Source organism: Balaenoptera musculus, chromosome 9 (genome assembly GCF_009873245.2).
Source record: "Balaenoptera musculus isolate JJ_BM4_2016_0621 chromosome 9, mBalMus1.pri.v3, whole genome shotgun sequence".
Classification (NCBI taxonomy): Eukaryota; Metazoa; Chordata; class Mammalia; order Artiodactyla; family Balaenopteridae; genus Balaenoptera; species Balaenoptera musculus.
In genome coordinates, this window is record NC_045793.1 from 52,140,441 (window position 1) to 52,717,156 (window position 576,716).

General features: G+C 40.3%; 5 protein-coding genes, 1 long non-coding RNA gene and 2 pseudogenes across 6 annotated transcripts; 3 read left to right on the forward strand and 5 right to left on the reverse strand.

Moving 5' to 3' along the window:
* Positions 1 to 32,785: 32,785 nt before the first annotated feature.
* Positions 32,786 to 100,365, forward strand: GSDME (gasdermin E). The gene is made up of 9 exons (XM_036864189.1): positions 32,786 to 32,996; positions 48,334 to 48,526; positions 74,176 to 74,347; positions 75,975 to 76,095; positions 82,093 to 82,257; positions 84,227 to 84,354; positions 85,067 to 85,262; positions 96,461 to 96,534; positions 100,005 to 100,365. Exons 1-9 carry the CDS (start codon positions 32,786 to 32,788, stop codon positions 100,233 to 100,235), a joined length of 1,491 nt encoding a protein of 496 aa, XP_036720084.1. The 3' UTR covers positions 100,236 to 100,365.
* LOC118901134 lies at positions 58,725 to 59,259 on the reverse strand (annotated as a pseudogene).
* Positions 100,366 to 112,320: 11,955 nt separating the features above from the next.
* MPP6 (membrane palmitoylated protein 6) lies at positions 112,321 to 217,483 on the reverse strand. Its single transcript, XM_036864085.1, is given in 13 exon segments — positions 112,321 to 113,408; positions 113,411 to 113,537; positions 119,418 to 119,546; positions 120,498 to 120,700; positions 125,937 to 126,098; positions 128,406 to 128,474; positions 128,811 to 128,910; positions 130,776 to 130,907; positions 142,586 to 142,813; positions 143,851 to 144,003; positions 147,702 to 147,854; positions 163,020 to 163,141; positions 217,281 to 217,483. Coding segments are annotated over 12 exon segments (1,629 nt in total). The 5' UTR covers positions 163,137 to 163,141; positions 217,281 to 217,483; the 3' UTR covers positions 112,321 to 113,352.
* LOC118901121 lies at positions 139,254 to 141,660 on the reverse strand (annotated as a pseudogene).
* Positions 217,484 to 239,873: 22,390 nt separating the features above from the next.
* On the reverse strand, positions 239,874 to 344,769 carry LOC118901310. The gene is made up of 3 exons (XR_005021328.1): positions 344,682 to 344,769; positions 268,383 to 268,475; positions 239,874 to 239,932 (listed from the first exon to the last, which is right to left on the reverse strand). It is a non-coding gene; the product is annotated as an uncharacterized LOC118901310 (long non-coding RNA).
* Positions 344,770 to 366,107: 21,338 nt separating this feature from the next.
* LOC118901340 (protein preY, mitochondrial-like) lies at positions 366,108 to 366,483 on the forward strand. Its single transcript, XM_036864555.1, has one exon. The coding sequence runs from the start codon at positions 366,108 to 366,110 to the stop codon at positions 366,447 to 366,449; it is 342 nt and encodes a 113-aa protein (XP_036720450.1). The 3' UTR covers positions 366,450 to 366,483.
* A 43-nt stretch (positions 366,484 to 366,526) lies between these two features.
* Positions 366,527 to 367,840, forward strand: LOC118901343 (phosphatidylinositol N-acetylglucosaminyltransferase subunit Y-like). The gene has a single exon (XM_036864556.1). It carries the CDS (start codon positions 366,546 to 366,548, stop codon positions 366,759 to 366,761), a length of 216 nt encoding a protein of 71 aa, XP_036720451.1. The 5' UTR covers positions 366,527 to 366,545; the 3' UTR covers positions 366,762 to 367,840.
* Positions 367,841 to 506,355: 138,515 nt separating this feature from the next.
* On the reverse strand, positions 506,356 to 514,017 carry NPY (neuropeptide Y). Its single transcript, XM_036863866.1, has 4 exons — positions 513,726 to 514,017; positions 512,579 to 512,766; positions 508,443 to 508,523; positions 506,356 to 506,556 (listed from the first exon to the last, which is right to left on the reverse strand). Exons 2-4 carry the CDS (start codon positions 512,764 to 512,766, stop codon positions 506,532 to 506,534), a joined length of 294 nt encoding a protein of 97 aa, XP_036719761.1. The 5' UTR covers positions 513,726 to 514,017; the 3' UTR covers positions 506,356 to 506,531.
* Between the last annotated feature and the right edge of the window lie 62,699 nt (positions 514,018 to 576,716).

Sequence of the window (576,716 nt, forward strand, 5' to 3'; positions counted from 1 at the left end):
CAATGTCCCCGCATCACCAAGAAGAAAGTGGAGACCTAGGCTGAGGAACTTGCTCACAGTCACAATCTCGAACGCGATAAAGCCAGGATTCAGATGCTCTCAGCCTCTAAACCAGCAGTTCTCAGAAAGTGGTCTGGGAGCCCCTGGGCAAGGTCTGAAATAATTTCATAATAATGTTAAGATACTCTTTGCCTTTTTCACTTTCTCTCTTGAGTGTACAGTGGGATTTTCCAGAAGCTACATGACGTGAGTGTGCAAGGTTAATGCAGAAGCAGACATGAGAAGTCAGCTGTCTTCTTTTAAGCCAGACAGTAATGATATTTGCAAAAATATAAAGCAATGCTATTCTTCCCTCTAATTTTTTTGTTCTGGAGACTCTGGTTGTATTTCTTTAAAAGTATATTTTTATGTTAACATATAATGGTTTATTTTCCATACTTTTCATGAATTCATATTTCTCAGTTTCTCAGTTAGAACTTCTAATACAGTAAATATCAGTAGATATAACCTACATAAATAAAAGCTCTCTGGGGTTCTCTATAATTTTTAAGAGCATGAAGTTTTTTAAAGAGCATACAGTTTTTAAGAGCGTATTTAATCTTGAGACCAAACAGTGTGAGAAACACAGCACTAAGCTGTACATAATATGTAAATTGCTTATTATGGTGCCTAGTGGAGAATAAGGGCTCAATAAATGGTTGTTTTTTTACTATTTTATACGGTGCTGTAAATGAATAATAAATGTACTGGCCCGTGACTACTCTACACCTCACTTCTTCTCACTTCCCCGGATGCCCTCTTCTCCCGTGTTTTACTGAGTTGCCTGTAGTCTCAGATCCCCAAGCCTTTGCACACTCTGTTCCTCTTAGAGAAACGTCTCTCCCACCACATCTACCGAACTCACACCTTCTCCCCCTCAAGCCTCAGCTCAAGCATCTCCACCTCTTAGAAGGCTTCCTGGAGCTGGGCTCTACACCCCTAACTCCCTGTCCAGGACCTGCCCATCATACGTACTGACTTGGGCAGAAAGTCCTGGGGATTTTGTTAATTTCCTTGGAGAGGAAGATTTTTGTTACCACCCATTCAGTATACTTGAGAAAGAGGTCTTCTTCCTGGAACATAGCCATTTCCCGTCACTAGAACAATAGTTGCAAGAAAGATCATGGCCTAGGCCAGTGCTTCCCCAAATGTGGCCTAAACCCCGTGCTACCAGATCACTGAGGTGCATCTTAATATGTGTATTCCTGCCCCCATCCATGACCTACTGAGTCACACTCCCTGAGAATATAAATTTTTGTTAAGCTTTTTTTCTCTGTATTTTTATTGATTGATTTTAAAATTTTATTGGAGTATAGTTGATTTACAATGTTGTGTTGGTTTCAGGTGTACAACAAAATGATTCAGTTATACATATATTCATTCTTTTTCAGATTCTTTACCCATATAGGTTATTACAGAATATTGAGTATAGTTACCTGTGCTATACAGTAGGTCCTTGTTGGTTATCTATTTTATATATAGTAGTGTGTATATGTCAATCCCAAGCTCCTAATTTATCCCTCCCCACCATATTTTCCCTTTGGTAACCATAAGTTTGCTTTCGATATTGTAAGTCTGTTTCTGTTTTATAAATAAGTTAATTTGTATCATTTTTTAAAATTAGATTCCACACTGAGTGATATAATATGATATTTGTCTTTGTCTGTATGACTTACTTCACTTAGTATGATAATCTGTAGGTCCATCCATATTGCTGCAAATGGCATTATATCATTCTTTTTAATGGCTGAGTAATATTCCATTGTGTATATATTCCACATCTTCTTTATCCATTCCTCTGTCGATGGAGAATATGATTTTTTTAATAACAAAGTCTTATGTTGATTTGGTGATTCTTATATGCACAAAGGTCTGAGAACCACTCTTCTAGGTACTACTAGGTGCCATCAAGTAGGGAGAAAGATGACTAAGAATAATACTATGGTGAGAAAGGAAATAACCTACAATGAATATTTACCATGTATGGAAACTTATTAAAGGGAGTTGGTTCTATTGGGAAGGGTGTCAGGGAGGATTTCACAGAAGATGTGACGTTGGAGTTGGTTTGACTGGGCATTTTTAGGCAGAGAAGGACAACAAGGGTATTCCAGCCAAGGAGAAGGTCATGTGTAATGGAAAAGAAACCTGAAAGCATGTGGCACCGACAGAGAAAGGCACAAAACCCTCTGCATCCTTTGCTTTGATGTTATGTACAACCAAGAAACTTTTGGGATATTAATTTGGCTACTTAGCTGCTATGTGCTAGGTGGTAAACATGAGCTTTCCAGCCATTGGAGAGACATTTGTGCATCTTGCACTACTAATCAATAAACTGATATCCTGATTTGTAAATTGACCTTTGGTTAGGGTGGATCAGTACTCCAGAATGTGTCAGGTGGCAAAATTCAGTTTCTAACCTGTAACACTGAGGCCTTAAATGTGATTTCACAAGGTGTGAGGCGCCCCATGAGGCCAGCCAGAAGAGCCAGCTGACCTCTCAACCCTCTTGTAGTGGACACTGTAGTTTGCTTCCCAAAGCCACCACATTAGCCTCCTTCTTACTTACAAACAGCACTTTGATTCTGTTCAGATATGGACAGCCTTGTGTTTGAAGGGAGGCCACGCCCCTTCCCTGGCCCCAGCATCTCAATCAGACTAAACCAATATGGCAGTTCCTCCTCCTGCCAATGACTGACTTAGAAATGGGCTTGGGATGAGATGTGGGAAGAAATCTGCTGGCAGCCTGAGAAATGTTTTCCACAGTCCCACAAAGGGACTAAGGAGAAGGCCATCTCCTTTCCAGCCTTGAACTGTTGTGTGGATTGTTTCTACAGTCAACCTGAAACCAGGAAGAGGCAAGTCTGAGGGCAATACCAGGGGACTGAGGATAGCAGTGAGAAATGGCAAACAGAGGCTAGGCTGTAGATGATGTCACTGAGTCTCTGAATTAGCCACCCTGAAACTGCTCTACCTGTGCACATCTTGATATGTGCGATGACAGGTGTCCTTATTCGTTAGGCCATTTTAGTTTTGTTTTTTTTTTTCAGCTGAATACACACTAATGGCACCCCTCTGACACAGACACACACAAACACAACATACCACTTATCACTTCCCCAACGTGGGAACTGAAATTAAGGTGTCACAGGGAATGTTGGAGCAGCCTTACTGCTGGGCCTCCAGAAACTGATAAATATTTATGGAACTAGAAGATTATTCAGAATCCCACCTACGTCTATCAATAAGATTATCTTTTCCTGCACAAGGACAGGTTAATCCCCCTCCTGTGTACCTCTCTGCCGCTATGTCTGCCATTCTGCAGTTACCAACAACTTTGTTATCAGATGATCTTTTCTCTGTCATGGCTTCTGTTTGTTGATAGTTTCTGCTGCTTTATTTCTTTCTGGATATCTTTCAGCTTCTGCAACTGACAAGTTAATGTATCTACATTTCAGTTTTTCTAGAAAAGTGTCACATCCCAGTGGGTAAGGCTATCATGTCAGCCATGTCATCAGCTGCTGACAATGCTGTAAGTTGACTGCACTGGAATCATAGGTCCAGCCCTAGTCCCCCTGGTGGAGGCCTAGGTGGAGGGTCACATTGTACCAGTGTGACAATTTATGCAGAAAGAACCAGGTAGAAACTAGGGATTGTGGAGTCTGGGGAGTATCGTGAAGTATTATCTGTTCAGTACTACGGCAGCTTGCCAGCTGTCCCGCCTGTATTAATTAATTCTCCTATTACTCCAAAATCATAGAAGCTTTGGCTGGGCACGTGCTTAGCCAGTGAATGACATTTCCCAGACTCACGCTAGGTGTGGCCGTGTGACTGTATTCTTACTGAAATGTCACGAGCAGCGTGTAATGTGCAGCTTCTGGGATATACCTCTAAAATGAAAGGAATGTACCCTCCCCATCCTGGTCTCCCTTCCCTGCTGGCTCATATGGATGGAATGATGGAAACGGGAGCAGCTTTCTTACACCTCAAGATGGAAACTGCGTGTTGGCAAGCCAACAAGGTCAGTAGACCTTGGGACCCAACACCTAGGGTCACCAGCTTGTCTTGGTTTGCCCAGAACTGTCTGGATTTTAGCACTGAAAATCGCACAAACCAAGAACCAGTCCTGGACAAACCGGACAGTTGCTCGCCCTGCACGGTCGAGTTGCTACACCAGCTCTGGACCATCTACTTGAACTCTTGTTAGCAAAAAACAAAAAACAAAACCCAAACCCTTTTCTTTGTTTACATCACCCTATCCTATCTCCTAATTAATACAAATACATTTGGTATAAAGAGGCTGGTGACCACATTTTTGTTGTTGCTCAGCCTGAGGTCTGACGCTGAGGTCTGGAGCTCCTCAGCCAGGCTTCTAGAGCCCATGGTGGGGCTGCCTGTGTCTGGGTTCCAACCTCTCGTAATGGGGGGCTTCAGGGGAGGCCGAGACCTAACTGACTCCTAGCTCTAACCTGGTTCCTCTCCTTGGATCTCTCGTTCCCTTTCCGAATGGGAGGTGACTTTTGAAACCTACTGACTAGTCCATGCTAACACCCCTTCGTAAACACACACAAACATAAATATACACGTGTACACACATCCACACACGCATACACACGTTCTCTCTTTCCTCTCTCTCTCCCCCTACTCTGCCCCTTTTTTTGATACTCAGCCTTTTAGAGGAAGCCTTTATGGAGGTCATAAGGGAAGCTGTAGTAGATTCAAGGGCAAAGTAGATTTGTTTTTCTTTTTTTAAAATCACACAATATATGTTCCTTGCAGAAGAATTAGAAAATGGAGTTTGGTTTCATAAACTTTTTCCTTTAAGGCAAACTAAAGGAGAACAATAAATATAGCTCATTAGGATTTAATCCCCTTTAGTCACACTAAGAGACACTACTCTCATAACAAAGGACACTTGAACTGATCTGATTATGGGGGGGGGGCGTTCAGGAGAGGGAGGGGAAGCTTCTTGGAAGCAGAGGAGTTCAGGCTCACAGGCAAGCTATGGCCTCGCTTCTCCATGAAGTCACCTGCAGCGAGGCCCCAAGAGGAGTCAGTGACTCTCTGCATGTCTGTTTTCCCAGGAGGGCCCTAGTTTCAGATATCCTACCCTCTGTCCCTAAGAGCCATCTAAAACCACCAGACTTCCAGTTGTTCAATTCCTCAGCTACACTTCCTACACTGCTTCCCGCTCCCTGAAGCAACCCTAAAAGCCTGGGTGCAGTCATGGTTATGGGTTTTGGTTCAGGTGATATGCAGGGCCAGATTTCGAGGCCCTGCCTATGTGGGCAATTTCAGGGTGTCCAAATTTAGTTGACTGGTGAAAATGTTTTTTCCACTTTCCCATTTATCCTCAAGAGTTCAACCTGTGTAGGGAAGGCAAATGTGTTATTTTCCATAAAAGTTTCTTTGAAATTTATACCCATGGTGGATGTTTTTGTTCATTTTTTAGTCATAAAAGTAATACATTACTTTTTTTTTTTTAATAAATTTATTTTGGCTGTGTTGGGTTTTCGTTGCTGTGTGTGGGCGTTCTCTAGTTGCGGCAAGCAGGGGCTACTCTTTGTTGCGATGCGTGGGCTTCTTATTGTCGTGGCTTGTTGCAGAGCACAGGCTCTAGGCGCACGGGATTCAGTAGTTGTGGCACACAGGCTCAGTAGTTGTGACGCATGGGCTTAGTTGCTCCGCAGCATGTGGGATCTTCCCAGGCCAGGGGTCGAACCCGTGTCCCCTGCATTGGCAGGCAGATTCTTAACCACTGTGCCACCAGGGAAGCCCTAATACATTACTTTTACCAACAGAAAATAAGTAATTATAAGCTAAAAGGAAAGAATAAAATGGAAACTTCCTGAGTTCGTACCACCCCAAGAAAATAGTGCTAATATTTTGGCATATAATTTTTAACTTTTTAGCATTATTTCCATTATACACATTTCTATATCACACATACAAATGAATCTCTGGTCTTTTCAGAAATAAAAGGACACAATTTGCATCAGATTGGTTTGGGAAATAAATGATCTTTGCGGCAGGAGGTGAGAATAGTGACCTAAGAAATGATAAAGTGAGGCCATCTCATCAGGTCCATTTGTGTAATAGAATAGCAGTTTATATCTGATCTAGGAGGTTTCAATTAAGGTGATTTATTCATGTGTAAATTTTAACTGACAATTTACATGACATAAAAGCAAATCCTAGTGTGGTGGTGAAGACCTGGTTATCAAATAAAACCTGTGATTTGCTTTAAAATGAAATGATGGTGGTTGTGGGGCAAGGAGTAGATATAGATGAAACAAGATTGCCCATGAGTTGATAATTATTGAAGCTGGATGATGGATACAGGGACGTGTATTATACTACTCTATCTTATTTGGTATAGGTTTGACATTTTTGATAACAAAAAGTTAAGCAACAAGTATACGCAGCCACTGGCTCATGGCTCATTAAAGTCTGACTCAAGCCTTTCCATCTTCCCATTTCTGAGACTTCACTTTTCTCAGTACCACCATGATGAACACTCTCTTAGTCACATGAAATTAGTCACCATAACCAGCACCATGACCATGGTGAAATTAATCACCATGACCAGCCACTCTTCCTTACCACCATGCATCCTTAGCAAAGATTCCAAGAGGCAGGTCGGGGCAGGTAGGCCGCAATTGGAGGCAGCAACGTCAAGGAGTCCCTAGTAGCCCTTTGTGAGCTTGAAATATCAGGGAATTCTGGTTGTTTCACAAATTTGTGTTGATTTTGCATTCTAAGCAATGTGATTTTTAAGTAAATTATTTCATCTCAACACAACACACAACAGATGGTCAACATTCATCCTCTTCCCTTCTCCTGAGTTATTAAGAAATCTAAACGAAGGTCTTTGCCTTCTTAGACTTACTAGAGAGTTAGAAAATATTGTGTCCATGTCATATTTTGTAACAGGATGAGAAAAAAATCACCATAAAACCTGGTATCGGATTTCCACTTAGGAAAATAACTTGTCTTCATTGGGAAAACTAATTTGATAAAACACTGGGGGTGATAAATGACAATCCACGAGTGTGGCTTGACAGAAGACAAACCACAGAGATGGCAAAATCCCAGGGCCACCTATTATATAATTTTTAGTCACTTGTTTTGCTTTCTTATAAACACTTTCTGTTTTCCCAAGCATTCGGGAACATCTTCCACACACATATGCCTTGTGTGGGTAGTATTTGTGTAAATGAAAGGCAGAGGCTGGATTCCATAGTTGCATCACCTCCAAAGAGAGGATGGACCAGATGAGCATAGTGAGTTTGCAGACCTGGGCTCTTAAAGCTACAGGTGAGCATGAGATTTAAGTCCTGGGAAATGCATGAAATCTTTGGGGGTGGTCTTGGTTCCAGTTTGAGGGCTCAAGGTGAAATACACATTGTAAAAGAAAAAATGTCAAGCAGGTGACCATGATCCTGTTTGTGTTAAGTGCAAATGAGTCGTGCCACCAGGAAATAACAGGGAGAGATGGCTTCTTTGCAGCAGTCATGGTGGAGTGATGGAGGAGACGGAGGATGAACGGGCCCTGCCAGTCCCTCAGAACTCAGATTAGTCCCAGGCAAGAGTGTCTCAGAAAGACAGATCTTTCCCCTCCTAAAGAAAGCAGGATGACTTGTTGTAACCTAGACCCCACATACTTTCCAAAGGATTTGTGGATCTGAGAGACACACATCTATGTAAACATGGGGACATTAAAGATAAAAAGAGTTTAGAAGCCATGAAAAAAAGCAAGGACCTGGCTATACTGGGAACAAGGGAAGATGTGGTTATGGCATTTGAGTCTTCTGGTACCCCAGGAAGTAGATAGCCACAGAGCTTTCCATAGCTGACGAAGGGATGGAGAGTGCTAGCTCCTAGAAAGAGTTTCTTCCAAGGGATATTTTCATCTATATATACAGATATGCTAGCTCTCTGGCTCTGCAAAACCCAAGGACCTGTGCCATCACTATTTTAGAAGACACAGAAAGGCTCTTATAAAGGTGGGCAAGAGAGGGAGCTTGGTGACAAATGACAACAATTATGACGGTTAATTGGTCTTAAAAATTCTTTAGATCTGCATAGTATATCTAAAGCTGAGAGTCTCCATAAAATATATGAAAATAAGAACCGATTACAGATCAGCAAATGGAAGAACAACATGAATTGCCATCAACTATGAACAATTAAAATGAATTAGTCATAAACTATATTAAAATGAAGGCCACGGATCTGTGGATTTATGATTTGCACTAAAATATGAAAGAATAATAATGGCATTTTATCTTAAGCTATCCAACTTAATTTCTTTTCAATTTGCTTCAGTTACTGGCTATATAACTTGAGATGTCTAAATCGTAAAACAGAATTATAGCTCAAATGATTTAAACAGCAACAAAAGACTAAATGCTGAATTTGTTTATACCCAAGAGTGTATAAGTGCCTGAGTGGAACTGAGTTTAAGAAGAAAATACAGGCATAACTTGTTTTATTGTACTTTGCTTTATTGCACTTCACAGATATTGCGCTTTTTACAAATTGAAGGTTTGTGGCAACCCTGCCTCAAGCAAGTCTATTGACACTATTTTTCCAACAGAATTTGCTCACTTTGTGTCTCTGTGTGACATTTTGGTAATTCTGGCAAGATTTCAAACTTTTTCATTGTTATTATATTTGTTATGCTCATCTGCTATCAGTGATCTTTGATGTTACTATTAAAATAGTTTTGGGGTGCTGCAAACTGCACCCATATAAGATGGCAAACTTGATAAATGTGTGTCCATCGACCGACCATTTCCCCATCTCTCTCCCTCTCCTTGGACCTCCCTTTTCCCTGAGACACAGCAATACTGAAATTAGGCCAGTTAATAACCCTACAATGGCCTCTCAGTGTTTAAGTGAAAGTAGAGTCACATGTCTCTCACTTTACATCAAAAGCTAGAAATGACTAAATTTAGTGAGGAAGGCATGTCGAACAAAAGTCAAGATAGGCTGAAAGCTAGGCCTCTTGCACCAAACAGCAAGTTGTGAATGCAAAGGAAAACTTCTTGAAGAAATTAAAAATGCAACTCCAGTGGCCGCACGAATGATAAGCAAGTGAAACAGCCTTATTGCTGAAGAAAGTTTCGGTGGTCTGGATAGAAGATCAAACGAACCACAACATTCCCTTAAGCCAAAGCCTAATCCAGAGCAAGGTCCTAACTCTCATCAATTCTATGAAGATTGAGAGAGTGAGGAAGCTGCAGAAGAAAGTTTGAAGATAGCAGAGGTTGATTCATGAAGCTTAAGGAAAAAGGCTGTCTCCATAACATAGAAGCGCAAGGAGAAGCAGCAAGTGCTGATGTAGAAGCTGCAGCAATTTATCCAGAAGGTCTAGCTAAGGTAATTAATGAAGGTGGCTGCACTAAACAGATTTTCAATGTAGACAAAACAGCCTTCTATTGGAGGAAGATAATCATCTAGGACTTTCATAGCTGGAGAGGAAAAGTCAGTGCCTGCCTTCAAAGCTTCAAAGGACAGGCTGATGCTCTTATTAGAGGATCATGCAGCTGGTGACTTTAAGTTGAAGCCAGTGCTCATTTATCATGTCAAAAATCCTAGGGCCCTTAAGAATTATGCTAAATCTACTCTGCCTGTGCTCCATAAATGGAAGAACAAAGCCCGGATGACAGCACATCTGTTTACAACCTGGTTTACTGAATATTTTCAGCCCAGTGTTGAGACCTATTGCTCAGAAAAAAAAAAAAAAAAAAAAAGATTCCTTTCAAAGTAGTACTGCTCATTGACAATGCACCTGGTCACCCAAGAGCTCTGATGGAGATGTACAATGAGATTAATGTTGTTTTCGTGCCTGCTAACACATCATCCATTCTGCAGCCCATGGATCAAGGAGTAATTTCAACTTTCGAGTTTCATTAAGAAATACATTTCATAAGGCTATAGCTGCCATAGATAGTGATTCCTCTGATGAATCTGGGCAAAGTAAATTAAAACCTTCTGGAAAGAATATATCATTCTAGACGCCATTTAAGAACATTTGTGATTCACGGGAAGAGGCCAAAATATCAACATTAACAAGAGTTTGGAAGAGGTTGATTCCAAGCCTCATGGATAACTTTTAGGGGTTCAAGGCTTTAGTGGAGAAAGTAACTGCAGATGTGATGGAAATAGCAAGAGAACTAGAATTAGAAGTGGAGCCTGGAGATGTGACTGAATTGCTGCAATCTTGTGATACAGCTTTAACAGATGAGGAGCTATTTTCTTATGCATGAGCAAAAAAAAAGTGGTTTCTTAAGAAGGAATCTACGCCTGATGAAAATACTGTGAATATTGTTGAAGTGACAACAAAGGATTTAGAATAGTGCATAAACTTAGCTGATGAAACAGTGGCAGAGTTTGAGAGGATTGACTCCAGTTTTGAAAGAAATTCCACTGTGGGTAAAATGCTATCAGGCAGCATTGCATGCTACAGAGAAATGGTTCATGAAAGGAAGAGAAAATCGGTGCAGCTAACTTCATTGTTGTCTTATTTTAAGAAACTGCCACGATCGCCCCAACCTTCAGCAACCATCCACCCTGATCAGTCAGGAGCCATCAACATAGAGGCAGGACCCTCCACCAGTAAGAAGATTATGACTTCTTGAAAGTTCAGATGGTAGTTAGCATTTTTTTTTTAGCAGGAAAGTATTTTTAATTAAGGTGTGTACATTTTTTAGGCATAATGCTACTGCACACTTAATAGACTACAGTATAGTGTAAACATAACTTTTATACAAATTGGGAAACCAAAAAGTTTGTGTCACTAGCATTATTGCAATATTCACTTTATTGCGTGATCTGGAACTGAACTTGCAATATCTCCAAGGTATGCCTGTAGAAGGAAAAAAATTTTTATTGTCATGGATGAGTTTCCAGGAGACCAAGGACAGACCCTTCAGGAATGAAGGTGGGAGAAAGAAAAGCATATGCTGTTGCTGAGTGCTATTTTGTACACCATTTCCACCTACAGCCTCTCAGACCAGGAAGGCAGTTCAGGTGAAAAGCTTGGTGTTCCATGACAATGCAATCCCATAACCTAGCCAGCACCTGGTATGTCTGCTCCTCCCCATTCCAACAGGTCCTTAAAAGTTATTGGGTGTTTCATTGCTTGAAATAATCCAAGTCCCGGCAATTAGATTCTTCATCTTTGAAGTTCAAGTCTCATCTCATGGCTTCTTTCATAGGTAAAAGAGGCATTACCATATAGAAGGAGAAGCAACCGGCCGGGGGGTGGGGGGGGGGGGCGGGCAAAAAACCCAAAGAATGAACAAGACAAAACAAAAACTTTCTCTAAGTTCTAGTGATTGTATTTCTGAAAAGTTACTGAACTATATGGAAACCCATCCCTAAAATCCCAACAGCCTTTGCAAAGACATAAAACCAAGTTAGTCTTGGAAACTACTAACATCTGATGAGAAATATGTCCATGAAATCAACAGCTATCATTTACTAGGCACCAAATATATGCCAGGCGCTGTGCCAATTACTTAACCTAGAATTATCTCTAATTCATAACCACTTGAGTGTTCATTTATTCATCTGTGCAGTCAAAAGATACTTGTGGAGTACCTACTCTGTGCTAGGCATTGTGAGAAGTGCTAGGGATGTAACAGTGAACAAAGACAGTCATGGTTCTCCCTCTTACAGAGCTTGCATCCCAGCAGGAAAAACAGACATTAAATAGTTAACACAACCAACTAATTAATCAGAATTGAGAAAACTATTATGAAGGAAGATATGAGACTAAATAAGAGCGACCTCACTAAACCTGTGGGTTGGGGAATGCTGCCAAGAGAAAGTGAAGTTTAAGCTGAGACCTGAAGATAGGCACGGGGCAGCCATCCTGAGCTGGGGACAGGGGGGTCCCTGCAGATCTAGGTCCTTTAGGAAGAAGCTCAGCTGTAGATGTGAAACAGAGGCCCAGACAGTCAGGTAACCTGCCCATGCTCACACAGTCAGTGGGTGGCAGAACAGGATGCCAGCCTAGTTATATACCCTTTCTACTGCACCAAGGAGCCCGTTACAGGCTCCAAATAAAGAAAGGCATTATTAATGTGTCCACCATGAATTCAAGAGCTCACAATAATTTGACTGTAAGCTCCCCTTTCCAGGGATTCTTTCCCTGGTCAGTCTATGGAAAATTCCAAACTTCGCCCTGCCCCCCAACCCCAGTCCCCTCCACGCCCCCCCCCCACCCAGTACAGTTCCTTAGCCCCTTCTTTATTTTTTCCCCTTAGCACTTACCACTATCTAACATGCTTTATATTTTCATCTTTCAAGATTTCTTCCCTTCTCTTTGATTTTCTGCTGTTTAAATATGACATGCCTAGGTATAGTTTCTTTGGCATTTATCCGCCTTGGTGTCCTCTGAGCTTCCTGGATCTGTGGTTTTATATCTGACATTAATTTTGGGAAAATTTCAGTCATTATTGTTTCAAATATTTCTTCTGGCCCTTTCTCTCTTGCTTCTCCTTCTGGTATTCTCATTACATGGCATGTTATCTTTTTTCATTGTCCCACAGTTCTTGAATATTTAGTTCTCTCTTTTTCAGTCTCTTTTCTCTTTGCTTTTCAGCTTTGGAAGTTTCTATTGACATATCCTCAAGCTCAGAGATTCTTACCTCAGTCATGTCCAGTCTACTAATTAGTCCATCAAAGGCATTCTTCATTTTTATTACAACGTTTTTGATCTCTAGTACTTCTTTCTCATTCTTTCTTAGAATTTCCATCTCTCTGCTTACACTACTCTCAGGTTCTTTCAGGAGTGTTTTCTAATGCCAACAAGTTCTCCAATTCTCTGACACCAACTGGGTGCCCAGTAATTCAGTTCAACTCTGACACCAACTCCTGGATTTAGCACTGACCCCACAGGTTAAGGGCTCAGTCCCACAATATTGTCTCCACTTCAGACACCCGTCACAAGTATCAGGTTCCCAGGTTACCCACAGTTTTGTTTGACTTGGCTACAAATTTGGAGAGTCCTACAACTCCCTCCTCAGGTTTGATAATTTTCTAGAATAACTCACAGAAATCAGGAAAGCACTTTACTTACTATTACCAGTTTATTATAAAGAACACCACCCAGGAACAGCCAAATGGAAGAGAGGCATAGGGCAAGGTATGAGGCGAGGGGCACCAAGCTTCCATGCCCTCTCTGGGTGCACCACTTGCCTAGCACCTCAATGTGTTTGGAAGCTCTCCAAACCCTGTTGTTTATTGGGATTTTACAGAGGTTCCATTATGTAAGCATGATTGTTTAAAACTATTGGTCATTGGTGATTGAACATAATCTCTAGTACCTTCCCCTTGCCAGAGGTCAGGGATGGGACTGAAATTTCCAGTCCTCTGATCACATGGTTTGGTCTTTCTGGTGCCCAGCCCCCATCCTGAAGCTATCTAGGCATCCCTCAGCCAAAAGTCATTTTATTAACACACCAAAGACACCATCATCACCCAGGAGATTCCAAGAATTTTACAAGTTCTGTGCCAGGAGCCAGGGACAAGACCAAAATTTTTTTTTTATATCACAATTATCCATGTTCTTGCATGTTGTCTACTTTTACCCATTAGAACCCTTAGCATATTAATTATAGTTATTTTAAATTCCAGGTCTGATAATACCAACATCTCTGCCATATTTGAGTCTGGTTCTGATGCTTACTCTGTCTTTTCAAATTGTGTTTTTGGTTTTTAGTACGCCTTGTAATTTTTTGTTGAAAGCTGTGCATGATCTATGTCTTGGGTAAAGAAACTGCAGTAAATAGGCCTTCAGTGATGTGGTAGTAAGGTGTCAGGGAAGGAAAGTGCTCTATAGACCTATGATTAGATCTCAGTCTTTAATTTAATTAAAAAAATTTTAAATGAAAGTAGAGTTGATTTACAATATTATGTTAGTTTCAGGTGTATAGCAAAGTGATTTGGATATATATATATATGGGATATATGTATATATTCTTTTTCAGATTCTTTTCTAGTATAGGTGATTACAAGATATTAAATATAGTTCCCTGTGCTGTACAGTAGGTCCTTGTTGTTTATCTGGTTTGTATATAGTAATGTGTATCTGTTAATCCCAAACTCCTAATTTATTCCTCCCCTCCATTTCCCCTTTGGCAACCATAAATTTGTTTTCTATGTCTGTGAGTTGTGTCTGTTTTGTAAATAAGTTCATTTGTATCATTTTAAAAAATTCCACGTATAAGTAATATTGTGATATTTGTCTTTGTCTAACTTACTTCAGTTAGTATGATAATCTCTAGTTCCATCCATGTTGCTATGAATGGCATTATTTCATTCCTTGTTATGGCCAAGTAATATTCCATTGTATATATACCACAGCTTCTTTACCCATTTATCTGTTGGTAGACACTTAGGCAGCTTCCATGTCTTGGCTATTGGAAATAGTGCTGCTACGAACATTGGGGTGTATGTATCTTTTCAAATTAGAGTTTTCTCCATGTATATGCCCAGGAGTTGGATTGCTGGATCATATGGTAACTCTATTTTTAGTTTTGTAAGGAACCTCCATACTGTTCTCCATAGTGGCTGCACCAATTTACATTCCCACCAACAGTGCAAGAGGGTTTGCTTTTCTCCACACCCTCTCCAGCATTTATTATTTGTAGACTTTTTGATGATGTCCTCTCTGACCGGTGTGAGGCGATACCTCATTGTAGTTTTGATTTGCATTTCTCTAATAATTAGCAATGTTGAGCACCTTTTCATGTGCCTGTTGGCCATCTGTATGTCCTCTTTGGAGAAATGTCTATTTAGGTCTTCTGCCCATTTTTTGATTGGATTGTTTGAGCTGCATGAACTGTTTGTATATTTTAGAAATGAAGCTCTTATCAGTCACATCGTTTGCAAATATTTGCTCCCATTCCGTAGGTTGTCCTTTCATTGTATTTATGGTTTCCTTCACTGTGCAAAAGCGTATGTTTGATTAGGTCCCATTTGTTTATTTTTGCTTTTATTTCCTTTGCCTTGGGAGACTGTGATTGGATCTCAGACCCTTAGTGAGCCTCTGGACTTGGGATTGCACAAGTGTATCTCAGTTTCTTTCTCCTCCCTTGGGTAGGACAGGACGGCTAGAGTGGGCTGAAGTTGGGTATTTCCCTTCCTCCAGGTCAGTGTCTTGATAAAATCTCAATAGGTTTAGGCTTTGGTGAAATAGTTTCTCCTGAAGACAGACCTTATTAAGAAGAAATGGATGCAGTGGTAAATTTCAAAATGAGTACTTTTTCCCTCCCCCTTCTGGGTGCAAGAGGAGATTTTCCTCCGATATTAACTGTGAGAACCTTGTAGAGGTCCTAGAGGTAAAACTCACCAGTGCGGAAAGTTTTTAACTTTTAGACTCATCCCCTCTGAGCCTCCAGCAATTTGTCAATTACAGTTCCGGTTTTCCTACCTCAGCACTGGTTCCTGCAGAGGTTTCTGCTCTGGTAAGTTGTGATTCTTTGTACCTGCATGTCTGTCTCTCCAAGATAGCATTTTGCTCTAAGGCCTCACCTCTCTAGCAAATCTAAGAAGAGTTGTTGATTTTTCACTTTGTTCAGCTTTTTACTTGTTAGGATGCAGTAGTGATTTTCAAGCTCCTTAAGTGCCAGACTGCAAACAGCACGTATATTTTCTTTATTTCCCTATTAATTGTCATTTCAAGAAAAGAACCCAGTAACCAAGCAACAATCTACATATGTAGTTAAAGTGCAAGAAAATAGATATGGGGTCTACATCTTGTTACATGAAGTCAGGGAGTTAATTGTCCTTGAAGAGTAGCATTTCTGCATGTAGCCAAGACAGGAATATAGGTGAAAGGGGAAAGAAACTAGGTGAAAGGGGACATTATACCGAAACCTGAGATGAATTACCATATTTTAGAATATGTCACCACCCTTTTGCTAATATCCATATGATTTAAATAGCACCATGACAGTCCCAGTTTGACAACCTAGGGTTAAAGGAGGGACTAATGATGTAAGCCTTGATGTCTGCCCAAGAATGAGGAAGAAGGTGGTCTTCTCCCCTCCCCACGTTTTTTTGATTATAAAAATGTAGCCCTCTTTGTTCTCTGGCTGTGCTCCCTCTCCTGCCCGCTTGTATCTGCCGCAAGCATCCTATGCTAATAAACTCACTCTTTGCCTCACACTGAATTCTTTCTTCATCGAGATAAAAGAACCTGAGCTTCAGTAAGTCCTGACACCAGGTGAATGGTTTCAATTAAAAGACAGTTGGTTCAAGTCCCCTCCTAAGTCAGGGGTTGTGGGTTCAAGTCCCAACCTGAGGTGAAGCTGGGTTCGAGTCACATCTGAGAAGGAGTGCAGCCTCAGTAGGAACCCACTTCCTGATTCATAGATGGTGGACTTCTTTTTGCTGTGTCTTCACAAGAAGGGGAAGGGAGATCTCTGGGACCTCTTTTAAAAGGGCACTAACTCCATTCATGAGGGCTCTGCCCTCAGGACCTAATCACCTCCCAACAGCCCCACCTCCAAATACCATCACACTCAGGGATTAGATTTCAACGTATGAATGTTGGGGTGATACATTAAGGCTATAGCAATATGAATTTAATATATATTAAATATACATCATTATATTTAATATCATTAAATATATAATATATGTTTTATATATTAGTATATAAAAAACAATTTAATATAAATGCTGTTTATGTTTGAACTGCTGATAAGTAACATTAGCTAAGCAAATTAATTTGGTGGATAAGATTGCTTTAGAGTAGCACTCCCAATCATAGCATGGCACACATAGAAAATAAAAGTATTCATGTATAACTGATTCACTTTGCTATACAGCAGAAACTAATACAACATTGTAAATCAACTCGACTCCAATAAAATTTTTTAAAAAATAAGAAAATAAAAGTATTCTTACAAGAACCAGCCAGTGAGTGACTCACATCTCCAGGGCTGAAGGCTTCAATTTCTAGGTCCTCTTGTCAACTGCATGCTGCACCATTTGGGAAACTCTTGCTTTAAGCGTAATGTTTAAAACACTAAAGAGACCAATCTGTTTGCCTAGACCTATTTGAATGGCTGGCTCCCAAGGACTATAGATTGCTGAGGACAAGAGGGGAAAAAAATGATGTGGAGAAAAGATATAATCGACAATTTCCCATCATCAGGAAAAGCCCTCCCCAATCTGCTCTCAGCCTGTCTTTCCCATCTCAGGTCCCCACTCCTGCCCCAGACCTTACAGAAGTCTCCACCTGGCTGAGGATATAATGGTGCCTCTCCCACCTGTCCTAAATCTTACCAGTTCTTTGTCCATTAGGTCCAGGCTGTAGCCAGGAAGGTATTTACATGCCCTCCCCCATGCTCCTGGGGTTTTTGGCCCATAGCACTGCATTTGAGCTTCTGACCTAGAATTTTAAAGTTTGAAGTCATCTCAGAGATTGAGTGCAACCTTTGATTTCCAGGTGAAACACATGGGCCCAGACAGGTCGAGGGCCCATGCTGACCACAACACCAGTTGGGGGCAGCCTTGGGACATAGGTGTCCTGGTTTCCTCCTCTTTCCACTACCCGGTTTCATCTCTCTTATGCTAATGATGACTCTTGATAATTTATTGAGAGGTGAGAACTGACTCACTGGAGAGTCTATATGATCTAGCAACAGCCAGATGGTCCTTAATAAAACATTAATAAAGCAAAAGCAGATGGCATTTAATAAAGTATTATATAAACATGCCTGAGAGCCATCAAAAGCATTTTTTCTGGACTCCCTAATAGTGGAGAATTGTCAGACAAGACATGAAAGAGGAAATCAGCCTCTAAATTGTGATCTGAGAAAATGTTTTAGGTTCTTGTGCATATTATGGATAATAAAAGATTTGAAATGTAATTTTATCTCAGATTTCTTAGCCTTATAATGACTATGTTTTGTGGCAATTTTAGAAGAAATGACAAAAGCTTTAGTAGAAACAAAAGGAGGTCCCTACAATTTCATCCTCCCTTGAAAATCCAGCCCAAGCAAACTTCCTCACTTCCTTAGAAAAAGAGATTTCTAGAAGGCATAAAAATAATATATTTTAACATCAGGGTAATAGAAATCATTACATTGGATTGCAGGGGTTGTTTTAGGAATCACTATTCCAGACAGCTTTCAAGAACAGAAGAAATAACTATCTATTTTGAGTGAGTGAATATTAGTTAACATGAAGGTGAAAAGCTGAACTTTCAGGATTGTGTTTAAATGTTTGACTTCTCCCAAAATTCACCTGTCAGGCAGTAATCAAAAGTTAAGGCTTGGATTGAGACCTGAGACCTTAAATCCTAGTATCAATTGTGCCAGACTTGTAGGCTGCCTCTTGAGGATTGTTTTGTTTTGTTTTGTTTTGTTTTCCATCTGTAAAATAGGGATAATAATACTTTATAGAGTTGTACAAAGAGTCGATGAAATAATGTTTATTAAGGACCATGCTGGACACAAAGTAAGCATTCAAAAAAAATGTAGCAATTATAGATATCAGAACCTGGTGCCAGCTCTTCTAACTAAACTAAAAGTAGCAAAGTTGCAAAATAGTGGTTTCCTTTTTGTAAACCTCCCATGTATCTTTCAACTGCCTGATCAAACACTGCTCTCCAGAAAGGATATCAACATTTATGCTTTAACATGATTGTTTGTCTCATCTACCTGTGACTTCCTTTAGGGATATCTACATTTCAAGCATATTTCTGATTCTAGAATGTGAGGCTTATTTCATAGCTGGGGGGAATGTTTGGCATTGCCCTGTGTGGGCAGGGCATTTTTTTGGTGAGGAGAGAGCAATGAGAAATGGAATCTAGAGAGATTTCAAAGATGTTTGTTGTTCTTTTCTGGATCCTTTGCCACAAGGTCCTTGATCAAAGGCTAGTCTTTCCAGGACACATTTCCCGACAATTTTCCCTCCCAAGTCAGAATTATTGGGCTCTTTTTAAACTTTTTCAGCAGGTCACTCCTCTAGTAGTTGTGAGCTTTTTAAGGGCAGAGAATGCCTTTATTCAGGTACATAGTGGGCACTCAGTGATGTTTGTAAAATGGAACGGAATTCCAAGGAACCTGAAAATTATGACAGCTACCATTTCAAGTATCTACTGGGTGCCAGATGAATCACAGTCATCATGTGAGTTAGGTGTTATCATCTCCACTTTACAGATGAGAAAACTGAGGCTTGGAGGAGTAGTAAGTGCAAGTAAGAGGCAGACATGGGACCCAAACTTAGTGCTTGTGCCAGCTCCAAAATCATGAAACTGCCAAGTCTTAATCAGCCACCTAAGTGACTCTGGGATTTGCCTGTTTGGTTGGTTTTCAGTGTGTGTACTAGTCAGGGTTCTCCAGAGAACAAAACCAATAGGATATATCTATACGGATACACAGATATATCCATATAGACATATAAAATTTTCTGGGAAAAATTTTCTGTATATCTATATAGATATACAGAGATATAGCCTATTGATTCTGTTTGGTTCTATATATAGATATATAGATTATATATTTATATGAGAAGATTTATTATAAGAATTGGCTCACATGATAATGGAGACTGAGGGTCCCAAGATCTGCCATCTATGATCTGGAAAACCGGGAAAGCCAGTGGTATAGTTCAGTCTGAGTCTGAAGGTTGGAGAACCAGGAGCACCAATGTCCGAGGACAGGAGAAGATGGATGTCCCAACTCAGGTAGAGAGAGCAAATTTCCCTTCCTCTACCTTCATGTTCTATTCAGGCCCTCAAGAGATTGGATGATGCCCACCCGCATTGGTGAGGGTGATCTTCTTTACTCAGTCTAAAGATTCAAATGCTAATCTATTTCCAGAAAACCCTCACACACACATGCAGAACAATGTTTTACCAGCTATCTGGGCATCCCTTAACCCAGTCAAGTTGACACATAAAATTAACCATCACAGTGTTGATGTTTTTATTGCTTTTAATATGTGAACATTAGCAGAGAAAGATGGATTTACTTTCAGAAAGCAAGCCTACTTGAATTCTGAAGTCCTTGTGTATCCATTTCCTACTGGCTGTCTAGATTTCTCAGAGAAACCCAGCCTTGCATTGAGGTGACAGGTGCAGGTCATCTGTAAAAAAAAAAAGAGAAGCTTGAAGATTTCAAAGTATGCTATTAGAAAAAAAAAATCCACTTCTACCAGCAGTTTGAAAGAATGTAAAATCTTTCATGGTGTCAAAGGTGCCCAGGAGTGGCAGGGGCTGAACTTCTGAAGCCGTTTTCTCATCATTCAGACTGACAAATTTATTGCACTGGTGCTTCTAGCAATCAGTCAGGATTGAATCAGGTGCCAAGATAACTTTTTCTTGCCAAATTGTTTTTTCCATTGCAATTAGCCTTTTTAAGGACCTCACCAAATAACAAATGTGTATTCAATTCCCACTCTCCCCCTCCAGTTAAAACTCAGCGAAGAAGTTGTATCAGTAATAATTGTTAAAGATAAAGGACCCCTCCCCCACTCTATCACCAGTTTCTCCATGTTTTCTTAGATATCCTTTAAACCCGGCACAGGATTTTAAAAGTTTTAATTTTTTCATAGTATGCGTTATATAATCCAAAAATAAATGATTTAAACTAAAAACAGTTCAGCTGTCTGGGTTGCCCTAATTGGGATTCTTTATAAAAGCTTTGAGCTTGTCCTATACCTATTTGTCCAATGCCTATTTGTCCTCTAAAAGCATTTTGAAGCTGAGCCCACTACTGCTCTCAGAAACCCGTTTCCTCTTTCTTCCTGGGCACCAGGACTACATCCTCCTGCCTCCCTTGTGATGAGCAGGACTGATTTCTAGGCAGAGGAAGGTACACAGGCAAAGTGCCAGGCCCATGAAACTCTCCCACGAGGGAGCCTCCAGGTTCTTTCCTTCTCAGCCTTCTGGAGATGCCCATGCCTGGCACACTTGGCAGCCTTGAATTGCAAATGGCAGAGCCTCTCCAGGCTGGTTCCTGAAGGAACAGAGATTACCCTCCTCCATCCCCTTTTCCCACACTCAGGAACTACCTTAGGTTGTTCACTGAGAAAAAATGAACTGCTGTGATGTTTGAGCCATTGTAATGTGGGGTTTTATTTGTTTTGGCAGTTCGCTTACCCTGACCCGTTGCCTTTCCTTGACCCGGCTACCTTTCCTCCTCCACCACGTTACATGCTCTAGCCAAGCCTTCCTGTGGCATCTGACCATGGAACTTCCCACACTTCCTCCTTAGTGTTTATCTGTCTGCCTTCCCAGATAGTCTCCCACGCTCCATGAGGGCATGGACCACGTTTCCCTCACTCATCAGTATATCCCCAGTTTCTAATGTAGTGCTTGGCACATAGTAGGTCCTTAATAAATATTTGTTAAATTAACAAAATGTCAGATGCACGGACTTTGCCTTTCTCTATGCTGGGGATAGCAAACTTGGACGCTGAGTAATCTTTAAGAATAATGATAATGGGGTGAGAAAAACTTGTGCAGCAATAATGTTATTCCTGAATGTTTCTAGAAACCTGACCTCTGGTGGATGACTGCTGGTCTTCATTGCAAATCTCCTTTATGCTGACAATGGTATGTGTTTCTACATGAACAATGAACAGAAAATATAGGAGTTGTTTTTTTTTTTTTTAAACTAACTTTATTATTATTTGTTTATTATTATTATTTAATGGCATTCTCTTTCATAAAAACAAGTATAGTAGAATGAAAATGTCTGGAAACTCTTCACTCTTTCTCCCATTAAGAGGTAGAGTATAATTCCCCTGTCTTTGAATCTGGGCTTGCTTCAACAATAGAATGCTGTGGAAGTTACGTTCTGGGTTTTCAGGGGCTAAGTCATAAGACATAGCTTCTGCTTTGTTTCTTGGAATACTTGCTTTTGGAGCCCTGAGCCTCCACGTAAGACTTCCCCTAGATCACCACGATAAAGAGGCCACATGTAAGGGGTGTGGTTGATAATCCCAGCTGAGCACTGCCTTCCAGCCCTCCCTGCCAAGGCGTTAGACATGTGGGTGCAGTCATCCATCCTGGACCTTCCAGACTAGGCTATTCACTAGCTAAATTCTGCTGAGTGATCCCAGTCAATGCCACATGATACTGAAGAATCATTGAGCTGAGCCCTGACCCACAAAATCGTGAGATGTAATAAGATGATTGTTGTTTCAAGCCACTAAGTTTTAGGGTAGTTTGTAGTGCAGTAAATAATAACTGAACAACAAATTACTTTATTTCCTTATTTGTCCAATCATATTTGCTTTGAGACTTTAAATTTGGACAATTTTGGTTGATCATTTGCTGGCCAACAAGTAAATTTCAGTTCTTCTGTCTGTATCTGTACCTTGCAATTGAATAAGAGATGGTTGGGACATTGAAAGAAATGGGCTGTTAATTCTGGGCCATATTTAACCTTCCTTAAGCTTTTTATTTTAGAGTGGTAACCGGTAATATGCATTGGCAATGCAGTCTCCAGTTGCAAAAAAAAAAAAAACACTTTTGGGATTCAGGGAAGTAAATTAAATTGGTTTAAAAATATATATCAATGTATGCCAAATTTTATTTTAAGTTATGTTAGTAGCGATGTTCCTCTGGGAAGCAGTCAATATGGTAAAAGACAAAATTATACACAGGTGAAAATTTTTAGGCTCAACTTAAAAGTGACATTAACCAAAAAGTAATTAGTAAAGGAAAGGAAATGAACTTTTATTTAGGGTCTACTATGTGCTGAGTGCTTTTCGTACATCTTCTCTTTTAATCTCACTATAGGCAATTTTTAAATGGGAAGTTAAAAATTTGCCAAGGTCACTCAGCTGGTAAGTGGTAGGCTGGATTTGACCCACATCTAACCGATCCAAAACCTGTGTGTTATTTCTCCACCATGGAGGCTATTTATCTAAAAGAGTGCAGGTCTCTTCAAAAGTGGCTCCCAAAGAACCTGGAAGTAGTTAACAGCAGAGCCATGCACAGCTTGTTTGTTAGCGTGTTCATTTATGAAATACACCCCAGTAATAAATTTTATCAATTTTTGCTGACCTTTACATGTTGCTTATTCAGTAAGGGTCTGGGAAAAGAGTAGGAAATACACAACACCCCATAGATGTGTTTCAGCGGGTTCTATAAGTTGAAACCTAGTTCATAGAGGGAATCTTATTAAAAGCAAACACTTCCATCACTATGACCACCCCAATTTATCTCCTGCAGAATTCTGTCATAGCTCCATTTTCCTAAAGGGATACATCTACAATGGGGTGAGAGCATTGGGGTTGGATGTTATCTTTTTATTCATTTTTTTTCCTAGTTGGACTAAAATTCCCATCTTGCATTTGTCTGCCTGAAGTCTTCAAATACTTTAATAATAATAATAGTAATAATAATAAGCACAACCGTTCAAAAAATACAAGAGAAAAGTTGAGACTCTCAGTTTGGGCTGCGCCAGAATCCTCCTGACCCCACCCATCAGGGACAGGAAAAGTAGCCGTGGGGAAGGGGACGGAGGGAACTTTCCTAAACACATTTCATCGCTCTCTCCCAACATATACATGGTCAAACACTGCTTGGTGGGGTAACTCTTATTGTGCTTCTTATTTTCTGAAGAGTCTGTACCGTCTGGTAGTTTTAAAGCTCAGACGGTGTTGTTACCGAACCAAACTTGGATCCACTCACTCTCACGCAGTAAAGCCAAACTACTGACATTGGGTTGTGGTGAAGGAAAGTGCAGTGTTTATTTCAGGGCACAAAGCAAGGAGTTCAGGACAGCTAGTGCTCAAAACACCCGAGCTCCCCGATGGGTTTCACCAAAGCATTTTTAAAGGCCAGGTGAGGGAGGGGTGTTCCAGGGTATGTGATGGTGAGGTAACAGGGTGGTGTCACAGGGGTTAACGTTATCAATCCTTAGCTGCCAGTAGGTCTGGTCGTGGTCAACAAGTAGTTAATTTCTTCCATTTGGTGGTGGTTTAAGCATCTGTAAAACAACTCAGGAAATGTGCGTCAGATACTATTCCTTCAGTACTGCTGAGAGGAGCTACAGCAGACGATGTGGGGTAGGGGGGGGTCTATCCCGGGAAGGCCCCATAGGATCCTGCTCTGTTACAGTGTCAAATGATCTGGGTTTAAATCTTGGCTCTATCTCTTTTCAGCTGGGTGGGCTTCCCATCTTTTGCCTCAATTTACTCATTTGTAACTTGGACCTCCAACCAGTTGCTGTTGAGAAGTAAATGAATCCATCAATGCATGTAAAGTACTTAGAACCATGCTTGGTGACAGTAATTAGAAAGTGCTACATAAATATTAGCTGCTGATCTTATACTATCTTCCTCAAGCATTTAATTGAAAGCCAGTGGACAGGACAAAAAAATAAAGCGAAGAATTTGAAGCCATTGAGTAACTGTTGCACCAAAAATCTCAGGTACTCTGAGTTACAAGTGGTACCTATCTAGACAGAGGGCTGGGCTTATTGGTGGGAACTTCATGAACATGCTGCTTATAAGGATGTTCTTGAGGTTAATGGCCAAGGTCAGGAGACAATAATCTCTGTAACAAGTCAGAGTCATCACTGTATAATTTTGAGGACAGAGAACCAATAGCATAGATTAATGTCTCTTGACAGGGCCAAGACAGTGATTCTCTTTTTCTTCCACTGTCTAATCTCTTTGGCCAGGCAGGGGACCAAAAGGGGACCACCTTCTCTCTTGACCATTTCAAATCACTCATTCATCCAACAACCATTAATTAATTGTTGACCTACCCTGTGCCAAGTACTGCAAAGATGAGTGAGACCCCTACAGTCCAGTAAGGAGAAACAAGAGGATGCATTGATTAACTCAACAATTATTTACTATCAACCATCCATCGGGTACTATGCTAGGTGCGGGGTATAGTGAACAAAACAGACAAAAGCTCCTCCCCTCGTGGAGCTGACATTCTAGGGAAGAGAAACATAATGCATGAAATAAGTATGATGTGTATAGTCTATCAGATGGTGATTAGTGCAAAGGAGATAAAGCAGGTGAGGAACTAGGGCGTGTTCCTGTAGGGTGGTGGACTGGCTGTACTTCTAATTTGAATAGTCAGGGGCAACTTTACTGACAAAAATATAAGGAGGTGGGGTAACTAACCTAAGGATATGCCCAGGGCATGTGGGGGCCTCGTTCCAGGCCCTGCTGAAGAACTCATACTCCTGAGCGCAAATTCTCCGAGCTCACTCCTCCGGCCGCCCCGCCCGGCTCCAGGGGGCGGGGACGAAGCAAAGGTCCCGCCGCCCGCCCTCCTCCCTGGCGATCCCCCGCCCCGGCCCGGCCCAACCCAACCCGCGGGGCTCCTACGACTCGGCAGGCGCCGGGCGCGGGGCGCGAGGCTGCAGGGAGGTAAGTGCGGGCGGCTCGGCTCGGCTCCGGATCCGGCCCTGACCTTGGGGAGCCGAGCCCGCGCGGCTCTTTCTCTAGGGGACACCCTCCCGTCTGCCCCTTAGTCCTATGGGGGTCGAATGGGTGGGCTGCCCGCAGCTGGACCGCCGGCCCCATGGCGTCCCCTCTTCGTCCGCGTTCCCAGCTCCCGTCTCTGTCCCCCCGACCCCTTTCCCATCCCCTCTCCTCCCCCTTCCCACTGCCACTTCCTTCCCTGGCTGTTGCTAGGGCAGCGGGTACCTACTGTCCTCCCCCCCACCCTTTGCGCCCTCTCCCCACTTCTTCATTCTTTGTCTTCCGGTTTCGCCTCCGGGTGCGCTAGGCTCTCCGTGGCCGGGCGCTGGGGTGCTTATGTGCGTGGAAGGAAGGCGGGGGCCGGCGTGGAATTCACTCTCTGGGGCGGACCAAGTCCCCATCCCTGGGGAACGGGATACTGGGCCCCGAGCTTGTGGAGGAGGCCAAGCCCCTCGGGAGTTCTCGGCCTGGGTGGGATGACATCACCGCTGCTCACGGGGCCTCAACGTGCGGATCCCAGACCCCTTCCCATCTGCACCTGACCGGGAAAGACCAGAGGGCGGTCTTAGAAAGGCGCTGGTTGTAGAGTGTTCAAAAAACCCTCTCATTGAGAGTCTACTCTGTTCAGAGGACCATTCAGAGGGACGGATGCCTTGGGATCGATGCCTTTAAGAGATAGACAGTCTAGTTGGAGTGGAATGAAATATTGCTGTTAGGTCAGAGAAACAGCTGAATAAATGTAGAGTAAATTAATCGTTTTCCAAAGCCACCGCCAATGAACTCTTCTCATAAAGGAAAACAGCCGGGAGAAGATGAGCCCAGGCAATTAGAGAGATCTGAGAAATGCGGCCCAACCCCCATCTGCTGCCCTTAGCTCACCTGCTTTAGGAGGAAGCCTTATGGTTTTCAGAAGTGCTTTTCTTTTTGTTCTTTTTGAACCCTCAAGGGGACCAGAGGGTTCTTTATTCTTAATCAGTCTCCTGTTATCCACCCCACTTTCTAAAAGCCTTTGCTGCCTTGCCCTGACTCCTTTTTCAGTCTCATGCCTGTCTTGTGACCATCGTTTGTTTTTTATTTCAGATTTTTATTTTAGAAAGAAATGATGGAGTACCTTGTCTTTAATTTGCCTTCTTATTATAAAAATGAAGGTACTGGGCTGTAAGCATGGGAAGATACAGAAGGATGACACCTGTTTTAATTTAATAGACTCAATTTCACTTTGTTATTTAGAAAACTAAATTCAAAATGTGCTGAAGTTGTTAGGAGATAAGTACTAACAGCAGTGTCTCATTTTCCTAGATAATGAAGAAATAACGTGTTTTACAGCCATGGTTTTTGCTTCCACCATAACTGAAGTTTACCCTTTTGAGCACATTTTCTTACTTTATAAAACAAATTATATGTAGTCCAAATTCAAACAAACAAACAAACAAAACCTGACTGGGGAGTCGGCAGAGCAGGGTGGTCCAGGGCTCAGGCTTGGGAGGCAGGTGGACCTCGGTTGGAATCTGGGCTCAGCACTGTCTCTCTACTTGACATTCAGTGCCTTCTAGTCAGAGACCTCTGGCCACACAGGTGGAGTTGAAGGGGATGGGTCATTGCTTGCTGAATGAGGGAGACTTCGCTCCATGGGGAATCCTGGGCATCTCCGTAACTGAGTGCAGAAAGGAGTTACAGAATTTGGGCTTGTAGGCGATTTGGGGGAGAGTTTAAGGAGATAGGGCTTTGCTCTGGATTGGATGCTGTCAGAAAGTGGGGGAGATTCTCTGGAGTATCTTCATAAATCTTGTCTGAAAGGAGTGAGGCTAAAACTGTGGTTGGCTGAGAACCGCAGTCACTTGTGTTTAGGGTTGGTGGGGATGGTGGGAGTGTTTGGTCATTTTTGTGGTTTGGGCAGTGTTCGTATTTTGTCTGTGGTCAGATAAGACTATGAGAGGTCTTGTTTTGGTCTTGATTTATCATGACCACAGAGTGCCCTTGCCAGTTGTCGATGTTCTGTGGTGTTGTTCATGTTCACCAGGAAAACGCCAGGCCGGTGCCAGCACCCCCAGGGCTAGCTGATGGTACCAGGCAGGCTCTTGGATGTCAGGGCTGCTGCTTTTTTTCTTGTGATCTTGGGCAAGTTACTTAACATCTTTGAACTTTAGTTTCCACATCTGTAAAATGTGGACAGTGCCTACTCAGGGGTTGTCGTGGAGATTAAATGAGCAAATGTGTAGAAAGGACTTAGCCCAGTACCTGGCACACAGCAGGTACACGATATACGGTTGCCCCCCCCCCCCCCCCCCCCCGCCCTTTTAGTGGATTTCGATGTTCAGGTCTCTTTCCTAGAACTATTCATGCAGAGGCCCAGTGATCAAATAGAGCTGCTCCAGAGAAGAATCCTGAATTGGGTATTAGGAAGAAGCGGGTCCTTTGCAACTCAAAGATGTGATCATTCCATCACTCTGAATCAGTCTTGAGGATGGACACGAGTGATTGTAGTATCTTCTTATGCTATCATTACCTTGGCAACTATTTTTACGAGTGTTTGTTTACGAGTGTTTGTTTTACTCTTTGTTCCCAGGAGCCAGTGGTCCCAGTTGGCCATGTACTCTTCTGACTTTGTGTTGTTGTCTTGCTTTCTTGGTCTCTTCCTCTTATGTCTTTTGTCCAGGAGTCTCATTCGAGCTTGTATATCCTTACCACCTTCACTTTGGCTCTCTGAGTTCTAATCTGCTTCGAGCTGGGACGCCACATAGGCAGACAAGTAGGAACTGTTTGCTAATGGAATTTTTCAGGCCCCAAATGAGAGAGCCCAGGATCTTCGGTACAGCTGTGGAGTGTAGTGGGGTTTTAGGCCATGCGCGTTTTGAGCTTGGTCTCTCATGAGGCCATTTTCGTCTACTTCCAGGTTGGAGCATTTTGGAAATTTGAATCTGAAGTCTAACTTCTAGTTGAGACATTATTGTGCTTGTCTGTGCCAGGCAACTTGGGTTCTAGGTCCTTTGGTGGGCCCTGGACATATTATTTAATCTTTCCTGGCTGGACAGTTACTTTAGAAGTTTGAGAATCAGACAACAGCTTATTGGCTCCCAATGCCACATGATAAACTGTATTGTATTAAATTTCTAGCATATATTGTACTTTGGCTCATCTCTCTATTCTGTTGAAAGATCCTAGGAATAAAGGAAAAAAACAATAGAAAATGGGCTAAGGACACAAACAGTTAAGAAAAAGACTTTAAACAAAAGGTGCTTGACTTCACTTGTATTAAAATAACATGACTTAAAACTATACTGAGGGACTTCCCTGGGTGGCACAGTGGTTAAGAATCTGCCTGCCAATGCAGGGGACATGGGTTCAAGCCCTGGTCCGGGAAGATCCCACATGCTGTGAAGCAGCTAAGCCCGTGCTCCACAACTACTGAGCCTGCACTCTAGAGCCCGCGAGCCACAACTACTGAGCCCACGCACCACAGCTACTGAGCCCGCTCGCCACAACTACTGAAGCCCGTGTGCCTAGAGCCCATGCTCCGCAACAAGAGAAGCCACCACAACGAGATGCCTGCGCACTGCAATGAAGAGTAGCCCCCACTCGCCGCAACTAGAGAGAGCCCACGCACAGCAACGAAGACCCAATGCAGCCAAAAATAAATAATTAATTAAAAAAGAAAACAAAAGATATTGGCAACTGATCTACACGACCCCACCAAAAAACCAAAAAAACAGAAAACTACACTGAGATACCAGTTCTCACCTACGAGACTGAAAAAAAAAAATACAAAAGGTTGATACCATACTCTGTTGCTGAGACTGATACTTTCATACCTTATTGGTGAGACTGCAAGATGGTACAACCTGTAAATTATAGATACATTTACCCATTGGTCTAGCAATCCCTCTTCTAGAAATCTCCCTTCGGATACTCTTGCCCATGTAGGAAGAAGACATACATTCAGGAGTATTTAGTGTGGCATTTTTATAATAATAAAAATTTAGAAATTACCCAAGTGATCAGCAGTACTGGACAGGTTATAAGCAATGGTACATCCATGTGAAGGGGTACTATGAAGCTGTATTATGCAGAAGGTTCTAACCATGGAAAGATCTCCAGGATATATTGTCACATGACAGAAAGTAAGATGCAGAAAAGTGTGTACACTCCTTTTTACTTACATTTGTATAAAGAAACATGAAGGTGATATACCTGAAGGGGAGAGGGGTGAAAAGGTAGATGGGACCTGGGTAGGAATGGAATTTCTCAGTGTATATCTTTTTCCATAGTTTAGATATTAGAGCCATGTAAAGGTACTGTGTATTCAAACATAGTAATTTAAAAAAAAAAGCCTCTAACTTTACCTTCACAAGGAGAATATTCTGAGTTCCTTGATTGAATAAGCCTGATTCTTATAAAAACCTCCAAAGCAATAGCCACTTCCATGAACTCTTTTTAAAGCAGCCTACATGTCAAGAGGCCGTATTTGATGCTAGATTGAAAAAGAAAACTAAAAATTAATTTAGGAGTTCCCTTTCTTCATTCTCTAATCTCTCTGGGGAGGATTGGTGTCTTTACTAAGGCTTTGTTGCCCATAGCAGATGGGTTTGGGTTTTGTTATTTTATTATTTTTTAATTGCAAGCCTGATTTGCCTTCTTCAGAAACCTGTTTAATCTGAAGGCAAGTTAGTGAACTCCCTTCCAGGTAGTCCCAGGAAAGAATAAAAACCATAAAAATGGAGATCCTGATAACCATGGTGAACTGAGGCAGGTTCTGCTGTGGCTCTTCTCTTGGACAAGCAGGGTAAAATCCCCCAGGTCGTTGGGGAGACCTTATTTTGTTAAAAGTTCTTTCCTTGTGTTTGACAAAATAAACCTTACACCTTATCCTAGATGCACTCTTCAGCAGTTACTGTCTTACTGTCCCCAGCAGTCTGCTTCCTTCTGGATCCCTCTCTTGGTAGCTGGTGTCTCCATCTCATCAACCGACCCAGGCCTGAGCTAGCTGCAGGCCAAGCTGGGGAGTCTCCTCTCTTTCATCAGCACCCTCACATCCAACCAGACTTCTGGGGAAACCACCAAACCAGCATCTTTTTTTCTACCCTTACACTACCGACATAGTTCAGCATCACTGTGTGTTGTCTAATTGTTCCCTTCCAGCTGGTTTCCTATTTTGCTTCCAGAAGATCTTTCTAAGTGACCGCTCTGATCACACTGCTCCCTATATAACCCCTCGAGTGGCTCCTGCTGCCCTGGTCCCCCAGAGGAGGCATAGGCCTTCAGGACCAGGACTGAGGCCTCTTCATCCTTATCCTTTGCGCTTCCCCTCTCTAGAACCTGGCAGTCCAGTGCGGGAACCAGTCCCGGAGCTTGCAAAGCAACTCTCGGTCTGTCAAAGAATTGGTGATGGGCATATCTACACAAAACCATGTCTCCTGGACATCATGACCTTGCTGGTCCCAAATCTTGCCTTGTATACCGATTGAATAAATATTTTGATAAATGAATAAATGAGTGCTCTGATACAAGAACAGGGTTAGTTGGCTATACAATAATATAAGAAAAGGTACTTTAGAGAAGAACTAGTGATAGTAAAACAATTTTTTTATGCCCTTGAGAAGATTCATGGTAAAGAAAAGTGGGTTGAACTAGTTAACATCTAAGATTATCTCAGCTCTTAAATTCTATGATTTTGTTATCTATATGACTGCCAGACACCAGGGTACAAATATAAATAAAACACAGTTCTTGTTCATTAGACATTTTAACCGTTGACTATGGATAGTTTTAAAAAAATCTTTCAATTTGTGCTTTTTTTGAGTAATAATGATTATGTGTGTGCACATATGTATATATTCATATGCATATGTACAGCTATGAGCAGTTTATATATTGTGAATTGTTTATAACCTTTGCCCATGTATCTACTACAGTATTTTTAAAACTTGATGTGGTTTGTAAAGGTTTTTTGTATATGTTAAATACTCTGGTTCTTTGTTTTATAAGTATTTTCTCAGTTTGCCATTTGTCTTCCTAAAGGCCTTTCTCATCCTACAATTGTACAAATATTTGTTTGTATTTTTTTCTAGTACCTTTATGGTTTCGTTTTTCCTTAAAAACACTCTAATCCATTGAGGATTTGCTCTTGTGTATGGCATGAGTTAGGGATCTGACTTTATTTTTTTCCAGATGTTTAGCCGGTTGTTCTAACACCATTTACTGAATAGTATATACATCTTCCACTGAATATAGTAGTTTTATATCTTCCAACATGTCTCTTTCTTTTTTTTTCCCTCCGGCTGAAGAGTGACTGGGCTTTCAATTCTGGGGTTAAAAGTAATAGCTAGTCACTTCCCATTTATGAACAAGGGGACATCACACAGTGTAGAGAAAAAACACATTTGACCCTTCAAAGAAGTGGTCATAAGTAAGATACAAATTGGGGTAGTCAGTATATGCTGTTCAACAGATATTCCCAGGTCTCTGCCTTCCAAATACTTGGTAGGATTGTATTTCCTGACCATCGTGGTTGGCTGAGGCCATCTGCCTAGTTCTGACCAATTGTGAGTGGACGTGATGTGTGTCAGTTTTGGGCCAGAGCATTTAATTGCTGGTGTGAGGCTTTTCAGAACTCTCTTTGCTGTTGGCTGATGACATGATATTCAGGACGGTGGCTGCCCCTTCAGCCTGGATCCCTGAATGACTACGAGGAGCAAAGCCTTCCTGTCCTCCCGTATTGGTCCTCCCATACTGGACGTGTAGTGTGAGCACTAAGTAAACCTTACTGGTTATAAGCCACTGAGATTTGGAGGCATAACCTAGCCTGTCCTGATTTATATACATATTCCCTTTCAGTATTTCAATTTGATTTTTTTTTTAATTAAAAATTTTATTTATTTATTTTTGGCTGTGTTGGGTCTTCGTTTCTGTGCGAGGGCTTTCTCTAGTTGCGGCGAGCGGGGGCCACTCTTCATCGCGGTGCGCAGGCCTCTCACTATCGCGGCCTCTCTTGTTGCGGAGCACAGGCTCCAGACGCGCAGGCTCAGTAATTGTGGCTCACGGGCCCAGTTGCTCCACGGCATGTGGGATCTTCCCAGACCAGGGCTCGAACCCGTTTACCCCTGCATTGGCAGGCAGATTCCCAACCACTGCGCCACCAAGGAGACCCTCAATTTGATTTTTTAGACATCAGCGGAACTCAAACTAGAGGCTTCTCTAAGGAGAAGGTATTCTTTTCATGTATACTGATTGATACTAGGGAGAAATAAGGTAATTTTAGAAAGAAGTCACGAAATAACAACTTCCTATATATATTTTTTTCAGGTAATCTGGAGCTCTCAAAATGTTTGCCAAAGCAACAAGGAATTTTCTTAGAGAAGTTGATGCTGGAGGTCACCTGATCGCTGTATCAAACTTGAATGACTCTGATAAATTACAACTTCTAAGTCTGGTGACCAAAAAAAAGAGATTGTGGTGCTGGCAGAGACCCAAGTACCAGTTTTTATCTGTCACCCTGGGAGATGTACTCACAGAAGACCAGTTTCTGAGTCCAGGTATGTTTCTTTGGTTATATTCTGCAGTTAGTTCCAGAACAGGAGGTGATTCTTCTTTTAGACACACGTTGTCTTGAGTGATTCTAAGGCGATACCTTATAAGCAATTCTCCTGTTTCTTTGCCTACTGTTTTAAAAACATATCCTTTTGTAAAATGAGAAAATTCTGCAGGCCTGACATGAAAAGGTATAGCTTAATATTTAAGAAATAATATTGCAGTTTTGGTATAAAAGTACAGCATGCTCATTTGTAGGTGTTGTGGCCCCTCAGCATAAGTGGACTGGTTCTACCTCCCCAAATTTGGTTTTGTGTTGAGGTTGATGATGCCACATACCCATCAGGAGGGTGTGAAAAGTTTTATTACTCACAAAATGAAGCTTTTCTGGGGACAGCATGGCAGGTTCCCAAGGCTGATCCAAAAATAGCTAGAGAGAAGGAGGGGATAAGAGATGGGCTCAGTTTCTCTAGTGAATAGGAGGTGTGGTGAGGGTTCTGCATGTAGGCTGGGGCTTACAAGGTTTCAATTTCCTGCCGGTGCCAATGGAGGGAGCACCTGGGGTTTCTTACCCTATTGCCCAGATGTGTAACAGAAAGGAAAGAAGGGGTGGTGGGCTTGAAACATTAAACATCAAAAATGGGGGGTTTGACTCATTATTACAGAGGAGTATTTATAAAATATAGAAAGGCAAGAAAACAAATCAACAAAAATTCCTCCATCAAGTGTTAATTCCCATTAACACTTGGATTGTATCTTTTCTTTCTCTGCATCTAATTTTTTAAAAACAAAATTGGAAACATACTACATATAATTTTTATATACTCCTCATTTATTTTTTATTTAACCTTATATGTTTTCCTTCATGGGTTTAAATATTTCTTAGTACTGTTTTCAACTGTGTATGCACCCTAATTTGCTTAACCAGTCCAATTTACTGCTTCATAAATAAGGCTGCAATGAATATTGTTATCTGAATTTTTGTTGTTGTTTTTGTTTTTCCTTTAAGCAATTGCTTTAGCATAGATTCTTTTTTTAATTAAAATTTTGTTTCTTATTTTTTTTAACATCTTTATTGGAATATAATTGCTTTACAATGTTGTGTTTCTGCTGTATAACAAAGTGAATCAGCTATATGTATACATATATCCCCATATCCCCTCCCTCTTGCATCTCCCTCCCACTCTCCCTATCCCACCACCCCCATCCCACCCCTATAGGTGGTCACAAAGCACCGAGCTGATCTCCCTGTGCTATGCGGCTGCTTCCCACTAGCTATCTATTTTACATTTGGTAGTGTATATATGTCCATGCCACTCTCTCACTTCATCCCAGTTTACCCTTCCCCCTCCCCGTGTCCTCAAGTCCATTCTCTAGGTCTGTGTCTTCATTCCTGTCCTGCCTCTAGGTTCATCAGAACCATTTTTCTTTTTTAGATTCCATATATATGTGTTAGCATACGGTATTTGTTTTTCTCTTTCTGACTTACTTCACTCTGTATGACAGACTCTAGGTCCTTCCACCTCACTACAAATAACTCCATTTCATTTCTTTTTATGGCCGAATAATATTCCATTGTATATATGTGCCGCATCTTCTTTATCCATTCATCTGTCAGTGGACACTTAGGTTGCTTCCATGTCCCGGCTATTGTAACTAGTGCTGCAGTGAACATTGTGGTACATGTCTCTTTTTGAATTATGGTTTTCTCAGGGTATATGCCCAGTAGTGGGATTGCTGGGTCATATGGTAGTTCTATTTTTAGTTTTTTAAGGAACCTCCATACTGTTCTCCATAGTGGCTGTATCAATTTACATTCCTACCAACAGTGCAAGAGTGTTCCCTTTTCTCCACACCCTCTCCAGCATTTATTGTTTGTAGATTTTTATTTTTTTTAGATTGGGAGTGTTTTATTTTTATTATTTATTTATTTATTTATTTATGGCTGTGTTGGGTCTTTGTTGCCGTGCGCGGGCTTTTCTCTAGTTGCGGCGAGGGAGGGCTACTCTTTGTTGCAGTGCGCGGGCTGCTCATTGCGGTGGCTTCTCTTTTTGTGGAGCACAGGCTCTAGGCACATGGGCTTCAGTAGTTGTGGCACATGGGCTCAGTAGTTGTGGCTCTAGGGCTCTAGAGTGCAGGCTCAGTAGTTGTGGTGCATGGGCTTAGTTGCTCCGTGGCATGTGGGATCTTCCTGGACGAGGGCTCTAACCCATGTTGCCTGCATTGGCAGGCGGATTTTTAACCACTTTGCCACCAGGGAAGTACCGTGTTTGTAGATTTTTTGATGATGGCCATTCTGACTGGTGTGAGGTGATACCCCATTGTGGTTTTGATCTGCATTTCTCTAATGATTAGTGATGTTGAGCATCCTTTCATGTGTTTGTTGGCAATCTGTATATCTTCTTTGGAGAAATGTCTCTTTAGGTCTTCTGCCCATTTTTGGATTGGGTTGTTTGTTTTTTTGATATTGAGCTGTGTGAGCTGCTTGTATATTTTGGAGATTAATCCTTTGTACGTTGCTTCATTTGCAAATATTTTCTCCCATTCTGAGGGTTGTCTTTTCATCTTGTTTATGTTTCCCTTTGTTGTGCAAGAGCTTTTAAGTTTCATTAGGTCCCATTTGTTTATTTTTGTTTTTATTTCCATTTCTCTAGGAGGTGGGTCAAAAAGGATCTTGCTGTGATTTATGTCATAGAGTGTTCTGCCTATGTTTTCCTCTAAGAGTTTGATAGTGTCTGGCCTTACATTTAGGTCTTTAATCCATTTTGAGTTTATTTTTGTGTATGGTGTTAGGGAGTGTTCTAATTTCATTCTTTTACATGTAGCTGTCCAGTTTTCCCAGCACCAGTTATTGAAGAGGCTGTCTTTTATCCATTGTATACTCTTGCCTCCTTTGTCAAAGGTAAGGTGACCATATGTGCGTGGGTTTAATCTCTGGGCTTTCTATACTGTTCCATTGATCTATATTTCTGTTTTTGTGCCAGAACCATACTCTCTTGATTACTGTAGCTCTGTAGTATACTCTGAAGTCAGGGAGCCTGATTCCTCCAGCTCCATTTTTCTTTCTCAAGATTTCTTTGGCTATTCGGGGTCTTTTGGTTTCCATACAAATCATAAAACTTTTTGTTCTAGTTCTGTGAGAAATGCCATTGGTAGCTTGATAGGGATTGCATTGAATCTGTAGATTGCTTTGGGTAGTATAGTCATTTTCACACTGTTGATTCTTCCAATCCAAGAACATGGTATATCTCTCCATCTGTTGGTATCATCTTTCATTTCTTTCATCAGTGTCTTATAGTTTTCTGCATACAGGTCTTTTGTTTCCCTAGGTAGTTTTATTCCTAGGTATTTTATACTTTTTGTTGCAATAGTAAATGGGAGTGTTTTCTTAATTTCACTTTCAGATTTTTCATCATTACTGTATAGGAATGCAAGAGATTTCTGTGCATTAATTTTGTATCCTACTACTTTACCAAATTCATTGATTAGGTCTAGTAGTGTTCTGTTAGCATCTTTAGGATTTTCTATGTATAGTATCATGTCATCTGCAAACAGTGACAGTTTTACTTCTTTTCCAATTTGTATTCCTTTTATTTCTTTTTCTTCTCTGATTGCCGTGGCTAGCACTTCCAAAACTCTGTTGCATAATAGTGGTGAGAGTGGACATCCTTGTCTTGTTCCTGATCTTAGAGGAAATGCTTTCAGTTTCTCACCATTGAGAATGATGTTTGCTGTGGGTTTGTCGTATATGGCCTTTATTATGTTGAGGTAGGTTCCCTCTATGCCCACTTTCTGGAGAGTTTTTATCATAAATGGGTGTTGAATTTTGTCATAACCTTTTTCTGCATCTACTGAGATGATCATATGGTTTTTAATCCTTAATTTGTTAATGTGGTGTATCACATTGATTGATTTGCGTATATTGAAGAATCCTTGCATCCCTGGATAAATCCCACTTGATCATAGTGTATGGTCCTTTTAATGTGTTGTTGGATTCTGTTTGCTAGTATTTTGTTGAGGATTTTTGAATCTATATTCGTCAGTGATATTGGTCTGTAATTTTCTTTTTTTGTAGTATCTTTGTCTGGTTTTGGTATCAGGGTGATGGTGGCCTCATAGAATGAGTTTGGGAGTTTTCCTTTGTCTGCAATTTTTTGGAAGAGTTTGAGAAGGAAGGGTGTTAGCTCTTCTCTAAATGTTTGATAGAATTCACCTGTCAAGCCATCTAGGTCTGGACTTCTGTTTGTTGGAAGATTTTTAATCACAGTTTCAATTTCTTTTTTTTTAAAATCTCATTCTAAATTTAATCAGTAGGAAAAATATGCAATAACAAAGATATTTTTTTTCTTTTTTTCTTTTTTTTCCACAACTCACACACACACACTGTATTTTATTTTTACAAGAGATAAATAAACTGACACCAAGCATTGTAAATGGATGACCACAACAAAAGCAACAATGATTGCAATTACCAAACACGAAACACACTCATACTATGTCATAATATTGACATTCAGTCCAGTAATCCTCCACTGTAACAGCTCCTTTACTTTGCAGTGAAAATTGATTTGTATATTTTTGGCCTCTGAGTCCTTGTGGGTTTTTTTTTTTTAATTCAAACAGAAAGTCACAAAAATTATAATCATCCTCATTAGTTCACTCAGTCCCATGTAATTAATTTTTTTTTCATCTTGATCTTTTGTTAGCACTTTTATGAATTCATCAGTTTTCCATTAGAGTTCTGAAAATGCTTATTCATTCAGTTCAGCAGTATAGTCAGTTACCAGAAACCTGTGCTTGTCAGAGTCTTTTCCATGAATTCCTTGTAGCTGAAACCCTTTTATAGGAACATTTTTGCGAAAGCATCAGAGTACACCCAGAACTGTCTGTAAATGACAAAAGACTTAAAAATGACCACAGGTAAAGATTTGATGAAAGTTCATAATAATGCAGTTGACAAGGAAATTTAGTTATTTCTGAGATATACATTTTAAAGTAATAACTAGAATTATGATTTATAACATTATACCAGAATATATAAGATTTTTAGAAACTTCATGTAATGTCTGAAACATTGATATTAACATATTTCCATACAAATAACCCAAAGAAAGTTTAGTTGTTTTTTGTTTGTTTGTTGTTTTATACTGCATGTTTTTATTAGTCATCAATTTTATACCCATTAGTGTATACACGACAATCCCAATCACTCAATTCAGCACACCACCATCACCACCCCACCATGGTTTTCCCCCCTTGGTGTCCATACGTTTTTTCTCTACATCTGTGTCTCAACTTCTGCCCTGCAAACCGGTTCATCTGTACCATTTTTCTAGGTTCCACATACATGCGTTAATATACGATATTTGTTTTTCTCTTTCTGATTACTTCACTCTGTATGACAGTCTCTAGATCCATCCACGTCTCAACAAATGACTCAATTTCGTTCCTTTTTATGGCTGAGTAATATTCCATTGTATATATGTACCACATCTTCTTTATCTATTCGTCTGTTGATGGGCATTTAAGTTGCTTCCATGACCTGGTTATTGTTAAATAGTGCTGCAATGAACATTGGGGTGCATGTATATTTTTGAATTATGGTTTTCTCTGGGTATATGCCCAGTAGTGGGATTGCTGGATCATATGGTAGTTCTATTTTTAGTTTTTTAAGGAACCTCCATACTGTTCTACATAGTGGGTGTATCAATTTACATTCCCACCAACAGTGCAAGAGGGTTCTCTTTTCTCCACACCCTCTCCAGCATTTGTTGTATGTAGATTTTCTGATGATGCCCATTCTAACTGGTGTGAGGTGATACCTCATTGTAGTTTTGATTTGCATTTCTCTAATAATTAGTGATGTTGAGCAGCTTTTCATGTGCTTCTTGGCCATCTGTGTGTCTTCTTTGGAGAAATGTCTATTTAGGTCTTCTGCCCATTTTTGGATTGGGTTGTTTGTTTCTTTAAAATTGAGCTGCATGAGCTGTTTATATATTTTGGAGATTAATCCTTTGTCCGTTGATTCGTTTGCGAATATTTTCTCCCATTCTGAGGGTTGTCTTTTCGTCTTGTTTATGGTTTCCTTTGCTGTGCAAAAACTTTTAAGTTTCATTAGGTCCCATTTGTTTATTTTTGTTTTTATTTCCATGACTCTAGGAGGTGGATCAAAAAAGATCTTGCTGTGATTTATGTCAAACAGTGTTCTTCCTATGTTTTGCTCTAAGAGTTTTATAGTGCCCCGTCTTACATTTAGGTCTCTAATCCATTTTGAATTTATTTTTGTGTATGGTGTTAGGAAGTGTTCTAATTTCATTCTTTTACATGTAGCTGTCCAGTTTTCTCAGCACCACTTATTGAAGAGACTGTCTTTTCTCCATTGTATATCTTTGCCTCCTTTGTCATAGATTAGTTGACCGCAGGTGCGTGGGTTTATCTTTGGGCTTTCTGTCTTGTTCCATTGATCTATATTTCTGTTTTTGTGCCAGTACCATATTGTCTTGATTACTGTAGCTTTGTACTATAGTCTGAAGTCAGGGAGTCTGATTCCTCCAGCTCTGTTTTTTTCCCTCAAGACCGCTTTGGCTATTCGGGGTCTTTTGTGTCTCCACACAAATTTTGAGATGATTTATTCTAGTTCCGTAAAAAATGCCATTGGTAATTTGATAGGGGTTGCATTGAATCTGTAGATTGCTTTGGGTAGTATAGTCATTTTCACAATGTTGATTCTTCCAATCCAAGAACATGGTATATCTCTCCATCTGTTGGTATCATCTTTCATTTCTTTCATCAGTGTCTTATAGTTTTCTGCATACAGGTCTTTTGTTTCCCTAGGTAGTTTTATTCCTAGGTATTTTATTCTTTTTGTTGCAATAGTAAATGGGAGTGTTTTCTTAATTTCACTTTCAGATTTTTCATCATTAGTGTATAGGAATGCAAGAGATTTCTGTGCATTTATTTTGTATCCTGCAACTTTACCAAATTCATTGATTAGGTCTAGTAGTTTTCTGGTGGCATCTTTAGGATCCTCTGTATAGTATCATGTCATCTGCCAACAGTGACAGCTTTGCTTCTTCTTTTCCAATTTGTATTCCTTTTATTTCTTTTTCTTCTCTGAGTGCTGTGGCTAGGTCTTCCAAATCTATGTGGAATAATAGTGGTGAGAGTGGACATCCTTGTCTTGTTCCTGATCTTAGAGGAAATGCTTTCAGTTTTTCACCGTTGAGAATGATGTTTGCTGTGGGTTTGTCGTATATGGCCTTTATTATGTTGAGGTAGGTTCCCTCTATGCCCACTTTCTGGAGAGTTTTTATCATAAATGGGTGTTGAATTTTGTCATAACCTTTTTCTGCATCTATTGAGATGATCATATGGTTTTTCTTCTTCAATTTGTTGATATGGTGTATCACATTGTTTGATTTGCATATATTGAAGAATCCTTGCATCCCTGGGATAAATCCCACTTGATCATGGTGTATGATCCTTTTAATGTGTTGCTGGATTCTGTTTGCTAGTATTTTGTTGAGGATTTTTACATCTATATTCATCAGTGATATTGGTCTGTAATTTTCTTTTTTTGTAGTATCTTTGTCTGGTTTTGGTATCAGGGTGATGTTGGCCTCATAGAATGAGTTTGGGAGTGTTCCTTCCTCTGCAATTTTTTGGAAGAGTTTGAGAAGGATAGGTGTTAGCTCTTCTCTAAATGTTTGATAGAATTCACCTGTGAAGCCATCTGGTCCTGGACTTTTGTTTGTTGGAATATTTTTAATCAAAGTTTCCATTTTATTACTTGTGATTGGTCTGTTCATATTTTCTATTTCTTCCTGGTTCAGTCTTGGAAGGTTATATCTTTCTACGAATTTGTCCATTTCTTCCAGGTTTTCCATTTTATTGGCATAGAGTTGCTTGTAGTCATCTCTTAGGATGCTTTGTATTTCTGCGGTGTCTGTTGTAACTTCTCCTTTGTCATTTCTAATTTTATTGATTTGAGTCCTCTCCCTCTTTTTCTTGATGAGTGTGGCTAATGGTTTATCAATTTTGTTTATGTTCTCAAAAAACTAGCTTTTAGTTTTATTGATCTTTGCTATTGTTTTCTTTGTTTGTATTTCATTTATTTCTGCTCTGATCTTTATGATTTCTTTCCTTCTGCTAACTTTGGGTTTTGTTTCTTCTTCTTTCTCTAGTTCCTTTAGGTGTAAGGTTAGACTGTTTGAGATGTTTCTTGTTTCTTGAGGTAGGCTTGTATAGCTATAAACTTCCCTCTTAGAACTGCTTTTGCTGCATCCCATAGGTTTTGGATCATCGTGTTTTCATTGTCATTTGCCTCTAGGTATTTTTTTATTTCCTCTTTGATTTCTTCAGTGATCTCTTGGTTATTTAGTAACGTATTGTTTAGCCTCCATGTGTTTGTGTTTTTTTACGTTTTTTTCCCTGTAATTGATTTCTTATCTCTTGGTTAGAAAAGATGCTTGATATGATTTCAATTTTCTTACATTTACTGAGGCTTGATGTGTGACCCAAGGTATGATCTATCCTGGAGAATGTTCTGTGCACACTTGAGAAGAAAGTATAATCTGCTGTTTTTGGTTTGAAGGTTCTATAAATATCAATTAAATATATCTGGTCTATTGTGTCATTTAAAGCTTCTGTTTCCTTATTAATTTTCTCCTTGGATGATCTGTCCATTGGTGTAAGTGAGGTGTTAAAGTCCCCCACTATTATTGTGTTACTGTCGATTTCCTCTTTTATAGCTGTTAGCAGTTGCCGTGTGTATTGAGGTGCTCCTATGTTGAGTGCATGTCTAGTTATAATTGTTATGTCTTCTTCTTGAATTGATCCTTTGATCATTATGTAGTGTCCTTCCTTGTCTGTTGTAACATTCTTTATGTTAAAGTCTAATCTGATATGAGTATTGCTACTCCAGCTTTCTTTTGATTTCCATTTGCATGGAATATCTTTTCCATCCCCTCACTTTCAGTCTGTATGTGTCCATGGGTCTGAAGTGGGGCTCTTGTAGGCAGCATATATCTGGGTCTTGTTTTTGTATCCATTCAGCAAGTCTGTGTCTTTTGGTTGGACCATTTAATCCATTGACATTTAAGGCAATTATCAATATGCATCTTCCTCTTACCATTTTCTTAATTGTTTTGGGTTTGTTACTGTATGTCTTTTTCTTCTCTTGTGTTTCCTGCCTAGAGAAGTTCCTTTAGCATTTGTTGTACAGCTGGTTTGGTGGTGCTGAATTCTCTTAGCTTTTGCTTGTCTATAAAGGTTTTAATTTCTCCACTGAATGTGAATGAGATCATTGCTGGGTAATCTTGGTTGTAGGTTTTTCCCTTTCATCAGTTGCAAGATGTCGCCACTCCCTTCTGGCTTGCAGAGTTTCTGCTGAAAGATCAGATGTTAACCTTTTGGGGATTCCCTTGTATTTTATTTGTTGCTTTTCCCATGCTGCTTTAAATATTTTTTCTTTGCATTTAATTTTTGATAGTTTGATTAATACATGTCTTGGCCTGTTTCTCCTTTGACTTATCCTGTATTGGGCTCTCTGCACTTCCTGAACTTGACTATTTCCTTTCCCATGTTAGGGAAGTTTTCAAGTATAATCTCTTCAAATATTTTCTCAGTCCCTTTCTTTTTCTCTTCTTCTTCTGGGACCCCTATAATTCGAATGTTGGTGCGTTTCATGTTGTCCCAGAGGTCTCTGAGGCTGTCCTCCGTTCTTTTCATTCTTTTTTCTTTTTTCTGCTCTGAGGCAGTTATTTCCACTATTTTATGTTCCAGGTCACTTATCCGTTCTTCTGCCTCAGTTATTCTGCTATTGATTCCTTCTGGAGTATTTTTAATTTCATTTATTGTGTTGTTCATCACTGTTTGCTCTTTAGTTCTTTTCGGTTTTTGTTAAACGTTTCTTTTATCTTCTACATTCTATTTCCAAGATTTTGGATCATATTTACTAACATTACTCTGAATTCTTTTTCAGGTAGACTGCGTAGTTCCTCTTCATTTGTTTTGTCTGGTGGGTTTTTACCTTGCTCCTTTATCTGCTGCATATTTCTCTCTTTTCTCATTTTGTTTAACTTACTGTGCTTGGGGTCTCCTTTTCGTAGGCTGCAGGTTTGTAGTTCCCGTTGTTTTTGCTGTCTGCGCCCACAGGGTGAGGTTGGTTCAGTGGCTTGTGTAGGCTTCCTGGTGCAGGGGAATGGTGCCTGTGTTCTGGTGGGTGGGGCTGGATCTTGTCTTTCTGGTGGGCAGGGCTGCATCCAGTGGTGTGTTTTGGAGTGTCTGTGAATTTAGTATGACTTCAGGCAGCCTCTCTGCTAATGGGTGGGGTTGTGTTCCTGTCTTGCTAGTTGTTTGGCATGGGGCATCCAGCACTGGAGCTTGCTGGCTGTTGGGTGAGCTGGCTCTTAGCGTTGAGATGGAGATCTCTGGGAGAGCTCTTGCCAATTGATATTACGTGTGGCCAGGAGGTTTCTGGTGGTCCAGTGTCCTGGACTCGGCCCTCCCACCTTGGAGGCTCAGGCCCAATATCCGGCTGGAGCACCAAGACCCTGTTAGCCACACAGCTCAGAAGAAAAGGAAGAAAGAAAAAAAAACAAAAAAAACAAAAACAAAAAAACAGACAGAATCCTAGGACAAATGATAAAAGCAAACCTATACAGACAAAATCACACAAAGAAGCATATACATACACACTCACAAAAAGAGAACAAGGAGAAAAAATATATATAAAAAAAAGGAAGAGAGCAACCAAACCAATAAATAAATCCACCAATGATAATAAGCACTAAATAGTAAACTAAGATAAACATAAAACCAAAAACAAATCAGATGCAGAGAGCAAACCCCAAGTGTAGCGTTGCTCCCAAAGTCCACTGCCTCAGTTTTGGGAACATTCGTTTCTATTCAGGTATTCTTCAGATGCAGGGTTTATCAAGTTGATTGTGGGGATTTAATGTGCTGCTCTTGAGTCTGCATGGAGAAATTTCCCTTTCTCTGTTCTCACAGCTCCTGGGGTTCAGCGTTGGTTTTGGCCCCGCCTCTGCGTGTAGGTCACCCTCAGGAGTCTGTTACTCACCCTTACAGAAGGGGATTAAAGCAGCAGCTGATTAGGGCTCTCTTGCTCACTCAGGCTGGAGGAGGGAGGGGTTCGGTCGTCATAATTGGAATGCGAGGTGAGCCTGAGGCGGCAGAGGCCGGCATGACGTTGCAACAGCCTGAGGCGCGCCGTGTGTTCTTCCGGGGAAGTTGTCCCTGGATCATGGGACCCTGGCAGTGGCGGGCTGCACAGGCTCCTGGGGGGTGTGGATAGTGACCTGCGCTTGCACACAGAATTCTTGGTGGCAGCGGCAGCAGCGTTAGCAGTTTATGCCCGTCTCTGGGGTACAAGCTGATAGTCGTGGCTTGCGCCTGTCTCTGGAGCTCTTTCAGGCGGTGCTCTGCCTTCTGTGGGCACACTGGGAAGGGATCCCCTCTCCTCACGCATCCTGAAACAAAGATCTCGCCTCTCTGGCAGCTCCAGACTTTTTCCTGGACTCCCTCCCAGCTAGCTGTGGCGCACTAGCCCCCTTCAGGCTGTCTTCACGCAGCCAACCCCAGTCCTCTCCCTGGGGTCCGACCTCCAAAGCCCGAGCCTCAGCTCCCAGCCCCCACCTGCCCTGGTGGGTGAGCAGACAAGCCTCTCAGGCTGGTGGGTGCTGGTCGGCACCAATCCTCTGTGCGGGAATCTCTCCGCTTTGCCCTCTGCACCCCTATTGCTGTGTTCTGCTCTGTGGCTCTGAAAGTTCCCCCTGCCCACCCCTCTTCCCTGCCAGTGAAGGGGCTCCCAAGTGTGTGGAAACTTTTCCTCCTTCACAGCTCCCTTCCAGAGGTGCGGGTCGTGTCCCTATTCTTTTGTCTCTGTTTTTCCTTTTTTTCTTTTGCCCTACCCAGGTACGTGGGGGTTTTCTTGCCTTTTGGGAAGTCTGAGGTCTTCTGCCGGCGCTCAGTAGATGTTCTGTAGGAGTTGTTCTACATGTAGATGTATTTTTGATGTATTTGTGGGGAGGAGGGTGATCTCCATGTCTTACTCCTCTGACATCTTGAAGGTCTCCCTTTTTTCTTATTGAGATATAGTTGATTCACAGTATTATATTAGTTTCAGGTGTACAATATAGTGATGCAAAATTGTTATAGATTATACTCCATTTATAGTTATTAGATAATATTGGCTATATTCCCTGTGCTGTGTAATATATTCTTATAGCTTATTTACTTTATACATAGCAGTTTGTACTTCTTAATCCTCTACCCCCATCTTACCCCTCCCCCACTTCCCTCTCCCCTTTGGTAACCACTAGTTCTCTATATCTGTGAGTCTGTTTCTTTTTTTATTATATTCACTAGTTTGTTTTATTTTTTAGATTGTACATGTTAGTGATAACATACAGTGTTTGTCTTTCTCTGATTTATTTCACTTGGCATAATACCTTCCAAGTCCATCCATGTTGTTGCAAATGGCAAAATTTCATTCTTTTCTATGGCTGTGTAGTATTCCATTGTGTGTGTGTGTGTGTGTGTGTGTGTGTGTGTGTACCACATCTTCCTTATCCATTCTTCTGTTGATGGACACCTAGGTTGCTTACATATCTTGGCAATTGTAAATAATGCTGCTATGAACATTAGGTTGGCATAGATTCTTAAAGATAGAATTACTGGACCAGAGGTTGGGAACTTTTCCAAGACTTTTGGTACTTATTCCTACACTACTTTTTGGAACATGGTGATATATGAAAGCACCATCAGCTCTTAATTATTGGACTAGATGATGTTTGAGTCTTCTTTCAGCCCTAAAGTTCTCTAATTTTGTGATTGCATCTCCCTTAAAGGGGAAAAGTGATAGAGGAGATAATTTGAGTTGACAAATAATCTCTGAACTTTCTTCCAGCTCAGCATTCTAGCCAATACTTTCTTCAGCCAGGCTCATTATCAGAGCTGTCAAGCAATGGGCAAGTGAATTGATATTAATTTTATGTCATGTTTTCCTCCTGGATGTCTGGTAGAACTCTTACTGCATAGTGTAATAACTAAATATAAGGAAAGGCAAGAGAAAAAAAAATTCACAGAACAGACCATGGACCCCTGAGTAATTGGAATTTCACCGCTCTGTGCTGTTGAGGTGCTTCTTTCGTGGTGTCCTGAGAGCTGTTGTTAGATGGGTCAGGCCAGTTGCAGCCCCTGCAGATTAGGAAGTCCCACATATGCTCATCATCTGAGGCCAGAGATCATGCCTGGTTCTGTGTCCTGTTGCTGTTAGGGCTGTGATGAGAGGTGCCCTCTACTTTGTCTTCTGAGCAGATTCATGATGCCTCACCTTTGTTATTCTTGCCCCTGGCAACAACACTGGAGTGTTATGTTGCCCAGGGGTGCGGAGGTTGGAGGGTGGTGACTTGGTTGTCCTACCGATGGCCTGTTGGCTTCCTCACTTTTCCCTTCCACCTGCAGCAGCGGATAACTTGATGCAGACGTGTGCACAAATGACATCTGTTTCGGAGGTGTGTCTAGTGTGGCATTTTGCAGTACACAGACAGTCTTGATTGTCCTTACCTGCTGTGGGATCCAGTTTTGGGGTCAGAGTTTTCAGGAGTGGTAATAAGCCTGATTGGGACTGGAACTGGGATCTAAGTGTAGAACTTCTGTCTGTGTAGTACTTTATACAATCTAGGACTGTCCTGTTTATCAGGAAATGATGTTGCTTTGGTCTAAACCCAGTGGATCGATTGAGCACTTGCTATGTGCCAGGCTCTGTATTACATGCTTTACATACATCAACTTCCAGTAGAACCCATCAGGTAGGTATTATTAATTATCTCCAAATTACATATGACAAACCTGAGGTTCAGGGTGATAGATGTTACCCAAGGTCTCCCAGCTAGGAATATTAGACTAGTGATAAAATCTTGAGCTCTTAACAGCTGCTATGTGCTGCTTCCGAAAGCATTTCCCAGAGTGTTTGTGTTCTCAAGATGTGACTAGGAGAAGGCTTTGACTTGGGGGCATTTTCATAAGCTTCTTATTTTTCATGGAGATGATTCTCTACTTTGTAAATTTCACAGATAATGAATGGTGATTAATTCTCATTAACCCTGGTTGAGGTATAGGTTTTCTTGCCTGGGGTGAAAGAAATACAGGTGTTGGGGGCAGTGGCTGGATGGAAAGAAACGTTTCAGACTCCAGTTGGATTTGAATCCCTTAAGAAGTACCGCCAGGAGCCCAGGAGAGCCTTGGGTCAGGAAAATGGAAAGGGCCAAGTATGAAGTTCCTAAGAGACTCTCAATGTAACCTTCCTGAATGATGGTGACTGACACCATTTTTATGGTAGTATTTGGTTCATTTAAAAATGAGAACAGTAGAAATTTGGAGACATGAGGAGGCTAGCAGTTCAAGTCTGAGATCATCAGATATTTATCTTTAGTGTTCAGACAAAAAAGGGCAGATCCTGAAGGTAATCTGATAGCAATCGCCTGGTATGACCAGATGAGGAATGTGGCAGTTTCTAGGGGAGTTGATTGAAGCTGGGACACCAGCTGGGTGGTGGCATCTTTCTTAGTGTCTGGGAAGCCAGGAAGGAAGAATGGAGAGTCTGGAGCTTGTGTGTTCCAATGTGGTGTTTGAAGCAGGGAGGAAGGGCATGCCCACTGACTTTATCAGGAACACAGAGATAAGAAATTGCTTGATAAGGAACTGAAAGACTGGGTAGAGGTCAGATATAAACAGGTAAATATGGGGAGAACTGTTTCAATGGAGATGGTAATGAAGGCCAGGGGAGTGTTCTCCAAGGCCACCAGTGAGAAGGGAGGATGCCCAAGGAAGAGGTTCAGGCGCCTGACCTGCCAGATACTGAATCAGGCAGGCCACTCCCTGGGTGGGTGGGCAGAGTGCTGGGCTGCTATTTTCTCTGTGCTTTGGTGTCGTCCTCATCTAGTTCCTTCATCCTGGAAAAGCACACATTTAACATGTCCTATTTCTTTACCTGGATAGTAGTTAAACAGATGTTTGCTTTAAAATTATTCAGGAAACTCTATAGATACTTTTTGTGCACTTGTCTATATGTGTGTATATTGGAATTGAAAGATGAAAAAACAAAAAAGTGCCCAGGAGAGTCCCTGGCCACCAGTGCATGCCACGCTCTTAGCACCCAGGTTCTTTTGCCCATACACACAGCGCGGCCGCCGGCTTTCCATCCTGAGTGCAGACCTCGTGTTTCCCACGGGTTTCCGCAGGATTGGAAAGCTAGGTGACCAGAGGCACAGAGGTGGCCGTTTTGTCATTAGATTCCTCTGCATGTCTCATTCACTGTAGTGGTCGTGGAGTCGGACTTTGTGAAGTACGAGGGCAAGTTTGAAAACCATGTGAGTGGGACCCTGGAGACGGCACTGGGGAAGGTCAAGCTGAACGTTGGTGGCAAAGGCCTCGTGGAGAGTCAGTCCTCATTTGGAAGCCTGAGGAAGCAGGAGCTGGACTTGCAGCGGCTCATTGGAGTTGCCCAGGAGAGGTAATGGGAATTCTGCTTGGCATTTTGGACTTTGACATGTCTCTCGTTGAAAGGTCGTTCTGTGGGACGTTGGCTAGAAGGGTGACGTTGGGATCTTGGCCGATCGGCAAACACTACCGAATGCCCATGTGCTGAGACTTGATGAGCAGCGCATCCTTTAGTCTGGACGTTGACTGTCCTTAGCCTGAGAGGGGAGACTTGGGAAGCATTTTAACAGGATGTTACTTCAGACAAATGTGTACTTTAAAGAAATCATACGATTTATAAAATACCAACAGTGAGAACGCTCTGTCCTACATTTCTGAATATTAATATCAGAAGTAGAAAAATCCCCCTTCTGCCCAGGCTCTTTATGATTTTCTGATTAGGAAAAGGAGAAAGCAGGTGTGGGGCTTCAGGGGAAGAGCTGGTTTTTAACTCTGAAGTCTTAAAGAAAACCCCACGTTTATTCATTGCTTAGATTTCAGTAAATACATTTTACCCCAGTGAAATGATAATACCTCATTATTTTTACCTTATGTTTATTCAACATTCCATAAGTAATTTTGCTGAGTGCCTACGATGTACCACATACTGTTCTACATGCTGGGGATGCTGCAGTGAACAGAATGCCAACATTTCTGCCCTATATTCTAGCGGGGAGAGACACAAAACATGCAACTAAGTGAAATATATAGTAGGTTGATGGTGCTTTCTGGAATGGAGAAAAATGTAGCAGAGAAGGGGGATAGAACATGCCAGGAATGGGGGCTATGATTTGAAAAGGTGGCCAGAGAAAGCATCCTGGAGAAGATGGCATCAGAGCAAAGACCTGAAGCTGGGGGTGGGAGGGAGCATAGGAGTGTCCTGGGCAAGAAGGCTGTAGGCAGAGGTGGTGTGATTGGGGCTGAGTAAATAGGGCAAGGGCAGGTGAGGTCAGAGGGGGTAAAGGAACGGTAGCAGGTCCCGTAGGACCTTGCAGGCCACTGGAAAGACTAACTCTTCCTCGGAGTGAGGTGGGAAGCCACTGGAAGACTTTGAGAAGGGAAGTGACAGGATCTGACTTATGTTTTAGAAGGATCCTTCTGGCCGCTGGGCTGAGGAGAGACTGGATGGGTGGGAGCTAGGAGTCCAATTGAGAGGTTATTGTAGTAATCCTGACAAGAGATGATATTTCCATTTGTACAGTAACATAGGTGCATTTTCATGTGTAATTTTATCACCCTTTTTCTTTTAAAATGGAAAATGTCAACCCAAATAAATTAAGAGAAAACTCACTTGTGTTAAGTATAGGTAGCTTATCTCCTCTTTTCCAGTGTTCTTAGGATTATATGAAATATAAAATAGGTTTGCTCATTGAATAAAATAATGTTTAAAAATTAATGAGTAAAAAATACCGTAAAACTCATGTATCAAGCATTTGGTGGGTGGATTTTGTACAGATATTGAGGATGCTTGGGCAACTGAAGTCTTCAAAACCCATTCAGCTCTCCACTAAGCTGATGCTTAATGGAGTTGAAAGACCATGGTTGTTATTTGACTATTGCCTCCTGGCACTTTCTAGAACTCCAGGACTCTACTGAGTTAGGACTCCGGCAGGAATTCCCTTTCTCGGTCAGAGAACTTTAAGCTCTCTCTGGTGACACCAGGTGGAAGGGACTGCCACCTCTTTCTCTGATAGTCATGACCTTAATTATCTTTTCTCTACCGCTCTTCTTTGCTAGAGAGGCATTTTCCTTCTCTACGACAACACTGGAAAGGTATTTGTTGTTTGTCTGAAAATGAAATTTAACTGGGGGTCTTATATTTTTATTTGCTAAGTCTGGCAAATAAGGGCGAAGAGGGACGGGAGGGCTGGCTGTTGCCTCAGTCTTTAGACAGCCCTCTATAGCGTAATCCTCTTCTGCAGTCTTGTTATTTCTATTTGAAAAAACACAGTTTGGCAATGCTCTATAATCACGTTTCCCGTTATAGGTTTCTCAAACACTCCTCGTGATTCAGGTGTAGAAGATAGTGCCAATAGGAAGCATGTGGGGAGAAGTCAGTGAGTAGAGATGGGAAAAAGTAGTCTCAGAGAAAGATGCTAAGGGCAGCAGTTATAAGGGGGGGACAGGGAGAGAGGGAGGGGAAGGAGATGGGCATCTGCTGAGTACCTACTGTGTGCCAGGCACTTTATAGACGTCATCTCATTTACTCTGCACAGCTGTCTCTTTTTAGGTTTGAGGATTTAAGGCTCAGGGAAGGAAGTGACTTGTTCTCAGTCCCGGAGCTCAATTTGGGTGCTGCAGCTGGGATTCATCCCAGGATTTTCTGGCTCCAAAACTCCTGTTCTTTCCTCTACATGATTCTTGAAGTGACTGTGAAGCAAAGGAATTGGCTGAGACAAAAGTAGTTAAAATTATAGCAGGAGATATAAAGGCAGAGGCATGAATCTGGGTCCCCAGTGAGGGTACCTAGGGGGTGTACAGTGTTCCAGGCGCTGTCCTGAACAAGCACATGTGCATAGCTGGTCTGCCCACCTGGAGGTGCCCACACGAGGGCATGAGATCACTTGGGGAGAGTTTAGACGTTCTGTTCTTTCTACAGGTGATTGGGAAAGGATGGCCCGGGTAGGGGCAACACCAGGAACATGGTAAAGAACAAATTTGAAGTCTAGAAATGGAAGAGGTGTCTTACCACAGGGTCACCGCTTCCCTGTTTTGTTGCTAAGAGGTAAAGTTGAGCAACAGGGGAGAGAAGAGGAGGAAGACTTGACCATAGGATGGAGATCATGTAAAACTAACATTCTTGTTACTTCACGCTGGAATAATGAATTACAATCTACGTGGTCTGCCTGTTTTTGGACTCCCACAGCATCATCAGATTGATAAGGCTGGCTGGTTGACACATGTGTAGCCTTGGGAGTGGTGATCAGTAATGCTTAAGTACTGTCTTTCTCGAGGGCTTATCTGCCATCATTTTTATTTCAGGTCATTTAGATAAGTTGTCATCTGTATACAAGTTATTTTAGCCCTCGGCATTCAGAGTATTTGTTTTATTGTCAGTGAGATGTGTGCACATCTCAAAAACAAACTTCATCTGTCCTTGAAAAAACAGGTGCGCTCATATATAACAGTTATGTAGCATTGTCGAGCATGAAGGCAATCCATAGGACCACAGGACTTAACTTTCCAGACGCCTGGCCGGGACCCCTTTGAATGAGAGCTCTATGTTTATCTTAAAACATTCTTGATGGAAAACGGGCTAAGACCTTTCCATAATGACTCAGGTTCATGTTTTATTCCTTAGATCCAGTATGATTCTGAGACAAACTCTTTAGTTTTTCTACCTTGTCGTCCATGGTCAGCTGCCATTTGTCAGTGCTTTAAGTATAACCGCCATACCCTCCCCATCTCTGCCACTGATTATTGCTTCTAATCTCCTAGTGTTTGAGGAAGTTTATTCCCGGTAAATAACTTCTGCAGACATGGTAGGTCGCTTCTATCACTGCCAGGTATAGGTGGAATAGTTGACCTAGAGGCTCTTTGAGGGTTTTCTCTGGGCTAAATGTAGAAGCGAGTGGACTCCGAGCGCACACATCAGTTCCTGCCCCTGGAGTTCAGGGCCTTGGTTCCAGCGGATTTCCAGAGACGGTGCCATTTTGTGCTTTCCTGACTGTTTAGGGGTGAAGGGGGGGTGTTATGGTACAGGCAGATCCCACTTTCATTCTTTGGTGCATTGTAAGGCAAATTGTGGTAAAGAAAAGATTACATTTTTCTATGAATACATGATAATTAGAAGTTTGGTTCTTCATTAAGAATTCTAACTTATAAATTATGTGAAACTAATATATCATGCAAGCAATGGTATGGCAATGATGAACCTTCATAATTATTTAAAATATTTTAAAATTACACCCGCAAAGTCTTACTATATCTAAATGTTTACAAATTGTACAAGTTTTACACACAAGAAAAAATTTTAAATGCTCCTATTTGTTATGGCCCACATTTGACCTCTAAAGTTACCACAATAGCTTTCTTGAGTGAAATTTCAATGTGCCATCAACTCTTTATTTAGGAGTATTTTGAGGGGAGGTATTTGGGGGCCTATCTCTTTCTTGAAAAAAAAAACCATGCAGCGAAGTTATAACTGGTCTTTTCTACTTGATATCTTTCCCTGTGGCCAGCAGATTTTTTTAAAAAATTTATTTATTTTATTTATTTATTTTTGGCTGCATTGGGTGTTTGTTGCTGCACGTGGGCTTTCTCTAGTTGCGGCGAGCGGGGGCTACTCTTTGTTGCGGTGCACGGGCTTCTCATTGCGGTGGCTTCTCTTGCTGTGGAGCACAGGCTCTAGGCGTGCGGGCTTCAGTAGTTGTGGCACGTGGGCTCAGTAGTTGTGGCTTGCAGGCTCTGGAGTGCAGGCTCGGTAGTTGTGGCGCTCGGGCTTAGTTGCTCTGTGGCATGTGGGATCTTCCCAGTCCAGAGCTCAAACCCGTGTCCCCTGCATTGGCAGGCGGATTCTTAACCTGCGCCACCAGGGAAGTCCCCAGCAGATGGTTTGAAATGATTCTGTTTACCTTTGCGCTCAATTCAGTGCTGGCACCATCTTTAAAAAAATTTTTATTTTGTATTGGAGTATAGTTGATTTACAATGTTGTGTTAGTTTCAGGTGTACAACAAAATGATTCACTTATATATATACATATATCTGTTCTTTTTCAAATTCTTTTCCCATTTAGATTATTACAGAATATTGAGTAGAGTTCCCTTTGCTATACAGTGGTCCTTGTTGGTTATCTATTTTAAATATAGTGGCTTGTGTATGTCAATCCCGAACTCCCAGTTTATCCCCGCCCCCTTCCTCTTTGGTAACCATAAGTTTGTTTTCTAAGTCTGTGAGTCTGTTTCTGTTTTGTAAATAAGTTCATTTGTATCATTATTTTTAGCTTCCGTATATAAGCAATATCATATACTTGTCTTTCTCTGTCTGACTTACTTTACTTAGTATGATAATCTCTAGTTGCATCCATGTTGCTGTAAATGGCATTATTTTGTTCTTTTTTATGGCTGAGTAATATTCTATTATGTGTATGTGTGTGTGTATATATATATATATATATACACCACATCTTCTTTATCCATTCCTCTGTTGATGGACATTTAGGTTGCTTCCATGTCTTGGCTATTGCCAATAGTGCTGCAATGAACATTGGGGTGCATGTATCTTTTCAAATTATGGCTTTCTCTGGATATATGCCCAGGAATGGATTGCTGGATCATATGGTAGTTCTATTTTTAGTTTTTAAGGAACCTCCATACTGTTCTCCACAGTGGCTTTACCAATTTACCTTCCTACCCATAGTGTAGGAGGGTTCTCTTTTCTCCACACCCCCTCCAGCATTTATTTTTGGTAGTCTTTTTGATGATGGCCGTTCAGACTGTTGTGAGGTGGTACCTCTTTGTAGTTTTTTTTTAATTTTATAGCTACTTTATTTATTTATTTTTGGCTGTGTTGGGTCTTCGGTTCGTGCGAGGGCTTTCTCTAGTTGCGGCAAGCGGGGGCCACTCTTCATTGCGGTGCGGGGACCGCTCTTCATCGCAGTGCGCGGGCCTTTCACTATCGCGGCCCCTCCCGTTGAGGGGCACAGGCTCCAGACGCGCAAGCTAAGTAGTTGTGGCTCACGGGCCCAGCTGCTCCGTGGCATGTGGGATCTTCCCAGACCAGGGCTCGAACCCGTGTTCCCTGCATTAGCAGGCAGATTCTCAACCACTGCGCCACCAGGGAAGCCCACCTCTTTGTAGTTTTAATTTGAATTTCTCTAATAATTAGTGACCTTGAGCATCTTTTCATGTGCCTCTTCACCATCTGTGTGTCTTCTTTGGAGAAAGGTCTATTTAGGTCTTCTCCCCATTTTTTTATTGGGTTGTTTGTTTTTTTAATATTGAACTGCATGAACTGTTTGTATATTTTGGAGGTTAATCCCTTGTCGGTTGCTTCATTTGCAAATATTTTCTCCCATTCTGAGGGTTGTCTTTTCGTTTTGTTTATAGATTCCTTTGCTGTGCAAAAGCTTTTGAGTTTAATTAGGTCCCATTTGTTTATTTTTGTGTTTATTTCCATTACTGTAGGAGACGGATCCAAAAAGATACTGATGTGATTTATGTCAAAGAGTGTTCTGCCTATGTTTCCCTCTAAGAGTTTTAAAGCATTCAGCCTTACATTTAGGTCTTTAATCCATTTTGAGTTTATTTTTGTGTATGGTGTTAAGGAGTGTTCTAATTGCATTCTTTTACATGTAGTTGTCCAGTTTTCTCAGCATCACTTATTGCAGAGACTGTCTTTTTCTCCATTGTATGTTCTTGCCTCCTTTGTCATAGATTAGTTGACCATAGGTGCATGGGTTTATCTCTGGACTTTCTATCCTGTTCCATTGATCTATATTTCTGTTTTTGTGCCAGTACCATATTGTCTTGATGACTGTAGCTTTGTAGTATAGTCTGCAGTCAGGGAGTCTGATTCCTCCAGCTCCACTTTTTTCCCTCAAGACTGCTTTGGCTATTCGGGGTCTTTTGTGTCTCCATACAAATTTTAAAACTTTTTGTTCTAGTTCTGTGAAAAATGCCATTGGTAATTTGATGGGGCTTGCATGGAATCTGTAGTTTGCCTTGGGTGGTATAGTCATTTTGACAGTATTGATTCTTCCAGTCCAAAAACATGGTATATCTTTTCGTCTGTGTCATCTTCGATTTCTTTCATCGGTGTCTTATAGTTTTCTGAGTACAGGTCTTTTGCCTCCTTAGGTAAATTTATTCCTAGGTATTTTATTCTTTTTGATGTGATGGTCAGTGAGATTGTTTCCTTAATTTCTTTTTCTGATCTTTCAGTGTTAGTGATAGAAATACAACAGATCTCTGTGCATTAATTTTGTATCCTGCAACTTTACTGAATTCATTGATGAGCTCTAGTAGTTTTCTGGTAGCATCTTTAGGATTTTCTGTGTATAGCATCATGTCATCTGCAAACAGTGACAGTTTTACTTCTTCCTTTCCAGTTTGGATTCCTTTTATTTCTTTTTCTTCTCTGATTGCTGTGGCTAGGACTTCCAAAACTTTGTTGAATAGAAGTGGCGAGAGTGGACATCCTTGTCTTGTTCCTGATCTTAGAGAAGTGCTTTCAGCTTTTCACCATTGAGAGTGATGTTAGCTGTGGGTTTGTCATATATGGCCTTTATTATGTTGAGCTAGCATCCATTGAGATGATCATATGGTTTTTATTCTTTAATTTGTTAATATGGTGTATCAGATTGATTCATTTGCATATACTGAAGAATCCTTGCATCCCTAGGATAAATCCCACTTGTTCATGGTGTATGATCCTTTTAATGTATTGTTGGATTTGGCTTGCTAGTATTTTGAGGATTTTTTTAGTCTGTGTTCATCAGTGATATTGGTCTGTAACTTTCTTTTTGTGTAGTAGCTTTTGTTTTGGTATCAGGGTGATGGTGGCCTTGTAGAATGAGCCTGGGCATGTTCCTTCCTCTACAATTTTTTGGAAGAGTTTCAGAAAGATAGGTGTTAACTCTTCTCTGAATGTTTGATAGAATTCACCTGTGAAGCCATCTGGTCCTGGACTTTTGTTTGTTGGAAGTTTTTAAATCACAGTTTCAGTTTCAGTACTTGTAATTTGTCTGTTCATATTTTGTATTTCTTCCTATTTCAGTCTTGGAAGGTTTTGCTTTCCTAAGAATTTTCCATTTCTTCTCGGTTGTCCATTTTATTGGCGTATAGTTGCTTGTAGTAGTCTCTTATGATCCTTTGTATTTCTGTGGTGCCTGTTGTAACTTCTTTATCATTTCCTTTTTTTCTTTCTTTTTTTTTGTTTTGGCTGCTTTGGGTCTTCGTTGCTGCGCACTGGCTTTCTCTAGTTGTGGCACGCGGGGGCTACTCTTTGTTGTGGTTTGTGGGTTTCTCATTGTGGTGGCTTCTCTTGTTGCAGAGCATGGGCTCTAGGAACGCGGGCTTCAGTAGTTGCAGCACGTGGGCTCAGTAGTTGTGGCATGCGGGCCCTGGAGCATGCAGGCTTCAGTTGTTGCGGTGTGTGGGCCCAGTAGTTGTGGCCCACGGGCTCTAGGGTGCATGGGCTTCAGTAGTTGTGGTGCACGGGCTCAGTAGTTGTGGCTCATGGGCTCTAGAGCACAGGCTCAGTAGTTGTGATGCATGGGCTTAGTTGCTCCGCGGCATGTGGGATCTTCCTGGATCAGGGATCGAACCCTTGTTCCCTGCATTGGCAGGTGGATTCTTAACTGTGGTGCCACCAGGGAAATCCCTCCTTTTTCATTTCTAATTTTATTGATTTGAGCCCTCTCTTTTTCTTTTTCTTGCTGAGTCTGGCTAAAGGTTTATCAATTTTATTTATCTTCTCAAAGAACCGGCTTTTAGTTTCATTGATCTTTTGTATTGTTTTCTTTGTCTCTATTTCATTTATTTATATGCTTTGATCTTTCTGATTTCTTTCTTTCTACTAACTTTGGGTTTTGTTTGTTCTTCTTTGTGTAGTTGCTTTAGGTGTAAGTTTAGGTTGTTCATTTGTGATTTTCTTGTTTTCTGAGGTAAGATTGTATTGCTATAAACTTCCCTCTTAGAAGTACTTTTGCTGCATCCCATCGGTTTTGGATCGATGTGCTTTCGTTGTCATTTGTCTCTAGGTATTTTTTGATTTCCTCTTTGATTTCTTCAGTGATACATTGGTTGTTCAGTAACATTGTTTAGCCTCCATGTGTTTGTATTTTTTACAGTTTTTTTCCTGTTATTGATATCTAGTCTCATAGCGTTATGGTCGGAAAAGAGCTTGATGTGATTTCAGTTATCTTAAATTTACTGAAGCTTGATTTGTGGCCCAAGATGTGATCTATCCTGGAGAATGTTCCATGTGTACTTGAGAAGAAAGTGTATACTGCTGATTTGGGATGGAATGCTCTATAAATATCAATTAAGTCCATCTGGTGTAATGTGTCATTTAAGGCCTGTTTCCTTATTGATCTTCTGTCTGTATGATCTGTCCATTGGTGTAAGTGGGATGTTAAAGTCCCTCACTTTAACACCTGTTGATTTCCCCTTTTATGGCTGTTAGCATTTGGCTTATGTATTGAGGTCCTCTTATGTTGGGTTCATATATATTTACAATTGTTATATCTTCTTCTTGGGTTGATCCCTTGATCATTATGTAGTGTCCTTCTTTGTGTCTTGTAATAGTCTTTATTTTAAAGTCTGTTTTGTCTGATATGAGAATTGCTGCTCCAGCTTTCTTTTGATTTCCGTTTGCATGGAATATCTTTTTCCATCCCCTCACTCTCAGTCTGTATGTGTCCCTAGGTCTGAAGTGGGTCTCTTGTAGACAGCATATATATGGATGTTGTTTTTGTATCCATTCAGCAAGCCTGTGTCTTTTGGTTGGAGCATTTAATCCATTCACGTTTAAGGTAATTATCGATATGCATGTTCCTATTACCATTTTCTTAATTGTTTTGGGTTTGTTATTGTAGGTCTTTTCCTTCTCTTGTGTTTCCTGCCTAGAGAAGTTCCTTTAGCATTTGTTGTAAAGCTGGTTTGGTGGTGCTGAATTCTCTTAGCTTTTGCTTGTCTGTAAAGCTTTTGATTTCTCCATGAAATCTGAATGAGAGCTTTGCTGGGTAGAGTCTTCTTGGTTGTAGTTTCTTCCCTTTCATCACTTTAAATATATCGTAACACTCCCTTCTTGCCTGCAGAGTTTGTGCTGAAAAATCAGCTGATAATCTTATGGGAATTCCCTTGTATGTTATTTGTTGCTTTTCCCTTGTTTCTTTTAATATTTTCTCTTTGTGTTTAATTTTTGTCAGTTTGATTACTATGTATCTCTCTTTTTTTTTTTTTTTTTTTTACCAGCACTAAGTCAAGTTCTTTTCTTCCCAGAAGTGATGGCTAATGGGAGGGGAGGGTGAGAAGAGGAAGACAGAAAGAGCCAGAGAGAGGGAGGAGATGGGAAGAGAGGGGACAGTAGACCACTGTTCTATGAAGTCTCAAGAGGCAAGTGCTCAAGGTAAAAAAGAGTCCTGGAAAATCATCCACAGCTGTGGGAACCATCTCAGTTTCTTTCTGTATATAAGTGCTTGGGGGAAAAAGGCTGCTGTGCTGCTGCTGCATTAAATAGTTATGTACATCGCAGAGAGTCCCAGGCCTTGGGCAGGCAGGGAGGGGGGTCATTTCATCAGGGGCCGAGTTTTATCATCATCTCTGCACTGGTGGGGCTTTGTAATTTTTCACCTCTGCCATGTACTTGGTCCATGCATCACCTTTACTTGTTAATACCTCATTCTCCGTCTTCTTCTTGGCTGCTATTCCTGTCTTCAGGGCTAGTTTGTTCCCGCCTCTGCGCTTGCCCATGAAGCTGAGCGTGGGGCCTGGGCTGCCCTTCCTCTTCAGATCCCCAGGATCCGTGGTGGCGGTGGTGGCCGGCTGGTCGGGTCGCTGTGGGCCTGGGGGTGGCTCCTCCTGCCACTGCCGCTGCTCCTCCTCCATCTTTCACTTGAACAGCTCCAGGAAGCTGCTGCTGTTGGTGAACGAGTTTACACCGTCCGACACTGGGTTCAAACCTCTGCCCGACACTTCATCCTCCCTGCTCTCGGGCGACGTCCTGGGCCCCAACTCAGCCCATTGGCTCTCACTGCCACCGCCGCCTGCGGGGCCTGGTGCCTCCCGGCCTGGAGGCTCCACCCGTCTCCCTCGGGCAGCCATTTTGTCACCAGGTGCCATGCAAAGGACTCTGGGGAGGCCACTCTGGCCCTGCGCTTGGAGCCCAACTTGCCTCGTCCTGGGCAATGCATCTGATTACTATGTGTCTTGGCATTTTCCTTCCTGGATTTATATTGCCTGGGATCCTGCGCTTCCTGGACTTGGACTGTTTTCTTTCCCATGTTATGGAAGTTTTCAGCCATTATCTCTTCAAATATTTTCTTAGGCCCCTTCTCTCTCTCTTCTTCTGGGACCCCAACAATGCAAATGTTGGTGCATTTAATGTTGTCCCAGAGGTCTCTTAGATTGTCTTCATTTCTTTTCTTTTTTTTTAAAGAAAAGTATTTATTTATTTATTTGGCTGTGCTGGGTCTTAGCTGCTGCATGCGGGATCTTCGTTGCTGTGTGCGAGATCTTTTTAGTTGCTGCAAGCGGGATCTAGTTCCCTTACCAGGGATCGAACCCAGGCCCTCTGCACTGGGAGTGTGGAGTCAACCACTGGACCACGAGGGAAGTCCCTGTCTTCATTTCTTTTCATTCTTTTTTCTTTATTCTGTTCTGCAGCAGTGATTTCCACCATTCTGTCTTCCAGTTTACTTATCCATTCTTCTGCCTCATTTATTCTGCTATTGATTCCTTCTAGTGTATTTTTCATTTCAGTTATTGTATTATTCATCTCGTTTGTTTGTTCACTAGATCTTCTAGCTCTTTTTTAAACATTTCTTGTATCTTGTTGGTTGGTGCCTCCATTCTTTTTCCAAGATCTTGGATCATCTTTACTATCATTACTCTGAATTCTTTTTCGGGTGGATTGCAGCTGTTCCTCTGGGGTTTTATCTTTTTCCTTCACATGGGACATATTCCTCTGCCATCTCATTTTGTCTAACTTTCTGTGATTGAGGTTTCTGTTCCGCAGTCTGCAGGGTTGTAGTTCTTGCTTCTGCTGTCTGCCCCCTGGTGGATAAGGTTGGTCTAAGAGGCTTGTGCAGGCTTTCTGATGGGAGGGACTGGTTCCTGCCCACTGGTGGGTGGAACTGGGTCTTGTCTCTCAGGTGGGCAGGGCTGTTTCAAGGGGTGTGTTTAGTGGGCACCTGTGGGCTCAGGAAGACTTTAGGCAGCCTGTCTGCTGATGGGTGGGGCTGTGTTCCTCCCCTGTTGGCTGGTTGGCCTGAGGCATCCCAGTAGGCTGTTGGGTGGGGCTAGGTCTTGGTGAGAAAATGGCCACCTCCAGGAGGGCTCACGCCAATGAGTGCTTCCCAGAACTACCGCCACCAGTGCCTTTGTGCCCGCAGTGAGCCATAACTGCCCCCCACCTCTGCAGGAGACCATCCAATACCAGCAGGTAGATCTAGCCTAGGCTCCTATGAGGTCCCTGCTATTTCCCCTGGGTCCTGGTGCACACAAGATCTTGTGTGCACCCTCCAAGAGTGGAGTTGCTGTTTTCCCCAGTCATGTGGAATTCCTGTGATAAAACCCCTCTGGCCTTCAAAGCTAGGTGCTCTGGGGGCTCCTCCTCCCAATGCCAGACCCCCAGGCTGGAGAGCCTGATGTGAGGCGCAGAACTTTCACTCCTTTGGGAGAACCTCTGCAATATAATTATTTTCCAGTTTGTGGATCGCCCACCCAGGGGGTGTGAGATTTGATTTTATCGCAATTATGCCCCTCTTACTGTCTTGTTGTGGCTTCTTCTTTGTCTTTTGATGTAGGATATCTTTTTTGGTAGGTTCCAGTGGTTTTATGTCAATGGTTGTTCAGCAGTTAGTTGTGATTTTGGTGTTTTCATGAGAGGAGGTGTGCTCACATCCTTCTCTGACACCATTATTTTTATTTTTATTTTTTTAATGTCTTTATTGGAGTATAATTGCTTTACAGTGTTGTGTTAGTTTCTGCTGTATAACAAAGTGAATCAGCTATATGCATATGCATATCCCCATATCCCCTCCCACTTGTATCTCCCTCCACCCTCCTTATCCCACCACCCTAGGTGGTTGCAAAGCACTGAGTTGGTCTCCCTGTGCTATGCGACTGCTTCCCACTAGCTATCTATTTTACATTTGGTAGTATATATATGTCCATGCCACTCTCTCACTTCATCCCAACTTACCCTTCCCCCTCCCCATGTCCTCAAGTCCATTCTCTACGTCTGTGTCTTTATTCCTGTCCTGCCCCTAGGTTCATCAGAACCATTTTTTAAATAATTCCATATATATGTGTTAGCATACAGTATTTGTTTTTCTCTTTCTGACTTACTTCACTCTGTATGACAGACTCTAGGTCCATCCACCTCACTACAGATAACTCAGTGTCGTTTCTTTTTATGGCTGAGTAATATGCCATTGTACGTATGTGCCCCATCTTCTTTATCCTTTCATCTGTTGATGGACACTTATGTTGCTTCCATGTCCTGGCTATTGTAAATAGTGCTGCAATGAACATTGGTACATGACTCTTTTTGTTATTTATTTATTTATCTATCTATCTATCTATCTTTATTGGAGTATAATTGCTTTACAATAGTTTGTTAGTTTCTGCTTTATAACAAAGTGAATCAGTTATACATATATCCCCATATCTCTTCCCTCTTGCATCTCCCTCCCTCCCACCCTCCCTATCCCACCCCTCTAGGTGGTCACAAAGCACTGAGCTGATCTCCCTGTGCTATGCGGCTGCTTCCTACTAGCTATTAGTTTTACATTTGGTAGTGTATATATGTCCATGCCACTCTCTCACTTTGTCCCAGCTTACCCTTCCCCCTCCCCGTGTCCTCAAGTCCATTCTCTAGTAGGTCTGCGTCTTTATTCCTGTCTTGCCCCTAGGTTCTTCATGACCATTTTTTTTTTTTTTTTTAGATTCCATATGTATGTGTTAGCCTACGGTATTTGTTTTTCTCTTTCTGACTTACTTCGCTCTGTATGACAGACTCTAAGTCCATCCACCTCACTGCAAATAACTCAATTTCATTTCTTTTTATGGCTGAGTAATATTCCATTGTATATATGTGCCACATCTTCTTTATCCATTCGTCTGTTGATGGACATTTAGGTTGCTTCCTTGTCCTGGCTATTGTAAATAGAGCTGCAATGAACATTGTGGTACATGACTCTTTTTGAATTATGGTTTTCTCAGGGTATATGCCCAGGAGTGAGATTGCTGGGTCATATGGTAGTTCTATTTTTAGTTTTTTAAGGAACTTCCATACTGTTCTCCATAGTGGCTGTACCAATTTACATTCCCACCAACAGTGCAAGAGGGTTCCCTTTTCTCCACACCCTCTCCAGCATTTATTGTTTGTAGATTTTTTGATGATGGCCATTCTGACCAGTGACACCATTATTTTTAATAGATTTTGTGCCTAACAATTTAAAGACCTCTGGCCACATGTACTTGGAGAACAAGAGTTTCCTGAATCTTGGTCTTTTGCTTATTCTCTTATTTCTTTGTTTCTCCCCAGGGGCAGCCTTTAAGTAGTCAAAATAAACCAGGTGAAGGCATCTGGGGGTCTGGGGGTATCAGTGTCAATCAGCACCTTTTCCTGCTCTTCTCTTGGTGTTAGTGTTGGTGGTATTTTTAGGCTGACTAGTAAACTTCAGGCTTATATTTTTTTTAATGAAAAAAATTGGTTGTGGAAACATAGAAGTATATAACAAACACTAATAAACCACCTCCCCCAACTCCTGGCTTAAAAAAGATATATATTTTTTAAACCGAGACATAGGAACCATCTTTTTCTGCCTTCACCGCCCAGGATTTTGTTACTAAAATGGGATTCTTGTTCCCAAGGAGTTTATGTGAGAATTAAATGAGGGCATATAAACAAAGCATGGCACATGGCAGGTTCTCAAAAATTGTAGCTATTAGTGTGAACACTTCCATAATTATTGCTATTCTGACTAGCCCCCAATAGAGCCTGGTTACAGAAGCTGGGAAAGGTCAGAGCTGTGGGAAGGTAAGGGGTAACTTAGCATTTGGTGATGGGGCGGGAGAGGCAGTTTCAGAATGAAGCCCTTGGGGTTTCTGATGCTGACGTCTTGGAGCCCTTGTTTCGCTCGTCTGTGGAGGGGAGGCAGGCAGCCGTGTGGTCTGCATCGTGAACCCCGCCATGGAAGGACTCACGACCTTCAGTGAGTTAGAGAGGCTCTGGTTCCTGCACGTGGCAGCAGGCTGGCTTCTCCCCAAATGAGAGTGGACCCAGACGTGTGCTGTGCCCCAGAAAAGTCTGGAAAGCACGTAGGCTGTTCTCTCAGAATGTTTCGTTTGTCTCAGGAGATGCTTGTTCAGTTCTTGAATCAAGATGTAAGAAGCTCTTGAGCAATATCAGTAACATATTTTTTTTTTAATAAATGTATTTATTTTATTTATTTATTTTAGGCGGCGTTGGGTCTTTATTGCTACACATGGACTTTCTCTAGTTGCAGTGAGCGGGGGCTTTCATTGCGGTGTGCGGGCTTCTCGTTGCGGTGGCTTCTCTTGTTGCAGAGCACGGGCTCTAGGCACACGGGCTCTAGAGCGCAGGCTCAGTAGTAGTGGCCCCCACGGGCTTAGTTGCTCCGCGGCATGTGGGATCTTCCCGGGCTAGGGCTCGAACCCGTGTCCCCTGCATTGGCAGGCAGATTCTTAACCACTGTGCCACCAGGCAAGTCCAATATCAGTAACATATTAATGGGCCCTGCCTCTCGTCATATTCTTTTTGGGAAGAGCAACAGTGAAGCTCTCAAGGCCCCACCAAATCCACTCTTTTTAAAAGATGTCTTTCCTGAGACCCCCAGGCCATACCCATCTCTGTGATGTCTGAAAGTCAGTCAGTTTATTGCTGCTTTTTAAATTTTTCCCCTAGATTATTCTGTGTCCTGGTTTGGATTTTAGTTCTTAGGATTGGGAACTTCTGAAAGGCTGTTTGACCTTCTATTGTTTTTATCTGAGCTGAACCCCTCCTGTGGGAGAGAGGGCCTTCTGAGCATTCTTTCCAATATTAGATCCCAGGAGTAGCTTTTGTCTTTTTACAGAAATCATCCTGTCCTATGAGCTTTATTGTGAAAGGCTACTTCAGATCTTTTTGGAACTAGGTAGGATTTAAGTCATAAGGAGAGACAGTCACGTACTATTTTCTTCTAAGGTTGATAGACATTATTTCATCAAATCCAAGATTTCATCCATCGTAAGAAGCACCACTATTTTATGTACCACTAAGAAAGAACCCTGCCAACTAAACCATGTCATTTGAAAAACATCCGGATTTCAGAGATGTGAAAAAAATGTGTGTTTTAAAATTGACAAGCTGTGATGTATTGATACAAAACTGTGTTGGCTGGAATGAGTCAGGAGTCAGAGTTCAGGCGAGCAGATGTTTATTCCACCAGGGCTTTCACATCATGTCTGACGCCCATCACTGAACTTCTTGTCTCTGTATACCCGCTTTGCTGCCCGACTCCCTCCGAGGTGCCGGTTGCTGCAGCATTAAGTCCAGTTATCTCAGCCAGGAATCTGAGCATCAGACGGGGCTCATTCCCTCCTTTCCCTGCCATACCTAGTCTCCCGCTAGTTGATTCTGCCTCTTGAATATCTGTCCTGCCTGTTCCCAGTGCCCCAGCCTCACAACCATTGCCCTGGTGCAGGTTTCCACCGTCTCTCACCTGGATGTCCCGGGAGTCTCCCGGCTGGTCCCTCTGCACTTACTTGATTCTCTGCACGGCAGCCCATCGGGGTGTGTCCCTGCCTGGCACGTGCCCTTCTGTGCTCTTCACTGTCCTGGGCTGACATCCGCGCCCTCCTCCCCTCACACACTCCAGACCAGTCGCCTGAACGTATTTCAATCCTGGGCGTCGACGCCCCAGGCTCTCTCTCACCTCCTAGCCCTGTCTGAAGGCTCCGTCACTCCCATCCGCACAGGCACAGAGACCACACACAGATTCCGTCCCTCTGCTTCACCTGGCCAGCAACTCAGATGCGCTCTCATTTCCTTCAGCAGCCGTGTCACCCCACGGTTTCCCTACAGGGGCACCAACCCCGTTGTGGGGTAACGCTCGTCATCACTGCCTGATTCCGTGTCTGCGTCCCTCCTGGGACATCCTCTTCTGCTCACCTTTGCACCCACACGGTGCCTGCAGTACAGTCAGCACCGTTGGGTTGGAAGAATACTTGCTTCATCTTCATTTTGCATCTGAGATGCAGAGGATAATTAATTTGCCTGGACTCGAGATGGAAGCCCAGGTCCACAGAACACATGATTTTTCCATCCAGCTGTGGATGCACAGAGCTTGAAAGGCAAAACCTGGCCCACAGGCTCCTGCGTGAGCTCAACTCCCTGCATCAGCCTCATTCGGTTTTGTCATCTCTCAGACCTGCTGCATCTGTAGGTGGCAGTGAATTAGTTACTCCATCTGAAAAGCTGAAAGTCTGAAAGTCTGTAACGGCTTAGTCCTTTTTCTCCTTTCTCTCCCTGGTTGTGAGTGAGTGAGATAAGGTACTGAATAGACGGCAGTGTGCACAGAGGTGAGGGTGACCCCGTCACTTTGCTAATAATGTGTGGTTAGCATTGTGCCCCGATTTTGATGATTTTTTTAAAATTTATTTTTATTTATTTATTTATTTATTTTTGGCTGTGTTGGGTCTTCGTTTCTGCGCAAGGGCTTTCTCTAGTTGCGGCAAGCGGGGGCCACTGTTCATCACGGTGCGCGGGCCTCCCACTATCGCGGCCTCTCTTGTTGCGGAGCACAGGCTCCAGACGCGCAGGCTCAGTAGTTGTGGCTCACGGGCCCAATCTCTCCGCGGCATGTGGGATCTTCCCAGACCAGGGCTCGAACCCGCATCCCCTGCATTGGCAGGCAGATTCTCAACCACTGCGCCACCAGGGAAGCCCCCCGATTTTGATTTTTTTCAGGCAGTTTACGGTCCTGAAATCACAGCCCGGTGACACAGAGCAGGGTTTCCCTCACCATGTGGAAGTGGAGCCCCAGGGCAGAGCAGCTCAAGTTTCTAGAGACTTCCTGGCTCCGGCTCCAGGTGGATCATCTCTGGTGGGTGTGTGGGAAGTTCCTTTTATGGTTGAAATGGAGACTTTGTTGGTGGGAAGGAGCCAGCCGGTGGTGGCTGCTTGGGTTTCCAGGAGGATCCGCTGCTAGTCTCTGGGGAGCTTTCCCAGGAGGGTTGAGCAGAGAGGCTGCTTGTTCGTTCTCAAGCACACATGAAGCACCTTCTGTGTACAGGGCCCAGAGGAAGTCAAGGAGGGAGACGGAAGATGGAAAGACATAGGGCTTCGGGGTTGGATAGGCTCAGCTGCATTCTCCTTCTGGCCCTGGTCAGCTGTGTGCCTTTGGGTCACTGGCTCACGAGCTCTCTCTGCTTCTGTCCCTCTGTAAAATAAAGGTGACAGTAACTTCATGGACCAGTTAGAGTGTCTTTCGTTGCAAAGCAAATCTGTTATTACCTCACATGAGAAAACCTCCCCAGGTAGGACGAGTCACCTTCAGCTGAGGCTCCTGGCGGCTGGTTAGTTCAGTGGCTCCGTGGAGCTCCTGGGTGGTAGTCTTCATGCATTTCCTGTCCCAGCTGCCTGGTTCTCCTTTTGGTGCCCAAATGACTGCATTGCAGACAAAGCCCAGAGGCACAACAGTAGTCTCTTCCTTGTGCCTCTTTTTAAGAGAGAGAAAGAGCCTCCCAGGAACCCCCAGCAGACTTCTCCTCAAGTCTCAATGGCCAGAATTGCCACGGATGGCCCATCCTACCCAATCGCTGATAAGAACAGCAGAGTTACCAGGAAGGGCCAAGACTCATCTGTGGGTCTGGGCTACCCCTTCCACGCCCTTGTACCAGGCTCCCAAACCTGAACAAAACCGGGGGAGGCAGCTAGTGGTTCCTCACACTCAGGGGGTGTCAGAGCCCTCCAGGCCCCCGGTTCTCAGTGTGGTGCCTGCAGAAACAAACGGACATGGTGGGAGTGCTCGCCCCTCCCCTGCCCACTCTGGGAGCGCACAGACTCTAACGGGGCAAGGACCGTCCCCCGGTGGGGTAAGCAGGCAGTGGAAGAAGCAGAGGCACGTGCTTCAGGGTTTGAGGAGGTGGTTACCGAAATTAAACTCTAGTCACGGCCTTGGTGGGGGGTCTTGCCAGGTCTCGAGACTGGAGGAGGCTGGCTATCAAAAGAGAAGCAGACTTTGCTGCTTAATGAAGTGTCGGAAGAGAAAAGCCAAGTTTACAAGCAACGTGTGTGGACCTAATCTCCACAGCCTTTCTAATTTTTCCACTATACAGCTGGTCTGCGAACACCCACTTCTCCTTTAGCGTTAGCCAATAAATCAAAACCCTTTAGGAGAAATACTGAAATTGCTAAAGCCTTCACCGTCAGTACATAGCTACATTTCTGTGGGTTAGTAATTCTTACTTAATACTTTGGCAATATCAGGCCAGCCACCATCTTTGGGCTCTTTATAATGTCCCAGTCTCTGTTCCTGGAGAGATGGTGGAACAAACCCCCTGCAATCTTGCACGGTTTCTTCAGAGTGCCTTTGCACCCTAGCCTCTTGCCGTCAGTTTTTAGAGCAGTGCAGTGGAAAGATCACTGGTCTGAGAGTCAGAAGATGTGTGCCATGGGGTTCAGGCCAGTCTGTAACCTCTGAGGGCCGCAGTCTCCCTTTCTGAGCACAGACACTGGCTCACATCCGAGTGACAGGACCACGTGCCCTCCAGGGCTGTGCAAACGCTGCGAGTCAGTCATGGCTTTCTCGCTCCTCGCTGCCTCCCGGCCTGGACCCAGTCTTAGAATCCTTTCCCGGTAGCTAGGCAGCGATCGCTGATGGATCCATCAGAGGTGGTAATCAAGATGAAACTGGTTTTCTACCTCAGAACTAGTCGTCCCCCGGGGCCCTTGTAGTTTCAATTTCTCCACAGAAGACAGGCTAAGAGCTGATTGCCCCTACTCTGTCATGACGCACATTACTTTTTTTAAAATTTTTATTTATATATTTATTTATGGCTGTGTTGGGTCCTCGTTTCTGTGTGAGGGCTTTCTCTAGTTGCGGCAAGCGGGGGCCACTCTTCATCGCGGTGCGCGGGCCTCTCCCTATCGCGGCCTCTCCCGTTGCGGAGCACAGGCTCCAGACGCGCAGGCTCAGTAGTTGTGGCTCACGGGACCAGTTGCTCCACGGCATGTGGGATCTTCCCAGACCAGGGCTCGAACCCGTGTCCCCTGCATTGGCAGGCAGACTCCCAACCACTGCGCCACCAGGAAAGCCCAGCACATTACTTTTTTGAAGAGCCTTATCAGAACTCCATTTGAAGCCCTATTCCTCTAGGAATGTTACGATCAAGGGCTATTACACAGGAGGGTCGTGGCAACAGTGATCACCTCGGTCTTGCTCACTGAGAATCTCCAGCATTTAGCCCAGAACATAATAGGACCCAGTTATCTGTGGAGTGAAATGAATGAGTTTGGGATGGGGGTCTGCTCGGAAAGCATGCCCTCCCCTTGTCTCTATGGGAGGGGTCCTGGGGGCTGCATTATGCATTGGGAAAGAAAACTGCTTCCCTCCTTTTGGATACTGTTAGAGTTTTAAAAGTCTTCTCTGGGTTTCTTCTCTCTGGTTTGCATTTGTCTTTCCAAGCCTTAGAAGTAAAGAGAATGGAAATTAAAGCTTCGGACTGGGAAGGAGACAGCTTCATTAGGGCCGGGCCTGGGGAGCTTTCAGGTACCTTAGGAGAGGAGCCTCTGTTCCCGCTGGCTTCCCTGGCCCACAGCCCGGCCCACAGCCCGGTCCACAGCCCGGCCCACAGCCCGGCCCACAGCCCGGCCCCTGGCAGCCGTGCCGGGCGTGGAGCCACGCTTCCTACTGCATCCCCGCCTGTTGCCTCCGGCAGCTCCTGCCTGCTCTCCTCCCCCAGGAACTCCTGGCCTGTATCCAGGTAGCTGTTTTCTTAGCTGCTTGGAGGGTCTGCTCCCCGGCTGAAGGCTCCCCTGAAAACCGTGGCCATATCTTTGGCCAGCCTGGAGAGGGAACTTAATTTGGCCTCCCTGCCAATAGTGGAAGGAAAGAAACATTTTCAGACGGGTACAGTGTGGGTCACTACAGGTAAGCCTCGTAGCCAACCCTTACTTTACAGATGTGCAGACTGAGGCTCGGAGACGAGAGGCAGTGAGTGACCCAGCGAGGAGGAGATGAAGCTGGGACCCACCTGCACGTTGACTGCAGGTGTCTGTGTTGCACAGAGCTGCGGGCACGTGGGAGGCGCGTGATCTTGTGGGAGAACGGGGTGGGGGGGGGCCGCAGGTCCGCTGGGTGAGGGAGGGGCGCTCTTCTCCCACATTCAGTGTGTACTCCCCTGCCCTCGCCTCCAGATGTGTTCTTTTGGGTCCAACCCTTTGACATTGACTGTACTACACTTCTGTCTCGGCCGCCTCCTGTTCTAGTATCAAATTGCCATCTGCAACCCTGGGCGGTCCTTAAAAATATGTGGGAAGAGGCTGAAGAACATCTAGCTGCTTATTTTCTTGTGGGAAAGCTTCCACCCCATTTCTCCCGTCTATGGCATTGACCCTTGGCTGGACTGGGGAGCGAGTTTTATTCCAACCCTGCCCTTTGGGATTTATGTGGTAAGTTATTCATTTATCCACCAACTGGGTGGGTAGCATAATTTTAATTAAAATTTTTGGAGTAATTGATATGTTCCTATGACGTAAATGTCTAAAGGTCACGACTGAGAAGGTGAAATACCTCTGACCCCTGATCTCCTGGCCATCTAGCTCCCCACCCAAGAGGCAACTACTGTTAATAGTTTCTTGTGTCTCTTTCTAAAGACCTTCTGTCCCTGTCGTTCAGTGGTTCTTAATAGGACCCAGGAGAGATGGAGCAAATCAGGATGAGCCGGGGAAGAATTTTCTAAGGGCAGCCATCAGGAGATGGGGTCAGGGAGGAGAGGCAGGCACAGATATGCTGAAAAGGATTCCCAGAGAACTCGGATATGGTCCCTCCTGCTAGTCCTCAGCTATTGGTCTAGCCAGACAGGCAAGATACTGACATGTAGAAATGGACGTACTAGAGATAAAGGTCAAATTCCTGGTGCAGCCATTGGGTGCCCTTACCCAGAGGAGGGAGACAGCAGAGGTGGGTCTGCCGTGGCTGGTGGGGCCTTGGAAGGACCAGCCTGGGCCTCTCAGCTGTGTGACTTTGGTTACTATCTTCCATCTCTCTGGGCCTCCTTGTTCTTCATCTGTGAAACCCCTAGTCTAGGGTTTTTAAACTTTTTTGTTCCTTAAAACCCCTTTAGTAATCTGAAGAAACCCACAGACCTCTCTAAAATGCATACGATAAATATACAGGATTATAAAGTAAACAAATTACATTGAAATGCAGCTAGTTTCCTCCCGCTTGGTGGGCCAAGGGAGGTTCCATCACACAGGGATTCCCACTCCAGGAGGGCCAGGGCCAGGGTCCGTCTCCCGTGAACTGTTCTGGGTCCTGGCACTGGAGGACCAGTGGAGATGGGGCAGGATTCCCTCCGGAGGTTGCTTTGTGAAGACTCCATTGTGAACAATCCACTGTTCCTGATAACTAGCTTCCCTCGGTCTACACCAGGCCTCCTCTCCCAATTGAAGGTGAGCTGGTTGTCCAGCATTCGGTTCCAAAAGGTGGCAGCGCTGTCCTGGGAAATAGAATCCCAGTGACCTTGGGGGCGGGAAGTGCCTGCCGTGGGTGCCGCCTGCTGTCTGGGCCCAGGAGAGCAGCTCTCAGCCGGCCTGCAGGAGGGCTTGCCCAGCTGTACTCTCCTCCCCAGTCCTCCACATCTTAGCCTGGGAGGTGGGCCCTGTCTTTGGCCAGGCTTCTACGCCCTGCTCTGTGGTGGAGCTGCCCCGCAGGGCTATTCTGAGGGCAGGGAAGCCTCCTGGGCGATTGGCTGACCCCACAAGCATCTCAGGACCCTCCTCAACTCAGATGCAGAAGGAAGTTATGTTCCTGCAATTGACCTTTTCCCCCTTCTTCTTTCTGGTGTTTCAGATCGGGGCTGTGGAGGGAGGTGGGCATTTTAAGCAATGGAGTCTTGGGTGGTCTAGGCTGAGGTTTTTCTTTCCAAACAATTTAACATTGGTTAAGGCAACATCAAGCATTTTAGTGGACCCGTTTAAGGCACGAAGCAGTGCAATGATTTCCAATCCACCAGAGTCGCTTCAGATGCCTCAAGGCGGCCTTCAGTCGTTCCTCCGCAGTTAGTTCTGGGCTTGTGGGCAGGATTTGCTGCTTCTGATGTGTGTTCAAATGCGGATGAGCTAGTATCTGAGCTGTAATTGAGGGAGTCGATGTTCAAGAATAGGCTGGAATAGGAGATTGTGTACAACAGAAGGAGAAGGTCAGCAAGGCCTGGTTCAGATGCACGTTCTGGCTGACGGATACGCCGGCCCTCATCTTCAGGTCCGCGCCTCTAGGACCCAAACACAATCTCGCAGGAAGATTCACATCTACAAGTCATTCTTTAAACCACGCTGCTGATCCTCCATTTCCTCCGTCTTCCGGATGTTTTCTCTGTTAGGCACAGATGCACACCTACTCACACATTGACACATTCATTCAGGCAGATACACAAAGGGGAAAAAACCCCACATGTTTTATTTATTCATGTATTCCAAAAATGTATACTGAGCCTTTGCCATGCACAGCCCCTGTTTCCATAGAGTTTATGGTCTAGAGGGAGGAGACGGGCAGTGAACAAAGAAACGAATGAGCTAGAAAAGTGTCACGTGGAAGTACGCTCTCCAGAGAATATGAATGTCACATCCACATCCTAAGATGTGACAGCGTGACAGGGTGTCGCCCTGCGCAGGATGAACGTGGAACACCAGCCTCCCCAGGAGGCGACTAGTGTCAGCGAGATGTGAGGGCCCTGGGGGACATTGTGCCAAGGCCTTGGGGCGGTCGTGCCCCTGGTGTGTTTAAGACACAGAGAGGAAGCTGGAAGGCGGGGTCAGCTGGGGGCAGGGGCCAGATCCCGAGGCTGGGGGAGGGATCGAGATGAGATGTATCCACTGGACATTTCTAAGGGCGTGAGTGATGCGAAAAACTACCTGTGACCCAGTTGCTTGCCCATCATTCCCGTCAAGTGCACACACTGGGGCTTCATTTGGGGGGCCTCAGTAGAGGGACACAGGAAGGTGGCCGGAGCCAGCTAGCGCTTGTTGGGCATTTGTCTGCTCGGCAAGCGCTGACTGCTCGCTGCATGGCAGCTCGTGTAAAGCCTACAGCAGCCCCACGAAGAGACCCATTACCATCGGTGTGTCCACGGAAGACGAGGGGCAGGGGTGCAGTAGTTCCCTCACCGCCACCTAGCTGGAGGGGCAGAGCTGGGGTTGGAGCCCGGCCAGGCAGACCGCAAGCCCTGCTCTATGTGTCTTCCTGGAAATGGAGCCCTGGGCGGCTTTTGTTGTTGTTGTTGTCAATTTATCTTTATGACTTATTTAATATGTGTGAAACATTGTTATAATTTGCATTTCTTTGACCACTACTGAGATCGAACAGTCTTTCCTGTCTTTACTTTTTTTTTTATTGTGATAAAATATAAAATTTGCCATTTTAACCATTTTTAGGTGCACAGTTCAGTGGCATTAAGTACATTCACACTGTCATGCAGCCATCACCACTATCCATTTCTAGAACTTTTTCATCGCCCTAAACAAAGACTCTGTAGCCGTCAAGCAAGAACCCCACATACTCTCTCCCTCAGCTCCTGGTAACCTCAAATCTACTTTCTGTGGCTCTAAATTTGCCTAGTCTAGATATTTCATATGAGTAAAATCATCCAATATTTGTCCTTTTGTGCCTGGCTTCTTTCACTCAACATAATGTCTTCAAGGTTCGTTTGTGTTGTAGCACATGTCAGCTTTATTCCATTCTGTGGTTGAATAACGTCCCATCGTGTGTATGGACCACGTTGGCCTGTTCATCTGTTTCTGGATACGGGTTGTTTCCACCCCGGGCAGCTTTTTACATGGAGACAGGACCTTTCCAGCTACTTGCCTCTGTTCTGGGGACGCTTGCTGAAGCCTGGAGAACCTGCGTCTGCCTGCGGGGCGGGGTGACCACCACTGTTGGGGATGGTGATGAGCTTTCAAGGTAACTAACCTTGGATTGTTTAGAAAGCACAGGATGAACACTGTAATTGTTCTCGTGCTGACTCTAATTTGGTTTTCTTCCTGTCCCCTCCATAGACTCACAGCATGGAACAAGACCTCCAGAGAGGGCACTTCATCGTTTGCTTCTAAGCAACAAATCATCTTCCGTAGATGGAAATTTACCTTGTTCTTGAAGTTCCCCAGAGGAGCCACCTGGGAGCCCCAAGTCTCTGCTGGGTGACCTGGGCAGGCCACGCCTAACTGGCCTCAGTTTCCCCATCTGTAAAATGATGTAAAATCCCTTCTAAGAGATTACATGTCCTTCCTGGATAGACAGATTAAAAAGTACCTTCTAAATTCAAGTCCAAGTTTTTCCTTGCTGTTCGTGCTTCAAGCCTGTTCCCGTCTCCTCTGTGAAAAGCACGGGTCTGCATTCCCCCCAGAGTAATCCTGTATTTATCGCCCGCACCTGTGATGTCTGTGGTCCCGCGGCCTCTGGTTAAATGACAGTGTGGAGTCCCTGGTGTGAGCAGGTGGACCGCAGCTGCCATGCCCGCTGGGGTTCTTTCTTGCTTCTGTTTGACAGGAGCCTCCCCCCGCCCCCCGGTGTCCAGCCTTTCTCCGGAGGCCTGGCAGCTCTCAGGTGGCCTTGGGAGACTCTGGTTTCTGCCTCTCCGGATGAACTGCCCCCTCTCTCATCACCAGAAAGTAAACGATGCTGGTTGTCACCTGTTTGCTCCTCAGCCGCCAGCTGTGCGAGAGGCGAAAATTCACGCTGCATCAATCTCCCCTGAGGCACGAGGCCACTCACGGGCGTCTTTCTTTTTCAGAACAATAAATCTGAAGAATCCAGTGCTGCAGCAGGTGCTGGAGAGGAAGAATGAGGTCCTGTGTGTCCTGACACAGAAGATAGTGACGACGCAGAAGTGTGTGATATCCGAGCACGTCCAGATGGAGGAGAAGTGCGGTGGCATGGTGGGGATGCAGACCAAGAAGGCGCAGGTGTGCACCCAGCGGGTGGAGGTGCCGGATCAGAGGCCACGGCGGCCTCGGTCGGGGGCCTCTGTGGGTGGGGTCTTCATTCGTCAGGATTCTTTCTGTAGTGAGTTAACAGAAATCCAACCCAAATTGGTTTAAACAAGAAAGAATTTATTGGCTCATGTAACTGAAACATTTGGGGTGATCTAGCTTCAGTCACCTCTGGATCCAGGACTCAGGAGAAGGTTGTGAGCTGCCTTCCCTGGGGTAGATCCCCTCTCATATAAGCTTGTGGGGAGGCTTCTCCTGGCTTTCTTCCCACCTCATCCCCAGTGGAAAGAGTGCTTCAGGGCTAGCACTCACTGGACCACCCCGGTCCGTGCTCCTTCCTGAAGTAAACCCAAGGCCGGGGTGATAGGACACTTGGATGGGCCATGCAGGGTTGGATCAGGTGCTTTCCCAAAAGAAAATGGGTCAAATGAGCATTGGCTAGGTTGACGCACAGATGACCCCTAGAGCCCCTCAGAGCCAAGGGTCTCAAAATGATTCCTTTGGTTTAGCTGCCTTAAATCCCTAATGGATTGAGTTAGGAAAGGTAAAGATCTGTACATATGTCTTTATATACATAAACAGATGCTTCTGGATTAAGTTACAGACAGTCTTACCAAGCTGATCCCTGAGCTTCAGTGGAACCGAACTGGAACAGGAGGCTGCAACCCCAGACTGTCTCCCCTCCAGCTTGCCATGGTGCCCGATATTCTTTTCTTAGAGATTTACTGCTTGGGGTAACTTTCAAATTATACTGGAGGACCCAGAAAAGTTGTATTTAGGAGGTGGAGATACAGGTCCGGGGCTGGACTCTCCCTGGGGTGGGCAGGCTTTACAGAGTGATGAGGCCTGATGGGAGATGGCTTCAGCTGGCCCTGCCGATATTTCTGTCCACGGTGACCCCCACCAGAGGCCTGGAGCCTGCCTGGGAATCAGGAGACCAGCTGACATCACACTGTGACCAGGGTCAAGTTGCTAAAGATGTCTCTGATCTCCAGCATTTGGGCAACGAATAGCTTCTCATCTTCCTCCCCAGGCCATGGTGGGCAAGGGTCATATTTGTGACAGGGTTTGAAGGAGAGAGCTTTGGTGCCTGACTCGGTATTTCCTGCCCACCCTTCTCTCATCCTTGTGCCTCTCCCCTGGTTTTATCTGACTGCACAGTGTGCCATCCATGAGGTCTAGGAGGATGTGCTCGGGGGGTCTTGCTCTCAGCTAGGTTCTCCTAGTCAGGCTCTCTAACCACTGAGGATTTTCTGAGGATTTCAAAGTTGTTTCCATAATCCTCCATGAGGGAAATGGGAAGTTATCTTGTTTATTGTCTTCTTTATTCAGCACCATAGACCTAACTTCATTGTATCCCAAACTCTGGGATCTCGCCTTTGTGCCACCAGGTTGGCCATTGACTTTGGAATACGTGTAGGACATCATGAGGCCGACAAGGATTAAATCCTGACCCCTGCCGGCTGGTCCCTTTTTCTGCTCCGTTCCATGGGCATTTTCCTGGCACTCTTTGTGCACAGGCACCAGGCTGGCCACGTGGGGGCAGGAGAAGCCTGGGGGAGCCTGAGCGCACAGGTGGAGCATGTGCCCTCGCCCACAGGTGTCAGCGACGGAGGATGGGAACATCATCAAGGACAGTAATGTGGTGCTGGAAATCCCGGCTCCCACCACCATCGCCTACGGCGTCGTCGAGCTGTACGTGAGAGCAGACGGCCGGTTCGGTGAGTGCGCCTCAGCTCCGAGCTCCCTGGAGGCGGTTGAGCCATCACGGAGGGACACCCCATCCTCCCCTGAGGCACACACTTGTAGAGGATCCCCCGCTGCTCTGGGGATTGAGAAGAAAGAGATATCGGAAGAGTTTGGGGATGTCTCATGACAAGTGAGACGGAGGGCCGCGGTGGGAGGGTGTTGGTGAGGAATGCGCAGATGTCGGTGTGGGGCGTGCTTCACCGGCAGGGCGCAGGGCGAAGAACATGGGCTCTGCAGTCGGACGGACTGGTATCGGCCCCAGTGCCACGGCGTCCTGTGAGGTCTCAGGCAGCTTGCCGAAGCTGGCTGGGCCTCAGCTTCCCGTGTCTGGGAGGGGAAGGACATTCCCTCACAGGGCTGCCGTGAGGGGCAGGTTAGATGAGGTGTGTGAAGTCCCTGGCACAGCGGTGGCTTATTAAGTACTCACCTTAGCTATTAATAATACTGTCATCACTGTGATCATCTTACCTCCCGTTCCCCTGTAGGGAGCCCAAAAAGCTGCACTTGACCTTGCTGTCTGATCACCAGCGTGTTCAAAGCCGGGAGGTCACTGCATCACTTGAAGAAAATAGGGTTTTATAGTTGGTGTGGCTTGTCTTAGATACTCACGGCTCTTCCCTCACACTCTTCCCAGGAAAAGCTTGTGTCAAACCCAAGAAAACTGTCTGACTGCTTTGTGGGGACATGAATTAATATATGTAACATCATAAATAATTAACTTTTTTAGGTATGGTCACATTGTTGTGGTTATGTTTATGAAAAGCGTCATCTTAGTTTTTAGAGATTTACAGTGAACTCTTCACAGGTGAAATGGAAATATGTCTGTGGCTTGCTTCAAGCACGATGGCGGAGAGTGAGGTGTGTGGGGGGTGGGTAGAGGTGGGGGGGTCATCACAGCTGGTCGATGCGTGTGCAGAGGCCCCCTGTACTACTCTCTCCATCCCCGTGCACTTTCAGCTCTCCATGATGAGAACATTGTGAAGGGGTGCCGTGACGGGCCATACATGTCTGGGGCTGCCTCCTGCTCCTCCCCCAGTTGTCTTCTGTCAGCTGGCGGGGACCAGGCCAGGGATGCAGGTGTCTTCCGGGAGTCCCTTCTGCTCACTCGGCCACGCGAGGTACCACCGCTCAGCTACAACCGTGGGCGCTCGGAATGCTGACTGTCCTGTGGGACAGTGGACAAGCCTGCGGGTGTGCAAGGGACGTGAAGGGCAATCACCGACCCTCCCTCTTTCGTTTCGCATGTAGAGCAGCCTGTGTTTCAGGGAGGTGACAAAAACTGAAGGTGCCAGTTGTAGGAAGTTGGTCTAGGGGTGGGGCCAGGGATGCATGGGATACCGGGAATACCAAGAATCGTGACCAGCATCCTTTAGGTCCAAGGTTCCAAATTTGTGTCATCCTGGGCATGATTATTCTTTCTCTTTGAAAGACTATCCATCCACTGAACAAACTGCCTATTAGATGATTAAGTTGTCCCTCCAGCTTTTGTCATCAGTGTGTGATAAGCTGTGTGACCACGTGGGCTTGTGTGACTCCAGCCCAGGCTGCTGAGGCCTTGGTTCTCCTGTCCAGATGGATTGGTGGTGGAGGTGTTGCTTTTGTCAGCCTCTTTGGAAGCTTGGCCTGCACCGAGGATGCCCGTGAGTGCTCTGAGGACCCTTTGGTGGCTGGGGGCCAGGCTGGGGCTGCCATTCCAGGCTTTGGGGCCCCCGGGAGCCCCTCCCTGTTTCTCCAAGGAGGTGGAGGTGCTCTGCCCTGCATGCAGCTCTGTTGGGGCACCTGTTGCTCCCACAGGGGGCATCTCTTTTCTCAGATGGGGTTGGAAAGACAAAGCTTGCCTGGCGAGGCTCTCCTGTTTGCATTTCAATTTCAAGCCTTTTATCTTGGCTTGCTTCTGCTGTCTTGAAAATAAACTCCTCTTTGTGCTGCTGAGCAGAGGTGCCCTGGGGAGTTCTCAGGGTTGCTCTGGCTCACTTCCCACACCCTGGCCTAGGAAGCCCTCTCCTTTGCCCTCTCCTGCTGCAGCCTGCCCTGCCTGTGCAGCTTGGTGGTCAGGCCCTCGTTCGTGTGACACGCTGCCTGATTCTTAAGCCAGTTCTGCTGCTTTTTCCCATCTCTGTTTTCGGTTGCTCTTCCTGCAGAATGTTCTGATCCGGCTTCATAAACAGCCCTGCAGGGGCTGGAAGGGCCCTTAAGAGGCTGCTCGATCTCTCCTCCCACCTTCTGGGTGGGAGTACAGTTGATGAGGATCCTGTCTGTCTTGTGAAACTTCGAGAGGAGGCCACTCCCTCCGTGTCCCTTGGGGGAGGCATCTGTGAGCCCGTCCTTGGCGAGGGGTTCTCCCAGCCACGATCCCTCCCTTTGCCAACAGACCCCCCCCCCTCTTATGGCCAATCAGAAACATCATGTTATTGTCTTGAACTTTAGCCTTTGCTTTGTAGAATGAGGCATTTACCAGTGTCCTTTCAGCATGGACTTCTGATTGGGCACCTGTGGACGTGAACCTGTGCTTCCCACCCTCCCGGGTCTGTACACTTCTCTGCAGGTCCAGAGGCCGACACCAGCACCCGCCGACCTCGTTCCTATCACAGACTCTGAATTGGCTCCTCTGCTTTGAATCGTTCCCATCCTAGCAGTGTAGCTGATGTGATTATTTAAAAATACACATTTGGTCACTTCACTCACCTGCTCAGACACCCTTCTGAGGCTCCCTTTGTCCCGAGATAAAGTCTGCCCTTCCAGGCACGTCGTGTCCAGCCTTGCTTCTCATCACCAGCGCCTCCCAACGTAGTGATCCAGCCGGGGTTAACCCACCGTCTGGGAACCCTCCACTCTCGCTTATCGGGAGCTTCTGGAGTGTGCTCCCCGCCTCTTGGCCCAGCTAGTTCCTACCAGGCTTTAGGGGGCTACTTAGACGCTGCTTCGTCCAAGAATCCTTTTCTGCTGCTTTCTCCACACCTGCCACTCTGGATTCAGTGACCTGTCCACCTCTTCCACTCGTATCATACTTATTGTCAAGGCCTAGGTTGTGGTCCTTCTGAATCTCTGGCTCCTTGCAGTGCCTGATGCTGCAAAGAGTGAAGGAGTTGGCAGTGCCTTCAGGGGGGCTGTGCATCTGTGTAGAGGAAGAGTGGTGCTGGGGTCTTGGGCTCCCAAAATATGGTTGGGGGCCCCACAGGGCTCTTGGCAGGATGTGAGGCTGTGTTAATGGTCATGGTCCTTGTCCTTGGGGAGCCTTCCCTGGGGGTCAGTGCACGCTTATCCACCTCGGTGCCTGGTGCATAGGGTGGAGCGAGCCAGGGGCCTCCTGGATGACTAGGAGTGGGGGTGGGTCGTCGGGTGAGTAAACGAAAGCTTGTTTTCTTTGTCTTTAGACAGCCGTCCTGTCTTTATGGATGTCATTCGTGTCCACAGCAGGTGAAAATACGTGCTAATACCCATGCCTTTCACATGTCATGCAAGTACTAGGCTCAGCCACATTCTCATTCCATAGCCTGTACACAAATTATTAAATAGAAGCATAAAGTGAACCCTCCTTCTTTTTAAAAAATTTTTATTGAAGTATGGTTGATTTACAGTGTTGTGTTAGTTTCTGGTGTACAGCAAAGTGATTCAGTTATACATGTATCTACTCTTTTAGATTCTTTTCCCATACAGGTCATTACAGAGTACTGAGTAGAGTTCCCTGTGCTATATACAGTAGGTCCTTATTAGCTGTCTATTTTATTTATTTATTTTTTATTTATTTATTTATTTATTTTTTAATGTATTTATTTATTTATTCTTGGCTGCATTGGGTCTTCGTTGCTGCGCGCGGGCTTTTCTCTAGTTGTGGTGAGCGGGGGCTACTCTTCGTTGTGGTGTGCGGGCTTCTCATTGTGGTGGCTTCTCTCGTTGCGGAGCACGGGCTCTAGGCACGCGGGCTCAGTAGTTGTGGCTCACGGGCTCTAGAGCGCAGACTCAGTAGCTGTGGCGCACGGGCTTAGTTGCTCCGTGGCATGTGGGATCTTTCCGGACCAGGGCTCGAACCCGTGTCCCCTGCATTGGCAGGCGGATTCTTAACCACTGCGCCACCAGGGAAGTCCTAGCTGTCTATTTTATATATAGTAGTGTGTATATGTCAATGCCTATCTCCCAATTTATCCCTCCCCCCTTCCCCCGTTAACCATAAGATTGTTTTCTACATCTGTAACTCTATTTCAGTTTTGTAAATAAGTTCATTTGTACCATCTTTCTAGATTCCACATATAAGCAATATCATACAATATTTGTTCTTCTCTGACTTACTTCACTCAGTATGACAATCTCTAGGTCCGTCCATGTTGCTGCAAATGGTATTGTTTCATTATTTTTTATGGCTGAGTTATATTGCATTGTATATATGTACCACATCTTCTTTATCCATTCCTCTGTTGATGGGCATTTAGGTTGCTTCCACATCTTGGCTATTGTAAATAGTGCTGCAGTGAACATTGGAGTGCATGTATCCTTTTGATTTATGGTTTTCTCTGGGTGTATGCCCAGAAGTGGGATTGCTGGATCATATGGTAGTTCTATTTTTAGTTTTCTAAGGAACATCCATACTGTTCTCCATAGTGGCTGTACCAATTTACATTCCCACCAACTGTGCAAGAGGGTTCCCTTTTCTCCATACCCTCTCCAGCATTTATTGTTTGTAGATTTTTTGATGATGGCCATTCTGACCAGTGTGAGGTGATGCCTCATTGTAGTTTTGATTTGCATTTCTCTAATAATTAGCAATATTGAGCATCTTTTCATGTGTTATTTGGCCATCTGTCTGTCTTCTTTGGAGAAATGTCTATTTAATTCTTCTGCCTATTTTTTTGATCGGATTGTTTGTTTTGTTGTTGAGTTGTATGAGCTGTTTGTGTATTTTGGAGATTAATCCCTTGTTGGTCGCTTCGTTTGCAAATATTTTCTCCCATCCTGGCGTTGTCTTTTCCTTTTGTTTATGGTTTCCTTTGCTGTGCAAAAGCTTTTGAGTTTAATTAGGTGCCATTTTTTTTTTTTTTTTTTAATTTTCATTACTGTAGGAGGTGGGTCAGGAGGAGAACCCTCATTCTTGAGTTCACACAATTTTTACTTAGCAAGGACACACTGTTGCATTTTTACCTACGACTTAGTTACCTTAGTTGGGTCCTCAAATATGGAAGTATTTAAGGGGCATTTCTTTTTATAATTTTTAAAAACTTTTTATTATGGAAAATTACACACATGTTCAGAAGTACAGATAATAATATAATGAAACCCATGTACCTACCATTCAGCTTCAATAACTAGGGCAATTCATGTTTCATCTATAACTTTCCCGCCTCTCTCCACTCCTACTCAATTGTTTTGAAGCAAATTGTAGGCATTATATTATTTTGTCTATAAATATTGAAATATCTCTAAAAGATAAGGCTTTAAAAAAAAGACTAGTCTCTTCATACAGATTCATATAGAATATATTCTTTTGTGTATGGATTTTCCTCTCAACATGTTTGTAAGGTTTGTTCATATAATTGCAGAAAATAGTTTATTAATGAAGAATAACGGACTCTCCAAGAGCCATGTAACCACTTGTGCACCTAAATATATTGTCAATAATTCTGTATCAGTTCAGTCAAACCAGATTTATCAATCAAATTCCAGTTTTCTCAGTTAAATATGGTGGGTTGTTTGTTGGAGTTGGTTTGTTCCAGTCAGGCTAAGGAAATACTTCTGATGTTTGAAAGGTTGCTTCCTGCCTGTTCAAAGAACCTTATGTTAAGAACAACCATTCCTCCTGTATTTGTAGGAAGTGCCTGAGTTTTGGTCAAATAGCATAATGTGTAGGAAGCGGGTGTATAAGGAAGAGGGTGGACATGTCCCCCCCTGCCCTGCTTGATTTAGGTGAAGCCAGGTCTGGGATGTGCCAATAAGGCTGACCCTAACGCCCAGCTTGTCCTTTTCCCCCCGCGTTACAGAATTCTGCCTCCTGCAAGGGAAGCACGGGGGCTTCGAGCAGGAGAGGAGAAGTGACTCTGCCTTGCTGGACCTCCTGCCCTTACAAGAGTTTGCGTTCTGGGACATGCCAGATGCTGGGCAAGGGCTGCCTGCCTCGGATGGGCCACTGAGTGTTTTAAAACAAGGTATTGCCAGCAGGCTGGGGCATGGGGTGAGCTGCTGGGTAGTTGAGTGCTGTACCCCAGGAGGTGATGCGCCCTTCAGAAGCTGTGACTCCTTAGTGACTTCATGGAGAACATTTGAGAACAGACAGGACGGTGCCTGAATCAGTTCTAGTTCACTCATCAGGACTCAGCTTGGTCAGATCTTAGGGAACTTCAGGTCTTGGATGGCCTGTTTTAAGGAAGGGGTAGGAGGCTGAGGAGGGGAAGAGTTAGGGGCCTAACATTTTCTTTCATTTGAACCACAGGAGTCTTGCTGACTACCAAGAAGAGCTAGTCAGCAGCAAGGAGAGAGAACCCAAGTTCTGCATTTGTTTCATTTATTCCAGGCTTCATTGCCAAGACAGGCAACGCTTTGTTGGCGTCGCAAAATGCTCTCTTGGAGGCCCTTATCCACGTGGCATGAAGCCACGTGATGCCAAGGCATCCAGCGAGGAGGAGGGGAGTACCTGTGACTTGCCTGCAGCAATTCCTTTCGCTCCCCACAGCATTTTGTGTTTTTTTAAAAAGTTTTTTGTAGGGGGTAGGGCAGGAATTAGTAGGAGTGCAGTATATAGTAGAAGAGGAGATGGGCAAGGAAAAAGAGAAACGAATAATTAAGAGCTTAGTGAAAAAGAGCTAGGAGCAGCTCAGAATATCTCTGGCTTGGAGGGTAAGAGGAGAGACTCATCGGTGGGGCTTCAACGAGTCCCAAACCAGAAGATAGATGCTTTTGTAGCAGAAGTATCAGTGTGGACAGAATTGGCAGTGAAGGCCCAATCTTAAGGCTTTCCCATCTAATGCAGGGCTGCAGGCCCCCCTCACGGTAATTGGGTGTGATTTCCAGCTGCCACTTAAGCGACGTCAATGTCACGGGTTAGAATCACATCAGCAGTGGTGCTACAGCCTTGAACTGCACTACAGGGAAGTGACGAGACAGGCTGAGCTTTCTTATCATTTCCTTTCCCGCCGGTCCACCCTGTAAGTTGGTCATTCTAGTCAGCCTGGCATGGATTGGGGAGGCTGGGTAGTTCAGGCAGGAGTAGGGTGGGCGCCCGCCTCTGTGCCCTTGGACCCTAGACCAGCCAGGACAGCCCTTCTCTCCAGGCTGGGGCTGGCGAGGAACTAATTGTGTTTATAGAGCAGTTTCTGAGTGTAACTGTTGTCTGGCATCTGACATCAGCGGAGGGTGCATTTATGTATTGGTCTGCATCCCTATATATGAAAGCTTTGGTTTATCAAATCTTGTTTTAAAATTCCCACTGGGCTTAAATTACTAGAAACTTTTGGCTATCTTAAAATGAAAACGGAAGATTTTAAGGGGAGAGGCTCAAGCATCCTGAAGAGGATGTTAGTAATCCAGTTGGGATTCTAACCCATTCTCCAGGACGGGTGAAGAAGAATGGAGAAAGTGGAATATCTGTGTTTGCCCAATGAAAATTGTGCCAGCCCCTTGAAAAGCATGCATTTAATATTAAAGGATACAAAATCTGTAGTGTATTAGAAAGATATGAAAAAGAATGTATTTTGGAATTTGCATGATGACTCTGAAGCTCTGTAAAAGTCCTGATGTTTAGTATTCAGCCTTGATAATTTAATAATTCTAAATGACTTTTCCAGAAAATAATTGATTAGACTTAATGTTTAGTGAGTCAGCAGGAAAATACAGTCTGAAACGAAACTTGGCTTCCCTCTTTTCTGTCTGTTTTTTTGTCTCTTTCTGTCTCCCCTCCCTCTCTTCCCTTCCCTCCTCCTTTCTTCCTTTAGTAGTTTGGTTAGTGAAAAACATGCAGGGTGGTATTTAACGCGTCCTTTATTTCTGAGTTCCAAGACTGACTGTGCAGCTGGAAGTGTTTATGAAAGAACAGAGGACAATTAGCTATAAAAAGCAAGAGTTACTGGTCCTCGTTCTGAGATAAGTCACGAGACTGGGTATGTTCTGCTGCTTTCACAGCCACTCTGTTCTTGGAGAGGAATTTCCATCCCTTTGTGGAGCTGCCAGAGCAGCAACAGAGAGCTCTGAACGACGTCCTCCAGGCGGTCCTGTTTGATGAAGAATTACTCTTGGCTCTGGAGCAAGTGGTAAGACCGGAGACATCTCAAGGTAGTGTCTCCGCATGGTTTTCTGGAGATATGGACGGGCTAGATCTCCTGGTATAAGGCTTTGAGCTGGGATAAAATGGTGTTTAAAATTTCCCCACCTCCTTTTAACCCTAAAGCTTCTTTTTTTTCTTACTCTCAGGTCCTTAGTTTTCTAACCGCAGAAAGGTAGTCGATGTGATGAATAGAAGGGTGTATTAGTTTCCTCGGGCTGCTGTAACAAATGACCACAAACTCCAATTTACTCTCTTACAATTCTGGAGGCCACAAGTCTAAAGTCAAGGTGTCATTAGGGCCATGCTTCCCCACAGGCTCTAGGAGAGAATCCTTTTTTGCCTCCTCCAGCTTCTGGTGGCTCCTGGCATTCCTTGGCTTGTGGCCACATTGCTCAAATCTCTACTCTGTCTTCACATGGCCATCTCCTTTCCTGTCTCTTAAAGGACACCCACCATTAGATTCAGGGCCCACCCCAATCTAGGATGATCTCGAGATCCCTACCTAAATTACATCTGCAAGGAAGCCAAATAAGGTCTCATTCTGAAGCTCCAGGTGGACTTATATTTGGGGGACCACTCTCCATCTCACTACAAGGGTTGTGTGTCATGGGGCAGAGGCCTGTGTTGTGCCCAGCTTGGCCTGTGGCTTCACTAGATCTGTCTCTTTTCTCTTCCCCGCCCCCCATCTCTCCCCACAGTGCGAGGACATAGTCAGCAGCCTGTCACCCTCATTGGCGGTGCTGGGGAAGCTGAAGCCTTCACAGCAGCGGGACCTCGTGGCCTTCCTGCGGCTAGTGGGATACAGTGTGCAGGGCGAGTGTCCAGGCCCGGAGGATGTGGTCCACAACCAGAAACTCCTTTCTACGGCCTACTTCTTGGTCAGTGCGCTAGCAGGTATGGAAAAAAAAAGGGGAAGAAATGCTGTTGCCTTGAAATTACTTTGCTTACTTTGTGGATGATTTGGTACATAAGGTTCCCTCCCCTTCAAGCAGTGCAGGGATGATAGGCAGTGGAAGACTGAGGAAGTTGACAGGATTGCCGTGAAGTCACGGACTGGAGTATGAAGGAGGCCTGTCTGCTGCCAGCCTCGTCCACTCCCTTGGAGAGAGGACTTCCCTTTCCGCCCCCAGGGAGGGCTGTCTGTGGGCACACTCCCTCACCAACACAGGAAACCAGTTTCCCCAGACACAGCCAGTGATTCACACTTGCTGCCTGGCAGTGCTGAGTGGCAGTGGCTTTCATTTGGCTACTGCTCTCCCTCACAGTGTTTCGTTCCTTCTGAGCCTCTTGTTCCTCTTTGCAAACTTATGGCTCTACCCCAAGTGCAGCATTGTAGCCATTAGGGCAGGGAGGCTGCAGAGAGCATCCCAATGCACTAGGTTGCTGGGCCCAGCAGCTCCACAACTTCCACACGCATCCTGGCCATCCAATTATTATTGAGCAGTGGACCCCGCCCTGACACTTCTTTGCCAACTCCCATCCAGAACGCACCTTGCCAGAGGGTCTGTGGTACCAGAAGGTTGTCATCCTGTATGAGGAAGCTGGGCTTTCACTTCCTTCTCAGAAAGGCAAGACCTGGCAAGGCAGCCCACTCTTAGTCCCCACAACTTCCCTTCAAGGTGACGTCAGTCAGGGCGCTGAGCTCCTGATACATTCAGAGTTCCTCCCCAGCACCACATGGGAACAAAGGCCCAGGAATCTCCAGTTTTTAAATAATTAATCAGAGCAAATGCCTCTCCCAGCTCCATATGCCAATGAATGTACGCTCTATGCCTTATTCCAAGTCATGGGTAAACATTTTGACTGGAATAGGACATAAGACAGAGCCCTGTGGAACTCCCCTGGAGACCTTTTCCCAGTGTTAATTGGTATATCAGAGAGTTTAATTACAGGCATTCTATCAGGAGCTAATCTACAGGCCAGAGTTCTCTAGCTTGCGAGAAGCCCTTTCTTCACATACCCTATTACTTATTGAAATATTTTAATATCAATAGGCTGGACCAGTGATGTCAAATATGTAACACATGGCCAACATTGTGAATGCACCACAGTCCCCTTTTTCCCGAGCCTGGACACAGCCTCAAATTCTCTGCAGCCTTGCACACAGGCAGCCGCTTGGGGTTGACACATAACATGAGACTTGCTTGCTGTGTCAGAGCTGGAAGCTCAGGGATAGTGAAATCTTTAAGTGCAGCTGGAAATATCTGCAGCCTATTTCTAAACCAGCGGTGCTCTTCTGCATCTCTCTGAACTGAGATCTCATTTATGTGTCAGTCACTGTGGAGGTCGGATTGGTGTAAGCTCTTTCACTAATGCTCTTGTTTATTCTTGGCCCTTCTGAGTTGACCTTTTCCTCCTACAACAGTCTTCTCTTCTCAGAATCTGGGAAAGGTGCTAGAACAGAAAATGGCCCCTTTTTGAGGCCTGTTTCCAGCTTTCTAAATAATAACACTAGTTTTTTCTATAGCACTTACTTTTTTAAAAAAAAATTGAGATATAATTGACATATATATATACATTATACATTAATTTCAGGTGTACAACAAAATGATTCGATATTTGTATATATGTCTCATTAACGATGTATGCATCACCATACATAGTTAAAAGTTTTCATCACAAGAAAAATAAACTTTATAAGATTTACTCTTAGCAACTCTCAAATATACAATACAGTATTATTAACTCTAGTCACCATCCTGCACACTACATACCCATGACTTACTTTATAGCTGGAAGTTTGTACTTTTTAACCGTCTTCACCCATTTTACCCACCTGTATACATTTTACACCCCCCCACACCCAAATCTGCTCTATGAGCCTTTTTTTATTAAGACTCCGCATATAAGTGAGATCATACGTTGTCTTTCTCTGTCTGACTTATCTCACTTAGCATAATGCCCTCAAGGTCCATCCATGGTATCACAAATGGCAAGATTTCTCTTTTTACTGATTAATGATATTCCTCTGTGTGTGTACCACATCTTCTTTATCCGTTCATCCATTGGTGGACACTTAGGTTGCTTCCATATCTTAGCTTTTGTAAGTAATGCTGCAATGAACATGGGGGTGTATCTTTTCAAGTCAGTGTTTTCGTTTTCTTTGGATAAATACCTAAGAGTGGAATTGCTGGATTGTATAGTAGTAAGACTTTTAATTTTTTGAGTAGCCTTAAAAAATTCTCACCAACAGTGCACAAGGGTTCCCTTTTTTCACATCCTTGCCAACACTTGTTATTTCCTGTCTTTTTTTTTTTTTTTTAAATTTTATTTATTTATTTATTTATTTTTGGCTGTGTTGGGTCTTCGTTTCTGTGCGACGGCTTTCTCCAGCTCTGGCGAGCGGGGGCCACTCTTCATCGCGGTGCGCGGGCCTCTCACTGTCGTGGCCTCTCTTGCTGTGGAGCACAAGCTTCAGACGCGCAGGCTCAGTAGTTGTGGCTCACGGGCCCAGTTGCTCCGCGGCATGTGGGATCTTCCCAGACCAGGGCTCGAACCCGTGTCCCCTGCATTGGCAGGCATATTCTTAACCACTGTGCCACCAGGGAAGCCCTCCTGTCTTTTTGATAATAGCCATTCTAACAGATGTGAGGTCATACCTCAGTGTGGTTTTGATTTTAATTTCCCTGATGATGAGTGATGTTGAGTACCTTTTCATGTACCTATTGGCCATCTGTATGTCTTCTTTGGAAAATTGTCTATTCAGATGTTCTGCCCATTTTTAAAATTTTTAAAATTTATTTATTTTTGGCTGTGTTGGGTCTTCATTGCTGCGCACAGGCTCTCTCTAGCTGTGGCGAGTGGGCTTCTCATTGCAGTAGTTTTTCTTGTTGTGGAGCACAGGCTCTAGGGTGTGCAGGCTTCAGTAGTTGTGGCACACGGGCTCAGTAGTTGTGGCTCACAGGCTCTAGAGCGCAGGCTCTGTAGTTGTGGCGCATGGGCTTAGCTGCTCCGTGGCATGTGGGATCTTCCTGGACCAGGGCTCGAACCCGTGTCCCCTGCACTGGCAGGCAGATTCTTAACCACTGTGCTGCCGGGGAAGCCCCTTCTGCCCATTTTTAAATTGGATTTCTTTTTGCTATTGAGTTGTTGTATGAGACTTTTATATGTTTTGGATATTAACCCCTTATCAGATATATGATTTGCAAATATTTCTTTCCCCATCAATAGGCTGCCTTTTCATTTTGTTGATGATTTCCTTTGCTGTGCAGAAGATTTTTAGTTTGATGTAGTCTCACTTGTTTATTTTTGCTTTTGTTGCCTTTGCCTTTGGTGTGAAATCCAAAAAATCATTGCCAAGACTGATGTCAAGGAGCTTACTGCCTATGTTTTCTTCTAATTTTATGGTTTCAGATCTTATGTTTAAATCTTTGATTCATTTTGAGTTAGTTTTTCTGTATGGTGTTAAGATAGTGGTCCAGTTTTCCCAGCACCATTTATTGAAGAGACTGTTCTTTCTCCATTGTATATTCTTGGCTCCTTTGTTGTAAATTAATTGACCATACATGCATGGGATTATTTCTGGGCTCTCTATTCTGTTCCACTGATCAATGTGTCTGTTTCTATGCCAATACAATACTATTTTGATTAATGTAGCTTTATAATATAATTTGAAATCAGGGCATGTGATATCTCCAGCTTTGTTCTTCTTTCTCAAGATTGCTTTGGCTCTTCAGCATCTTTTATAGTTTTAAACAAATTTTATAATTGTTTGTTCTATTTCTGTGAAAAATGCCATTGGAATTCTGATAGGGGTTGCACTGAATCTGTAGCTTGGGTAGTATGAACATTGTAGCAGTATTCTCCCAATTCATGAACACGAAATATCTTTCCATTTATTTGTGTCTTCTTCAATTTCTTTCATCAGTATCTTACAGTTTTCAGTGTACAGGTCTTTTACCTCCATGGTTAAATTTCTTCCAAGGTATTTTATTCTTTTTGATGCAGTTGTAAATCGGATTGTTTTCTTAATTTCCTTTTCTGATAGTTTGTTATTAGTGTATAGAAGTGCAACAGATTTTTGTATATTGATTTTGATACTGCAACTTTACTGACTTTATTTGTGCTAACAGTTTTTTGTTTAGGGTTTTTTCTATATATAATATCATGTCATGTGCAAACAGGGACAGCTTTATGTCTTCCTCTCCGATTTGGATGCCTTTTGTTTCCTCTTCTTGCTTAACTGCTCTGGCCAGGACTTCCAATACTATGTTGAATAAAAGTGTTGAGTGGGCTTCCTTGTCTTGTTTCTGACCTTAGAGGAAAAGCTTTCAATTTTTCACCACTGAGTATGATGTTAGCTGTGGACTTGTCATATCTGACCTTTATTATGTTGAGATATGTTCCCTCTTTACCCACTTTGTTGAGAGTTTTTATCATAAATGGATGATGAGTTTTGCCAAGTGCTTTTTCTGTGTTTATTGAGATGATCATATGATTTTTTAAAAAAAATTTTATTTATTTATTTATTTATGGCTGTGTTGGGTCTTCGTTTCTGTGCGAGGGCTTTCTCTAGTTGCGGCAAGTGGGGGCCACTCTTCATCACGGTGCACGGGCCTCTCACTGTCGCGGCCTCTCTTGTTGCGGAGCACAGGCTCCAGACGCGCAGGCTCAGCAATTGTGGCTCACGGGCCTAGTCGCTCCGTGGCATGTGGGATCTTCCCAGACCAGGGCTCGAACCCGTGTCCCCTGCATTGGCAGGCAGATTCTCAACCTCTGTGCCACCAGGGAAGCCCGATCATATGATTTTTATCCTTCCTTTTGTTAATATGGTGTATCACATTGATTTGCAGATGTTGAACTGTCCTTGCATCTCTGGACTAAAATCCCATTTGATCATGATGTATGATCATTTTAATGTATTGTTGAATTTGGTTTGCTAATATTTTGTTGAGGATTTTTGCATCTACGTTCATCAGGGATGTTGGTCTGTAATTTTCTTTTCTTGTGGTGTCCTTGTCTGATTTTGGTATCAGGGTAATGCTGGCCTCATAAAATAAGTTTGGAAGTGTTCCTTCCTCTTATTTTTTGGAAGAATTTGAGAAGGATTGGTTTCAGTTCTTTAAATGTATGCAGAATTCACCAGTGAAGCCATCCTGGTCCTTGACTTGACTTTTGTTTGTTGGGAGATTTTTGATTACTGATTCAATCTACTTAGAAAATCCGAAAAGACTGATTACTACTATTTCTTCCTGATTCAGTCCTGGTGGATTGTATGCTTCTAGGAATTTATTAATTTCTTCTAGGTTGTCCAATGTTTTGGTATGTAATTATTCATAGTACCCTCTTACAGTCTCTTGTATTTCTGGGGTATCAGTTGTAACATCTCCACTTTCATTTCTGATTTAAAAAAAATTTTTTTTAACATCTTTATTGGAGTATAATTGCTTTACAATGTTGTGTTAGTTTCTGCTGTATAACAAAGTGAATCAGCTATACGTACACATATATCCCCATATCCCCTCCCTCTTGCGTCTCCCTCCCACCCCCCCATCCCACCCCTCTAGGTGGTCACAAAGCACTGAGCTGATCTTCCCATGTGATGCAGCTGCTTCCCACTAGCTGTCTATTTTACATTCTTTTTTTTCTTGGCAAGTCTAGCTAAAGGTTTGTTAGTTTTCTTTATCTTTTCAAAGAACCAGCTATTAGTTTCATTGATTTTTTTCTTTTATCAGTCTGCATTTCATTTAATTTCCACTCTGATCTTTATGATTTCCTTCCTTCTACTAACTCTGGGTTTCATTTGTTCTTTTTTGAGGTATAAAGTTAGGTTGTTTGAGATTTTTCTTGTTTCCTGAGGTAGCCATTTATTGCTGTGAGCTCTCCTCTTAGAACTGGCTTTGCTACATCCCATACGTCTTGATATGTTGCATTTCCATTTTCATTTGTCTAAAGGTATTTTTGATTTTTCTATTGATTTCTTCTTTGACATATTGTTCAGTAGCACATTGTTTAATCTCCACATATTTTGACTTTTCCAGTTTTCTCCTTGTAATTGATTTCTAGTTTTATACCATTGTGGTTGGGAAAAATGCTTGATATGATTTCAGTCTTCTTAAATTTATTAAGACTTGTTTTGTGGCCTATAAAATATGACCTATCCTGGAGAATGTTCCATGTGTGCTTGAGAAGAATGTATACTCTTTTCCTTTTGGATGGAATGTGCTCCATATATCTGTTAAACCCATCTGATCTAATGTGTCATTTAAGGCCCCTATTTCTTATTGGTTTTCTCTCTGGATGATCTATCCATTGATGAAAGTGGAGTATTAAAGTCCCCTACTGTTATTGTATTGCTGTCTATTTCTCTTTTTAGGTCTGTTATATTTTCTTTATATATTTAGGTGCTCCTGTGTTGGGTGCATAAATATTTAAAAGTGTTATATCCTCTTGTTGGATTGACCCCTTTATCATTATGTAATGCCCTTCTTTGTCTCTTATTACAGTCTTAATTTTAAGTCTATTTACTGCTGATATAAAGAGAGCCTGTATAACCCCAGCTTTCTTTTGGTTTCTATTTGCATGGAATATGTTTCCATCCCTTCATTTTCAGTCTGTGTATGTCCTTACATGTGAAATGAGTCTCCTGTAGGCAGCATAATGGTCTTTTAAAAAAAAAATTTATCCATTCAGCCACTCTATCTTTTGACTGGAGAACTTAGTCCAATTACATTTAAAGTTATTATTGATAGATATGTACTTATTGCCATTTTATTAATTACTTTGTGGCTCTTTGGTAGTTCTTTGTTCCTTTCTTCTCTTGCTCTCCTCCTTTGTGATTTGATGATTTTCTGTAGTGGAATGCTTAGATTGCTTTCTCTTTACTCTTTTGTGTATCTGCTAATAGGTTTTTCATTTGTGGTTACCATGAGGATTACATACCAACTTAAAATAGACGGTTATAAATACCTGTTGGTAACAACTTAAGTTTGAACGCATTCTAAGGCTCTACTTTTTTACTCTCCCCCTCCTGCCATTTTATGGTTTTGATGTCACAAATTATATCTTTTTATCTTGCATATCCCTTAACAAATTATTGTAGTTATAGTTATTTTTTTTACTACTTTTGTCTTTTAATCTCGTACTAGTTTTGTAAGTGATTAATCTACCCTTACAATATTATTCTGAATTTTACTATATATTTACCTTTACCAGTGAGATTTATATTTTCATATGTTTTCCTGTTACTAATTAGTACTCTTTCATTTCAGCTTAAACAAGTTCCTTTTACATTTCTTGTAAGGCTCGTCTAGTGGTGATAAATTCCTTCAGCTTTTGCTTGTCTGGAAAATTCTCTCCCCTTCAATTCTGAATGACAACTTTGTCAGGTAGTCTTGGTTGCAAGTTTGTTTCGTTTGGTACTTTCACTATATTATACCACTCCCTTCTAGGCTGCAAAGTTTCTGCTGAAAAATCTAATCTGCTGATAGCCATGTGGGGGGTGGGGTTGTTCCCCTGTGTGTAACAAGTTGTTTTTCTCTTGCTGCTTTTAAGATTCTCTTCCTGTCTTTAACTTTTGACATTTTAATGTGTTGTGGTGTGGGTCTCTTTGGGTTCCTCTTATTTGGAACTCCAGTCTGGGTTTCCTGGGTCTGAGTGTCTGTTTCCTACCCCAGGTTAGGGAAGTTTTCAGCCCCTTTCTCTCTTCTTCTTCTGGGATCCCTATAGTGCAAACGTTGGTCTGCTTGATGTTGTAGCATAGTTTCTTAAGCTGTGTTCACTTTTTTTTCACCTTTTTTTTCCTTTTTGCTGCTCTGATTGGGTGAGTTCCATTGCCTTGTCTTTGAGTTCAATGGTCGTTTCTTCTGCTTCATCTAGTCTGTGGCTGAACCCCTCTAGTGTCTGTTTTGGTTCATTTGTTGTATTCTTCATCTCTTTGACTTCTATTTGGTACTTTCCTATATTTTCTCTTTCTTTGTTGAAGTTCTCACTGTGTTCATCCATTCTTCTACCAAGCTTATTAAGCATTTTTATGATCATATTTTGAACTCTTTAGCAGGCACATAAATCACTTATATGCTTTTCATTCAGGAAATTTTCTGAGCTTTTATCTTGTTCCTCTGTTTGGAACTCATTTCTCTGTTTCTTCATTTCCCTTGACACTGTGTGTTTGTTTCCATGCAGAAGGTAAAATAGTCTCCTCTCACGTGAGGGAGTGGTCTCATGTAAGAGAGGACCTTATTCAACCTCACCCTAGCTCTTTGTTGTCTCTCAAACCTTTGTGATTGTCCAAGCAGCCTATTTTTAGTGGCTCCCAATAGTTGAGGGTTTGTCGACACCTGTCAGTGCCCCAAAGAGGATCTCAGTCAGCATCTAGATTTAGGCTGATTAGGAGCCAGACCTTCAGGCAGCAGCTTTTAAAGTATACAAGTATATACAGACCACAAGTGTAAATCCTGCTAGCCAGTAGAGCCAGGTGACCTAGAAGTGTCACCTGGGTGGCAGTCACAGAAATCACAAGCCAGACGATTGTATAAGCTCCTCTCCAGGAGATAGCAGCAACCTGGAATGAGGCAGATGGAGAGCACAAAGGTAGCATCCATTGGCCTCTGTTCTGAGAGCAGACCCCTAGATGTATGGCAAACCAGAAACTTGCCCCTCAGGCCAAGCAAGTGGGCCTCTTTCACAGAAGGACTAGGGGTGTGTTTCAGTTTGCTGTCTGACAGTGCCCTGGGGGTGGTAGCTGGCCAGGAACTGTGTCATTGTTACAGTCCCGAGGGACCCAGGAATGCAAGCCCTGCTGGCCACGAGAGCCAGACGATCAAGGGGTGTTTCCTGGGTGGCAGCCACAAAAACAAGGGCACCAGAGGTGTGTCATAGCTCTCCTCTGGGAAATATTGGTGCTTTGAAGTGTGGCAGAGGGAGGGTGCAAAGATGGTGTCTGATGGCCTCGGTCCCCAGAGTACACCAGCAGGTCCCTAGGTGTGTGTTAAATTAGATGCCTACCCCCAGGCTGATGCTTTATGATAACAAATAAGCCTCTTTCATAGACAGTATGGGGGCTTTTCAAACAGCTGCTTCTGTGCTGGGTCCTGGGGGTGGGTAAGTCCACGTACAAGCCCTTTAAGAATGATTTCTCAGTTCACTGTAGGCTCGTGGGTCTTGTGGATGTGAGCCCCACTGGTTTTCAAAGCCAGATTTTGGGGGGCTCGTCTGTCTGGGTGGTCTTAGAAGTCAGGGTGGGGTTCAAATCCTTCACCACAGGGAGAAGCTCGGGTTTTGAGTTCCCTCCTGATTGTGGGTCACTGCACCAGGGGTGTGGGGTTTACAGGGAGACTGTGGCTCAGCCTCTCCTACCTGCTGCCATGGGGTTTTTTTCCTTGTTCACCTGATGTATGGGAGTCGCTCAGGTAGTTTGGGGTTTCTTCAGAGGAAACTGTTCCATATGTCGCTGTAGATTCAGTTTGTCCGTGGAAGGAGGTGAGTTCTGGATCTTCCTACGGTGCCATCTTGAACCTCCCTCCTCCTGTTTGTTTAAAGCACTTCAGTCTCAGCATCTAGCCTATCTCCTGGAACACTTCCCCTACCATTTTGTGACCTTAAGCATGAACTTCCCAGGTTTCATTTGTAAAATAGTTAGAATATGAAAGATCAAAAGAAATCATTTCAATTCCAGAAACGCTGAAGAAGCCTCTACTGTGTTTTAGGCACTGCTAGATGCTGAGGTAGGAGAAAATCATCATCCCCACCCTCAAGGGAACTAGAGTCAAGCAGTGAAATTAGGTGGTAAGTGCTGTAAAGTAGAGCTGTGTCCCTAGCACCATGCTCAAGGTAGTGAATGACCATTGAGTAACATGGAAGTAAAGTATTTCCAAGAATAAGGGATGATGATGATGATTACGTGGGACTCGGGAGTCCCCTTAGAAGTGAGGAATGGAAACATGAACAGGTGAGATGACTTGTGACGGTAGCTCAGCCAGGACATCATGTCCCAGGGGACTTTGTCCCTGCCCTTCACAGCCCTGTGGATCTTTCCACAAGGCCCCATATATTTACCCTCTTCATCTTCCTGATTTGGGAGCAGGGCCTCCTTGAGGATCTGTTGAAAACTGTGGGGACTCTCTGGAGACAAAAGCACATTTAAATGCAATTTAGCGGGTTCTCTAGCAGGCTCAGGCCTCGGGGCTGCCCCATCCCCCTAGCGGCCTTGTGCTCTTGGGAGAAGGCCGTGTTTCATTGTGCTCTGTTGGGCCACAGCCTCAGCAACACACTGCCATTTATAAATAAGGCTGCTAATTAATGCAGGAGCTGGAGGGGTTCATGAGTGTTCCCTGTGCCAGATGATGGAGCAGACGATTCTTTTCTCTTTTGCCTTTTCAGTGCAAAGGTTGTATCCCAAGGGATTGGGTCCTTCTAGCAACTGCATCTGTTCTACCTTGGGAGGTATTTAAAACTGGTTTTGACTAACACTGATCTGGATTTCCTTTTCCTGGGGCTTGGCAGGACCCTTCTGGGACAGCCCCCAGCCTTATACAGCTCTGTGCCAATGCTCTCTGCCACTGGTACCCTTGTGTTGAGCTAGCCGTGGGCCAGGGGGCCCTGCACAGTCCTGGGCTCAGGAGGTCTGCTGTGCCACCCCTTGACTAGACCACATTACATCTTTCTCCCCCAAATGATTAGTGACCTAGGTATAACCCTTTATAGTTTACATAGTTCTCTGACATAGGCAGAAAAAAAGAAAATCTATAGTACCCAAATGAGGAAACGTGCTGTGAGAGGTATACCCAAGGTCGCTCCCAAATATTTAGTGGCGCTCAAACATAGCTCTTCTGTCACCAAACCCCAGGTTCTTTCTGCTTTTCCATGCTGATTCACTTTTCCCTGAGTCTGTACCGTTCTTTCTGATTGGCAAATTGCATGTAAGAAATATCCTCTGGTGAACACAGAGCTGGTTACCTGGTCCCTACATCTATTTTCTAAAAGGCCGTTGCTGCCGGTTTAGCCCCATTCATTCATTTATTCTACAATTACTGAGCTTATCCTCTGCCCGACTGGTAGAGGATATATAAATTAGGTACAGCTCAGGGGCTGGCTCTGTTTCCATGGGTGCTTTTTGACGGTGACTGATTTTTTTTTTTTTTTTTCTCCTGCAGAAATGCCAGATAATGCAGCAGTTCTGCTGGGCACTTGTTGTAAGCTCCAGATTATTCCTACACTGTGCCACCTGGTAAGAACCTCCCAGAGAGGACCTGGGGATGGGCAGGAACAGGGAAATGATGAGGAGATGGACACCTAACAGCTGATAAAACTCGCTAGGCTTTCTCATCCACAACAGCCCTTCAAAATAGGTTAAAACAGGTATTATTAATCTCTCTCTTTTTTACACCCTGCCCCCATCACACACCCCATAGGAAGACTAAGGCTCAGAGGGAAAGGAGTTATTTGAAGAACTTGCTAGCAGGGCTAGGACTCAAACCTTATATTTATACTCCAAATCTCATGATTTTTGCATTTTTTGGAGAGAATTTTGGCCAAGGCTTGGTGCAGTGTTGCAGGGAAGGGGCCTGACACCACATTATTTGCAATGGCATTTCTGTGGCTGGACCAGTTTGATTCAGCTCTGCATCAAATTCAACAGGGAGGTATTCAAGAGGACTGCTTTGTCTCAGGAAGACATTTCATTTTCTCCTAGGAATATCATTAGCTTCATGCCCTCAGAAAATGCCATGGCAAGAGCAAGAGTTAGGTAATGATGAGCTTAGCCCTGAAAGTCAAGGTTAAGCTTTTCCTTTTTAAATTACAAATTGGGTCATCAATAGAAGGAACCATCAATAGGCTGGGGCAGCTCCTCAGTTGTAGCTTCTGCAGGTGTTGCTCAGCCTAGGGCAGACAAGCAGAGGATACCCGGCTGTTATCTTGAGGCCTGGTTACTAAGGGCTGAGGCCAGCATGCTATGTAGACCCAAAGGACCAAAGCTCAGAGCTCTGCTCCCAGATCTGGGAAGCAGGTATCGGGGTAGACTGCCTAGATAGGACCCTGCAGTTTGTTATGCATCTACTCTGGGAACTTTGAGCACTGTGGTTAGTGCCTTTGATACTTCTTGGTGTAGCAAAGAAGTTTACATGGGACTCGGGAGTCACCTGAGAAGTGAGGAATGGAAACATGAACGGGTGAGGTGACGGTAGCTCAGCCAGGACATCATGTCCCAGGGGACTTTGTCCCTGCCCTTCACAGCCCTGTGGATCTTTCCACAAGGCCCCATATATTTACCATCTTCATCTTCCTGATTTGGGAGCAGGGCCAGAGACTGCAGAGGGCTTCATTCCAGAGACTGCAGTAAGGCTTCATTCCAAGGGGCAGTTTAGATGTCATTCACAACCGAAAGCAGATTCTACCTGTGCAGAGGAATGCTGTGTTCTTGTACTTTGACCACAAAAACTGAACTACTTGAAAATGAGCCAGCATGCCACGGTGGTGCGGCCAGCTGAGGGTAAAGGCTGATGGCGCAGTTTGGTTATGGAAACAATACGTATCATTATCTAATTGTCTGCAACGACAGTCACTCTGCTTTCTAGCTTAGCTCCCTTTTGCAGCAACTAAGTATTTAGCATTTCCCAAGTCAGCCCTCACCATGTATTTACAAAGTCATCAACTGCATTCAGGAAGTATATAAAAAAAGAAAATACTGCCGAGACTGCATTAGCTAACTAACTCCCTCTCCCAACCAGCTCACACTTAGTTGTCATCTTCCCTGCAGGTCTGCTCTAGGATTTGATCTTTGGGTTGCTTCCAAGTTCTGCTCTGTTGGTGTTCTGGGAGTAGCCATTAGGACGCACTTGGAGTCCCAGCACAGCTGGTATTCTACCTTGGTGCAAAACTACCCACCCATAGAGTCATCTGTTTGCCTTTGTGGGCTGCTCAACATAAAGAAGTAATGTTTCTTTATGTGAAGACACTCAGGAAGGTCTTTAATCTCACCTCGAGCTCATAACAACGTTTGTTAGGACCATAAAGCTCCTGCTTCCTGAAGGAATTTGGGTATCTTATGTTTCCTATAGGTATTTATTTAGAGCAGGGTACAAAAATCTCCTTGCATGCCTGTCTTGTCCTGTCTGGTGGCCAGAGTAACTTTGAGAGGCTTGCTGAAGGGCTTTTGAAAGAATAGAAAAGTCAGATACACTAACACATTTGCAAACTGGTGAAAGAGCTGGTAAGAAAGTGAGTTAGAATCATCTGGAGGGAATGTTAATTTCACACCCCACCCTCTTTGGGTGACTGTAATCTCTTTTATACCAAGAAGTGCCTCTGGGCACTTGGGGTTGGCAGATGTTCAGAGAAGAAGGCAGGATGTTGCTGGGTGCTTCTCCACCAGACCCAGGACACAGCCCTCTGTGCTGCACCAGTGGAGCTCATTCTTAAATCACCGGATGTGGTGCTCATGCTTAAAGAAGCAGGCCAGATCCACTCCCTAAAGCATCATCTACAGTTTACAGTCTAGGCCACGTGGTAACGGGAAACCTGTGGTTACACTGTGTGAGTTGCATTGGGTGAATCTACAAGGTGTAGATGTGTAAGGCTGATTTTGATAACAGACACACAAGTTCCTTTATATGCAAATGAGTGCTGCCCTTCAGCCCCTGGGGCAAGTTGCTTATTACTTTTAGTAAGAAAGATTATCAGTGCTCAGAACATGTTTGGAATTCTTTTGGATTCCCTTCAGATTCAGTTAAAATTCATGCATACCTTATAAGGCTTCATTTTTTATTTTAAATTTTATGCTCTACATTATTAATCTGATCTGGTTCTGAGTGCCTGTTTAAAATTCCAATCTACTGGCAAATTTGTAATTACTAAAGATTAAAAACAACTGTGTCAGAGGCACTGCTCAAGACCCTAAAAGCAAAGTTTCACATGTTCTGAGCAGTTGCAATTAGAGCAGTGTTTGATGTGACCTCTCTGAAGAACTAACGTTCAACTGAGGGTCAGTGTTCTAGGCAGGGTATAAGGTAAGCATGGTGGACCAGGTCCCTGCTCTCCTGGGCAGCTTAGGTTTTAATAAACAGAGTAAACAGGGAATGTCAGGAAGATAATTTCAGAAACAGCAAGCATATGAAGACAAATAATGTAATAGTGGCTGGGATAAGGGGGTAGCGAGTGGCTCGATGGAGAGAGGATTAGGAAAGGCCCTTCTGACGTGGCATTTCAACCAACAGCTGAGAGATGAGAAGGAAAGTTCTGTGGGGAGCTCTGGAGGAAGGATGTCGCAGGTGGAAGGAAGGGCAAAGGTTCTTAAGGCAAGAAGCATCACTAAGTAAACCATGGTACCTACCTTTGAGGAGTTCATGCAAACATGTAAGACATTCTAATAGGTGAATTAAAATAAAAAAACCAAACCTTACATACTGTATGTATAAGAAAGTTATATTCTGACCTTTCTAATCTACTGGAGTTAGTGGATCCAGTAGAAGATAGAGTTCAGAGAGTAGGGATTTGGTCAGAGGACTCCAGGGGAAGTGGAGGTCCTGGCCTGGGCCAAATATATCATGTTACAGCTTAAGGGTTTTCCCTGCTCTATTTGGGGAATGTAAACAACTTAATTTTCCCCCCATAATTAGCTAGAAGTGCTAACATTATTATCCAATGATGTGGATTTTCTATAACCTTTTTTGGTGGATTTGTTTACATGTGTCATTTCAGCTCCATGCTCTGTCTGATGATGGTGTGTCTGATCTTGAAGACCCAGTCTTGGCTCCACTGAAAGATACAGAAAGGTTTGGGATCGTGCAGCGTCTGTTTGCCTCAGCTGACATTAACCTGGAGAGACTGCAACCTTCCGTGAAAGCTGCCACCCGGAAGGACCCTAACGTTTTCCCACTGGTTCTTTATATAAGCCTGAATGGACTCTGTGCTTTGGGCAGAGCACAGTAACAGTGTCCTATGTGGATTACAGGTACACCTTGTTTTATTGCACTTTGTAGATAGTGCACTTTTTTTTTTTTTTGGACAAATTGAAGGTCTGTGACAACCCTGAGTCGAGCAAGTCTATCGGTGCCATTTTTCCAACAGCATTTGCTCACTGTGTCTCTGTGTCACATTTTGGTAATTCTCCCAGTATTTCAGACTTTTTATTATTATATTTGTCATGGTGATCTGTGATCTTTGATGATACTACTGCAAAAAGATTGCATCTCGGCTCAGATGATGGTTAGCATTTTTTAGCAATAAAGTATTTTAAAATTAAGGTATATATATTGTTTAGACATAATGCTATTGTACACGTAATAGACTATAAGATAGTATAAACGTAAGTTTTATATGCACTGGAAAACCAACAAATTTGTGTGACTCGCTTTATTGCAGTGGTCTGCAACCAAGTCCACAGTATCTCTGAGGTCTGCCTGTACGTGTTATCAGCCAAGCCTGGGTATTTTTCAGCATCATTAAGATACTGCCTTTGGGGCTTAGATCACCACGTTAAAGGTTGATCTAGGAGATGAATTTATTGAACAGTTTAATAAGTGGTGACTTTTTGCATATGAATCACCTCAAATTTAGCTACCAGGTACTCTGTGTACAGTGTGTTTTTCACAGGAGGGCCTCTTGTGCTGGTAACCCGGTGTCTGAGTTAGACCCCAGCACATAAAGAGCTGGAGGAGGGTTGAGAATTGTAAGTCAGAGTACATTCAGACCTTTTCTCTGCAGAAAAATGGGTCCATCTAGTTCCCACTTCCTGTTAAAAATAGATGAGGCTGATGCTTTGATCCAAAAATTTGTGAATGCTGTGGGGAGGAATTTCTCTTCATAGAAGGCTCCATTTTGAATGTGCTGTATGCTATGCATTGATTGATTGAAAAATGAACTGTAAATGCCACTAGAGTACAGAGGTTATTGTTTAGCAGAAGACTCTAACAGCAGGACACTGTTCCTTAGGGTCAAGCTCTATCCATTTTGACTTTGCCGTGCTTTGATGAATGTACTGATCCTATGTCTAGAGCAATGTGTGGATTTCCCATGCATTCTGGCTGTTTAATTTGTAAAATACTACATTTGTATCAAAGGAAACTTTGAATTGTGTATATTTTTCTTCTTCTTTATTCTGCTTTCATATCCTTCTATTAATAGCCTGGACTGTCTCTTGAGTGCTCCCGATGCCATTGCTAATATCCACTGGGGCTCTGAAGCCACTTCTGCTTTCCCTTAGCAAGAAGTTGCTGAGACCTACTGCTAGAATGTCTGTCTTACTTTAGGAGCAGGAGGGCAAGCAGTTGTTAGAAACATGCTGTGTTACTCAGTACCTGTTTTTTTACCTCAGCATCACCTACTTATTCCCTTTCTGCACTTGAGATTTTAATGAATGCTTAATAAGGAAGAAATGAAGAAAATAACCCTTTCATGACCTCTATTAAAATGAGACAAAATTATGCAAATACTTATGATTGATTGATATATAAGAAAAAAAGGACACAGAGTGGTGGCAACAACGTAGAAAATAAGCACCTTATTCACAAATTGGAAAGGAAAGGAACATGCAAAAGTCAAGTCAAGATAGTTGTGTTAAGATGGTGGTACTATACATGCCTCTTGTCTGGTTTTCTGAAATAAAGTAAGTGTAAAGAACATACTACAGACAGAATGTGTGATATGAATCTACTTGTGTGAAAACCAGATATACATGTATCACAATGCATGGGAACCCTCATTTAAGAGTTCACTAGAAACAGGAAAGGATTTAGAGGTTGGGGCAAGAGGCACTGGGGGTAGTGGTTCACCCTTCTATTCCTGTTAGAATTTTGTATGTCTTAAAAATAACAACAACAAAAAACCCAAAACATCAAAAACTAAAGATAGGCTTAAGACAGAAAGAAAAGATGCCATCATCCAAGCAAGTGCTGGAAGTTTGGGTTACATCAAACAGCAACTAAGGCAATCTGTCTGTTTCCACAACTGTCCTAAGACTGGCCAGTTATCCTGCTGGACTGTGTTTTAGACATTAGCTACTGAAAAAGATATAGCCAGAAGCAGCCGCATTGCACAGGGAGATCAGCTCAGTGCTTTGTGTCCACCTAGAGAGGTGGGATAGGGAGGGTAGGAGGGAGACGCAAGAGGGAGGGGATATGGGGATATATGTATACGTATAGCTGATTCACTTTGTTATAAAGCAGAAACTAACACAACATTGTAAAGCAATTAATTATACTCCAATAAAGATGTTTAAAAAAAAAAAAAGATATAGCCTTATGCTGCTACAGCAGACCCCCATTGGGATCTGGTGGGTGAGGTAGTAAGTAGTGCTGGACTCCAGTGAGGGTGAGATTGGGCCTTCAAAACGTTCTTCTAACTAACTAGTTTCCTCATCATTAAATATTATTAATTTTAAATGTATGTTTATTTACTGCTTGAGATCCAGAACCATACTTCTTTTAATAATTAGATTTGGAAACAAGTTCTAGTATCCCAGAATACGTAGAAAACAGTAAATACAGTAGTATTTCCTAGAACAGAACAACCACCTTAACTCTGATATTTCCACAACCACTTCTGTCTCATAAACGGATACAGGAAGAAATGCTGACATGATTGATTAGCTGGTGTGGTGTGGCCCGATAATGGCCCCTAAAATGTGTTCATGACCTAATAAATCCCTAGAACCTGGCAAACGGAGACTTTACAGCTGTTTTTAGGTTGTGGACCTTGAGACGGACAGATTATTCTGGATTATCTGGGTGGAGCCTTAAAAGAAAGAAGGCAGAAGGGTCAGTGAGAAAGGGATTTGGCCACAGAAAATGCAGGAAAGATGAGGCATGAGAAGAATTCAGTGCTGTCACTGGCTCTCAAGACAGAGGGGGCCAGTTCAAGGACAAGAGAGCAGTCGGTCAGACAGCCAGCAAGGAAGTGGGGACTTCGGTTCTACAACTGCATGGAACTGGAGTCCACCAACAACATGCAAGAGCCTGGACGCAGATTCTCCTCCAGACCTGCAGGTAAGAGCCAGGGCAGGGCCTGGGAGACAACTTCACTTTAGCCTGGTGAGACTTGTGTTGGACTTCAGACCTACAGAACTGAGATAATAAGTTTGTATTTTAAGCTGCTAAGTTTGTGGTAATTTGTTACTGCAGTGATAGAAAACTGACAGGTAGTATAAGACAGAAGAATGAACCACACACAGTTGGACCCTTGAACAACATGAGTTTGAACTGCACAGGTCCACTTATATGGGGATTTTTTCAATAGATACTACAGTACTATACAATCCACGGATGCCCAACCATGCATACCAAGGGACGACTTTACGTAAAACCTATTTTTTTTGGAATATAGGTGAAACACTCTTTGACATAAAGCGTAACAGTATTTTCTTGGATCAGTCCCCCAAGGCCAAAGAAATAAAAGCAAACATAAGCAAATGGGACCGAGTTAAACTTAAAAGCTTTTGCACAGCAAATGAAACCATCAACAAAACAAAAAGGCAGCCTATGGAATGGGAGAAAATATTTGCAAATGAGGCTGCCAACAAGGGGTTAATATCCAACCTATACAAACAGCTCATACAAATCAATCATAGAAAAAAATCCAATCAAAAAATGGACAGAAGACTTGAATAGATATTTTCCCAAAGAAGACATAGGGATGGCCAACAGGCACATGAAAAGATGCTCAACACTGCTAATTATTAGAAAAATGCAAATCAAACCCACAATGAAGTATCACCTCAAACTGGTCAGAATGGCTGTTATCAAAAAGCCTACAATAACAAATGTTGGAGAGGATGTGGAGAAAAGGGAACCTTTGTATACTGCTGGTGGGAATGTAAATCACTGCAGCCACTATGGAAAACCGTATGGAGGTTCCTCAAAAACTAAAAATAGAACTAACGTGATCCAGCAATCCCACTATCTGGAAAAAATGAAACCATTAATTTGAAAAGATACATGCACCCCAATGTTCATAGCATCATTACTTACAATAGCGAAGAACATGGAAGCAACCCGAGTCCCCATCAACAGATGACTGCATTAAGAATATGTGGTGTACAGATGGAGAGATATACCAGGTTCTTGGATTGGAAGAATCAATATTGTGAAAATGACTATATTACCCAAAGCAATCTACAGATTCAATGCAATCCCTATCAAATTACCAGTGGCATTTTTTACAGAACTAGAACAAAAAAATCTTAAAATTTGTATGGAGACACAAAAGACCCCGAATAGCCAAAGCAGTCTTGGAAAAAAACGGAGCTGGAGGAATCAGACTCCCTGACTTCAGACTATACTACGAAGCTACAGTAATCAAGACAATATGGTACTGGCACAAAAACAGAAGCACAGATCAATGGAACAGGATAGAAAGCCCAGAAATAAACCCATGCTCCTATGGTCAACTAATCTATGACAAAGGAGGCAAGGATATACAATGGAGAAAAGACAGTCTCTTCAATAAGTGGTGCTGGGAAAACTGGACAGCCACATGTAAAAGAATAAAATTAGAACACTCCCTAACACCATACACAAAAATAAACTCAAAATGGATTAGAGACCTAAATGTAAGACCAGACACTGTAAAACTCTTAGAGGAAAACATAGGAAGAACACTCTTTGACATAAATCACAGCAAGATCTTTTTTGATCCACCTCCTAGAGTAATGGAAATAAAACCAAAAATAAACAAATGGGACCTAATGAAACTTCAAAGCTTTTGCAAAGCAAAGGAAACCATAAACAAGATGGAAAGACAATCCTCAGAATGGGAGAAAATATTTGCAAACAAAGCAACGGACAAAGGATTAATCTCCAAAATATATAAACAGCTCATGCAGCTCAATATTAAAAAAACAAACAACCCAATCCAAAAATGGGCAGAAGACCTAAATAGACATTTCTCCAAAGAAGACATACAGATGGCCAAGAAGCACATGAAAAGCTGCTCAACATCCTAATTATTAGAGAAATTCAAATCAAAACTACAACGAGGTAGAATGAGGTGCCTCACACCAGGGAGAATGGCCATCATCCGAAAATCTACAGACAACAAATGCTGGAGAGGGTGTGGAGAAAAGGAACCCTCTTGCATTGTTGGTGGGAATGTAAATTGATACAGCCACTATGGAGAACAGTATGGAGGTTCCTTAAAAACTAAAAATAGAATTACCATATGACCCAGCAATCCCACTACTGGGCATATACCCAGAGAAAACCATAACTCAAAAAGACACGTGCACCCCAATGTTCATTGCAGCACTATTTACAATAGCCAGGTCATGAAAGCCACCTAAATGCCCATCGACAGACGAATGGATAAAGAAGATGTGGTACATATATATAATGGAATATTACTCAGCCATAAAAGGAATGAAATTGGGTCACTTGTAGAGACGTGGATGGATCTAGAGACTGTCATACAGAGTGAAGTAAGTCAGAAAGAGAAAAACAAATATCGTATGTTAACGCATATATGTGGAACCTAGAAAAATGGTACAGATGAACCGGTTTGCAGAGACACAGATGTAGAGAACAAACATATGGACACCAAGGAGGGAAAGCAGCGGGGGGTGGTGGTGGTGGTGTGATGAATTGGGAGGTTGGGATTGACATGTATACGCTGATGTGTATAAAATAGATAACTAATAAGAACCTGCTGTATAAAAAAAATAAATAAAATTCAAAAATTAAAAAAAAAAGATGTGTATATATATATAATGGAGTATTACTCAGCTATAAAAAAGAATGAAATACTGCCATTTGCAACAATGTGGATGGACCTAGAGAGTATTATGCCTAGTGAAATAAAGACAAATGCTATATGGTATCACTTACATGTGGAATCTAAAAAATAATACCAATGAATGTATATACAAAACAGAAACAGGCTCACAGACATAGAAAACAAACTTGTGGTTACTAAAAGGGAGACGGGAGGGGGGAGGGACAAATTAGGGATATGAGATTAACAGATAGAAACTACTATATGTAAAATAGATAAGCAGTGAGGATTTACTGTATGGCATAGTGAATTATACCCATTATCTTGTAATAACCTATAATGGAATATAATTTGTAAAAATACAGAATCACTATGCTGTACACTTGAAACTAACAATATTGTAAAGCAGCTATACTTCAATTAAAAGACTAATGCTTTCAGAAATACCAGAAATACACTAGACTAGCAATTTCTGAAGTATGAGGTATAGAAACCTGGAAACTAGCTTGGGAAAGAGTTGCCAAAGTACCTTTTCTGGAAACAGGCTTCCTGCACTCACCCACATTCACGCCTCCATCCCTTGGCCAGTCTGGTGGGTCCACCTCCCTTTCTCACCGCAGGCTTCAGGGCTGAGGTGTGTGCCACAGCAGGCATTGTCTTTCCCACCAGGGTTTCTCTTTCTTGGCTAGCTGGGAAATGGTCCTAGTATTCCATGCCATCTAAGCTTAGAGGTCTTTTCTTGATCCTGTATTTTAACCTTCCCTGTCTCTGGAAATCTTTCCTTGAGGAAGTCGTCTTTGAAAGCCACGGAATCTTTGGGCTGGGATAGATGAAACAATAATTAGGATTTCCTTGTGAAAAAAGGGAGGCAGGTGAAAAATTGATCTATTTTGGTGGGGAAATCTAAAATAACATTAGAGGCTTTTAACAAAGACTATTAGCATTTAAAAGAAATTGGTGAAGCTAATCTGATACTCTCTGTATTTTATTATCTCCAAGCCTTAGTTCTACCTATAAATGAAACACTACATTTTCCCAATATTAAATATTTATTTCTTTACATATACAAAAATATTTTACCAGGAGTATGCAATCTCACAGATTGGACATTTCAGTAACTTTCATTTTGGACAACATATGGAAATATGTGAAAAAAAATTATAGGGACAGTTTCTGAGAAATCAATACTTAATTGTACTGCAGGAAAATTTTATTTATACAAGGACAGCAATAATGTTTCTTTTATACAGGAACTAGTAATACAGTTACTTGGAAAGCAGTAGCAATTAATTTTACTTTTAAACTTTTTCACCAGAAACTTACTTTGGCAGCTTGTTCAGCTTTGATTTTTTGGTTGCTAACAAGCATTTTGCCCTCCATTAAAAAACAAAAACAAAAAAGGTCTCTTCTACAATCATTTCAAAGACCAGAGGTTAAAAGGAGCATGCATATGTGTTCAAAATAAATATATACCAAGAGAGATGGAAAAAAAGTCCCCCAGTCTTCACATCAAATTCTCATCATGGGCTCTAACAGAGCTAACATAACGTGGAAATTATACCAGCTGCTGAACCCCAGTGCTCATTCTTCTATAGCAAAATCCAAGACACCACTTTCTTAAAAATCAATGTTACTGAAAAAACAGCAGTCAGCAGCTGTTTTTTAAAGTGGACACACAGCCAAAGGAAATATGTATCTTGTATTTCAGTTACAGATGGAGATCAGCTATTCCTCAAATCAGGTTTTACTGAAAAGACTAAGGCATCTCTCAGTTGGACCATGTTTACCAGAACAAGGTTTATGTCTCCAAAGTAAGGTTACTCATACCACTGCCTGCCTCTCCTATTTAAGAGTAAGATGAGAACCACACATTTTAACTGGTAATGACTTCTGGGTTAGTAATACATAGCAGAGGAGTTTCCCTCTTCCTCCAAGCTCCCAGGCCACCTGGACTGATGTGAGGAAGGTCAAATTTCAGGCATGGCTTGTCGTATTTGTATGTTTCTACCCCTGGCATGCTGTTGCTGAAGTGCAGTAAAGACATCTATCTCCAACTTTTAAAATAAGACCTTTTGGCTTCTACTCTGTGGTAGTGACAATACCTGTTCAATGGGACTCAAGACAAGTTTGCAAGCATTGAGGAATTTAATCTGTCAAGTTGTAAGTGGCATTTACATTACCTGTAGATGTGTTCATTCAGTTTGTGCTGGAGATTAGAAAACAGTAAAAGCTGGTAGGGAAAAAAAAAAATTGTCACTTCTGACCGACTTTGGCATGTGGAGGCAAGTCAGATTTATCATAGCACTACAGTATCAGCCAATGGCCCTGAAGCAATTAGAGAACACTCCTAAAATGCATTCATGTTGGATTCAAGGTCCCCTAACTGGACCTAACTGAATGTGTTCCCCCTCTTAAAGAAACAGATGCCTTTTAAACTTACACTAAACAATAGGGCTGCAGTGATAAACTTCAGGCATAAGGTAGGGCAGCTTTAAGGGGCAAACATCAGAGTGTCTTCGGATGCTTACTTAAATTGTGGATTGCCTACTTAAATTTTGTTTGACTTGTGAGTGGTCAAGGTCGCAAGGATTTGCTAAAGGTTTGGACTTAGAGTAGGATTCTGAACTCAAGACCTCCTGACCAGGACCACTAAGAGAGCAGAATACATCCTCTTCCAGGCTGGAACTATCAATGCATCCTCAGAGCTGTTTTAAAACTGAAGGTAGAATTTCTGAATGGTGTGCACCAATCACTATGTTACCTCCAAAAGAGGTACATTTTAAAAGAACTAAAAGATAAGCAACCTCAGGGTGAGTGAATAAACAGATCAAGTAGCTTAATAAGGATTTTCCAATTTAGCATTTACCACATCAGAGTTATAAATTACTTCTTGTAATTTAAGGTGAAGACAAATATTAAGTTAGCCTTATTTAACAAGTGTAATGTTAAAACTAAAGGGAGATATAAATTTTATCAAAGGCCACATGGTCAGGAGTCAGAATTAGGATCTCAGCCAGTAGAAGTACACCAGCTCTATTTTTATCAAAAGAGAGACTATTTTAAAGAAAGCAGTACAGTGTATTGCAGAAGTAGTGCAAACCATGCTTTTAAATTCTTACCTTAGAAATGAGATATCATCATTCCTTCACTTTCTAGTGTTTTTAAGGACTCATTTTTGATTCTGTGCATTAAATCATTCCAGGAACACACAAAGTAACATGATAAATTATGGGAAATATTAAAAATGAATAAAACTTGAAGCTAACAAAAATGCAGTTAAAAAATAATCTTACCTTAAAAAAATTACATAATTGTCATCTTCTGCAGATACACAATGTATACGTAAAAACTCATGAATTATTAGTCGACTGTATTCTTAAAAGTTTGTGAATAATATTAACTTGTACTATATACAATAACCCTATTATTTAAAATTCTGAATTTCTCCCAAGAACTCCAAATCCATTACAGATGTTATTACATGAATTCTCACAACAAATCCAATGAAACAAGAGGAGGGCAGGTACCATAATCTCTAAGCCTGAACCATATCACAAACTCATTTGAAGGTTTAAATAAGTATTTCCCAAGAGGCTTCCATCTAGGACTCTATCCTTCTTCCCTAAGGAAACTAAGTTATAATAATTTTCTGAGCTTAATTCCAAATATATTTTTCAGAAAGGGGATTAGTATCTGCCTCAAGGTAAAACAGAACCTATGAAAACAATGTGAAAAAAGTTTCATAATGTCTAAGAATTGGGAGTAATTAAAAATGTAAGAGCACTAGTTATAATTACATGGGTGAACAGATTTAATTTTACTATTCATGTATCTTGGGAGAATTTTACATATTATACACATAGCTGTGTGTGTGTGTGTGTGTGTATATATATATATATATAATATATATATATAAAAAATATATATATTATATATGGTGACTCAAACAAAGAATGACCTGCTATCTATATACATAAAACTTCAGGATTGGTTTTTCCATTTTTAGTATAAAGATTCATTACTATAAAATTATTGGCTCCCTAGCCTGTGATTTCTGGAAAACGGGGTGTTGTTTCAGAAGCCATGTAAGTACAATGTTAAGTAGATCATTATTTTGACCAATTTGCAAAACTTTTATGTTCAGTGTTTACAAATTTAAAATACTTGTACCTAACTCCATGGCTATCTATCATAAAAATCAACCCCAATTAACTGGATCATGACACTTACTGTTATCCATTAAAATAAGTACAAATTTAAATGAATCTTTAAAGCAACAATCATCCTCTACTGTCATTGGGATATTACGGTCAAAGCAGTTAGTATCTGGCCAGTCTATAATGCTACACTAACATATTTTATTGCTAATTTGCATTATTTTCTAAATTTGTGTTAATATCCAATTTGCTCTTTTAAAGAAAACTTGTCCTTATAAGCTATTATATTAAATTTACTAGATTCTAGAATCTAGGGTTCAGGCTACTATTGCTGTACTGGGTTTATGATACGATTTCTACTTTAGAAAGCTATCTTCAGCAATGGTATGGTTAGACTTGGCAAAAGTAAACAAAGTTCTGATGTACTGGATAGTACTTTATTTGATACTATCCAAATATCAAACAGAAATTGAGACTGCATAATCGAGGCATGGCTGTAATAAAAGTAAAATTCTACTTGAGTGCATCACATATATTCTACTACTTAACAGTTAAATGATTTATCCAGGGACATCAACTCTATGGATATGGGGTATTTGTATATTTAAAAATAAAAAATATATATAATATTTAGCTGTATATAAATAGTCATGCCCTGAATGCTGAATGTGGATACTCACCTGTCCACAAGGAATCCTCAGGTGCATTAGTGTACTGGCACATTGTTTCCCAAAAGCATATGCACGTGCATGTATATTTTAACTATTACCAATTGTTCAACATCACTTTAAACTATTTTCTCTTTAGTAAAGCTAATTATCTTAGACCTTTCCTACAAGAGAAGCTCACATTTCGTTGATCACAACTATACTCTCATTGCCTCGGGAGAATCCCAGGGCCTCTGGGACTCCTTGCCCCAGCAGAGCTCTGCTGGTTCCTGCAGACCCAGATGGGACTTGAGTTTCAAGTTCAATGACTTTACTGAGATAAACGACCTTTTCTAAATTTATTCTCTTCATCTCTGGCGTCTAGACTGAAATGAAATCAACTGCACTGTTCCATTTTATATTAGGAGGAATCTCATATTAACTAAGTAGTTAGTCATGAATACCATTTATAATAGAAATAATTCCTTTAAGTGTAGACTGTTTTCTAAATAATGTGCATTTTATACCATATGATAAGGCTTAAGATACATATGATGTAAAAATCATCTCTATTGTGTCAGATGGGTAAAGTATTTTGTGTATAAACTTCTTGAGCTGCTACAATGATTCCAAAGAGGCTCCACGCAGCAGCATGAAGGCACACCGCAGAAGACAGCACATTTCCTGAGAATGTGGAAATAAAATTTCTCTTAAAGCTTACAGTGTGTTGAGACACTAAGTCATGGGACATCATCTCGACACTGTGCTTTGATTCATGTTGCTTTGAGAAGCCAAGAATTTGATGTAAATATATGTGGTTTAAAAGTTACCGAAGTTATTAAAAGGGTGTGATCCATTCTGCCACCAATTTCCTATCCTAGGACAAAGAACATGAATTTGTGTTCTGGATATGAAATGCTGGATTAAAAAAAACACCTATGGATTTCCAATCTTAACCATATAGCAACTTGGGTGTTCGGTCTCATTGTGAAGAACAGTGTGTGCATGCTGCTTAATGCCATGTATTTTCTCTTCCCTCTGAGTCCTCCCGGCTGCATTCCGTGTGACAGCTTTGGTGAGGGGAAAACAAATTCAGCAGCCAGGTGACTGGTGCCTAGCACCAGACAAAGATGACCACCAGTATTTAAGCACCTCACCCTTTAAGTGTGAATACTGTTTATGTGAAAAGCTAGCAGCAATATAAAATATGGCTAACTTAGTTTAATGATGACCTGCATCTCTGAATATGTTTTAGGAAGAATTTATACCATCTAAGAATCCTAGAAGAATATACTAACTGAGATTAATTTTGGAAATTTGTATATGTTAATGCATCTAAAGATGGAGAACTGTTTTCCTAATCATTAAACAAAAAAGTACATTTCCTAACAGAAATGTAAAAAATATATATAATACATTATTTAATATATATTATATAATACATACAATGTACATATTATATAATGTATATATTGTATTGAGATAAAACAGCTGACAATTATTTCCAAATTTCATAAACTGTTCAATGGATTTGCTTCACAACATAACAAACCGAAAAAATACCCTAATGATCACATCACACTTCAAAAGCACACTGATTGTTCACAACACCCCCCAATTGCAAACTTGGAGGCATTTTTCAGCGTCACAGAAATTTTCAGAGGCGCGATACATTTGCTGACCATATCCTAATAAAAAAACTGTATAAAGCAATACGTTCATTTTTGTCAGTTAAACTTTTACATGTACAAATAAATCAACTTTCAGAGTCATTTTGCTGTAAGGTTTTGCAGGATAAGGCACTCTCTCAGCCGGCACGGCCTTGCTTGCTGTGTACATGTTAACGAAGCATCAGCCCGTCACTGCAATAAATGAGAGTGCAAAGTATTGCTCTTCATTTTTTCACAAGAGAGAGAATGAAGGGAAAAAACTAATATAGCTGCGTAAATTAAAGTGGATAGCCCTACATCCTGTAATAATGACACTATGTAGCACTTGAGCAGACTTCTGATGTCAGTATTGGATGGTAGTAGACTAGCTGTAGCACTGACATTAAAATTCTGCTTCTGTAAGAAATTATACATATTAGGAAAGAAGGCCAATAAACCATTATTTTCTAATAAGAGTAGCTGACCCTTCACTAAATACTGAACTAAATGACAGCTTACAAAACTATTTCAAGTATTCATTATCACAGTGAAAATGTTGAGACCAATGTTAGAGTGAATGATTGAAAATTCCTTTGATGAAAAGGCAAGGGTACTAAATCAAAACATATACAAAAATGCTTCAACGCATTCTTTATGTGATATGAATTAGAAAGATTATCCATAAAAGTTAGAAAAATTAAGATAAATTATATAGTTAGACACCTTCCCAACCACATTTTCTATAAAAATCAGAATAGTGTACTGGTACTTCAATCTACACAATAAAAATGCCTGGAACTTGGCAGATATCTTCTATCTGCGCATGTATTTTCTCAGTAGAAGGTTTATTTGTTGCAGTCACTTTTTGAAAGTTTTATTTTAATTGTGGACCTTACTGAATCATCAGTAAACCAGCTGATTGGGACCACTGTGGCTCCATTCTCAGTTCTCTATGGCAGTTTGTAGTTTCTCAAAGGCTTTGTCTAGATTGTCATTTACAATGATCAGATCAAAATAGTGGTTGTATGCTCTCTGAATCCGTGCACTTTCATCCACTGTTTTCTTCAAGTCAGAGTCCTGTCAAAGAGTTTTAAAAGGAAAAGTTTACATAATGTATATTTAATTGCTCAAAACCAACTCAAAGTGAAATAAGTAGGTTGGATATTTGTTTGTTGTGATTCTGATACTAATCCTCAAAATCTAATCTATATAGATTGTTAAAAGAGACATTACCATCTGTTCCTATCCTAGTCTTTCCAGCTGGCACTCGTGTTTGAATTTATGAGTATTCTGTGTCTTCTGTTTCACTGATACTAAGGTAAGATTCCTGATTAAAAGACTGCTGACAATATCTTGGGGTGAAATCCAAAGTAATAAAAGAATTCTTGTAGGTGACTGGTCTCTAGCCCAACTGCATCACCCTTTTCAAAATATTTTTATCGTATGGATTCTGTAACTCATGGAACCCAATCTGCAGCGGCTGTTAAGCTCAAAGCCAAATTTGCTGCCTTTCTGTAAGAAAAAGAATCTCAGTAATGTATTTTGAAGGCTGCCTGTCCATGCTCCCCACCCCCAACAACACACACACACTTTTATCTATTTTTTTAGCTAGTACTGTTTATATTTCATAAACTATTTCTAGTCATTTTGGAACAATGTGGGGGAATAAATAAGTAATAGGTTTTGCATGAGCAAGTAAAGCTTTTCATTAAATTGCAAGTGTTTTGAAATTTCATAATGCTTCTACATGTTCTTCAAATACTTACTGAGTTCCTATTAAAGCGTCTACTATGTTTCATAATTTGTGGATATAAAAATGAATAAGAGAGAATGGGCTCCTACCCTCCAGTGGAGGAGACAAATAAAGGGCAAATAAACAAAAAACTGCAAGCTGTAATAACCAGGAACAAAGAACTTTAAGAGATCTACTTTAGATAGAGTGCTTACAAAGACTCTACAAATGAATAAATGATATTTAAACTGAGTAAATGACATTTAAACTGAGAACTATAGTGGGAGAAAGACCATTCCAGGCAGAGGAAATAGCAATGTAAAGTTCAGGAGGAAAATGGCCCTGATGTGTTTCAGATACTGAAAGACCAAGATGGATGGAGGCTTAGGGAGGGTGGGTAATAAGTTGAGATAGCCCAGGCTAGGTCATGGAGGACCTAGATGCAATGGAAAGACATCTCTGGATTATGATGGTGGCAGAGGAGATGGAAATGACACCAGACTAGAAATATATTTTGGTGATAAAATCATCAGGATTAACTGATGGGCTGGATATGAAAAGTGAGGAATATGAATGAATCAAAAATAGCTCGAGTTTCTAGCTTGAATAAATGGGTGGTTGCAGAAGATGCAGAGTTGAGGGGGGTGGGAGTGTGAAAAACACGATATTGGTGAGGGGAAACAAAACATTCTACTTTGTTTGTACATGTTACGTTTAAGATGTCTGTGAGACATCCAAGTGCAGATGTAACATTAAGTAGGTAATGGTTATATAAGTTGGAGCTCTGAGGTCTGGGTTATCTATATATAAATTAGGAATCATCAGCATAACAATGATATGTAAGTTAATGGATTTGGTGAAAACACCTAAAGGAAAGTATATAGAGAGAAATGGGTTCCCAAGTAAGCCTGAGGGATACTAGTACTATAGTTAATATTTTCACTAAGATTTCGAAATCAATTTGAAACAACTAAAATATCTTTTATTATAGATGTATAAACAGGCCACAATTCAACCTGTAAACAAATCTTACCTAGTACAGTCATTAGAAACTTGTCTTGTTAAAAAAAAAAAAAAGTTCTTTTTTGACAATAACAATCCGTAACAACAATGGAGTATACCATATAGATGGAAAAATGAATTAAAAAATCTCTATGTATGGCTCTAGAATGATCTCCAGAATATATTAGTAAGTGAAAAACGCAGGCAGACTATTGTATGTAATAAGCTACCTTTTATGTAAGAAATGGGGGAGGGAGGATACACATACATACTTGCTTATATTAAAAAAAAAATTGTAAAAATGACTACCTATGTGGGTAGGAGGTAATAGAGTAGAGAGGATAGGGAAAAGCTAGATTTTTGTTTGTTTGTTTGTTTTTAAGATTTACTTTGGAACTATGAAAATGTATAGAATTATATTACAACAAAATCAAATTCAAATTAAAAAAAAGAGCAATACCTAAAAAGCAAAAGCAAAATGAAACAAATCTGTGTTTCAACTTGATGCCTTAACCACAGAAAAGAATTATTTTAGCGACTTTAAAATAAAATAATTTAATACTCAAGGGATATATCATAAGAACAATTTTTTAAAAAAAGTTTAAGTCTGAAACTTAAAACTTTTCAATAATCATATTGTTAATATGTTACTCAGAAATTATATATATAGTATGTACTTAGTTTATACATGTAAAGTCAGAAATTATGTTAATGTCATCAGCAACCAAGACTTTCAGCATAGGAGGAAAAATAGATAAACATAATCCAAGAAGTTAAGTAAAAATGTAAAATGTGAGTTGGAACTATCAAACTGAATTAATGATGTATATTTTCCAAAAGGGGAAAATATATTTCCTTCATCTGGCCACTGAGAAGACCTAGAAACAATGACAAACTAAGTTGAATGCACACCTTTAGCATCTATATTATCTCTAAATACCATTTCCCACTAAAAGGAACCAGGGCTTTTGGAAGGCTGGTTCCAGATCTGGGCCGAGAAATGTGTAAGGATAACCTGGAGCAGCTCGTCATACCAGGAAGCACATCAAAGTTTATGGGGTTGTGTTAAAAAGACTCAGAAAACAAGATGAATAGGCTCCTCTTAGCTGAAGACAGGACAATTTAAACATCAGAGAGTAATAGTTGACCTAAGTACACAGAGAGAGAGTATTCCAAGTGACTTTAAAACATAGCGATTTGATTTGACTGTATATACTTAGTGGGATAAACCCTAAGGATAAGGGAGAAAGAGACAGTTCACAGTAATCATACCTGGTAGTATTTGTACACTTATTTTCAGACTGTTGTGTGTGTACTGTGAGATAAATCAAATGAGCAATTATGTGCTATATTCTAACAGTCCCAGTGTTTTTGAGAACTGGGATACTCAGCCTAGGAGAATGGAGTTATATATATGAAAGAGGTTAAATAAAACCCTGTAATCCTGAATTTGATTGGGAAGTATCAATATATGTTCATGATATAGTTTCCTTCAAACATACAAACAGAAAAGCATATAACCAAACTAGTTCTGTCTGCCTAAAAGGTACATTTAGCTAGAAACAATGATCAATCTTGGGACAACGTGCACCCCTAGTATTACGGTCCTAAAATACCATTTACTCTAAAAGGAACCAGAGCTTCTTGGAGAAGTAACTGATTCCTGGCCTGGAATAGAAAATGTACAAGATGAGCCTAGAGCATTTGTCATATAGCAAGGAAGCTATCTGAGACGATTAGGCTCATGAAATAGGTCTCAAGGGCCAACTTAAATAAGCCCCTGTTGGTCAAAGATGGGGCGATTTGAACATCAATAAGAATAATAATTGCAAAAGAGTAAAACACATCAAGTAAGTTTAAATCCATGTGCTCATGATGAAACTAAAAAAACCACAAACCTTATTTGGTCACCTGTCGCCTCTGGAGACTGTTATGGAACAAACCCATTATTCTGAAAACTGACCCTTAAAGGGGAAGTATCAAGCATTATGTTCTGACTTTCCTATATATACTCTACTTCAGAGTCATCAACTAGTTGATAAGGAAAAGTTATTTAGAAGAATTCTAGTTTATAAATGCAGAACAAATCACAAACTTGGAATACCACCACTTCACAATTCCTAAAAAATTAACTGAGCCAGGCAAAGATCAATAAAAATTGCTAAAATCATTAGGTTAAGAGCTACTGAGAACTTTACAGATCAGGTCCCATTTTTTCTATGACCCAGTTTTTTTAAACAACTAAGTTAGAAGGTTAAAAGAGAGGGGAGGGAGGCAGTGAAGACTTACAGATTAAAACAGTCTAAAGGGAGAGGTCTGCTTCCAGCTAATATGCAATAACAGATATCAGACTAACACTCCTGCCTGACAACCAAGACAGACCAAATGTATGGAACAACACTTTTTAAGACACTGTACATCAGGTAATGGAAGACAGGGGTTCCAGAGAGACAGGAAACAAATGAGGTGAGCCCTATGATTACCCCAGGTTACTGGCTTGAAAGAGTTTCCAGGCTGTAACACAGTGAGGTGGAGCCCAGGAGGACACTACTGGATTCTAAGTTGGGACAGAGCTGAGAGCCCAGGGAGAACAAGGTAGCAGGAGTTTGCAGGACAGAATACTGGCTAGAATAGCAGTATGGAGAGAGAACTCTGAAGATTTGCAAAGGTCCCCCTCCAGCATTCAGCTGAATACCAATCTGTGCACATTACCACTACCCAGGGTCGCCAAAGAACCACCAGAAAGGATGAGAGGTATTCTTTCTGAGCCAGGAATAGTACCGATGCCCACCAGGCAGAACAGAAAACCTCATGTCGCATGGGCCATCTGGGAGAGTGCTCAAATGGGTCTTGCCTCAGTACTGAAGAATAATTGCCCCTAGAATGAGAACTGCTCTGGTTCTACCTAACAAATTTTTTAAGCAAGATCTGAAAGGAACAAACTGTTTCCACATAACTGCATCCCAGGACAAAGCTCACTATGTCTGGCATCCAATAAAAAATTACCAGGATTGCAAAGAAGCAAGAAAATAAGACCCATAATGAGGAGCAAAGTCATTCAGTCAAAACCAATCCAGAAGTGATGCAAATGTTAGAATTCGTAGACAGTGATATAAAAACATTGATAACTATATTTCAGATATTCATAAAGTTCAGTAGAGACATGGAGCAACCTGAAAAAGAACAAAGAGGATTAAAACCACCTGATCTCAAGGCTTATCACCTATAGTGTGGAAGAGGTAGAAGAACGAGGGAGGGACTCTGAAGGGGCACAAGGAAACTTACGAAGATGAGGGACATGCCTGTTATCTTGACTGCAATAGCTTCATGGGTGTATACATATGCCCAAGCTTATCAAGTTGTATACTTTCAACATGTACAGTTTATTGTATATCAATTATACCTCAAGCTGGGGGAAAAAAAGAGATTTAGAAGACATCAGGTAAATGCAACATGTTAATCTTGCTTGGATCCTGATTTGAACAAACTGTCAAAAAAAAAATGATAAATACTGAGGAAATTCAAATACAGACTGTATATTGATGATATTGAGAAGAAGTTGCTCTTCCTAATGTTTGATGTGCTAATGGTATTATGGTTATGTCCAAAAAGTCTGTCTTTTAGAGATAAATACTAAAGTACTTATGGTTGATATGATATCAAAGATTTGCTTCAAAATAATTCATGGTAAGGGAGGAAGTGAAGAGAGGTCTAAATGAAACAAAAATGGCCATGTGTTATTGAAGCTAAGTGATGGGTACTTGGGAGTTCATTTCTTCCCTCCTTTGTACATATTTAAAATTTTCCATAACATGAGAAAAGAGAGGAAGAACAAGAGAAAAAGACATGTAACAACTAAAAGTCAGAACACCTAACTCTACCAATAGTAAACCTTATGATGAACATACTTGTTATTGGTCTTGGGGACCAGTTTCCACATTAGTAAAATGAGGGAGTTAGATTAATATGCACTTTTTAACATTGGTCCATTTCATTTACATAGGGGGAGTAAACTTTTGTTTTAAAATAGAGTGAACAATGGTTTCTAAGTAAAAGCAATACTGTTCTAAATCCTAACTACATCTAGGGAACAAATTTTTATTCTCCAATACCTTATACAGTGTGTTTATTTCATAAATATGGATAGAATTAAACATGCCCAAAAGAAAAAGGAAAGGTTTTAGGAGGAAAATAGTACTGTTAGCCTGAAAAGAACCGCTTACCGTCAGAAGCTTGGTAGTGATACCAGCATCCACTACAGCCTTGTGCATGGCACGTAACGTCTCTAGTTCAGGAGCAGCAATAAACACAACATAGGGCATGAACTCGGATGTCCTCAGCACTTTCAGAGCCTGTGTAGAAGAACAATTACAAACCAATTTATACAGGATTAGAATTTGAGTTATGTTACCCTTTAGTTTATACTAAATAATCAAAGTCCATCTGCCCTCTTCCTCAAGATAAAGGACATAATTTAATACTTGCTATCTGCCCCCCCTCCCTTCTATCCTTTTGATTCCATACAGTACTTTCCTAAAATGGTGATCCATTAAATTTTGTTCTGACCTCAATCTCACTACTTTTTGGTACCCTTGAACAAAGGAAAGTATTAAACTTAATGATCCCCAAATCATCAAGAATGATGTAAATGCTTTCCATGTTAATTGTAGAATTCTGTTAATATTGAAAAAGCAGAAATAATTTCAGTGTCCATTAACTGGAGAGTGGTTATATAAATAAATATATATCTGCACTATGAAATACCATGCAGCAATTACAAAGAACAAAAAAAGCTCTATAGTACCTAACATGAAAAGATCTTCAAGAAATACTGTTTAATGAAAAAAGGTTAAAGAATCTGTATAGAATTTTTCCATTTATATATAAGAGAAACAACCACAAAAATAGAAAACCCATCGGGTTGAGTGTAGAATGGTGAGAAGGGGTCAATAAGGGAGACATGGAATGAGAATGAAATGAATGGTGAGTGCGTGGGTGACTTTAATTTTTATTCCTTATGTTTCAGCCTTGTTCAAATTTTAAATTTAACATTTCCTAACACATGCATTTATATATTACTTAAGCAAGTAAATAAATACTAAACTTCTATCAAGCTTCTATAGCTATCCATGCCTCTGTTGGCTAATAGATCAGAGATTTATTTAACTAGTTGTTGATGCATAATAAGGTTCTCTATCGTCACAGGTAATAGAGGGAAAGAGCCACCCTCATAATCTGAAGAAGAAACAAAAACTCCACAGGAAATAAAACTTAAGAAATAGCTTTGGAATCATGCAGCTTACTTGTGGGTTGACGTCCAAAATGCAAGTTCGTCCAGTTTGGACAACTTCAAGAATAGAGTCAATCTTGGTTCCGTAGAGATTTCCTTCATATTCCCCATGTTCCAAATATTTTCCAGCTTTAATATCTGCTTCCATCTCAGATCGTGACACAAATTTATATGCCTGGCCATCTTTTTCATCTTCCCTTGGTTTCCGTGAAGTAACTAAATAAAATAGCGTTGAGAATTTGTACAGAGACAGTGCAGGGTATTAAAAAACAAACTAAAATGCACAGGGTAGCCTAAGTCTTTTCGATTTAGTGCAGGGGTTGGCAAACTATGGCCTATGACCAAATCTGGCCTGCTTCCTATTTTTGTAAATAAAGTTTTATGGACCACAGCCATGTTCATTCATTTTATCGCCTATGGTTTCATTCGTTTTACAATGGCGGAATAGTTGTGACCCAGACTAGATGGCCTGTAAAGCCTAAAGTATTTACTATATGTGGCCCTTGAATAAAAATGTTTGCTGACCCCTGATCAGGAATGTTTTAAGAGGTAGTCTCCAATATACAATTTATATCCAAAAAATGTGCTTTATAAAGTCAGATTGAAACTCAAAATATATTTACCTAGAAGCAGAGCCCCAAAGTTAAATTCTTAACTATGGTGAGAGCTAATAAGTGTGAGGTATATTGCAAGTGAACATCTTTTCCAGCTGACCAGCACTCCCCTTCTCCTTAAGGAATATCAATTACAGCCTTTCTTCACGCTTCTTTGAACATTTCCTAATTGAGTGTCCAACAGATGAGCAAAATTCTATTCTTAGTTGGTATTATCAATTTTCTGAAGTGTAGTTTTATCCATAAATTATCTATCCTTTATCTTGCCCCAGCACCAAACTTTTCTTCTAGCTTCCTTCTAATTAACATTCCCAAATGCTAATTGTTTTGTTTTGCACCTCGGTGGATCTAGCCGCCTGGATGTTATTATGGTCTAGTAACTTGCTCTACTCTGACCTGAAGTATTCTGAGAGAATGAGAGAGAAGAGACCAAGTCAAAAACTTAAAACATCCTTTTGTCAGGTATTTTAGAGACATACAACTCCTTTGCAACTTGGCCGTGCTAGGAATGGACGATTATCACTTTTCAAACTGTTGCAAAGGTGCAGAGTTAGGTATTCTCTGCCAACTTGCTAGCACTCCCTAGGAAGAAAAGTAATTTGTGTATGTGTGTGTGTTATTTTCAAGTTTAGCCTTAATCTGAGTTTGCCTAGATCAGATATAAAACAGTATTCTACTTCTATTAATCAAGTACTTATACATGCAGAATATGTGACAAAATCATTAACCACATGCAATTAAAGTTACAAAGTAATCAGATGAAAAATTGACAGAATTTTGACTATTTGAAATAAGCACAACACATCAAGAAAACTTTTATAAGAAAAAAACTTTAAGTTCAAGCTCAACAATAAGGGTCTAATTCACAAATAAGATTATTATGTACAAGAGGATTCCCTTTTTCTCCTGCTGTTTTCTGGCTCATTCCAGACCACTGTGGAGAGATTTATAAAGTCACTTAAAGAGCTTCAAGATGCTATGATGGCTTTTCATATTAAAAAATGTGTGATCTCTAAGGTTTCTGGGATTATTCACCAAAGGTGGTATGATAAAACTCCTAAGGCAATTTTAAACTCTCCAAATACATACATACTAGGACTTGGCTTAATATCTGTGAAGATAATTTTAGAAGAGTACGACTTTTGGGGACGCACTACAGTGAAACCATGTATGGGAACGTGCTGCTTGAAGTAAATATGTACAGGCACACACACTGCCCCCCAACACTACCTCCAACATGTGGAGGGAATCTTAAATTCTTGGTGAAATGTTTTTAGTTTACAAGTGAATTTTAAGGAAAATACCATTCTCTAGTGAAGACTCAAAAAAGAAATCTACATTGGCACATAATTAAGCCCCTTTCCATTTCTAGAACAGAGAAATTAGAGCAGGGTGGATTGACTACAGCTGATTCCTTAGGCTTATATGCTAAGCAACTAAGAAATGTGATTGCTTAGAATTTAAGTTTTGTGATTGATAGGCAAAATTCTAATCTTTAGTAGCTCTTCAAATAGTCAGGAAATAATCAACAAAGTAACATTTTATTTGTTAACTATCCCAAGATGTATTAAAGGGAAAACATGATTCATAAGGTAGCTTGTCCACCTGGATTAATAATTTTTTATATTTTATTTTAGGACCATTTCACAATATAAAGAGAAGACTAAGTCAATTTAATCCAACACCAGCATTTACTTCCTTCCCTATGAGACTTCCCCAACCAGCCCACCAGACAATGTGTAGCACAAGACTGTGTATCAAAAATTAGGCAAACTTGTCACACTTCATCAGTATTTTTTGTGTGTGTGTTGATTCTGAGGCTTAAAACAAACAAACAAACACTATATAAACATGAATGATTTAAAGAAAAGTAAAACACACCTACATTATATGAAGACGTGATAGTTGACAAGGTATGGATATACATAAATATTTCTATATAAAAATTCAGACTTGAATCTTTACTAAAAATAAGTCTTGAAAGGTAAAATAGTACATCTTCTGGAAATTAATTTGGCATGAAGAAATCAAGAAGTTGAAATAAATATATTTAATACTTCTATATTTATAAATCTCTCTATACATCCTTTGGTCTAATAATTTTACATCTGAGATTTATGTATACACATTTTATGATCTCTTTATTTATAACAAAAAAGCCACCCAAACCATATAAATGGGTGATAACAGTAAAGCATGGTGTACTTATATGCTGGAATATTAAGAAGCTAACACAATTAATTTTTTTAGTGTTTTTTAATCATGATAAGATATACATAACATAAAATTTATCATTTTAACCATTATTAAGTGCACAATTCAGTGGCATTAAGTACAGTAACACTGTTGTGCAACCATCACCATTATTCATCTCCAGAACCTTTTTATCATCTTAAAAAAAAAAAAAAAAATTACACTCACTACTTAATATTCTTAGAGATACAGAAGAGATAGCTCCCACAAACAGATGATGCTGTGGGAAAAAACAGGAAACAGAAAATAATCCTAAAATGAAAAATATGACTACTTATGATAAAACATTGATGAGATAGAAGATAAAGAACTCAAGGTAATCTTTTAAAGAGTAGAATAAAAAGATAAAGGGTTGGACAACATGATTTAAAAAAGTAAGAGACTGAGGAGATGAATCCAGGATGTTCAACATCCAGCTAATAGAAATTCTAGAAAAAAGTGAATAGAGAAAACAGGGAGAAATCATCCAAGAAATAGTAATTCCCCAGAATTGAATGACATGCATCTCTAGTCTGAAGAGCTCACTAATCATCAGCACAATAAATAAAAATAGATGCACACAAAGGCACATCATTATTAAGTTATAAAATAATGAAAACCAACAAAATAAAAAGACTGAAGGAAAAATCAGGTCATGTATGAAAGGACAAAAATTAGAATGACATTAGACTTCTTAACAAAACTGGGTTAAAGAGTAACATCTTTTGGGTTTTACAATCTAGACCTTCTATTCTCAGATAATCAAATAGAAGACAAAAAAATATACAACTTCAAAGATGCAGAAATTACATCCCATACAGCATTTTTTGTCAAGTTACAAGGCATGTGGCGTAGCAAAACAAGGCAATAAACCAAGAAAGAAAAAGAATGGGACCCAGGAACAATAGCTTCAACCCAGGACAGCAACAAAGGGAAACATCCCTATGTGCACGTGGGGCAGCCAGAGTGGAGTGTGTAGCCCTCACTAAAGCAGGAAGACTGAGGGTTGTGGGACAGAGGTCTCCAAGAAAAAAGCATGACTTACTAAATAAGAGGTTCTTTGGTTTAATACAAAACTATACTCATGAACACATAAGACAAAGAGGGGAAGAAAAAAACGAACTCTAGAAATTGCTGGGTTGGGGGAGAGGAAGAGGCTGTACAAGAAAGTGAAACTGAATTAACTGAAACTAGAGCTATCTTTATGCTGGGAGGACACTCAGGAAGTCAGTAGGTAAGGCCTACACTGGACAGAACAAGAAATAGCAGAATGAAGACATTATTAAGAAATATGGAAGACTAACAAAATAAATAGCAGAAAGATTGAAAAGTGACTGTTTCTGGTCTAGGCCAGAGGTGGGGTAGAGGAAAATGGAGTTATTTTTCATTACATATTTTTGAGAACTACTTGATTAAAATATGCTACATGTATTAATTTGATAAAAATGAAAAATAAAATACTTTAAAATACTTAAAATACTTTGATCACAGTGAGATTTTTATTTTGTTAACTACTTAACTATGATTTGTCTGATTTAATGATTTACAGTGCCTACAGTGGAACTCAAAGTCTTACCCTGAAGGGATTACAAACAGCACATGAGGACAATGACAGGGTTATTGCCCCAATACACCCCTAAAAATGTCAGCAGTAAGATTACTCACTGAGAACTAAATGTCAAAGCATACTGGATGAAAGCAGAGAAACTCTAAAACTCATCCAAAAGACATGGAGTGATGTTAGGCTAAGATTTGACATGGAAAGCTTAAAGGCATTAAAATACCTACAGAAATTCTGTGTTAATCAAAAGGGGGCTTGGTCAGCAATGGAAGCACAGAAAGGGGACTTATAAAGGCAAGACTGGCTTGTGTTCAGGGGAGAGGGCATGTAAGTTCCCACAAGTAAAGGCTCATGTATCTCCAAAATGAATGATATCACTGCCTTATTATAAGGACTAATATACATTTGTACTTAACTTCTTGCTCTAACTCCATTCTCATCAAGCATGCTTCTGACATTATTTAACTTTCCTTGTAAATGTGCAAATAGAGAAAGAACACAAAGATCATAAAATGAGTGTCTGGTTCATTTAATGGTTATTATTTCCCATCAGTATTATTGTATTTTGTATATAAATAAATGTGACCTTCATTAATGCTGCCTGCTCTGGAAGAGGAATCTCTCTTGATGTGCTATCAAAAACCAGGTTTAGGACCTTACAGGACTGAAAGCTACAAGCCAGATCATGAGTGTCAGAGGATCCAGCAGGTTTCCCCTGCTGGATGAAAATACAACTTTTCAGATACACAGCAAATGTACAAGAAAATACACAGCTAATGCTGATTTTGCCACAACTCTTAATACTTGCATTTAACGAACACTTCTGGATTGAAGAGTTTGGAGAAGCGATTGCCACCAGGCAGCCAGCTGACATGGCCCACAATGCTATTTCAAGACAGCTGTAGAGTCGCCAAGTTTTTCAGTATCATTTGCTTGTTCATTTTCATTGGCATAATTAGAAATTACTTGGGAATAAAATAATAATAATCTGCCCCACCCCCACTCCTTCTTTCCAATTAAATAGTAAAGGAAACAGAAAACTTACATGGCACTGTGGTTCCAAATCTAGTGGGATTCAACACTATGAACCTGTTTTTCAAGCTTCTTCGTCCCACACCTTGAGCTCCTATCAATACTAATGTCTTTCTCTGGAAGGGAGGCATTTTGGCTACCTCCTCATAAATCTGGATTTCATGACGATCAAATTCTAAAAGTAAGGAAATGGGAAAACATCATATTCAGTTATCTTTTATTTTTATTATTATTTTTTAATTAATTAATTAATTAATTTTGGGCTGTGTTTGGTCTTCGTTGCTGCACGCAGGCTTTCTCTAGTTGAGGTGAGCGGGGACTACTCTTTGTTGCGGTGCACGGGCTTCTCACTGTAGTGGCTTCTTTTGTTGCGGAGCACGGACTCTAGGTGTGCGGGTTTCAGTAGTTGTGGCACGTGGGCTCAGTAGCTGTGGCTCGCAGGCTCTAGAGCACAGGCTCAGTAGTAGTAGTAGTAGAGCAAAGGCACACGGGCTTAGTTGCTCTGCAGCATGTGGGACCTTCCTGGACCAAGGCTTGAACCCGTGTCCCCTGCATTGGCAGGCAGATTCTTAACCACTGCGCCACCAGGGAAGTCCCTCAGTTATCTTTTATATGGATGAAAAACCTCTGCTATTCTGTTCAGTAATGGCTTAGTTGTCTTGATAGTTAAGTATCACTTGAACTGTACTTAGTACAGTTTTAAAAATAAATTTGGTAAAGTACAATAAATTATTTTGTACCCTGATTTAAACACCTGCTTCTATTCATTTGCCTTAAAAAATTGTCTAACAAAACTAGAAAAATACCCTTACTTTATCCTTATCAGATAATCTATCCCTTAAAACCTGTTTCTTATCAATTCATCAGTAGAAATAATTACTTAATATAATCAAATTGCAAATTAGTTTATGTAATCTATTCCACTAAAAGGTGAGTATCAAATATGGAGGACAGCAGTACACTTAGAGTGGCTGCTTAAATAAGTTTCATAGAATGAGTATCCCCTTCCAATGATACAAATGAATAAATACTGTGTGGTGAACTCTGCAAATATTAGTTTGATTAATAAAATGCATATAGACAACATACTAACATTTAAATATTAAGATTCTAAATTTATGTATAAAATAAAATGTTGGATCTTAACTATTTTCAGTAGAAACACATTCCAAAATTATGATCAATGGCAAAATTAGAAATTTTCCATTTTGCAAGAAAGCTTTAAGAATATATATTTAATGAACAATAAAGCCCAAGAGGATTTGAAATATTATATTACCTATTATTATGGCTATAACTCTCAATCTATAGTAATAACACTTCTTCCTTAGGTTATTATCTTAACAGCAACACTTTCTTTGCACAATTTCTCCACAATAGATTAGGAGAGTCTAATTTCCCCTTATTATAATATTATTATTATAATATATTATTAGATTATTTCCTTTATAATGTACTATTTAGTTTATTACCAATATAGGGGTAGCTCTGAAGTCAAGAAAGCACTTTAAAATTATCAATTCTTTTGAGTAAGCCTCCAGAGCCTTCTGATTCTAAGAGCTGCATTTCACTCCTATCAGCCTTTATAACTGAAAAGAATTAACTGTGGTAGGTGTCATATTTATCTTTCTTTAAGTCTGAAAGATTTAAGAAAGAATCCTACTAGATCAGGCTAAGATTTGTTTGGTCCAGTATTATTTTTCCAAAAGTATCATGGACAATGTTATGGCAGAATATGGTTGCCCTTAATCATAACTCTTTTATTATCTTTATAAAGGCATTCTGTTCTGTAGAAATGACACAAGTTTCTATCAAAGTTCTTAAATAGTTTTAATTGTCACATTGTTCCTTCATTAATACAAGCATAAATCCTAACCAATTCATTTTATTATAAACTATGAGTATAAAATAAAGCACACTAGTGATAGTGCAAGTATATATATCAGGATTTAAATAATGCCTGTATATTATTGTACCAAGTGTTCACATGGCAGTCCCTTGCAGTTGGGTACTAATCTGAATTAATTCATTTAAAATTATACATTTAGAGTGTATGCCACATTGAGTAATGATATAAAGCTATTTCATACTTCACTTGGATTTCTCAAAAAAGTATTTAAAACATACCTGCGGGGCTTCCCTGGTGGCGCAGTTGTTGAGAATCTGCCTGCCAATGCAGGGGACACGGGTTCGAGCCCTGGTCTGGGAAGATCCCACATGCCACGGAGCAACTGGGCCCGTGAGCCACAACTACTGAGCCTGTGTGTCTGGAGCCTGTGCTCCGCAACAAGAGAGGCCACGACAGGGAGAGGCCTGCGCACTGCAATGAAGAGTGGCCCCCGCTCGCCGCAACTAGAGAAAGCCCTCACACAGAAACGAAGACCCAACACAGCCAAAAATAAAAATTAAAAAAAAAAAAAAAGAAAAAGAACAGTTTAAAAACAAAAAAAAAATAAAAACAAAACAAACAAAAAAAACATACCTGCATTTCTGGTTGTGAGATACATCATCTTTTTCTTTTTTTTGCTACTTATGGTTCCACAAAAAGGTCCTGAAGGATGACAAGGCAAATATAACTTAAACAATATGTCAGACTATATACATTGCCCTGTGGTGTTCTATAGGGGTGGGAGAATTATCTTCCCAGTGTTGCATCCTACAAAGCAGAAGCAGGCAGGGGTGAGTTGAGCCACTGAATTCTGATACAATACCAGCAGGTGGCAGAAAGGGAACAAAAAGTTTACTTTTGAGAGCAGTACACTAAAGCAGATGAGAGGGATTAATTCTAGATATATTTTAAATAAATTCATCAGCTAATTCAGATGAAAGAGGCAAAGAAAGGTGGCCACAAAGGACTACTTGTTACTTATTGTATCGAGTTCATCACCTGAATTGTCCCAGTCTCTTCTAACAAATGCCTTTCTCTTCTCTTCCAGGAACTGGCTTGGAATGAGACCAGCGCTTCCTCCCTCTTTTACATGGCTAGCCTAGAATCAAATTAATGAATTGTATATCTCAGTGATCAAAACTTGAGACCACATTCTAATAAGTAGGACAAGAAATAGTCAGTTAAAAAATAAAATCACATTTGATCTTAAGAAACTGACCTTGATATTTAAATCCATGGCATTGTCAGGATATTGAAACACTTTAGTACTGAGGAATCAGTGGGTACCTAACCAGTGTGCTATTTGGTAGTGAATTTTTAGACTGAAATACAAAGGTGTACAGGCTCTTTAAATTACTAAAACTTTTTATTTATAATACTAAACTAGTGAGAATGGAAAGGAATAAATGCTGTTATGTGTTGGCACCTAGTTAGGTGTTTGTTATCCAATAATTCTACTACGTTGGTATTTCCTGAGGCCAAATCAATAGGAAAAAAAAAAAAAGAGAGACAGCACTGGGAGAACAGGGTGGAGAGTTTAGTTCATGCTACCAGGAATCTGAATATCCTGAGGGGAAGTAAGTTTAAAATAGGTAAAACCTCACCTACTGTCAACAAACTAACTTTTAAAATGAAACCCAAAGAAGTGCTATTTCAAAATAGTGGCTGGAGAACTGGCTACTAACGGCTTATCCCACAACATTAGTGACTTTATCCTTACAGCTAGCACAGAAAAATCCAGTATCATTTTTAGCAATTAAAATCCTGAAAAATACAATTAGAGTAATAGATGACAAACATGCAGGAAAAGACAGAGATAGATAATGGTGACGGGGTTAGAAGAGAAAACTAAGAGATGGCATTCACAGAGAAGGGAAAAAAGAGAAAACTGGGAAAGTTTAAAAAAGGACACTGTCACAGAAAGCAGATTTTTTTAGATCAGTTCTAAGAAATTCAGTGGAAACCTCTTGAAATCATGGATTCCATTTAATTTACTCATTTCTTAGTTCTCTCACCACACTGTGCCCTTATACATCATAATGTCTTAATTTAAATTTAAGGACATATTAGCAAGACTATTCTTATTCTTGTAATTCATTCCCCCTTAGAAGTCAGTATAACTTATTAGAGCTAATGTGAGTTACTAATATCTCCATTTAATTCAGAATTTAGTGCTAGGTACCAGGTCCTTTTCTTTCACACTTTGTTCCTTAATGAGACTCTCTTTTGTTTTTACAGTTTAAGAGATTTTAGACTTTGTTTCTCCAGTTCTGAATACTGTGGTTGCTAGTCAGTGTAAACAATTACAAAACCAGACTTATTACTTATGCTAGAGTTTTCTGAAAACTGTACTAGTGGAAAGGAAAAGGAAGACCATCACACATCTTCTGGAAAATGAAGGGGGGAAAGACAGTGATAACACACATCCCTTTCCATACACACAGATTTCAATCCAAGACCAAACAACACGGATGATAAAGCAAGGCTTCATTTCTCAATTACTGAGAAGAGGTGGGCAAATGGATTTAAGACCTTAAGAAATTACGTTTTATTTGTCATGAATGTATACATAGAGGAGACAAGAGGAAGACTACTCTACCTACAGTAAAAGACTCCTAGTTAAAAGGAACAAACACTAAAAAGGGATGACCCCCAAGTGAGTTGTTCCTACCCAATACTATATTTTACTGCAATCACATGTGGAAGAACTGACTGGTCTAGTCTCTAAACCAAAGGAAGAGCACCACAGGCTAGTTAATTCTGCATTTATTAACATCTACTCACAAATTCCCTCTCAATTTGGTCTTCTGTCCACAAAATTAGCAGCCATGAAGCAGGAGCTGTTCATGCAGGAAAAATCATTGGAACAAATGCTAATACCTTCTTCCTGAATATTCAGATATTGGCCAGATCTAAGATTAAAAATAAAAAGGCAGTTGAAGAAATTTTGAGAAGCATACTAACCTGCCACCAGTTTGGGTCTTCTCTGTTTACAATCTGAAGAATTTCTCCTTTTGAAAACTTCAATCCTGCTTCTTTGCAGGGTATCAGGTTATCATTGTATGGATTATAATCAAAATGACATTTCACAAATACCTAAAACACAGCACAATTAAAAATACTAGAGATGTATCATTTGTCACAGGATTTCTGAAATCTTTTTCAAAGCACTGTGATTTAATTGTAACTGACCATGTATTTAGTACTTCAACTAAGGAACTTGTTTTCCTTAAATAAGTATAAAATTATTAGAGCATTAATAATTTGGTATCAGAGAAGAAAATAAGAAATAAACATTAGTACTACATTAAATTTTTGTTTCTATTTTTAACTTCTAATTGTAAATCAACGGAGTTTGACAATTGTTTTCTTCCACTATTCTTACACTTTCTCCCAATCTTTTCACGTGATTTTCCAACCAACACTGCGTAATTTTTATGCAAGTAAATCCTACTTTCTAATTAACATCCTGAATTAATATATGCAGCTGATTTAAGACATGTTTTTCAGATATAATAGGATTGACTTCTTAAAAGTTTCCTGAAGCAAAAATTAAATACTAAAAGTTCATATTAAAATCAGACCTGCAATATATTTATTAAACTTAAAAAACAACAAAATACAACCCACTTTCATCCCTGGTAATGACATATATTTTTAATCACACAGATTCACACTAGCCAAAATTAGTGTGGAAAATACTTTTCTGGAATCATCTTGCTTTGATGTAAATGATCAGCATTAAATTAATTGTAAGACAAATACTGAAAAAGCCTTGAAACTATTTTCCAATTTAAATTCATTTAACCACACAAATTTCCTTTAAATCTGTTTTATTAATAAAAGTATGTCAATTACCACTATTAGTTATGATCTCCAATATCCAAAATAGTTTATTAATTTTAATTTGAATTCTAATTAAGTTAAGCATTTTCAGTATTTGATGGCAAGTTCAGAGCAATTACTTTAATACAGACTTTTTTCAGGCATATTTATAGAAATTCAAATTTTATCTGCTAAGGAACTGACTTAGTATTTATCAGCAGGTAAACTAGCAAGCAGGAAAGCACATAATTAGTCAAAATAACAATGTTATTTTTCTATTTATCATACTTCTATAAATATAACCAAACAAGATATTCAAATAACACAAGCAGATATATTACATTATTAGTGTACTAAAATGTAATGTGATGGATGCACATTAATTTAAAAATAACTTAATTTGGGAACATGACAAAATTTTAGTTACTTACAATTAGATGATTTTGATACAAAGCATTCAGAATATTTTCAATAACTTTTGAAAGGCTAAATATTAATGCTTAAAAAAAATCAGTAAGCCAATAATTTTTTTCCTGATATACAATTTTAGAAATATCTCAAAGGCAAGCATACAAACAATATTAAGATCGCTAAAATGTGACAATTGGCTAACTTGACAATGGCATGCAGCTCAATGTTTTGGCAATGGAAAAAACCCGAAATGATTAAGTGTAATTAAGGTAAATGTAGCTGGCTGATAAGACAGAAAAACAGAGTAGCAGAGAATGTCCTGGAATGACATCATACCTGACGGACGTGTGATGGACGCCTCTCCATACTGACGCAACGCTAAAAATACATTTTTCATCGCATAAATAAAGCCAGACTTTAAACTGATAATAAATTAACAAAGTACAAACGAACTACTGGCCCATTTTTACTTCACTCATTTGGTAAAGCAACTACTTCCCTAATTAATTGTCCATAGGCTATAACACCTGAAAATGATAGAAGCAAAAGAGGTGTTTGAGATGAGGCAGAGAAGAAGGATGGATATGCAAAGTTGTAAAAAATCTTGGATACTCCTTACTTTTCAAGAAAGCTGCACTGAATTAATAGTAAGAGGATCCTGTCATCTAACCATGAATGTGTTTATTATTCTTACCTGTGGGACAGAATATATTTTGTAACAAAAGGCTCAGACTTCCTGAGTTAGTCCAAGTTTCAAATATTCATTTCCCTACTCTCATCAAATTGTTCTGGAAATGTCATTATTTGTCAAACAAACCACATCTCTCCAATGTAAAAGATTTCTGGAAGAAGCAATTTTATTTTTTCATTAACCAAATTAGTTTTGGAACATTACTCTCAAGCTCAAAAACTCAGATTAAAGTAGTTTTACTCTGAACTTTGAAAATTTGTCTGAAAAATCAATGAACCCAACCTTTGATCTAAACATTTTGTAATGACCTTTAAATCACAGAGTTTTGACTAGATTTAGTATAATTGTATTTTATTAAGTACATTTTAAAGTGTTTCATTAATAGGCTATGGATGTTAACTGTTCATTGGTTATTAAGAAGTTACTAAATACAACTTGCTAATATATTTCAATCTCATATTCTTATCTCTAACAGAACTGAATAACCAACAATCTAAAGTAGAAGGAAGAGAAAAAAGAAAGTACTGGCTTTTAAACACAGGAGGAGATGTTAACCTCACTCAGAGTAGAAATACAAATTAAAACTATATTATAATAACATTTCCTTCCTGTCACATTAGCAGGAATCCAAATATTTGATAACATTCTGTAGATAGGAAAATGCCTATTGGCCCATAGTCCTAACAGGTTGGTGGAAGAACTGGTTTAATCCCTTGGGAGGACAATGCAGCAAAGCTATCAAAATTATAAATGCAAAAAAACCTCTGACCTAGTAATCCACCTCTGGGAATGTGTTCAACAGCAGTGTTACTCAGATATATGCAAAATGACTTACATAGAAGACTATTAACTATTGAATATGTCCTCATCACAAAAGATTGGAAGCAATCTTAACTGTTTAACAATAGGGAGTGAGGACTAGACTGGTAGTAGATTAGAAGGGAGATTTCAGCTGAATACATATTCCTATTTCTTGACTTCTAGAACCATGGGAATGATTCACCTATTCAAAAATTAAATTCTTATGGTAATGAAAGTAGAGATAAAATGACTCCCACTTCTGACTAAGACAAGTAACAAGGACCCACCCTCTAACCTCAAACAACTAAAATACTGGACAAAACATATGAAATGTTTGTCAAGACATCAGACAACAAAGACAGTGATCCCTAAAAACTGGAAATAAACAAGATGAACTATACAATTGCCCCAATTAACTGCACAGAAAAAGTTTCCAGGTTGTAACCCAGGAAGGGGGACTCTAGGTAGAGCCTGGTGGTCTCCAAGTTGAGGAGATGAGCTGAGAGACAGGGAGATCAAGGGGGTTACAGTGCACAGAACAGAGTGACAGTGAGGAAAGAGTTACACAGAGAAAGGGCTCAAGAACTAGAGGACTCCCTCCAGCGTTCAGCTGAATACTCATCAGTGCACGTCATGAGTACGATCAGGTAAAGAATCAGCATTATGGGGAACAATATCAGGAGGTCATGCAGGGTCAGAAATAGTTCCTGTTATCACCAGTGTGAGTGGAAAAACCTCATAATTCATGAAGCATTCAGTATTCGGAAGGGTTCTGCCCTAGACTTAATCCTACTCTGGTTGCACCTAACAAAGCTTAAAAAGCACAATCTGAAAGGATCTAACTGCTCCCACATAATGTAACTATCCTAGAACAAAACCTGAGAATATTTCTAAGAATACAAAAATATCCAGCACTCAGCAAGGTAAAATTCATATCTGGCAGCCAATCAAAAATAACCAGACATGCAAATAAGCAGGAAAATACAACCTAAAATATGGAGAAAAATGAACCAATTAAGAGTGACCCGGTACAGGCACTATGGAGAACAGTATGGAGGTTCCTTAAAAAACTAAAAATAGAACTACCATACGACCCAGCAATCCCACTACTGGGCAGATACCCTGAGAAAACCATAATTCAAAAAGAGTCATGTACCAAAATGTTCATTGCAGCTCTATTTACAATAGCCAGGACATGGAAGCAACCTAAGTGTCCATCATTGGATGAATGGATAAAGAAGATGTGGCACATATATACAATGGAATATTACTCAGCCATAAAAAGAAATGAAATGGAGGTATTTGTAGTGAGGTGGATGGAGTTAGAGTCTGTCATACAGAGTGAAGTAAGTCAGAAAGAGAAAAACAAATACAGTATGCTAACACATATATATGGAATCTAAGGAAAAAAAAAAAAAGGTCATGAAGAACCTAGTGGAAAGATGGGAATAAAGACACAGACCTACTAGAGAATGGACTTGAGGATATGGGGAGGGGGAAGGGTAAGATGTGACTAAGTGAGAGAGTGGCATGGACATATATACACTACCAAACGTAAAATAGATAGCTAGTGGGAAGCAACCGCATAGCACAGGGAGATCAGCTCAGTGCTTTGTGACCACCTAGAGGGGTGGGATAGGGAGGGTGGGAGGGAGGGAGATGCAAGAGGGAAGAGATATGGGAACATATGTATATGTATAACTGATTCACTTTGTTATAAAGCAGAAACTAACACACCATTGTAAAGCAATTATACTCCAATAAAGATGTTAAAAAAAAAAAAAAAAGTGACCCGGAAATGACAAATGGGACTGATTTAGTAGGCAAGGACATTAAAATAGTTATTTTTAACTTTACATATTGTAGTCATATGTTCAAGAAGCTGGAGGAAGGATTCGGCATGTTAGGTAGAAACACGGCAGATATAAAAAGATTCCATTCAAATTTCTAGAGATGAAAACAAAAATATCTGAGATGAAGAGTACACTGGATATGATAAACAGATTAGACATTTTAGAAAAAAAAAATAAATTTGAAGACAAAGCAATAGAAGCTGTCCGACATGAAAAAGTGGGAGAAAACAAGACTGAATAAATGAAAAGAGTATCAGTGAGCTATGGGACAACTCCAAGGAGCCTAACATGTATAACTGGTGTCACCAAAGGACAGGAGTAACAGAGGAACAGAAAAGATATTCCAAGTAATAACAATCAAAAAATTTCCAAATCTAATGAAAGAGTCTTTTTAACAATGGAAGCTGGAAAAACTGGATACCTACATGCAAAAACAAAAACCCCAAACCAACGCTTTGATCCATATCTTATACCCAATATAAAAACGCAGTGTAAATGGATCACAGAGCCAGATGCAGAGTATACAACTATAAAACTTTTAGAAGAAAACATAGGAAAAAATCTTTATAACCATGTGTTGTACAAAGATTTTTTCACACAGAACAAAAGCATGATCCATAAAAAAAAAATGGACAAATTAGACTTCATCAAAATTAAGAACGTCTGCTCTTTGTATTACAGTGTTAAGAGAATGAAGACAAGCCCCTTCTCACTTGGAGAAAATCTTTGTAAATCATAATTTCGGTAAAGTACTTGTATCAAGACATAAAGAACTCCCAAAGCTAAATAATAAGGAAAAAAAACAACTCAATAAAAAATGGATGAAAGATTTGAAGACATCACCAAAGTAGTCATAAGCATGGCAAATAAGCACATGAAAAGATGCTCAATATTAGCAGTCATTAGGGAAATGCAAATTAAAATCATGATGAGACACCATGACACACCTATCAGAATGGCTAAAATTATAAAGACTGACCATACCAAATGCTGGTGAAGATGTACAGTAATTGCGACTTTCCTATAGTGCTGGTGGGAATGTAATTAGTACAACCACTTTTGAAAACACTATGGCCATTTCTTTACAAGTTCAACATATACCTACCAAATGACCCAGTACTTCAACTCTTAGGTATTTACCTGAGGGACTTACATGTAAATGTCCATAGCATCTTTATTTATAATAGCCCCAAACTGGAAACAACAAAAATGTTCATTAGCCAGTTAATGGATAATCAAACTGTGGTACAGCCATGCAATGGAATACTACTTGTTAATAAAAAGGAATCAACTACTGATACACATAAAAACATGGATAAATCCCCAAATAATTAAGCTGAGTGAAAGAAGTCAGATTAAAAAAAAAGCAAAATCAAAGGATTCATGTTGTATGAATCCATTTATATAAAAATATAGAAAATGTAAACTAATTTATAGTGACAGAAAGAAGAGCAGTACTTGCCTGGCATGAAGGTTGGGCTGGGGGTAAGGAGCAGGAGGGAAGGATTACAGTGGACCCAAGAAAACTTCTGGGGGTGATAGATATGTTCACTGTCTCAACTGTGTTGAGGGTTTCATGGGTACATAATAGATATGTCCACATTTATTAACTGTATGCTTTAAGTATATGCTATTTATACAAATTTTACCTCAAAGATACCTTTAAAAAGTAAAGCTAAAAATAGTCAAAGTACTGACAAAGTAAAATATTGCACAGGAGTATGCTGTGCCTATGCAAAGGATAATAATTAGCAGAAGAAGAAAAATCATCAAATGGATGAAAGGCTGGAGAAACATCTCCAATCATGACCTTTGTCGTAAATCAGAAGGAGGCTGGTAATTCGTTTGGGAATGTGCTGGCTGAACATGGTACAAGTGCTGCGTACACACTCTCAGTCTCAAGCCATAGTTTCAGGTCCACCTGAGTTTACACATCAGAGTAAGTGACAAGGTAGTGAATGCAGTGATCAGAGTTGCTAAGAAGTTCTCTACAATAATAACAGATAATTAAGGGAGAATGTTATTTTTCTAAAGATTTTCAAAGTGTATGAACTCAGCCTATTCAAATGCACACTCACAAACAACATATTTTGAGATCAGCAAGGAAACTAGATTATATATTTGGTTTAAAAAGCTTTCAGGGGCAGTTCACACTTCTGTATGGTAAATAACCATACGTGGGCCACAAGTTTAAGCTTCTGTTAGTTAAAGAAAAAAATTTTTTTTAAATTTATTAACCTGGCTGCTCTGAAATCATACTACTAATAATTCTTAATTTACATTACACTTGAGTCATTAGTTCATGCAAGGCCTGCTTTTATTTTTTTATTTTGTTAGTTTTAACAATATAATAAAAGCCATGAGCTTGCCACTCAAAGCACAGGCTAGAAACCTACATGGTCCTCCTGCCCACATTCCATTCCATCCCACCACCCTCGCTTCCCCAACAATGAAGGTAACCCTCATCCTGCATCTTGTGTCCACAAACTCCTTGCTTTCCTTTTGGTATAGTTTTATTAAACCTATATGTAATCTGTAAAAGTATATATGTCTAGTTATTTAAAACTTAAAAAAGATAGTATCATGCTCTGTGCATGTACTCTTTTGGGGAACTGACATGCTTGTTAACATGTTTCTAGCTGTACATATTGCTCTAAGAAATTACGTGTCTTAGTATACGTAAACATTCAACCCTAATAATGCTAAACCTTTTTCCTCCCAATGTGGTTATACCAATTTGCACTGCCACCAGCAATGTAGAAGAAATACTCTATATTCACAGTTACATTTTTTGCCAACTGAATGTTATAAAATGGTATCTCACATTGTGATTTTTAATATCTCTTCATATGTTTACTGACCACATATCCCCTTTTACTTGATTTGTGTATGTAGAGTTTCATATATTATCCCTGTGAATAACCAGTTTCATTCATTGAATAGTCTTTCTCACTGAAAGACATATCATCTCCATCAGATATCTAAGAAATATATGTGTGTAGGTCTCTTTCTGAACTCTCTCTTCCACTGTTCATTCTGTCTAGTCCTAAGCCAATAATATCACGTATCTTAATTCCTACACATTAATAATAAGCCCCTCTTCCTGCTTTTCTGCCTCAAAAGTGTCTTGGCTATGCATCTTATCAAATACCATGAAAAACCTTATTGAAATTTTCACTGGAATTTAACTGAATCTACAAGTCAATTTAAGGAAAACTGATATCTTCATAATATTGTCTTCCTGTCCATGAACATGATATATCTGTTTACTTAGATCTTACTAATTTTTTGTGCATGGAGGTCTCGAATATTTTTGTCAGATTTATTCCTAGACATAAATGTGACATTCTCTGACTCTATTGTAAATGTCCTAGTTAATTTCTAGATGTTTACTTACGGCATATAGAAATGCAACTGACTTTTGTATATTAATCTTATTTTCAAGTATCTTGCTAAATGATTTCTAATAATTTATAGTTGGGGGGGTTTCAAATAAAAAATCTTACTATTTGAAAATAATATTTTATTTTCTCCTTTACAAGTCTTTTGCTTCTATAATTAATTTATTTTTGTCTTCATGCGCTTATGGAACTTTCCATAAAATATTGAACATAAGTGCCGCTAATGAACATCCTTCTCTAGTTCTGAATTTTTTTTAACGAAGCAATGACTTTATTAATCCTTGTTTTAAAACTTTATGTTCTGGCTTCTTTGGCTTAATTAACTGCAAAATAAATAACTGTATAAACAATAATTTAAAAAGCAGCAGTGTCCAAGAGCCTCAGAATTTAAAATATTACAGGTTTCGATATTTCACTATATCCTAAACAAAATTTTTTAGGAGTCAAAATTCTTGAAGTTTCATTTTTTTTTTTTTTTAAAGAAGTGGTCAATTCCCTTTGCTTCACTGTTGGAAGCCTCATCAAAATTCTGAACAAGATCACCCTCCTCCCCAGTAGCAAGTGGAGCTTTTCCATCCAGCTTATGCCAGGATCTTGAAAACTTGCTGACACCAAGCTGGTCTAAGATTGGGGTGACCTTTCTGTCAAGGGCTTTGTCTCAGCATGGCTGGTAACGGTGAAAGTGTTTGCTGCCAGAGACCTCTGAGTGTTAGGACTGTTAAGGTGGATCATCACTCCCTGGTTTGCAAATATATTTACCTCTTTAAAAGTCAGAGATACTGTTTATTCCTAGTTTCTTTAAGGAGAACTGAAGATTTTTTATCATCTGTTATAACAGATATTTGTAATATCATCTGTTAATCTATATATCATCTAAGGGTGGTTCCTTTTTACCCTCACAATTATGCCTGAAGTTTGGCAAGTTTCTCTTGGTTTATGGTGGGTTTTTCTCATCTTAGGGTGGAAACTGGGCTTCACAGGGGCCTGGGGTTGGCACTCAAGTAGTCTCAGGCAGACCAGCTTAGACTCCAGTTCCTGATTTTAAAGAGAAATGCTTCTAACAGTCAACTATTGAGAATAATGTTTTAGGTTTTTTAATAAAAAAAAATAAGGTTAAGGAGGTTCTTTCCTGTTCCTAATTTACTAATCTTTTAAAAAAAAATCATAAGTATTGAATTTTATCAAATTCTCTACTGATATTTTTCTCCTTTAATCTGTTAATGTGTTTGGTTACATATATGGATTTTCTAACATGAAACCATCCTAGCATACATGGGATAAATCCAACTTGGACATGTTATAGTATCTTTTTTATATATTGTTAAATTTCATTTGCTAATATATTACTGAGAATTCTTACATGTATATCCTTAAGTGAAATAAAACTGTAATTTCTTTTCATAACATTTTTTGCACCTGGGTCATAATGGCCTCAAAGAGAGAATTCCCATCAGTTTGGCCTTAAATAAAGAAATGAAATTTTAAACAGCCTTTGGAAACCCAACATACATGTAAGTTGGAGAACTTCAGAATTAGCTGCAACTTCTAACCCATCCTGGTCTTCAAATTAAAAATATAGATTCTTAGGTCTCATGAAAGATTTTGGATTTTTAGTAAGCACCTCAAATGTTACTGATAAAGATGATCCACTGACCACGCTTTGAAAAACAGCACCCTGGTAATGCAGACCTCCTGGCTTCCATCTGCTCTCACGGCAATAAGAGAAAGAGTTAAGACAGGCCCAACAGGACTACATGGTGGAGCTTCCAGTGAGTGAAAGAGGGGCAGAGCTGGAAAGGCTGAAAGCCCTTGATTCCCATTAGTCTCTCTTAGTAAGAGGACCACAGTGTGCCCAGGACAGTCGTATTCCAGCATAATTGGTAATCATTCCCCCTCTCACTTTAAAAATGTCCCAGTTGGGCTGTGTTTTCTCTCTCCTGTTGGAAGGCTTCAGGTTAGAGTCTTCTTTTTTATGGTAAGATAGGTCTGAGACTGCCTCAGGCTTGGATGAAGGCCTCTCCTTCCATTTCAATGCCCTCTCCCAGTTCTGAAGGCTACATAAAAGCAGCGTTTGAGAAGCACAGGACGGACAAAATGTATGCCTAAGATAGGGCTAAATACCCTTGCATTTCACATCATTCATACCATTCACCAGTGCAGAATCTTACAAAGGAATTGGGCCAAAGCCCTAGCTACTAATATCACAAAAATTACTTTTTCCCATAAAAGTCCATCATAGCCATGGTGAGCTGGTAGGAATTCTGAAGTGTGAACCACAGGGGAAAAAAAAAATGTTTCTAACTATCACAACTAACATATAATTTAAAAATAAATACATAAATCTTAAGTTCTACTTTTCCAATCTACTCAGGTGTCAACGGAGGAAAAAAGGTAGTCTGAGAGGTACTAGTTATTTAAAATGTCTAATTTCTAACACCAGTTCTTTCATGATTCTTTTCCTTGAAGACAAGGTCTCTACCCTTCATTTGAACCAAAGTTCACTATAAGCCTCTGTATTTTCAGAAATCCAATTTACATACTAAAATTCATGACTGACTATGCTTATCCTCCAAAGAATATAAAGCAGGTATTCAACACACATTATTTCAAAGAATTGTATAGAAATATAAACTAGTATTTTAAATTATATTATCAATATTAAAATAAAATATACTGGCAGTATCTTATGTAAAAGACCTATAATTTTACTCACACATGAAACAATAAATTTATGGAATAAACCTGAATAATTAAAGGCATCTAAAACATTGATAGATATTTCCTATGTCCTCAGTACCTAGATTCAAAAACCCTCTCCTCAGTTCCAACATGCTTATTACCATAATTGTCAACTGCTCCTTTACCATCACTTTATTACTTTTTCCTTCTTTACCATTTCTTTACAATCACACCACCACCACCTCATCGCCACCATCACAACAATAGCAGCAGCTACTTGCTGAGCACTCAGGATGTGCCAGGTGCTGCTGTGAGAGCTTAATGTGAATTAACTCATTTGATCCTTACAACAATCTTTAAGAAAGAAATATCCCAACTATATAGACGAGAAAACAAAGCACAGAGAGCATAATCTAGTAAGCGGTGGCACAGGTATCTGAACCAAAGCAGTCGTCACAGCCTTCCATTAGAGTTGCCTTTCACAAATCACCCCACACCTTCAAATATCTGCTTCCTGACTACACGATCTCATCTCTCTCCTTTTTGAAATTCATTCAACATAGTGAGGTTAGATGATCACTGTCATTAAAACATTCCTCTGCTTAATAATCTATTTTACCTAAAAATTAGTTACAAAATGTAGATCAAATGCGTACAAATCAGGTGTTCAAGATTCTTTTCATTTTGGACCCATCCTCTCTCTCTGGCCTCATTCTCTATTTAGCCCATCCCAGGAACACTAAGCTAGAGGTGATCAGGAGTACATGCTTATTTTCTCACACAGCCTGGAACATAACAGGTGTCAAAAATGTTTGCTAGATTAATGACTAAAAGGCTTTATGGTTTTTCTCATACCTAGCTGTATGTTACTGAAATGCTAGGGTTCATGGTGTTCACAAAGAGATTTCTTTCCTAATTCCTTTTGAATAGTAAGATGATATTGTTTAAAAATCCAAAAATTCACCCATGACGAAATAAGGCACTTTAGAACAATTAAACCAGATAGTTTTTTCTCTTCTCTTTAGCAAAAAAGTAGCAACTGGTGGCTCTACCCTACAGTGTGATTAAAGAAATAAAAGCATTCTTAATATTAGCAAGAATTTTATTACTAACCTGTTGAGGAATAATGGTATCTCTATAGCTTGGTAAAATTTTCAGGGTGACACTTCCACTAATATTTTTCAGTAATTCTTGTAATTCCTTTGGATTGTTTCCAACCTCATGGCCATTGACTTCTTTAATGATATCTCCCACATGAAGCAGACCCTGTCGATCTATCATCCCTCCATGAAGGATTCGGGCAATTACCAGATCATTATTTTCAACCCTAAATGTTACACCCTAAAGGAAATAAGGAATGGAATTATTGATTTTAGGTTGTTAGGAAGAAATCTTAAATAGTCATGAACATGTATGTATAAGAAAATAATTCCCAAAAGTAGGTAAGTGAATCATTCCTACTTTTCCCATGTTCTCTCCTGACTCAATACTCCAATCTCATTAAACCACGTGCAACTGTGACAACATATACCAGGGGTCCGTGGCCTGTTAGGAACCGGGCCGCTCAGCAGGAGGTGAGTGGCGGGTGAGGGAGCAAAGTTTCATCTGCCGCTCTCCATCGCTCGCATTAGCGCCTGAACCATCCCCCCCAACCCCATGGAAACACTGTCTTCCACAAAACCAGTCCCTGGTGCCAAAAAGGGTGGGGACCGCTGACATATACCATCCCTTAAAAAAGGACTTCCATGGTAAGGGTAACTTTGAAAATGAAACATATCTTAGGTTGCATTCCACAGGATAAAAGGAAGCTTGAAGGAGCAAGAAAACGTATTTGTGCATTCTGATGGCCTTGTTCCCGGCTTTTCTCATTTTTCCACTTCACTGTTCTTATAGTCAGAGCCCAGAAATAATCATGTCAGCAGGAAATTGTCAACTTCATTACTTATAGCGTCCTACCAATGTTTTCAATTTTTGTTAATTAATTTTTATTGGAGTATAGTATAGTCACTTCAATTTTTCATAACAACCTTCTTCTGTGTTTTGATACTACAATTAGCAAGCAACCTGAGTTTACTTCTTCAAAGGGTATAGGAAAAAAATAATTATCTTTTGAAATTTTTGCTACTCATCGGCAAACTTCTTCTCGCCTCTACTTCAGTTTAACTTTTAATTTTGGTTTAATTTTGCATGCTAAATCAAGTTGAGAGACAACAGCTGTGTATTTTATACACAGGTCAAAAAAGACTGATAAAACAAACATGAATAAAGTTTTCATAATGATACTAATTATGGAAGAGAGAAAAAATGAGATAGAGTAGTGACTCAGCCACAAGTATGTCAGATTTCAGATTTAAGAGGGCACTGACTTATCAACTCACCAGTGGTTCCCCAGCTCTTTTGTGAATACCAAGAATACGAATGGCATCTACTGGTAATAACTGATTATTGATAGAAGAATTATTCATTTCTGGGCTTGATGGAGGTGACTCATAACACTTCGATGCCACAATATCATGGGCCTCCAAGAGTGACTAGAAGGATTCAAAACAGCCTGTGGTTATTAATTACAGATGGAATACAGATGGAATAAGTTATTAAAAATAACTTAGTTCATTATCCCAGTAGAGTACTAAAAATTTCACAAAAGGCACAATTATTAAATTCCCAAATATGAGTTAAATCAAGTATATACAGAATCTTTTTATGACATATAAGCATGTATCATTTTACTTATTATCAAACAATATTGTATTCCTTGTTTTAAAAGATCTGAAGAGACTGATAGAGTTTTGTAACTTTTTTTTAAAGCCTGATGTTTAACGGAAACTGAACCTAGATGTCCAAGTGTGATGCAATAGAGGCACTGAATTTCATTGCCACCACTGTCATCACCATCACTCAATATTTATCAATTCCTATTTATTAGTTATCATACAAATTCAAATGGCAAGGACCGTAAGTTTTATCCTAAGCCTGTTGTTAGCAACACCACATATTTTTCACATGTACAAAATGTCTGTTAAAAAGATATCCAGTGAATAAAAATTAGCATCTTATATCAGTGATAGGAAATTTCATATTACTAATAAAGGTATAAAATTTACATTTTTGGGGGGAAAAAAGAGCCAGTAATGGTCCTGAATATAATACACTTTTACCTTCTACATTTACTGTATATGTGCTATCTTCATGGATGACTTTGATCTAGCTTTCTAGGAATTTCTTATAACTTGGGGGGTTATATTTATTTTTCATTTATACTGTAATTGTGTATACTCAACTTACACCTAAATTAAAAAAATTTTTTTGAATGGTGGGAGTGCAAATTCAAACAAAAAAAAAAAGATCAAAATAAAAGGGGGAAAATGTCAACAGGTTCAGAACAGAAGCAATCAGTATACGGGTTTAATTGGTAATTTTTGGTCATTTCATGAAAATAGTATAAGAGACTGAAGAAAAATATTCACAAATCCATATATAAGTATTATTCCTATAAATGCTGGAAGTTACTCAAATCACTAACCTGGGCTGCTTAGTTTTTACCGTATATACTCTTCTTAGGCAATATTATCTACTCCTGTGACTTGAACCACTGCTTATACACTGAGAACTCCCTTGGTTCAGAACTCTCCTGAGCTTCAGATTCATATACTAAAAATCTGCCCACAACTGGCCAAAGTCATGATAATTTGACAAATCAAAACAAAACAAAACAAAACTAAGGATTGTAGAGGATTGAAACATACTGAATTAATGAAAACTCCATAAGTCCACAATGCTATTTAAAAAACAGGACTGAAAAAACCTCCTTTGTTACCATTTGAGATTGCTATTTTAAACAATTCTTTACTTTGAAAGTTGGTAAAGCAAAGAATCTAGCATTTCCCTAACTTTTCAGTAGGAAATGCATTACAGGTTAACTAAACAGCTCAGTTGATGAGGAAAAGCTCTACTTTATATAAGAACACCAGCCAATAAATGTAGAATGAGAGAATTTGAAAAATGTCATTTTGCAACCTCTAATGAAAATATTGATTCAGGCAAGGATTATTAATTTATGTTCGTCAGTAGGTAAATGGTTGAAAGGAAACAGCATTTGTATAATGCTAGAATAATAACGTACTAGATTACTTCCTAGTGGAAAGGCTTTCAAGGGTAGGATCAGGCTGTCATTGCCCTTAATCAAGGACTAATCTCAGCATCAGGAGTGATGGAGCAACCAGGTATTATACGTTGTCTGATGCAGATTAATTTATGTTGTATCACTAAGATGCATTCTAGTTCCAAATAATTAATTTGAATCATCTTTTAGGTAAAACTTCTGTTTATAAGAAATAGAAGGGATAACTAAACAACACAGCAGGAAAGCAACCAGATAAATCCAGGGAGTGGATTCTGCAGGACAATGGCCTGGTCTCTTCCATGGGTCAACATCATAATCAAGGGAGAAAGGGATGGTCCACCCAGATGCCACACATGGACCTAGGTTGAAAACTCATATGCACAAAGCAGCTATAAAAAATATTTTGGGGGAAATGGAGATATGTGAATATAGAATGTGTATTACATGAGACAGAGGTCCACTGAAATGAAAAAGTGGAAATCAACAACTGAAAAAAAGGGTAAGTTACAAAAAACGTGTGCAAAATGATCGCAATCAGTAAAGGAAAAAAATATGTATGTACATTTATGCCTAGAAAAAGTATGGAGGAATATGCACTATGGTAGTACAGTAGTGGATTGGGGAGTAAAAATGCAATGTCTTAATTTTTACTTGTTGCCATTTCATAATTTTACGTATTTATTAAACTTTATATAAATTTATGCATTAAATTTTATATACTTATATAAAAAATACAGCATGCTTGAAAAGCTCTACCAGATGCTTCTAAGGTACTGCAAACTTAATATGGCCAGTTACCTTAACATTAACATGTCCAAAACAGTTCTCCTAGAGTGGATGCCGTCAACTGTCTGTCAGAAATCCTGTCCTTATCAACTTCCCACATTTCTCTTCTGCAGCTGTTACATGTAACCACTCACTAAGCCCTATTGATTTTGCTGCTTAGAACTTGAAAATCCTCACATTTCCCACTATCTGTACTGCCGTCACAACTTCTTGCCTTGGTACAAAACCATCTGGCTCCACAATCTGACCTCTCCCTGTTTAATAACCACCACCACCCACCCACCCCCGCAATCCCGAGCCAAAGTTTCCCAATGTCCTCAGGATAAAGTCCAAATAACTTAGTATGCCTTATAAGGCCTCAACTAACTGGCCTCTTCACAAAGGTGTCTTTGACATGTGTTTGTATTTTTTGTACCTAAGATACAGATTTACGTAGGAACCATCTCACTATAAACGTACATAATTTTTGCAGTAACATTGTTAGAGAGTCACAGAAAGTCTCTGAGAAAAAGCAAAGGGGTGTTACCATTTGATTTTTAATGCTAAGATTTGCAATGGCAAGCAGGTGACACTTTATCCCAGGACCATTTATTGAACAGTCCATTCTTTCTCCACTAAAATGTAGTATCTCGGTCATAAATCAAGTTGCCATTTGTCTGTGGATGTATTTCTGGGGTTTCTATTTTTCTAATACTGCCCCAATACCACACTGTCTTAATTACAGGTTTATAAGAAGTCTCTCGACCTCCTTTTCTTCTGAACTGATTCTTCTTTGGTAAACTGATTAACTCTTCACCTACATAGACAAACGCTTAAATTGCATTTATTTTTATTTTTTTACCTTTGGAAAGTATGCTATGTCATAGTTTCTATCATCATACAGTTCTCTTTTGGTCCAAGGCCATCAACTGCACCCCAGTCTTAGAAGCAATACTGAAAATGTATACGGCTGGTCACAAGGAGGGCTGGGAAACAGTGGTAGTGAGGAAGAAAAATGCACTATCACAGGGAGAAAAACGTCCCCAGCATGTGGTGTGATGGTGAAGCAGGGCTGTTGTTGTTGTTGTTGTTTTTTAATTACACAAAGAAAAAGCCATTCTGATGTATTTCTGTGACAGATCCTATACATCTGTATAGTATGTGCGTCTGTTTATGTAGTCCCAGCAGAACGGGATATTAAAATATCTAAGTTGGAATTTGCAAAATATGGCCCTAAATAATCTTTAAAAAAACATCATCTTAAACTGAAACTTAACTACTAAAGGAGAATATTTTGGGAATACAGGGGACTTGGAAAGAAGAGCAACAGGGAAAGTTTACCTGGAAGTGAGGCTCTTTGAGTATACCAACCAGTTCTGCCACATTTTCATCCACATTTATTAGAGGAGTGATATCTTCAAGAATTTCGTTGACTAATTCCAAGTTATTATCACTGACAGCTTCTAGTTTTGAATCCTCTAGCCTCTCGTGAGCCTGAAAAGACAACAGTATATTAAAATAATAACACACACTGTTTTGCTCCAGACCACGGTTTTCTTCTTGATTTGTTTCCTTTTTATAAAGAAAGTTTTAAAAGATATTACTTGAAGGTTTGATTCATTGCAACCAAATCTTTCAATGAGAGGTAATATATAGATTTCAGAGTAAATGTTATCATGCAATATAATAAATCTTGGCCTCTATTCCTACCCTAAAAGTAATGGAAAACTCATTTTTATAACTAAACCATGAAAAAACTGAAGAGGCCAATTTAAAAAATGTATTATATTTCCTACCTGACAGAATTTCCTAATGACTTTCTAGTCTAGACTCAAACTCTAAATGATACCGTTTATGCTTTATTAAATGATTAAGCATAATAAAAATAAAAAATAGGAACGTAATCGTTATATGATTGTCATTAAAAAATAATGAAAATCATTTTGAGAACCCCAAATGATAATCCTAAAGCTATCATTTTCCAGTTTTGAAAATTCAGCAGAAAAAGGCAATTCAGGAAAGGCAACTCTTGAACTGAGCCTTGAACAAGGACCATATGATCTCATTAGGGGAATGATCCCCTTATGTCTCCATATCTTAAGCTGATCTGTTTTTTTTAATCTCACAACCTTTTCCACAGAAAATGAACCATGAATCATACTGTCACAGGAAATACGTAGTCCTAATTATCCTTTAATAGTGGGAGTAAAGCAGAGTTTTAAATTCAAACTTAGAATGAACACTAAGCAGTCTCTATCTTTCAAGTGTTGTTTTTCTGATAAATGGTGGCTGTCTGATTTTGAAGACAGGTAGAGCATAACTATAAAGATTTAGTTTATAAATGAAAACATGCAAGATGACAAATCTCACACTTAACATTTTAAGATTCAGTACTGTAAGTGATGAAAAATCCAAATTTCAAGCGGAAATAGTATCAAACTTTAACTTATCCCTATAATACTTTAGATGTTATTTCTACCATACGGAGTGGATCCTTCAGAGTTCTAACACATCTTCTAATTTTTCTTTTTTTAAAATTATATTTTATTTAAACAAAAATATCATTTCACATGTATCAATGTAAAATTGTTAATGAGCTATCTAACAATCTTAGTTTTTGTATGTCATCTTCTAAATGATACATTTTCTAATTTTAAAAATGCATTTTTACATTTAAATATATTTTTCCAGGCAATTCACAAGGTTGAAATAAGTTTAAGTAGAAGAGAGGGGCTATACATTAGCAACATTTTAAAGAAACACCTCTGAAGAAGAAATTTTAAGTCATATGAAATAAACTGATACAGAAGAAATTATAACTGTTATGAAACAAAGAAAAATGTCAAAAGACCAAATGTAATTTAAACAGAGGAATGAGTTTCTACTAAATCTAGATAAGAAAAAAATTAGGAAGACTAGAGAATGCCACAAAGAGTGAGAATAGGTAAATCTATAATTTTCTTAAAGTATAATACAAGCCTAATAAAGACAGGATGATGAAGACATTCAGCATATATCACGGAATGATTATCACCACCATTGGGAAAAAAAGTAATGTACACAATTACTTAACTCTTGCAAAACAAGCTAGAATTGCTAATTGTTTTAATACAAATATTCGTTGTTAATAAATCTAATGTAGCATCATTAACGTTGCAAATACTTTTAATACTCTTATGGTAGCATAATAAATCTTAAAAAAAAGGAAGAAAAGAACTTTAACATTTATTGAGGGCTTTTGTTTTGTGCCCGGAACTATATTCTCAGCGCAGTATGAGATTGTGTGTGTGTACTCAGAAAATGTAGGTATGTTATTATCATCTTCACCTTATAGACACAGACACTGATGATGCAAAATGAGATACAGTGATTGCTTGAGTTCACACTACTGGTAAGTGGCTAAGTCAGGTAGTCCAACATCAAGGCTGGAGCTCTTACATACTAAAGCTTATTTGACTTTATCACTATACAGCCAGCTACTCTATCATCATCTTGTGGTTAATTGTTTAATCAAAAACATTATGCATTACTCTCACTCATTTAAATGTGTGACATATGCTCTCATTGACTGCTAGCTGAGTTGTTGCTTCTTAGCATGGCTCTTCCAGTCTAGATGTATTAAGTTATACTCTTATGGTTCAAGAATACCACCCACCCTTTCAACCTCCACCTGTTTGCTCAAAGAGCTATAAAGATCACCTGTTTCTCCAAGGAACAGATAATGACTGGCTTAAAATTTTCAGGAACTAAGCCAATATAGTTTCTACAATATCCTATGTTACTTTAGATACTGGTAGACTTTGATTAAATTCAAGTCTTTGGGAAAAGTAAAGGAACAGAAACGATCATTGACTTGAAAGCTCTAATACACTTCCCCTCCTTTCTATGTTCACCTACCTTATTGCTCCCAAATTTGGAGAGGACAGGAGGGAATGTGGAAAGACTGATGGCAAGAGAGAAAGAGGAAGTCAAGTGGAGGGCAGAATTATGCTATAAAAACAAATATACCTGAAGGTTTTTGCACATCAAAAACCTGGTACAGACTGGTTTTATGGTAGGAAAAAAAATCTCACTATACAATACATAAGTTCTCAGAGGAAGAAAAGTTTTTAAGTGAAACTGCAGCTATAATTATATTAATACGGAAAATTAATTTCTGAGATATAGCTGGGTTCAATCAAGATCAATTTTAGTTTTTCCAAGAAAGCACATACAGGTCCATATTTGTTAATATGTAACTTTTTAAGTTCTAGTATAATGTGAAAGAAGTTGAGACCTTTATTCACTTTAAAGTCAGAATTTATTTAGTAGCTTTCAAGAGGCAAGTACCAACTTGAATTTAACTAACCAAACAAGCAAACAAAAAAGACAAAGGAAATACTGAAAATGGACCAGAGAAACAGATATGAATCACATGCTATTTGAATAAATGGGTCTTGCTTCCTCTAAGAAAAAGCATTATTAGAAAGCTAGCACAACTCAATAAAAATATATGTCACCTGCCACAAGTGCTTGGAAGAACATGCCATGACTGGCTTTGTAGACTTGGAGTTGATACAAATATAGCCTAAGCCCTCTTGTATGTCCAGTTCTGAGAATCCTATTCACCACTGCACTTTAGAAAAATGAACTGCAGAGAAGAAAAGTTCTTTCAAAACTTCTGGGTATTTTACCCAAGCACAGTCCATCTATGCTTGCAAACAAACAAACAAAAAATTTTAACAAAAGTTATGCACTATACGTGACAAATACCTGGTAATGATAATGGTATTGTGATTATGTGTAGTAACCTTATCTTTCTCCCTTAAAAACAAAAATATCATAAATTTTGTTTCTGTCTTCTTAGAACATGGCTAAGTATATTGTAGTTGCTCATTAAGTATTTCTCGAAAAAGCTAAGTAAATAGGAGATAAGATTGACTATGGTCTAGAGACATCCTCTTCTTTTATTCTAGAGACTTTTGAACAAAAAAGATAAAGACAAGTTCACAAATAACCAAAAAATAAGAATTTGAGCAGAAAGTGGAAATAAGACAGAGAGAATGGAGAATTCATTTTTTATTTTGCTTCTGCATATATAATATCAAAAAGGATGAGATCCCTTCTGTTGAAAAAAATGGATGAAATAAGTGTAACTAAATTAGAACTGAATTCTCCAATGAGTAAAGAACTTGTCATCTAGTTAACCAAAAAAAGTTCAAATTCTTAGATTAGATAAACAATATCTCAAGGCACTCAGGGAGCTGAGCCACTCTTAGAGATACCTGTAGAATTAGGAGACCCACACAGATGTCAAAGAACTAAAAATGGGAATCTTATACTTTTTAAAAGGAGAAAGGGCTTTTTACAAAGCTTGGCTTTAATAGTATTCAGAGAAAATATAAAAGAATCTTTTTATAATCATTGAGTGGCAAAGGCATAACTATGATGCCAAATCCGGAAGCTATAATTTAAACAAACAAAAACAGGCCCAATAAAATAAACTGCATTGAACATTTAAAATCGAACATTTAAAATTTCTTCTTGTCAGAAATCAGCAAAGTCAAAATACAAATGACAAACTAGGGTCAAAATACTTACGAATCATATTAGAGACCAAAGGTTAACTTCTCTCTCTCTCTCTCTCTCTCTCTCTCTCTCTATATATATATACACATATACAGAGAGAGAGAGAGGATTTCTATAAAACAGTAAGAAAAAGATCAGCAACACATTAAGAAAAATGGGCAAAGAATATGAAAAATTCACAAAAATGGAAATTCAAATACTTCTTAAACATATGAAAAGATATACAACCTCCTTCATGATAAGAGAAGTGCAAACTAAAACTACACTGAAATACTTTTTTTAAAAATGAGATTGGGTGGGCTTCCCTGGTGGCGCAGTGGTTGAGAGTCTGCCTGCCAATGCAGGGGGCACGGGTTCGAGCCCTGGTCTGGGAAGATCCCACATGCCGTGGAGCAACTGGGCCCGTGAGCCACAACTGCTGAGCCTGCGCGTCTGGAGCCTGTGCTCCGCAACAGGAGAGGCTGCAATAATGAAAGGCCCGCGCACCACAATGAAGAGTGGCCCCCACTTGCCGCGACTGGAGAAAGCCCTCGCACAGAAACGAAGACCCAACAAGCCATAAATAAATAAACAAATATATAAAAATTGTATAACTTTAAAAAAAAAAAAAGTGAATTTCTATTAAAAAAAAAAATGAGATTGGCAAGTATAAAATTCTGGTAACATACCATGTTGGTGAGAATATGGCAGAAGACAGGCATTCTCGCACATTCTTTTCTGGTGGGAACACACTAGTGAGCAGTTTGACTATATCTACCAAAATTACAATGATTCTTTTAAGATTTATCTTAGAGATATACATACATATGCAAAATAACATGTAGCAAGACTGCATATTACAGCATGACTTGTAAGTGAAAAAGTCACCTAAATATCTATCAGAAGTTTGACTAAAAAATTTTGTTATATTCATGCAATGGAATATTATGCCACTTTTACAGAGAACGAAGGTTCTCTGTAGGTACTGATATGGAATCATATGCACAAAAAAGTCAAAATTTAGAACAGAAAGTATAAACCCACAGCTACTATTATATTTAGTAGTGAATAATATTATATTTAACACATGCTTTTCCCCTAAGATTGAACAAGATAAGGATGTCTGCTCTCCTCATTCTATTGAACATTTGTACTGAATCTTCTAGCCAGGACAATTAGTCAAGAAAAAAAACAAATAAGAATATAAAAAAGAATGTATATGTACAACTGAGTCTCTTTGCTGTACAGCAGAAATTAACACAAAATTGTAAATCAACTATATTTCAATTTAAATAAATAAAAAAGAACCAATGAAGAAAGTTTCAAAGAAAAAAAAAGGAAAAAGAAATAAATAAAAGGCATTCAGATAGGAAAGAAGTGTAGAAAGAAGAAAACTTACCAACCTAGAATTATACCTATACAGTCAAATTATCCTTCAAGAGTGAAAGAGAAATAAAGACTTTTTGTCAGACAAACAAAAATTGAGGGAATTTGTTGCTAGTAGACCTGCCTTGAAAACAATGTTAGAAGAGGTTCTTCAGAGAGAGGACTATAGGTCCAAAACTGAGATCTCCATAAAGAAAAGAGCATTAGAGAAAAAATAAATGAAAGTAATAAAATCTTTTTAAAAATTCTTAATTAATCTAGTAGATTAACTCTTCAAAAATAACAGCAACAGTGTATTTGATGATTACAGCTTATGGGTAAATGAAATGACTGACAGCCATGCTATAACGGAGAGATTGGAAATATTCTGTTATGAGGTAGTTACTTCATGTAACTACTGTATTATTATACTACAGTGAAGTAATATAGTGTTATTTGAAAGTGGACTTAGATTAGCTGTAAATGTGCACTGCAAAATCAAGGGGAAATCACTAAAATCTTTTAAAAAAATAAATATAACTGATATGAGTTAAAAGAGGAGAAAAAATGAAGTCATATAAAATGCTCAATTAAAACAGAGATGGCAGAAAATGAATAGAAGACCAAACAATAAGAAAATAAGACTCAAGTACATGTTGTCTACAAAAAACCCACTTTAAATATAAAGACACGGGTAGATTAAAAGTAAAGATAATGAGGAAGACATACCATGCTAACACTAATCAAAAGAAAGCTGGAGTAGCTATATTAATTTCAGACAGAGCAGTCTTCAGAGCAAGGAAAATTATCAGGAACAAAGAGAAACATTACATAATAAAGAAGACATAACAATCTATAACGTAAATGCTCCTAACAACAGAGCATCTAAATATATGAAGCAAAATTTGATAGTACTTCAAAGAGAGACAGTTTAATCCACTATTGTAGTTGGAGGCCTCAACACTCCTCTATCAGCAACTGACAGATCCAGCAGGCAGAAAAATCAGTAAGGACAGAGTTAAACTGAACAGCACCATCAATCAACTTCATCCAACAACAGTAGAGTGCACATTCTTCTTAAGCTCACGTGGAACATTCACCAAGATTAACCACAGTACGGGCCATAAAACATACCTTAGCAAGTTTATAAGAATAAAGATTATAAAAAGTATAATAAAAATCCCAGCTACATTTGTTGGAGACAAATCAACACACTTCTAAATAAGACATGAGTCAAAGAAGAAATCTCAAGAGAAATTTGAAAAAATCTGAACTAAATGAAAATGAAAATAAAACTTATGAAATTTTGTGGGATGCAGTGACTGCAGTATTTAAAGGGAAATTTATAGCACTGAATGCATATTTAGAAAAGAAGAAAGATCTAAAATCAATAATCTAAACTTTCAGCTTGGGAAACTCAAGACAGAAGATCAAATTAAATCCAAATTAAATAAAATAATAAAATTTAGAGCAGAAATTAATGAAACTGAAAACATGAAATCAAAGAACCAAAAGCAGGTTCTTCGAAAAGATCAATAAAATTGATAAACTTCTTACCAGCTTAACTAAGAAAAAAGGGATAAGACATGAATTTACTAATATCAGAAATGAAAGAGGCCATCACTACTGATGTCTTGGATAATAAAGGAATGGTATGAACAATTCCATGCACATAAATTTGATAACCTAGATGAAATGGACCAATTCCTTGAAAAACACAATCCACCAAAACTCATAAAAGGACATACAGATAATCTGAGTAGCCCTATATCTGTTAAAGACATTACATCAATAATTAATAACCTTCCAAAACGGAAAGCACCAGGTCCAGATGGGTTCACTGGTAAATTCTACCAAACATTTAAAGAAGAAATTATACCATTTCTTTATAGTCTCTTCTAGAAGGCAAAGGAAACACTTCCTAACTCAACTTATAAAGGCCAGCATTACTCTAATACCAAAACCAGAAAAAAGACATTACATGTTATTATACATGCATCAAAACCCATCAAATGTACAACACAAAGAGTGAACCCTAATGTAAACTATGGACTTTAGCTAAGAAGGCTTTAGATTTATAGAAAAACTCAGCAGAAAATACAGAGAATTCCCATATATCTGCTCCCCTATCCCTGGTTTCCCTTATTCATATCTTGTATTAATGTGATAAATGTTATAATTAATGAGCTAATATTGATACACCCTTATTAACTAAAGCCTATAGTTTACATTTCCATGGATTTTGACTTTTAAGTTGTACAGTTCCAATGGTTTTGACAGATGCATAATGTCACTCATACACCTTAAAAGTATCATACAGAATAGTTTCACTGCCCTAAAAATGTCCCGTGATCCACCTAGTCATCCCTCCCTTATACTCCCCAAACTGTCAACTACTGACTTTTTTCGTACTGTCTCTATAGCTTTTGCTTTTTCCGGAATGTCATATAGTTGGAATCATACAGTGTGTAGCCTTTTCAGACAGGCTTCTTTCACTTAGCAATAAGCATTTAAGGTTACTCCATCTCTTTTCATGGCTTTATCGCTTATTTCTTTTTATTGCTGAATGATATTCCATTTTATGGATGTACCACACTGTGTTTATCCATGCACCTATTGAAGGACATCTTGGTTGCATACAAGTTTTGGCAATTATAAATAAAGCTACTATAAACATTCATGTGTTTGTTTCTGTGTGGACACAAATGATCAATTCACTTGGGTAGATGTCAAGGAGCACAATCACTGGATTGTAGGGTAACACTATATTTAGCTTTGTAAGAAATTGCCAGACTGTCTTCCAAAGTAGTTGTACCATTTTGCACTGCTACCACCAATAAATGAGCAGCTTCCCTTTTAGGATATATGTTCTGCAAATATTTTCTTCCAGTCTGTAGCTCACCTTTTCATTTTCTTAATGGTGTCTTTTGCAGAGGAAATCTAATTAATCAAAATTTTCATTATGCCTTATGCTCTTTATGTCTTATCTAAGAAGTCTTTCTCTAATCCAAAGTCACAAGGAGTTTTTCCCTTATGTGTCTTTTTAGAATTTTTTTAGTCTTAGCTCTTACATTTAGATCTATGATCTATTTTTAGCTAATTTTTGCATATAGAGTGGGGAAAAAGATAATGTTCATTTTTTTGCATATGAATATTCAATGTTTCAGGAACATATATTGAAAAGACTATCATTTCTTCATTGAATTATCATAGCGCTATTAACAAAAATCAGTTGACCATGTAAGTGGTCGTCTCTTTCTGGACTCTATTCTGTGCCATTGATCTGTATGCTGATACTGCATTGTCTTCATTACTGTAGGACAACAGTAATCCTTGAAATCAGGTTGTGGAAGAGATCAAATTTTGTTCTTTTTCAAAATTGTTTGTCTGGTCTAGGTCCTTCATCATCTTGTCAGTCTGAAATTTTGGCTGGGATTATACTGAATCTTTAGCTCGGTTTCCAGAGAATTAACATTTTAAGATTATTGAGCCTTCCAATTCCTTCATTTATGTAAGTATGTATGTATGTATGCCTTTAATTTCAGCAATGTTTTGTAGTTTTCAGTGTACAGGTCTTGCACGTATTTTTAAAAATTTATTTCTTTTTCATTAAATTACAATTTCCAATTGTTCATTGCTAGTATATAAAAATACAATTGATTTACATAGATTAATCTTTTATCTTGTGTCCTTGCTAAACTCACTAATTAGTTCTAGAGGGTTTTTTTTTTTCTTCCTTCTGATAGGTTCTTAGGATTTTTGGCATAGATGATAATGTCATCCTTGAATAAAGACAGTTAATTTTTTCCTCTTCAATCCGTATGCCTTTTATTTTTTTTTCCTCGCATTTTGCTCTAGCAAAGACTCCCAGTACAAAGTCGAAAGGAAGTGATAACAGTTGAACAGAAGTGATCTTAGAAAGCATTCTATCTTCCACCATGAATTACGATGTTAACTGTAGGGTTTTTATAGATGCCCTTCATTAGGTTGAGGCAATTTTCTTCTATTCTTAGTTTGCTGAGTTTTTATCAGGAATGGATATTCAATTTTGTAAAATGCTTTTCCCACAACTATGAACATCATCAAACGATTTTGCTTATCATGTCATTAAAATGGTGACAAACATTTATTGGTTTTCAAATGTTAAGAAGCTTGTATTTTTAACAAAACTCACTTGGTAATGAGGTATTATCCTTTTTGTATGTTGCTAGATTTGATTTGCTAATATTTTCTTAAGAACTTGAAGTCTATGTCCATGAGGGATACTATTCTGTAGTTCTCTTTAACTGAACTGTTTTTAGCTGGTTTTGTTATCAGGGTAACACCAAGACTAGTAAAACAAAATTGGAAATGTTCCCTTCTCTTTCTTTTTTCTAGAAGAAATCATGTAAAATTGGTATTATTTCTTCCTTAAATGTTTGAATTTTCTTTTGAAGCCGTCTAGGCTGGAGCTTCAAGTTTTGTGTTTTTTTAAAAAAATTTATTTACTTATTTATTTTTGGCTGTGTTGGGTCTTCGTTTCTGTGCGAGGGCTTTCTCTAGTTGCGGCGAGCAGGGGCCACTCTTCATTGCGGTGTGCAGGCCTCTCACTGTCGTGGCCTCTCTTGTTGCGGAGCACAAGCTCCAGACGCGCAGGCTCAGTAGTTGTGGCTCACGGGCCTAGTTCCTCCACGGCATGTTGGATCTTCCCAGACCAGGGCTCGAACCCATGTCGCCTGCATTTGCAGGCAGATTCTCAACCGCTGCGCCACAAGGGAAGCCCGTGGAGCTTCAAGTTTTAAACTGCAAATATTCAATTATAAAAAACAGATATAGTGCTAGTCAGGTTATCTACTCTTATCTAGGTTTTAGTCATTTGCATCTGTCAGGAAATTAGCTTCATCTAGTTATATTTATTGCCATAAAGTTGCTCACATTATTTCTTATTATTCTTGCAATGTCTGTTGGATTTGTAGCAACGTCCTCTCTTTCACTTCTGATACTGATAATTTGTGTCTAGCTAGAGATTTACCAATTGTATTAATATACTAAGAGTTATATTGATTTTTTTCTATTTGTCTTTTTTATATTCACTCATCTATTATTTACTACTTTCTGCTTATTTTGAGTTTAATTTGTTCTTCTTCTATTTGCTTAAGGTGTACACATGAACATTGATTTAAATATTGTTCTTTTCTAATATAGGCATTTCCCTCCAAGCGCTGCTTTGTTGCACCCCACAAGTTCTGACATGTATTTTCATTTCATTCAATTCAAAATATTTTTTATGTTTCTTTGTGATTTCTCCTTTGACCCATGGCGATTTCGAAGTATGCTGTTTAATTTCCACATATTTGGGGATTTGCGGAATAACTCTGTTATTAATTTTTAGTTTGATTTTGCTGTAATCTGTACTAGTTTCCTAGGTCTGTTATAACAAACTGAGTGTGAACTCTGCCCAATGTCCCGCATGTTATGAGGACTTTCCACTCAGGCTGGTGGGAATGCCAACTAAACTATTCCCCATCCCTTGTGAGCCCTGGAAATTGTTTGGCCTACTGTGCTTTCCAGTGGGTCTTTCCTTGGACTCTAGACCTGTGCTTCACATATGCACAATCAGCACTCAGCCAGAGATTTGAGGGCACCCCTAAGCAAATCTCCTTAGCTTCCTCCTCCCTGATACTCTGCTACACAAATTCCAGTCACCTCCACCTCCCCAAATGCCAAGCTCTATTAAGACTGCTGTGCTGTTTGTGCTTCCTCTTTCTGCACTGCAGCATGGAAACTACCCTCAGACAGTTTCATAATGCTCACCTCATTTCTTTCCTTTCTCTCAGGCATCACAATCCTGTGCTGCCTGTTGTCCCATGTCTGAAGATGGTCACCCCCCTCCACCTCTGTGCTAACTTTTCTAGTTTCCAGAGTGAGGGTAATTCAAGTCTATTTTCTCTCCCTTATAGCTTGGGTGGAATTTATTCATTCTTATAATTTTACTTTTGGTGGCTACCCTAGAGATCTCAACATGCATCCCTTTTTTTTTTTTTAATTTATTTTATTTTTGGTTGTGTTGGGTCTTCGTTGCTGCATGTGAGCTTTCTCTTCTTGCGGCGAGCGGGGGCTACTCTTCGTTGCAGTGCGCAGGCTTCCCATTGTGGCGGCTTCTCTTGTTGCAGAGCACAGACTCTAGGTGCGTGGGCTTCAGTAGTTGTGGCACACAGGCTCAGTAGTTGTGGCGCACGGGCTTAGTTGCTCTGTGGCATGTGGGATCTTCCCAGACCAGGGTTCAAACCCATGTCCCCTGCATTGGCAGGTGGATTCTTAACCACTGCACCACCAGGGAAGCCCCGCATCCCTGACTGTTTATACAACCTTAAGACATTACTTTTACCACTTCCTGAATAATGAGAGCATCTTACAATTGTCTGAATCACTAAGTCCTTCCTTTTCGGCTATCATCTGCACATATTTCATTTATATACATGCTATAAGTGCCACGAGACATTACTATTATTTCATCTTAAAAATCAGTATGATTTTATATTTACTCACTAATGTTCCCTTTATTTTGTCATTCTTTCTGCCTGAAGAACTTCCTTTTGCATTTACTGTTGAGTAAATGGAGACAATTTTTCTCAGATGTTGTTTGTCTAGAAAGAAAATCCTTATTTTGCTTTCATTTCTGAAGGTTGCTTTTGCTGAAAAGGGAATTTGAGGTTGGCAGTGTTTTTCTTTGAAAACTTTAAGGATCTCAATCCACTCTGTTATGACTTCCATGACAGAGTTCCTGTTTTATTGCTAACCATTAGTCTTACTGTTTCTCCTTAATGTGTCTTTCTTCTCCAGTTGCTTTACAAATTTTCACTTTATCTTTGATTTTCAGGAGTTTGTGATATCCTGAGGAATGTTTTGCTTTGTATTTTCCCTGCCAGGGGGTTCACTTGCCTTCTTGAATCTGTCAGTTGATGTTGTTGTTCATTAGGTTTGAAAATTCTCGGCCATTGTGTCTTGAACTATTTCTTCTGTCCCATTCCCCCTCTCCCTCTTTCTGGGATATTAATTGCATGTGTATTTGATCTTTTTGAGTATGCCTCACATATTGTCTTTTCCAGACATACTTTTCTGTGAATTTCGGTTTAGATGTTTTCTGTTGACCTGTGCTCAAATTCACTAATCTTCTTTTCTGCTGTGTTTAGTCTCCTATTGGCTTGGCCAAAAAGTTCATTAGGTTAACAAATATGTTGTTCAATAAAATTCCTGGTGAAGATGAAAAATGTGCCTTTTATTTTTACTTAAAACCGAATGAACTTTTTGGCCAACCCAATAGCAAACCCATCAAATGAGCTCTTAACCAGATATTGTATTTTTGAGTCCTTGAATAACCATTTGATTGTTTTTGATTCTTATTTTCTAGTAATATTTTAAATGTCTTCATTTTTTCCCACTTTTTTCTTCTATTAAAAATATGTTATTTAGGGACTTCCCTGGTGATCCAGTGGCTAAGACTCCAAGCTCCCAATGCAGGGGGCCAGGGTTTGATCCCTGGTCAGGGAACTAGATTCCACAAGCCGCAACTAAGAGTTCACATGCCACAACTAAAGATCCCACACGCAGCAACTAAGACCCAGTGCAGCCAAATAAATAAATAAATAAATAAAATATTTTTTCAAGCCCCAAAAAACAAGGTATCACTTAAAAAAAATATGTTATTTAAAAATCTTTGTTTATAAACTTTAATAAAAGGGTCATCTATGGGACTGCTTCTGTTGTCTTTCTCATGATTATTAGTCACATGCCCCTGCCTTTCCACAGGTCTAGCAATGTATGGCTCGCTGTTTCCTCAGCAATTTATCCATTTTTCTCCCTACTTGTGCTGGGAGTGTTGGCCTGCTGTGACTTATTATCTCTTTCCTGGAAGAAAGTCCTCCCTTCCTCCTGGGATTTCCGTGCCTTCAATGTAAGGAATACCCAACTACTATTGCTTTGATTTTTTGAGAAGCTGCTTGAATGTTGGATACTACTGGGTGACTCTCTTCCTAATTTCAATTTTATCATCAAAAGATTACAGTAGCACTTCAGCTGCTCAAAAGTCATCCAGCCATTTCACTTGTTAAGAACAGTGAACAAGATAATCTTCTGAAAGGCCAATATCAGTGACACAAAAGCCAATAATTTTTTACGCACAGAAATTCTTAAGAACACACACACACAGAGACACACAAACACAGCTTGTGCTGTGGTAGAAAGAGCACAGAATTTGAAGAAACAAGATCTGGTCTAAATATTTTTGTCATTTACTAGCTAAGTGACCTTAGGCAAATAATTTTTCTATTTTCAAAAGTTAGTTTTCAATTCATAAAGTTGTTGCAAAGATGGAATGGTATATTTTAAAAACCCTTATAAACAATAAGCACATTGTAAGATGACTTACATAATATTATCTAGTTTTGAAATCTACATCTAAAAGCTGTAAATTAAATAAACATGGAGATGGGGTGCAATAGATACACTGGCAATAAAAACTGACAACCAACAGTAAGTATGATATCAAGGGAGAAGTAAACACTACTTTTAAAGTAGCAATAAGAGCTCAGGGCGAGCAATTTAATTAACAGGCTTAAACAGCCCTTACTTATTTCAACAGACCCTGAAACTATTACTTTATCTCAACACAGTATAGTGACTGACATTTGTTACAAGAAGCTTGTATCTGAAGGAAAATCATATCCCATATATTATTATTAAAGGAATATCTAATAAATTTTTGAAAGACTACAGTCAAAAATGACTAAAATAAAAATTCTAGTTGGGTGATCTGCAAGTGGATAAGTTTCTACTTAGAAACCAAAGCTTTTATGTCACATGATCTTAGAATGATTACACTGATGAATAAAATGAAGAATCTGCATCATTAACTCACTCCTACTAATAGAACACTTTGTAAAAAGTATGATTTTTCAGAACTCTTAGAAGAAGACAAGTAAGAGACTATGGCTAAAAAATGATCACAGGAGAGGGTGAAATCAACATTTTAGGAATGACAAGATGGTTACATGAAGAAAAGGTCAGAGACATAAACGATAAGGTCCTACTGTATAGCAAAGGGAACTATATTCAGTATCTTGTAAGAGAAATAAAAGGGAAGAAAAGAAAAAGAGAGGGTATATGGCACAGGTTCTTGAAAGCAAGAATCATCTGAAGAATGCAAGAGCACGGTTGTGAAATAGTTAATACGCTAAGCTTTAGTGACATTTACAAAAATTATTACAGGGAAATAGTATAATTGAAATGAAACTGGGCCAAAAATGGTTGTAAAAATATATTTATGGATGAGTTAAAAAGATTACTAGAGAGTTGCTTATGGAAACAGACTCAAAATGTCAGGGTTACCAAGAAAAAACAAGATTTCAAAAAGTACTAGATATAGGAAGTCAAGAACTGAAATGAAAAAACAGGTACATGGTCCAATGTAAAAGAAGAAAGTCAGTACCTCGTTGTTGAAAACGGAGACAGGACCAGAATCTTTTCCACAGACCTCCGTTATAATACAACTGTTCAGTTATTATTTCCCTAAAACTTTAAAGTCAGCACAGAAAAGGCAAAAGTGGTCTAATTTCTGTGTACAGTAAGATCTCATTAGCTGTTAACTGTTATTATTTGCTAACAAAGGCTAAGGTATATTAACCAGGGTCTAAAACGGTAATCTGAAAAGACCTCTGTAAAAACAATAAAAAAAAATAATTTAGTTATCTTATGAATAAACCAATATACCTTAGCGAGTGATTTTACAATAGGATTCTCCATTATCCCCTTGAGGAAAATTAGGTCTATTTCTTCTGCTCCTGTAGATGAGGGCAGCTCCGTAAGGTTATCCAACACTTGCTGCATTGCTGCTGAGATAAAAGCAATAGTAAAAAAAAGCAAACCTTAAATTCCAAGCTATTATGAAATACAACTATAAAATAATTCAAGTAAAAAGACATTATCAATTAACACTCTTTTGAAAAGTCACATTTAAAGAACTGAATTGTTGAATAGTAGAAATTTCAAATGGACTTCCCATGAATTAGCAGCAGGATAGGTTTTTACATGCAATTTGGGGTTTACCAGACTATATAATGCATATTTAGAACCTTATACTTGTTTTTTATTTTTCAAATTTGAAAACATTACTTAAGAAGAAATATAAAATTGTAATAGAGCAATAAAAAAAAAAAGATTAATCAAGAAACTTCCAACAAGCCCAGAACCAGATGACTTCACCAGTGAATTCAAGAACTAAAACCATTACTTCACAAAGTCTTCCAAAAAAAAGTAGAAGAGGAAGGAACGCTTCCCAACTATTCTGTGAGATCCTGATACTAAATCCAGACAAAGACATCACAAGAAGACTACAGCCAATATCCTTTACAAGTACAGAGGCAAAAATCTTTAATAAAACACTAGCAAACTGAATCCAGCAACGAATGAAAACGATTGTACACAATGACCAAGTACAATTTATCCCAGGAGTGCAAGGGTGGTTAATCACCATATTGTAATCAATCAATGTAATACACTGTATTAATAAAACAAAACCACATGGTATCTCAATAGGCACAGAGAAAGCATTTGACAAAATCCAATACCCTTTCATGATAAAAAAAAAACATTCAACTAGGAATAGAAGGAAATTTCCATTCCCTCAAGGGCATCTATGAAAAACCCATAGCTAACATCATACTTAATGGTGAAAGACTGGATGCTTTCCCATAGATCAGGAACCAGGCAAGGATGTCTACTCTTGCCATTTCTACTCAACACTGTACTGGAGGGTCTAGCCATGGCAGTTAGGCAACAAAATAAGAGGCATCCAGATGAAAAATGAATAAGTAAAACTATCTCTTTTTGCAGATGACATGATCTCATATATAGAAAACCCTAAGGAATATATACAAAAAATTTATTAGAACTAAATAAATGAGTTCAGTAGGGTTGCAAGATAGAAGATCAAAATACAAAAATCAATTGTATTTCTATACACTAACAATGAACAATCCGAAAATGAAATTAAGAAAACCATTCCTTTTACAATAGCATTAAAACAATAAAAATCATTAGAAATAAATGTAACAAAAGAACTGTAAGATTTTAACAGTGAAACTATAAAACATCATTGAAAGAATTAAAGAAGACTTAAATAAAAAGATACCCATATTCATGGATTCTATAGAAGACTTACTATTGTTAAGATGGCATTATTTCTCAAATTGATCTACAGGTTTAATGCAATCCCTATTAAAATCTCAGCTCCCCTAGCCCTTTCTGGTAGAAACTGTTATATAAGCTGATACAAAAATTCATGTGGGAAATGCAATGAACCCAGCATAGCCAAACAATCTTCAAAAAGAACAAAGCTGGAGGACTCACACTTACTTCAAAACTGACTAAAAAGCTACAGTAATCAAGACTGTGTGGTACTAGCATAAAGACATATAACTGAGAGTCCATAAATAAATCCACTTTACGGTCATTAGATTTTCAACAAGAGTGGCAAGACAATTCAAAGAAGAAAAGAACAGTCTTTTCAAAAATGAATTTGGGACAACTGGATATGCATATGAAGAAGGTACAGCTAGACCCCTACTTCATTCAATATCACAGCCTTAATTTTATTCAGATTAGTTTTACTAATTTTATTTTCCCTTGATGCTTCTTTAGAATAAGTCTACTAATAGTGCAGTTTGTTTTTAATATTTTTATTTTTTATTAAAATAAAACATTGTCAAAAGTCAGATTGTATTACTAAGTGGCTTATAATGAAATACAGCAGTTCTCTGTTCCATGCTGTCAGCCTCCTTCCCAACTTATCCTATTCTACAGAAGCAACTACTTTGAATTTGTTGTTTCTTTTAATCACAGCTGTATTTCTGGGTAATATGCTAATATTGCTACTTTTTGATTTACCCATTTTATACATTATTTATTTTTGTTAGAATAGTACTAGTGTGATGCTTTTACTTCCCCCTGTCTCCACACTGGCAATTTTTATTTATTTTTATTTATTTATTTGTTTTGGTTACCCCATGCAGCATATGGGATCTCAGCTCCCTGACCAGGGATCGAACCTGTACCCCCTGCACTGGAAGTGCAGAGTCTTAACCAATGGACCGCCAGGGAAGCCCCCAGACTGGCAGTTTTTAAAATGAAATCAACAGTTAGTGCTTTTCATATAGGACTCCTACAAGTTTTTTCCCAAATGTTCCAACAAACTTCTCCCATTTTTATCAGTTTTTCCAAATGCTCAAATATCAGAACTATTCCCTGACTTCTAACCCTGAACTCTCTCCCAAGTATTTTTCTCTCGCACTTTAATTGGAACAGGTTCATCTTTAGGTCTCCTTCTCAGTATGTATAAATGAGTGACAATTTTGGAAGTAAAGAGGTAAACAGGAGAAAAATGTGCATTTACAACAGGCAGAAGGAAAACTGATATTGAGGTAAAATGAAGAAAGAAGACACTAGGAAATAAAGAATATAAACCAAGTTTACTTCATAATTTTGCTTTAAGTCCAAAGTGTACTCTGCGCAGGGAACAACAGAATCAACAATCTGTAGGAGTATTCTTACCCTGTGGCTGGCTATAAACGTAGTTAACTCTACTTTTCATGAGTACTTTTTTCTTTCCTTTGACATTCTATGTATGTCTTTATTTTTATTTTTATTGCGGAAAATTCCAAACATACACAAAAGGAGACAATAACACACCCAACAATTATCAGCTCTAACAATTAGCAACTCATGGCCAATTTTGTTTCATACCCCCATATACTTTCTAACCTACATAACTCTGAGGCAAATCCCAGGTGTCCTATTTCAGTGTTTATGTCTACAAGATCAGGACTCTTTTTAAACAATGTAACAATACTGTTAGCACACCTAACAAAATAACAGTAATTCCTTAAGATCATCAAATATATAGCTGGTGTTTAAATTTCCAGTTGTACTGAAGATTTTTTAAAAAATGTATCTTCTATATTGGTTCTTGCAGCATTTGAATTTTTATATTTGTGCTTAATTACATGGGAAGAAAAGTGGCAGAGATTGTGAAATATACCCTTGGTTATTTTGAAGACCTTTGTAAGTTGTTACTGATTCTTTAGTATATGAAATTTAATTAAAAACTAGTAAGTCTGTCAATATCCCATGTCCTGAAAAGGGAATCTAAATTATAAAGTTGCCAAACATTCCTAAACTAATTGGTATATTTAATGGAGTTTTAATAAAAATACAGTAGACCCCCTATGTAACCATGTTTTCAGGCCAAGTCTGGCTTGGTCTTCCCTCCACTAAGGAAATGGCCTGGCTGGGGAGCTCCAGGGAACTTGGGCTGAGGAGGCAGGGCAGTGGGGTAAACTGATGCAGCTCTACACAGGTTAGGGAGGCCAGTCTGGAGTGAATGTTGTGCTGGTGAAGGTCGACGGGAATCTGGTATTTTTACTGCCATTTATTTTTGTGAAGAAGTAAATCATGAGCTTCACAATGAAATCTTGAAGGGGACCTCATGTCCCTGAGGGGTACATGCCCCCAAAGTCTTCAAATAGGAGACTGATATTCTACTGTCCAGACTTTGGGATATCAAGTACAAACCTTGACTCCTTGTGGAGGATGGTCCAAGACTGCTACAGCTGGAAACCCAAGGAAGTCAGAATTGCTACAACTATCTGCATAGGATGAAACTTATGGACACCATCTGTGCCTCTGAAAACCCACTTCGAGCTGAAGGCTGGCATCCCTATTCCTTAATGGGCAAGATTTTAGGCTCCTATCTGCTAGATCTCCCGAAACACTAGTAATCCTTTCAAGGGTATATGCAAGCCCTTCGCTGATACCCTGCTGGATGGCTGAGACAGCCTGCCATGGGACATGGGTCTGTGGCCAGAGAGAGTACCTGTGCTAACAGGAGGCCCTGACTGAGCTGGCCCTGTGGTCAAAGCTCAAAGTGCGAGCTCTCAGCAACACCTCCGTCAGCAGCCAAAGACCTAACCCAGTCTCCTGAAGTCTCCCAACGGCCATCAGGTGACACACCTCCTCTACAGTCAGAAGAGTAAACATGCCAAACACTTCCTCAAACCAAAGAGCTCTAAGGACAACTACAGTGGATCCTTGAACAGCATGGATATGAACTACTCAGGTCCACGTATGTGTGGACTACTGTCAGTAAACATGTACTACAGTACTAATCATCTGCTGTTGGTTGAATCTGCCAAGATGGAACTGCGGAGACAGCATAAGGGGATTTTCCACTGTGTGGAGGGTGGGTGCTGTTGTTCAAGGGTCAACTGTATAACACATTGGGGAGTACTCTGCGATGGAACTGAAGGACTCTCATGGGAGACTGAGAGAGACAGACTGCAGGGGGCTTGCCAGGCAGCCCACGGGTCATCTGGTTCTGCAGGCCCAGAGTGGGCCAGCTGAAGCCCCTTTGAGTCCAGAGCTCTTAGAGCTCGAACCTAGAGGATCATTCCCTAGCCCTTTCTTACGGGCAGTTTCAGAACATGTGCTAAGACTTGATTTTCCCCTGGTAGCACTCTTTTCTGGAGTTGAATTCAGATGTTATTCTTAATGTTTACTGTCAAAAAGTCCTCACTTAGTTCACTTGCCCCATTCCAGGCTATTTAATTCCAAAGTTGAGAGTTGGGGTGAGGGGACTTGCTATTTTCCATATCTTCCCTTTTTGAATGGAAACTATTTGGGTTTAGGGAGTTGCAGAGTTGACAGGTGGGAAAAGCAGACAGGAACTGGTGAGGAGGTTAGGTGAGGGGGTGGGTGAGTGTGGAACAACCCACCCTGGTGCTCCAGTTACACCAGAATGTCAAACATTAGCATAACTTCCCAGACCTGCAAGGATCTGCCCTAACACCTTTACTCTATACTCCGTCATGAATAAAATTAATAACGTTCGAACACCTGGCATAATCCCAATCTCCCTCATTTATTGGGATGTTATGGGACAGGGTGAAGAAATAACTGCCCCTCACAAGCCAATTCACTGGCTTATAAATTAGTTATCTAATAACACTAACTATTGAAAAAATACAACAGTTCTTTTTAACTAAATCATCCTAAAAACATATGAAAAAATAAACAATATGAGAAAATAACAACAAAGAGCAGTGAGAAAGAATTAACCTCATAAAATATTAAAACATAAACTAAATCTGGGACTTCCCTGGGCGCAGTGCTTAAGAATCCTCCTGCCAATGCAGGGGACATGGGTTCGAGCCTGGGTCCAGGAAGATCCCACATGCCACGGAGCAACAAAGCCCATGTACCACAACTACTAAGCCTGCACTCTAGAGTCTGCAAGCCACAACTACTGAGCCTGCAAACCACAACTACTGAAGCCCGTGTGCCTAGAGCCCATGCTCTGCAACGAGAAGCCACCACAACGAGAAGCCCGCGCACTGCAGTGAAGAGTAGCCCCACTCACTGCAACTAGAGAAAGCCCGAGCACAGCAGCGAAAACCCAATGTAGCCAAAATAAATACATAAATAAAATAAATTAATTTAAAAAAACATTAACTAAATCTATAATAACCACTCAGACACGGATTACCACAAGGCAACTCTTGCATGTGAAAGCTTAATATATGAAACAGGAAGCTCTCTGTAGTGGGAACCTTGCAAAGTTGAGCTGGAGCCAGAGAAGCAGGGAAGTGTCCCAATTTACTCAGAGATTCCAGGAAGAAAGGAAAGTCCCAAAACTCAGAAGGTAAGTTTCCTACAAGTTCCACTCCTCCTCCTTAATTACGAGAGGATGGACTCTTTAATCAGAAGCCAGATTCAATGACATACAAATGGGATTCCTATTTAAACTGGAGAAAATTTAATATATTTAATCTAGACCCTGCAATTACAAATATGATCACTACACATCAAGGATCACTACACATGAATACTAAAAGCGTGAATGCAACTCACCAAATTCAACAAATAAATATTAACTGCCAAAGAAACAGACTTACTATCTACCAGGGGATTAAAACAAAAGAAAAGAAAGAGTAGAAGAAAGAAAAAGATTAAATTATAGGGTGGGTTAGGGGGTGGGAATATCAGGGATCAAACTGAAGAATTTTCCCACTAGAAAAGGGCAAAGTATGAGAAACCTGCTACGGATCATGAAAGAACAAAATTTACAAGGTAACGGGAAATTCAAAAATAGAAAGAACTAAAACGGAAAGCAGAAATTAATCCAAGAAGAAGAAGAAAAAAAAAAACCCATAGATTTGATCAATCCATTCTGGCTGTTTCAAAGGTCCAATAAAAAGAGACTGATACCTGCCTAGTCTGATTAAGAAAAGAGAAGACACAAATAACCTTAGGAATGCAATGAGAAAATAACTGCAGATATGAAGAAGATTCAAAAGAAAACACAGTGAACAACGTTATTGTAAAATCCAGTCAAGTAGAGATTTTCTAGGAAAATGTCAATTATTAAAATTTAGGAAAAAGAGGTAAAAATTAAAACAGATCATAACAGAAGAAATTAAAAAGGTTTTCAAAAATCTACTATTTTAAAAAGACATTAGGCCTCATGTATGACAAACCCACAGCAAACATTATTCTCAATAGTGAAAAACTGAAAGCATTTCCTCTAAGATCAGGAACAAGACAAGGATGTCCACTCTCACCAATATTATACAACACAGTTTTGGAAGTCCTAGCCACGGCAATCAGAAGAAAAAGAAATCAAAAGAATCCAAATTGGAAAAGAAGAAGTAAAACTGTCACTGTTTGCACATGACATGATACTATACATAGAAAATCCTAAAGATGCCACCAGAAAACTACTAGAGCTAATCAATGAATTTAGTAAAGTCACAGGATATAAAATTAATACACAGAAATCTCTTGTATTCCTATATACTAACAATGAAAGATCAGAAAGAGACGTTAAGGAAACAATCCCATTTACCACTGCAACAAAAAGAATAAAATGGCTAGGAATAAACCTAACTAAGGAGGAAAAAGACCTGCACGCAGAAACCTGTAAGATTCTAATGGAAGAAATCAAAGATGACACAAACAAGTGGAGAAATACACCATATTCTTGGATTAAAAGAATCAATATTATGAAAATGACTATACTCCCCAGAGCAATCTACAGATTCAATGCAATCCTTATCAAATTAGTAATGGCATTTTTTACAGAACTAGAACAAAAAAAATCTTAAAATTTGTATGGAGACACAAAAGACCCTGAATAGCCAAAGCAATCTTGAGGGAAAAAAACGGAGCTAGAGGAATCAGACTCCCTGACTTCAGACTATACTACAAAGCTACAGTAATCAAGACAATATGATACTGGCATAAAAACAGAAATATAAATCAATGGAACAGGATAGAAAGCCCAGAGATAAACCCACACACCTATGGTAAACTAATTTATGACAAAGGAGGCAAGGATATACAATGGAGAAAAGACAGTCTCTTCAATAAGTGGTGCTGGGAAAACTGGACAGCAACATGTAAAAGAATGAAATTAGAACACTTCCTAACACCATACACAAAAATAAACTCAAAGTGGATTAAAGACCTAAATGTGAGACCGGACACTATCAAACTCTTAGCGGAAAACATAGCCAGAACACTCTATGACATAAATCACAGCAAGATCTTTTTTGACCCACCTCCTAGAGTAACAACAAAAAAAAAAGGGACCTAATTAAACTTAAAAGCTTTTGCACAGCAAAGGAAACCATAAACGAGATGAAAAGACAACCCTCAGAATGGGAGAAAATATTTGCAAACGAAGCAACTGACAAAGGATTAATCTCCAAAATATACAAACAGCTCATGCAGCTCAATATATAAAAAAAAACCAAAAAACAACCCAATCAAAAAATGGATGGAGACTTCCCTGGTGGCATAGTGGTTCAGAATCTGCCTGCCAATGCAGGGGACATGGGTTCGATCCCTGGTCCAGGAAGATCCCACATGCCGCGGAGCAACTAAGCCTGTGCGCCACAACTACTGAGCCTGCACTCTAGAGCCCGCAAGCCACAACTACTGAGCCTGCAAGCCACAACTACTGAAGCCTGTGGGCCTAGAGCCCATGCTCTGCAACAAGAGAAGCCACCACAATGAGAAGCCCGGGCACTGCAATGAAGAGTAGCCCCACTCACTGCAACTAGAGAAAGCCCACGCACAGCAATGAAGACCCAATGCAGGCAAAAATAAATATAAATTAAAAAGGAAAAAAAAAAAAAAAAGAAATCCCAACAGGATTTTGGGGTAATGTTATTCTAAAATTTACTTGAAAGAGAAAATATGTAAAACCAACCAATATGTCTGGAAAAAAAGCATAACTGTAAAGGAGGTGCCTGTGCTGTCAAGTATAAAAACACTATAAATTAAACTGGTGCAGTACTGGCACAGCAACAGAGAAATCTTGAATAACTAAACAGGAGTTAATATATGTGAAAGGTGACATTTCAAATCAGTGGGGAGTAGGGTTCAGTTAAATATGGTAGATTGACTACTTGAGTTTATAGTCTTTCCCTTTAGAATCTCTATTAAAACAGCAGCAAAGTATTAATAAAGATTAAAAAAAGAAAACCCACAAGAATAAAGATAATGGCTAAAGAGGAAGAAAAATGGACCAAAAAACAGCAAAAATATTTGAAAGTATGTAAGTGGTAGGAATAGAAACTAACTTGGAGCAAAGAAGCAGTAGATTCTACCTCCTATTTCTGGAATCAAATAACATGAGTCCTAGTCATCATCATTTCTTGCCCTGACTATACAAGAGCCTCCTACATATATACAGATTTCTTATGGGTGATATATATCTCACCTACAAGGAATTAATTAAAATGTAAATTTTATGGCCAGTGAGCCTTTAAAATACACTACTAGGTTAAACAATCTGCACCACCCTTTGTAGCTTTAGCCACACCAATCCTTCCCCTGTCCTGATACAAAGTCCTCCCCTCAACTTACCACCACCTTGGTGTACCTAATTCATAGGCATCCTTCAGGAGCAGAATTTCTATGTCCTTGGCAGCCCCAATTAGGATAAATTCTCCTAATATATACTTTTGTAGTAGTCTATGCTTTATAACTCTGATCAACCTGTAATTAAGTATTTTGGTAAGTATTTATTTAATGTATGATTTTCTTTCTAAACGCTTAGGTCTGATGAGTGCAGAAATCTTATCTGTCTTGTTCAAACTTATATTCCCAGCAACTAGCCCACAGTCTGGTACATCACAAGTCCTCAATAATAGAGTTTCAGTCACAAAAATGTAACATATTTCTGTTACTAAAATGAAGAATAGTTTTCAAATTATATATTGTTGTTTATAAATAAAATGTCTGTATAATACTTGGAATCAGTGAAATGTGGTATGGTTTACAAAGCAGTAATCTTAAAACTATTAACTTTCCACAAATTGTATAACAAGCAACAAAGATAGAAGTGGTATCTTTCAATGCTTAGTCTACTAAGATGGCAAGGTTTTACAGAACTTCTTACATATAAATACACTTCTAACTTTCTACAATATAGATCAGTAAGAAGACAAATTTAATAAAATGAATGGTATTTACCCACATATATTCTGTTCCAAAAGCTTTCTAGAGTTGTTTACAAAAGCATTTCTTCCCAGTTTTAGAACTATAAGTACTTAAATGAACTGTTTTTAATAAATTAGGACTAGAGTCTATTTCAGTATTAAAAATCCTTTTGTAATCACATTTGTGGTATATTCACTCCCATTTAATTCAACGAACTGAAATCCCCAATGAAAATATGACAGGTAAATTAAGTTTTCATAAGATGTTAAAAATTATTTCTGCTCTCATACTTTGTAGATAGAATAACAGTTATTTTGACAGAACCATACTGCATAATTTGCAGATTCAGAAAATGAAAAACAAAACCTTATTCTGTGTACATTTGGAAATATTTAAGCAAAAATTTAAAGGAATTATCTAAGTCATTTGGACTACTTCTAATGTATTTTCAATACAGCAGGAAAAAATTTTTTAAATACATTTCCAGGAAATGGTACAGAAAACTGGATTGAAATTGAAATTTGGATTGACTTGCCAGCAAGACAGCAGAGTAGAAGGCTCACCCTTTCTTACGAAAACACCAAAATCACAACTAATTGCTGAACAACCATTGACAAAAACAAAAACAAAAGAAAACAAAACCGTTGGAACCTACCAAAAAAGATACCCTACATCCAAAGACAAAGCAACAACAAGCCACCCACCGGGTGGGCAACACATGAACTGGTAAATAATTATACCAGAGACGTTCTCCCACAGGAGTGAAAGTCTTGAGCCCCATGTCAGTCTTCACAGCCTGGGGGACTGGCAACAAGAGAGAAGAAGCCTCATCCACTAGATGAAGGCAGACAGCAGAAGCAAGAAGAACTACGATCTGGCAGCCTGCAGAATGGAAACTGCAAGCACAAAAAGTCAGACAAAATGAGATGGCAGGGGAATATGTCCCAGATGAAGGAATAAGCTAAAACCCCAGAAGAACAATTAAGTGAAGTAGAGACAGGCAATCTACCAGAAAAAAGAATTGAGAGTAATGATAGTGAAGATGATCCAAGATCTTGGGAAAAGAATGAAGGCACAGATTGAGAAGATACAAGAAATGTTTAACAAGACCTAGAAGAACTAAAAAACAAACAGAGATGAACAATACAATAACTGAAATGAAAAATAAACTAGAAGGAGTCAATAGCAGAGTGACTGAGGCAGAAGAACAGATAAGTGAGCTGGAAGACAGAATGGTGGAAATCACTGCCACAGAACAGAATAAAGAAAAAAGAATGAAAAGAAAGGAAGACAGTGTAAGAGACCTTTGAGAAAACACTGACCGTACCAACATTCACATTATAGGGGTCCCAGAATGAGAAGAGAGAGAGAAAGGACCTAAGAAAATATTTGAAAAAATAATAGCTGAAAACTTCCGTAACATGGGAAAGAAAAAAGTCATCCAAGTCCAAGAAGTGCAGGGTCCCAGGCAATATAAACCCAACAACGAACATGCCAACACACACAGTAATCACACTGACAAAAAAGTAAAAACAAAGAGAAAATATTAAAAGCAATAAGGGAAAGGCAACAAATAACATACAAGGGAACTCCCATAAGGTTATCAGTTGATTTCTCAGCAGAAACTCTGCAGACCAAAAGAATGAGGCACAATATATTAAAGTGATGCAAGGGAAGAACCTATAATGAAGAATACTCTACACAGCAAGGCTCTCATTCAGTTTTGATGGAGAAATCAAAAGCTTTACAGACAAGTAAAAGCTAAGAGAATTCAGCACCACCAAACCAGCTTTGCAACAAATGCTAAAGGAACTTATCTAATCAGAAAATAAAAGGCCACTACTAGAAACAATAAAATTAAATGGAAAAGCTCACCAGTAAAGGCAACATCAAGTAAAGGTAGGAAAACATCTGAACACAAATATGTTATCAAAACCAGTAATTGTGAGAAGAGGAGAGCACAAATGCAGGCTACTGGAAATGCATTTGAAATTAAAAGACCAGCAACTTAAAAGAATCTTTTTTATATATAGACTGCTATATCAATACATCATGGTAACTGCAAACCAAAAATCTACAATGGATACACACACACACAAAAGGAATCCAAACACAACACTAAAGTTAGTCAACAAATCACAAGAGAACAAAAGAGAAAGGGAAGAAAAAAGACCTACAAAAACAAATCCAAAACAATTAAGAAAATGGAAATAGGAACATACACATCGATAATTACCTTAAATGTAAATGAATTAAATGCTCCAACCAAAAGACACAGACTGATGGAATGGATACAAAAAACAAGACCTGTGTACAGGCTGTCTACAAGAGACCCACTTTGGATCTAGGGACACATACAGAATGAAAGTGAGGGGTTGGAAAAAGGTAATCCATACAAATGGAAATCAAAAGAAAGTTGGAGTAGCAATACTCATATCAGACAAAATAGACTTTAAAATAAAGACTGTTACAAGAGACAAAGAAGGATGCTACATAATGATCAACAGATCAATCCAAGAAGAAGATGTAACAATTGTAAATATATATGCACCCAACACAGGAGCACCTCAATATATAAGGCAAATGCTAACAGCCATAAAGGGAGAAATAGACAGTAACACAGTAACACTGGTGGACTTTAACACCCCACTTTCATCAATGTACAGATCATCCAGACAGAAGATCAATAAGGAAACACAGGCCTTAAATGACACATTAGACCAGATGGACTTAATTGATATTTACAGAGCATTCCATCCAAAATCAGCAGTATACACCTTCTTCTCAAGTGCACAAGGAACATTCTCCAGGATTGATCATATGCTGGGCCACAAAGCAAGCCTCAGTAAATTTAAGAAAATTGAAGTCAGATCAAGCACCTTTTCCAACAAAATACTGTAAGATTAGAAATCAACTACAAGAAAAAAACTGTAAAAAACACAAACACGTGGAGGCTAAACAATATGCTACTAAACAACTAATGGATCACTGAAGAAATCAAAGAGAAAAATAAAAAAATACCTGGACACAAATGAAAACGAAAGCACAACGATCCAAAAACCTATGTGATGCGGCAAAACCAGTTCTGAGAGGGAAGTTAATAGCAATACAACGTTACCTCAGGAAACAAGAAAAATCACACATAAACAACCTAACCTTATATCTAAAGCAACTAGAGAAAAAAGAACAAACAAAACCAAAGGTAGTAGAAGGAAAGAAATCATAAAGATCATAGCAGAAATAAGCGAAATAGAGACAAAAACAATACAAAAGATCAATGAAACTAAAAGCTGGTTCTTTGAAAAGATAAACAAAATTGATAAACCTTTAGCCAGACTCATCAAAAAAAAAAAAAAAAGGGAGAGGGCTCAAACTGATAAAATTAGATATGAAAAAAGAGAAGTTACGACACCACAGAAATACAAAGGATCATAAGAGACTACTACAAGCAACTATATGCCAATAAAATGGACAACCTGGAAGAAATGGACAAATTCTTAGAAGGGTGCAATCTCCCAATACTGAACCAGGAAGAAACAGAAAATATGAACAGACCAATCACAAGTACTGAAATTCAAACTGTGATTAAAAAACTCCCAACAAACAAAAGTCCAGGACCAGAAGGCTTCATAGGCAAATTCTATCAAATATTTAGAGAAGCAGAATTACCACCTATCCTTCCAAAACTATTCCAAAATATTGCAGAGGAAGGAATACTCCTAAACTCATTCTATGAGGCCACCATCACCCTAATACCAAAACCAGACAAAGATACCACAAAAAAAAAAGAAAATTACAGGCCAATATCACTGATGAACATAGATACAAAAATCCTCAACAAAATACTAGCAAATAGAATCCAACAATATATTAAAAGGATCATACACCATGATCAAGTGGGATTTATCCTAAGGATGCAAGGATTTTTCAGTATCCACAAATCAATCAGTGTGATACACCACATTAACAAATTAAATAAAAACCATCTGATCATCTCAGTAGATGCAGAAAAAGCTTTTGACAAAATTCAACACCCATTTATGATAAAAACTCTCTAGAAAGTGGGCATAGAGGGAACTTACCTAAACATAATAAAGGCCATATAAAACAAACCTACAGCTAACATCATACTCAATGGTGAAAAGCTGAAAGCATTTCCTCTAAGGTCAGGAATAAGACAAGGATGTCCACTCTCACCACTTTTATTCAACATTGTTTTGGAAGTCCTAGCCAGAGCAATCAGAGAAGGAAAATAAAAGGAATCCAAATTGGAAAAGAAGAAGTAAAACCATCACTGTTTGCAGATGACATGATACTATATGTAGAAAATCCTAAAGACGGTACCAGAAAACTACTAGAGCTCATCAATGAATTCAGTAGAGTGGCAGGATACAAAATTAATACATAGAAATCTCTTACATTTCTATGCACTAACATCAAAAGATCAGAAAGAGAAACTAAAGAAACACTCCCATTTACCATCGCATCAAAGAGAATAAAATACCTAGGAATAAACTGACCTAAGGAGGTAGAAGACCTACACTCTGAAAACTATAAGGCACTGATGTAATCAAAGATGACACAAACAGATGGAAAGAGATACTATGTTCTTGGATTGGAAGAATCAATATTGTTCAAATAACCGTATTACCCAAGGCAATCTACAGATTCAATGCAACACCTATCAAATTACCAATGGCATTTTTCAGAGAACTAGAACAAAAAATTTTTTAATTTGTATGGAGACACAAAAGTCCCCACACAGCCAAAGCAATCTTGAGTAAGAAAAACGGAGTTGAAGGAATTAGGCTCCATAATGTCAGACTATACCACAAAGCTACAGTAATCAAGACAGTATGGTACTGGCACAAAAACAGAAATATTGATCAATGGAACTGGATAGAAAGCCCAGAAATAAACCCATGCACCTATGGTCAATTAATCTACGACAAAGGAGGAAAGACTATACAACAGAGGAGAGTCTCTTCAATAAATGGTGCTGGAAAAACTGGACAGCTACATGTAAAAAAAATGAAATTAGAACATTCTTTAACACCATACACAAAAATAAACTCAAAATGGATTAAAGACCTAAATGTAAGACTGGATACTATAACACTCTTAGATAAAAACATAGGCAAAACACTCTTCGACGTAAATCACAGCAATATCTTTTGTGAGCTGTCTCTTAAAGTAATGGAAATAAAAACAAAAATACACAAATGGGACCTAATTAAGCTCAAAAGCTTTTACACAGCAAAGGAAACTATAAACAAGACAAAGAGACCACCCTCAGAATGGGAGAAAATATTTGCCAACAATGCTACCGACAAGGGATAAGTTTTCAAAATTTACAAACAGCTCATGCAGCTCTATATCAAAAAAACAAACAACCCAATCAAAAGACAGGCAGAAGACCTAAATAGACATTTCTCCAAAGATGACATACAGATGGCCAACAGGCACATGAAAAGATGCTCAACAGCACTAATTATTAGAGAAATGCAAATCAAAACTACAATGAGGTTATCACCTCACATCAGTCACACTGGCCATCATCAAAAAGTCTACAAGCAATAAATGCTGGAGAGGGTGTGGAGAAAAGGGAATCCTCTTGCACTGTTGGTGGGAATGCGAATTGGTGCAGCTGCTATGGAGAATAGTATGAAGATTCCTTAAAAAACTAAAAATAGAACTACCATATGATCCAGCAATCCCACTCCTGGGCATATATCCAGAGAAAAACATGTTTTGAAAGGATACATGCACCCCAATGTTTATTGCAGCACTGTTTACAATAGCCAAGACATGGAAGCAATCTAACTGTACAATGACAGATGAATGGATAAAGAAGATGTGGTACACATATATAATGGAATATTACTCAGCCACTAAAAAGAATGAAATAATGCCATTTGCAGCAACGTGGATGGACCTGGAGATTATTTTACTAAGTGAAGTAAGTCAGACAGAGAAAGACAAATATCATATGATATCGCTTATATGCAGAATCTTAAAAAAAAATGATACAAGTGAATTTATTTACAAAACAAACAGACTCATAGACTTAGAGAACAAATTTATGGTTACCAGGGCAGAAGGGTGAGATTGGGAGTTTAGGATGGACATGTACACACTATTATATTTAAAATAACCAACAAGGACCTACTGAATAGCACGGGGAACTCTGCTCAATATTCTGTAATAACCTAAATGGGAAAAGAATTTGACAAAGAATAGATATATGTATATGCATAACTGCATCACTTTGCTGTACACCTGAAACTAACACAACACTGTTAATCAACTATGCTTCAATATAAAATAAAAATTAAAAAAAAAATTTGGATCAAGTTAGGTTTCTTTATGATTAAATTTTGACATATGACTCGCGCGACTGACTTGATAGCAAGAGTTCATCTAAATCGTTAGGTCAATAAAAACACTTGTTTTCTATAAAATGACAATATGAAGTCAATACCTTAGTTATCAAAACAGTTATCTCGAAATTCTAGTTTAGTTATATTGAATCAAAGAAGAAAGTTAAACTTTAAATGTGCTCAGCTAACTTACTCAACATTAGCCAAGTGCTTATAGGCCAGGCATGATGATTGATGTTGAAGAAAAGAGAGACACACTATCTTTCCTCCAAAAACGACATCTAGCAGAGTAGACCAAAATGTGTAAACAAATGAATAAAGCACGATGATAAGAACACTATGAAGGAATCAGAGAATTAAGTGATATAGCACAGTGGTTAAAAGCCTGGACAATACCACCTAACGAGTCCTGAAAACCTGAGTATATGACTTAACCTCTCCAATTCAGTTTCTTTCATCTGTTAAATGGGGAACGGCAATAGTTACCTATTCTTACAGGGTTGTTGCAACTAAATAATACATGGCAACTCCTGCAACAATACCTTCTAGTGCATTATTAACACTGAGTGAATACTGGAAAGGAGTAAAAGGTTAACTCTTTCTTTGATGGGACTGGTGGGACAATAAAATGGGAGACACCCAGTGGAAGGCATCCCAGTGCAAAGAACCAAACAGTTCACCCTACTGAAAATCTTGAATTTATGATCAATGTTTAAAACCTTGAAACGAAACATGGAGCTGTATTTCCCAAAGCATTCCTAGAGAAAATCTAAGCCTGGAGCCAACAAAAGAAAAGGGCAGGCACAGTGAGTGGATGGGCAGCCACTCACAGCAATTAAGGAACCCCATACACAAGGGCACACTTTTTGGCCTAAGTACCACAGACTTCTTTCCAGAGACAGTGGGCGCATGTCTTGCATGGGAAGGGTTCCTTACATGGATGTGGGGCCTAAACAAAGAGCAGAGAGGCTGAGGTGCGTCTGGTTCTTCACAACAGACACTAGATGAGTAGGGGTGGGGGAAGGGAGACTATCCCACAGTGAATGCTCTAAAGCAGTGTTTCTCAAACAGGAGACTATTGGCATAATCCTTTTTGCATAGGATTGTTCTCCACCAAATGCCTGCAGTGTTCCTCAGGTATTCTGATAACCAAAAAATTCCCCTCACCACACTGCCTAACACTTCTGGAGTGGCCCCGCCTTCTCCCCTTCTGTTCTTCCAACTTACAGCCTTGTACCAATATGTTCCAACGCCAGGGTAAATTCCTCCTTCTTAATTTAGCTATTTGAGGGTTCCCAACTTGCTCACTAGTTCTCTGCCTAGATATCTGAAGGAGAAGCCCGCCATTCCAGACAGAGGGCTGGGGGGTGGGGGGACAGCCTATACAACTACAGAGGAAGTCCTCAACAGAGGTATATTCTGGATTAATCAACCTAATCCTCCATTTATAAATATAAACCAACCATTACTGATTGCCAGACATATGAAGAAAACATCAGTGACAAGGGACAAAGCTGAATAAACTAAACTACAGGGGAAACAGATGGTGCTGAGAATAGAACTTAAATTTTTAATTTTTATTAGCATTCTCAAAGATATGTGAGAGGCTACTGCATTCATAAAGGAACAGGCTGCTAAGAGGGAGATAATGGAGCAATCAGAGAAGAAGAAAAAGTTACTGGCAGTTAAAAACAATATTGTCAAAGTAAAAAAAAATCAAACAGCAGACTAAATGATAGAATGATAAGGCTGAAACTGCTAATCTGGAAAATCAAGTCAAGGTAAACTCCCAAATGCAGAACAAAAAGGAGAAGATGAAAAATATGAGAACACTTAAAATACATAATCACATCCAATGGTGCATATCAGGAGTTTCATAGGACAAGATCAGAGACAAGGATGGGAATGAAATAGTTGAAGAAATAATAGTAGAAAATGTCTCTGAATTTAAATGACAAACAAAACTTCAGAATGAATGCAAAAGACCCAGATCTGGACACCTAAGTGAAATTTCAAAATGTTGAGGATTAAAAAGGGGGAGGTGAAGATTTCCAGAAAGAAAAGAGTTTGTAAAAGTAACAATAATCAGACTTCTATGCCACTTATTACTGGTAATATTTAATACCAGAAGATAATGGAGTAACAATGTCAAAGTTTTGATGAAAAATGAGTTAAAAAACTTTACATATGCTATTTTTAAAAACTCAATATATATTTACACATGTATATATATACAAATATGTATATGTGTGTGTATATACACACATGCGTGGTGAAAGGCAGTTTAACTATATTGAAATATTTTAAAATAAACATAAAAACTGATTTTCTCCAAAGAGATTTTCTTTCTAGCCGTCCCAGCAAAATTTATCCCTGTATTTGAATATATCCTTTTTTATTTACATGAATGATTGTTTTATTAATAAAATATCTTAGTAATCTTTCCATATTGGAGCTCATTCTTTTCCATATATCTAGCACTTCACTATATGGATGCATCAACATTTATTTAGTCTGTCCTCTACTGAAAGATATACAGGTTGCTTCCATTTTTTGCAGTTATAATCAGTGTTACAATCAACACCTATATCTATACACACATACATAGTTACGTACACATCATTAGTAAGTAAATACTAAGAGTAGAACTGCTAGATCAAAGGATATGTGATTTTTCAATTGTCAGATAGTGTCAAACTGTCCTTTATAAACAGGTTGTATCAATTACATCTCCATTAAGAGGTCCTCATTTCATTATTTGTTACAATAATAATGAATTGCCTCATAAAGACATATCAATATAAATGCTGAGAACATGTGCCGCAAAAAGTGATTAAAATAGAGCTAAATTCTGAATTTTAATCTTTTTCTCCAATATAGCATTAAAGAAAAATTTAACTACACACTTATTTCCTTATCTGTAAAAAAGAAATGAGATTGATGTAACTCATGAGGTTATACAATAAATTTAAATGACTGATCTACTAAAAACATATAAATGCTAAATATTCTGCTTTACCTAACATTCTGCAATTCAATCTCTTCAACCATCTCTCATCATGACTACTGTTAATTATTTAAAGTGTCAGTGAAAAATGTATCTCAAAAACAGCAATTTATTACAATTTTCCCACCTTAAAAACAATTGTTTTTTTTTAATGAACATAGTTGGGTTTTCCCCCTAATTTAATCATGTTAACTGACCCACTTTGTACTGTCATCCTCTGATGACAAGTTTAATTCAGAAAGGAAAGTGAACTACCATTTTAAATGAACTTAACAATCTTCCTACTATGAACTAAGTAAATGCCTTGCAAAAGCAGCTAGTGTAACTTCCTGGCACTCTTACTTAGAAACAATTTTCTATTATGTGCAATGCTTTCAGAGAGAAGTCCGCTCAAAAAGAAAAAAAAAGCACCAGGTTCTTGGAGAATAGTTTCACTGGATTGACACCCACCCCTGGTATGTTTAAAATATTGTTTCACTTCCTTCTGGCCTCTATGGTCTCTGATGAGACATCCACATTCATTCAAATAGTTACTCTATTACTGGTTTTCTGTTTTTTGCTTTCTGTATTTTTTTCTTTGTCTTGTTTTCAGCAATTCCATTATGTTGTTTCTGGGCATGATTTCACTGGGCTTATGCCACTTAAGGTTCAACGAACCTCTTGAGTCTACAAGACAAATTTATGTCTTGCACTAAATTTGGGAAGTTTTCAGCCACTACTTCTTCAAACACTTGTTTCTGTACCATATTATTTCTTTCTTCCTTCTGGGTGTCTGATGAAACCTAACGTTAGACCTGGTACCATCCCATAGGTCCCTCGAGCTCTTCTCATTATTTTTTTTTTCAACTATTTTTTTCTTTGTTTTTCAGTTTGGATAAATTTCTACTGATCTACTTTGAAGTTCATGGACTGTCATCTCCATCCTGCTATTGTGCTTGTCCAGGGAGTTTTTTGGTATCATATTTTTCAGTTCCAAATTTCCCATTTGGTTTTTCTTTTTCCTATTTCTTTACTGAGACATTCTATATTTCCATTCATTTCAAGAGAGCTCACCCTTAATTGTTGTAGCATATTTATAAAACCTGCTTTAAATCTTCCTCAGATGATTCCCACATCTGTGTCATCTCAGTATTGGTGTCTCATGATTATCTCTGCCCATCTGGGTTAAGGTTTCCCAGGTTCTCCATATGCCAAGGAATTTTGGACTGTATGTTGTACATTTTTAATAACATAAGACTCTGCCAGACTTCCCTGGTGGTGGAGTGGTTAAGAATCCGCCTGCCGATGCAGGGGACATGGGTTCAAGCCCTGGTCCAGGAAGATCCCACATACCACGGAGCAACTAAGCCCGTGCGCCACAACTACTGAGCCTGCGCTCTAGAGCCCGTGGGGCACAATTACTGAAGCCCGGCGCCTAGAGCTCGTGCTCCGCGACAAGAGAAGCCACCACAATGAGAAGCCCACGCACCACAATGAAGAGTAGGCCCCGCTCACAACAACCAGAGAAAGCCCGTGCACAGCAACGAAGACCCAACGCAGCCAAATAAATAAATAAATAAATAAACAAACAAACAAAGATTGTCTTGCTGAAATCTTAGGGAGAGTGTTGATATTTTTGTTTCAGCAAGCAATTGACTCAGTTAAATTCTGACCCTCTAAGGTACCAATGCCATTTTAGTTTAGTTGTCCATGCTTATCTGCACCTTTATTTGTGAACTTAAGTTTTCATTTTTCTTAGGTAAATACCTAGGAATGGGATTGCTAGATCACATGGTAAGTGTATATTTAACTTTATAAGAAACCAGTAAACTTCAAAATTTCCACAGTGTTATTTGGATCAGTCCCATATATGTACCACCCACTAGCCAGTCTGGGGCTTAGTTGGTGGTCTATTGGTATTTCAGTACTAAACATCTATATGTGTTCTTTAGGGTCAGATCCACATACACACCTCTCAAGGATGAGCCTAGGAGTGCATAACAACTTTAAGAAGTCTCTTTCCAAAGCTCCTCTGCAATCTGCCTGGCACTTTGGGTTCTCTGGGATGTTCTTTACTGATCCTCCAGAAATCTGGGGCATAATTTAACCCATTCTGCAGTGTACTTTCTATAAATGGGCTCATGACCTGGTTCAGGCAGCCAGAGCACAGAGGAAAAAAAAAAAAACCCCACAAAAAAACGACAGGAACTACAACTCCTCCAATTGAGGAGGAAGGTTTCTTGTTTTGGAGTTTTAGTTATGCTCCTCTTAGCTGCTGTAGCTGCTTCAGCACTGCTGCCAAAGGACTTCCTGGGGGCTGGGCGGCAGAGAGGGGGAGGGGGGGGGGGGAGGGGAGGGGAGGGGAGGGGGGGAGGGGAGGGGAAGGGAGGGGAGGGGAGGGGAAGGGAGGGGAGGGGAGGGGAGGGGGAGGGGGAAGGACTGATTGATCTCTGCACTCCTGTTGAGCATCTTGCTCTTTGAACCAGAACCAGCAAGTTTTTGGAGTTCTAGCTGTCCATTCTGATGCTCTAGGTTTGGGGTTAGGTCCAGGGATAACAAAGCAAAACAAAACAAAAGAACAGTAAACTCACCGTTGATTCAATGGTACTTAAATTTCTGGTTGTCTTCTCTAACCCGCCTGATACTATTGACTTTTCAGAGTCTGCAAATAGCTACTCCTGTATGCTGTCCAGTTTTTATGGCCGCCTTCAGTGGAAGAGACGGGGTATTGTGTGCTTACTCCATCTTACTGGAACCCTTTTTATTATTTTCCACCAAATCTGGGAGGGAGGTTTGGTGCCACTATTTCTTCAAATATTTTTTCTGTCCCTTCTCTCCTTCCTTCCTTCCTGTCTGGAACTCTCATTATATCTATGTTGAAATGTCTGACATTGTCCCACAGGTCTCTGAGGCTCTGTCCACTTTTCACAATATGTTTTTTCTCTCTCTCTTCTTTAGAGTGAATACTTTTTATTGATCTTCAAGTTTTCTCTGACATCTCAAATCTGTTATTGAGCCTATCCAATAACAGATTTATTGGATAAATAAATCCTATCCTATTCATTTCAATTATTGTACTTTTGAAATCTTAAATTTCTATTTCATTCTTCTTTTCTAATTTGTTTCTCTCTTGGGACTCTCTATTAAGTGTTGCTAATATACTGTCCTTTAATTCTTTGAACATATTAAAAACAGCCAATTCAAAGTCTCTGTTAAATCCTACATCAAGCCCACTCACAGTCAGTTTCCACTGACTCTCGTGATATGTCACGTTTTCCTAGGTTTTATTTTTTTTTCACATCCAGCAGTTTGTTTGAAAATTGAACCTTTAATATATTATGGTAATTCAATTTATTTTATTTTTCAGAGATGCTGGGTCTTTTTTAGTAATTCATCTGGACTTGAACTGAAGAATCAGTTTCCCTACATGGTATGCAGTTGGGACGTCTCTGTTCAGTTTTTTTAATTCTTACTTTTATATTTTAGCCTGGCTTCCTAGTGGGTGTGCCTATGTCTGTATAGCTTAATGGTCAGCCAATGACCTGGGCAACGGTTGTGCTCAAACATCTCAAGCCTGTAAGACGTCCAGCTTCTGCCAGTTGATTTGTGTATAGACTGGGGAATGCATTCAACACTGCAGCCAGTTCTCTAGTCTCCTTTGGGTTGAACTTTTTGGGTCTCCCCTCTCTTGGGTCTCCCCTTCACATACGTAGCTTCCAGTCAACCAGAGCTGTATGGTGAACTTACCTCAGCCCTTCTATGGTTCTCTCATTTCTGGGATTTCTCTATTAAATTTCTTCTGGTCCACCGCTCACCCTAAACCAGGCCCACAGCGTTGAGCTAGCAAGGCAGCAGGTTTTCTCCCTCTCTTTCCATCTGAACCCACCACTCTGTACTTGCAAAGCCACAGGTTTTTGTGCCCCCTCTCACTCCTCCCTTCCCTGAATCAAGTTACTCCCCCACGGCCACCTCTTTGGCAGCAAAGCTGCTGGGTTTCTCAGCTAGTCCCAAGCTGGTAAAGCTTCAGTTTTCATCAGCTGAGGAGGGTGGGGACAGCAGGGCACGCCTGAGGAGGTATCTGGGAAGGGCCCGGGCCAGAAGGCCACAGACTCGCACTGTTCTCACCCCAAGCCCTAACGGTTGTGCAAGATCAATTTTTTTTAACTACGTTTGGTCAATTTCCAATACCCCTAAATGGATGTTTTTGACAATTCTGTCCGGTTTTCTATTTACTTTCTGCAGAGGAAACTGCCAGCCTCTTCATGCCACCATTACCAGAATTCAAGTAATGTTTTTAATTAAAAAGAAAAATCCAAGTTTTAACTCTACTAAACCTTCATCATCACAACTTATTATCAAGTGAAAGATCGTCATGATAATTGGTAATATTGCTTCTAATGAGGCAGCTTTTTAGGACGCTCACCGTGATGTTACTGGAAAACATGGGAAAAAACAGAAATAGCCTCAATGTTCCTCATCAGGGGAATGCCTAAATCCCCATCCTATGAATAATCTGCAACCGTTAAAAGAATGTGATTTTATATGCACTAACATGTAAAACCCTCCAAAACACGTTTTTCTGTGGAAAACAGCAAGTGTCATAAAGATAGTATTGTGTCATATAGAGAGAAATGAAGCACACAAAACTTTATCTTTTCCACAGGTACAAATATGCAAATATACAGGAATCGGTCTGGAAAGATATAAAGCAAAGTATAACAGGTATTACCCCTGGGGAAGGAGCAGAGATTGAAAGAAGGGTTAGTTAAAAGGGCTCTTGGCTCTACCTGGTAATATCTTAAAATTGTTACAAAATTAATATATTTATGCATACCTGTGTAACAAAACAATGACTGAACAAATGAGCTGCTCAAACTATGAACTGTATATCTGGAGAGTCAATATCATGAAGGTTCCTAGAGGTTTCTGTACAGACTTATAAGGATTAAAGAAAACCACCTTACCTAATAAAATTAAGTAGCCTTATATACAAGATTTCATTAGGCAAAAATGCTTAGCCTCATTTCTCAAGTCATGGATTTGTCTCTCTAAAGATAATCTCCTTATATAGAACACTTCATCCCTTAAATACCTCATGCCTTATGTATTAGTTTGTACTTTTTATCATGGATTTCTTTCCTAGTAAGCCATTTCAGTCCATGTCACATTAAATAATACATTTTCATAATTTTAACAGGAGCACTTTAAGTGATGAGACTATTTTAATGCCTATAGTTAAGCATTACAATGAATGAAACTCACTAACAATTGCTCTTAGTTTTTTACATGTTCATTCCACAAATCAGATATTTTCTTCCCATTTTTACCTTAATCACGACCTTTATAAATTTCAAAACATAGCCTCCAAGCCACTGGGGGAATAAATGAAAACAACTTACCTTCCACTGTTAGCCATGCACACACACAATGAAAACTGTAGTTTCTGCATGTAGCTCCAGGGTATTTGGTATGAGATGACTAAGAATTTCTATATCGATTCTTGATAAATATTTATCAGGCTAAAGGACTCTTCTTCTCTCTTATAATACTGTATTACTCTCACAACTGCAAAATGACAAAATAGACCATCTTTTCTATTTGTACTAAGTGACTGAGGAAGAATTTCTTACTACTGCTGCTTTAAGGAGCCCCTTTTGTAAAAGCTCTTTTAGGCTTTTCTGCTCATGTAACACACCCACACACGCTAATTTAATCAAAGCCATCAAGTGGTGTCAGTATAAAAGTCTTAAATCCCTTACTCTTTACAACTCCTCCATCATTGAATCAAGCCTGCATACCACTGTTATTACATTTTCCTACATTTTCTATCCCATTTCAGTCTCAAAAAATTGCCATAAGCTGGAGGGTATAAGTATTATCTCCATCTTAAAGATGAGAAAAATGAGGCCCCAAAAGTTTAAGAGACTGACCAGCGATAAGTCAATAGGTTAAAAAAATATGTACGTCATATTTACATATAATAAATGTAAATGATTGGCCCCAAACCATGCTCATCTTTCCCAGCTGTAATCACAGATTATTTCCCATATATGATCCCTCTACAAAACAATCTCAATATTTTCCCTAAACAGAAAGAAGGAAAATGTCCAAGCGACTGAAAGGATAACAAATCAGAACATTTTGCAAGGGACTGGCCAAAAGCACAGGGATATGATGACATGAGTTCTGTCACTGAGGGCTTGCATTTCAACAAGTGGCAGATATGAAGAAAACTCATGAAACAATACAGTTTGGTCACTGGAGAGAACGCTGGGCATGAGAAAACGCAGTTCCTAGTCCCAGTCTTGCCACTATGCAGTATGACTTTATTATGATTTTAGCCCTGAAAGAGTAGACACAAATTTCTACTGGTCAACACCAGCCATCTCTCATCATTTCTACTGCCATGCCAAGTGTTTGGACACAGTAATGGAATCAGAAATATCCTTGTGAAACTTGGAAGCAGTTGCAAAGTTCAGGAAGATGGAAGAAAATGAGTTGCCAGTACTAACATGCTCAGGAGCAGCAGATGACTAAAATAAATGCCTGCAAGAACAACAGATGACTGAAATAAAACTCCAGGTTAATAGTCAGAAATGGCCATTAGAAACTCTTTGAAGTCAGGGATGCTGGATGCTACAGATCAACAGTGGGTTAAGATGCTTCTCTCACCACTCTGTTTTATTCTCTCCTTCTCCCTGAACTGTGAAAGATAAAACAGTCATGGAATCAAATGTATGTATTGAAATCTGAAGAAAAAAAAAATTAAATATAAAACATTTCCTTTTCTTGCAAATTACCAACCTTCTTTTTTCTCTCATATTCTTTGCTTAAAGTAATCTTTTAGGGTTAAAACCAATTATCAAGAATTCAAGAAATGCTGAAGGAAGAGTGATAACAGGTACAGATTTTAATTATGTCACTCTACATTATGTAATTCCAAAAAAAGATTATTATAATGTCTAACAAACGAAGTCAAGATCCAAAGGGAATACATATATTCATAATTAACTCTCCTATTTTCCTAATTATTTTTAAATACAAACATCTGGTTAAACAAGCAGAAAGAATGGTTTCCCAGCATTCATTAAGTATTTCATATTTGTTCCGTTTCTCTTTGTTAAATGATAACCTCTCTAAGAACAAGAGCTTTCTCTTCCATTATAGCTCCCAGTAGAGAGCCTTGTATATAATAGGTACTCAACAAATGTTTAATAAGTGTTTAACTAACGCTCTGAATTATTTTTCCTTTATATTACCTAGCTTTCAGCTCTGATTGGGGATAAAATTTTGTATAATCAGCAACTGACACATACCAAAGTAAAATACAAAGTCACTTGGGGATTAGTTTGAGTTTGAAATAGCACCAGTATGCCAAAGGAACCAACTCTTCTTAATTTCTTGTGCTAACAATGAAGAGGACTAAAGAAAAATTCAAATTGAAGCAAAGCATGGATGGCTGTAGTGGCTCTTAGAGCAAACAACCTTCTTTCGGAAGGGAAAGCTGATGGGTGTTCTTCATCACAGATCCTTTTACCCAAGGTATAATTAAGAATTAAAAATAAACGTGGTTAGAAAGCAGAAACCCTTCTCTCTGACAGGCTCCAACATTTTGGCATATTTGGATTTGACAAAATTAAGTGTCAAGCTTGAAAGAATATTAAACACAAAAACAAAAGTAAAATGAACAAATATTTTTATTCAAGAGGACAAATATCAGTATTTCCAGGTTAAAATAAACTGAATTCATCTATTTTTGCTCTCACCTAAAATCTCTCTAAAATGTAACAAAGATGTGTGTGTGTAATTTTATTTTATTTTTAAAGGCATAAGTTTACAAAGATGTGGAGAATTAGAGATAAATTGACTTTGGAAGCTGTAGAACACAGGGATAAAGGATTAACTGATTTAGCAGACCCAAGAGGTCAAACTCTAAACAAGCTACAGGAAAAGCAGAAAATCATTTCATTTACAAAACAAAGTCTTCCAGGGGCTTCCCTGGTGGCGTAGTGGTTGAGAGTCTGCCTGCCAATGCAGGGGACATGCGTTCGAGCCCTGGTCTGGGAAGATCCCACATGCCACGGAGCAACGAGGCCCGTGAGCCACAACTACTGAGCCTGCGCGTCTGGAGCCTGTGCCCCGCAACAAGAGAGGCCGCGATAGTGAGGGGCCCGCGCACCGTGATGAAGAGTGGCCCCCGCTTGCCGCAACTAGAGAAAGCCTGCGCACGAAACGAAGACCCAACACAGTCAAAAATAAATAAATAAATAATCCTTAAAAAAAAAAACAACAAAAAAACCCAAAATCTTCCAAAGACTGAGGAATTAGCAGCCCAAGGTACATGAAGTGAGGGGAACTACAATGAGGAGACTCAGATAATATTAGGTCAGTATTCATTAGCTGATCCCTTAGTAAACTGCAGTTACCTTTCTCCATTCTTGTATTTTTATTTTCTTGAAGTTAATATTTATTTGCTTAGTTTTTCATATATACTACTTATCAGTAATTCAACCCCACCCTCCTTGCAGGGTACTTGCTGCCCCTCACCCTCACCCATGCAGGACTGAAAACTAGGGGTTGATCTGGAGGGAGTAAGGTAAGAAGTGTCGCTGGACAAAGGACAATGAAATCATATGGAAAACAGGATTACTGAATGATGAGACAAACCTTCCACCTGCTTCTCCCTCTTGACTATCAAAAGCCTTTACCCTTCACATCTTTACCTTCCAGGCAGATGTGAAGAATCTTCTCTAGAGAATATGACCAGCCTAAGTGGAAAGACATAGACATCAAGATCAGGCATTACCCCCAAACAATCCAGTCACAGAATGGCTACAGTGAAGCTCATACATGCACACAGAGTTCCATGGTTTTAGTTCTCTGCTGTTAAGAATGAGCTACTGCACTTTGTGTCTTTGTGTTGCATTTTGGTAACTGCAATATTTCAAACTTTTTCATTATCTGTTACAAATATAAAACTTTAATGGATGAGGAGTTGCTCCTTAAGGATGAGCAAAGAAAGTGGTTTCTTAAGATGGAATCTGCTCCCGGTGAAGATTCTGTGAAGGCTGTTGAAATGACAACAAAGGATTTAAAATATTATATAATCTTAGTTGATAAAGCAGCGACAGGGATTGAGAGGACTGACTCCAATTGTGAAAGCACTTCTACTGTGGGTAAGCTGCTGTCAAATGCACTGCATGCTACAGAGAAATGGTTCATGAAGGGCAGAGTCCATCAATGGGGCAAACTTCATGGCTGTCTTATTTTAAGAAACTGCCACGGCCACTGTGATCAGTCAGCAGCCATCAACATCGAGGCAAGACTCTCCACCAGCAAGAAAATTACACCTCGCTGACGGCTCAGATGATGGTTAGCATGTTTTAGCAATAAAGTATTTCTTTATTAAGATATGTAGGCATAATGCCATTGCACACTTACTAGACTACAGTATAGTGTAAACGTAACTTTTATATGCACTGGGAAACCAAAAAATCCATGTGACTCACCTTGTGATATTTGCTTTCTTGTGATGATCTGGAACTGAACCCGCAATATATCCAAGGTCTGTGATGGATTTATATACTGAGAGCATAACTATATTGTGCTGGTCAGTCTGTCATCAAGGCAATCTGAAATGTTGTCCTAAAAATTTTTTTTTAATTTATTTTTAATTTATATTATTTATTTTCAGCTGTGTTGGGTCTTCGTTGCTGTGCACAGACTTTCTCTAGTTGCAGGGAGCGGGGGCTACTCTTCGTTGTGATGCACAGTCTTCTCATTGCTGTGGCTTCTCTTGTTGCAGAGCACAGGCTCTAGGCGTGTGGGCTTCAGTAGTTGTGGCATGCAGGCTCAGTAGTTATGGCTCACGGGCTCTAGAGCGTGGGCTCAGTGGTTGTGGCGCATGGGCTTAGCTGCTCTGCGGCATGTGGGATCCTCCCGGACTAGGGCTCGAACCCGTGTCACCTGCATTGGCAGGCGGATTCTTAACCACTGTGCCACCAGGGAAGTCCTAAAAATATTTTTAAAATGATCCTTTTATAGAGAAATATAAGGAGACTGAACCTATCAGACATTAAAATATATTTTAAGGCTGTGTTAATCAAAACAGGGTAGTACTCATTCAGGTAGAAATGGGAAGATCAGTGGAACTAAACAGAGGATGGCTAATCAAAATAACAGTGAGATACTAATGTTAACCAAAGAGAAATGCAGAGGTCAAAAACTCTGTTTGGTAACAGAGTTGGGGGTACACACTGGGGCAGCTTCTACATAAATTAAAAAGTATGTATCTTCAAGGATTTTCAATGCTACATTGTTTATAAAAGCAAAAGACTGAAATATGGGCTTCCCTGGTGGTGCAGTGGTTGAAAATCCGCCTGCCAATGCAGGGGACGTGGGTTCGAGCCCTGGTCTGGGAAGATCCCACATGCCGTGGAGCAGCTGGGCCTGTGAGCCACAACTACTGAGCCTGCGCGTCTGGAGCCTGTGCTCCGCAACAAGAGAGGCCGCGACAGTAAGAGGCCCACGCACCGTGATGAAGAGTGGTCCCCGCTTGCCGCAACTAGAGAAAGCCCTTGCACAGAAACGAAGACCCAAAAAAACAGCCAAAAAAAAAAAAGACTAGAAATAATCTGGCTAAATAAGTCATAATATATATACTCATAGTATGTATGCTCAGTTATAATATATATACTTGTGGAAAGAATGGGCTGTATTCGTGTTTACAGAAATGAAACATCTACAGTTAAAAAAAAAAAAGTGAGTATACCAGGCTCCCATTTGTTTAAGAAAAGAAGGTGGGGAAGGAGTAATACACACACTTACATATTTATATATGCTTTTGTGTGTTTATAAAATATTTATGTAAGAACATATAAGAAAACACTAATAGTGGCTGACGTGGGAAACAGATGTGAAGTAGAAAATTTGACTTCTCATTATATATCTCTTTCTACTCTTACTTGTTTTTAACTGGGTACTTTTTTTTTTTTTGGTTAAAAGTTTTTTAAGGAAAGGAAAAAAACAAACCTGATTCTTTATGTTCCTAAGGGTACATAAATGTTAAATGCATTAAAAGTCATGCTTATTAAAAAAAAAAAAAAAAAAAAGAATGAGCTACTGATATTAACCTTGGGATCTCAGATGCTGAGTGACAGAGACCAGAATAAACAAACAGGTAAAATCTACTTGTAATAATAAAACTGTTCAAGGCTAAAGGAAACAATCATTAAAATCCTCAGAGAAATATGAAAACATTGTATTCATCAAACTAGAACAAGACTGCTGTAGGAGAGGAACATCCAGGGGAAACAAAAGAGCTTCTAAAATAAAAATGCAAAAGTAGAAATAAAAAATGCAATATAAATCATGGAAGATAAATTTGGGGAAATACCAAAAAAAGTAGAAAAGTACAGAGGTAGAAAGACAGAAGAGAAAAAAGTCAGAGGACTAATAGAGAGCATCTAAATAAGAGGAATTATTTAGAAAGAAGAATATACAAAACAGAAGGGAGAAAAACATTAATGAAACACTTAATATTTTCCAGAACTGAAAGCGGTAAGTTGCTAGACTAAATGGGGCATACAGCACCCAGTGAAATAGATGAAAACAGAGGTATACTAAGACACGTCATTGTGAAATTTCAGAACACTAGAGACAAAGGAAAAAAACCACAACCACATATCAAGAATTAGGAATCAAAGTCCTTTTGAACTTTTCAATGATGACACCTAAAAATAAAAGACGATGAAATGATGCATCTAAAAACATTTCCACCCTAAAATTCTTTACCCTGCCAAACTATCAATCAAGTGTGAGGACAGTTAAAATTAATTTTCAGACTTGCTTATAAGGTTTCATAAAACTAATCTACCACAAACACTTTTTCTTAGAAAGATAAAAAAAAAAAAAAAGACATGCTGCCCTCTGAGCATGTAACAAAGGGGCAAAATAGAAAAGGGGAAGATATGAGATAAAGGAACTAGAAGACGCAATCCATGAGAAAGGCAAAAGTGACTCTCAGGAAGATGGTGACAAGTGTGTATCAGGTATGGAGAATAATGAGTCTATCCTGGACAGTGAGAAGGTCCCAGGAGCAACCTCTTCAAGAAAATCAAGTTGATAAACTTGGATAAACATACTGAAAGGTGAATTAAAAAACTAGCAGAGATTTTGGGGGTTGAATTATTGATAAGCAGTATATATGGAAAACTCAGCAAACAATTATTAACTCCAAGAAAATAAAAACACAGGAATGGAAAAGGTAACTACAATTTACTATGGGTCAATTAATAAATACTGATTTAATAAAAATATTAATATAATTATGTTGGGAGAATTGAGGGATCAGAAGTGTGTGTATATATATAGAGAGAGAGAGAAGGTAGGGGTTGAGTGGAAAAAAGAGCTAAATCCTCATCTTCCATAACGGTTAATACTGAACAATCAAGAAATCAGCCACATAAGTATACCATAAATGATACGGAGCTCAGTGCCAAAAGAATCAGCTAAAAAGTTCAAAGTAGTAGCCTCTAGGCATCAAGAAATAGAGATAAAGAGCAAGACAGTCTTTGATCTGTACATGCATTAACAATTTTAATATGAAAACCTACCCAAAAATATGCCTCTTGTGCATAAACAGTAACCAATTTGAACAAAGAAAGATCAGACTTACAACTGTTCTTGCAGAGTTAAAAACAAACAGGACTTTTTCTTTGAAGGCGAAAAAGCCTGGAAACACCAAGTCACCTTTGGATGATATGCTTCATTAAATTCTTCTTTGTATATATTATGATATGAAATGTATTTCAGTAAAACATTCCATTAAAATATAACATTTAAAATCAATATTTAAAAACCTATAAAGAATATTTTTAATTTTCAAAAGATATGTATTTTCTCTGCATTCATAAGTGTACAGATATAACTTTAACAAAAGGAAACTTTTTAATCAATCTTATTTAATTCATCATAAAACTGCTTCTTCTATTTACTGCCATGTTTATCTAGTTTTAACCCAAATCATTTTCCTTAATTCACATACCACTAATTCCACTCCAACTAGGAACTGGGGCTCAAAAATCACTGATTTGTAATCAAATACAATTCAGATTATAGTACTGTTATACTAAAATGACACAGATCTCTCTATGTAAAAATATTTTATAAGCTACTAGAATTAGCTATCAATTTCAAATATTCTTATCTCACTCAACACTCTCAGGCTGTTGTTCACTTCTACTTATATCAGCCTTTAAAGCACTGAGCAAAACATTACATAAAAGTAAGTACAAGGCACTGCATTAAAAATAAGCACAACATATTATTGACAGTGAAAAAGAAGAAGGAAACATTCTCTTCTCCAAGGTATAATGCCACTCAACTAGGTCTCCTGGGCAGGAATGCTCAGGTAAGAAGACAGGCGAACACAGTCTCCCCACATAGGAAGTCCATGTATGGAATGTCAAACATAATCTACAATATTAGAAAACTTCATTCTATACGTCCAGATGGAAACCCTGCATAGAATAGCCTTACTAATTATTTTAAAAGTTTTAGAAATTTAGAAAGCCCAAAGAAGTTCTACCTCAGTGAGAGCAGCTATATCCTATCCAAAATGAAGAGATTATTTTAGGCTTTAACCTCACATTTCTTATTTGGAAGACTTTCTGGTTGTAAGAAACTTGAGGAACACGCAATATGTTCAAAGTGGTGAAAGAACACTCTAAATAGATAAAATGACAACTGAATCCTGGTACTATTTTAGTCTTTTTCTCATTGCAATTTTCCTTATGGCAAGCATAAACACTAGACACAACTGGATATCCTTGCCAGCCCTTCAGTTCTAGCAGCTAAGGAGCTGGATACCATGTTTTGAGAACACTGGTAACAAAATGAACTAGAAATGTGGTAATTTGTGTCTCTCATAAATGTTTAAAAGGTTACATAAAAATATTGTTTCAAATATTGCAGAAAGTTTTTACAAGTCCTTTTCTGTAATGACAGCTTTCTGCTTTAACAGAATTTTCTTCATATGCTTTGGTTTGATAAAATTGCATTAATGGGGTAGTTACATTAAGACTTAGTGAAAAGATTCACCCACTAGCCTGGCTACAGCTTGCCTGCACTCATTTCAATAAATGTAGCCCTAGACAAAATTATCTGGGAATCAAGTTTGTCTTCATCTCCCCTCACTTCTGATTTCCACAGCTCTTTCCTTCCTTTCAGTGCCCTCCTTCCTATTCTTATCCCCAGCTTTTTCAATATGCTCAAACTTCCTTATTTCCCCCCAAATCAGCAAAGTCCCAAATACTGTTTCACACTTCTATTACTTGCCCCTTGGTTCTCTCACATTCTCTATTTCAAACATTTACTACCCTAGTCAGCAGACGATTTTGTCAGAAGGGAAACAAAAAGAGGCTATCATTTATGATTTACTGAAATTCCCCTCCACTTGTAGAATCAACTGTTTCAGCTCCATTCCTTACCTCTTTTTCCTCAAATCTCACAAGAAAATATGCCCCTAGTCCTCTACAAAGCTGCTGTCTGTGTGATGAATCAAGTCCCTCCCACCCACTGTAGGACCATGACCCATGGGTTATCCCTCTCCTGTAACTTCAGTATTTTTTCTTCATTTGTAACTCCCACATTTTTAAGTTTTAATATCTTCCTCATCTTTCAGTAATGATATTTTAAATCTCCATTTTGAACCCCATTTCACTTTTTTAAGAACAAATTATTTAATTTATTTATTTTTGGCTGCATTGGGTCTTTGTTGCTGCGCGCAGGCTTTTCTCTAGTTGCGGCGAGCGGGGGCTACTCTTCATTGCGGTGTGCGGGCTTCTCATTGTGGTGGCTTCTCTTGTTGCGGAGCATGGGCTCTAGGTGCGTGGGCTTCAGTAGTTGTGGCTCGCGGGCTCTAGAGCTCAGGCTCAGTAGTTGTGGTGCACGGGCTTAGTTGCTCGGTGGCATGTGGGATCTTCCCGGACCAGGGCTAGAACCCCGTGTCCCCTGCACTGCCAGGGGGATTCTTAACCACTTGCGTCACCCGGGAAGCCCCCCATTTCACTTTTAAGTCACACCCTCCTCTCTCTCCTTTTCCCCATCACAGCTACTAAGCTTCTTTAAAGAGTAGTTCACCCTGGGCATCTTTTCTTCAGTTCTCCACCTTCCCATTCAGCCTCCGCTATCTGGCTTCCCTAGCCACCACTCTCCTCCAACTTCCTAACTATGTTTAGGAATAAGCTAACTGAAAAATCAAGCACATATTCTGTCCACATTCTGCCTGAGGGCAGGCTGTCACTCCTGTTGGTGTTCCTCAGATCTTCATTCTTTTCTTGAATGATATTTACTTCTAGGGCTTCAACCAGTTTCTATCTGAATATGATTTTCAAATCTTAGTTACAGCAGTCACTTTTCCCCAACTGCCTTCTTAATGTATTGTACTTTCCCCGGGAACCCCAAAGATGGTGCCTTTAATTTACCATTTTCAAAACTAGTCACTCACCTTAACTAGAGATTCTAGCTCTTGTTATTATGACATCACCATCCACCCATTCTCCAAAGCTTAAAATCTCAGAATCATCTGATTTTTAAAAATTCTCCCTAACCTAGACATCAAATTCTCCTCCAAATCCTTCTCATTCTACTACACAAAAGTCTCAAAAATTCATCCTCATCACAATTTCCAGCCTCTGAGCTTTGGTTTAGAGTTTTTATCTTCTCTTGTCTAGACTATTTTAAAAGGCTCTTAACTGGTCTACTGATCTCTAATCTTTCCCCACCCTGGTCCTGGCTCCGTGCTGTGTCCAGAAGCATCCTTGTTAAAGTACAGAGCTCATCCTGAGAAAAGCTAGATCTACAGAGTTTTTTTTTTTTTAAACAGCTCAAATAGTGCTGTTCCTAATTTGCTCTCACAATGCAGTAGCCCTGCTTTTAATACATTTTTACTGACCTAACCACTAATTAATAAAGCAGTTTAAAGCTCCATTGGTTTTTTTATAAGAAAATACGTAGTATTATAACTGAACCAACAGAATTGTCTGAAAGTGTTTTTATACAATAAGCACTAATAAACGTGAAATATGACTATAGCATCACTGCCAGATTGTATTAAATATACAAATTTGAATCTTTTTTTAGTATCCCCCAAACTAGATTATTTTAGAGTAAATTTCATTGGTAGTTTTTTCAAGATAACACTTATTTTTCACATGCACTTATAAAAATATGTAGAATTCAAAACAGATCCAATGGTAAAGTGGTTTTTAAATTCAGCCATGATGGTGGTAATAGAAGAAAAGTACATAATCTTAAGTAACTGACTCAAAATCCAACTCTCGTACCTCTGGCGGCTATCATTTTACTCTAAGCCACCACCATCTCTTGCTCATTTACTTCAGTAGTCATTCAGTTGCTCCCCTGCTTTCACTCTAGTTCTCAACAATATTCTCCAGATTGGCTAGAACCATCATTTAAAACATAAACAGATTTTGTTACTCTTGTGCTAAAACCGTCCAAAGGCTTCCCACTGCACATAGAAAAACATCCGAACTCCTGACCATGACCTACAGAGCCTTCATGATTTGGCACCCTGTGCGTCCCTCTGAGTTCATCTGCTACAACTCTCTCCCCGTGGTCTGCTCATCTCTAGTCACACTGGCCTTCCTCCTGTTCTTCAAACATGCCCAGTTTATTTCCCATTTCTCATCTCCCATCTTTACCATCTTCTGTTCTCTCTGCTTGAAATGATCTTCCCAGATACCCACATGCATATCCTTATTCTCTTTATTTTTGTTTCAGTATAAATGTCACCGCCCCAGAAAGTGAACCCTAACACCTAGTCTAAACAAGCTCCTCTCCCTCATACACATCCTCAGTCATTCTCCCTCCTATCAGTTCTATTTTCATCCTAGGGCTCATCTGAAAGTATCTTTGCTTGTTGCCTGTCTCCCTTGCTAGAAATTCACTCATTGTTCTGTCTCCTCCAGCACTGGACAGTGCCTTGACACATGGACGGCATTCAGATATTCATCAACCAATTAACAAATATATGCTAATGTCTCTCAAAGCTCTATCTCCTGAGCTTCAGATGATATTTTCTTGTCTAATCACTGTAAAGATATCCCACAGACACAATGAACTCAACATGCCCAAAACTCATCAAATTACTTCTTAAATCTGGTCACCTTCCAGTATTCCCTATCTCAATTAATGGCACCCAGGTAAACCTGTTCAATTTCCTTTATTCCTGCTACCTAATCTGCCACCAAGACCTTTCAATCTGTTATCTTGCATATCTTACAAACACATCCCTTTTTCGTTATCTCCACTGTCACTTCCTTAGCTCATACTCTCATCCTCTCTCATCTTAACTTCTAACACCTTCTACTTATTTTTGTTACTTTATCTATCCCCAGTACCACCATCAGAGTGAGCTTTCCAAAATACAAATATGACCATGTTTCCGCCTGGTTAAAATCATTCACTGGCTCCCCATCACCTATAAAATTCCAATTACTTAACATGGCATAAGGGTCATATGAGGCATAAGGATCTTATATTCCCCCCTTTAACTGTTCAAACATCCTCTCTTGCTCCCCCTTAAAGGGGCCCTTTTAATTCCAGCCACACCAAGCCATTTGCTATCCATAAACCTATTGCTTCATACTGCTGTGATTTTATCTTAATGGTCTCAAATGAAGCCTTTCCTGACCCATCCTAGAAGATTTAGAACATACAGCACTTACTGAATAGTACAGTTGATCCTCATTATTCACGGATTCTGTATTTATGAATTCACCCACTTGTTAAAATTTACCTTTAGCCTCAAAGTCAATACTCATAGTGCTTTTGTTGTCATATGCAGACACAGAGCAGCAAAAACAACATGCCCAGTGTGTGCATCCCCAGCTTAGGTCCAATTAGGCAACACTCTGCCTTGTTGTTTCAGCTCTCACACCAAAAACAAGTATCCTTTTCATGGTTTATTTAGTGTCATGTTTTTCACATTTTTGTGCTTTTTTCATGGTGATTTCACTGTCTGAAATGTCCCCCAAGTATAGTGCTTAAGTGCTGTCCAGTGTTCCTAAGCACAAAGAAGTAGGGTGATGTACCTTACAGAGAAAATACAAGTGTCTGATGAGCTTCCTTCAGGCATGAAATTATAGTGCTGTTGGCCATTCAATGTTAATGAATCAACTATATATATATCTCAAGGTGTCTTTAAACAGAAACACACGTAAAGCAAGGTTATGTATTGACCAGTTAATGAAAATGTGATCAGAGGCTTGTAGGAACCTAATCCTCTTTTAGCCTAGAAACAATGGCTCAGTATTCCCTAATTCAGTGTTCACAGAGAACTTACAGAACAAAACTACCACAAAAAATGAATAATGAGAAGTGATTGTATTTGCATTTACATGTCTATCTCTACCACAAAATCAGTGGGTTCTCTGAGGGCAGAAATGGCATCTTATTTATCTTTGAACTCTAATTCTTATTATTATGCCAAACAAACTGCAGTTAACATTGATTGCATGTAACTAAGAAAACTGTAGTTTCTCACTGTTGTACTGTAATTTTGCCCTATATATTTAGACTTCATGGTAAGATCCCCACTCTGCTCCCCACACCAGGGAGGCCTTGCTCAACTGCACAGTTAATGGCCTGAACTTCATCCTCCATCCCTGTCCCTTCACCTCTTTTATAGCCAAACATCACGCTCTTCAAGTTCAAACTTAAAAAAAAAAAAAAAAAAAAAATCACAGTTAAATGAAAAGGCATTTACAGAGATTTATTTTTCTTTAGGTCAGTTAGCATCGATGGGCTTAGATCTAAAAACTATGTGACAAACTTCCAGACACAATGGAAGGCTGAGCACACATGCCTACACCGTCTCCCTCCTGAGGTCCCACTGAAATGACAGAATCCGTGCTTTTTAAAAAGAATAGAACACCAACAGTACTAGAGGTGAGATGGGAGAGAAATGAAAGATTAGAAACCAGAAATTTTAGGAAATACTAGAAGTCAGAAAGCTGGTGAAGAGGCTTGCATGTCCAGCAAAAAGATGGACTTGAAAATCTGAAAGTAATTCTCTCACAAAATGCCTAGAAATGCTAACCAAAGCACCAAAATCATCCTCTCAAGTGCAAGGGTAAGTCCTCAAGAAACTCCTCATGGGCCAACGTGAAGAGGATAAAAACAAACTGGTAAGCATGTGCTTGAGTCATGGCTGCATGGAGTGTTTGCAGACTTCAGTACCTAGTTCAGAGGCAGCAGTTTAGGCCTTGGTCTGTTCAAAAAGAAGAACTGCCAATTAGACCCCTCCATATAGATCAGGGATGTTACAGGACTAAGCCCCACCTGGTAAAAGAGTGGCCTGGCAAAGTTGTCCCTGTTGGTCAAGGAAGACAATGAGGAAATGAGCCCTTTTTCAGCTTGAACTCTGTATGAGGGGGCAAATACCACCTGAGAATTTGTAACCACAGCCTACTCTCAAGGATTCAGGGTTCCAATATACCTACCTAGTTCAGAAAACCCCAAGCTGAGAAATTACACAGGTGCCAAAGAAAACCCTTAGCAAATCTTCCCTGGAGAAATGTGTCCCCTAACCAGGCTGCACAGAATCCCTTGAATAAAACCCTGCCAAGCATGAGCTCACAATTCAAAAATCACAAAAAACACTCAAGAGAGAGAAAAAAAAAAAAAAGATAGGTAATTGAAAACACAAGAGTAATACTATCATAAAGGAATGCAGGTAAGATTGAATAAATGTTGTAATCTAAGCCATCAGAGGTAAGCGCAGTTCTTCCCAAGTGGACTTCTTTCTGGGCCTCCCTTGAGAAGTGCATGTGTGCTCAAATATTCTTCTTTTATAGTAGAGTCAATAGTTACTGGGTAAAGTTGAAAAAATAGACACATGTTTTCTAAGACACACAGCGTAATTTTAAAATTTACAAAACTCTCACCCAGGGTAAGTACCGCTCCCCTCCCCAGGAGCATTTGGAAATGTGTGAGGGCATCTTTGATGCTCCAATGGCTGTGGTAGAGAACAGGGGCACTAAACTTTAAATGGTGTTCAGCACAATCCCACAAGACAAAGCACAGTACTGCCAAAAATGTCAAAGACCAATTGTTGAGAAACACTTTACTGATATGACTAAATCTGAAGCTATTATCAACGAATAACTCTATGAAGTAAAACTGGGAACAGAAAATTTGCAACTTTCATTGTACATTCATCCTTCTGTACTATTTTAACTGTTTATCATTAATATTTTTTAAAAGTTAAAAATAAATTTATATAAACAAGTAATGGGAGGGACAACTGTCCTGCTCATCAGTCAACATAAATCTCTCCTTTTAGATAAACTGGGTTGTTCAGCACACCAAGGATAAAAGCAGTGCATCAGACTACCCTACAGTTCCTAGACTCAGAAGAGCAGTCTCTTCCGGCATTTAAATATTTCTTAGCTAAAGTATCTCCTGAATTAAAACAGACTTACTGATGCTGGTTGTGTGCTCGTGCAGTGAGGATCCGAAACCTCTTTTGTGAGGCAGCAGCTGCAACTGCAGTGCTCTCCACGGCTGACAGAAGCCCAAGGAAGGAGTCAAGACTCAAAACAATAACTACGCACATTTGAAGTGGTGGGGTAGGATGGTTCTGTTGTGCAGTTCCAGAATATGCCGCTTAACAAACCAATGAAAGCCTCTTTTTAACAAGCGATCTATCAGTGAGGCAGATCAGTTTTAGATTGATGGAAGGTCAATTAATGAAACATTTGCACAGATGAAAATGGAAGATTAAGATATAAGTGATGTGTACTAGAAGTAGACAGAAAATATTTACTACAAAAAAAAACCCTACACTTACTCCAGAACTTCGCTTCTCAAAGATGACAAATTTTCAACACACACACACACACACACACACACACACACACACAATATGGATCCATCACATCCTGACTACTACATAATTTCTTTATACTTTTGCTTTCCCTCCCTATTCCTTTCCTGTACACAGAGTAGCTAGTACAGCTGACCCTTGAATAATGGGGGTTGGAATTGTGTGGGTCCACTTACACATGGATAGTTTTCAATAGTAAATACTACAGTACTACACAATCCGTGGTTGGTTGAACCCACAGCTGCCAAGGAACCACAGATACAGAGGGCCAATGATACATATCCACAGACTACCAGCCCCTCCACCCCACCACCCACCATGTTATTCAAGGGTCAACTGTATACACAGGCATACTGCACTTATATTTTACTAAATGCTCAATATGTTTAGATGAACATCAAATTGAGGTATGTTAAGGAAAAAATAAACCGGTTCCTAATGTTTTTCACTTATCATTATGAAACCATTCTAATACCTTTTAAAATACCTTTTCATATGCAACTGTTTTATGTAGGGTAACCTTTATCTATAAGCAGGGATAAAATTATTCTAAAAGAAGTAACTCCTAGATGGTTTTTCTTGGAGTTAAACATTTCATTTAAATAAACTTGTATAATAGATTACAACAGTTTCAAATATTGTCAGAAAAAAAATTACCTTGCACGAAAATATTAGAATGGATACAAACATCATCAGAAAAAAAAAACCCTGGACTCAAGAACTCAGACCTGGGACTTGAAGCACATGAAAACGCCTTCTTACAAAAGAAAGTACTTAAGAAATCCCATCAAGAGGCCCTCAGAATTTGAAAATAGGGTGATCCCTCAAGAATTAAATTAGTAAAACGAAACACAAGATAAACAGTCCTAGCAGAAAAATGCCACCTTAAGAGAAGACAGGTCGAAGTATTTGGAAATATTTGTCTAATCAAAGTATCCAAGATATAGCCGTAGGATAAGAACACAATAAAGAAAACAGTGACAATCAAGTGTATTGTAAGCTGTGGGAAGAAAGTGCATTAACAGAAGGCAATACCTGGTCAAATCTAGAAAAAAGGAAATAATAAATTGACCAGGTCTCTAAAATTCCCCGGGAAGAACTTGCCTACTCCATATTCCAGAGTTTCTCAATCTTGGCACTACTGGTATTTTGGTCCCTTGTTATGGGGAACCGTCCTATGAATTGTTTAGTAGCATCCTTGGCCTCTAAGCACTAGATGCTAATGAGTACCTTTATCCAAATTGTGACAATCAAAAATCTTCAGATATTACCAAATATCCCGTGGGAAGCAAAACTGCCCCCCTTAAAGAATCAGTGGTATATTTTAGAATATACATTGATTACACTGAAATACAATATACACAATTACACAATATACACTGAAATACAATGCAAACCAAGCTAATAAAGTTTGATGTTTCTAGCATCAAAATCACCTCACTTTTCTTGATCACCCAGTAAGTGTCTCATAATAATTTGGCTTTCTAGAGAAAGTATGACCATGGTTCCAAGAGGTATTTACGATATGGTTTTTTGATGAATTAAAAAAAAAAAAAAAAAAGTCAGAGAGGAAGGCCCATGACCATTCTTTATATATGCCTTCTGATAATAAAAATCAAATCACAGACTTCTCATATTTCCCCACAACTTCTAACACTGTTTTAATTGTTTTTCAGGCATTTGAATGCTTTTAAAATTTAATATTCCTGGTTTAATATTCTTATCATCTTCATCAGTACTATCAGCGTCTTGCTTTTCTAAGTTTCCCCTTTTCCTAATTTTTAGTTTCTCTGTCCCTCCCCTCCAGGACAACACGGACACAGCGCCTCCATCATCATTACGGTAAATACCCTTCCTTTGAAAGTTAACAGTATATCATGCTGGTCCAAATGAAATTTGACTTACTAAGTAATACCCAGGTAAGTGGTCTCAAAAGAACTTTTCTATCCTTTAATAATAATAAAAAGGGTCAAATATAGTTGAGAACAGCCTGCTTAAATCTAAGGAATGTAACAACTTACTTAAAAATAAGAACCTAAATGAACCTTTAAAACAAGAACAGGGCTTATCTTCGGAAAAGATCCCCAAACCCTGAAAATCCAGGGACTGTCCTTTGCCTAGGAATCCCTTGAAAACTACCTTGAAAAATACCTCTATATTCCATTTGATCAGCCACAGTGGATTCACAATTTCCCTATATTCATCTTATACTCCCCATTCTCTCTGCCACCTGTCTTCCAAGCTCTCGCTGCTTCACCTTTAAATTACCACTGCAAGTCTTCTACTACTATTCTCTTCTTTGTTGTAATCCACTCAGCATAAGACTATCACACAGACCACATTAAAATATCATTTTAATGACAATACTGCATTAGAAAAATAGGGCTTTCTGCCATCTGGAAATGCTTAAATTTCTCTTTTAAAAATCTAGCCTTCCATCTATTCAACTGAATTCCTCTATTCTCTAATACAAACTCTGTCCTGACTACATTGATCTTTTTACTTCCTATACCTACAACCACATTATCTCATTCCCACCCAAATGCCTTCATTCATGTTACCTCACCCAACAATATTCTTTTTTTCTTGGCTATTCAATACCTAATCAATTGATGGCCCCCTTCTTGCTTTTTTACAATCAAAGTTTTAGAGCTAAAAGCATCTTAGGACTTACCTCAAAAATTAATCCAATCAGATGAGCAGCAAGTCCCTCCCTACAGATAAGAATTTCTTTTCTTAAACCATCTCAGAACCTACAGTCTGCTGCACATGATAAACCACTACTTATATGCTAATTTCTGAGGTTTCCTAATTTGCTCAATAATAAATATCAAGCATTGCCTAAGATCATGGGACAATGCTTGGCTGAGGGGACACAAAGACCATTTCTTCCCTCAAATAGCGATATAAAATAACCTTTGTATTATGTGAAATTCCAGTATATACATATATACACAGATTTACTTTTGGTAAAGATTTCTATTTGAGTGTAACAAACTCTAAGCTGTTGTTTCTGGAGATATTTTGGAAGAGAGGGAATTGCAGGTTTGGAAGGGAAATAAGGAGATGGCAGAGTAGGAGTAGAAGATATTTGCTGGGCACTCCTAAAAGAGATAGAAACAGAGACAAAACAAATTTTCAGCCTTCGATCTAGAATCACAGTCTGTTGGGAAGGAGAGAACAGAGATGAGAATGGAAGGACAATCAGAGCCAAGTCAGTGTCCCACTATGTCACGTTCTGACATGAACTGGCATGAAGTTACCACGGAGGAAAGGAACTATAAATACCCACTTGGCTATAGCGAGCTGAGTGAGTTAAATAAAGGTTACTAAAAGCTTATTCTTTTACCTCAAATGTCCAAGTTATGCTATCTCTAAAACAACAGTTAGAAACAGAAGTTGAAGTTAGTAACCTTTAAGTGAAAATAAGAAAGGCTCTGAATAAGACGTCCTAAAAATGCTTCTTAGGATTTATGAAGCATTTCCTGTCCCCCCCTACCCCAAGACTGGAAATCCTGAAACATTTCTTTCAAGGAAGTAGTGGTAAATGCAAACTAGTTGTATAGTACCCGGTATTTCCAAACTGAATTGCATAAAATGTCATCGATAATTTGTTTGATATATTTAATGTTTTAACTGGGAGGACATTAAAAGTTTATAAGGTTTTTAAGGGTTCATTCACAATCTCAGACTCCTTAATCCTATTTCCCCCACAACAGTTTAAATTCCTTCAGGGAAAACTTCTCTACCTTGGGTTTTTCAAGAACCCAGTGCTAAGGATGGCAAGTGCATACTGTGATGGCTTTGCCCATGTGCCTTCCAGGGTGTTCCAACCTTCTTAAAAACGTGGTTTAATTTTTTTCATTTATCCCCCATTCCAAAATACTAGTTTAAAAAAGAAAATTAAAAACATCTGAATCAACTTATATAAAATTACGCATGACCATCATTTACTTTCTAAAATAAGCAACTTCAATGAATTAGATTTCTTTAACTCAGCTACCCAAGTTTCTTATACCAAAGTCCCAGCTAGGATATGTAATAGATGAATAAAAAGGCAAATAGTTTTATGTAAAATGAAACTTCCCGTAAAACATTTTATTATGTGTGTATAAAAATACATATTCAAGGTAAAATAAAAAGACAAATCCACTTAAAGACAGCAACATTCATTCCAAATACTAAAGAATTCCTATTATATGATAAATGGACCATTATGAACATATTATAAGTATGGTCATTTTCTTCATTCCAAACAAAGTGCTACATTTTCAAACACTACTTACTTCTTTAGATTTTAGGGGGAAAGCAGGAGGAAAACTCAGGATTGTGTGAAGTTTATAAAAATTTTAGATTACGTTGGAAGGAATTTTTGAGGTTACATAGTCATCTTTCCACCCAATATTTAACTTGCCTTTGTAAACACACTGAAATGTCATATAGAAATAAGACTTATTAACTTTAGTCAACAGCACATAACTTACTGGACTACTTTAAAAGCAAAGTTCTTTTAAAAAATATTTACTAACAGACATAGCTCTTACACTGGAAAGAAAAAAGTGAAAGTATGAATCAAGCAAAGGCACTGAAGACATATTTGTTCAACAAATATTATCCACTGTACACATAACACTGTACCAAACAGTAAGAGAAGAAAAGGATACTGATATTTACTGTACCAGACTCTGTGCTAGACACTTTACATATATTATCCAATTAAAATCTTACACCAACCCTACAAAGTAGATGTTATAATCCCTATTTTAGAGATAAGGTATATTGAGTTTAGTAGTAACACCAGAATCTCTGCCAGCAAGCGTATTGTTTATACCACACAGAGCTCTGTGTCCTGAACAAAGTAAAAGAGCTGGAAGTTGGAAAAACTGGAATTACAACCCATATCGCTAACTCTCTTGCCTTGCTGAGTAAGAAAATAATAAAGTACCCAGTTTCAAGAAACTGTATCATTTCACTATATAAGGAACAGTGAAAATGTTTTGCTACTAAGCAAAACTCCAAATAATATTTGTTACAGTTAATGAAAAGTAACTCAAGCATTAAGATGGTAACAGCAATAAAGTTATTTATGGTAATATCATATAATTTATAAACTCTGTCATTATAGTATTAAAACAAAATTTTCTAAAACTTCCAAAAATCTGGAAGTAACTGTGACATTAGCTCTCACCGTATCACCAGATGAGAAGCTATTTAAATGAGCTACAACTGGAAGAAGTACTTGCAATATCTTAGCCATTCTTTTCTGTACAAAATTGGATTTCTTTATACACATACACGTGTGTGCGCACACACACATCCTATATATATATATATATGTTGTATTTGATACAAGACCATGAGAGCTATATTATTCTTCATATGAAAACCAAGTTGAATGCTTTGGAAAGACCCAAAGAAAGCAAGTGACAAAACAAGGAAACAAAAAATCCAAATTGCTGTATAATTAAGTGTAAGCAAGACAGCTATAAACAATCCAGGAGTCACAAAACACTACAAGGATCCTACACTCAGATTCCTTCAAAAACTTTTAAGTTTTTGCTCCTAAGTTAGGATCGGTGATAATACACAAGTTTATATAAGAATGTTGACCCAGAGCTCCAGTCAAAAGATACATACTCAAAGAAAAGATTGGTGCATGCATGTATATTTATATTTTGAAAGTGAAAATATGTTATTTAAGGTATATTGAGTCATTTTTTATGACTCTTCACTTAAATCAACTTTCAATCAACCAAAAACTACCACCAGACATAATCAAATCATATCAGAGGGCTTTACTCATCATAGGTGCTAATATAAGATTTTTTTTTCAGGAATGATATACAAGAAACTATTGGCAATAGTTACCTTTAGGACAAGGTTTTTCGACCTCAGCACTATGATATTTGGGTCGGATAATTCTTTGTGAGGGACGGCCTGTCCTGTACATTGTCTGCAACATCCCTGGCCTCTACCTGAGAGATGCCAACAGCAACTGCCTCCCTGTTATGATAGTCAAATGTCCCTGAGGGGACAGCAAAATTGTCTCTAGCTTAGAAACACTGATATAGAAAGAGAGGAATGAGGGTGGGGCAAAAAGACTTTTACCAGCCCTCCTTTTCTGGACCATCTGAATTATCACAGTGGTAGACTGAAAAATGGTCCCCCAAAAGATATCCATGTCTTAGTCCTTGGAACCTGTGAATGTTACATTATTTGCAAAAGGGATCTTTGTGGCTGTGATTAAGTTAAGGATCCTGTGACGGGGAGATTATCCTGGAACAATAGCGGGGGGCCTCATATGTGTCCTTATGAGAGAGAGGCAAGGAGAGAGTTCTCCTTCTCTCCCACACAGGAAAATGTGATGAGAAGAACAGAGCTGAGGGAGATTTGAAATTCGGCCCTTGAAGACTGGAGTGATGCACCCACAAGCCAAGGAATTCTGGCACCACCAGCAAATGCAGAAGAAGCAAGGGACATAGTCTTTTCTTGAGCTTTTGGAGGGAGCACCCTGTTTCCGCCCAATGATACTGATTTCAGACGTCTGGCCTCCAAAACTGTGAGAGAATAAACTTCTTTTGTTTTGAGCCACCAAGTTTGTGGCAATTTGTTACAGCAGCCACAGGAAGCCAACTCAATCAGAAAAGGTTTTGATTTTTAAAAATCTGTGGATGAGCAAATGAGATAACGTGTGGAGAACACTTAGCAAAGCTCCTGAAACATAGTAAGCATTCAAATATACTGCTGATGCCATTATCGATGCTAAGCCAACTATGTCTAAGCTCCAAGCTCTTGGTAGCAAGAGGAAAAAATAAGGATGTTCAAACAGTAAAACAGGGGAATACATACACAAGACTCAGGAGTGAAAACACATGAATCAGCCCCTCATATGATGTGTACCTACCAGCTACGTCAGTGTTACGTTATAATTTGTCCTATACTGAAAAGATAAATGGTGGATGAGGCCAGCCAAAAACAGCTTCTTGGGGGAGGCAAGCTTAAACATTTATTAGCAGAGAAGAAACAAGGGGGCAAAGAAGGGGAAAGCATGAAAGTGAGCAAAGCAATGGAAATCAATTAGATGCTTGTAGACTATCAATCTGGCTGAAGTAGAGACTAAGGTGAGACAGACCTTCTGAGATTAGTTATCTAAATGGTAAAGGACCATAAAAGCTATGCTGACTGATTTGGTCGTTAAAAAGAATATTTTATAGGATGTATTATTTTACAAATATTGGCTCTTGGGGATTTAAAAAATATGAACATGCTCTGGCCGCCCTTCAGAGCTACTAAATTAGAATCCTTTGGTGTGGGATAACTCTAAAGGATTCCGATACCCACTCCGGTAGAGAGCCCCGGTATCAGAGCCAATTCATGGCAAAAGACCTACAGAATTAAAGTCTCATGAAGGATATAATGTATCCTCAAAGTATGCATTCAACTAAATCAACAGCATTTTCCTAGGTTAAAACTTCTCCCAAGATGTAGCCCCTCTGGGTTCCACCACAGACTTTCTATAAATCCCTCACTCTTTCCTTTTCCTTTCCTAAGCATGTGGCCCTGATCTGCTCAGTCATCTTCCTCACGCTTTCTCACGAATTTTTCTAGCAAAGGTCCATGAATTTCAGCTGCCCTCCCCCATCTTTCCACAACATTTTTCTAACCCAACTAAGATCTAACAATATTTCATAGAACAAAGGAACCATGTAAAAGTTCCATTAATATATTATATAATAAACTTATAAAAGTGTTCTATGACCATTTATTGTAATAAAATCCGAAGTACATATATTAAGTGAAATTATAAATCATTTTTTACAAAATATTTCCAAAAGCATAAAATTATGAAGTGGCTATAAAAAGCCAATAAGCTAAGCCCTGTTCACTTCAATCTTTACTTAACTGTTACTAAGTAGCTAACAAAGTACAAGGCTCTGAAAAGATACAAAGTATATGGAAATCTCAGTGATTTAGACACAAACTTCACCAGTACTAGGGTAGAAGAAAAGGTGACCTGGGAAGGAGAACTGAATATGATCCTTAAAAAAAAATCTCCTTTGTGTGTGTGTTGGGGGGCGGGGTGTGTGTGTGTGTGTGGAATCTTGCTGGCTTTACCTTTGCCTGGGTTTATTTCACGATTAAAGCCAAAAATAAAGCAACACAAGTTAGTGTTCAGGTAAATAAGTTAGTTCTTTCCTCTCCCATAAAAAGCTACACCAATTTATACATATTCCCAGGTAGTTCTATTTACCTTAGCAATCTTCAGAAATTTCAATCACATCAAATTCTATTGATATATACTTCCACCAGCAATGCGTGAGAACATCTGTTAGTCTCTATCCTCTTCAAAAGTACTATCAGATAACCAACAAGGACCTACTGTATAGCACAGGGAACTCTGCTCAATACTCTGTAATAACCTAAATGGGAAAAGAATTTGAAAAGGGATACATGTATATGTATAACTGAATCTGTGTACACCTGAAACTAACACAACATTGTTAATCAACTATACTCCAATATAAAATAAAAAATTTTAAATGTACTATCAAACTTTTTTGATCTGCCAATCTAATAGCTGAAAATAGTATCTCATAGTTTTAATTTTTTATATTTATTTTGTGAGGTTGAATATCTTGATATATATGTTTAAGAACGATCTGAATTTCCTCTTCTGTGAATTATCTGTTCATGATCTTTGCCCACTTTATGGTTGGTCTTTTTCTTATCAATTTGCAGGTACTCTTCATATATTAAGGAAGTTAGCTTGTTGTCTATAATACAAGTTGCAAATATTTTCCTTAGTTCATGCCACTCTGTTTCTTTCCTTCATGTATATATTATCCTCAACCAGATGGTAAATTCCTTCCATAAAAGGACATTGCTTTTATATAAACCCAGGACAGTGCTTTTCAAATCTTCCAACTACATATAGCAGCAAAATTTAAAAGAGGGGAAACCAGCCTTTTGTGGGGGGGGGGGGGTGGTAAGGGTGAAAATGAATTATCACTGGGGCACCTACTTGGGTTGACTGCCCAATCCTATTTCACATGATTACAGCAAGTACAAGCAAGTTCTAGTAACATGGTATTATAGTTTGTTGAACAGGGGAGGGATGGGTGCTAGATGAATCTGTTTCCTGTTGTCTGGGCCAGTGCAGGGAAAATTAAGGAGCTGCTGATGGCCCTCTACTAAGAGGACTAGGAAGTGGTCTTCTACAGCATTAGAAGATGTGAAGCAAATGCACAGTGAAGAGTAAAGAGAAGAGATGAAGTGTATCCTGCTGGCACTGGAGTTCCAGAGTCCGAACCCTTGGATTCCTTTAGACACTCCTGCATCTTTACAGTATATCTCACTTTTTGTTCATACCAGTTAGAATGGATTTCTGTTACTTACAGCCAAAAGTGCCTACTTACTACAACTATCATCTACTCAAATCATTTCATAAAGGAACATTTTTAACACCAAAGCCTCAGGAGGGATAGAACCTCAAATTTTAAAAAAAGGAATATTTATATTTAATGACAGCTGTGTGCCAGGAACAAGTCTAAGTTCTTGGAATATACTGTTAAACAAAAGAGATAAAAATCTCTGTTCTAATGGACCTTGCATTCTAGTGAGAGTATACAGATAATAAAATAAAAATACAATTTCAGATATGATAAACAGTTTGCAGAAAAAAATTTAAGTAATGGGATACAGGGAAATGAGGATGGTGCCATTCTGACAGGGTGGTTAGATAATAATGCTCATCTGAGAAGGTAATTGAACTGAAACCTGAAATGATGAGGAGCCAGTTGTGTCATGTTTTCGGATGAGAATTCCAGGCAGAGGGAACAGACCTAAGTCAGGAACAAGCCATGACATTTCTGGGGGAAAAAAAGAAGGGCAGTGTAGACGGAATATAGTGAACAAGGGGGAATGATAAAGAAGTGGTAATGGAGTAATTGATCTAAGAGGGAAAGGTGTAAGTTGGTAAAGTAAGTAGGAATCAGATCATGTATAGGAACTAGTAGGCAGAGGAAAGGATTTGAAAATAACTTGAGCTTTATGAAAAACTCACTACATTGTCTTTAATTCTCATTTTGCTTTGCATCAGTGATAACTTTACAAACCTTTAGAAACTACTCCCCAAGTATTAAACACAATGTTGAGGTTAGCTAGGAATGAGCATTTCCTAAGCAGAAAATATCTCTTCTGGAGGATTATGAAATGTTTTAAGAAAAAAATGCAAAGCCATCTTAAAAAAGAAGAAACTAGGAAAGATGGTAGAAACTACTTCAAATTCTGTACTACTTATTATACTGTGAATGAATCTATATGCTATGATCAAGATTGCACAAAGGTCTTAAAGAAGAACTTAAAAACTTAAGTCTTTTCTAAGCTACTAGAAAAATAACATCCTTTGCTGAGTTCACTATTATTGAATTGGACGTTAACAAAGTTAAATATTGTCAGAAGAGAAAACTGGAAACTAGACTTCTCTGACTTTATTGTATCTCTTGAGAATAGCTACAGCTTAATGGTCAACAAAGTTGTGGGTTTCAATCTTATCTCTATTACTATGATAAAGGAAGAACTTCCCCTACATGATAAAAATTAGGTACAAAGTATGCTTCAGTATCTTTTCCTCTGAAAGCTTTTTAAATTAGGAGAACAATCAGCTTTAAGAGGTTTGGATACAGTACAGCTCACATAAGAGGGTGTTCTCTCCAGATCTTTCTGGACAACTAATATCTATATAAGCAAAGCAAGTAATTAAACCTGCACTGCTTCTAAGATTAATATCAGTAAAGTCAGATCTTTGAAAGCTCTAATGTATTCATGAATCTCATCTTTCACTGTGTTAGATATTTAGGTAGCCCATGTAACCAAAAAGTAGACTGTTAATAACACAATCTATAAAGACAGGTACTTTTTGAGTGTGGTGTGAGTTAAAGAAATAAAAGTCATTTAGACACCTCGATCAAGACTTGATTCTGAGGGCATCCTCCTCAACATATTTCCAGCAGTTTGGCAAAGTGCTCAGGGATGATTAGTAGCGGTGTATGGGAGGGAGGGATACGGTCAACCTAAATTGTAAAGTCTCCCCCCAGTGGCCACATACAAATAACAGGAAGAGTTGGGAAATGATCGCAGCTCCTGTGAGACTGACCAAAAGTAATCTATGCAGAATCTGGTAACTACAATGAAGACATCAAATCTTTAATTCAATACTAGCACCATATCAGTGAAGAGCCCTCGTCTGCTTTTCTGCTCTTATGATATTCATAAATGTGAACACTATTTTTGGAAGGAAAGAATCTATAGGTTCTTTTTTCTCAGTACAATTTTTTAGGAGTAATTTAATGATATCCTCAGCCCAGTATTTGTTTTATCTAAATGGAAAGGTGTTCATTCCTCCGGAAATAAATAAGAGCACATCCCTTGCAAGTTAACTACATCTACCTGAAGTGATGTTCTGATACAAATTTAGTCACTTACTAAATGAACCACCTTGTTAAAGAAAATTATAACCAGTGCTAAAAACCTAATGTCTAATTTGCAAGACACTCTTTTTAAAAAACCACCTAGAACTAGGTAATTTATAATACAGCAAGTGACATAAAAAGTACAGCGCTTGGGGCTTCCCTGGTGGTGCAGTGGTTGAGAATCTGCCTGCCAATGCAGGGGACACGGGTTCGAGCCCTGGTCTGGGAAGATTCCACATGCCACGGAGCAACTAGGCCCGTGAGCCACAACTACTGAGACTGCACGTCTGGAGCCTATGCTCCGCAACAAGAGAGGCCGCGACAGTGAGAGGCCCGGTGCACCGCGATGAAGACTGGCCCGCGCTTGCCAAAACTAGAGAAAGCCCATGCACAGAAACGAAGACCCAACACAGCCAAAAATAAATAAATAAATAAATAAAATTAAAAAAAAAAAAAAGTACAAATGGCTCCTCTTGCCTCTTTTAACATTTATTTTCTCGGTGTTTTTATAATTAGGTAGTCTTTGACCGGCACTAACCCTGTATTATTTGTAACTTGCAATAATTTTCTGATGTTACTTTTAACAAAGCTTGGATGTCAAAAAAGTGAGGGGCATTTAATTAAAATCTCAGTTGTCTTCTGCTAACCATCTATTATTAAATGGTAAAGTATATAAAGGGATGGTAAATACTCAAACAACTTCAATTTTAAAAGCAGAATATAGATAACATACACGGAGTCTCACAATTATGATTTTCTTGGTTATCCCAAGCTAAAAAGAGGGGGTGGGGGGAGGAGGAAGAGAAGCAGGCTGTGTAGTCTTCTGGAACAATTTCAGCCTTAAATGAGACTCAGGAAAAATGCAAACTGCTCCCATGAATGTTTAAGAAAAAAATGATTCGTTTAAAAAAAAAAATCCAACAGTTGGCCTACAGAACAACAAAAAATGACACTTATATAGAGCTACCAGACTTGCTTAAGCCCCTAATTTTTCCAGTGTTCATTTGATTTAGAATGTAAAAAAAGAAAAAATTCATTTTGAAATTCCAAGTGGAAAAGCAACTGAGTGGCATCAATTAGAAAAGGGCACACACACACACATCCCGGAATGGTTTTTTTTTTTTTTTGCATAAAGATATTTAGTGTACAATCTCTATAGGACAAAAACAGAGCTATTAAAAATGTTGCCACTTGTATATTATGTAACCCTAGTCTAAACTAAAAGAAGCATAGACCTTAAAGAGTAATACATTGTGCAAACGTCTATTTAAACATAAATTTAAATACATGATAGATTTCAGATACAGATGACCTCAAAATGACACAACCCACAAAAGTTCTTTGTTTACTGTAATCAGGCCTCAGAAGACATGACTATAATCAGGCCTGATACAATAATACCGTGAGGTCTGTTGTTCAACCTGCGTACCGCAACTATCTCCGCATTGGTTAACAGCGTGTTACCTCTCCTAAATATTCGGCATACGGAAGTTTCCCAACGACCATCTGAAAGATTTCACGGGAAGAAATGGCTGCTAAACCATACTCTCATTGAAGAGCGATTTAACGCACCTCCACTGTTCCGAGCCATATAACAAGAAGACCAAGTCAGGAAGCACAAAGTAAAATTCCAACCATCCCCAAAGGCATGGAAAAAGAGTAAAACGTGGCTAGCTTGACCTTAACCGGCTGTTTATAAGTAATGCGGAGAATTTTCTGAGCTTCCCCATCAGCCTTCAATTACCTTCCTCGCCTGCCCCCACCCCCTTTTACGTGCCCCAACTGATGGAAGTTGAATGGATGTAATCTCCAGCCGTAATCCCAGGAGCTGGGGAGATTGAGACTAAACTCCCAAGAAAGTGTTAAAAAGTCCTTCTGCCAAAACACCCACCAACCAATCCACATCCTGTCATCACGCCGACCGTAAGATCCCTCCATCGACTCGCTCCTGGCCCTCCACCCCGCCAAAAAAGCCAAAAAAAAAAAAAAAAAAAAAACCCATAAAACCACAAACAAAAAAAGCCAGCACCTTTCTGGTTCCAGACCAACGTACTCAGAATCGGAAAGCACTGCCTCAGCCGCAAACGCCTCCGGAGCAGCGTGTGCTCGGCCCAAAACCACTCTGGCCAAACAACTGGAGTCTCGTGCCTCGGAAGTGGCAGCAGTACTCGCCGAAAGCCTCCTCCCCCAAGAACTCGGAGCTCGAGAGGCAGCCAGAAGCCGGCGGAGTCGCCCCCACTGGGGACCGACCCCGAAGGTGTCAGTCACGGCAACCGCCGTCCCCGGCGCGGCTCTCCATTCATGCTTTAACGCCACTCTCGCCGCAGAGGGTGCAGGCGCCCTCTCGGAGGGGGCCCCGCGCCCCCAGCCCCAGCCGCAGCCCTGCCCCAGTCCGGGCCGCGCCGAGGAGCGCGGGCGGAGAGCGGGGCGCGGCGGCCGGCAGCATGGGCCAGACACGTTGCCGCGCCCGGCCCGCCAGCCCGCACGCCCGCACGCCCGCAGCCCAGGAACCGGGGGCCCCGCAGAGCGCGCCCCTCCCGCGCGAGGCGAGACGAGCCGAGCAGCCCCCGCCGCCCCCGCCGCCCGCCCGAGCCCAGGTGCCGAGGGGGCGGGGCGGGCCGGGGTCCCCGCGTGGCGCGAAGCCTCAAGCAACAGGGCGCCCCCCGGCCGGCTCGGCGCGCGGCGAGACCGTTACCCGAGAGAGTGGGGGCCCCGGCAACTCACCGGCTCGCACCTCGGCTTCCTCCGCGCCGCCGTCGCTCCCCTCCTCCCGCCGCCGCTGTTCTTCCTCAGCCGCAGGCGCCGCCGAGCAGCCCCATCTACAAACTCGGGACTCGTAGTTGGGAACTGGAAATGCGGCTCTCACTCCCCTCCGCCTCCCTCTCTCTCCGCCCCCTCCGTCGCTTTCCACTCCGCCCGGCTCAGGTCGCCGGCGCCGCCGCCACCACCGCGCGCGCGGCCAGCCTCCCCTCAGCCGCCCTTCTCCTCCGCCTCCGCCACCGCCTCCTCCTCCTCCCCCTCCTGCTCCCGCTCCCGCCGCCGCCGCCGGGGCGCGCTCCCTCCCGGCCTCGCGCGTGCGCCGGACGCCGGGGAGTGCGCGCTCGGGAGCGAGGAGGCGCCGCCGCCTCGGGGAAGCCGGGCCCCGCCCCTCCGGCCGCGGCGCGGCGACCAGGTGGAGCCCCCTCCGAGCGCCCGCAGACGGCGGCGTCCCGGCCAGATGCGCCGCCCGCGCCCCGCCGCCTCTCCAGGGTCTCCCTGGTCCTGGCCCCGAGCCGCGCCCGCGAGAGGGTCACCAGACCCAATCCGCGCCGGGTCTTCCAGACCGAAATTGCCGCTGTCATTCAGCATTTACTGATGAGCAAGATACTCCCCTGGGCGTTTTCGGAAGAGGCTCCTCCCAGCCCTTACCAAGAGTTTACGTTCTAAGAACCCACCAGTCGTGGGGCACAAAGGATAAATAGACCTCGAAGAAAAGCCTCTGAAAATCTCCCCCCTCCCCCTTCACACTCACACCCCTGGTTCTGACGTGTGTATTTGGCAGGTTCCATAGCTCTGACGGTGTCCTTCACGAATTTTCTCCCGAAGGCCCAACCCGGCTGATTCACACGCTAGGAAATGGACGGACACTAGCTCTTTTCATAGCACCGGGTCTCCCGTGGAACTCCCAGGACACCAGTTGTTCAGATCCTCCCAAACATCTGGCCTTCCCAGACTTCGGAAGTGGGGACTGCCATCCTTTCCACCTCGACTCTGCCGAGAGCTTGGTGAACTGGGATGAGTGACCAGGTGTGCAGATGATGCGTTTTGACAGGAGCGCAGACTTAATTTTTCAGTTGAAAGAAACTGAGCAATGCAGTGCAGCAGAGGCTCTGGCTAGAGAAACACAGCAAGACAATCAGAGAACTTCTGATTCCCTTAACATCTACCTAATCCCAAGAGATCTGTGAACCCTCAGACCTGTGATGGGGGCTTTTGGCAAAGCTGTTCTTCCGAAAACTGAAGAAACTGTGGACGTGTTCTTTACATTTTACAAAATGTATACTGCAGTCTTTTCAAACCGTGAATGTAGAAAGTGCAAGTAAAACTTGACATGGGAGGAACGTCACGTCAGGTGGCTTCCTCTATGCAGCCTTTCCTGGCTTCTCTTGGGCACAGTTGCACTGTTCTGCACAAACCAGGCATTTGATAAATGTTTGCAACATGGCCCTTTGGATTCAGAGATGGAGTTTCAAGCTGTACTGTGTCCGGCCCCTCGCCGAACCCCCCCCCCCGGGCCCCCCCCCTGCCGGCCCCCGGCCACCCAATCTCTGTGAGTGTGGTTAGCACAGAAGGGAGGGAGAGAATGCTTTGGGTGAGGTGTTTAAGAAGGCCCAGCCCCCAAAACAATGATTTTTCTCTTAGCCTCAACCAAGCATCAAAGATTAATTTACTTTTCCGTTAGGATCATTAATTTTGCAAACCAACATGCAGGGGGAGTTTGTAGCCTATTAATTTAGAACCTTCTTTCCTGGAACAGCAAACCTGAGGAAGGGAACTTGGAAGCATTTAAGGACACCTGAATGTACTAAGGGATACAGAGTAACTGTGGACACGTGTTGAGCCCGCCCCCCCCCTTGTAGTCAGGCCAGCTGGATGAAATGAAGTAGCAAGTGCCCCATGCCCAAGAGTGAGGCGAGGCGGATGCAGAAGGGAAGAATGAGGTTTCTCCTCTCAGAGAATCAGCAAAACTTTCAGGTCTTCCTTTTCCTCCTCCTTGCTTCCCAGACCCATTAGCTTCCCACGGGAGACCCGATGGCTCATCCCTGCTGCACCCTACCCAGACCTGCCAACTTCGATTCTCTTCTTCCTTCTGACGCTCAACCTCAGGATACCCCCCTCCTACCCAGGGAGTGCCCTGAGCTCCTCTGAGGGAGAGGGGATGAGTGTCATTTCTGGTGTGTTCCTGATCCCTTACAGTACGCTTTTATTTTCTCAAGGGTGTTCTGGAAGCAAGGTACTAACCTTCTACTCCACCCCCAGTCCCTGAAAATAGGATGAAGTTTACTGAGGAAGCTTTGGGGAGCGAGAGATAGGGGAGTCTCTGCCCCTCAAATCACAACATGTAGTCCTCCCTGACTTACAGCTGGGACCAGTCCTAGCCAACTCCCTTATCCCTGCATGTACCAGGGACCCAGCATTTGGGAGCAGGAATATAGGAACAATTATCTTTCATTTACAGTTCCAAGTCTGTTCTTTAATTAATGACAGCTATTACATGGAGACTTACCATGCTTGTAAGACTCAGCCTCATCCTCAGAGCCAGAAAAAAATGGTTTTGCTCCACACCTGCCTTCAATTGCTTGTCTTCAGGATGCTCTTGACAGTGAAGTTTCTCTTTCAGTGCCTATATTTTATCAAATATGATATATTATAAAACACTACCTTTTATAAATAATAGTGCCACTTTATGACATTCTGCCCTTCCTCTAAACTTTAAAGGTGGGACATGTCAGAATAAGTTTAAAGTGATTTAATATGAACTTTGGAATTCTCATCATTGCTTGCCAGCCCATCATTTCTGAGACACTACCCATCCATTTCCCATACCTGTTACAAATTCTTTGTTCCAAGAAAGTGGAATGTTATGATTGAAAACGATGGGGAATCTTTCTTTTAGTGTCCTTAATGGTTTGGCTTTTCATTTTCTTCAAGGTTACTCTAAAAGGATCATAATTTTGCCACAGACCAATATCTCTCCTAACTGTAACTCAATTTAAAGTCTGAATTTTGATTTTTAATTCCAGAGCATCTATCATTGGCTTTATTTCTGCCTTCAGATATAAACAAAATCTTCTATACTTTCAATATGATTTTTTTTCTCTCTCTCTCTCTCTCTCTTCTGAGTTGCTTTGGCACTTCAGAAATTGAGAATTTTTCTAATAATAAAAGCCCCAAATCTTAGCAGGTCCTACCTGTTTGTTTTTCAACTAATCCATCCTAATAAGATCGGCAATGCTCCTGGAATATAGCTTTGTGAAAAATTGCAACTGACATGTACCACAAAGTCCAACCAAGCTTTCCTCCAGAATACTTTATTTAGCTTCACCCCTTTTATCTCTGTTCACAAAGCTAGGTCAGATACCAATTTCCAGCCTCCTTGCTAACCTTTCTAATTCTAGTCTCTCTCTTGCTTGCTTGCAGTTTTCCCTACACTTAGAGCAGTACTTCTCACTTTGGGCTGTTTATTGGAATCATCCAGAGAACTTAAACAAACAAACAAAACAAAGAAAATAAAAAACATTAAAAAAAACCACTGACGGCCGGGTCCCAACTCTAGCTTTCACCGTTCTGCCCCATAGCCTAGGCACCAGGATTTTTCAAAGCTCTCCAGGTAATTCTAATATGCAGCCAGAGTTAAAAACTACTGAAATGAGTCATCTTCCAAACAACATTTTATACCAAGTCTTCTCAGAATATTGGGGTGGCTCCAAATTACCTCAAGTAATCAAATTAAAGTACCTAATCCTGTGCTGTAAGACTCTTTGCCAATTGACTAGAATAGTCCCCTTTCAAAACAACTTAAATTTATCTCCTTCCTAAAGCTTCCCCAGATTAGTCTCACCTGGCTGCCTAAAGATCACTGTTCCCAATCTTCTGAGCATTCCAACTGGCACTGGTTTACAAGCCCTTGGACCACAGTTGATTGTGCGTATTATTGTTTTAATCTAGCTTTCATAGATATCTGTCAGAGGCTTACTTGTAATCTAAATCTCTCTGAAGTCCCACTAGGTTAACAGACAATCTCAAAATAAACAGAAATGTTATTCTTAGCAGCACTTTCTCCTACCCACCAGAAAGAACATTCCCTGACACAAGGGCAGTTCATTTTTTTTCAGTCACCACAATTAAAGCCAACAGTTGTAAGAATTTGCATGTTTGGGGTTTTTTTCTTGTTGTTGTTTCTTACAAAAATTAAAAACAGCCTGTATATCTCGGTTGATCTCCCTGACTGTCCTTTCCACCATTCATTTACTTTAGGCATTGCAGTTTGGCTTCCACACCCCCCTCTCTCAACTGAAACTACACTTTACTGCTGCCACAACTGACATTTTCATTCATGTGTTTATTCATTCATTCACTCATTTATCAGTGGTAAATGCTGGTAATAAAATAATTAACAATACCAAATTACCCTTACCTAATGGTGGAGAATAATAAACAATTAAATTATCACATGATAAATGCTATGTCAGGAGTCTTAACCAGACACAATGGAATCCTGGCAGGGTGCGTCTTTGCTTAGTGTTCAAGCAATCCAACTTCTCTGCAGTGTCTGAGGAGGTTAGCCTCTCCACCTTTTAAACCTCTCCTTTCCTTCTATTTCCCTGACACTTTACGACCCAGGACCGCCTTCTACTTCTCTGGTTATTCCTTCTCTGCCCTCTTAACTTGTGTCATCTTCTCCCACTTCCTAAATGAAAATGTTCCACTTAAGAATGGAAGAGATTTTTGAGGGAGAAAGTGTAGACAGAGAAGAGACCACTGTTTCTCTCAAGAATCTCATGGACCCTTAGGGTTCTATCTTCAGTGCTTCCACATCTGTATCTACAGTTCTACTCTCCCCTGAGGCATGTTTTCAACTTCCTGTTGAATATCTCCATCTGGATAACCCATTCACAGCTCAAATTAACGTCTAAAATAAAATGTATTGTTTCTACCCCCCTGCTCTATCACTCCTGCAGGTTTCCCTTGTGCCTCTTTTACCCTCTCCCTAACAGATACAGCCTGCACCCAGGTCCCTTGAAATTTGCCTTTTCAATGTCATTCATAGGAGGGGGTTCTCTTGTTCATTTCCTCTGGCCCTATAGAAAGTCTCCTTGTCCAGTCCCACGTGCATCTGAATGCCAGATGTCAGTCATATCATCCCTGCCTCCTCACTGCCCATGGGACTCTATTCACAAGGTCATTCACAACAATCTTCAAGACTCCCCCGCCCCCATGTGGGGATATTACACATCAGTCATATCTTGCACCTTTACATTTCCACCCCTCTGTTTTGGCAGGAATGCCTTTCCCATCTCTGCTGGCCCAAATCCAAGCTTTTATGCCCATCTCACATCCTCCTTTTCCACTACGATTTATCTGCTCCACCTTAAACAGAGGCAACTGTTTTCATTTGAATTCCTGTAACATTTTATCTCTTACAGCCCTTTATCTATTCTGCTTCACAATAGCATCATTTGTTTTTGAATATTTATCTTAACACTCTTTTCACCACAACTGCCAGCCCCATCTCCTACTTACTTGCAGATAAGAATCCAGGGTGCTGTGTACAGGAATGCTTGGCAAAATACTACTCATAGTGGGGGCTCATTTATTGAAACAGATAAAGTTGTTAGTTGGTGGACTTCTAAAATTAAAGATAATTAAGTGGAAAAAAATGTTGCTAATTAGAAGTGAACTCTTGCTCTTGTATACAAGCTACAGCTGAGAAGCTCTTCCAAGGGCAATCAGATTTCAGGCAGGGACCCTAATTGAGCTACTGGAGTTTAACAGACAGCAGCCAGCTGCTATATCTAATTAACCCTTTGGGAGTCTCATTTCAAACTGGCTTCCAGATTCCAGCTCTCCTATTTATATACGAGCTAAAAAAAAAAAATAATAGCAGTTCTACTCAGGCATCAAAAGTAGATTTTAAAATATATGAAAACAGAAAAAAATTTAAAGATTGTGAATATATATGGTGTCAATATGGTATCCTAGGCTCATTGGATAGGCAGAGAGGCATGAAGTCCTGGAAGGCAGAGGTCTTTATGAGGAGTCTTACGGCATTATAGTAAAAAAGAGTGTCTGAATAGCCATTAAGCACAGAAGCAAAGGGTAAAACTCTCTGAGTCTGATGCTCTTCCAGAATACTGGAGGGCAGACTTGAGGGCAAAACCAAGTGAAGAGAGTGCATAGTAGGCCCCTAAGACACTTTTGTTACACAAATGAATGAAACATGATCAGGATACTGGGAACAAAGATGAAGTAGGGGTGTGTGTGTGTGTGTGTGTGTGGTGGGGATAGTCAGGGCAAGCTGTTTTGTCTGTTAAAAAATAAAAATCCAGGAACTTGATGGCCCAGTCTAAAGTGATGCCATCTTCATGGTAGGGAGTAAAGGACACTCCATTCCTCTTTAAAATATCAGCTGTTTATAAATATGAAAGACCAGGTCTTTTAAAAATCCTGCTTTGATAATAATAGTGAATAATAACAATTATCTATTGTGCTCATGCCTATGCGGCAGACAGTGTTTTATGTCCTTTATATCCTATTTGAGTCATTATTTTCCTCGCCACTTTACAAATGAGGAAACAAGTGAAGAGCGGTTAAATTAACCTGCCCAAGGCTCCATAACTATGAAGTGTTCAAGTCAGTTCAAGTGCAAAGCTCCTGCTCATTCCCACACTTCATACACAGGGTGCTTTGTAACTCTCAGGTCAATTCAACCGGAATGAATTATAGTGCAAGTCACCACAATTAAGGGTTCTCCATAACATGTTATTTAACTCAGACTCATCACCATGATTTTCAGACTTACTGCATATTTTAACAATGTAGGATTTGTGGAAAAGCTATGTTTGTAGTTTTTGTTACAGTAGAACTATATTATAGAGAAGTGCACATTTTTTCTGAACTTGTCTTTCAAGAAATAAAAAAGTGATAAATAAAAAACACATTTTAAAAGAGTAAGAAAAGAGTTTCTTTTACTCATTTAGTAGTACATGGTCATTATTTAGCTGTCAACACATTGCAGTGACAGTTTTGTAGCACGGGGACTTACTAAGTGAAAAAAGAACGGAGAGCATCATTTCAGCTTCACTATGTGTAAATCCACTTCCCTACCAGGAAAGAATAACATTAAGAGTAAAGGAAATACTTTTAAAAGACAACTTATATAAATTATCTACAGCAGGGCATTGCAAAATTCCTCATTGTCAGTTAACTTCAATTTCCTTAGAAAACATGATGGCTGTAGAGATGCACTCCCCAAATCTGCTTTTAAGGAAAGACTTGTTGCCCCAGCTGCAGGAGAGCTGTCAGAAGAACTCCAGCTGTCAGTCCTTTGGGGATCACGTCAGCTGCAGAAAACCCACATGCCCAAAGATGTGCCCCAAGCCTTTCACAGGTTGGTCCACATTAAATGACAGATGGAGCAGGGGCATGTAAAGGCCCAGCCACTTCAGCCCATGTAGCAAGTCTGAGAGGCCATTTTAGCTCCAGAGTCCCCCATGGGGACAGCTGAGGCTGTTATTCAGGCCTGTGTCCCATATTGATTTCTCCCCCTGCCAAATCTTACTTGCCTTCCTTTCACAGGTGTTCATCCAAGTATACCTACTGTACTGAACACACTGAACTCTCTCAGAGTCCACCTTTCAGAGAACCCACCAGGTGACACAGGAAAGGCTTTGATTCATACGTCATATGTTTCTTTACCTTAGGGAGAAAACATAATCAAGTCATATGCTAATGCAATTGTTTCAACGGAGGTTCATGGCTGACTCTGAATCTATTCAATTATTTGTATGTGTATTTTGTCTGTCTGTATTTACATTGTATGAATGTCTTCTATCTACACGGATAACCACTTTGCATGTTGCTGTGAGGGAATACAACTAGATGAAAGAGACTTGGTTGACTTAGAAGAGCTTACAATTGATGATGGATGCCTATTATTTTTATCTAACCAGTATTCCTTCCCCTCTCTTCCTTTGGGAAAATGTCTCCCTCACTACTCATTGCACTGGATTCTGGTGGGGCTGCTAATCATGGTACGCTTCCCACACTCTCAAATCATAGGAGTGGCCATGTGACCCAAGCCTGGCCGATCAGAGGACTTCATCCTCTCAGTGATTGGTCCAAGAAGTAGGCATATTACCTAAATCAAGAAAATTTTGGATTTTTAAAAAAATATATTACAGCAAAGAGAAAGATAATTTTTTTTCTTTCCTCAAATCAGCACTTGGAGAAACTCAGAAAAGGAAGATTTAGGCATGCCTGAGGTCAGCCTTACTTCTGGGTGTTTCTGGTTACATAAATTTATGAGACACTTTTTGAGTTGGGTTTCTATCAAGAGTTCTGACATACATAATCTGTTTGTGGGAGAAGTTATGCATCTATTAAATGTTAAGCCACAATACAATCAATATATGCTTATATGGTACAGTTAGGTAAATAATTATGAAGATACTGACTAATTGTGTGTACTTAACACTTATCAGATTAACTCATTTCAATTTTTTTAAAACTAAGAAGTGATGATTATAATTTATCTCATTCTAAGTCCATATATAATTCTCACAAGTTGAATACTTACTTAAAATATATTGAAGTGTATCATTGCAACCTACACCAATTGCCCAATCAAATATTTCCATTTATATATTTCAGAATTAAGTCATTATGCTATTTATATAATGCAGATAATATGGTACAAAAGAAGAGATGAGAATCAGAAAGCTCTAGGTTATATTTCTGAATTCACTACTTATGAGCTGGGTAACCTTGGGTAAGTTATTCAGTAGATGAGAACTTTCCTTTCCTCTTCTGCAAAATGGGTGTAATAGGCCTAACTTGCAGGATGTTTTAAGGATTATGAATTAAACCTATGAAATGCCTGATACAGTTGCTTGCTCAGAGAAGAGAGTATTATGTATTAGAGAGTATTATGACTACTATTATTTTCACAAGAGTTGTAGAAGAGCACATGGCCATTTGCTAATTATCTTTAGTTCATAATTAAGAGCTAAGAATGCTCTTAATTAGATTATCTTTCCTCTCAAAGAAGATAAATTTTTCATTGTATCTACTATTGTCAAACATTTATCTGGAAGTTCTAGCCAGTGCAATGAGAAAAAAAAAGAAAAGAGATCTGGTATTAATACAGGAAGAGAGACACAAAGTTATCATTATTTACAGATGATGAAATTGTCTCTTTAAATGACCAAAGATAATCAACTAAAAGAGCTAACAGAACTAAAAGGAAAGACTTGAAAGATAGTCAAATCTGATCAAAACTTATAAAATGCAATTGGTTTTCCACAGACATAATAACAAGATAGAAAATTAAACTGAAAAAGGCGTATCCTATTCATGATAGCAACAAAAATGTGTCATACCAGAAACTGAGATATAAGACCATGGTAATTTAAACATACAGCATTGGAGAAAGAATAGATAGATGAATGGAACCAAGAGTCAAGAAATAGATCCACGTATATATAGAAATTTGGGAATGCAAAAGTTATTACTTATAATTGATAAAGTTTGAAAAAAATGGTGTGAAGATAATTGGCAAAACATTTAAAAAATACCTTCCAAAAAATAAATTCCAGATGAACTGAAGATTTAAATCTAAAAGATTAAACCATATAAGGAATGAAAATAAAATACACCATTATAGCAAGACAGAAACTGTACCAACAGACTAAAAACTGTGACTGCATGACATTATTTGGAGAAAAGGATGCCATAAAATAAGTTGAAAATCAAATGATAAATTTAGAAATAAAATTGAAAGCCATGACAAAGTCTTGAGTTCTCATATATAAAGACGATATAAAAATCAGTATAAATATAAATAACCAGATCTAGTTTAAATTAATAAATAACAAATGAAAGCTTGATTGAATCCATATTCTTTAGGATTTACCTTGTACACTTGATAATTTATGAAAATTAATGAAAGTGTCAATAAAATAGGATCCAGTTGCTTAAATTATTCCTTAAATTTAATACTTTAAAAGTATCAGAGAACTTTTTTTAATAGAGGATTATTTGAGTGAACTTGATTCTCAAAGTATAGAGATTGTACTTGTTTAATTAAAGCATTTTACATGGTACCTAGCAGGGTGCCTCACACAAATGGGTGTTTAATGATGATGATGTAGTCTATAATAATGTTCACACAATATGTGAAATATTTTGTAATCATGTGGACTTCTTTATGACAGCAAACATGACTGATTAGATCAATATCATTTGCATATCATTATGGGCTTGATGTGTTTTTGTTCTCTTCTTACATCTTAATGATATCTTAGTATGCTAAAAGAATATTAGCAAGAATATTAGCAGAATTATGACAATGTTTTTCATATTATATCCTTTATGGGATTCTATGAATAGAAAAAGCAGCGAGGTCTTATGAGATGCTACTATACAAATTATGAGTACATATTGCTTTGAAAATACTGTGCTATGATTTTTTTTAACCCAACTAGAGTATAGGCTACTTGTTGGCAAAAGACTTGATTTCTACTCCTTTCCTGGTAGTTATTTGCACCAAGTAGGTGCTTACTAACTTAACCAATTCAACTAATATTTATTTCAAGTAGCTAATATTTCTGTCAGATAATATGCTGGGAACTTGAGTATGAAGGTGACTAAGAAGGCGAGGTTCTTGTCCTCATGGAGCTCATAGTCTAGACAGGGAGACAATTAAACAAGCAAATATATTAGATTCAACACAGGTGCTCCTTAGGAAAAGTCCAGCTGCTATGGGAGCACATAATAGGAGTTCTGAGCACACCTACTGTTATCTCAGCATAGGAGAATTATTTTCAGTCCCTAGCAAACTATTTAAATTATTTATTGTATAGTAACTATGTTCTAAGTACTATGCTAGTCACTTTTCATTTCATTTTCAAAATATATGTGTATTTTGAGAAATATATAATTATCTTTAGTTTATGGGCAAGGAAGCTGTAAGTCAGATTGATATAGTATAGTGGTTGAGACATGGCCTTAGGTGATATAGTGTAGTGGTTGAGACACGGCCTTAGAGTGAATCCTGGCTCTGCCATCAATGCACCGAGTAGATAAGTTCCTTGATATCCTTAGGGATCAGGTGCTTCCATCTATAAAAATGGAGATAATGGTGAGCATCAATTGAGTTAATATATATATAAATAACAGCACAGGGCCAGGCACATGGCAAAGGCTAACTAAATGGTAGCAAAAAATAAAAAAGGTCACAGAGCTATTTATTAATTCACCAAAATACTTATTCTTTATTTAATACCTAGTATGTATTGGCAGAAGTACTGTGTTGATTACATACCATAAGAACAGTCCTTTTGGCCCACAAACTTTTCAGCGGTATGGAAATATTTGAGATCTGAAAAAGTTCACTACTGGTTCCAAAAAAATGAAAAGAAAAAACATGACAAAATGTAAAATAAGTTATTAAATATCTGCAAAATGTTATTGTTAATTTAGTATTTCATTATATTTAAAAGTAATTTCTAGGTCAGATTTCCCACGTTGGGAGAATTATGATTATGCTTAATGACTGCCTAGAAATCATTGCCCTTTGAGAATTAAACCACTCATTTGCAGCTAAATAATTTTAAAAGCAAAATTATAAAATCCTTTCAAAATATCAGAGCAAAAGAGTTATATATTAATTGTGTGATGTGAGTTCATTTTAATATATGCAATATAAAGTGTGAGGAGGTCTAGAAGAGTTGAAGTTAATGGTTCTATTTGTTAGGTGTTGGCTCTATAAAGATACCCAGTATGTGATCTCAATTCTCAATGACCTCAGAGTCTGGAAGAGAAATGGACATACAAATAATTAACATACTACCATGTTATAAAGGGTGTAATCACGTTTTATATGAAGTATAGTAGTGATTTTAAAAAAGGAGGTAAGATCAATTATGTAAATAATTCAGAGAAAATTTCTTAAGATGCTTAAGGTGGGGCTTAAGGAATAAATAGCAAGGAGCTGTCAGGTGAACAGGGTTGGGGAAAGAGAAGGATACATGCCATGGGGACCAGACTTGGGAAGTCAGGAAGGCATGAAGCTGCTGGGTGTGTTCCGAGGAGTGTGCACACTTCAGGAAGCATCTAGGGGGGAACACAAAGGAGATGAGCCCCGTAAAGGCAGACAGAGGACAGTGCCTGGAGCACCTCTGCTGTGGCTTTGTCCTGCCAGCAATGCTAAGACCCTAATTGCTTTAAAAAAAAAAATCAGATTTCTGGTTCAGAAAGGCTTCTCTGGTGATAGTGTGGATGTTCTTTTGGAGAACAGGGGACCCATGAGCAAACACTGATCAAAATCAAAGAACTAAAGATTGAGTAGGGAAGGAAACCCATATTTGTTGAAGACCTAGTGGGTGGAGCAGCCTGTTAAGCCTCTCACATATGCTATCTTAACCCACAAGGCATGCCTGCGAGATGGAGCCGATTCCCATTTTAAAGAGGAGGAAGCCTCAGAAATGTCAAGTTATTGTTCCAGTGTCAGGCCGTTAATAAGCAGTGGATGTGAGTCAAGAACTAGTCTCTCTGATACCAGATCATTGGTGTATTCATTTCTGTACCACGCAGCCTTTCCAGGGGACAGATCCTAAGGGTTTGAATTAAGGCAATAACAACAGGGATTAGAAGAATGGACAGGTTTGAGAGATGTTGCGATGACATGGTCTTCTAGATTTTGTGTCTGGATGTGGGGAATGAGGAAAGGGCCTGGGATGACTCCCAGCTGTGGGAAAAACGTGGAAGGATGTAGAAGAGCTTATCTGGGGGTAGAACAAGGGATTTCAGAAAAACATAGTGGAAATGACGGGGAAAGTGAGCAGCCCTGGCAAAGCAGTCTTTGGAGAGGAAGCACAGAGAAGGGAGGATTGAAGACTAAGCCCTCGGGAGCTTGCATTTATACAAGGATGATGAGGATGAGAGGCATGGTGGTATTAGCTGGCTTTGAGGTCTGACTTGCATAATATTTTTGTTTTAAAACAAATATAAATCTCAGAAATGGAAATTTGGTTTACTACTTAAAAAGGAAAAAAACCCACTTTGTAGCTCAGAGAAGAGTTTGACATCCCATTCACCACAGAGATTTTTACAAAGTAGTTACCGAAGCAGAAAAGAATGGACCCTCTCCCAGTGCTCAGTCAGAACCAGATGTGGGCCAGTGACCTCAGGAGAATCTCAGGTGCTCAGGGAGCCATGGAGACCTTCTGGAAACTCAGTGTCTGGACACAGTCTTTCTCATTTGGCCAGGTCTTGAGTGGGGACTGCTGAGTGGGGACAGGTACACTAGAGAAAATTTCCTCAGACTCTTAAATTTATCTTATTGTGTCATATTAGTGAAAGTTATTAGATTAGAAAAAGGATGAAGTAAATCAATTCAAATTGGTTGTTATATTAAGGAATTCCAGTGTTCTCACCTATTGTTACAGACTAGAGCAGCCATGAGCCTCATCTTGGAACTTGTTAGAAATGCAAATTCTTGGGCCCTATCCAAGACCACTGGATTAGAGTCTAGTTCCTTTCTGGGAAGAAAAGGGTACAGTAACATGCATGTCTCAAAGCACTACCTACCCCTCTTCTCTCTCTATGACCCTTCTTTCCCCCCAGTTTTTTTTCCTGAAAATTGAAGGATCATATTTCTTGCCTCAAATCTGAGAGATATTCAGAATGTGTCCAACACATTTTGTGATGTTATACTTTGGAATTAGAAAGAATTAAAAAGGTAGTAGGTGTTGAGGTGGGAGAGGCCTTTCTAAGCTACAAACCAGAAGTTATAAAATGAAATTATCGACCACATAAAATTTTAAAACTCTTCAACGTCAAAACTCAGTAAATAAATTAAAATGCAAGTTATAAACTGAAAAATAGCTGTACCATATGTGGCAGACAAAAAGTCATTATATACTTTATTTAAAAGGAAAAACCCTTACAAATAAGAGAGGAAAAAAGATAGCCACCCCCAATAAAAAAATGGCCAGGGCTTCCCTGGTGGCGCAGTGGTTGAGAATCTGCCTGCCAATGCAGGGGACACGGGTTCGAGCCCTGGTCTGGGAAGATCCCACATGCCGCGGAGCAACTGGTCCCGTGAGCCACAATTACTGAGCCTGCGCGTCTGGAGCCTGTGCTCCGCAACAAGAGAGGCCGCGATAGTGAGAGGCCCGCGCACCGCGATGAAGAGTGGCCCCCGCTTGCCGCAACTGGAGAAAGCCCTCGCACAGAAACGAAGACCCAACACAGCCATAAATAAATAAATAAATAAATAAATTTATTAAAAAAAAAAAAAAAATGGCCAAAGCATAGACATGAGAAGGCAATTCACAAAAGATGAACTGCAGAAGCCAATGAGTTTTTTATCTCATGAGAAATTTTAAAAATATATATATTAAAACAAGAAACCAATTTTCACCTACAAATTGGTTTAAAAATTTTAATAATAAATACATAATGTTGAGGTATGAGAAAACAGACATTATCATAAACTGCTTTTGAACATATAGGCTGGTATAACTCTTTCTGATAATGCATTAAAAGTCATGAAAACATGCATGATCTTTGACCCAAAAAGAAGATCATGTTGATCTGAAAAGAATTCATCCAATGGAAATAATCATAGATATACACAAAAATTTGTCTGTAAAAATATTCATCTTTGTATATTTATAAGAAAGAAAAATTGAAAACAACCTAAAATCTAACAATAAGTTGGAGGTTTATTAGACAATAAATTTTGTGTCCCTAGTTACTGGGCAGCTTTTAACAACTATGGTGTAGATGAAAGTGTAATAAAATAAAATCATGTTTGTAACATACTGTTAAATAAAAAATCACCTAATAAAAGAATGTGAGTAGTATCCCAGCCTTATAAAAATATACTTGTATATTTCTATATCTCTATCTCTATCATCTATATCTACAAGAATGAAGAAGTAGAATGTCTTTGAAGGCAAGGACTTTGTCTAATTCACAGTGTAGCCCCAAAGTTTACAATAGTTGCTGGACACATAGCAGATACTCAAAACTATTTGTTTGTTAAAATGTTAACAATCTTATTTCCTTCATATTGGTGAGTTTAAGGCGCTTAAAGATTTGTTCTTTCTGTGGCTCTATATCTTCAAAACATTCTACGATAAATTTGTGTTCCTTTTTAAGTCAGAGAAAGAAAATACATTCTAATTTTGAAAAAAATGTTACTGGATAAAATTAGCTACCTATAGACAGAACCTAAGAGCTAATTGTCAATATGGGGCTCATGAAATTTAAACCACCCAATTCAGTCAAGGTGAGCTGGGCAGTGCAGTAGGAAATGTGGCAAATATGTGATTATAATTCAGGAAATTTAGGCCCATTCAGCTGCTTTGTGCTGCCCTTGGACTCTGATTTTAAAACTTTGCCACCAAGTACCCTAAAAGAGAGATCTCAAGATTTTTACTTTAAGGATGAAATTACAATTCATTCAAATTTTGTATTGTGCTTCATAGTATACCCAGTTTGTTTCATATAAAATATTTGTTTACCATCAAGGAAGATTGATTCTCTGGAAAATTCTCCATGTTATTCTAGGGCTTGTGTACCCGGCTGGTGCTCCTTGCAGGGACTTCAGGAGTGTTGTTTAGGCAAGTGTGGGAACAGTGTTAGCAAGCAAGATTAGCAGTCTGGTAAGGTGGAGTCAAAGAGACAATTTGTTAGCAGGTGTTCAGAAGAAGGGTAGGTTGACTAATTGACATCAACGTGCCATCTGCTTGGCAGGTGTATCTCCTCAGTGAAAAATCTCAGGGTGAGGATTAAATGAGATATAAAGTATTGAGTACAATGTCTGACATGCAGTAAGCTCTCAATAAATGCTAGCTGTTATTAATTATTATTACCAGAGAGAGTTTTCACACCCAGATATGACTACCACTTACATGATCAATCTAATTACTGTTACTCTGATTCAATGTGCACCAAGCCACATTCTCATGTAACTACCCAGGCAGATTTTTCCCACCAGGAGGGGATAATCAAAATAACTTCATGTAGCCATATTTCTCTTTGCATATTAATACATGAGTCAGTCCTAAGATACTGGACATCTCTTCATGGGCAGCACAATCAAATTCCTTTGCCCATGGAATGGTGAAATAGACCTTGGAACGTGGTGATTTTATCAAGGTAAGGCTGCCCCTTGAGGCATATCTGGACCATGGGTCTTTCCTAATCAACAGTTGTAGCTTATTTCCCTAACTACCATTAACAGGAGTGTAATTTTCAAGTAGGTCCCAAATTCCCTGAAGCAGGAGATTTCATGGCCCATAGTAAAAAATACATTTTATAATGTGATCCAGTACATACATTGAAAGTTTCATGAAACAATACCTACTCTTATTACATTAATTACCTAAAACCAGAATTATAGGCCAACAGCCACTGTCCTGGGATCCATAGATGAAAACCAATTGTGCTTTCCTGCTTGGTCTATATTTTCCTCCCTCTCTGTTCATTCCATTGACCAGTCTGAACTTCCTTGGTCTATGTCTTACTCATATTCTCCTCCTCCACCTATGACCTCTGTCCAGCCTTGAGCTCTCAACATCAACATGAGCTCACCTACTTCTTATAATTACAGCAACTGTTAGTCTTGTTTGGATTTTTCAGGACAATTTTAATATTTTATTCTATGATCCCTGGCTTTGGTTTAGAATATATGTTCATTGGTCTAAGTCCTCTTGTTTTCCCTGGCCCCCTAAATTCTGACCTCAGCTTCATCCAGAGGACGTATAGTGACTGAGGAACCTTTTCTCCATATTAAATGTCCTCATTCACTCACTTATTGTACCAGGCACTGTTCTGTAGGTCACCAACTTCAACTTGCCCACACTTTGTCAGTTCAGCCCGCCTCCATCTTCCAAAGAGAACTGTCTCTATCTATTCTAAGAGGGAGTAAGCCCTTTGCTTAGTTATTGGTGTGTGTTTGAGCTATTTTATGAATGACTAATCAATGCTTTCCTGGCAGTCACAGACTATCCCCCTGATATGGTTCTCTTTTCATCCTGATGATTACTTCCTTGTAGACACAGAGAAGTAATTTCTGGAGTCAGAGAACTATGGACTCAAATCCTTGTGCTGCCACATAGGAGCTGTGAACATCATTACCTTATTTGTAACCTCGTGAGAGTTTTGCAAAGATTAAATAAAATAAATAAAAATTATACTGTACTATTTAAATGCTTAGTGAGGCATCTAGCACATAATAGGTGGTGAATAAATGTTAATCCATTCCACTCACTTTTTTTCTAGTTAGTAATGCATGAGGAAAAGATAGAGTGTGGTAGCATGGTAATGTTAGCTGGTTTTAAATGCTTACACTGTGCTAAATACATTATGTACCTTATCTGATCTAATCTTAGAACAACCCAACAGGGTTCCTTATCATTTTACAGATGAGGAAAGTTGAAGTCCAAAAAGATTAAAGAGATAGCTGAGGTCACAAAATTAGTAAGGTGCAGAGCTATATGTGAACCCCCAAACTAGAAAGATGTTCAAACTTCTGACCCCATTATGGCATAAGATCCCCTGGGGGTCAGAATTCTTTACAGATTAAAATCAGATTGCTTATTGCATACACAATTATACTTCTTGCCTCTCCCCAAGATGAGGATTCTAGGCTTCTTCCAATTATCCTCCCACCTCCATTAGCTTAGGACCATTTGGGAAAATCTTGGGCATGAAGTAGTTGGAAGGAGATGCTAAAGTTCATAATAAAAAACAGTTATGAACCACTTGACCATTTTGTTTGTTTGTTTTTTACTCACCATTTTGCACAGTTCTGCAGCTGTCAGTATTAAATGTTCTGAACTGACTCAGCCAAGGCCAAGCGAATGGGGGCTCTGTCTGGGCATTTAGTTTACTGCTTAGCTCACAGAGCCACCTGCCTTGATGTTACAGCTTCTCAAACACATTTTTGTCAGTTCCAAAGGCCATTAGGTTAGTATGTGCCTAACCGCAGTACATCTCTTTGTTTTGGATAGTAACCAGTGCTTTTCCAGCTGTTCATTTTTCTATCGTCCTTCTTTGTTTCCCTGCAGCTTGAGCTTTTGAGCTTTTAGCATTCATCACTTTTTTTCAAGCTGTTAGACCGAATCTAGAATAATCATTCTAGCATTTCAGAGGACTTGGCTTTGTCCATTTTCAGACTTATGTTAAATCCTGAAAGAATAGCTTGCTATAGAGTACTCTTTAAAAATATATCTATATCTATTTACATCTATCATTTATCTATATCTATCTATCTCAGAATTTATTTAACATCTGAGAAAATATAGTTTTAATTACCTCCGTTTAATACATGCATCTATACATTTTTCTTATTTCATTGAATTTATTTTTTGAATATGTAAAATATGTCCATGATTCCAAAGGCAAAACTATACAAGATAGATTCAGAAAGGTCTTGCTTTCCAGCCATCTCCTCCACCCTGCTTCCTCCCTCCCTTTAGATTTAATAATTTTATGCTTTTAAACCATTTAAAAAGTGTACTATACATATAGTGAAATATTCACATCATGATCATACAGCTTGATGATTTTTCATAAACTGAATATACCCATGCACCCACTTTGTAGAATATTTCTAGCACCCCAGAAATTGCCCTTATGCCCTTTCCACTCCTATGCCACTCTTCCCTCCAGAGATGACCACTCTCCTGACTTCAGATACTAGGTTAGTTTTGCCATATGTAGAACTATATATAAATAAGATAATGCAACAATATATTTATTTATGAGATCCATCCATGTTGCTGTGTGCAGTAGAAGTATTCACTTTTTCATTGCTGCTAACGTATTCTATTATATTAAAAGACACATACAAGAACGTTCAAGAAGCATTATTTGTTAAAGCTAAAAACTAGAAACCCTTTTCTCCATCAACAGCAAAATGGATAAATAAATTATGGTATACTATATATGCATCTTAGTGCACATATGTATTTCTGGTGGGTACATTCCCAAGAGTAGAATTCCTGGGTCACGTGGTATGTGTGTGTTCAGGCTTTCGTATATATTGCCAAAGAGTTTCTAAAAGTGGATGTTCCAATTTACACTTCATCCAGCAGTGTATGAGTTCTATTTGTTCTTCATCTTTGCCAACACTGATAATTTCTGTCTTAGTAATATTATCTGTTCTTGTAGGTATCCCACTGTACTTTTGTTTTTCCCTGATGACTAATCATTTGTACTAGTGTTTGGTTTATTCCTCTATTAATTTTTGCAAAAAAGAGGGAAATATACATACACACACCCCTTTATCTCACAAAGGGTAGCACTCTGTTTTTGTTTTGCACATTACTTTTTTCACTTATATTATATATCCTGGAGATCCCCATGTAATATACTATATCAAGACAGTCCTCATTTCTTTTTACTTCTGCATAGTATTCAATTGTGTGAATGTTCCTTAGTTTCTTTAATCAGTCCCCCATTGATGGACAGTTAGGTTGTTTCCAAACATTTCCTGTTATAAATATACTGAAATTAATAGGCTTGTGTTGTGCATATGTCTTTTCATATTTTTGCTGCTGTACCTTTGAGATAGGACTTAGAACTTGCTGTGTCAAAGGTAAATGCATATGTAGTTTTGTTAGATATTGCCAAATTTCCTTCCATCAGGATTATGACATTTTATACTCCCACAAGTGGTATGTTGTGGTAAGTATTCTGATATTCTACATTTTTATTTCTTTAGGATATATTTCTGTAAGTGGGATCACTGGGTGGAAAAATATGGATATGCAACATATATGGTCAAATCTTTCCAGGGTATTTGTGGTATACACTTTCTATAGCAGTTGATGAGACTGCTGTCCTACCACACCCCAGGGAGTATTATGAATTTTAATTCGATAGAGCTTATCACACTGCTTCACGCTTAATTTGCCCAGGTACTCAACATATAGCTCTTCATTTGATTAATGTTTCATATTTTCCTCTCTTCTTTTAAAAAATGCCTACTTGCTCTTTTCCAATTTAAAAGAAAAACTGTAAAATTAAAGAAAGAGATTGTATCTGTTAAGTGCAAAAATGTCAAGTTCTTTAATTTTCCCCTTTACACTTAGGATTTATGAGATGACCTGAGCAATTAGCTAGGTACAGCTGTGTCACCAAGAGGTGGCTCAGAGATGTGGGCAGCTGGTTTCGTTTTCTTCAGCTCTCCCGTTAAAGCTTCTCCAAATAAACATGCAATCTGAAGGCAGTGTGCTCACTATGAAAACTGGAAAGGCAAATCCCCTCATCTTTCTTACAACAGATTATTACCCATAAACCCTTTTTATATAGAACTTCTAGAGCTGTCACTAACTTTGTGTATCTCAGCAGTTCTCAGGTTATAGACCCCAAACCAGTAGCATCAGAATCACCTGAGAATTTGTTAGAAATTCAGATTCTCAGGCCCCACCTTGAACCTACGATATCAGTATCTCTGCAAAAGTCTGGCAATCTGGGACTGTGTGTGTGTGTGTTTTAACTGGGATAAAATATGCATAATATTAAATTTACCATCTTAACCATTTTTAAGTGTACCATTCACTAGTGTTAAATACATTCACGTTGTTGTGCAACCATCACCACCATCCATTTCCAGAACTCTTTTCATCTTGCAAAACAGAAGCTCTATACTCATTAAACAACAACTTTCCATTTCACCTCCCCTTAGCCCCTGGCAACCACCATCCTACTTTCTGTCTCTGTGAATTGGACTACTCCAGGTACCTCAAATAAGTGAATCATACAGTATTTGTCTTTTTGTGACTGGCTTATTTAACTTAGCATAATTTCCTCAAGGTTTATCCATGTTGTAGTATGTGTCAGAATTTCCTTCCTTTTTAAGGCTGAATAATATTCCATTGTATGGGTGTACCACATTTTGTTTATCCATTCATCCATCAATGGACACTGGGTGGCTTCCACTTAACAATCTGTGTTTTAACAAGCCCTCTAGGTGATTCTCATGAGTTTGGGAACTGCTGGTTAACAGGGAATAAAAGTGTAGTTGATTAATGTCATCTTGACAGACATAGAATTCTTTTTTAGAATTTTTTAAGCTATCTTTGATATAGAAAGTTAACCTAAATGAACCATATGACTCAGGGCGAAGAAGTATAAAACCTCTTTGCTTGTGGTAATCTCACAAGGATGCAGTATGAAATGCTACAATGCCAAATGAAAAGTATTTAGTAATGTTTGAAATAAAAACTGTGTTATTATAAGCAAGAATATGTATGACGATAAAGTGTTAAATTAGGCTATCTGATCTTTGAAAGGTGGAAACTGGACAGGGATGAATATTTATCAAATTAAAAAGGGAAGATGGATAAAAGAAAAAAGTAATGACATCAAAGGGCACATGCCGTAAATAACAATAGTAAACAGAAACATTCTATTTTATGCTTACCATGGAATTTAGTGAGCTGTTCATGGAATTAACATTATCGCAATTTTGAATGAGCTGGATTCTTTTGCAGTTACCAGGGAACATCTGTGGTTATATAAACCACCATAACAAGGGTAGTCAAATCTCATGAAACAGAGCATTAACCCACAGGCTGTGGTAGTAAGTCAGTCGAGGACCTCATGGTTGTGTGCAGCCTTGCATAATGGGCTAAATAAGCTTTGGGATGGGGAGATTCAACTTTCTTACAAGAATCCCAGCTAGAAGATCCTGCTGGGGGCAGAGTGTAGTACTAGACAGGCTAATGATATGATTTGACATAGGAATATTAATTCTTACTCAAAAAATGAAAATATGTATTTGATTCTAGTATATTTTTTTTGAAGGAGAAAATGATCCAAATGATCATATACCTGATACCTGGCACAGAGTAGGTATTCAGATAAAGATTATCTGAATGAATGAACAAATGAGTGAATAAACAATGAATGAATGAATTTCATGGACTTTATTGAGTACCTATAATGTGCAGGCTAAAGGAAGGCCCTAATGATCTATAAAAGTAAATAAGTTAGCAGACTCCCTGGTGAGCGAGCAAATAAATGAATATCCTCTTATTTGTTTGGCATCTCTTGTTCTCACTACTAAACTAACTGTATGACCTTGGGCAAATTATTTAAAGTCCCCGGGTCTCAGTTTATTCATCTGTAAAACTGGGTATCTGTGGGTGCCATGGGATGCCAAGATAGATGATCTTTAACGCTTACAGTTTTCAAATTCTGTTTCTTATGCTTTATTGGGAGGGAGGGGTGCTCTCATATATTCATTCAGCAATGTGCGTTGAGTGAGTGTAAGGCACTGTGCTATAATTTCCCCATAATTTATTAAAATCACTCTCCTTTCTCATGACTATAAAACAGCTCTGCTAAATGTCAGGGAGAAAAATCTTCATAAATGGATCCCTATAAAACTCACACCAAAATAGCAAGCACTCTTTGGATGCTGGCACAGCCCCATGAGTTAGGTGCTCTCCTACCTTCCCAGAGTTTGCGAATTCTAAGAAGCGATAATCGGAACACCTGTGGTGAGTACTACCTCCTCCTGACGCCTTCGCAAATCATTCTTTGACAACAGCTGTGTGAGGATCTTCAGGCCTTTCCACAGATCAGCAATACTGTGCAAAAAGTTAAAAAAAAATCATTTCAGAGGCATTTGGTTATTTAAAGATTTGGATCTGTATAAACACATCCGTCCCAAGTGATAGAGAAATGGGACTTGCAGATGTTGCTTGATTTTTCTTTTTACCTAGGGATTTCATAGTATCTGTTTTTCAATTTCCAGCTCAGTATTAAATGCTTGTATAACTTAAGTGTTTCATCTAATTAAGCTTGAAAAGTATTTAAACTTTAGATCAGCCCAGATAACTTGAAAATAGAAACAAGTGGGGCAATTCTGCCAGTTCAGGCTTGATCTAGAATGGGTTTCATTTCTAATGACTTAGGTGTTGGTAAAGATAGCTCTAGTGGTTTCTGGGCAAACCAACTCTAAATGCTCGAATCTTTCAGGGCTATATTTATATAAGCAAGGCTATCACATTCTATCTCTTCTTCCCATCATTTTAAAATGACTCCATTTCTTGGGACTGAAATAGGTGAGGAAAAACTCTTTGCTTAAAATTACAAACTGGTGTCAAGTCAGTAGCATGATATACCTAAACAACATTTTTTTGTAGCAGAAGAGCACCTTGACATCCACAATAAATATATTCCTGAAAAGTTGTGTTTGCCTACTTCGTTTGAACATATTGCTACTTTCCCTGTTTATGTGTTATTGCTCTGCCACTTGAAATATAATTGAATCCAGCAATTTTTATTCGGCACGAATGTATAAAATAGATTACATATTGTTTGCTATACCAAATGATGTCTACAAACTAGACTTAGGAGAGAAAAATGAAGTGTGGTGTACATGCGTGTCTACATTGGTGATTTTCCTCAGAGAAAGGGCAACATTTGACAATTGCAGACAGATTGACTTCATGAAGTATGATAATTCCTTCTTAATGAATATGTGTTCCAAAAGACATCTTTTCTTATGGGGATAGTAAATTTATACTCTCTATCATATGAGTAATTATTTAAGACATTTAGGAATGTGTTCTAGATGTGTATTTCTAAGTACTTAAGATGTGTAGGACTGTTTTATATGTGTATTGCCTCCTGTAGAACCCAAGTAGGCTAACTGGTTCTGCCTTTCTTCCCTTTCTGAGAGGGAGGCTCTTTACAGACCCACCCCCAGGAGGCGACAACATGCCCAAATCCTCTCTTTGCCATCCCTGCTGCCTCCATGCTAGCTTTCATGAATATCTTTGACACTATTTGTGCCTTAGCTGCCTAATGGTCTTCCTGCCTCAGGATTTGTCCAGGTCCTGTCCGTGCTCCAATCAGAGACTAGTTGTTCCAGAAACGCAAACTGCCACCATGTCACAGCCTTGCGTGAAATCCAGAGCAGTTCCCATCACCTCAGGATGTAGTTAAAATTTCTTAGCATGTCGTCACCTGGCCCTGCCTGCATCCAGACTCCTTTCCGATGGCTTGGATACACCTTTTGTATCACAGTTCTCAAGTTCACGCATGTCACTCTCTATGCTGGAGCACACTTTTCTAGCTCCTTCCCTTGACAGATGCAAATAAGTTCTTTACTTCTGACTGGAAACTTCAGTGATCTCCATGCTGAGTTAGGTGCCTTCTCTCCCTGCTACCCCAGTGCCCTATGCATGATGTTATCATAATACCACACCTATTCATTCATCTATTCTTCTGTCTCTTCCATTAAACAAGGAGCCTGTCATTCCTGTAACCTTAACCAATAAATCTCTCCCCTTGTCTATTATGTCTTTAGCAATGACAACAGTGCCTTAGTCTTTTCAGTAAAACCTGATTTGAGAAACAGCTGATCTCCATCTGTAACTGAAATACAAGATACATATTTCCTTTGGCTACGTGTCCACTTTGAAAAACAGCTGCTGACTGCTGTTTTTTCAGTAACATTGATTTTTAAGAAAGTGGTGCCTTGGATTTTGCTATAGAAGAATGAGCACTGGGGTTCAGCAGCTGGTATAATTTCCACGTTATGTTAGCTCTGTTAGAGCCCATGATGAGAATTTGATGTGAAGACAACAGTGACTGATGTGTAGTAGTTTCTCAAGAAAGGCAGGTTGCAGGAATGAATTCATTCACTCATTCATCCATACTTTTGTCAACTTTATTTAAAAAAAAAAAAAAAGCTCTATTACCAGAGGGCTTGTTATGCTAATAGCACTATATCTTGGGCATCTGTTTCAAAATAATTCTGTGCTTAGGATTTCATATTAGCGTTAATATCCTATAACATTACCTGGGCCACAATACTTAATGTAGCATGACAACTTATGCCAAAATATAATGATGAGAATGGATTCTGGAACCCCAAGCAAATATTTCAGAAAGATCTACTGTATAATTAGTTGTTTATAAAAAGTTTCCCAAGGTCTGTCTTTTCATAGATTCTCCCACAGAACAGGAGCTGTTGGAATAAAACTTACATCTATACTGTGCTATTTAATGCTTGAGTCACATGCCTATACAGGCATTGTTAAAAATATAGTTTTCTCTCCCAAACAAGTTTTACTTGTAATGTGCTCACATGAGCACTTTCTTCATTATAGCTGGCAAGCAAAATGAAAAAGCCATTGGACCTAGGGCTGCAAGCACCAGCTTTGACTTTTGAGGGTGTGTGGTTAGAAAATAGATTTTCTAGTGTGTGAATTAACTGTGCCCAAGGCTTATCTTTCTCTTTTTTAAGATTTCCCTTTGGCTACACAGAGCTTAGTGCTACAATAGCTCTTATACTAGAATAGTAGTTACCAAGCAGAGCAATTTTACCCCTCAGGGTACATTTGGCAATGTCTGGAGACATTTTTGGTTGCCATAACTGGGGGAGAGTGGTGAGATAATAGCGTTAGTTTGTAGAGGCCAGAGGAGGTGCTGCACCTCCCATAATACACAGGACAGCTCCCCACACGCAGAATTCTCCAGCCTGAAATGTCAATAGTGCCAAGAAGGAAAAGCCCTGTACTAGGATGAAACAAGAAAGGTGCAATTAGAAGCTGAAAAGTGAGAATTTGCGATGTTTGTGATTGACTTTTCTTTCGTGATTTCCTGCTCCTTGCAAGGGATGATCGCTACAGGCAGTTCACAACATAGCCTGTTTGCTACTCCAAGGCTAGCTGGAGAGTCTCTCTCACTCCAGCCTGCTAAGACTGTCTTGTGTAAGATAATATAGTCACAGGAGTGACGACCGTCACCTTTGTTGTATTTTATTGATTAGAAGCAAGTCACAAGTCCCACCTGCACTCAGGTGGAGGGTATTATACAAAGGTGTGGACATCTGGAGGTAGGAATCATGAAGACCACCCTGAGATACATCCACACAACATACTGTTATCTTGATGGCAGGTGTGGAGTTTTGTGCTGTGTCAACCTAGTTAAGCTGCACAAGGCTGGAAAGCAGAAGTGATGGAGTGGCCATTACTTTCTGCTGGATGTCATGGTCAGATCAATGATGGATTGATGTGAAACTGCCTGGCCAGTTCCAGCTGGTCTGGCTCCTCTTTCCAACTGCTGACCAACAGCTGCCCCAGGACCATCACCAGAGGCCGATTAAAACCTGCAGAGGCAATAGCTGCACAAAGGCAGTAGCTTCCGGTCAGCTCCGCTTCTTGGCCAGGAGTCTGGTGTCTTAGACTAAATCCACCACGAGACCTTCATTTCCCCAGCTCTTCACAATTGTATTAGGTCAACTCTATGAAGTCTCTTCTTCCATAATACTCAGGGAACTGTGCTCCCCTCACCAAGCCCTGACTGATACAGATAACATTCCACATTAGAATCAGAGGATGTAGCACTGTGCTAGGTGCTGTGGTCAGTAAAATCTAATATAACATTATACTCCCACTATAATATAATATAATATAACCTCTCCATTTTGTTTACTGCTATACCCCCAGGGTCGAGAATAGTGCCTTGATATAGTAGATAATCATAAATATTATCTTCATGAAATATGTATATACAAATAAATAAAGGATGTGTGTGTGTGTGTGTGTGTGTGTGTGTATATATATATATCCTTTATTATTGTTTATTTTAGCATTTAAATACATTTGGTATCTAACTTGGCCCTGACTATTTTCTTATTCAGAACATCTTTTGGGAAAGGCAGGGTGGACTACTGCTTAAGTAAAATAATATAACATAACATAATATATTATAATTTAAATTTACCAATTTGCCTAGGAGATTCTATCTATCTACCCACTTATCTACCTACCTACCTACCTACCTATCTATCTAGTCTCCTAGGCAAATTGGTTTCTTAGTCAAAGATTATCTTTAGGACCCTCAGCCTATATATTTTGCTTGTTTCCACGAACCTCCCCCATCACACAGATGTCCATTCTGCCCCCTTTTTGCTATTTGTTTTCACTACCTTCCATGTCAGATGCTCAAAGTGTCTACAGTTAATGGTTAAAAATTATTATTATACTTTATTATAGTTTTTGTGTACCTTAAAAATTATTTTTATTATACTTTACAGTTTTAAAGGATTTCACATAAATGCACTTCCAGTTAACAATAAATTTAAAGTCAAACATGTTTCCTGTTTGTATTCAATGTTATCTCAGTCCTTTGTAAACAATTTTCTGGAATTGGTAAACAAGTGAGGGACATTAGGAACTAAGGAGACTATCTCTCTCTGCCAGATATCACAGTCTACTATCAATACTTAGGCAGTAGTCCACCCTGCCTTTCCCACAGGGTGTTCTGAATTGGAAAATAGTCAGGGGCCAAGCTGGACACCAAAGATATTTAAACACTAAAGTGAGCAATAAGGAAAGAGATATAACATTGGTGCTCAAAATAAATATGTAGTTTGTAGAAAATGTAGATAAAATTAGGAAAGAAGGCCAAAGTATACTTACAGATTTTGACCATATGTATCATATGTAATGGGAAAGCGTTAGCATATAACCTTGAGAGAGAAAAACCCTCTGTGCACAGTGCTTTCTTTGGAAGACTGTGTCTATTCTGGGGGAGAAATGACTATTTGCCATTAATTTTTTTGTCATTTAAATTTAATAAAGTAATCATCAGGAACATTTTTAGAAGGGACTTTAGTGATCTCTTGGTCCAATCCTCTTATTTTGTAGAGGATTTATTTGGGGTCCAGGGAAATACTTGTCCAGGTCATGCTAATGAATAGGGTAGAATCTAGAAGTTGAAAAAGACTTGCTGTCTCTAATCATTCTTGTTGAGTCATCATTCTTGAGGTGGCCCATTCTATCTTTGAACAATTAATTCATGGCCTCTTTTAATTTTTGTAACCTAGTCACTAGAATTCTAGGATCTTATCTAATAATAAGAAAAATTGGTCTTTTCCAGTGGTTCTGTTCCTCTCATTGAGTAATGTATTCAGTTTCAGTGAGTTTTACTTTTATTTTTTATGAGGGTATAGATTTTTGGACTGATAAAAGACTAGTATGTAGAATATATAAAGAACTCTTACATCTCCGCAATAAAAAGATTACCTAGTTAAAAAATAGGCAATGGATCTGAATAGATATATCCAAAAAGAGATGCAAATGGCAAAAAAAACAAATTAAAAGATGCTCAACATTATTAGCCATCAGAAGAGAAACCAATCGGGCTTCCCTGGTGGAGCAGTGGTTGAGAGTCTGCCTGCCAATGCAGGGGACACGGGTTCGAGCCCTGGCCTGGGAAGATCCCACATGCCGCGGAGCAACTAGACCCGTGAGCCACAATTACTGAGCCTGCGCGTCTGGAGCCTGTGCTCCGCAACAAGAGAGGCCGCGATAGTGAGAGGCCCGCGCACCACGATGAAGAGTGGCCCCCGCTTGCCGCAACTAGAGAAAGCCCTCGCACAGAAACGAAGACCCAGCACAGCCAAAATAAATAAATAAATTAATTAAAAAAAAAAAAACCTTTTAAAAAAAAAAAAAAGAAAAGAAACCAATCAAAACCACAGTGAGATACCACTTCATGCTTAGTAGAATGATGTCAAAAAGACAACCAGTAGGAAGTAGTGGTGAAGATGTGGAAAAATTAGAATCTTCATAGACAACTGGTTGGAATGTAAAATAGTGTAGCAATTTTGGAAAAGTCTGGCAGTTGCTCAAAAGGTTAAGCATAGAATTACCATATTACCCAGCAATTCTACTCCTAGGCATATATCTAAGACATGTTAAAAACATAGGCCCACACAAAAACATGTGCATGTATGTCCAGAGCCACACTGTTCATAATAGCCAAAAAGTGAAACAACCCAAATGTCTATAAATTGATGAATGGATAAATATAATGTGGCATATCCATGCAATGGAATACTATTCAGCTGTAAAAGGAATGAAGTACTAATACATGCTACCACATGGATGGATCATGAAACACTGTGCTAAATGAAAGAAGCCAGTCACAAAGCGCACAGTATTGTATGATTCCGTTTATATGAAATGTCCAGAATGGGCAAATCTATAGCGACAGAAAGTCAACTCATGGTTGCTTAGGGCTGGGGGATGGAAAATTAATGGGAAGTGACTGCTAATCTATACAGGGTTGCTTTGTAGGGTGATGAAAATATTCTAAAATTGATTGAGATAGTGGTTGCACAACTCTACGAAGATATTAAAAACCTTTGAATTAAATACTTTAAATAGATCTATTGTATGGTTTGTGAATTCTATCTTGATAAACTGTTACTATATAAGGTATACATACAGATATATATGCTTTATATATACATTACTCACACAAGCTATATATACTTTTAAAATTAAGAAACAGATATACAGTATAGTAAAAACTATTCCCCAAGCATTTGCCATGTGCTTCCTTGAGAGTCATATGGATACAAAGACCAAATGTCCCAACCCTTCCTGTTCTAGGAGTAAACAGACTAGCAGGTAGATCTATGGCTTTCTGTAAGAGCTGTGGGTGAAGCCATACCCACAGAGAGACGTGTGGCTGCTCTGTCCCCAGCAGACTTAGCTGTCTTTGGTTCAAGGTGAGTCAGACTCAACATTCACTTTGAAGAGTGTTACTTCCCTCCTCTCCTTCATCCCCCGAATATTGAAATATTTAAAGTGACTAAGCTCATCATAAAGTTAAATAAAAACTAAAAAGCAATGCTGAAGTCTATGGGTTCTCAGCAGGTAGACAATGGCTAAATTTTTTTAAAAGGAGGATTTTATTCTTTTATTTTGGCTTGTTTTTTTTCACAGCTTCAAGGACTTTAGCCCCTTTCAGTCAATTGTGACTTTAAGCATTGAGTCATGGGCAGATGAAAAATCTTATTTAGTGTTTGTCCGTCACTTAGATCTAGATTAAAACACAGACGTATCACATCCAAACCCCGATTGTTTCTAGTATTTCATCTGCAGTAGTATTGTCTCATTCATTGTTACACAACTATGTGCTGAGCACTTCGCTTGAGCTAAAGACACCCTAATACCAAGGTTAGGCACAATCCCCAGTTTCAGAGAACAACCGATTCAGTGAGGAAGACAGACATTATAGAAATTGTACACTACCAAATGTAAAATAGCTAGTGGGAAGCAGCCGCATAGCACAGGGAGATCAGCTCGGTCCTTTGTGACCACCTAGAGGGGTGGGATAGGGAGGGTGGGAGGGAGATGCAAGAGGGAAGAGATATGGGAACATATGTATACGTATACCTGATTCACTTTGTTATAAAGCAGAAACTAACACACCATTGTAAAGCAATTATACTCCAATAAAGATGTTTAAAAAAAATAAATAAAAATAAAATAAAATTAAAAAAAAGAAATTGTGAAGGGAAACTTCTAGATTCGTTGGGAACTGCTAATCTGTGGAAACAAAAGCGTTTTATGCGAGCAGGTGGAGGCTGAACAGTCAGCCAGGGGAAGGTGTGAAGGTGGCTGGAGCTGGTGGCAGAGGTGGTGTTGGCCGCACAAAAGAGTATTGCAGGCGGGGGGAGAGCATGTGAGAAGGTTTTAGCAGAGCGTTGTCTAGCAGCAAGAGGTTTCTCTGGCTGGGTGCACAGGCTGAGGAGAAAAGGTGTAAGATGAGACCAGTGAATTGGATGGGGATGGGACACACCGGCTTTCAAGGCTGCGGTGAGAAGTTGAGAATATTGTTGGGTCAGTGGGAAACCACTGAAAAGCTTTAAGCAGTGGAGAGCTGTGATCAGATTTTTAAAGAGATTCCCCTGGGCTGCTGTGTGAAACACTTTTCAAATCTGCATATCATGACAGGAAGTTAAAAAAAAATTCAATTACACCTCTTCACTCCAAAATTTTCTTAATTTCCAAAACTCAGAGGAAGCTTACAATTTCTTTGTAAGAAATGACAAGTCAAATGTCACATTCGGCTGATCCCATTTCATCCCTGGGTTATTTAGGGACAAAGCAGAGAAAGTTTGCTTTCAGCAATATTTTTCCCCATTCCAGACATTTGAATTTTGAAATCGAATAAAAGCATGAACAAAGACACTTTTTAATTTCTAGGACAAATGCCACAAAAGCAAAAGGATGGAGTATCAAAGAAATTATTTGAGGCCCAGTGAGCAGGGTGGGAAGTGGGTGGCAAAGTTTGTGGGTGTTGGTATGTTGAAATTCCAAGCACTTCTCTACTGGCTTTGAAATGAGTTGAGCAGGACCGAATACCTAAGTCCTAGTAGATATATGACAACCCCAGAAAATCATCACCTCTCAGCAAATGCCATTTGCTGAGAGTAGTATTAGAGGAGAAGATTAATTTCACTTCGTGGATTTGAGACATTTCTCCTTAATTCCAGTCTTTTAATTAATTCAACAATACTTACTGAAAGTCTATTTTGTGTAAGGAGCGGTACTAAATACTAAGGGTATGTGCAGTAATGAGGAGTGACCGTCATCTGTGGACAGTCCATTTCTTCCATGAAGGTCACTTTTTATTACAGAAAAGTCCCACAGTTTACTTAGAAGACTTAATAGAACAGATCTAATCTTATCTCCCCAAACAAAACAATATCCTTCAAAATTATGTATTAATTTAGTTTGTAACTCCAGTAAGCTATGTTCTCAGAGATAAAAGTTGGGACATATGGTATGAAAGATATATTCAGGGGTCAATTGGACAAAATATATGAAATCACAACTGTCCAGCGAAATCTCAGGGCCCATTGTCATTTATCTGTATCACTGCATTATTAGCATTACAAAAGGACTCCATTGTGATTTGTAAAAGCCAGAGGTTACTGAGACATTTCACTTTGATCCACACAACACACAACACGTACCCATCAATCATCCCAACACTTCCTGCATTCAGGAAACCAAGCGGCACATACCATATGTGCAAACTGACTGATTTTCACTTTCTATTATGATTTATATATCATTATTCACATTTCACTGTAGTCTCTTTGGGGGAGGGTTGGTTAACATTCGTGTTTGCTGTCAATCAAATTTTGCTCCTTTCATCACCCTTTCCTAATGTCTGGACTACAGTAGAGAACAAGACAAGAATAGAAGATTCGACATTTAAAAGAAAGGATCACAGGATATATAACCTTTAACCAAAGCTGTGATTGTATGCTTCTTTTAAAAATAAGATCTATAATTAGAAATGATAAATGCCAATAAAGTCCAGTCATTTGTATCTTTATCTTATATATAAATAAATATATATATAAATAAATAAAAGTTGAGAGATTAGCTGAAATGGAAAATGATTCTTGAGATTTAACACAAAATAATTTCTTTAATGACTAAGTCTGAACATTTACTCAAGATATTCACTTAATTCAAAGCATCCATTTTGATTAAACCTTACTTCAATAATATTAGACCTCAATATCGTCCTGACTTTCAGGTTTTTTTTTTCTTTTTTCCTTAGACGGGCATTTATTTTAAAAGAAATTCCAGATTTATAAACAGATTAGGGTGCTGAGGCTAATTCCTTTTTTCTAGGAGGTTAGACTTTCATATTTAGAAAGGTCATTCCTTTTTTTTTTTTAACAGCAAACATTTTACAGGTATTTATTAGGTACCAGGCATGGCTTTAGATTCTGAAATACAAATCTAGATTTTGAAATAAAAGTCATGGTTTTCCTGTTTTGAGAAGCTTCCCTTTTAGTGAGGGAAACGGGCATGTTAAAAAAAAAAAAAAAAAAAGACGCTAAGATGTGGAAAGTGCTAACAGATAATGAAAGCAGGGTAGGAGCTCTGAAGACAGCATCTGGAAGAGGTGACATGGAGCTGGACCCTTACTGGAAAAAAAGGAGTTTGTGAGAGGATGGAGGAGATGGGAGGCACTTCAGGTAGAAGAAACAGCATGTGTAAGTGTTCATGAAAAGACCTGGTGTCTTGGAGAATACTGGCCTGAACTCAGGGTTCATGGGGTGAGTACAAATGAGTCACCATATAAAAAGTGCAAGATGATGAGTAAAAAGTCACAGCACCCTTCTGAATTCTTCCAGACATTTGCTATGCATATTCAAATTATCTAGCTATCTATCTACCTATCTATCAATGTATCATGTCATCTATCAATCTATCTATTCATCCACCTATCCATCTTTCTCCTCAAGTGGTATCACACTATATATATATAACTATTCTGTAACCTACCTTTCCTCAATACATCTTGAATACAATACAAATCAGTAGATAGAGATCTCCTTCATTATTTTTAGCACCACATCCCTGATATAGATGTATCTAAATCTACTTAACCATTTCTCTGTCGATGACTATTTAGGATGTTTGCAGTTATTTGCTGTTGCAAACAATGCTGCCTTGAACATCCCTATGAATCTATTTGTACAGTTTTAAGGGAATATATCTGCAGGATAAATTGATGGTCATAGAGCGTGGCAAAGATTTGGCTGCTATTGCCAAATGGCTCTCAAAGAAAAGGCACTCCCTTCTAACTTATGTGAGAGTGCTTATTTCCCCTACTCCTCACCGATACCCACCCCACCCTTTCCTTGTTGATCATAGTAGGACTTATTAATTTTTATGAAATTTCTTACACAAGTAATTATGGTCTTTGAGAAACAACTTAGAAAATGGAAAGAAGAAACTAGAACAAAAATATCACCCTAAATTCCACTGCACAGAGTTGTCTATCATTAGCATTTGATCTGTAACCTTTATACTTTTCACTGTGTAAGGATCAACGTGTGTCCTGGTTGGCCATAGCCGAGACATAGATGCAGCCTGGATCAAGGAGAGTCCCCTCCACTCCTAATTTCTGGTATCTATTTAGCTCTACTGATCCAAGGGGGCTGGGGAAACTGCTAGGGAAAGTATTCAGAGAGTTTTTGCAAGTGACATTCAGATATATCCCATATGGTAGACCCTGGATGTCTAAAACAAGCCAAATCAAAATGAGGAAAAGGTTCCCTGAGAGAGAGCCACCTGATGGAAGAAAGAGTCTGGCATAAATATCCAGACTCCACAGTAGGTTCTAAGCATTGGAAGACAGCCACTTGGGCTGGGAACATAACGATAGCTGTTACTTGAAACTTTTCTGACCCAAGCGCTCTGTGGTGGGAGTGCTTCCCAGGACAAAATGGCTATGTGAACAAACAAACAAAGCAGTCTTACTAAATTCTGTGACATCTTCGGACCACCCTGCTGTGAGGATAACCCTCCCACTCCCACCAAAGCATCACGCGGAGGGGAGAAATTTTCTCTCTCATTTCACAATAGACTGTCCAGCAATAGAGCTATTATAAGGTCGAATGCATCAGAGGTTAGTGTGATCAACAGGGATGGGGCCCCAAGCAGGTGGTGACATTACAGATCTTTGGCACAGTTACCATTACCCTCAATATGGCAGAGGCCAGTAATGGTGGCACACTCTGCTGATAACTTGACCCATTTATGAGCCATTTAGCCCTACTTAATGGACTCAAAAATAGTAGGGTGTTAGAAGGAGAGGACGCTTTGCTTCTCAGAATCTAAAACTGCATGAATGTATGGGTATTTGGTGCGAGTGAAAACCCTGTAATAGTTTCTCATTGTCATAGAATAAAGTCCCAATTCCTTGATGGTTTTCAAGGATTTTTATGATCAGGAGCCTATATTTTCAAGTGTTTGCTTGCAGTTCTCTGAGTGAGTCTCTTGGCCTCTGGGTAAACAGATTTCTTCCTGGAGCATAAGTTACTACATGCTACCTGCCTAATTCCTCTCATCCGTTGTGACTCAGTTCATATATTTTCTGCTACGGAAAGACTTTTCTGACCACCAAAGGCTAGGTTAATTGTTTTTCTTCTATAGTTTTGTGGCACCTTGTTCATATTCCCATCATGTAACACTTACATTTTACTCCACAATACAAGCATTATTGCCTATCTCCATCACAATGTCAGAGGATTCTTGAAGGCAGGGTCCATGCCTTATTTGTTGCTGTATGTCCATTGCCTACTACAGTGCCCAACACATAGTACACACTCAATATATTTGTTGAATAGATAAATTAACGAATTGGCAACTCTATTAAACAAGATCATGAGATTAATTGTGGACCTCTTAAATTTCAATATCTGTAGCTATCTGAGAAGAGCTACATCCAGTTGTGAATATTGGAAGAGGCTGAGGGGAACTGATTGAAGATACAAATTTGGAGTCATTAAATTTCCCTCTTTTTCTTTTTCCACTCTACTATTTGTCATTTTTTTCTTAAAATTTAGTAACATTAATTTTCCTAACTTTAAAGATAGAAAAACTTAGAAATGCAGAAAAGTATATACAGAACAAATTAATAATAATATCATTCTTCCTCTCCCCAGCAGAAGTTAATCACTGTTAACATGTGTATAATATTTCCTTTTGATTTTACTCTCTCTCTGTATTTAACACAATTGGATCATGTGCTTCTATAGGTCTTTTTTTCATTCAGCTTTATATCATAAACAATTTTCTTTGCTTCTAAATATTCTTTAAATACCTGACTTTTAATACCCTTAAAATATTCTACTGCATGGATGCATGGTGATTATTTTAATCATCCCAATAATTGAGTATTTAGGTTGTATCACTCTTTCACCATAAAGTATGATATTTATCTCTAGGTTTTTCTATAGACGCCCTTTATCAGGTTGAAGAAGTTCTCTTTTACTCCTAATTTGCTGAGAGCTTTTTTTTTAAATCAGAAGTGGGTATTGGATTTTGTCCATATGTTTGTTCCATATCTTTTGAGATGATCAAAGTGTTTTATTTCAATTTTTTTTTATGGTGAATTGCATTAAAAAATTAAAAAATGTTAAACCAACCTTGCATACCTGGGATAAATCCCATTTGGTCATGATATATTATCCTTCCTAAAAAAACTTATTGGATTCAATTTGATAAACTTTTGCATCTGTGTTCATGAGGGATATTAGTCTATAGTTTTCTTTTCTTGTAATGCGTTTGGTTTTAGTATTAATGTAATGTTTTCTGGAAGAGTCTGTGTAGAATTGGTGTTATTTCTTCCTTAAATGTTTGGTAGATTTAACCAGAGAAGTCATCTGAGCCTAGAGTTTTCTTTGTGTGAATGTTTTCAAACTATAATTGTAATTTCTTTAATAGATATAGAGGAATTCAGGTTATCTATTTCTTCCTGGTAAGCTTTAATAGCTTGGGTCTATCAATGAATTTGTCTATTTAATCTAAGTTGTTGAATTTACTAGCATAAAATTGTTCATAATACTCTCCTATTATTCTTTTGGTATTTTTAGAATCTGTAGTAAATACCACCTTCCTCATTCTGGATATTAGTCATTTGCAACTTTTTTTTCTCTGATCAGTCTGGCTAGAGGTTAATCAATTTTATTCATCTCAAAGAACTAGTTTTTGGTTTTATGGATTTTTCTCTATTGTTTTTCCAATTTCTATTTAATTAATCACTGCTCTAATCTTTACTATTTCCTTTCTTCCACCTACTTTGGGTTTAATTTGCTTTTTTTCTTATTGCTTAAGGTTGAAGCTGAGGTCACTGATTAGAGACATTTTTTTCTTCTTTAATATAGCTTAAAATTTTCCCCTAAACACTACTACAAATGCTATATATTCCCTCCTATGCACTGCTTTAGTGAAATCCTAAAAATTCTGGTATGTTGTATTTTCATTTTCATCTCATGAAAAATACTTCCAAAGTTTCCATTTTATTTCTTCTTTGACCCACGGGTCGTTTAGAAGTGTGTTATTTAGTTTCCATATATTTGGAGATTTTCTGAGGATGTATTTTTGTTTTCTACTTTAGTTCCACTGTGATCAGAGTATGACTTAAAACTTTTTGAACACTTTTGAATTTATTGAGATTTGTTTTATGACCTAGAAAATGATCTAATTTGGTAAATATTACACATGTACTTGAGAAGAATGTGTATTTGCTCTCTATATTGTTCTTCATTATAAAACATTAATGGAATATTCTAGAAATGTCAATTAGGTCAAGTTGGTAATGGTGTTGTTCAAATTTTCCATATTCTTACTGATTTTAACTTATCACAGTCTACCTTCCAGTGATATTATATACTACTTCACATATAGCATAAGAAACAATATTATAGTTCCACTGCTCCCCTTCCAACTTGTGTGCTATTATTGCCATATATTTTACTTGTATAAATGGTATAAGCCCATACTCCATTATTATCATTCTTGTTTAAACAGTCTATATCTTTTAAAAAGATTTAAGTAATAACAAAAAAAAAAACCTTTTACATTTACCCACCAAGTTCCCATTTGAGATCTCCTCATTCTGTTGTATTTCAATCTAGTATCATTTTCTTTCTGCCCGAGGACTTTCTTAACATTTCTTGTAGTGTAGTTCTCCTGCTAATTAATTCTTTTAGCCTTTCTATTGTTTCATATCTTAAACAATCTTTAAATTGCCTTAGTTTTTTTTCTTAAATTTAACTTATTTTTTATACAGCAGGTTTGTATTAAGTATCTATTTTATACATATTAGTGTACATATGTAATCCAATCTCCCAATTCATCCCACCACCACCACCCCCTGCCCCCGCTTTCCCCCCGTGGTGTCCATATGTTTGTTCTCTACATCTGTGTCTCTATTTCTGCCTTGCAAACCGGTTCATCTGTACCATTTTTCTAGATTTCACATATGTGCGTTAATATACGATATTTGTTTTTCTCTTTCTGACTGACTTCACTCCGTATGACAGTCTCTAGGTCCATCCATGTCTCTACAAATGATCTAATTTCATTCCCTTTTATGGCTGAGTAATATTCCATTGTATATATGTACCACAACTTCTTTATCCATTCGTATGTTGATGGGCATTTAGGTGGCTTCCATGACCTGGCTATTGTAAATAGTGCTGCAATGAACATTGGGATGCATGTGTCTTTTTGAATTATGGTTTTCTCTGGGTATATGCCCAGTAGTGGGATTGCTGGGTCATATGGTAATTCTACTTTTAGTTTTTTAAGGAACCTCCATACTGTTCTCCATAGTGGCTGTATCAATTTACATTCCCCACCAACAGTTGCAAGAGGGTTCCCTTTCTCCACACCCTCTCCAGCATTTGTTGTTTTCTGCACTTTCTGATGATGCCCATTCTAACTAGTGTGAGGTGATACCTCATTGTGGCTTTGATTTGCATTTCTCTAATAATTAGTGATGTTGAGCAGTTATTCATGTGCCTCTTGGCCATCTGCATGTCTGTCTTCTTTGGAGAGATGTCTATTTAGGTCTTCTGCCCATTTTTTGACTGAGTTGTTTGTTTTTTTAATATTGAGCTGCATGAGCTGTTTATATAATTTGGAGATTACTCCTTTGTCCATTGATTCATTCGCAAATATTTTCTCCCATTCTGAGGGTGGTCTATTTGTCTTGTTTATAGTTTCCTTTGCTGTGCAAAAGCTTTTAAGTTTCATTAGGTCCCATCTGTTTATTTGTGTTTTTATTTCTATTACTCTAGGAGGTGGGTCAAAAAAGCTCTTGCTGTGATTTATGTCAAAGAGCAATGTTTTGCTCTAAGAGTTTTATAGTGTCTGGTCTTACATTTAGGTCTTTAATCCATTTTGAGTTTATTTTTGTGTATGGTGTTAGGACGTGTTCTAATTTCATTCTTTTACATGTAGGTGTCCAGTTTTCCCAGCACCACTTATTGAAGAGACTGTCTTTTCTCCATTGTATATCCTTGCCTCCTTTGTCATAGATAGTTGACCATAGGCGCGTGGGTTTCTCTCTGGGCTTTCTATCCTGTTCCATTGATCTATATTTCTGTTTGTGCCAGTACCATATTGTCTTGATTACTGTAGCTTTGTAGTATAGTCTGAAGTCAGGGAGTCTGATTCCTCCAGCTCCATTTCTTTCCCTCAAGATTGCTTTCACTATTCGAGGTCTTTGTGTCTCCATACAAATTTTAAGATTTTTATGTTCTAGTTCTGTAAAAATGCCCATTGCTAATTTGATAGGGATTGCATTGAATCTGTAGATTGCTTGGGTAGTGTAGTCATTTTCACAATATTGATTCATCCAATCCAAGAACATGGTATAATCTCTCCATCTCTTTGTGTCATCTTTGATTTCTTTCATCAGTATCTTCTTGTTTTCTGAGTACAGGTCTTTTACCTCCTTAGATAGGTTTATCCTAGGTATTTTATTGTTTTTGTTGCAATGGTGAATGGATTGTTTCCTTAATTTCACTTCTGATCTTCATTGTTAGTGTATAGGAATGCAAGTGATTTGTGTGCACTAATTTGTATCCTGCAACTTTACCAGATTCATTCGATTGGCTCTAGTAGTTTTCTGGTGGCATCTTTAGGATTCTCTATGTATACTATCATGTCATCTGCAAATAACGACAGTTTTACTTCTTATTTTCCAATTTGTATTCCTTTTATTTCTTTTTTCTTCTCTGATTGACATTGGCTAGGACTTCCAAACTGTTGAATAATAGTGGTGAGAGTGAACATCCTTGTCTTGTTCCTGATCTTAGAGGAAATGCTTTCAGTTTTTTCACCATTGAGAATGATGTTTGCTGTGGGTTTCTCGTATATGGCCTTTTTTATGTTGAGGTAGGTTCCCTCTATGCCCACTTTCTGGAGAGTTTTTATCATAAATGGGTGTTGAATTTTGTCAAAAGCTTTTCTGCATCTATTGAGATAATCATATGGTTTATTCTTCAATTTGTTAATATGGTGTATCACATTGATTGATTTGTGTATATTGAAGAATCCTTGCATCACTGGGATAAATCCCACTTGATCCTGGTGTATGATCCTTTTAATGTGTTGTTGGATTCTGTTTGCTAGTATTTTGTTGAGGATTTTTGCATCTATATTCTTCAGTGATCTTGGTCTGTAATTTCTTTTTGTAGTATCTTTGTCTGGTTTTGGTATCAGGGTGATGGTGGCCTATAGAATGAGTTGGGAGTGTTCCTTCCGGTGCAATATTTTGGAAGAGTTTGAGAAGGATGGGTGTTAGCTCTTCTCTAAATGTTTTGATAGAATTCACCTGTGAAGCCATCTGGTCTGGTTCCTGGACTTCTGTTTGTTGAAGATTTTTAATCATAGTTTCAATTTCATTGCTTGTGATTGGTCTGTTCATATTTTCTATTTCTTCTGGTTCAGGCTTGGAAGGTTATACCTTCTAAGAATTTGTCACATTTCTTCCAGGTTGTCCATTTTATTGGCATAGAGTTGCTTGTAGTAGTCTCTTAGGATGCTTTGTATTTCTGCGGTGTCTGTTGTAACTTCTTTTTCATTTCTAATTTTATTGATTTGAGTCCTCTTCCTTTTTTCCTTGATGAGTCTGGCTAATGGTTTATCAATTTTGTTTATCTTCTCAAAGAACAGCTTTTAGTTTTATTGATCTTTGCTATTGTTTTCTTTGTTTCTATTTCATTGTTTCTGCTCTGATCTTTATGATTTCTTTCCTTCTGCTAACTTTGGGTTTTGTTTGTTCTTCTTTCTCTAGTTCCTTTAGGTGTAAGGTTAGATTGTTTATTTGAGATTTTTCTTGTTTCTTGAGGTAGGCTTGTACAGCTATAAACTTCTCTCTTAGAGCTGCTTTTGCTTCATCCCATAGGTTTTGGATCATCGTGTTTTCATTGTCATTTGTCTCTAGGTAGTTTTTGATTTCCTCTTTGATTTCTTCAGTGATCTCTTGGTTATTTAGTAAAGTATTGTTGAGCCTCCATGTGTTGGTGTTTTTCATGTTTTTTCCCCTGTAATTCATTTCTAATCTCATAGCATTGTGGTTAGAAAAGATGCTTGATATGATTTCAATATTCTTAAATTTACTGAGGCTTGATTTGTGACCCAAGATGTGATCTATCCTGAAGAATGTTCTGTGCACACTTGAGAAGAAAGTGTAATCTGCTGTTTTTGGATGGAATGTCCTATAAATATCAATTAAATCTATCTGGTCTATTGTGTCATTTAAAGCTTCTGTTTCCTTATTTATTTTCATTTTGGATGATCTGTCCATTGGTGTAAGTGAGGTGTTAAAGTCCCCCACTATTATTGTGTTACTGTCGATTTCCTCTTTTAGAGCTGTTAGCAGTTGCCTTATGTATTGAGGTGCTCCTATGTTGGGTGCATATATATTTATAATTGTTATATCTTCTTCTTGGATTGATCCTCTGATCATTATGTAGTGTCCTTCCTTGTCTCTTGTAACATTCTTTATTTTAACATCTATTTTATCTGATATGAGTATTGCTACTCCAGCTTTCTTTTGATTTCCAGTTGCATGGAATATCTTTTTCCATCCCCTCACTTTCAGTCTGCATGTGTCCCTAGGTCTGAAGTGGGTCTCTTGTAGACAGCATATAGATTGGTCTTGTTTTTGTATCCATTCAGCAAGCCTGTTTCTTTTGGTTGGAGCATTTAATCCATTCACGTTTAAGGTAATTATTGATATGTATGTTCCTATGACCATTTTCTTAATTGTTTTGGGTTTGTTTTTGTAGGTCCTTTTCTTCTCTTGTGTTTCCCACTTAGAGAAGTTCCTTTAGCATTTGTTGTAGAGCTGGTTTGGTGGTGCTGAATTCTCTGAACTTTTGCTTGTCTGCAAAGCTTTTGATTTCTCCATCGAATCTGAATGAGATCTTTGCCGGGTAGAGTAATCTTGGTTGTAGGTTCTTCCCTTTCATCACTTTAAGTATATCATGCCACTCCCTTCTGGCTTGTAGAATTTCTGCTGAGAAATCAGCTGTTAACCTTATGGGAGTTCCCTTGTATGTTATTTGTCATTTTTCCCTTCCTGCTTTCAATAATTTTTCTTTGTCTTTAATTTTTGCCAGTTTGATTACTATGTGTCTTGACGTGTTTCTCCTTGGGTTTATCCTGTATGGAACTCTCTGCGCTTCCTGGACTTGGGTGGCTATTTCCTTTCCCATGTTAGGGAAGTTTTCGAATATAATCTCTTCAAATATTTGCTCTGGTCCTTTCTCTCTCTCTTCTCCTTCTGGGACCCCTATAATGTGAATGTTGTTGCGTTGAATGTTGTCCCAGAGGTCTCTTAGGCTGTCTTCATTTCTTTTCATTCTTTTATCTTTATTCTGTTCTGCAGCAGTGAATTCCACCATTCTGTCTTCCAAGTCACTTATCCGTTCTTCTGCCTCAGTTACTCTGCTATTGATTCCTTCTAGTGTAGTTTTCATTTCAGTTATTGTATTGTTCATCTCTGTTTGTTTGTTCTTTAATTCTTCTAGGTCTTTATTAAACGTTTCTTGCATCTTCTTGATCTTTGCCTCCATTCTTTTTCCGAGATCCTGGATCATCTTCATTATCATTATTCTGAATTCTTTTTCTGGAAGGTTGCCTATCTCCACTTCATTTAGTTGTTTTTCTGGGGTTTTATCTTGTTCCTTCATCTGGTACATAGCCCTCTGCCTTTTCATTTTGTCTATCTTTCCATGAATGTGGTTTTTGTTCCACAGGCTGCAGGATTGTAGCTCTTCTTGCTTCTGCTGTCTGCCCTCTGATGCATGAGGCTATCTACCAGGCTTATGCAAGTTTCCTGATGGGAGGGACTGGTGGTGGGCAGAGCTGACTGTTGCTCTGGTGGGCAGAGCTCAGTAAAACTTAAATCTGCTTGACTGTTGATGGGTGGGGCTGCGTTCCCTCTCTGTTGGTTGTTTGCCCTGAGGCAACCCAACACTGGATCCTACCTGGGCTCTTTGGTGGGGCTAATGGCGGACTCTGGGAGGGCTCATGCCAAGGAGTACTTCCCAGAACTTCCGCTGTCAGTGTTCTTGTCCCCACAGTGAGCCACAGCCACCCCCTGCCTCCACAGGAGACCCTCCAACACTAGCAGGTAGGTCTGGTTCGGTCTCCTATGGGGTCACTGCTCCTTCCTCCTGGGTCCCGATGTGCACACTACTTTGCGTGTGCCTTCCAAGAGTTGAGTCTCTGTTTCCCCCAGTCCTGTTGAAGTCCTGCAAGCAAATCCCACTAGCCTTCAAAATCTGATTCTCTGGGAATTCCTCCTCCTGTTGCCAGACCCCCAGGTTGGAAACCCTGATGTGGGGCTCAGAACCTTCACTCCAGTGGGTGGACTTCTGTAGTATAAGTGTGCTCCAGTTTGTGAATCACCCACTCAGTGGTTATGGGATTTGATTTTATTGTGATTGCGCCCTCCTACCATCTCATTGTGGCTTCTCCTTTGTCTTTGGATGTGGGGTATCTTTTTAGTGAGTTCCAGTGTCTTCCTGTCGATGATTGTTCAGCAGTTAGTTGTGATTCCAGTGCTCTTGTAAGAGGGAGTGTGCGCACATCCTTCTACTCTGCCATCTTGAACCAATCTTGCCTTTGTTTTTGAAAGATACTTTTTCCTAGGTATAGAATTCTAGGTTAATAGTGTTTTTCTTTCAGTATTTTGAAGATGTTGTTCTACTGTCTTCTCACTTTTTCCCAGTGATGTGTCTACTGTCATACTAATGTTTCTTCTTCTGCACGTAAGATATTTTTTTCCTCTGACTGACTTTAAGATTATTTTCTTCATCACTGGTTTGGAACAAATTTATTGTGATATAGCTTGTTGTAGTTTTCTTTATATTTTTAGTGCTTGGGGTTAATTGGTATTCTTAGATCTGTGGGTGTTTCTGAGGGTTTCCATCAAATTTCAAAAAACTTTGGCTATTGTTCCAGCAACTTTTTTTTTGCCTTACCCCCCTCCTTAGGGAACCCCAATTTCATGTATATTTGGCTGCCTCAAGTTGTCCCATGGTTCTCTGATGCTCTGTTTATTTTCTGATTCTCTGTTCTCCTCATTATATCTGGGAAAGTTTCTATTGCTGTGTCTTCAAATTCACTAGTATTTTTCTTCTGCAATGTTTAACTTGCTGTTCATCTCATCCAGTGTATTTTTATTCCCACACATTGTAGTTTTCATCTCTCAAGTTTGATATAGATCTTTCTTATGTCTTCTATGTCACTATTTTACTTTTACTTATATGGAATTGTATGGAATATAGTTATAATTGATTATTTTATTGTCTTTAGTTGCAAATTCTACCATCTATCTTAGATTAATCACCTGCGTGATTAATTTATCCCATTATGTTATATATATATTTTGCATGTCTGTTTAATTTTTTGATTGAATTCCAGACATTATGAATCTTACCTTGCTGACTAGTAAATATTTTTGTATTCACATAATGGTCTTGGGGTTTGTTCTGGGAAATAGTTTGATCCTTTTGGGTCTTGCTCCTAAGATTTGTTAGGTGGGACCAGACCAGTGTTCATTCAAGGACTGAATCCCTAATAGTGAGGCAGAACCCTCCTGAATACTTCACCATGTCCTGTGAATCATGAGGTTTTTCCAGTCTGGCTGGTGGGACAGGTCCTGTGTGAGCCCCAGGCACTGTCTACTTCAGTCCTTCCAGGGGGTTCTTTCTCTGGCCTCTGGTGGTTTCTTCACATGCACGTGCTGATCGGTCCTCAGCTAAAGACTTCATGGAGACCCTATTTCTACAGATTTCTGGGGTTCTCTCTCTGTGCAGCTTTCCCCATCTCATGACTCTATCCTGCAAATTCTAAATGCCTTAGTCTTCCCGAACTCTCTGCTCCATCTTTCAACTCAGGGAGGCCATGGCCTGGAAACTCTGTCAAGGCAGAAGGTGGGGCAATCATGTGACTCACCTCATTTTTCTCCATCTCTCAGGAATCACTCTCCTCACTGACTGATGTCTACTGTCTTGCAAATCATTATTTCCTATAGTTTGTCCATTTTTCAGTTACTTCAGGTGTGAGGATAAATCTGGTCATTGTTACTCCATCTTGGTTGGAAGCAGAAATCAAGCCTGCAGTGCAGCTTACATTTTTACCTTTTTCAGTTCCTAGTCAGGTGAAAACATTTTCCCCCCCATTTTTGCTAGTAACTTTAGTTTCTCCTCTTATGAATTGTCTATTATTGTTACTCTTTTTTTTTTTATTGGAAGTTTAATATTTTTTCTCATGAATTTGTTAGAGCACTTTCTGTACTTTTTCTTGGCCCATGTTGTTCAGTCCAGACAATGAGAATGATTTGCCATTAGAAACTTGTTTTGCTGTGAAAGTCTCACATGAAGGCCTATATAACTCAGTGTTTGGCTCTTACCATTCTTGGCCTTCACACACTTGAAAAGTAAAATATACTGTCATCGGTAAGAGCATCTCACTATAGCAATAGTAATTCTCGAGAAAATACCATCCCCATCCACCTGCCCCTACTCAGAGGGGGTACCAGTTTCTCTGCAGGGGCTCAGGGAAACTGGTAGCTTGAAAAAGTCCCTCAGGTGATTTTGATAAGCCTGATTAAGGTGGTTGCCTCCTCTCCATTGAGACACACTGATATAAACACTAATTATTCGAGTTGTGATTCCGTATTAGAGATCCTGGAAGGTACCAATGGAGGAGCCCAAGCTATTTTTTCAGTATTTTAAAGAACCTAATGAATTTTCAGTATTTTAAAATGTCTAAAGGCATTTATAGATGAAAAGGCTGGCAGATAAGCCTGAAAGTCAGTTCTTTACTTTTACTGGAGTTCTGTCAACTGACTATGGTAACACTGCCTCCCTCCTGCTAATCAGAGACACAGGAGGATAGGTATACATGTATTATATTACTGATAAGTAGAAAATAGAAAATGAATTAATTTTATTTAACAAGGGAAGTTTGCTTGATATTGTTTAATAGATATTATCTTTCCAAATGTGCAATCCCTGAAGGAAAACAATAAATAAATGTGTTCTTGTTGGTGAGAAAGCTGAAAACTACTGTAAGGACCACATCCTTGGATTTCTTAAGCACAGGATTGCATTGGGAGTTCACATTCTCTAAGAAAACAACTCTTGAGAAGCAAACAGAATTAGACAGGGAGAGAATCAAGGACAGCCCTTTTCTTATATATGCTGGGGAACAATTGTTTTCTGTTATTACTTGGACTGTCTTTCTCTTACTTTCAAAGTCATGTCACACAAAACCTGGATTTCATTCCTTTCTCAGACACTGAGCTCCAAATCTTCTTTCTGGAAAAAATATCCACAGCATTGTGCTGCTGTGCTTTTCAGAAGCATCTCACAAGTGGACTGAATCTTACATTTCTACAATATCTAAGTTGCATAAGGTGGTCAGACTCTTGATTCTGGGAAACACATGTTTTGTGTGTGTGGTAAAAAGACACATAATGTAAATTTACATTTATGTAAGTTTTAAAGTAAACAACTCAGTGGCATTAAGTACATTTACAATGTTGTGCAACCATCACCATTATCTAGTTCCGGAACTTTTTCATCACCTCAAATGGAAACCTTGTGTGTTACATTTTTGAAGTTAAAAGATGCACAACTGGTTACGGTAGAGAAGTTTTCAAAGAATCTCTGTAATCCTTCCCCTCTAAGAGAAAGGAAATAATTTTTTTGCAATTTTCAACTGCAATGTTCAGAAGCAGTGCACCCCAAATCATAGCTTGTCTTTACCAGAAACTGAAATCAATCAGATGAAGTAATTCTAGTGGAAATAACTGGTTAAAATTTAAATTAGAATACTAATATAAACGCTAAGTTGAATACAGCTCAGTAATATTTCACACACACTCATGTTCTGTTTTCCTTTCTATAGAGAGAAAGTCATTTTGAATACTTGTATAGTCTCTTCAAAAGCAAACAGCTGAGTAATGCTATTTGAAGCCCTGACTGTACAAGCAATTGACTCATGTTTTCTCTCTCTCAGGGGACGGAGGTACACACTAGACCAATCTGGAAACCTGAGCGGCGGCCTCCACTCATCCAACCTCATTCGACACGTATATTTATTGGGTGTTCTACTAGGGACCAGGCACAACTCAATGCACATGCAATGCAATGGAGGACCAGACACACGAGGGCCTGCCCTTTCGCCCAACTCTTTCCCCTTGTTTTCAGTTAATTTCCAAGTCCAGTCACTCGGAGCGCTTAAGACTCAAATCCATCCTTTCTTTCTACCTCCTTAGTTCACACACCCCTCCTAACTGTCTCTTGCCATCATTCATTTATTCAGTATACAATGATTGAGTGATACACTAAGCCAGAATGATGCTAGGGGATTGGGGTACCATGACTAATAAGAGAGGTGGGAAGGAGAAGTTCAATCTGGTGGGAAAGACTGGCGTTGAATAAACATGTTCAGTAAAGTGTAATGAGAGGAGAGGTACAGGGTGTAGTGGGGCTGTCCAGTGTGTAGTGGCGGGGTGGGGGGTGTTTAATTTAGTCAAGGAGGTAAAGCAACACATCCTTGAGAAAGTGAAGGTTAGGCTGAAATCTGAATGAAAGGCATAAGTTAGCCAGAAATGGATGAGTCCTACCTAGGCAGAGAAAACAACCCCTTTGGAGTTCTAGAACAAGTGAAAACAAGAGCTTGATCCCTCAGAAGAAGTGGAAGAAAACCCACTGTTACTGGAATTGAAATACCCAAGGAAATATTGGGTATTGGGTATTGAAAGTAGTTGGGAAAAATGGACCTGATTGAGCGAGGACTTGTGAACCCTATTAAGGATTCTGGCTTTTTTGTAAGAGCAATGGGATGCCAAACAATTGCTTCAGCAGGGAGTGACCTCAGGTCCATGCTCTGAACTGTGGCCAAAGTGATCTTTCCAAAACACTAACTTTCCTAGTGGTGCCCTGCTTGTAACTGTTCAGTGATTCCTCATTGCTTCTGGATAAACTATAGGGTCCTTGAAATTTTAGGCTTTTCCTGGGCTGGTACCAGCTTACCTCACTAGATGTCTTTTTACTTTCCACAATTTACCTTAAGCTTCAACCTTATTGAATTGGCTTGTGTGGTTCCCCATGGCACTGTATTTTATGTTCACTGAACGTCTCCTATGTACTCTCGTGCCAGGTTCTCTCTTTCCTGGAGCACCTTTGTACCCATCTCTGTGCTGAGGACTTGGCTTATTCATAACCTCCCTCTTCTGATTCTTCAAGACTGGGCAGGGGCCCTGTTTGTGTTCCCACAGTGCCCTGTCCTTACTCTACCGTAGCACCTTGTCTATTTTTTCGTCTGTATTTTCCAGTACAGTGTTAGCTCCTTAAGGTCAAGGATTTGTCCACATCTGAGTCACCAGCACAGAGCACAAGACTTGAACGTAATGTGAAATCAATATGTAATGAACAAGTGAATAAATGAATGAATAACAGCACTTTCAAAGGCATGGTCTGTTAACTAAACATGGAGTCTCAGAAGACTTGAGTAAGGTTGCTTTGCAAATTTTCAAGGACCCCAAAACTCAGGACCTAAGCGAAGACATATTTAGTTTAAAACAGATCAATTCACAGGCAATTAAGCCGCAAATATGATCTGTAACTCCAACACTGTTATGCAGAGTGCTGATATCCACTGTGATTTGGAATATTCAGCATAAAAATTCTGACATCAAATGAGCAACATTTTAATGCTTGGAAAAGTTAAAAGTTTTAAATAAACATTGCCTTTATTATAAAGCAAGGAAAGATGATTTAAAATTGTGTAGTGGTTGGACATGTTCTACTGTTGACAGATTCCAGGAATCTTTCTGTTAATGTAGAATTAAAACAAGAAAGTAGAGTAATATTTAAATATTAATATTAAAAGTAAAGCTTTTTTTGTCATCTAGAAGCAACTAGGTAGGGGAGTTGGGGCAGAGAGATTATAATTAGCCTAGCCATAGTTTTTGGAACACCCACAATGCCTTAAAGTTTCTTAATGATTTGCAACCATTTTGGTTGTTATATTTCATTTCAAATGACATCTGCATCCTTCTGTGCAAAATGCTGGGATATTGAATTAGTGTCATTGAGACAGACTTTGGGTAATGTTCTGCCAATGCCCTGGCAGCTCCCCCTCCTAATTCTATGAGTTTCCATGGCAAGGTATAGGCCTGGTGCCAGGATGTAGCAGAGGGCAAAAAATGCACAATCAGGTCAAAAGCCTTGGGGTCACATTTGACTTCTTTTTTCACAACCCATATTTGATCTTTCAGGAATTCTGTAGAATCTAACTTCAAAGTATATCCAGAAGAATCTGACCACTTCTCACTACCTTTATCATGACCATCTGGGTCCAAATCATCATCATCTCTCACTTGCATTACTGAGATTGTCTCCCAACTCCCACCTGCTTCCATCCTTGCTACCCATCCCCTCGTAGTCCATTCTCAACATAGCACTCAGAACAATCCTTTTAAGACACAAGTTACACCATATTTCTCTTCTGCCCCAAACCTCCACACACTCTCCACCTCACTCAAATTAAAAGCTAAAGACCTTAAAATGGTGTGGTAGTCAGCCTCCCAGATGACTGTCATTGATCCTCATATCCTGATTTTCATGCCCTTATAATGCCCCTCCCCCATGTAGAAAACCGTGTGTGACGTGCATAAAAGGCATTGCAATTTTGCCCCATTCTCTTTGATTGCTTTCTCTGAGGGAAGCCAGCCACTGTGCAGAACCCTCCTTAAGCATCTCCATGGAGAGACCACATGGAGAGGAACCCAGCATCCCAGGTAACAGCCAGCACCAACTTGCTGACTGTGTGCTGAGCCACCTTAGAAGTGGATCCTCCAGGCCCAGCCCGTGAGGAACTCCAAGCCAGAAGTGCCCAGCTGAGTCACCCCCAAATTCCTCACACACAGAAACTATGGGATGGAATAACAAGTCATTGTCATTTTAGGCCAGCAGTTTGGGGTGACTTATTAGGCAGCAAAAGATAGCTAGTACAGTGTTCCCTGTGTGACCTCCTGTAACCCTTCCAGCCTCACCTCTAGCTTCTCTTTCTCTCACTCACTCACTGGGCTTCACCGCCATGCTCCCCTCTTAGGATATTTCTTTGCACTTACTTCTCTCTTCCTGGACTTTCCCCCTCTCATGTCCCCATAGCTTGCTCCCTCATTTCCTGCAGGTCTCTGCTTAAATGGCCCACCACCCTTCATATTTTCTTCTCCCCTTTCCTCCACTTCATTTTTTTCATAGTACTTATCACCATCTGACATACTATATTTTTATTTGTTTATTTATGTATTATCTGTCTTTTAGAAGGTAAACTCCACGAGGTCAAGAGCTGTTTGTATTTCATTCAGTATTCAATCTCCAGTACCTACAGTGCCTGTTACTTAGATGCACTTGATAAATATTTGTTGGAAATATTGAATGCAGGCAAGAATAAAGGAATAGATGGGGGAAATGTTATCACTTCAGAAGGGCTGTAGAAAATTCTTATGGATAACAAGGATTTTTTTTGCTCCATACAATCCTGGCCTCTGTGGTGTAGATATACTGCGGCCACATGCCAGTTTCTTTCAGTTGTATATATAAGTCAAGAAATACTGGTTTATTACCGTAAGTGTAAAAAATTATTATAAAAATTGTTATGCTCAAAATGCTATTTGCAAAAAAACCCCAAAACGTTCTGTGGCTAAATAACCCTTGGAAACACTATTTATATCCTTTTCTGGAGGATTCACAGTGTGCCCTGGCCTATAAAAGGTACCTCGAAGTCCGGCAACAAAGAAATGTATTTACTTTAACTCAGTATTTCCCAAATTTACTTGCCTAAAGAATGCTTTCTTCTTAATAAAGAACTGAAGTTCTAATTTATAATACAGCCAGTACTCATTGAGTGATTCCCATATGTTTGGTCCAGTACCTATCACATCCTCTCAATAACCCTATAAGGTAACTATTACCCTGATGACCTCCATTTTACAGATGAGGAAACTGAGGCACAGAGATAAATGTTCAAGGTTACATAGTCAATTAAGTGGCAGGGACAGTATTCATACCCAGATGTCTGTGAATGAGAAGTTTGAGCTCCTTAACTAATGATACAACTTTGAAAGTTTAACCTTTCTATAAGCACTAACAGCAATCATTAACCATGCCCTTCACTTTCAGAAAACCAATCTCAGCATGCTTTTCTCTCTGTAACGAGGAATTTGTGCCACTCCCCTATTAAGCCTGTTCTCAAATGCTTTGATTACTGAGAAGAACTTAACTTACTATATTTCTAAATTTATCTGTGGCTTAACAGGAGAAAGTCTCTAGCTACAGAAATTTGATAGAAATTTCTACAATACCAGAGTAGGGAAGAATATTCTCCAGGCTTTTCTTCCAATAGGGCGGTAGTTCTCCAAGTAAGGTCTCCAGGAGAGCTGCAGCTTCAGTATCACCTGGGAATGTGAAAGAAATGCAAACTCTTGACTCCACCCTAGGCCTAAGGAATCAGAAACTGAGTGGGCGGGGCCCAGCAAACAATTGTTTAACAAGCCCTCCAGGTGATTCGGATGCAGCCTCAGTTTGAGGTGGTTCTTTTGTGCACCTGTGTGTAATTCAGCCTGGTTAATATGAGTGTCCCAAACAGGAAAGGTCAGCATTTTCTCATCATGTGTGTTTGTGCCTGAATATACTAACTGGTGAATTTAATTGGATTCCTATTAAATCTTTAAAATATATTTAGTCATACATTCATTCTACTTTCCTTAAGTGATTTCTCAGGTGGAAAAATAAAAAAGAATGCTTTGAAATTTCCTTGGCTTTTAAACAGAATCTATTTAAGGTAACAGATAAAGGGCCTTCTTTGGAATCCAAAAGGAGTGCATTTAATTCATGGTTCAACTTTATTATAGCTAATAAAGTAGTTCTGTTTCCCCAGTCTGGCAAGGTGATAATTGCCTTTTAATATCTTGTTTTCCTGTGTTGTAAAACACTCAAAAGAATATGCATAATAAAATATACCGTGGTATGCTGGAGCAGACCCGACTGGCTAGCTAGAGCTGCTATGCACTTCTCTTTCTGACTCTGCCTTCTGGTGTCACTTTGGTAGCTTGAAATCATCAATAGTGAAGAGTATTTACACCATGGACATTGGCAGATGTTACAAAGCAGGGCTACTTTGTTTTGTTTTTTTTTTTTTAAATTCAGAGAGCTAACTGTTAAAACATTTACCAGCATACCACTGAAACTGTGTGAAAGAATGCTTGTTGAAGCATTCTTTGTGATAAAGGAAGATAGGAGAGATAGATGATTAACTATAAGGAACTGCTAATTTCAAAAGAATACTATGCAGCCACTGAAAAAAAGAATCAGGTATATTATCGAAGGACATTATTGTCAAGTGAGAAAATATTGCAGGATAATATATATAGTACAATGCTATCTTTTGTTAAAGTAATCGAACATATATATATGTGTGTGTGTATATACATATATATTATGATATCTATTAAGATGTTACTCTTACTAAATGAGAATTAGGAAAGTGGAACAGCAGGGGCCTCAACATTTATTTTACATACTTCTGTAATGTTAGAATTTTTCTTAAAATGTATGCAATATATGCATATATAACCTTTGTGATGGATAATTTTTGTTCTGTGGGGTTTTTAAAAACCACTATTTTTGATGGAGTGATTATTGTTTGTAAATGCTCATCTTTCTTTTTCCCACTAGATGGTGAATTGCTAAAGGACAGGACTCAGTTTACTACTTCTTCCTGCTTCCCACAGCATCTGGGTACACAGAAGGAATCAAATAAATGCAAGTTGCTAATTGGGAAAATCAATAAATCTTTAACATTTGCAATAAAGTTGTTTGGTTAGCCCTGCACAGCTCATTTACAGAATAAGCAGTCTTTCCACTGCAGAGCCAGATTATATTGATATCTTGGGATGTGAGATTCAGAAAGACAGATCCAACTGGAGAAGAGATCGGTAGGACCTCATCAGAGAAGCCCCTGACAACAGCTGCAAGTCTTGGGCTTGCTATGGGGGACAAGAGGGAACTACAGTGTGTTCTTGAATAGGACATAAAGCAGCACTAGGGGACCTTGTTAGGTAATGAAATGGTAAGGAGTAGGGAGACTGGAGGCAGGGAGGTGGTGGGGAAGAAGAAACAGCTTTCTTAGCAATACAATAATTATAAGAGAAAAAGGTACATTTTTGTTAAGTTTTAAAGGGAAAAAATAGGGCTGTGGTGACTGAATAAATAGGGAGGAGAGAAGAAAAGCAAAAATTAAAGATGATTCTGAGATTTTTGGCCTGGGCATCCACACATCGTCAAGAAATGCAGTAGTTGGAAGGAGAAGCAGTTCTGGAAAATGAAACAGTAAATTACACTTGGATGCACTGAGTTGTACATGAGTTGGGGGCAGATAGGTAGGCCTTACTGGAGGTAGCTAAAATTAAAGGTCGGAGATGCACTTTTAGGAACCAACAAAGATGTGAGATTGGAAACTAACAACAGATGCATTTTCCCATGGAGGGAGTGACAGGGAGTGGATCAGGTGGTCAGAGAGGAGAGGGTGAGGAGGAAACGGGCCTGACAAGAGAGGAGGCAAGGAGTAGTAAGAGAGATGAAGAAAAACACTGGTCACAAAAATCAATTTGAGGGAGGGTGGGAGGGAGGGAGACGCAAGAGGGAAGAGATATGGGGACATATGTATATGTATAACTGATTCACTTTGTTATAAAGCAGAAACTAACACACCATTGTAAAGCAATTATACTCTAATAAAGATGTTTTAAAAAAAATCAAAAAAAAAAAAAGAAAATCAATCTGAGGCCAAATTTCCAGGAGTGGGTGGATTGTAGTGTCAAATGCTGCAGACAGTTAAGGAAGATGAAGTACTGAAAAGACTCAATGGTTTGAGAAGAAGGAGGTCCTTTTAACTTCCTTGAGAGTCTTTTTGTGTGGGGGATGTTAATAGTAGGGTAGGGTGGAAGATTTAAAATAAATCAAATACTGAGGGATAAATACAGGAATGGGTAGAGAGAGTTCTGCAGCAAAAATCAGAGAAGAGAACTGATGAGAACTCGAAGGGTCCAGGAGGGTCAATCAGTACCTTGTTAGCTTTTTAGAATATTTCAAGGTGTAATGGAAAGGGCCAGTGAACAAGAATTAAAGATGGTAGATAAAGAGGGGCTCATTGCAGGAAGTGGGAAGGGGATTCAAAGAATGAGTAAGACAGCATTACAGGGAAGATGGATCTCGACTTCTGAGACTGTGGATAAGATTAGGAGGAAAGATGTGATGGGTTGAGTTGAAGACATGGGTACATAAAGGGGCTTAGGTCAGATGAGCTCAAATTTCTCTGTGAGGTAGAGGTTCCCCCACACTCCATGGGCAGGAAACATGGCAATTAGGGTCATGAGGAATGAAGGATGGTCTTGAATAACAGCTATGAATGGTGTGATAGGGACTCCATCAAAGATGAACCAGAAGGACTGTCAAGCACCAGCAAGGGTCACACCCAAATTGGGTAAAAAAATTCAGTCACAGATGAGAGCAGTGTGATCTTCCATGGTGTGGTAGAGAAAGTGCAGGCTTGGGAGGAGACCAACTAGGGTTTGTTATCCCTTCCTAGCAGCATGTCTCTGGTCAAGTTATATAATCTTCCTGGGACACAGTTCTCTCATTTGTGAAATAAAGATTTTAATACCATTTCCTTAAGGTTATTATAAGGCTTAAATTAGAAAGCATCTCACCCAGTTTGAAGTAAGGTAACAGATAATATTAATTTTTTCCTCTGGGAACCAAGTAATAGCACCAAGGGAAGCAGGCAGTGGGTAAAATCCTGAACTGATGACTTGTGCATAGGACACGAGAGATGGTCAGGGGTCAGGGAGAAAGGGATGCCCCGTCGTGGTTAGTTACGGAGTCTAGCACTCAGAGGATGCTAATGAATGGGTGAGGGACAGACCCAGGGAGTTTTAGGTGTGGGATGAGCTATGGGAGGGTGCAGGTACTGCAGGACACGTGGACTAGAGAAACAAGGGCCTCAGAGTGGTACTGCCCAGGGAGCTGACCAAGATTAGGGCCTAGTCTTCAATCTTGAAGGCCCAGAAGTTTGATTTGTCAGGATGCTCAGAGGCCATCAGGGCCTTGTAGGAAGAGTTCAATGCCTGCTATAACAGTTAAGGTAACTTTGGTAGTAAATCACTAAAAATACAATTAAAAATGCCTTGAACAGGCAATTTGTTAGCTCATATATCAGAAAATACAGCAATTGGGCTCTGCAGTAGACATGATTGTCGCTAGCCTAACGTTCATTCCATCTCTCCTCATTGCGTAGCAGCAGTGTAAGTTGAGGCACTAACAAGACCCTGAGGGTTGGTCTTGATTAATTTAAACCAATCAGGATAATCCTCCCTCTTCCTGACCCCTTGACAATGATTGGTTCAGCTATGGGCAAACCTATGCCAATCTGGACTAATGTGATGTGAAGGAAGAAGCATCTTCACTTTTGAGAGACAGAATCATGGAAATCTAATCGCTTCCACTGGATGAGAAGGAGGAAGTGGGTAGCTCTGATTGTTATCAATGTTAGCCAGTACTTACGAGGGTATCATATTTGGGATGAGGCACTGTGGAGAGTGGAGCAGAGAAAAGAAAAGAACCTGGTTCCTTGATGACATCACTGACCTGCCGGGCCAGAAGTCTGTTCTACCATTGGAATTCTACTTTGTAAATCATACATTTCCATATTGTTTAAGGAGGTTGGGTTTTCTGTTACTTGCAGCTGAAATCATCCTGTTACATGTGGGCTTCAGACTGGGTTTGATCCAGGCTCTGGCTTATGTCCCTTTTAATTGTCTTGGCTCTTCTCTCTTCTGTATGTCTGCTTTGTTCCCTGATGGTAGCTGTACTAGTTAGGGTTCCCGACAGAAAAAGAATCAATGGGAGATATTCCTATCTATCTATCTATCTATCTATCTATCTATCTATCTATCTATCTATCTACCTACCTACCTACCTGTCAAGAGAATTTATTTTATGGCTTTGTAGGGATTGGCAAGTCCAAAATCTGCAGGATAGGCTGACAGGCTGGAGACCCAGGTAAGAACTGATGTTGCAGTCTTATGTCCAAAGGCAGTCTGGAGGCAGAATTCCTTCTTTTTGGGGGGGTACCTCAGTCTTTTTTCTTAAGGCCTTGAACTAATTGGATGAGCCTACCCACCTTTGGAGGATAATCTGCTTCACTCAAAGTCTACTGATTTAAATGCTAAACACATCTAAAAAATACCTTCACAGCAACATCTAGACTGGTGTTTGACCAAACAACTGGGCACCATAGCCTTACCACATTGACACATAAACTTAACCATCACATTAGCAAACTGGCTCCCAGCCGTGTCCAGGAGCTACATGCTTCCTTCTTTATCATCAGGAAGGAGATCATCTCTGTCCCAGTTTTATAAGAAAGACTCTTGAATTTCACTTAGACTGGTTTAGGTCATGTCCCAACATTTGAACTAATCACTGTGGCCCCAGTTAAGTGTGATGATTGACTTAAGATAGGGCCCACTTCAGCTGGAGGTGGGGTCAGTTAGCCCAGAAGCATTTGCACTACATGATGGAGGGATAGGTAACTAAGTGGAAAAAAGCTTTACTGATTGAAGGGCGAAGGGGAGACGGATGCTGGATAAACCACCCCAAGTGTCCACTATACTGACCAAACACAAAGGAGATAGATACATCAATCATAATGCCAACTTAATCATTTATGGCAAAAGTAGAAATGTAAACCAGACTAGAAAGTTTGTGTCAGCTCATTAGTACATTTTATGCTCATAGAAAAGATTCACAGAAAGCCAAATTGTGATCAGATCAGAAAGTTGTTTGGTGAGCATGGAATCCAATTTAATCCATTTCACTTCAAACAAATATTTATTGAATGTCTGCTAGGCAGGATGAAATTAACAGCTAGTGTCATCGAGTTATTATAGACTAATATACTCATTTATACCGTTGAGCTGCATGTCCAAGTCTGCATGCTGGTGCTGAAGACACACTGCTAAATGCTCACTCTTTTTGCACCTACTGTTTTATCCCCCAGGCTGACATGCCCTTGTAGTAATGTGGTCTTTCTTCAGACTGGGTGTAATACAATTGAAAAGATTTCAACTTTTGTGTATTGCAATCACCTTCCTTGATTAGGATTTAGAGGACTCCTCAGTCATCCCTCACACTTTTCAAAACTTTAACATCAAGTTGTAGGGGCACTTTGTTGCCCCAAAGAAATTCCTCCCTGTGATTGTCATAACTATTAACCTATTAACCTCTCAGCCCATCTCTATGCACAGCATCCAGAGTCATTCTTCTTTTTTTTTTTTTTTAAATAGAATTTGTTTAGAGTAGTTTTAGGTTCACAGCAAGATTGAGTAGAAGGTACAGAGATTTCCCATATACCCTCTGACTCCACACATGTGTACTTCCCCCATTACCAAAACCCTCCATGAGAATGGTACATCAGTTACAACTGATGAACCTACATTGACATGACACATCATTATCACTTAAAGTCCATAGTTTACATTAGTGTTCACTTTTGGTGTTGTACATTCTATGGGGTTGGACAAATGTATAGTGACATGTATTCACCGTAATAGTAGCATACAGACTGGTTTCTCTGCCCTAGAAATCCTCAGTTCTCCACCTATTTATCCATCCCCCTACCCCCAACGCATGTCAATTACTAATCTTTTTACTGTCTCCATAGTTTTGCCTTTTTCAGAGTGTCATAATTCTATCATACCATATGTAGCCTTTTCATATTGGCTTCTTTCACTTAGTAATATGCATTTAAGTTTCCTTCACTTCTTTTCATGGCTTGATAGCTCATTTCTTTTCAGCACTGAATAATATTCCATTGTCCAGATATATTACAGTTTATTTATCCATTCACCTTTGGAAGGACCTTTGGTTGCTTTCAGGTTTTGGCAATTATGAACAAAGCACTACAAATATCTATGCGGATGTTTATGTATGGACCTAAGTTTATAGCTCTTTTGGGAAAATACCAAGAAGGGCTACTGCTAGATCATATGGTAAGCGTATGTTTAGTTTTGTAAGAAACTGCCAAGCACCTTCTAAAGTGGCTGTACCATTTTGTATTCCCACCAGCAAGGAATGAAAGTTCCTGTTGCTCCACATCCCTGCCAGCGTTTGGTGTCGTTAGTATTTTAGATCTTGGCCATATAGTAGATGCATAGTGGTATCTCATTATTATTTTAATTTGCATTGCCCTGATGACATATAATGTGGAACCAGAGTGGTTTTTTAAAAACAAAATAGATCCTGTCATTCTTTTGCTTAAAGCCTTTCAATGACTTCCTATTATCCTTGACATAAAATTCAAACATTTGTACATGGCTTTGAGGTCCTTCTTTTTTTTTTACTTGCCCCCTGCAGCCTGAGCACCCACCTCATTCTTGTGTTGCTTTCTCATCTCTCGGCCTTTGTACATGCTATTTCCCCTGCCTAGATCATTCTCTTCTTCACTGGTTTAACTCCTACTCATCCTTCAGGTGTGTGTTTAATTGTCACTTCCTCCAGGAAGCCTCTTTCACCACCCTATCCTCTCTGGTTATTTGCTCCTGCTGTGCCTTCCCTGGCCCCCAAACGTCTTCCACCCCAGCATGCAGCACTTGTTCTATGGTGTGAGTTCCCCTCTAGACTATAAGCTTCTTGAAGGGAAGGCATGTCTATATTTCTCACATTTACTCTCAGATATCCAATAAACAGTGATGGAAGTGAGTGAATGAAGAGATGAGTGACTCATCAGTACTGATATATTTATTAAGTCCTTATTTTGGACAAGGCATTGTTCTAGGCCACTGGGGATATGGAAGCATTGTATTAGCTCCAATGGGTAACCTAGTTAGTGAAATGGGATGTCAAAAACATATAATTCACAACAGAAGAGAGTCTACTGTAAACACTGCGTGTATCATGTAGATCAGGATTTCTCGACCTTAGCACTACTGACATTTTGGACTGGAGAATTCTTTGCTGTGGGGGCCTGTCTTGTGCATTGTTAGGATATTCGGCAGCATTCCTGGCCTCCACCAACTAGATGACAGTAGCACCTCCCCACCCCTGGCTGTGACAACCAGAAATGTCTCCAGACACTGCCAAACATCCCCAGGGTAGCAACATCACCCCTGGTTGAGAACCACTAATGTAGACAATGATGGTTTATGGTCTGGAGACTTCAGAGTTGGGCAGAAGCTTGTGACTCACAAAATCCAAGGAAGGGCTCTGCTGGTTGGTTCATGTGGAGAAAAAGGTGTAAAGGAAGCAAATAAATCTGAAGCCTGAAAGGATGGAGAATGAAATAGATGGATAATGTGGAAGGAGTGAGTTGAGGAGGAAAGAAATAAACCAATGTTCAAATCCATTGTGGCTGCTCGGTGGTGGTACCATTTTGAGCAAGTTACTTAATTAACTAAACCTCTATTTTACCATCTGTCAAAGTGAGACAGTAATCATATCTACCTCATAGGGGTATAGTGAGGATTAGGTGAGGTAGTGTATTAGAGTGCTTCTTACAGTTCCGGGATCAGAGCAAGTGCAATAAATGTTAGCTACTGTTATTAGGCTTTGAAAAAATGACAGGAGTGAGATAGAATTAAAAATGAACACTTCAATGTTCTAATTAAAAATTGGAATGCTTAGGTTAAAAAATGCAATTAACTCAGTCTAAATAAATCTAAATAAGTTTAACAAAGCTTAGTCAATTATCAGAGGGAAAATACATTGGCATAAAAACCACATAGCTATAAAAACTGATGTGTGAGAAAAGGGTTTCCAAAGTGAGTGGTGCATTGACTACTTGACTTCTCCTTTCCCAGTTTTGATCTAGAATGTGTAGGTTCCAGAAATTCCAGGAAATAGGCTGTTTAGACTTGTTTTGGTTTTTGAGGTAGTTCATTGCTTAGTGAATTTCTTAGGATCACTGAAGCCAATTAGAAAAAGATTGTGTAATGGTGCTGCTGGGGATGCCAGGCTTCTGAGTTCTGAGGGCGTGTGCTGGTGTCTCAGCATCGCTGTGCCTTCCCCAGCCCTTAGCACACACGCCTCCTCCCATGAGTTAGCGCTGCAAATGCTGTGGAATTGAATTCAACTGCCTTAATGAACTCCAAACAAGACTTCAGGTGACCAGTTCCCCCAACCTCTGTGGCTCATTGCCAATAAGAGAGAACACATTTCATGTCTGCTCTGAAAAAAAAAAAAAGGCTGCTGGCTTAGACACAAGTCTTGTTTTGTGCTTCAGTAACAAGTTAAAAATCCATCTCCCAATAGTCCCATGATTCATTTGCTCCACGGTATCTGTTAAATGAATTTTGCAGTTGTGATCTGCATTGTTGCCAGTTATTTCAAGGTAGAACAAAGAATGCCATGATATGATGAACCACAGAAGAAAACCTAGATACAGGATGGCTAAAAACAAAACCCAAACTCTCGAGTGATGGACTGTATTTTTAGGATTTGTTTTAAAGAACTGCTGAAATCCTCTCCTCTATAAGGAAGCCAAAAATACCAAGCTGAGATTTTTATCACAGCATTTTCTGAATCAATTCAAGCTCTGTCGATGAGTCAGTAAGCTTCTATTATGGGCTTCATAAAAATTCAATGCAGTCATGTAAACAATCAAGTTTTTTTAATGAAAAGTAAAAAAAAATATATTTTGATGGACAGCTAATTGCCTTGTAGAGGTTGGATAATTTCCTGTTCCAGGATTTCCTAAGGGTCTTTTACCTTTAAGACTGTTATTTTCAAGCAGAATAAATCCATCATATTTTTTAAATTCATAGCTGGAGAGAGAGAGAGGCTTTCAGAGGTTTCTAATTATGGCACTTGGAATATAGTCATGATAGAACTATTGTATAATTTTTTTCTCAGGGTTCACCACGTTGGCTTTAGGCTTTGACTTCCCTGTAGCCAAAATGAACTTTAGAGTCAGAAGTCAACAGCCACGAATCCTTTTTTTTTTTTTTTGGAGTGAAAAGCCCTTGAATCATTTCTTAAGTAGTCTGTCTCCTACTAGGAACGTTGAATCCTTCCACTAACGGTGATCAGCCCTGCTCATTTCCGCTCCATTGGCTTCCCAGCAATGACAGACAAGACAGTTCGGCTTTCTGGTGTGCTGATGACAAACAGTCAGAGACAAGTGACAGTGAGCACCAGCCTCACGATGCTTTAACACTGAGATTTTGAAATTATTAAGCTGATTTATCGAGGAGGGAAACAAAATCTGTAGAGGTTGCTTTGGACAAAGATAAAAAGGTTTTTAACTTCCACTGTGCTCTCCTGGAGAAAGCCACTCATTTGGGTGGGAGGCTGCTAGGAAAGAGAACTGAAAGCTAGACGTGCAAAGGATTTAATAAAAATGATATCATTCAACACATAGAACATTCTTACTGAGCACAGGTGTAGAGAACTCCATTTTTGATGAGCATCCCTCCAGGGGATAATCAGATCCTGACACGTGGGAGGTACTCAGTAAATATTTGTTGAATGAATGAATAAATGAATGAATAGCTGAACTGGACTGTGGCATTCGTCCAGCTCAGCTATTCTTAACTGTAAAGTCAGAACACACTGATGTGCTATGACAAGTTATAAAATATGTAGCAAATAAGTGGTTAATAATTGTAAAATGAGAGGGTTCTGAGTGCTGGGAAAACTGGACAGCTACATGTAAAAGAATGAAATTAGAACACTTCCTAACACCATACACAAAAATAAACTCAAAATTGATTAAAGACCTAAAGGTAAGGCCAGACCCTATAAAACTCTTAGAGGAAAACATAGGCAGAACACTATGAAATCAATCACAGCAAGATCCTTTTTGACCCACCTCCTAGAGAAATGGAAATAAAAACAAAAATAAACAAATGGGACCTAATGAAATTTAAAAGCTTTTGTACAGCAAAGGAAACCATAAACAAGATGAATAGAACACCCTCAGAAGGGGAGAAAATATTTGCAAACGAAGCAACTGACAAAGGATTAATCTCCAAAATATACAAGCAGCTCATGCAGCTCAATATCAAGAAAACAAACCCAATCCAAAAATGGGCAGAAGACCTAACTAGACATTTCTCCAAAGAAGATATACAGATTGCCAACAAACACATGGAAAGATGCTCAACATCACTAATCATTAGAGAAATGCAAACCAAAACTACAATGAGGTATCACCTCACACCAGTCAGAATGGCCATCATCAAATATCTACAAACAATAAACGCTGGAGAGGGTGTGGAGAAAAGGGAACCCTCTTGCACTGTTGGTGGGAATGTAAATTGATGCAGCCACTATGGAGAACAGTATGGAGGTTCCTAAAGAAACTAAAAATAGAACTACCATATGACCCAGCAATCCCACTACTGGGCATATACCCTGAGAAAACTGTAATTCAAAAATGAGTCATGTACCACAATGTTCATTGCAGCACTATTTACAATAGCCAGAACATGGAAGCAACCTAAGTGTCCATCAACAGATGAATGGATGAAGAAGATGTGGCACATTTATACAATGGAATATTACTCAGCCATAAAAAGAAACGAAATTGAGTTATTTGTAGTAAAGTGGATGGATCTAGAGACTGTCATACAGAGTGAAGTAAGTCAGAAAGAGAAACAAATACTGTATGCTAACATATATATATGGAATCTTAAAAAAAATGGTTCTGATGAACCTATGGGCAGGACAGGAATAAAGACACAGACGTAGAGAATGGACTTGAGGACACGGGGAGGGGGAAGGGTGAGCTGGGACGAAGTGAGAGAGTAACATTAACATATATACGCTACCAAATATAAAATTGATAGCTAGTGGGAAGCAGCTGCATAGCACAGGGAGATCAGCTCTGTGCTTTGTGACCACCTAGAGGGGTGGGATAGGGAGGGTGGGAGGGAGGGAGATGCAAGAGGGAAGAGATATGGGGATACATGTATATGTATAACTGATTCACTTTGTTATAAAGCAGAAACTAACACACCATTGTAAAGCAATTATACTCCAATAAAGATATTAAAAAAAAAAACCTAAAGTGATGAAAATACAAAAAAAAAAAAAAAAAGAGGGAGGGGATATGGGGATTACGTATCATATAGCTGATTCACTTTGTTATACAGCAGAAACTAACACAACATTGTAAAGCAATTATACTCCAATAAAGATGTTAAAAGAAAAAAAAAAAAGGAATGTCAAGGCCCAGGTGGCCTGGGGGGATCATTTAAAAATGTACAGAAATAGTGAATCCCTATTCTGTGTACCAGGAATTAACACAGTATTGTAGGCAATTATACTTCAAAATCAACCAAACAAACACGCTCATAGAAAAAGAGATCAGAGTTGTGGTTGTCAGAAGTGGGGGTGGGAGGTGGGAGAGGGGGAATTGGATGAAGGTGGTCGAAAGGTATAAACTTCCAGTTATAAAATAAGTAAGTACTAGGGACGTAATGTACAACATGATACATATAATTAACACTGCTGTATGTTATATATGAAAGTTGTTAAGTGAGTAATCCTAAGAGTTTTTAATCACAAGGGAAAAATTTGTTTTCTTTTTCTTTTATTTTGTATCTGTACAAGATGATGGATGTTCATTAAATTTATTGTGGTAATTTCATGACGTATATGAGTCAAATCATTATGCTGTCCACCTTGAACTTATATAGTGCTGTATGTCAAATTGTACCTCAATAAAACTGGAAAAAAAATAAATGGAGCTAATTTAAGGTTATGTTTATAATGACGCTCCATTCTTTTCCATTCTAATATGATTTCTTTTGACAGTTACTGATATGCTATTATAGTCATTCTTACAAATGACTGTGGAATTGTGATCATAGCTACTTCTGTTTATTTTTAAATTTTACCCATGAATAAATTTTCAGCAAGCAAGAAAGCAAGGGTAGATGAAGGGCATATGTAAAGTACCTCTATATCTGCAGTGCAGGAGAGCAAAAATGATTCTGTGAACATATCTGTTAATGACAAAAGACTTAGGATCCCTGAATCAAAGGTAGAGCAGTGAAGCAAGTAGAATTTGCAAAAACATTATTCACATTAATAACATTAAATTGTATGTTTTATTTTCTATATTTAACAATAGAATACAATGTCTTTATATTTATTCTTTAGTGGTATTCACTGACTTTATTAATATTACCTTGGGAGGATAAGTCTAGAGAAAAATTCAGGTCTTTAAAAAATGTTCAATTAAATAGTTATATTAAGTGTATTTATTATTGAAAGTCTTTAAATGACTGATTTCATTACTCATATGTAAGTACCTTAATAGATGCCATGATAAAAATAAAAGTGTGCGGAACTATTTAATTTATTTCACTGTAAAATTGGGGGGGAGGGTGTCCAAAAATGAGGACACCTTAAAATGTTGTGTTTTGTATGTATCATATTATACCTGCCAGAGTGGGAAAAATAAGATTAAGGGCTTCTGAGAGGCAGTAAAATCTAGTAGTTAAGAGCACAGGTTTTGGTGCAAGCCTGCATGGGTTATTTATTTATTTACTGAAGTATAATTGACATAATATTATATTAGTTTTAGGTGTACTACATAGTGATTTGATATTTTTATACATTACAAAAGGATCACCATGATGAGTCTAGTTACTGTCTATCACCTAACAGTATTATTTATTATATTTCCTATGCTGTACATTATATCCCCATGGATTATTCATTTTATAACTGGAAGTTTGTACCTCTTAATCTCCCTCATCTATTTCTCTCATCTCCTACCCCCCTCCCCTCTGACAACCACCAGTTTGTTCTCTGTACCTATGAGTCTGTTTTTGTTTTGCTATGTTTTTCGTTTTTTTAATTCCACATATAAGTGAAATCATATGTTGTCTTTCTCTGACTTATTTCACCTAGCATAACACCCTCTATGTCCATCCACATTGTCACAAATGGCAAGATTTCATTTATTTTTATGGCTGAGTAATATTCCATTGTGTGGGTGCACGTGTTTATATCTATCTATCTATATCTTTAAATTTTGTCATTTTAATTATAATTTGTCTTAGTGTGGATCTCTCTGGGTTCATCTTTTTGGGACTCTCTATGCTTCCTGGACCTAGATGTCTGTTTCCCTTCCCATGTTAGGGAAGGTTTCAGTTATTATTTCTTCAAATAAGTTCTCTGCCCCTTTCTCTCTCTCTTTTCCTTCTGGGACCTCTATAATGCAAATGTTAGTATGCTTGATGCTGTCTTGAAGATCTCTTAAACAATTCTAATTTTTTAAAAAATCTTTTTTTTTTTTGAAAAAAAAAATAAAAGTAGTAATTTCTACTACTCTGTCTTCCAGCTTGCTGGTCTGTTCCTTTGTATCATCTAATCTACTATTGATTCTTCCTAGTGTGTTTTTAAATTTCAGTTATTTCAGTTATTGTATTCTTCAGCTCTGTTTGGTTCTTCTTTATTTTTTTTAACTCTGTTGTATTTCTCGCTGTGTTCACCCATTCTTCTCCTGAGTTCATCAAGCATCTTTATGATCATTACCTTTAACTCTTAACTGGGTAGATTGTTTATCTCCAATTTGCTTAGTTCTTCTTCTGGGGTTTTGTATTGTTCCTTCATCTGGAACATATTTTTATGTCTCCTCATTTTGCCCAATTCTCTGTGTTCATTTCTAAGTATTAGGAAGGTTGGTTATGTTTCCTAATCTCGGAGAAATGGCTTACATAGCAGATGTCCTGTGGGGCCCAGTAGCACATTCCCCTCTGGTCATCAGAGCTGTATAATCCAGGGCTGCCCCCATGTGGGCTGCATGGATCCTTCTGTTGTGGTTGGGCCAATTACTGTGGGCATGCTGGTAGGCAGGGCTGGCCCCTGGCCCAATTGGCTGCCAAGCCCTGTCTAGTGTGGTGGCTCCTGGCCCACTGGTGAGTGAAGCTGGGTCCTTGCCGGTCATGCGGCTTGCGGAATCCTGGGGCTGGTGCTAGCCCACTGGTGGCCAGGGCTGAGCCCTAAGGTGAATGGCTGTGGGGCCTGAGGGGGCCTAGGGCTGGTGCAAGCCTGACGGTAGGCTGGGTGGGTTCTTGGCATAACTGGCTGCACAGCCCAGGGGGTTCTGCCGCTGGTACCAGCCTGCTGGTGGGCAGGTAAGCCCCTGGCACTAATATGCTAGAAGGAGGACTCCCAAATAGCATTTATCAGCACCAGTGTCCTTGTGGTAGAATGAGCTCCCCAATATGGCTGCTGCCAGTGTCTGTGTCCCCAGGGCTGTCTCAGTTACCTCCTGCCTCTCCAGAAGGCTCCTGGATATCAGCAAGCGGGTCTGACCAGGCTCCTTTCAAATTACTGCCTATGTTCTGGGACCCAGAGCACGTGAGATTTTGCAAAACCCTTTAAGACCGAGTCTCTGTTTCCTATAGCCCTCCAGCTCTCCCGTATGCAAGCCCTGCTGACCTTCAAAGGCAGACATTCTGGGGGCTCATGTTCCCAGTGCAAGACCCTGGACTGAGGAGCCCGATGCGAGGCTCAGACGCCTTGCTCCTTGGGAAGAACCTCTGCAGCTGTGATTATCCTCCTGTCTGTGGGTCACCTCCCTGGGGGTGTGGGTCTTGACTATACCACATCTCTGCTCCTCCTACCTGTCTCACTGTGGTTCCTTCTTTATATCTTTAGTCGTGGAAAAATCCTTTCTGCTAGTCTTCAGGTCATTCTTATAGATAGTTTCTCTGTAAATAGTATAATTTTGATGTGCCCGTGGGAGAAGGTTAGCTCAGGGTCTTCCTGCTCTGTCATCTTGGCCACACCTGGAGACTGCATGGGTTTAAATTCTGGTGTTGTCACTTGCTAGGTGTGTGACCTTGGGAAAGTTACACACCTCTCTGTTCCTTAGTTTCTGTATCTGTAAGGCGGGATTAAGAATATACCAATACATTCAAAGCACTTAGAGCACACGTGGCATGTAGCAGGCATTCAGTGAATACAAACTATTACAACCTAATTCAGATCTCTATCATTTGACATTCATTCGGTCATCTTTAGTTTAGACTTAAAAAAATTCCAAGGCCTTTATTAAAAGCACATGGAAACAAAAATCATTTTACAACTCAAAGTATTTCTGACTTAGACTCTGTTATGTGGGACCTCTATGTCTCTTCAGCTCCACGGATGTGTGTTTTTGGTAGCGAGCACAACTTGTACACCTTTTCACTCCATGAATCTTTTTTTCTTTTGGTGTAGGACTGAATTAAGTATTGCAATTCTTCAGTGAAAAGAAAATGGAATAGCATGCTTTCTCCCTTAACTCCTTTTCTCTCACAGTGGTTCTGAATGCCTCACTTTCATTCCTGTGGGAGCATACAATTCCTGGCAAATGAAGAAAAAAGAGTTGTCTGTGGCTCCTTATTATCTAGCCAAATTGGTTTTAATTTTCTGTTGGCAAGAGTAGTGGTCCCAAGAGATGGCACACCTTGCTATGTGTGAGCTGAACCCAGCATGGGGGGAATGTTTTCATCGTGGAGTTTTAAGCACTCAGGATATCGTTCGAAGAGAACAGACAATTCAGCATTTGTCTTGGCGAGGATGGAATAGCAATGTGAGGGACCTATTCTGCTTCTGACAGACCCCAAGATGAACTTGAGATCAGCGGATCTCACACAATTACAGTGAGTGCCGTCCACAGGTGCTAATCCTGCCTAAGATCGCTTCCTGCCAAGTGCAGTGCCTTCACAGGCAGACATTCCTCCAGCTTTCCGGGGAGCCAGGGTTTAGAAGGAGAAAGAGGCACAGTGGTGTGGAAAGCCCTACAACATCATAAGATTTGGCTCAGCTTGAGCCTGTCTCACAGCAACTTGCAAACTAAAACATCTTACCCAGAAGGGGATTTTCGCGCTGCCTAGATTTTTAGTTCCCTGATTGCTTGGTGTAACTACCCCAAAATCAATATGCCCTGAGCTGAGTTGTGTAAACATAAAACCACGAAGAATGCTGCCAACATTTTCCTTTCTGGAGGTGATGTCAAAGTCCAGCTCTACCTAGAGCCCCTGCTCAGCCCCACATCTGTATTCTGTGTTCATTTTGCCCGATACCAGCTGAGTCGTGCTCTGCCAACTAGATTGTACTCACAGGCACATAAAAATCTACCTTCAGTGGATACAAAATATAACTGCTTCTTACTTTGAGAGCCCTTCCTCAAGTTTGCTGATCTGTAAGCAGGAACAGGACAGGTTTGGCCATAGCCACAAAAACATGTGAATGGAGATGTTCATTTTTAAGTGCATCTGATCGTTCTTCTTTGACAAAGCTGTCACCAGAGGGTCCATTTTGAAGTCATTCTTTGAAAGCATGGCAGCCTCAGCAGCCCCAACTTTGCTCTATTCTGCCTCTTGAGACTCGGCAGAAAAGCAATTTGGAGCTCATCATGCAGTTTCCCTTTGTCCCACAGCCCCCAGAGGGCTGTTGAATAGAAATTCTTCATTTAGCCAGGCTAATTTACAAACATTACGTTTTTTCTCTGCCTGAGGTCTTATTCTCACCAGACCTTTTAGAAACCTACATTGTTTGCATCCAAGCTTCCACGTACCTCTATATTAAGAATGTCTTAATTCTTTCCTCATTAATATTAAATATTCTTAATCTATTTCCAAAATGGAGTACGATCTAAGACCGTTCAGATGTGATTATTTAGATCTTGAACTCTGAGACACACACACCGGCAGGACCTTGACCCCAAATGGTCCCTGCTCGGAGGGGCTCTCAGCTAGGAAGTCAGGCTCCTCTGACCCGTGCTGCCTTCCTGGTAGCAGTGCAAAAATGTCAGCCTACACTTCAAAATGCTGCTCTCATCATTATACCACAATACCTACTTTATCTGTCAATGTACTTTGGTACATAAAGGAAGAAGGTATTTCCAGCTCAGTCTAGTCCAAAGTCATTGAAATATTTTCACTCTAAGAAGATGATGTACTTTGGGGGCTTGGCATCATGGTTGGTACCTATACTTCAATACTTAACACAGAAGACAAGTGCTTATGGCTTGATCTTCTGGTACAACTCCTAGACATTTCCCATGTCCTGGGTTTTCAATAGGTTTCATAAAGTATTGTAGTTCAGACAATTACAGCACAGTTGCCAACAAATGAAAATTGGTTAAATTCTATATGCACACTTCTATTATGTTCATGTGGAGGTTATGTCTCTTTTGCTTTGCTATGAAATGGAATGACTCCTGTACAATATTACAGCTAGAAGCTTAAGAAGCTAATAACCTGTTTCCATACCAGTGTGTTTTAGAATGATAAGCCAGGTAAAGGATAAAATTGGACCAACTGCAGACCAGTTTCTAAATAATAAGCAATATTTTATGATTCATCCTCTATAAGGAAACCAGCCCAAAGAAAACGTATTCAGAGTCTAGATAAAAGATAGGTCTTGAGTTTTGTGTATTTTAAGATGTTCGAATGTATAGAGAGAAGGTGGTTTTACTGAAAGGCAATTTCAATCCTGGTTGGGCTGGAGAGAGAGCTGTAGGGTTAAGGCATCAAACACCCAATCATTTGGCACAAAAAAAAGTTGCAAAAATTAAGCCATTTGTGAGCTTCACTCAGAGTGTTTAAGAGACTTAGGGAAAAAAAATCAACCAAGGGGTTTGTTGTTTCTTCTTTCCTTTTTTCTCCCTTTGTAATCTCTCTAAAGCCAAGAACAAGACAAAGACACATACAAGCAGACAGCGAGAAAGTCACTTGTGTTTGTTCTCTTGCCTCGGGTGCTGTCTAAACAAACATTTTGGAATTAGCCTACTGATGCCAAGGTGGGCTACAGCGGGATTCAGATGTCTGAAGTTATATAAGCCGCCTGCTAGAAAGCTTATGTGTAATAGATGCTTTCCTTTTAACAATGCCATTGCTTGTCCCTTTCCCAACCCTTAGCTGCATCCCCCTGAGAATTTTCAAGCAATTTTAAGACTCATAAAAGATGAAGGACTATGTAAGAGAATAAAGTCCTCAACAGAGAGGGAGGCAACATAGTTCAGTGAGCCTCCAAATTCAGAACCTTAGATCAGAATTCTGCCTCTGACCATGACTTGCTGTGAAAACTAAGGAAAGGAACTCAATTTCTTTCTGTTCCCTCTCTCATCTGAGAGCAAGGGCTAAATTGGATCAGAAGTTCCATCAAATACTGTGTGCCCGCTAATGAATGGTGCTTTGATATTTGATGTTACTTCCACAGTATGAACCACGAGCCTGGATTTAATGGTGTGCAAGGGGATGAGACTGAGGGCATGTGCCCACTGACAGCTTAGGAAAAGGCAGTTTCTATGGAAAGCAAATCCAGAGTGTGACCCCAGAATAGCACTGCCAGAAAATATGCATACAGGACACCCTGTTAAATTATAATTTCACATACTGACAAATATTTTCTTACCATAAGTATGTCCCAAATATTGCATGGAACATACTGAACCTAAAAACAATTATTTGTTGTTTATGCGAAATTCAAATTTAACTGGGTGTACTGTGTTTTTACTTGCTAAATTTGGCAAGCCTAATCTAAAATGGGTTTGATCCAAAGGGTAGTAGGAGGAAGGGGTTAGAGACCAGGGGGTCTTTAATCAGAGGATTATTCTGAGTTGGGAAGTCTGAAGCCAGGGTTAGGGATGAGTTCCTAGGACAATTAGGACGATTCAGGCCTTGGTGTATATGTTGTGCTTTCAAAAGGATGTCAGATTCTACCTTTCAGTCTCCCCACACCCCTCTCCCTTTTCTCTCCTCTTGTAGCCCTCCCAGAAAACAGAATAAAGTGAATTCTTTCCTGGAGGAATTGTCAACTCATTCATCACTCCACAAATTCTGAGTGTCTATCATGGGTTAAACACAGTTGGTTTCTGAGGAGTAGGAATGGGCTATGGCCTCTGCCTTCAGGGGACGCCCAGTCACGGGGGCGGGGCGGGGGGTGGGGGAACCAAGGTCAAGCCTCTTCTTGCTGCTGGAGCTCTAAATCACAGCCCCAACCTACACTTTTTTTTTCCTACCTGCAACTTGATACCTGCCGGTTACAAATCGGACTCCACAGGTGCAAGAGAAATAAAGATAACAAAATGTAGTTCTTAAATGCAAGAATCTAATGGTGAAATGAGACCCTTATGCCAACAACTATAATAACCGGTGAATATGATCAGAACAGTAAAAGGAATGGAGTGGGGGTAGGGATTTAGAGGAGCCATCATGTGAGTTTAGGGGCATAGGAAAGTTTCCTGTAGGAATCTGAGATGGGCTTAAGGAATGCTGAGATATTCCCCTAGAACTCTGGACTTAGAATCATGTAATCACAGAATCGTAGAATTAGAAGTGTCCTCAGAAGTCCACGTATCCAAAAATTCTTTGTATAGCCTCCTTTGCTGAGGGTCATTTGACTTTTGCTTGAGCTCTTTCCCTGTATTTCTAAGAAGTCCATTTCATTGTTGGGAAACTCATTATTAAAAACAACATTTCAAAAAAGCTGAGTTGCGACCTGCTACCTCTAAGCTATTCTCATTGATTCTATATCTGCTGTTTACCCTCCTTACCACTTTAATCAAATACCTGAATGAAGAGATAAAATATAAGCTTACTAACTTTTCCCATGATAGAAGTATAGAAGTGATAGCAAACACTACAAACGAAAGAGAGAAAATTCAAAGCTAGTAAGGTGAGATGTAATAGCAATATATGTAAAATCCTGCATTTAGATTCAAAACATCAGTTACAGAATAGGTGAGAACTGGCTTGGTAGGAGTTCCTGTGAAAAAGACCTGAGAGTTTAAATTAATTCTTAACCTAATATGAGCCAACAATGTGATGTGAATGTTAAAAAAGCTAATCTTCTTGGCTTGCACAGCTAGAACAGTGTCAAGATCATGGAAAGTAATAGTGCCAATATATTTATATTGCCTTGAGCAGATTATATTTATATGGTGTATTCAATTTTCCATGCTACATTTTAAGAGGTTTATGTATATAAACACTATCATCATCACACCTGTCAAGAAGGGCCCACATGTCATAAACATCAATACAGAAAAACTTTTTTTCCCCCTTTATGTCTCCCAAGAAAAATCTTTCAAAGTTTGGAATTGATTGATTAAATGGGAACTCTGGGAAGGGACACATGTGTGAAACTAGACCCTACCTCAGCCTCACTTGAGGATGGAGGATGTTGGACTAAGAGCCTGATGGCGTAGTGGGTATGAGAGCGGGTATTGATTAGGAGAAAATCATGGCCTCTGTCTGGAAACCACAGAAAGATCTGGGCTGCTCTGTATAATGTTGGCTTCTTCAAATCCCCCAAAGCGGGTGTCTAGGCGACCAGGCTTCCCAGCTGACTGCGTTCCTTTGAGGAGTGATTTGGGAAGCACTTAGAACTACCTCGGTTGGAAAAGCACGGCTGTGTATTAAGGAAGTAGTCTGCGGGACTCCCTGCAATGGCGGTGACTGGGGTGATCAGGTCCCTACCCTAGTACCTGCCCTGGGCTCCTGGGCTCAGGACCAGCTTGCACCCTGTCGCTGCCCCCCAGCAGATCTGTGCCTCCACGTAGGAGAGAGCACGACTCTTTCAGCCTTCGGATTTCAAGGGCAAATCTCCAGGATGGCTGTGGAGAACTGCGTGGAAACCTGGGCTGGGCATGAGCAAAGCTTGTCTTATAACTTTTAAATATTTAGACATATGGTGAATGGCCTTCATTTATATTTGTTTACTCAGCCTGTGTCAGGTTACAGACGAGACATTATGATTCCTCTAGTTTAGAGGCAGTAAACTCTCTTTATAGGGTTATACTAATTTCCTCAGACATTCCTCACCACCCACCCTTTTTGTTAAACAAATGAGCCGGTCTATGTAAAATACCTAGAACAGAGGCTCACACACAGTAACTGCTCAATAAATGTTCAATTTTTTCCCCTTTACATTCTCTTTTCCCATCTTCCAAGCACAATTGGAAATGTCAGCATTTTCTACAAGCTTCTCCTTGATCTGAGCTTTGAGATCCTATTCATGAAGCATCTTTTGCATTTGGCCTTGATTCTAAGCCCTTCTTCCATTTTGTGCATGTCTTTTAAAAATGAGGACTTCCAGGACTTCCCCCAACACTCTTTGATATTCACAATGTTTTCTATAGATGTTTCTTCCTTTCTTTCTCTTTTAGATTTGTGCATGTGTGCATGCGTGCGTGCGTGTGTGTGTGAGAGAGAGAGAGGGAGAGAGAGAGAGGGAGAGAGAGAGAAATTAAGGCAGAATTTTCTTTCCTCCACTCTTTGTGAGACCTATTATTCCCTTTTAGAGTATCTAGTCCTGAGTTTCATCATAAAACTTTCATACCTATCTTTAGCCATTTGAAAACAACTTAAAAGATCAGAGACTATATTTGAGTATGCTTCAGTTCTCCTTTGTACTGAGGTTCCTTGATTTTAGGTTGCAGGAATAGACTCTGAAGCAAGTAAAAAGGATTTATTGAAAGGAGGCTGGGATGGGGGCTCACAGACTTAATAGAAGAAGGGTAGCCCCAGATGTTGGGAAGAGCAGTACTCAGGCCAGCTCCAAAAGTTTGAGAAGTGCTTGGGTTATTGGGTGACTTGGCTTCAACTGTCTGCCTGTGTGTCTTTGCTCCACACACCATGTCCCTGGAGTAAGGCTGACTGGCTAGTACGATCAAGAGGTGGTTGACAGCCCCAACAGAAGTTCATAGGCTTGGACAGGGCAGACCCCTAAAGGAACGAAAGCCTGGGAGAGAAATCCACACACACCCTTTTCTTAGCAATGTTTGAGATTATTGTTGCGGTCTCCTTTGTTTCCGTATTGTCAGTCTGTTTAGATTGAAGGCTAGAAAAATACATTTCTTTCATGGACGGTTGTTAACTGGTCTAAACTCTGCCTGCTTGAATCTTTAAGATTTACTTAAGGAGAGGAATAGGAAGAATGGGGGGAAGAACTGGTTTATGTGGGGTGGGAAGGGAAAGATGGTGAATTTGAGTTTGGATTTGTTTGAAGTACCAGTGGAGCAGGCAGCTGGCATTGTCAAACACCCAATTGGAAATATGAGTCTTGAATTCACAATAAAAATTAGGACAAAGAATGTAGATTTGGAAGATATTATTCATTCAATATTTTAATTAGATATACCAGAAGCAATTATTAAATACCTGCTATATACCTGACTGTGTCGAGGGCTAGAATTAAAAAGTTGAATAATTTAAGGGGGCAATTCTTAAGAAGCTTATAGTCTTTAGGAGACAGTGGATTAGTATGAGCCAATAATTGTGATCTTATGTCCATTAGGGCAATGTTTGAGGTTTACTGAGGGTAGCAGGGGAATACAAAGAAAGGGCACTTAAAGTGGTTCCAGATCCTTTGCCTGGCTGTCACTTGCATAGGATATGTTCCTCCTCCTTATTCTGCTTTGATCATTATAATTTGTCCTTGTCCTGGACCCATCCTGTGCCCCTGCCTTGTGAGAGCTACCTCCATGCAGCTCCTTCACTGGCCTGAACCATTCTGCAGCCTCTTATAGTCTGGCATTGACAATAAAATAGCATAGAGGTAGAGATTTTGACTACATATGAACAACTGATGATACTAAAAAATATTCCATTAAAATATATTAAAGATACGCAGCTATTGGGACTTCCCTATGCAGCTAGTGGTGCAGTGGTTAAGAATTCGCCTGCCAATGCAGGGCACACGGGTTCAATCCCTGGTCCAGGAAGATCCCACATGCCACGGAGCAACTAAGCCCGTGCGCCACAACTACTGAGCCTGCGCTCTAGAGCCCGCGAGCCACAACTACTGAGCCCATGTGCCACAACTACTGAAGCCTACGCACCTAAAGCCCGAGCTCCGCAACAAGAGAAACTACTGCAATGAGGAGCCCGTGCACTGCAACGAAGAGTAGCCCCGGCTCGATGCAACTAGAGAAAGCCCGCGCGCAGCAAGGAAGAACCAACGCAACCAAATAAATTAATTAAAAAAAAAAAAGATATGCAGCTATAGCCCCCTCAAAACTTTTTAGTCATTATCTATTATTTTTAATATTTCTGTTCATTTCTGAATATTCCTCAGTCAACCCCTTCTTTTTCAGCCAAATTAACTGCTGTAGCAGCAAAGGTATACTTCAAAACAAAACAAAACAATCTTCTAGTCATCCAACTAAAATTACTATTTTAGTTGCACTATTTAACTTCATTAGGGACCTAGAAGAGATGACCTAGAATAGAAATAATTCGGAATCCATTTTCAATTTTCTCAGCTACCAAATCTCTTCGAATACACATTTGCTCATTAGTTTTAAACACTTGTTCTGAACATAGAGTACACCGTGATGTTTTCACAAGCAGTGCTGACACCTTTTTTAGTCCTAATGCTTAACCTGTATTATTTTTTCCTTTTAATTACATTGTATAAAAATTTTCTACATGTCAGTCTTAAACGATGTTAATGGGTATTGTATAATAGTCTCCTTTTTCCAATTATATAAAGTACCCTTGTCTTGGCCTTAGCATTTTAGTATCTTTTAACAGAATGCTTGATGTTTTAAAAAAGTATTTATGTATAAAAGCTTATTTATCAACTTTTGGGAGAAATTTCAGTGTTGAAGCTCATGTGTCAAGTTAAGATGTTAAAATTAAGCCAGCAACTTTAAAGGCAATTTTTAACTCCCTATCTTTCCTATCTTACCTAGTCCACCATTTCCAGGGAGACTTGACATTTAACAGGTGACAGCAAGAGGTTGGGAGAAGAATCAGGTACAGAGCTGGCTCAGGAGCCACCAGTCCGTATCAAATTACAAAGGTCTCCAGGAGAACAAGCTCTGTTGACCCGCCCTCCAGGCACTGCAGGGTCAGCACCGGTGAGGCAATGTGGTTCCCAGCACATGTCGCTCATTACTCTGGTTTCCAAACACACCAGTACAAGTGTCTATAGACACTAAGGTGTTATGGGGCCACAGGCTTCCTGTACCTCTCTTCCCCCCATAACTCAACTGCTTTTCCATGGGCTTGCAATGTTTGTCCCCTCTGTAAACACCCAAACTCCATCTAAGTTTCTTTCTTTCTTCTGTGAACCTAAGACGGTCTTATATAATTTCCTTTTTAGCAGGACTGCTCTCTCAGAACCTTTATGGTACAGATTCATTCTTTTCTTTTTAAATTGAAGTACAGGTGTGTACAATATTATATAATTATATAATATAGTGATTCACCATTTTTAGGGTTATACTCCATTTATAGTTATTATAAAATATTGGCTATATCCCTGTGTTGTACAATATACCCTTGGGGCGGGCTTATTTATTTTATACATAGTAGTTTGTACCTCTTAATCCCCTACCCCCATATTGCCCCTCCCCCCACTGGTAACCACTAGTTTGTTCTCTATATCTGTGAGTCTGTTTCTTTATTGTTATATTTACTAGTGTGTTGTACTTTTTATATTCCACATATAAGTGGTATCATACAGTATTTGTCTTTCCCTGTCTGACATTTCACTTAGCATAATGCCCTCTAAATCCATCCATGTTGTTGTAAATGGCAAAATTTCATTATTTTTTATGGCCAAATAGTATTCCATTGTTTATATGTACCACCTCTTCTTTATCTATTCTTCTGTTGATGGACAATTAGGTTGCTTCCATATCTTGGCAATTTTAAATAATGCTGCTATGAACATTGGGGTGTGGATTCATTCTTTTTAAAAAAAATATTTTATTTTTGGGCTTCCCTGGTGGCACAGTGGTTGAGAATCTGCCTACCAATGCAGGGGACACGGGTTCGAGCCCTGGTCTGGGAAGATCCCACATGCCGCGGAGCAACTGGGCCCGTGAGCCACAATTACTGAGCCTGCGCTTCTGGAGCCTGTGCTCCGCAACAAGAGAGGCCGCGATAATGAGAGGCCAGCGCACTGCGATGAAGAGTGGCCCCCACTTGCCGCGGCTAGAGAAGGCCCTCGCACAGAAACGAAGACCCAACACAGCCATAAATAAATAAATAAATAAATAAATAAAATCCAAAAGTTAAAAAAAAAAAAAAATTTTATTTTTAGCTGTGATAAAATACACATAAAATTTACCATCTTGTTTTTAAGTGTACAGTTCAGTAGTGTTAAGTACATTCACGTTGTTATGCAATCAATCTCTAGAACTCTTTTATCTTTTCTAATTAATTAATTAATTAATTAATTTTTGGTTGTGTTGGGTCTTTGTTGCTGTGCATGGGTTTCCTCTAGTTGTGGCGAGCGGGGGCTACTCTTCATTGCGGTGCGTGGGCTTCTCATTGCGGTGGCTTCTCTTGTTGCGGAGCACGGGCTTTAGGCACGCGGGCTTCAGTAGTTCTGGCACATGGGCTCAGTAGTTGTGGCTCACGGGCTCTAGAGCGCAGGCTCAGTAGTTGTGAAAATGAAAATATTCTAATTCTAATATGAAATTCTAATATTCTAATATGAAAATATTATAATTCTCTTATTCTTTCTTTATTTATAAATAAAACAGTTGCATACAAAGTAATGTTCTCTCATTAATTATTTAGTTTTCCTGAGGTATAGTTCTTATAGAAAAGTAAGGATAAGTGCTTAATTAGTTTCCTTTATTTACCAGTTTTCCAAGCAATGAGTTGGCTCCCAAGCATCCTCCAAAAGTAGCCAATAAGATTTTTCTTCTTTTAGTATAATTTTGAACTCACTGATTTAAAAACATACTTGATGTGTTTGAGCTCATTGCACTTATTTTCCTTATTGAAGTCGGTTCCTGACGCCTTTTGCTATGACTCTGATGGTCATTGACAGATTTTGAGTTATCTGTTATGGCAAGATATTCTGGGCTCATTTTGTACTTTTCAGTTCTAGGCCGGAAATGAGCCTTACCTCCCAAGAACCTTTTTTTTTTTTTTTTAAACATCTTTATTGGAGTATAATTGCTTTACAACGGTGTGTTAGTTTCTGCTTTATAACAAAGTGAATCAGTTATACATATACATATGTTCCCATATCCCCTCCCTCTTGCATCTCCCTCCCTCCCACCCCTCCAGGTGGTCACAAAGCACCGAGCTGATCTCCTTGTGCTATGCGGCTGCTTCCCACTAGCTATCTATTTTACATTACCTCCCAAGAACCTTGATTCCTTTATTGGGAAATGGTATTTAGAGACCACAATCTGAGTAATAGGGATGCTCAATGCCACTGGATTGGTTATTTTCAGTGGACAGAACTAGCAAATATGATTTTTATTTTAAAGATAAAATATATCATGAGCTCATATTAATACTTGTAATTCTGTTTCAGGACTACAATGCTTTTACATAATCTCATAAATCTAATATCTGTATCTCCTTTTACTTAAGGCTAAAAATAATTGATTCTCAATTACACCAGTATAACTTCTAATTTTGTTTTACTCTGTAATATACATACAACTCTCTTAGAATAGGGATACCAAGACTATCACCGATAATAAAAATACTGAAAACAGTTTAAGATTTTTTTATGCAGTTACTTTTGTTACTAGGGTATATTCCACTAGGGATGTGTACAATAAGTTACTATGTTTAAAACCACTCAGAAAATTTTTTCTCTATGTGGTTATGCCACCAATTAGATACACAGTTAAATTCACTCTTTTATTTTACTTTTATTTATGGATGTTAAAAATTGTTTTATACTTATGCAGAATATTTACATGGTCCAAAGCTCAAATCAAAGCAAGATATATATTTAAAAGTTTAGCTTTTAGCCCCATTATTTCTACCTGAGTGCCTTATAGGTATTCCTTTTAATCCATTATTTATTTTAAATCTAGGACTTATTTATTTTACTGATTGAATATGTTCTATTTTTACCAAGAAGACATAATATTTTAAAAATCCCAAATCTAAAATATTTGATATTTATATCTTTGAGATTATGAAGTTCTAGGAGATGATTCTAACAGTAGATGTGTAACAAGTGAGAGAGGCTCAATACGGCTGTGAAAGACCGAGAAAGGGAGAGAGTAGTATGAGGTTGGTAGGATCATAGGGGAGGAACTTGGCTTTTATACAGGGTGAGATGGGAGCCATTGGAGGTTCTGAACAAAGGAGTGTCATGATCTGTCTTAGATTTGAACAGAAACACTGGGCTGGTATGTTGAGAATAGACTGGAGGGGGAAGGGTGAGTGCAGGGAGACCAGTTAGGAAGTTAGTGATCTAATGAGAGAGATGGTGACTTGCACTAGGTGGTAGCAAGTGAGAGTGGTGAGATGTGGTTGGATTCTGGATATATTTTGAATATAAATCCTCTTGGGAGCAAATTTATCTCAAGGTAATAAGGACCCAGGTTTATTTGTAGGTGGGGAGTTGGAAGAACAGGGAAAACAAAATGAGCGATTTCACTAAAAGCTCTATGACACTGCAGCCCAAGCAGCCGTGATCTGGGACCCCTGTAACCATATGCCAGTGCAGGGGTCCATGTGACATGGTCTCTGGAGCCTGTCTGCCTGGGGAAGGCCCGTCTGGAGGGAGATGTGAGTTAGGGAGGCAGCCAGAACAGAGTTAGAGGAAAGACACATGTGAGTGCTAGACTACCCAAAGACTCCGAATGCTACCCGGCGTAGGGGGACACACTCAGTAGCCTGTCAAGGTAGGCATGAGAGTCAGTGAAATCTGGAATATTACCATTAATGGGACTCCATTTAAGTCCACAGGCTTGTGAAAGTTGAGGAACTATGGTTATAGATGGATTTTACCTGGACTTAAGGAAGAACGTTGGTTATGCCCTTAACAACCATAAAAAGAATTTAGGCCTATCAGTGCTGAATCAGATTGCCATTGAGTGGATGCATAACTGGTTAAAAAATCTCTTAGTGAATAGATAAGGCAGCCTTCTGGAGCATGTCACATCTGGGTGGCAAAGGTGCCATGAGGAGAGGATTTCAGACCCAGGAAAGCAACAGGCAACAAAGAGTGAACGTTGCCACTTGCAATCACAGATGGTCTGCCCACACCCTCTCCACAGTTGGCATGTGATTGCTGCTTTGTTCACATGAAGGTTGGCACGAAGACAGTGGTACCTGCTCCCTTTCCATTTTCCCACAACCTAGAATGCCAGTACACAGACATTTTTCAAAGTGTTCTGGCCTTTAAAGAAGAGATTAATAGCGATGGTTAACCCAAGTGAACATATAACAGATTTTTAGCAACTAGTGCCTGAATTATTCAATTAACTTAAACATACATTGAATGTTTATTAGATGCTGGACACTACGCTAGGCTCTGAGGATGAAGAAATGAATAAAACATGGCCTCTGTTTTTTTGGAGTTAATAGTTTAGTTGACAGGAAGCTGGCACAGAAAATAATCATTTCTGTACAATGTCCTCAGGTAAATCATGCATAAGTCACTGTCAGGGGTATAGAAGGGGGACCCCAACCCAGCTCAGGGTTAAGAGGAGGCTTCCTGAAGCAGGCAGGAGATGCCCAGACTGTGCTGGAGGCTGATGGGGGTAGAGAGTGGGTCAGCGGAGGGCCAGTGGTACAGAAAGTGGTCTCCCAGAGCGGAGCGGGACAAGCGCAAGAATGCTGTGTAAGCAGTCCCCATAACACAAGGCAGGAAGTGGCTAAGGCCCAGGCAGGGTACCTCAGCAGAGGTCCTCCCTAGAAAGCCTTAAATGCCATCCTAATGAGCTTGAACTTTACTCTGGGGCTGCCAATAAGCCACTTAAGAGCTTTCAAGGCAGGGGTATTAGGAATGAAGAGGACATAATGGATATGAGAAACATCTGTTTGGTATAATTTTGTAACCGGAAACAAAACATTTTCCTTATGTAAAATGCAAACATTGCTGAATATATAATATGGAAAAGTGAAATTTCATTCCCCCAACCCCCCAAATCATTAATGGTTTGATTACAATTCCTCTGATTTGCTTTATTATGTAAATGACTTATTATTCATATAGTAGGGGGGGTGAAAATCAGATAATACCATCATTTTGCAACTAGTATTTTTCATTTTTCAATGTAATTTGGACACTTTTGCCTTCTCCCATAGATCTACCTTATTTTTTTTAAACCTGTATATATTCTACTGTATAAAACATTTTTTATTTAACTATTTACCTATTGATACATATTTGGATTCTTCCCAACTTTCTATTTTTTTTTTCTAAGTCAAAGTAATGCATATATCTATTTTAAAAAAGCAAATGACACTACTGGGTTATGATAAGAACAGGAGTTTCCCATCCCATTTCTCCCTATTCCTGTTCCTCCTTTTCTTAGGCAACTCCTGTCAACTTTCCTGGTTGTTTTCTTTAAGTGCTGTTTCTTGATTTTTCAATTTTAGATGTTATTTATTCATATTCTAAAATGGAAGTTAAGAAACAGGCTCACTTAGAGTCTCTCCTCTCCCCAAACATACACAGAACACTTTTCTTTATCCTATATTTCCAGTAAAGTTATACCCATGTATTCAATTAAATCAATATTCAGCATTGACAATATTGTGATTGCGGAATTATCATTCAGAGTTGAGCCATGTAGGTTTGAGTGATTACAGTTCTCTCTATATATAGTTTTGGGATGAATTAGCGACAGACTCACAGAAAAAAGTATATGCTATATATTTTTGATAGGACTATGCCCCTATCAAAAATTACACAGATTTATGCTTATGACGCTGTCGCTAATTCATCCCCAAACCTTTGCCAAACTGAAATAACATCTCCCAGTGTGTTCCAACACATCACATGTGCCAGCAGTTTGACTCCTTTCTTGGAGGCATCCCTCCAGGAATCCTCCATCATCCTACTCCCCCTTCGGTGGCTTCTTTCCTGGGCTGTTGAGCAGCGACTGCCCTGGAACTTGTCCTCATCATTCTGGGAATCCCCTTCTCCTCCCTCCTGTCTTGGGCCCCCTGTATCCTGGTTAGCATATCTTCCTCTCCTTGTTTTACTCCCTTGTCTTGGTGTGGAGCATCCTCTAGTAGCTTCCTGAGAAATATTTTAAGGCATTTCATGAAATTTTTGGGAGGCAGAATTCAGAGACTTGGTAGTCGACTGGATGTAGAGTGATGAGAGGAATGAATAAGAAATGACCCCCCAAGCATTTGTATGAAGTGTCTAAATGGCTGAGTGAACAAGAATTGAAGTGGGTTTGAGGGTGGAGTGAAGATATTGGCTACACTGAGTTAGCTGAGACGTCCGGGTGCAGCAGCTAGCAGATATCTATGTGAATTTCAGGAAAGATGTCAGGCAGAGAGATCTTGAATTTGTAGTTGTCCATCCGGATGTGGTTGGTAAACTATGAGAGGAAATGAGATAGGTTGGAAAAAGGATGGAGAATGGAGGCAAGAGTGAGCCAAGGATAAAGACCCGTTAGACACGAATGTTTGAAGAGTTGTCAGGGAGAGAACCCATGAGGAAGGCTGAGAAGAAACCACCAGACAGGTGGGAGAACCAGGAAGAATTAGAGCCAGTGGAATAGAGACAGGTCATAAGAATGTACAATGTACAACAGAGAATTTTAGGAAGGAGGGTGTCTACTAAAATAATGGTAAACTGGCAAAAAAGATAAAAATGTTTATTGCAACATTATGAATAACAGTAAAAACTGAAAACAAACTTTAACATTCATCCTCTAGGGAATGTGTCATACAAATAGTAGTACACAGAGTCATTGGAGGACTATGCCCCTATCCAAAATTACACAAATTTACGCTTGCTGCCAATTATACTTTTTGTTCAGGAAAAGCAATGCAAGTTACTGACAGATGAGTATTATATGTTCTAATTTATGTAAATCTCTATACACATAGCCATCTGCTTGTACATATAGACATAGACTAGAGAGATGTTTGGGAGAACGTTCACCAAAATGTTAATGGTGATTATCTCTGGAAGAGGAGATGTGGGTTAAATTTTACTTTCTTCTTTGCATTTTAAGTATTGCTTAAATTTGTCACAATAATTATGTAATTAAAAAAAAAAGCTGCATGTGTGTGGGGACAGGAAATAGACAGGGAATCTCTGTACCTCCTGCTCAGTTTCGCTGTGAACTTAAAACTGCATTAAAAAATAAAGTCGAATAAAATTTTTAAAAATAAAGCTGGTTTTAAATGATAAAATGTTAATGACATTAAATACTGCAGAGAGACTGAGTAGTTAAGTACTGTGAAGTGGGAACAGAAGGTAGGTTAGAACAAGCTGTGGAGTGAATGGGGCTTGAAGATAATGAGATTCCAAAGATCCTTCTAGAAGCTTGAATGAGATGAGCGAGAGAGACAGAGTGATAGGCAGAGTTAACAATAGTTTCCTTCAGTTCCCCCCTTCCCCTCCTTTAATTCACTCTGAACACTGTTGCCGGGTAAATTCCCCAAGTACCACATTATCTTGTCATTCCTATTCCATACTTCAGTAGCTCCCACCCAATGAAGCTGAAATGGCCCAGTTGCCTTTCAGAGGCCTCCAGAACCTGAATTCAATCACCATGCCTTATATTAACTTGCTTTTTCACTAGAACCAATTAAAAAAAAAATCCTAAATGTATACTTATTGCAAATGTCTTATAGACCAGGCACTCCTAAAATCATTGAGTATTCGAATAAGGACGAGTTCCTTATGGTCCCTGCTATCATTGTAGTTGTAAACCAGAGAGGATGTCAGACTTACACACAGTTAACTGCAGTACAGAGTAATAGGGGCTAAAAGTGATTAATGAGCCAAGTGTGTAGCCCTCAGGGCAAGAGGCCATTAATGCCCCTATCTGCATCTGCTGTTGCTTCTGAGGTCCATCTCACCACCCCTTTACTATTTTTAAACACCTAAATCCTCCTAGGCTTTCACATCATAGATCAAGTCCAATCTTGACATCTTTCTTCTTGACTTGCAGGGCACTTACTTCTTTATTATTCCTTTACCTTTTTGATCAGACAATACCTCCTATTCTTAGTCAACTACTTGTGTGGATGAACAACCTCTTCACAGTGACCATGAGCTCTGAAAGCTGTCACAGGATCTAGCACAGGGTTAAACACGTAGCAAATGTGCAAAGAAAGTGCCTGCTGAAACTTATCAAGAAACTTCCAGCTCAAGCTATGTAATATTTAAAAATAAAAGAAAACTGACTTTGAAAGCAGTATGTTTGAAAGCATCCTAATTGAATCTGTAGGTATCGCCAATTCCCAGGGTTGGAGGAGTAGGGGGTGACAGGATGGGGGTGGATACTAAGACTTCAGAAGGATGGAATTTAAAATGATGAGAAAAATTAGAGAAAAAATTGGATGATAGAACCCAATGAAGATAGCATACAAAATAAATATACCCTAACTCAATTATTATGCAAGACAGAATATAAAAGCTCAATTATTATTCAAGACTATAAAAGCACAAGTATGCTCTAAGTATGAGGTGGCATTATGAGTCTGTGGTTAAAGAGACAATTGCAATCATGAATATGTAAACAGAAATATGGCCTTGCCAAGGCTGGGAAGTTATCTTTATACTGTGTGATACAAATGATGCCCTTACAAGGATATCACATCTAGCTTTTATCTTCATATTTTAAAAGGGATGTGCAAACACCACGGAGCCCAGTTTCCTAAATTTTATTCCCCTGAACATTAGGTCAGCAGGATGTTAATGCGTGCTCCATTTTTAACATGGTCTAATGAGACTGGGAAATGTTGTTATGAAAGACCCTGAAACCTTTTGATTAAAATTATGTGAAGGTTCGGTCCTATGAATAGAGTTGAAAGGAGAAGGGATTTTTTTTCGGGAGTAAAATAAAACTGAGGGGAGAAGAAGTGGCTATAAGTAGTAGGAGGGTTATTATAAGCTGGGTACATCAAAGCTGCTTTATCTCCATAAAGTCAGAAATTGACATATTGCAGCGAGAGAGAGATGACTTAGAAATGGACTGCCTGGTGAGGGTGTGAGAGAAAATATTAAATTATTATTGTGAGAGAGCATACCATCTTCAACTTCAGACACATGATAGGAAAGACAGAAAGCCATTAAGGATAATTTATGTGTCTTGCTGCCTGGAGCTGCCAGGCAGGTAAGCCTCTGAATTTCTTTCTCACTCTAGAATTTCATGAATCTAGAACTATAGACCCTAGGATGAGGGGTATGACTGTAAAAAGATCTGGTTCCATCTCCACTTCTGCCACCAACCCACTGAACCATCTATAAAATGATGACCATGATTTCTCATACTATCCTACAGGATTTTCCCCAGGATTAACTACACAATGCTTGTCAGGTGCTTTCAGCTGCATGAAGAAAGACACAAAATATTTATGGCAATAAGTGAAATTGCTGGTATTTGACCAGTGAGAGCCTATGAAAATGGCAAATTCTTACAGTTTAACCGAATGAAATACATCATCCAGCCAGCCTGCTGTGTATCAGGCATGGGCTGGTTCTGAGGATTTGAAGATGATTAAGACATTATCCTTGCCCTCAGGTAGCTCTCAGACCAGTGCGGGAAATGGATGTTTGAATAAAACATTGCAACGCAGGTGGACAAGTGTTAACAGAGGAAGTATTATAAGATGCTGTGGATAAAAAAGAGGAAGCCAGTGAATCTACTGTACCAGGAGGGGAAGACCAGAAAGAGGCATGAAGAGCAGGTGTTAGCAGAAGCAGGGGCAGTGGTTGGGGACCTGTAAAGAGGGGAGGATCCTAGCAGGCTGCGATGTTTAAGGCATGAGGGCAGTCTGGGAGTCAGAAGAACCAAAGAGAGTGAGCTAACTGAAGTCAAGGGAGAAAAAGGCTTCAAAAAAGTGAAACAAGTTCAGTGAGATAAAAACTGAACACTATCCCTCAGATCTAGAAGTTGGTCATTGGTGATCTTAGCAAGAGCAGTTCCAGTGGAGTGGACAGAAGTCACATTTCTGTGGATCAAGCCTCAAATGGGAGGTAAGGATCTGGAAGCAAAGAATATACTAATAATTTTAAAGGCAATTGCCTGGAAAGGGAAGAAGAGATATAGGGTAACTAGAGGGGCCTGCAGAATTGGAGGGAAGGTGGTGGTTCTTTCGTTGTTGGGAAAGAGTGGAGAGTCTTGAGTAGGTGTGAAGTTGAGAGCAAGAAACCAGGGGAAAGGGAGGGACAAACTCCTTCCCTCACACAGAGGGAAGGAGACAGTGGTTCCAAACTCCAGGAAGGTTCCTTTGTCCTCCCAGACGAGGGGGAAGTTGGTGTGGTTTTGATCTGCATTTCTTGTTCTCTGTGGAGTGGGAGCTAGGTTATCCATGGAGAAGAGATGGATTGGGTTGAGGATGAAATAGAGGAGCTTGACAAGAGCACTGGGGATGTGAGATGGCTGCTGAGAGGTAAACAGGGCAGGCAAACTTGCCAAGCAGCACTGAGAGCCCAGCAGAAGCTGGAAACCACAAACTGTGGTGGCTGAGTTTTACATGTTTGTGTTATTTTTTGCCCAAGCAGTGTTTGGCACTACAGATGCAGGAGATTAGGAAGATGAGCAGGGCTCATGAGAGGGGGTCAAAGGGTAGAAGAAGGGAGGGTCACTGAAAGGGAGAGGTTGACTAGATGAACTGTTATAGTTTTTAATTTAAAAATCTATGTATGTATTTTTATTGAGTTAGAATTAACATATAATACTATTATATTAGTTTCAGGTGTATGACATAGTGATTTGACATTTTTATACATTATGAAATTATCATCACAATAAGTCCAGTTACCATCCATCACCACACAGGGTTTTTACAACATTATTGACTATATTCCCTATGTGTACATTACATCCCCATGACATTTATTTTATAGCTGGAAGTTTGTACCTCTTAATCCCCTTCACCTATTTCGTCCATCCCCCGAGCCCCCTCCTCTCTGGCAACCACCAGTTTGTTCTCTGTATCTAAGCGTTGGTTTCTGTTTCATTTTGTTTGTTAATTTGTTTTGTTTTTTAGATTCCACATATAAGTGAAATCATACGGTATTTTTCTCTTTCTCATTTATTTCACTTAGTATAATAACCTGTAGGTCCATCCATGTTGCCACAAATGGCAAGATTTCATACTTTTTTTATGGCTGAGTTTTTGTTTTCTTCAGATGAACATCCAGAAGTAGAATTGCTGGATCATATATGGTAGTTCTATTTTTAATTTTTTGAGGAAGCTCCATACTGTTCTCCATATGACTGCACCAATTTACATTCCCACCAACAGTGCAGGATTTGAAGATGATTAAGACATTATCCTTGCCTCACTATCATTGTAGTTGTAAACCAGAGAGGATGTCAGACTTACACACAGCTAACTGCAGTACAGAGTAATAGGGGTTATAAGTGATTAATGAGCCAAGTGTGTAGCCCCCAGGGCAAGAGGCCATTAATGCCCATATCTGCACCTGCTGTTGCTTCTGCGGTCCATCTCACCACCTCTTTACTATTTTTAAACACCTAAATCCTCCTAGGCTTTCACATCATAGATCAAGTCCAATCTTGACATCTTTCTTCTTGACTTGCAGGGCACTTACTTCTTTATTATTCCTTTACCTTTTTGATCAGACAATACCTCCTATTCTTAGTCAACTACTTGTGTGGATGAACACACAAGTAGTTGACTATCCTTTTCCTCCACGTCCTTGCCAACACTTGTTATTTCTTGGCTTTTCAATGACAGTCATTCTGACAGGTATGAGGTGATATCTCATTGTGGTTTTGATTTGCATTTCTCTGATGATTAATGATGTTGAGTACCTTTTCATGCGCCTGTTGGTCATCTGTATGTATTCTTTGGAAAAATGTCTATTCAGGTCCTCTGCCCGTTTTTAAATTGGGTTGTTGTTGTTGTGTTTTTTAATATTGAGTTATATGAGTTTTGTATTTTGGGGGGGTATCAAAATACAAAATTTTGATTTTGTATTTGATATATCCTTTGCAAATATCTTCTCCCATTCAATAGGTTGCCCTTTCGTTTTGTTGGTAGTTTCCTTTGCTGTGCAAAAGCTTTTTAGTTTGATGTAGTCCCATTTGTTTATTTTTGCTTTTGTTTCTTTTGCCTGAGGAGACATATCCAAAAAAAAAATATTACTAAAACCAATATCAAAGAGTGTACTGCCTATGTTTTCTTCTAGGAGTTTTATGGTTTGGGGTCTTACATTTAGGTCTTTAATCTATTTTGATTTTATTTTTGTATATGATATGAGAAAGTAGTCCAGTTTGATTCTATTGTATGTAGCTGTCCAGTTTTCCCAACACCATTTATTGAAAAGGCTGTCTTTTCCCCATTGTTTATTCTTGCCTTCTTTGTCATAGATTAATTGATCAGATAAGCATGGGTTTACTTCTGGCTCTCCGTTCCACTGATCTATATGCCTTTTTTTTTGTGCCAGTACCATACTGTTTTGATTACTGTAGTTTTGTAGTATAGTTTGAAATCAGGGAGCACGATACCTCTAGCTTTGTTCTTCTTTCTCAAGATTGTTTTGGCTATTCAGTGTCTTTTGTGATTCCACACAAATTTTAGAATTATTGTTCTAGTTCTGTGAAAAATGCCATTGGTATTTTGATAGGAATTGAGTTGAAGCTCTAGATTGCCTTGGATAGAATGGTCATTTTAACAGTATTAATTCATTCAATCCATGAGCATGGTAGATCTTTCCATTTGTTTGTGTCATCTTCAACTTCTTTCATCAATGTCTTTTTAGTTTTCATAATACAGGTCTTTCACTTCCTTGGTTAAATTTATTCTCAGGTATTTTATTCTTGAACCATCTTGATATAATTCAGAGTATGCAAGAAAGGAAGTAGAGCCTCCAGACAACTGATGGGCCTGGGACAATGGGTGGATTCACAATACATATGCTGAAGTCTTAGGAGGTCTCAATAGGCAAGTACAGTAAGAGCAAAGAGAAAGAGGGAATTACTTGCCTAAGGGGGTATGGCTGGGAAGTGATCAGAGTTCAAAGTCTCAGTGGCGGAATAGTTTGGAGTCATATCAAGATCCTGGTGTGGCTACCAGAGTGGGGTGTTCAAGCGGGCCATAGACACAGGTAGATGGAGTGAGTAGATTTAGAAACTTTCAAATAAGAGTGAGAGATGGGTATTCCCCAGAGATCTTTTGCTCAGGATAGCAGGAGAGTTAGAGAAGGTAGAAATTATGGATCAGGTTCCAAATCATCATTTAAGAAAATACACTCAATAAAGTTCCCTCTATCTTTGAGAATCCTCTTTAGCCAATTGGTTTCATGTGCCATAATCTTCTACTATAAACGTTGTTTCCATTTCTTTCCTTGTAATAGGATTGGGAATGATCCCTTTTCTTTGATAAGTGATACTATGGCTCACCCTCTTCTGTTTCCCAGCTGCCCTATGGTTTCCCCATCATTTGCTGCCCTCTGAGGCTGGTGGATGGTTCATCAACAATTACCTTCTGCTCTTGACAATTATCATTACCTGCCTGAGGAGCTGATTTCAACATTTTAGGGGCCATAGCGATTAACTTTCATATAGGAGTGGGCATTTCAGAGCCCAGATCTTGTTCCTCTTTCCCCGGCATCCTTCTCCACTCTAGGCTCAGAGGTTTTTAAATGGTTTTACCCCCGCACATGAGGAAGTTGTCTGTCTGCCAACCCATTCTGCTCCTGCCAAAGCTGCTTGACAAGTTCAACATGAACAGTTTGAGATAGATTTTTCATCAGTATAACATATTAAACTCTTAACCCACAGAGGAACAGTGCAGTTTCTCATACTTTTTTTTTTTTTTTATCCCCAAACATCAAGCTTTAGGATTTTCCTGTGCACAAATGTTGAATAACTCCACTTCAACTCTACTCTCTGCCACAGTCCTTCCTGCAGCAGGAAACAAAGCTGTATGAAGTTAAAAGTTCTGGGGATTCTAGTTTAGGATCATGAAATCTCAGTTTAGTTTTTTCTGTTACTAAGGCAGAGCCTCTTTAGGAGTCTTTCTTGGCTTCACAATGATCCCTCTGATGTGAGTCAGCATTTCTCTGTTTGTTTAACTTCTAAGGTTACTGAAGCACCAGGGGGACATAGTTTGTCCAAAGTCACGCTACAGGATCGTGGCAGGCAAAAATCAGGCCAAGAGCTTGTTTCCACTAGGCTATACTCCTTGAATCTTTTCGTGTCTACTGGACACAGTTATGTTGATACCAGTCCTATACTTCTGTCTTTAAACAGACCACTGACAATCATGATTGTAAGTTCCTTTGTGGGATTAGTTCAGACCCTGTGTAAAGATCAGACTGCGGTTTGAAGGGATTCTGACAGTTTCTGCCAAATATGATACTTAGATCTAGGAGTGAGAAAAATGATGCCAGGTGGCAGGCATATCAAGTGCAGACTGAAACAGGACGGTTCTTCTGCTTTTCAACTAGCAGGCATACCCCTTACTCTTTTCTTCCTCTGGAAAATTCTTCTAAATCCAAATTCATTTTTCTCTTGAAACAATTAGACTGGATGTTCAGGATGCAAGTGTATCCATTGCATTGTTCTTACTAGTCTCCAGAAACTCTCATAAAAGTGTGCAAGGATACAGGGCCAGGGAAGAGGGGTGGTTTCAGATTAATAGCATTCTAAATTTATCATGCATTTTCTTAGCTTCTTTTCTTTCAACATAATTCTGTAGAGAAAGGAATCCAATATAGTGGATGTGGTCTTTTGTTGCTTACAGCTTGTTACTTTCCTCTGCGTTAAAAATGGTAGCCCTCTTTCACTAATAATTGATCATAAAATTATTGATAGCCATCATAAACAATAAACACCCAGTGAAGGGCCTTAGCTAGCAAATTAGGATCTTAGAAGGGAAAGAGGTGTGGGAGAATCTGGACTAACCCTCTACTCAGAGTGGGAATCTGTTCTCCAGCATCTGTTCTCCCTGATGAGAATCCAGCTCAGTGGTTCTCAAACTTTGCTGCATATTAGAGTCACCAGGACTGGAAGTGGGGAGAGGGACAGTTTTTAAAGACTGCAGTGTCAGGACTATACCCCAAATCAATTAAATTAGAATTTTGGGGAATGAGGCCAATGCATTAGTATTTTAAAAAACTTTCCTGGGGTTTGTCACATACAACTAAATTTTAACCAGTGATCTAGCTTTTGCTTAACTGTGCCCTGTGATGAAGAGTCCCTGCTTTGCTGGGGAGGGCGTGGGGAGGGGAGATTCACTGATGGACAGCCATTTCTATTAGAATTAACAGGAATTAATGCCTCTCTGGAAGCCACACAGAACCAACCTGCTCCCTCCTTCACTGGCTAGCCCTTCCAAAACTTGAAGGCAGTAAACAATTTGCAACATATTAAACTATATTAACTATAACTTTTTCCCAATATACCAATTTAAATTAAACTCTTAGATATACTATCTCATAATATGGATTTTGATTCACTATTTGACTATTATCCTGTCCCAGTTTCATTACTTTGACTTCTTGATGAAATAATTCAACAACTGTAGAGAAAAATGTTATATTTCTCTCAAAGTTAAAGTGAACAGATTTCTGAAGAGCCAGCATGGGAGGTGAGGTGTGTTTTCCTCCTGCCCATCAGCTGTCATGTTCCTGGCAGCCTGGTCCTTCCTCTCCCCGGGCCCTGCACTGCCTATCTCTTTCCCATCTACTGACTCTCTTTGCTGTCCCGCTTGCTTTTGTTCTCCCACCGTCAGCATGTGAGCCTGGGTGATGGCCAGGCCTGCAGAAGTGCAGCAGAAGGAAGAAGAAGGGGAGAGAAGAGGAGGATGCCGTTGCCACTTCACAACTGAGGAACTCAGCTGCTGTGTGTGTCCCAGCAGCCTGATCTAGCACCATAAGATGAGGCCAAATTCTGGAGTCATATGTTTTGGAACTTGAGTCCTTGGCTTCCCTGCTCACTGCAGGGGCAACCTCGGGGAAGACTCTTCATCTATGTGAGTCTCAGTTTCTTCATATGTAAACCAAGTGAAATAGTAGTAACTGACGTCTATGAAATAAAAAGATAATCGGTGTAATGTACTTGGTACAATGCCTAGTGTATAGCTAGTACCCAATAGGAATTACCTCTTATTGTGTGACTACTGTCCTCACCCCCGCCCTGCCCCTTCAATCTAGTCCTGGTCCCCAGGCGGGTCACTTAGCCTCATCTAATCTAAGTTTCAACTTAGGCTCCCAACAACATTGTCGACCTGAGCTTCTTCCAGCCCCGTCTCCAAGCACCCGACTAGCGCTTAGCTTGGACTTTCAAGGCCAACGCCTTGCCATTTGGGACCTCACTTGGGCTCATGATGCCTCCCATGGGCACTGAGAAAAAAGTTAATATTAGCTCTTTTTCCACTGGCTCACATGGGCTGAAAAGGAGAACCGGCAGCAAAAATCTCACTCCTGATCAGAATTTTTGCTTTCTGCTTTCAGTTTTCTTTCTCAAGGGGGCATATGAAATGGAACTTGGAACTAACTTTAAAGTCTGCCAGGAAGATCATTATGCTTTCAGCGGGCACTGGAGGAGAGACTTTTAATTCCCTTCCCACTTAACAAACATTAAGTTTTTGACGAGGGTTTCTTGAGCTCCACATACTAGCAGTATGGCTTTACTGGCTTCTTTGTTTCATTCTGTCGGTACTGCCAGCAAGACTCTGCGAATGCACTCTGCTAGGCCATGTCTTCACCAGCCAAGATTTGAACGGTGCAACAGAATGAAGGTTTTCAAACCACGGAAGAGCGCTTCCAATATGTGTTCCGTGAGCAATGAAATGCTTCCTTGTGGGAGCCCTTGCTCCCTCTGTTGGGTAAATGGATGACTTTCCAGGGATGCTTCATAAAAGAGTGATTTTTTAAAAATGGCTGTAGGCAGCTGGAAGATGGATTCTTCAGCCCAGTATACATTCCTTGCTGTTAAAAACAAGTTTAAATTGGGTTCTATAACCATTCAACTACATCCCCTGAAGTCTATACATAAGTCATTCACTCATGAAGGGCAAAGGAAGCTGGTATATTGTGTTGGTGCACAGTTCTCAGGTACCTGGAACCCCAAATATCAGACTAGTTTTACATGGGTTTGTTTAAACCCTCCATTGATTATTACTGTTGGTTTGTCCAGAGTGGTTTCAAAGCAAGGTGCAAAAAGAGAGCAAAAGGGAGAAAAAAATGTTTGCCTCCAAGAGCTCAGAATCACTGTAAATAAAACAAACCCCAATATTGTTCTCACTTCACGTTATAAGTCCCTTGAGTTTTCCACTCTGATTCCCATTCACTTGACTCGAAGTGGGTAAATCTTTCCGGGTATCAAGGTGGGCTTGTACTCCTTTGATACCATGAATTTACTTTGCCTGGGCAGGCAGATAGATACATCCACAAATACACTTGCAGGTATAACTGCATGAAGAGGTCCCAGCAGTTAATCCTGGCCTTAACTTATAAAGAGGATGTACATTCTGTATCCACTTTCTAGAAGGTAGAGCACAGCTTTTAAATGCACTCTCTAAGGTAGAGTATGTCTTCTGTGAGTTGAGTTTTTATTGTCTCCTAGAGTGGTGATGGGCTCACCACTGATCCATTGCTGGGTGGGCAATAGTTCCATGTGTGGTACTGGAGCAAGAAGTCGTCTTGTAGTAATGACTTCATAACACCATTATGAAACCAACTGTGTCAACTACCTTAAGATAAGTTAGCACACACATACACTCACAAACATTTTAATGCTGCCCTGGAATAGAGATGATTATGTCATTTCCTTACACATGATTTGTTCATTGATTCATCAAGAAAAGTGTTCATTCATTACAAATACAGACTTGAAAATATGAGCAGCACATTTACTGTTTCTAAAATTCATGTACTGAGTCTCCTTTGTCCTTGAGCTGTATGGATACCAGGATAAAACACAATCAATATTTATTCTATTCATCCTGCATAACTATTTCCCAGACAAGTGGCTATTTACCATATTGAGTCAACATACATTGCTGGAATATAAGAAGGTTTCCTGGAATGTTCTCTCCTCCCATGGGTCTGGTAACATGACCGAGGAAGCTACCCAAAAGGGAGGGAAGAAACACTGCATGCCTATCACAGGAAGTCAATCTTCTAGGCATTTACATATGTTATAGCATTTCATCCTCATAAACACCCTACTCTTCTTCACCTCGTCTTACAGATGAGAAAACTGGGACTCTGAAAGGTTAAGTAATTTTCCTCTTAAAATGTTCTGCTCTCACGTTTCAATGACACAACATTTTCCTGATTTTTCCCTTTCTTTTCCTTTTTAGCCTTTTTGCTCTTTCTCCTTCTCCCCTTCTTTCATTGCTCAATTTTGGACATTCTCCATCTATATTCCCTGGTGATCTCATCGAGTACGATGGCTTTAAATACCATCCATGCGTTTGTGGCTCTTCAATGTATATCTCCAGCCCCAAACTCTCCTATTACTACTAGACTTGTATATCCAACTGCCTACTTGACATCTGCACTTGGATAATGGGTAAGCGTCTCCAAATTTGTATGTTCAAATTGGAGACCTTGATTTTTTTTTCTCTCCATATCTCTTTCTCCCTGATTTTGAATCACTTCAGTAAATGGCTCCACCATTCATACAGTTTCTCTTAAAAAAAAAAAAAAATCATTCTTTTCTTTATCACCTCCCCAAACCATGACAAAAATATATTGCCAGTCTTTTTGCATTTCTCCATCTCCACCTTTGCCTAAGCCTTGACCTGATAGCTGGTAACATCTCATCTGCCTTCTCTTTCTCCTTGCCTAGGATGTAGATTTGATGGCTGGAGCTGCTGCAGCCATTTGTGAGTATAAGAGAAAAAGCACCAGAATCACAGAGACATTAGCTCTGATTCACTAGCGACAAAAGCCACACCTTCAGACATCATGTTCTGCATGAAAAAATAACTCATTTCTTTAATCCAAAGTGGTTCAATTACTTTCCTATTATTTGCAGGTGAAAACATTCCTGATATACCTTTTCTCCCTACCCCCATCAATCCATATTCATGTAGCAAATGGAGAGGCCTTTTTAAAAAATATATAAGCAAAATGTTTTCAGTAAACAAGTATTTACTAAGCACATATTATGTGATATGTCATATGAATGCTTCTAGATGCACACAGATACAGGACACCAGTGAACAAAGCAAACATATCAGTTGGGACACATCAGTGAGCAAAGCAAAACCCTCACCTTTGTGGAGGGCATAATAAGCATAATAATTAAGTGAATTACAGAGTATGTTAGAGGATGATGTATGCTATATGGGGTAAAAAGAAAAAATAAAGCAGGGTAAGGTTGATAAGAAGCGAGGATGCAGCTTTAAACAGTGTGTGGTCAGGATAGGCTTCAATGAGTAGGTGACCTCTGAGAAAAGACATGAAGGACCTGAGTCACAGTGGAGATGGGACAGAGCTGCCATCAGCTGAGATGAAGAAGGCTGAGTGCAAAGTAGATTTTGTGGGATGAGATGGACATCTCAGTTTTAGACATGTTGAATTTCAGATACCTATCAAACATTTGAGAGGAGACGATGTTGAATAAGCTCTCTGGTGTGTGAATCAAGAATTCAGTTGACAGGTCTGCAGAGCAGATAAAAATTGGTGAGTCATGACCTATAGATGGTATTTAAAACCATAAGATTATATGAGATCACTAAGAAGGTGAGTGCAGTTAGAGAAAAAAAAGAGGACCAAGGTCCTAAAACTGGCATGTTACAGCTTTAATAAGTTGGAGAGAAGAGGAACAAGTGGAGGGGGTTGAGAAGATGCAGACAATGAGATAGGAGGAAAACCAAGAGATTGAGGTGACCTAGGAGCCAAAAGAAAACGTACTGAAAAGGAGAGAGTGATCACTGCTACTGACTGTCAAATAAGGTGAGAACTCAGAAGTGATCATTGAATTTAGCAACGGTGAGGTCTTGACTCGGTGACTTGACAAGACAATTCTCATGAATGGTTGGGGAAGAAATCCTGATCGATGTGGGCTTGAGAGTAAGAGGAGACTAATGGCGGCTCCTTTGAGGAGTTTTGTGCAAAGGTGAGAAAGAATTACAGTGTGTCTGAAGGAAGTTTTTTTTTTTTAAGGTGGGAAAATAACAACATGTTTGCACAATAATGGCGATGATCAAGTAGAGATGTAAAAATGGCTGGTATAGGAGAAGGGAGGACAATTGCTGGACTGATGTCTTTGCGTATAAATGGAGGGATTCACCTTTATATAGTGTGATTTTTAAAACATGTACACAAATATTTTGACATATCTCCCTTCGAAAGGGGGGAGCCTAATTTTTCCTCTCCCTGAATACAGGCTGGACTTGGTGACCTGCTTTAACAAAGAGAATGATGGTGTGTGACTTCCGAGACTGGGTCATAAAAGGCACTGTATCTTCCCTCTTGCTCTCTCTTGGATCACTCACTCTGGAAGCAACTGGCTGTCATGTTGTGAGGAATCACAAGCAACCCTTTGGAGAGGCCTATGTGATGAGGAACTGAGGTCTCCAACCAACAGTCATATGAGTGAGCCATCTTGGAAGCAGATCCTTCAGAACCAGCCAAGCCTCAAATGACTGCAGCCCAAGCTGACACATTAATCACAACTTCATGAAAGGCTCTGAGCTAGAACTATCTAGCTAAGTGACTCCTTAATTCCTGACCCACAGAACCCATGAGATTATTCATGTTTATTGTTTTAAGTCACTTAGTTTTGGGGGTAATTTGTTATGCATCAAGGTATGACTAATATGGAAACCCAGGATAGATCATTTAAAGCAACAGGCAGGAAGACCGAATACATGAGTACAGAGGCTGTGGTAGGGGAGGAGCTATACAGTAAGGAATTTGGGGAGCTTCTCCTCAGATTGCTTCAACTTTCTCAGTGATGTAGGAAGCAGGCTCAATGACCACATGAGTGAGCAGGCTCTGCAGCTGAGAACAAGATGGGAGAGGCTTGAGGGGAAAGGAAAAATTGTGAGGTAATTGTATTGGGTAAGGATGGAGGCTGGTAGAATGGCCTAGGGAAATGCAGTGGGATTGTAGGCAGTATTAAGGACACAGAGGAAGGAGTATATGTAGTCATCAAGGAAAATGAGACCGGTCAGTGTGGTTGTGTGCTCTACTCCACACAGATTCAACTGCATTCTTGCAAAAGCACAGGGTAGTGGAGAGTTGGATTGAATTGGCCACGAGTTCATGGTGAGAGTTGAGATGAACCAGTTTTGCCAAATGAGTGCTATGATGCAAAATAGGGCAAGGTGCTTGCAAGGGAGAGGTTACAAAAATCAGGCTAGCTGCCTTAAAATCATTTCAGCCTTCGCTGCTTCTGGGGAAGATGAAATAGACATACTTTGCCACTTCTCTCCTGCAGAGTTGTTTTGTGCCCAGGTCCTAATTTATAAAGGTGACCGAGTAGTCAATGCCATTGAAAAAAAAGTGGAATATTACTCATGGTTCCCCTAGAAACAAGAGGCCTGCTTTTGGTCAGGACACAGAAGCAGGAGTGAGGCTAGAGCACAGGCCAGAAGCATTTATTGGGGTTCCTGCAGCAGAGGCAAAGCAGGGCAGAGTAAAGAGTTTAGGACTGGCTAGTTTGAATAATTTCAGAGGGCTTTGGGCTATGGGGTGGTCTCTAGTTGTCTGACTCCTGGCCCTGGAAAGATATTGCCTCCTGTGGTACACAGGCCTCAGAGGGGAGATAGGGCTCTGGATTGGTTAATTTGCATTTCAAAGGCCTGCTCCTGGCCAACTTAGCTCTCTAAGAATGACCAGCACCGGGAGGCGCAGTCCTTCCCCAGCCAGAAAGGTATTTTAAGATGTCAAAACATCATAATTTACAGAAAATAAAAAACACGATTATTACACAAGTACAACTAAAATACCTGGACATTACATAGAAAACAAACATAGAAAGACTCTGTAAGGTGGAGAGAAGAAAGCAGATTGGCAAAAGACCTTAGGACCCAAGAAATGACCTTGTGGTGTTTCCTGGGTTTTCTTATTGCCTCGTTTATCCCAGACTTGGAGCTGGCATCTGCAAATACCAATAGAAGCAGATAATAAAGTTTCAACAAAACCCTACTCTTTCTAGTATAAGGATCAGGAAAAGGATAGTCTAGAAACACAAAATCTTTTAGATAATAACTACTTTATTCCAGCCAAACATCACAGAAACAAAATTGTGACTTCACCCCACCCATGCCAGCAAAGGCCCAGTGGGAACCTAGACTTCCACCCTTACTAAACTGGCTGCTCCCCAGGGCCATCTGACTCCCACACTGGTGTCAGAGTGTAAGCAGATAGGGTAGAGGGTCTCTGGAAGAAAGGAACCAGATATAGCTTCTTGACATAAGAGAAGCCATTTTAGGCCTAAGCCATTTTGTGATCTAAACCTGGCCACACTACTTGCCCTTGAACAGGTCTCAGTAATAATGATCTTTTTATTAGGCAAGAGAAGTAATAATAGCAAAAATAATATGTCAGTTGTAAAGACTTCTGGTTCTGTTTCAGTGGTAAAGATTAGCCTGAAGCACTCGACCATCAGATAAGCTGGAACCTAAGGGATGATGACATTGACCTTTTCTGACCCTTGTGAATTCAATCATCTAAAGCTTGGATTCTGTAAACCTTTGCCCCAATTCTATGCTGAATTCTCCTCTGCTCAAGCCCCTTCATGAATATGCAGGTACCCTTGGCTTAAAATTTCCCCGATTTTGCTCTTCAGGAAGACACTGTTCTGGGAAAGATGCCAGGTGTTCTCCTTACTTGCAGTAATAAATCCTTCCTTCTCCTGATCTTTGGCTTGGTTGTGTCTTGTGGCTCAACACCCACCAAGAGGTGAACCTAGTTTTCGGGTAACAAGAAGAGGCCAAGAAGTGAGTTGGGACTTTCATGCTCACAAGCCAGTAATGAGGCTCACTCTTCCTGTAATGTCAGTGGAGAACACATAATGAGCCTGGACCTCTACCTCTGCCCAGCAGTAATGAGGTGCCTCTCCCTTTCCCTACTAGAGTGGCCTCAGAGAGGCCTAATGGAGACTCAGGACTTTCACCATCATCCAATAGTAATTAAACTATTCCCACTGCAAAGTCAGTGGAGACCACCAAGGAGTCAGAATTCCCATTCCCATCATGCAGTAACAGGAAGAACCCCTTCCCCCTAGGTGGCCAACTTCAGCCCTAACATATCAATAATTACATTATATGCACACAGTCTAAATACATCAATTAAAAGACAGGGATAGGCAGAGTAGATTAAAAAACACAACCCAACATGCGCTGGCTTCAAGAAACTCATTTCAAATATAAAAATATAGGCGAGTAAAAGTAAAGGATGGAAAAAAAATACCACGCAAACCATAATCAAAGGAAAGCAAGAGTGGCTATATTAATAACAGATAAAGTGGACTCCAGAGTGAAGACAATTACCAGAGACAGAGAATGATATTATGTAATGATAAAAGGGTCAATCCATACAGAAGACATAGCAATCCTAAGTATGTATGCACCAAAGAGATCTGCAAACTACATGAAGAAAAAACTGATAGAAGTGAAAGAAACAGACCAATCAACAATTACTTCAATATGCCTCTCAACAATTAATAGAATAACTAGACAGAAAATCAGTAAGGATATAGAACTGCAACAACACCATCAAACAACAGGACTGAAGCAACATTTACAGAAGACCCTGCCCAACAATAGCAATGTCCATGGAACATATACAAAGACAAACCATATCTTGGACCATAAAGCAAATCTTAACAAATTTAAAATAATTGAAATCATACAGAGTATGTTTTTTGACCACATTGGAATCAAAACAGAAATCAGTAAAACAGGGAAATCTCTAAATACTTGGAAACTAAGCAACACATTTCTAAGTAACCCATGCATCAAAGAAGAGGTCTCAAGGGAAATTTTAAAAATACATTGAACTGAATGAAAATGAAAATACAATGTATAAAAATTGGTGGGCCACAGCTAAAGCAGTACTGAGAGGGAAATTTATAACACTAAGTGCATGCATTAAAAAAAAAAGGAAAAGTCTCAAATCCATAATCTAAGCTCCCACTTCAAGAACCTAGAAAAAGAAGAGCAAAATAAACTCAAAGCAAGCAGAAGGACTAAAGTGATAAAGATCAGAGCAGAGATCAATGAAATTGAAAATAAAAAATAGTGAAAAATCAATGAAACAAAGCACTGGTTCTTTGAATGATCAATAAAACTGACACACTTCTTACAAAAACTGACCAAAAAATTACCAGATCAGGAAGGAAACAGGGAATATTGCTATAGACCTTGCACACACTGGAAGGATAATAAGGGAATACTATGAACAACTTCACACACAGAAATTTGACAACTTAGACAAAATAAAGCAATTCCTTGAAAACCACAAACCAGCACAATTTACTCAACATGATGTAAATAATTTGAATAGCCATATAACTATTAAGAAAATTGAATTGTGATTTAAAAACTCTCCAAGACAAAAATCTCTAGACCCAGGTGGCTTCACTGGAGAATTCTACCATACGTTTAAAGAATAATTAACAACAAATTCTACACAATTTCTTTCAGAAATAGAGAGAAGAAAAAACTTCTTGATTCATTTTTTTCAAGCTGGTATCAGCTTTGATATCACAACCAAAGATAGTACACCAAAAAGGAAAATAATAGACCAATATCCCTCATGAATATAGAAATAAAAATCTTTAACATTAGCAAATAGAATTTAGCAACATATAAAAGAATTATACATCATAATCAAGTGAAAGTTATTCTAGGGCACAAGGCTGATTCAATATTTGAAAATAAATCAGTGTAATCCACCATATTAGGATATAGAAGAAAAATCACAGGATTATATCATTTGATGCAGAAAAAGTATTCAGCAAAATTCAACACCATTCATCATAAAATCTCTCAGAAAAACTGGAATAGAGGTAAACTTTCATCGACATGATATAGAGCATTTACGAAAAAATCCCCAAAACTACAGCTAACATTATACTCAATAGTGAGACTGAAAGCTTTCTCCCTATGATCAGGAACTAAGCAAGGTTGTCTACACTCACCATTCTTATTCAACATAGTGCTGGAAGTTATAGCTGGCGTAATAAGGAAAGAAAAATCATACAGGTTGGAAAGAAAAAATAAAAATGTTCCTATTTGCAGATGACATGACAATCTACTTAGAAAATCCCAAGGAATCTACAAAACTTCCTAGAACTAATAAGTGAGTTTGGCAACATTGCAGAATACAAGATAAGCGTTCAAAAATCTATCGTATTTCAATATACCAATGAATTTGTGGATACTGAAATTAAAATTCTAATACCCTTTACAATTTTTCAAAAACAAAAGTGAAATGCTTATATGTAAATCTAAGATAACATGTATAGGACTTGTATAATGAAAACCATAAAATGCTGATGAAAGAAATAAAAAAATAGACATACAGTGTCTATGGATTGGAAGATTCAACTTAATAAGGACAACAGTCCTCCCCAAATTAATATACAGGTTAACCCAATTTTTACCAAAATTCCAGCAAGATTTTTAGATATAGACAAGATTGTTCAAGAATTTATATGAGAAAGAAAAGGAAATAATCTTGAAAAACACTAATAAAGTGTGAGAAGGAATCAATCTATCCAATTTTAAGACATTAGATAACTACATTAATCAAGACTGTGTGGTATTGGTGAAAGGATAGACACATAAATCAATGGAACAGAATAGAGAATCCAGGAATAGACTCATATAAATATGCCCAACTGATTTTTGACAAAGGTACAAAAGCAATTCAATGAAGGAAAGATGCTTCTTTCAACAAATGGAGCAAGTGGACATCCATAAGCAAAACAATGGGCCTCACCATAAACCTCACCCCTTACACAAAAGTTAAGTCAAAATGGATAACAGATTTAAATGCACAACTTAAAATTAACATGCTTTTAAAAAACATGGGAGAAAATCTTTAGGAACTTGGGCTGGACAAAGAGTCATAATCTTGACGACAGAACCATAATCCATGAAAGGGAAAGTTAATAAACTGGATTTTATAAAAGTTAAAAAGTTGCTTTGTGAAAGACCCTGTTCAGAGATGAAAAGACAAGCTACAAGTGGGGAACACATTTGTGAAGCATGTATCTGACTAAGGATTAGAATCTAAAATATATAAAGTACTCTCAAAACCTAAGCGTTAAAAAGCCAACAAATCAATTAGAACATAGGCAAAAGACATGAAGAGATAATTCTCTGAAGATATACAGGTGTCCAATAGGCATATGAGAAAATGTTCAACACCATTAGTCATTAGGAATTGTAAATTAAAACCACAATGAGACACACCTATCAGAATGGCTACCTTAAAAAATAGTGAGAACACCAAATTCTGGTGAGGATGTATAGAAATTGGATCACTCATACATTGCTGATGGAAATGTAAAATGGAACAGCCACTGTAGAAAACAGTTTGGGGCAATTTCTTGAAAAACTAAATATGCATCTACCTTATGACCCATCAATTGTACTCCGGTGTATTTATCCCAGCAAGATGAAGACACACAAAAACCTGTACATGAATGTTTATAGAAGCTTTATTTGTAATAAGTCAAAATTGGAAGCAACCCAGATGTCCTTCAAAGGGTGACAGGTTAAACTGTGGTACATTCTACCATGGAATATTACTCAGCAACGAAAAGGATGAAATGACACACAAAACAAACCAGATGACTCGCCAGAGAATTATGCTGAGTAAAAAAAAGCCAACTTCCTATAACATTCTTGAAATGACAAAACTATAAAAGTTGATTACAGATTAGTGGTTGTCAGGAATTAAGGATGGAGTGGAGAGGGGAAGAACGTGAGTGGGAAGGTGTGGCTATAAAAGGGCAACATGAGGCATCCTTGTGGTGATGGAAATGTTCTGTATCTTGACTCTATCCATGGCAATATCCTGGTCGTGAGATTGTTCAATATATTCACAAGATGTCACCATTTGAGGGAAACTGGGTAAAGTGTATGCAGGACCTCTATTATTTCTTATGAGTGCATATGAATTTACCTTTCTCTCTCAAAATAAAATGTTTAATTAAAAAAATTACTTCTTTACTTCCTGTTGCTTTTAAAACAAAATGCAAATTTCTTACTGTGGTCTCTAGGGAGCCACTTGATTCCATCCTTTGCCTCACCCTCCAACCTTTTGTCACACTACTGTTCTCTTTCTAACTCCAGTCACATGACCGTTTTACTCTCTTTAATCACATTGAGCTCTTTTCTACCCCTTGTCCTTTACATTTGCCATTTCCTCTGACTGGGAAAGCTCTCCCCCCAGCTCATGGCATGGCTCCTCATTCAGAACCAGTAGGTCTTAGCTCAAACACCACCTGCTCGGAGAAGCTGTCCCTCACCTGAAAGAACAAGTGCGCAGTGAGGGACAGCAGGTAAGCCCTGTGGCTAGGCTGCCTGGGGCTCAGACCTTGGGCATCACACTTAACATCTCTGTGTCTGTTTTCTCCTCTCTAAAATGGGCACACCCTATTGGTTCTTCCTTCACAAAGTTGTTAAAAGGATTAAATGGGGTAACATAGGCAAATCATTTAAACTAGTACCTGGAATGCAAAAAGCCCACCTAGGTGTTATTTGTTATTTTCTAAAAAACCTCCCCAGTTGCTCTATCTCACAGGTTCTGAAGGTGTCATTCCTAGACAAGCAGCATCCCCATTACCTGAGACCACTGAATCTCTGGGAATGGGGGTGGGTGGGTCTTGGCAATCTGTGCTTTAACAGCTCTCCAAGTGATTCTGAAGCATACCACTGGTTTAGCTCATCTTCCTATTTACTTCCTTAATGTCTAACTGTCACAGTTAGATATTATCTGTTTATTGACATAATTTATGCCCACTTCTCCTACCAGAATAAACATTCCACCAGGGCGAACTTGTCAGTCTTGTTCACTATTGCTAGCATAATATCTAGCACAAAGTAAGTACTGGGAAAATAGTAACAGATAGTTGAATGAATGAATAAACCTGGCCAAGGTCATGTATTTAAATAACTGAACTGATTGATGTTGACTTCAGGCTTGCCCCCTCTGACAAGCTGAGAATCAGTGACACCTTAATTCCTCATCTTTGCTCAGCAGCCTGAAGTTTCTTACACGGTTCTGTGCAAGATGAAAGTCCCTGGCACATGAAGCCTGACTTCCAAACAGCATTTTAAATACAATCATGGCCAGAGCAGAGCCAAGGGCTCTCTGAGGATGGAAGGGGCTGTGCCCTCTTCCCATTGTGCTGCGTTGGCCACCTCATTATTTTTCTTGTGAATATCAGTGGCTGCTTTTCTGAATGACAACAGGTCACCCTCTCTCTCTGTGTGGCTTTTAGTGACTCTGGCTGGTGAAGGGTCCTTTTCTTGCAAAGAGGCAACCTCCCATCTCAGTTTGGAGGGACACCTCGGGTTTTAGTGAAAAGAAGATTCAGTGCATTCATGCTCACACTCCTTCCCATGATGCTAGCCTCTCAGCTTTTCCTGACCTGTGTCTGACGATGCCACCTCTGCGTCCTCCACGGGTTTCTTGTCCTCAGCGTCTCACTGCCTGAGCGTTCGCGTTCTCCAGGGCCTGTCAGTTCCCTTTAGAGGCACGTTCCTTGGAGGATCCTCTTCTCCCCACAGCAGCGTTTCTAATTCAGACCCCTTTGTTGGCATATCCACCTGGGTGTCCCAAAGGAACCTCAGCGCAGCATGTCCAAGACGAAATTATTTATCTTGCCTTTCCCTCTTCCATGTCATCGTCTTATACTGGTGAGAGGCGTTACCATCTACCCTGTCACCCAAGGTAGAAATCTGGGAGCCATTCTTCATTCCTGCCTGTCTCTCACTTCCTGTATCTTATCAGTGTCCTGGTCCTTGAAATGGTACCCCCTTATCATGCCTCACATCACCCCCTTCCCCCTTCTGGTGCTACTCAAGGTTGCTATATTGCACCATATGACAGCCCTACTGCAAAGCTCCAGGCATCTCACCTAGACTATCTTAATCATCTAACTAATATCTTTGTTACTGACCTTGGAGCTCTAAACATCCTCTATATAACCACATTATAATTAAATAATTTTTTGAAATGCAAATTTGGCCCCTTTTCTTTAAAATTATTGCAAAGGTCCCTTGTTACAGACTATGGCACAAACTGCTTAGCATGCTATTTTAGGTCCTTCCTTGCCAGTCCAGAAATCTCAATCTCTGTACCTTGCTTCAAAACCTGTATAATCTCCATATCAACCTATTAGCATCCTTAGCTTTTCAAAGTCTTTTTTTTTAAATTATACTTTCTTCGCAGATGCTCAGGTAGAAATAAACATGCTCTCCTTTAAGCCCATCAGTGCCAGTCAGGTTTTGCTTCAGTAACAACTCCAAATTAGAATGACAAACACTCACCTCTTGCTCATTTGCATGAGTGCTGAGGGGTAGGCTATAGTTCTGCTCAAGGCTGTAGGTTGACTTCCAGTTTCCTTCACATGACTCTTCACTCAGGACCCAGGCTGAAGAAGCAGCTGTTCCCTGGGACACGCTCTTCTTTTGCAGGTATAAGAAGTTAGAGGCCTAGCTGAAACATGTGGTTGCATTTTAAAGATTTTGATTTTAAAGATTTTGCTCACATTTCAGGACATCTACTTGGTAAATGGAATCACATTCCAAGGGTGTTCATGACACCCTTGCAATTGTGGGATCTGATGGGAGATTCAGCTTTGGGGATAAAGATGCCAGAACAAAACTAAGAGCTTCGGAACAGATCAACTGATGTCAGCTTGTTGCTTCAATCACAGTGGAAACATATTTGCATATGCTTCCAGATACAACTAGTCAAGGAGACATGAATTCTATAATCCCCAGAAGAAAAGTGACATTTTCCTGCATGATGCAGCTGAGAGCTAAAACCCAGGAATAAGATGTAGTGGCTTCTGGGTTGTTGGGTGCTGTTTTCTCTCCACTCTATCTTGTCTCTGTACAAATTTGGGTCCCAGCTTTTGGTGGGCTGTCAGCCATAGATGTGGATTTCAACCTCTGGAGAAAACAATGTCATTGTTCACCAGTCAAGAGCCCACTGGCCACAGTGTCTGGCCGTTTCCACTCCACTGCCTGTTAGAGATTTCTTCTGTAACTCTAAGTGGTTGAAATTATTATAGAAGTTATAGTCATGTGGGAGACTGCCAGGAATTAGCAGTGCTTCATTCAGCAATGTATGTATTAGAGAACAACAGGAAACATTCTATAAACGCTGTACTGTAATTCGTAATAAAATATTTTGAAGATTGAAAAAAAAAAAAAAAGCCCTTGGCTAAAGCAAGCTGCATGGACAGATGGAATACCTGGGAAAAATTATCCAATTTACCCCACTACCCAATCTGGTACATATTTTCTTTATAGCCCTCAGAACCCTTCATTTGCTTAGCTATCTTTCTCCTCTAGACTTTAAGCTTCTGAGGGTAGGTCTGATTTGTTCTCCTATTCCTTTCCAGGACTTAGTATAGTTGCTGAATGGGTAAATGAATTAATGATTGACCCAACAATTCAAGAAGGAAAATGCAGGAAGAGGATTGAATTTGTTGAAGATAATGAGTTCAGTATCAACCTCGTAGTCTAAATATGTTCTGAGAACTGTCCTGGTTATGGAACTGTAATTTTTAATACAGCGACTAAGAGCTAATGTGTTATGAGTTCTATACTATCAACTCTTTTCGAAAGGGGCTAAGAAGCCTTAAACAGTATGTAAGTTTTAAAAATAGACTTTAACTTTTTAGAGAAGTTTTAGGTTTACAGCAAAATTGAGTAGACGATACAGAGATTTCCCATATACTCCCCATATCTATTCTTGCCTAATCACCCTCATTAACAACATACCCACCAGGATGGTACAGTGGTTACAACCGATGAAACGACATTTACAGAGCATTATCACCCAAAGTCCATAGTTTACATTTGGGTTCATATTTGGTGTTGTATATTCTAAGGGTTTGGATAAATGTATAATGATATGTATCCACCATTATAGTATCATATAGAGTAGTTATACTGCTCTAAAAATCCTCTGGGTTCCACCTATTCATCCTTCTCACTCCTAACCCCTGGCAACCACTAATCTTTTTACTGTCTCCATAGTTTTATATGTTCCAGAATGCCATATAGTTGGAACCATACAGTATATATCCTTTTCAGATTGGCTTCTTTCACTTAGTAATATGCATTTAAGGTTCCTCCATGTCTTTTCATGGCTTGACAGCTCATTTCTTTTTAGCATTGAATAGTATTCCATTGTCTGCTTGTACCACAGTTTATTTATCCATTCACCTACTGAAGGACATCTTGATTGCTTCCAGGATCTGGCAATTATGAAGAAAGCTGCTATAAACATCCATGTACAGGTTTACGTGTGGACATAAGTTTAGAGCTCCTTTGGGCAAATAACAATACGTGTAATTGCTGGATGGTATGGTGAGAGTATGTTTAGTTCTGTAAGAAACTGCCAAACTGTCTTCTAAAGTGGTTGTACCATTTTGCATTCCCATCAGCTATGAATGAGAGTTCCTGCTGTTCCACATCCTCACTAGCACTTGGTATTGTCAGTGTTCCAGATTCTGGCCATTCTAATAGGTGTGTAGTGGTATCTCATTGTGGTTTTAATTGCATTTCCCTGATGACATATGATGTGAAGCATCTTTCCATATACTTATTTGCCATCTGTATATCTTCTTTTGTGAAGTGTCTGTGGAGGTCTTTGGCCCATTTTTTTAATCGAGTTGTTGGCTTTCTTATCGTTGAGTTGCCTATAATTTTTTGATTGCCTGATTACCTTGATCTGAAATTTTCTCAAGTCTTAAATATAAACATGATAGGTTTAGCGTTGGCTTTCTTACTTCCGGAAGCTGCCGTTAAGGAAGACTAATTAGGCAGTGGTAAAACATGGATAGCCACAGAACTTAAAAATAACAGAAAGGAAGAATGAAAAGATAGGTGAGAGCAGAACTTTTTAGACTCCAGAGAGTGCTTGAGCTTAAAGTTGCAAAATATTTAGTGTGTATACACGTGCAATTATCTTGAGAAATAGACTGTGGTTTTACATCAGAGTCTTAAAGGTTTTTTCAAGTCACAAAAGGTTAAATAAACCCATTGTTGCTAACAGAAGATAGAATAAGTGTCATTTAAATTTATTTCCAGATGAAAGCATTAACAATAATTTATTGAACACTTATTTTGTGATTGGCACTGTTCTAAGCACTTCTGTGGAAATTCTCATTTAATTTTCAAAGCAACTGGGTTATTGCTGTCTTTAATTGACAAATGAGGGGACTGCTAGCGGTTCTAGGTCATGTGCCTAGCCAGTGGCAGAGAGAGAGATGCCCAAAGCTGCCCTGTTAACCACTATGCTGTATTCCCTTTAGTCCTCAACTTAATTTTACTTTACTCCTCTCTGCCTTCCTTAATAATTTTGGTTAAAAAAAATAGCTTTTAGAGAGAGAGAAGATGGTGGAAGAGTAAGACGCGGAGATCACCTTCCTCCCGACAGATACATCAGAAATACATCTACACGTGGAACTGCTCCTACAGAACACCCACTGAACACTGGCAGAAGACGTCAGACCTCCCAAAAGGCAAGAAACTCCCCACGTACCTGGGTAGGGCAAAAGAAAAAAGAACAGAGACAAAAGAATAGGGACGGGACCTGCACCAGTGGGAGGGAGCTGTGAAGGAGGAAAGGTTTCCACACACTAGGAAGCCCCTTTGTGGGTGGAGACTGCGGGTGGCAGAGGGGGGAAGCTTTGGAGCCACGGAGGAGAGCGCAGCCACAGTGGTGCGGAGGGCAAAGCGGAGGGATTCCCTTACAGAGGATCCGTGCCGACCAGCACTCACCAGCCCGAGAGGCTTGTCTGCTCACCCGCCGGGGCGGGTGGGGCTGGGAGCTGAGGCTCGGGCTTCGGAGGTCAGATCCCAGGGAGAGGACTGGGGTTGGCGGCGTGAACACAGCCTGAAGGGGCTAGTGCGCCACAGCTGGCTGGGAGGGAGTCCGGGAAAAAGTCTGCAGCTGCCGAAGAGGCAAGAGACTTTTTCTTCCCTCTTTGTTTCCTGGTGCACGAGGAGAGGAGATTCAGAGCGCCGCCTAAACGAGCTCCAGAGACGGGCGCGAGCCGCGGCTATCAGCGCGGATCCCACAGCAACAGGGGCACAGAGGGAAAAACGGAGAGATTCCCGCACAGAGGATCGGCGCCGAGCAGCACTCACCAGCCCGAGAGGCTTGTCTGCTCACCCGCCGGGGCGGGCGGGGCTGGGAGCTGAGGCTCGGGCTTCAGTCAATCGCAGGGAGAGGACTGGGGTTGGCAGCGTGAACACAGCCTGAAGGGATCAGCGCACCACAGCTGGCTGGGAGGGAGACCCGGAAAAAGTCTGCAGCTGCCGAAGAGGCAAGAGACTTCTTCTTACCTCTTTGTTTCGCGGCGCGCAAGGAGAGGGGATTCAGAGCGCCGCCTAAACGAACTCCAGAGGGAGGCGCGAGCTGCGGCGATCAGCGCGGGCCCCAGAGACGGGCAGGAGACGCTAAGGCTGCTGCCGCCACCACCAAGAAGCCTGTGTGCGAGCACAGGTCACTCTCCACACCGCCCCTCCCGGGAGCCGGTGCAGCCCGCCACTGCCAGGCTCCCGTGATCCAGGGACAACTTCCCCGGGAGAACGCACGGCGCGCCTCAGGCTGCTGCAACGTCACGCCAGGCTCTGCCGCTGCAGGCTTGCCCCGCATCCGTGCCCCTCCCTCCCCGTGGCCTGAGTGAGCCAGAGCCCCCGAATCAGCTGCTCCTTTAACCCCGTTTTGTCTGGGTGGGGAACAGACGCCCTCAGGCGACCTACATGCAGAGGCGGGTCCAAATCCAAAGCTGAACCCTGGGAGCTGTGTGAACAAAGAAGAGAAAGGGAAATCTCTCCCAGCAGCCTCAGAAGCAGCGGATTAAAACTCCACAAACAACTTGATGTGCCTGCATCTGTTGAATACCTGAATAGACAACAAATCATCCCAAATTCAGGAGGTGGACTTTGGGAGCAGGATATATTAATTTTTCCCCTTTTCCTTTTTTTGTGAGTGTATATGTATATGCTTCTGGGTGAGATTTTATCTGTATAGCTTTGCTTTATAATAGCTTTATTTTACTTCACTATATTATATCCTCTTTCTATTTTTTCTCCCTTTTACTCTCAGCCGTGTGGATGAAAGGCTCTTGGTGCTCCAGCCAGGCATCAGGGCTGTGCCTCTGAGGTGGGAGAGCCAACCTCAGGACACTGGTCCACCAGAGACCTCCCAGCTCCATGTAATACCAAACAGCAAAAATCTCTCAGAGATCTCCATCTCAACATCAAGACCCAGCTTCACTCAACGACCAGCAAGCTACAGTGCTGGACACACTATGCCAAACAACTAGCAAGACAGGAACACAGCCCCATCCATTAGCAGAGAGGCTGCCTAAAATCATAATAAGGTGACAGACACCCCAAAATACACCACCAGACGTGGACGTGCCCACCAGAAAGACAAGATCCAGCCTCATCCACCAGAACACAGGCACTAGTTCCCTCCACCAGGAAGCCTACACAACCCACTGAACCAACCTTAGCCACTGGGGACAGATACCAAAAACAACAGGAACTACGAACCTGCAGCCTGTGAAAAGGAGACCCCAAACACAGTAAGATAAGCAAAATGAGAAGACAGAAAAACACACAGCAGATGAAGGAGCAGGGTCAAAACACACCAGACCTAACAAATGAAGAGGAAACAGGTAGTCTACCTGAAAAAGAATTCAGAATAATGATAGTAAGGATGATCCAAAATCTTGGAAATAGAATAGACAAAATGCAAGAAACATTTAACAAGGATGTAGAAGAAGTAAAGAGGAACCAAGCAACGATGAAAAACACAATATATGAAATTAAAAATACTCTAGATGGGATCAATAGCAGAATAACTGAGGCAGAAGAACGGATAAGTGACCTGGAAGATAAAATGGTGGAAATAACTACTGCAGAGCAGGATAAAGAAAAAAGAATGAAAAGAACTGAGGACAGTCTCAGAGACCTCTGGGACAATATTAAACACACCAACATTCGAATTATAGGGGTCCCAGAAGAAGAAGAGAAAAAGAAAGGGACTGAGAAAATATTTGAAGAGATTATAGTTGAAAACTTCCCTAATATGGGAAAGGAAATAATTAATCAAGTCCTGGAAGCACAGAGAGTCCCATACAGGATAAACCCAAGGAGAAACACACCAAGACACATATTAATCAAACTGTCAAAAATTAAATATAAAGAAAACATATTAAAAGAAGCAAGGGAAAAACAACAAATAACACATAAGGGAATTCCCATAAGGTTAACATCTGATCTCTCAGAAGAAACTCTGCAAGCCAGAAGGGAGTGGCAGGATATATTTAAGTGATGAAGGAGAAAAACCTACAACCAAGATTACTCTACCCAGCAAGGATCTCATTCAGATTTGATGGAGAAATTAAAACCTTTACAGACAAGCAAAAGCTGAGAGAGTTCAGCACCACCAAACCAGCTTTACAACAAATGCTAAAGGAACTTCTCTAGGCAAGAAACACAAGAGAAGGAAAACACCTACAATAACAAACCCAAAACATTTAAGAAAATGGGAATAGGAACATACATATCGATAATTACCTTAAATGTAAATGGATTAAATGCTCCCACCAAAAGACACAGACTGGCTGAATGGATCCAAAAACAAGACCCATATATATGCTGTCTAGAAGAGACCCACTTCAGACCTAGAGACACATACAGACTGAAAGTGAGGGGATGGAAAAAGATATTCCATGCAAATGGAAATCAAAAGAAAGCTGGAGTAGCAATTCTCATATCAGACAAAATAGACTTTAAAATAAACACTATTAGAAGAGACAAAGAAGGACACTATATAATGATCAAGGGATCGATCCAAGAGGAAGGTATAACAATTGTAAATATTTATGCACCCAACATAGGTGCACCTCAATACATAAGGCAAATACTAACAGCCATAAAAGGGGAAATCGACAGCAACACAATCACAGTAGGGGACTTTAACACCCCACTTTCACCAATGGACAGATCATCCAAAAGGAAAATAAATAAGGAAACAAGCTTTAAATGATACATTAAACAATATGGACTTAATTGATATTTATAGGACATTCCACCCAAAAACAACAGAATACACATTTTTCTCAAGTGCTCATGGAACATTCTCCAGGATAGATCATATCTTGGGTCACAAATCAAGCCTTGGTAAATTTAAGAAAATTGAAATAGTATCAAGTATCTTTTCCGACCACAACGCTATGAGACTAGATATCAATTACAGGAAAAGATGTGTAAAAAATACAAATACATGGAGGCTACACAATACACTACTTAATAACGAAGTGATCACTGAAGAAATCAAAGGGGAAATCAAAAAATACCTAGAAACAAATGACAATGGAGACACGATGACCCAAAACCTATGGGACGCAGCAAAAGCAGTGCTAAGAGGGAAGTTTATAGCAATACAAGCCTACCTCAAGAAACAGGAAACATCTCGAATAAACAACCTAACCTTGCACCTGAAGCAATTAGAGAAAGAAGAACAAAAAAACCCCAAAGCTAGCAGAAGGAAAGAAATCATAAAGATCAGACCAGAAATAAATGAAAAAGAAATGAAGGAAACAATAACAAAAATCAATGAAACTAAAAGCTGGTTCTTTGAGAAGATAAACAAAATTGATAAACCATTAGCCAGACTCATCAAGAGAAAAAGGGAGAAGACTCAAATCAATAGAATTAGAAATGAAAAAGGAGAAGTAACCACTGACACTGCAGAAATACAAAAGATCATGAGAGATTACTACAAGCAACTCTATGCCAATAAAATGGACAACCTGGAAGAAATGGACAGATTCTCAGAAAAGCACAACCTGCCGAGACTGAACCAGGAAGAAATAGAAAATATGAACAGACCAATCACAAGCACTGAAATTGAAACTGTGATTAAAAACCTTCCAACAAACAAAAGCCCAGGACCAGATGGCTTCGCAGGTGAATTCTATCAAACATTTAGAGAAGAGCTAACACCTATCCTTCTCAAACTCTTCCAAAATATTGCAGAGGGAGGAACACTTCCAAACTCATTCTATGAGGCCACCATCACCCTGATACCAAAACCAGACAAAGATGTCACAAAGAAAGAAAACTACAGGCCAATATCACTGATGAACATAGATGCAAAAATCCTCAGCAAAATACTAGCAAACAGAATCCAACAGCACATTAAATGGATCATACACCATGATCAAGTGGGGTTTATCCCAGGAATGCAAGGATTCTTCAATATACGCAAATCAATCAACGTGATACACCATATTAACAAATTGAAGGAGAAAAACCATATGATCATCTCAATAGATGCAGAAAAAGCTTTCGACAAAATTCAACACCCATTTATGATAAAAGCCCTGCAGAAAATAGGCATAGAGGGAACTTTCCTCAACATAATAAAGGCCATATATGACAAACCCACAGCCAACATTGTCCTCAATGGTGAAAAACTGAAACCATTTCCACTAAGATCAGGAACAAGACAAGGTTGCCCACTCTCACCACTATTATTCAACATAGTTTTGGAAGTGTTAGCCACAGCAATCAGAGAAGAAAAAGAAATAAAAGGAATCCAAATCAGAAAAGAAGAAGTAAAGCTGTCACTGATTGCAGATGACATGATACTATACATAGAGAATCCTAAAGATGCTACCAGAAAACTACTAGAGCTAATCAATGAATTTGGTAAAGTAGCAGGATACAAAATTAATGCACAGAAATCTCTTGCATTTCTATACACTAATGAAGAAAAATCTGAAAGTGAAATTAAGAAAACACTCCCGTTTACCATTGCAACAAAAAGAATAAAATATCTAGGAATAAACCTACCTAAGGAGACAAAAGACCTGTATGCAGAAAACTATAAGACACTGATGAAAGAAATTAAAGATGATACAAATAGATGGAGAGATATACCATGTTCTTGGATTGGAAGAATCAACATTGTGAAAATGACTCTACTACCCAAAGCAATCTACAGATTCAATGCAATCTCTATCAAACTACCACTGGCATTTTTCACAGAACTAGAACAAAAAATTTCACAATTTGTATGGAAACACAAAAGACCCCAAATAGCCAAAGCAATCTTGAGAACGAAAAATGGAGCTGGGGGAATCAGGCTCCCTGACTTCAGACTATATTACAAAGCTACAGTAATCAAGACAGTTTGGTACTGGCACAAAAACAGAAATATTGATCAATGGACCAGGATAGAAAGCCCAGAGATAAACCCACGCACATATGGTCACCTTATCTTTGATAAAGGAGGCAAGCATATACAGTGGAGAAAAGACAGTCTCGTCAATAAGTGGTGCTGGGAAAATTGGACAGATACATGTAAAAGTATGAAATTAGAACACTCCCTGACACCATGCACAAAAATAAACTCCAAATGGATTAAAGACCTAAGTGTAAGGCCAGACACTATCAAACTCTTAGAGGAAAACATAGGCAGAACAGTCTATGACATACATCACAGCAAGATTCTTTTTGACCCAGCTCCTAGAGAAATGGAAATACAAACACAAATAAACAAATGGGACCTAATGAAACTTAAAAGCTTTTGCACAGCAAAGGAACCCATAAACAAGACCAAAAGACAACCATCAGAATGGGAGAAAATATTTGCAAATGAAGCAACTGACAAAGGATTAATCTCCAAGATTTACAAGCAGCTCATGCAGCTCAATAACAAAAAAATGAACAACCCAATCCAAAAATGGGCAGAAGACAAATAGACATTTCTCCAAAGAAGATATACAGATGGCCTACAGACACATGAAAGAATGCTCAACATCATTAATCATTAGAGAAATGCAAATGAAAACTACCGTGAGGTATCACCTCACACCAGTTAGAATGGCCATCATCAAAAAATCTAGAAACAATAAATGCTGGAGAGGGTGTGGAGGAAAGGGAACACTCTTGCACTGTTGGTGGGAATGTAAATTGATACAGCCACTATGGAGAACAGTATGGAGGTTCCTTAAAAAACTACAAATAGAACTACCATACAACCCAGCAATCCCACTACTGGGCATATACCCTGAGAAAACCATAATTCAAAAAGAGTCATGTACCACAATGTTCATTGCAGCTCTATTTACAATAGCCAGGACATGGAAGCTACCTAAGTGTCCATCATCGGATGAATGGATAAAGAAGATGTGGCACATATATACAATGGACTATTACTCAGCCATAAAAAGAAATGAAATGGAGGTATTTGTAATGAGGTGGATGGAGTTAGAGTCTGTCATACAGAGTGAAGTAAGTCAGAAAGAGAAAAACAAATACAGTATGCTAACACATATATATGGAATCTAAGGAAAAAAAAAAAAAAAAGGCCATGAAGAACCTAGTGGCAAGACGGGAATAAAGACACAGACCTACTGGAGAATGGACTTGAGGATAGGGGAGGGGGAGGGGTAAGATGTGACAGGGTGAGAGAGTGTCATGGACATATATACACTACCAAATGTGAAATAGATAGCCAGTGGGAAGCAACTGCATAGCACAGGGAGATCAGCTCGGTGCCTTGTGACCACCTGGAGGGGTGAGATGGGGAGGGTGGGAGGGAGGGAGATGCAAGAGGGAAGAGATATGGGAACATATGTATATGTATATCTGATTCACTTTGTTATAAAGCAGAAACTAACACACCATTGTAAAGCAATTATACTTCAATAAAGATGTTTAAAAAAAAAAAAAGAAAAATAGCTTTTAAATTTAGCTCCACGGCAGTCACAAACTGTCCAGCTCTCAGATTTCTGGCAGGGCAACCCAGTTTGCATGTCACAAATATAACTGAAGACATAACTAGATACTTAGATACATTTTCATCATTGTGCAATCATACTAATGGATGGGCCTCAGAGTCCTAGTGGAAAAGTTGTGGTGCCTCTCCTAATGGGCAGGCATTTTCCAAGTCTGGTTCAATTACTAAATTCTGCTCATTAGGTTAATACAAAGCAAGTTGCAGTCCCCTTGCTAATGTAAAGCACTCCAGCAGTGATAAATTCGTATGGAATTTATTTATCAGTTCTTATTTAAGTAGTTCCGAACCTCCAGAAACGGTCCTGCGTATTATGGGAATTCACTTGCTGAGGGTAACACTGAAAATCTGTCCTGTTTCCAGAGATTCTCTTCCAGAGAGCTATTTAAATGAAGACTTTAAATTGTCCCAAATGTGATGAGTGATAGGCCATCTTGAGTGTGCACTCGAATGGCTGTTGGGTTTATGGTCTTCCTGAACTTAACAATAAATCAGTGTCAGGCACTTTAGCTGGAGAGTTCAGCTTCTCCACTCACCTTTCATCTCTGAGTTGTTACTGTGCACATTTAGCATTTACATTTGCAAAATGTCTTTGTCTACCAAATGTCACGGTGGATGCAGGCACATTTTATGACTGTTAGTTCGAAGGTGGAGAGACTGACAGGGTGACGGAGGTGGGGTGGTGAACCAGGGGGCCCGGGTCCTTCCTCTGACATTACTCTTCATAGGTCTCTTTTATTTCTTCCCTTCCCCTTTTTTTCTTTTCTGTTTTTTTTTTTGCCTTTTATGCTTCCCAGTAATAACCCACAAATATGACTTAAATTACAGGAAGCAGCACATAGCATAGTGCTTAAGACAAGGGACTCAGGAGTCAGACTCCAGCCCAGCTGAAGTGACCTTGGGCAATGAACTCAACTGTAAAATGGAGCTAGTAAGGCACCCCCTACAGAACCCGCATGAGGATTTTAATGTCGTTAGATCATCTATGTATAGTGGCTGTTATCATTTTTGTTACTGTCATCAGAAACAAAACAATACAAGGCAGAAAACAATTAAAGGTTTATCTCTGTGATACAGACCATAGACTGTGGGATTTTTGTTAGAGGAGAAGTGACTGAGATCTGGAGCAACCTGAGGTGTGGCAGGGGATTGGGGACATTTGACCTGGCTGCAAGGGATGACAGAATTTGAATAAGCAGATAAGAAAGGGAAGGAACTGTGTAACTGTGGTGGTTTTAAACATGTCTGCAAATTCTCAGACACGTCTTCCATAAAAGTAGAGAGTCTGGGCTTCCCTGGTGGCGCAGTGGTTGAGAATCTGCCTGCCAATGCAGGGGACACGGGTTCGAGCCCTGGTCTGGGAAAATCCCACATGCCGCGGAGCAACTAGGCCCGTGAGCCACAATTACTGAGCCTGCACGTCTGGAGCCTGTGCTCCACAACAAGAGAGGCCGCGATAATGAGAGGCCCGCGCACCGCGATGAAGAGTGGCCCCCACTTGCCGCAACTAGAGAAAGCCCTCACACAGAAACAAAGACCCAACACAGCCATAAATAAATAAATAAATAAATAAATAAATAAATAAATAAAATTAATTAAAAGTAGAGAGTCTAATTCAGCTCCCCTGGAATGTGGGCTGGCCTTGGTGTTTTGCTTCTAATGAGTAGAATGTGGTAGAAGTGAGACTATGTGACTTCTGATACTAAATTAGAAAATGGGATGCAGTCTGTCTGCTGCTCTATTATCTATCTATCTATCTATCACCTTTAGAGCCCTGAGCTACCTTGTGAGAAGTCAGGCTACCATGAAGCTACCATGGGACCACGTGGGGAGAGCACAGAACTGGAAATACCTGCCCAAGGAGCCCCAGCCGTTCCAGTCTTCCCAGCTCTGGCACCAGACATGTGAGACAGCCTTCAGATAAGTCAGTCCGAGCCACCATCTGACAGTAGCTGTGTGAGAGACCCCTAGCAAGAACTGCCTAGCTAACCGCAATCAATTGCTAGAACCCTGAGAGATAATCATAAAGTGTTATTTTAAGCCAGTAAATTTGGGAGTAATTTGTTACTCACCCACAGTAACTGGAACTATAACCAAAGGCATTAGAGCATTTATAAACCAAAGCAAATTCACAATTAAATAGCAAAACGACAAAACCAGTAATATTTGGTTTAAATAGGTTAATTTATTTTGATGGATGATGTTTTACAGTAGCCAAATTGATGCTTCTGTGATTAAAAGGTAAATGCCACAGTGCAAGCTTTTGGCAGATGTATACATGTGTGACACTCTCCCACCACACGGCTCCAACCCAGCTACCGGGAAGCTTTACTTAAAAGGAGCACAGTGACATGTGGCCTTCACATAGCGCTAGCGTGTCATTATTGTGTCCTGTTCCTGCCTCTGTTCTTTTCACATCAGCCCACAGCAATTAAAATGTTCTCCTTAATGCCAATGTGATCCTAAGTACAGACAAGGAATCCAGGCACCAACACTGAGTGTCAGCACTCAATGACAAGGGGTCATCCAGAGAACCCAGATTTTAAACAAAAATTTTTTCTTTTTAGATTAACAAAAAAATGAGAAACACAAAATTTGAAACCTCTTGTAGGGGATTATCCACCAAATGAAAAGTATTAGGGAGCTTGGCTGGACTGGAAAGTGGAGAGAGAGACTCCAGATAGTTTTAAGGAAAAAGTTTAGCTGAAGTGGAATAGAGTGGAGTTTTGGCCCCAAAAGGCAGCATCTAGAGTCTGAACTATTGACTTGTAGTCATTATTAGTTCCTGAGTAGGGCAGTGACCTGATTAATGCCTTATTTTTTTTTTAAAGAAGCATGTATTATTTATTTGTTTGTTTGTTTGTTTATTTATTTATTTATGGCTGTGTTGGGTCTTCGTTTCTGTGCGAGGGCTTTCTCCAGTTGTGGCAAGCGGGGGCCACTCTTCATCGCGGTGTGCGGGCCTCTCACTATCGCGGCCTCTCTTGTTGCAGAGCACGGGCTCCAGACCTCGGGCTCAGTAATTGTGGCTCACGGGCCCAGCTGCTCCGTGGCATGTGGGATCTTCCCAGACCAGGGCTCGAACCCGTGTCCCCTGCATTGGCAGGCAGATTCTCAAACACTGCGCCACCAGGGAAGCCCAAAAGCCCTATTTTGAGATTCATCTCACAATCGTATGTGTATGATGAGTTAGACAGAGGTGAGGCTGGAGTCAGGAAGACTGGCTAACACTCTCTTCTGCTACACTAATTCCAGCACTTAAAAAAAAATCAGCGTTCACCAAGTTCTCATTGAGTATGTGGTACCCCACTTGGCTCTTTGAAAAATGCAGTATAGGTTGGGAATTGGATTTAGTTTCAGCACTCAAGGATTTATGGTGTTCTTCCTTTGACTCCTGCTTGTCATTGATAAACGAACAACCTTGGTCAAACCATTCATGTCCCAGCACCTCTGAGCCTTCATCCATCAAACAAGGGATAATGATATATATATTCTACCCATGTTATAAATATTAAATATTATATATATATGAAATCTTCAAGAAGCTACAAGCCTTCACAGAATAGGATGAGTTTATACACTTTAAAGTACACTTAAGTGTTAGATTAATCTTATAAGAGAACATTTAAACTCTTGTAAAAAGGAGAAAATAATGTTACTTTTTTATTGCACAAACTATATTGTAACAGCATTCATGGACATTTTGAAAATGAATAAAAGCCCTCAGTATTTCACAACTACCAAATATCAACTTTTTATTTTCTATATTTCTTGCTAGTTCTTATTCATATACATTCATTTACAATGTGCAGTATAGATGTATTGTTGTATTTTGCTTTTTTTCACACAAACATTAGCACTTTCATGTTATTCTATACTGCTCATAATCAATTTTATAATAGCCCATCCAATTGACATATAACAATTTAGTTAACTAATCTCAGTATTGTTTGAAGCACATCTCTATGTGTAACATATTTCCTTCCTTCCTTCCTTTCTTCTAGCATGGAAGAGGAAAAGGCAGATTATAAAGCACCAGGACTGGAATTATTGAAGCAAAAAGAATAAATATTTTAATTTCTTCTAAAAACACTTATTGAGTACTCTTTTTCAAAATTGGGAGATATTATGTGTTTCAGAAAAGGCAAACTTTGAAAACCCTGTACAGACAGGATCCAACTAGTAGATCCCTTCATTGAAATTCTCCATATCTGACACTTGGTTTTCTTCGTCTTAGTAGCAGGGAAGAGAGCAGGCATCGCTTTCTGAGGCCACTCTGCAGTCTTCTGAGAAGTATCACTTGGAAATCAGGGCTTGTTGACTGAGTTAAGCAAATGAGTGATTGAATCAGCACTGATAGAGGTATGCTATAGCATAAGTCCAGCCTTAGCCCCTCGGTGATGTCAGACAGATATCTGAGAAAATCTTCAATCCCAGTCAAACAAGGTTAAGCTAGTGTGTTAATCTGCAGGTAGTTCTCCAATTTAGGAATGACCCAAGGTTTATCTGCCTGCTTGCATTAATCATTTAGGGACAGCTGCTGGGAGTGCAGCGCTGGAACCAGGGATGACAATCCTTTTTGGAGAGCAAGTAAACAAGGTTTCCAGTGCCAGGGAACACACTTGAGCAGGAGTGATAGTATTCCACTTCCCCGAAGTTGTTTTTTTTTTTTTTCTTTTAAGTCACATTCTTGAAGATTAGAAGCTACAATCCAGGAAAGTCTGAAGCTCAGATAGTCCAAAGTCCCTGAACTCTGTCACACAGACCACTGAACCGCCATCAGAGAATTCAAACGAGATCATGATGCAGCAAATTCTCTTCTGTGTGCTGTGGTTTCAGTACTTATTGAACTGTTTTGTAAACAGAGTAAATATTAACTTTGTTGTGTGCCGAGCAGGGTTAGGTAATACTGAAACAGTAATGACAGTCACTGAAAGCTGATTTAGTCAGGTAGATGATAAAAGGATTTCAGTTTTATTTGCTTTTGATGGGTATATGCAAATGTCTGCCTTGAGGAAGAAGCAGACAGGCACATTAGCTCTCTGAACACAGTGATTCTCAAACTTGGCTGACTTCAGAATTCCCCGAGTACAAAAAACTAGGCCCTACCCACGTCAACTGAATTTGAAATTTCTGTGTGTCAGTGGGGTAGGGGTGAGGGGACATCTGGAATTTTAAATCCTAAGTCAAAATTGAGGATCCCTGTTCTTATACTGTAGCAAAAGTGTCTGAGGTGCAGATTTAAATACAATTAGTGCTGATTGTTACCTATAGATGCCTGTTGCTTGTTTAATGGCATCAACATTATTATCATCATTCACAGAAAGCCTGCCCCTTGCATTCTTAGCACTAGTTCCTCATCTGCAGCTCCCAGTGTTTATTTCTCCTAAAATTTCTCCCAAACCACAATGCAGACTTGGCAGGCACAACCTATAATCTCATCTAGAGCGCTAGATACAGTATCAGTTACTTTGAAAATTCTGACTCCTTCTTGGATAAGGGAAAAGCACAGTCCTTGCCAAAGGCGGAGGCCAAATGTGGAACTTCAACTCAGAGAAGCTGGAGGGAGCTCCAGAAAAAAGCTGATGGGAAGACTTTGAAAATTATAGCTATAGAATGGAAGGCACCACAAGGTCTCTTCATCTTATGGATGAGGCAGTTGAAAGCAGAGAGGCTGGAACTTGTTCAAGATCACACATAGCCAGGGGAGTGGGATACTTGGGTCTGGAACTCGGGTCTCCCAGTTCCTTTTACCCACATGGAGGGGTGGGGATGGGGTGGGGGAATTAAGGGAAAGCAGAGTGCACATGTTCTTCCTTCTTCCAACAGAGCAGCTTTGCAGAGATCTGTTTTACATGAGGCTTTTTGGAAGGGTTGAAAACTACAGCATACTAGAGTCTACTGATGGTTCTGGTTTCAGTCACCACATTTTCTGCAGGTTCTGCTAATCCAACAAAGCTTGTTTACAGAGCATTTAGCAGAGGTTTCCACTTCTTTAAAACACACACACACACACACACACACACACACACACACCCACCCACCCACACACCCTCTCCTGCAGAGACTCCACCAAACTGTAACTCTAAAGACCAATGGCTCCCTTTCACTCAATACCTTTAACTTGCAAAAGGGCTGAAGATCAATAGGTCCTAGACATTCTGAAATGTAAGAAGTTAGCCTTTTTGTGACTCTGTGCAAGATCACTTTTCCAGGTTTACAATGAACAGCCTTGATTTTCCACTGTATGACCTCTGCAAATTTCTCTTTTCAGATTATGTATAGATTTGTAAATTTCTAGCCATAACCATTCTAAAAACAAAAACAATCATAACAGTTTTCTATGTGCTTATGCAGTCTGCAAGGATTATATCATTTAATTCTCACAGCGACTCAGTTATATCAGCTCCATTTTACAGATGAAGTTAACTAGAGGCTGGGTTCTGTGTCTAGGTTGACTATCTAATGAGAAGGAGATCTGAACACAGATCACTCTGATTCCAAAGCTGAGTCCTTCACCACTAAAACCAAAGCATGCCTCACCCCATAAACAATTATTATAAATTCATTTTTTGTTTGGTCGAGGCATATAAAAATCACTGTATTTTCTTTTTAGATCATCTTCAAATAGAAGCATCTTGCCCCATCTCTTATTATCTGAAGACATGCATAGTGAATTATTTTGAGAACAGCTAGAATTGCCATGAGCCTACAATAGTTGGAAGTCACACCCAGAGCATGGGAAAGTGGTAAGGCCCCAGAGATATGGATGGGGGTACCACCACCACCTGCTATATTATTTATTCAGTATTATACGCACTGTGCTAGGCACTGCAGCTACAAAGTTAAGTGAGAATAGGCTTTCTGTCTTGGAGGAATTCACAGTCTAGTGGGGAAGCCAGACTTAAAAATGCAAAATTTCCATATAATATAACAAGTACTCAATTAGCACGATGCACAAGGCACGTTTTGAGCACAGAGATGAGTCAATAAATCCAGCCTGTGAGAAAGGGGTGGGCAGAGAAGTCTCACTCAAGGGCATGACCCATATGCTAAGCCTGGACGGAGGAGGGAGAGTGAGCCTGACAGAAGACGGCTGAGGAGCAGGTGGGGAAGGGTATTGCAGGCAGAAGAAATAGCACAAAGGGTAGGGAAAAGTCTGGAATAACACAGTGGGTGCAAGGGAGCAGTGAGCAGATCCGTATACTGGAATGAAGAGCCAGAGGTGGGAGGTTGGTGAGGACACAGGCAGCCTTATGGGTTATGCTGAGTTTGGAGTTCTTTGTAGACATTGGGAAGTCATTTATGAGTCTTAAGTTCATGAGTGACATGATCGGATTTGCATTTTAGGTCAGTCACCCTGACTGGCTATCAGCTGTTTCCTGCTATCACCAGTGACGCTCATACATGGGACATTCTCCCAAGAGTTTATCCAGTGGTTATGAGCAATTACTGGCCACAACTTTTTTCCTACTAAGAAAACATGTTAGAAAATGCAAGTTGAGAAGACATTATTATGGGGATATTAGAAGTTGGAAAACTGGCCACAGTTCTTGACCCTTCCCCCTGTAAACCACATTCTTTATAAAGTGACTTTGCTGTTTCTCCCACCAACACGTGGAGTCTATTTCCCCCACGCTTTGAATCTGGACTGGTTTATGCCTTGCTTGGCCATGAGAAGGAGGTAAAAGTGACCGCCAGAGCCTTGCCTAGACCTCAAGAGGCCACACCCACTTCTGCTTTCTCCGCTGGATCTGTGACCTCCCTGTGTGAGCTGCAAGGATGAGACACCACGTTTACCAGCCCTGAGTCAGCCCAGTCATCTAGCTGGAGCCCCAGATATGAGAGAACCCAGCCAAGGAGTGGGCTTTAGCTGACTCGCCGCAGACCACAGACACATTTAAGTGCCTAGTGGAACCCAGCCCAAATTTCTGCCCCGCCATGAGCTAAATCAATGGTCCTTGTTTCAAGCTGCGAAGTGTTGGGGTGGTTGGTTATCCTACAAAAACTACCAGAAAGGTGGGATAACCTTGTACCTTCTCTGATCTATCAAAGAGTAAATCATTTGCAAGCCTTGACGCTTTATGCATTATAAGTAACAAAGTACTTTGAACATGTTGGGATGTTGCAACTCAATGACAAAGCATGATAAAGAGCATTTCTCAAAGCGTGCCCTGGAAAGGCTTCTGCTTCAGGGAAGATGGAGCAAAGATGCTTTGCCCTACTCCTCTGCCCTACTTCTCCAACTAAAAACCCTGGACATTATTTATAAAACAAAACTCTGAAAGGTGGAGAGAAAAGGCAGACCACCTAGGGGAGCATGGGACCTGAGGAATGACACAGTGGTTAGTTTCCTAAGGTTTCTTTTTGCCTCGTATATCCCAGATTTGGAGCTAAAGAAGCCAGCAATCTAGAAATGCCAACAGACACGGACCAAAAGGATCCCAACAAAAACTTGCTGTCTCTAGTCAAAGCTGCAGGAAAGCGACAGCCTCGCATGACAAAAAACTTCTAGACTGTAACCACTCTCCTCTAGCCAAGAGCACAAGAAAAACTGTGGCCCCGCTCTCACTCGCACCAGTAAAGGCTGTGTGGGGAGCCTAGACTTTCACTCTTGAGAGGCTGTAATGAGCACCTTAATGCCCCTTCTGGGGTAGTGTCAGAGAAGGACAAGCAGGGGCTGGGACCTTCATCCCACTAGGCAATGAGCTGCCCCCATCTCCCACCCTCCTGCTGTGTCCACGGAGACCATGCGGGAGCCTGGACTTGCATTTCCCCCTGGCCGGAAGGAGGCACCCTCTTCCTCCTCAGGGATGATGTCAGAGGAAGTGGGAGTGAAGCCAGGCTTCCACGTCACCGTCACCAGCAGTAATGAGTTGTCAACCGCCCCTGCCCCCCACGTGCGACCACACGGGGAGCTGAACTGCTGTCTCTGCCCAGCAGTAACGAGGAGCCCCCCAACCTCCCTAAGTGTCAATGAAAGCTGAGTGGGAAACATGGACTTCTCCCTTCTTCTGGCAAATGAGGCAGTGCCCCCCAGCTTCCCGTGCTGGAGCAGGGCCAGAAAAAGTCAGTAATAGAAGGTTAAGTAAGATCCAGAGTCTCATCACATAATATGAAAATATCCAGGGTGTACTTGAAAAATCACTCATCATACCGAGAATCAGAAAGATCACAAGTGGAATGAAAAAGACATCAGTATCATGGAAATGGTAGAATTAACTGACAAAGATTTTAACTCAGCCAGGATAAAAATCCTCCAAAGAACAATTATAACTATGGTTGAAACAAATGAAAAAAATAGAAAGGCTCAGCAAAGAAATAGAAGATATAAAGAAAAGGGGGTGGGTGGAAGAGAAGTGGGCATGGCTGTAGAAGTTCAGCAGGATGGATCCTTGCGGTGAGGGAAGTGCTCTGTATCTTGGCTGCATCCATGGCCATGTCCTCAGTGTGATACTGTCCTATAGTTATGCAAGATGTTGTCACTGGGGGAAACTGGTAAAGGGCACATGGGATTTCTCTGTATTATCTCTTAAAACTGCATGTGAATATGCAATTATCTCAAAATAAAATTTAATTTTAAAATAAGTTTCTCCTTGAAATGCCAGTACTGTATAATATTCATGGCCTGAAAAAAGAGTTTCTGTGATTAAATAACTTTGGCAGATGCTGAGATAAACAAAGCTTACCAGGTTGTTTTTACTATAGGACTCCCCAGAGCCCTGAATTTGCATTTTCTATCATAATTAATATGCCCTAATATCAGAAGATTTCCTAATAAGGCTGTTGTGAGGATTAAACAAGATGTACCATGTAATGGGAATGTAAATTGGTGTAGCCACTGTGGAAAACAGAATGGAGGTTCCTCAGAAAACTAAAAATAGAGTTGCCATATGATCCAGCGATCCCACTCCTGGGCGTATATCCAGACAAAACTATAATTCGAAAAGATACATGCACCCCAATGTTCATTGCAGCACTATTTACAATAGCCAAGACATGGAAGCAACCTAAATGTCCATCGACAGATGAATGGATAAAGAAGATGTGGTATATATATATACAATGGAATATTAGCCATAAAAAAGAATGAAATAATGCCATTTGCAGCAACATGAGTGGACCTAGAGATTATCATACTAAGTAAAGTAAGTTAGAAAGAGAAAGTCAAACACCATATGATATCACTTATATGTGGAATCTAAAATATGACACAAATGAACATATCTAAGACACAGAAACAGACTCACAGACATAGAGAACAGACTTGTGGTTGCCAAAGGGGAGGGGGTAGGGGAGGGAAGGATTGGGAGTTTGGGATTAGCAGATGCAAACTATTACATATAGGATGGATAAACAACAAGGTCCTACTGTATAGCCCAGGGAATTATATTCAATATCCCGTGATAAACCATAATGGAAAAGAATATGAAAAAGAATGTATATATGTGTAACTGAATCACTTTGCTGTACAGCAGAAATTAACACAGCATTTTAAATCAACTATACTTCAATAAAATTAAAAATAAATGCACCATGTAAAAGAGTACATAATACCTGACACAAATGTTAAGATTATTATTATTATTATTATATTTACTCTTTATCATAAATTTATCACATTGGTGGTATTACATTGATTTTAAAAATAGGGAATTGAGGTTTAAAGAAGTTAAATAATTTGAAAGACACAGCTAGTAAGAAGCAGAGCCAGGATTTGATCTCAGATTGGACTTCCAAATATTTGCTATTAATTTTGATGCAGAATTCCCTCAAAAAGCATGCTTTTTTTAAAAAAACCCAAAAACAAAAATTAAAAGGGAAGGAACAAACTAGGAAAGTCTTTAGAATTATATCACTTTCAAAGGGTTTCATTTATTATATAAAGGGCCTTCATAAATCAATAATAAACTTTTCCTAATACAACAATGGGCAAATTACTGATATGCCAATTCATGATAGTGGCTAAAGGACATATAAGGTGTTCAAGACTCAAACTGTAAATTAAAAAAAAAACACTTTAAATTAAATACACCAGTGTCATTTTTTCTATTTTTTCCCCCACATGAGAACATCTTATATCCATTCATAAAATGGCTGTGGTGAAACAGGCACTTTCAAACAGCTGCTGTCATCATTACTAGTGTTAACTTTGGTGGCAGGGAATTTGCCTTAAACTTCTTCTATTTTGACCTAGTTATTTAATTTCTAGGAATCAATAAAATTAATTTAAAAATTAAAAAAATGAATCAGATGCATAAACAAAGATTTATGTTCAACAATGTTTATCACAGCATTATCTATATGACCAAAAACGTGAGAAGAGCCTTCATATCTGTCAGTAGGGAATGGTTAAAAAATTATGGGACAGGCATATGATTGCAGTCATTAACAATCATGTTTTAGAAAAGGAGTGATATGAGAAAATGCATATGATAAATTGTTAAGTGAAAAAAGCAGGAAACCTCCAATTTTATAAAAGCACAATATGTGCCAATGTATGTGTGTGTGTGTGTGTATACATATATAAAGAAAATACATGAAAAGGACAAGGTTATCACTCAAGAATGATACTCACTTTCCTTACTACAATTTTCAAAACATCTACAACAGTAATTCAGGAAAAAATAGCAATAATTTACTTCCCACCGACCTTTACATCCAAAACGTCTTTGATGTGAACACAAGCAAGTCCATGCTTTAATCAATACCTTATAGTTGGAGCCTGAATACTCTAAAGCAGAGTGGGAAGAACTCCTGCTTCAGGGAGCTGTATTCCCAAGGTCATGTCAGGGTGAGGAGGCGAAAAAGAAAACAGGACATCAGCAGAAATGCCCTTCCCTACACGGAGGGGAGATTTGTCGGCAGCCAGGATGAAATGTGAGAGGACTGAGATTTGGCTCTCCCCACAGAAGCTGCCCCAGCTCCTTCTATTCACGTCACCACTGACAGACTCTGCAATCACACGGGAGCCAGGTTACATGTGTGTGTGTGGAACACCAAATGACTGTCAAAGTGCCTTCTGCCAATTTGTTGAAAGTAGTAATAGTAAAATAGAATAGTATTGATGACATTACATTATTTGATGGGCAGAGTACACCACTGTCCCTACCAAACATTATTTAGATTTTTGTTAAAGAGTAGGGATGCTATGCTTTTCTACTTGCTGTGAAACTGCCCAGTAAATTGAGGGTGTAACAGATTATTCAGTGATTGGTACCTAAGAGGCATCTTTTAAAACATTTTTTAAAAATTTTAACATCTTTATTGGAATATAATTGCTTTACAATGGTGTGTCAGTTTCTGCTTTACAACAAAGTGAATCAGCTATACATATACATATATCCCCATATCTCCTCCCTCTTGTGTCTCCCTCCCACCCTCCCTATCCCAACCCCTCTAGGTGGTCACAAAGCACCGAGCTGATCTCCCTGTGCTATGCAGCTGCTTCCCACTAGCTAGCTATTTTACATTTGGTAGTGTATATATGTCCATGCCACTCTCTCACTTTGTCCCAGCTTCCCCTTCCCCCTCCCTATGTCCTCAAGTCCATTCTCTACGTCTGCGTCTTTATTCCTGTCCTGCCCTTAGGTTTTTCAGAACCTGTTTTTTTTTTTTTTTAGATTCCATATATATGTGCTAGCATACGGTATTTGTTTTTCTCTTTCTTACTTACTTCACTCCATATGACAGACTCTAGGTCCATCCACCTCACTACAAATAACTGTTTCATTTCTTTTTATGGCTGAGTAATATTCCATTGTATATATGTGCCACATCTTCTTTATCCATTCATCTGTCGATGGACATTTAGGTTGTTTCCATGTCCTGGCTATTGTAAACAGAGCTGCAACGAACATTGTGGTACATGACTCTTTTTGAATTATGGTTTTCTCAGGGTATATGCCCAGCAGTGGGATTGCTGGGTCATATGGTAGTTCTATTTGTAGTTTTTTAAGGAACCTCCATACAGTTCTCCATAGTGGCTGTATCAATTTACATTCCCACCAACAGTGCAAGAGGGTTCCCTTTTCTCCACACCCTCTCCAGCATTTATTGTTTGTAGATTTTTTGATGATGGCCATTCTAACTGGTGTGAGGTGATACCTCACTGTAGTTTTGATTTACATTTCTCTAATGATTAGTGATGTTGGGCATCCTTTCATGTGTTTGTTGGCAATCTGTATATCTTCTTTGGAAAAATGTCTATTTAGGTCTTCTGCCCATTTTTGGATTGGGTTGTTTGTTTTTTTCATATTGAGCTGCATGAGCTGCTTACAAATTTTGGAGATTAATCCTTTGTCAGTTGCTTCATTTGCAAATATTTTCTCCCATTCTGAGGGTTGCTTTTTCGTCTTGTTTATGTTTCCCTTTGCTGTGCAAAAGCTTTTAAGTTTCATTAGGTCCCATTTGTTTATATTTCCATTTCTCTAGGAGGTGGGTCAAAAAGGATCTTGCTGTGATTTATGTCATAGAGTGTTCTGCCTATGTTTTCCTCTAACAGTATTATAGTGTCTGGTCTTACATTTAGGTCTTTAATCCATTTTGAGTTTATTTTTGTGTATGGTGTTAGGGAGTGTTCTAAAGTTTTTTTTAACTTTTCAGGTCAATTTTTTTATACTGTACTTATTTGTCAAAATAAAGATTTTCACATTAAAAGAATTAACCATATGTTTAAGTTTCAATCTACAGGCTGTTCTTGCTTCATCACTTTCCTATACCTCTGACCCCTCCTGACATCCACTCCATCCCCAAATATATTCTGAATCCATCCACTTCTATCTGCATTATAACCCACTAGTCAAAGCCAAGCCAAATGTATCCAGACTGATACATTTTTCCTTCTAAACAGGTCTCCCTCCTTCCATTCCTGCCCTTTATAATCTGTTCTCTGCCTGGTAATCCAAGTGATGTTTTACAAATGTAAATCAGATCACTTCAGGCCTGTACCTAAATCCCACCAATGGCTTTTGATGACACTTTGAATAATATCTATACTCCTTACATTGGTATTAAGGTTCTACCTGATCTGACCCTGCCAACCTCTCTGATTTCACCTGGTCCCACTCTTCCCTACACACCCATTTCCAGAGCCTTCTTACTGTCCCCAATGATGTCAAGCTTGTTGCCACCATGGGACCTTTGTCCTAGCTCATCCTTCTGTCTGGAACACTTTTCCCCCAGACCTTTCTATCATTCACGCTTTAACCACCTCTTCACTAATTACCTTATTAACTACCTAATTTACATTTCTCTATCACTTCACCCTGTTCTATTTGCTTCATAGCACTTAGCATTCTTTTTTTATATATCAGTTATCTATTTCATAAATATTAGTGTATATATATCAATCCCAATCTCTCAATTCATCCCCCCCTCCCCGCTTTCTCCCCTTGGTGTCCATACGTTTGTTCTCTACATCTGTGTCTCTATTTCTGCCTTGCAAACCAGTTCATCTGTACCATTTTTAGCATTCTTCAACAGTATTTTTTTTTAATGTGTTTTATATGTCTGTCTCCTCTAACTAGAATGTAAGTCCCATGGAGCAGGAATCTGGTCTGTCTTGTATCCTTCATCCCTAGAATCGTGCCTGGCAGGTAAAATATTTATTGAATGAATGAACATGTATTTAATCATATTAAATATAGATTTTCTGTTACTGATCTGTTGAACAGGAAGCACATAACTTACATACATATCCTAAAAAGCATTTCAAATACCACTAGACGATTTGGGGGATGAAATATATCAATACCTAAGAGTCAGTGACTGGTTGCTTTTGGTAAGTGCTCCTGCTTGGTCATGAGAGGATTCCACTAAGTGCAGTGAGGTGATGGATGGAGAAGAGCCGACAGTGTGGGACAGGGCTGGGAGCAGAGGCGAGCTCCATGGCGGGGACGAGGAAGCATATGGGACAAGGAGGATAATGATCCAGTCCAGCAGCTAACGGCCACAAGCAAGAGTGTGTGCTTGGTGTGCAAAGCACCGCAAAGCACGACATAGGAACGGGTGACGGCTTTAGGAACAGCTATCCGTGAGTTGCAGGCTTGAGGCAATTTGATAACAGTTGCAGGTAGACTTCTGGTTCAGGGAGACAGATAAAGCCCAAAGTAGTAGGAATTGGAGTGTGAAGCAGGTTATTAAAACAGGAACTCGGACTCAAGGAACAAGGAGGGTGTCTGTAATTAGAACTGATGCACCAGACAGAGCCTGGATCTGGAGGTAAAGGCAGAAGTCCAGCTTTCTGTCCGGGCCCCCTGCTGAGCTAGATGGCTGCCAGGTGTGTGTGTGTGTGTGTGTGTGTGTGTGTGTTTCAACAACTTTAACATAGTCAAGAATATTTAATAAAACAAAATAAACAGTATCATCAGCCAGTAGAAGGCTGCGGTCCAAAGAAACAGAAACAGAACTGGCCCTTTCGCGATAAAGCTTGTGCCTGAGACGAGAAAGAGGCACAATGGCTTCTCGGAGGCTTCACAGCAAGTGCCATGGGACTAAAAGCACCTCAGAATATCACTTTTAGATATTTATGACCATCTATAATCACCGCGTAAAGCCAACAGTGTTATAAAGGTCCCATTAGGAAAAGCAATCCTCTCACCTGTGGACCCACCTGCAAACGCGGGCCAGGCACCCCTGCACGGCGTGTTGTCGGGGGCCGGGGCAGAGGTGAGCCTCCAAACGGGCTGCCCGGTCACTGGTCCCAGGGCACAATGCTGGGCAAGGCTTCCTTCAGCCCTTCTTCCCGAGGTCTGCAGAGATCCTGGAGCAGCGTTCTGGGCTGTGACTGCAGAGTGGAATCACCTGGAGAGCTTTAAAAATTCCCGAAGCCTGAGTCCCACACCTAGAGATACTGATGTAATTAGCCCGAGGTGCAGGCAGAGTTCCCGTGATTTTTAAAAGCTCCCAGCGGGATCTAAGGGGTGGCCTGGAGACCAGGCCTGAACTGACCACTGATGGTGGGGTCAGCTGTGTCAGCTCTGGTGGGGAGGGCCGCTGAGGGGTACGTGGGCACCAGGCAGTCAGGTCACTTCTATCAATTCCCAGCACCAGCGGCTGTGAATCTATTGGATCTGTTTTTTTGTTGTTGTTCTATCAGATCAATTCCCAGCACAAATAGCTTTCCTATATCTTGACATTATCAGTAAATAATTTTAAAAAATTTCACACAGATTTTATTTCATTATTTAAAAGATGAATTTTTACTCCTTGTTCTTTCACGTGGTAGAATAAGACATTCAAGCTCAGGGCCTGGCTTGGGGCCACATGTTGCACTAATCATTTTGTTTGAAGCAGTAGTGCTTAGTGATGAATAAAGCAGGGCCTAGACTCAGCCAGACCTACCTTAAAATCCCAGCTCTGCCTCTTCTGAAATCCACAAGTGAAACTGAAGATCTCTCCTTCAGGATCCCTTTTTCTCTCTCTAATCCAAGTGTCTCTAGGCCTCAGCCGTCTCTGGGGCTATATTCGTCTCTCCACCTACATTTTGCTGGCCTACTGCCTTCACCGGCTTATGTGGCACCTCTGGTCCCTTGAGAAGCCACCCTCCCACTCCCCACTGCCACTGGGCATCCCCAGAAGGTGTCCCTCCTGTGCCCTACGGCCTGGTGACCATGGGACTTGCTGGACGCCCTCCCCCCACTCTCCTTCCATCCCCCAGGAGCAGTCGTCTTCTAGGCCTGTGGCCACTGCACTTGGCTCCTCACTGCACGCTGACCCCCAGCTGACAGGCCACTGCTCTGGGCTGCTCTGCTGGACACAGGTGTCAACTCTTACGGTGGTCAAGTGCTGAGGTCACATCATAATTTTATAGGAATGTGGGAGAAACTGAAACCCTCCTCCATAGAGTGTCCCAAAGCAGTACAGCTGTGCCCTTCACAGTTTCTCGAGAAGCGACTCTTGATGTTTTCGACCAGCTTTTTCCTCCTAGACTCAGACACGGATCTGAAGGTGGGGCTGGGTGTAGATTCAAGCCACAGTTCCTGTCTTGTGTTAGAAGTCCACATCTGCCTTCGACTGTCGGGCTGCTGTGACACAAATACCATAAACTGGGCGGCTTATAAACTACAGAAATTTGCTTTTCACAGTTCTGGAGGTCCTGGGGTTCTGCAGAGGGCCCTCTTTCTGGTTCACAGATGGCTGTCTTTTCACTGTGTCCTCACATGGCAGAAGGGGCTAGGGAGTTCTGTGGGGACTCTTTTATAAGGGCACTAATCCCAATCACGAGGGGACACAAACATTCAGACCATAGCACCGTCCTATTCCAATGGCTACTTAAAGGTCTCTTTAAACACTCATCTTTCCTTAGGATAAGTTCTCTCTAAAGAGCTCTTCAAACCTCCCCTCCCCCCAGATTATCCCCTTCACCTGGCCTTCAGAAGAGTCCAATGTTTCTTAATTCTAGGGGCGGACAGAACTAGCATTGTTTTCCAGGAGGCTTCTTAACAAGCATGTCAAAGGCCTCAGTGAGGCCCACCTGTCCTGTTCATTCAACAGACGCCCCCAGAAGATCTGAACCCTATAGTAGAAGGCTCCGAAGCAAGATCTTTGCTATGTCTATATCAAAGCATCTTTTGACTCTTCTCCTTCTGTTTTCTATTTTCTCTCTTTTTCTTTTCATATATTCTTATTAACATTTTAGTTCAAAGGGTACATCCTTCTGAGTTTTCTTTCCTTTTTTTTTCTCATTCTTTGGTCTCAGGTTTGCTTATACAGTAACGTTTTGTTGGTTTGTTTATATTTTTTATTTTCTTTGCTATTTCATTAGCATTCTCATTAATTTCTAAAATCAAGTCAGGGAAAAGGAAACAGGCACCAAACTGAGTTTTCTTTCCTTTTAACAACAGAAGAATTCCAGAATGTCATAAGAAAAATAAAGGCAGCAACACAAGAATATCAACTGAGCAATTTATTTACTGCAGTTGAATTTATCTCAGCACTGACAAAAAAATTATGGTTGAACAGAAAATGAGTAAGAGAAACAAATTTTCTTTCACGTAGTTTAGAATTTCCAGCGGCATAAGAGTTCCATTCACCATTTGAAATGTCCCACATGGGGTATATTCAAAGTCCGAAACTCCAAGAGCAATGTAACTTAGTACTTAGAAAAAAGAACTATGTGTCAGAATATAGTACTTTTGCCAGAGAAACATTCCACACAGATAAAAAGTCAGGCTAAACATAAAACAGACATTTCAATTGAAGAAACATTTAAAGATTTTGGCCCAACAGATCTTTGTTGAGTGGCAAGCTCTGTGCTAGCTACTAGGTTCTTGAACTCAACACTCAGAGAATTATAAAAATAAAGTTAGTCTTGCTATCTTTGCTCGGCTTCCAAATTTTTTTTTTTAGGTTTTTTGTCTTTTTAAAAATTTTAACACTCAATAAAAAAAATGTAGTGCTTTCAATTCATTAGTGAAATATTTCGTGCCAATTGCAGCATAAGCAGAAAACAGGGTTACTTCTCCCCTAAAAGACTTTGAACTGTTTACACGGAAGAAAGGTTCTCAACTGGCACTATTTTAAAAATAGAATTTTATTATATTTTGTAGTATTATCAATACCAGATTAGTCACATCTGTCACATTTAGTCTGTAAATCAAGTTGTTAGTAGAATCTCGTTATTGTTCACTGAAGAACACTGTTTAGTATCTTAAATCCCATCTAAGATCTGTAAAGCAGATTTCTTTTGGCAGACGGGATTTGACAGCTCACAGGGAGCACGTGCGTGGTCCTGTGCGCAGGCGCAGCGGGTGGCCCGTGGGAACCTGATTAAAGCTGGGAAAAGAGGCGAAACAATGATTTAGTTATACAGACTAAGAATTAATTATTTCCACCCAACACGTTCAGTATCAAAGCAAGCCGATCTCACTTACTGTCAGACACAGCAGAGCTGGGAAACAGATAATGGTTCCGTGGCAAACATCCCTTTGCTGAATATTCTATGTATGGTTAGTGAAATGATTGAAGGATGAGTTCCAATCCTGAGGCTTTTATAGCATCCAGCCGTTGTGGCTCCTCTGATTCTTTCTGGACTCAGTAGACACCTCCGGTTTCAAAAAGGCCCTTTTAACATTTTTCAACAGGCAAATATAAACTGAAGTTTTTCTGAACCACCTTACTGCCTGGCCCTAAACGCCATCCAACTAATACACAAAGATCCTTGAAAACCCCCCAAATGTGACTCTTTAATTATTCAGCAACATGTTGTTTAGCGGCAGATGAAAAACCAAAAGCATTGGAAGGAGAAATGTTTCAGGACTATGAAGCTAAATTGGGAATGCAAATTTTTTATGATTGAAATAAGTATCACCGCCGGGATTTTTTTTTTAAATCAACCTCACCTTTCCTCTGTCAAAGAGTCTCTCTCTTTATCCAAGTGTCTTATCTTTTTCAGTGGAAAATAAAGCTAAGCATCATTTTACCAATTATTTATTTTCCCATTTTGAATAACCAGGTACATTCCAGGTTGTAAACAATGTTAGGGTGAAACCCATAGATTCACAATCTTGTGATCCATCTTTCTTGGCATTTTTGCAGGAGAATAAATGACAACAACAATAAAAATACTGTGACATTGAAATTTTATATCTACAGTGAGGATGTTTATGGGCGTTGCCTAATTGTCCTAGTCATCTCTGAAGTTGTGGAATGGAAGGGGAAGCAAAGAGGTAGCTTCTTTAAGGAGCCTCAAATGGGTCTTCTAGGAGGGAAATGTAATAAGATATGATGGCACTGCCCTGTATCCTCAGGATTGAGACTTGTGAAGGAGAAGCAGAGGAAAAAAAGACTATTTCTTGCCCTTCTTGCAGTATCCAGGGAATTTATAATTGGGAGCAGAGGAGGTAGACATCAGAAGTCAGTCCTGAGGAAGTGTAACATTGAGTGAGGCACTATGATGTTCTTTTTGTGTTTCATCTATCCAACCTCTGTGCCTAGCCCAATACCTAGCAAATGTGTTCAATACGTATTTGTTGAGTTAGTTTATATTTTCTTTCCACCCAAATTCTAGGCAATTTGCCCAGGCTTAAAGGTGCAAAGACTCTGTCAGAAGCAATGAGACAAATTAAAGCTGTTATGGTAGGAGCACTTTAATAAACAAAGAAAATAGGGCTATAAAATTTGGGAGTTGTATTAGTCAGAATATGTTAGGCTACTCGATGGTAATGAACAACCCCTCCAATCTCAGAGACTTATTAACATAAAGAAAATTTATTTCTAACTCATGCAAAGACTAATGCAGATGTTCCTGGTCAGGTCATTCTTTTAGGTGGCTCTCTTCCAAGTGGTGACACAGGGATCCAGGCTCTTTCCATCTAGTACTTTTGTCATCCCCTATGCCACCGTTGTCTTCCAGTCTATCTTTTCCAACCAGCTAACCATGGAATGAAAAGACAGCATGGAGAAGGTGCACCCTTGTTTTATCCTGGAAGTTATACATCAATTCTGCAACAAATTTTTTTTTTCATTGATGGAGTTATACATCAATTCTGCAACAAAATTTTAATAAAAATGGTCCCCAGCAGATATTAGGGACTGGAAAATATAGTTCAGCTATGTACCCAGAGAGAGAAAGGGGTTTGGTGAGTATCTAACCAGTCTTTGCCAAGAGAACCTGCTAAAAATACTGATAAAGAGAGTAACAAGACAGAGCTAATGGCTGGAGAAGCCAAGCCACAGTAATAATGTCAACTTGTCAGCAGTCATGAAGACCAGGGAGGAACAATCAAACAATAGCAACAAACCAGGAAGGCAGGGTAAGGACAGTGCAGGGACACTGAACCATAGCAAAAGTCCAGCAGAAGTGAAGAGTGTGGGGTGGAGAGTGAAGGTCTGGGCCAGATAATTTCTAGACCTCCAAGGAGAACCACCTTGAGATATTGCTAGGAGAAGAAAGTTACTTGGAGGAGCTTGGCTTTAGACAGGCCTCCCTGTGAGGGCCAGATACACAGACCACTTTAATAGTTATACATGTATTGCTCATAACCTGTGGGCTCCAGGAAGGTGAAACTTATTAGTTACAAGTCACATAACCTCAAACATATACATAAGCATACTAGTAATTTTCATTTATTGAGCACCTGTTTTCCAGGCACTTTATGTATATCATCTCTAATCCTTACAATAGCCCTGTAATGTACTAGTTTTCCTTAGTTTCCATGAGGAAACTAAAGTTTAGAGGAATTAATTTGTCAGCCATTTTGTAGTGATATAGCTGGACTTGAACATAGTGAATCTGACACTAAATTCCAAACTACAGTGTAGTGGCACCTACATCTATGTTCCTGTTCCCTATGATATACGTCCATATATACCAAAATGCCTATTTTTTGAGGAAGTGCATCAAATAGCTACTATCACATACAAACCACCCCAAAACAGAGTGTTTCAAGAACTCTTTTGCCATATGATCCAGTAATCCCACTCCTGGGCATTTATCTAGACAAAACTACAAATCGAAAAGATACATGCACCCCAATGTTCATTGCAGCACTATTTACAATAGCCAAGACATGGAAGCAACCTAAATGTCCATCGACAGATGAATGGATAAAGAAGATGTGGTATATATATGCAATGGAATATTACTCAGCCATAAAAAAGAATGAAATAAGGTCATTTGCAGCAACATGAATGGGCCTAGAGATTATCATACTAAGTAAAATAAGTCAGAAAGAGAAAGACAAATACCATATGATATCACTTATATGTGGAATCTAAAATATGACACAAATGAACATATCTAAGAAACAGAAACAGACTCACAGACATAGAGAACAGACTTGTGGTTGCCAAAGGGGAGGGGGTAGGGGAGGGAAGGACTGGGAGTTTGGGGTTAGCAGATGCAAACTATTACATATAGGATGGATAAACAACAAGGTCCTACTGTATAGCCCAGGGAACTATATTCAATATCCTGTGATAAACCATAATGGAAAAGAATATGAAATAGAATATATATATATATATTCTTTTTCATATTCTTTGCTGTACAGCATAAATTAACATTGTAAATCAACTATACTTCAATACAAATTGTTTCCAAAAAAAGAACTCTTCATTATTTTTCACAAGTCTGTGGTTGGCTGAGCAGTTCTGCTGATGGGGCGGGGTTTGGCTGGTGTCTCTGATGCATCCGTGGCCAGCTGGCAGGTGGGCTGGGGGCTGCCTCATCTGGAATGGCCTCAGCCAGGGTAACCTGGTTCTGCTCCATGAGTTCTCTCATTCTTGTTCTCGTGACAGCAGCAAGACTCCAAGAGAGAATGGAAGCACAAGGTCTCTTGAGATCTAGGCTTAGAGCTGGGACACCACCACTTCTGCCATGTTGGCCAAAGAGAGTCACCAGACCAGCCCAGGTTCAAGAGTGGGGAAATAAAATCTATCTCTTGATGGGAGGAGCTAAAAAGTCACTTTGCAGAGGGCTTGGATATGAGAACAGGTAGAGAATTGGGGCCATTTTTGCAATCAACCACCCACATCTAATATCTTAGATATTTTCCCCCTAAAATAAAGTACATAAGAGAACATGTTTGCCTAAAATGTCATTTTATTAATTGGTGGAATAACATGTGAGTCTTCTAGAATATATGTGTTATCTAGTCCCTCTGGTCTGAAAAGCACTAGATAGTGTGTTGGATAAATACCTTTTGTCCAAAGGTAAAAGGTAAAGTGGATAAATACCTTTTTTATTTAGCGAGTCAGGGCACAAAAATACCCACTTCCAGCCACCAGATCCATCTAAACAGAAAAGCTTTGCAGTAGAAGATTTTTAAAAAGCAAGATAAAATTGAAAGTTGAAAATCTGACTTCCTGTATGCCTGGCAAAGAAGCAGGGAGGGCAGGGGAGGAAGCTGTGAATGTGTGATGAGCAGCTGGCTTTTATTTTTAAACACATATTACTGTTACCCAGATTTTTTTTTTTTTCTAGAAAAATGAAAAGAGACGTATAAGGGATTCTAGCACACAGGAATACCATTTCCAGTAGATGCCAATGTGATTGACATGGTCTTCTCAATATAAAGTCTTCTCTTTGTAGTCTATTTATTTAGTCTATTTAGACTATTTTATTTAGTCTATTTAGTCTATTTAGAATGGGAAAAAGAAATGCACAATAAATGCTGAAAGGTGAAAAATACTATTGATTGTTAGTAGGTCCTCAAGAGATGTTTGAAATGCCTGAATCAAGCTTTACTCACTATTGCAACAGACTTTTCTTTCAAGTTTAGTGTTGTTGTTTGTGAGCTTGAGAACCTACATTTCATACTCCTCTAACGCTAAAAGTCTTTGTTCAGAGGGAATAATCCAGTACCATCGTGGTAACCAGGGTGCTCGAATATTATTTTTAGGTCCAAACTTATGAGTAAACTAAAAGCATAACATTAAGAAAGCCTCAGGGAGAGCCAACCAAATGCTCCCTCTTTTCTTCTGAGGCCACTTGATAGTAAATCCAGAAATGATAAAGCAACTGACACATAAGCAAATTGCTTTGTAGGTTTTATGGCCAATTTATGGAACTAATTTCTACAAACTCTCACCAAAGGTTGCAAAAAAACAAAACAAAATACAACAACAAAAAAAACAAACCAATAAACAAAAAAAACCATCCACAGGGACCAGTAAGATAATATAAATGACTAAAGCAAGCAGGGGGTAAGGAGTAGTGGTGATTATGGTGAACCCCATCTAAAGAGAAATGTTAAAAACTTAAACCAAACAAAAAACATTGTGTAAACCAAACAAAGCAAGTCTGTGGGTCAGATGTGATCTCTGCTTTGCTGATTCATGACTTCTACTCAGATCAAAGCCAAATCGAGAGAAAACGAGATACCTCTAGCCATAACTTCTTATGCCAAATCAACACAAGGATTAAAGAAAGTTTTCCAGCTCCTTTTCTACCCTCTCCTTTGGCAAATTAAAGTAATATTATAAAATTATGTGTCAATCTCAAGAAGCACAATTATATGTGATTATCAACTCTGAGATTCACCTTGAGTTTTCTCTGAAATTATCTATGCATGCTGAGAAACGCAAAAACAAGTATTTGGGGATAACAAAGACTCTAAACACCACATTTTCTTTTGAAACATACATGAAATTTAGACAAAAGCTATTTTTGCTTATTTCAATAGGCCTTAAAGAATGTATTGTGAAGCCTGAATATAACTGGGACCCAACGTGGCTCAGTGTATGTGCAGGGTCAGTTGAAAGAAATAGCAGAGAAGCACAAAAGAAATTGACATTCATCTATATGTCCCCAAGTAAAACAACCTGAGATATAAAGAAAACCCCTTATTTTCCCCTATAAGAAAAATCACTAAAAACATGACTGGAGTTACTTTTTGAACCACTCTCCACAGTATTTCACAGTGCATCATCTTTATTTCCATCTAAGTTACTGGAGAATTTGTTCTTTTTGATTCTGTGAATGATGTTCTCCCTGGAAATGTCACCTCAAGAAGCAAGTACCCATTCTATAATATTAGATCTCTTGTTTTTCTTTTTAGTCACCTTGTTGGTGTTTACGTTGGATCTCCATAACATAAATATGTACTGTTTTGCTTTTTAAAGACCTACGAAGATCTATTTAAAGATTTATAAAAGACTTACAAGATCTATAAAAGATGTTCTATAGACAATGAATATCACTGATTGCAATTATGAGCTGATACCCTAGAAATAAACAACTAAATTTGTAGTTAATATTTTTGCTTCTTTCTTAGACTCCATCAGGGAATTTCCAGATTTTCAGAATCACTCAAAAACAGCATTGATGGAGATCTTTTAGGCCAATGTGCCTTCCCCAAACAGCACTTAGCTGCTCGAAATAAAGTAAATGAAAGAAAGCCCCAAATATGAGAAACTTTACAGGGACTTGGCTATAATTCCTCTCCTCTAAAGGATAGTTTTGAAAAAAAGAAAACACCTTGGTTTATAATAGGCACATATAATAATCAAACTATTTCAATGCCATTTAGCCTTTGAAAAAAGACCAAAGAGATGGAGGTGGGGATAAAGTTCTTAATGTCCAGCCAAACCTCTTAACAATCGTCTCTTCTGCTCTCTGCCACTGTTTTCCACACAGGCAGCAGCTGCTACTCCATCAATCTACTCCCCATTCCCAGTTGCCCACTATAAAATTCTTCCCCCACATGCACCCGGCACAGCGTCTCCCACACACAGAGGTGGCACAGAGTGGCCGACAATCTGTTTCTTTCTCTCCCACCCACGCTTTCCCTCCCCTCCACGTGGCTCCTCTATTCTCTCTCCACCTCCAGCCCCACCCCCAACCCTAGGGCCTCCATTTACGCTCCCCACAAAGACACTCTGGGAACTCTCACTCTGATTATATTCCTTGGGAAAATCTGTCCATTACCCAGATTCTGCACCAAAGAGGAAAGTCCAGGTGCTGGCATACCCGCAAAGCAAGAATCCTCCCCTCTCGAAAAGCAGAGAGAAGGGAGAAAGGCCTCGTGTTCATTAATCCTGTTTATTCCAGTGATGCTTGAATAGACACGTCCTGTCCTGTGTGCAGCCCTGGGGGATTGCATAATTGTGCCAAGGAAGATACAAGCCCCTTCATGGCAGTAAAAATGTAATCCTTGTCAAACACAATGCTAACATACTCTCATGTCCCAAACCAATTACTGTTTCATCTGAGTCACTCATGTTTCCTTCCAGAATTTTTGGGCTGGAATTTTGTGGTAGGAAAATTTAATCTTCTCATGCTCTGATATGTAAGACAAGAAATCAATTGCTTGAAGCTTTACCTTGTACTTACCAAGAAGGGGAAGCAATGAGATTTAGTGACTCTGTTAGATTTTTAAGTGGAAAAAGAATAATATTTTTGAATTAATCCATTGAATTTTCATCCATAATCTGTTCAGGCAATTCACCTAATTTAGTGACTTCAAAGAACAACCATTCCTGTGCGTCATGAACTCGGAAAGGGCTTTGTGGGGTGAGTCTTCTGCCTCCTATGGCTTGGGTGGGAGGTGGGGGGCAATCGGTGGAATTCAGCTGGGCTTCCTAAACGATCCATGACGATTTCGCTCATGTGCCTGGCGTCTTGGTGGGGATGGCTGGAAGGCTGGGCTCCACTGCACCCTTCTCATCTCTGTGTAATCTAAGATCCTCTCCATATAGTCTTTCCAGGGTAACTGGACTTTTTACATGGCAGTTCAGGGTTTCAAGAGCGAGGGTTCCAAGAGACAGAAAGAGATCTGCCAGTCTCTTAAGGACTGAGCTAGCAAAGGCACACTGCCATTTCCACCATATTCTGTTGGTCAAAGCAGTTACGGGCTTTTAAAGTGAAGATTCACAGAGCCACAGTTTGATGGCAACAGTGTCAAAAAACTCCAAACAGACCCCCAAACTGTGACTATCTCTCATCCACCACACTTTTCCTTATCAGAAGCTATGCCTGGAAGACTCAGCTCAACTGGTTTCTTCCACAGCAGGGGTTGGCAAACAATGGCCCACAGACCAAATCCCGCCCACCTCCCGTTTTTGCAAACAAAGCTTTACTGGAACACAATCACATTCATTTATATACTGTCTATGGCTGTTTTTACACTACAACAGTAGAGTTGAATAGTTGTGACAGAGACCATATGGCCCACAAAGCCTAAAATATTTACTCTCTGGCCCTTTACAGAAAAAGTTTGCCAACTCCTGTTCTATAGCATAGAGAGAACCTAGTTATCACAGAGATAGTAGAAAAAATACCCCTTCCAGCCCTGGTCAATTGTGAGGCTGAGATAGAGTAGGGGGTGGGGAGCTCAGGCACGTGTATCTCATTGTGCCCTTATGAGTGGGTCCTCCAGGGGTTCTATAGTAAAAACATCCAGATGTAAGGGAATCTGAGGTCACGGCTGGTGGCATGTTCCTCTGGGGGAGGGGGACAGGGGCAGCCAGTCTCTAGGAGAAGACCTGCGCCCAGGCACTGCCAACATGGCAGGGCAGGATGCTACAGCACTGCTAGCAAGTCTGCCTCACAGATGAGCTGGGGCAGCTCCTTCTGTGGAGGCTGCTGGGGTCAGAAGGTCCTGTAGGCTTTGGTAAATAGGAGCACAGAGGTGGGCATGTCCCAGGGAGCAGCTTGGAGGATCCATGACCAGGAAAACTGGCTGGAACCAGACACATACCCTTGTGGCCATCAGTCTAGAGATGGGACCAGAGGCCCCACTCCCCAGGAGAACAATGAGAGTCTGAAGCTCCCCATGTGGACACGGGCCCTCAGGTCATGCAAAATGCACACTCCTCACCTCCTGAGTAAGAAGAGCCAGAGGAGGGGAAAACTGAGTCATCTAAGAGAGTAAGAGAGATGGCTTAAACTCAACCAGCTGTGTTGCCATCCATTGTAGCAAGTTCGGACTTTGAACACTCCCCTGATCCCCAACTAATCAATAAGGTAGGCCTGAAGAATGTCATTATTTATGGGAAATAAACTACAATTTTTTTTTTTTTTTTGCACACCTGAATGTAGAATATAACTTTTAGACCCTGTTGCAGTGAGAGTCTGTGAATATCTTTTTTTTTTTTTTCAAGTGTTCCCAGAAACGTATGCTTTTATTTTTTGACCTAAAGATCGGTGTTTGATGAAGTGATTGTAATCTTTAGAGCACCATGGTGTTATCTCTCTTTCCCATATAGCCTTCAACTTCTGTGACTGCAGGGACCATAATTGGTGCATCTGTGCCAGTACCTAGCACAGTCTCAGGGACGTGGCAGATACTTAAAAATATTTGTGGCATGAATGAATGTTCTCTGCAGTTAGTGCATCTCCAGGAGCAGTAGACAGCTTTTTCTGTCTACTTTTTTTTTTTTTTTTACATCTTTATTGGAGTATAATTGCTTTAAAATGGTGTGTTAGTTTCTGCTGTATAACAAAGTGAATCAGCTATACGTATACATATATCCCCATATCCCCTCCCTCTTGTGTCTCCCTCCCACCCTCCCTATCCCACCCCTCTAGGAGAACACAAAGCACCAAGCTGATCTCCCTGTGCTATGCAGCTGCTTCCTACTAGCTATCTATTTTGCATTTGGTAGTGTATATATGTCCATGCCACTCTCACTTTGTCCCAGCTTACCCTTCCCCCTCTCCGTGTCCTCAAGTCCATTCTCTACGTCTGCATCTTTATTCATGTCCTGCCCCTAGGTTCTTTTTTTTTTTTTTAACATCTTTATTGGAGTATAATTGCTTTACAATGGTGTGTTAGTTTCTGCTTTATAACAAAGTGAATCAGCTATACGTATACATATATCCCCATATCTCTTCCCTCCTGCATCTCCCTCCCTCCCATCCTCCCTATCCCACCCCTCTAGGTGGTCACAAAGCACAGAGCTGATCTTCCTGTGCTATGCGGTTGCTTCCCACTAGCTATCTATTTTACGTTTGATAGTGTATATATGTCCATGCCACTCTCTCACTTTGTCCCAGGTTACCCTTCCCCCTCCCCATGTCCTCAGATCCATTCTCTAGTAGGTCTGCGTTTTTATTCCCGTCCTGCCCCTAGGTTCTTCATGACCATTTTGTTTTGTTTTGTTTTTAGATTCCATATATATATGTGTCAGCATATGGTATTTGTTTTTCTCTTTCTGACTTACTTCACTCTGTATGAGCGACTCTAGGTCCATCTACCTCACTACAAATAACTCAATTTCGTTTCTTTTTATGGCTGAGTAATATTCCATTGTATATATGTGCCACATCTTCTTTATCCATTCATCTGTCGATGGACACTTAGGTTGCTTTCATGTCCTGGCTATTGTAAATAGAGCTGTAATGAACATTGTGGTACATGACTCTTTTTGAATTATGGTTTTCTCAGGGCATATGCCCAGTAGTGGGATTGCTGGGTCGTATGGTAGATGTATTTTTAGTTTTTTAAGGAACCTCCATACAGTTCTCCATAGTGACTGTATCAATTTACATTCCCACCAACAGTGCAAGAGGGTTCCCTTTACTCCACACCCTCTCCAGCATTTATTGTTTGTAGATTTTTTGATGATGGCCATTCTGACTGGTGTGAGGTGATACTTCACTGTAGTTTTGATTTGCATTTCTCTAATGATTAGTGATGTTGAGCATCCTTTCATGTGTTTGTTGGCAACCTGCATATCTTCTTTGGAGAAACGTCTAGTTAGGTCTTCTGCCCATTTTTGGATTTCATTGTTTGTTGTTTTGATTTTGAGCTGCATGAGCTGCTTGTATATTTTAGAGATTAATCTTCTGTTAGTTGCTTCATTTGCAAATATGTTCTTCCTTTCTGAGGGTTGTCTTTTCATCTTGTTTATAATTTCCTTTGCTGTGCAAAAGCTTTTAAGTTTCATTAGGTCGCATTTGTTTATTTTTGTTTTTATTTCCATTTCTCTAGAAGGTGGGTCAAAAAGGATCTTGCTGTGATTGATGTCATAGAGTGTTCTGCCTATGTTTTCCTCTAAGAGTTTTATAGTGTCTGGCCTTACATTTAGGTCTTTAATCCATTTTGAGTTTATTTTTGTGTATGGTGTTAGGGAGTGTTCTAATTTCATTCTTTTACATGTGGCTGTCCAGTTTTCCCAGCACCACTGTTGAAGAGGCTGTCTTTTCTCCATTGTATATTCTTGCCTCTTTTATCAAAGATAAGGTGACCATATGTGTGTGGGTTTATCTCTGGGCTTTCTATCCTGTTCCATTGATCTATATTTCTGTTTTTGTGCCAGTACCATACCATACTGTCTTGACTACTGTAGCTTTGTAGTATAGTCTGAAGTCAGGGAGACTGATTCCTCCAGCTCCGTTTTTCTTTCTCAAGATTGCTTTGGCTATTCGGGGTCTTTTGTGTTTCCATACAAATTGTGAAATTTTTTGTTCTAGTTCTGTGAAAAATGCCATTGGTAGTTTGATAGGGATTGCACTGAATCTGTAGAGTGCTTTGGGTAGTATGTCTGTGAATTTCTTACATTCTCTTAAGTTAAATCCGTGTTGTAAATGTCTTAACATAAGTGCTAGGGCTTATCATCAAACTTCTAATAGGACTGGAATGAACCTCCTTCTTGAAAGGTGGAGGACCTTCCTGTGGTAGGTCATAAAGTGAAGTTTATGAGCAGTTTGGCCTAGTTCCACTGTGGTTTGCATTGATAATGACCTTGGGCAATGCAGTGTAATATAATGTTGCAAGGAAGCCACTAAGGCCAGTTTCCTCTCAAGAAAATAACAGTGAAGTGAATTCAGACGACTCCCTTGCAAAGTTTCTGCTTCCACCCCAGCAACACTACCACTCTGTTCTACATGCTAAAAGGTGTGGGGCCACTTTTCTTATTTGCTAATAAACAGACCATTGGCTGTTAGAAACCAAAGCTGAAGGAGCAGTTTTTAGCTGCTGACTTCAAGTGCAAAGGTGTGGTAGTGTGACTTTCTTTAGCTGGGGCCCTGGCATGGTTGGCTGTAGCTGCCTGAAGACCTAGGGAAGGGGGATCCTGGGTTTGAAAATAAGGGCAACCTTTCTCCTGGAGACTTTCTCTCTTCTTATGGGGCATGGACAAAGCCATCCAGAAAAACAGCTATTAGTAGACAAAGTGTCTATCTTAGGCCAAATTTTAAGACAGCTTGTTTATTGCTGTGTAATAAACCAACCCCACTGCAGTTTGTTGAGGCTTGAAGCAACATCAATTTTGTTATCTCTCATAATGCCCATGGGTTGACTGAGCTCAGTTGGGTGGTTCTTCCACCTGATGTGATGTCATCTGGAGCCACGGTCATCTGAGGGCTCATCTGGTTTTCAAAAATCCAAGACGGTGCTGAATCCTCAATGGGGGCTATCAACCAGAGCACCTAGGTTCTCCTCCACGTCATCTCTCTGTGTGGCTGGGATCTTTCAAAGCATGTTCCAAGTGGGAACATTCCAAGTGTAAGCATTCCAAGAGGAAGGGAGTGGAAGTTCCAAGTTTCCTAAGGTCTGGACTTAGCAGTCTCAGAATTTCACATCTGTCACATTTCACTGCTCAAAGCAATCACAGGGCCAGCTCAGATTCAATAGGAGAAACAAGACCTTCTTTTTGATGTGAGGAATGGCATGGGCATACAGGGAGGGGAGGTATTGCTGGGGGCTGCATTAGTCAGGGTTCTCCAGAGAAACAGAATCAATGCTGTGTGTGTGTGTGTGTGTGTGTGTGTGTGTGTGTGTAGGGGCGGGGAGAGATAGGGAGAGAAAGAGAGAGAGGGAGAAGGAGAGAGAATGAGAGAAAGAGAGGAGATATTTATTTTAAAGAATTGATTCATACAATTGTGGAGGCTGACAACTCTAAAATCTGTGGGGCAGGCCAGTAGACTGGAAACCTAGAGTAGAATTGCAGTTTGAGTCTGAAGACAGCCTATGATAGAATTTCTCCTTGCTTGTGTTTCCCAAGCAAAAGATCAGTCTTTTTCTATTAAGACCATCAACTGATTAGATGGGGCCCACCTACACTATGAAGAGCAATCTGCTTTATTCAAAGTCTACTGATTTAAATGTTAATCTCATCTAAAAAGCACCTTCACAGCAACATCTAGAAAAATGTTTGACCACATATATGGATATCATGGCCTAGCCAATATGACACATAAGATTAACCATCACGGGGGCCAACCTTGGAGCCTGGTTACACAGTAGGACAAGATTCTTTCTGTCCACACCCCTTCTGGTCATCCCCTCCTCCTGTCCTGCCACCCCCCACTGCTCCTCTGTATTTTCCTTTCTCTTCTTTTATTCCTTTTAGACTCCATCCAGGGTCCTCTTCTCTGCCTCAGCTTCCTGTTCTGTGGTCCTCTCTTCTGCTTTATTTTCCACAGCTTCAAAGTTAATGAAATATTTTCAGCCTCAGCTATTATGCAGGGCTGCTGCATTTGTCTGGTGCTCAAGGAATGAAGTATTCTAAGGACCGTGGTGAGTGAGATGGAAGGAACACCAGGCGAGGGAACAGTCTCCGATACTGCAGGATGTGACTGGTGACTTCACCTTGCAGACCTCGAGCTTCCCCCGCCTCTTTCAGATTGAGCATTCTAGACTCCTCATCCACGTATTTGTTGGAAAAGACTGGAGGAGCCCAAGGTTCTCTCTCTCCTCCCAGGCACCATATGTTCTCTGCAACAATGGCCATCTGGAGATAGGGTTGTTTTTTTGTTTTGCTGTGCTTTAAAAAAGAAATTTCTGTGTTGATAGGAGGGAGAGGCACCTTGTCTCGATAGCGGGAAAAAGTATATTTCTAACAGGTGGAACTTGGAGGGTGCCAGTCAGATCTTCATAGGTAAACAACTACCACCGTGTGTATGTGGGAGTGTGGGTTATCCTCTGAGCTGGGTGGAAACCATCTCACAAAATTTGCATTCCCACTTTTTACCCAGTGCCTGGCTGTGGGATGAAGGCAAAGCAAATATATCCATTTTTTCAATCTCAAAAAGCTTTTCCAATGCATATACTTTGACTCAGGGAGATTCTTTTAAGTTTTTTCCTCTTTCTGAGAATGATTATTCACACACACACACACACACACACTTCAATGAGTTGTTGAAGTAAAAGAACACTTCTAACTAACAACCAGTAGAACAGTAAACATATTTTCAGGTATCTGAGAGAAAGAGATAATAGGTAGTGGAAACTCAGAGTCAGAAAAACCGGGTTTAAAAATACCTATAGGAAATCGTGGGGCGGAGTCAAGATGGCATACTAGGAGGATGCAGAATTCAAGTCTCCTCGCAAATAGGGCACCTACCAGGCACCGGTGGGGGACCACGGACACCTAAGGGGACGGGAGGAACCCCCAGCAACTGGGTAGGACATGGGGTGTGGGGGGAGTGAAGGGGGAGGAGAAGTGGAGGTGGGACAGGACTGGCGCCCCTGACAGGCGGCTGGGGGAAGGGAAGGGATCCCACGCCCCAAGGGGGAAATTGGGGAACCACTGGGAGGGCAGAGGATCAAAAGAGAGCATGGCCAGGTTTACCCTGCCCACTTGGGCCCCCAGGAACCTGTTGAGATCCTGGGCCTGATACTCTGCCCACCAAGGCCCCCTCCAGCCGTGCAGGTCCTGAGGGAGTGGGAGGGAGGGAAGGGGGACCAAAAGTAAAGGCCGGGGGGTGGTCACGGGCGCGCAGAGGCCCGGTCGCGGGCCGCCAGGCCATGCCGCGCGGAGTTTGCGGCCGGCTTGTCTCAGCGCTGCGGGGGACACGCGCACGGCCGCCCGCGGTCGCCCAGAGGTGTGTGCACGCGTCGGTGTCGCGGCCGTCCCCAGAGCAGAGCGAGCGGACGCGGGAACCGCCCCGCGCCTTCGACCCAGCGCTGCTGGAGTTCCTGGTGTGCCCGCTCTCCAAGAAGCCGCTCCGATACGAAGCGACAAATGAACTGATTAACGAAGAGTTAGGAATAGCCTATCCAATTATTGATGGGATTCCTAATATGATACCACAGGCAGCTAGGATGACACATCAAAATAAGAAGCAAGAAGAAACGGAGCAGCGTTAGATCACACGTAAGAACGACAACACACACAACTGAATTTTCTGAATACCATCCGCCTTTTAAAAAGTCAGAGTGGCGGGTAATCAGTGGAGGGGAAGAATGTTTCTGTCTCTTCCTACGTTGACTGTCCTTATTCCGCTGGTCTCGTTAGCAGGGCTGTTATACTTGGCCTCCGTGGAAGAAAACTTCCCGCAGGGCTGCACTAGCACAACCAGCCTGTGCTTTTACAGTCTGCTCTTGCCGGTCACCATACCCGTGTATGTGTTCTTCCACCTTTGGACTTGGATGGGTATTAAACTCTTCAGGCATAATTAATACAGCCAGAGCCAAGACGGTATATCCTAAGGATAGGCTTGAGTGTCTGTCTGCCTCTGAAAGGTCAACTACATGGAAATACTGGACACCCACTTAACGTGCAAGAAAGATGCTTTGCCTAGCTTCTGTCAGAGGTTTAGGATTAGGGGAGGCTTAAGCTGCAGAGGCTTCTTTATTGTACTTTGGTTCTGCCCTTGTTTTTTGAAGGTTCTTATTTATACCTGGGGTATCAGGAGAAACATTTCAACAGAGTGTCTTGTTGGAAATTAATAGCCCCAGCCATCATCTGATGACTTTATGTCTTATCCCATTCATAATTAAAAGTTACTAATTTGAAATCTTATATGTTTATTTTACATTCAGAGTCTGGTAAAGTCCCATGTTAAGGATGACTGAAATAATTCCAGAGGAGCTCTGTTGAGGTAGTTGTAGAGAAATGGATTTGAACTAATGTGGTATAAAACTGTAATAAAATGGAAACTTCATGTATTTGCCAAAATTCTGAGTTTGTAAAATTACCTTCATTTCTTTGGCATCACATGCTTACATTAATAATAAAATAAGCTATTGACATTTTCCATAAAACAATTTGTAGTTTTGTGGGGTTTTTATCCCCCTTTGGTCACTAGAGTGTGACTCTAAGGAAGAGAAAATGTAAAATATTCTAAATTTTAAACTTAGAATATTTAGAGAGACACATAATAGCCAAAATAGAATAATTTCCCAGGAAAGTATGTGCCTCTGGAGGTAGAAGTGGGGTTGAAAGGTTTGCAAATAGCTAATTGTGTCCTATTGAGTTGAGGGCTACGTTTTGAGGCACATTTCAGTTTATTTTCCTGCCACAGGAGACCTATTTTAAATAGCACTACTAAGGGCATGAGCATTTTTACACATTAATAGTTCCTGATTTTCCAGAACTTTCAACAAGATTGATTAGTACAATAACTCTTTCAGAAGTGTAACATAAATATTTCAGTAGTTACCCTAAAGAAACCTAAGAACTGAATATAACCTTAACTGATTCTTAATAGAACCTTAAAGTAGTTTAACAGAACCTTTAGATAGTGATTCTTCCCCTTCAAGAGACAAAACGAGGTTGGATGTGTTTTCTGTTGCATTAATTCAATGTATATACTGTAGTACAAGTCATGTTTTAAAAACTACTCTATGGCAAGGACTTCCCTGGTGGCACAGTGGTTAAGAATCCGCCTGCCAATGAAGGGGACACGGGTTCGAGCCCTGGTCCGGGAAGATCCCACACCCCGCGGGGCAACAAAGCCCGTGCGCCACAACTACTGAGCCTGTGCTCTAGAGCCTGCGAGACACAACTACTGAGCCCACGTGCTGCAACTACTGAAGCCCGTGCGCCTAGAGCCCGTGCTCCGCAACAAGAGAAGCCACCGCAATGAGAAGCCTGCGCACCGCAACGAAGAGGAGCTCCCACTTGCTGCAACTAGAGAAGGCCCATGTGCCGCAACGAAGACCCAACGCAGAAAAAAAAAAAAAACCCAAAAAAACCCTCCTCTATGGCAATATACAAATAACACGGAAGACAATAGAGGTACCCATCATTTCCTGAAATGGCATTATTTTTCTTTTTAATGTGCCCTAAATCTCACTATGGTCAGTGTAAATGAAAGAATTTTGCTGATAAAACAAGCACTGTATTCTGAAATCAACTGTGGTAATGATTGCACGATTCTGTGACTATAATAAATCCACTGAGTTGTACAATGTACATGGCTGAATTATATGCTGTGCGACTTGTATATCAATAAAGCTGTTACCAAAAAAAACCAGAAAAAAAAAAAAAAAAAAAAGTAAAGGCCGGACCTCTGGGATGGCACCCCTGAGGGGTGGCTGAGGGAGGGAAGGAGATCCTACACCCAGAGGGACCCACCCACGGTTAGGGGTCCAGCGACGACACGGGAAACCCTGGGGGAGGTGGTGGGGGAGGGTGTGAAGGAACAGAAGGGAATGGGGCCAGTGCTTTCCCTGTCCACTTAGGCACCGGGAATCCTGTTGGGCTCCTGGGCCTAATCCTGTGCCCTGGGAGCCTCCCTCCTGCCGTGCAGAGCCCAAGCCCTGCACCTACACCCCCACCCAGGGCCCTACCTCTACACTCAGAGACCCCCTCCAATGCCCTAGGCCTAAACCCCACCCACACACCCTCACTCAGGGCCCTAACTCCAAACTGCGGAACCCAACCCTCCAGAGGTGCTCCTTACCACATGCTGTCTCTCCCCTTCTGCGTGCAGGTCCTAAGCAGAGGCCCCGCCCCAAGCTCAAATGTCACCGCCCCACCCGCCTAGGTCCCACCCCACCCTAAACCCCACCCTTGCCTAAGTTCCACCCTCCCCAAACTCCACCCCCATAGCCAAGGCTTTTTATTCTTTTCTTTTTTCCTCTTTTAGATTGGGGTTCTGTTTTACCTTGCTGATTCACTGTTGTTGATTCTTTTATGTTTTTATTTTTCCTAATAAATCTTTTATTTTTCTAATTTTCTTTATACATTGTTAGTGATCTCTCCTTTTGGCTTGTTGCCTCCCTACTCCCCGTTTTGTTTTTGTTTCTTTCTTTTCTTTTTTCTGCTGTGGTTTTATTTTACCTTGTTGCAGTTCTTTCAATTATAGTTTTATTTTTCCTAATATATTTTTTATCTTTCTAATTTTATTTTGTTTTTTATTCTTTGATATTGTACTGCTCCTTTTTTTCCCTTTCTTTCTTTCTTTCTTTCTTTTTTTTTTTTTTTTTTTTTTACTGTGCCACGAAGCTTGCAGGATCTTGGTTCCCACGCTGGAGGTTGGATCCCAGCTCCTGTGGTGGGAGCTCCAAGTCCAAACCGCTGGACTAACAGACAAGCCTAGACCCCAGGAAATAACAATCACAGTGGGGCTTCCTGGAGGTCCTCATCTCAGCACCAAGACCCAGCTCTATCAAACTGCCTGCAAACTCCACTGCTGGATGTCTGAGGCCAAACAACCAGTATGACAGGAATACAGCACAACCCATCAAAAAAAAAAAAAAAAAACAGAAACGACCAAAAAATATGTTACAGGCGAAGGAGCAAGGTAAAAACCTGTAAGACCAAATAAATGAAGATGAAATAGGCAACCTACATGAAAAAGAATTCAGAGTAGTGATAGTAAAGATGATCCAAAATCTAAGAAACAGAATGGAGAAAATACAAGAAATATTTAACAAGGGTCTAGAAGAACTAAGCAGCAAACAAACAGTGATGAATAACACAATTAGTGAAATTAAAAATACTCTAAAAGGAATCAATAACAGAATGACTGAGGCAGAGGAACGGATAAGTGAGCTGGAAGATAAAAAGGTGGAAATAATGGCCAGGGAGGAGAATAAAGAAAAAAGAATGAAAAGAATTGAGAAGAGTCTCAGAGACCTCTGGGACAACACTAAACTCATCAACATTCGAATTACAGGGGTCCCAGAAAAGGAAGAGGAAAAGAAATGATCTGAGAAAATATTCGAAGAGATTATAGTTGAAAACGTCCCTAACTTGGGAAAGGAAAGAATCAGTCAAGTCCACGAAGCACAGAGAGTACAATACAGGATAAACCCAAAGAGAAACACACTAAGACACATATTAATCAAACTATCAAGAATTAAATACAAAGAAAAAATATTAAAAGCAGCAAGGGAAAAGCAATAAATAACATACAAGGGAATCCCCATAAGGTTAACAGCTGATCTTTCAGCAGAAACTCTGCAAGCCAGAAGGGAGTGGCAGGACATATGTAAAGAGATGAAAGGGAAAAACCTACAACCAAGATTACTCTACCCAGCAAGGTTCTCATTCAGATTCGAAAGAGAAATTAAAACCTTTACAGACAAGCAAAAGTTAAGAGAATTCAGCACCACCAAACCAGCTTTACAACAAATGCTAAAGGAACTTCTCTAGGCAGGAAACACAAGAGAAGGAAAAGACTTACAATAACAAACCCCAAACAATTAAGAAAATGGTAAGAGGAACATACATATCAATAATTACCTTAAATGTAAACAGATTAAATGCTCCAACCAAAAGACTAAGACTGGCTGAATGGATACAAAAACAAGACCCTTGTATATGCTGTCTACAAGAGACCCACTTCAGACCTAGGGACACATACAGCCTGAAAGTGAGGGGATGGAAAAAGATATTCCATGCCAATGGAAATCAAAAGAAAGCTGGAGTACCAATTCTCATATCAGACAAAATAGACTTTAAAATAAAGACTATTACAAGAGACAAAGAAGGACACTACATAATGATCAAGGGATCAATCCAAGAAGAAGGTATAACAATTGTAAATATTTATGCACCCAACATAGGAGCACCTCAATACATAAGGCAAATGCTAACAGCCATAAAAAGGGAAATTGACAGTAACATAATCATAGTAGGGGACTTTAACACCCCACTTTCACCAATGGACAGATCATCCAAAATGAAAATAAATAAGGAAACACAAGCTTTAAATGATACATTAAACAAGATGGACTTAATTGATATTTATAGGACATTCCATCCAAAAACAACAGAATACACATTCTTCTCAAGTGCTCATGGAACATTCTCCAGGATAGATCATATCTTGGGTCACAAATCAAGCCTTGGTAAATTTGAGAAAATTGAAATCGTATCAAGTATCTTTTCCGACCACAACACTATGAGACTAGATATCAGTTACAGGAAAAAATCTGTAAAAAATACAAAAACATGGAGGCTAAACAATACACTACTTAATAACCAAGAGATCACTGAAGAAATCAAAGAGGAAATCAAAAAATACCTAGAAACAAATGACAGTGAAAACACGACAACCCAAAACCTATGGGTTGCAGCAAAAGCACTTCTAAGAGAGAGGTTTATAGGAATACAATCCTACCTCAAGAAATAAGAAAAATCTCAAATAAACAACCTAACCTTACACCTAAAGCAATTAGAGAAAGAAGAACAAAAAACCCCCGAAGTTAGCAGAAGGAAAGATCATAAAGATCAGATCAGAAATAAATGAAAAAGAAATGAAGGAAACAATAGCAAAGATCAATAAAACTAGAAGCTGGTTCTTGGAGAAGATAAACAAAATTGATAAACCATTAGCCAGACTCATCAAGAAAAAAAGGGAGAAGACTCAAATCAATAGAATTAGAAATGAAAAAGGGAAGTAACAACTGACACTGCAGAAATACAAAGGATCATGAGAGATTACTAGAAACAACTATATGCCAATAAAATGGACAACCAGGAAGAAATAGACAAATTCTTAGAAATGCACAACCTTCCGAGACTGAACCAGGATGAAATAGAAAATAAGAACAGTCCAATCACAAGGACTGAAATTGAAACTGATTAAAAATCTTCCAACAAACAAAAGCCCAGGACCAGATGGCTTCACAGGCGAATTCTATCAAACAGTTAGAGAAGAGCTAACACCTGTCCTTCTAAAACTCTTCCAAAATATAGCAGAGGGAGGAACACTCCCAAACTCATTCTTTGAGGTCACCATCACCCTGATACCAAAACCAGACAAAGATTTCACAAAGAAAGAAAACTACAGGCCAATATCACTGATGAACATAGATGCAAAAATCCTCCACAAAATACTAGCAAACAGAATCCAACAGCACATTAAAAGGATCATACACCATGATCAAGTGGGGTTTATCCCAGGAATGCAAGGATTCTTCAATGCATGCAAATCAATCAATGTGATACCCCATATTAACAAATTGAAGGAGAAAAACCGTATGATCATTTCAATAGATGCAGAAAAAGCTTTTGACAAAATTCAACACCCATTTATGGTAAAAACTCTCCAGAAAGTGGGCATAGAGGGAACCTACCTCAACATAATAAAGGCCATATATGACAAACCCACAGCCAACATTGTTCTCAATGGTGAAAAACTGAAACCATTTCCTCTAAGATCAGGAACAAGGCGAGGTTGCCCATTCTCACCACTATTATTCAACACAGTTTTGGAAGTTTTAGCCACAGCAATCAGAGAAGAAAAAGAAATAAAAGGAATCCAAATCGGAAAAGAAGAAGTAAACCTGTCACTGTTTGCAGATGACATAATACTATACATAGAGAATCCTGAAGATGCTACCAGAAAACTACTAGAGCTAATCAATGAACTTGGTAAAGTAGCAGAATACAAAATTAATGCACAGAAATCTCTGCATTCCTATACACTGATGATGAAAAATCTGAAAGAGAAATTAAGGAAACACTCCCATTTACCACTGCAACAAAAAGAATAAAATACCTAGGAATAAACCTACCTAAGGAGACAAAAGACCTGTATGCAGAAAACTATAAGACACGGATGAAAGAATATAAGATGATACAAACAGATGGAGAGTTATACTATTTTCTTGGATTGGAAGAATCAACATTGTGAAAATGACTATACTAATCAAAGCAATCTACAGATTCAGTGCAATCCCTATCAAACTACCAATGGCATTTTTCACAGAACTAGAACAAAAAATTTCACAATTTGTATGGAAACACAAAAGACCCCGAATAGCCAAAGCAATCTTGAGAAAGAAAAACGGAGCTGGAGGAATCAGTCTCCCTGACTTCAGACTATACTATAAAGCTACAGTAATCAAGACAGTATGGTACTGGCACAAAAACAGAAATATAGATCAATGGAACAGGATAGAAAGCCCAGAGATAAACCCACACACATATGGTCACCTTATCTTTGATAAAGGAATCAAGAGTGTACAATGGAGAAAAGACAGCCTCTTCAATAAGTGGTGCTGGGAAAACTGGACAGCCACATGTAAAAGAATGAAATTAGAACACTTCCTAACACCATACACAAAAATAAACTCAAAATGGATTAAAGACCTAAAGGTAAGGCCAGACACTAACAGAGAAAATCTGTTCCGTGCCTTTTGCCTAACTTCTGATAGTTTGCTAGCAATTTTGTCATTCCTTGGTTTGTAGAAGCATCACTCTGATCTCTCCCCTCATCTATACATGGCATTTTCCATGTGTGCATATCTGTGTCCAAGTTTCCCCTTCTTATGAGGAACCAGTTATTTTGGATCAGGACTGTACCCTACTCTGGTATGACCTCATGTTAACTAATTACATCTGTAACAACCTTGTTTCCAAATGAGGTCACATTCTGAGGTCAGGGGAAGGTGTGAGGGACTGCAACATATGAACTTTGGACGGAAGACAATTTAGTCCTTAACAGAGCATAAAAACAAAACTGAGTGTCTTGTAATTGCTTTTTAATTAAAGGCAATTATTGAAAGAATTGTGGTCAGCACCCTGCTGGGCATAAACTCCAGCAGGACTGTGGACCAGTCTTTATGCTCTCTAAGTTCTCCTTCTGTACCTATAAAGTGGGGCCCTTTATTACCCCATAAAGTTGTGTTAAGGGTCAAATGACATAATGCACATTAAAGAGCTTTATGCTCTGCAAAGATCTACGTTAAGGGAAGTTGAGGGAGGTTCAAGCAGGGGAGCACAGCTGCTCACATACTGTGATTGAAGGTGAGATGTCCAGCCTCAGGAAGCATGCACCCTGAACAGTGAAGAGAGGCAGACATGTGTCTAGCCCTTCTGACCAAGAGATGACAGATGTCACATCTAGCTTTCCCTCAAAACTGTAAGGTGCCATTATAAGGTGAACCTGTGGGAAGAGATATCAGACATAAAGTTTGGGTTTTTAAGGCTTTAATTCAGTGCACAGAATGATCCTTTTCATTTGAATAGATCTTTATTTTCTGAACTTCAAAATTCAGTCAAAGGGATGCACGAGAGTCAAGGGGAAATAGATTTGTGATCTTGGCTTATAGCAACAGTTCTTAACCTCATCTGGGTCACAGATTCTTTGGAAAAATCTCATTTTTAAAAAATCCCATGGATGCTTATATCAGAAAAAAGGCACCTAGACAAGTTTGCATATAATTTCAAGGAGATCATGACCTCAGTTTCAGAATCTCTGATTTGAATATAAAAGTTCATAATGTAGAAGACACCTGATTACTCAAGGAAGGGATTACTTTAGAAGAAGCCAGATTCTTTCTGCTTTGATGAAAAAAGAATTCACCCTCATTCTCAGTAAGAGGCTGAATTGCAAACGCTTTCTATACATCCCATCACTATCTCAGCTCATGGTGCCCCGGGAACACTACTTTTGTGACCTTGAACTGAGGCGTTCGAAGAGGAACCTGCCAGGTGACTCTCAATGAACTCCCCGTGATGGGTACTGATGGCTGAAACAGGTGATACTGTCACTTGGGTTTTGCCTTAGGGAAGAAGTGTCCAGCAGTACAAAAGCAGCCTTTTTGAATTTCAGAAGTTTAGGCCCTGCAGGTCTGGGAGAATATCTGATAATGTAAGAGTGTGGGTTCCTGAGAGGAAGCACAGAGTTGCATCATTGGAGGGGAAGAGAGGAGGGCTTAGAACGTGGGGGTCCCTGAGATAGGAGACTCGGGGCTTTGCTCCTCTCCCCACTGGGATGAAGAAATAAAACCCCAGATGGGGTGGGGGGGCTTCCCTGGTGGTGCAGTGGTTAAGAATCTGCCTGCCAATGCAGGGGACATGGGCTCGAGCTCTGGTCTGGGAAGATCCCACATGCCGCGGGGCAACTGGGCCCGTGAGCCACAACTACTGAGCCTGCGCGTCTGGAGCCTGTGCTCCGCAATGGGAGGGGCCGCGACAGTGAGAGACCCGCGCACCGCGATGAAGAGTGGCCCCCGCTCACCGGAACTGGAGAAAGCCCTCGCACAGAAATGAAGACCAAACACAGCCAAAAATAAATAAATAAATAAATTTAAAGTTTCTTTAAAAAAAAAAAAAACAAAAAACCCCAGATGGGTTGAGGAAGCTGATGACAGGGCAGGTCTGTGGCCTCATTCCCAGGTGTGTCTACTCTAAGAGATGGGCCTCAACTCTCTGGACCTCAGTGTGATGCAGGAATGGGATGGTCTGCATGAACCAAACAGTGGCCCAGAGGTGGTGAAGGGTCTTAAGCAGATCCACAGGGTGTCCTGCCCCAGAGGTAGCAAAAGTTTCCTGAGACTGTGAGGACATTGGAGGGGCTCAGAGCGAGTGGACCTGGAGGGGCCTTGTGGTGGGGACTGCAGGACAACTCTCCCCAACACACGTGATGGATGACCAAAGGTCAGAGGGAAACTGGGTGTCCCTCCAAGGGCAAAAGGTAGTACGATCCCAGTGGGACCTTGCCAGTATATATACCTCTCTCTTCCCACTCTCCACCTCCCAGCTCAGATGAAAGCCCGGATATACTGAATGACCGAGATGAACAGAACTCCAAACAGAAACAGAAATTAAGTTTAGCTCTATGTATATATAAAAGTTTCATTTCTTGCTTTTAATGGGATTCAGGACATGCCATCCTAAAATACGGTACCCTGGCGTATTAAATGTCTTAAGCTGAAGCAATTTGTTTAAAATGGCAGAAGCAGGAAGATCACTCTGACCTCTCTCCCCTTGCCTTTCTTCCCTGAAATAGATCATAAAACTCCCAAGTGAAAGGCACCCTCCTCCCCACCCGGGCCATCCTTCCCCACAGCACCATTGACGCAAGGCTGTGTTTGTAGCAGATTTTACGGAAGGCTTCTGGAGGAAACACAGAGAGGAGTTACAGCCCAGAGAACAACTCACAATTGGCTGCTAGCCATTCCTCAGCCATCCCCGCTCCCAGGACGCCTTGCTGGCCTTGACTTTCTCGGCCTACCTCTGCCTCTCGCCCCCTACCATGATATCCCTGGGGTGACCTCGCTTCTTTTCCTCTTCTCTTTGCAGAGCGATGTAGCCCTGTCTTTGTTCTGCTTTCTTCTTCTGTATTTTGCCTGGGAGCCTCATTTTTCATATCTAAACGGACAATCAAAAGCAACAAAAGTTCTTCCTGAAGAGGGTTTCCATCATTAGTATTTGAAATAACAATTGCTTTTCTTTGCTGCCTACCATACTTCAGTCCTTGTCCAACGAGAATACACGGGCTCAAAACCCACCCTGATTTGGGGGAGGGTAGGTTACAACCTTCCAACTATCCTTCTGCCGGGCCATCATCTACTTTCCAGCCACTTCTGAATGGGGTGAATGAGCAGCTATACAGCAGCCAGCGTGCTCAGGCTGGCCGTTCTCATGCTCACCCAGAGGCTGCAGACCCATCAGTTTTGTTAACAATCCACAATCATCGTTAAAACAACTGAAACAAACAGGCAGCCAGCAGAGTCTGGTCTTTTCACACATACAAACACAGCCCACACACATTCTTCTGCAAGAAGAATTAGATACCTGAGCTCCTGAACTGTGGGAATGAAAAAAAAAAAAAAAAAAGAAGGGCGAAGAGAGGAGAAACCCTGGATAAAAGATGGCTGAAAATAGCAGTCACACAAAGCAGGGGAGCTGCCTAGAATACTAACAGCAGAAAACAAGTCAACGGTAATCACCAACATAAACATGTTGGCCTTATTCCCTTCTCACAGATTTCACATCTTACACGCCGCACCTCAGCACTTTGGCTGGAAGGAATTGACTTAGGGAAGAATCGAATATGCTATTCCCTTTAAAATCATCGGGTTTAATTTTAAGAATGATTTTAGTTAAGGGAGAAAACAAGGTTTACTTGGGAATACTGGTACAGTTCATCTGATGATCTGAAACAACTGGGGTAGAATGGTGCAGAAGGCACCCACTCTCTACCCTCACACCAGCCAGGGTCGCACCTGTGGGCAGAGAGGCTGTGCACGGGGCTGCCTCACATAGATCTCTCAGCAGCAGCCTGCGAAACCTGCAATACTGGCGGTGGGAATCAATTCTCCTCCTCAGTCAGTGAGCTGAGCCCCTGCTGTGTCTTCAGCCCAAGGAGAGACCCTTTTGAGAATATGGATGACCTGCAGACACGACACAGCCCCTGCACGAAGATGCTCCAGTGCTTACTTCCTTTGGGAGCTGATGTCTCTGAAACAGGACATTTGCTCTAAAAGCATATTTTACGCAGTATACATATAAACAAATTTCCATCTTTTGAATGCACTGATATAATTGGCTTATTCAATTAGTCAGCCAAATTGGCTCACTAAATTAAAGGAGATCAGTGTTCGGGGGGCAAGTTTTGATGCAGAGATGGGGGAGGAAGGGAGGAGGAGGAGCATCTCTCACATGTAGGTGCTTAAATGACCTTTCCAATAAGGTGCATCTATACCATGGAATACAATGCAGCTAGCTGCAGGAAGAATGAGGTCATTCTCAACATACTGACAGGAAAGATATCCAGGATATATTGTTGAGTAAAAAAAGCAGCAGAACAGTTTTTGAGTATACCACCATTTGTGAGGAAAGGGGAAAAAATAAGATTATATATGTATTTGTATATGGTTTTACTGGAATAATATATATAAAACTCAACATAAAAACTCATATATATATATTCCATCTTCAAGGAATTCATGGAAAAGACTCTGACAAGTACAGGTTTCTGGTAACTGACTGTACTGCTGAACTGAATGCGTAAGCATTTTCAGAACTCTAATGAAAAACTGATGAATCATAAAAGTGCTAACAAAAGATCAAGATGAAAAAAAAATTAATTACATGAGTGAACTGATGAGGATGATTATAATTTTTGTGACTTTCTGTTTGAATTAAAAAAAATATCCCACAAGGACTCAGAGGCAAAGAATATACAAATCAATTTTCACTGCAAAGTAAAGGAGCTGTTACAGTGGAGGATTACTGGACTGAATGTCAATATTATGACATAGTATGAGTGTGTTTCGTGTTTGGTAATTGCAATCGTTGCTTTTGTCGTGGTCATCCATTTACAATGCTTGGTGTCAGTCTATTTATCTCTTGTAAAAATAAAATACAGTGTGTGTGTGTGAAAAAAAAAAACATAGGACAACTATATATAAAATAGATAACCAACAAGAACCTACTGTATAGCACAGGGAACTCTACTCAATATCTTGTAATAACCTATAATGGAAGAGAATATAAAAAAAGAATATATATGTTTATATATATAATATATATATGTATGTATAACTGAATCACTTTGCTGTACACCTGAAACACAACTTTGTAAATCAACTCTATTTCAAAAAAAAATTAAAAAAAAAAAAAAACTCAATAAAAATAGTAACTCACAGTGGGCAGGAGAGGGGTACGATGGGGTAGGGAAAGGAATAGATGGAGATAAGGATGGGACTGAGATTTCTTAATGTCTGTCACCTTATATTGTTTTGATTTTTGAACTATGTGAATATATTGGCTATTCAAATACATAAATAATTTAAATAAAGCGAAGTAGTTAATAAATAAACCATTTCTCTTTGTTACCTACTGAACTCTTTTTTGCCCTCTAAGGCCCAACTCAAAAGCTACCACGTTGATTTACTCACTAATAAATGTGAAAACCTACTGTGTGCTGGTTGTTGTGCCAGATACCCGCCAGGCCCCGGGGATGTCCTGTGAACAGGGCACACACACCTCTGCCTTCAGGATGCTGGCAGCTTGTTTGGGAGCTGGATCACTAAGAAGATCACCTGCTATGGGAGGGGAAGCCTCTGGAGTTTCCTTGCACCCTTGGCCTCACAGCCCCATAACACTGTCCTCTGGGCCCCCAAACACAGTAGCCCCCTCCTTGATTGGGATTCCCACCTATTTCTCAGGTCTGTCTCTCCTGCCTTGTGAGTTCCTGTAAGGTGGGAGCACAGACATATACCTCTCTAGGTCCTCACAGCCCAGTTCATGATGCACGGTGGGCACGTGATGAATGCTGTTTGAACGGATGGATGGATAATATGCTTGCCAGAGTGAGTAGCTTAGAGGCAGCAAGAGGAGAATGGGTGCCCAGGAGGGAAGTAGGAGAACTCCTAGTGATGAACAGTGACTGCTAAAGTCTCTGGAGGAGTGGGAGGAAATGCAAAGTTCCAGGCTCGTGTCATCTTAAATAGGCGGCCTAAACAGGAGTGGGTCACCCTGTCGACCTCTGCCCAGGAGATGGGTCACTCCCTGAAACCCAGAACTGATCACTTTGAACCTAGAATACCAGGCAAGTAGAGTCCAGGCAAAACTACCTGTGTATCTCCCAGCTCAGCAGGTTTTCCAGGGTCACCACAGCTCACTCTCTGGGGACATTAAGATCATTAAACACAGTAAATACACATGAGGTCAAGTTCACAAGGCACGGTATGAAATACCAAGAAATTGAGATTCAGACCAAGAGAGAGCGTCACTACCAGTCAGAGATTTGCCTACTACACTCTGCTTGAATAGATTCTTAACTTGCCCAAGTTCAGACACAACCGCTGTTTTTCAAATGTGACGACTTAAATCATTTACTAAAAAGAAAAACATGTCTTCAAGCTTTGTGTCTTTCTTAGTTATAAACCACTTTCTGGGGTCAATTTTAAAAGCAACTTATGATGATTTAGCCTCTGGTCTCCTATTCACAGCAGCACGTGTCGGGTGGATAATTCTCCCAGCTCAGTGGTCAAAGTAAACCCTATACTAAGAGATGGTTCGTGCCCTTAAGCATTTATATATTCGATTTTGCCTGTTATGCCGATTCACAGAGAGAGGCTAGCCAATGAGGATGAGCTCGCCTCCTGCTTTCAATTACTGTAGGCCCAGGGATGAATGAAAGTCCTTGGTGAGTGGACACAAAGGGCCAGGGTCACCAAGGGAAAGTTGCCTGAAATGTCAGCTTCATCTTCGGACCTGATGCGTCTCAGGCCAAGTTGAAAAGAAAGTCACCAAGCTTCGTCAGCAGCCCCGGGGCTGCCAGCATCAGCATTAAGCTAATGAGACAGAGACAAATTAAAACCCTTCTCAGGATCAACAGCTGTCCTTGGGCCTCCTGCTCATAACTGGCTTTATGGTTTCCAGGGGCCGCGGTAGGTGCAGATCTGGGAGGAGAGAGAAAATGAGGTTTAACTGGAGGGCAGCCATGGCAGGGTGGGCCTCTCAGAAGCTGCCTCTCTGTTCTCAAATTCTACACCAGAGCAGAGGGATGGCCACAGACTTGAGACAATAGGAGGGAGATTCGATACCAAACAGAAGAGAATAAGTCAGGAAGCTGGGAAACACAGCTGCACAATGGACAAAAAACTCAGACAAGGTAACAAAGAAGAGTGATCTAACGGAAAGAAAATGAATCAAGAGGTGGAAAAAAGGCAGAAAAGGAAGCACATAGGCGGTTTAGTACGGATGAGGGCATGCAGAATTGGACCAAAGGGGAGACATACAAAAGATATTGAACACAGAAAATGAGATGGGGAATATATATATATATATTTTTTTTCCTTATAATAAAAAGAACATATATAACGTAGATCATTAAAATCCTCTATAATTTCCACCTACATACCTTCCTTCAAAATAACCACTGCTAAAAGTTTGGCAAATGTTCTGCCAGGTTTTCCCTGCTTCCAGCATGGATATAAGTGTTGGGGAGGATGGATGAAGGGAAGGGAGAGTGGGGGGAGCACCGTGGGGAGGAATCTTGATGGGCAGATGTGGCCAAGGCTGCCAGGGCCTTGCCAGGTCCTCTGAGCCCCCTGACGACATCCTGCGCAGGCTGAAACAGTTCCGGCCCCCGGGGCAGAGCAGAGGGCACTCTCTCTCTCGGAGAGCCTGTTGGCGGCTCCCGGGGCAGGATGGAAGCACAGGAGAGCTAATGCCCTAGCAACAACCTTCACCAACGTGGGATGGGCAGTGGGAGATTAATTCTTCAGCCTCCCCCTCCCTCAGGGGGATCACTCTGAGGTGTGTTCCATATAGTTGCTCAAAAAGTCCCCAGTGGGATTTGGCTCTAATACCCCCCAGTGGTAACCTGCTCATTAATGCACCTTTATTACGTTTCCTTTCTTCCCTGTCTCACTTTCCCACTATCAAAAGAAAACAAAACGAAATAAAGCAAAAACCAACAAACAAAAAACATTTGTATCCAAATCTTTCCTTCAGGGTCTGCTTCGGAGAAAACCCAAGCTGAGATAGAACAGAAGGCAACAGCAGTGGGATGGGACAGGTGGACAGAGCTGTGATTCATTTTGGAGGCAGCGTGAACACGATCTGCCCAGCAAAGGGCAAGGAGAGGGGGTGAGGAAGAGGGGATGCCACAGCTGGCTGTGAAAGAAGTTTCAACCTTAACTCTTTTGTTTTTTTTTTAAAGGGTAATTTATGACATTACTTTATGGTTATACTCCAGATGGGGTGAATGAAAAGCTGAGAGAATGAATAGTAGAATGCAAAAGGTAGGTGTAGAAGGAATTTAAGCTCAGGATTGTGGGGAAAGAAAGTATAAAATGAGAAAATAGCAAAAAGCACATGAGCATTAATCACAGGGATGAGCCAGTGGGTGAAAAGTGACATGGAATGAATGAAGTAATGGGTAAAATGCGATGAAGAATGGATGAGGAGTGAGGAAATGTAACAAATGAGATGGGGACTAAAGTAGTGAAGGAGAGAAAAGATTACACAGTAAATCAGAGATATTCATGTTATGGGCAAGGAAATGAGGAAATGGAAAGGAATATTAATAAAATTAATCACGGTAACCAAAGCTGTGGGAGAATGGATAATGAATGTATAAGTGAGCAGAAAGAATGGATGAAGGAATGTGAAACTGGGAAGAGAAAAGACCCCAAATGACTGAGGGATTGAGATCATGAAAATGGCCGTAGAGAAAAAACAGGCACCCTAAAAATGGAAATAAAATTAAATGAAGGAATGAAGGAACATCCAGTGAGAAATTAGCAGAATGAGAGGGGAAAAAAAGACATCTGCTGTGAAGGAATGAATACTTCTTTCCAAACTTTAATCAAAACCTCCTGTAAAATTCTGAAGTTTTCCCCTGGATCTGCCTGCTGCTTATCCCTCCAGCTGGATCCAGATGGCTGGACAGCCCTGGCAGAGGAGAGCCAGGAATTGTGGAGCCAGTGAGAAACAGAAGCCAGGGAAGCACACAAAAATCACTGAATTGCAGAGACGCAGCCAAAGATAATCTCCACACTTAAAGGTCCTCCAATAAAGATGAAATCCCTAAACCTTATACTTGACTATGTCATTTTTATTTGTCTGAACTTCTTTAAAATCAACATGGTTTCTTCCCGAATATTAATCATAATAAGAATTAAACAGATAAATGAATCTTGCTGTGATTATTAGAAGACCATTAAATAAAGTAATAATTGTATGGTGGTAGATTCTTAAATATCTCCCCAAATCTTTTTAGTTTGGTGTTTAGCCATCCATCCAACTAAAGACTCCATTTCTCAGCCTCCCTTCTACTAGATGTACACGTGTGACTTTTTGGACCAATAGAGTGTGAGCAGAATTAAAGTACATCACTACTGGGTGATTAAAAGAACTGCCTTTAAAAGAACTGGCTATGAATCCCACTTTCTTTCTTCATTTCTGCTGTCTGAGAGATGGTGAGCCCAGCAATGGAAGCCATATGTTGAGAGGATGGCAGACAGAGCAGAGCTGAGCCAAGCAAAGTATTCCTACCGGATTTGCACCATGTATACCTGGACTTTATGTGCGAGGGAAATTCTCTCTTAAGTGAATGTATTTTGAGGTTCCATTGTTATAACAGCTTAGCCAGTATTCTAACTAATGCATTAACTGATCTTGGAATTTAAAGTCACCACTGTCTGCTTATTAACATACTGCGAGCACACACACACGCACACACACAGCAGTATTGTTCCAGAAGTAGGAATAGACTTATTAACATTCTTGTGCAATCTTCCTCATGGCCAATAACACATGTTTAAACTTTTAACTACTTTTCTCACTTTCTCTATTTCAGGAAGACTCCTCAGATTAAGACTGAGGCCCATGTCTCCAAAACGGCGCACCTTGGCTATGTGCTCTGATCCTTGAGGGAATTAACTTTATGTTGTAAAGTGACCTGTGGGATGGATTGCCGTTCAAGACTTAGGAGCAGATACTCCAGAACCAAAAAGCCAGGATTCTCATCTCAGTTCCACCACTTGTTAATTTTGCGACCTTGGGAAAGTTACTTACTTCTCTGTGCCTCAGTTGCAACATTTGTAAAAGGGGATGATAATAGTGCCAACCTCTCATAGTTGTGGTGAGAACAAAATAAGCATAAAAGAAATATTTGCTATCATTGCTTTTGTTATTATTATTATTATTATTATTATTATTATTATTATTATTATTATTACTATTAACACTTTGCCATCTCCAGAGTTGTCTGTAGAGCACCCTGGGCATGTAACATCCCCATTTGACAGAAGAAAATAACTTGTTAAAACCCACATTGACTTGTCAGAGGAGGATCCAAGGTCTGCTCTTTCCACAGATGGATAATCTCATTAGAAGTGGAATTTTCTCCCAAATTTTATCTCAAAATGAGTCTTTGAATCACCAAGATGGAGAACGTCAATGTAACCCCTAAAATACCAACTATAATCCTCATTATCAATAAGCACTTGTTAAGAGCCTGTAACAGAAATACAGTTAAGTTAGCTCAAATAAAGTGAGAGACAGTTAACGCAACCACCCCAGGTCACACAGTTAGTGTGTAAAGCTGAGGTGAGAACCCTGGCAGTTTAGTTCCGGAATCCTGCTCTTAATTGTTTGAAAACCCCAGATGTGACTTCACAGTTTACTCATAATTTAAAATTGCCCCAGCTCCAGGCTTTGCCTTGTTATAGCACCAATCCCAGGAAAGGAATTTGATTAGCCCATATTGGGTCTGATGTCTGCCTTTGGTCCTATCAGCTGTGGCCACAGGGCTGGGTCACTTAAAACAGCTTGACGTCCCCTTTTTTAATATATAAAACAAGTGAGAAAACACATTTTTATTGAGGAAATTTAAAATATAATTGAGTATAATTTTTGTAACAGGTTTATAAATGAGAATAGAATTTTTTGGAGGGTGATGACTTTTCACTTAATTGGGGTTCTAAGTTAGGTTCCCTGTCATCAAATCAACTGCAAATGTTCATCTATCAGGAGGGGTTATGAGTGGGAGTAGCTGCCAGAAGAGAGAGCTTTAAGCACACAGCCACACCCAAAACCTATCCTCTAGAGCCAAAATGTGCAAAGGAAACTTAGATTGGTGATTACATAAGAGTAAGTTGACCAGTTCATGGGAATAGGTCATGACAAGAGACACAGGATGGGCTGCCATTTTATATATGTCGGGTCACGGAGCCCATAAAGGCGATTACAATGCTCAGAGAGAGAACATGGAGAATTCAATACCTACAAAACGGCAGTGAACAGAAGAGAGTCCCATTAAGGAGACTGAGAGTTGTGGTGTCAAATGCTCCAGACAGGTCAAGAAAGCAAAGAACCCAGAACCGTCCTCTGGATCTGGCAACTGGAAGGTCTGGCAACTTTCAGGGGAGCAAAATTAGGGGAAAATGGGCATGGACAGCAAAGGGTTGATCAGAGCACTATGGAAGGCGAGGAAGTAGAGGCAGTGAGAACTACTTTTCAAGCTCAGCTTGGAAGGAGAAGAGAGTCATAGAATCACAGGTAGAGGGAAAGGGGTGCAGGGAGAGAGCTATTAAAATTTTGGTTTTACAAGTTGAGAAGAAAAAGTCAGGAGAAAAGAACCTGGTTGAAGACGAGAGAGAGGTTAATTGATGGAGATGTTACCAGAGCAGAGGGTTATGGGGTTGATTTTGGACAGGAAGAGGGCTACATCTTTTTTTTTAATTACCTGAAATGTTTCATAGAATTGATTGATCAAAGTCAAACTAATGTGAAAAGGTATTGGAAGAGTCCCAAATATTGTGGTTATATTTGTTTCTAAATTTTGTTTTAAATCAGAATAATACTTGTACATAGTTACAGAAAAAAATATATGGATGGTCTTATAATGAAATCAATAGTGTCCTGCTCCACCATTCAATAGCCACAACCTCCATCTAAAAACAGGTACTTTTAACACATAAATTTTCTTATTTTTAGTTCTTTTTGCATTTATCTACTTTTTTTTCTTAATAATATACCTATATCACTATTTCCTAATTTATCAAATATACTCTTTATTGACCTTTTGCTGTGATAGATAAGGATTTAGATGACTTTCAATATCCACACCCTCAGCCCCTCCCTATAAAATTCTATCACTATTTTTATTTCCTCTATCAGTTACCTTTATAAATTTAAATAAACTATTCTCAAGACTTTTTCTTTCTTGCCTCCCTCCCCCTCCTTCTCTCCCTTCTTTCTCTCTCTCTTTCCTTCTTTCTTTCATCCATCCATCATTCCCGAAATATCTATTGAATGCCTGATCTATGCCTTGAACTCTTGTAGGGGCTGGAAATACAGCGGTGAACAAGCCAGATGAGATCTCCACTTACATTAGAGTTTCAGGAGAGACAACAAACAAATGCAATTACAGACGGTAGCTCTCAACTCCTTATTTTGTATGATGAAGATAACAGCACCCCTACCTTTTTCTTCACCTCTTCTGACCTACTTTTCCATTTCCCAACTTTGCCACTTGTACTTTAATTTTACATTGTTACCTGAAGACATGTTTAGGGTTATGTTTATAGTTGATACTAAAAGATGAAAATCAATAAACAGTACTTTCATTGTCGTGTTTAGGTAAATATTGTTCACAGCACAGCCGGGTGGGACACGATGATTGTGCTTCTGTTCTCAGGCAGTATTTCGAGTGCTCAGGTGCTGGAGCCAGACTGCCACGGTTTGATGCTGGCTCTGTTACTCACCAACTGTGGGCTTTGGGCAAGTTCTTTTTAATCTTTTCTGTGCCTCAGTTCCATCATTTTCTAAAATGGGAATCATAATAGTACCAATCTCTGAATTGCTATGAAGATTAGAGAGCTAATAAAAGTAAAGTGTTTAGAATACTGCCTGGTCTAAAGTGAGTGCTCCATAAATGTTACCTATAATTAATGCACCATTTGTAATTTTTCCCCACTCCTCTTTGTTTTTCAGGGAGTCTTCTTTATCATTTTCTTAACCAGTTCCACACTCTCATGGATAGCATTAAATCCTGTGGATACTCATTTTCCCCAAGGCCCCTCTCTCCTGGAGTTCTTCATCCTGCTCTTAGAAACTGGACTGCCTATTCTTAGGCCTACTACACAGTTGTCTTACTTGGGATCTCCCTTCATTACTCCCCTGGGTTGGATCCACTGTCGTCTGGGTCTCGTGTAAGGCAGGACAGACAAGAAAGACCAGCCCAGGTTCAAGGCCTGGAAAGATGACCACTTGGAATGGGCAAGATTACTTTGCTTCAGTTTAGTATCCTTGCAAAGGATGTCCATAAGATACAAGATTAAGGACACACAATGGTGTAAGTGAACCCCCTCCCCTCCCCCCCCACCTCAGCATGTTCCTTGTTTCTCATGAAAGTTTAAAGTTCATTGGTCCCAGCACCCAGGAGAATAAGGAATCTGCTTAGTCAGGGGACCCTAAAACTTCAGGTCCTCTGACTTTTAGTCTTGTATACAAGGGGAGCAGGAGGTGCCCATCCGTGTTATCTAGACTTAATATTGGTTCTAGGATCAAAATTTCTTGCTATTCCATAGTTACAATCCTTACTCCTATGTTTCGTTTATCACGGTATCTCCGGGCCCACTTGAGGTCTCAGTGCAGCCTCCTCCTCCTTGGTTCCCCTCTTTTATTTTTGTTCTGGACATCCTCAAGTAATTTCCTAAGACAAGTACCATGGGATAGAAATTCCCAAGCCTTCGTATGTTTAAAATTTAATTGATTCTATCTTCGCACTTGAGTGATAGTCTGGCTAGGTCTTCAATGATCAGTGAAAATGATTTTTTGTCAAAACTTTTGAGGTCTTTCTCCACTGTCTTCTAACTTAATGAGAAATTCTGAGACCAGTGTGATTTTTGTTTCTTTGTATATGACCTATGAAAGCTTCTCTCTGTGAAAATTTTCAGATCTTCTCTTTAAACTTCATGTTCTGAGGTTTCACAATTTGCTGTGAATGTTTTTTATTTTATTGTGCCGGACACTTGGTAGATCCTTCAAATATGAACACCCTTATCCTTCAGATCTGAGAAATTCTCTTATATTTTTCATTTGATCATTTCTTCCCCTCTGCTTTCTCTCCTCTCTTTTTGGCCTCCTGTTAGTCTGATGTCATGTCTCCTAGACTGAAACCCTATAGATGTTATCTATTTTCTTATGTTTTCCATCTCTTTTTTGTGTTTCTTTTTGGGACGGAACTCTAATTTTATTTTTGAACTCCTTTACTTAACTCTTTATTTAGTGATCTTATCTAAGAGCTTTTTATTTTTCTCCATTCCTCTTTCATAGCATTCTGTTGGCTTTTAATGATGTAATATCTTCTCAAATGTCTCAGGGTAATAATTATTTTTTCCTCTAAGTTCTCTCTTGCTTCTTGAATTATATGTTCCTCCTGCTGTTATACATTTTTCCCTCTGTTTTTCTTGGTCTCTTTCTTTCATGTTGAAGGCTTTCCTTAGATGTGTCAAAATTCTTGGTTATTCATTCATTTTTAAGGATGAGGCCTTGAAATTAAGAACTTGATATGGGTGAGGTTATTGATATGAGTCAGGCTTCATTTGGGGTGATCAGGCATGGAGCTGGCACTTTTTCTGGGGGCTCCATAAATGCCAGAATTCAGAAGGCTTTGCCTTGTAACCATTTATTTCTGTAGGGAACTACACTCCGATTAGTCTGAGATGGAGAAGATTGTGTAATAGCTCTGTAGTCCTGAATTTGAATTGGAAATACGAGTATGAACTCTTCTTTCTTATATCTGCAATTCCTTTTTAAAATACAGAGAATGTTGGTTTTTGAGAACATAGGGGATATTAGAATCTGCTTCCACTTTTATGCCCTAGAGTCCAGTTTGCATACAGCAGCCAGCATGCTCTTTTTAAAAAAGAAAGAAAGAAAGAAAAAAAGCTTCTGTACAAAACAGTTTTAGATTTACAGAGAAATTGTGATGGTGGTACAGAGAGTTCCCATATACTAGCCCACACTGAATTTCTCCTATTACTTACATCTTAGATTAGTATGGTACATTTGTTACAATTAACGAGTCATTATTTATGCAGCATTTTAAACATTTATTCAGACTTCCTTACTTTTTACCTAATGTCCTATCTCTATTCCAGGATCCCATCCAGGACACCACATTATATTTAGTCATCACGTCTCCTTAGGCTCGTCTTGGCTGTGTTTGCGTCTCTCAGACTTTCCTTATTTTTGACGACTTTGAGGAGGACTGGTCAGGTGTTTTGTAGAATGTTCCTCAGTTGGGATTTGTCGGATGTTTTCCTCATGATTAGGCTGGGTTATGGATTTGGAGGATGAAGACCACAAAGGTGAACGAACATGCTATCAACATGACCTGTCGCTGCTGATGTCGACCTTGATCACCTGGCTGAGGGAGGCAGTGTCTGCCAGGTCTGTCCACTGTAAAGTTACATCCCCCTTCCTTCGTGTGCTGTACTCTTTGGAAGGAAGTAATTATGCGCGGTCCACGCTTAAGGAATGGGGAATTATGCTCCACCTTCTTGAGGGTGAAGTGTCTACATAAATTATTTGGGATTCTTCTGCACAGGATGCTCTTTTAAAAGCATCAATCAGATTATGTCAAGCTCTTGACTGAAATGCTCTACCGACTTCCCAGCTTCCTTAGACTAAAATCCAAACTCCTTACCGTGACCATGACCTGAAACCATCTGGTCCCCACTTTCTGTGGTCTCTGTGGACCATGGCCCTGTGTGATCTGACCCTACTTCTTCCTCCGGGCTGCCTACCTGGCCCCACACGATCTGCTCCCAGCTTCTCTCTAACCCCATCCCATTCCATTCCTCTCTTCTCGCAGTCACACTGGTTTTCTTTCTATTTCTTAAAAATGTCAAGTGCATTTTCATCTTAATGGTTTCACCCTAGCTGTTTTCCCCATCTTTGTAAGGGCTGGTTCTTTCTCATCATTGAGGTCTTATCTTAAATGTCCCTGACTATATAGTTTAAACCAGCCACCAATTGGCTCTCTACCAAATCATCCTGTTTCATTTTCATCATATTATTTATCATATTCTTAGTGATTTCATATTCCTATTTTGTTTGCTGTCTCCCTCTGCCCATCTAGAAGGTTCAAGCATTGTGAGAATAGTCTTTATCTGTTTTGTCCATTTCTGTAACACCCATAACCACAACTGGTCCTGATCCAGCATCAGTGAATAAATGAATGAATGAATTCATTTACCTTCCTCTGGAGGCAGATAGAGGCAGAGGATATAAAAATATAAAGACAGTTTACCCTCTTGAATCAGATGTTTACTTAACTGAGCAGTTGAAGAAGGGTTAAAGCTGACAATTAATTAACTGAGAAATCACTAAATAAAGGCAACACAGAGTGCACTTTTTTAAAGGAAATACATCGTACGGCATTCTCCCAGTAAAGCACAGAGCTCCCCACTGCCTGGCTTTTCAGTTTACTTTAGGTTAACTGAGCCATAACTAAGTTGGGAGCTTCATAATATTTGCATGGTTAAAAGTACTGTAACCTCCAATGGTGTGTGTGTTTTAAATAAAAAGAAGGCTTCCCAGACTTAAGATCTGCACTAATATATTCCATGGTCAGGGATTAAGTTGAGTTGGAAAGGAACCAAATGCATCTCCCCTTTCTCCTCAGTTGCACACAACAGAAAGACTTTCAGTAGCAAGAACCAAACTTTCCAGGCCTGAGCTGTTCTTTCCATCACAGAGCTCCACTGGCCAGTACCAATGGGCTCTCTTCTCTTTCAAGAATGTAGCCAGAAGGACTGATCAAAGAAAGAGGAGTCCCTGTTACAAGTAGATATGTAGCTAAATTATGGTTAGCAGAAAAGAGAGAGTAAAGGACACTTTGAAACTTATTTCTTAAATATATAGCATAGATTTGGTATGACCCAAGTTTAATTTTCACATAGCAGCTATATATTCAGAAGGGCTTGTATTTGTGGTCTATACACAGGGCCAAGCACTACACTCTAAGCTTTGCATTCCCATCTGATGGAACACAGGGGATCCAGTCCCCATCAGTAACTTTCTCACAACCAGCTTCCAGTGCCTTTCTCTCTCAGCCCCAAGGAGTGACCAACTATATCAAAACTCATTGATGCTATGTGTAGAGTATAGGGAGTCTTTAGGTCCAGAAATTCCATCATCTTGAGATCCTGTAATTTCCTATCACCATCTGATGATGGGAATCCTTTTATTGTTGTTTATGGTTAATTACTTCATTTTACTTATTTACGTTATTGTTATTTTATTGCTTATTGTTATTTACTGTTTATTTTACTGTTGTTGCATGATTCGATCCTGCCCAGCTCTTTTTCACCCTTGCTACTTATGTGTGGTCTGTGGCCACATTTTGGCATCACATGGGAGCTTGTTAGAAATACAAACTCTCCGGTCCCACCCTGGACCTTCTGAATCATAAACTGCACTTTACCAAGATCCTCGGGTGATTACTGTGCTTATATAAGTTTGAGAAGCACTGCTTTAATGCATTAGGCCTGTCCCACACGGTGCAGATGGCACTGCAGAATAACAGGCCCCTAAGCTGCGCATCGTTCACAGGCTTGGTTCTGAAGCCTCCCACATCCTCTGTTTCTGACCCCATGGCTTGTCTTCCTTTATGAGGCCTCACTGCTTATCTGTGGGATAGGACACTACTTCTGTGGCTCTTGCCTTTTCTTTCCTTCTTAAATAAGTTGGGGACCCTTCTTCTAGTTCTACCACCAAGGGGAGTAGGGACAGATGGGAGAAAGCAAGGGAGCCCAGAGATCACCTGAAAGGTGAGGAACAGAAACCATTTGAAAGTACCTCAGGTAAAAGTGTTTTATTAGAAAGCCACAGCTTTCCTGGAAACTGAAAGAACACTGTGTCCTCAGGACTCAGGCACCAGGGCTGCCCCAGGGCCCTCATGAGCCTTGATTTGCGGACAATGACACCAGTGTTCCACTGTCAGTGTGCTTCAGCTACCCTCTAACTTGGCTGCTGTATTTCTTAGATCAAATGGAGTGAGCGAGCGAGAGAGAGAGAGAGAGAGAGAGAGAGAGAGGGTTTGATGGCTCAGTCTGGCCCGTGGGGTGCTTCTCTGTGTCTCGGGGGTGTGCTCTGACTGGCCCAACCAGCTGTGGTTCAGGGCGAGTTTGCAATGGACAAATCTGGCAGCATCTCTAATACAATACCTTAAACCACAGTGAGGGAGGTAGTTGCTGAGCTGGGGGCTTACCCTTATTTCTCTAGATCAGCTGACCTATAATATATCCTTAGACTTCTAGGCTCACTAGAACATGATGGCTAGTTTAACATGGATTTATATATGTTTATAATTACCCTATGTATTTATAAAACAGATTTTATCTTTAGTCATGCTAGATATATCATTTCTTAAGACAGTGTCCAGATCATGTAAAGACATTATACATCATATAAATAATCTGTAAGCAACCCACGGGAGAGTTTCACATACATTTAACTATTAGTTCAGCTTAGGATTAACTCAGAAGATGTTGGTATTCCAGTTCAAAAGTTTTAAACGAGAACAACAGTGGATCAGTCTGCTTCAGTAAATGTTTTATTTAAAACTTTGGGTTTAGTGAACAAAAAATTATGTCTGTGTTTGGTTCAGTGTTCTGCAAATAAGGATGGTTCATTCCTGTTTTTGTAAACAGGATATTCCATGCAAGATCTAGATGTGTATATAGTAACACAACAGGCCTTAATTATAATTCTCTAAAAGGAAGGGGAGAAAACTGAAAGTCCATCTTGTTCTCCTTGTTGCCAGACTGGTTTCTAACTAAACCATCTTGATTAATGGGTTCTTGTGATATTTTAAAACTCTTTCTAGTAATGGAGATGCCAAATTGTCCCTGGTTAGACCATTCCGGTATGTTTTTCCCATGGGACATTCTTCTATATAATTACCTGCAATTCCTCACATGGCAATTTACATTCCCAGCCTTCTTTCCAACAGCTTGCAAGAACAGTTGGTCACTTCTGTCCATTGAGCAAACGAAGAAAGTTAACTTTCTTAAGCTGAAGATAAATAACCACACTTTTGCGTACAGACTCCTGAGTGACAACAAAAGGTATAATTAACTTGTCTTCAGTTTGATACCCAGGTGTCTTTAGAAGCTGCAAGTATGAGGTCTAAGTAAATCTGACGGCTACACCTTCACATAAGGCATATAATGCTAGGCAATTTCAAGGAAGCTGCCCAAACACACGCTTAGCAAGCTAAAGACAGGTGAAAGGCTTCCCTGGTGGTGCAGTGGTTGAGAGTCCGCCTGCCAATGCAGGGGACACGGGTTCGAGCCCTGGTCTGGGAAGATCCCACATGCCAAGGAGCAACTGGGCCTGTGAGCCACAACTGCTGAGCCTGCGCGTCTGGAGCCTGTGCTCCGCAGCAAGAGAGGCCGCGATAGTGAGAGGCCCGCGCACCGCGATGAAGAGTGGCCCCCGCTTGCCGCAACTAGAGAAAGCCCTCGCACAGAAACGAAGACCCAACACAGCCATAAATAAATAAATAAATATATAAATTTATAAAGACAGGTGAAGATTTTGTCTTTTTTTTTTTTAATTGAAGTATAGTTAGTTTACAATGTTGTGTTAGTTCCTGGTATACAGAAAAGTGATTCAGATATACATATTTTTTCTTTTTTCATATTTTTTTCCATCATAGTTTATTATAAGATATCGAATATAGTTCCCTGTGATATACAATACGACCTTGCTGTTTATCTATTTTATGCATAGTAGTTTGTATCTGCTAATCCCAAGCTCCAAATTTATCCCTTCCCCATCCCCTCTCCCCTATGGTAACCATAAGCTTGTTTTCTATGTCTACGAGTCTATTTCTGTTTTGTAAATAAGTTCATTTGTATCATATTTTAGATTCCACATGTAAGTGATATCATAAGATATTTGTCTTTGTCTGACTTACTTCACTTAGTATGATAATCTCTAGGTCCATCCATGTTGCTGCCAATGGCATTAGTTCATTCTTTTTTTATGGCTGAGTAATATTCCATTGTATACCACATCTTCTTTATCTATTCATCTGTCAGTGGACATTTAGGTTGCTTCCATGTCTTGGCTATTGTAAATAGTGCTGCTATGAACATTGGGGTGCATGTGTCTCTTTGAATTATGGTTTTCTCCAGATACATGCCCAGAAGTGGGATTGCTGGATCATATGGTAACTCTATTTTTAGGTTTTTAAGGAACCTCCATACTGTTCTCCATAGTGACTGCACCAATTTACATTCCCACCAACAGTGTAGGAGGGTTCCCTTTTCTCCATACCCTCTCCAGCATTTATTATCTGTAGACTTTTTTGATGAAGGCCATTCTGACTGGTGTGAGGTGATACCTCGTTGTAGTTTTGATTTGCATTTCTCTAATAATTAGTGATGTTGAGCATCTTTTCATGTGCCTCTTGGCCATCTGTATGTCTTCTTTGGAGAAATGTCTATTTAGGTCTTTTGCCCATTTTTTTTTTTTTTAAAGGAATTCCTTTATTTTTATTATTTATTTATTTATTTTTGGCTGTGTTGGGTCCTCGTTTCTGTGCAAGGGCTTTCTCTAGTTGCGGCAAGCGGGGGCCACTCTTCATCGCGGTGCGCGGGCCTCTCACTATCGCGGCCTCTCTTGTTGCGGAGCACAGGCTCCAGACGTGCAGGCTCAGTAATTGTGGCTCACGGGCCCAGTTGCTCCTTGGCATGTGGGATCTTCCCAGACCAGGGCTCGAACCCGTGTCCCCCACATTAGCAGGCAGACTCTCAACCACTGCGCCACCAGGGAAGCCCTGCCCATTTTTTGATTGGGTTCTTTCTTTCTTTCTTTCTTTCTTTCTTTCTTTCTTTCTTTCTTTCTTTCTTTCTTTCTTTCTTTCTTTCTTTCTTTCTTTCTTTCTTTCTTTCTTTTTCTTTGGTTATTGGGCTGTATGAGTTGCTGTATATTTTGGAAATTAAGCCCTTGTTGGTCGCAGCATTTGCAGATACTTTCTGCCAGTCTGTAGGTTGTCTTTTCGTTTTGCTGATGGCTTCCTTTGCTGTGCAAAAGTTTATAAGTTGGATTAGGTCCCATTTGTTTATTTTTGCTTTTATTTCTATTGCCTTGGGAGACTGACCTAAGAAAACATTGCTAGAATTTATGTAAGAGAATGTTTTGCCTATGTTCTCTTCTAGGATTTTTATGGTGTCATGTCTTACATGTAAGTCTTTAAGCCATTTCGAGTTTGTTTTGAAAGGATATCACTCTACCTGAATGAGTTCCCAAGCAAATGGAGACAGTTGAGAATGACAAATCTAAGATGATGTAAACCTTCATTAGCAACAGTATACATTTTCCATATCTGTTAAGTGGATTTGTTGGTGTGGGGCTGTAGGCACATTTATAAAACGGAGGAGAAAAGACTTACAGTGAAATAGGATTATATCGACTTAGAATTCATAAGAATTTGGACAGAGAGGATTACATTTACCTTTGGTTACTTATAAAGAGAGACCTTACAAAGCATATTAATAGGACATAGAGAATTTTAGGGGACATGTTTAGCTTGCTTAAGGAAATAAGCAGCCCTGGTTCTTCACATTTGATATGTAGATCTTAAATTATCCTTCTTTATTTTTTAAAGCAACTTTGCCAGGAATTTTATTTGGGGAAACATTGTTAATGATGTACTTATTTCTATGTTTAAAAGTAATAGAATATCTTAATTCAGATTTTAATTTAATGTAGTCTTTTCCAAATGTTTCATTTACTTAGACTTTACTGTATTGATATTCCAGAAAGAAATGCTTTGGGGTAGCGGAGTAAAAAAAAAAAATTTAGAAAATATAATCTCACTAATAGGGAAGATCTTCCCAGCCTGACCTTCAAGTAGAATGGCATACAGTGAATACATGCAGCAAACTTGGAATTTCTTTACATAGAGCCAGTTTGGACTTAGGTGAACTAATGCCATCTTCTTTGAGTATTTACCATATGATGTCTATACTTTGGAAAAGGGACAATGTCTAGTCTCGTAAAGACTACCTGGACTTCTTGAGACAGGAGGGCAGAAGATAATACAATAAGACAAGTTTATTCAGAGAGATGTGCTGTGAAGCTGACAGGAGTGGCAACTGTGGTCAGAGCCCTCAGGTGTTCGTTCCTCTGAGCTCACTCTCACCCAGCCCTCACTCCCCTGGGGATTCAGTTGTCCTGGCCTGGGCAGTGGCTCAGTGCAGTCACGCCTGGCTCAGGCTGGAGCACTGGCTCTATTCTGGCATGACCGGAGGCCCTTGTGATGGTTCTCTCATCGATTGCTCTCCTCTATTTCATCTTTTGGTGAAAAGATGTCACAACAGGCAATCACGAGCAGAATCCTGGCTCTCCCGAAACCACACTGGGCCGATAATCTCTGACCCCAGGGTTTCATCTGTTTAGCGGTTCAATAACCCCTACTTTAAAAGCCTGACTAGCAAGATTTCAGCCCCATCTGCCTTGAAGGAGTCTCTTTAAAATGCTATTTATAGTGCCTAATCAACATAATCCTATTTGCAAGTATAGTATCATAAGTAATGAACCATTTGATTTGCAAATTTCCTAATGCCATTAATCTGACAACTTTTGTGCCAGGTCAAACTGCCTGAGAGGGCTGCAGTTCACTAATAATATCTCCAGGCTGATGCCTTGGTGGTTTATTTCAAGGGGATATTCTGGAAAAGAAGGTGTTTTCTGCATCCTTGTGTCAGGCCTTTTGCCCCAATTTGTCAAAGTCAGTGAATGGTACAGGATTAGGTGTGAGATAAAATGTTCTGTTTCAGATTTGGCCCCTACATGGCTGTATGATCTTGGACCAGGCACTTAACTTCTGAGGGGATTGAGCTAACTGGACACTACATGATCCTCTCCTCCAGGGAGACCTCCCCAAACTCCCAGAATGAATGTTTCTGTTCACACCCCACAGTTCTCCATGTGTGTGCTTCTATCAATAACCAATGACATTATATTGAAGTTATTAATTTACAGTCTTGTTGACCTTAAACAAATTGACTGCCAGTTATTTCTCCAGCAAAAATGGGTTTATTTGGGATCAGCAAAGAATTGCAGTTCAGGGTCTGCAACCATGGCAAGCCAAATGCAAAGCCCATGCAAGTCCCCCCACTAAAAGGAGAGGAGAACTCTTTTATAGAAGCGGAAAAGAAGTTAGGAGGGCTATAGCAAACAGAGTCCACTGGAGGAGTTTGAAGTATAGTGGCTTTTCATTGGCTGAGCTGTAACAGTCTCTCATTGGCCAAGATCTTGCCAGGAGAAGAGGAAGTCTTTCTTCTTCCTGTTGGGCTCTGCATGAGAGCGCCCCCTTCTGGCCTCCTGACTCTATTTTAACTGAGGTTTCTGTTTATTAATTTTTACAGTCTTTTTTTTTTTACTCACTCAGGTGCAAGCTCTGTAAGGGCAGGGACTGGGTCTTATTCACCTTCAACCCCCTGGCACCTAGCAAGTGACTGGCACATAGTAGGAAATCAACACGTTTGCTAATCTGAACTGATTCTAAATTAGGCACTATTCAAGAATTTAGGGAGAAGTCAAAATGGGAATCTACAGAGGTAATATTTGCTAGTGAATCTTATCATAAATGTTGACCAATAAAATTGAACTAATGATTCTCATCCTTGACTACCCATTAGAATCATCTAGAGAACTTAACAACAAATAAACAAAAACAACGCCCTGTCCCTCCCCCCTCCCCATTACTATATTCTGATTTAATTGGTCACTGTTCTCACCCTTTTCTGCAAAGGGGGTCACTACCCCCAGACCCTCCCCCCAGGCATTTCTGCGTGTTCTGGGTTCAATAAATCTTACTCACCGGTCTAAACATTATTCAAAGTGGCATCAAGGTATTACTATCTATTGGACTTTTTAAAACTTCATATATAAAACATCAAACAAGTAATACATGCTCATTGTTAAAAAAACTTTTAAAAATACATGTAAGTTGGAAGATAAAAGTACCTGTAATTTTATTATTCAGAGATTATTACATTTTTACATTTTGCTATATCTCCTTCCCAACATACATCTTCCTAAAAGAATGCAGATTCTGTTTTGTAACTTGCATTTTTTCACTTCGCAGTACATTGTAAACACCTTTCTATGTCAATAAAAACTTTTCTTCACCACTACTGATTAATTTTTCATGGACAGAACAACTGAGTTGTGCTTTATTTTCAACCTCTTTCTTTGCAGACCTAGATAAGGCACAATCTCAGATGCCTTTAGAATTTAGATTTGTTTTGAAAATAGTGTTGTTTCCCTTAACATCTCAAACAACAATTTCCCCCAGAAGATATCTAGTAAAGAATATTTTCTACTGTTTGGGTATCTGTTCCATTTTATATATAGCATTTTGAACACAACAGGAGATGTGAGGATAAATGATCGTGCCAGATTGGATTCCTATGGTTGTGTTAACGCTGACCAGCCTGCACTTAGATACAAAATTTCCTTGGAAGATTTTCCATAAATGGTTTGAATTCTGTGCACAGGATATATGAAACAATGGTACTATCAAAGGGTAGAAATTTTTATAAGTAAAAATTACGCAAATAAACTCAGTGTTTAACCTAAATTGTAGTCTAGAAACAGAATGCACCAACAAAGTTGCTGCCTGATCCTTGTAAAGGGTAAAAAGAAATATGAAATCATTTAAAAAAATCACCAGATATATCTATGGGGATGGTCAGATAATCTATATACCTCCTGAATTACCAAGAAATTCTGGATGGAGACATTTTCCTTGCCCTATGCACCTCCCCACTTCCCCCCCCAAATTTCCAGAAACTCTGGAAACCACCTGCTATATTGAGCCACTATTACTAATACTAATACTGAACTGAGTGGTTTTAGTCTGATCTCTCCCAGGATCACCACTTGCTCCCCTGGAGAATGTGGGAAATTCCACGGTTACAGACTACCCAACGCTTGCTCTGTGCTTCAACATACATCTATCCTTGCTTAACATCTTTAATGCATTCCTGGAAACTCTGCCACTGAGTACAAAGCTGTTAAATGAAAAAGTGCTTCAGTTTGTCTTAACGGAAAAACTTGTGATTAATTTCACCCCAATCCAAGATACCAAAGCACGTTTCACTAGCCCGCATGAAAACATTTCAGTTGAACGATAAAGACAAAGTTATCTAAGTAATATATAACAATGTGAAAATAGATGCAACTTGTAGATAAAAAGTAATGAAATATTAAAGGAGGGAGAGAAGTCTGCTGGTAGGCGCCGGTGGTGGAGGAGGGGTGCAGGGCATGGAAGGTGGGGTGTCAGGTGATTGACCCAGGCAACGTTTCTGGGGCTCAGCAGTGCACTCAAACTGCATTTAACAATAAAATCAAAGCACAGGAAAACACCTGTACAACAATAGAAAGGTGAGAGGCTCTGGAGATGTGTGAAAATGGCGCATGCTCGCCACAGACCGAGCAGCCACAAAAGCTGTCACTTTCTCGTCCCAGTCGCTCAGTGTACACGCAGAGGCAAAGCGTTTCACGTTCATCCAAACATGGGGCACAATTCATATTTGTTCCACATGATATTTGGTAACTAGAAACTTTTGTACTGAATAAGTGGATGAGTGTGGTTTTGACTGAAAGTGAAATGTTGAAATAGCACTTCTCAGGGTGTGTTTAGTGTATTTTTGAATGAAACAAAAATTCAAAAAAGAAGTCGTTGCCTGAAAACTGGTTTCACTTTTCAAAAGCCATTATGGTGAAATGTCATTAACCGGAAGTCTGTCAGTTAAGTCTAGACAAATGTGCTGTAGTCAGAGATGTGTTTTGGTCCTTTAGAAGTGAATAATGTAGTTCTGGATGTTTCCTTTGTATGGGTCATTTCACCCACCTGGATAGAGTCCAGGATTTCTCATAATGAGCTTGATTTTTAGACTTTTCTAATTTTAATTTCCATTACAGAGACAGTTTACTGGTAGCTCAAAGATTGATGTGAGTACAAGATGGATTTAAGATAATTGTGGAATGTATAATGAATACACAAAAAGGTTATAGAAAAGCACATGGCAGTTATCACATTTTTCAGGAATAGTTGAGTCTCACGAAATGGCAGCAGTCATTTACTGTCTTAGCCAGCCCTTCGTCGCTATGTTAATAGCTCAGTCTATCTGCAATCATTTCCATGATTTTAGCCATTTAGGCATTCCATTTTGTTAGAGCATGGGAGACTTCTGGCATTAAGAAACAGAAATTCCTTAAATATGAGTTGCTAATTGACATTAGCTGTTAAATAATCAGAGTGGCACCTTTAGTAAGGGAATGAAGGATGAAGCTGAATGCTAAAAAGGATGCTTTCCCTGACTTTCAGAAGACTAGACTACATTCTGTAATCAAAGAATAAACCTCTGGTCTTTTCATTTACAAAATACGATTACTACATGTTGACCAAGGCAGAAACAGAATAAAGCAGCAAGGAATAATTTTAATTTTGCCATTCAACATATGAGAAGTAGGACATAATATGTCTCTTTTTTAAATAAAAACACTGGTAAGACTCTAAAATAAAGCATTCTTTCTACAGTAATACAAGCAACCTACCAACCTCCTACAAATTCAGCTATAGCTACAAGGCGGAAAGAGACCTCCAGTGATGTTATGGGGCTTGGAGGGCAGAATATAATGAAGGTCTTGTCTTGCTACTCTGCATTTTTACCTGGAATTTATTAGGTATATGCTTTTTCTTTCCGTAATGCATTATGCACTCCCTCTAGTGTCAGAATTTGTATATGATCCGAAACCCAGTTTGACAAAGTGCTGCTATAAACATTAGAGTAAGGTTCAGGCTCCTAATTATGCCATATTTCAAAGATATTAAAGGCTACCTAATAACATGAAGAATGGCCCTGCATGAAGTCACTCTGGCTCAGAAAAGAATTCATATTTTAACCTGTGTTATGAAGAGACCTCTTCCAAACCTTCCTCTCCTCCCCAAAGTGACCTATAAATAAGCTGAGAGCTTTATTAAAGCTTTAAATTCCTTTAATAATCTGAAGTATTTATTAAATTCTAAATTCTGTAACTAAAAAAAAAAATCCTACATAAAAACAAACAAACAAAACATGACCAGTGATGAAAGAAAACCTCAACTAGAAAGTAAAGCCTGTGGGAACATCATAAAATGTGCTGTCATCAAGATTTGCAGAAGTTTATTAGCTATTTTCTTTCCACATCTCTTTAAGGAACTGGAAGTTATAATGGTTGTTGTTTGTTTCAATCACCTCACATAACCTCTGTTGTTGGTGGCCTCTCCAACATAGATCTCTCCTTTCTTCTTCCTAACATGCCTCTACGTTGTTTAGCTGCCCAACTCTTTCCCATCCAGCCCAGAGGCCCTGGGGAAAGCTGACACCCCCGACTGCAGGAGTGGCCCTGAGTGACCTGTGGGTAATCCCAACTTTCTTCCCAGCGATGACTTAGTAACATGCATGTGACTCAATTTTGGCCAATGGGATGCATCAAGGAACATTCTTCTTCATTATTCTGGGTTAGCTTCCAGAAGTGACACTTTTTTTTTAGATGCTGGCACGCACTGATGTGAGGTTTGGAACTACTGCAGCCATCCTGTTACTCAGCATGAGGATGAGACTGACACTGGGGTAGGTTAGGGGCAAGAGAATCGCAGGGTGATGCAGCAGGTGCCCTTGAACTAATCAGCTCTGGAGCCCACACTATTGGTGGGCTTCTAAGTATGGGAAGCAATAGGTGCATGAGCATTTAAGCCAGTTTAATTAGGGATTTTTATTACTTGCAGCCAAAATGATCTCCAAAATTATAACTATTGTCATATTTAATTAAACTGTCTTCTTATATTGAAAACTCAATTACATAAAAACCCAGTTTTACATCCACTTTCATGCCAGTTTATGCAGAAAAATACAATACAATACAACAGTAAGTTAATGAGGACTGTATTCATTGTCTAACCACCCCAAAACTTAGTGGCTTAAAATAATAATAAACATTTATGACTTGTCAGAGTATCTGTGGGTCAGGAATTTGAAAGCAGCCTAGCTGGGTGGTTGTAGTCAAGCTCTCAGCTGGGGCTGCACTCATCTGAAGGCTTGCCTGAGGCTGAGTGATCTGTTTCCAAGATGGCACACTGACCCAGCTGGCACTTGGTGCTGAATGTTGGTGGGAGGTCTTAGTTCCTCCCCACATGGCCACTCTACAGGCTATTTGACTGTCATTGGGACATAACTTCTGGCTTCCCAAAGAGTTAGTGAGCCATCTAAGAAAGTCAGAGCCAGGTGGAAGCTATTCCTTTTATGACCTAGCTTCAGAAGTCACATAGGATCATTTCTACCACATTCTAATCACTGGAAGCAAATCTCTGAGTTCATTCCACATACAATAGGAGGAAAATAGGTTCCGCCTTTCAAAAGGAGGAAACTACCATGAGGATACTCCTCTACAGAGAATACACTAGGAATTATCATTGAACTGTGTCTTCCTCATGTCTCTAGGAATACAACTACTGTAATAATACAAACAACCACCATTTTAAATTATCTGCCAGACCTTCTTTAAGCAGCTTTGCATATATTAAGCCATTTAATTTTCACATCAATCCTATGAATTAGGTACTATTATTTTTTTCGCTTTACAGTTATGGAGACTGAGTCACAGAGCATTATGTAACTTGTCCAAGGTCATACAACTAGAGAGTTTCAAGCATTATGACCCCAGAGTCTGGGCTCTTAAGTATCTCATATTCTCTCCTTGCTAGTCTACAGCTGTAGGTATTGTCCAGGAGTGCTATTGGTAATTACCTATATTTCATTGGCTCTCTGTCTTCTCATGCAGACCTTAGACCCTCCCAAACATTCCTGGTAGTTGCCAAGGGCTGTATTTATGTGCTTTATAAAAGGCTATGATGTGGCATCAGCCACGCCTTTCCTCTCTCCTCGTCTGGCTTCCTTCTTCATGTTCCCACTAGATATCAGCATCTCCCTCTCCAAGGTCACCGTATAGAAGGGAATCAAGCTGAGCTGTTAGTTACCAGTATCTCAGAGTGTTTTTAACGAAACAGCCCTTTCCATTTTTACTTTGATGGTCAGCTGTACTTCTCCACCCCACATGTACACATCTCCTTTCCTTGTATATGAAGCCCATTTTCCTCCTGCCTCTCTCCTCGCAGAACCTGCCCCTGCCTCTTCTCAGGAAGAGTCCTCCCCTTGGAGACTCCGCAGTCATCATGCTAGTCAGTTTCTGGCAGACCTTCCCCACAGGTTCCCCGGACATGTCCAGGGGGTCTGAACCCCAGCGGTGGACAGAGTTTAGACCCCATCTGTGATTCCTACCACATTAAAAAAGAAAAGGAAAGACAATGCTACATGATAAGACCAAATTCCAAGAAAATGGGGGAATTCCTAAATATTCTCACCGATAAATAACTCATTTCCTTACATGTAAAAAAAATTTCTGCCTGGATACTTAGACATTTCAGACATAAGTCAATTAGTTGCAAATCTTCCCACCTCTAACACATGCTCCTGAGGTTTCTTCAATCATTCTTTCCAGAAATCTCATTTAGCAGCTACTGTCTCCCAGGCAAAAGCCACACCACGGGAAGCAGCCCTGAGCAGACAGACACATCCCCTGACTTCATGGAACGTTAGCCAAGCAGGGTGTAATGGGAGGGGGATTGCCACTTACCGACCATATTACCAGGGAAGGACTTGTGGCTGTGAACATGTGTGTGAAACCTCTTAACTTCTACATCTGACACGTTTCACTGAAAGGAAACCGGGAACCTTTGGAACTAGGTCCACTGAATTCTTGCCATTGTGATTCTGGCATGAAAGCCTTGTATGCTTCACAAGGGCATCAACACAAGAAATTACAGGCAGACTTAAAAAAAAACTGGAACGAGGCATAGATTTGTCTTCAGCTGAGTAGGAGAATAGGCTCCAGCCCACATCAATCTCTCCCTGGCTAATTTACAGTGTTAATAATCTGTACCACACTCTTCAGCACTTGAATACTGCTCATGTGCCATCTGGCACAGTTTTAAATGGCTTCCAGTCCGTCCATGAGTTAGCTGCCCAACAAGCTAGTTAGCTCCTCAAAGGCAGGGAGTTACGTCTCTCCCTGGGGCTGAGCTCAGGCTGGCTCTGAAGTGCACCTTAGTGACACCCCAGCAGGCCCCACTGTGTCTCATGCTTCCCTGGGGTGTCCCCACCCCTTCTCTTCTTCAAACTCATCACTATGGACTTGGCTTTTTGCCTCAGCATCCTCATCTTGCTCCCATCCCCTCGGGGCCTATCTCTGTTATCTTCTTTTTTCTATCCTCTCCCCAGCTTGGAGGTGTTCTGCTTTCTATTCATTCACGTAATGCACATTTACTGAGTATTACCATGTACCAGGCACTGTGCTGGGTGCTAAAGACACAAAGGCAGCTAGGACATGGCTTCTTGCCTTAAAGGGGTTCATAGTCTCATGAGGGGAGAGACTCAAGTGAAACATGGATTATGGGACCATGTGAAGAGCAACACGGTAGAGGTAAGTGCAGGGTACTGTGAGAGGCCCAGGAATGTAAATCAGGTGGGAGCATTAAATTAGACTCCCCAGGCATAAATGGGTTTCTTTTTTAACACTTTAACGGGTCAGTGTGTGATAAACAGATGACCCTAAAATATTCAAGCTGCAAAAGAAGCCTAAGTAGCCTAATTCACTATTGTATCACAGATGAGGAGAGAGACCCAGTGAAGGGAAGGTCATTGTCAAAGATTACCTCCCCTGCTGCTGGTGAAGCCAAGACTGGAACCAGGGCTGGGGTGTGGCCAGATATGGTGATGAGGAGGGTGGTGGAAGGGTGATGGCGCTACAGTTCAGGTGTGGAAGAAAAACCGAAACAGTTAAGCCATTAGTACAATAACTCAGGTGAGAAATGACAGATGAAGACATGATGGTGGCATGGACCAGTTGGAGGGGGTAAAAAGTGGTCAGACTCTATCTACATTTAAAAAGAAAAGCTGATAGAATTTACTCATGGCCTGGATATGGTGTGTGGAAGAAAGAAGAATCCAGGATGGCTCCAAAGTTTGGGTCTGAGCAATTGGAAGCTTAGAGTTCAACAACTTAGATGTAGAAGATGACAGAAGGAATAGAAGGAAATAAGGATTTGTTTTGGAACATGTTAAATTTGTGATGCCTTTTAAATGTCCAAGTAGAGAGGTCCACTTGGCAGTTGGATAGACAAGACTGAACTTGGGCTAGAGATAGATATTTTGGATGCATCAGCATGCAGATGGAATTTGAAGCCACTAGAGGATGAGATCACCTAGGGAAAGAGTGAAGACAGAGAAGTCTGAGGACTCAGCTTTAGACACTCCAGTGTTTAGAGAGGGAAAGATAAGGTAGGAAGAGAACCAAGAGAGGATGGTTTCCTGGAGGCTAAGAGAGTATCTCTAGGGGGATGAAATGATCTACTGCCAAATAACACTGATATGTTCAATTAAACGGTTAGTGAGAAATTACCATTGGCTTTGGCAAGATGGAGGTCATTAGAGACCTCAATGAAAGCAGTTTTGGCAGAGTGAAGGGGAGCAACAGCCTGAGTGGATTCAAGACAGAATGGGAGCAGAGAAAGTAGACAGAAAACTCTTTAGGAGAGTTTACTGTAAAGGGGAGCAGAGAAATGAGGCAGTATCTGGAGGAAGATGTAGAGTCAAGAGAGTTCTTTCCTTTCTCAGGTGGGAGATTACAATCTCTTTGTGTTTGATGGGAATGATCCAGAAGAGAGGATGCAACTGTTGATGCGGGCGAGAGAGGCTACACCTGAAAGAGCTACCTTCTGAGCAGGAGAGAGGGTGGGAGGGAGAGCTGGGGCAGAGGGCTCACCCCGGGGGGCTCACCGTTTTAACAGGAGAGAAAGTTGAGGAGGTGGGTACAGGTGGTTCTGGTGGTGGGAGCGTGTGGAAATTTATTTCTGATTCTTTCTGTTTTCTCAGTGAAAGAAGAAGCAAAGAGAGAAAAGTGGGGAAGAAGTTGTTAGATGTTTGAGAAGAGAGGAAGAGCCAGGAGATTGGGACAGTGAGCCAACTAGGTCAATATAGTGGGGCAACAAGACCCCATTAGAGTTTTATGCTCACCCATTTATAGTGAGGCCAATCAGCACAGTTGTGTGTCTTGCTTTAGTCCCACCCAGCTGCTTGGGTGCTGGTGAGAAGTAAGCAAAGGTTAATGCATTTAACTAGATGCATTAGCCATATGTTTCTGACGATTTGACATCTGGGACTTTGCTGACCCTGGAGAGATTTCCCTTCCTGGGGCTGCCAGTTCCTAGAGATAGTAAGGGACTTGCCTGTGAGCAGGCCTTTCGTGTGCAAATCAACCAATCCAGAGCCCACACTCTCAACCACATCCTCTGTTGGCTTTCACACTCTGGGCACCATTCCCCTGCCCGAATCACCCCAGGGCCAGGGCCAGACAACCAGGGACAGCCCCTTTGCCCCAGAGCCCTCTGAAAGTATTCAAACTAGCCTATTCTAAACCTGCTTGCTCTGCCTCACCTGTTCCTTCCTGCGGAAACCACAGTACAGGCTCTTGCCCCTGCTTGCCTCTCGCTCCTTCTGCCTCCTGACCCTGGTGCTTCCCTGTGTGACACTGCTGTCACACCCTCAGCACAGTGTACCCCCTCTTCCTGGGATCTGTGAGTATCAGCTTTTCAGGGGCGGTCCTCTTCTCATCTGTTGGCCTCGCCATACCAAAAAATCACAAAATCTACATCTGGAAATACCAGAATTGTGTTTTGCCAGGGGTGAGGGAATGAATATAAATATGAACCAAGGAATCTAAACTGGGGAAGGAGGAAACTCGGGACATAAGAGGTAGAGTGACAGTAAAAAGTACTAGGGTCAATAGACTGGGGGTCTGTAGGGTTGGAGAACCATTGGAATCCGAATAACTGGGAGGGAGACAGAAAAATAGGGGATGGTGGTCAGACAGCGGGATGACCGTGATTGAGATTATTGAGGGCGGGCACTTATGGACAAGGACTTAACCTAGGGCATGGCCAAGGGAGCGGATGGCTGACTGTGGGGTGTGGAAAATCACTGGAGGAACAAAGGTCAAGGGTGAGAAGTCAGGGTTTTAGGAGAATACTCTATTTGGATATTGAAGTCACTAAGAATTGTATCAGGATAGAGTTGAGGGGGGAGAGGGTGAATCAGGTGCTAAAATCCTCAAGGGTTAAGGAGGACTGCCCCGGAGGTGAGTAAATGACTATGACAATTTTATTACAGTCTTTAAAGGCAATAGTACGTCAAACATGAATCTGGGCATAGAACCGCAGCCCACTTTACTTCTTCCTAGAAATCAAGTAGAGGGAGGCCATTTATCCTTGCTGGCAGATAAATATAACACTGCTTTTATAGATATCAGTTAGTGCAGCTGCATTCAAGCAGCTGTTCCACACTGCCCCCAAATTTCCTAGAGGTGCCCGAGGGACTGTCAGTTGGGTGGGTGGCAGGTAGCAGGGGAGGAGGGAGGGAAGAGGGGGTGTGGATAGGGATTAACTGTCTACTAAAAAGGAGAATGAAGAGATGGGCTCTATGTTCTCTGCTCCACCTCCATTCAACCTGAGAAGCTCTATTTTTTCATCGCTTATATTTGGGGTTTTCATTTGTGTTGTGAAATATACATAGGACACATGCAACTCTTTCAAACTTTTCCATGCTTATGAATTTAGGATTCTAAAGGGATTCCAAACACATTCCTTACAAATACCATCAGTTCAGTGTATGGGTTTTCATCATGTAGAACAATTATGATGAGGGGCATAGGGTTTAAGTCATGGCCCATATAAACCTATGAAATAGAGTATTGGGTTATAAAGATATTCTGCTCTACTTGAAATAAATGTTTCAGGAATTCTTCTTTTATTGGGAGCAATTTATTTCTCCCATTTTATTTGCAAAGTTTTCATTCTAGTAAGTAGAACTGAAGTTTAGGCGGAGGTGTATAATACATACCGACAAATATAGCCATTCATTTTTTTTTGCTCTGATATAATTTTATTGTGGCATATGTTTTGTCAAGATGTTGTGACATTACCTTAGGGAAGGCTGACACATTCTCCTGACTTTACAATGTCAACGTTTTGACTCAGTGAATGTTTTCTTCAGGACAAACACTGAAAGTTGGCAAATCCATTTTGCTGAAAAGCCTCCTGGATTATACACTATCCATCCCCAAAGATGAAGCCTGACCACTGAGAACTTGTTTTTTGTTTTTTTGTTTGTTTGAAATCATAGAGAAAAGCTTTGAACGTTATAGTTACTCCTCTATGTGAAAGTCAAGAAATTGATCTTGTTCCCATTTATTTTTTCCCAAGAAGGCAATCTTGCCTCTTCTTTTTAAAGCAAACTCCAAAAAGTGTCCCACCAGCTGAAATGAACAAGCAGTAACTCTCCTGCTCCAGTGCACAATGTACTGAATCAAAAAAGTCTTGCTTATCTGGTATTTGGGTAAATTTGCTGTAGAATAATGAAATTGGCTCACCTGGGTTTCCTCTGAAGTTCAAACATGCCTGGAGCAGCACTTACTCCGGGGACTTCAGGCAGATTAGATTTGAGGTCTCCAGGGCTGGCTGTGCAGAGCGGCACCTGCAGAGGCCACAGACAATTTATCTGTGCTTATGTGGAAGCCTGGACTTGATGTGCACTGTTGTTCCTTAATTATGACTCCCTGAGAAGGTTCAGTACATTCTTTGTAAACCTACTTGGGCTTTTTCTCCTCTGCTAAGAAACTGAGCAGTGGACCTTCCTCTCAGCTGGTAATAATGGGCTTAGATGCCAGCTGCTATCACCGTCACAGATAGTTTGGGTCGCTGGGTCCAGGGGTCACTCTCTGAGCCTCAGTAGGGGTGCCACGATTAGAAAAGAGCTGTTGGATTGAGTGATATAAATTTAGACCTGAATCCAAGCACTTAAACCCAATCCTCTTGGACAGACTGTTCTCTTATTCTTGGTAGGGGTGCTTTTGATTTAAATAGGATACATTTGGTTTCAAACATTTACGCCTTTTTATCACATATCTGATAGATTCAAGCATGACAGGTAATGCATCAAGGCAGTAAGAACACTATTTGGAGTCGGAAGACCTCAAAACCTGGCTCTGATACTAACAGTGCAATTGTAGGACAAATATCTAACGTTTCTGAGTTTCTCTCTTTCATCTACCTCAGAGCTGTTGTGAGGGTCAAGTGAAACTTCATAATGGCTCATTCAGATACCAGGTGTAGGTACTATGAAGGTTATTGTGTATACTTAAGACGCAAGGATCCTTGTTGTTTAGCCTCTCCTTGTAGACAAATAAATGTTAAGTTGTTCTTATGGGGGTGGCCAGATGCATATCCAGTGTTCACCACAGTTTCTGCCACATAATTCCTACTGTATTTGCTAGTCGTTGAATGAATGAAACTTTCAGAGACATAAGTGTGTGGTGTTAGAATTCCTGGGTCCTATGGGTAGGATGGCTGGGCTTTCACTGCTGCAACCACCAACTACTACTATCTGCTCACATTTCTCACTGGTTTAAGAGGGTCTGGGGTATCCCCAGTTGCTGGGAAGGGAGTACATGATCCCAGTTGTTGGGAGTCATGGCAGACCTAAGACATGGGGATACTTGGAGGGTGCCTTGGGCAAGTGATGAATGAGTGAGGGATACTACTAGAGGGAGAGGCTCTAGAAACATTTGCTTGGACTTCGCCTTGATCATTCATTCTTGGAATGACTCCAATTGATCCCAGGATAGCCACGGGCCTTGATGTGCAAGGGGATATCTGCCAATGGCTGGCCTAACTGGGAGTCACATAATCAAGGATACTCTCTGAGGTCCTAGCAGATGTGAAGCCTTTAGATCTCACTTTCTATTTGGAGGAGAGAGGATTTCTTTTCATATTCATTACATCAAGTTCTGCTCCACCTTGGATATAGAAAACTGAAGAGAATGTCACCCTTTTTAACAGGTAAAACCTTGATAAACAACAAAATTATAATTCTTCTAGAAACCATTAGAGATCTGAGGCTGTGGGCAGATCAGGTGGGCAACCAAATAGCCTGAAACCTAAGAAAAGACAGGGCGTTCCAAAGAGAGATGGGAGGGAAGCACTGGCTCAGCTGTGCAGAGTGTGAGTGGAAGAGATGCCAGGGTCACACAAGTGAATAAGAATTCAGCAAAAACTTTAAATGGTTGCCATGCCAAGTATGGACTAGGATGAGAGTACAGCATCCCTGGCAGCTGCAGTTACAATGGGAGTGCACTTTTCTCCATGGACCTTACCAGGTTCCCACTGAGAAAGACTGGCCTGGAGGGGGAAGTGGACAAATAATATGTGTAGATATGTCCCCCTCTAGGAGGTGGACTTTAATTCCCTCCCTTCAGTATGAGTTGGACTTAGTGACCCGTTTCCAACAAAGAGAGTATGGAAAGTGGAAAACTAATTTTATAGTGGAGAAAACTGCTCAAGATCAAGGTCACATTAACCAGGAAGTCATGAGGATCATGTTCCCTGATATGATGCTATGAGAAGGGTACTTCACCTCTGTATTTATCCCTCAAATCCTTAACCCCAGTCTAGTCATGAGAAAACAGAAGACAAACCCCAGCTGAGGAACATACTACAAAATACCTGACTGGTACTAAAAGTGTCAAGGCCATGAAAAACAAGGAAAGATGGAGAAACTATCACAGATGAGACTAAGGAGACAGATGGACCAGATGCAAGTGGGCTCCTGGGTGGGATCCAGAACAGAAAAATGTCAGTGAAAAAACTGATGAAATCCAAATAAAGTCTTAGCTGAGTTAACAGTAATTTACCAATGTCGATTTCTTAGTTTTGATAAATGTACCATGTTCTGTAAGATGTAGACATTAGGGGAAGGTGGTGAAGGGTACATGAGAACTCTGGAAAATTTAAGAAAATTGAAATCATATCAAGCATCTTTTCCAACCACAGTGCTATGAGATTGGAAATCAATTACAGGGAAAAAAAACTGTAAAAAACACAAATACATGGAGGCTAAACAGTGCACTACTAAATAAGCAAGAGATCACTGAAGAAATCAAAGAAGAAATAAAAAAAATACATAGAAACAAATGACAATGAAAACACGACGACCCAAAACCTATGGGAGACAGCAAAAGCAGTTCTAAGAGGGAAGTTTATAGCAATTCAATCCTACCTCAAGAGACCAGAAAAATCTCAAATAAACAATCTAATCCTACACTTCAAACAACTAGAGAAAGAAGAACAAAGAAAACCCAAAGTCAGCAGAAGGAAAGAAATCATAAAGATCAGAACAGAAATAAATGAAATAGAAAAGAAGAAAACAATAGTAAAGATCAATAAAACTAAAAGCTGATTCTTTGAGAAGATAAACAAAGTTGATAAACACTTAGCCAGACTCATCAAGAATAAAAGGGAGAGGATGCAAATCAATAAAATGAGAAATGAAAAAGGAGAAATCACAAGTGACACTGCAGAAATACAAAGGATTATAAGAGATTACTACAAACAACTATATGCCAATAAAATGGACAACCATGAAGAAATGGACAAATTCTTGGAAAGGTACAATTTTCCAAGACTGAACCAGGAAGAATTAGAAAATATAAACAGACCTATTACAAGTAATGAAATTGAAATTGTAATTAAAAATCTTCCAACAAACAAAAGTCCAGGACCAGATGGCTTCACAGGCAAATTCTATCAAACATTTAGAGAAGAGCTAACACTGATCCTTCTCAAATGCTTCCAAAAAATTGCAGAGGGAGAAACACTCCCAAATTCATTCTATGAAGCCACCATCACCCTGATACCAAAACCAGAAAGAGATATCACAAAAAAAGAAAATTATAGACCAATATCACTGATGAACATAGATGCAAAAATCCTGAGCAAAATACTAGCAAACAGAATCCAACAGCACCTTAAAAGGATCATACACCATGATCAAGTGGGATTTATCCAAGGGATGCAAGGATTCTTCAGTATACGCAAATCATTCAGTGTGATACACCACATTAACAAATTACGGAATAAAAACCATATCATCTCAATAGATGCAGAAAAAGATTTTGACAAAATTCAACACCCATTTATGATAAAAACTCTCCAGAAAATAGGCATAGAGGGAACCTACCTCAACATAATAAAGGCCGTATATGACAAACCCACAGCAAGCATCATACTCAATGGTGAAAAACTGAAAGCACTTCCACTAAGATCGGGAACAAGACAAGGATGTCCACTCTCGCCACTCTTACTCAACATACTTTTGGAAGTCCTAGCCACAGCAATCAGAGAAGAAAAAGAAATAAAAGGAATACAAATTGGAAAAGAAGAAGTAAAACTGTCACTGTTCGCCAATGACATGACACTATACATAGAAAATCCTAAAGATGCCACCAGAAAACTACTAGAACTAATCAATGAATTTGGTAAGGTTGCAGGATACAAAATTAATGTACAGAAATCCCTGGCATTCCTATACACCAACAATGAAAAATCAGAAAGAGAAATTAAGGAAACACTCCCATTTACCACTGCAACAAAAAGAATAAAATACCTAGGAATAAACCTGCCTAAGGAGGTGAAAGACTTGTACTATCTTGGCAGACTTTCTGTAAGTGTAAACATGTTCCCAAATGAGGGGTGTAGGAAGGTTTGACTGTAGGGGGAAAGAGGGAACTTCTTGAGGTGATGGAAATGTTCTATGTGTGTTTGTCAAAACTTATTGAACTATACCCTTAAGAAGGTGAAATTTACTATATATAAGTTAGACCTCAGTAAACCTGACTTAAAAATAGACTCATCACTGTTGGGGACTTATACGGATGTGAGGCTTAGAGAATGAAAGTGAAAGCCTCACCCCGTAGTAAACTCATCATGCCCTTATGCTTCTCCTCTTAAGAACTCACTTTTAATACAGGGGGGAAAAATCATATTTACCTCAAACTGCTTTTTTCTAAAGTGCAAACTATGGGAGATGGGCCAAATTTTCATTCTCTGTAGCCCAGTAGGAATATTTATAGACATCTCAGCAGCTCTGGCACAATAAACAGAACCAGGGAGTCCACATTGCAACAGAAACTCTGGGCGAGCGTAGGTCAATGTCTCCTTTGCATATACCTCTTCCTGTTGGTAAAACAGCTGCACCACATGAGCGGTGCTTGCAGCAACTGGGTGGCTCTTTAGAGTAAAGGGGAGGACTTTTAAAAATGTTTAAAAAATATGTATATGGCATAAAATTAAAATACAAAATAACTTAGACTTATTAATAAGATTCCATTCACCTCTGTTCCCTAGCCCCTTCGGGTAACCAAAGTTGCTATCCTTCCAGAGACATCTGATGCATATATGAGCATATGCATTATTCTTTTTTAATGCAAATGATAGCATAATATACACTCCTTTCTTCACTTTGCTTTATTTTATTATTATTTTAAAGATATGCCTACCTCATTACAAAATGAATTTGAAGAAGTTTATTATAGTACATGTAAAATAATGGTTTAGGAAAATAAGATTAGAAACAAATAGCCAGGGGTTAGTTTAGTACAAAATATTCGTCCCTGAAGATGCTGTACATCCAGAGAGGTGGGCTACTAACATGGCTCTGAGCTTTCTAGCCGCTAAAACTGGGGAAAACACAAGCAGTTACGTGACTATTGTGTCCATAACATAAAAACTAAGTTTGTTCTTTTATCGTATCCATGTACTCCCTCTATGATAAGTTTAAATCATTGAATTAAAAATAAAACAAAATGACATCAACACCAAAAACATAAGAAAAAATATCACTAGCCTGTTCTAAGAACTAAGAAAAATTTCTCCCATGGATCCTCATTTTTCTAATAAGTTTATTTATTTATTTATTTTTGGCTGTGTTGGGTCTTCGTTTCTGTGCGAGGGCTTTCTCCAGTTGCAGTGAGCGGGGGCCACTCTTCATCGCGGTGCGCGGGCCTCTCACTATCGCAGCCTCTCTTGTTGCAGAGCACAGGCTCCAGACGCGCAGGCTCAGTAGTTGTGGCTCACGGGCCAGCCCAGTAGCTCCCTGGCATGTGGGATCTTCCCAGACCGGGGCTCGAACCCGTGTGCCCTGCATTGTCAGGCAGATTCTCAACCACTGCGCCACCAGGGAAGCCCTGGATCCTCATTTTTAAAACAAGTAATGGAGTGTGATGGAAAATCCTCACCATCCTCACTTCACCTTGCTTTTTCACTTCATGTATCTGGAAGAGCCATCCAATCTCTACACAGCAAGCTGCCTCACTCTTGGGAATAAGGAGCCCACAGCTGCACAGGATTCTGTTGTGTGACTGTGTCATGCTTTATTTCTCTAGTCCTTGATTCATGGGCATTTAGAGCGTTTCTAGGATTTTGCTTTTTCAAACCATACTGCTTTGAATTCCCTCATGCATGCATCATTTCACACATCTGCAAGCATATCTGTAAGGTAAATTCCTACAAGTGGATTTGCTGGGTCAATGTGTATGGCTACTGTTTATTTTGACAGCTATTGCAAAATTGCTCTTCACAGACAGTGGACTGATGTATACTCTTCATTCCCACATATCACTCAGCCTGCTTCCCCGTGCCTGCCCTACTCAAATGTGTGATCCTACTCTGCAACCTTGAAAGCAGTGATTGTGAAGGAGACTGAAAATCACTGTGTATGTTTAAGTGCTTAATATTTTCTTTTCTTTACTGTCACCTATCTGTTCAGATCCTTTGTCCGTTTTTTCTATTCCATTGTCAGTCTTTTGTTTACGGGTTGTGGGAACACCTTATATAGTAAGGAAATTATCCCTTTGTGCTATCTGTTGCAATTTTTCCCCGTGTGTTATTTATCTTTTGAATATTTTCATGGCATTTTTTTTTGCCATGCAGAAAAATTTTATTTTTGTCATAAAATTTGTCATAAAATTTATCAATAGTTTCTTTTAAGGCTTTATGGCTTTGAGGTTTCATTTGTCAAGGCGTTCACCACTCTCATATAATCTCCACTGTTTCTTGCTATTTCTTCTGTTTTAATTTGGAATTTATTTAGAGTAAAAAAGTAGGTTAAGTATCCAATATATTCTCTTCCTGACAGAAGTCTGGCTATCCCAGTAGTGAATTATCCATCTTTGTCCTGTGATTTGAAATGGGAACGGGCAGCTTCTCGAACTGAAGGAACTCCATGGTAATCTACAAAATCTTCCTTTGCAGCAGCTGTAACTTCCTAAAACTGCTTTTGTACACCTTTGGCACGAAGGGAATGAAGGCCTCCATATGAGGCCTTTAAGAAAGGCTGATTCAGCCCATGCTCCCTCCTCACTGAGCTGGACCTGGCAGTCACTTGACTCAGCCAGCGCCCCTGGTATCCTGCCATGGCTATGAAGATGCTGCAGACTTATGATCTCATTTCTCATGATGCTCTGGTCACATTAAGATTTCAAAACACTGTTTTTTTCTGGAGGGTGAGTTTCTCTGGAAAATGCGATCTTCTCTAGGTGTTCCACTAGAGGGTGCTTCAACTATGCATATTTACATATGCATAAACACACAACCTATGTTGTTGGTGTGGGCTGCACACACACATGCCAAGCAGCTGCTTTCTCACTAACGACTTATGACATTGGAGTACGCCTGGATTTTTAATTCTCAAATCTTTGGCCTTCCCAAAGATTCACCCTCATTCCAGTGAGCTGCTAGAACCCAAGGGTGAGGGAAATGGAAATCTACCAGAAATGAAACTATTAGTGATGATAGAAAAAAGGGCTCCTGACTTCAGGTTCTCTCCTTGCTCCCTTTCCCTGGAAGAGATTTGGGGGGAAGATTTGAGCTTTCAGGGATTCCTCTGAAATACAGGGAAAGGGGAAGCTAGAGTTCAATGAAAAGTCACGGGTTAAGTGTCCAAAGCCCTGGCATTACACTGGCAGTGGGAGGGAGCCAGGAGTGGGCTGGTGTTCCCAGGTGAGTAGGGGTCCTCGGGGGCTGTGGGAAGTGGGGTGAAGACATAAGTGCTGCTGAGTAAACCAACAGTTTGGGACTGGCCAAGTCACGGGTGAGGAGCTAAAAGATGTGCACTTTGAAAAGAGATTTCCCTTTTAGGAAAGGAATTGCAGAAGTGGATTAAAAAGATTCCTTTTGTCTAAAAACTCAAGGTAGAATAAAGAAGAAACCTGGAAATGGGGAGTTTGGTGAGAAGAGACTGAAATATTATAGGAAGATGAAGTTGGGGCCCAGAAACTGACTTTGAAGCTAAAGGTAAAGGAGGCATCTATGAGAAACAGTGAGTTTTTACATTTTGCTGTATATTAGAATCATCAAGAAGGCTTTAAAAAAAAATCATGATTTCTGAGACTGGGACCCATGCCTAAGCATTTTTTGTTTGTTTGTTTTGTTTCCCAGGTGATTTCAACGTGCAGCCAAGTTCAAAAACCAATAGCCTAGATCAGTGGTTCGCAAACTTGAGTGAGCATCAGAATCAGCTAGAGGACTTGTTGAAACATAAATTACTGGGCTCCACCCTCAGAATTTATGATTCAATAGGTTTGCAGGGGCAACCAAAATTGAGTGCTTGAAATGTGGTTAGTTAATTCAAATTGAGATGTATGGTAAGTTAAAAATACACCCTAGATTTCAAAGATTTAGTGCAAAAATTGTTAAATATCGATGCCATGTTAAAATGATAACACATTGTATCTAGTGGGTTAAATAAAATATATGATTAAAATTAATTTCATCTATTTCTTTTTACTTTTTAACATGTGGCTACCAGAATTTTAAAAATTACATATAAGCTTGCATTATATTTCTTTTGAACTTGCTGGTTTAGGTTAGCATTTTATAAAGGATAATTCTTAAACCACTTGTATAAGAATTACCTGGAGGAGGGGGGGTCCAGATGGTGGAGTAAGAGGACATGGAGCTCACCTCCCCCCACAAACACATCAAAGATACATCCACACTTGGAACAATTCTCATGGAGAACTAACTGGAAACTGGCATAAGAATTCCTATACAACCAAGGCTGCAAGAAAGATTCCCACATAATCTGGGAGAATGGGAGAAAAAGCATTGGGTTGGGACCTGTGCCCCTGGGAGGGGACTCAGAGGAAAGGAAGACCACACAGGCAGACACATGCCCTGGAGAGTGAGTGGGTCAAGCCACAGACTTAGCGTCCCGGTCCTGGGGTCCTATGCAGAGGAGACAAGCCCCCTTGACTGCTTGGAGAACTGCTGGGAAAGACAGAAAGGCTAGAGAAGCCTAGACTCCACTTGTGAGGAGTATGCAGGTGCTGACTTGCCACTAGACGGGGCAGAGCAAGGTCTGCCCTAGCAGGTGCCACCTTGCCATGCTTCCCATTCTGAACTGAGCAAAGGTCCTGGCCCTGCTTACTCCATGCCACAGCTTGCCGCAGGATCTAAGACAGCCGGGTCCTGGGGAAAAGACTCAATGTAGAGATGCAGAGATGGGGCCAGGGGCCCTGGGGGGGGGGTGGTTCAGGTGGGGCAGTGGCAGCCATTGTTGGCACTTACTCAAAGAGCATTACAGAAGCAGCCCAGACCTCTAATAATAGCAGGGCAGCCACTAGAACCCCTGTGACCAATACTCCATGATCCCCAGTCCCCAGGCGAGTGAATGCTCTGGCCCTACCCACTCCACATCACAGCTTGGCACTAGACCTAGGGCAGACAGGTCCTGAGAAAAGATTTGATCTAGGAATGCAGAGGGAGCTAAGGGGCCTGGGAGGTGGTCCAGGTGGGGCAGTGTCAGCCAGTGTTGGAGTTTGCTCAAACAGTGCCCCAGAAGTAGCTCAGACTTCTAACAGCAGTGCAGGCTGCTTCAATTCCCATAACCTACAAAGCCCTGACCCGCAGTCACAGCTGAGCAAAAGCTCCAGCCTTACCCACTCCATGCCACAACCTTGCACTAGATTTGGAATGACCACAAGAGGAGGAAAGATGCTATCTTGGGCTGCATCTGAGCAGAGCCACAGATGCCTACACAGGCAGCACATCAGACCTCTATAAGCACATGAGCTTCACTTACTTCAGCACTCCCCTCCTTTGGGGCTTCACTTCACTTACTTAAGACCAGTTGGACTTAATATCTACAGGACACTACATCCAAAAAAAAAAAAGAAAAAAAAGCAAAATAGACATTCTTTTCATTCTTGGAATGTTCTCTAGGACAGACCACATACTAGGTCACAAAACAAGGCTCAACAAATTTAAGAGGTTATATATTTTATCAAGCATCTTTTCTGACCACAGTGGTATGGAATTAGAAATCAGCTACAGAAAGAAAAATGGGAAGAGATCAAACACGTGGAGACTAAACAACATGCTACTAAAAAATTAATGGGTCAATGATGAAATCAAAGAGGAAATCAGAAAATACTTCAATACAAATGAAAATGAAAACACGACTTTCCAAAATCTATGGGATGCAGCAAAAGCAGTTCTAAGAGGGAAGTTCATAACAATACAGACCTTCCTCAAGAAACAAGAAAAATCTCAAACAACCTAACTTACTACCTAAAAGAATTAGAAAAAGAAGAAAAAACAAAGCCCAAAGTCAGCAGATGGAAGGAAATAACAAAGATCAGAGAGGAAATATATAAAATAGAGATAAAAAAATAGAGAAAAGATTAATAAAACCAAGAACTGTTTTTTTAGACAAAAAAAATTGATAAACCTTTAGCAAGGCTCACCAAGAAGAAGAGGACTCAAATAAACAAAATAAGAAATAAAAGGTGAGAAATAATAACCAATACCACAGAGATACAAAAAGCATAAGAGAATACTATGAATAGTTACATGCCAACAATTTGGACAATCTAGAAGAAGTGGACAAGTTTCTAGAAACATAGAGCCTGCCAAACTTGAGTCAAGAAGAAACAGATAACTTGACAGACCGATCGCTAGAAGTTAAATCAAATCTGTAATGGAAAAAAAAAAAGAAAACCACTCCCAGCAAATAAAAATCCAGAACTGGATGGCTTCACTGGGGAATTCTACCAAAAATACAAAGAAGAACTTATACCTATCCTTACAAAACTATTCTAAAAGGTTTAAGAGGAGGGAACACTCCCCAAATCATTCTATCGATATGAAGCCACCATCACCCTGATATCAAAACCAGACAAAGACACTACAAAAAGAAAATTATAGGCCAATATCTTTGATGAATACAGATGCAAAAATCCTCAACAAAATATTAGCAAACTGAATCTAACAATACATAAAAAGGATCATACACCATGATCAAGTTGGATTCATTCCAGGGTCTCAAGGATGGTTCAACATACAAATCAATCACTGTGACTCACCACATTAACAAAAGGAAAGACAAAAACCACAGGATCATCTCATTTAGACACAGAAAAAACATCTGACAAAATTCAACATCCATTCATGATAAAAAAAACTCCAACCAAAGTGGGTATAGAGGGAACATATCTCAACATAATAAAAACCATTTATGACAAACCCCCAGCCAACATAATACTCAATGTGAAAAGCTGAAAGCCTTTGGACTAAGTTCAGGAACAAGACAAGGATGCCAACTCTTACCACTTCTATTCAACATAGTATTGGAAATCCTAACCATAGCAGTCAGAGAAGAAAAAGAAATAAAATGTATCTAAATGGGAAGGGAAGAGGTAAAACTACCACTACTTGCAGATGACATAATACTCTATACAGAGAACTCTAAAGACTCCACACAAAAACTACTAGAACTAGTAAATGAATTCAGCAAAATAGCAGGATACAAGATTAATATACAGAAATCTGTTTCATTTCATTACAGTTAACAATGAGCTATTAGAAAGAGAAATTAAGAAAATAATTCCTTTAAAATCACATCAGAAAAGTAAAATACTTAGGAATAAACCTGACCAAGGAGGTCAGGTTACATGCTGACTTACATGCAGGACTTACATGCTGAGAACTATAAAACATTGATAAAGGAAATTGAAGATGATTCAAAGAAATGGAAAGATATCCCATGCTCTTGGATTGGAACAATTACTATTGTTAAAATGGCCACACTACCCAAAGCAATCTACAGATTTAATGCAATCCCTACCAAAATACCCATGACATTTTTCACAGAACTAGACCAAATAATCCTAAAATTTATATGGAATCACAAAAGACCCAGAATTGCCAAAGCAACCCTGAGGAAAAGGAACAAAGCTGGAGGCATAACCCTTCCAGACTTCAGACAATATACAAAGCTACGTTAATCAAAACAGCATGGTATTGGCACAAATTAGACATATGGATCAATGGAACAGAATAGAAAGCCCAGAAATGAATCCACACACCTAATGGTCAATTAGCCTATGACAAAGGAGGCAAGAATATACAATGGAGAAAAGACAGTCTCTTCAACAAGTGGTGCCAGGAAAGCTGGACAGCTACGTGTAAATTAATGAAATTAGAACACTCCCTCACACCACATATAAAAATAAACTGCAAATGGTTTAAAGACCTAAATATGAGACATGACACCATAAAACTCCTAGAAGAGAACATGGGTAAAATATTCTCAGACATAAATCGCAGCAATATTTTCTTAGATTGTTCTCCCAAGGCAAAAGAAGTACAAGCAAAAATAAACAAATGAGACCTAATTAAACTTAAAAGCTTTTGCACAGCAAAGGAAACCATCAACAAAACAAAAAGACAACCCATGGAATGGGAGAGAATATTTGCAAATGATGTGACTGACAGGGCTTAATATCCAAAATATACAAATAGCTCATAAAACTCAATATCAAAAAACAAACAATCCAATCAAAAAATGAGCAGAAGGCTTGAATGGACATTTTTCCAAAGAAGACATACAGATGGCTAACAGACACATGAAAAGATGTTCAACATCACCAATTTTAGATTATTGGAGAAATGTAAATGAAAAATACAATGAGGTATCACTTCACACCTGTCAGAGTAGCTATCATCAAAAAATCTACCAATAAGAAATGTTGGAGAGGATGTGGAGAAAAGGGAACCCTCGTACACTGTTGGTGGGAATGTAAATTGGTGTAGCCACTATGGAAAACAGTATGGAGGTTCCTTTAAAAACTCAAAACAGAACTACCATATGATCCAGCAATTCAACTCCCAGGTATACATCCAGAAAAAACGAAAACACTAATTCAAAAGGATACATGCACTCCAATGTTCATAGCAGCACTATTTACAATAGCCAATGCATGGAAGCAATCCAAGTGCCCATCAACAGATGACTGGATTAAGATGTGATATATATAACAGAACATTACTCAGCCATTAAAAAGATTGAAATACTGCCATTTGCAGCAACATGGATGGACCTAGAGAATATTGTGCTTAGTGAAATAAGTCAGACAGGGAAAGACAAATACTATACTATATCACTTATATGGGGAATCTAAAAATAATACAAACAAATGTAGATGCAAAACAGAAACAGACTCATAGATATAGAAAACAAATTTGTGGTTACCAAAGGGGAGAGGGAAGGTAGGAAGTACAATTTAGGGGTATTGGATTAACAGATACAAACTACTATATATAAATTAGATAAGCAGCAAGGATTTACTGTGTAGCACAGGGAAGTATATACCCATTATCTTGTAATAATCTATAATCAATATAATCTGAAAAAATACTGAATTGTTATAAAACAAACACAATATTGTAAATTAATTTTTTAAAGCACTAGGAAATCTGTCTTTTGAATAAGCATTTCAGGTGCTTATTCAAAAGACAGATTTCCTAGTCCTGACCTACAGATTCAGAATTTCAGGGGTGGGCCAAGGAATCTGTGTATTAAACAGCTCCTTGGGTGAACCTGATGCACACTAAATATGAGGAATGGCTGGCTTAGGTTAACATAGAAGAGGATGGAGAAAAATAAAAATTTTTTGTTTAGGGTTTGGTACAATCATGACATGGTCCAGTGCAACTGAGGAATCAAGAAAGAGAACATTGGCATACGCCATCTTCATAAACAAAGCCCAAGTAAGAGTGTAATCTGCCTGGGTTGGTTGAATTGGAGAAGCAGGAATTTGGATATCTGTCTCCTGGCTACTCAAAATGTGAACCCTGGACCAATAGAATCAGCATCACTTGGGAGTTTTTTAGAAATGCAGGCCTCACCCCTAACCTACTGACTCAGAATCTGCAGTTTAACAAGATCCCAAGATGATTCAATAGTACATTAAAATATCTTTTACAACTTAATTTAGGCATATTTTATATAACATTTAATTCACCCATTTCAAGTGTGCAATTCAATAATTTTTAGTGAAATTAGCAAGTTGTGTATCCATCAACATAAATTAGTTTTAAAACATTTCATTTTAAAACCCCAATAACATCCCTTATGCCCATTTACTTTTTTAATTAACATCTTTATTGTAGTATAATTGCTTTACAAGGTCGTGTTAGTTTCTGCTGTATAACAAAGTTTATCAGCTATATGTATACATATATCCCCATATGCCCTTCCTCTTGCATCTCCCTCCCACCCTCATTATCCCACCCCTCTACGTGGTAACAAAGCACAGAGCTGATCTCCCTGTGCTATGCAGCTGCTTCCCACTAGCTATCTATTTTACATTTGGTAGTGTATATATATCCATGCTACTCTCTCACTTCATCCCAGCTTACCCTTCCCCCTCCCTGTGTCCTCAAGTTCATTCTCTACATCTGTGTCTTTATTCCTGTCCTGCCCCTAGGTTCTTCAGAGCCTTTTTTTTTTTTTAGATTCAATATATATGTGTTAGCATACAGTATTTGTTTTTCTCTTTCTGACTTACTTCACTCTGTATGACAGACTCTAGGTCCATCCCCTTCACTACAAATAACTCAACTTTGTTTCTTTTTACGGCTGAGTAATATTCCATTGTATAAATGTGCCACATCTTCTTTATCCATTCATCTGTTGATGGACACTTAGGTTGCTTCCATGTCCTGGCTACTGTAAATAGTGCTGAAATGAACATGGTGGTACATGACACTTTTTGAATTATGGTTTTCTCAGGGTATATGCCCAGTAGTGGGATTGCTGGGTCGTATGGTAGTTCTATTTTTAGTTTTTTAAGGAACCTCCATACTGTTCTCCATAGTGGCTGTATCAATTTACATTCCCACCAACAGTGCAAGAGGGTTCCCTTTTCTCCACACCCTCTCCAGCATTTATTGTGTGTAGATTTTTTGATGATGGCCATTCTGACTGGTGTGAGGTGATACCTCATTGTAGTTTTGATTTGCATTTCTCTAATGATTAGTAATGCTGAGCATCTTTTCATGTGTTTGTTGGCAATCTGTATATCTTCTTTGGAGAAATGTCTATTTAGGTCTTCTGCCCATTTTTGGATTGGGTTGTTTGTTTTTTTGATATTGAGCTGCATGAGCTGCTTGTATATTTTGGAGATTAATCCTCTGTCAGTTGCTTCATTTGCAAATATTTTCCCCCATTCTGAGGATTGACTTTTCGTCCTTTTTTATGGTTTCTTTGCTGTGCAAAAGCTTTTACGTTTCATTAGGTCCCATTGTTTATTTTTGTTTTTACTTCCATTTATCTAGGAGGTGGGTCAAAAAGGACCTTGTTGTGATTTATGTCATGGAGTATTCTACCTATGTTTTCCTCTAAGAGTTTTATAGTGTCTAGCCTTACATTTAGGTCTTTAATCCATTATGAGTTTATTTTTGTGTATGGTGTTAGGGAGTGTTCTAATTTCATTCTTTTACATGTAGTTGTCCAGTTTTCCCAGCACCACTTATTGAAGAGGCTGTCTTTTCTCCATTGTATATTCTTGCTTCCTTTATCAAAGATAAGGTGACCATGTGTGTGGGTTTATCTCTGGGCTTTCTATCCTGTTCCATTGATCTATATTTCTGTTTTTGTACCAGTACCATACTGTCTTGATTACTGTAGCTTTGTAGTATAGTATGAAGTCTGGGAGCCTGATACCTCCAGCTCTGTTTTCCTTTCTCAAGATTGTTTTCGCTATTCGGGGTCGTTTGTGATTCCATACAACAAGTGCAATTTTTTGTTCTAGTTCTGTGAAAAATGTCATTGGTCGTTTGATAGGTATTGCATTGAATCTGTAGATTGCTTTGGGTAGTAGAGTCATTTTCACAATATTGATTCTTCCGATTCAAGAACATAGTATATCTCTCCATCTGTTTGTGTCGTCTTTAATTTCTTTCATCAGTGTCTTATAGTTTTCTGCATACAGGTCTTTTGTCTCCTTAGGTAGGTTTATTCCTAGGTATTTTATTCTTTTTGTTGCAATGGTAAATGGGAGTGTTTCCTTAATTTCTCTTTCAGATTTTTCATTAGTGAAAAGGAATGCAAGAGATTTCTGTGCATTAATTTTGTATCCTTCTACTTTACCAAGTTCATTGATTAGCTCTAGTAGTTTTCTGGTAGCATCTGTAGGATTCTCTATGTATAGTATCATGTCATCTGCAAACAGTGACAGCTTTACTTCTTCTTTTCTGATTTGGATTCCTTTTATTTCTTTTTCTTCTCTGATTGCTGTGGCTAAAACTTCCAAAACTGTGTTGAATAATAGTGGTGAGAATGGGCAACCTTGTCTTGTTCCTGATCTTAGTAGAAATGGTTTCAGTTTTTCACCATTGAGAATGATGTTGGCTGTGGGTTGGTCATATATGGCCTTTATTATGTTGAGGTAAGTTCCTTCTATGCCTACTTTCTGAAGAATTTTTATCATAAATGGTGTTGAATTTTGTCAAAAGCTTTTTCTGCACCTATTGAGATGATCATATGGTTTTTATCCTTCAATTTGTTAATATGGTTTATCACATTGATTGATTTGTGTACATTGAAGAATCCTTGCATTCCTGGGATAAGCCCCACTTGATCATGGTGTATAATCCTTTTAATGTGCTGCTGGATTCTGTTTGCTAGTATTTTGTTGAGGATTTTTGCATCTATGTTCATCAGAGATATTGGCCCATAGTTTTCTTTTTTTGGTGACATCTTTATCTGGTTTTGGTATCAGGGTGATGGTGGCCTCATAGAATGAGTTTGGGAGTGTTCCTCCCTCTGCTGTATTTTGGAAGAGTTTGAGAAGGACAGGTGTTAGCTCTTCTCTAAATGTTTGATAGAATTCGCCTGTGAAGCCATCTGATCCTGGGCTTTTGTTTGTTGGAAGATTTTTAATCACTGTCTCAATTTCAGTGCTTGTGATCAGTCTGTTTATATTTTCCATTCCTTCCTGGTTCAGTCTGAGAAGGTTGTGCTTTTCTAAGAATTTGTCCATTTCTTCCATGTTATCCATTTTATTGGCATATAGTTGCTTGCAGAAATCTCTCATCATCCTTTGTATTTCTGCAATGTCAGTTGTTACTTCTCCTTTTTCATTTCTAATTCTATTGATTTGAGTTTTCCCTCTTTTTTTCTTGATGAGTCTGGCTAATGGTTTATCAATTTTGTTTATCTTCTCAAAGAACCAGCTTTTAGTTTTATTGATCTTTGTTATCATTTCCTTCATTTTTTTTTCATTTATTTCTGGTCTGATCTTTATGATTTCTTTCCTTCTGCTAACTAAGGGGTTTTATTGTTCTTCTTTCTCTAATTGCTTTAGGTGTAAGGTTAGGTTTTTTATTTGAGATGTTTCTTGTTTCTTGAGGTAGGATTATATTGCTATAAACTTCCCTCTTAGAACTGCCTTTGCTGCATCCCATAGGTTTTGGGTTGTCCTGTTTTCACTGTCATTTGCTTCTAGATATTTTTTGATTTCCTCTTTGATTTCTTCAGTGATCTCTTGGTTATTAAGTAGTGTATTGTTTAGCCTCCATTTGTTTGTATTTTTTACAGTTTTTTTCCTGTAATTGATATCTAGTCTCATAGCACTGTGGTTGGAAAAGATACTTGATACGATTTCAATTTTCTTTTTTTTTAAAAATTTATTTATTTTTAGCTGCATTAGGTCTTCGTTGCTGTGCACAGGCTTTCTCTAGTTGTGGCGATCGGGGGCTACTCTTCATTGAGGTGTGCGGGCTTCTCATCATGGTGGCTTCTCTTGTTGTGGAACATGGGCTCTAGGCACGTGGGCTTCAGTACTTGTAGCACACGGGCTCAGTAGTTGTGGCTCACAGGCTCTAGAGCACAGGCTCAGTACTTGTGGCACGTGGGCTTAGCTGCTCCGTGGTATATGGGATCTTCCCAGACTAGGGCTCGAACCCATGTCCCCTGCTTTGGCAGGTGGATTCTTAAGCACTGCACCACCAGGGAAGCCAATTTCAATTTTCTCAAATTTACCAAGGCTTGATTTGTGACCCAAGATATGGTCTATCCTGGAGAATGTTCCATGAGCACTTGAGAAGAATGTGTATTCTGTTGTTTTTGGATGGAATGTCCTATAAATATCAGTTAAGTTCATCTTGTTTAATGTGTCATTTAAAGCTAGTGTTTGCTTATTTATTTTCATTTTGGATGATCTGTTCATTGGTGAAAGTGGGGTGTTAAAGTCCCCTACTATGATTGTGTTACTGTCGATTTCCCCTTTTATTGTTGTTAGCATTTGCCTTATGTATTGAGGTGCTCCTATGTTGGGTGCATAAATATTTACAATTGTTATATCTTCTTCTTGGATTGATCCCTTGATCATTATGTAGTGTCCTTCTTTGTCTCTTGTAATAGTCTTTATTTTAAAGTCTATTTTGTCTGATATAAGAATTGCTTCTCCAGCTTTCTTTTGATTTCCATTTGCATGGAATATCTTTTTCCATCCCCTCACTTTCAGTCTGTATGTGTCCGTAGGTCTGAAGTGGGTCTCTTGTAGACAGCATATGTATGGGTCTTGTTCTTGTATCCATTCAGCCAGTCTATGTCTTTTGGTTGGAGCATTTATTCCATTTACATTTAAGGTAATTATCGATATGTATGCTCCTATTTCCGTTTTCTTAATTGTTTTGGGTTCGTTTTTGTAGGTTTTTTCCTTCTCTTGAGTTTCCTGCCTAGAGAAATTCCTTTAGCATTTGTTGTAAAGCTGGTTTGGTGGTGCTGAATTCTCTTAACTTTTGCTTGTCTGTAAAGGTTTTAATATCTCCGTCAAATCTGAATGAGATCCTTGCTGGGTAGAGTAATCTTGGTTGTAGGTTTTTCTCCTTCATCACTTTAAGTATATCCTGCCACTCCCTTCTGGCTTGCAGAGTTTCTGCTGAAAGATCAGCTGTTAACCTTATGGGGATTCCCTTGTATGTTATTTGTTGCTTTTCCCTTGCTGCTTTTAATATTTTTTCTTTGTATTTAATTTTTGATAGTTTGATTAATATGTGTCTTGGCATGTTTCTTCTTGGATTTATCCTGTATGGGACTCTCTGCGCTTCCTGAACTTGATTAACTATTTCTTTTCTCATGTTAGGGAAGTTTTCAACTCTCTTCAAATATTTTCTCATACCCTTTCTTTTTCTCTTCCTCTTCTGGCACCCCTATAATTCGAATGTTGGTGCGTTTCATGTTGTCCCAGAGATCTCTGAGACTGTCCTCAATTCTTTTCATTCTTATTTGTTTATTCTGCTCTGCAGCAGTTATTTCCACTATTTTATCTTCCAGGTCATTTATCCGTTCTTCTGCCTCCGTTATTCTGCTATTGATTTCCTTCTAGAGAATTTTTAATTTCATTTATTGTATTGTTCATCATTGTTTGTTTGCTCGTTAGTTCTTCTAGGTCCTTGTTAAAGGTTTCTTGTATTTTCTCCATTCTATTTCCAAGATTTTGGATCACCTTTACTATCATTACTCTGAATTCTTTTTCAGGTAGACTGCCTATTTCCTCTTCATTTGTTTTGTCTGGTGGGTTTTTACCTTGCTCCTTCATCTGCTGCATATTTCTCAGTCTTCTCATTTTGTTTAACTTACTGTGTTTGGGGTCTCCTTTTCACAGGTTGCAGGTTAGTAGTTCCCACTGTTTTTGGTGTCTGCCCCCACTGGGTGAGGTTTGTTCAGTGGCTTGTGTAGACTTCCTGTTGGAGGGGACTGGTACCTGTGTTCTGGTGGGTGGGGCTGGTTCTTGTCTTTCTGGTGGGCACAGCCACGTCTGGTGGTGTGTTTTGGGGTATCTCTGAACTTAGTATGATTTTAGGCAGCCTGTCTGCTAATGGGTGGGGTTGTGTTCCTGTCCTGCTGGTTGATTGGCATGGGGCATCCAGCACTGGAGCTTGCTGGCTGTTGCGTGGAGCTGGGTCTTAGTGTTGAGACAGAGATCTCTGGATGAGCTCTTGCTGATTGATATTACATGGGGCCTGGAGGTCTCTGGTGTTCCAGTGTCCTGAACTTGCCTCTCCCACCTCAGAGTCTCAGGCCTGACACCAGGCCGGAGCACCAAGACCCTGTCAGGCACATGACTCAGAAAAAAAGGGAGAAAAAAAGAAAGGAAGAAAAGATAATAATAACAAAAAAAATTATTAAAATAAAAAATAAAAAAATAATTAAAAAAAAGTAGAGAGCAACTGAATCAATAAACAAATCCACCAATGATAATAAACTATACTTAGATATACTATATAGATAAGATATACTATACTAAGATAAACATAAAAATCAGAAATAAATCAGTCACAGACAGCAAACCCCAAGTCTACAGTTGCTCCCAAAGTCCACTGCTTCAGTTTTGGCCTAATACAGTGTCTATTCAGGTATTCCACAGATGCAGGGTACATCAAGTTGATTGTGGGGATTCACTCCACTGCTCCTGAGGCTGCACGGACAAATTTCCCTTTCTCTTCTTTGTTTGCACAGCTCCTGGGGTTACGCTTTGGATTTGGACCCGCCTCTGAGTGTAGGTCACCCTCAGGCACCTGTTCCAGCCCAGATGGGACAGGTTTAAAGCAGCAGATAATTAGGGGTCTCTGGCTCACTCAGGCTGGGGGGAGGGAGGGGTACGGTAGTTATAATTGGAATGTAGGGTGAGCTTGTGGCAGCAGAGGCCAGCATGATGTTGCAACAGCCTGAGGTGTGCCATGTGTTCTCCTGGGGAAGTTGTCCCTGGATCAAGGGACCCTGGCAGTGGAGGGCTGCACAGGCTCCTGGGTGGTGTGGATGGTGACCTGTGCTTGCACACAGGATTCTTGGTGGCTGCAGCAGCAGCATTAGCATTTCATGCCCGTCTCTGGTGTCCGAGCTGACAGCTGTGGCTTGTGCCCGTCTCTGGAGCTCATTTTGGCTGTGCTCTGCCTTCTGTGGGCAGACGGGGAAGGGATCCCCTCTCCTTGCACACCCTGAAACAATGGTCTCTTGCCTCTTAGTCAGGTCCAGACTTTTCCCCGGACTCCCTCCCGGCTAGCTGTGGAGCACTAGCCCCTTTCAGGCTGTCTTCACGCATCCAACCCCAGTCCTCTCCCTGGGGTCTGACCTCCAAAGCCCAAGCCTCAGCTCCCAGCCCCCGCCCACCCCGGTGGGTGAGCAGACAAGCCTCTCAGGCTGGTGAGTGATGGTTGGCACCGATCCTCTGTGTGGGAATCTCTCCACATTGCCCTCTGCACCGCTGTTGCTGCGCTCTCCTCCTTGGCTCTGAAGCTTCCCTCCCACCCACCCCCTGTCTCCGCCAGGGAAGGGGCTTCCTAGTGTGTGGAAACTTTTCCTCTTTCACAGCTCCCTCCCAGATGTGTGGGTCCCATTCCTATTATTTTGTCTCTGTTTTTTCTTTTTTCTTTTGCCCTACCCAGGTATGTGGGGAGCTTCTTGCCTTCTGGGAAGTCTGAGATCTTCTGCCAGTGTTCAGTAGGTGTTCTGTAGGAGTTGTTCCACATGTAGATGTATTTTTGATGTATTTGTGGGGAGGAGGGTGATCTCCACGTCTTACTCCTCTGCCATCTTGAAGGCCCGCCTGCCCATTTACTCTTAATCCCTGTTCCCCACCCCTGAGTCAACCACTGATCTGCTGTCTATATAGATTTGCTTTTTCCAGATCTTTCATCTAAATGGAATCATACAATATGTGGTCTTCTGTGTCTTGCTTCCTTCATTTAGCATAATGTTTTTGAGGTTCATCCATGTTGTACATGCATCAGCACTTCAATTCTTTTTATTGCCAAACAGCATTCCATTGTATGCATATACCCAATTTTGTTTATCTGTTCTTTAGTTGATGGACATTTTTTCCCCATCTTTCTGAGTATTATGAATAATGCTGCTAAGAACATTTGCTTTCAAGTCTTTGTATGGGTATATGTTTTCATTTCTCTTGGGTAGATACTGAGGAGTAGAATCCCTGGGTAGATGGTAATACACATTAAAATTTGGGGGGCACTCTTCTGAGGCACTTTCTGTGTGTGCCATGATGTGGTCACCCCCTGTGTCACGGAATGTGCATGGGCTTGGGAGTCACTTGGATCTGGGTGAGGCTTGATTCTCTTACTAGCAATCGTGTGATATGGAGAAGTAACTTTATTTGGTCCATGAAATATGGTATGGTCCCTGCTGTATAGGGTTACCTGAGGATTAATGAGATACAGGGGCCATACACAGACATTAGAGCCAGGGGAACCTAGGTTGAAGGCTGATTTTGTTACTTTTTATGATCTGGGCAAGTTACCAAACCTCTCAATGGCTCAGTTTCTTTTTCTGTAAATGGTAGATAATAACACACTCCTGTGAAGTCACTGTGAGGCTTAAATAAAGTAATGCATATAATGATCTTAATTTAACACTCAATAAATGTTAGTTTCTACTATATAAAGCACCTAGCTCAGAGTGGGTGCTCTGGAAATGCTGGGTTACTAAAAAATGGTTTTTACATCTTGTATCTTTCTTCAGAAAGACATGAATTAAGAGAACACACACACACACATTATTTTGCTTTGTGTGGTAGAATCAGGAGTTTCTCATAAGCTAAGTTAAAAATTCTCAATGAGCTCACATGTGATTATTAGACATTCAACTCCAAGCCCAGGAGACATGCCTCTGAGGCTGCGGTTTCAGTTCTGGGACATGCAGGTGCACACTGCTTGATTAGAGGCTGAGATTAGATCAGGAGCTCCTTGAGCATCAGAGCTTAAAGAAAGATCCACCAGGTGACCCTGGGCTGGATCCACTCCGTTTAGCAGAGCAGAGAAACACCTGCAGCATCCAGAGAGGTCATTGACCAGTGAGCCTGACTAACCATTTTTTTAGATAATTCTAGGACCAGCTTTCAAGGGCAAAGTGAATTCTGCCAATGCCTGGGTTAACTCCTATTACATAAACATACATCTGTGATGACACGTCCTCTCCCTTGTTGTGACTTAAAGAACTCTTGCAAAAAGTCAGACCATTTCACACAGACACAGCAACACTTAATAACAAGAGCTTCTGCACATGACCCCTTCCTTAGATGCGGTCCCATGCCCTTGACCATCCTCGCCCATCCCCTCTACTTGAAGGGCTGGAGACCGGCATGACTGCCTCCCTCTCTGCAGGCAGCAAACCTCTTTAGTGAAATCGCCCTGAACCTCTGCCAGGCAATCTGCGCCCACAGTCCCTCCTGGCCGTGAGGGCCTGCTCAGTGGAGAAGTGAGAAATGTCTTCCTCTCCTCCAGAGGCCACTGTGTCACTCAGCTCAGGCTTCCATGACATAATACCTCAGACTGTGTGGCTTAAACCACAGAAATTAATTTTCTCCAGTTCTGGAGGCTGGGAAGGCCAAGATCAAGGCCCAGCGGGGTTTGAGCTCTGGTGAGGGCTCTCCTCCTGGCTTTCAGACAATTGCCTTAGAGGGTGCATCTCCAAATACAGTCACACTGGGGGGTTTGGACTTCATTATATGAATCTGGGGGGACGCGATTCAGTCCATAGCAGCCACTTACCAGAAGGAAGGTCTAGAAAGGTCCCGTCGTTTGGTGAATACAACTGTTCTCCCATATTGGTGAGGGTGAGACGGTGTGAGAGCAGGAATGGGAAACACCTGCGGTAAAGGCAATGCGGGTCAGCAGTAGGAACTAAGCCCCTAATCAATTGTGTTCACATGGATAGAATGATGATCACTGCAGAAAGGGAGGCTCAAAGTTGAGAAGTGCCTATCATTTCATCTTAGGCATAAAAAAAGGGAAAAAAAAGAAAAAGCCTTGTGACTCGGGCCCCAATTGCTTAGCTTTCATTGTCTGATGGTGCCGCTGTCTCTCGGCATTTAGCGAAAGTATTAAAGCATGTTAGACCTCTGCTGGGGCTTAATGGCAACAGGAATCATCCCAATTCAGAAGGCAATTATTTATCTGGCGACCTTTTACAAAGTGGCAAGTTTTCCTTCAGGATTTTTTGCAGTGAGATATTTCCAATCAACTTGGGGCTCTCCCCTCCTCCCAATCAATTGTTGGTGTTTGAATGTAATAAAACTAAAAGCTGTGAAATTAAGCCTGCTGTGTGAGCTATGAAAATGGGGAGCTGAGATGAGACTGTAGGTCCCTCTCACATAATAGCAGTGCACCGTTATGATACAAATTATGGGAAACATTACCAAACTCAAGGCATAATGGACTGCTGTGATAACGGGAATACATACTGTGGAGCACAGAGTGTTTGTCTGGAAGGGTTAATGTCGATTTCTTTGATGCAACGCTACCCCGATTGCTGGGTCACGCTGAAGGACTGCTTTGTATCCACTTCCCCAATTTCCATCCCAAACAGCTGTGACACCATGGACAATTTCCTTACCAATCTGCACAGATCTAAGGGTGAGGGAATGGCTGCCTGGACCAGCCCATCATAATAGGCAGACTTCAAAGGTGCTTTTATGTATTGGTTTGAAATGCTGCTATAATTTCTAAGCATACATGCTTTGGTGGCCTGCATTTGTGTCACTGGGATCAGGGGTTGGTCTCAGAAACACTGAGAGGAAGGTTGCCATTCTCATCCGTGACTTACAAATGAGAATGCTCTGGTCAGAATGTTTTTTTTTTTAAAGATACCAATTGTACTTGAACATATGTTATTATTATTATTTTTAAATTAATTTATTTTTGGCTGTGTTGGGTCTACGTTTCTGTGCGAGGGCTTTCTCTAGTTGCGGCAAGCGGGGGCCACTCTTCATCGCGGTGCGCGGGCCTCTCACTATCGCGACCTCTCTTGTTGTGGAGCACAGGCTCCAGACGCGCAGGCTCAGTAGTTGTGGCTCAAGGGCCCAGTCGCTCCGCAGCATGTGAGATCTTCCCAGACCAGGGCTCGAACCCGTGTCCCCTGCATTGGCAGGCAGATTCTCAACCACTGCGCCACCAGGGAAGCCCCAGAATGTTTTAAAATGGAGGTTTTGCTATTATTCAGGCATGGCAAGGCCAACAGATCAGGAGATGACTGCCATTGCAAAGGTAGCTTGTTAGCACTCCCGGATCCCAAGGGCAGGGGGCACACTGGCAGAACCAGGTCAGTCGGGAGGCAGAGGGAGTGAGGGTCAGACGTGGGCAAGAGCCTTTACTGTGGTTTCTGAGGGAGGAACAGGCACAGCAGGGCTGAGGATTGGCTAGTTTGAATAATTTCAGGGGGCTCTGGTTCATAGACGCTGTACTTAGTTGTCTGCTGCCTGGTCCTGGGGTGATCGGGGCAGATGGCTAGTGGTCCAGCGTGTGAGACTTATGAGGTCTGATAAAGGAGGTGTTTGGGGTGTGGGCTCTGGATTGGTTTATTTTCATATGAAAGGCATGCTGGCAGGTGAGCCCTTTTCATCTCCAGGAATTGGCTTGCCCTGGGAGGGGCAGTCTCCCCAAGGGTCTTCAAAGCAGCAGAAACACATGGTTATAAATTAGGAGTATGGGATTAACAAATACATACTACTATATGTAAAATAGATAAGCCACAAGGATTTGCTGTAGAGCACAGTGAACTATATTCAATATCATGTAATAACCTATGATGGAAAATAATCTGAAAATATATATGTAAATAATTGAATCATTTTGCTGTATACCTGAAACTAACATAATATTGTAAATCAACTATACTTCAAGTTAAAAAAAGCCATATGGTTAATACACAGAGGAATGAGCTGCCACGTATCAGGACTCACTGCTAATCTGGGGCAGAATGATAATTACAAAACAGAATACAGAGGTTTCTGGTACCGAATGATAGAATCATAGTTTCAAGCTCGGGAGGAGACCTCAAGATCATCCTACCTTCTTATATGGCTGAGGGAATTGGGGTCCAGCAGGGGCAGGTGGCCTGCTCAAGGTCAGCAAGCATTCATAACTTCATTCTCCTCTGCCCAGTCCTTTCTATACCATCCTGCCCGTCCACTACTTTCTCAGTATTAAGACCCTGGACCCGCACACATGTGCCCTCTCACCTCCCTATTCATGCAACACAAGGGGGAGGTTTTCTTCATTCTTTTATTCAGTTTCCTAGACATGTGCTACGACTATGAAACTGATCCATTTTGGTTTGGGCCAATGTCAGAGCAAAAGAAAATAGTTTGTTGGAATAGATGCTTCATCAAACCATGCTGGGGAAGCTATGTTTTAGAGGAAGGAGCTCTCTATTGAAAATAAACAAGCCTCATGATCAGAAAGCCTCAGCGTTCCCTTCTGCCTAAATTCACCCTCAGGAATGCATATATTTTTCATAATATGGCCTCGGGGCTGTAACTTTTGCTTTGGTCTGTTACAGTAACCAGAGTCTAGTGTCTAGAAACTTCTTTTTCTACCAAGGTGTGAGAGTATAACAACATTTTGCAATGTGTAATTCTAGTTCTCAACCGAGTTTCACATTTACCGCAGGAGCTGCCTTCCCCCAGCTCAGCCCTCATGGTCGGTGAACAGTTCACTCCGTGCTTCTCAACCTTGGCTGCACAGTAGAATCACCTGGGGACCCTTTCAAAATACCCCTGTCAGAGTCCCACCTCTCCAGATATTCTGATTTAATTGATCTGGGGTGGGGCCCAGGAAATGGGATTTCTTTAATGCTCCCCAGGTGATCCTAATGTACAGCCAGGAACAAGAATCACTGAGCTAGAGGGAGAGGCATGTGACTGACAAAATTAACCAACAGTGACGGAAAAAGGTGACAACCCAGACTCACCCGAGAAGAATGATCCAACTGCCTGAGACACCGAAACCACTAACCAGCTGGTCTTCGCATTTCAAACAGGATCCCCCTGGTCCTGCCACTCAGCACCAAACCTGATGACATCACCTTCCCCCTAACATCGTTCAGTGATTCTCCATTGCCTGAGAATAAAAAGCCTGCAGTGCGGCTGTTCTGGTTACTGTTGCTCCATAACAAGCCACCCCCAAATTTCAACCATTGTATTGATACTATACTTCGTGGATTCCATGAGTCAGAATGCAGATGGTCCACCATGGGGATAGCTTGCCTGGGCTCCACAGTGTCTGGGGTCTCCGCTGGGAAGATGCAAGAGCTGGGAGTGGCTTGACAGCTGGGGGCTGGAATCGTCTGGAAGTGTTTTCCCTCACATGTCCGGAGGCCAGTGCTGGCTGTCAGCTGGGGTCTCAGCGGGGGCTGCTGACCTGAGCAACTACATGTGGCCTCTCCATGTAGCCTGGTGGCCTGAGCACCGGTATGGTGGCCTCAGGCTTGTTGGGCTTTGTGGCTGGTAGCTGAGCACTCTGAAAGCAAGCGTCCCAGTGGATAAGGCAGAAGTGGCACTGCCTTCTCTGACCCAGCCTCGGAAGTCACAGAGCAGCCATCCACTGTACACGCAGATACAAGGGGAGGGGACATAATCCACCTCTAGATGGAAGAGGGTGGCAGGTCACATGGTAGAGGAACAAGTGAGATGGGAGCTGTTATAGAACCATCTTTGGAAAACGCGACCTGCTGCAGTGGCACGCAAGGCCCCGGCGATTATTCCTCTGGCATCACGTTATTTTCCTCTCGGGCAGGCAGCCTTCCCTCCAGTCAGGCTGAAGTATGTGCAGTTTCCAGAGGACACAGAGCTCTTCCAGGCTACCTTTCCCCAGGCTGTTCCCTTTCCCCACAGTGGCTGTCTCCCCTGCTCAAACCCCTCACCCCATTCTCATCACCCGGTAGAAGCATCACCTTCTCAGGGAAGGTGTTCATGATGTGCTGGGTGCCCTTCTCCGGGAGGCTGTGCCTCTCTGTTTACCTCAGGACCGGCCTCATCTCACTGCATACAGTTTGGTTCATCACGTCTCCCACTCCCTCACTGATCTGTCAGCTTCTCCTGGGCAGAGTCTCTTTGCTTTTCCAATCCCCAACTCTTAGCAGTGTTGAGCACATTGTAGGTGGTCAAAATGCAGTAGCTTTTATTATGCAGTTCTTATTATTATGGGGAACACACATTTTATAAAACTAAGATTGGGAAATGAGACTTGCTTCCTGGGCTTGCAATATGTCTCCAATATTTAAGGAAGTAGGAAATCCAGTGGGGACCAGGACTCACTGAAGATTATCCTGTTTTGCACCAGGGCACTGACTTATTCCTTAGCCCTGGGCAGCCATGTACATCTCTCTTGGCTTCTCCTTCCCATTACAGAAATGCCTCCCTTGAGTGTTAGTGAATAAATTTGTTAATGTTGGAGAAGTGCTTAGAAGATGGAAGGAGCTGTATGTGAGCTAAATATTACTAATAATAATGGTAGTAAGATTGATTATTCATTTCCATGGCCCTTCTCCTACTCAGTCTGTGCAAAATTGGAAATTGGTTGTGTTAAATTGGCTTACCTGCTCCATTTGGTCCTGTCAGGAAAATCAATGAGACACACGTGAATATTCTCCTGTGTACACAGCCATTTTCAAAGTTAGGCCATCATCAATATTTATGGTAAGCAGTTATGGAGAAAATGGATGAATATTTAACACATGAGAGCATTTAGGTATTATTAAATGTACTTGGTCAAGCAAGTTTTGAAGCTGTATTTTGGCTTTAACTCACAATGGAAAATCCATATTTTTAATTAGATACATGGACTTGCTTGAGCGGCTGTCAGTGGAAAGGCCTCTGGAATCTAAAGGCAGGGAATGGCTTTTGAATGGCAAAAGCTACTCTATGCCCTTATGCCTACCCAGAAGTTCCAGGCAATTGGAAGGCATTGCTTCTGGAGATTTCCTGGTTTTACTAATGGTAAGCAGCCTCATGTCAAAAATGGGAAATTTCCAACGTAGAGTTACATGTGCTTTGGTGGGTTCAGGGTGCCCCTACATTAGGGAGGCCAGGGAAAGAGCACTGAAGTGGGGAGTGAAAACAAATAGGCTCTAGTCCAGAGTCTCAGCTACTAACCAGCTGTGTAGCCTTGGGACATGACTTCATCTCTGGGGGCCTCAGTGTTCCTCAACTGTAAAATAAATTAGAAGATCTTTAAAGTCTTGCCCAGAGCTCACTTTCAATAATTTTACAGATGTTGTATTGAACTTGATGTATGAAGTGTCCACATTTGCTTGTCCCCCCTCCCAGCCTGCTCAGTGAAGAGCCCTAGACATTAGGCTCTTTTCGACCTTTTGATTGTAGCTCTCAGGTCTGACCCAGCTGGGCCAGGAGATGGGCTCATGCAATTACAGAGGTTGAGAAGTCCTAAGACTTGCAGTCATCAAGCTACAGACCCAGGAGAGCTGATGGTATAAGTTCTAGTTCGAGGGCAGAAGAAACCCAGTGTCCCAGCTCAGCAATCAGGCAGGCAGCATTCCCTCTTACTCAGCCTCTGTGTTCTATTAGGTCTTCAGTTGATTGAATGAGGCCCACCCCCACTAGGGAGGACAATCTGCTTTACTCAGTCTACAAATTCAAATGTTAATTTCATCCGGAAACACCCTCACGGACACACCCAGAATGTTTAACTAAATGTCTGGGCACCGCATGACCCAGCCAAGATGATACATAAAATTAACCATCATGCCCTCGTGAGCACACTGGGCTCCCCCATGTGGATCTGCATGCTTTTTGTCATGCTTAATGGGAACTGGATCAAGGTGAGCTGCCTGGCAACCAGACCACAGTCTCCTAGGGCAGTCACTCTCTCTCTTCTAAATGACAATTACACAATATTTTCCTCTCTCCTCAAACCTCCAGCCTTTCCTCCCTACTCCTCTCTGTCAGTTAATGACATTGCTTCCTATTTCCCTGAGAAGATGGAAGAGCTATGAGAACTTGCAAAAGATCCCCGCACAACATCTACCCACCTACCAGCTCCCAGACTCCACATACCTGCCTCCCTTCCTGTTCCTGTAAAGGAAGCCTCCATGCTCCTATCCATGGACAACACTCCCCTTTGCACTGGTTCCCTGACCCTCTCATCTACTGAAATACATGACTCCAGCCATTCTTCCTCCTTTTACTTGCATCATGAATTTTCCCCTCTCTTCTGGATTATTTCCACCAGCATATAAACGTAGGGTTATTTCTCCCATCTTAAACTAAAGTGTGCATACACACACACACACACACACACACACACACACACATACATATTCTCTGTCAACCCACTTTCATTTCCAGCTAATGCTTATTTTCTTTATTTCCTTTATAAGAAAGAGTTGTCTATAATTCTTTGCCTCTAGATCTATCTAATCTATCCAATTAGATACAGAGTAGGTTTTCCACTAAAATCGCTGTCACCCATATTACTAATACCAGCGGTTGATTCTCTGTTACCCTCTCACCCACCAGCAGTGTTTGACACAGCCTGTCTCTGCACCATCCTTCAAACCCTTTCTTCCTTCAGCTTCTGGGACACCGCGGAGTCCTCATTTCCTACCTACTGCACAGGTGGCTCCTTCTTAGTCTCCTCTGCTGGTTCTTCCTTATTCCTCTAACCTTGATTGGACTCCTCCTTGGACCTCGTTTTCTCTCTGTTTACACTCACTCTCTGGACCTCTAGATCTCACTCATCTCATGGCTTAAATACCATGAGTATGCTAATAATCTGCAAAACAAATCTCTAGTCCAGACGTCTCTGTTGAGCATCTGACTTTAATTTTGAGCTGCCTCCTTGACCTACCTTAGATGTTCAATAGGCATCTTGTATTTAATGGGGCTCAAACTAAATCCCTGATCCTTGTTTCCCTCCAAACCCCTCTTTATTAGCTCCCTAGGCTGCTGTAACAAAGTATCACACACCGGGTGGCCTAAATGACAGGCATTTACTGTCTCACGGTTCTGGAGGCTAGAAGTCTGAAACCAAGGTGTCAGCAGAGTTGGCTCCTTCTAAGAGCTGTGAGAGAGCATCTGTCCCATCTCTCCTAGCTTCTGGTGGTTGCTGGCAATATGGGGTGTTCCCTGGCTTGTAGATCTCTGCTTTCATCTTCACACAATGTTCTCCCTGGACATGTCTGTGTCCAAATTTCCCCTTTTTAAAAGGACACTAGTCATATTGGATTAGGGGCCCACCCTACCCCTGTATGACCTCATCTTTAATTTCAATTGCAACACCCTATTTCCAATAAGGTCACATTCTGAGGGACTAGGAGTTAGGACTTCAGCATATGAATTTCCAGGGGGTGGGGGGCACAGTTCTACCCGTAACACTCTCCAGCCACAGTCTGTCCCGTCTCTGTTGATGGCAACTTTATCCTTCCATTTGTTTAGGCCAAAAACATTGTAGCCATCCTTGGATCCTCTCTTTTTAATCATCACACCTAATAAATCAACCAGTCCTATTGGTTCTGCCTTTAAAATATATCCGGAATCTGACCACTTCTCACCAATGTCATCACTGCCAGCTGACGTGGGCAGCCTCATCTTCCTCTCATAGCTACAGGAGTTTTCTCATTGGTTTCTTTCCTTCCACACTTGCCATCCACAGTCTGGTTAGTAACTCTCACTAACATCGCAGCAAGAATGATCCATTTCAAACATTATTCAGATTATGGCATTCCTCTGCTCAAAACCCTGCAGGTGGGGTCCCATCCACTTAAAGTAAGAGCCTAAGTCCTCAAAGGCCCTACAAGGCCCTGCACTGAGCCCCATGGCCTCTCTCACCTTCAATCTCTGCCCCCCAACATTGACCACCTTGCTGTTTCCCTGACGTACCAGGAATTCTCATGCCTGGAATTTTTTCCCCAGGGCTCACTCCTTCACCTCCTACACATGTTTGCCAGAATATCCTCTTTCAGGGAGCCTTTCCCAAAACACCCTAATTAAAATCGCAGCCCTCTCTCTTTTGTGGAGCTTATGGCAAAAGTGAGGCAGGGAACATTTATCTGTAGCCAAGATATCCTGTTTTCTGGTGTAATTAACCTCCTGTATGCAAATTATTTTAAATAACTTGTTCTCAAGCTTACCTGGTTTGTCCACAAACAAGTGGATGCAAGCAGGTGCTCAGATTAGGTAAAGTTTTTAACGTCAAAATTTTTCTTCCTTCTGGAGTGAGCCAGCTCAAAATTGCCAGAACGTATGGCCATGAATTGGCAATAGCCAATGTTGCATGAGATCATGAATCTTACTCAAGAGCATCATAGATGTTCTGCAAGCTCATGCAACATTCATTCATCCAGGCCATTTTCAACTGGGAGAGCCTTTAACCAGGGGACTTAAGACTTGGTCTTAAAGAAAATTAAGTTAATGTTTTTAACACTGATCTCATAAACACCCACATCTTTGTTGTGTTTAACTGAGAAATTTGGAATGTTTCCTGCAGCATGCATCTCATACAGCCTTTGGCATTGTGAGTTTTCCCGAAATTCTAAGCGTTCTGCCAACCAAAAAGAAAAAGAGGGAGTTGGCAGTTTCAAGCCCTGCAGAATTTCTTACTGCAGGCCCCTTTCCCTTCCCCGCCATGGGAGTCGGCACAATCCCTCCCAGCTGCAACTGCTGTTCTCCGATGGCTCTCTGTGCTTTCCAGGAAACACTTTGGCTATGATGGGGTTTCTCCTGTTTTCGAGTCTATCGGACACTTGATGCTTCCTTCTTTCCTTCCTCCTCCTGCAACCCACCGCAACCCCTGATACCCTGCAGGCTTTGTAAGTGATGAAGGCTTGTCTTCACCTACTTGTGTTTTGGGGTTTATGGGAGAACCTTTTCACTGGTTTTGTTGTAGATGTTGTCCCTTAGGTAACCATCTTCTATCCCAAATCTCCCTCTTTCATATCTTTTTTTTAAAACCATGTTTAAAATTGAAGTATAGTTAATTTACAGTGTTGTGTTAGTTTCACATGTACAGCAAAGTGATTCAGTTATTTATATATCTTTATATATATATAGATATATTCTTTTTCAGATTCTTTTCCATTATAGGTTATATACAATATTGAATATAGTTCCCTGTGCTATACAGTAGGTCCTTGTTTTCCTCTTTCATATCTTGTGGAAGGGTTCATTACCCAAAGTGTAATTCAAACTCAGAGAGGGTGAGGACCTTACTTGCCCAGGGTCTCATAGGTTGTAAGCAACAGATCTGAGATTTGAATTTTTTCTCCTTCCATTATTCAAAACTGCATCTCTCATTTAATAACAATAACAATAATATTGTTATGATTAACCTTGGCATTGGATATGTCATTTACTCCCTCTGGGAAAATTATCATTCTTCCTATGTATCCCCTTAATCTTTACCTCTATTTGATGCCTCTTGTTCTCGATCTCCATTTGCTTTTTGGAGAAACATATTTATTTTACTGATTTCATGGGTCACTTCTGTAAAACGTTTCTAACTGTTCTCCCACTCCCCAAACTTCTTTCCTTTTAACCCTGTATCCCAGATCTTACATTGCCTTTGGAACACAGGCCTATGACCTGTCTTAGATTCAAATCTTAAAACAAAACAAAACAAAAAGTGAAGTGGCGGTGACCAACACCCCCTCCCTGGGCTCTGTCACTATATTTCCACTTGCCTGCTTGACTTCACACCATCTGCTCCATTAAGAAGGGGTTCTCAGTAGAGTTGTCAGAAGCATTACAAAGTGTTAGCAACAGCTGGCTAAGCATATTTATGCTACAGTAGAAACATGAGGGTTGGATACAATAGCACAATATGGGCTTTTTGTTGGCAAAGAAGAGTAATAGGCAACAGAAGTGGTACATGATGTTTCGGTGCTGGAGACTAGAGTGACCTGGGTATATCTCAAGGGTGGTGTAAACCCAGCTCCAGTCATGGGGAAATAAAAATCAGAGACTGAACAAACAGCAACTCTGGGAAGTCTGGCAGGATGATTAACTCTGGGGAGTGGGTAAAATGATGAGATGTGAGACACTCAGAAAGGCACTGAAATTCTCTGTGTCTCTGCTTCCTTATCTACAATACTGATGATAATAGCAGATACCTCACAGGTTTGTAATAAGGATTAAATAAGATAATGAATGTAAAGTTCAGTGTCCAGGAATTATCACTACTATCTTCCTCCTCTTCATCTGTATGTTATATGAGATTGCATATGTCCATTGAAATTGGTGATAATTTGGGAGAAAGTTCTGAAGCAATGAAGAAGAAAAAATGGGTTTTAGCCATTTATCCATTCACCTAAGAAATATTTACCAAGAGCTTCCCACAGGCTAGGCACAGTTCCAGCAGTGAAGATACAGCAGTAAACAAGACAGAAAAGGTCCCTGACCTCATGGATACTTTGTTCTAATTAAGGGAGACAGAAAATAAGCCAAGAATAAAATAAATGAAATATAGGAACAAAAATATCAGAATGTGATATGCATTCTGCAAATAATTAAAACAGGTAGCTCTGAAAATGACTAGGTGGATACTTCAATTTGGGTGAACTTGAATGATAAGCAAGAGACCATCACGTGAAGATCAGAGGGTAGAGCACCCAGGACAGAAGAGACGGCAGGGCGAAGGCCCTAAGGTAAGGAGGCACTCCTGTATCTGAAGATGGAGAGGAGGCCAGTATTGAGGCTACAGATGGAGAGAGAGGGGAGTGATACTTGATGAAGTCAGAGGAGTGGGCAGGGGCCAGGTTCTATAGGGCTTTATAAACCAGGGCGAGGAGTTTGGATTTTATTTTAAATGAGATGGGGCAACCAGAGTAGTTGGTGCTGGATTAGTCTTCCTGCAGTCAACAACTATATAACTGGAAAAATATGTGAAACAGTGACTTTCAGACACTGGATAAAAGGCAGAGCAAAACTTTGATTCCTGAGGGAAGAGAAAACACGAAGTGAATCTCCTGATCACCTGGTCTGTGTGGATGAGTTTTCTGGAACACGGTGTAGGGAATGAGAGCATGAACGGAGCACGGAAGTTGCGCTGAGCTGAGTAGGCAGAGATCAGAGTTTGGGGATGCTAAGGCAGCTGGAGCTTTATAAGGCAGAATACCAGAAAGGAAGGAACTAAGCAAAGGAGGAATTCCAGGAACGTGTGTAGGAGTCCTCTTAAGTCTTTGACCAAACGTTAAGACACACAGCAAAGGGGACGGCTCCATAAGGTGTGGCTGAGAACAGCTCTTGGGGACCTGTGAGTTGAAAAGAGATTTCAAAGGGTAAACAGTGCCCTGAAGGACAGATTAGACTCTGTATAAGGAAAAAAACAACAGAAGCTAGTTAAACTGGAACGTAGAGAGAAAAAAACTGAAGAGAGCCTTAGTGCCTTGTGGGATATTATGATGCCATCTTACATGTGTGTAATTGGAGTAGCAGGAAGAGAAGAGAGATATTTGAGGAAATCATGCTCCCAAATTTGATGAAAAATAATAACCCACAGATCCAAGCAGCTCAAAAAACTACAAGCAGGAAGAAAATCGTATCCAAGCACATGACAGTCAAATTGCCAAAAAATGAAAATAGAGGAAATTTAAAAGCAGCTGAGAGAGAGAGAGACAGAGGGGAAGAGAGAGAGAGAGAGAGAGAAAGAGAGAGAGAGGGCCCACTGCAATTTAACAGATATTTATTGAACATTTTGTGTGCGTTGGGCCATTGTGTGTACTAAACTATGGTGATAGAATGGTGAAAAGCCAGAACATTTCCCTGTGCTTATGAAGTCTGCTGTTAAAGGAAATAGACATTAAGCAGACAATCAAGCAAGTAAGTGATGACAATCGTGCTAATGAAGGAGAAGTACTTGACAACATACCTTCCTTAGGGTTAAGTGACCCTGAGGAAGTGACCTTTAATAAGAAGGCTGAAGGTTGGAGAGGAGAAACTGTGAGGATGGGGGGAAAGACCAGTTCAGCAGAGAAAATGCAAAGACTCACAGAAGGAAAGAGCAGGATATTTTAAGGGTTGCAAATAAGCCAATGAGGCTGGAGTGGGGAAACAGAGACAGAGACAGAGACAGAGACACAGAGAGAGACAGACAGAAACAGAGAGATAGAGGGAGAGATTAAAAGAGGATGCGGAACTGGGTAGGAGCCAGATTATGAAGGAATTGTATTTCCTATGGGCAGTGAAAGAGTGGGAATCTGATATAAAGCTTTAAGCTCTTTAATACAGTGTATTAAATATACTTTATTAGGGACTTCCCTGGTGGCGCAGTGGTTAAGAATCCACCTGCCAATGCGGGGGACACAGTTTTGAGCCCTGGTCCGGGGAGATCCCACATGCCCCGGAGCAACAAAACCCGTGCACCACAACTACTGAGCCTGCGCTCTAGAGCCCGTGAGCCACAACTACTGACCCTGTGTGCCACAACTACTGAAGCCCGCATGCCTAGAGCCTGTGCTCCGCAACAAGAGAAGCCCCCACTCACTGTGACTAGAGGAAGCCCGCGTGCAGCAACAAAGACCCAACGCAGCCAAAAATAAATAAATAAATAAATAAATAAATAATTAATACACTTTATTAATACACTGTAATACAGTGTATTTAATACAATGTAAAAAAAACCTCAAAGAACTGATTCCTGGGAGCTTAACTGATTGTTGCAGGCCAAATTAATTCATCCCGAACTTGAAGATTCATGAAGAATCACCATAGAGTACTGAAGTACCGAGGCAAAAGTCCAGCTGGGGACTCTGGTCGAAGCTTCAAGCTAGGGATGGTTTGGGGGAGTCTCAGACCCCATATATCAGGAGGTGAAGGAGCTGCCTAGGAAACAGACTGCTCTGCCCATTAACACAATATCCCCTATCTTTGATCCAATTACTGCATTATAAAGGGGAGTGTTTAAGATGAATGGAAGTTTTTCACATTAATCACCATCTAATGATGGCAAGGCCTGGGAGATGTCAGGTTTTATTTGATAGATTTATCCTGAAAGTGATATGTACACTGACAGTTGAGGAAATTAATGGTTTGACTTTATGGAGGACTGACAGGATAAACTAACTCTGACAGGCTAAATTAAGGAGAGGCTGTTACAGAATGTAAAATGCCAACTTCATATTTTGAGTGTAATGCTTTAGAGGTTTTTGGTACTGATTTCTAAGCCTTGCACATGTGTTTAAGTAAATGAAAATTCAGGAGAGGACACTGCCTTGAAAAGATGATATTATAGCAGAGCAATGAATAAATAATTTACAAGTGGCATCTTCAACTTTGTGCATTTAAAAAAATAATTTATGAATAGAATCAAACAAAGTACCAATTTTAAGCTTATATTTTCAATTTGTAAATGTAAATTCCTTCAGGCAGAAATTTGCCTCATGTATCTTTGTATTCTTAGTGTCTAGCACACAGAGGAGTATACAGCTGGCACTCAATAAATGTTAGTTGCAAAACTGTGTGGCATATCAATAAGTATTAGTGATCGACATTAGGCAATTAGCAAACATTTGCCATTTTCTATTTACAAAATACTAGACTATAGCTACTTTTATGTATAAGGATGCATTTCAGTATTCCATGGAAAAAACACACTTCACTAAACTACTGATGTTTAGGATAATTTGGATAAAATGTTTTAATCAGAATGATACGGTATTTTTCAGAGTCAACTGTACGGGACTAACTTAATTTTCAGTTTTTCTGTACAAAAGAGATATACTGTTTCCATTTTTCCTTCTTTTTAATTTTTCCAGTATTATTTGCAAGGTGATCAATCCATTTCTAAAGAGAAACTTTTGTAGCAAAGATGTGATTCATTGACTGAGTTTGTGTTCCTATCAAATTTTACTCTTTACAGTTTTTGCCAAGGCAAAACTACAGTTTCCTTCTGAGGCCATTATTTGTACTGAATCCAATCCATCCAGCTTAAACTTTATAGATCTGAATTTTGACAAAAATAGGATTTCTATCAATTTTTAGTAAAAAATTTTACCACATGCAGTTGGGACTACTATTTTATTTTGTGCTGATTTTCTTCTTCCAATAATATTCGTTATGAACTGGAGAAAAATCCATCAAAAATTGCAAACAATCTTGTAAAATGTAGAGGTATAGACAGATCAGAGTCGGGGTGAGATGGGAGTGGTTAGAATGAATATGAGATGAGACAGGAGATGGGAGAGAGAGAGAGAGGCAGAGGATAGGGAAATAATAATGCCTTCATCAGATTAAAATGTTTAATTTTTGGGCTTCCCTGGTGGCGCAGTGGTTGAGAATCTGCCTGCTAATGCAGGGGACACGGGTTCGAGCCCTGGTCTGGGAGGATCCCACATGCCGCGGAGCAACTAGTCCCGTGAGCCACAACTACTGAGCCTGCGCGTCTGGAGCCTGTGCTCCGCAACAAGAGAGGCCGCGATAGCGGGAGGCCCGCGCACCGCGATGAAGAGTGGCCCCCGCTTGCCACAACTAGAGAAAGCCCTCGCACAGAAACGAAGACCTGACACAGCCATAAATAAATTAATTAATTAATTTTAAAAAAAAGTTTAATTTTTGAGCTCTTATGCTCAGCACCCTCAAATTTTGTTGAGGATAAAGTTAACCCCATATTTTCACTAAGTAAAAATCATATAAATCTGCTAAGAAATTTCATAAATGCTGAATCATAATCTGTTTGCAAAATTTAATAATGGCTTCTTTCTTGAACAAGGTCCCTCTTCTGAAGCTCATCTTCTAAACATTAATACCCCAAGCACATTTCAGAGGCAAGGACCTGGCCCTGAAATGCAGAAGCCACTTATCTGAGGTTGGAGACAGAGCTTGAGAGTCCTCATGTACCACCTTTTATTCTTATCCAGGAAGATACTCATTTCCTGGGATATTGTCATGAAGCAGTACGTTTTCCATATATTTTTTACTACAGACTTCTTCTTTGTGAAATATCTATTCAAATCACTTGCGTAATTTTATAGTGGGTTATCTTTTTATTAATTTGTAGGTATTCTTTATATTTTTGGACATCAGTCTTTTGCTTATCACATATGTTGTAAATATCATCTCCCAAGCTGTGGCTTGTCTTTCTACTTTCTTTATATGGTATCTTTTGAGGAACAGAACTTCTTAATTTTAATATACTCAAACTTAGCCCTTTTCTTTTGTAGATTCTTCTGTAAAAAAATACTTTCCTACTCCAAAGTCATGAAATTATGTTTCTGTAATACATTCTAAAAGCTTTATTGTTCTGCCTTTCACATTTAGGATTTTAATCTTCTTAGAATCAATCTTGCACGTACGTTATTTGGGAGAGGTCCAATTTTGATTTTTTTTTTTTTTGTAACTCAATTTTTCCAAGTCCATTTATTGAAAAGACCATCTTTTCTTTGCTGATTTTCACTGATTTGTGATGCCACCTCTGTCATCTATCATTTCTGTATCTAGATCTCACTTTTGTGCTCTTCATTCCTCTCGCATCTCAGAACTATCTTCTGTCCCCATCTTTCTCCTTGAAGTAAATTCTTCAAAATTTCCACTGATGGCAAAGAATATCAATTTCTGCTTGTCTAAAAATGTCTTTATTTTATCCAAATTTTTGGAAGATCTCTTCACTCGGTATGGAGTCCTAACTAAGATGGCAATTGTCTTATCTCAGATAGTAAATAATTAATAATAAATCACTGTATTCCAATGTACTGTGGCTTCCACTGTTGCTATTGAGAAGGAAGCTGTCAATCTCATTCTTGCTCCTTTGCCCACAACCTGTTGTTCTCCTCTCTGGTTGCTTCTAAGATTTTCTCTTTGTCTCTGACATTCTGTGGTTTCACTGTAAGTCTAGGTGTACTTTTGTTGCTGTTGTTGTTAGTTATCTTGCTTGAGATTTATGGGGATTCTTCAACACACAGTACATTTTATGAGAAAGAAGTAAAATGTTTTCACCCCCTCTTATCTCCTCTTTTTAGAATGGGAAGGATTTGAGCATACGTGTATATATGCAGGAGAAAGGATCAGAGACGGAGAAAGTGAAGACACAGAAAAGAGGTTAACCACTGATGGACTGAGGTCCCTAAGGGAGAGAAAAGGGTGGGCTCATTTCACGGTAGGCTGCCTCAGTTGTAGGAGGCAGGATGGGTGTGGATGTTGCTGAGGAGTGAGCAGAAAGGTAATGGGGTTTTACTTGATGGATTCTACTTTGTCTGTGAAGGAGATGGATCATTCAGCATCTACTGTGTTAGGTGCCAGGAACACAGTGGTGAACAAAACACACAAACTCCTTGCCTTTATGGAGCTTGCATCCCAAGGGGAGAAACAGACACTATGTAAATAACAAATAAAAAAACAAAATAATCACCAGTTGTGAAAGTGCTATGAAGGAAACATACAGTATACTGTAATAAGAATCGGGTGGCTAAGTTTGGCATTTGGGCATTTTTGTGTGGTGACTTTTAAGCTGAGATCTAGAAGACAAGAAGCCAGATGTCCTGGAAGAAACTTCCAGGAATAGGGAAAGGCAGGTACAAAGTCTGAGGTGGGAGAGCGCCTTGCATGTCCTAGGAATTTTCAGAAGGTTAAAATGGTTAAAGTAGAGCAAGGTAGAAGAGCAAGGTAGAAGAAAGAATGGGGAAGGCAAGGCTAAAGAGGTACCCAGGGATAAAGCAATCTGGGACTTTGTATTTTATCCCTGTTAAATGAGTAATCATTAAAGGTTTTTTTAAGCCAAAAAGTGACTTGATAGGACTGTCCTTCCCAAACCGGATCATCTCTTTACTGCTCCCATTCCACTCTGGCCCAAGGAAGTCTAATTATTAATCTAGTACATAGGCTTCTCTATACATACATCATATATTCAATCTATGTATATATATTAATGTATATATGTATATATATTTATGTACAAATTATGTACACATATATTTATGTATGTGATACATATTTGTATATATTATAAACACATACATTTATACATACCTGTATAAGGTATTCCTTATTGTTTTCAAAGCACGGTATCATGAAATTCAACTGATATTTTACATATAACTTTTGCTGCATCTTGGTCTTCTTTTTCAATAAATACCTCATGAAAGCTTCATCAAAACTTCCCTATGTCGGGCTTCCCTGGTGGCGCAGTGGTTGAGAATCTGCCTGCCAGTGCAGGGGACACGGGTTCGAGCCCTGGTCTGGGAAGATCCCACATGCCGCGGAGCAACTAGGCCCGTGAGCCACAACTACTGAGCCTGCGCGTCTGGAGCCTGTGCTCCGCAACAGGAGAGGCCGCAATAGTGAGAGGCCCGCGCACTGCGATGAAGAGTGGCCCCCGCTTGCCACAACTAGAGGAAGCCCTTGCACAGAAACGAAGACCCAACACAGCCAAAAAAAATAAATAAACAAATAAATTAAATAATTAAAAAAAAATCCATAGACATAGGTACTTCATAGCCCAAGAAATTAAAAAAAAAAAAATTCCCTATGTCAATTAATATAGCTATCATTCTTTCTTTTTAACAGCTTCAATATATTAAGCATTCCCTTATCATATGATGACTTTGTTTCCTGTTTTGGGCTATTTCAAACAATGTTGAAATAAGCAATCTTATACATATATCCTTATATATTCATTCTGATATTTCTACAGGATATGTTCTCAGGAGTAGAATTGGTTGAGCAAATATATATGTACTTTTTACTTGAAGATGTTTTTTGAAAGTTCTTATTAGTTAACATTTCTACCAATAATATATGAGTACCCTTTTCCTGGGAAAAGGTACCCCATTATGTTGCTCTTTTCTTCCTGTCTGATGAATATATGTAGATATATACACACGTATACATATGTGTGTGCATATATAAACTTTGGTACTTTATAGTGAGTTGAGCATCTTTTATCCATCTGCTTACTATTTAGACTTTCTCTTTGAACTGTTTGTTCCTTTGCCCATTTTACTAATATGTTATTTGTCCTCTTCTTGACATTTTGTAAGATCTCTTTATTATAGTAAGGATATTAACTGTCTGATCTCTACATTGTAAATATTTTTTCAATTTTTTTTTGTTTTTAATGACTTTATGTTCTATTTCACCAAAGCAAAATATAATTTTTTGTATAGTCAAAAATATTTGTTGTTTTTAGCTTCTAGACTTAGTATTGGCTAAGAAGTTCTCTCTTAACCCCTCAATTGTACATGAAGTATTATTTTTTTCTAAGACTATTATTGTTTTTTCTTAAAGCATTTAAATCTTTAAGCCATCTGTAATTTATTTTTGTATTCTTAATAAGTTTCTTCTAGATCAATAATCAATTGGCCAATTCAATCCCCTTAGTGGATGCATCATCTTTGTCATATGTTAACTTTTCAAACATGCTGACATCTATTTCTGGAATCTTTATTGTGTTCCACTGATTTTTTTTTCTTGTCCTTATGTTACACTGATCCATTTATATATTGATTTGATCACAGTGGCTTTACATTCTAATATATCTTGTTCTATCCCTTCTTGACCCTTTGTCTAAGATCAAGTTTCTAATATATCTTGTTCTATTTTAAAGTATGCTCTAATATCTAGTGAGGCAAGTTCCCCACAGGACTCTTGTTATTCATACTTTTCATAACTACACTATACTTGGGGATTTATCCTTTTATTCAAACACTGAAATTTTTTCTTCAATTCCCAGCCCACCTCCCTCAGAAAAAAAACTATTGGTACTCTAACTGGAATATTAAATTTATAAATTAATTCAAAAAATTAATTTTAGAAATATTTTCTTACCTAAGAACTTAGTATGTTTTCTTTTTTACTCAGGTCTTATTTTGTATTCTTCAACAAGATTTTACAGTTTTAATCATGTAATTCCTGGGTCTTTTTTGTTGAATTCATTATTAAATATTTATAATTTGTGTTATCTTTGTGAAATTATTCCCTCATTTCCATTTCTAGGCACTTATTGCTATAATTGGGGCAATTTTAGAATATTTATCTTACTTCAGGCACCTGAACAAATGATATCATTAGCTCTACAAAAAGTTTCTTAGGAATGTGTTTGAACCAAGCTGTGTTATCCCACGGAGGCGAGAGAATGATGAGTAAGAAGTTTGTACAGGCCTGATTATACTGGGTGCTATGCTCTAGCAATTATTTTGGGAAGGATAAACCCTGAGAAGCGTCCCAATCGACATCTGATGGTTTCCACCCTAAGTACACATCCAGCCACAGGCTGCTTAGCTCCAGGCTTGTGTATAAAAGACTGAGCCTGGACGATGACACTTCCAAAAAGGCTCAAGTGTCCTCACCCACTCTGATGCTATCATCTGCAGCTGCATACCTGTTGGAGAGGGTTGTGAGGGTCAGGTAGCTTCCAGCATCTTCAGAGGATGTTGCTGCTGCTTCTGCTTCTTGGTATCCTGGCTGTGCTGCCTTTCTTCTGTTTCCTTCAGAACCTTGATTGAATTACCCAAGAGTTGCTGGTCCTTGTTCATGTGTGCCTGCTCTAATTTGTCAATTGATTTCGTATGAGATCACATAAGGTTATCTTAAATATTGACTTTTTCATTATTCGTGTCCCTCTTATCTCATCTAGGACGTTCAACCTTAAATTCCTCGAGGTCTCACTTTAATATTGCCGCTCCTGCTTTCTTTCTCTTTGTATCGACCTAGTATCTCTATACCTCATACTTTACTTTCAACCTTTCCTTATGAATTGGCTAAATGTTTGTTACTGGTGATTTTATCCAATTTATAACCAAATCTGATAATTCGGTCTCCTAAATTAATTTTGAATCCATTCACTCCTCCCCACCTCCACCTTTGCCCTGCCCCCCAACCCCCCAGCCCAAGCTATCACTGTCGCTCACCTGGATGCCTGCAGTGTCGTAGCCTCGTAACCAGTCTGCCCTGTTCCCTTTGCCCAGCCCCTCCATAAAATACCTTCTCCTCACTGCAGGCAAAATAACCCTTCAACATGCAGATCTGATCCCGTCTTGCCTCCTACCTCCTCTTCCCCACTTTTCACATGTTCAAGGACTTCCCCCTGGCTTTAGGATAAATACCAAACTCCTTGACACGGCCCTGCATCTGCCAAACCCTAATGCCTAGAGCTTCTCGGTTACCGACCACAGGCAGTGTAGACAGGGGATCAAGCCTGGTCCTGGGTGGGGAATGTGAGCAGAGACCCCTCGTAAAGTCCTGACCACAACGATCTATAAACCCAAGGCAAGAGTGACCTAGAAAAATTCCACTGCACAAAGGCAGAGAGAGAAATATTTCTGTCTCAGCCATGGCTCTGGGTGAAGGAGGGATAAAGAGGTCCTTTGAGAACTCGTGACCACAGGCTGACCAGCAGGCTGCTTCCAGATCCAAATTCACGCTAGTGGCTTGGTTGAAAAACTGCAAAGTGAGATCTTGAAATGGATTTGAATCCTCAGGTGTCTGACAGAAACAAACAGAAATCCTTTCAGGAGAAATGCACTTGCAACTCCTCTAAGAATCCCCCCAAATTCAGTTCCAGTGAAGATAATGTCACAGTAAAAATACAAAGAAACAAGACTCCAGGAGCCAAATCAGCAGAAGCAATAAAAAAATTCAAATCAGACCTCAAAGAATGAAAACATTAGAATTGCTGGAGAATTAACAGGGATAACTCTCACAGACATTATTTTAAATGAAAAGAGCAAGTTACAGAATGTTTACAGTTTGATACTCTATACAGAGTTTTTTTAAAAAAGGAAAACTACACAAAAATATGTTTAATATGTTAAAAGACATAAGGAATGTTTAAAGAAGTAAAATTAAAATTAAAAACTACATATATAGAAGCTCTCAAACAATTAAGAAAATGCCAGGTCTATTTTACGGATTAGCTTTACCAAAATGTAGAGGAACAGATAATTTCCAATCTTATACAAACTCTTCCCAACAACAACAAAAAAGGGAGCCTCCTTCACCAGCATTATTCTAAGAGACTACAATAGCTTTGATATTGAAAACTAGACAAAGACAAAGTGAGAAAGGAAAGTTACAGGCCAATCTGCCTCCTAATCACAGATGCAATAATCCTTAGTAAAATATTAGCCAACCAAAACCTGTGATGCATGAAAAGACAATCCACCATGACCAGGTAGAGTTTACTCTAGAAATGCAAGGGTAATTTCACATTACAAAACCTATTAATGCTCTTCACCATATTAACAGAGTCAAGAAAAATAATATGATCATGCCAGGAAATGAACTGGTAACTGGTAAGCACAGTGTCTCACTCATGGCATCTGCTATGTATTTGTTAAATAAAATTGACAGACACAGAAAGAAGCATTCAATTATATTCAAAAACATTCAGGATTTTAAAAAATTTAACACCTAGGACTGAAGGAAATGTAACACCTAGGACTGAAGGAAATTTCCATAACATATAGGGTATCTATCATAAATGTGTTTTCCACTTGACATTATTTAGTAAAACAGAAGATGTGTTCACCCTAATATCCAGAAAATCCACTTTTAGGTATATACTTAAGTATATATGCCATGATCATGTATAAGAATGGTCAAAGCAGCACTGTTCTTAAAACAAAAATCTGGAGACAATTCAAATGTCCATCCAGAGAACAAATAACTAAATTTTGGTATAGTTATACGACAAAATATTACACAGCAGTAAAAAAATATATGGCATGAATTGATATGGACAGCTATCAGAAACATATGATAAAATGCAAAGAGAAAGTGTTATGAGCTGAAGTGAATTGTGTCCTCCCAAAATTCCTATGAACTTCTGACCCACAGTACCTTGAAATGTGACCATATTTGGACGTGGGAATTTTAAAAAGTAATTAAAATAGAATGAGGTCGTATGGGTGGACCCTAATCCGATATGACTGCTGTCTTTAAAAGAAGAGATTAGGACACAGGCAACTCGCAGATCAAGAGGTGACCATGTGAGGGCACAGCGAGAAGGTACCATCTACAAGCCAAGGAGAGAGGCCTTAGGAGAAACACATCTGCTGCTGGCACCTTGATCTTGGACTTCCAGCCTCCAGAACTGTGAGAAAATTAGTTTATGTTAGTTCAGCCACCCAGGCTTAACTAGGGTATTTTTAATGATAACCCTAACAAAGTAATACAGAAAGTTACAGAATATTTAGAGTTTGATACTCTTTTTCTAAAAAAAAGTTATTTTATCTATCTTTTTATTGAACTATAGTTGATGTGCAATATCATTTTCAGGTGTACAATACAGTGACACAACATTTTTATAGATCATACTCCATTTAAAGTCATCCCAAAATAATGGCTATATTTCCCTGTGCTGTACAATCCATCCCTGTAGCCTATCCATCCTATACACAGTAGTTTGTACCTCTCAAACCCCTACCCCCATCCTGCCTCTCCCCTGCGTCCTCTCCCCACTGGTAACCACCAGTCTATTCTCTATACCTGTGAGTCTGTTCTTATTTTGTTATATTCACTCATTTGTTTCATTTTTCAGATTCCATATATAAGTGATAACATACAGTATTTGCGCTTTTCTGACTTTTAAGTTAGAGTCTGATGTTCTTGATAAAGTTAAAAGAAAGAGAAAATCAACCTCATATTATTGAAGGATTCATACATATATGACACAACTATAAAGAGAGTAAGGGAATGAGAGTAGGATTCTGCCAACCACGCCAGTTCCTCCTTGACACCCTGGTGGCCAGGGCGTGCAGGCACAGTCACATGGGGCAGTGAATACGTGGAGTCCTGTGTGTCACACCCTTTCCAGAATCACATCTGCCCAGCCCTCCTTCAATGCTGTCTCCCGACCCTCGATCAGCCCGCGGAGAAAGCCCCCACACTGCTTCTCCCCCTCAGGATCCCCGGAGTCTGCAGGCTCCGGCACACCCAGCGGTCAGCAAGCCCCACAGCTGCCCGACTCCGGGAAGGAGGCACGTTGGTGCTGGGAGAGAGCACCAGCTGGCTGTGTGCAGGTGCCGAGGTCCCAGGAGCCTCCTCCTTCCAGGGTGATTTTAAGAGCTCACCGTGACCGCTCATCATCACACACCCGTCCGGCAAGCACTTTTGGAATGCCTCCTCTCTGCTGGGCAATATGCTCCAAGCAAGGGGTACGGTGGGACGCGGGGTGGGGGGAACCCCAAGCAGGTATGCGCCATGTCCTCATGGGACTCAGAGTCCAGAGGGGAAACAGAGTTCATCCAGTAACCACACAAGGAATTGGAGCAGGGCAGCTGTGTCGAGTGCCGCAGGGAGGAGGCGGGGGGGGTCCCATGCCATGAGGACACATAGTGGGGATCTGAGAGGGTCAGGGAGGTCAGGAGAGAGAAACTTCCCTGAAGGCACAGTTCTTGAGCAGAGATTTTCAGGATGAGTTGGAGCCTTAATTAGCAGAAGAGGGTGGGGAAGGAGGCAAGGGCTCCCAGGCAGAATAAATGCCCTGTGCAAATACCCTGGGCAGGAGTGAACACGGAACGGACGAGAGCCCACGGGAGTTTCACATGCGGAGCGCAGCGTGAAAGACAGGGTGGAGCATGCGTGGTGAGGCTGCAGAGGGCGATGGGTCTGAAACGTGCAGAGCCGTGTCAAGGAGTTTGGTATTTATCCTGAAGCCAGGGGGAAGTCCTTGAACATGTGAAAAGTGGGGAAGGGGAGGTAGGAGGTAAGACGGGATCAGATCTGCATGTTGAAGGGTCATTTTGCCTGCAGTGAGGAGAAGATATTTTATGGAGGGGCTGGGCAAAGGGAACAGGGTGGACTGGTTAAGAGGCTACGACACTGCAGGCATCCAGGTGAGTGACAGTGATAGCTTGGGCTGGGGGGTTGGGGGGCGGGGCAAAGGTGGAGGTGGGGAGGAGTGAATGGATTCAAAATTGACTTAGGAGACCAAACTGATAGGGCTTAGTTACAAACTGCATAAAATCATAGCTAACAGTTGGGGAATGTTGTTTTAATGTGTCAGGTACCATTCTAGCACTTTACATATATTATCTCAATTAGTCCTCATAGCGCCAGGAGGTAGGTTTTTATTACAAAACCAGTTTCACAGGTGAGGAAGCAGAGGCACAGAGAGCTTAAGACATTTGGCCAGGCTGGGAAGGGGTCTCCTCATTTTGAATTGAATTGGATATACAGACAAGGGGAGAGGACAAGGGAGAGAGGTGTTAAGGGTGACTCCTAGGTTCTGGCAGGTACTACTGGGTGGATTAAGGGGCCATTCTCTGGGCTTAGGAGCCTTGAAGGAGATCTAGGTTTGGGGAAGGAATTGAATTTTGTTTAGTTTTGAACATGATACATTTAAGATAACTATGAGACATCTAAGAGATGTCAGGGAGCCAGCTGAATAGACAAGTCTGGAGCTCAAAGGAGATTTCCAGGCTTATAGACATAAATATGTGAGTTATTAACATAGCTGATGTGTGGGCACTAATGAGATCATGGGGAGTAGGGTGGGGAAGAGGAGGAGAGGGTTAGGATAGAGCCTTGGGTAGTGCTAATATTTAATGGCCAGGGAAAGAGATGATCCTGAAAAGCAGACAGTCAAGAAGTGGGCCAAACAGTTATAAGAAAACCAGGAGATTGATATATCTTGGAAATCCAAGGGGAAAAAATTCAAAAACAAGGAAGTGGTTAATAGTGTTGAATGCAGCTAAGAGGTGAATTAAGATAAAGATGGATAAATGGTGAAGTCTGGACGTAGGGAATGGAGGGGAAGGTAGAGGGTAGAGAGGACTGACAATAAGACATTAGGAGATTGTGGGTGTGCGTGTGGTCCAGGTGTGGGATGATGGTGGCTCGGATAAGGTGGTGACTTTATCCACTTTAGTGATGAAGAGGAGAGGCTGGGTTTGAGGGAGATGTATTTTGAGATAGAATAGGTAAGACCTGCTGATGGATGGGAATCAAGGATGGTTTCTAGGTTTCAAGCTAGTGTATCTGGGTGGATGGTGTTGCCATTTACTATGATGGGGAAAGAGATGAGGAGGAATAGACTTGAAGGTAAAAATCAAGTTCTGTTTAGGCCATGCCACGTTTGAGATATCCATGGGATATTCAATGGATGTATAAGGTGAGTAGTTTGGAGTACGGACAAGAGGTCATGGCAAGAGGTATATATTCTAGAATTTTCACCATCAAGATGGTATTTCAAACACTGGGCTGGAAAAGAACAAACAGCCCTAGAAACAATAAACATGGCTACCTACTGAAAATGAGAGGCAAGGTGGTGAAGTAGGGGCTCAAAGAGTACTGATGGCTTGTCAAAGTGGTGGGAGAATTAACTGATGAGGGATCCATGAGGAATTTCATGACCTGGAACAAGGCAAAGACTTCCTTTCAGTGGTGCCTGTACGCAGAGCTGTGTCATTTTCTCTACTGGACTCAGCAGTCTGGAGCTAAGCTGGAGACCTTAGTCTTTTCGGCTCCAACGTTTTCCCTACCTCTTGCATCTGTTTTCTTGATTTCCCACACCCCAAGTTGCAGGCTTGGATCCTACACAGAATGACCGGGAAGAACCAGGTGAAAGGTGAAATCTACATGACCTGCAGCATTGCCAAAGGCTCAGATCTTCCCACCTTAAGGATGTTGGCACAGGTGTGAGTCAAGCCTGAGCTTACGGTGCCCCTTGGGACAACTAGATTTGAGTAGATTTCTTCAACCCTAACAGCCAATCCTGCATTTCTCCCCCACGGTCACCTTTCCATGTTGCCAGAGCCCTAATTCCTGAATTCATGATTCATGGCAGGCCCACCTAACTCAGGACTTTCATTACCTCTCCTATAGTCTGTGTCGAGTCTCATAATTGGGTTTCCTGCTTCTCATTTCCTTCCCTCTCCACTTTGTCTTCTGGTTACCAGCTTCATCTTTTTGAATCATGGCTCTAATCCAGCCTTTCTGCAGCCCAAACACCTCTAATAGCTCCCTATTTATAGAGCAGCGATTTTCAGTCTGAACAACAGTGCCTTAGGGGTTCACAGAGATGGGAGTGGGTGTGTGGGCTGGGATGCCTGCTCCCCCCTTGTTCTACCTGACTGGCTCTGCGTTTATAACTGATTTACATATCAGTCCCTGGTGTATCATTATGGGCTTTAAAGAACTGGAATTCACTATTTTCTAGAGAATGGAGCAACCAGAAAGCAAGGTCCTTCAAAATCTAAGTTTCTAAATTCAAGTACATTTCAGGCTATCTTATCCACTGATCTCTTTTTTATACTCCCTTGCTCTAGCTAAAAGGAGCTGTTCTTTGTGTTTTATGGGTTGTTTTTTTTTTTTTTTTTTGCATTCTGTTTATTTTATTGCATTAGGAATTAACTCCTTTTACTTTTAACATAAGAATGGGCTTTAGGATCAGACAGATATATGCTGAAACCTTTGGATTTATCATGTGAAACTAAACAAGTTACTTAATATCTCTATGCCTCAGTTTTCTGATCTATAAATGGGAAGGAATATTAGTGCTCCTCTCACAGGACTGTTTAAAGGGTTGACACTGTATATGAAATGATTAGCACAAATTTATTGTAGCAAGCAATAAATTACTGCTGTAAATATTATTATGCAACATATTATCTTCATTAATTTGAATTAAGTCCAAGGGTATCAATAAAATAAAAAGCAACCTTAACTTTGCTCAACAGTAAATCTCAGTGAAAGGCTGCTTTAGATTTGAATCGAAAGCTGGGTTATGTCATCTATGTCATCCAGTTGATTTTGATTTTTTTTTTCATGGCAAAAAGCACTGAAAACATTGACTAATATAATGAGGTCAAAGAACAAACTTAAAAGAAGCTGTTCTTAATACTTCATTTTGCTCACGTTATGTCCTTCACTTAAAGTTCTCTCCCATCCCCAAATTCCAAATCCTACTCATCTATTAAGGATCAAATGGTCCCTTCTCCAGGAACCATTCCTGGAGTTCCTTTAGTTGGAATCTTCTCTCCTTCTTCTAGATACATGGCTCACTTATGGTATTTAACTTCTACCTTATGTTAGTATTTCTTCATAATGTCTATGAATGCATTCCTCCAACTTGTGGTACCAAGAGATTCACAAGTCCTTCAACCACAAATGTTTGTGAAGCACTATTATGGACCAAACACAATTCTGGGTGCTGATGAAACAGCAGGAAACAAAACAAAGCCCCTGCCTTTGTAAAACTTACATTCCGATAGGGGTAAGAAGTAGCAAACTGGTAAATATGTAAGAGGTAGTGATTAGTTCTACGGATAAAAAAAACAAAGAAGAATGGGAAGAGAGGGAATACTGGAGGTGAGGCAGTGCTATAAGGTCATGAGGGAGGACCTCTTGGGGAAGAGCATTTCAGGCAAAAGGATGAGCAAGTGCAAAGGCCCTGAGGTGAAAGAATGTTTGAAGAACAGCAAAGAGGCCAGCTTGCCTGGTGCTGAGTGAGCAGAGTAAGGCTGACAAGAAACGAGGACGGGGAGAGGAAAGTGTAAGAGAGATGCTAAAGGCCAGTATAAGGATGTGGGCTGTTACTCTTTTGTTTATCCGCTTAATTTCTGTGTACCCACATGTTTATGTTAGCAGAAGGTCTGTTATCTCACCATTGAGGCCTCTCTTCTACTCCAAATTGTTTAACAATTGAGGACTTAGTCCTGCTTGCTACGTCACTTGGTCAGTCCCTCACCACTGCTGTTTTGGTTATTCCCACATGGGATCATCATGGGACTCTTTTTTCCAAGGCAGCCTGATGGATGCTTTTGCACTGTTGTGGCCATGCCCCAGCTGGTCCAAATCCCTGCCCAGGCCACAGCGGGACCCTAAGCTTGAGCTGAAATATCACAGGTCTCGAATGTCACAGATACATGCTCAGAGCCCGTTAGTAAACCTTGACAAGGGAATGGGCTTGGAGTGGTCTCCCGCCATGACCACGCACTGCCTGGGCCCTGCCTCACCCCCACTAACCCCCAGGCATCGACCCAGCAGAACTTCCCTCCGGCTGAGTGGCATGCTACACCCCTAGGGGTCAGAGTCAACACTGCTTGCTCCACGCGAGTGCACAAAGCCACAGACAGTGAGCCTCACCTCAGGGTGACGCCACCTCTGACACAGAGGAGGAGGCTGGCCTGCTGTTGCGACGCTGCTCACCAAGCATCGCAGGCTTATTTCTCTCACGTGAGGCAGACAAACTGACAGGAGGGATCTGCCTGATTTACCCGAGCAACCTTCACAGCACCCAGTTCGGTAAACGGCACTCAGAAAGCAACTGGGGAATGAAATTTGATGCATTTTAAACGACCAAATCAATCTTTCATTTGCTGTGAAGTGTTTTCAAATGGGCGACTGGTGAGATAATGATTTTCCTATTCCCCTCAAAGCAGCTGGTATTTGTGGACTGATGGGCACACAGCGGTGTTTTCAGATTTTACACACAGACTCTGCTAGACCAGATACTTCTGCGTTTCTGTTAGCTGGTCAAGAGACAGCCTTGCAAGTGGGCCGGGGAGCAAGGACGGCAGGGAGGAGACCAATGTGGGCCCCGCCTTGGTATTTTGTGAGGGGGGTGGGTGTGGGAGAGGCCCCGCGGGGCAGTGGCGCCAGCTCCCCGGAAGTGACTCCTTCCAAGAACCTGAACCTCCCAGCCAGAGACCCAGGGGCAGGGCTGAGAGAGGGGCTGGGAAAGCTATCAGCGTGCCTCAGAGTCTTAGTGGTGCCCTTGCACGTCTTGCATTCAGCTGGCTGGGAAGTTCAGTCACCTGCTTTCTTTCCTCCTCACTGCAGAGTCAGGGCAAACTGGCCTCCGAAGACCCAAAACGGGCCAGATCGCAGGGGAGAGAGAAAACATTCACTTCCACAGCCCTCTGGGGACGGCCATCATTCCTTTGCAGAGCCCTGAGAACCTGGATTTATCTACTGTGTGATTTTCTCTTTAAGCTGTCCCCTGGTGCTCCATTAATTAGCGAGTCTCTTATTTAAACCCACTGGCTCTTCATCCTCCTGCCTGTGATACTGCAGTGAAGTCCTAATGCTGAACTCCGTGCCTCTTGGTAGTTTCCATGACAACCGGCTATAATCTCTCAGGTAAAAGTTTGTGCTTTCACTCTAGGCTCTGGGCAAGAGAAGCAGGGTGATGAGAGAGACAAGCTCTTATTCAAACACAGATACCTTCAACAATAGCTCCACAAATTACGCAGTGAAGTAAATTGATTTGCACAACTGCTTTTTGAGTTATGTCTGACACAATCGTCTTCCCCACTCCCCTCTCTGGTTCATGTTTCCATAAATCATTTAAAGAATTTTCTATTTATCCCTTTATCTTAACTCTCTCCTTTTAGATGTCAGCTTCTGGTAAAGAAATCAGAATTATGATATGCTGATCTCCCTGACATTCTACTAATTTAAAATTAATCACACTTCCTAATTAGTGAAATCTTTTTACTATAAATCCCCTCCTCCCAACACCCACCAAACACACACACGCACAAGCAGCTCAAAGAATGGCCCAGATTAGGCCATAGTGAAACCCTTGCTCCTTTCTTGGATCACATGAAATCATTTGGTTCCTAGGGCAGTCGTCAGGTAGAGCTCATACCAAGGCCCTATGCCTGTGATTCTATGCTAACTTCCAAAGCAAGGACTGGCCTGGAATCTGAGGATGATTCTTGTTCTCCCTGACCACTGAAAGGAAGCTTCCCTTTTGCCTTTTTCTGAAGTGCTGCTGCTGAACCCGAAGACCCCACGGCACAGACTTTGTAACCCGGGTGCAATGAGCCACGGTGTGCACTGCTCCACTGGCCTCATGGGCCTCGCTCAGCAGTCACGTCTGTGACTCACGCCAGTGAAAGTGGGGCTTTCTGGGCAGTGGACAACTGCTAGGAGAAACAGACCAGCGCTGCCCAGTCACTCCCACATCACATTCAGGTTGCTGCCTTCCTTGGCTGAGTCACCGTGGGAGAAGGAGTGGTCGCTGGTAGGTAGGGTAGAGTTCCAGGGTCAGATTCTTCAGTCCTCATCTCCAACCTGTCCCTGGAGAGTGGAAAGCCCGGTGTCCGGGGGCAACGTGCAGACAACCATGCTCCCCACCCTCTATCATCCTCATTTTTAATCCACTCCGCTCCTTCAACAGAGTGGAAAAAGTGGATGGCTGTGCATGAGTGACAAGGAGACGGTTTTAGGGGTAGGACAATTGCCATGTCATGGTAATAAGTGTAACATCCATTCAGGCAGGAAGACACCATACGTGGTTCGTGTCACCTTTGACCACCACTGACATATTGGGACTCAGTCATCAGACCTTAAGGATCAGACTTTCAGAATGCAGTACAAATGGCATCCATTGAGTCTTGTCAGTGCTTGCTGGCTGCTAAGGGATGTGATATGTTGCCTTTGTCTAAGTGTGTCTAGGGCTGACTTCCTCATCAGGCACAATACACACAGTGCCCAGGGCCCACGATACATTTAGGGGCCTGTGAAAATGCTTTAATTGCTTTTAAAGTTAGAAGAAAAAAATAAATCGAAATCAGCTTGGATTATATTCATCTTTAAACCAATGTAATCATATCATTTATAATTTTTTTTATGGAAGAAGGGGCCCACGAAGGCAAACGTAGGTGGGGCCCACAAGAGTCATGAGGCAGCCCCTGAGTCTGCCACTTCTAGGGATGAGACCTTTTGAACAACAAATCACAGTAATGACACAGCATGCAATAGTGGTTTATAGAACCAGCGGTCAGGGTTGAGTATAAAACTATTTGTCTTTCTGAACAGTGTACAGAGTGTGTGTGTGTGTGTGTGTGTGTGTGTGATTTGCCAAAGGTCTATGAAGCTGCATTCTGCCCTTGGTCAAGTAGTCTTCTTCTAAAATCTTTCTGAAAATTTAAGAACTCTCCCTTTTTTCTTGGGACACTCAGGAAATGAAGTTGGTTATTTCTCATTATGAAACAGTCCATGTTCCCAGCTCCTTGGAAAGGCTGGAAGGATGCTTTTGAATGCCAGCTATTTTAGCTGAGAATGTTAATCATGCTGATTCTGCTGTCAGCTGAGGTTATACCATCTGATCTTCCATTTCCCTTGTTATAATCATTTATGCTCTACCCCTTGACACGACACATAAGTCCTTTTCATTATATTACATATTAAACACACCAGAACACACTGAAACTCTTCGTTATCCAGTAAAATATAAAGTGGGTCCATCTTGATCTCCTCTGAAAAGCATCTAGATACTGAAGTGCCTAAAGGCCCAGGTGAAGGTATTTCTGTCTGCAGGGCAATGAGGAGGAACAAACTCCACAAAGTCCATAATAAGGCTGCAAGAAATTTGAAGAATTCCTTTTTTTTTTTTTTTTCAGAAGGAAGGTTCTGGAAGACTGGGTCCATTCAGTGTATGGAAGAAAGGAAAACAGTTTTATTGAAAATTTCCATGTGCCAGGTCCCGTGCTGGGTTCTCTACCAGATTATCTTCTTTGAGTCTCATAATGTACCTGTTATCTTTATTTGACAAGTGGAGAAACCATCTTTCGAAGAGTTGAATGACTTGCCCTACGTCACAGAGCTATTAATGTGTAGAAACGGTGTTTAGATCCAGGTGTGTGTGATCCCAGGGCCCACAATCCTCTTGCCACACCACGGGTCAGGGAAGTTTTTCTGGGCCTGATATTAACTATTTAACATTGCTGGTATAGCAGGAAAGCCGCCAGAGACAATATGTAAACAAACAGGCATGGCTGTGTTTTTGTAAAATTGTATTTACAAAAATAAGAAGCAGCTGGATTTGGCCCATGGGCTGTAGTTTGCCAGCGTCTGCTTTACACCATGAGTCAGGCCTCAACCCTGGCTGCCACTGAATCACTGGGAAGCTTTAAAAACTCTCGATATGCAGGACTCATCCTGTAACAATTAAATGAGAATGATTTGTAAAGAAAGCTTCCCAGGTGATTCCTACCAGGAGCCACAATTGAGAACCCCTGCTCTACAGCTTGTTCACCAATAAAGGCAGCTAAGATATGATACCCCCCAAAAAAAAAAAAAAAAAGATGAAATTTACAGATAATCCTCTTTGTCTATCCAAATCCAGTTCTTCCTTCAGGAGCCAACCCAAATCCTACCCCCTCAATTATACCTTCCTTGTCTTGATCAGAAAAATTGCGCCCTCTCTCATCCGAATTCCTGTAAGAATGTGTTGCAGAATTAGTCCCATTGCAACATATTTTGTATCAGTCTCAACGGTTATTCAATCTTCTACTATTACTTAAACTTCCATGTGGGTAAACCTTGTCTTCCCATACAGCCTGCAAACTGTGAGTCTATGACTTTAGTCACATCTAGCACAGGACCAGCTACAAAGCTGGCACTGGTAGGTGCAAGGAATTTTCTTAAGGGGGACAGAAATAAAACTTCGGGGGATTTGAAAATGGATTTGAATATAGTTTGGTGGAATTTAGTAATTTTTCAGATCTTCCCCCTTTATCCCAAATCTACTTCTTCAATCTTCCCCACTTTAGTTAATATCAACTCCATCCTCAAAGATCTTGGAATTGAGCTTAACCTTTCTCCTTTCTCTTAAACCAACATCAAAATCAGATAGCATAAACCGGTAGTTCTATCTTTAGCATATGCACAAAATCTGATCTTTACCTACTACCTCCACTGCTGCTATCCTGATCCAAGTCACCATCTCTCACTTGAATTTTCACCAAATCCTCTTAACTGGTCTCCCTGATTCTGCCTTAGCCCCCTTCTCTGCCTAATCTCAACATAGCATCCAGAGTGATGTTATTTGAAAAGTTTAACTGCTTCAAATGCTTCAATGGCTTTTCATTTCACTCAGAGTAAAAACCAAAGCCCCAAAAGGCATGCCATTATCTCTCTGACCTCATGTCCTACTACTCCCTCCATTGCTCACTCAATCTCAGCTCTTCTGGCCTCCTTGCTAAACCTTGAATAAACCAGGCATGTTCCTATCTCAGGGCCTTTGCACATGCTGTTTCTTGTTGCCTGACCTCTAATCCCCTTGATATCTACATAGTCACCTCTCACTTACTTCACGTCTTTGTTCAGAGTCACCCAGTGAGGCTTTCATGACCATGCAGACTTTGAATCTCCTTTTCTTCTCTGATACACTCTCTACCTCTCTCTTGCTTCGTAGCTCTCCATAAAGCTTCTCACTTCCAACTTACTCTATAATTTACTTATTTTTTGCAGTTATCAACTCTCTCCCCTAGCTAGAATGTAAGCTTCAGGAAGGCAGGGTCTCTGCCTCTTTTGTCTACCTGTATCTCTAGTGCTTAGAACAGTGCCTAGCACATGTGTCATTGAGTAAAGGACAGACTATCAGCTTGGTAGGCAGCTTCCTGAGAACACATGTGTTGGTGTGATGGTAATCTGGTGGTTTTGGTCCATCAGGCACCATTCCCCTCTCTTATGGTAACAGGAGCCTTCTATTCTATAAAATACCATGTTTTGAGTGGAGCAATCCCCACCCCTGCCAGCTCCCAGGGTAGGCACATGGTCCTGGCCTTGGGTGCTTCCTGGCTACACTTATTGGAGTTATTGGCTTAGCGTTGAGCATGTCTAACCCAGGCCAGTCCAAATACCATTGTGACTTCTCTGCTGAGAGACAGGGGAAGATCATTTTTCTGCTGAGGTTGCTACATTGGTAGACAAAGGATCTGAGCCTATTTTTCAGCATATGGCAAGAGCCTATGCAAAAGATGGAGAGAGAAATGGACCTTGACACTATTGTTTGAACTTTGGACACACACTTTCCTAAAACTAAATCTTCCCTGGGTGTTTCAGCTGTGTGACGAAATAAAGTTATGTAATTATTTAAGTCTGGGTTTCTGTCACTTGACACTAGAAGAGTCCTGAAAAATAAATCTGGTATGAAAAGACTCAATCTCCGTGCCAAAAACATTTTTTAACTTTTTCAAAGACTGATTACTTTGAAAAAACTGAGGCAATACAATGAAGATCGAATACTTATGTAATTTATGAAAAGGTAATATAGAGTCTTTTTTATTGTTTGGTAAGAATGATGTCTCTAATTTTTTTTAATTAACTAGTGAACATATGTAGCATTATTGATTTTGTATTGTGCTTTAAGTTAATAAATTAATGTATGATATAGTTTCAATTTTGGAGCCCTAAGTGAGGAAAGATATGAAGGGCCTCCTTATGCTAGGGTGACTGCAAAAATATGGCAGAATGGTCTTCTACTTTAGTACATCACTCATCTTGTATCCCCCTTGCAGAGTGCTGGCCACATGGTTGATAATGAGGAAATTTTTACTGAGTATATCGAAGAACAATTGAATTGTTGAGAATGTAAATTGTTCTTAGCATTTTTGATGAGTGCTCCCTCCCAGAAGAATGCTCACCCACGCACTAAAACACACACACACGAAACTTGGTGTAAATGTCTGGGTTTTGTGAAGTGCTTATAAATTTGCAAGGTGTCCATAGATCCTAGGTTAAGAACTGCTTTGAATAATCCCAATGTAATATATGGTCCAGCCAGCATTTCCAAATAGAATTTTGATATTAAAAAAGTGAAACACAAACATGGACTGTTGAGGGAGGTTATTGAATTGGCACTTCAGTGACTAAGTGGCTTTGGAGTTAGAAGTGGATTGCCTTTGCCAATAAATACATGCACAACCTCAGGTAACTTAACCTCTTCAAGCCTCAGTTTCCAAATATGTAAGATAAAAATAATAATTCAATCTTCTTCATATCTTTGAGTGGTGACTAAATTAAATACTGCGTGTATAGCAATTAGCACAGCTCCTGCTCTATAGTAAGCATCCAATAAATGTTAGCTGTTAATGACGTTCAAACCATTTACAAAAGGTAATATTTTAAGTAGAGTGAACTCATTTTGTCTACCATAGCTCGGGTGGGAATGCTGCCAACCAACAGAGGGGTAACTATGGGATCTTTCATAGCTTCTTTGGGTTCTATCATTTGTGATATGAAGTTATATTTTCTATACATTATAAAAAGTTGATTTCCATTGCCTACAGAATAAAATGGCAATCCCTCAATCATCAAGATCTTTATACAAGTAGGAACCCTTCGACCAGCCAAGGGTTAAAAGTTAAAAGTCAAGTTAGTTAAAAGTTGATCCAGTAACAGGTGGAAGATCCAGCCCGAGTTGCCATCTATCTAACTCCTAGGATTTCTCTTTAGTGACTGTTGCGAGATTCATGTGCTCGCAATAAAACTGGTTATATTGCTTTTTCAAACCACAGGGACTTCTTCATTTGGTTGGTTAATTTTCTAATCAAAAAGGCTGTTTTTACAACATTAAAATGAGTATTTAAAAATTTATGGGAAACACGATGAGGTAACTTCAACTTGTTCACTGGCTAATTAACAAGCAACGTTAATTATTTGCTCTGTTCTGCACTTCTTTCCACCACTGATTCATTCAACAATTTTGTAGAGGACCTGTTTGGTGATGGGTGCTGTTCCAGGTTTGGAGGACTAATAAATACCTGTAGCTGGAGTCAAAGAGTGTCAGGTAGACTCTGCACTCCCTTCCTTCTGTAACCCCATCAGTACCTGAAGATTTTGTTATGGGAGTGTTACTGACGGTAAAAAAGAAATGTCCCTATGTCAAGGCTCAGCACCGAAGCTGAGTGAAGATGAGCCACTCCTTACTTTGTCCATCTTACGTGGTCTTGCTCGGAATCAAGGCTCTCAAATTCAAACATCTTCAGGAGCCACAGAGGTGGCCTCAGTGTGAGGGGGGCTGGGTTTAGGAAAACAGGATGTGTTGCATGTGAAGAGTCATGAGCATCTCCTAGATGCATTCAGATTCTGCTTTATGAAACGTGGTCCTTGCCAAAGCACCCTCACCTATCAGCCACTAGTTTCTAACCACTGCTCTTAACGAAACCCCAAAGGGAGAGGAATTAAATCAGACATTGGCAAACTTTTCTGTCAAGGGTGAGATAGTAAATATTTTCAGCTTTGCAGGCCATGCAGTCTCTATCTCAACTCTGCCACTGTAGCATGAAAGCAACCATAGAAATACACAAACAAATGAGCACAGCTCTGTGCCACCCAGATCTAGCCTACTGGCTATATATTGCTACCCCCTGGGCTAAATCATACCTAACTACCTCCTCTCTGAGAGAGAGAAAGTGGGTCATACTCATCTTCATGGCCCTAGGACTAAGCTGTACATAGCACCAAGGCTGAGGCTCAGGAAATGTTGGTAGACCCAATGATTTCAGGAGGTGGATTCCTGATGATCTAGCCGATGCTCAGAAAAGGGCTAAATCTGAAAGTCTAACTTGGATGCAATCTTCTCTCTGAGCAGAGTTCAGGGCTGAACCAGATGAGCCCTAAAGTTCTGTCTAAGCTGGCAAAACTTGACAAGACAGAAGGCAGAAAATAAAATCTCTTGAATGTGTCCTCTCTCCCAGCTCCCGACTGCAAGTGTGAGCAGGGCAGGAGACTCCAAGTAGCTGTGTTGGGGACAACACAGAAGACTAGTCCTTTTTCTGACTTGGGATGGCTTTCTGAGGCTGGAACAGGATTCTCCTCCTGCTGAAGCCATCACCAAGGCACCTTGGCTAGAAGGTGCTGCCCCATGCCCAGTGCAATAGTTTAAACAGCTGAAACTGTGAGCCACTCCCCAAGTGGGATGTAAAATGATTCCCTGAGCAAAACACCCCTTCCTGCTTCCGACTTCTGTCAAATAAATTGTGCACAAATTCTGTCAAATAAATTGTGTTGGTGGAGTGTGGTGAACTCCACCAACCAGGTGAGTTCCTAAAACCACGTGTTAACAGCATGGCCTGAGTTTGCCTTGTTTAGAGAGTTTAGATTTGTACAGAATAAAGAGAAGATGCCTCATCAGGTCCTTTTTTGGGAGAAAAAAGAGAGGAGAGAAAGCCAAATGGAAAAGCCCTACACTCCGATTCCTGAAGCCAAAATACCAAAAGGTAATTTATACTGAGTGTCACTACAAATAAAGGAGCCTGGGTCTATTTTACAAAGACTTCAAAAGCAGAGAAGGTGGCCTAAGTGCTTTTTGTCCTTTATGCTTCCTTTTTATTTCCCTACATTGACACTATTGAAAAATAAAATCTCTCTGAATGAGAGCAGCCCAGCCTGTTGGCTCCGCCAAGGTCTCCTTAAAACTTATAGAAGGAACAGGAACAACATTCAAGAGGGAAACGCACATTGGGACTTGAAAATACGTTATTTTTATCCAGTCCACTGTCTGAGTCTTATAGACACTAGGTCAAAGGGTTGGGTGAGGGTCTTCCTATTCTACAGGTGCATTATTCCAGAAGAAATATGGTAGCATACAAAGGCTTCAGTCATGCAACCTGTCCTCAAACCAGCTCTGCACCTACATCTTTGGACAAGTTACTTATTTGCTGTATGCCTCAGTTTCCTTATCTGCAAAATGGAGGCGATAATAAAGTACGCCTCACAGAGTTAGCGTGTGGATTAACTGACAATACAGTTCAGCATTAACAGAGCCTGGCGTGTGTAGTAAGTGCTCAGTAAATGTTTGCCATGGTTCTTTGGCCAGAGTTCTGTTGGTGAATAAGATGAATAATAGTATCAAGAGATTTTTATTAATTTACATTTTGCTCTCCTACTTCTGGGGACAAAAATCTTTTAAAATTAAATATTTTAGTCCATGAATACCTAAAAAATTCATTTTTCTTTTTGGTCAACCAATAAGGAAACCCCAAAAAACAAATTTATATTGTCTTTCAAATTCCCATGATGCTACCAGGGTCAGAAATGTCATGTTTCAACAAGATAGCTTAGACAGGAGATGACTGTTCGATTAAAAACTTCCACTAGAAAAACTGCCCTCTAACTCCTGGTCCCTAAAGCACAAGCAGGATAAGCCAGGGGGTGATTGCTCTCTAACAAATATAAATGACACAATTGTTTATTTGGTACAATTTTAATTCAGCCTTAAAGCTCTCTATAGTCAATTTTGGTAACTGATCTCCTCTAATGCAAGATTAAGTGCCTTGAAGTAAAGAAAAAAAAAGAAATTTGTTTTGACATTATGAGATCAATAAGTCCTGGAAACCACTAAACTGTACAGTGAAAGGCCCTGAGTATATTTAAAAGTGTAGTTTTAGATTTCAGTACAAAGTCTATCGCTTTGTTTAAAATATATGAAAGAAGTTAATATTAGTGCGTGAGAGATCACAAGTGTGATTTTATTTTATTCTTTTGTCTGGTTTCAGGACAACATTTATCAGCTAAATAAATCTCCCTAAACAGGTCAAATTGAATTAAGGGTAAGATTTTTTTTAATGCTTTGCTGAAACATTGGTGATTTAATTGTAGCATTCCTACTAAAAGCTCTTGAATATGAGTGCTCATTGAATTCTGTAAATTACTGAACCTAAGTGCTTTCATCATGCAGCCAAAGACCACATGAGTCCAGTTTTCATTTAGAGACAGGCATTGTTCTTTCAATAGCCTGCGTCTCTTTCTGGAAAGGTCACCTGTGCAGGGACCAGAGGGCTGGGTTACTATTTCGTACATCTATTCTTGGTTCAGGTCCTGATATCTGGATTAAAAATAATATCTTCTTACTGTAGTGATGAGTATAGATGCTACAGTTGCCCACACCTCTTTCAAATAAGGTTACCAAGTGCATTAGACACGCACACCAATATGGCACTGTCTAATGTCATAGTGTGATTAGAAGTGTCACACCCTTCAATACAGCCTGGTTTTCTTTTTGTAGTTCCCTGTCATGCAAGACAAGTCCACTGACTCTCCTTTCTTAAGGTGAGTTCTCCTCCTGCCTAAGGGCTGCTAGCCAGGAGAGGCAATGGAGGAGCAATGACTTCTCCTTGGCATTGTTTACATTAGGGGACTCTAAAACTCCAGTTTCCTGTTGACCTGGTCTCTTCTGAACCTTATGAGACACAGGGGCAATGATGTATAGTAACTGCAAAGAGCAGATCTAGGCACCCAATAATTCCCCAAGGTAGACATGCAATTAAACTGTGACAGTCCTGGATTATAATGGACACTTCCCCTGTTGCTGAAATGGGGAGCCCTGAATCTCCCAAGATAATAGATTGTAAGGTAATCGACCTTATTTTGAAGGAATGTCTCCCTCTAAACAACCTTTCTGATCTCAGGTTTCAGAAATCTGCACACTCTTGACCCTTTGGTCTAAATGTGGTATGACTAAACAGCCATCATACTCATGTTTAACTAAAGCAAATTCTCCTCTGAGGAGTGGGGCGGGTGGGGGCAGGGGAAGAAAAGGAGAGAAGAGATTGAGAGATACAGACTTTGTAATATTTCCATCTGTTCTATTCACTAAGTACATACTGTGAGGTCAGGATGAGATGAAAACCCGCTATTCACTCAATGCTCTTGCTTCCCTCTCTAACAGTGGGAGCATCTTGCCACACTGAGTGTGATTCTAGTATTTAAAAGATTCATAAAAACAAAAATAAACAAATGGGAGCTAATTAAACTTAAAAGCTTCTGCACAGCAAAGGAAACCATAAACAAAATGAAAAGACAACCCACAGAATGGGAGAAAATATTTGCAAATGAAGTGACCGACAAGGGATTAATCTCCAAAGTATACAAACAGCTCGTGCAGCTCTATGTCAAAAAAACAAACAATCCAATCCAAAAATGGGCAGAAGATCTAAATAGACATTTCTCCAAAGAAGACATACAGATGGCCCAAAAACACATGAAAAGATACTCAACATTACTAATTATCAGAGAAATGCAAATCAAAAATATAATGAGGTATCACCTCACACCAGTCAGAACAGCCATCATCAAAAAGTCTACAAACAATAAATGCTGGAGAGGGTGTGGAGAAAAGGGAACCCTCCTACACTGTTCATGGGAATGTAAATTGGTACAACCACTATGGAGAACACTATGGAGGTTCCTTAAAAAACTAAAAACAGAACTACCATACGACCCAGCAATCCCACTCCTGGGCATATATCCTGAGAAAACCATAATCTGAAAAGATACATGCACCCCAATGTTCATTGCAGCACTATTTACAATAGCCAAGACATGGAAGCAACCTAAATGTCCATCGACAGAGGACTAAAGAAGATAAAGATAGATATCTAGATAAAGAAGATGTGGTACATACATACATACAATGGAATATTACTCAGCCATAAAAAAGAACAAAATAATGTCATTTGCAGCAACATGGATGGACCTAGAGACCATCATACTAAGTGAAGTAAGTCAGATAGAGAAAGACAAATATCATATATTACTCATATATGGAATCTAATTTTAAAAATGATACAAATGCACTTATTTACAAAACAGAAACAGACTTATAGATACTGGAAACAATCTTATGGTTACCAAAGGGGAAACATGGGGGGAGGGATAAATAAGGAGCAGTGGGACAGAGGAGTGGAAGGAGGAGTCAAGAATCTCTTCTTTTTTAGGAAAGGTTTCTCCTTCATTTGGTGCAGCATGCCCTCCATCAGCTTCCTGAGAATAAATGCAAGGAAATTTTGTGATATTTGATTTCTGGAAAATGTCACATTTAATTGGTAGGCTGAGCAGGAAATTTTAGGTTGGAAGTATTTTCCTTTAGAATCTTGAAGGTATTCTAGCCATTCCCTTCTGGCTTCCATTATTGCTGTTGAGAAGTCCAATGGCATTCTGCTTCTTGATCCTTGGTACGAAACCTGTTTTTTCTCTCCGAAGTTTCTTCTCTTGTTCCTAGAGTTCTGAAATTTTATGATGGTATGCTTCATTTATTGTGTTCGGTTCTCTGGTAGTTTGTTCATTGTTGATACTTGTATGCTTCAGTTCTGAGAAATTTTCTTAAATTATTTCTTTGGTGATTTTTTTCCCTTCCATTTTCTCTTTCTAGGATTACTATTATCATTTTGGTACCTGTTCTCTATGTGCCAGGCACTGTTGTAACCATTAACAAATAATAACCATTAATCTTTCTTGCAATTCTATTTTCCATTTCTTTAACTTTTTGCTCTATTTGGGGGAAAGATTCCCAACCTTCTTTTCGGTTTTTCATTTCTGATGTTTCAATTTCTAAGAGCCCTTTTTTGTTTTCTGAATGATCATTTTAAAAAGAGTATCCTGTTCCTATTTTGTAAATGCAATATCATTATTTGAGGAGAGGCTTCATTTGTTTTTAAATTTTTTTCATTCCGCCTAGTTTCTGTTTCATCCTAGCTGCTTTTACTTTCTCTCATTTTAGAGATTTTCCTCAAGTATCTGACAATTTTTGCCTATTAGCTGAAATTTAAGAGTGAGATATTCAGAAGCTAATTCAAAGCTCTCTGCACTTGAGTTTATCATGTGTGGTCTTCTTGGTAGGATGAGATGGAAGGCTATTTCATTTGGGGAACAGTTTACATCATTATCTTTAGGTCTTTTCTTCAGGCTGATTACATTCCCCAGAGAGGGCACTCCTAGTTGCTTGACCAGTTAGAATATGAATATCCCTGGTTTCCAGGCATTATCAGAGCAGAGTGAAGGAACAGTGCCATTTAGTATGTAACCTTTTACTTAATTCTCTTGTTTTCACTATATACCTCTGCCCTCAACTATTCTTAGCATCCTAGAGACCCTCTGTTTTTTTTTAAATAAATTTATTTATTTATTTATTTACTTTTGGCTGTGTTGGGTCTTCGTTTCTGTGTGAGGGCTTTCTCTAGTTGCGGCAAGCGGGGGGCCACTCTTCATCGCGGTGCGCGGGCCTCTCACTATGGCGGCCTCTCTTGTTGCGGAGCACAGGCTCCAGACGCACAGGCTCAGTAATTGTGGCTCACGGGCCTAGTTGCTCCGCGGCATGTGGGATCTTCCCAGACCAGGGCTCAAACCCATGTCCCCTGCATTGGCAGGCAGATTCCCAACCACTGCGCCACCAGGGAAGCCCGAGACCCTCTGTTTTACCCACTCCAGAGAATAAATGTTGAGTCTTACCCAGAGTCAAGGATTGGCAGTCACTTAGCTACGTGAAGGTGGGGAAGGAATCTGTAAGTCTAATTACTTCTCAAACAGACACTGAACCAATTCTACTAAGTTCCACCTTCCCTCGCACTTCTAGAGGTACCTGATGTGCCCAGCTCCTCGGCCTCTGGAGGTTCTGCGGTGTATACCAGGTTGCATCTTGGCTTTCCTTCATCTTCTGATGTCTGCTGAGGCAGATGCTTTGTTGCTGGTGTCTCCTTTCCTGTGCTCTTTGTCCTTATGGGTTTATACCTTTAAAACAAACCATTTACTGTGATTTTAGTGGGTTTGACAAGGACACAGAAGTTTAATCTGTCTGTTTAACAAGAAGCTCTGTGTAAATTTTTTATTGCAGCATTTTATAGAGGTCAAAAATTGAATCTACAACCAGACCCTCCAATTAAGGAAATTATGGAATCCACTGTGGTTCATCCATACCTTGGGGTACTAGATAATCATGGAATGAATGAGTTATATCTATTCCAAGGCATTTGAAAGATTTACATAATGTATTATTAAGTGAAAAGCAAGGCCCAGAAAAATGTATAAAATACGATTTCACTTAACAAAATAGCAAAATCCCTATAAATGTATGTATTTATAATAATTTTATGTTAAATTTGACTTCCCAATTTGGGGCAGGTGGGAGTAGGGAGAGGCTGAGGGAAGTGAGCACAGAAGAAAAAGTAAAAGACTAGAAGGAAATAATTGTGTTTATAATAAAATATCAATAGTATGTTTAACATCCTATTAATGCTGCTTTACCTATATATTTGCACATTTGCAGAGAGATATATGAACACGTGGTTACTGAAATGTTAACAGTGATTTACTCTGGATAAGATTATTTTTGTATTTTTCCTACATCTTTCTGGACTTTTTTTTTTTTTTTTTACAGTGAGCATGTATTATGTAAATAACATGGAAAAAAAATCTTTGAAAACAAAAGTTCAGAACTACCCAAAGATGTAAAGATCTACAAGTGGAGGTAGCAGAGTTTGTTCCCAGAATAGTGGATAAAGGTAGAGGCATTGCAGTCAGAGAGATACAATTTCAAATTCTGGCTCTAATATTAACAAGACTACTTAGTATAGGTCTTAAGAGAAAGGATTGCCTGGGGCTTGAACCCCAGCTCCACCCTTTACTGGCTGTGTGATTTGGGCAATGCACTTAACCTCCTTGTGCCTTAGTATCCTCACCTGGAAAAAAGGGACAATGATACTAATGCCTCACATGTTGCAATGGAAATTAGAAGAGTTAATATCAGTACTTGTAAAATGGTCAGAACAGGGCCTGGCATCTAGCCAGTAATATAGATGCTTGATTTTCCTCTCTTTTTCTGGTTTTAATTCATACATATTTTGTATGATTCCATTTTCTCTCCGCTTAGTAATATTTCTGTATTTCACTTTTTCAGTGGTTGCCCTAGAGTTTATAGTATACACTTTAAACTAACCTAAGTCCACTTTCAAATAACACTATACCTTTTCACATACAGTAAAAGTAACTTATAACAGAGTCTTTTCAACTTCTTCCATCACCTATGGCATTGTTGTCATTCATTTCAGTTATACATATACTCTAATCACCTAATATATTGTTACGATTATTGCTTTAAACAAAAGGTTATCTTTTAGATCAGGCAATTCTCTTATACTCTTCCTTTCTTTATGTAGATTCAAATTTCTGACCTATATAATTTTCCTTCTGCCTGGCGAACTTCTTTTAACATTTCTTGCTGCTTTAGACTGAATGTTTGTGTTCCCCCCACCAAAAAAATTCATGTTGAAGCCTACTCCCCAATATGATATTTGAAGGTGGAGCCTTTGGGAGATTATTAGGCCATGAGGGTAGAGCCATCATGAATAGTATCAATGCCCTTATAAAGGAGGTTCAGAGAGCTTCCTCACCCCCTTCTGCCATGTGAGGTTACAGAGAAAAGCTGGAGGTCTATAAACTAGGAAGTAAGCCTTCGCCAGAAGCCAAATCTGCTGGCACCTAGCCTGTGGGACTCCCCAGCCTCCAGAACTGTAAGAAATAAATTTCTGTCATTTATAAGTCACCCAGTCTACAGTATTTTGTTATAGCAATCCTAATGAAAAAAGGCACTTACAGAACAAGTCTGCTGGTGAGGAATTCCCTTTTTGTTTTTCTAAGAAAGCCTTTCTTTCTTTCTTTTTTTTTAAAATATTTTTTTGATGTGGGCCATTTTCAAAGTCTTTATTGAATTTGTTACAATATTGCTTCTGTTCTACATCTTGGTTTTTTGTTTTTTGTTTTTTTTTTTTTTTTTTTTGCCACAAGGCATGTGGGATCCCAGGTCCCTACCAGGGATCGAACCTGTACCCCCTGCACTGGAAAACGAAGTCTTAAGCACTGGACAATCAGGGAAGTCCCAAGAAAGCCTTTATTTCTCCTTCTGTTTTGCAAGATTTCACTGGATATAGAATTCTAGGTTGGCTGTTTTTTTTTTTTTCTTTTCAACATTTTAAAGCTTTCGCTCCACTCTCATCTTTCTTATATGGTTTCTGATAAGAAGTCTGCTGTAATTCTTATCCTTGTTCCTCTATAAATAAGATGTTTTCATTTCTCTGGCTTCTTTCATTATTTTCTTTGTCTTTGATCTCTTCAATTTGCATGATATTCCCAGGTGGTTGTTTTTTGTTTTGTTTTATATTTTCCCTGTTTGGTTTTTCTGACTTTCATTGGTCTGAAATTTGGTGTTTTTTATTAATTTTTGGAAAATTTTTAGCCATTATTATTTCAAACATTTCTTCTGCATTCTTCTCTCTTTCTCTGCCTTCCAGTATGCCAATGATGTGTATATTATACTTTCTGATACTGTTCCACAGTTCTTTGATGTTCTGTTCTGGTTTTCTTTTTCTTCATTATTTTTCTCTTTGCATTTCCCTTTAGAAAGTTTCTGTTGACCTATGTTCAGCTCACTTATTTTTTCCTCAGCAATGTCAAGTCTACCGAGGAACCCATCAAAGGCATTCCTCATTTCTCATATAGTATTTTTGATGTCTAGTATTTCCTTTTGATTCTTTCTTAGACTTTCCATGTCTCCTCTTACATTACCCATCTGTTCTTGCATGTTGCCTGCTTTTCCTATTAGGGTCCTTAACACATTAATCATAGTTATTTTAAATTCCCTGTCTGATAATTCCTACATCTATGTCAAAGCTGAGTCTAGTTCTGATGACTGCTTTGTCTTTTTGGTTAGTGTTTTTCCTTGCCTTTTGGCATGACTTGGAATTTTTTGTTGAGTATCAGACATGTTTCATTGGATAATAGAAACTGAGGTAAACAGGCCTTAGGGTGAGGATTTATGCTAATCTGGCTAGAAGTTGGGCTGTATTTAATATTTGCTGTAGCTATAGGTACCGGAGGCTTCAAACTCCTCATGTTCCTTGCTTTTTCTCCTCTGTTGACTTTGGGTTTCCCTAAATATTCCCCCAAGGAGAGAGTTAGTCTGTGTCTTCCAGCTCTTTCAGCTATAATCCACTGTTATTATACTGGAACGCTGTTGGTGTAGTATTAAGGTGTGGAGAAGAGGTGGTATTCCGTAATCTTCACATTAAATGTCATTCCTTTAGTAGGCCTGTGTTTCTGGGCTGTGACCTTCACAAGTGTTTCTCCCTGCCCCCTATTCCCTTTCCTGGCTATAGCAGTCCCAATTTATTTCCTTGAAGGCCTGATCCCTGTGACCTATGGTTGTTGTTTGTGATTTTGTTTGTTTGGTTTTTTTCCTTAGGCAAAATAGAGGGGGCAAGAGGGAGCTGGGGTGGGAGGAATGTCCTTCTCCTGGCTGAGACAAGGCTCAGGCAACGTGTCTTCTCCTGGAGTATATTGTGGAGAATGCATTCAGTGTATTTCACAGTAATTATGGTTTTTCTTCCATTAACAGATCCACAAGGGGATCTTTTTCTGATCTTCACCTTGAGAACTTGGTGGGGTTCCTGGATGTAAAGTCCACATAAAGAGCAGAGCCCCCACTAAAACTGTGGTCCCCAGCAGTTTATCACCTTCAAGCTAGTCCACATTCAGCTTCCAGCAATTTCTCAAAATTACCATTTAAGTGTTCTCACCAGTTTATGGCTCTACTGGCTCCTGCTCCAAATAAGCAGATCTCAGCAGTATGCTCTGTGTTCACCTGTCTCTCCAGATTTGGGGATGGCAGTTTTTATTTATTTATTTAATTAATTATTTACTTACTTACTTGCTTACTTATGGCTGCATTGGGTCTTTGTTGCTGCACGTGGGCTTTCTCTAGTTGCTTGAGTGGGGGCTACTCTTCGTTGCAGTGTGCGGGCTTCTCATCACAGTGGCTTCTCTTTGTTGCGAAGCACGGGCTCTAGGCATGCAAGTTTCAGTAGTTGTGGCAAGTGGGCTCAGTAGTTGTGGCTCACAGGCTCTAGAGTGCAGGCTCAGTAGTTGTGGTGCATGGGCTTAGTTGCTCCGTGGCATGTGGGATCTTCCCAGACCAGGGCTTGAACCCATGTCCCCTGCATTGGCAGGCGGATTCTTAACCACTGCGTCACCAGGGAAGTCCCGGGGGTGGCAGTTTGACCTATGAATTCAGTGTTCTGATGAATCGAAGAAAAGTTATTGATATTCAGTTTGTTCAGCTTTTTCTTATTGTTAGAATGGGACTTCCAAGTTTTTATATGTTGAGCTGAAATTGTAGTCTACATACTTGTTTTAAAGAACAAGTTTCTTAAGCTCTCTGAACCTCAGTTTCAACATTTATAAAGTGGGAATAGCAATACTTATGCGCTAGGGTGATTGTGGGGTATAAAGGAAAGAATACCTAGCACATAGTACCCAGCAAATGGTTGAGTACTAGTACCATCCCCTACTCCACAGGGAAATCACTAGAGGTGTACAGGCAAAAGTAGAAAGATCCCTGGTAGGGACAAGGTGGGAGAGATTCAGTATCAGAATGGTGTTTGGGGAAAACAAAACCCTTTAAAATCTTTTTTATCTCTGAGGTTACATAGTTCTCTCGCTCCCATATTCCAAATCTGGTCACTCCCGAAGAGAAAGTTAATTAACAGAATATGCAAATTAAAGAGCAGTTATAACACTAATTGACGTTTTTCATATCAACAACTAGTTCAGTTCCATACAAGTGTCAATCAATACCTCAGTGCCTCTGCAGCTGTGCAACCTCTCATAGGAAACTTACAATTGTTTTGCTATCTAAATGGAACTGAGACTCTTAGAAATGATGGCTTCTGAAAGCCTCTTTATCTAACGCAGTGTCCTAAAAGTTCTACACCGCACTCTCCAATAGACGAATGATGAGTCTGAGATCCACCGCATCCTTTGGTCGGCAAGTACTGGGTAGGGTGGTTAAACGATAGCATCCGGAGTGCAGGGGGACAAACCTGCAGGGCAGAGGTGTCGGGCCCAGAGCTAGAGCAGTGATTTCCTCACCTCACCCTCTGTCCTTTTCAATTGCACAAAACTAAATCTATACCTTTTCAAAATGTGGACACACTGGATTTTGCTGTGCTTTGCTGGTTGAGAGTCATGACTTGTTAAACAGCTCCCCAGAGGGCAAAGCAATTGAGTGGTTGTAATTTTCAGGGGAGGGAGTTGTGTCAGTGGAGGAATTGCTGTGCGGCCACCTCCCCCGTCCCGCCCCCTACAAGGAGTTTCTCTGCAGCAAATAATGCATCTTCCCAAATATGCTTTGCACAGCATTAGTTGAAGACATGCACCTCAACTTCTGGGCATAACGATGGCTCTTTGTCCCCTTATCATAGAATAGACCCTGAAGAGTCAGGAAAGATAGAGCCAGAGACTCTCAAAAAAACCCAAATTTGCCATTATTGGCAGTTTTTGTACAGGCACAAATATACTTGCTTCCTAAACACTTTCCTCCATCTGCACTTGCCAGTTTTCGTTAAATTTTTTTCCTCTCATTTGCTTGTTTAAGTGAGACAAAACTCTGGATGTTTAAAATTAAAATAAGATACCATACAAATGCATGGAATTTTAAGTTCTTTTCTGTTCCTTTTCTGATTTGACAGTCATATTTTAATTATTTATACTAGTCAAGGATACTGAGCTATCAATCACAACATTGTTATAAGAGCAACAAATTATCAAGTAAGATAAACAACCAGAAATACTTTTTTCTGGGTAAAAGATTATTGGCTTAGTGTCCTTGTGGGAAATAACTGCCAACTCAGATGGTTCAAGAAACTTTAATGAAGGAACTACTTATAAAGCTGTGAGTGTGGGTAAGAGAACCATGGAGGGAAGTTGGGCTACTCAGAGACCAGCAATAGTGGGAAAACATTTCTATTTCTAGGGCTGGGGGGGCAGGTGAGCCCAGGGAGGGCTGGAGCCCTGGAAGAGCCTCCCCAGAGGTCCTTCCTTTGGAAGGGCCAAAAACAGCCCAAAGCAGGGAGGGAATGGAGAGTGAATGCCCTGCCCCTTATCCTCTGGGTGAGGCAGGCCAGTGAGACCTCACCCTCAGGCTCACGGGGAGCAGGGTCACACTTGAGAGTGAAGGCCTCCTTAAACTTTGTGCTGGACTGTGCTTGCCTCACCAAAGTCCAAAGTCCGGGCTCTCATATTGGCCAAAGCCAACAAGGGCACCCACAAGGGAGGTCAGGGGATGCACTCCGTGGGGCTCAGCCTCCTGGGGCCCAGGACAGGCCTCAGAAAGGAAGAGAATGGATCTTGGGGGAGAGTCACAGAGAATCACGGGCACCGCATTTTTTCAGGTCATGGCACCAAATTTTTAAGTCTTAGGACTCTTACAAGACCCCTTTGTTAATATTATTTTTCAAGGGCAGATTTTTGATAAAAGAAGAAAATAAGCTGGTAACACACAAAAGCAAGATTGATATTCTTGTGAAAGCTCTCAGTTTATAGCATTTTACCAAATTAGATGATTGGAACTAGTTTTATGGGAAAAAGATCTCTCTCCCTCTGCAGAAAACGAGAAGGGCAATCTCTTTCATCTCTTCCTAGGACTCCTCTTGTTCATTATGGAGACTTTCATTTTTAAGGCCAGGCTCTGAAATTTCCTTAGTCAACATTCTAAGTAAAAAACAGCAGGCCAGCAGGGTTCAATTTTACTGACAGAAAAGGACAAAGGAATGCATGATATTTTACTAATACAGGTGAAGTGAGGAGCATATAGCTTTATTCTTCCACACTTGATACACATTTTTCTTACAACTTTTTAACATTTCACAGGAGTCACTAAATGTGTGATGATGAGGAAAGGGCACCCTGAGCAGTTTGGGGCAGAAGCTCCGGGGTCAGCTAAGAGCCCTCGCCTACCCTCCCAGCTGTGCAGGGAACCCGTTCCCAAGTGGGGACTGACACGGACCCAAGAGCCTACTGTATGTACTATCAATTCTATATATTCCACTGTTAACAATTTTGAAATACAGAGATAACTTAAAAGGAAATGCTTTTAGAGCAAAGCACTTCTGTGTAATACCAGCCTCAGAGTAGAAATTGCCTCAGGGAATTTTAGTCTCTTCAGTAGCAGCAGCAACAGCTAAGAAAAAATATCGGGAAAGTATTGAGTACTATCCATGCCAGGCACTGTTAGGTCTATTCAAGCATTAGCTCACTTCATCTTACCACAGATCTAAGAAGAAGGCCCTATTTTGAGTTTTCTTTTCCTTAAGAAGTTGAAGAGGGATCACAGGGCTTGAGAGGGTGAAGCTGGAAGTGAACTCAGCCCCTGTCCTGTCAGCACCCAAGCTCTCAAGCACAGCCCTGAGCGTCTTGGAGCAGGAGAGGGCTGACAAAGAAACCTTCCTCTTTTTCTAATTAAAAAAGTATCTAGGGGCTTCCCTGGTGGCGCAGCGGTTAAGAATCTGCCTACTAATGCAGGGGACACGGGTTCGAGCCCTGGTCTGGGAAGATCCCACATGCTGCGGAGCAACTAAGCCCATGAGCCACAACTACTGAGCCTGCACACTAGAGCCCGCGAGGCACAACTACTGAAGCCCGTGCACCTAGAGCCTGTGCTCCACAATGAGAAGCCACCACAATGAGAAGCCCGCGCACCGCAACAAAGAGTAGCCCCTGTTCACCACAACTAAAGAAAGCCCGCATGCGGCAACGAAGACCCAAAGCAGCCAAAAATAAATAAATAAAATAAATTTTTAAAAAAGTATTTAGGAAAAGGTATATTTTTAGAGTAAATTTAAGGACCATTCTAAAAGACTGTAGAACCATAGAAAGCTTTTGAAGAAACTGTAAAGTTTCGCTTTCCTAAGGGAAGTAATAATATACAATCTTTCCCATTTTGTTTTTGAAGCATTTGTAAAGGAAAGAAAAAGAGATTGGAGAAAATGATGCTTGATGAGTGAAACTCTTTCAGGTGCTGAGGATTCAGGAACGAGCAAGTGAGACACGGTTCTATCCATATGCAGCTTCTAGGGTAGTAGGAAGATGGTTACAAAACAGTAATTGAAAAAAGCAGATTACAAAATGGTATATAGAGTATGAGCATGTCTTGATTTCAAAAAGAAAAAACTATGTGTGTGTGTTTGTCTTAGTCCATTCAGGCTGTTATAACAAAATACCATAGATGGGGTGGTTAATAAACAAGAGAAATTTATTCCTCACAGCCCTGGAGGCTGGGAGGCCCAAGATCAAGGTGCCAGCAGATTCAGCGTCTGGTGAGGTCAGCTTTCTGATTCACAGACGGCTGCCTTCTTGCTGTGCCCTCACATGGAAGAAGGGAAATGGAACTTTCTGGAGCCTCTTTTATAAGGACACTAATCCCATTCATGTGGGTTTCACCCACATGAATTTGGGGCGGGGGTAAGAGGGCACAAACATTCAGTCTGTAGCAGCGTTTGTCTGTAACTGGAAGTACCTTTGTAAAAACATGCTCTCTAGGTGGTAAAATAGAGATGATTTTAGCTTCATTCAATTTGCTTTTATGTAGTTTCTAAATTCTCTGGAATAAATGAATGACCATGAACTCTTGAGGCAGGGACTGAGTCTTACTCTTCCCTGTAATGGCAGCAGCGAGTCTGGTGCTGGATGAAGTGGGCGCTCGGTGGGGCTGGTTGTTGACCCAGAGAACCACCTGCACTTTGCAATGACCACAGGCGGCTCCTTCCCCAGTGTCCACGTGGTTCGAGCTGAGTTGTGTACAATAACTTCCTATATTTTACTGGCTGGTTTGTTCTTATGTGCTGGGTGGACTAATGGTCTGATCATGTTAGAAGCAAAGGAGAAAATTCTTCGTGCATGCGGCTCTGACTGCATTGAATCTTGATATGAGTCTGGTTGGCATCCAGAGTTTTGGACTCTGCCTTTCATACTGTGGTGACTCTTAAATTGTGCTGAGATATGTTAGGCGTCCTGAAGAAAGGGAGATTGCTTTGGACTAATAGGAATATTAATGGATTTTGTCGCTTTGTTGAGTTCCTCAAATTATGCTATTAGGTATAGAACATTACTTCGAAATTGTTAAAATTTTTGTGCATTGGTTTTATATTATCCATACTCTGAATTTGTATCATGGATTTGTTTTGTTCATGTGCAGGCTCCTTAGACCTTGGGAACAGCAAAGAACAAAGTGTTATATATGCACTTGCTGGTACGTGAAGGGCTATGAAATGTAGTCTGGCTTCGACAGATAAGCCAGTCAATTTAAGTTATATTAAATGAATTCACTTTTTAATAGAGCTTTAATTTCAGCCTGGTTGGAAAGGGACAGGGATGATAGAGTGAAATTTAAAGTCTATAACCATCTCTTTTCAGGACATGATCTTTCAGATTTGGGTCGGGAAGCAGTACATGATGATCTATTACAGTCAGTGCTTCTGGGGTTAAAATAGAATTTCATTTACATGAATCCCAGACTTTCCCCTTCCAAATCAGCCTTTACCTGGTGTCTCCTTGTATCTAATTCCTATGAGCTTTTATAAAGTCTTTTATTTTTAAACTGTATTATTGACTTATGACCCACAGACAGAAAAAGAAATATGCAAGTAATAAGTGTACAGTTCAATTAATTAACCCAAAGTGAGCACACTCATGTAACCATCACCCACATCGAGCCATAGAACATTACCAGTACCACATCGACCCTCTGCGTACCCCACCCGAACCACTCACCTCCAGTTTGGGGCATTATGAATCTTCCTGCTGTGAACAATTCTGTTCCTATCTTTTGAGTCCATGTGCACACTTCTCTGTTGGGTTTAGGTCTAGTAGCTGAATTGCTGGATGCTGTCATTCAACATTACTATGTGATGCTAAACAGTTTCTCAAAGTGGTTATAGCACTTTACACTTGGCCAGTAGTGTACAGATTTCCCAAAGTGCCACATTCTTGCTCATGCTTGGTCTTATCCAGCTGGTGACTTTGTTCTAATCCTTGTTGTGAGTTTAAATTTGTATTTTCTGGATTACTAAGGAGGTTGAATGCCATATAATATGTTTATTGGCCACTTGTTGGAGTTGTTTACCCATTTTTTCTACTAGGTTATTAGATCCATTGTTTTAGGATTATTTAGGATTCTTTATGTTCTGCAAATAAGTTATACGTGTTGCATATAACTTCTCTCACTCTGTGATTTCCTTTCCACTCTCTTAATAATCTTTTTGAGAAACCAAAGTTCTTCATTTCAATGTAGTCTAGTTTACTAATATTTTCATTTCCTGTTATTTCTTTTTGTGTCCTATTAAAGAAGTCTTCGATTATCCAAAAATGAAGAAAATACTTTCCAATGTTAGCTTCTCAATGCTTTGTGGTTTTACCTTTTACATTTAGATGTAGAATCTACCTGGAATCGACTTGAGGGTGTGAGAGGAGATAAGATTTTGCAAGCTTTCTTAGGCTTTGGAGGTCCCACAGCTAAATAGAAGCTCTCTTTCTGTTCCTTAAAATCTTTATTTTATATCTACTGAAAGAGATCTTTTAGATATACTTACAAAGATTTAAAAATCATGTATTATATATATTCATAGAAAGAAAAACACTAGGTATATATTGGTTAGTGTGTGGGCATCTCCTGCTTGACCCTACAATTCACCCTTCGTGGTTTTCCCTCCTGCTCTGAGCCCCAGGAGGCTGAACTGCAGGGACTTCATGCAAGGGCTCTTCCCATTTGGCTTCTCATCAGTTTAAACAGTGGGCAGCACCAGAGGGAGGTCAGAGGGTGGAAGGTCTGTAAGGTTGGAGTGTTTATTCTCCCAGTTCCCTCCCTTCCCAGCCCCTTCCCTCAACCAAAGGCCATAACTCCCACCAGCCCCTTTCTCCATACAGCTCCCTTCTCAGGGGTCTAATAACCACTCGCTCTCCTTGTCCCTTCAAGCGAAGGGGTGGTAATTGACCTCTATTCTTCTGGTCCAGAGCTACTTCACTATCCTTTGCTGGTTGTCCTATACCCTGCCCACACCTTTGTAAAGTGCCCCTTTATTAAACTCTCCTCAATTCCCCCATTAGAGTATACTATTTGGTCCCTGCTGGACCTTGGATAATACCATAATGGTATTCCTAAACCCTTTTCCCGCATTGAGAATTCAACTCTCCTAAATCACTTTTCATCTTCTAGTCATCACTCTCCATGTTTTTCACCATAATATCATCTCTGAGTCTAAGCCACCGAGAGTATTAGTGATGCTACATTTCTTAGATGAGAGCTGCACTACAGTTTCTGGGATTTTCTTACAAGCTGCTGATGCAAGTTTTGATGCACAGACAATGACTATTACATAACAACAGCTGCCTGGCCAACAGCAATTATGAGATGCTTCCTGATTTCAGAGATGTTAAAAATTTTTAAATGTGTTTCTTATAATCAACAAAATACTGTAATGATGATGATAATGATGACTACAAAAAGTACCTAGGATCTTTACATGTAACATTTTCTCCTTTAATGCCAATGACAATCCTCTGTGGCAAATATTATTCTACTCTTTTTACAGGTGGGGAAACCGGGGCTCAGAAATATTAAGTACTTTGCTCAGGATCACACACCTAGGCAGGGGTAGAGCTAGGATTCCTAATCAAGTTGATGTCAACGTCAAAGCTTGAAGTCTGAACCACTTGCCTATATGGCTATTCAGCCACCTAGAGATGATGAGAGGGCATGGTGCATTCAATGAATACCTAATGAGCCGGCTGATCCCTCGGGTTCCTCCTGGAAATTCTCAATAACTCCCACCCCAATTTTAAGTCTTCTTTAATGGCTTTGTTGTCTGCCCCACCAAACAAGCCATCTAAGAGAATGGAAACAGATTGTCCATGACACCGTTTGCTCCCATCATGCGGCAGCTCTCACAGACCCTTGAGTCAATGGTTGTTGACTCCCTCAGGCCAGAGGGAGTCAGGCACGCTGCTGCCTTCCTAAGGGCCTGCAGTATTGCCAACTCCCACAAAGGCAAAGCTTCGTTTCAAGCAGCCAGCAGGCAAGCAACTGCCTACTATGAGAATATGGAGCAATAAGGCTGTGGAAAGACACAGCAAAGCTCTGAACATGGATCATCAAAATCAGCCCCACACTTAATGTCTTTGAGCTACATGTAGGAGAGCTTCTGCTCTGGGAGTCACCGTGCAGGTTCTGAGGAGGTACTTAAGTACCACTGAACAGAATGAGTACATTTTCCCACCACTTACGGTACTCAAGCATCACACTTGAAAACTGTCTAGTCTCAGCCCTTCTCAGGTACCTTGAAGGTCCCCTTGACATCTCTCTCTTTAGGGAAATAGGATATACAGCAGTGCTCCTCAAGGTCAGACAACAGACCAGCAGCATCAGCGTCTCCTGGGAACTTGTTAAAAATGCATATTCTCAGGCCTTGACCCCAGATCTGCTGAGTCAAACTCTGAAGGTGAGAGGCCTGGAAATCTGTGTTTTAACAAACCTCCAGGTCATCCTCATGTACACTAAAGTTTGTGAAGCATGGATATACAGTATTTTGTGAAAATGTTGGGGTCTACCACAACCTCAGTGTACTTGCAACTAGGATTTATTTATTGGATTAAAAAATAAAAATAATACATATTTATTTTTGCACACCAAATGTTACAAAGGTGTAAAATTCATCATTTCATCTCCCCAGTGCTGATCTTCAGAAGTAACCAAGGTCAACAGTGTGACAAGAATCCATTCACACCAATCTGTTTATTCACATATACACAAACATACATATTCCTATATGAGTTTTTTCCCCCTTTCTTTCCATTTTTTTTGGTTGTTACAAAAAAGATTTCACATCCCAATCCACACACTGCTTTGCAATTGGCCTTTTTCACTTAATATATCATGGATATCCCTCCAGGTCAGTACATATAGTTCTAAGTTTTTTCCTTTAGGAGTTGTAGGATATTCCAAAGCATGAATACTTCACATTTGATCCAATCATATTTTTACTGATAGACATTCAGTATATTTTCAGTTTTTCACAGAGGCTAAATTAGAGGGCTAATTTAAAGTAATTTAACTGTGACAATAATTTCTGGTCTCAGATATAATCATAGGCTGAATTTGAAGCTGAAAAGGTAGATATATGGGAGTATTCTTGTGCATAAAGAATGGTCTATAACAAAACCATGCATCTACAGTCAATTAATCTTTGTCAAACGAGGCAAGAATATACAATAAAGAAAAGACAGTCTCTTCAGCAAGTGGTGTTGGGAAAGCTGGACAGCTGTATGTAAATAAATGAACTTAGAACACCACCTCACACCCTACACAAAAATAAACTCAAAATGGCTTAAAGGCTTAAATGTAAGACATGACACCATAAAACTCCTAGAGGAGAACATGGGCAAAACATTCTCTGACATAAATCGTAGCACTGTTTTCTTAGGTCAGTCTCCCAAGGCAATAGAAATAAAAGCAAAAATAAACAAATGGGACCTAATCAAACTTATAAGCTTTTGCACAGCAAAGGAAGCCATAAACAAAATGAAAAGACAACTTACAGACTGGGAGAAAATATCTGCAAATGATGCAACCGACAAGGGCTTAATTTCCAAACTATACAAACAGCTCATCCAAATCAGTAACAACAACAACAACAACAAAAAAAAACCAAACAAACAACCCAATCAAAAAATGGGCAGAAGACCTAAATAGACATTTCTCCAAAGAAGACATACAGATGGCCAACGGGCACATGAAAAGCTGCTCAGCATCGCTGATTATTAGAGAAATGCAAATCAAAACTACAATGAGGTATCATCTCACACTGGTCAGAATGGCCGTCAACAAAAAGCCTACAAATAATAAATGCTGGAGAGGGTATGGAGAAAAGGGAACCTTCCTACCTTGTTGGTGGGAATGTAAATTGGTGCAGCCACTATGGAAAACAGCATGGAGTTTCCTTAAAAAACTAAAAATAGAGTTTCCATATGATCCAGCAATCCTAATTCTGGGCATATATCCAGAGAAAACTATAATTTGAAAAGATACATGTACCCCAATGTTCATAGCAGCACTATTTACAACAGCTAAGACATTGAAGCAACCTAAGTGTTCACTGACAGATGAATGGATAAAGAAGATGTGGTATATATATACAGTGGAATACTACTCAACCATAAAAAAGAATGAAATAATGTCATTTGCAGCAACATGAATGAATCTAGAGATTATCATACTAAGTGAAGTAAGTCAGAAAGACAAAGATAAATACCATATGATATCACTAATATGTGGAATCTAAAATATGATACAAATGAACTTATTTTCAAAATACAAACAGACTCACAGACATAGAAAACAAACTTATGGTTACCAAAGGGGAAAGGGGAGGATAAATTAGGAGTTTGGGATTAGCAGATACAAACTACTATATATAAAATAGATAAACATCAAGGTCCTACTGTTTGGCACAGGGAACTATATTCAATGTCCTGTAATAAACCATAATGGAAAATAATACGAAAAAGAATATATATATATATATATTCACTGAATCACTTTGCTGTACACCAGAAACAAGCACAACATTGTAAATCAACTATACTTCAATTGAAAAAAAGAAGGATCTATAAAGATTGCCTGAGTTACTCAAGCTAGGCACCTCTGTCTTTGAGCCTCCAAAAAGCACCTATCAACCATCTTTTGCGTGCCAGGCATTGCGTTGTTTGCTGGGGATACATCAGTGGACAAGACAGACATGATCTTGATCCTCATAGAACTCACTCACTAGTGGGGGGACATAGAGGCACAAAAGACAGTTATAATGCAGTGAGATAAGTGTCAACAGAGGTACCAGTTTCCTGGAAGAGATGCCAGGTAAGCTGTGACCTATTGATTGAACAGGAGTTAGTTGGATGAAGGAGGGGTAATGTTCAAAATAGAGCGACCAGCATGGTGAGTTTGGAGGACTTTGGAGGAGAGGAGGGAGAAAGCTAAAGCTCCAAGCAGAATCCTACTCATGAAGCCACTTGAAAGTTTCAACACTTTTCTGAAAAAAACAAGGAGCACTTTTTAGTATAATAGAAGGGTACCTGCCCCTTCTAATATACAAGCACCTCTCGTTAGAAACTGGAACTGCATCAGACAGACAAGAGAGGCAGGAAAGAGACTTGGACACTAAGTTGAATGTTATGCCAGATGTGAACACACAAAATAAGGAACATTCAATAAACCCAGCATAGAGCACTCTAATCAAGGCAGTGAGTTTAGTCTATACTCTGGGTGAAATCTGTGCTGATATACCTGTTAATTCGCTCTCACTGAAAATCCAAAATCTATAATGTGGGAAAAGTACTTCCAATCAACACTTGATGAATACCTACTGGGTGTTAGATTCCAGTGGTAAAATGAGGTGCAGATTTTTATTCACCAGATTCCGTGGGGATATGATTCTCCTAAGAAGGACAGATTCCAAGTCCTATGGACCTGTGCCATGTGTAAGCTGAAGTGTTTAGGGAAGAGTGAAGAAAATGCGAGACCCACATGTCTGTGAGGGTACTCCGTGAACGAGACAGAGGAAACAAGATTTCAGCAGCTGCCATGAATGAGGGAAGAAGGTAAGGTGGGTTTCCACTCAGTCTTCTGCAAAACCCTTATGCCATCACTTTATGGACAACCACAGTAAAAGGTCTCTTGTATTTCTCAAGACTTTTTAATTGGACCATTGTTAATTTGCATGAGAAACTGCACTGAGCATGGGCCATGAAGGTGACAGTCATATTTAGGTTACACGTCCATTATCTTCTTTAACTCCAGCCAGGAATCTTTTCAGCAGCCTTAGGCTAAGTGCTCTGTCCCAGGGCAGAAAGCCACACAGTGAGGAGAACTACTTATGGACCAAGGCGTGCTCTGCCCATTTCATCCTTACTGTCTCCCATCCATGGGACAGCATCCCCAGGTGGATGTCTGCCCCTACCCCACAGAGGCCTATGACAAGGCCTTAAGCACAGCACACAGTGTGCCTGTTTCCAAGACCCACAGGACAGTTACACACCCTCCCTCCTCTCATCTCTATCCCCAGAAGAGTGACCACAGAGTTCCCTAATTCCATGCTGCCCTTCTCAGCGCTCCTAGCACAGCCTGTCAGAAGATCTTTCTTTCTTAGATTTAGCTAATGTGTGCTCACTAAAGCATGCAAACAATATAGAAGGGTGTAAGTACACTGTGTGAAGTCACTCACTCCACACCTACCCTGCTCTCAGAGGTAAACAATTTGATGTCCATCTTTCTAGAATTATGTATGTATATGTATGTATACATATACACACACAATACACATTACTTACTACAAAAATAAGATGTTACTACAGATCTTCCTTGACTTATGATGGGGTTACATCCTGATAAACCCATCCTAAGTTGAAAATATTAAGTCAAAATGCATTTAATACACGTAACCTACCTTAAACATGCTCAGAACACTTACATTAGCCTATAGTTGGGCAAAATCATCTAACACAAAGCCAGTTTTATAATGAAGTGTTGACTATCTCATGTAATTTACTGCATAGTGTACTGAACATGAAAAACAGAATGGTTGTGTGGGTAAAGAATGGAGGTGAGTGTATGGGTTGTTTAACCCCATGATCACGTGGCCGACTGGGAGATGCGGTTCGCTGCCCCGCTCAGCATCATGAGAGGATGGTACCACATATGCTGGCTCGGGAAAAATCATAACTCAAAATTCGAAGTATGTTTTCTACTGAATGCTTTCGTACTATCGTAAAGTCAAAAAATTGTAAGTCAGGGACTGTCTGTATACACTCCAGAGGGTAATTGCTTTTTTTAAACTGAATGCATCAAATTTATCTTTCCATGTCAGTACACATAGAACAACCTTATTCTTTTTATGCTATGCCATGTTATGCTAGGCATTGTATAGATGTACCGGAATTTAATTAAACCTCTGTTAATAAACACGTAGCTTAATTTTTAACTTTTTCTATACACAGGTCTATGGAGATGTAGATTTATCATTGTGTATGGATGCAACCTTTGCTATAAGATAGATTCCTTGTAATGGAATTAATGGCCCAAGAGGAATGCATTTAAAAACCTTTCCCCACATTCTTGCCCAAACTGGGTATTTCCAATTAATCCTTTTAATTTGTGTATTGCTTAGAGGAAGGCCTTTCTCTCACCAGTGTTATAACAAATTTCCCTATATTTTCTGTTATAGTATACATATATATTTTTGAATGCTGTGGTCTTTTAATTTACTGCCAAATCCAGCCTGCTGCCTGTTTTTGTGAATAAAGTCTTATTGGAACACAGCGACACCGAATGTTTACATATTGCTGACGACTGCTTTTACACGACAGGGGCAAAGCTGATATTTGTGACAGAAATTGTACAGCCCATGAAGTTGAAAATATTTACCATCTTGCCCTTTCTAGACTGTTATCCAACTAATGCCTAGAATTTATTTTAATGTTTGTTTTTGCGAGGAAAGAACTAACTTTATTTTATCAATTGACATAAAATTAGCCAATGAATGGCTCATCTTTTCCCTACTGACATGAAATGCTATCTGTGTCATATAACAAACTCCCATCCATCCATGGGTGGGGTTCCTTCACACTCTATTCTGTATCATTGATCAGTTGGTCTTTTCCTGCACAAATACTACACTCTTCACTTCTTTAGTTTTATGTTTTTCCCATAGTTTTATACTTTAAATTTTTACGTTTGGTAGGGTAAGTCCTTACTTGTCCTTTTTCAAAAGGAGTTTTTATATTCTTTTTGATTTTTCTTTCATATGAATTTTAGAATCTGCTTATAAAGATCCCAGTGGGGTTTGTAACCAGTATTTCATTGACTTTAATTTGGGAGAAAATTGAAATCTTTACAATATTCTATAACAGTGACCATTTCCTCATGGTCTCATCTATATTAAATATTATCATTTTTCATCTTTGCCAATTGATAGTTGAATTGAGGTTTTATTCTAATAAATTAATAATACATAAAAATTGGTATTTTTACCTTATTGTGAATCTTCCTCAGCTTTTTCTTACAGTATGTTAAGATGGGGCATTGCTCTGTAATCGATACAGGTGAAAGACAGGAATTTTACTACATCGCTGGTAGTGCTGATTCCTATGCCCTAGAAAACAGTTTAAGCTATTGGTCAGTTGAAAGACATTGATCCCTAAACATAAGCTCTTTAGCAAACATCCTCCCTATTGACTCAACATTGCTGCTCCAAAAGGCTCCACCATTTCCAGCTGCCTAAATGAATTTTTAATCAGCTCCATGCAGAGTGAACAAGCACAAACAACCTCCCTCCTTCTGTAGGCCAGGCCCTCCAAGCGCGGCAGAGAGCGGCTGCATTCACGCCAAATAATAGCCCTGCTTCCCGTTCTCTCACCTGGGTTCACCATCAGCCTCAGCAGGGCCCGAGTGCCTCAGGTTGGTCGCTGGTAAAGGTCTCTGGGATGGAGATTTGCAGGCAGGACGTTCCTTGGGGAGTGCGCTTGTGGTTGGACAGAGGGAAGCACCATACAGTCACCTCAAAGGCTTCCACCTGGAGTTCTGGAGCTGGAATGGCTCTTTAGAATTATCCCAAGTTAGGGCGAGGGGGGCTGGGCTTTATATCTAGCTGCTGAGAGGTCGTGGGCGGGGCGGGGAGGTAGGACCTTGGGCTAAACAGCTCTCCCCAGCTGAGGATAATTCTCATTGAGCAACTCAGCTGAGCGCCAGTATTTGCCAAATCTCCTAGGAAATTGAGTGCCTCGGTCCCGAAGGGGGGATGTGGGCGCACGGCACAGCATCCACTACAGGGCCTTCTTGACCTTTCCCTGTACCTCTCAGCTTTTTTTCCGAGCTGAGAACTCAAATACCTTCAAGTACACTGCTCAGCTTTGGTATTTAACCTTTCACGCAAAACTCTCATGTCACACGTAGGTAACATTTCCTTACTTCCAAGCACATCACCTGAATTCACAAGCCAAATATCAGGGAACATGGCTGCAAAATTATGTTTTTACCAAGACCCTCAAATGTATTATTCAAATAAATTAGAAAAAAAATTTCACATTTTTTTAAAAAAAGAAAACCTTATATAGTCCATGAACTAACATTACATCATGTTCCCCTGGTACTTTTTACCTATAGTATATGAAAAACTTACAGATTACAAGGGCATTTTGCAATGAGTCAAAAAATGGATTGTAAAATTGCTCATGTGTTCTTCAGTAATAACTACCTCCATAAAAATTGTGACTGTCATTAGTATAGTGCTTTAGTGTTTACAAAGTACTTTCGTATCAACAACTTGCTGAGTCTTATCAGAGGCAGGAATTATTATGAAGACTCTGAGGCTTGGAGAGGTGAGGTAAGTCATGCCTCTGTCCAGAGCTGGAGGGTGCTGGGAGTCTGGTGTGCCTCCAGAGCCCTCCTCCCTCCCCTTCCTCAACCCTTGCCTCCCCAGCTCCACCACACCCTCCCCTGGTCCAGGCTCCACGCTCATTCTCTGTTGATACGCTGTAAACACCCACATTCTCCAACCAAGGTCTTCTCTCCCTGGAAAGGACCTGTGTCCTCCTTCATCTTTCTCTACTTATCTTTACTGAAACCTGCTCTCAGCTGGCTGTCCCTGGGAAAGGGACTCATAATCTATTTCATACCAAGCTACTAATGCCCAGCAATGGTGAGTAAACTGCCTTCTCCACCCATCCCCAGTTATATATTATCCCCAGGTATCTGTATATATGCTATATATATCATTATATTATATCATCATTATATATGATATATAATATATATATATATACCCTCAGGTGTATCTGCATTTTAACAAGATCATATTGTAGTGGAATGTGGAACAAGTTAATGAGGAGGATATTTTGGAGACAGAGGATCTCTCCAGCTGCCTGCCCCCACCCCATTCATGTTATTTTACTGCTCTGTTGATGAGCATCACTCAGGTAGAGCACTGGACTTGGTGTCAAAAGAATTGGATTTGAGTCCCTGCTCTTGGGTAGGTACTTAACTTTGCCCACCTTGACCTCCTTGCCGTCTAAGTGAGAATATGAATTGATGTTTCACTTTTCAGGGTGACTGGAGGGACCAACAAATATCTCAGAATTATAGCAGTTTTGTTAAACTCTGTGGCTAGAGGAACTTGTAGTTGGAGATGGTCCAAGGGTGATGTCAAGAATTCATTGCCTCACGGACCTCACACCACTGCCCACCCAGGAGGTTCCCCTGGTGCACACGAGCTGCACAGCAGAACTAATATCAGCTGATCCTGGTGACCCAACTCTTCCCTGTATGTAGAGTGGTCATTACATGTTTTACTTTGACTTGTCCTTGAATGTGTGACAAGGCTAATATCAGCTTATCCTGGTGACCCAACTCTTCCCTGTATGTAGAGTGGTCATTACATGTTTTACTTTGACTTGTCCTTGAATGTGTGACAAGGCTAATATCATTGAAACACCTCCTGAGGCATTTCTCCCCACAGCAATCCATTTTTTAAATGCAGTCCCTGCCATGAATGGTGTTTTATGACACTAGGGAAGGGGAAGGTGAGTACTTTTCAGAACAAAGAAGGTAGGAAAAAAAGGTGTGGGGGGATATGACATAGGGACCCTTTTGCCAGGGAGAGAGCAAAATATAGATGAGGTGACACTAGGGTTCAGATGCTGCTGGTTTTTGCGGTTAACAGTGTGTATGGCGATGGGGATTGGGGGTGGGGTGAGATTACAGAAAGAGAGAAAGTGAAGAGGTTAATCAGCTGTCCTTCTCAAACACAGATGTCCAGAGTAGGAGAGAAGAGGTAATCTGGAGTATTTAGGGGACAGGGGGATAGGACAGTCCCCCCGTGCTTCCCTGTGTTGAGTGCAACACGGAAGGGATCTTGAAGTTCTCAGGCCACAGGGAAGGCAGCTGAGCATGCTGGCTGGGACTCAAGGGCTAAGGTGGAGGCATAGCAACCCTCTAGCAGAAGGCTGAGAACGGGCTGTTTGAGCTGCCTGCTGGGATTCACCGCCAGGCCTCAGTGGAGAGGCACACGGTGAGAGGCAAGTGAAGGTTCAGTCAGACAGGACTCACTGTGCTTGGGCCACCCTGAGAGAGGAGATCACAGGTTATTCCAGCCTAGAACACTTCAAGAGAGGACTCAGTGAGGGCGGAGGCCACCGTGGCCCACACATCAGTGGAAATACATTACAGCTGCTTTAGGGGCAAGGAAAAGTCCCCGGAGATGGGTGGCACTTGGGCCAAGAGTCCTTACTCCAATGCCAAGCTTCTCCTTGCACTTAGATTGTATCTCAGAGGGAAAAAGGGGAACCTTTGAAGGCGGGAAACAGTCCAGATGGGGAGTTCAAAATTTAAATTGATTATCTATCTAAAACGAGGCAGAGGAGATTCAACTACGTTCAGTTGGCAAGTTTAACTCTCCTCACCATCAATGGGAAAGATGCATTGCAAGGAAATTTAGTTCCTTGGAATACAGAATTTCCCACTTTTGCTTTTTTTTTACATCTGAGACACAGTACATGCCTCAAATGGATTTCTTTACTATAGATGAGAAAAGCAGCCTACCTTTAACATTCTGGCAAATCCCAACCTTAGAAAATACATTAATAAAGCAGAAGATCATTTTTAGCTCTCTAGTATAAGCAGTTTCTCTACAGTAACTTCACTGTAGTCCTTGAGGATGTAATTATTATCCATCATCTTGTTATGAATAACCAACAACCAAGTCTGCAAGGGACTGATGCCAGGAACAAGATTTGACAACTCCCAACAAGCTAATGATTTCTAAGTCCTTCCATCCCTTGACCATCGTGGAATCTGACAGAGATGTTGTCAGTGTGACGGAGAGGCTAGGGAAGTGGCTGTCTTCCCAGTTACTGCCTCCCTTCACTCCTTAACAGCTGAGATGTGGGGAAGTAAAGGCTACACAAGGGGAAGTGTCCTACATATACATAGGCTTCTACACGGAAGTCATTATTCTTTGATAAGGTCACATTCAACCGGAGTTTCAAGCAATGACCCCACTCAGATCTTCTAAATAGAGTGACAGCTGTCTTAGAGAGATTCCATAATCTGAGACTCAGAGGCTGTGAATCTTTAATGCACTGGGTGCTGGGAGTGATGGACAAGTCAGGATTTGCATCTTTATTGACCTTTTCCCCCAAATTGGATCCTTAAAGACCAGATTGACTCTGCATCTAAATTAGCTGCTGAAATCCCTTTTTGTCAAATCATCTCTAATTAATGATATGGCAATATACACACCTATTCTTTCTGTCTGGGTGGGGGGCAGGGAACTACAATTTATTGAGTACTCACTATGTGCCAGGTATTTTGCCAAGTATTTTATGCATTCCTTCATTTAATTCTAAAGATTAGGCACTGTTGGTGTTAATTATTTTTTCAGAGGCTGAAACTAAGAGAGAGATTGTGACTTGCTCAAGGTCATTCAGATAGTAAAGGATGGAGCAGGAATATAACTGCCTGTTCTGTCCTCTACTTCTTCTTTAGTGGGAGCTCATTTTCTCACTACTCTGTAGTTTCCTTAACTATTTGTGGTATAAATTTAAGTGCATCTTTCTTTCTCTTTGATGACAGCCTTCCTGATACACTAGTCTAAATAATATTTGTATAACCTCTTTCTCACATGTGTTCCAAGGAATGGCTGCCCTTTTGTGCACACATAAAACATAGCAGTGAGTAGACAATTAGCAAATGTGAGCCCTAGTTCAGTAAAAATCAAGTACTAAGATGATACAAACAAGCTAGGAATGCTGAACCAAACACATAATTTAAAAAATGCAAAACAATGCTCACAAAAAAGGGAGAAGAACTATCCAGGTACCAGAAATAAAAAGGAAACTAAAAAGCAAAGATCTAAGCAACCATGCTTATGCCTCATCCTCTTTAAGATTGCATTGGGAGTAAGTTCAAGGAATGCAGAAGCTTTGGTTTCAGTAGACGAGGCCCTCAGCCCAAGACTTCACTTGGGTGGAACTGAGATTTCAGCATAAATGCAGGATCCTCAAATAGCTGTTTATTGCAGATATAACAGAGAATGAAAGGATGGAATAGGAAAAAACGATGCCCACTGGCTTAGCTTGCCTGCCAATGCCTAGGCTCTGGATGGGAAAAAAGTCTCTACAGGAAACTAAAACCCTAATTTGAACATCTTGTGGGTTGTAGAGTTAAATTTATACTAATCCCGTAATCCAGGATCCACCAAGCTAAGAAATTAACATAAAATGGTCGGTGATTCACCTGGCAGGTGCAAACACAAAACCATCCTGAAGGAACATTCCCCCAATCCAAGTTGTATGGAGTTTCTGTAGGGAATGGGGAATAAAAAAGAGGAGTAGGGGTAAGAAAATCCAACACACTGGGGCAGTAGGGCCTCTAGGACTTGAAATACAAACCAGCCATTTGAGAGGGTACATAACACAGATATATTTAAAATGATTTAAATAATTAGGAACATAAAAGTGAATCAAGGTCTTAAGAGAAGAATAAGTGGCTATGAAAAAATAGAAAAAATTCAAAATAACAAAATAGAAATTCTAAAAATAATAATTTAAACCTACAGTCGTTAAAATGAAAACTCGATGGTTAAGCAGATTAGACTTGCTGAAGGGAAAGTTAGAAGCAAGAAAACAGATTTGAAGAAATTATCCAGAATATACAGCATAGATAAATAACTAGAGGGGAACTAGTAAAGAGATTTAAAATCTTGGAACACAGAATAAAAGGTTTATTCAATAGAATTTCAAGAACAAAAGAATAGAGAAAATAAAAGAGAAAGGCAATATTTAAAGAGATAGCGTCTGTGAGTTGATAAAAGACCTAAATCCTTAGATTTAAAAGCACAACAAATTCCTGAAAGGATAAACAAAATCTTGCATCTTAACACATCAGTGTGAAATTTCAGACCACCATGACAAAGACAAATTCTTAAAAGCAACCATAGAGAAAAAGATAGATTATCTACAGAAGAAAACCAATTTGAAATACTACAGATTTCTGAACATCAACAAGGAGGCTAAGATCAGTGGAATGCTAGCTTTAGAGTATTGAGAAAAAATAACTGGAGATGTAGAATACTATGTCCAGCTAAAGTAAAATAAAGATATTTTCAGAAAAAGACTGAAAGAATTTATCATTTCAAGACCCTATAGAAAGACCCTATAGATAGATAAACAAACTACTGAAGGATATACTTTAGGAAGAAGGAAATTGAACACAGAAAGAAGAAATACATTGAAAGTAGCAACAGTAAACCAAAAAAAATAAACATGGATAAATATAAATAACCATTGACTACATCAAATAACAGAAATAATAATGTTTAGTTTGGGAGGACAAACAAGCAAAATGGCCAGAGAAGGTTATTGGAGTTGAGCTCATTCTAATGTCCTTATTTTGTTCAGAAGGATAGAAAATATAATAGGCAAACTGGTAGAGGAAAGAAAGAAGAAGGAAATGACTTATTCCATAGAAGGCAAGAAACAGAAAAAAAAAGAAGTAAAGAAAAAGCATGGTAAACAGAACAAAATAAGATGGTAGAAATAAATCTAAATCAATAATCATAGTAAATGTAAATAGTCTAAACTTGCTAGTTAAAAGAGCTTACTATTTACTTTTTTTGAATACTATATTATGAATACTATATTTTGGTATAAGAGCTACAAGAAGAACTTGAAGGCTCAGAAAGGTTGAAGGTAAATGGATGAAAGAGGATAAGTAAATACCAATGTTTGGAAAGCTAGTGTAGCTGTATTAGTACTAGACACGCTAGACTTTTAGACAAAATGCATTTAGGGAATAGAGGGGGGTCACTGCATAATGGTGAAAGAATCCAGTCTTTCCTGACTCCATGGTCCAGCTCAGCAGTTCTCCATGCTGCCTGCCCCTTATGACCGTAGTGATTATATAAAATTAAAGAGCAGAGTAGAATTTTACTGAGAGAATAATAATATAATGATTTAAAATGCCCAGAGGTAGTCAAACTGGCCTGGGTTGTAGTTCTAGCTCCACCACTTACCAGCTTTGTTGCCTTGTTTCATTTCACCTCTCTGTACCTCAGTTTCCTCATCTGTGAGATGTAGCCAAGCCATACTTGCGTCTCATGTCTTGTATGAGGATTAAAAGAATTACAGTAAGTAAAGGGCCAGTTTATACCAGCTTCTCAACAAATGTTAGCTCTCTCATATCCTATTTCTTATCACAAAAAACAAAACCTGCAAAACTTATAACTTCAGAAGGCAAATAGCTATTTAAGGTTTCAAGTTGAAATCATTTTTCTTATAAAGAGTTAACTACCCATGAAATTAAATATTTAGGCATTCACGGAACCAATGTGCTCATAACGTTAGAATAAGAAAGTGGCTGGTCTAGAAATTACAAGACATTCTTAAAGTCTTCACAGCTGATGTTTTTTCTATCATGGGAATATTTTGAAATCACCTTTTACAGTTATCTAGAGAGAATGGTGTACTGTGAGGTCAATTAGGAAAAGAGCATGAAGTTGAGTGTTTGTATTCAGGTGTGTGAACGCTGGTGGCTGGTTGAGATGCTCACTTGTAAAGTAGTTTGGCACTCAGAGCATATTTTCCCTTAAAACAAGATCACAAGTAGTGATTTCTTTCCCAAGTGGGGTGACCAATTGCCCCGCTTTGCCTGAAACTGAAGGGTTTTCCAGAATGAAGGACTTTCAGTGTTAAACCTGGGAAAGTCCTGGGAGAACCAGAATGATCAGGCACCCCACAAGTCCAACACCCCAAAACTGATCTGCCTGTGTCAGTCACAACTTCGGGAGCCCCTCGTGAGAAGCCAGCTCTGCTGAGTGCCAGAGTTTCCCCTGTTGCACTGCTGGGCTCAGCACTTGATCTCTGACAGTTGCCTGAGCCCCTGGGTACTGATGTTACTCCGGGGTCTGAGTGTGAGAGAAAAGAGAAATATCTCCTCGCTGTTACACTTTGTAACTTAGACCCCAATGCAGCCTGTCCTCTGCCTAGAATATCATTTCTTCCAAAAACATGATACTTTTAGGTTTGTGTACTTACTCTTCTCCCGTTGTTGCCCAAATGAGTCCCTCATTTTCAGGGCGAAGGATGAGCATTAACAGAACATCAGAAGCCGTCCTATCCTCTCCACGGTCTTGAACCTCTCGTCCCACCTCTCATTCATATCAGCTCAGATAATCAATGCTGACTCGGAGACGGATGGCCAATCACCACTTCCCCAGAGAGCTATCTCAGAATCCCACCGGCAGCTTGCTTGGGGACCTGCACAGCCTCTTTTCTAGGAATATAACGTAGTTAATAATGACCTTGAGATCCGCATTAGTAAAGAGCAACCTATTGAACTGCCATTCACCAAGGTCCACTCTAAATAACAACCCCCTCTCCCTACACACCCTAGTGGAAATGTTTTCAGAGTCGCCTGTTCTATCATAGCACTTGCTTCTGTTTAAACCTCGATCATGATCTGCCTTGTAGTGCAGTCGCTTAAGCATATGTCTATCTCCTTCATAAATTGCAGGTCTTTAAGAGCAGAGGAACTGTCTCACTCATCTTTATACAACCCTTAGAACCTTGCAGAGTGCCTGTCGCGAGAGACTATTCAATAAATGTCTCAGGAATTGGTAAGATCTTCCGGACTTTAGAAACTCATCAGAGATCAGCTGGCTCCATTATAACTTGGTCAATAATTCAGTCTATTAGGAGGAATGACTATATTAAATTTGTTCTGCCAACATTGCTTATTCTTGCATTGAAATTCACAGACTGGTTAATTTAGCAGGTCACTGTGGTTTGAAAAGACTTGCCAGTGATAGAAAAGATGAAGAAATCACAATAAATAAAATTCAAATTATTCTAGGTAAACTTTAATTGAAAAATCCTTTGAACGATGCTGTTCTCTCTAGTAGATAATACTCAAATAGTAAGGTGTTACTGAGTGAGCTGAAAGGGTAGAATATACTTTTATATTCTACTCAAAGGTTCTCATTTCAACTTTAAATTGCCTCATAATATCACAGTATAGCAGCCAAATTAATGAGTTAAGTCAGACTTCAAATAAATACACTGAACAAATCAAGTTTCAAACTCAATTAACTTCTAGGAAAAAGAAGAATTCTGAAATTAGGACTAGATTGGAGGAATCTGTGTCTTGTAGATAAAACACTTTTTTAAAGGCTCAAATCCTTTACAAGTTTAAATATCAAAATAATCTGCCTAAGGACAAATTAGAGTCACCCCAAAGTAGAGTCAATACATTAGTTAAGATGTGTTATATGCCAATATGACATACTTGTAATATGTCAACACATTAGCAATGTAAGTGTTAACAATTTGTGAGAACTCCAAAATTCTCATTAAGCTCAAAGCCAGGGAAAAATTTTTAGTGACCTAGAGGTGTTTCAGAGAATTTGGGGACCACAATATTCAAGGTTGAAATAAAAGTTCTTTTTGAAGTTGATACTAAAGGTAATTTAAGATGACTCGAACTTCTAAGATGATTAGAAATCAGTCTATTAAACAACAACTCTGAGAGCATCAGGAAGCTGTGGTTAAATAAACTCCTGTACTTTTGTCAAGGCCCTGCATAAATGGTACCTACACCTCCTGAAAGGATGACACAGAATCCTTTGAGGTTGTTCACCAAACATTGCATTGGTGCTGGCTCCTCTGGGATCACTCCCAATCATCACAATCAACTGCAGGCTGCACTGTCCCTCACTGCACACCTACTATGTGTCAGGCAACAAGGCAGGTACTATCCGCACCATCACCCTGTTCCCGTGATTGCAAAGCGTTTCAATCCTGCAGCATTAGAACAAGTTTAAATTGATAACTCTTACTTAGCACATTAAAAAATGAGCCTGGATGACGTATGATTAATTATATGTTATTCCACTTCGATTTTAAAAAGAGAAAAAGATTCTGTGTGATTTCACTCTGTGCTAATTTTTCTAATAGGCAGAAGAAAAGGCAATAATTTAGTTGTGGCACTATCATAATCCTCCTACCCATGAAACACAATAAAAGAATATTCCACTGAAACATCTCACTCGAAAGGCTGTTTTCTTTTATGATGATGGAAAATGTATTTGTTGAATTCTGATGACATCGTAACTGAATCCAATGTTCTGCATAGAGGAGAAAAAAACATTTTCTGTTGTATATACAGTAATAAGTAACCATCTAAGCATAATGCATGTGTATTAGAAAGAAAGAGGGGAAAAATTATCTACCCTCATATTTGCTTTCCTGCCATCAGGGCATGAGGAGACTGTATGTGGGCCTACCTTTGGACAGCCATCTTTGCTTAGTGGGAAGAAGATTCATACCATGGTGTGGAAGTCCCAAACAAGTGCTGACCTTTCCTTCTCTTCATATCTGCTCCTCTGTCCAGACCCTTATCTGGCAGGGGAAAGAGGCTGGAAGGTGTTCAGGCAGCTAAAATATTGCAAAAGAGATAGCGCAGTGCCTCCTTCCTGAATTAGGGAGTGGAACCAACCCTAAAACATTTATTCTCTGAACTTGTAAGTTTGTCCATAAGATCATGACTAAGAACTCTCAGGCTGAGAAGCTGAGTCCTGATTTGGCCAAGTGGATAATATTGTTAGAGGGGCTGGTTTTCCCCCAGAGCCAAGTCTATAGGAAGAACAGGTGGGACTTGAGGGGAGGGAATGTCTGGGAGAAAAGGGTTGGGGGTGGCCATGGGACTTGACTTCATCCCACATTGGACTCTCCCTTTAGAATAGTAACCCAGTGGTCCAAGCCTAGCACACAGTCAATTTCAAAGACTAGGAATCAAGAATAATTAAAAACTACTCAAAATATGTCTTGCTCTCTCATACCTGCAGATCCTCTACCTTACACTCTTCATCTGGCAGTTGGTGCTCTGCCTTCAAATCTCTGCTCAAGCAACAGTAGCTCCAGGAAGTTTGGCCTGCCTCCTCCAGTCTCACCAGCCTGGGGTGGGTGCCCCTTCACGGCTCCTGTAACACCTCCTGCCCACCTCCTGTTAGAGAGGGAGGAGGTACCTCTTCCCCTGAAACAGTGGATCACAGCTTTGAGCATATTGAATTCAAAGGGCTTAAGTTTTAGTCTTGGCCAGTAGAGGCTTCTGGCTGTTCCTCCTCTGTTCTCTTTTACTACCTCCGCCTGCATGGAATGAAGCTGCTATTCTGATTGATTCTTGAGACCACACTGCACTGTGGGCAGGGATATTGTACCAGAAGGTAACACGCATTCACGAGTGTCCCTTCTCTTCCTTCCTCTGCTGCTGGATGTGGCAGGCTGGCTCTTCCTGTCTGTGTGCTGTTTGGGTACGTGGATTTGTGAGACTGGCACAGACCTCACTATTCCTGCCACTCCCCACCAGGGTGCTGAGGTTTGGTATGGGGGCTGGGCTACCCTAGAGGTTCACGCCTCAGCCAGGTGCCCTGATTCCGCTTAGGGCAGCCCTGCCTTTGGCTTCATTGGATACTTGCCCATCTGGTACTTTGTTCTCCATTTGCCAATTAATTGTTAAATCTATAGCTCCTTTGTCAGGAAACTGCAAAGGGAGGCATGATGAGTGGAAAGGAGGCCGCTAACATCCCCAAACTCTAACACTCCCATCTCTGCACTTCCAACAATGCACTAATTATCTGTCTCCCTCATTGGATGGCAAATTCCCTGAGAAACTATTACTGATCTTTGTATGCCCAGTGCTTAGTGCAATGTCCAATAGGTATTAGGTGCTCAAAAAACGCTAAGTGTGTGAATGAATGAATGGATGAGTGAGTTTGGCCATTCTTGGACCTGCTTCACTGATCCAACCCTGGCCACTCTGCAAGCTGATCCACCTCTGTGTTGAGCTCAGCTGGTCACCTCGCCCAGAATGTCCTCAATCCCAGCTCAACATTCATGTTCTCTTTGAAGACTTTTCGAGCTAATTCTACCCACACTCATTTCCATTTCTAAATGCCTTTTGTACAGTTTAGTACTTTGTTATTCTCTAATTTTTTAAAGTGTGCCACGATTATGTTGTTAACTAGATTATATATGACCTGGTCTTGACTTACTTCTTCCACGAGACATCAGCGGGCAGGGTAAAGTTTGAAATTAGAGAAGCTGCTGTCAAATCCCCCTAACCTGAATGCAGTGGGGAAAGTGACTTACTTTCCCTGGGCCTCAGTTTCCTCACTTGTGAAAATGGGGGGAATAATCCTCTGCTTGAATGTGTCATGAGCACTGAAAGGATCAAAATAAAAACACAATGGTGGGCTTCCCTGGTGGCGCAGTGGTTGAGAATCTGCCTGCCAATGCAGGGGACGCGGGTTCGAGCCCTGGTCTGGGAAGATCCCACATGCCGCGGAGCAACTAAGCCCGTGAGCCACAACTACTGAGCCTGCGCGTCTGGAGCCTGTGCTCCGCAACAAGAGAGGCCGCAACAGTGAGAGGCCCGCGCACCGTGATGAAGAGTGGCCCCTGCTCGTCGCAACTAGAGAAAGCCCTCGCACAGTAACGAAGACCCAACACAGCCAAAAATAAATAAATAAATAAAATTTAAAAAAAACAACACAATGGCACCTACAAAAACACATACACAATTTATACCTCTTAGAATGTTGAATAAAGATAGGATCAGAGGAGAGCTTCATAAATTCTCCTACATAGACTTGATAATGACTATGTTGCTCACAGGCATTTCATTAATGAAGGTTGAATTATTCTTACTGTAATTCTAGCAAGGTTTATTATTATTATTTGCAATGATAGATGGGTGGTATGGTGCCTTTAAACTCATTCCAAGAAGGGTTATCAGGCTGAAAATGTTTCAGAAGTACTACTAGGGAATCTCTTGGAGTGTAGTTGTGCAATTTTTTCTTTTCTTTTTTTTTTTTTTAACCATTATTGTATTTCTTAAAGTGAATTTTTGTTTCTCAGGGATGTCTTAATCCACTCGGGCTGCTATCACAAATTATCATAGACTGAGTGGCTTAAAAACCACACAGATTTATTGCTCACAGTTCTGGAGGTTGGAAAGCCCAAGATCAAGCACCAGCAGATTTGTTGTCTGGTGAGAGCTTGCTTCCTGGTTCATAGCCAGCATCGTCCTGCTATGTCCTCATATGATGAAAGGGATGAGGGACCTCTCTGGCTCCTTTCATAAGGGCACTGGAGAAACATTAGAATGCTTTATGAACAAAGAATATTTTGTATACCATACAATTCCCTAAGTCATGGTGTGTACAGGGTTTCTGTAAGCAGTTTTAAGACATCACATAAAAATATTTGTGCATATTTTTTACGGTGTGGTTCAAAGTACAAATATAAGATGAGGCCCATTTTCTTTGATTTAGAAATTACACATAAGAATCTAATAACATTAAACTAAGCCCATGCAAATAAGTACATGGAAGGAGTACTTATTTAATAAGTGAAGGAGAGGGGGAAGTTTAATAACCTTTAGCTAAATTAATTATCATACCCCATGTTGTGTGAAAAGATAATCATCCTACTCAGTGTGTTTCTGTTTATGACTCAAATTCTAAGAGTGGTGGCCTAAGTAAATGTGTAGATCTGAGCTGTCTGATATGGTAGCCACTGGAGACACATTGCTATTTAAGATACACTAAGATGTAAAACTCCGCTCCTTATTTGCACTCGCTACATTCAAGTGCTCAAAAGCCACATGTACCTAGTGACTACTGTATTCAACAGAGGAGATACAGGACATTTTGCAGAAAGTTCTATTAGACATCAGTCCTTTCTGCTGACAGCATAGGCTAACAAGGTTAGCAAGAATTCCATATGAATGGGGGAAAATGTTCAGTAAATTGTTAGAAATTAGCATTGCCCTGCTCTGTGTTTCCAAATATGTCTGTTGTTCACACACACCCACACACACACCCCCGACAGCTGAGTCTTGGTCGTCATAAATCATATCTTTATATCTTCCATAGGCACTGTTTTTTTTTTTTTTTTAGGCACTGTTTTAATATTGGTGAAACAAACCTTGAATCTGCTACTTGAGGGAGATTGTGATTTAATGAATAACTTCAAATAATTCTCACTACTGCAACAGCAGATTTTGCATTGAGGAGCATACACTTTTGAATGCATGGTACTTTATTTAAACGCACATATATACAATGTTGACAAAAGGAAATTCTGCAGAGGTGAGCAAAGGGGCTGCATGCATTGGGAGGACCGGCAGACTCTAGTTTTACAGGATGAAATAGGGGTTGAAAAATAGGCAAAGACCGGAGAGCAAGTTTCATTTCCCATCACCACATAGAAGGGTCTTCCAGCCTGTCAAACACAAGAAGCAAAGCGCGTAAGAGAAGCTTCCCAACTTCCTGGGAGCCTTGCGAGAGTGAGACATTCAGTTCTGAACTGAAAGATGATCAGAAACTGTTGAAAAGTCTGCTGTTGGCATTCTAAATAGGAGGCCATGTAGAATATCAGAGTGGGAGACAGTGGCATAATGTACAGAGACCCAGCTGAGTAGCTTTCACTCATGTTAATGGGAGTCTCAGGCAAATCTCAGAGGGAGTATTTAAAAGGTTCTGTATTTATCAAAGAAGCCAAAGAAAGGGTTCAATATTTCTGAAGATCAAAACTACAGGAATCACATGAAACTGTAAAAAAAACCTTACTGTTATTCAACTCTGAATATGCTTCCTGTGTTTTCCTGCAAGGCTTTTTATGTAGTAAGGTGCTATCTATTAGACTATAAAGAACCCTTTTAAATAAAATAGCATTCACAGGCAACTTCAAGGCTGTCAGGTTCTATCTCCTTCTAAGTGCACATGATTGAGGCTGTCAATCAGAGTACAATTAACTATTTCATGCACCAACCGTGTGATGCATGGCCACAAAACAAACAGCAGCAGCAAGACTGTAAATCGGTCTGGATGATTATATTTCTAACCCTAAGTAGATATAGCGTATCCTAAACTTTTTACGGTGGCAAACATCATATGCCTATCAATGAAACATAAAAAAGTATGTATTGCTTAGTATTTAAAAACCACCCTTATGAGTGTTCCACCTGCTTCCCTTGCATTTGACGTTCAAGTCTTGGCTGCTACCGCCAGGGACAAGAGCACTGGAGTTTTATTTCAGTCCAAATTGTTGTTTCCTTCAGAGAGAACAAACCTGACAACTCTACACTTGCACCTTCACCCTGGCTGGCCATTTCACAAGAGAACAGAGGGAGGGTGGGAGGGGAGGCGGGTGGCTCAGAGGGTCACTGGCTCATCCTCTAGGGAGAACCCAATGAAGAGTGACAAGCCAGTCACATGTGCTGAGCAAGTGTTCTAGTGACCTCTTCTGGGGAACTTGGTTCTTGATGTTGTAGAGCTCTGGGTTTAAGGCGGACTAGCTAGCACAGAATTGGATAAACCATATGCCATGTGATCTTACTGGTGGGTAGGGGCAGGGGGCCTGGGACAGGAGAGCCAGTTATGGAAACGGAGGAGGACCAGGCATCTTTTCACTCACAGTCTTCGCTCAGGAGGACCCCAGCCCAATGTGTGACACCTAGATGTTAGAGGGCACCCTTCCTAAGGCAGGTCCACACTCCAAGAAAGCCCCAAGGCTCCAGACAAGCCCTAAGAATAATGTCATTCTTGTTCATTCATTGAATGCGATAAATTATGATGTGACATCAGTTGAACTAAAATATGTCAAAAAGTAAGCAGGAGTACCCCTCTATTTATCTACAGCTTCGTGTAAAACCAGGAAGACTGGAGTGAGAACCAGAAGGGGAATTTCCTAGGATGTGTAGATCCTCCACGTAGGGTATAACAACTAAAGATGACCTCAGCCAAAGATGGAGAGTTGGTCATTTCAATGTAGAGATGGGCTGCTTACCCTATGCTTCCACAATCTAAGCCAGTGAGAAATTCTCTATAGAGTAATTTCTGAGGTTAAAGTCACTCATATTTAAAATTTCAAAGGAGCATCAAATAATTTGAGCCAGAAAATATTACCCCACAGCAGTTTAGAGATTTGCAAATGAGTGTGTGAAGAGAAAGGTCCTCCCTGCTCTGTTCACCACCCCTCTTTCTGTCCAAATCCTACCTGGTCTAGAAGACCCCATTCCAAACACCTCCTCCCAGCAGCCCTCTCTGATTTCCCTCTCCTGGGTATCTGAACTCTGCAATGATGTCCCCACACAAGCGTTTTCATACCTAGTTCTGGGAACATTTTCCGTGCTTTCTCTCATCAAGAGGTCTGAAATCAGTGTCTCAGGGCTAGATCGTTTTCCGTATCTAAAAAAAAAGCAGGGTGGGGGAGAGTAAAAGTCCTTTAAAGCAAGTTTGGAGGAACCATAAAAACCTTTAGGAAAAGAAAAGATTTGTGGTATTAAATATAAAAGTTATTTTCAGTTGATCATCCGCTAATGAGTAATCTAGGTGAATGAAACATACATGATACAGAAACATCATAAATATGATTTCAAATTATATATATATTTAAATTTTGCTTAAATACTTAATAGATAACTTAGCAGATTATATAACCCAACCAAAATTCCTAGTCAAATTCTTGCCTTTTTATAGTATCACAAACAATACATATGTATAGTTTTATAACTAGGTGACAGGAAATAAATTAAAATACATCGAAGTATGATTTTAAATGTTTCCATAATTAGCTAATTGGCTTACAGTTCTGGTGATATACATCAGTTTAAATCTTAACAAAGAGACCAGATGATATTTCAGAAACAGGTCTATGAAAAACTCATCAGACTGAAGTTCTAGACTCACCTGTGTCTTTGAATCTCAGCTCTCCCATTTGTAAAAATAAAATCATAACTCCTGCTTAGATTAGAGTCTTGATGAATATCCAATGTAAGTCACAATGCTTTGAAAGTGACAGAGCGATACACAAGAATGCACATTACTGCTGTTGAAATGCACCCATTCTCACAGCTGCCAACAGATCCTGAGTCCATATTTATTTGGGGTGCCTAAAGCTAAAAGCCTTCTCTCATGCTGTGATTTTAATCTGCCCTGAAAATATGAAGGAATCATTCTGGTCCATGGACATGTTCTTGGTCTCTTTTCTCCCACAGCAGGATATGGATAGGACAATATATGAATTCAAGGTTATGTTTTCCTGCCAGGGTAGTCTATGCTGCTGGCTCCAGGTAAGTGAGGGCACTAGTCTGTCTGTCTGTCTCTCTCTCTCACTGTTAAAGGATCCGACAAATCTACACCAAGTTGTATTTTTTGAGGAGTCAATTTTTCCCTTTCTCAGAAAGGGCATTGGACATCAGCAGCCACTCTTTTCCACAGATGAAAAATAAGCCTGGAGTGGATTGATTAGCTGACAGATAAAACAGTGGAACAAAGCTGACGGAGGATATATGCTAACTGCCTATTGAGCACAATTAAATCTAAATTCTGGGGAAAGATTTCCTATTATTGCTCCTTTGCTGGAACTCAAGGGAGGCAAAGACAAAGCCATCTCCCCTGTCCCCATCATTTGTAAGATTTCCTCAAAGATTTTCTGGAGTTGTAGTATCAGGCTGCAGGCCGCTGCTTATATGTATTTATTCTGTCCATCAGTTGATTTTACTAATGCTAAAACTCTTGGGCAACCTTAACTCATTTATCTTCATCATACTCCAGTGAATTAAAGAAATGGCAAATATTTTCTCCAATTTACCATCAGAGAACCTAAGTCTGTAACAGAAGAATTTACACAGTCAGAAAGTGGTACTCAGAGCAGCACTGATGACTGTTCTTCCATCTCTAATTAATTCTGGATTATCCTTCTTCTCCACAACGCTTTAACTTTCAAAGATGGCATCTCCAGGGAAAAGATTCTTAAACCTGGCGGCATGTTAGAATCACCTGGGGAGCTTTTAAAATCACTGTAAAGCCCAGCCCCATGCCCCCCACCCCCGGGGGAGATTCTGATTTAATTCACGAGTTCATTAAATATACTGATGCTGCTGTTACAGCCCAGCATCAGTATATTTTAAAAGCTCCCAGGTGATAACAATGAGAGACCAAGAGGGAGAAACTCTAGTCTAGGGCTGAGTTTCTCAATCTTGGCACTGTGGACCTTTTGAGCGGGATAAGTCTTTGTTGTCAGGGGCTGTCCTAGGCATTGTAGGATGTTTAGCAGCTTCCCTGGCCTCTACCCACTAGATGCCAGTAGCACCTTCCCACCCCATCACTATGACAAACGAAAATGTCTCCAGACATTGCCCAGTGTCTTGGGGAGCATGAAGTCAGCCCTAGTTGAGAATCACTGACCTAGGAGACTGTATAAATAAAATGTGGTAGATCAATGCTCTAGAATAAATGATGCCACCTATGGAAGCAATGAACCAGGAGCATATAGCTTTAGAACATGAACTGAGTAGAAAAGGGGAGGAAAGAGAATGATATCACAGTACCATTTATGCCAAATTAAAACGTATGCTCACAAATGTAATTTTCAAAAATACAAACATGTGCGTATGAGTGGATGTGTGTGGTGGGAAGATGATGAGAGTACAGAATGGAGGTGATGGGTGCAGATTATAAGCCTCTGAGTGTTTCTAAGATGGAACTTATATGAAGATGAGACAGAAAACTGCTTCAGGACCAGCTCCTTCCCACCTAACCTGAATCTCATCCCTTTCCCTTATTTTCTCCTCATCAAGGGTGTTGAAGATCACATTGAATGCTGATAGTGGTGACAACATCCAAAGATCAATAGGAGGGCTCCAATTTAATCATCCCTAAAAAAAAGTTGTCATGAAATGTTCTTAGTTTCATGATCTGTAAAATGGAGGTAATTATACTCACTTCAAAGCTTTGTGGTAAAGACTGAACAAAATAATGCCTAGGAAAACAGGTTGAAACACTAAACCTTTATACAACAGTAAAGGTTTATAGCAATCATCTTTGAAAAATAAGTTTTACTGTATGCTATAATTATCAGACTAAATAACTAATAAAGGCTTTCCAGAAGAAAAAAAACAATTTGTAAAAGTTCTTTTCTCTGGTCTGTATGATGGCATAAGCAAGAATTTGAAGCAATTAACTTTCTGAAAAGTCTATTAAGATATAAGACATTCTTGCTTCTCACTAATGAAAATTATCTGACTTCAGGGATCATAAACCAATACTATTCTGGCACTTTCATGTATTTCTGATTCTATATATATTGGTACTTTAAAAAAAGATTTTCAGGATGAAATAGCTTTCTGATGAAACAGAAAAAATGTTAAAAATTAAGAAATATAAATTCTCCCCACTTTGGATGCTTTCCAACTATTCCCTGAAATATAGTAAAACAACAAACAAAAAACAATACTTTACAAAACATAATTTAAATATGTTAAATAACATTAATGCTTGTAAAGAGCTCATTGTTTTTAGCTTATTAAGGTCATTTGATCTCAGTAATTAAAATAAGATATTGAATGATTCAAAACTAAGATGAACCAATTTTGGAAACAAATTTTAATCCTATGTTATTTGTAAAATAGTTTGGATTTGATTTTTTGCTTAAGATTTGATGTTGAGAGTGAAATATGGCCTTTCATCTTAGCTTTCTGGGGGTTCAGAATAAAGACGACAATTTCTCAGATTACATGTAATCCCCGGATTCACCCTAGAGTGAGTACACCACTGTAAGTTTCTCCTTAAAAAAGCACCAAGTGGGCATTTCCTTTTCAGAACTCACCTGCTATGAAATGGGAAAAGTCTCGCCATGTTAGATCAACTATTTTCTTGCTAAATATCTACTTATTAGGAGCAGAATTGTCAAGTGAGGGGCTGAGACTGCAATAAAACACTGTACAGGAGGGGAAAAAAGTAGTTCTATTTGTCTTTTCCTAAATACCGTCATTCACTTCGGTCTGGGCAGGCTGGAAAATCTGGCAATGTCTTTGGCGACCCAGCTGTTTCCTCCTTAGTTTGTGCTGTTGTTTTTCTAGATACCCTGCTCGCCCTTCTCCCTACAGCACCTCCCCGGCGACCTCCTGACCCCTTTCACGGGGTACTTTCCTATCCAGGTTTCCAAACAGAACCCCCAACTGCTCTAAGAACAAAAAAGATAAGGGAATGGGTGAGAGGAGATGGCCAGCCACCCAGCCTGGGGAACCCGAGTCTGGGGATCAGGATTTTGTGATTGTAGTTGCAGAGGGAATGTGCTCAGTGCCCTGATACTTACTGATAGCTGAGTATGTGCCCGATACTGTCCTGCCCCGGGATACAAAGAAGAAAAAGAAAAGGTACCTGTCTTCTGAGATCCCCACGATCTCCGGGTGTGAAAGAGGGTTGGTCCCGGAGTCGTCGCTCCCACGTAGCCCACCTACCTTTGCCTGGTGATGAGATTGATGTAGTGTCGCAGCGCCGAGTAGTATCTGGCCAAGTCCTCCGCCGGCGCGTCCTCTCCGGGGTTGTCGGGCTTGGAAGGGTACGCCTCGGCCAGAGCGCCCAGGCACACGAGCAGGGACAGGGCGAGGGTCAGTCCGGACAGCCCCAGTCGCTTGCTACCCAGCATCTGCGGACACCGAAGGGGCAGCGGAGGGGGCTTGGGGGATTCAGAGGATACACACTCCGCACCTCCTTCCTCTGGCCCCCGCGCCCATGCCGCTGCTACCACCCCTACCCCACCTCCACCCCCAGTCCGCGCTCGACCCAGGCACGCAGAGGGAAGCGGAGCGTGGCGAGCACGACCCTTCGGATTTAGGTCCACATCTGCTCTGGCCCTGCCCCGCTGCTCCGCCCGAAAATTCTGAGCAACTTTGGTCCAGTAGCAGAGCCGAAGATCCCGCGGTGAGAGACGCAGAGTTGGGGGAGGCGCCGGCGCCAGTTTAAAACACTTTAAAAAACAGATTAGAAGTTCCTGCCGCTGCGTGGAGGACTTACCCCTTTCCCACCCTCTTCCCCAAAGCCCCTGTTAGAGCAAAGAAGTTCCTTCTTCTCTACTTTTGATGGCTGAGAGTACTTCAGGGTGGCAACTGCGTGGGGGTGGGGCGGGGAGGAGAGGGGAGAGAACTGCTCCCGGGCCAGTCAGTCTCAGATCGGATCCCAAGGATCCCGAGAGGCGGCAGGGAGCGCGTTTTCCAAGCTCCGGGGAGTCCTCATTCTGGGAGCGCTGCCTGGGAAAACTCCCTCCAGGCGGCGACCCTCGAGGAAACTGCCAGCTGCTCTGGGATGCGGTCGTGTTCTCCCTCTTTATCCGCCTAAAGATAACCCAGAGGGACGACCCAGCCAGGAGGGTCGGGGAGAGGGCAGAGGTACCATCAGAGGGGGCAGGAAGGAGCAAGTGGAATTTAGCCGCCGAGAGCGGCTGGCGCGCGTCGGAGCGCCGAGAGCCCGGCGCGTAGGGGTTGGGGAGCGGGGCACGACCCTCCCAGCACCCCTGGGATCTGCAGAAGGTGAGACGGCGCCCCGGGCAAGTTCACAGGCGCCCGCACTCCCTTCGCTCCCGCCAAGCAAGAGGGTCGTGGCACTCACGGTGGCTGGCGGGCTGGCGAGCGGGCGTGGCTGGGCTGCGAGCGCTGTGCAGTCCGGCTCGCCTCTCCGAGGGGTGAGAGCCGGCGGATGGGGTGTCCGGAGCAGGTCGCAACGGGGCTTTTATGGCGTTCCCTCGCCCCGGCAGGAGGGGCCTCAGGCAATCACGTTCGGTGACTCCCAACCCGCCGCATCCCACCAGCGTTGGCGGGGGAGGGGGGAGGGGGCTAGAGCCGCTGCCGGGCGAGATCGGCTCCGGGAGCCACCCACACACGGACTCGCCCGCGCCAGGCCCTGCCGCGGGAAGGGGGAGCTAGCAGGATGCTAGCGAGGCAGCGCGCTCCGAGGGCGCTGGACCACGCCAAAGTTCCTGCCCTCCCGCGGCGGCCAAACCTCGCTGTCCTTCACGCCCCATCTATTCCTGCCAGAGATAGGAGCAGCCCAGATCATCTTTGTCACCTGTCACCGGGACTACCAACGAGCTGGGCGCCAGGGTTGGGGGTACCCGAATCCTCTACTTGGTGAAGACTCTCCGGGATCCGTGCGGCAAGGGCGCGGACACTGCTCCAGCACGCTTTCGGGGGAGACTACTCGGTGCCCGGATATTCCTGCGCTTAAAGCAGGTCAGGGAGCCAGCCTAAAGTCCAGAACTAGAGGGTCCCAACTCCCCGCTTCTCCCAGGGGCTGAGAATAGGTTTCTGTGGCTTCGCCCCTTTTCCCAGCTTGTTTTTCGTGGAGGTCAGCCCTCCCCAAGAACTCGCCCAAACGCTGGGCGTCCGGGCGGTACTCGAAAGAGTGTAGCGACTGAAAACTCCTCAGAGGGGGGACACTTTCTGGGTTTGCTGAAAAAGAGAGGAGTTTGAAGCTCGGAGAGACCCCTTAAAGCGCGAACGCAAAATTTTGGTCCAAAGCGACCGGGTAGTTAAATTAACAGCAATTTCTCTTTTATCTGCTGGCCGTTGCATAGTCCCAAATAGGTTCGATTAACGTTGATTGAGAATGCGGGCTCTGACTGAAATGAAACAGGTAAAAAAACAATCACCATTAATTTGCACATCCCACTGAACCTGTAGAATGAATATGAAAGATGCATAAACTCTTTTTACAGGATCAGAATTTCCTGTAGTGGACTAGGTCTTGAAGTTCCCTGAATGAATGCTTCTAGAAGTCTGAATCTTTCTGAATAAAAGGCATGTTAGGGAATTAAAACGTTAAGTTACACGTTATTTTAATGCTAAAATGACAAGTGAGTCTGTTAAACTGACATTTTGTTTTTGTGCTGTTTTGACAGCGGTGAATTAAATATCAATTACTGTGCAGCAAGCAATCCTGAGTGTGTGTGTGTGTGTGTGTGTGTGTGTGTGTGTCTGTGTTAGCAATTTTGAAGACCAACATCCCTTTCACTTGGGTGACTGCCTCTTTCCCCATCACCCCGACATATACCAGGAACACAATACCAGGCTCTCAGCTTTGCTCAGGGATGCTTATGTGAAAGAGCCTTTGGTAAAGTTAGAGCAAAACACTTCCTAACTCTGATTCCATTCTTGATAAGAAGAGAGGCACTTCTAGCAGCTGAACCGTTTTGTTTCAAAAATCGTGTATTTATATGTTTGTTCTTAGCAGCTTTGTTGAGATACAATTAAGATATACTAGGTTACAAATGTTTAGAATATTCCATTGGGTATATTCTTACACAAATAACGCCACAGTGACGTCATCACCACAATCAATTTCCTCATGTCCCTTTGTAATTCCTCCCTCCTGCTTCTCCCTACTCCCCTCCTACATTGATCTGCCTCCTGTCATTATAAATTTGTTTGCATTTACTGGAATTGTGTCATAATGCAATTCCATGGTATGTACTCTTTTGTCTGCCTTCTTTCATTATTATTATTTTCAGATCCACCTATGTCATTGCATGTATCAATAATTCATTTTTTAATTACTCAGTAGTATTTCATTATATGGATATATTTTAAACTTAAAAAATCTATTCAACTGTTCATGGACTTTGGGTTGTTTCCAGTTTGGACTATTACAAATAAATTTTCTATAAACATGTTACAAATCTTTGTATGGACATATGCTTTTATTTCTCTTGCGGAAATACTTAGGGGCAGAATGGCTAGGTCGTATGGTAGGTGTATGTTGTCCCACAGTTCACTGATGGTCTGTTTGTTTTTATATGTTTTGTTCTTTTTTCCTGTGTGTGTTTTACTGGATACTTTCTACTGCTATGTCTTCAAGTTGACTAATCTTGTCCTCTGCAATGTCTAATCACTGCAAAGACCATATAGCTTTTATCTCTAGAATTTCAATTTGGATCCTTTTTATTTCTTTCATGTCTTAACGTGTCCAATCTTTTCTCTGACTTCTTGAATATGCATTAATAATAATTTGTCTACTACTTTTATCATCGGTGTCATTTCTGTGCTACTTTGGATTGATTGATTTTCACCTCATTATGGCTTGCATTTTCCTTCTTTGTCTGCCTGATAGTTTTGGAAAGGATGTCAGGCATTGTAAATTTTACCTTGTTGTCTGTTGGATGTTTCTGTAGTCCTAAAACTATTTTTGAGCTTTGTCCTGGTACACAGTTTAAAAAGTTGGGAGTAGTTTGATCCATTCCGGTCTTGCATCTAAGATTTTTAAGGTGGGCCCAGAGGTGGCTTTAGTCTGGATTTAATTTTCCCCACTCTGAGGCAAGCACCTTCTTCTTACTTTAACTGATAGCTGATGCCCCCTGAATTGTGAAGTTTTCCCCTCTGGCTGTTGGAACAGGACTATCAGCTGTTTGTGAGCACTGGACACTATTTCCTCTCATCCTTTTGTGCAGTTCTTTTCCTGGTCTCAGGTGGGTTCTTCATGTGCACGATCTAATCAGCAGTCCATTAAGTATTTTAGCTGGACACTATGAAGATCTTGAGTGTTCTCTCTCTTATCTGGTACTCTATGCATGAACTTTAGCTGTTTCAATTCCTCCCTCTGCACTGCAGCCTGGATAATTTCTTCAGGCAGTGGGCTGAGACAATTGTAGGGCTCCCCTCAATTGTTTCCCATCTCTAAGAGATCACTGTCCTTTGCTGCCCGATGTCGAATGTTTTGGGTGTTGTTTCAGGTATTTTTGTCTGGTGTTTCAGTTGTTTCAAATGGGAGGGCAAATCCAGTTCCTCTTTTTATTTCTTAATCAGAAGTGGAAGTCTCATAGTAAGGCTTTGGAAAAAAAGATGTTTCTGCTCATTGTCTCTTCGTCACCTTTGGTTTGGTCATGAAACCACAGCAATATAGGTTCTGTCTGAATCTACCTACTGTAACTGCCATCAGTAAGACCCTCCTAACTGCAAGCTGCAAGGACCTTTACTAGTTATCTGACTTACCTTCACTGTTGCCTTCACTGGTCTCCTCTGGGTTACTTCCTCGCTCTCTGAACTGGCCACAGTCTCCTTTGCTAACTTTTCCTTCTGTATCCCAAGCCCCAGCCTTAACCCTTCCATTCTGCATACACTAAACAAGAAAACTCATCTATTCCCATGGCTAATGAGTCTGAAATCTCTACCTCCAGCTAAGGGCTCATATCTGGAGTCCAGGGCTATATGTCCAACTCAGAAAATCTTGATCAAGCCTCAAGTTTAGATTATCTAAAATAGAGCTTCCATTAACATAAATTCCTAGTTTTCTAATTCCTAAATTCCATATGAAGTCCAAAATATTTTCAGAATCCTTAAATTGAAAAGCAAGGCTCACATATTTTGAGCCTTACCTACCTCCTAGGTTTATCTAACTTTTTAAAAAATTTTTATTTATTTATTTTTGGCTGTGTTGGGTCTTCGTTGTTGCATACGGGCTTTCTCTAGTTGCGGTGAGCCGGGGGCTACTCTTCGTTGTGGTGTGTGGGCTTCTCATTGCGGTGGCCTCTCTTGTTGCAGAACACGGGCTCTAGGCTCACAGGCTTCAGTAGTTGTGGCTCGTGGGCTCTAAAGCGCAGGCTCAGTAGTTGTGGTGCACGGGCTTAGTTGCTCCGCGGCATGTAGGATCTTCCCGGACCAGGGCTCTAACCCGTGTCCCCTGCATTGGCAGGCGGATTCTTAAACACTGCGCCACCAGGGAAGCCCCGGTTTATCTAACTTAATTTTCTCCTTCATTCCCTACATTCCTGTCCTTTGGCTTTCTTTCTGCTCCTTAAATAACCTTTCCCACTTGGGTTTTCAATGTGCTATGTTCTCTCTCTGAGATATTCTCTCTCTCAACTTTTTACCTGGCCAAGACTTACACATCCTTCTAGTTTTACCTTGAAATGTCACTTCAGATTTTCCTAGTCCTCCGGGCTGGATTAGATCCCCTGTTATAAGTTCTCAGAGGACCCTGAACTTCTCATTAACTGTCCTTAGTTTCAGTTGAATTTTGATGTATTATCTAGTTATTTTATTGATATTTGTTAATAACTGCTAACTCTGTAAAAGAAAGGACAACACATTTTTAATTTACTTCTGTATCCCTAGTATGATACCTAGCACTAAATAGATCCCTAATAAATATGTCTTGATCAGAATAAATATTTTTATGAAACTGAGGTTTATAACTGAGTTCTAAAGGAGTCTGTTATAATTAAGAACAGGGATTGGCAAACTACAGCGTTTGAGCCGCTGCCACCAACAAAGTTTTCCTAGAACACAGCCATGCCCATTAATTTACATATTGTCTGAGGCCACTTTCCTGCTACAAAGGCAACATTGAGAAGTTATGACAGAGACTGTACTACAGAGATTGCAATTCTGGCCCACAAAATCAAAAATATTTACTCAGGCTCTCTATAGAAAGAGAAATCTCTCTTTGATTTAGAATTTAAGTATTTTACGTGAATCACAATTTGAGGGTCCTTAATATGCCAAACTAATTCCTGCCCAAGGGCCCTTGCATATGCTTTCTCTGCCTGGAACACTCTCCTTTCCCTTGACTCTTTGCTGGCCAACTCCCACTTATCCTTCATGTTTTACTCTGCTTGTCATTTCTTCCTAATCCCTGAATCTAGAATAGGTTTCTCTCCACCTTGCCTCATTGTGTGGTTCCCTAAACTTAAATTTTCCTTTTAAAGATCCTTTCACAGCTGTCATTGTCTAATTAGGTGTATAGTCATATGTATTATTATTTGCTTGGTGTCTCTAACATTTCATAAGTGTAAGCTCCATGAGAGCAAGGATGTATGTTTTGTTCACCATTATACTCCCAATACTTAGAATAATGAGTTCTATGGAGAAAAGCAATAGCAGAGAAGGGAGATTGAAAGTGCCAGTGGAGGGTTATAGGAGAGTTGGGTGGTAAAATTTTAAAAACACATTCTTTTACTCTATTCACAACACTTCTGACAGCAAATGTGTGGGGTTTTATACATCAAGCAATTCTCCAGTTCTCAGTGGACATCGACTGTATGTCCTACCATTTAACTTAATCCTGACACTAACTGCCTGGACTTGGTGCAGACCTCACAAGTTAAGGGTTCAGTCTCACAAGACTGCCCCCCACTTCAGATGACAGTCTTAAGTCCAAGGTTGTTAACTATACTTCTGGCCAAGCAGCTATAAGTTGGGAGTGCCCACAAGCCACTCCTCATGTTCAGTAATTTGGTAGAATGGCTCACAAAACTCATGGAAACATTTACTTAAGTTTTTTGGTATATTGTAAAGGATTTTACAAAGGACACAGAGGAAGGGGTACATAGAGCAAGGTATGGGAAAGGGGCATAGCGCTTCCATGCTCTCTCTGGATGTACCACCCTCCCAGAACCTCCAGGTGATCGCCTGGAAGCTCTCTGAACCCCACAGTTCAGGGATGTTTTTATGGAGATTTCATCAGAAAGGTGTGATCAATCATTAACTCAAGTTTTAGCTCCTCTTCCCTCCTCAGTGGTTGGGGGTGGAGGGTGGAGCTGAAAGTTCCAAGCCTCTAATCAAGGCTTGGTTTTCTGTGACAGCCCCCAACCTGAAGCCCTCTAGGGTCTCCCAGCCAGTCATCTCATTAGCATACAAAAGACACCCTTCTCACTCCAGAGATTCCAAGGGTCTTAGAAGCTCCTGTGTCAGAAACTGGGGTTAAAGACCAAATATTAGAACAAAAGATACTCCGAGCCCCCTTATCACTCAAAATTACAAGGTTTTTAGGAACTCTGTTCCAGGAACCGGGAACAAAGACTAAATATATTTCTTATTATATCACAGGTGGTCAGGGAAGATCTCACTGAGAAGATGACTTTGAGCAAAGACTTGAAGAAAGTGAGGGAGGGAGCCATGCAAATAACAGGGCAGAGCATCAGAGGCAGAGGAAAACCTGATTTAAAGATGCTAGGGCAGGTATGTACCTGGCATTTTCAAAGATCAGGAAGGATGCCATTGCAGCTGGAGCAAAGTAAGAGAGAAGAAGAATAATAAAAAATGAGGTCAGAGAGGAGTGGAAGAGGAAAGATCATATAGGGCTTTATATTACATATTTTGGCACTTCCATCAGTGAATTGGAGAGTCATTGCAGGTTTTGAAGCAGAGGAGTGATATAATCTGACTTATTTTTAACAGAGTCACTCTGGCTGCAGTGTTGAGAACCTGATGAGGGGCCTGGATAGCAGTAGGGAGGCCAGTTTGGAGGCTAGTAGAGTAATCCAGTGAGACATCATGGTGACTAGGACCAAGGTGATAGTAGAAGAGAGATGAGAAATAGTTGATTCTAGATATATTTTAAAAGTACAGCAAAGAGTGTGAAAGAAAGGGGAAAAGAATGATTCCAGATATTTTGGCCTGAGCAACCGAAAGGCTGGGGTTGCCTCCCACTATAATGGAAGTAACTGCGGGTAGAGTAGGTTTGGGGTGGCATTGGAAGCTCAGCTGAAAACATGGTAAGATTTTGATGTTTATTAGACCCCAAGGGGGGAAGTCAGGTCTATGTATGAATCTAGAGTTAAGGAGAGCGATCTAGCCTTGAGACTTAAATTCAGGAGGTGGTTGCCTTTAGGTGACATTTAAAGCTGTGATAATACATAAGATCGTCAAGGAACCGAGTTAAGAAAGAGACAAAAAGAGCCCCAGGTTGAGTCCTGCTGTGAGTCAAAATTGACAGGTCAGGAGATGAGAAGGGATGAGCAAAGTAGCCTAGATGGAGGGACCAGAGAGGTAGAGGACAACTAAGAGTTTGATGTTTGGTGTTCTCGAATCCAAGTGCAATTTTTTTTTTTCAAGGAAGGAAAAGTGAATATCTGCAGCAAGTGCTGCTGAAAAGCAAAGTAGGACACAGGCTGAAATTGACCGCTGTCTTGAGCAATATAGGGATCTTGACTAGAGCAGTTTTGGTGGACTGGGAGGGCTTAAAGGAAGGAGCAAGAGAGCAAAGATCTTGGAAACAATTCTTTCCAGGAGTTTCACTGCAAAGAGGAGTAGAACATGGGGCAGAAACTGATGAGAGAAATGGGGTCAAGAGAAAGGTCTTTTAAATCTGGAAAAGGAGCAGGAATAATGAGGGAGGAGGAAAAAATAGTGGAGAGAGTTCTAGAAGTTTTATATATTAGGAATTTTACCCCTTGTGAAATGAATTGCAAATATTTATTGGTGGTTTGTCATTTTATCTTTTGACTTTGCTTAATGTATTGTTTTTGCCTTGTAGAAGTTTTTAATTTGTAGTTGAATGTATCAATCTTTTTCTTTTGTGGCTTCTGAGTTTTGAGTCTTAGTTTAAAAGGCCTTTCACATGGTGGTACATCAGGGGTTTGTGAAATATGGCTCAAGGGCCCAAATCCAGCCCTTTCATTGTTTTTATAAATAGAGTTTTATTGGAAAAGAGCCACGCCCACTTATTTACATAATGTTTGACTGCTTTTGCACTACAGTGGCAGAATTGGGTAGTTGCAAGAGTGACCCTCTGGCCCACAGGTAAGAAGTTTACTATGTGGCCATTTACAGAAAAATATTGCCAACTCCTGTTCTGTAGTTAAAAAAAAGACTTTGCCCATGTTTTGTTTGGTTTTGGTTTTTCCTTGTACTTTTATCATTTCTTTCTTTCTTTCTTCTTTCTCTCTCCCCCCCACTCCTCTCTTTCCTTACACTGAGACCTGGAATTTACCGTGGTATGGTGGATAAGTTAGGGTTTCAAATTTCTTTTCCTCTAGATTGTCTATTAGTTTTCTCATACCATTTATTGAAAAGTCTGTAATTTCTCCATAGATTTGGGATGCTTACCTTTAACACATACAGTAATAAATTTCTGTAAATGTCGATTTCTGGACTTTCTGTTTTATTCCACTGAACTTTCTGTCTGTACAAGCACCACACTGCTTTAATGATATGGGTTAATATGTAGTTAAGGTTTGCTCCATATCCTCCATCATGACTCTCTTTTTTTAGAGGTTTTGATTTACTAGAAATATTTTTTGTTAAGCTAGATATATTTGTAATATTCTATCATCTTACTTTACACTGTGGGATTTTTAATTTGTTTATTTTAATAGAGCCTTGCCGTTTCCTTTGTTTTCTACTTTTGCTTTATGACCTGTGATATTTTTTATATCTTATTTCTGGCATTTTGGAAAGTATATGATCTGTTTTATTTCTTCTAGTGATTCTCATAACAAATTTGAATAATTCGAATTGAACAATGGCTGTTATTTTGGCTGCCCACCTAGTTGCCACTCCTGCCTTTTTCTTTGCTAACAGATCCCAATTTGGTTCTGATATCAATATTTCCAGGCAAGGGACTGAATTATGATCATTCTCTTGCCTTTGCCAGTGATTGGTTTAGGGGTGAACATGTGATCCACTTCTGGCTGATGAAATACCAGGATAAATAAGCTGAGGGCTTTTAGGAAAGTACTTCCTTTCTCAAAAGGAAGAGGCATCCTTTGCTGTGATTCCCCTCTCTTCCTGCTTTGGATACTGATGAGTACAGATGTGAATCTTAGAGTTGTGGCAGCTATCTTGTGGTCATGAGGAGCAATATTGCAAATACATGGAAGGTGACAGAATGCAAAGACCAGATGGGCCTAGATTATTGATGAAATCAGTGAGCTGCCAAACTAATCTTTGGACTGCCTTCCTCTGGATGTCTCCTTAAGTAAACAATAGATGTCCACATAGTTTAAGCCACTGTTAGTTGGGTTTCCTGCTACTTGCAGCCAAAAGCATTCCTAATTAGAACTCAGTTTTTAATTCTTGTTTTTCTTTACTTTTTTTTCTCCATTACTTTTGGTATTTTATTGCTTTTTATTTTCAGATATTTATTTTTTGATAAGGGAAACCTCTACTTGAGCCTTATATTTATCTTTCTACTTGTAATGCATTTTCTTTGACTCCCCTTAGGCCTAACTGAGGCCTGTTGTATTCATGGGTTGTGTTATATCTGCTTTTCTGTTGTCTGAGAAGGTGGCAAGATGGAACTCAATTGGGTCTGGGGTGGGAGGGTGGAACCAGGGCTGTGGGTTTCACAGTTGGGGGACTTTGTCACAGAAGACTTTCTCTGTGATTTAGTTAAAAGTTCTGTACTGAGGTTTACTCTGAATAGTTAAGGGTGTATCTGACCCAGTGAGAAAAGCCTTTGGTTTTCAGGTTGTTCACCAGATGCCAGGGAACCCAAAGCCTCCTTTTCTCTAAAAGCAGCCTTAGGTGGTAATTTCCTCCCCTCCTCTCCCTGCTTGTCTACCCTGCTCCCCTCTGGGATCTGGGTGGAAAAGGCATGAAAAAATAGGCAAACTAGGAATTCATCATATTTGTCCCTTCCCTGCTTATATCCTGTGTTTCTCTTAGTTAGTAAAATAAGCAAGCAAAAAATGCCAATTCTTAGTAGTTCTTCCTATCTCTAATGAATGAATCTGTTTTTCTCTCACATTGAAACAGGCAACCATTTAGAGAGACTCCTGACACTTCTCTTTTGAGATTCATTTCCAAGCCCCATCCCTCACACCATCAGCCTGCTACCCTCTAAATGAGAGGTAGAGTTAGTTTTTTCAGGACTTTATTCTTTCACATTGTTGTCCATTGTATTGCTTCTGGAGGAGTCAAGTAGAATCTACAGTCAATTTCCAGAATCTTCTCTCTGTAGATATTATTTTTAAATTGTTACATTATGAGGCTGTGCTTCTTCCTTAGTCTGGATGCTTCTGACTTTTTTTTTTTTTTTTTGCTATTCTTATTTTTGTGCATTTTATTACATTTGAGAGAAGTTTCTTGATTCCTGTATTTCTTTCCCAGCTTCTCTGTGAAACTGAAACAGGGTTTACAGACAGTACTGCTTCGATTGCTATATATTTTTAGCAGTGTCTAGAAGTACACGTACAAGAGAATTGGGGCAATTTTAAAGATTGTTTGGACCAAAATTATGCCCAAATTTATCTGAAACATCTAGATAATTGTAGGAAAATATCATTTTTAAAATTTGAAAGTATTCTGATAATAGCTACAATTCTCTCCTCTACTTTGCATATGCAGGAAGAAACTGAAGATTCCAAAATAGCACCTGCAGTGCTGAGTTGAGACTGGCTTTGTGTTCTTCTGACCACAGTTTTTAATACATTGTTATTATTATTATTATTAACTCAAGTCCCATGCTTCTTGTCACAACAACCTGTGCAATAGCAAAACAATTATTTTGCTGAGGAGAGAACCTTCAATGTGATTGTGAGAATATGAGCACATTTCACCACATTGAAAGCAGACATTCTAGGAAGGTATTGACTTCCTTTTGTGTAGCTGGTTAAAATGCTGTGTAGAGCAACCTGCCCCTCAGGTGATACAACTGACCAACCATCAGGCTTATTGAGGAATCTTATCTTCATTCCTGATAGAGTTGAGTTTGAAGACCATTCCATTGCTGGTGTGAGGCTCTATCGTTTCCCTTTTGGGGGTTGTGGGTATTGTGGATTGATGTCCCTAGAGACCCACTGCAGGACACCTCCAGCCTTCCAGGACTCCAGTGGCTGGCATGTGGCCATCAGTTTCCCAGCCTCATTTGCTACTAGGCTTCAGGTGTGACTTAGTTCAGATCCAGTTGTTTGAGATCTTGATTCAAAATTGAGTTATAACACTATTAAGATGTCCCATATTCTCCAGGTATATTATTAAACATAAAAAAAGTTTTAAACAACCCTGAGTTATAAAAGAACTAAATTATGTGGGGAGAGAAACAAGCTGCGAATATCTTCTTCCTGACCCAAACAGAACAGAAGCAGTGTGGCTTGAAGCAACTGGCCCTGATGGAAGAGTCCAGATTCTGCAGCTTCCTGACTGAGGCAAAGATAGCAGTGTTCTTGGTGGTCTGTTTCTGTGATGAAGTTTGGGGAGTTGTTTCTGGAAGCTCAGCCTAGAGTCTGCTTTTTTAGCACTTACTTCCAAGAGTCTGCCTTTTAATAAATCCTTTTCTGAGTGAAGTAACTAGAACAGATTCTGAGACCTAACACTAAGAACTCTGAACTCCATGGGACCATGGGAGAAACAATGCTAAGTCAAGGATTTTGCTGCCACAGATCAGGTCTCTTGAGTCTCAGAGACGGGAAATGCAGGCCTCCGTGAGGTGATTCACCTTGTCTAGTTACTTCCATGGGTTCGTTTAAACTGATGGAAAATGGTCATGTGGGAAATAGAAGACCATTCTTAGAGATATAAGAATGGTCTCAAAGTATGACAGTGCATACAGAGCCATGGGACTCCCTCAGCCTTACCTGTAGGAACGTGATCTCAGGGCATTTTGCCAAACCTTTCTTTGCAAAGGATGCTCTCTTGGGATGATTTGGCTGAAAGTAATAGAGAAATCAGGTTCAGTTGTCTAAAATCATGATGAAAATTTATAATCTCACAAAATAAGAAGCCCAAAGATAGGGCATCACTACTAAAAGTTAATTCTGCAGCTCAGTTATGTCAACGAGACCCAGGTGCTTTCCATCATCTGCTCCACCATCTAGGTGTGATGGCTTTGACTCAGAGACTAGCCCCAACTCTGCATCCAGACATACTGACATCCTTTCAAAGAAGAGAATTAACTTACTCTGTCCTTTCTTGCTGAACATGACTTTTTTCCCCTCTGTCTCTTTGTATTACAAAACATATATCAATGAGTAACTTTGGATATTCATCTTTGCCCATGTGTTCAGACGCAACTGTTGGAATCCTAGAAATGGAATTCCTTGGTCTAAGAAAGCATGCATCTGAAATGTTGATAGCTCTTGCCATATTGCCTTCCCAAAAGATGTGTCAACTAGAAATGTGTGAGAGAGCGTGTTTTCCAAAAGAGGGTGTGCACTTTTACGGATGAGGTAGCAGGGCTGCTTCTGTGAACGGTGGATCAGAGGTACCTGAGGCTAAGCTGAGGAATGTGCCTGCTTAAATTTCTGGTCCCTCCATCTGGCCTCATGATAGGATGGAGGGGACTCTTTCCAAAGTGAAAATCCATGTTTGTGAACAAAGTACCTTTTGGTCCTTAGAAGGACTGGAACCCAAGGGAAGTGAAAACTAACTGAGCCACAATGCAGGCAGGTTTAATGAATGGACCCAAAATGAGGCTAGAGAATTCCTGCTGTTTCTATTAAGCTGATAGGAGTTACCCGAAGGCTGTTTTCACAAACCTTTCAAACTCTGATAAGCTCACCAGAAGTGTTTTTCAGAGTACCCTTGGTTCTAACTGTTTCAGTGTTAGTTCAAGGAAAGTTCTTTTTACCTTCAAATAACTTTAAAGTTCAAATTTTGAAATACTACAACTTTTCCATTATGGAATTCTGAAGGTTTTGCAGTATTGGGAAGTAACAGCTTAGGTTTTATAAATATATTCTGGCACTTTAAGTATGCATCAATTTGCAAGCTTTCCCAGGAATGTCAATGCACAATATTCCTAACTTTATTTTATTTTATTTTTTTTATTTTTTAGATTGCATATATATGTGTTAGCATACGGTATTTATTTTTCTCGTTCTGACTTACTTCACTCTGTATGACAGTCTCTAGGTCCATCTACCTCACTACAAATAACTCAATTTCATTTCTTTTTACAGCTGAGTAATATTCCATTGTATATGTGTGCCACATCTTCTATATCCATTCATCTGTTGATGGACACTTACGTTGCTTCCATGTCCTGCCTATCGTAAATAGAGCTGCAATGAACATTGTGGTACATGACTCTTTTTGAATTATGGTTTTCTCAGGATATATGCCCAGTAGTGGGATTGCTGGGTCATATGGTAGTTCTATTTTTAGTTTTTTAAGGAACCTCCATACTGTTCTCCATAGTGGCTGTATCAATTTACATTCCCACCACAGTGCAAGAGGGTTCCCTTTTCTTCACACCCTCTCCAGCATTATTCTTTTGTAGACTTCTTGATGATGGCCATTCTGACCAGTGTGAGGTGATACCTCATTGTAGTTTTGATTTGCATTTCTCTAATGATTAGTGACGTTGAGCATCCTTTCATGTGTTTGCTGTCAATCTGTATATCTTCTTTGGAGAAACGTCTATTTAGGTCTTCTGCCCATCTTTGGATTGGGTTGTTTGTTTTTTTGATATTGAGCTGCATGAGCTGTTTGTAAATTTTGGAGATTAATACTGTGTCAGTTGCTTCATTTGCAAATATTTTCTCCCATTCTGAGGATTGTCTTTTCGTCTTGTTTATGGTTTCCTTTGTTGTGCAAAATCTTTTAAGTTTAATTAGGTCATATTTGTTTATTTTTGTTTTTATTTCCATTTCTCTAGGAGGTGGGTCAAAAAGGATCTTGCTGTGATTTATCTCATAGAGTGTTCTGCCTATGTTTTACTCTAAGAGTTTGATAGTGTCTGGCCTTACATTTAGGTCTTTAATCCATTTTGAGTTTATTTTTGTGTATGGTGTTAGGGAGTGTTCTAATTTCATTCTTTTACATGTAGCTGTCCAGTTTTCCCAGCACCACTTATTGAAGAGGCTGTCTTTTCTCCATTGTATATTCTTGCCTCCTTTATCAAAAATAAGGTGACCATATGTGCGTGGGTTTATCTCTGGGCTTTCTATCCTGTTCCATTGATCTATATTTCTGTTTTTATGCCAGTACCATACTGTCTTGATTACTGTAGCTCTGTAGTATAGTCTGAAGTCTGAGAGCCTGATTCCTCCAGCTCCGTTTTTCTTTCTCAAGATTGCTTTGGCTATTCGGGGTCTTTTGTGTTTCCATATAAACTGTGAATTTTTTTGTTCTAGTTTTGTGAAAAATGCCAGTGGTATTTTGATAGGGATTGCATTGGATCTGTAGCTTGCTTTGGGTAGTAGAGTAATTTTCACAATGTTGATTCTTCCAATCCAAGAACATGATATCTCTCCATCTGTTTGTATCATCTTTAATTTCTTTCATCAGTATCTTATAGTTTTCTGCATACAGGTATTTTGTCTCCTTAGGTAGGTTAATTCCTAGGTATTTTATTCTTTTTGTTGCAATGGTAAATGGGAGTGTTTCCTTAATTTCCCTTTCAGATTTTTCACCATTAGTGTATAGGAATGCAAGAGATTTCTGTGCATTAATTTTGTATTCTGCTACTTTACCAAGTTCATTGATTAGCTCTAGTAGTATTCTGGTAGCATCTTTAGGATTCTCTATGTATCATGTCATCTGCAAACAGTGACAGCTTTACTTCTTCTTTTCCAATTTGGATTCCTTTTATTTCTTTTTCTTCTCTGATTGCTGTGTCTAAAACTTCCGATACTATGTTGAATAATAATGGTGAGAGTGGACAACCTTGTCTTGTTCCTGATCTTAGAGGAAATGCTTTCAGTTTTTCACCATTGAGAATGATATTGGCTGTGGGTTTGTCATGTATGATCTTTATTATGTTGAGGTAATTTCCCTCTATGTCTACTTTCTGGAGGGTTTTTATCATAAATGGGTGTTGAATTTTGTCGAAAGCTTTTTCTGCATCTATTGAGATGATCATATGGTTTTTCTCCTTCAATTTGTTAATATGGTGTATCACATTGATTGATTTGTGTATATTGAAGAATCCTTGCATTCCTGGGATAAACCCCACTTGATCATGGTGTATGATCCTTTTAATGTGCTGTTGGATTCTGTTTGCTAGTATTTTGTTGAGGATTTTTGCATCTTTGTTCATCAGTGATATTGGCCTGTAGTTTTCTTTCTTTGTGACATCTTTATCTGGTTTTGGTATCAGGGTAATGGTGGCCTCATAGAATGAGTTTGGGAGTGTTCCTCCCTCTGCCATATTTTGGAAGAGTTTGAGAAGGACAGGTGTTAGCTCTTCTCTAAATGTTTGATAGAATTCGCCTGTGAAGCCATCTGATCCTGGGCTTTTGTTTATTGGAAGATTTTTAATCACAGTCTCAATTTCAGTGCTTGTAGTTGGTCTGTTTATATTTTCCATTTCTTCCTGGTTCAGTCTCGGAAGGTTGTGGTTTTCTAAGAATTTGTCCATTTCTTCCGGGTTGTCCATTTTATTGGCATATAGTTGCTTGTATTAATCTCTCATGATCCTTTGTATTTCTGCAGTGTCAGTTGTTACTTCGCCTTTTTCATTTCTAATTTTATTGATTTGAGTCTTCCCCCTTTTTTTCTTGATGAGTCTGACTAATGGTTTATAATTTTGTTTATCTTCTCAAAGAACCAGCTTTTAGTTTTATTGATCTTTGCTATCGTTTCCTTCATTTCTTTTTCATTTATTTCTGATATGATCTTTATGATTTCTTTCCTTCTGCTAACTTTGGGGTTTTTTTTTGTTCCTCTTTCTCTAATTGCTTTAGGTGTAAGGTTAGGTTGTTTATTTGAGATGTTTCTTATTTCTTGAGGTAGGATTGTATTGCTATAAACTTCCCTCTTAGAACTGCCTTTGCTGCATCCCATACGTTTTGGGTCATTGTGTTTTCATTGTCATTTGTTTCTAGGTATTTTTAATTTCCTCTTTGATTTCTTCAGTGATCTCTTGGTTATTAAGTAGTGTATTGTTTAGCCTTCATGTGTTTGTATTTTTTACAGATTTTTTCCTGTAGTTGATATCTAGTCTCATAGCATTGTGGTCAAAAAAGGTACTTAATATGATTTCAATTTTCTTAGATTTACCAAGGCTTGATTTGTGACCCAAGATATGATCTATCCTGGAGAATGTTCCATGAGCACTTGAGAAGAAAGTGTATTCTGTTGTTTTTGGATGGAATGTCCTATAAATATCAATAAAGTCCATCTTGTTTAATGTATCATTTAAAGCTTGTTTCCTTATTTATTTTCATTTTGGATGATCTGTCCATTGGTGAAAGTGGGGTGTTAAAGTCCCCTACTATGATTGTGTTACTGTTGATTTCCCCTTTTATGGCTGTTAGCATTTTCTTTATGTATTGAGGTGCTCCTATGTTGGGTGCTAAATATTTACAATTGTTATATCTTCTTCTTGTATTGATCCCTTGATCATTATGTAGTGTCCTTCTTTGTCTCTTGTAATAGTCTTTATTTTAAAGTCTATTTTGTCTGATATGAGAATTGCTACTCCAGCTTTCTTTTGATTTCCATTTGCATGGAATATCTTTTTCCATCCCCTCACTTTCAGTCTGTCTGTGTCCCTAGGTCTGAAGTGGGTCTCTTGTAGACAGCATATATATGGGTCTTGTTTTTGTATCCATTCAGCCAGTCCATGTCTTTTGGTGGGAGCATTTAATCCATTTACATTTAAGGTAATTATCTATATGTATGTTCCTATTACCATTTTCTTAATTGATTTGGGTTTGTTATTGTAGGTCTTTTCTTTCTCTTATGTTTCCTGCCTAGAGAAGTTCCTTTAGCATTTGTTGTAAAGCTGGTTTGGTGGTGCTGAATTCTCTTAGCTTTTGCTTGTTTGTATAGGTTTTAGTTGCTCCATTGAATCTGAATGAGATCCCTGCTGGGTAGAGTAATCTTGGTTGTAGATTTTTCCCTTTCATCACTTTAAATATGTCCTGCCACTCCCTTCTAGGTTGCAGAGTTTGTGCTGAAAGATCAGCTGTTAACCTTATGGGGTTTCCCTTGTATGTTATTTGTTGTTTTTCCCTTCTTGTATTTTCTCCATTCTATTTCCAAGATTTTGGATCATCTCTACTATCATTACTCTGAATTCTTTTTCAGGTAGACTGCCTATTTCTTCTTCATTTGTTTCATCTGGTGGGTTTTTACCTTGCTCCTTCATCTGCTGTGTGTTCCTCTGTCTTCTCATTTTGCTTTACTTACTGTGTTTGGGGTCTCCGTTTTGCAGGCTGCAGGTTTGTAGTTCCCGTTGTTTTTTGTGTCTGCCCCCAGTGGCTAAGGTTGGTTCAGTGGGTTGTGTAGGCTTCCTGGCGGAGGGGACTAGTGCCTGTGTTCTGGTGGGTGAGGTTGGATCTTGTCTTTCTGGTGGGCAGGACCACATCTGGTGGTGTGTTTTGGGGTGCCTGTGACCTTAATATGATATTATGTAGCCTCTCTGCTAATGGGTGGGGGTGTTCCTGTCTTGCCTGTTGTTTGGCATAGAGTGTCCAGCACTGTAGCTTGCTGGTTGTTGAGTGGAGCTGGGTCTTAGCGTTGAGATGGAGATCTCTGGGAGAACTTTCGCCATTTGATATTACGTGGAGCCGGGAGGTCTCTGGTGGGCCAATGTCCTGAACTCGGCTCTCGCACCTCAGAGGCTCAGGCCTGACCCCTGGCCAGAGCACGAAGACCCTGTCAACCACACGGTTCTCTCCCTTCTTGTAGTGACTGCAGTCTTTTCAGGTTCAAACCATCATTGCCTAGAAGCTCAGTTTGTGTGGATTTATCTACTCTTGAAGCAAAAGCTGTCTGTAAATGCTGAACTTTGTCCTGTTCTTCCTGAAGTTGGGAAATTAGTTCGTCCTTCTCTTTCAGCTGCAGCTTCATCACTGAGCATTCATCTTTCTTTCCATCTATCCTGACAAATCCTCTACCAGCTAAACCAGGAGCTCCAGCACCAAGATTGCCTAGGAGAGGAATCCCCCTAACTTTATTTTTTTAATTGCCCTTTTTCTTATTTGAGACATTAACATAGTTCTTGATTTTACATTTGGAAACATGTATTTTAATTGTTCAAAGTCTCTTTTTCAATTCATATTCTTTTTTTTTTTTTTCTTTTCTCTTAATGGGCCCTGGTGGAGACAGTTTAAGCCCAACTAAGTGAGAAGCCCTTCAGGAATAATTGAAGGAAGCACACACTGTATGCCCTTTCAGCTGTTCTCACCAAACCAACAGAGAATTCTCTCTGACTCAGAAACCCATGGCAGCCTACCCACAAGAACATTATTCTTTAAACTTCAATGCTACAGCTAATATCATCTCATAACATAATTGTCTCCAGTGGGATGAAATTAGGCCAAGAAACCAAAGTTCTCTAATCTCATTCTAAGGCTGTGTTTTATCCTCTCTTATTCCAACAGGCCACAGGCTACCTCGGACCCCGCTGTGACAACATCCCTAGAGCAGTCTGGTTTGAAGGCATGTTTTTGCCTCAGTATTTCCATTCCCACACCCTCTGGTGGCCATTTTATTTTATTTTTACAAGAGGAACAAAGATAGATGGCCCCAAATGAAGTAATGATGACCTTGAATCATGGTGCCTTGATTAATTAATGTTAGAGAGTTATCCAACCAAAGCACATCCACAGGTCACATTCTGGGCCTTCAAAACCACTCCATACAAACAGCATTTCATATCTAGACAGTTTTCTTACCTTCTTTAATTGGATCTCTTTACCAACTTCTATTATATCATACTGAGCTTTAAACTCAATGATCACATGAACTCACCCTACTGAAATTTGTTTTAGCATGTATTTGCCATCCTTGAGTGCATTTTTGATTCACAGACTGAAATATAAGTTAGGATTATGTTTGGCACAAGTAACATAAAACTTAATGAATGTGGAATTACACAAGGAAGGAATTTCTTTACCTCAGTGAGAAGAAGTCTGGGTTTAAGCAAATCAAGGCTAGTACAGCACCTCAAAATGCCATCAAGGGTCTGCGCTTTTTCTCTTCCTGTCCCATAATCCTGAGGATGACTGATACACCTCCAATATCAAGTTCACATTCTAGTCAGGGAGAAAGAAGAAGAAGAAGATATAGAACCAGCTGACTTGAGCTTATGTCTTATTCACCACGTCTTACATGGTCTCTTTTCGCTGCAAGGGAATCTGGGAAGGAAAGTTTTAGCTTTCCAGCTTCTATGGTACAGTAAGGCATGAGAGGGTATGTGAATAGGTTTTGAGTGAGCCAATTTAAAATGTGTACCTAGTAGGTTTGTGCTTTCTGGCATCTGGTCTGACCCATTCCAGGTTTGGTCTTCATCCTTCATCACTGAGAGACCACAGCCATCACTTCCCATTCTGCTGCTGAGATTGAGCAATGAAGGTCAAGATATAAACAGTGTTTGTAGTTTGCTTAGAATTTTTTCTAAATGATGGAAAAAGCACAATGATCAGAGGTCAGAAAAGCTGCATTTTAGTCTGGTATTATTTATTCTAAAATGTCACATTTCAGGCAAATCACCTCTCTGAGTCCTAGTCTCCCATATATAAAATAGAGGAGTTGAGCTTTAATCTTCTGTTCTTCCCTCTTGTGTAGGGTCTCAAATGTCTATTATTAGACCAGCTTTCACCCATGTTCCCATGAGGACTCAAAGAGGTTGGGCCCAGATAGGAGGCCTCACCGTGCTGTCATCATCCTCATGTCCCCCTTTCTCCCAGTCATCTCTTAGGACCACCTGGCACTTAGGGAAAATGGAGAGGAATTTAGGACCTGTGTAGTAAACGACATTTCTCATTGCCCTTATGTGACTTTTGTCTTAAACGTATGAACTAGTCCAATCTTTGTTACTGTAGTAGAATTACAATTCCCCCTTCAGGTAGATGTGGCTTCTTTGGGGTCACAAGAGTGACTGAGAGGTCAGGCCATTGAAATGGTATCATCTGCCAGCTTTTCATTGCCTCTTGGCCCAGCACGGCCCAGGAAGCTGCCTTAGAGCCAGAGCCTCCACTCTTGAGAGAATAACACTTTTCCAGGCCCACTCCTATAAGCATAACACCTACTTCAGTCTGTAAATTATTCCCACAACTTGCTTAACTGTCCAGAATCCTGTAGTATTGCTGAAGCTGGAGGTGTCCAAGTATGCAATTGACTGCAACTATTATAACTCTTCTAAATAACTTGGCACCCATCTGGGGGTATGGGGTTTGTGGTTAATTTTCAGATATATTCTGCAGCTGTTCTCATTAGTGTCTCCTTTAGACTTCATTTCAGACCAGGCATCTTTACCTATATCACATAAATTCTGTTTTGTCAACTTTGGTCAGAGGGTAGGACTTTCCCTTTAGGTCATCTTCCAGGACTATCCTGGAAGATGTTCAAGCCCTCTCTTCTAGTGGCTGGTCCACATGAGAAGAAGAGTGCACAAGGCAGATTATTGAGGGATTGACCAGAGAATGTGTCTCCAAAGACTTCATGCCCAGTGGGTAACAGGCTGAGTTACCAGGCTCCTCCTGGGTAGAGGAGGGTATTCTCCACAGCCATGGGTTCAAGGAAAGCTTGGAGCTGACTTAGCTCTCCAGGACTCTTGGAGTCTCTTAGAACATTCTTCTCATCTCCTCAATATGGGGTGGCTCCATCTCTTCCTCTCTGGCCCATGATTCATTATCTAGAATTTTCCATGGTGTGAGGGGAGGAGGCAGGAGGTGGGATATGACCAGACTCCTCTGAAACTATTCATCTGAAAATTTTAGTCTCATGCTGCCTTTGTTTTTGTTTCAGTTGTGAGAGGGTTTAGGAGATCCTAGCAAGAGTTCTTAATAACGGGCTTGTAGATAGAATTCAGGATGTTCATGAACTTGCACGAAAAATACATCTCTGTTGTCACTACTCTTTAACTAAAAATTGGTATTTCCTTCATTTTTGAAGGTGGGCAGTGACCATGGCTATGTTAGCGGTACCTCTGACTTTGACAACAGTAGAAATTACAAGTTTCACATCACATTAAAGTTGATGCCAAAACTTCAAAATAGCACTATGCTCATGAAATTTCAGAAGTGCTGTGTTTTGGGAATTTCCTGGTGGTCCAGTGGTTAGGACTCTGCGCTTTCACTACTGAGGGCCCAGGTTCGACCCCTGGTTGGGGAACTAAGACCTCACAAGCTGTGAGCCATGGCAAAAGTGTGGTGTTTATTAGACCCACCACCAAATCTTGTTATCTAATGCATTAACAAACTATATATCTTTTATATCACATTAAAAGATTTGATAACTGTACTTTGATATTAAAAATTTTCTTTGGAGCCTATGTTTTTTGTCATGCGTTTAAAAACAATTTTCTAAGAAGGGGTTTCACCAGACTACCAAAGCAGTTTATGTCACAAAAATAAATTCAAGGACCTCTACACTGGATATAATTTATAAAATACATATAGAACAGAGATGGGGGGGAAAACACACTTTAAAATTTAGACAGGTTACCATGCTAACTACAGTACAAAAGAACTAAACATAAACCAATATGCAAAAATTATTTCAGTCTAACTTGTATTGCTCCAGACTTCATTAGCCTGTGGCTATAAATTAGCTTGTGGGTCATATTAATGCTAACATGTACCTACCAGCTAATGAAGTGTCTCCCATTTTCCCCCAGATCTTTGTTTTTATGGGAATTCCTGGAAGTGTCTTATGTGAGTTCATCCAAAGTCTTCTCATTTTCTTCCTTTTCAGCTACTCCTGTTAATAATATCTATCGATTTGTCCCAGAAGACTCTGGGTGGTAGGCATGATGATCCATCCCTGCCCCCACTCTGGGTACCTTCTTTGAGAACCAAAGGTTATCTCCTAAAGTTCCCTTGTTGCAAAGCCTCATTTGGCCAGGGAAGTGCCCCAATCCCTGAAATTCTCCACCTCACTTCAGTGAAATAGGGAGCATATTCCTCTCCTTGGTCTACAGCAAGGTCCAGAAACTGGGGCTTCCTTGGCTCAAAAAGTCATTTTGGGCTCTAGGGATAAATGAAGAGGGAAGGTAAGATTGAATGGGGATGGGATGTTTCCCTCGTGAAAAGTCACCTCTGCTTCTTCCATCAGCGCCTTCCTTCTTGAGGTTCACACCTGAGTACATGGGCAGGACTCTAGGAAACCACATGCCAGACACCATGCTGTTCCATCTCCCACCCCCTTCCTCCTCATTCAAGGTCACGTCCTCTTTTCTTTGAGCCCCAAATGTTAAATTAACTCATTCAAAGAGATTCTTGCCAGGCCTGCCCTCCTGATCCATCAGACCCACTAACACCTAAACTAACAAAATCCCCATATGCTAAACATCCCTCCCCTGCCCCCGCAGACCCAGCCCTACCCTTCTCTACCCTGCTCTGCGCCTGAGGAGGTGAGTGTTATGGTCAGCAGCAGCAGGGCCCTTGTCCTCTGGCTCCCATTCTATTGGGTTCAGCTGTGGGGAAGCACTATCATAGCAGGAGGAGGGAGAAGCCAGGGTCTTTATTTTTTCCAGCTTGCTCCCTGCCTGGTCACTCTGAGCTAGAGACACCTCTACTGAAGACAGGGCATCTTTTAGGTACCTCCCTCTTAGATCTACAGATGTTTCCTCTGGGTTCTGGTAATACAGTAGTCCTCCCTTATCTGTGGGTGATACGGTTCAAGACCCCCAGTGGATCCCTGAAATCAGGGATACTACTGAACCCTGTATATACTATGTTTTTCCCTATACTTACATATTTATGATGAAGTTTAATTCACAAATTAGGCACAGTAAGAGACTGACAACAATAACTAATAACATAGATATTGTAGATAGAACAATTGTAACACTATATTGTAATAAAAGTTATATGAATGTGGTTCCTCTCTCTCATTGTCTTATTGTTCTCTACTCACCCTTCTTGCAATGATGTGAGATCATACAAAGGCTACGTGATGAGATGAAGTGAGGCCATAACTTTTGCAGCTTGAGATGCGACAGCAAAGCTAGCACGAATCTCTTTTTCCGTCTTCACAATTTCACAGATAGAAGGTTCGTCCTTTTCATAGATCTTCGCTCCCTCAGCATACTTTTTTTTTCCTTTCCTTACTAAGTTAAGAACTTTCACCTGTTCACTTAAAGGGCGCACTTTATCGCTTCTCTTTGGTATATCCGGGTTGCCGGCATCACTACTCTTTTGCTTTGGGGCCATTATTAAGCAAAATAAGGGTGGATTAGAACACAAGACAGTTGACCTGGTAACCTAGTCGGCTACTATGTGACTAATGGGCAGATACGCTAGACAAAGGGATGATACACATCCTGGGTGGGATGGAGCAGGACAGAGATTTCATCACACTACTCAGAATGGCACCCAACTTAAAACTTAAGAATTGTTTATTTCTGGAATTTTCCATGTAATATTTATGTACAGAGGCTGACAATGGAAAATGAAACCGCGGTAAGGGGGGGTACTGTTCCTCCTTTTTCTCACTCTGGCCTAGCAGGTAAGTGTTCTCACTGCTGCTGGCCTTGGAGTGTTGCACGGCCCTTGCTTCACTTAACCCAGCCTGTACCTCTGTAAGCGGTTCCTCTCTGGAGCTCTTCTCAATTCCCCATCCCAGTGCGCTCTCTGCTGCTAAGATCCCATTGATCCACATGGCTGCATCATTTTGGTCCTGAATGAAAACCCCTCCATCTTACTTCTGCTGTGTTGGAAGGAAACATAAGAAAACAATAAGTTCTGTGATACTGCTCTGTCCATGACAGACGCTGCAGTCAAAAGGGAAGGCCCTGCAGTACCTCCCCTGCCCAGTGACTATGAACACGTGCCAGGTAGCCCCTGTGCAGACTGAATCCTGGTGTGAAACCCACTGACAATGACACAGGGTTTTCTGTACCACATCTCCCTGCCTGTGCAGATTCACCAGCATGGGAAGGACAGAACAAGACCTCTGACAATGGCTCAACTGCTGAGACCATAGAGGGTAAATAAGAAGGAATAAAAATACAGATTATAGCATCACCACAAGGGGGCATTAGGCCAAGAAAGAGCTTGCTCAGTATTATTGGGACGGCTTTACCAGAACTTAAGACGATGGAGAAGAGACCTTTAGATTATGTGTGCCTGAGTCAGTCCCAGCGAATGGTCATGCTACTCAGATAAGCTTATTTCCGGAATCACATTGCTTGAATCATTTACCTTCCAGAAATCTGGCTGCAAAAGTGGTCATTCCTATCCTCACTCCCATTCTCGTGCTTCATTTCCCCCACTGTGGGAAAGACCCCCGTGATTGGTGCTCCCACAGGGGTGGGAATATCTAGGGAAAGCCTAATGCTGCCCAGATGGACTCAGGTGTCATCAGTTAAGTGAAAACAGTAATGTCCAAAGCAAGGCAGGAAGAGGAAGGCACCGGGAATATACATTTATTTTAAAGCTGTAATCTTTATGAAATATGCATGATAAGGTTAGCTGGTGGTATAATGCCTATTGCAGATATTTCCCTGCCTATTTGCAAAACCATCAACCACACTATGAAGTGGCACTGTGGGAAACACAGAAAGGAATAATAACAATTAATTGGGGCCCACTGTGTATTAAACATTGTATTTGAACTCATCCAATTCTAATGACAGCACTATGAGAGAGAGATTATTATCCCCATTTTACTGAAAAGGAAATAGAAACTCGAAGAGATTATAGAATCTGTCAAATCACACATAATAAGGGACGGGGCAGGACTATAACGGAGACCCTTAAGCTAACGTGGAAATAGTTAAAACTTTAAGCTACAGAGTACATGTTGGACATACTGGCTCTATATTTGTGAAGGCAGGACTGAGTACACCTATATATTCATATACAAAGTGTGTAGCCAGTATAATATATGACTGAGCCAATACAAGGTTCAAATGGGGGGAGAAGGAAATAAATGTAAGACTACTTAGAGAGAGAATTCTTGCTTCTGAGTCAGTCCCCATGGATGTGAGATTTGAGCCCAACTTTGAATAGCGGGGAAGGTTTGGGAGAGATGGGCCAAATGGTATGGGTCAACTCACAGGCATGGAAAAGTACCAGTTTTGAGCGAGTGCAGCAATTTGTCTGGGGACAAGCGTTCATAGGAGGAAGTAATGGGAAATGAAGCTGCAAAAGATTGAGAGAGACCAGCTATGAGGGAAATGACTGCAAGGCTACAGTGATTAGACTTCATGCTGTTAGAAAGGAGATATGAAATAATTAGGCAATGTTTCAGAAAGAGTGACCAGGCAGTCACATGACAGATGCCTGGAGAAGGAAAGTAACTAGATTTCTGAAGCCCAGGAAGAAGGCTTCACCGGTCATCAGGTGTGGAGTGAGAGAGGCCTGGATTCAGGTGGTGACTGCCAAGTGAGTATGGAAAGAAGGCATGAACAGAGACATTTAGAAGGGAAAATCAAGAGGATATGCAAGTAACTCATAATATTAATAATGATAATAATAGCTAACATTTATTCATTTCTACAAATGTTATTTAAATGCCTTCATTATACCAGGCACAGTTCTGGGCCCTGGGTATATAGCAATGAACAGGACAGACGGGCTGCTTCCCTCATCAATTTACATGCCAATGAATGAGATATATAATAAATAAATAACAGATATACAACAAACAGACAAACAAATGAAATATAACTTCAGGTGGGTAATTTGTGCAATAAAGATGTATAAAAGAGGGTTAAAGGGCTAGATAGTGAGGGGGCAGGGATCTTAGGTCAGAGTAGGTATCTCTGAGGATGAGACATCTGAATGAAGTTGGGGAGTGTGCAAGGTGAATAACTCTGAGGAAAGCATTCCAGGCAAACAGGGCGGGAAGTGCAAAGGCCCTGAGGCAGCTGCAGTCTCCCTGTGATCAGAACAGCACAGCCAGTGTTAGCAGAGGAGAGTGAGAAGAAGAGTGGGAGTGAGGTTGATGGACAGCAGGGGTTGAATGGTGATGGGCCTTGCAGGCCACAGTGAGTGTGCTTCACACTGTATTCCAAATGAGAGAGAAGTTGAAAAGTTTTGAGAAGGGGATATGATTTACATTTTTAAAAGATCATGCTGACCACTTCATGCAAGCCGACAAGGTGAAACAAGAGTAGAAGCAGGAGACCACTTAGGAGGTTATTACATTAATCCAGGTGAACGTTGCTGGAAGCTGGGACTGGTGGTGAAGGTGATGAGAAGCAGTAGGATTGGGGATGCGTTTTGAAGGCAGAATGAACAGGCCTTGGTGATGGGTTGTATGGAGTGTATGGAGTAAAGAAGGAAAGAAATTAAGAAGGTACCTCTGAGAAGCTTTATGCTCTTAGACTCCTTAAAACTTATCTTGGGGTGGGGATTTTCTTGATTCTTTGATTTTCCTAAATTCCAATCATGTAATCCATCAATAATGCCTCCAGAACAGATCTTCAATCTGTCCTTCCCTACAACCACACTGGTCCATACACCATCATTTCCTTCTTGTACTACTGCAAATGCCTCTTGGCTAGCCTCCCTGCTTCTGCTCTTGCCTCTTTCCTGACAAGCAATTCTGTAGAGAATCTATGGATTTGACTGGCCTTTGCTAAAACTTCTTTAGTAGATTCTTGGAATAAGCAGCATTTAGAATAAAATCCAAATTTCTCAACTAGGTTTACAAAATCTTACATAACCTGGTCCCCTGTGGCTTTGCTGACTTATCTCATACCACTGCTGCCCTTGCTCACCGCCCTCCCAGTCACTTCCAGTTTCTCAGACACACCAAGCCCTTACTCTTTAGTTCCTCTGACCAACCGGTAGGTAAGCTTTCTCTTTGTATCTTCAGGGTCCAATCCTTCATATTATTCGGCTCTCAGCTTAAGTGTTACCTCCTCAGTCAGCCTTCCCGATCACCCAAGTCATTGTTAATTTGAAAGGAACGGTCTAATTTCCTTCCCCTGGAATCTGCACTGACCTTAATGACTTGCTTGACCAATAGAATGCAGTGAAAGTGACACTGTAGGACTTCTGAAGCTAGGTTCCTTGCAACATCTGCCTGGGCCTCTTGGAACACCCTCACCTGGAGCCCTGAGTTGCCACATAAGAAGCCTGACTACCCGGACGCTGCCAGGCTGGGCAGGCCATGTGCAGGCTCTCCAGACAATAATCCCAGCCTTCCAGCCACCCCTCCCAGGCACCAAATATCTAAACAAGACCAACCATCGGCTGAGTATCACCCAGACAACCCCATGTGGAGCAGAAGACTCACTCACCTGAGCCCTCCCCAAATTTCTCACCCACGAAATTGTGAGATAGTAAAATGGTTGTTTTGTTAAGCCACTAAGCTTTGTAAAAGTTTGTTATACAGTAATAGATAACTGGAACATTATCACAATATTTTAATTCTTTGTATAATATTTATCACTATCTGATATTTTTCTCACTTATTTACTCTATGTGCCAACTATTTTTCTATGTATGTATGTATCTATCTATCATCTAGTTATCTGTGATCTCGCTATTTACTGTCTATTTTTCCTCCACTAGAATATCAGCTTCATGAGAGCAGGGACCTTATCTGTCTTGTTTACTGCTGTATCTTTGACACCTAAATCGCTACCTATACACAGATAGGTGCTCCATAAACACTGCTGAACAAATGAATCTCTGCATTTCTGAATATCCATCTCTTAAGGGCAGCAAGGGTGAAATGAGTACAACAAACACATACACCCACACATACAAATGCAGAGAAGAAAACCTGGGTAAATACCTCCAAATATTACCCTCCAGGTTCCCAGAGCTGGCAAAAGGCAAAGCCTGGGTTTAAAACCAGATAATTTGATTTTCTATCTGTACTCTTAAATGATATGCTCTCCTGTAAAAGAAACAAGAGTGAGGGAACAGTTAATGATATTTCCAAGTTTACATACTTTGATAGAACTGGAAAGGGAGAGAGGGAAGGAGGGGTAGGAGGAAAGCAGAACCAGAGGAGCTCTCCCTAACCCTCACTTTTTCATTTCTAATTTACCATTTCTAGGGCAGACAATTGCTATGGATTTTAAAATAGCAATTTAATTTATTATATTTAATTTCTAGATTATTTCATTAATTTTAACAGATTTTGGCTTCCTGATAGTTTTCTTAGTGAATAATCATATTAATGATGAAAATAAAATTTTTGGATTTTCCTATATGTTTACTGATAATTTCTGTTTCATCTTATTGCATTCATTAAAATTTCCAAAAATAATATTGAATAATAGTAGTGATAGCAAAGATATCTGTTCTATTCTTGATTTAAAATTCCCTCATTTAATATGACATTTGCTTCCTGTTTTTGGTATAGTCTTCTTCAATTCTAAGAACTGTAGCTTTCTTTTATTCTTTTTTACATATTTTTTAAAACTAAGGATGGTTCCTGAAATGAGTCAAATATCTTTCTTAGTATCTATTAATCATGCAGTTTTTGTTCTTTAATTTGCTAATATGATGAATTATATCAACTGATTTCTTAATGCAGAACTATCCTTACATTCTAGAATAAATTCTATTTTATCATGACTATTATTCTTTGATATGATAATATTCTACTTTGGAATTCTGCATTTTACTCATAAGTGAAATAGTTCTATGTTTCCCTATTTATGTCCTATGTTTCCCTATTTATGTTCTGTGTTTTTAAGATTTTAATATGAAGATTATGCTAGAGTCCCTGTGGTCTGGAATGGTTTAAATAAATATTGAAATGATTTGTCCTTTAAAGAGTAGATAGAGCTCAGCTATAAAACCTTCTGGTTCCAGTTCTTTAAAATAAATGATCTTAAATTATTGTTCCTGTCTTTATTGGTCTGTTCACGTTTTGTATTGCTTCTTCAACCACTTCTAGTAGATTTTTTAAACTAAGAAATTATCTGTTTCCCCTAGATTTTTAAATTTATTGCCTTACACTTACATATACTCTTGCCTTTTAATTTCTATAATCTCTTCAGGATCCAGGATTCAGTCTCATATTCTCATTTCTCACATAGTATATACTTGTTCTTTTTATCCTCACTCAGACTTAACAGAAGATTATTTTATTGTTCTTCCCATAGAACCAACTTTTGGTTTTATTTTTCCTTTCTACAATTTTTTTGTTTTCTATTTTGTTGATTTCTACTTTTATCTTTATTATTTACCATATTCTAGTTTCTTTTGTTTTACTTGGTTGTTCTTTTCATAAATTCTTATGGTTGAGTAATTATTTAATTTCCTCTTATTTTTTCTTTAAAATTTTTTGCAGCTCTAAAATTTTCTTTGACTAGAAGTTTATCTATGCTGATAGTCTTTTCTATGGGCTATTTATACTTTGCCTCTTTCTAGATAATATATAATTTTACTTTTAACATTTTTTTGATACAGGGGTTATTTCTTTTTATTCTTCCTTCCCAAATTAATTTGGAAGTTCTAGTATGTTTTTCATTTCTTCTAGTGCATACTTTTCCTTCTTAGTTGTCAGGATTCAACTTTTATTCATCTATTATTACATCAAAAATGCTACTAACAACATCTCTCTTCAAGGTGTTTTACTTCCTCACTCCTCCATACCCTACTTCCAATCATGTTTGGACTTCTCTTAATGCTTCCAAGAGCATAGATGAGAAAGGATTGTTGAGTTGCTATATTAAGCCCATAGCAATTGTCTGCCCTAGAAATGCTAAATTAGGTATGAAAAAGTGAGGATGAGCGAGTGTTCTATTCCCTATAGTGACAGAAACTGTAAAATATCTATATAAGTTGAAAAAGAAAGTTTTAACATGTATGTAAAAAAATTATAAATCTTATTGAGGGACATAATACAAGTTCTGAACACATGAAGAGGCATACTATACTTCCCATATTGATAAATGAATTTATTGTAGTTGTTATCATATCTTATTTTCTTAAATAACCACAATACTATACCAGAATTAACAATAATTCTTTCATATTATCTAATACCCAGCCTATATTCCAATTTCCTCCATTGACCCTAAAACATCTTTGACAGCTTACAGTGTGACTCAGTAAAGATCACTTATTGCATTTGGTCATCATGTCTCTTGAATCTCTCTTAACCTTGAGTGGAATCCCCACCCCCATGATGTTTTTCCATGGTAGTGATCTGTTGAAGAGGCTGGCCAGCTGAATCACAGACTGTCCCACCTCCTGGGTTACTTCCTTGTAGCTTTCCTTATTGTCGCTGTATTCCCTGTAAACTGAAGTTAGATCTAAAGGCTTGATTAGATTGAGGCTAAGCACTTTGGGCAAGAGATTTCGCAGGGGACGCACCACATCAGGGGGCAGATAATGTCTGAAGTCCACTATTACTGGTTCTAGGATTGTTCATTGGGTCAACGTGGCAATAACCTCATCCTACACTGTAAAGCTGTGTTTCCCAGCTGTGACCAGTATGTCATTTATGAACAAATGACAAATATTCTGGTGACATGTAAACATACATTTCTCCATTCACCTTTCCCCAAATTGCTTTGGCATCTACTGATAATCTTAACTTGAATGAATTTTTTTCATCATGGGTTGAAAAATGGCAATTTTTTAGTTTTATCATTTGTACAACATTTATTACCTGGAATTCTTCTCTAAGACCTGTCCCTCTTCATTAAGGTGGTCCCTATCCAGGTATTCCCCACTTTTTGAAAGGTCACTTTAAGCCACTTCACTTTTATGATAGACCTATATTAGCACCTGTTCTGGCTAATGGAAAGAGATTCAAAGAAGATTTTCACTTTTAGGAAAAAAGGCGAAAAATGAAAATAGCATTCAGCGTGTTTCACAGCCAGTGGTTACAGAGGCAGCAGGCACTCTGAGCGGTGAGAGCGGCCCTGCCAAGCTCCTTCCCCTGGAACCACACTCAGCATCTCAGCATCAGGACGCCCTAGCTTTGAACTGTGTCTGTGAGCATCTGTGCTTGATCTCGATTTATTTTGTGCACCTGTTAGCAAGATGTGTCCTTTGGTAATTGCTTCTTCACCTTAATGCCATTTCGGCTCAGAAAGGGTGCTACTTTCGGATAGCGGGGGAAACCTTTAGAGAGTACATACTGAAAAGGCAGGATAAGTCACTAATTCCTTCTGCTTCATTAGCAATTTTCGGAGGAAGGAATAGGTCTAAAACCTACCTCCAATGATGACTCATGAAGTTCCTCTTTTCTTTCTTACTTCAAAAAATTTGGCTTTCTCTTTTTCTGTATCCACCTAGCTCCCTAGCTCCCTGCCTACCTATCAGGGAAAACAAGTAGCCCCTGATATCCGAGAATAACCTGATACCCACAGCCAGGCCTCACGTCCTTACAGATGGGCCTAATGCTTACAGCTGAGCCGTGCTGCTCTCCTCTTGGAAATAAACAATCTCACAGAACAGCCACTTCAAAGTCGCCGTACAACCCACAAAATACCAAACACGCCCCTCTGGCGGCTAATATGAGTGACTTCTGCTTTTGAGCCATTTCAGCTTTATCCCCGCTCTAGTCCGCCTTCCCTGTAGATAACATTTATGAGATATTCAACCATAGTATTGCCTCTGCTTTCTGGCAACACCCAATTTAGAACAAACTCCGTAGGCCTGCCCCCAAGTTGCCCAACCAAAGCCCAAAGTTCATATTAGGTTCTTTCTCATACTCTGTTCCTGAGATGCCTCCTTCACTGACCCTCTCACCTGCTTCCCCATGGTGTACAGTCTTTCCTTGCTGCAGTGAGTGAGAAAAATAAATTCAACTTGTTCAATTACAGGTGCCCCTGATGGCCTTTTGATGAAGGAATTGAAGAACATATACATATATATGTATGTATTATATGGTGTGTTTCAACCCATTTCAGTTATTATTCTTTTTGATGCTTAAATTATCCCAATTTTGTTAGTGAGAGATCCTTCAAGCCAGCTTAAATGACTCTTTGGCAAGACACCATTAGTCACTGAAAGCATCCTTGTGTTTAGGCACACAAAGATGTCCTAAGCTCATTAGGTATATTCCCTGTCCCAGATCTGGATAAAAATTAAAAGAGTAATATGACCCAATGACTTCTAGGATGTGGTAAGTCAAATACTTTCATAGCTTGATGGTTGAAGTTGAATTTTTATAATGTTTTGGGAAAGAACTGTAAGATATTTACTAATAATAGTTAAAGCATTCATACTTACTGACTCAGCAAGCCCAATTTGAGAATCTAAGAAAAAGAAACAAAAGTAAGAGAGTGTAAGAATTTATGCACAAGGATGTTTAGTGCAACATTGTATTGGCAAGAGAATGGAAACGGAATATCCGTCAAAGAGAAATGGGGGACTAAATTACGGTCCATAATATAGAGTATAGAATATAAGGCAGCTATTTTTTTTAATGAGGTAGAGCTATAGCTAGAAAATATCCATGTAATACTGATAAACAAATGAACCTTTTTGCAGTGCGATATACATGCAACATAGTCTAATTTGGAGGGAAAAAAATCATCCTATGTTTGTACTTTTGCTTGAACACGAAGGAGGAAGTTTATTACACTCAACTCAAAGGAGTGGGAATGGATTCAAAACATCTTTCATTTGTTCTAGTGTGCAGCACATACATATTCCTTTTTCATTTACCAAAAAAAGTAAAATATGAGGAAAAATAAGTAACAATAATCAAATTAAAAAATGGAATTTGATTTAAATAGCTTTTTGTTTATAACCAATCTATAAGACAAAAGATAGACATTTTAGGGAGTTAGTTTCTTAACAAGGGCCTGGGTTTCTCCCAGGAGGCTATGGCATCAAAGCCTCCATCTGGCATATTGAGTCCCAGGTCTCAAGTTAAGAGCTCTTGTGGCTTCGATCGAGCTACTCTTATTTCTTCAACCCACTGTAATAAAGAGAAAAGGACTTGACTCAATTAATGAGGAGAGAGTTCACCTTGTAGCATCATAGACTGCCCGTAACTAAAGTTTGCATTTGGCTGTTGACCAAAAAATGTACAAACATGGAAATTTTATGGGGCTGGGGACAAAACCACTCTGGGAAAAGTACCTAAAGTCATTATATTTTTGTGATTTAAAAATAAATTAACAGAGCTTTTCAAAGATATGGGCACTAAAGTTAAATGGAAAAGAAAGCTGAAATGAGAAAAAGGTTCATCCTTACCAGAGCAGAAGGACTTTCCGCCCAAGTAATTTCCGTTTTCCAGGTGATTGGGTTTGCATTCTGGCTACACTTATGCAATAGTTCTATGTATGAGTAATTTTAGAGTTCCACTCAGCAATTCTAGCTCCACTGATAAAGCCTTCTCGTGGGTGAAATAGTATGTTTACCTTTATCAAAAATGCATTTCCATATGAGAGTAATTTGTGACAAACATAAGAAAAATAGAGATGCTATAAACAAGCCAGGGCTCTGCTCATGGCCATGAGAGCTTTCAGCAATCACATATTACATAGTTTAAGTATAGTTTTCTGATGGCACAATAGCCCCGAGCAGTTTTTTATGTTTCGTTTTTAAGACATGAGGCATTATCCAGCAAGTACACTGCCTGCAAACCTAACGTTACAGGAACAGCAAGCCTAGTCATTCCCCTCTTTCTCTGAATACATTCCCCATGTATCTTGCTGTGGTTTCAACAGAGCTGAGAGGAGGCGACTCTCCCCATGTTCAATCTCATGACATAGCTGTAACAGCTGCTGTCCTGGGCACCCATTTGTCACATTTCCTGCTTAAATACCTTCAATAAATTAGTTATGGGGGCGGGCAGGAAGTAGGGAATGGTGAGTAGTGAATCTTCTCCCCAAGCAAAACTACTTAAAATTTCAAGTTTCACCTGGGACCAAATATTCTCTGTAACTCACCTAATTTCTTCCATTGGTGACTGGGGTTGTTGTGCTACTTGCCTTCCCTTATTTTACTTAAATCTTAGAGAGTATCCTTAGTCAAATAAGTTTTGTCTTCTATCAAAAAAATATTTCTCTAACTTTACTATCCCTGGGGCATACCACTCTCCCTTCCCTTTCTTCACTGCACACCCCCCGCCATGGGGTTGATGATAGCATTGGACTGTGTGCTCCATATCCCTTCTCTGCTAATGTAACCCCCTCCTGCCTTCTATTCTTTGGATGGTAACCTCTATTCCAGTCTTGGCAAATACCTGGTAGATACTTGAGGCTATACTTTCAATCTACAGAAGCTGGCACATGAGACTTACCATTCTAGGTATAGGATATTTTTTCTTTTCCATTTTAAATGATTTTTTTATATAAACTAGCACAATGCCAAGCACATAGCAGACAATACATATTTGTTAAACTAAATATTCTCAGTCATAAATCTGACTCTTACATACAAAGCTTGGGGTGATGTTGCCCATTGTGAATAGATGAGAATGATGCGATCAGGAGATATGGGTTATAAAGAGTCAAGGTAACACACAAATGCTGCAATCAATGAGCAATTTATCAGCACCTGAGTCACTTTGCCATTAGTTGGAGATCTATTTTAACCAGAAAGTGGTCCCTACAGGTTCCAACTAAGGCAGTTGAAAGGAATGCACACTTAAGATAATCTCTCCCAATAGATTTTAGGGTCAATTCTATGAAAGGAGCTTATCTAAGTATCTAGAAAATAAGTCGGGCACAGAAATAACTGCTCACTTCTAGAAATGGATAAAAATACATGCTGGATACATAGAAGAGAGCAGTAATTTCATTCATTTTATTATGAGTATATTTCTATAGACCATGACTGGCTGGTAAAACATTCTTACTTATTGAATCTTGTACCTATTTGCATGGATATTTGCAAATAATAGCAACAGCAAGCAACATTACTTCTAAAAGTCCAAGTGCCTTATATAATTCATAGTGTCAAAATCATATTATTTTAACAGATATAATCCAAAAGGATATGTTAGAACAAAATCCAAATGTTTTCTTTTAACTAAAAATGTTGGAGGTATAGGATGAAAATGGCTATAGCAACTTGAGTTCAAATTTCCACAATGCCCAGGGAGTTGCACAAATTCTCAGAGCCTTGATTTCTAAATCAAAAGAAGATTTATACTCATGAGCTTCCACTATACACCGGTCAAACTTTCCTCTTAAAATTCTTCCCAATTTAGCAAGACCTTCCTACACTCCCTAGATGTGCCAGCTGGCTAAGGATTATAGAGATTGCATTTATGCCTGCCCATCTTTCTGCCCTTAAAGCATGGAGAGTTCTGCCTCCTTTATTTTTTAACTTGTATTTCAAAATAATAATAGTCATAAAAAATAGCAGTTACAAAGAATGCCTCAATACCCTTCACCCAGATTCTCCAAATGCTGATATTTTACCAAAATTTCTTTATCATCCTCTCTCTATACATACATATATATGTAAAGTATTAATATATAGATATATATTTTAATGAACATTTGAAACTAAGTTACAGACATGCTTTCCCTTTACTCCTAAATACTTCAAGCTGTACTTTTCTAAAAAAAAAAAAAGACATTCTTTATATAACCACAGTATAAACTACAAAATCAGGAAATTATCATTGATACTATACTATTCTCTAATCTATAATACTTATATAAACCATTTTTCCCCCTAATGTTCTTTACAGAAAAAAGAAAAAAATCCAGTCCACATATTTTTAGACTCCTTTAATCTTTCATGAACTTAACAGTTTTGATGAGTACTGGTGAGTTATTTTGTAGAATGCCCCTTAGTTTGAGTTTGCCCAATGTATTGCTCATGATTAGATTTAAGTTATGTATATTTGGTAGGAAGAGCAGAGGATGATGTCATATCCTTCTCAGTGCATGATATCGGGAGGCACATGATTTGTGTTTGTTCCATTACTGGTGTTGTTCTCTTTGATTACTCAGTTTAGGTGTTGTCTGCCAGGTTTTTCCACTGTAATGTTATTGTTTTTTCCCTTGGAATTAAGAAGTAACTTGTGGGAAGGTACTTTGAAACTATATAAATATCCATTTTCTCAACAAATTTTCATCCTTAGCATCCATTGATGATTCTTTTCTGCTTCTTTTAAAGTTTCTTCTTGCATCACACAGTATTTTCTCAAGGTAAACTGATAATATCCTTCTTCTCCTTATAAAAAGCATTTTGTGATGGCTTGGGCAATTCTGTAGAAGTGCAGTTTTTGCTGTAGTAACTTTATCCATTAGAATGTTGTGAGAATTTAGTAGAAAAAAAATTAAGCTTTCTATTCCCCCCTTGCTTTATGTGTAGAATTAATAGCAGATAATTCTAGTACAATTAAACTAGTCCCATAATTCAGCAAAACTGTTAAGACCCATTGATTAAAATGTACTAACAGTAATTACTTAAAAAGACATGAATTTGATAAATCTCAAAATGGGCTTCCAGGGAAGAGGTGAAAGTGAGAAAATTAGAGATGACAAGCTAATGCTGTTGTTATTTAAATTCACAATAACAAAGGCAGGCCTGAATTATCTTGGCATATTTAAGATATACATTTTCTCGAGCAAGACAGTGAGTGAGAGAATGAAGCTCTCCATTTGAAATTAAATATTGATGACTAATTACTTTCCACACTCTCTTTCCTTGAGGTTGCTAGAGTAGTTGTTTCTTTGTTTTACAAATATTTATTTGAATCATAGGGCTTTCTGTTTTATTCTGCATAATCTCTTCATCTCTCAGGATGTTCCTTCACTGCCTTCAACTCTGGGAATGTAAATTTCACTCATGGGTGGCAACTGGAGAAAGAGTCATAGAAAAAGTGATGGAACTCCTACTGGGCAAAAAATATGAAATTATTCACTGGAACCAGAAATATATTCATTCAGCTCTCTTGAGATCACCTAAAAACCATTTGTGGCTATATTTTCTCTGAGGTTCCCAAAAGGGTATGGTTTTAAGGGTCTTTAGCAGTTGAGACAATACATCACCTCAATGACTTCAATGGAAGCTCTTTAATAATGTGGTCCATTCCTATGAAGCTCTGCTCCATCAGCAAAAAGCACCATATACCTGGAGAGCACTAGCCTTCAACCTTGGCTGTACATTGTAACCACCTGGCTCCCATTCTGACTTCTGATATTAGTAGTCTGGGATATGGCCTGGCATTCAGGGCTTTTAAAAGATCCCCAGGTGATTCTAACAGGCAGCCAAGGTTGGGAACCTCTGCTGTAGAAAGTTTTTATTTTCCCCTTCAGGCCTAAAAAATAAAATTCCTTATTTATGCAGATTTCTGTGACTCATTATACTTTCAGGATCCCCCATCTAATGTATTTCTATACATATGAGTGGACAGAAAAACAATTCAAGGCTGAGAACAACAGAAGATTCCCAAACAGCCATCACTGGGGCCAATATTATCCATAGGCAAATAGCTGCCTAAATAAGTGGTTTCAGAGGTACTGGAACGATGTCCCTAAAATAACTCCTTCCTGCTAACTGCTGGAAGTCCCTCAAAAGGAGAAAGAAACTTTTATTCCATATTTAGAATGAAGACTTAAAATGCAAACAGCTTGGGACAAGGTAACTCACTGTCTCATATCCAGTGGTTGACAAGAGAATACTTTCTGGGAGCAAGTTTAAAGGTGAACACACACAGAGACAGATGGCAGGAAGGAAATCTAAAAGAGGTGTGAAAGGGATGCTGAAAAGAGAGACCAGGGCTGCTTGGTCCTAGGACTGTCACCAAGAGAGACTGTGGAATCTCCTTCTTCAGCAATATATTCTAGCTGAGATGATTGCATATTATCCCACTTGAAAGAATGCTGGTTGCCTAAATAATATCTCAGATTTTAACTTTACTTTTTTTCTGATATACATTTCTACAAATGCTTTTTCTGCAAAAATTAATATGATCATGTGTTTTTTCTTCTTCAGACTGTTAATTTGTTGGATTACATTGATTGATTTTGAAAACTGAATTGCCCTTGCATTCTAGGGACAAACTGCACTTGCCATGGCGTATTGTTCTTTTTCATATATTGCTGGATTTGATTTTGTTGATGAATATTGCTGGAATATTTTGTTGACGAGGTTTTTGTTTATATTCATGAAGGACACTGGTCTGTAGTTTTCTTGTATTGTCTTTGCCTGGTTCTAGTATTGAGTTAATGTTGGCCTCGTAAAATGGGCTGGAAAATATTCCCTCCTCTTTTTTTTTCTGGAAGAAAGTGTGTAGAACTAGTGTTATTTCTTATTTAAATTTTTGATAGAATTTACCCATGAAACCATCTCAGCCTGCAGATTTCTTTTTCGGAAGGCCTTTAACTATTATAGTACTACAAGTTATCTATTTCAACATGGCTGAGGAATTGTTCCATTTAATCTAAGTTGTTGAATTTATATTTGTAGAATTGTTCATAGTATTGCCTATTATCCTTTTAATGTCTGTGGGGCTTGTAATGATTTCCCTTTCTTAATTGATGACAATGGTAATTTGTTTCTTCTCTTTCCCCCTTCCTCCCTTCCCTCCTTCCTTTCTTTTTCTTCCTTCTTTCCTTCCTTTCTTTCTTGTCACTCTTGCTTGAGGCTTACCAATTTTATCGCTCTTTCAAAAAACAAGATTTTGTTTCACTGGTTTTCCTTGTTTTTCAGTTTTCAATTTCATTGATTTCTGTTCTTTATTATTTCTTTTCTTCTGCTTGCTTAGGTTTTATTTTGCTCTTGTTTTCTAGTTTTTTAAGGAGAAAGTTGATTGATTAAAGACCTTTTTTCTTTTCTAATGTAAGCATTTAATGGTGTAAATTTTCCTCTAAATAGTACTTACTTTTCAGAGCCCTCCAATAGCTCCTCATTGCATTCTTTCCAGGTTTTATAGCTGCATTCAGTGAGAGACACATGATGGAATATGCTTACTCAGAACCAGCTAGTCTTTTTTTTTTTTTTTTTTTTAATTTATTTATGGCTGTGTTGGGTCTTCGTTTCTGTGCGAGGGCTTTCTCTAGTTGCGGCAAGCGGGGGCCACTCTTCATCGCGGTGCGCGGGCCCCTCATTATCGCGGCCTCTCTTGTTGCAGAGCACAGGCTCCAGAAGCGCAGGCTCAGTAATTGTGGCTCACAGGCCCAGCCGCTCCATGGCATGTGGGATCCTCCCAGACCAGGGCCCGAACCCGTGTCCCCTGCATTGGCAGGCAGACTCCCAACCACTGCGCCGCCAGGGAAGCCCCCTAGTCTTTTTAAATAAAATTTTTCCAGGAGTCTTCTGTCAAAGAAAATGTCTCTATTGCACATTATCTGAGCACATAATGTGTTTCATTATTTAAACAAGATAAAAGTGTGGCACTTTTCTGGTGATTTGCCAGAAGTGCATGCTTAAAGCTAATGGTTATCATGAAAAACTTTTTTTATGATTAGTGCTTAGCTTTTGCACAATTTATTATTAATTATTCCTCCAAACTCCTGTTAGAGAGGAAAATATTATTAACTGTTGTTAGGAAGAAAAAGCCAGGGGCCTCACAAGAAAAGTCTTTTGGCTGGAGCCTGAACTGATATATTCTCTAGCACAGAGTCGTTCCTCAGTTGTGCCCAGTCTACTCACAAGCCTATTAGAGGCATTCTTCATTTCTGTTACAGTGTTTTCCATCTCTAGCATTTCTTTTGTTTTTTTCCTTGGATTTCCTCTCTCTGCTTACATTGCCCATCTGTTCATGCATGTTGTCTACTTAACCCATTGGAGCCCTAGGCATATTAATCATATCATGTTTTAAATCCCTGGTCTGATAATTCCAATATTCCTGCCATGTCTGGTTCTGATGATTGCTCTGTTTCTTCAAATTGTGTTTTTTGCATTGTAATTTTTTCTTGCTAGCCAGACATGATGTACCAGGCAAAAGGAGCCGCTATAAATAGATCTTTAGTGATGTGGTGGTGAGGTGTTGTGGGGAAGGAAGCTTCTACAGTCCTATGATTAGGTCTCGGTCTCTCAGTGAGCCTGTGCCTTTGGACTGTGAACTTCACAAGTGTTTTTCAGTTTTTTCTCTCTCCTTAGGTGTAACAGGATGGCTAGAGTGGGCTAGAGTTGGGTATTTCCCTTCCTTCAGGTTAGCTGGACTCTGATAATCCATGTTAGGCTCTGTTTAACTAATTTCTCCTGAGGGCAGGTTTCTTTAGAAGAACAGAATGCTCTGTTGTGTTTCACAAAGGTTCCTTTCCCTTCCCTCTGCCAGAAACATGAGGGGATTTTTCTCCCATATTTGTTGTGCGAATCTGGTCAAGCTTCTGGAGGTAAATCTCACAATATTGTGGTGTCTCTGTATGACTGGGTCCATCAGGAGTTTTCAATTCTCAGATCTGTACACACTGAGCCTCCAGCAATTCGCCAATTACAGTTCAGGTTTGCCTACCCCACGCCTGGTTCCTGTGGCCATTACTGCTTGTGAGTCTCTGCTCCAGAGCTGTGACTCCTGGTATTCACCTGTCTCTCCAATCTTGGGGGCAGTGGTTTGCCCTGTGACCTCCCTTCTCTTTCAGATCCAAGAAGAGTTGCTGCTATTTCAGTCTGTTCAGCTTTTTAACTTGTTGTTAGGATGGAGAGGTGACTTCCAAGCTCTGTATGTGTGGAACTGGAAACTTGAAGTCCCGGCTGGAGCCTCTAAAGTTTCAGTCCATGCCCCCAATTCAAATGGCACGAGAGAAAAAATGGATCCTCTCTAGACATTCCTATGGCCCACCTTGCTGACTCCCCAGTCCATTTGGTTGGACCTAGAAACAGCAAGTGGACTCAGATGAACTGAGGTAGCTGATCTTATTGCACACAGTTATTTTTCAGTGTTTATAAAGGAAACAAAGTAAGGGAATAAGCCAGGTTTATGCTTCCAAACCCTGAGGCTGCAGACTGTTGCTCCTACTCTCCTTTGTCAATGATACAATGATACTTTACCATTTTCTTTCTAACCCTATATGTTTTCATGCTTAGTATTTGCATTTGCTAAGAAGGCATCATTCTGGCTTCTAAGCTATCTTTGTAGTCATGGTCATGTTTCTCTTTATTAATTCATATAGAAATCAATATAAACAATGCACATCACTCAGATGAATATGTGAGGCACCAGCTTATACATCAGACCCTTAAATTCCACATTTTGTCACAGTGATTCAGGGTGCATACTTCCAGCCCCTCAATTGTACTTTGTTTTTATCCCTTTCTTAGTGAAGATGAACAACAGAGAACCCCCTACTTTTCTTTCCAGGAATCACTATATTTTTCCTTCACTATTACAACTCTACAATTTGATCTTTCATAGCTATAATTATAAGAGTAGAACTTTGGAACTAGTTTCTGAACATTAAAATAAGCAAATTTAAATAAAGCTACCAACTGAGAGGTCCTTTTTACCACTGAGTAGTTTATGAGAATCACTGTATGTGCTTTGTCCCTAGAATACCAATTTTTAAGAATTTGAACCCAGAAAAAAGTGAATTAAACCCTATAATGTTTGCCAACCTCATTTAAACATTCCTGGGTGATTTTTAAGCCTTCCCTGAAATCCCGCAGCATCTTCATCATAACCATCAATCACATTTGGGGAACAGATGTGCAGAAGTGACAGTTTGTAGAGAATTCTGGTTAACGGAATGTCAGCTAACCAAGAGTTCACTCTCCAGGCAGTGTTTCAGGCACCAGGGAGGATTTACTTACATATTGACACAGATGACAAGCTCTTTTTCTGACCTGTCTGAAACGTTTCTACTCTGCCTGCAGTCAACTCCCGGCAGCATCCTGGCCACAGATGATCACCATCTGGATCATAATATTGGAAAACATGATGCTTAAGCAAAACCGACGTGAGTGTGATACCAGGAGTTGCCCACATCGTAATATATATGTGGTGGGAAGAGACGTGAATTTACCTTCCCCAGAGAAGCCCAGATTTCCTCAGGGATGAGTCTCTGCTTCCTGCACCAACTGCTCAGATTGTAGCACGGTTCATCTTTTTCTTGTCATCAAGGCATGACTTGCTGAGAGCCAGAGACAGCTTAAATTTCACTTATATCCTAAATGATAGAAGAAAGTAGAAAAGTCTATAATCACTAGTACGCATGGTTACCAGGACCCTCATGTGGTGACATCACTGTGCCTATTTGTCAGCCATGACATTCCCTCCTTAGATGGGTTTTTCAGTCTTTATCCCTACTCACATCAATTGCATATACCCATACATAGCTTCCACCATCCATTGATAGCATATAATTTTAAGAGCTTGGAAATTGGAGTGTGTATTCCTTGGGAAAGTTACTTACTCTTTTCAAGCCTCCATTTCCTGTAAAATGGGGATAATGACCCCTAACTCGCAGAAGTGTTGTGTCTGGGACAGAGGAGGTGCCCCAGAATTGGAAATTATCATTATCATCTCCTCTCCTTTCAGTACCTGACTGTTCTAATTACCAAGTAAGGTCACCCCATGTGTCTTTCAAGCTGTGCCTCGTGAAGCAGCGTCCTACCAACTCCATCTGGTTCCATCACACGGGACATGCCAGGACATGGTCAATCAGATTGTAAATCAGGAGACCTGCTCTCAGCAGGTGATCTATTTAAAACATATCAGCATTTAGGACGATGGTTTGTGGGATCTGCTGAAGCTCAGAGGGAAAAAGTAACTTGAAGAAACATAGAATTTAAGGTAAAAAAGGGAGGATATTCACCTGATTATAAGCTCAGAAAAAGTTTTTCAAGGGATGTCACTGGTTTTCAATTAAACAGAAACAGAAACGTGTTTTAATATTATTTTGTAAGCTGGCTAATTTGTGCAGGCATATAGATGTGGAAATACCTCTGACCTATATCCACAGTTTCTTTTCCTGTGACCATAGGCATTTCTGTTCGAATGCAGTGTTATACAGCTGACAGGGCTCTTCTAGTCCCACAGCCAAGCAGAGGGTTCTTTCCTTCCTGTTGATGGTTTTAAATCTTCTGTCCCTCTCCTCTCCGGCTCCCCCGCTCTGGGAAAAAGACACACAGGAATCAACACAGTGTCCGTGTCATAGTGCCATCATTCCCCTATTTAGCAATCTCATTCAAGCTAATTAGTTTGTAGAAACACATGTCCTGTTGAGTCAGGATAGAATGCATGTGATCTTTAACCTAGATGTTTGCTAATCACTCCTCGTCTCTTTCCCTAAGCCCACCCTACCCACTCAGGATGTAAGATCAAGTTATTCTGTGCTGCTGTTTCAGGTCTTTCAGCCTAAGTTCCTTGGTACAGGTTTTGATGATCAGTTTTACAGATTCAGAAATAAATTAAAAAATTGGCCTTGAGGTGTATTAGTCTCTGGAAGAGGGGCTCACCTAAGAGATATTAACAACAGATTTATAAGCTATATTGCCTGTGTATCAAAATATAGGGGGATACAGATGCAGCTAAAGAACCATGTCTGATAATCAGTAAGTGGCAATGCCTCAATTAAGGGTCAGTCCTGCTGGGGAGAAGTTGAGACAGAACAGAAGGTTATTTGGTGATGGAATATCAGAACAATCCATATAAGATGCCCCTAAGGCAGTGGTTTTCAACCAGGAGTGATTTTACCCCCTAGGGGATATTGGGCAAAGTCTGGAGACAGTTTTGGTTGTCACAGCTGGGAAGGGGGTGCTGCTGTCATCTTGTGAGCAGAGCCCGGGGGTGCTGCTGAGCCTACAATGCACAGGAGAGCCGCACAGCAAAGAGCTATCCTCCCCAGAGCGTGCATAGTGCTGAGGCAGAGGAGCCTGCTTTAAGAGGCAGTTCTGACCAAGTTTTACATCTCTCTCATCATCTCTTTCTTCTCAGCGTACAGGTGAAACACAAAACTACTCAATAAATCAAATTAAATGATTAACCTTCCTATAGGGCCAACAAAATGCTAACTAGCAAATATCCTAGTTGTTCCCCAGAACAAGCAGTGAATGCTTTCTGGCTCATTTTTTCTTCCTCTGAATGAGAGGTGACAGCATCATTTAAGAATATGTATTTCCTTTTAGGCACTGTTTGCGTGAAAGGAGGAAAGTGAGCTGGGAGGAAAATCTTCAAGTTCTGATCAAGCCACAAAAGGACAATAAAGCCCACATCCCATGCTGGATGAATGTATAGAAAACTGCCCACAATCAATGATAAATTACTGCTGTTAAAGAGCTCATCAAAGCTTCAGGGGATAGAAAGATAAGCTTAGTTAAAGAACATTCTGTTACAGGCAGGAAACACAAGCTTCTGAAAGCTTCTGGATTGCGGTGAGGAAGGGAGGGAGTAGGGTAGAGGTCAGGGTCTGGGTAGTCACAGCTGTAGGTGGGAGAGACATCTGGTGAACCAAAAGAAGAACGGAAGGCTCTTTGGGATGTAGGGGTTAGGGGTGCAGGAGCTGGAGATGACATGGCCCTTGGATAGGATTACTGCAGGCTTACCACCAACCTTCTCAAACCCTGGTCCATCTCCAGAAGTTCCAGGTCCTTCGTGAGAGTACAGCAAGTTGACCCCAGCCGATACAACCCAACAAATAGCATTAGCTCCTGGCACCATGCCCAGATGTCCGGCTGGCAGAGCAAAAGAAGATGCGCAGAGAAATGAGGGTCGACCCCGGGGAAGGCAATGCCGACATCAGTGGGAGGCCTGAGGTCCGGGGCAGCACGCAGTCACGGAGCTGGGAGGCTCCAGATGAGACCTAGTTCCACTGGGGTGAGGCTGTGGGACCTCTGACTTTCATCTCCATTTCTGTAAAATGAGGAAGTTAGATTAGATCATGGACAAGGTTCTTTCCAACTCTGAAAGTGCCTGGTTTTATCATTCATTTCTACTACCTTTCTGTACCTTTCTATAAATCAGCTAGTGCCTACAGGTTTTTTTCTTTAACGTTAATTTCCTTCTGCTGGCTTTGCTCTGTCCCTAAGTTAATGCTTAAATTTGGAAAACATTTTTGAATCCAAAATTGTTTAGAAAAAAGTAATAATGTGGTTTTGAGGGAGCCAATTAATCACAGCCTTTGTCTTGGTTTGGGCTCCCCCAGAAGCCAATCCTGAGATAAGGATATGAATATAAGTATTTTCTTGTGAGGTGATCCCAGGAAACGAGGATAGGTCTAGGGAGGTGAGACAGGGAGGGAAGGAAGCAAAGTGCGTGTGGCCGAGTCTGTCACACTGAGGGCAACTGGAGCTCAGTCCATGAGCTTTCTCCCCACTGGATGGCGATAAGTTGAGGAATTTATCCACCAACTCCTCTCCAATGTGCTTGATGCTGCTTCCCCAACATTAACTCCTTCTGCACAGACTGAAGTCCTTGGGCAGAGAGTGGCAAGTGCCCAGAATAAGCAGCCTCCAGTGGGTGGACATGCCAACAAGATATGGACGAGCCACCAACAGCATCTTCTACCAGACCTGGATGCAGGAGCCAGTTGGGAACCAAACGGCAGTTTTCTCACTGGTAAAGCTGGGGTGGAGAGTGCAGTTTGGACCTGAGGCTGAAAGCAAAGGTAGGCAGATCATCCCTAGAGCTACAGGCCACTCCTGGGGGTCAGAGAGACTTGGCCTCAGAAAACTTACCCCATGGAGTACACGCCCAGGCTTATGGATGAGCAGCTTGGAGAGAATGAGAGCAAGAGCACAGGGGAGGCTGTGAGGCTCTCCCTACCCGCAGGGGAGTTAGGGCAGGGATGAGGGCAGAAGCCTCTGCCGCCCAACTTCCCTGAGGTGGTGGCAGGGTTAACCCCAACCTTAGGAGAAATTCCTAATATGTGTGCCCCTGCCAGAAGATAAGAAGAACAACACGGGTAAACAAATTAGGAGTTGTGCAAGGCAGTTACCCTTGGCCTGCAGCCCCCAAAGCCCCAGAGGCCTCAGATTACTGAACGACACCTGAGACCTCACAAGATCCCCAAGCATTGTCCTATGTATTGAACAAATGTAACACCTGGTGCTTATACATACTATAACTTTTCAAACAGAAATTCTTTTAAACGTATGACTGAGTTCATGGTAGCCTTTAGTCATTTATGTATTTTTTCCAATCAGTGGACAATATATGCATATGTGGGGTTATAAAATTATTAAGATTTTTCAAAGAAACTACAGGCGTTGAATTTTACACCCATATCCTCTCGTATAACCCTCACAACAACCCTCCGAGGCAAGCATTATCTTATCCATATTTTGCAATTGAAGAAACTAAGGCTCAGAGACATTAAGTGAAAAATCCAAAATCACAGAGGTAGAAATCAGAGGCTCCAATTGAAAATCTGTTGTACAGCCTCTGCAGTGCTCACTGCCTTTCAGTGTAAATTCATGTACAAAATAATTTCACATGTAAAAATCATTTAAATGAATGAGGTAATCAAAATAAGTAGTATGTAAGTATGCTAATGTTTGCAAGATTGTCTCACCTGACACTCCAGGAATAGTACTTTTTAAAAAATTAATTAATTTATTTATTATTTTTTTAATTTATTATTTTTGGCTGTGTTGGGTCTTCGTTGCTGTGCACGGGCTTTCTCTAGTTGCGGAGAGCGTGGGCTACTCTTCATTGCAGCACGTGGGCTTCTCACTGAGGTGGCTTCTCTTATTGCAGAGCATGGGCTCTAGGCACACAGGCTTCAGTAGTTGTGGCTCACTGGCTCTAGAGCGCAGGCTCAGTAGTTGTAGCACATGGGCTTAGTTGCTCTGTGGCATGTGGAATCTTCCCAGAACGGGGTTTGAACCCATGTCCCCTGCATTGGCAGGAGGATTCTTAACCACTGCGCCACCAAGAAAGTCCAGGGATAGTACATTTTTTTAATGAATAGACCGTCTGTCCCTCTGAAAGCAAGCCCTAGAGTCTCACCCCACATGCACCAACTCCCATAGTGGAAGAGCTCCTGAGACCAGGATGACTTCCAATCTGGGCCTTAATTCTTGGCCTCTGAATTTGTTGTAATTCTCTTTGACTCATCCTTAATTGACTACTTTGCAAGAGACATGTCCTGGAATAGCTGCTGAAGTCTTGAAGTCAACTTCCTCCCCCATCCCTGGATACATAGAGGTGGTCCCAACATTTTCTGTGTGATATGACTCTGTGCCCCTGGCCATCATGATGGGTGATCCAGAGGGGCACCTGGCCTAAAACGAGCTAGTAAAGTTTCTCTTCCCAGGAACATTAAGTTGGGAACTGAAAAGCACACAGCATGGGATTGGAGGGGTAGAGCCCTGCTCCTAGCGGGGCTCTGGAGAGAAGGTCCTCTGACCTCTGCTGCCATTCGTGGGCCCTGGAGCTGCCCTTCAAGAGATTTTGTGGCTCATGTGTTCTGCTAATTCTTTGATTAGCAGTATTATTCCACTAAATCCCACCTTTCACTTAAGCTAACCAGAGCCCATTTCTGTTGCTTGCTACCACAGGACTCAAATGGTTGCTCTCATGAGAGTCAAAGCCTCACCAGAGATGAGACCATCCACAGGATGGGACACAGTCTCACGGAGTTTACACCCTACGAGAGAGAGAAGATATGCATACAAATAACCATCATAGGAGGCCAAAGGACAGAGTGGGATTGTAGAAGCACAATATACTGACTGCAGGGATTGAGGAAAGCTTTATGTAAAGGGGCACTTGACCTGGGCCTTGAAGGATGGGTAGAAGATTAACAGGAGAGATGAGGGGAGGGAGATCCTGGGCAGAGCAGACATCATAAACAAAGGCTCGGAGTGCAGACAGGGGAGGGAGAAGTGGGATTTGGCTGCAGTGTGGGAAGGGACTGGATAAAGTCTGGACAATGGCTTGGGACCAGATGCTTTTTCAGAAAGATTCTTTGTAGCCCTTCTAATAACAGCCTGTGAATAAAAACATAGCTTGATATAACTGAGTTGTTTTTCATTCACAGTATTTTTCTTCTTCCTCCGTTCAATCATCTAGACATTCCGCACTACTCCCTCAGGGAACAGAAAGCAGAGAGCAAACAAAACAGCAGTCAACTCTTGGCTTCTGAGTTTCCAAATACCAGCCTTCAGGGAGGGACAGTGGTTAAGATACAAAATAGAAATGCTACAGTAAAACACACCTAGAGAGAATTGGTCCAATAAGTATGACTTTTTCAAGTCATGTCAAGGATTTGGGGCTTATTTTTTACAAAGTAGCAGCAGCAGCTAGCTGTGGCTTGGTACTAATCCAAGCGGCTTTGTTCCAGGCCACCTGAAAAAGTCATTGACTTTGAATCCCAAATGTAACCAGCTTATCAGTCACCAACATGGAGCAGCTCAGCAGGCGAGGTTCAAAGGATTTCCAGGAAACGCGTTCCTGAGCGTTAGAAGTAGATCCTTACTGTTGCTAGCCTTCAGGAAAACTCCATTTTTTCTGACCTCCCTTACTTGCAGTGTCCTTGCTTTCTTTAATCCTCAGGCTTTCAACTCCAGTGACCCCCTGGACTCCCACCTTCAACCGTGCTTCACTCTTGACCCAACCTGGAGATGTCTCAGGCGACCTTTCCTCCAGTGCCAATTCCCAGCCCTCCACACCCCGTATGTGCCCATTTCTGCTGATTATCCTCTGTTTTCAGAGAATCCTATTGATTCTCCATTTCTTGCTGCCCTACCCTGAGTGCTGGAAGCAGACCTACACAGGGTGTCACCAAGTCTCCCTCATTTTCCAGCTGTTGGTTGGGTTTGCCAGATCGGAGGGGCCTGGAGAAGATCAGAGGGTGGAAAGAGAGGGAGGTCAGGGTGTTTGGTCCCCCATCTTACCCCGTGTCTTCCCCAGCCCTGGCACTTGCTGTGTTCCTCCACAGCAGTCACTCTGACCTGCTGGCCCTTCCTCTAGGGTGCCCAGCTCTCTCCAGGCTCCAGCAACACTGTCCCTTCCCCTCACCCCTTGAGGCTTGGAATGGTAATGGCAGACTCTTTACTGAGTTCAACCCTTTGCATGTGTCATGTCTCTTGCTAGAACCCTAACAGCTATGTATTTCCTACAGCTCTAGTTTTTCTCCTTACTGGAGAGGACTTTGCAGTGGTGCAACTCTAGTTGTTAGATAATACCCAAGCAGCCTCTCAATTACAGAAAAGCATATGGTTGGGCAGGGATGGAGTTGATTGTGCGGGCGGGTAGTGACACGCAGGAAGATCTGGTTTAATAGAGCCTTTGACTGGGTAGCCAGGCACCCACATTCTAGCCCTGAAATTCACCACATGATCTTGGACAAATTCTTAAAAGTTAGTGCTTAAGATCAAGTTTTAGGGTTAATCATCTTTGTGTCTCAGTGTTCTTATTTTGGACCTATCTTCATTTAGTCACCTACTATCTGGTATTAATATGACTTGTTTTTATCTGTCTCTCCCATTGGGCAGTGAAACAATAAGCCAAATTGTACTCATCTTTGCAACCCAGCACCTTGCAAAGTGCCTGGCTCCAAGCAGGTATTCAATAACTTTTTCTGAATGAATGGAAAGGTGATCCCTCTGCTTAAATTGCCTCTGACAATTGGGCTGCCAGTGTTCACATCCTGACTCTGCCACTTACAAGCGCTGTGTAGCCTGGGTCAAGTTGCTTAACCTCTATGTGCATCGGCATCTCAAACGTAAAATGAGGATTAATAATAGTACCTACTCAATGGGCTGGTTGTATGGATTAAATGATACAAGAACAAAGCACTTAGTACAGAGCCGGGCACCTATGTATCTCCAAAACATTGTCAGTTATTGTTGGTGGTGGTACATGGGGAACCCCTCTGCCATACAGCATATGGCTGGGAAAATTATTGTAAAACTGACCTTGTAAACTGAGATATGCTAGGCCAATATTAAAATAATAATGTCAGTAAAGAAATCTTTAAAGGATTTTAAAGGAATCAGGAAAGTAGAGTTAAGGCAGTGGTTCTCAAATGGAGGTGACTTTTGTCTCCAGGAGAAACTTGGCATTGTCTGGAGATATTTTTGGTTGTCATAACTGGGGGATGTTATTGGCATCCACTGAGCAGAGGCCAGGGATACTGCTAAACATCTACAATGCAAAGGACAGCCATCCCCAAAGAATTATCTGGCCAAAATATCAATAGTGCCATCTTAATGAATGAGGACTCAATTTTGCACCTGAGACTCCAAAACTCCCAGGCCAGGGATACTTGAGCCTTTCTGTTACCCTGACTCTCTTATTTGGTGAAAACCAATGTGTACCTGGCTGTGCTCATGGAGCACGTTGTACCCTCCCCCCATGTGCTGTCTTCCCCCGCTGGAGGCAACGCCTAACCAGGAATAGGCTACTTCCATCAGCATCCTCTTGGGTAATATATATTTTAAATGTTTACAGAGCAACTGGAAAGGGTAAAAAATCAGAGAACATTGAGAAAACATCCACTCATGTCTATTTGTTCTTGGAACCATGACCAGCATTAGAGCCACAAAGAACAGGGTTTGTGTTCCAGGTACTAGTATAGAAGCAGGGACATTAAGCACCCGCCTCATTGTCCACGGCATGTTGCTTTATGCATTGTCATTGCCAAGGCCAGGTTTTGTCATCATTACCTGTTAGATACTGTGGCATGGGTCTTGCCCGCTAAAAACTGTAGTCTCATTACTTCATCTCCTTAAAATCATCTTATTAATATGCATTTAATGCCCACTTCACTTATGGCATCATTTCAGAGGGTTTTTTCCCCTCCAATTGATCCTTATTAGTTTTCACATTTCTGGCTGGAACTTTCATATCAATAATTGCTGAGCCAAATCAATTTCCTTGAAAGTCATTCATTGATTTATTCATCTATTCATTCACTGATTCATTCTCTCATCACTACTACAGTTAGTAGGACTGCCAGGTCCTAGGGTACGTGTATGACATACCTTGTGCTAAGCTCAAGGTTACAAAAACAAAAATAACAGCTCACAGTCTAGTTAGCTGAGATAGAATTATTTTTAAAACTGCTGCACATCCTATGACTTAGCAATTCCAATTTCCAGGAGCTATCTAGGGAAATGCTCACATACGTGCACAAAGATGCAGAAATAAAATGTTTATTGTAGCATTGTTGGGCTAGAAAAAAATTGGAAGCAACCCGAATGTCCATCAACATGATTAATGCTAAATAAAATGTGGTATATGCATACCATGGAATTTTATGCAGCAGTTAACAGGAAGGGTCTATTTCTAAATGTATCAACACAGATAGATCTCTGAAACATATAGTCTTGGAGGAAAAGTCCCCAGAGATACACACCAAACTCACAGCAGAGGTTACCTCTGGGCACATGGGAGGGAAGGGAATGTGGATTAGGAGAGGTGGTCAGAGAAGACTTTAACCTTATTGGAAATAGTTTTATTTCTTAAAAGGGTTAAATGTGTTGCTTATGCATGTTGCATATAAAACTAATAAAATACCACTTAGCAACTATAAGGCAAAGTGGTAGTATAAATAAGTGAAGGCTCCACTCTGCTTGAGTGCATCAAGAAAGCTTCAGAGAAAAAGAGACATATGAACTGGGTCTTTAAAGGCTTTGTAGGAGCCTGACAGGCTGAGGTGAGGTGAGGGGGGATTGTAACATACAGGGAACAGCAAAGATGCCAAGATACCATTCCCTTGGAGCATTTCCACATGACTGGCCCATTCAGTGGAGAGGAGTGGATTGGGGGTAGGGGAATGTGATACTGAAGGGGGCAGATGCATCTGGAACCTAAGACTGCACTGAAAAATGAATGCTTTTATGTATCTTGCTGAGGAGTTTTAAATTTTCTCATGTAAGCAATGAAAAGGCTACAAATGAGGGGTGATATGACCAGATGTTGAGGTTGGAAAAAGCAATAAAATAAGAGTGATTTTTTCCTCCAGAGGCTGCAGAGGACAGATGTGCCCACTACCCAACCCATCTATGGCATCACATCAAACCATCACATGCACATACTAGTTTTCTACATATTGCCTAGCACAGATAGGCCCACAATAATTATTTTGTATAAAGATTTTCAAACATAAAGGGAAGTGTGAAGTATATAATGCCCAATATCCAGACTTTAATATTTATTAAAATACACCATATATATGGAAGAGTGCATGAATCTTAAGAGTAAGTTTGACGCACATTTACAAAGCAAACACACCTAATTAACCACAATAGAAATCAAGACATAAAACATTACTAGCCCTCCAGGAATGCCTCATGACCTCTCAGAAACTGCACTCCTGAAAGATAACTGCTACGCTGACTTCATCTGGAATTGATTTTTGAGTAGAATGTGAGGTAGGGATCCAGGATTTTTTTTTCCCCATATTGCTATCAAATTGGTTCGGCTCCATCAATGGAGTCCTGAAGAGACAGTTCTGGAGAGAAAAGAGGAATTCTTAAAGATAGGAAGCTTAATGAAGAAGGCTGGAGAGAAAGAGCACACTTAAAAGTCCACATATTGGACTTTCCTGGTGGTTCAGTGGTTAAGATTCTGCGCTTCCACTGCGGCGGGGTACAGGTTCAATCCCTGGTCAGGAAACTAAAATCCCACATGCCGTGAGGCACATCAAAAAAATAACTTAAAAAAAAGTCCATGTATTGAAACTAGATAGAGGTGATGGTTGCACAACATTGTGAATATTCTAAATGCCATTGGATTTTACACTTTATAAAGGTTAAGATGCTTGGGGATGGCAAAAGAAATAAAAACAAAAATAAACAAATGGGACCTAATCAAACTTAAAAGCTTTTTCACAGCAAAGGAAACCATAAACAAAACGAAAAGACAATATACAGAGTGGGAGAAAATATTTGCAAATGATGTGACCAACAAGGGCTTAATTTCCAAAATATACAAACAGCTAATACAAGTCAACAACAAAAAAACATGTAACAACCCAATCAAAAAATGGGCAGAAGACCTAAATTGACATTTCTCCAAAGAATAAATACAGATGGCTAATAGGCACATGAAAAGTTGCTCAACATGGCTAATTATTAGAGAAATGCAAATCAAAACTACAATGAAGTACCACCTCACACCAGTCAGAATGGCCATCAGTGAAAAATCTACAAATAACAAATGCTGGAGGGGGTGTAGAAAAAAGGGAACCCTCTTACACTGTTGGTAGGAATGTAAGTTGGTACAACCACTGTGGAAACAGTATGGAGGCTCCTCAGAAAACTAAAAATAGAACTACCATATGATCCAGCAATCCCACTCCTGGGCATATATCCAGACAAAACTATAATTCAAAAAGATACATGCACCCCTATGTTCATAGCAGCACTATTCACAACAGCCGAGACATGGAAACAACCTAAACGTCCATCGACAGATGAATGGATAAAGAAGATGTGGTATATATACAATGGAATACTACTCAGCCATAAAAATAAGAAAAAAATGAAATAATGCCATTTGCAGCAACATGGATGCAACTAGAGACTATCATACTAAGTGAAGTAAGTCAGAAAGAGGAAGACAAATACCATATGATATCATTTATATGTGGATTCTAAAATATGACACAAATGAACCTATCTATGAAACAGAAACAGAATCATGGACATAGAGAACAGACCTGTGGTTGCCAAGGGGGAGGGGGTTGGATGAGGGATGGAGTGGGAGGTTGGGGTTAATAGATGTAAACTTTTATATATAGGATGGATAAACAATAAGGTCCTACTGTATAACACAGGGAACTATATTTAATATCCTGTGATAAACCATAATGGAAAAGAATATGAAAAAGAATATGTATATATATATATAACCGAATCACTTTGCTGTACAGCAGAAATTAACCAACATTGTAAATCAACAACACTTCAATAAAAAAAATAATAAAACTTAAAAAAAAAGATGCTTGGTGGGGAGGGGGTAGAAAAAGTCCATGTATACAATACCTAAATGCTGTCTGCACAAAACAATTTGATCTAACATTCTCTATATATTTATTCCCCACTACATTTTTGAAAAAGAAATTAGACATGGGCTTATAGGGTAAAATCAAGTCCAAAGTGTAAAAGCCACAAGGAGACAGTTGGGCTTAATGCAAGGAATACTGTTTTACCAGTCTGAGATGTCCAAAGGCAAAACAGGCTCTTTTGAGGAGGTGGGGTCAGTAAGTGCCCATTGGTGGATTCAAGAACAGACTATAAATGCACTTGGAATTGAGAACTGGCTGACAGGCTGGTGGGCTGGGGTCACTCTAAGCCTTTGCCAGTTCCAACTCTGACTCATGTTCCTTCTCATTTGAAAGTTGTCCAGGCCTTTCACCTTACCCATAAACGCCTTCTTCACATAGACAAGACATTATTTTGTTAAGGAGTCGAGAAGTCTAGGTATCCAAAGGGCTTTGCCGTTACATGGTAGTGAGTCAAATTTCCTGAGGATTAGAAGGTTTTGCTTGAGCACACTTTGGGCTGCTCCTCTGATACAAGGGTATTATAAGTCTGGGTTTGAAAATAGTGTTAGAATAACAAGAGGGGCAATCATTTCCAATAAAAATGACAACTGCTGTTTGTTCCAGTTATTTGTGCTGACCTCAAACTTGGTGGTTATAAAATGACAGCCAGGATTCTGTGGGTCAGGAATTCAGGAAAGGGATGGCAGACGTGGCTCATTCATGCTCCATGATGTCTGAGGCCTTGACTGTCTGGGGGCAACTCAGCGGCAGGGCAACCGGGATTATCTGGAGGTTTCTTCACTCGCATGTCTGGTGCTGGGACGGGGCGGTCAGCAGGAGTGCCTCCACGTGGCTTCTCCACGTGACCTGGGTTTCCTCATGGTGTGGCATCCTCAGGGAAGCTAGAGTCCAAAAGCAGGCGTCCCAGGAGACAAGGTGGAAGCTGCGTCCCCTTTTATGACCTAGTCTCGGAAGTCAGGCAGCATCATTTCAGCTGCATCCTATCGGTGACAAGTGAGTCATAAACCCATGCAGATTCAAGGGGAAGAGACCTAATCCTCTTGCCCTCGGTGGGAGAGTGGCAAGGTCACCTTAGAGAAGAGCATGTGGGATGAAAGCTACTTTCACAGCCACCTCTGGAGACTATAATCTGCCACGCAGTTAAACTCCTTCTATCAATATAGTATCAAGATGTCCCTTACATCTCCCGAAAATTTCTCTTCCTCCCCTCCCCCCATTCTGTAACCACTTGGCCCCCGCCTTCCTCATTACAGACAGCAAAGTGTACAAGTTACTTCTCCTTTCTTTTTTTTCTATAATCACTTTTAATTAATCCAATCTCAAGGCATCCTACTCTTTAATTTCCTCTCTTATTCCCTTCTTCTCCCCATATCTCTCCTCTCCCTTTATTTGATTTATGAGTTAGGGGGGAAAAGCTCTCAATTCTTACAACAAATGATAAAAATCTGCTAGAGACACATGAAGGAAAAGGAAGCTGGATGTTTTGACGTGTGCTTGGACATAAGGAGGAACAGCCCTATGGAAGTCCTTCAACATGCCAAGGAGGCCTTTTTTAGAATACGTAAAGTCCCTCTCTGCCTTTCTAGGTAAGCCAGATTTTTCTCAAGCACAAGAATTTAAGATAAATCAAGAACTCTTTTATCATATTTTATTTCAATTATATTACAGCTTAATAAACCTTTATGGCTTCGCCTGTTTTATTTACCATGTTATGTTTCCACCAACAGTGCACTAGGGTTCCCTTTTCTCCACACCATGGGAGCCCCTTGTGAGTACTTGCTCAGCTAAACATACTGGTTATTGGATCTAACCTAAAGCCAAATGTAACACTCACCAACTGGATTACCAATTTGTGTAAATGTGACATGGCTATTGTAAAATTATAAAAATAAAGAAGAAAACAGTTGTTCCCAGCATACTGCCACAGAAAATGATCTCCACTTTGCCAATGAATAAAAGCATGGTATCGTGGGGTTTATTTATTCAAGACTGTACAGGACCTTGAACATAGGGTTACAAGGTAAAATAGAATAATATTAAATTAAAACCTTGACAGCCATCTCTCATCATCAGGTAAGTGTCTGCACTCCAGTGAAATGCACTGGAGGCTTTAACCCCAGAGAAGCCAAGAGTCAGTGCATCTTCATATTGCATGGTGAAATCAGTGATTGATCATGTCTGCATCTTCATCAGTAAAGCATCTGTATCCTGTCATTCTATAGGTCCCTGTACATCTGTGTTCTCCCAGGACCCTATATTGCCTCTTGCATTGCAGGTTAATCCAAAAACAGTCCCCTAAGGACAGAGATCACTTTAAATACTGCTTTGTTCCCAGCAGTTTTTGTTTTTGTTTTTTTAAAATTAAAGCCCCATTTGTATAGGAGAATAACTTTCTAGATGGAAAACAATAGACACAACTTGCATTTATTTTTAATGTCAGCACCAACAGGTTCAAAGTCTCCTGCTGGGATGTTAGGCAACTGAATCAGTCTCCTTCAAGCTATTTGTAGACCCATTAATTGAGAAGTTAGAGAAATAAGGGTACATACGCCTATGTAATTAAACTGCCCATTTCGCCTTCCTTCACTAAAGCAGTTTCCCAGGATGTTAATTGGCTGGAGAGTTTCTCTGTGCCTGGTAGATCTTGATAAGTTGTACATTAAAAAAGCACTGCTCCCACCCTTAAACTGTCAGGAGGCAAAGCAGACTTAGCACTTTGAAGAGTTAATTACAAATCTAAGGGATATTTCTGTTTGTGTGTGCCTCTGGGCATATTGGATGCTAATGGCCCCTTCCTTCCATTAAATGATAAAAACTTCCTATTGGATTTTCTGGTTTGCTCTGGGCTTAGAGGAAAGGCTTTCCTGAGAGCAGTCACCAGATTGCTGCTTTGTTTTCAATAAGCCATTAATTTCCTTGCTGTTTTGCTTTATAAGGAAACTGCATTTGATTTCTGTGTCTGCCGTTCTCCCCTGCAGTCTGGTGTCTGCAGTTCATCACCCCCAGTCATCCCAATGCATCTGCAGATGCATTGCCCTTTTTATGAGGATTCTGGGAGAAATGACCATCTGTGTCCTGGGCTTCTCTGTGTCTTTATCAACCCTGACTCATTCTTCTTGGTAGTTAATTGTCCCTTTGCTCCTGATTTTTATTTCTAAGGAAGAAAACACATATATGCTTTCCTTTGGAAAAAATAAATAAATGACAAAGAGGAAGAGAGAAATTGTGTTTTGCACAGTTTTTGAGCAACGAGCAATGATGACTGGCAACAGTCCTTTTAATATTTTTTATATTGACAGTTTACAGCAACCATTTATTTGTCCTAGATTTTCTGGAACAGTCTCAGTTTCAAAGATTCTTCCCTGCTGCTGTCTCTTCAGATAAATGCATTCACAAATGAGGAAGATAAATGAAACTCTTTTGTTGATGAATGTATCCTGATTTTTAGGTTCAAAATATATAAACAAGATCATCGTTTGAATAAACATGAATTAAGGCTAGTGTTAAAATTAAATAACACCAAGAGGCAGATCTAATTTATTATTTAATTTTACGTGTGTGTGTGCATGTGCACATGTGCACATGTATGTTATTTTGCTGCATGGTAGAGGCAAATAATAAGCAGGTCAATGAATAAGTATAATTTGATGCATTGTCACATTAAAAAAGAAAAGACGCAAGCTTTGGAACAGAACAGACCTAGGTCAGAATGCTGGGGTCTGGGTTGGAAACCTGGGCTGGAATCCTACTTGTCATTTAGGAACGAGCTCCCACCTAACACGCCTGAGCCTCAGTTGCCGCATCTTAAATAAGAATAATATTTACCTAACAGGGTAGTTGTTAAGACAAAAAGAGCTAAGATTTGTAAAATCCCCAGCACGGTGCCTAACATACAGAATTGCTTTTTTAAGAAGGCAATTAGTATTTTTAGGAGTAACATAGCTGTGATACAGTTAAAACAAGCCTTTCTGGAGGGGGCTGGAAGGAGAAAGCTAGACGAGGAAAGAGAGTGTGGAGTGGGGTCCCCGTCTCCCTTGAGAGAGAAGAGTTAGTCAGGCAAGTTCTTCTCCTTTCACCAGGGATTGTCTTAAACCAAGCAAGCCCATGTTCCAGACTCTGCTCAGACCAAGCGCCTAGTTGCCCAGGAGTGGAGGAACTGGGTACTGGGGTGACCCCAGGTCAGCCCCTGGATGTCCCTTGTCAGAGAAGCCATGTCATGTGTGTCCCACTGGAATACAAATCCAGCTCTAGAGCATCTTAGACTGTCTGCTCTTTCCATCCACTGGGGTTGGGCAGCCAGGCTGCCAAGTCCACTTTCCTTGTCTGCATCCCAGGGCCCCACAGGATGGGTGAGAAGAAACTCACCGCCCCAAACCACCTCATCCACAGCTGCTTGAAAGTCTGGTTTCCAGATTTCATTTCCAGATTCCCAGATCCATTTCAGTGACGTAGGAAACTTCACAGTAGTGTTGGTCTTTCGCTCTTCAGACCGGATTCCAAGAAAGGGTTCTGAGCGAGGGTTCTGAGTGGGTAGGAGTGCATCTGCATCAGCTGATGGGCTTATTAAAAACGCAGATTCCTAGACCTTTCTGCCAGTTGTTCTGATTCAGTAGATATTTCAATAACCCCAAAGAATGAGTCTCTCCATTTATCTACTATTTGCTGGGTACTAAGTGCTCCACATACACAACCTGTTCTTGTTTACTCTCAATCCTATGAGTCAGAGGTTGAATAATGTGGTTAAGGTCACCCTTTTTTTTTTTTTTTTAAAGAAATTCACATTTATTTATTTATTTATTTATTTATTTATTTATTTATTTATTTATGACTGTGTTGAGTCTTCGTTTCTGTGCGAGGCCCTTCTCCAGTTGCGGCGAGCGGGGGCCACTCTTCATCGCGGTGCGCAGGCCTCTCACCATCGTGGCCTCTCTTGTTGCCGAGCACAGGCTCCAGACGCGCAGGCTCAGCAATTGTGGCTCACGGGCCCAGTCGCTCCGCGGCATGTGGGATCCTCCCAGACCAGGGCTCAAACCCGTGTCCCCTGCATTGGCAGGCAGACTCTCAACCACTGCGCCACCAGGGAAGCCCCCAAGGTCACCCTTAATCACACCCTCGACCTCCGTGGGTAACCCCTGAAGTCCTGTGTCACAGGCCACCCTTGCCTTGAATCATGGGCTCCCATGCCCACCAGCTTCTATCAGGCTCCCCAAACCTTCTCAACACAAATTAGACTAAATTCGTTTTGGACTTGGATTGGCCAAGTACATGGTTTTAACTTTATGAAACAAACAACAAAAACTTAAATAGCACTTTCTAACCCTCCTTCTGAGGAGTCCAGGCCCTAAAATGTCCCACCTTGCCTTGTAAAAGGACCATTCCTAGGCATATAAGAAGAGCCCCTTCCCCAGTATTCTTCCTACTGTGCAGACTTCTTTCTACATATCTCACTTCTGAAATAAAGAAATCCTAGACCTTCACTTCTGTAATACTTCTAGATTTTTCTTTCTATATTGCAAGAGCAGTAATATCCTGTCAATATGCTCTTTCATCTTAGCCTAAGGTAGACATGTGACAGTTTAAAGTGTTCGGCTTTATTATTATTCTGACCTTTCTGTTATTTTCTATTTAGTAAGAAACATGTAACCAGAGGCTCACAGACTACTCTTTGTGACAATTTCCCAAGGGTATTATCATTATGCTTTCAGATGGCATCTAAACAAATAAATATTATCAGTCATTCTGTTTAGCACGGGCTTTGGGTATCTCAACTGAGCCCAGAGATGGAAAATCCCTTATTAATTTCACAAGAAACAAAAATGTGCTTCCATTTGGTATAACTTAACCAGGAGGTCTCTTAGCACTGAGAAGAAATTTCTGTTTTCAATGACAAAGACAGTGTAGAGGACACGAATAACTTCGAGGAGCAGGTTAGAGTACCTTTCAGATGTTTTGTTTTGTAAAACTGGGGAACCTAGTGATGATATGTGAAAGTGACAGGCTACTTCTCCCCTTATGTGGAGGCTGTGTCTATAATTTTAAAAATATAAAATTGGGACGCCCAACCTCCGGAACTCCAGAAACCAGTGTGTAGGAACTAATCCTAACCAGAGATGCTACTTTTGTGGGGCAACAGGCTGGGACATTGTTCTGAAACCTCTTTCTCAGAGTGAACAAAAGCCACAATGGCCTTCTAGAACCGCCATTTCAACAAACTGTGTTCTTTGCCCCCTAGGCCACTACATACGATTATGCTGGACATTCAAAGCACCGGGTCCCTGGCGGAGGCCTAGTGGAGCTGAGTAGCCTCAAAGCCTGAACTCTGCTCACCCAGCCACCTGTCGCGCGGCTGCTTCTGCCCAAAGGTGCCATCTGCTGTGAAGGCACACACCTGTGTGCCCCTCCACCCACGTAGAACCTCAGGTTCACCTGATCCTCTCTTTCCTGCTTACACCACATGATAAATGTGTCTGTTGTTACTAACAATAGAAAGAGAGAATCAGGAACAGGAATTGTATCAAGAAATTAATCAAGCTGTGGAGCTTCTTATAGACAATATTATTTAGTTTCATTTACGTAGTTGTTTTTCTTGGACATTCACAAATAAATATTAAATATATTTATAAAATACATATAATTCCTCATGGTTTAAAAATTAAATTTCAAATTTCTAACAAATTAAATATAAATAATTGACAGAGAGGTATCTTGGGGGAAAGTAAAGCAGAATCTTTCTTTTTTTTTTGAATGAAGATAATTATGCTAAATTTAAAAAAGAGGCAACAGTACTGACAAAGGAAAATGCACAGTGATTCAGAAAGACAGTGCTTAGCTTGTAAATGCCACAGAAAAACCGAAAACATTGAAGAATAAAACACTGAAGCTGTAAAAAGGAAACTAGATGCTGCATTGCGAATACTCAGTGATCTATTTGAACAAAAACACCGTAAACTCAAACCGCTCAAGTACATAGATGAACTCATACATCTGTGCCTTTGGGGGTTCTGTCTCCAGGAACCAAAGCGATTTTGTCCCCCTGAGAGACATGTGGCAATGTCAGGAGACATTTTTGGTTGTCACGACTAGGGGGTGCTACTGGCATTGAGTGGATAGAGGTTAGGGATGTTGCTCAGTATTTCTACAACATACAATACACCCCACAACTCCCAGGACGAATTATCCAGTTCAAAATGTCAATAGTGCTGAGGTCATCAGGAAATCCTACTCTATTAGGATTGCATTCAACCCTGAGCAACGGAAAAGCCCTAGTGATCCTAGTGCCGCCATGATCCAAATAATTTGGAGGTCTGTTGCTCTCTCATAACTAGTAGTATATAGGGGTTGCCAGGCCAGAGCTTGTATTGCAGCTCAGTGATGTCATCAAGGACCCAAGACCCCCAGAAGTGGTCTTAGAAGATGCACATTTTAGCTGTGCACATTACCGCCCAAAAGCAAATTGAGCTTGTTAGTAAGAAAGAAGGGTCATAATGGATATTGTATAGGCAAATGGCAGGTTGGCCACAGACATACTTTTCCTCTTTCATGATGCCTCTCGCTCTAGCCTGCCTGAATGCCCAGCAAAACTATCCAGTCACTTTCCGTCAAAATGAAGCGGAGCCTTTCATACTATTCCCAGGCAGCGCTGATCCCTCTGAGCCAGAAGTTTTGGTCTTTGGAGATAAGGAGAACCGCAGGGCCAGTGGGACACCGAAGGGAGAGAAATGGAGCTTTCTCCGCAGGAATAGCACCCAGTGGGCTGGACATGTGTCTTTGCAGACAAACGTAAAGGTTATAGTAAGAAGCCATGGATATCTAAGAGCAGGGTAAATAGATGTCAATGGGGAAAAGTAAATTAGAGGTTTTTTAATTGGACAAGGTTAATGACTTAAAGTAAAATCAATAGCAAATCCAAAAATACAGTTTGAGAATTTTATAAAGGGTTTCAGACAACCAATATATAAAAATCAGTGGGTGGGAAAGAGAACAGAAAAGGTAAACCCAAACAGCTTGCTTATTGTTATTATAATACTAATAATGATAAAGATGGTAAAAATAATAATCATAAGGCAAAGTCTTTGAGTCAATATCCAGTCCACTGGAGCCCACCTGAGGTCTCAGAGCAAAGGATTCCTCTGAGGTCTCATCTGAGCTCGGGACTGAGAAGGGGATGTTAATAATTTGTATAATCTTCCATAGATGTGGAAAGAGAAATGGCATTGAATGAGACCTATGTTTTTCTAATCATGACCTTGTCCATAAGTCCAGACATGTAGGCTGACCACAGAGACACTTGTCTTGAGGAGAGCAGGGTGAGGGGAGGTTAGGTACAACCCAACTGAAAAGTGGCCTCCTTATGACAGTGTGTTGACGTTCCCTGTAGTTGCCAGAGGTTCCCAAGACTCAGGTTTTCCTGCCAGTCCAGAGAAAGTTGGTGAGATCTATTTCAAATTTTCTTTATATCACCCTTGCCCTGGTCATTTGTACTTTTGTTGATGGCCTCCAGGGGCAGGTGCTAGTTCCAAAGGATTAGCAGCTCATTATGCTAAACTAATGAAGTAGTCCTCTAAATTAGAAGCCCTTTGGGCATTTGAAAATGAAATCTTAGTAGTCACAAAAAAACTTCTGCTAAGCAATTCTTAAAAATCTACTTAGTAGGGGATGGGTAAGGATTTATCTAGATCTATCTCTAAATGGCCCAAATGGCCTCCCCAATAATCTGGTACTCTTTTATTCCTTTTTCTTTTATATTTCTGTTCTGATTTCCCTTGGAACAATATTTGTATCTCTCAGAAAACCCCATATGACTAAAAGATTTATACTATTTTTAAGCATCTTGAGTCTCCCTGAGAATTGACCTTTGTTGGTAATGAACACTACCTAATTCTATGTTCTTAACAGACAACTAAAATACAGTGGGAGTTCAGTTAATTCTTAGTAATCAATTTCTGTGGTATTTGTACAGAATGATCAAAATGGCATGGCTGCACTATTGCACATGTATTACGTGAGATTAGAGTGATACATTTTAACCTATTTTCAATTCTATTTAGAGTGTACTTACCAGCATGTTTCATATAATAGAGCATGTGTTTTGAAAGAAGCTGAGAGAGAAAAAAGAGATCTGTACATAATGACTATAAGTGTATCCTCGAATTGCTTTTCTATTTCAGGGGGCATATAGGATGTACTTGAAAGGTCACTGATTAGTTCAGTTCCACATCAGTAAATCAGTGTTCAGAAACAGAGGAAATAATAGGCAACAGAGTTTTACCAACATAATAAAATAAAGCAGGGAAACAAGGTCTGTAG

What these genes read in the sequence shown, in the direction of transcription:
- GSDME (XM_036864189.1), top strand. Translation starts at nt 32,786, where the DNA reads ATGTTTGCCAAAGCAACAAGGAATTTTCTTAGAGAAGTTGATGCTGGA. An exon ending in TCTTGGCTCTGGAGCAAGTG is followed by an intron (nt 84,355 to 85,066) that starts GTAAGACCGGAG and finishes CTCTCCCCACAG; the next exon opens with TGCGAGGACATAGTCAGCAG. An exon ending in TTCCTACACTGTGCCACCTG is followed by an intron (nt 96,535 to 100,004) that starts GTAAGAACCTCC and finishes GTGTCATTTCAG; the next exon opens with CTCCATGCTCTGTCTGATGA.
- LOC118901340 (XM_036864555.1), top strand. Translation starts at nt 366,108, where the DNA reads ATGCCGCGCGGAGTTTGCGGCCGGCTTGTCTCAGCGCTGCGGGGGACA.
- LOC118901343 (XM_036864556.1), top strand. Translation starts at nt 366,546, where the DNA reads ATGTTTCTGTCTCTTCCTACGTTGACTGTCCTTATTCCGCTGGTCTCG.
- NPY (XM_036863866.1), bottom strand. Translation starts at nt 512,766, where the DNA reads ATGCTGGGTAGCAAGCGACTGGGGCTGTCCGGACTGACCCTCGCCCTG. An exon ending in AATCTCATCACCAGGCAAAG is followed by an intron (nt 508,524 to 512,578) that starts GTAGGTGGGCTA and finishes CTTTTTTTTTAG; the next exon opens with ATACGGAAAACGATCTAGCC. An exon ending in GAAAATGTTCCCAGAACTAG is followed by an intron (nt 506,557 to 508,442) that starts GTATGAAAACGC and finishes TGTGTTTGACAG; the next exon opens with GCTGGAAGACCCTTCTATGT.